Source organism: Centruroides vittatus, unplaced genomic scaffold (genome assembly GCF_030686945.1).
Source record: "Centruroides vittatus isolate TY-2023 unplaced genomic scaffold, ASM3068694v2 contig_400, whole genome shotgun sequence".
NCBI classification, from domain to species: domain Eukaryota; kingdom Metazoa; phylum Arthropoda; class Arachnida; order Scorpiones; family Buthidae; genus Centruroides; species Centruroides vittatus.
In genome coordinates, this window is record NW_027122215.1 from 2,106,402 (window position 1) to 2,675,528 (window position 569,127).

The following is a 569,127-nucleotide window of genomic DNA, read 5'->3' on the forward strand; positions in this document are numbered from 1 at the left end:
TCACACTGACCACTCTTCAAGTTTGATGTTAAAACGGCAATACTGCACTATCCAGACATTATCCAAAATACAACATTGATTGTCACAGCATTGACACCAACCAAGTTTCGGTAGAGCGTTTATTTTCCGCTCTTAAAATTATTAAATATGATTTAAGAGCTTCAGTGAATGCTGACTTAATAGAAGTGATTATTTTTTGTAAGGAGTAATTCAGTTTATAACAGAGATGAAAAATAATAAATTAATCAACATGGCAAAATAAGCAACCTCTTTTTTACCAGTCTAAATGTTACATTAACTCATTCTAGAATAGATAATGTATCTGTATACTTATATATTACCCAATATACTCGTATATTATGTACTGTACAACACTTTTATTAAACTAATTTGTTTGTATAAGAATGTATTTACTATTTTTATTCATACACGCTTACCAAATACCAATTCCATCATCAAACGAGTCAATAAATGTGAACTTATATATTCGGTAGATGTGTAAATTTTAATGTTTAATTAATTTTTTAAAATCGTTTTATTTTGTACATTTTTAAAAATAATCAGAATCGTCGTCATTATTACTTTCCCGGCTGTTATACAGTATAGGCCTATAACAAAAGAAAAGAATGACGATCAGTCAAAGAATGACTTTCTCAGATTTTTACTCTTTTGGACTCGGGAAGCCTCGAAACGTAGAGAAATGCAAACGGATGTTAGAATGTGTACCAACCGATTTAGTTCAACCATTTTCAAGCTTAATAACTCCTGTGTTAAACCACTCGACTCCGATTCAAAATCGTGCCTCCCATACAGTCTAACATTCGTACATACAGGGGAAAAAAACCGAATCTTTTGCATATCCCGACATTTTGAGTTGCCCTGAGTCCAAAAATGCAAAAATTTGGGGTGGGATTATTTTTTGAATGATCGCTACACTTTTCCTCTGTTATATATAACAGAAAAGTAAAAATTATCGTATTGACTTATTACTTAGAGGAATATTTAGAACGTGGAAACTTTTTTATTCCAAAGCTATCTTTATTAGAATTATATTTATTGATGCTAATATTCTGAGGTCACGTGATGACGTCAGAATTTTCGGGCCTACTTTGTTAACAAGTCCGACCCTGGTCGGAGTCGTGTAAAAATCTAGACTCCACAGCCCTGGTTAAAATAAACACGTACTGATAAAACAGGGATGTCCAACCCGCGGCCACTTACTTGTTAATATTTTTATGCGGCTCACTGCACCCTAAAATTTTTAGGTACATTTTCATTTATTTTGGTAGTTTGTCGTAGAAATTATTCTCGTTTCACTAGATACACTTTTATGTCACAATGACTTAATTGCTACTAGAAAATTGTTTTATCTAGAAAACTGTTGAGACTAGTTCCATAAAAGCAGATGTTGACAATATAAAAAGAAGGCAATATCAAAAATCTCATTGAATTTATTTTTATTTTGTGCGAGTATAATTTTTTTACTGTCAATAAATAATACAGTATTTTTTGTAATTATATATATTTGTTATTAAACTTTGATAATCACATTTTGAACTTTATATATATATATAAGTACCTTTTGTGGCCCGGAATATGCGTAAATTTCTAATTTGGCCCATTAGGAAATTGAAAAACAATTGAAATGACAATCTATGGCAGTTATAACACACCGATATAAATAAAAGTAAGGAAATTGAAAAACAATTGAAATGACAATCTATGGCAGTTATAACACACCGATATAAATAAAAGTAAGGCAATTTATTAGGCATGTAGATATCAAAACTTTCGCAAATGTTGAGATTAAAAGAAATTTATTATACTTCCCCTCTTTTGCTAAACGTAATCTAGTCGAAAATTCTTTTCAAAGCTGATTTTCATTCGTTGCCTTTTGTTCAATGTTTGTAAACCATTGATTTTATCTACTTAACGTGCTTAATGATGCATTCCATCCATGTTATATTTACTTCTTTTTTTTTAAAATTACTTTTGCAAGATATAATGTATCAAAAGATATAATTAACAATTAATTTGGAATTAACTTCCTCTATTCTCTATTTTGTCAGACTTGCGGATTTAGCGGCGAAAAATTTGTGTAAAGTGAAAGTAAAGCTTTCATTTTTTCTTTCTCACAAAGAGTAGTGTTAAACAGATGCCCCCGAGAGAACAAGTCCTTCGCGGAGCAAAATGGAGCACAGGTCTCCGGTAACTATCAACTTTAGGTGGAAAAGTTGACACTTAGCTGTCAGAATTCGGCACAAGTCATCGTCAACAACCGACGCTTTCCACACTAACTCTATAAAAGCTCGCGCAACCGGAACTTTGCGCGCTCGCATAGGAAGTTATTATTGTACTTGTGTCTGTCTCCATGCCCAGGAACGAAGTTCACGTCGGAGGGACCTATCGAAGAAACTCTTCACATCGGCAGCGACCGCCATACATCGGAATTATATCGTCAATCTCACACCAGAGATTTATGTTAGAGACGTCTGTAACTCTCTCTCCTGGCAACGGGATTAGGCTTACGCATAGCGTTCTTAGTGGAATCTGTAACTTGCATATTAGTTGCATTTCAGGCGTATGTTAACCGCATTTTTACTCTCATAGTATATAGTAGAATAGGCCTTGTAACAAATATTTAATAGGTAATCTAGTTAATCAATTAAACTGTTTTATTGTTATAATCTGTTTCCTGTCAATCACAAGACTGCCTGTCGACTACGCGACGCACCTCCCACTCACTTTTCAGCCTCTATCCAGTTCCGAATACGACAACGATCGATCGGGTTTGCAACGAGTGCAGGTGTAAGTGTCAGCGAGGTAAACCCGCGGGGACTAAAGGCGACCGACCCTCGGCACTATCTCACCAATTTCTAGTTTTATTCTCTCAATGATTTCTCTGTCTTTATAGTATGAATTCATCATTGGGTCTTCAAATTGCAAATTTCTTGTCAGTATAATTGTAAAAACCTAGAACTTTTATACCTGATTCTTCGTCATCAGTATAAATTCTTCAGGGCCCAATGATATTAAGATTTTGACCTTTTTGTCAGCTTTCAAAATGATATTGTGTGTGATAAATTTTTATAAGTATTTTTGTTTGTATTAAAAAAGTCTGAGCAAATAACTTATGTATAATTTTAAAAATAATAATTTTTATTGTTGCATTTTTTGACAGGAAAACACTGTTGGGATGAATAAAGAAACTAGCACAGTAACTTTAAAAAATTAGAAAATTCAATCTTCTCTTATCAACAGGAAGTATGAAGAAACAGCTGTCAACCATAAATGAACAGCAGGAACAAAGTGTATTCTGGTAACACAAGTATAAAGAGTATTCTCACGTAGAATCTGTTTTACTTTAAACATGGTTTTATTTTCTTAGTTCCTTAAAAGAAAATCTTCACATGTGTTTGCCCAAAGATTGGTCATCATGGAAAAAAAATATAGAAAATACACTTAACATTAACAGATAAAAGAGGCACCACATTAAAAAACGTTCAAGAAAACTATTAAAAAGGTAAAAACACTTGTTAAGAGAATAATTAACCAATTGTTTATAAACAAATTGTTGCTAAAATTTAAATTCACAATTATATGTGATATGCCCTTTATATCAATATAAACTATTCAGTTTTATGTTGAATCATTATTTAAAAATTATGATAATCCTTTCTTTTGCACTTTAAGTCCTGAATTCTCCATGTTCTGCAAAAATAACAATAATCCCAATTACAAAAAATGTCTTTACTCGTGGTTTTATTTACATAACTTGTAAAAATATTCCACCGGTCATCTTTTTTTTATTGTTGTTACATAGCTTTTTCTAAGCAGTAAATAAAAATAAAAAGCAGGATATCAAGTCATCTAAAAAACTAAACATTTAATTGGAAACATAATCACCATTCATTAATATGAGAAAATTAACATTACATTAAAAAGTTGTCTTAATCATGGAAAAAATGAGAGAAAATTAACTCTTGCACTAGCGAAATGAAACCTTACTGAAGGTTATCCTTGTAGGACATCTAGTTTTGAGATTCTGCTAGATGTTTTCACATCTAGAAACTAGTTGTGAAAACTATCAGATACAAATATAGCTGCTTTCACTTCAATGTTCTCATAAAGATGGGCATTCATTCTGTAACTTAACAGATTTCGGTGAATAATTTTGTTTTCAAATGGAAAAGGCACAATAAACTAAGCTTCTGTGGCTAACAAGATAAAGATAGACAATCAATTGCACTTATCCAGTAATATGTAAATTAATTCAAATACAAAATGTTTCTATATGAAAAAAAACTGTCTTTCAATAAATCTGATCATTGCTGCTGAGATACTAACTTACTAGATTCATTATTCATAAATCAGTGACGTATTTCTTCACATATATTTTGAAAGAACTATTTTTTGTTTTCTTACTACATGTAGATGAATATTTCAAAATGCTAAAACAATATAAATTACTTTTATCTAACACCATTAGATTTAAATTGACAAAAAAAAATCTCCTTTTAAATCTGAAAAATATAACAAATGTGTGTTGTTATTAAAGTGAAGTCCAATTCTTTTTATACATTTTTAAAAATTTAATTTCACATAGACCTATTTTTTAAACATGATCAAAAATTGCATGTACAGATGTATTAAATTCATTATTTGTTTTTTTTTAGGAATGTAAAAACAACTCTTATGAAACGAAGAACCAGAATCCTTTACCAAAGACAAAAACTAGAAAATCAAAAAGATTTTCGAAAAGAATTCAACAGAAAAATAAGAAAAAATCAACAGTTAATTTAGAGCAAAACAATGTTTACGGTAAAACTCCACAATGTAAAGCTGGAGAAACAAAATCAATTATAAGATGCATAAAAAGAAATGGGTTTCAAAATTCACAAAACATTGGAAGATATTGCCAACAGTCAACAATTTTAGATTGTAAACATTCAAACAAATCATCTTACTTACAAACACCTAACTGTTTTAACTCTAGCTCCAAGAAGTTATTCAAAAACAATATAACAGACGTGTCGGTTGATCGTTTGACACAAAGAAATAATCTGTAGTAATGAAAGCACATCAGCAAAAAGAAGTTTCCAACAAGAAAACAATTTCGAATCTTTGGAAATAAGCAATCAGAACAGTCCTGCTTTGCCATTCTCTTCTCTTGTCAAACTATTGGAAGGTAACATCCCTCAAAAACAGAATTAGGAAGAAACTGTTCTTTCTGTAAAAGTAAGTTTTATTACAAATAAAATTTATAATTTTTATTTTATATAATATAATTGTTTTTACTATATAGATAATATTTTACATTATTCAAATGTAAGAAACCGAGAAAATATATCCGTAAGTATATTATTATAAAAACTGTTGATTTTACATAAATGCTATTTATTGTAATTCTTATAACAAATGAAAATATTTACTTCCTAGGAAGAAATATGGATATAAATTGAAATAGATTTATCGCACTGCTACTTTATATATATATTTGAGCGTTTGTTAATTTTCCAACTTATTTTTGTTTCAAAATATTAAAATAATTCACAAGACTGTTAATAAAGAATATTTAAATATTTATTGGAACTTTTTTGTTAAATTCACAAATTAAACAATGAATAAAAAGTAAACTACAATGACAAATACAAATGTGATGAACTTTGGAAATCTAAAAAAATGTGAATACATAATATTGACTGGAACAATGATATGGAAAATGAACTACACTTTTAACATGTACTGATGTTTGAAGACAACTCATCTGTATGAAAATACTGCAGACGAACTAGATTCCCGATTTATGTAGCAAAATTATGATGTCAATAGTCCAAATGTGGATTTTTTAAAAATATCTGTTATTTACATAATGTAATTATTTTCGATTGCTGAAAGGGAGAACCACTCGGCAAACAAAATTTTCCTAACAACTTTACATTTTTTCCCCAGCAATTTGGATGGGATGCAGTCGAATCCCCGTAATGCATTTATATGTTAAAATATGTTTTTGTAACATTTAAACATTTCCAATTACAACTCTTACTAAAACTTGTTCTTCTTTCAATTATTACATATCAATAACCAAAAATTAACATGGATATTTCTTTTTTGTGTGACAATAAAATATCACTTTTTAACCATGCCACTGATTAATTTTACTCGATAACATTTTAATCTCAAAACATCCAAACATAATGGCTTTTCTTGAACCTACATTTTCATTTTAAAAATTCATTCATTCTTGATATTCAGTCAGATCCAAAGTTATCACCCTGCTGATTGTACACTCTCCTGGCTAAAATAAAATATATCAAAACTAAATATCAAAACACATTTTTTCATAAATTTACATTAAATGTAATAAGCTTTGCAAACAAATAAATATATATCACATAATGTTATTTCCCAGGAGTTTCTTCAATTTGAAGTAATAGAGACTAAAAATTATATTTTTATTAATGTGATACCTTTGAAAAAATCATATAAGAAAAATGAGACTGATGATATTTCTGAAATAACGGTTGCTTCTTCCAATGTAAACAACAAATAAGATTACATTAAAATCTTGTCTAAAAAAGCAAGCAGTTAGTCAGCAGACTGATTTTCATAATTCAGAAATATCATCAATCACTTTTCTTTCTTGATGTTTTTAATAAGGACATTAAAAGAATAATTAAACCATATTTTCATTTTATTCAAACTCGTGCCAAAAACTTAGACAGCAACACAAACAATGTTGCCTTCTACCCAGAATATTTGCATGTGATGCAATAGATACGATACTTATCAGTTGTATGAGAGCTCAATTAGAGTAGCAATGGGCTGTGTAAAGGATTTACTACCATTTGATTGTGGACAGATCGTCAAAGCAAAAAGAATGGGTCACACTATCAGCAAGGTGGCCAATCTTGGATTTTCTTGTGCAACAGTTTCAAGAATCTACTGAGAATACTTAAATCCCGGACAGATGTCAGCAGCACTTGCACAGTGTGAGCACCCAGGACTGATACAAGAACATGACTGTCGGCAGCTAACCAGGTTAGTATAACTGCACAAGGAAGGGCAATTCCATACCAAATCACATCAGACTTCAACACGGGCAATGTTGAATCCATCAGTCAACACACTGTACAATGTACACTTCATTCGTTGTGGTTCGGTAGTCATCAACCTGCTCGGGTACTACTACTAACACCCAGGCATCAGGCAATGTGCTTCACCTGGTCCAGAAAATATTGATATTGGACAATGGATGACTAGTGCTGTGTTGTGTAGTTAGATGAATCTCGTTTTCAGCTCTTTCAAGCTGATGGTTGTGTTCATGTGTGGCAACCACCACACGAAACCATGGATCCGTCTTGCCAACAAGGTGTCAAGCAAGCTGGTGGTGACTCTGTCTTGGCTTGGAGTGTATTCTGTTGATGTGAACAGGGAGCACTGAGACTGCAGTCAACTTTGACAGATGCAATGTACAGAAGACTCCTGAATGTGCACTCCTTTATGCTTGCCATGTTCCCTGATGGCAATGGTTTGTACCAACAAGAGATGATATTCCTCACAAGTGACACAATGGTTCAAGGAACATTTCAGTCACCAGGCTTAGTGTCCCATAATTGCCGTATGGGAGTCATGTAAACATCAATGCCTTTCAAAACTATCCAACAAATGCAACTGAATGTGTTTGGATTGAAATATCTGTGACTTTAAAGACAGCTACATGGCATGGCATAGACTACAATTTATTATTGTGATAGTATTTTAAAGAGAAAATTAAAATGAACATTTTGCTTTAAAAAACAGCACAAAATACATAATTGATTAAAATACAATTTACACACCTCAAAAGTAAAATTCCAACATCAAGAAGGAATGCATGTAGCCACATACACATTGCAGAGATATGCAAAATAATTATTGCATAACTTTGTTTTTTTCCTTTAGACACTTGTTTATTCAGTAACAAATATAGCTGCTATATGGCAAGGCATAGTATCAATGAGGCATCCCTTGCCAAGCTGCGTCCACTGTGGCACACGTCTATGGTATGTAGTGGTGGTCCCCAGTGTCGGTCACATTGGATGAGGTTCCATGGATGTCAGATGGGAAGAGTTCTGGCAAGACTTCCAGCCAGGGAAGGATGTGAATTCACCATGTGACATGCAGTTGAACATTGTGTTGGTTGCGGCCTGCACCATGGGCCCCACAATTTGAGTGACATACTGGTCTGATGTGTGACCAGAAATGTGCACCAGGGCTATCCACTGATAGAACATGATGCCTGGTGTCATGGAACGATGCCAGGAAATGCTAAATGCTAACCCTTTTCACCGAGCATCAGGGTTAGGATGTCCATGGACATGATTCCTCCGTAAACATTACCCAATGCCATTCAGCAGTCCAGTTGTGATGACAATGACACCATGCCTGGCATGCATCCCTGTGTTGAGGGGTCAATGGCACCCCAGTTGCTGGTTGCCGTGCATACAGCTCAACTTTATGCAACCTGATACAAATGGTTTGGATGGACACAGATGCACCCTGTTGATGACAACAGGTGGCTTTGGATATCTCGTGCCATGGCAAATAAGTCCCGATGGGCCATTCAGCAAATCTGCTGGTATGTACACTCTGTCATGCACTGGTCCTGCATCCAATGTGTCAGACATTGCTGGACAGTGCCCAACACATATGGCAACTGTGCACATTGACAAACTGAGGTCATTTTAACACAGTAAATAGAGAAAGGGATAATATGTGACCAAAAATCAACAGATTTTACTTTACATTTCTGTTATTTAACATTAATTTGAAAACATAAAAATAATTTTTGTGATGAAGGTTCTGGCTCTTCTGAAATTCTTGGTTTTTTGCAATGAAGTCATTTAGTGTCATTTGTCGCAATTTTTTTCTTTTGTTAAGCAAATGTCGGTAGCAGGAGATTGCATCCAAAATGCCTCGTCTTGCTTTTCCACTCTTTTCAAAATCTGAATCATTTGCTACAGTTTGGTAATGATAGTAAAAGTTTGATCAATGGTTTTGGTTAAGGAAATCTGTAGTAAGTTCTTTGGGTTCTTTGTTTTCAGAATGACTATTTTCCAGTTCTGCCAGTTCTTGGAGGTCATCATACAGTAACTCGTCAGTATCATGCTCATCTACATGTCTGCTGTATCAATTAGGTTGACAATTTAGTTAACAATAGACTTTTCTGGTTGAGAATCCTTGGATATCTCAACCATGCGTTTATCAGTTAATTCTTACCAAGCAAAGTCAATATTGCCTATGGCATCTGTGATGTTATATTTTTTCAAAAATTGCACCCACACAAACAGATTTAAGAAAAGTACAGCACTACAACGAATTGCCACCTTTTGCTGATTGATTCATGTTTGGGAATAATCGTATTTTATACGAATTGACCAAATGCCGTGATAATTTGAATCAGCATAAATTTTGAGCAGACCATGTTATACTGAATCAGCATTAATCGAGGTCTTACTGTATTCAGTTCGCTGTCATCTCAGAGGCAGTTTCTACCCTTCTTTGGAAGTTCGGCTGCTGTCAAACGTTGGTGATAATCTTTATAGTCCAAAACTGGATATCATATGACCCAAAGCATACACAAACTTAATCATTTTGTATATCTCTGTCACATCTACTGGTCCTGCAATCTGCACCTGGCTACATACGTTCCTTCATGGTGTTGCAATTTCACTTTTATTTATTTCTAAATACTCCTCAATTTTGTTTTTAATCTAAATATTTGATTAAATACATACCATATACAGTCCGTAAAAAAATTATAAACTCAAGTGAAAATTTTCTGTGTTTTAATTTCTTTTCATCTACAGTCAATTGTTACTATATGAGATGATTTTAATTAGTCTTAAGAATATATAATGAAATAAACAAGTCTTTGTATTGTATCATTTTAATAAACAGTCAAAAATTTGAATTGTTATAATTTTTTGTTGTAAACAATTTATAAACTCAAGGGTGAAAACTGATTATTACCGTTGAATGGAACAATCCACTATGCATGTATTTATGTAAATTAGTATGTGTAACATTTTTGCATGAGTCTAAGAATTCAAACTAAAAAAGTGACAAAAATGCCAAGGGGAGTAACCTTAACTGAAAGTGAAATATGAAAAATCTATTTCTTTAAGGGAAAAGGGTGGCCAACTCATAAAAGTGCTTCAAAACTTGGAAGATCTCAAACAGCAGTACAAAATGTACTAAAAAAGGGCGATAATTATAGCAAAATTAAACGTACAGGACGAAAACCAAGTCTGCAGCCTCGTGATCATCGCCGCATTTCTAGTCTTGCAACAAATGAATCATTGTCTACTCGTGAGATAGGTGCAATTTTACCAACTCCAGTGTCCCACCAAACTGTGTGGAAAAGCTTGAGAAAGAATAAAACAATAAACTTTATGAAAGTGAAGTCCAAACCAAAGCTAACAGAGTTACATCAGTCAACAAGGCTGCAATGGGCAAAAGATCATGATACCTGGACAACTGAATGGAGAAAAATAGTTTTCTCAGATGAGAAAAAGTTTAACCTGGATGGCCCGGATGGCCGAGCATATTATTGGCACAATATAAGAAAGAATCCCAGGGTCAAATCCAGTAGACAACAAGGTGGAGGTTCAGTAATGATCTGGGCAGCAATCGGATATGAAAGGAAAACAGATTTGGCATTTATTAATGGGCAAATGAATTCTGAGACCAAGCTATGTTATATGAACATCTAATCCCATTTGGTCCTCTCATTGGTGGTCAAGACTGGATCTATCAACAGGACAATGCATCTGTTCACAAGTCAGCCAGTACGACAAAGTGGTTTTCATGCGAAAAAATTGAAGTGATTGTTTGGCCAGCACATAGTCTAGACCTTAATCCCATTGAAAACCTTTGGAGTCAACTTGTGGCATTAGTTTATAGCCATGGAAAACAATACAACACATCCGATGAGCTTACAGTTGCATTGTATAATGCCTGGGACAAAATTAAACTAAGTGACATTCAAAACCTGCTTGATTCAATGCCTAAACGAGCTGTGGAGGTAATTGAAAACAAGGGAGGGTCCACAGAGTATTAAACACTTACTAAATCACCTTGAGTTTATAAATTGTCTACAACAAAAAATTATAACAATTCAAATTTTTGATTGCTTATTAAAATGATACAATACAAAGACTTGTTTATTTCATTATATATTCTTAAGACTGACTAAAATCATCTCATATAGCAACAATTGACTGTGGATGAAAAGAAATTAAAACACAGAAAATTTTCACTTGAGTTTATAATTTCTTTACGGACTGTAGTTGTTTGGACTATTATAAAAGGATAGTTTAAAAATCAAATGCAAGACAATGAAAAATTAATTGTAAGATAAAACTTGTTCCAAAAGTTCAACACACAAACTCTTATTTATTGTAACATTGTCACAATGTCAAGTTGCAATTTTTAATTTATTTCGTTTAAGATATATTCTCTCCACCTCAAATTAGTAGTGGTTTGCCCCTGTACATCATACTTTTCCTTTACTAATAAAGTCATGCCAATCATCTAGTAACTGCTTTCAGGGGAACATTTGAAACTATTCAAAAAATTTTAAAAAAACCAATGGGATCGGTAAAATTTCAATTCTAAAAAACTTTAAATTAAAATCCAAGTAAAAAAAACTACTCTTTAGATCCGACTTCGAGTGAGTTAAGAAGACAAAAAAAAAACAACGAAAAGATGCTATACTTTTATAAATTTATTAGTTCTATTTCCCAAATGCATTTCGCAACGCCTCATCAGTGGGTAGTTGATTCTTGGTAACCTCCGTTTCTTTTATGCTGGATGATATTTTCCCAGCATGCATCTATCTGCATACCGTCATTCAGGTTAATTAGATTTGCATATTCTTTTATACAAAAGTGTTCTATGATTCATCGTTTTAAACAATTTTCTTCTTTATAAAGTATTTTTACATTATTTCTATCTATTTTACAAAAATTATTTTTATAATGTAGGTACCATGGCGATTCTTCTCTTTTTAATCTTATTGCTGCCTCGTGCTCTTTTAAACGTATTCCCAACTTCCTTCCGGTTTCTCCAATGTAAGACTTCGTTTGTGGACAAGTACAAGATAATTTATAAATTACACCTGCAACATCAAGTTTGTTTAACATATTTGTATCATCTTTGTTTATGGCATTAACTATATTCAACAATTTGTTCTTTTGTTTTGCCACGATACATATAGAATACTGTTTGAAAATTAATTTATATCTCTCATAAAGTTTATGTACATACGGAAATTTAACATATAAAGTATTATCGATATGATTCTTTATATTATATCTGTAATTTACAAAATGATTGTACCACTTACATAATAAATTCTTTGGATAATCATTCAATAAATATTTTTTAAAGAATTGTTTTATAGTTTGTTTAGTTGTTTTATAGTTTAAAGAGTTTTTTTAAGAGTTGTTAAAAAATATTTATTGAATGATTATCCAAAGAATTTATTATGTAAGTGGTACAATCATTTTGTAAATTACAGATATAATGTAAAGAATCATATCGATAATACTTTATATGTTAAATTTCCGTATGTACATAAACTTTATGAGAGATATAAATTAATTTTCAAACAGTATTCTATATGTATCGTGGCAAAACAAAAGAACAAATTGTTGAATATAGTTAATGCCATAAACAAAGATGATACAAATATGTTAAACAAACTTGATGTTGCAGGTGTAATTTATAAATTATCTTGTACTTGTCCACAAACGAAGTCTTACATTGGAGAAACCGGAAGGAAGTTGGGAATACGTTTAAAAGAGCACGAGGCAGCAATAAGATTAAAAAGAGAAGAATCGCCGTGGTACCTACATTATAAAAATAATTTTTGTAAAATAGATAGAAATAATGTAAAAATACTTTATAAAGAAGAAAATTGTTTAAAACGATGAATCATAGAACACTTTTGTATAAAAGAATATGCAAATCTAATTAACCTGAATGACGGTATGCAGATAGATGCATGCTGGGAAAATATCATCCAGCATAAAAGAAACGGAGGTTACCAAGAATCAACTACCCACTGATGAGGCGTTGCGAAATGCATTTGGGAAATAGAACTAATAAATTTATAAAAGTATAGCATCTTTTCGTTGTTTTTTTTTTGTCTTCTTAACTCACTCGAAGTCGGATCTAAAGAGTAGTTTTTTTTTACTTGGATTTTAATTTAAAGTTTTTTTTAGAATTGGGAACATTTGAATTGAAATATACAAACTGGAAGTCAGGTTATAGTTAATCAAGCCTCCTGCCCCTAAGGTCATGGATTTCTGCTATCTAATTCTATTCTCAAGATTAAGGAAAGACAGACAGACAGACAGACAATAATAGGAATTTATAGGTCTACAGTATTTTTCAAATTGCAGCCCAATAACTGCTTAATCTAAGAATTTTTAAAAAATTTTATCTATACTCATGCTAAGATATAAAATTCTGGGATTTTTTTTGGTGTCCTACATAATTTTACAAAGATTTTAACAGTAAAAAATACATTATCCAGAAATATAAAGTAAAGTAAAAAATTAACTAATGTTTGGGCACAGATTTTAGTACACAGCATATAGAAACTTTTCCACTACATTACCTTCAAAGTTAGCTTGTTTTGCAGTTACACACACTCCTGCCAGCATCTATACCATTTATCAAGGAAGTTTGTCTTTCATTTTAGGAACAGAAATTCTTTAAGGCAGATTAACGAAGTAAGATAGAAAAAAGAAGTTATAACCTTCTTGGACAGATATCTGCAGCAACCAAAACCCTTCAAGACATCACAAATGGCATGTGTGCTAAGAGAAGGTGCTACAGTATAAGAGTTTGTGTTGTAACATAAAAGTTGTGCCAAAAATTCAATTAGCTTTTGATTATCATGCATATGATTTTTAAACTATCCTTTTATAATGGTCTAAACAACTATATGGTTTGTTTTGATGTTCAAAAAAAATAATGTAAAAATGTGCCATTAATTCAAGTTCTACTGTGTGAGTATAGCATGCAACAAACCAAAACAAATTTTTATACGTATCTTAATCTTATGCTCTTGCTTATCAATTCTGATATTTATTTTCCTCTGAAAATCTAATCATAGCTAAATGATGCAGCTGAAGTTCAATCATCATAATATTACTTAAAGTATAAAATTAGACAATTGATATTGTCAGAAACAAAGGGCATTGCATTTAAGTGTTTTTAATATGCAAATTACATAACTGCAATTTGAAAAAATTCATAATTGTTTTAATGAATATTTTTAAAATTTCAAACTACATTTCCACATGCTATGTTGAAAGAATAATTAACTTAGGCAGGCAATAGGAAGGTAAATCACAATTGTTTAACAATAAATTTTATTACTAAATAATTAATTTTTAAGTTATCATAATTGTGTACTGAAACTTACATCAGGAACAATACCAACTAGAGCATCAGCATGACCATAAAATTCCTCTTTTAAGGATATAACTATGCACTGAAAAGATATCTCTGTCTGTTCTCGAATGAAACGAGCAACCTAAAAAAAATATAAATAAATTCAATTCAAATAACCAAAACTTCATTTTGCTGCAGTCCATTTTAATATCCCTAAATATACTCTACAAAACAGTCGAGCATTAGACTCTTCAAATTATATACACTCGATTCCGTTTAGTTGGAGCAGCCACTTTTTTGGGCTAAATCTCAAAGAAAAGAAACCAAACTAATACATGATTTAAATGCTTAATTGGAACAGTAGCAAAAAAGAAATTTAGCAATTTTTGATATATTTTAGTATCTTCCAAAAATATGTATACACTACGTACACTAATGTTGTGTAGGCCTAACAGTTAAGAGACAAAGCAATTTTGTCTTTTATTCGGGCAGTTTGGTTTTTCCGGAGGGGGTCAGCATAGCAGGATGTATCACACTGGGATCCTGTCTGAGGTGGACTGGATGTGAGCTACTGACCCTGCTCTGTATTGGACCAGACAACAAGTTTGAAGACTATTAGGGAACTGTAACTGAGTGCCTGCTTGGTTTAATAAAGCATTAAAATATGTAATAAGTAGGTAAAAAAAAATTATTTTAGAATTTATTATTATTTTGTTTAATTAGGCTAAAATGGATTAGTCCCAATTAAGTGGAATCGACTGTATATCGATAGCAATTAAGACTCAGAGTATTTTACGTGTTTTATATTTTATTTTTATCTAAATAACATTAAATTAAACTTACTTTTCCAATGTTAGTATTATCCAGAGCTGCATCTATTTCATCTAAAACGAAGAATGGAGCAGGTTGATAACTAAAAAAAGGAAAAAACACTGTAAATTTATGTTATTGCACAAAACAAAGTTAAATCAATCCTCTGTACCTGTGTATGGCAAACAGAAGAGCTAACGCCGCTACTGTTTTCTCTCCACCTGACAGGTTACTCATCGGCTGAAATCGTTTACCCGGTGCCACGCAATTATAGTTGATTCCTTCCAAGTAAGGTTCTTCGGGATTTTCCGGACCCAGAAATGCCTGAGCACTCTGATTATTAGTTAAAGCCTGATGATAATTTAATTAAAAAATTAGTAATGTATTTATTTCTCAAAGAGAGGAAAGAGGTCACGTATCAAAAACATCTGTTCTTGCCTTGTATATTTCATCTATCCTATTGCTGACATGATCGAAACACCTCATAAATTTATCATATCTGTCTCTCTTCACCTTTTCAAATGCTTGTTTAGCTTTTTTGGCTCTTTTTCTAGCATTTTCAAACTCTGTATCAGTTTCTTTCAACCTTTCTTTTACTCCATCCAATCTACAGATGAAAATTTAATAACTTAACAATTACTAATATTAGTTTAGTTTTAAATAATTACAAAAAGTAATAAATATATATAAAAAATGTAAATAATAAGTTGAGGCCAAGTGAATATTCTATATATATATATATATATATATATATATACACATACTCAACATGGCAGTAAATGACTTTTAGATAGATATAATTTGAATAATACGATCTAGTATGCAGTAAGTCTCTCACTCCATTTTAATTATAAAATTTATCCAAATTATTAAAATTTAATACCGTATATCTCAGCAGATAAGACGATAGTTGAACCATAAAAAAAGACCCCCAAAATCCAGGGTCTTATAGGACAGATACAAAAAATTAGATTGAAATTTATATAAATTAAAACCATTAAAATAATTACAGTTTAAAAAAATGAACAAACTAATAGCGAGTAGGGTATGTGCACAGAATAGAATAACCCATACGACATTTTTGTGAATAATCAAGGTCCTTACCTGAATGCCGAATCAGTGCGAATGCTTGCAACAATCGCAAGGCAGTGCTGCCAGATGCAAGAAAATAAATTTGTTCATTCGAAAAATTACAAATAGGACATAATTCCGTATACGCTATACAGTTATCATCATTCAAATGATGATCGCTGATCTAAACTAAATTCATAGGTTGTTGATCGTTTGGGGGTCGTCTTATAGGACAGATATAAGCTAAAACTATAAAACTTCGATGAAAATTTATACCTCGTCTTATCTGCCGAGATATACAGTACATTGCCAAATTATTCAAATTAGTAAAAACTGCGTGCGCACGCGAAAGGAGTCCTGCCCGTGACATTCTGCACTATTTCATCATCTCACATATTTTCATTACTTTCAACAATTTTTTTGTATTATTTACACTTATTTAATCTATATATCAATAAATTTTAACAAAAATAATTAATATAGTCTGTGCGGCAAAAGAGTAGAATTGAGTCAGTCTGACCCAGAAGGGTATGTTGGCTGAAAGACAATGCATGATTAACATTAGAATTAAAAGTAAGTAATAAAATTTGTAAGAAAAAAGAAACAGTGAAGACAATAAAAATGTTTTAGAAATGCAAAACAACCGAGATCGGATCCATGTCTCGATTCCCAATGGGTAGCCACATGTCTCCTTCATCTTATACTCTCATGCTGACTTGTGTCTATTCTTTTGCTGCACAGACTATAGCAGGCATGTCAAACTCATATGATATTACGGGCCACATGATCTATTTTGTATAAGTCGGAAGCCGCATGTTTTCAATGTTCAAAAAATTAATAAAATACGATTTTTAGAATGATTATATTATGTATTTATTAGACTCAATATATTGTATATTATTTTTTATAAAAAACAAAAGTTATAATAAGAAATAAACAAAATTGCAGTTTAATATTACTTTTTAGAAAATATTTGACAATGTTTTTCACAAAGCAAGTCATCAAAATTTGGTTGAATATATTCAGTTGATGCAATTTTTAAAATTGATGATAAATGTTGATAGGGTAACCTTGACCTTTCTGAATTTTTGTTATTTTTTTATTAAAGAAAATAGTTGCTCACATAAATAAGTGCTTCCAAACATAGCCAGTATACGGGTAACCAACGATAACATTTTAGGAAACCGATCTACAGATAAATATGTATAAAAATCTGTAATTCCAACTTCCATATATTTTTGCTTAACAAATTATCACATTGGATTTTAATTAATTCCATTTGTAAGTTTTCGTCAACAGTTTCAATATCGATAGATAGAGGTGAAGTAAAAAGACGAAATTGCAATTCACAGCTTTTAAAATTAGAAAATTGTCAATCAAATTCTGTTTCTAATAATTTAATTTGGTCAGCATATTCTGTAAATTTTAATTTAGGTGATTTAAGCAATAGATATTGGCAGCTTTCAAAGCTTTCTTTTCCTATTTGTTTTCGCCAAAGTAATCATTTTTGTTTGAAAGCATTAATATTATCAAATAGTGTTGTCACAACACGATTTTTGCCTCTAAGCTTAAGATTAAGTTGATTAAGATGACTTGTAATATCAACTGAGAAAGCCAGGACCTTTATCCTTTGTCCATCTTTTAATTCAGCGCATTCGTAATTTTTTGTTTCCAAGAAAATTATGATTTCGTCCAGCAATTTGAAGAATCGGTTTAGCACTTTATGACTTGAAAGCCAACAAACTTCTGTGTAATATGGTAGATCAGTGTATTCACATTCTATCTTCCAAAAATGAAGCGAATTGAGATTATTAAATCCACCTGCCCGAATATAATTTACAAATCACAAAAATTATGACGTTTACAAAGTAGATTCACACAAACAGTCAAAGTTCCAAAAGTCACTATTCCTGAACAGATCCGTCGAAAAGACACCTTGCAACACATACTTTGGATACAGCCGCTCATCATGGCAATAGTAGATGAAACACCTTACGGCAGAGCGCACAAACATCCGCCTTGACGTTCCAGCAAACACTTGACTTTCGCGCCAAAACCTTTCCTTTTATATGGATTGTAGCAATCGCTGATGGACAAATCAGCACATAGCGGTCTTCCACGACGTCCGCCGGCCAATCATCGTTCGTAGATTCAAAGCCGTGGCCGTTATCCAACCGTCTTTCCTAGCGTCGACCAATTTGAATTGGTTGGACGAAATACGGAACAGACAAACACAAAAAGGGCGGGAATCGTACAGTTCAAAAAAGTTCAAACTTTCCAACTTCAAGCGTCAAAGCTTGATATTTAAAAGTCTCGGCGGGCCGCAACCCAGGTGTTGGTGGGCCGCAAGCGGCCCGCGTGTTTGATATGCCTGGACTATAGTAACACAGAAAACATTGTTTTAAATAATAATAATCTTCAAAAATAAGGCTGAAGATATTTAAAATGGACAGTTGTGTTCCATTTTGTTTTATGGACATCCAGCATTAAACTAGAATATGAGATTTTGGCTTTTTCATATATTGTACTGGAAGTCCCATTTTCACTGACCATTGATTATAAGCATAACTAAAAAAAGTCATTTTTTTGTGTTAGCAAATGAGACCAATGAAACTTCACACATATACATAAAATGATATTACTATACAGAGGAGTAAAAATTCAAACTTTGGTTGAGACCATTTGTTAATTTTTATTGCTTTTATGATAAAAATAATAATCTGATAAAACTAAAATTTCTGACTACAAGATCATAAAATGTTAATTTTTTTCTACTTACTTTTCTGTTGCTTTCATATTAGGAGCTTGAATTCTGTGTAAATGAGATTGCATGTCAGAGATTTCTTTATATAGACGATCTCCTTCACGTTTGACCTCATCGTGAGAATCCAACTAAAAAAATATTTTTAATTCATTAGAATTTAATTATTAGTTTTATTATTATGCATCAATACTTGAACAACTACTTACATCTTTATATTCTTCTGAAAGACCGTTATAATCAATTCTAATTTTAGCTTCTCGTTCATATATTTTTTGAGTGCTCTGACTACCAGAAATATCGGTTGATTCGGTATCGTCAGTCTGCATCGGAGTTTCGTGATCGATATCTTCCATTGTACCCTGTTGCATAGGAATAACAATATCTTCGAGCTAATAAAAATTATCAGTTAATTTTTAAAAACTTATTGTAAAAATAATACTAATTAAATAATAAAGAATATAGAATTAAATATTTACTTTACAAGCTTGTAGTAAACTGTGCCTGTCTGCCCTCTTTTGTTCCAGTCTCGTTTCTAAACCAGTGACTAATTTTTGGGCCGCAGATATTTCTTTCTGAACGGTTGCTAAACGCTTTCTTACTTCTGTTATTTCGTCTTCCATTGCATCTACATCTGTCTTTTTACTGATTTTTGAATTTTTTAACCTTTCTAGATTCTGCATTTCTTCGTCTATCAACTAAAAATGATCAATGATCAATTATGTCAAAAATTTCATAAAAACAAACTACAAATTTTTAAAAATTTGTAACAAAACAATTATCCATACCTGCATCTGAGTTGTTTCAGCTTTTTTCAATTTAACAAGTTCTTCTTCATCTTCTTCCACTGTTTTTGTCCACTTGCGCATATTTTCTACATTAAAAATTTTCAATTTTATGAATAAAAGTCCACCTTTATTTTGTAAATTTTGCTAATAATTTTAATTTGAAATACCTAAAGTATCTTTAGAACGTTCATATTCTAAACGATTAATAATTCTATTTTTTTGATTATCAAACTCTAATCTCCTTTTGTCCCTTTCTTGTGTGGCCCTCAATTCCCTCTCTTCATATTGTCTAGGAAGAAAATATACATTCCCATTAAATGTTTAATGACGATAATACCGAGATTTAATATTATTTGTTCTGAAATAATCCAATCACCTGATATTTTCAACTCCAATGGAAGTACAAAAATCAGCAAAAACTCTGTCTTCTACAGTATTCATGGATTCTTTTACTTCCTGAATTTTTACTTCTCGTTCTTTCATCCTCTCTTGAATTTCTTGAATACGAGGCTATTTATAATTTTTTAATGTGAATAGCACATTTATTATAACATAAAATAAAATACAAAATATAGTTCATATTTACATCGAATGTTTCAATTTCTTTTTCCAAAGCTGCTATGTCTCTTTCTAAATTAGCAATTACTCTTCTTTCCTGAACAAAATTTTAAAATACTTTGTTGTATCTAATTAATTCAAACAAACACATATGAAAATTAATTAAATTACTGTATTTTCTTTATCGGTGATAGAATATTTTAAGCGAGTTTCCAATCCCCTGATCTGAGATTGTATTGTGGTTAAGTCAGATTCTTTTCTAGTTTTCTTCATCATTTCCTTTAGTTCTTCTGTCAGTTTCTCTTTTCTGTATTTCAGATTATGAAGAGCTTTTTCATCCCATCTCCTTGCTCTTTTTGCTAAATCACTGAAAGGTTTAAAAATTTTATTTTACTTGAAAATAACTTTTAAAGCAAGAAATATGTAAATGCCAATTTATCTTACGTGCTACCGCCAGATATAAATCCATTCTTTTGATAATAAGTACCATCGAGTGCAACTGCCTATGTGAAAATAATTAAACAAAATAAAGACATTTGAAATAGAAAAATAAAATTGTAAATTAATTATAAATTTCTTTTACATCATAACGTTTTCCATCGCCTAATTCATAAGCTACTTTACACGCATCTTCTGCAGTTTCACAAACTAATGCATTGTTAGTTGCATAAAGAATGGCCCTCTTTATTGCGGGTGGATCGTACTGAAGAACATCATACAGTAACTTCACGTTTTTTGGTTGTTGAATATTTCTGAAAATATTTGAGCATGTATATTTAGAAATAAAATAAGAATTGTTTCCCACATTTATCACTACTTGTATTTACCTGAGTCTTTCTTTAAGTGGTTTGGCATCGATATAATCCAATGGAAGAAATGTTTCTGCTTCTAACATTTGCTCTTTCAAATATTGGATACAAGACCTTCCCGTACGTTCAGTATCCACGACAATTGCTTCCATATTCCTCCCGAGTACTTTAGTGATGGCAACATTGTAGCGTTTATGAATGGGTTGACACATATTTACAAGTCGATCATACTGGAAAATACACAGTAACAAAGGATAAATATCTTACAAATAATTTTGTAAAATGTCAAAAATTAAAGAGATGAGACAAAATGAATTCATGAATTGACAATTAATATATTTAGACCAATAATCTGTAAGGATATATAGTTGTTACTTTACAAAATTTAGACATTACATCTATCCCATCAATATAAATTATTTTCAAGATAATACAAATTTCAATGATATAAATTTGACATTACAAATCTTCAATTTGTATATTGAGATGGACTCAAACTTACTATAGGTTTCCCTGCTACCTGAAAATAGAGTATGCTATTTTGACTTATGAAAGGTTTCATGGGAATAAAGTGAAGAAGCAATTATGATTAATTTATATGAGAAAATTTTTTGAGTGTTTTCAGAGATAAAATTAACTTATAAATCATACTAAATAACGAACAAAACCTAAAATAATTTCAACACATGGTAAAAACAGGAATAATATGATAAATACACAGTCTATATAAAGTAGAAATGAAGTACAGTGTAATCAGAAGTACTCTGGTGCAGATTCACTAATTACACAAACTTTTGTGAAGTAGAGGATACCCAGTGAACGATTTAAAGTATTTTGAACATTTATTTTTACTTTGAAATAATCATTATATATGAATAATTTCATACTTATATCTAGTTGAGAGTTCTTTGTTAATATTAACAACAAACTAATGCATTCTGTCAATATTTGTATTTCTTTTTAATTTTTTGCATATTTTATAAAATGAATGTGTAGTAAATATATAAATATTAAATGTAATCAAAAACTAATGATGAATACACATATTAAAAAAGTTTTATTGAATATAATACAAATTTAAGTTAATTACTTTCAAAATAGTTCTCTCTGCTAGCTACACATCTATATTCCAACACAATTCTATCACTCTGCCACTTTCAGAAGCAACTATAATAAAAAAATTGCCAGAGGCAGTTTACTCCAGGTGACCATGAACAAAATCTGTTGAATTAACTCCCCAGAAATTTTTTTACAAGACCCACCCTGAATGTTGGGCCCCATCCCCTGCTATTTGGCCACTCCAAACCCAGACTGGATATGAATAGAAAGGCCCTTTTAGTGTCCACAGAAAGAAGAAAACACTCAAGAATAGACAATTAATTGATACCATTAATGTTCTCAAAGGATCAGATTTAGCACTTGGACAGCTGAAACATTATTCAAACTGGATTTCCCTTTCATTATTACTTGAACTAAGCCAAATAAAAATCTCCAAATCATTGGATATTTCTCAGCAAGTTAGCCTTCTCAGATTATTTAATTTTTTAAGCATTTCTGTTTGTGGTCAAAGTCAATAGACAACTTTATTATTCTTATTCTTTAATCGATATAGATCTTTTAAAGAATCATTCAAACCATTCATAAAACAGCTTTTTTAAAGTCAGTAATATTTCCATAAAATTTCACATTTTGTGTATTTGTATGATGTCTATCCAAGTTTAAAGAAAAATTACAAACTAACTCAGACAATTCTTAGAAACATAACAAGCATAAACACCACCCAATGGTTTCCTCCTCCACAAGTTGCACATTTTTTTACATTTTTTTTTTTATCACACTTTATATTACATTAATCAATAATACTTAGAAATTTACATTTACTTACCACTCCAGGAAATAGCCTTTTAAAATGATCGACAATTTCTGCTTTTTTTCTCCTCCTCGAATCTTCATGTTTATCAACCTAATAAAATATATTTTTAATAATTTAAAATGAGACATTCTGATAAATTTTTATATAAAAAAAATTATAAATTTCATAATTTAAACAATCGATCTAATTACTATTATATACTTATAAGTCATATACAATATGTCATTGTTATTAAATATTTTTATTCATTGCTATATTTTCTAAGATATAAATTTTAAAATTTACTTAAATTATTAATAAAATTTACTTAATTCATAATTTTATGATCAGGCATTTCTTGTTAATAGTACCATGGCATATTTTAATATTCATAATTGTGCCAACAAATCACAAGATTAGTACATATGTTAACAACAGATTAAAATTTTTATTATTACAAATTTAGTCTCTGTAATCCAAAAAACTTTTGGTAGACTAATCTCACAGCAATATGGTTGGCAAATATTAATAAAAGTAGTAATAATAAGTTAGATTGTTTAAAAAAAAGCTGGTGTTTTACATAAACTTGAATGTGATTGTCAAAATCCATGTGTGTATATTGGTGAAACCGGGCATGTGTTAGAAGTAAGAGTTAAGGAACATGAAGCTGCCATCAGACTCAAGTACAGTAATTCCCCGTGGTTCAACCATACAAATAATAATAATTGTAACATTAACCAAAATAATATCTTTTTCAACATACAAAATTTTTATATGTATAAAAGAAAATTCAAAGAACATCTAGAAATAAAAAACCAAAAAAATAATAATTTAATTAATAACTCGAAAGGTATGGAAATTGATTACCGCTGGTACAATTTAATAGATGGCGCTAAAATAAGTTAATAAGTAATAGGATGTCACCACGTGATTATTATTGTAATAAAATTCAACCTGGTATACATGAACTAATAGTGTCGTTATTTTTTAACAATTTTTGTGAAGTTTGTCAAAGTATTTTATACATTGTGAATGCATTATATCTATACATTTGTTTGTCAGCTTATTTATAACCATTTACTGCTTTTGGAGTGTTTATTATACATCTGTGGAGAAAATATTTTTTAGTTTGTGAGTATATGTGGTGTTTGCACTGTTTATTTAAATTAGCCATACATTAATATGATGTATACAAAAATTGTATTTTTAGGATACCAATCAAGGTGAGGAAGGTTTGCCCTCCCACCCATCTATTTAAATATAAATATAATGTTGTAATTTACACCAACGTATATTGTAAATCCCCCTTTTTTAAACTAGTTATTGTCATACATTGATGTCGTGTTCTAAAAACTTTTATTTGCACTGAAGAAGGTTTGGAACAAATTAGACCAACTCTAAATGCATATGATGTAGTTCTAAATAAAATCAATTTGCCAACCATATTGCTATGAGATTAGTCTACCAAAAGTTTTTTGGATTACAGAGACTAAATTCGTAATAATATCTACTGTACAGCAAAACATTTATATTAAAGATTAAAATTTAATATTTCATAATAAATTGCACACAAACATTATTATTCATTTATATTCTTCTAATAAAATTTGAAAGAATATATTTTATATATAGCAACAATTACATACTTTGGCATCTCCTAATTCATTCATGATAGATTCTAACTCTTCATTTATCTCCTGAAGACGTTTCTTTGCTTCTTGTACTTCTTCTCTAATATCTCTTTCTTGAGTTCGAAGATCAGAGAGTCCCGTTTCACTTGTTCTGATTTAATAATAATAAAGATATTTTAATACTGTGTTTTGTTAAATGGTATTTTAGTAGGAAACGTTGGTAAACATTACAATGGCTTTGATCAACTGATAGTTTATATACTATATATAAATTACTGCAGGATATTATTACTAGTTACATTTGAATTATATTATTCCTAATGTATATAGTAATTAATCAATTGCAAGACAAAAATAAATAAATAAAATGCTGTAATTTGAGATAAATTAATAATAATTAAGGTTAGAAATTTTCAGTGCTACACCAATTTTGTATTTAAACTGACTTGTGAGCATTAAAAAAAAAAAAAAAAAAAAAGACAAATGTCATTAGTTAAGTGTAGGGCCCCTAGTTTCCAAAGTTTCATCAAAATGCACCAAATTCATACTCCAGCATCATTTTATACACATCTGTTTCAGTATTACTTTGTTTCAACTGATAAAACAATCACAGTATTCAAATCTTGGATGGAGATTCAAAAGGAAGCCACAAATCACAATCACACATTGCTAGATTGAGAAAAAAGTAGCAGACTGAGTTGAGCTAATAAATAAGAAACGACTTTTGCTACTAAACATTTTCTATTAGACTATTTGCAAATTTTATTATATATTTTGCAAAATTTGCCATTCAAATTTAACATGCAAATAGTCTATAAATTTAATAATTAAAACAATGGGATCGGTATACTTAATAAAATACTAAAAACAAAAATTATTCTCAGTTTTTACTTGTTTTAAAACTGAGAATAATCTTTATTTACATAAAATACTAAAAACAGTCATTAAAAGTTATAAAATAATTCATTTTTGAGTGTAAATTATGAAAGCACAAGTGATAAAGAAGAGTATTTTCGTAACAGTGTAAATTTGTTATTTTGGAATAATTTTTAGTAAATAAAAAACATACCATGTAATGAATTGCACACTTTATAATATAAAAGATTTGAAAAAAATTTAATTATGATAGTTTCATATACAACTATCAGTTGTTACAACTGGATTAATAATGAGTGACTTATGAGGTGAGCATCCTCATATTTTTTAAAGCCTAACGTTTTTGGCTTTTTTCAGCAACTTATCACACAAAGTAGTAACAGAAACAATCAATCTTCATATTTGTATCAATTTGACCTCTTTTTAAAATTTACTGCACCATTTTGTCTCTTTTTTGTCTCAAAATGTCTAACACCAACAATAATAATCATCTTTAAAAATATGTAGACTAGGCTTAAATTAATTGACTGCTCAGTTGTCAAGATATTCTATGAGGCACTGATAATCAAACCTTGACATTTCATAATGCATAAAATATTTTTCAGACTTCAGGATTTTCTGGTAATGTAATCAACTAAATAATTTCATTTTCTTGAAAGTCTACTTCTACTCAAACATGTCAATGTCAGAATAAGTGAAGACAATATAGCTTTTATATATATATATATAATCAACAAACAAACAAAACCAAAAATGTTATATATTTAGTAAGTTTTCAAATCTACAATAGAATTTGAGAAGGGGATCTAATACATCCTACAATATATAAATACATCATTTTTGACTGTAATTCAAAAGAAGTTAAATACAATAACATCATCATCACACATAACGATCAGGATAATAGAATAGTTTTTCCCAGGATATTTAACCCTTTGCCCTCAAAAGTACTGATTGGTCAGTGCCCCCATTGTTAAGCAAAACTTCGAGGGTACCAATTCATAGGCACCCTATTAAAAAATCAATTTTTATAAAATTTATTGACAACAGATATCAGCACTTGACGGCAGCATCTTGTCTATCATCTGTTTCACATATTTTTGTCCAGGTGGTATTTTGTTGACTTAAAAAATTTTAATTAATGCTTTTTTTTTCTTACTTTTTCATTTCCTGATATTTTTTAATTTCATTTTTAACATATTCATGCAATAATATTGCTATAATAAGTTCATTCAGCTATAATAAGTCAACCTGTTATAAATATTCAAGTTGTGACCTTCAGTTCTGATATTTTATTTTTTTTTTAATTTTTAATTTTTATTTTAATTGAAAATATCAGCAAATGTTACATATATTGCTACTGGTAATCATATGTTTATTACAAAAATATATAATCTTGTTCGATATGAAGTGAATAAAATATATTCGTTGATATATATTGATATATGCTGCTCGTTCATTATATTAGTTGATAGCAGAATAAAGTTTTGATTTCAAACAAATGTTTGATATAATGTGTGATAATTTCACAACGAATAAACTTACAGGCATAAGTGTTATATCAAATCTTACAAAACAATATTCTATGTCTTTCTAGCTCAGTGCCAGCAAACAACTAGTTAACTAGACAATGTTAATTTTGACAAAAAGTTACAAATTATCAAGTTTATATGTCAGTTCTGATATATATTATTTTTTTTCTTATAAAATGTATTGAAAAATATCATATTTAAAACTAAAGATATCAATAAATGATAATTTGATTTTTGGTGAATTTTTAAAATAATATCGCCTGACTGACCTATATTGCCTTAGGAGGGATCACAAAATAAACATAAATAAGATGTCGGGGGAAAAGGATTAACATAAAAATATACGACAATGCTTAAAAAAAGTCTTTTACATTTTTGATTCACTCATTCTATAAATTGCTTGTAAATCATGCACTATTACTTTCAAATCATATAAATTATCATTATTTTTATTATTTATAAAAGCAAACAATTTTTTATGTATAAATTTTTAAAAATACATTTTAAATTATTTTAAGTATTTGTTTACATTTCATGTTCAAAGATTTTGCTCTAAAAAACATAAAATTCAAGAAAAAATTAATAAGTACCTGATATATTCATTTAACTTTTCCAATCTCCTAACATTTTCATCAAGTTCAGAACGTTTTTGTTTAATTTTGGCTTCCACTTCAGTTTTCTTACGGACTTCGTTATCATATCTATCTTGATCGGATTTTTGGTCTCTGTTCACAGAATCCAATTCTTGTAAGTATCGAGAAGACAATTTGCCAGCTTCTTCTTTCAAATGATTATATTCTTGTACCTAATTATATAAATGTTTCTACTTAAGATTAAAATCAATAAGTATAATTAAAATCAAACAATGATTTGAGATTAAGCAGGCTTCAAACAAAATAATTACAATGAATAGGCATTAACAGATTATAAACAATATTGTTAGGAGTTAACAACCCAATTTAAGATGCATTATCATCAAGTTAATCATATGACATTCATTCTACAGTAACATCAACAATATATATCTTTAAGATCACTGTCTTCTATGATTCTGAGTTTAACTTCATATATATTATATATGTCACAGGGATATGATAAAAGTGGGGATTTGGTCAAATCCCTAAGGGAGATGATCAATTTACTGTAGATGTTAAAATAAAGGTTCAATATTGACATTTCCCTAATTAAATGAAGTGATTTGATCAAATCTCTAAACTGTTTTCTTGAAATGACAAAAAACGAATCAACAAAGTAAGAAGTACTTATATAAAAAGATAGAGATAACGTCAAGTTTATTTATTTTTATTGAAACACAGTGTAATTTGTGGCACCTGGAGTTACAGAAAACGTTATTTTTTTTACACATCTATTTCTTTTGCATTGTACCTTGGATTTTTCACAGGAACATTTCTTAAACCCTTGACCTCCAAATAAAGATAATTTTCTAGCAATTTCTCGCAAACTTAGCTTTATCACAGTTGCACAAAACCATTAAGTCACGATAGTCACGCGCATTTATATTTTTCTTTATCATGCTGCTCGCTCAAACACGTCCTGATAGTAAGTAAGTAAGTAAGTAAAGTTTATTGTAATAGGGTATACCTGTTACAAGGGGGAGAATCAGTTGATACCAACATAGTTGATTTTTATTTAATAATTATAAAATATTGACGTCTTATAATAATATCTAATTTGTTCAACATTGATATATATTTGCAATACTGCAAAACATATGTATTTGATATATTATATCACATTACATAACTACAAAAAATTTTTTAAATTATACAAATTATCATCAAATTATAATTTTTTCCACGTACAAAATGCTTAGTTAGTATTTCATTGTTGATCTTGTTCGTCGCACGGAGGTTATATCTATTTCGTAACACTAGTGCCTTGCTATAAAATGACACTTATAATTTTTGGGGGATAAAAACCCCTACATCTAGAATAGCACCAACTGCAAGATAATAATTATTATTATTGAATTATCTTCTTATTATTAAATCTTAGCCAGGTGGAGAAATTTAATGGTAAAAAATTCTGAAACATATCAGTTGCTATATAAGGTTCTGAAATTATATTATACCACACAAGATTTTGACAGATTAGAACAATCTTAAGATAGGCAGAATTCAGGAGAAATATATCAATTATGTACTTGATATAATGACTTCGGTGGAATAGTTGATATTTTTTCGATCCCCTAACTTAGAAAAAACTTTAATAATGATTATCATAAGGAATAAGTGTAGGCCAAATCTGTTTCAATTTTTCTATTACCACAGTTTTAGCATTTAAACATTCAAACTAACTATTATTTCTTCTATCTAGCCATAATCAGAACTATGATGACGATCAATTCCTTCTCGAAAAATCATTCAATTGGACTACTTTATCTAGATTAATATCATATGTATATTTTATGTTGTCTTTAATATAATAATCATCTTTTATAATAATTCTATTCCCATTGTGTTTTTCTTCTTTAATTATTGCCAATAATTTTTTTCTTCTCATTCTGGATCTCATGCATAAATCCGAAGTAACTATTATCTTTTCCTTCACTTTATTATTGAAGTCGCCTTTCTTTTTCCAGAATTCTTTAATAATCAGATTCCTATCATATACGGACCCCAATAATATTTTCACTATGGGTTTGATTTCACTGTTGGTTAATCTAACCACTCCTTTTATGTGACTATTAATTATTCCCAAGTCCTTTTTTATAAACTGATTAATTTCTTTTACATGATCAGTCGAGTTGAACGGAAAGTTTATAACTATAATGTTGTTATTATTTCTCACGTTAGCTAGCTGGTCTATTTCAAATTCTAACATACCTTTCAATTGGCAATTCTTATTAGATATTTCCTCTAATTCTTCTACTTTTTGGGATAATTTTGTCAAATTCTCCATTCAAATATTTATTTTCTTTTTTCAAAGCAATGACTTCTGCTCTAATTCCTTGTAGTTCAGTATGAAGAGAGAACCTATCTTGAATTAGCTCGTATATTGCTTTCAATGTAAATTGTGACTCTTCCTGAACTTGTGGCCCTAAATCTCTTGAAGTTTCGAAGTAGTCGTAAATTTTCGTAGCTCTCGAGGTCCCAGGACTATTTTTATTAAAAACATCCTCTAACTGATAATAATCTTCACTAGTTGTATCGCTCAATTGCCTTTCTTTTTCTTTAAGCTTATTCTTGCAAGGTCTGCCTCGTCCCCTTCTTTGCATATCTTCTTGACGTATTTGTTGTGGAGATCGAGGGAAAGGGCCTGGATTGGACTCAATCCCAGCAATTATTAATAAACACACAATTAAAATCAAGGAAAGTCTATTCACAAATAACCACTTCTTTAAAATTGTCATATTTCAGCTTCTTATGGGTTTTAAATTCACTCAAAACAGAATTATCAAGCTTCACTAAAATTTCACCTGTACCTCCAGCGGCTAGTACACGCCCCCACATCCTGATAGTTTCATTAAACTGTTCTTCACACACAAATTCAGTTTGAGTCCGATTTTGTCCTGTATTCAAAGCCATTATTTTGATAATCATACAAATTACAAGGAAAATAAGATATAAATGTGCGCAACTATTGTGATGTAATGATTTGTGCAACTGCGTGTGCCAGAGGTCACCGGCAACTAGCCTGTTCAAGGGACGAGGGTGTGGGTAACTAGTGCAAGCAGTGCTATGAAAGTCCTGACTTGTTTATTTTATCTTTTCACTAAAATAGTACAGGGATTTGATCAAATCACTTATTTTTTTAGGGAAACGACTCTATAGAATTGTCATTTTAACATCTTCAGTAAATTGATCATCTCCCTTAAGGATTTGACCAAATCCCCACTTTTATCATATCCCTGTGACATATATAAATATAAAAACAACAGAAAAAAAAAATATATATATATAAATATATTTTTGTTTCAAAATTCAATATTCTTATAATATTTTTTCTGTGATTTTTGTAGTGAAACTTCTTTTCCAGCACAAGAAAAAGTCATTTACAGAAATTAAATGAGTAATGAAAGTGATGTCATCAAAATTTTAAAGTCAAATTTCTTGTGAAGAGTCACATTTCAGAAGTCACATTCATGGTCTTTTTTGGTTGTTTAGGGGATCAACAATTCTGGAGACTTCAACTTATTATTTAACTAAAACATTTTTGCTAAGATCATAACTTATGTAAACTGACATTGTAACAAATTCGTAAATTGTTTAAAGCTGTCATATTGTATATATTATTTAGACCTAATGACATACAGATACATAAACTACAGTTAATACAAGTGTCAAACATCAAAATGGAAATATACTAGAAACTAATCATTTTGAATAATCAATCTCAAATATGTATATCAAATCTTATCTGCCATTTTTTGAATCAAGAGAAGACCTTGTAACTAGAGTGATCATCATTTCTATTGGTTACAATTTGAGAAAATTTTTGAGTTGAGTGAGTACAAAACAAACTTGTTTGATTTTTTTTCGGTCTCAGCAGAAATTTCGGAAAATATTTTTCCATTTTTGTCCACATTTATGCACATATGTACAGTATCTGTACTAAGCCTAATCAAATCTATTAAAATGGCAGGATAAATTATAAAACAGCCTTTTAAAACATGTTATAATCATAATCATTATTAATGGTGAAACCATTAATTATGATTATGATAAATGCAGAGAACACTAAAGTATTCAGCTGAAATTCAATTCAGTAAACTATCCAAAATAGGTGCTTAAAAGTCTAATTTTGAGCAAAAAACACAATTTTGCTCAGAATGCATGTGCTTGATAATTATATAAAAAAAAGTGTATCATGTGACAGAAAGATCTACGAATGCAGTTTTTACACCAATGAAAATTATCTTCGGACAAACTGAGCAGACTGTAATTACACAAAAATTAGCCAAAAAATTTATACCTGAGAATCTTCTAATGTTAAATCTCGACCTTCAGACTGTGATTCTTGGGTTAACTGTTCTTCAAATTCCTCCTGCCTTTTTTCAATTTCTCTTAGCTCTTCCTCTAATTCTTGAACTTCACCTTCATGAGATTCATGAACTTTTTTTGCAGCTTTAAGAGACTTCCTATTGGATTTTGTAAGAAGTATTACTCTTTCAAATTCTTTATTGAAAAACTTTAATAATGGAAAAAATTGCTTAGATTCAGTACTTCAGTTTTAAATAAATTTTTTATATGTAAATTTAAAGATATTTTAGTCAAAATTATAAATATGTAATTATTTGTATCTTTGAATAATATTTAATCAAAAATACAAAATTATCTGCAATCATGAATTTTGAATATAAATAAATTATTACTATACACTAATCATAATACTGTTAAAAGTAATCTAAGTTAAAATATAAACTTCAGATTAAAAATAACAATTTCCTCTTCATTTTAAGCCATTCAGATTATTAATCTGTATTACTGAATGTGGCTCTGGTTTATATTATATTTATGATAATAAATATACTAATAAAAATTCCTCAGAAGCTGATTTACAGGAATGTTTCCTTAAATCTAATTTGCATATAAGGAAAACCAATTTCAATTTGTCATTAATAATATTTATTAAATATTTTAATAAGCACGGTTTCCTAATATTTAATTCACAAATATTAGAGTTTGAGTATAAAAGTATTCAGAATTTTTGAATTTTATACTTTTATTTGATAAAAAAAAAGTTCAGAAAATACATTATGGATTAAGTTTTATGTTTATTACAGAAGACAACAAAAGTGAAGTAATCCCTAAAATATATTTAATTTTTTAAAAGCATATTTTTAAAAAAGTGCATTAAAAACAATACAGTTTGCTATAGCATTGCATTACCATCAACTGTAACTAACAAATAATGGTGGATTATTTGTCTCTTGCTTCAAAGATTTAGTCGACAATATCAGTACTTACAACATATTTTGATTTAAAAGTTTTTTGTAACTGCATATATTTTGATATAAGTTATGTATTTACTAAATACTTTCCTAATTAATTTCACATTTATAGTTGTTTGAAACAAAAAATGATTGTTATAATGGGCAATGATAACAGCAGTGAACTCAGTTTTGTTACAAGTCTAACATTTAAACTTATCAAATTTTGTGTTCTCCAGCCTTTTAATTTTGTATAAACTTTAATAGCTTTAAACCTAATTTATTTATTTGTTAATCTTGTAGCAGGCAATTATTAATATCAACTTTTCTTCCCAAATTGAAATTTCTCTACCTGGTTTTTCACCAGGTGAAAAAAATAAAGATTGGTTTTTCTTAATAAGACTTCCTCTTTTTGCAGAAATGGAAACACCAGTACAATAAGTCCTAATAATATACCAAATCTAAAGTAGACAATAATATAACAAAAATCGTATACAATAAGGAAATAGAGGCAAATGAATTAAAATTTCTCTAGTTTACATTAAGTTCTTAAAATTATTTTGGTGCCACCAATAAGCAAACATAACTTGCCTTCCTTTCTTCCTTAAAATACATTCTTTATTTTTGTAATTTTATCATCATTTACATTAAAATTTTACAATATTTTTAGGGATATAAACTATAATAATACTCAGATAATACTCTACAAATTTTACTTTATAACTCTCACTGAATCTCAATTTAATGATTGAAATGTGTTGAAATTTAGTAAAATTGAATCATCAAACAACAATGATACACTAGTATTTGGCTTTAGCTGATCTTCTCAGAAAATAATCCAAAAGTCTATTAACATTAAAACATTTTCAAAATTAAAAGGAAAAAAATTATTTAAAACAGATATAATTTGAATTCTGCTTTTTTTATATTGTAAAATTTCTGTAAAGAATCTTGAACTGACAGTTAATTAAAAAAAAACCATTTATAAACTAATTGTTTATAAAGATGTAAAGAACAACTTAAAAACACATTAAAAAGATCTAATAATACATATGCATGATTAATTGAAATATTATATAATAATATGCCAAACTTTTTTAGGACAAAGTTAATAATATATTTGTCAAAATCACAGTGATTTCTCTCTATCAAAAGCTGTAAAACAATCATTTTAATATTTCATTTTTCAAAGAAAGTGACTGAAACACAAATTTCTTTTAATGAATGGCATAAAATAAGTTTTTTGCAGTTGTAAATTTTTCAAAATAAATTTAATTCTTTTACAGATTATTGCAAAATCTGAAATACATAAACAAAGCAGAATTTTATAATTCTCAGAATTTAGTCAGAATTATTTAATAATCTAGCAGTTTTTAAAAAAGAAAATATAATCCAGAATCAAGAACTTAATTTATCAAAAACTTATCTCTGTAAATATTAGAATTCTGTTAAAAAACAGAAAAACAGTTTTCTGAATTACAAATTATATAGAAAGAGATCATGCTATATCTTGAATCTTATAAAAACAGAAGCAGCAATTTCTATTTCATTCCAAATACCATAGTCATGGCTGAGCATCAACAATACATAAGGAAAGCACTTTACCTGAGCTGCAAGCGGAATGACCTTCAGACCCCCGCATTTTCTTCGAGGCAGTCATTCCACCTGGCTGTAATAATTGAAAATTCGGCATTTATCTAGGAATATTTATTTCTACTGAATTTTTAGTATTAAAAATTTAATGCATGTCAATATTTACCAGATTTAAATTGAATCTAAGCAATTTTGTTTACAATCTGCATATTTTACTCACTTTGCTGTTTCTAATTTCTTCTGCATGTGTGTTGTCCTTTCTTTAGCTTTAATATAAGCTGGACGTTTTTTATTTAATTCTATTTCCTATTTAAATAAAATGTATTTTATAATTTATTAAGACTATAATTAATTTGAGAAAGTTATAGGTTGTTTTTTTCTTTTTATTTACTTACAGCCTCTCTGATCTGCTGTTCAATTTTGGCCAATTCTCTTTGAAGTTTCCCATGTTCCTTTTTTTTATCTTTTACTTCTTCTTCAATTTTCTCTCTCCTCCTACAAACTTTTTCTAATTCTCTGTTTTTGTGCGAAAGTTCTTCTGTAAGACGCTCCATGTCTTGTTCATTATGATATAATTTATATAAATGAAACTGCACTTGTTTGGCTGCCTATTAAAATAATGGTAAAACTTTTTGTTTATTGGAAATTAAAAAAATACACATCTATAAATTTATATTGTTAAATCTCTAATTATCTCTATATGTGATTTGGACTACAAAAAGGTGGTTGATTTGCAAAAAGAAGTTTGAGTTTATATGCAGTGGTATCAATCAAATTCGACCAATCCATAACACTCTTCCCATTCTACTGGATTTATTTCTATAAAAATATCACCAATTTTTTTTTGTTGGAAAAACAGACATTTCTCACTATCATGATGTTTTTTATGATTTTTTTCAATCATTCTTGTTAATGTTCATTTCTTCATTTTTTATCCCCCATCATTAGGTAAAAATTGTGATGTAGCAATTAGAGGTATTCAATGAAACAAATTCAAGTTTCTATCTTAAACAGTTTTTTCAAAGTTCACCAAAAACCTTAATATTGGTATCTTGACACATTAACCATCTTTTTGTAGTCTAGATTGCTCACAAGAATTTTAATTATCAAAAATTAATGCTATGAAGTCAAATTCATAATTAACAAATACTTAATATATTACATGATGATAATCAGTAAATTTTATAATCCAATACGTTCAGTACAGTAAATTTTCTTAAAACAAAGGATAAATAAAACCGAATTATTTAGCAAAGAAAATGGGAATACAGTTTAATATAAAATTTCACAAAGATTTTCTTTATAAAAACTTTGAATTTTAATTCTAACTTTATGCTAAAAAATCTTGAATTCTCAAAGAACAGTTCCAGCTCTTTTTCATCCAATTCTAGAATTTAATTTACACCTAACCACATGATTCTGATCACCAGGCAGTGTGTCAAAAGCATTCAAATCACATGATAAAATCAGTTATGCAGATACAATTACATAAATGCTCTTTTAAGCTGGGTTTGTTATTAATTTAAATGTTTAAATAGCAGAATGTCAATAAAAATTAATGAGATGAAGTTGATTATGAGTCTTTGTTTAATTTTGTTTTCTATTGTACACATAATATGAATTAATTTTCAATGATGAGTTTATATATATATGTTAAAAGTAATCTGTAAAGGTTAATATAATCTGATAAAATAAAGCTACATTAGTCTTACTGATTGACTGAAATAAAATGTTTTGAGCAGAAAACACTTCTTACAGAAAAACAAACATGATGCAATTCAAAAGGGGGACATTGAGATTATTACCAGAAAGAAATCTGACATTGCAAAATACAAAACATTTTAAGCCAATTCTTGTGCTCAAAATGGCAAGGAGTCCAAGCAATTGTTAATTTAAGTGCCATCTGCCTATTTTTGACAAGTTTATATTTGTTAATTTACAACAGATTTTAAATTATAGCATTTATTTTCTTTTCATAGGTTATTCTTTGTTTAATTTTTTATTATTTACAGTTGTTTAATATATATAAATGTAATACCCCGTTCGCACCAAGCATTTCAATCTAGATTGTGACCAAGGTCGGCGACTGTGCCTTGGTGCAACCTCTCTCGACTGTTTCAATCTCGACTGAAACGAGGTTCAATTGCGATCGACTCAAGAGAGTTCTTGAAACTAGATCCAGTCATAAGAGAGATCCCACAATCCCATGCGCGCGAGAAAATACAAGATGGCTGTGGAACACGTGTAGGGCTATCAACAGAGAAATAAAAAAGATATTTGGAGAGACAATGACATCTGTCTATTAGATATATGGCAAGAAAAAGTATTTATTTCTAATCAAAACTTCATTTTGTGTGTTGGTGTTCATGACTTACCAAGTAGTTATGACAGTTTTATCATCGCATATAATAGCCTGGTTGTTCTCAAGCTGACTGCCTGTGTGAACAGCACAACATTCGACTGGTGACAGTCACAATCCAGATTGTAGATAAATCGAGATCGAAGTGAGTCGTGGGTTGTGTGCGAACGTAGTATAAGGATTTGTGTTCACATGGCACAAGCAGTTGATTACAAAAGTTCATCAGATTGTATGCAGAACCATGAGGATTGTTTGGATAAGAGGACAGAAATAGCAGATCCTATAATAAAAGGGGAGAGAGAGAGAGAGAGAGCACATACAATAATTTAGTTTTCTGGTCAGTAAATTTCTGTATACCATGGGCAGAGAAAGAAAGAAAGCTAGTCAAAATGATAGATGGAAAAAAACCTATGGGCAGCTGACAAGACTCAGAATGAATAATCTGATGAAGGACACAGTCCAGGCATCCATCCTTCAGTTTCACTACTTTTAGTCAATTGAATTTGGAGCAGTGATCTAGGGTATGTTCGTTAAGTCAAACGAGTTAAACGAGAATGACGTCATCGTTATTCTTGTTTTGTTAGACTTTTCGAACGATTCGTTATAACTAAATGGCTGTTTCTAAAATCGAAGATATGAATGTTGTTAGTGCAGCCTTATCCAAAATATTTTTCTTAGGTTGCTTCGGATGGACAGTTATTTCAATCATTTCACCTTTTAATTCACAATTTAAATACTCAAGTAGATCTAGAAACATCGATATCGTCGGGTGCCATTTTTCTTAACGAAGTAAACTAACTCTTTCCTTCGTGAGCTTCATTAGAGTTTCGTTCGATACGTCATCACCGTGGAGCATGCGCACTAAGCGAGACTACTACTTTTCGAACGATTCGTTACTAACGCGTTTAACTCGTTCAACTTAATGAATGTACCTCTAAACTGCTCATTTGCTAATCAGCATAATAAAATTTATGCTGATTGGTTAAAGCATGTGGAAAAGGTCTATTAAAAATTGAGTAAAGATTTAGATATTAAAGTTTTTAACAGCAATATAAATTTTTTAGTTTTGCATCCATTCTGTTAAAATTATTTTAAAATAATAAAGTTTAATCTATAAATTTAAAGAGGATTACAATTTCTATATTCTGTAGGAACTGTTGTATTTTATAGCTTATTGTTTACTCATATATAAATTTTAAGACAGTCTCACTGAAAAATTAAAAATTTGTTGTATAAAAGCACAAATTCACTCTGGGATCTCCCAAAGAATTATTGTAAGTTGCAACCAACAAATTACAATATCTTTGATTACATGTAATATGGATCATTATAAAACAATGTGAAAAGTTGAACCCCAATAAAACTAATGAAATAGTCATAATATTTTTGTAGTAGTAACTAAATATTATAGTTACATTAGAAATAAAATCTAAATGTAATATAAAATTCTAAATTTTATTGATAAATTACCAGGTCTTCTTTTAAACGTTGATATTTTTCTGCTTCCTCTTTTTCTAAACGTGCTTCTTTCTTTTCAGCAGCAATTCCTTTTTTCTTTTGATATGTAAATTGAGTATCTTCTTCTGCCTTTATCATTTCAGTACGTAATTTCTCATATTCATCCTTGTGATCAGAAGAACTGAAATATTTATAATAAAGAACACTTTAATTTCATAAAATTAAAGCGTGTTGAATTTAATTCTGAAAAATTTCTTCTAACATTATGAACAATATTTTAATGTTAACAACCAAAACACATACAATAGAACCTTGTTTTAACAGATTGCAGAACAACAGATTTTTCCCCAGGTTCCACCAAATCAATGTAATTTTGCCTCCTTTTAGCAGATTCATAACTCAGAACAACATATATTTTTCTAGCCCCATCAATGATTAACTTGGAACATCTGGAATAGGTACCAAGCGAATCATTTATTGAAGAATTGTACAAAAAGAGTCAGCAGGCTGTTACCACCTAAGGAGGAGCCATCTAGTGAACATTCTGACACGGTCTAAGTGTAATGCCAAAATTTAGTGAGACCATCAAGTCTTTCCAAGTTGTAAAGACCTTCCTGGTAAATTTCAGATAAACAAGTTGCACATGACATTGCTAATAACAAGTGGTTGTTGTTTTCAATAGGCATGAAAATGGCATCAAAACCAACCAAAATGGACAATTTTTTAACAAATTGCGAAGTCGAGTGAAATGCTAATGAACATACATAATTTGCTTCTTTTTGTGCTTATAGTATGTACAGTTTCTGTCAGCTTTTTGCACACATATACAGCATAATATACAATCTTGCAATAAACATGTTTCTATAGAATAAAGAATAAAGATCTCAAAAAACTAAATAATTTCTAGTAGTTTCTTGAGATTCTTGACTAACTTCTTATATGTAGGAAGTTAAAAAACAAATTTTTTTGAATAATGAATATTTTCTTGGATTTCACAAATTCTTTGTTTGCAACATAATGGATTCTTGGAACAACGGGTGATTTTTAGCAGCCCAAGCAATCCATTAAAACAAGATTATTGTATTTACAAACCAGATATTTTGAGAACTGAACTGATAAGATCAGGCACTGAGCCAGAAAGACAGAGAATATTGTTTTGTACAACTTGATATAACAATTAACAATTATGCATGTACCTTTATTCGTTGTGAAATTATCACACATTATATCAAACATTTGTTTGAAATCAAAACTTTATTCTGCTGCCAACTAATATAATGAATTAATATACTTTATTCACTTCGTATCGAATGAGATTATATATTTTTGTAATAAACATATGATTACCAGTAGCAATACATGTAACATTTGCTGATATTTTCGATTAAAATAAAAAATATATAAAATATCAGAACTGAAGGTCACAACTTGAATATTTATAACACGTTGACATATTATAGCTGAATAAACTTATTATAGCATCAATGAACTTATTATAGTAATATTATTGCATGAATATGCTAAAAATGAAATAAAAAATTATCAGAAAATGAAAAATTAAGAAAGAAAAAAAAAAAAAGCATTAATTAAAATTTTTTAAGTCAACAAAACACCACCTGAACAAAAATATGTGAAACAGACAATAAACAAGACGCTGCCGTCAAGGGCTGACATCTGTTGTCGATAAATTTTATAAAAATCGATTTAACAACATAAAAATATTTTTATTACAAAAATTTATATTCTTGTTTGATATGAAGTGAATAAAGTATATTAGTTCATTATATTAGTTGGCAGCAGAATAAAGTTTTGATTTATATAAAGTGATATTTATATAAAGTGTTTGATATAAAGTGTGATAATTTCACAACGAATAAACAAATAAACGTACATGCATAATTGTTAATTGTTATATCAAGTTGTACAAAACAATATTCTATGTCTTTCTGGCTCAGTGCCAGCAAATAACTAGGTAACTAGACAATGTTAATTTTGACAAAAAGTTACAAATTATCAAGTTTAAATGTCAGTTCTGATATATATATATTTTTTTCTTATAAATTTTTCTAATAAAATGTATTGAAAAATATTGTATTTAAAACTAAAGGTATTACTAAATGCACATGATTTTTTTCGTATGAATATAATAATTTGATTTTTGTTGAATTTTTAAAATAATATCGCCTGACTGACCTATATTGTCCTTGGCCGTTTTACAAAATAAACCTAAACAAGGGGGCGTGGCAAACAGTCAAGAAAGAGTTAAGCAAGAAGTTCTTATAAAAAATCATGGCTTTTAATAATTTAATAATATTCTCTCATTTAAAAGCAATGAAAATGCCTATAAATAGAAATCAATGATGTTTTTCTTGGGTTTTTTTTTAGAAGTTTTCCTCCTACTTTAGAGTTGGGGTATTTATTGATTTGGGTTTGTGTTTTAATTTTTTATAATAGTCTTAACAGAAGAAGCAAAAAATAGATATATGTTTAATGGAATATTTATATTGAGACATACAACAAACATTCTCCAAATAAACTTCATTTCAATGAACAGATATTATTTTTTTTTTAATGTAGTATTATTATTGCATTTTTCACTTATAATTGATCTGATTGAATTATTCAAATAATATTCAACTTTATATAATTTTAAAAAGCTGACCACTGCTTATTGTGATTACATTGGTTCAGATTGTTTTGATGATGATAAGGGCTGATAACCAATATCTAGCAGTTGCCGTCTTGCAAGGCAACCAATAAACAGGGCATGTGTTTACAGCAAGGTTGTCAACAGTTGATCCTGACAAATTTTTGATTGATTACTATTCACAATTTCATAATACTTATACAGTAAGACTCTGCTTAACGTGGGAGATGCGTTCCTAGACGACAAAGCGCAAAACAAAACAGTGTTAAACGAGGTAATTTTAACATAGAGTAAATAGGGATAGGGGAACATGCAACCAAAAATAAACAAATTTTACTTTAATTCTAAGTTATTTTTATATCAATTTGCAAAATAATATATGTTAAATAACACATAAACATAATATATGTTAAATAACACATACATTTACACACAGAAATGTAAAGTTCATTTTTTGTGATGAACGCCCTGATTTTTCTGTTTTTTTTTGCAATAGTCGTGAAGTTTCTTTTGTCGCTTTTCTTTCCTTAAGCAAACGTCAGTAGCAGAAGATTGCATCCAAAACACCTCATTTTGCTTTTGCACTCCTTTCAAAATCTGGATCATTTGCTACAATTTAATCAACAATTTTGGTTATCATTACCAAACTTTTACTAAGGAAATCTGTAGCAAATTCTTTAGATTCTTCATTTTCAGAATCACTATTTTCCAGTTTTATATGAATTCCTTGTTCTGCTAGTTCTTGAAGGTCATCGTTGGTAAGACTCTCACCAGAAACCTGCAGTAACTCCTCAATATCCTGCTGTATCGATTAGGTTGACTTTGGTCAACTTAATGATACAGCGATAGGCTCTTCTCGTTGAGAATTCTTGGACACCTTCAGCCATAACTTCTTTCACACTTCGTCTGTGCATTTATCAGTTAATTCCTGCCAAGTGAAACTGATATTGCCTATGGCATCCACGAGGTTATATTTTTTTCCAAAATTGCACCAAACAAACATAGATTTAAAGAAAGTACACCTTTTTGACACGTTTTTGATTGGTTTGTGTTTGTAAATAATCATGAATCAATGAAATGGCGCAATAATTTAAATTGGCATAAATTTAGAGCTTTTTTAAGGCTTTGAGCAGACTGTGTTATATCAAATCAGCGTTAAGTGGGGTCTTACTGTATTTTTATTAAGATAAAAAATCCTATTAAATTACTTTCAATATTAAATCATAAATGAGAGAAAGTATGAATACATGCTTATACTATACATATAGTAGGAAGTCACAGTTGATAGTAACACCTGTATCAAACAGATGTTACTATAAACTTATGTTACGTACTATGTAACATGGTAGAGTGACACCATTTTTGCTGTTACATAGTAACTAGTTGTGATCTACTGGTAAATCACTACTAGTTTTAATATAACAGAAGTCAATCTCAGCAAAAAAAAAGTTGGCCATCCTTGTTCTACAATATTAATAGAATAGCATATTAAGTGATAACTATAAAAACTGAAGGAGATCAATTATTTCATAAATAAAAATAGATACAGAATTACAATGGCAACTCCAATGTTTATTTATTTACAGATTTTGAAATAAAAATATCTTGTTCAGAAGTAACAATCATAGAACAGTAGTTCTCAACTGGAGATACACTAACTGTCACAGAACACTTTAATAAATCTGTAATCAGTGCTACATTTAGAAAACAACAAAAAGATAATTGAAGCGTGCAATGCCATAATGTTGTAAATGCCAAAAGACAAACTTTTCAGGAGAGAGAAAAAACACTTTTTCTAATGAACAAACTTTAATCAAATGCTATAAAAATTATTTCAACAATTTACACTTTGGAATAAAACATTTGGTATAATTTCAAACACCTAAGTATGATAGTAAGGAAACAAAAAAAGTTTAAAAACAGGGTTAGAGCCATAACGTTGTAAATGCCAAAATTGTGCAAGTGCATAAAGTTGTAAATGCCAAAAACAATTGCAATCATAAAATTAATGTTTCTACAGCTGAAAAACAGTTTTGAATACCGAAAACTTACATTTAAATTATTAAACACAATTTACAAATTCAATATCAATTTTAACATTAAAAACTGGCAATAATCTATTAGTGACTACTTCCAGGCTTCAACAATGTTAGGCCCACAGTTTTTGTACTTGAACTGGGCTGTAATCTTTATTAATTGTAATATAATTATGATAAATAAAGGAAAATATAAACAATAAGGTATTAATTTAGTGTAATAAAAGTTAAAATGTATTTAAAAACTTCAAATTTGAAAGATTAATGGAAGTCCGAATATCATTTTGAAATATCAAATAATAAGGTGATACAGGTTAACTATTAATAAACTGGGATTCAGTTATCCGGTTCTGCGTAAAAAACTCACTGCGTTACAAATTGGAATAACAAAATGATGTAAATGTAAACCGTAACATTTTACGCGCCAAAAGTCACGTGGCTTGCACTTTGGCACTTAAAACGTTATGGCTTGCACATAAATTCATCTTCAAAATATAGTCACTTAGAGCGCCACTATTGCCACAGTATTTTTTGTAGGAAAAAACATTGCATTTAAAATTCATTTCTTCAATAAAATGTATTTTGAGAAAAATGGCATTTACAACCTTATGGCATTGCACGCTTCAATTATTAAATAATACTTAAAGAAAAGTAATGACCAATGCTTTCAAAATGTTCTTAAACTAATTATAATTTATCAGTTACAATTATCATAAATGCCCTAGTTTAATCTGATAACAATAAGCAGCTGGCTCATTAGCAAGATTTTACACAGGAAATATAGAACTGGTTGGTAAAATGGAATTTGATTACATTAACTGGCTGATAACATTAACCAGTGATTACAATTTTCATACTACGGACACGCTGTCAAAAATCAAACAAACAAAGCTCCTATTGAATTATAGATTCAAATTAATAACCTTTAGGAAATACTTACTGAGATATTTCTTCAAACAAAGCAGTTCTTTCTTTTGGATTTTTCATGGCAATCGACTCAACGGCTCCTTGGAAGACAAGAAAATTTTTTGCCTTTACATTAATGCCTAAATTTTCAAGCTTGGAAGAATAATCCTGTTGACTAACACTCTGAAAATAAATAAATATCAATGATTTCAAACATTCCATCTACACTTAATTAAGAAAATTATTACTTGTTTATTCTAATTCTAGGATGTTATAGATATTACAAAAATTACATTCTATTAGGTAAATAAATTAAAAATTTAACTGAAATTATAGTATAAAAATTCTTTATAGAAAATTATGAAAATTATTTAACAACATATTAATGATATAGTCCAATGTTCTTACAAAAAATAAACAGCAATCTATTTTGATATCATATTTAAAAATTGATAACGTAAACAATCATCATAAAGAAGAGAATATCAAACAACTGCATCAAAATTATCCTTACAAAAAAAATAAATTATATCACAAAGTATTTACTGTATTTCATAAATACAAACAAACAATCTTGTATTTCTAAAGTTATGCTATCAGATATGGAAAAATTTATTTATATATAATTTAAATTAGAATATTGATTGAAATATTGAAAAACTTTGCATGTAATAAATCAAAGTTTATTTAAGAACAGTAAAACATCAATAATTTGAATTTTTTTAGATACTTATTAAATTTTAACATTTTGTACACAAAAACTCAATTTCTCATTATCTACTCCTACATTTATGGAAAACAAACAGTTTCTTCTATAACTCTGTTATCACAATATTTTAATAATAATAAAAATATAAATCTAAAAAATATGTCATTGCTATGCTTTTTATTTACACTTCCGGACATAATATTGGACTTCATTTTGAAGCGAGAGCTAAGCTAGCTAAATGACCAAAGCAAGAATAAGTCAGATTCAGCAAATAAAAAGATTGATCAAGATGTTCAGAAAGTTTCTTGAAATTTCCAGATCTTTCTGCAAGATTTCTTTAAAATGCACAGTCAGAAGTTCCTTCACCAGTAGGAAGTGACTTCTTGGTGGTGCAATATCAAGTTCTGCCTGATGTATTGAACTTGTGGTAGTAGACTATTAGGTGGATTCTGTGCAATGTATTCTGAAGATTTTCATAAGACCTTGTTGAGAATTACCAAATTGTTGAGAAATTGAAAAAGATGAAGGAAATGATAGGAATTTCCAGAAAAACTATTATTGTTATCACCCATAACTGCAATAGCAGAACAGGAAACATTGTTGCAGAAAGCAAAGGCAATGATCAGACAAAAATCAACTTATGATGAATCATCACTTCCAAAAATCCCTGGATCTAAATGTACCTTGCTGTCTACAGGCATCCCTCAATTAATGAGGGATTTGATTAACACACAAAATTAATATCACTTTATTTATGAGGGAGAAGTTTTAATTAATGTGGCTTTAACAGCTGTCTTTACTTAACATAGACATGTTTTTATCTGTAAATAGGGTGTTGGTTAATTTGTTATTTTCATGCTGAAGGTGATTTCCAATATAGATACATAGTGTTTAATTGTGATAGTTGTGAAATTTAACACACTGCTGCTAATGTAATATTGTATTCTTTGTTTAAAAGTGCTTATTTTAAAACTTTACTTCACATTTTGTTTGCATAAAATCAAATCAAAATGTCTGCAGATAAATAGCATATCAGGCATATGTATGCTTTTTAAGTTTCATAAAAGATATAACACTATTTAAACAGTAAAAAATACTCATGTGTATGGGGAAGATGATCCTACACATCTGACATGTCAAATGTGATTGTTTGAAAGTTTTATTCTGGAAATTTTGAACTAAAGGATACAAAATGTATAGGGAGCCCAAAACTTGTTGACAAACAGAAATTTTGGAAAGAAGTTGTTAAAAATTGATGAACAACAACTTATTTACTTACAACAAATGTTACTATGTCACTCAGGTATGCAATCCTCTAAGGCAGTGGTTCTCAATCCATGGTCTGCGGAACATGGGTGCTCTGTGAAGCCACTTCAAGTGTTTCACGAAAACAAATATACAATTAAAAATTGTTGCAAAAGAAAAATCAATACAATGTAAAATAATTTTTGTATGGGAATGTATTTAGCAAACACCAATGTAATTATCTACTAGACTGTGCTTGATTTCAAAAAGGTTTGCCACCCCTGCTTTAAAGCTGATGTATAGTAAGTGTTCTGCAAAAAACAAATGTCAAAGTTCAGTGTTCTGCAGAAAACAATGTGAAAGTTTAGTGTTCCTCAACTTCAAAAGTATTGAGAACCACTGCTCTAAGGCTTCATTTTATTTTTAAATTAGTTACTCATTTTTATCATAGAAAACTTTTTCACAGATGACAAAATTAAAATAAAAATATTCGTTATTAACTGAAAACATGGTCTAGCAGGTGGTGACTGTTCGGTGAAGTACAGAATATCACTGTACTTGATTAATGCAATTTTGATATATGTAGTAGCATTGAGGGATTAATTAATTGTATTAGTCAAGGCATACCTGTACTGGGTTCTAACACAGGAGGATTTTAGCTACTGTAAAATATTAAAGAAGCTGTCTTCAATCAAGGTACAAGTGGAAGCACTGAGTTTGCTTCGCTCCATTTCTCCAAGCATACAAATTTTAATATGTTAGTTTTTCAGATGAAAAGTATTCTCTGGATAGTCTGAACAACTTTTATTTGCTCAGAATCAGAAGTATAACAACAGTGCTTATCTGAGGATCTTCAGCATGTCTCTCCCCTAAGGATCAAGTGCCAGTTTGATAGCAAAGTAAAGTCAAATAAATCATTGTTGGCCAGTAATTCTAAGTCAACAATGTAGATGGTCTGCACTGGCTTACAAGAAGTCCAAGGTAAATATCATAGAAGAAAATATATAGTATCTTTTAGAAGTGTAGATATACTTGTGAGGAACTTGTTAATGCAATTACTCTGGCTGTTACCAGTTTCAGCAAAGCTGTGATAAGGGACCTATTATGAATCTGTACCAAAATGATAATGTAAAAGCAGAAAGGTCAGATATAGCAAAATACTAGACCCACATTCCTTTCTTTGATGTGTGCTTGATTCTTTGGTGGTAACAAATATTATATTCATATTAAAATCATAACTTCAATAAAAACTGTGTAACAGTGTCTTACATTTGCACTATCTCTGCCACTCATACCACTATACTGCCAAACTATTATAAGTGAAATGCATTATGTGCCAGATCAGAGTGCTAAACAGTGGTAAGTATTTTGATCAAGAGTATACTATAAGTATATGCATACATATATATCATGAACTATCTTGAAGATAGTCAGTTTGCTTTTACATTATCCCTAAAAATTTTTTTAAGATCACTCAAAAACATAGCAAGTTTAACTGATTGTAATATTATTGATAAAAATAAACAGGATTTATGCTAAAAAAGAGTTAATTTGTTTGGAAAACAACACTGTTTTCTAAAAAATAATGGTTTGCAAGTTTCAAGTTACAGTATATGACAAATTCAAAATTTTATGAAAACATACATTTAAATTATCCAGCAATAATGTTAATAAATTGCATTGTCCACTTACAGTAGATAGAGAGATATAGGTGTATTTAGATATATAATGTTCAGTTTTGGTAACACTCAAGTATATGTGTGATATTTTAATAAAAATAAAACAAAAATATCAATTACCAGCAAAAATATTACAATATTAAATTATACAAAATGAGTTTATTCTTTCAATATTATTTATGGCATAATTCTAAAAAATCTTGACAATGAATCAATCTTCAACAAAAGTAAAACCTTTGAATAAAAAAAAGAAAAAAAAAACATATCATCAGGAGTCAATCTGGGAAAAAACATCAACCATTTTGCCAATTTTGAGTTTTCGCCACCAGTTTTACTAATTAATGCAGGTGCTGGTAGCCTTATCATTTTGAAGTCTGGAAACCTAATGTAACATGTTAATATGTCACTTACAAATAGGAATCATTTTTGAATAACTTTAATGAATAATTCCAAACAACACATTTGATCACAATGCTTAAACAGTATTTCACATGTTCTGTCATGTTAAAATTTTTTATGCTTTTACACTACTGAAAAAGATCAAAGTGAAAATGTCACCCCAAAAAATTCCCCAAATTTTCTGTCAGTCAATAAAAATTCCCTAATCTGGAAACAATGGGTGCAAGAAAACTGCCTCTGATTCTCAATGTCACAATCTTGCCTGTATGAAGTCACAACATTATTAGGTGTGTGGTGTAAGAGAGCTCATCATTCTGTTGTTTTTTCTGAAGCATGCTCTGTAATTCAATTTCACACTAAATATCAAAATAATGTTACAAATACCTTGTTGTTAATTTAGTCACTGCAATTCTAGACAATTGAAATTGAGCATAGAATATTGCACCAAATTTTTTGTTGTTTATGAATCAAGAAAGAAGTAAGAATTGCTTATACTCCAAATTCCATGAAAATAATTAACATAAATATTAAGTTTTTACAATGTTTTAAATAAAATAATTTTTTCTTTATTATAATATAAATAGCACCAAGTCAGCCACAGCAAAATTTATAAAAACATGAAAGCTCAAATTAAACACAAAATATAATATAGTAGACTCTTGATAATTCAAAATGGAAGAGACAAGGAAGAAAAAATTATTTTTTAAGTTAACAAAATTCTGGGTTACAAAAACTATCATTCTTTTAATGAGACCATAAATATTATAATATATTTAACTATATTATATGTATTGTATTTTATTATTATTTTTTAGATACATAATAAGCACAAAATAACAAAGCATTGATATCATAGTAAAAAAATCTGATAAACAAGTTATTAACAATTGATTGATGCTTATTCAACAATGTTCTTGATGTAATCAGAAGCATCTAGTTTTATAGTTTCTGGAAAGCACCTTAAAAGCTTGAGAGTTTTTCTGGCTTTCTCACAAACAGGGGGAGCAGGATATTTATTCCTCATCTAAAACACTTGTTTATTGCACTTAGTTCTTTGCTTCAGCAATGATGTCACTTTCAGGTAAGTGTCTGTAGACAGCTACATCATTGTCAATGTTGACAAAATCTTCAAATGATACTTTTTCATCAGTCATTGCTGTATTGAGATTGAACCCAATCTTCTTTGATATAGTCAACAAATTCTGATAAAAATTCATATTTATTTAAAGCATCCACAAGCTGTTCACTGAAACTGGCTTTTGTAAAGCAATTTGCACTGGTGCTTTGAGAAACCTCATTTCAAGCTTTGTTAATCATTCACATTGCATCTAGCAAGTTCACTCCAAACTCACATGATCCATCTTTAACCCTTTCTTGACCGGGGTACCGATCTATCGTACCCCTAATTGTTAAGCGAATAGTCCAGGGTACCGATTCATCGGTACCCTATTAAAAATCAATTTTATAAAATTTATCGACAACAGATGTCAGCCCTTGACGGCAGCGTCTTGTTTATTGTCTGTTTCACATATTTTTGTTCAGGTGGTGTTTTGTTGACTTAAAAAATTTTAATTAATGCTTTTTTTTTCTTAATTTTTCATTTCCTGATAATTTTTTATTTCATTTTTAGCATATTCATGCAATAATATTACTATAATAAGTTTATTCAGCTATAATACGTCAACGTGTTATAAATATTCAAGTTGTGACCTTCAGTTTTGATATTTTATATATTTTTTATTTTAATCGAAAATATCAGCAAATGTTACATGTATTGCTACTGGTAATCATATGTTTATTACAAAAATATACAATCTCATTCGATACGAAGTGAATAAAATATATCAGTTCATTATATTAGTTGATAGCAGAATAAAGTTTTGATTTCAAACAAATGTTTGATATAATGCGAGATAATTTCACAACGAATAAATGTACATGCATAAGTGTTATATCAAATTGTACAAGACAATATTCTATGTCTTTCTGGCTCAGTGCCAGCAAAAAACTGGGTAACTAGACAATGTTAATTTTGACAAAAAGTTACAAATTATCAAGTTTAAATGTCAGTTCTGATATATATAATTTTTTTCTTATAAATTTTTCTAATAAAATGTATTGAAAAATATTGTATTTAAAACTAAAGATATTACTAAATGTACGTGATTTTTTTCATATGAATATAATGTTAATTTGATTTTTGGTGAATTTTTAAAATAATATTGCCCGAGTGACATTGACTGACCTATATTGCCCTCAGCCATTTTACAAAATAAATGTAAACAAGGGGGCGTAGCAAACGAACAAGAAAGAGTTAATATAATAAGCTTTCTGTATCATAATTTAAATGAATTTGAATGATTCCCCGATCTAAAGGTTGCAATGTAGAAGTTGTATTTAGTGGTACAAATTGAACTGCTATAGCTTTCAGACTGAGAATCAGTGTCATCAGTGCATGCACATCAAATGTGCATGCAATTGTTGATAAGCAAAATAATTTTTCTATTTTTGGCAATCATGTGAGAGAGTAACTTTTTCAACCAGTTAGGAAAAAGCTCAGATATCATCTACAGTATACTTTCTTATTTGCTTCATATTGTGTAACTAACATTACAAAAACATCAGAGCTTAAACGATTTTCCAATTAATAGTCATGGAAGTTTTTGTTATCTTTCATTACCATTGTTTTGTCCAGCATATCTTTATTTTCTCTTGTTTGACATTTCTTATCTGCTTTGAATTAAAAATAGTCACTATCAACATGCAATTCAGAAACTTTTACAGTTCAAAAGTTTAGTTCCAAGTAAGATGATACATAACAGACAAACTCAAATTTGATTGGCAAATAACTCAGTAAGTTGCCAAATTACAGATGTGTTTGTTGTTACGAAATTTTCTAAAAACAATTTTTTTTATTTTTAGAGATTAAGTGCTAAGATTTGATTGATCAATTTGCATTTAAAAATAAAATCATTACTTTAGGTGTAAAATGTCATTATAATTTTGAATTTTATGTCAAGCAGAGGCACAATTCTATAAAATACCAATCTTCAAATTCATGATTTGTCCTTCCTCTTGAAAATGCAAAAAAAGCACACAAAATTAGACACAAGTTAAAGTCTTCAGATCATAAATTTCAAGTTACTGAAACTTGGTGTCAAAACCACTTCAACAAAATCAAAATGCATTGAGTCTATGGGAGTTAAGTCAGAATAAAAATAAAGTAAGTTAAGGAAGTTTGACTTACAAAGCATCTTCTGTATTTGCGTTTTTCATGAACTATAGAGGGCGCTGAATTTTTACAAAATGGCTACTTTATCTGGGTCGCTTGTAACTAGTAATGTAAAATTAATCATATATTACTGCCCGATATAATGATATATGCTGCTTGTAGCTGTTTATCGAGAAATTTTATAGTAGCAGAACAATTATTGCTAGCGGGATACGTCATTATGTGGTATCGAAGCAAGTGAGCGAGATCGTTCTATGCATATTTGTGCCCTTTGTGTTAAAAACATCAGCTTTGACATTGTCCTATCAGGGTTAGATTTACAAGTAAAAAGCTATGTAAATTGTTGCTTAGGCTTCGACTTTCAAGGAGCCTCAAACATTTGTACAAACAAAAAAAAATTAAAGTCGAATTTTGTAATAAACAATTTTTTACAAACCAACAAAACATACTTTACTTTTTATTTTGTGTAGTATTTCGTTAATTTTTTTCTAAGAATTAACATAAGGTTTTTTTTTTAAAAAAAATGATAAAACCAATTTTAAAAAAGATTTTTAAAGAAATGGATATAAAAATTTAATTAAATTCAGTTATAAAACAGAAGATTAGTGAAACCTCACATCTTTTTCTTCCAATAACCGTATTGAATCAGAGAGATAGTCTGATTTAATTTTTTTTCTTTTTATGATTGACTTCTAAAATTGTGAAGGGTTGGTAAGGGGACTTACATTCAGCTTAAGGCTTCGAAATGCTTAAATCCGACCCTGTGTCCCATACAAAATAACTGGCATTTTAACTTTAAAAAAATATCTTTTAAAATTGACAGCATAACTTGTTCGTGTAAAGTTGGACAATCGGGAAACTGCCAATTCTTAAGTTTAATTCACTCTTTTACAATTCGGAGAAGCTCATAAATATAACCGACCGATTTCCGAATAATCATCTGTTTTTCGCGTGAGAATAGACGAAAACTTATATTAGGCTCCCGTAAATCTGTGAAATTGCAATTTGGAACGCAACAGAAAGCTTTGCTTTTTCTATTGTTATTCATATTTACTGCTGATAATACGCAAGAATTAATCAAACGATCCAGATAGAATAGTTTTGTTTTTAAACACCAGAGGGCGAGCATCCGGTGAAAAATGCGAATAATACAGTGAGAGATATCTATTTTCAAGCAGACAACATGGTTAACTAAGACAAATAGAGGTTAGTTTCAGTAACTCTTGCTTTCACATGCATTTTGGATTGAGTAAGTAAAAGAGTAGTGTGATGGCATATTTAGCATCACATGTTTGCAGTTGAATGTTTTAATAAAACTGAATCTGTAGTGCATGTTTAACAATCATTTCAATAATATTTAAGAGAGAACTAAGATAGAGAACCAGTTCCAATTCAAAAAATAATTCTTTTGTGGAAGAAAATGGCTTATAAAAACAGTGTATGGTGTGAAGAGAACAGTGTCATTAAGAACAGTGTGAACTAAAAAACATTTTGTGTGTTAGAACAAAGTCCATGCCATTCAGCAAAATACACAATAAACCTAAATTCATCAAATCATAGCCTATGCTGCATCCTTCATTTCAGTTCTTTCTTTTCATCTGTATAAACCTCAAATTTTACAACTTTATGATGAATACCAAAGAAACTTGTCATAGAGTTAAAACAATATATAATTATTCCCAAAAACATATGCACACATGATTAGTCTTTGTTATTCTATGTCAATGATGAAAAATACTAATATTAATTCTATATAACCAGTAGAAATGATAATTTGGTGATGTAGTATAGTGAAAACACTATTTCATAAATACCTAATTCTACTTGAACCATGAATTGCTATTGCATCAAATATCATATAACTTCAACAAAACTCAATAAATGGCACTACTAATACTATTTCTGTCCTGAAAAGTTTGCTGCAATTTAAGATTTCATTTAAATTCATTTTAAATTTTATTGTTATCATAAATTCTTTAAATTGTCTTAAAAACTATCATGCTATGCTTTATCAACAAAATATTATTGTAATGCAAACCATTTATTTATATCATTTTCACATGCAAACACAAATTATGTATATAAATAAATTTTCCAAAAATGGGAACATTTTGCATACATCTTAAAATATTTAAGTAACTTCAAAAGTAAACAAACATTTACCTTTCCATCAATTTTATACTCAGAAGAAGAACCAATAACAACTCTTGTAAAATGAATTTCTGTTCCATCTTCATCACCATAAACAGCAGTCACACTTGCACGTGATGAAACAGGTGCACCAATTGGTGCTCCATGAATGAGTTCCTATAATGGCAAGAATTTTAGTTTTAATGAAGAATAAATTGTAAATTATGAAATTATAAAAAACATCTATAACAAAATAAACAAATCAATTACAAATATAAAAAAAAGTAACAACTTGCAGAAGAAATACATACACTCAATTTTTTAACTCTCAAACTTGATGTCTTCTCTCCCAAAACAAAACTGATAGCATCCATAAAGTTTGATTTTCCTAAATAAAAGTAAGTATAATTTCAAATAATTTTTCATAAAAAGCATTCTTTTTTTAAATATTTCAAACTCAACAACATAATTTTAATTTGTTTCATAGTTTGGATTACTTGATATTTAATAAATCACATATGATAATATAGTCATAACTTTATTATTATTATTTCTCAGCTTCTTAAAAAATCCAGTGATAATACAAATATTTGATCCCATATTAGGATCAATAATAAAAAGATTACATACATAAGATATTGATTTGTAAAATTAAAAACTGTTCTACTGTGATTTATTGATGAGACATGCCATCTATAAAAAGCTGCACTAGATCAGATTAAATTGAATGCATTAAAATCTTTAAGAATACATAACACAGTATATTTTGTTTGAATCACTGTAGAAATTAAAAATATTCCATATTAATGAAGAACAGTACATAAAAACAATCTGCAGTCAATATTTTTAAAACCAAATTAATTCTCTTGGGATAAGTTCTGTGTATATTTATAAATATATATTCTTAATGAAATAATTAAAAGAAAATTAAAATATTTAAGAAAATTTCCTTTAAGTTTTTTTTAAAGATTTTGGATAAGTAATCACAACTGAATAGGTCAAAACTGAACACCATTTTATGTAAGTCTTATTTTTTGAGACGGAAGTATTTGAGAATACCGATACTAATTTTTTTGGAAGAAAATATAATATTGTCATTCATATAACAAGATACATTTATTTGAACAGAAAATTCATATTTTAAATAATATTTTTATTAAATTCAAATATCAAACTTTTATTGGAATAAAAAGGTGATTACCGAAATTAATTGATCATTCTAATAATTGTCATCTTATATTTTGTTAAATTCATCAAATTACCTTAAGTACCTTAAGATCAAAATTACTCATACAAAAATTCTAAATAAGTTATAATCGTATCAAACATAAACAATTATTAAAATTGCAATTGTTCTTAGCATTAATTAAAATTTAATAGTAATGATATATGCCATGTAGTGGTAGTAGTAAAGTGATTTATGACTTACTACCACCACCACTCTAGGTTTATGCCACTGATGGTGATGTCCTGGCTTCTCTACCAGGCCTGTATTCTGTACCACACCAACAACATGGCCCACCTAAAGTATTTGGAAACATTAGAAATAAAGAAACCTATTAGAAAGGCTACTGCCATTAAGTCTGGTAAGATGGAGTGTATGCTTCTTTAGAGTGGAAATCATTTTTGACATCATTTAATGTACAAACACCTTTTTATTGTTCTATTCTGAATTTTTGTTTAACTTTCACACTATGTAATCTGCAACTTAAATGCCAACAATATTATCAAATCATTTGCTTATTGGAACATTTTTAAATTATATCAACAGAAAATACATCCATACTTGGCACCATATTAAATAAATAAATAAATGCTATTTTCAATTTATTCAATTCTTCCTTCTACAAGAATTTAATAAATTGTATGTTTTAACCTTTGGATATTTTACTTGCTGAACGAAATACTGTATCTATAAATATAGGATTATTTAGTTAAAGCATTTAAGAATATCAAAAACCTATAATTAAAAAGAAAAAAAAAGTAAATTATATTTTTAATACCACCAAAAACGTTTTTAAAAATGTATATATGAGTAACACATGTACTACTTTTTTTAATCACAAGATTTTATAGTTACTAGAGAGGTTACAGCTGACATTTGTAACACAAAAATGTGTACATCGGACGTTCCTCGCAGCCTTCCTGTAAGCCTAGAAGTTTGACAATGGTGTTTGTAACGTCAGGGGAATCATGCTCAACATTCCAAATGCCGTTGTGAAACTTCTAGGCTTACGGGAAGGCAGTGCTGAACATCCGACATTCATGTTTTCATGATGAAAACTTCAGCCACAACCTCTCTATTATCTTTTCTTTAACCACAGCAATCTATGGATATTAGAATAAACACATTCATGTGCCAGTGGCTGAATGGATAAAATCACTGGACACTTGTAGTCAGTCCAGATTTCTGCCTGACTAATAAGCTTGCTGCACACCTGTATATTACTAAATCAGATATTTGATTGATTGCGATATTTACAATTAATACACTTTTCAAACCTATTATTCTTACTTTTTGATTGTTGAGACAAAATATATCAAATAATAGTAAAAATGTTGACAATGTCATCCAATATGTTTTGGTTCAGTATGACATTATATTCATAAATGTCAAAATAACAAAACAACAGAAACAAAATAACAAACCAACAGAAATGAAAACAATTTAACAATATTCCTATAATAGAGTAAAAGTGAATAATCACACTGTATTTGATGATTCCCCAATCATCAAATACAGTGTGTGATTGGTTAAAGAACATAATCCATTCAAAGACAACATTCACTACCTGAAGATTTACCACAGATTTTTATGGGAGTTTGATTATTTTTTGGAATCTCCAGAATGAATTAAATTAGAAATTATATAATTTCTTACTACATTTATTTATATGTAATAACAAACTGAAAGCAATCTCTCCATTTTTTCATGGATGGCACATCTTTGTTTCTCAGATGTGATTTTCATTACTCCTTTATCTGCTTGAGTCTAAGATTGTAGATTAGCTAAAAATTGTATCTACAGTAGATCTGTTAAAGCCATACTGCATGGGAACTCAGACATCTGCCCACTCTCTTGGCTACTATCTCTTGCTTAGTTTCTATAGTGAACACAGTTCTTAACACTCCACTCTTTTTAGGCTCCATAATAGTATCAGTTTTTTAAATAAAAAGTTCAGAACAGCATTTACAAAAATTCAGAGGACAAAAATTAACTAGTGCAAAAATAAGTTATGCATACAACTGTGAAAGTTTTGTTCCATAAACGATGTATAGATGCCATTAAAATATAGTTTTACAAATCTTAAACGCAGCTTTGCTTCTTCTTGTGTTTGTTCTGTGAGGTGTTTATGATCTGAACATAAAAATCTTTTGTGAAAGTTTTCCCTGTCCAATTTGTTCGCAGTCCAACCAATCACCCACTGCCTGGAGCAATTCTTTAGCAATTTGACTAATTAGTTATGAGAAATGTTAGTCAAATTCAAAAAACTTTAGCATAATCCCATTTTCTCAAGATATTGAGATTCTCTCTGTATTCAGCACACTGTATTGGAATATTAAAAGCTTCCTATTCTGTTTGTAGTTCTGTTGTTTTCTGTTGCAGTGTAGTAAACTACAGAACTATAAAATTTTCAATTTTTAAATAATTATTTTTTATTACAGATTAAGTGCAAATTTTTGCTGTTTGTTATAATTATAAAATTATTAAAAATATTGTTTATAGTTTTGTTCTAAGATGGACTTATTTATTGATAAAATTTATTGATATTAATTTATTACATTTCAAATTACATCAGGATATTTTAAATTTGGTACATCAGATTGGGCTTAATTTTGTGAGGTCTTGGACAGAAATCAAAATTTTATGTTAATGACAACAAATATCCGGCAAGACAGTTAAACTCTCACCTTTTGAAATTAAAATCAAAGCTAGACTTAGTCTCACTTAAACAATAAAAGTTCTTTTCATCAAAAAGGAAAACAAAATGCTAGAATTACAAGGGAGAATTTCAAAGTTTGGAGGAATTTTAGCTGATCAGGATCAGGTTAAGTATCGATAATGACCTCTCCCATACCCTGAAAGGTTTTGAATCGTCATGGGGAGACAAGGAAAGACCAATCAGAATGTGGAGTAAAGGAGAAAAACCCTTTAAAAACACGTGTTTCAAGGACACAATGTTTGTTGCTCTAATATCTGTTCTTTTTTCTCTGAGAGCTGACTGCCCTCTAAAATTTGTTCTTCTTCCAAGATCTGCTGTTTGTTCTCCAAGTTCCATTATTCTGTATCCCAGAGTTGTTCTTTCTCCAAGATCAACTCTGGGAGACAGAAGCTGAGCTTAACAATGAGCCCCAGAGCCATTGATCTTGCAGAAAATCATCAATGAGGGAATGAGTGTAGACATTCAACATGACATTTGGACTTTTACTGGACTCTCTTCTTAAAAAAGAAATATCAAAGGAGAATTGTAATGACAAGAATATAGAAAATTTTGTAAGAATATTTTTATACTTTATTAAACAAGAAAAAGTAAATGGTAAGCCTATCTCTGTGTATTTCATGCCCACACAATTGTCTCAACCCCTCAACAATTGCAGTCAGCAAATCTGACAATTTCATAATTTTGCCAAATCTATATATATATATATATATAAATGGATGTGTGTGCACCTATATCTCACTCTGCAGCCAAAACTACACATTGCATATGAATGGTGTTTGTGTGGTAGTAGCCCCAAGTCTCCCAATGTGCACTATGGTGGTTGCGTCTCAATAGCTATAAGGGTGTGGGAGATATGAGGGTTGAAAGTAGTTGACTTCAAAAATGTGTGACGCTTCAATGAGAATGTTCCAGTTTTTTCTAGAAAGTTCCAGAATTTTTTGGAACATTGTAGAATTCTCACACATATTCTCTGTCCTCACTCTCATTCTTCACCCCTACAACCTACCCCCTCTCATTTCTTTTTAATTTAATATTACATCATAGTACATTTTTTTAATAATCAAATAATTAAAAAAAATTAAATGATAAAAACAAACAACAAATATTCTGGTAAGTTTTGGATTACTTTAATAATTTTTAGATCTTTCAAAAATGTTCCATAATATTCTATATTATTTCAGAAAGACTTTTGGACGTTTCCGATAACAAATTAACTGGCACAACCACCTAAAGAGGTGAAATTTGGTACACAGTTAGGGTACGCCATGAAAACGCACACTAAGAAAGGATTTTTCGAAATTCCCCCGCGGGAGGAGAGGGAAAGCATTAAGTCTTAACCGGAAGAACGGTTTCTACTGTACTATTTTAGATGCGATTTTTCGTATTTAACTACATTTAGTCTTCATTGAGTACTTAGGGGTATTAAATTGATAACATTTCAGACATTGTTATAAATATTTTTATATATTTCGATTTTTTAACCAAATGTTTGAACCGTTTTAAATTCGAATTTGTTTTTTCATGTTGGTTCAATTATAGAATGATTGTAAACGTTCCAGAAAATTAATCAAATTGAAAACAATTCGTTTGATTCTCAGCAATTCTCATCATTCTCAGCAGTAATGTTATATAACAATTTACTATGGTTGTTGAAATATTGAATGTAAATAGGATTTGCTTGCCAAATTCGTGTGAACGAAGTCGCAGATAACAGCTGGGAGATGTGGGTTGAAAGTGTTAAGAATGGAAGTGTTAACAATAAAAGTGTTAAGAATGGGAGTGTTAACAATAGAAGTGTTAAGGGAAAGTGACGTACAAGGTTTACAGGCGCAGATGCGGTTTTATGTGTTTTTGCAGGAAATCGAACATATTTTTAGACCCATCTAAAAATTCTCTAATTAGTCTCTGGAAACAGAGAGACCTAATTCTTGCATTCTGTGAAAACGGGTAAGGTTGGCTATAACGTAATAATCTTAATCTTCGCTATTGTTACTTTTTGCCCGAGCAATGCTGGACTTATCTGCTAGGAAAAGAAAAGTCTTTTAACACATGTCTTTTATATTAAAAAAAAAAAAACTATATTACATATAAATGTATGAACAAAAAATACCCAGTGAAGCGGGTACTTGCAGCCAGTTTATTAAATAAAATGTTCATTTTACATGTGATAGAACAATGAGATTAAAGGAAATTATAGATGCACAGTGAAATAGTGTGTGTATGGCATGTGTTCCACAGCCATGCTGACTGTTTTGATGAAACAGCAAACTTCTTTATTAATATTTAATTTTACAAAGCATATTAAAATATATTATATTATTTAAAGTAGAAGAAGAGATTTCAAAAATAAGGGAAAAATCTTTATTTATAGTTTATTATTGAAAAAATAAACAATTTACAGACATTATAATCTACAAAACACACTTTGAATAATATTGAATACTTAGATCAAACCTACTGTGTTGTTAATAACTGATCAAAATAACTTTTTATAGTTTGTTAAATTTTGAATGGATCAGTATCCCTTAATTAAAGGGGTGGAAATAAATCAAGAGGTCAAAAATATTTTTCAAAACAATGACAAATTCAAAACATTTCAGTTTTCATATCATAAAATTGTAGTTTAATAAATGATTATTCTCTCATCAATGCAGATAAACTTGACAAAATTTTAAGAATAATGTTTGAATAGGCAAAATTTTAAGTAACTCTTAAAGTTATAATTGTACAGGAAGCATTAATATCAGAAATTTTCTGCATTACACTTTAATTGTGATTTCTTTACAATATAGGCTCTGGTGTGTTAAGTGAGATTTAAGTTCTTGCATGTGTCAAAATGTCATTTTGATGTATCTTCACCCCCTGATACTTTGCTCCTTGAGAATAGAAATTACTAAACATATTAGCCTTTACAATACAATATTAAGTTCATTGTCACATTATTTTGAGTTACATTGGTAGATTTAACAAGCACTAGACTCACTTTTGCTCAAACAATTATTAATTGAAGGGATATTATTCACCACGAAAGTCATATGTTGAAAATCATACGTTGGCAGGTAAACAATGTTTTACACATTAGCAGTCCGTGATTGTTATTTGTGTTAGAATGCTCATAATGTTAAAAATACTAAATTTTTACAACACATACAGTTGTTCTAACCATTCAAACCAGAATATAAAAATATTTCATTTAATCAATTTCCTCTTAATACAAAACAAAGTAGCATATCAAAAGAAAAATTCTATTATAAGTTACATCATAAGATTTTTTTCCTTACATTTTAGACCTGTTTTATAGTGGAAAATATTACAAATAAGAATAAAAATAAAAAATAATTCAATTTCAACAAAATTTATACTTTAAATGAATGCTACAGAGTAAAATTTTAAATGGAAGTTATATCATAGCTTGTAAAAACATTTCAAAAAGAAAAATTTCTAAAGATGAAATTAAACAAAGCAGTTAACTTTTAAATTCTGATGTAATATTTTTGAAGTATTTAAAATTATAGCAATTTATTTGTAGCTTTTTACTTGGAATATCATGTAATTTTAAGTTGTAATCTCCTAAAAAAAAAACAAAATGTTACAAATGTGTGTTTGCTTATTATAGGCAATGAATCAACAGGACATTCAAATATTGCTGAAATGATCTAAATATTAGAATTATAAATTAATATTAGCATTACTAAAAATAAAACATATTACACAAAAAATAAAGTTTTCAAATACATGTATACAGTGAAATTCTGTTAACCTGGCATCATCTGGACCAATGCAGTGACAGATTATCAAATGTTTCCTTATCACAGTGGAAATTTTTTAGTTTTTTCAATCCTGTGGCCACAATTTTACATAAACGTTGCAAAAAGTTCACTGAGTTCAGCATTATATATGGATATAACGCTGAACTCTGTGAACTTTTTGCAACATTTATACAGTATTTGGCGTGAAAATTATCGTAGCAATATACAATTTTACATATCTCCACATGCAAAACTGTACAAATCTACCTTTTATGATTGTTTAATATGCCATTTAAATTTTTCCAAGCCATTCCTATCCTTGGTTGGCTTGAAACAAGAATGTTATTCTTACTTTGTGCTTTGTATACTTATTGCATATACAAGGGGAGTCCAATATTAAAGGTACAGGCCAAAATTACACTAACATTATAATTAAAGAAATTATTTAATTTTCTTTAATTATAAATGTTAGCGTAATTTTGGCCTGTACCTTTAATACTGGACTCCCCTCGTAAATACACACACACTCCAATTATCAAAGTATATGAACAGTAATGTACTGTAGCTGTTTCTGTGATAATTATTGATTCCAAATGTGCTAAATATTTCTGCTTCTCATATTAAACCAGTGGTTCCTAACCGGTGTTCCGCGGAACACTGGTGTTCCGTAAGCATCTCCCAAGTGTTCCACAGATTTAGTCGCAAATCGGAAAGTGTACAATCGTATTCGAGCCGCCGAATATCAAAAAATTAAAATCATAAAATTTTCATAAACTTAAATATATATGTACTGTACGACTCGTACTTATGGAGTGTACTACTGTTTCGAATAAGATAAAGGCAATGATAAAAACTGAATGAAATATGTAAAAAACATCAGGCACAAGTTTCCCATTAAAGTTATTTAGGTATATTTTTTCCTGTCTTAGAATTGGCATTAATAATATGAGTAGAAATTTTGACACTTCACTCTGACACCGGGGATCAATTACTAAAAAATGGCACCTGTTACCGGTGTGATTTGCGTGAAAAATCTTCTTTCCACAAACGTTTTCGAGCTTTCAAAATAGCTCTTCTTCAGGTAGAGAAAATTCCGACGAAACACTTCGAAAAAAGGAACGTAAACATTTAAATAAAAAACCGAATCTAAAAATAGAACGCAGATGTTTAAACAAAAATATGGAACTCGCGTAACGAACATTAAGGTGGTCATGCGCATTCGTGCGCTGATGTTGGTATTTATAGATCGTTGTTTATGAGGGCCTGCCATGCTATAGAAAGATTAATCTCATCCTTCCGATTTATACATGTGGTCCGATGGTTAGCCTTACAGATGGATATAGCCTCCCGCCATTTTAGTTGCTCCAGGTGGGGCGTAGCGTCGATGATGTCGGCTTTGTCGAACTCCGGTTCTATGTCGGGATCAGATGCAAAGGTGGTTGGGGCCGTGGTGTACCGCCCGTGCCGAAGGTCCGCTTGATGTTCTTGCACCCTGGTATTTAAAGATCGCTTGGTTGAGCCGATATATACAAGGCTCTCGTTACATCTGTTATCTTTCAGCGGGATAGAGTACACGCCAGGAAGCCTGCCACAAACGGGACTGCCTTTTCCATTTCTGAGGATGTCGTAGATTGTCGGGCATCTTCTATAGGCTATTTGTAATTGTTGTTTTCCAGCGATCTCAGCGTATATCGTTTTAACATATGGGTTAAAGGTGACTGGGAGGCGTGTACGTTCATCTTGGCCAGTGTTGGTCTTCGTGTGCGTAGTGGGTGCGTATTGTGAGCGTTGAAGTCGCTCAATTAGACGGTGTGTTAGACCATGGTAACCATGCTTGGCTGCTATCCTCTTGATATAATTCAATTCGATGTTGAGGGCTTGCATGGTGGACGAGTGGGAAAAGGCCCTTTTAATCAAAGTATTAAATGCTGCAGCCTTGTAGGTGAATGGGTCAGATGAACCCACCGGTATGTATAGCGGACCTTCGGCACGGGCGGTACACCACGGCCCTAACCACCTTTGCATCTGATCCCGACATAGAACCGGAGTTCGACAAAGCCGACATCATCGACGCTACGCCCCACCTGGAGCAACTAAAATGGCGGGAGGCTATATCCATCTGTAAGGCTAACCATCGGACCACATGTATAAATCGGAAGGATGAGATTAATCTTTCTATAGCATGGCAGGCCCTCATAAACAACGATCTATAAATACCAACATCAGCGCACGAATGCGCATGACCACCTTAATGTTCGTTACGCGAGTTCCATATTTTTGTTTAAACATCTGCGTTCTATTTTTAGATTCGGTTTTTTATTTAAATGTTTACGTTCCTTTTTTCGAAGTGTTTCGTCGGAATTTTCTCTACCTGAAGAAGAGCTATTTTGAAAGCTCGAAAACGTTTGTGGAAAGAAGATTTTTCACGCAAATCACACCGGTAACAGGTGCCATTTTTTAGTATTTCATCCCCGGTGTCAGAGTGAAGTGTAATTTTACTTAACTGCTCAATTCTAATAAAATAACTGATGACAAGCTTATGTATTTCATATTAACTTAAGTAAGTGTTCCGCTAAAGAAAATTGCTCACAAAAGTGTTCCGCATCCTAGAAAAGGTTGGGAACCACTGTATTAAACCCATGCACCGTCTTTAGAAAAATCAAGCACAAGTTAACTGGTTTTAACCAGTTAACTTGTGCTTGATTTTTCCTATATAACCTAGCACATCATCATGTCATCTTGGTCTTTCTCTGTTTCCATGATGTTCATATTGGAAGTTATCCATGATGATGGTAAACAACAACACACCAATAACCCCCAATGACAACCTTAATATGTCAGCATACCAAATGCCAGATTAATAGAATTTCACTGTACACATTTAACATTATGAAATCAGTTACTTTAATGACAACCAGATATTCAAAAATTTTTACTAAAAAATACATACATTTTAACAGTAAAAGAAACTTCTCAGATTTTTTTTAATAATCATAAATTTAAACAAACTATTTGAATGCTGGATAAATAAAAATTTAGCAAACAAATTTCAATGTTACTTACTTTACTATCCATAGAAATAATAGATATTCCATTATATATTTTATTTTTTATTTCTGCTAATATTTTAATAATAAATGCTTACTGGAACAAACAAATCAGAAATTAAATCTATTACACGCCTTTAAAGTATCCAGCATACTGTTAAATTATCATAAAAACGTTTTCGATCACTTTTAGAGATCTTCTTCAGTTACCTATTAAAAAGAACGAACGAAACTTGCGATCTTTTAAATTCGAATTTTCGTTCGTTCTTTTTAATAGGTAACTGAAGAAGATCTCTAAAAGTGATCGAAAACGTTTTTATGATAATTTAACAGTATGCTGGATACTTTAAAGGCGTGTAATAGATTTAATTGCTAATATTTTGCTAAAGACTTTAGTTTGTTTCTTTGTACTCTATATTATATTCTTCAAATCTAAGATGATGATGAATTTTCCTTTATAATTCAATGATCCTTTTAATTTAATGTTGTGTGTGAAGAATTACACACTTTTCCATTTTTATTATTTTCACTCAGAGTGTACGTGTTACTCTAAAATGTTCATTTGAGTAAAATCTATTAACATTAACAGCAACTTGAATAGCAACACAGTTATTACGTTGGTTGTATTTATCTGCCAACATGTAACATTGACATCACTTGGATAATGTCCACTGCCTCAACATTGTGAACAACATAATTCACACCTTACCAATGAGATGTCAGAAATACCATAGAAAAACAAGAGGTGGTCTTTGATGCACTACCTATTGGTAGATAGGCATTTGAATTGTTGCAAGAAAATGTAATTTTAAGCTCAACTGTGGGAGGTCCTTTCACAATCTGACAAATGCATGTTTGATTTTTTATACAAATTAAATTATTTTTATGAATAAAATTATATTGATTAGTGGCAAGTGGGAGCCTTGAAATAGAGGATATGCACAATTCATATTTTGCATAGTTAAATATATTATTTTGATTTTGTAATATATTAAATAAACTGTCTTTTGTATAAAAGAATATCAAATCTATTCAATATTCTTTTATACAAAAACTTCTTGCCTGACAAAGACAATAATATATTGCTGAAAGTACTTGAGTGTATATTTTATGTTTATAAAAATACTGTTTATTTAATGTGTTATTTTTGTAATTTGGCATGATGTATGTAAAAATTGTTCATATTAATTTGTTTTGATACATTTGTCTATCTCAAAACTAGAAAGCTAATAAATTTATTACTTAAAATTAGTTTTTCCATACAATTATTACAAAAAAGCAGATTGAATTTAAATAATATTTCATTATAGTTCAAAATTAAAACAAATTTTGGCAATACAATAATTTTGTACGGTAAGAGTTTTATATTATAACACTCATACACAATGAAAGTGATAGTAATATAATTTTAACATAAATTGTCATACCATGTACAACCAAAAAATATAATTGCTCTAGCAAGACTAAGTTTTTAGAATTTGATGCTATTTGGCATGTCCAATATTGATATTGAACAAAATATATTACAGTAAAACCTGTAATTTCAAATCTCTTCTTAAATCAAAATGGATTGTCAGTCCCAACAAACACCCTGCATAATATAATGTATTTTTCTACTTCTTAAGTCAAAGAAAATTTCAAGAATCTCAATGGTGTTCCTTCTAAAGTGGAACCAGTCAAGCTTTAAGTTCTGATAATCTTTTTGTGTATTGTCTGGTAAAATAGGTTTAATACAACTGGATAAATAAGCCAATGATATCAGAGCTAACAATTTAGCAGAAAATTTGCTAATAGTAGAAAATGCATGAAGCATTCTCTAATGCCTTGAATGTTATGTTCTCAGCCTGGCAGAAATGTTGACGATATTTTTGTCACAGCAAATGAAGAATGATCACTCCAGTAGCTAATATTTATTTTAGTGTTTTGATTTTTAATTTCTATTGGAGAATATTGATTTTCTCATAATTCATATTTCTATTTGGAGTGGAGTTCTTTATAGCAACCATCTCGAATTTTATTTTTGATGCTTTTACAAACTTGCAAAGTCTTTTATATTATTTAAGATCTATTTGCTAACCACCTAAATTTCCTATAGATAATTTATGTGATTTATTATATAAAAGTTGAGTTTTTAATAAATTTAGCATAGCATAGAGATTGTGATATACCTAAATTCTTAATATTTATTTAAATCACTATTATAGCCTCATACATTGTTCTAATAATGATTCAAATAAATTTCATGAATCTAAAACATATTGAAGAATTGCATCGCTTATTCTACTCCTCTGTATTTTGTTTTGCTAATACCAAATAGCTTATCAAAACATGGCTAAATGAAAAGGGCTTATCACATTGGGATAAGACAGAAAATGGACTCACAAGTTCCATCTTGTCCTGATGTGATAAGCCCTTCTCATTTAACCACGTCTTGATATGCTATTTGATTTTAATTTGTATTTGGGACTAAAGGAATATTTGATTTTTTCATTTGTATTTTGTGTCTGAATTAAAAATTTTTCTATTTTTCATATACTTCCACATGCAGAACTTTCCCTAACTTCAACTGGCCATTTATTTTATTGCTTCAAATTTGAAATTTACCATATAAAGTTTTAATTTTAAAATTAATTTTATTAAAATAGATCTTAATCTATGAATACAAATAAAATTATTTATAAAATTGAAAAAAAATAAATATGTTTTTAAAATGTATTTTGGTTTAAGTAATGTTTAGTTCATATTACAAATATGAGCAATTTCATCTATCATTAATCAGCTTGTAAATAACAGATATCATCATGCATCAACTTTGAAATGATATTTTATTTTCCAATTCAACTCTTTTACTATTTTAGAACAAAAAACACTAATAAATTCAAATATGACGTCCCACAGAGGAGGGTGACAGGGAGTAGTGTGTTAGTAAAATGATAATATGCTAAAGATCTCAAAAATTTTCCTATTTGAATATTTTTTTACCAAGATCATTATGCAAAAGTATTTTGATCAATGATCACACAGCAAGTTCATGCTTATTTTAAATACATGCACTTTAGTAGAACTTTTAATATGAAAGGATAATGGCAACAATTTAACCTTTACAATCACAGATTACAGATAAAAATACCACCAAAAGATATACCAGTATATAACATATGGTCAATTGGAGATCGAAACCTTGTCACCAATAATTAGTCAAAAATCACATTTTTGCATTAATGTGTTGTAGAGTCAATTTCTATATATATATTTCCATAAGTGGTGTGCACCTTTTAAGCTCTCTCTCCGGTATTGTGAAAAACTCACCACCTCGTACTCAAAATCTTACTCCCTCAAAATCACATTTTCTTTCTCTCATAAAATTTTAGGAAATGCAGATACGAGGTGTCAATTGTCAACTGACGATATTAACTTTACGAGTCAGCACAATATCATCACACTTCTTCCATAAATCAGCAAATTTCATTTTTAAAATTAGCTTTGCCTCAAGACAAATAAATTAATGTACTACAGATCCATTTTACAGAAATGCTCGATTTTAACAACAGATATCATCATGTAGCAGAGTAGCAGATCAAGCGTGACATCAGCTTGGGGACATCTAAAAATTGGTAAGAAAACGTGACAGGAAAGGACTACATAACAAAAAAGAACTTAAAATTGATGTCGTCCTATCTGAATGACCCCTATACTCCTAATGTAAATATTAAAAGACAGCTTAGTATGAGAAATAATTTAACGTAATAAGTCAAAATGTTATAACTGATGTCAAGCATAACTTAATCTTTTCCAGGATAAGCCAAAAGCTTAATGATAAAATGCAATTAAATTTAATACAAATTCATTAAGTTATTAATAATTTGGTATATTTTTTTTTAAATAAAACATCTCAATAGATATACCTAATTATAAACTATATTTTCCATGAGTTACTTACATTTACATAAACAAATTACCTAAAAGTAACTTCTAGCAATCATTTTATTTATTTGTTTATAACCGATCTAAAATAAGGAAATAAAACGTCCAACGTTCTAACGACAGACTATTTCGCGCTGATAATTAATAAATAAGAACGTAAAGTGTAATAAGAGTTAAAGATTTGATAAAATGTAGAGAAAAATTTGACATCAATTCCATAACATAGCTAAGCCTAATGTTTTTACCTGATCCATTTGGGCCGATGATTGCCATAAAAGGCTTCAGCGAACCGATTCGCTGTTTGCCTTTATACGATTTGAAGTTTTCAACTTCTATGAATTTCAGGTAACCCATTTCACGCTTTTGTTTTCGCTTTCATTCTTTTTCTTGAAAAATTCATATCAACTTGTTATTATTGACAAATGGCGGGATTCTACAATATCCATCTACAGCCTCTCTTTCGGGGCTTACGTCATTCGAATAACATATTTTATTTTAATTTTTTTCAAATGTAACTATTTTTTATCGTCCTCGTTTATTTAATAATTTTTATGGTTTATAATAAATTTTAAAAATATACTCGAAGTTTATTATGCATTATATTAACTTTAACTCGCTTTTTAACGATATTTAAAATTTTTAATTTTAATTTAAAATATTTTTTAAATGCTTGATGACAGTAGCTTAAAATCAATTTAAAATTTCCAATATCCATATCTGGCCTGACTTAAATTTTAAAAATTTTTTATGATTATTTATAATTCGTAAATTCGAATAAATTTACAAGCTTCCTGTATCGATACTTATGCCATCTGGTGGATAAAATATTAAAGTAAAATACAGTAGATATAAATTCAGAAAATTATTAATAATCCGTTCCTTAAGCGGCTCTAGTGGATAGAAATGCTTTTGCCGTTTAGGGTATTCGGGATTATTCTGCATACAAATTATTTTGTTAATTGAATATTGGCTTTTATGATTTAATGCTGTCGGAAAATAATCTCAGATTAATACGATATTTAGTACAGTTTTGAAAATCCATTGTCTGAGATAGACATAATATTGCCCTCCTCTTTTTAAACTCTTTCCGCCTTGTGAGCATGTGATAGGTTCGGCCGGGTCTAGGATTTAGTAGCTGAGTAGTGAGGACACATATTCGGCAGAACGTGAAAAATTTCAGTTTCCCGATCCAAACTCAAACCCGGATCCTCAGAACAACAGGCTGCTGACTTTGACAGATGATGCCTTTATCGCTTCAATAGAAGCGATAAAGGCATCATCTGTCAAAGTCAGCAGCCTGTCGTTCAACCGAAGCGATGAAAGGTTGCCAGGTCATCCCTTGATGACTATTTTAAATGAGCCGTTTTTATGTTTCATTACGGATTTACAGTCACTCTATGTAGTATATTTTAACTCGTTGATAATAACCCTATTATAAATAAATAACAAAGCCATTCGACACAACTCTCAAGCATGTGCGAGAAAAACGAGTTTAAAGTTTCCCATATTCGATATAACTAAATCCAAAGTACTAAAGTGGTGATTTTGGGATTATTTGTATACGTGTTTGGATCTGCTTTTTTCAATTTTTTTTCATTTTTTAAAAAATTTATCTTTAATTAAATGGAACATACCAGAAAATTATGTATTTAAATAAGTTTTGCTTATACAAAGATTTTTACTTCTACATCGTATTTCTTGAAAATGTGTGCGTAGAAAATAGGAATAACGATTTGATTACGCATGTTTCCAGCCACCTTTATTAATTAAGCTACATGTTTTTTTTATACATAATTTAACCGACAAACTAGAAAAAACAATTGTAACTTGACCTGTAATGGATACACAAAGAATAACAAAGCACTGCATCGTCTGCGGTAAAAATCACACATAATAGCAATATTACAAACAAACGCAAACTGTGCAAGGCATCTTTGAACTTGAAAGTTTAAGACACGCCAAGGTGTTGGCTTACTTTTTCAGAGAACCCGGGATCGAATCCGGCGAGCAACTCCCCACAAATTTTTCACAGGCAATCTGTTCTTAATAGAGAGTTTGCGGCCGAAGTTTTCAACGCGAAAACGTGTACGTCGGACGTTCAGCGCCGCTTTCTTGTAAGCCTAGAAGTTTGACAATGGTGTTTGGAAAACCAGTGGAATCATGCTCGACTGGCCACGGCTCACAAGAGGGGTTCCAATTGTAAAGTTCAACCGCCAAATGAATTGTCCTGCTGAAAGAGCATTCAATGTAGCCACAAAAACATTAGAATGGTGACTACTATTGGAAAAATCATACTTACATACATTACCGTATTTTACGGACTGTAAGACGCACTTTTTTCTTCGAAAAATGGTTTCCAAAATTCAGGTGCGTCTTATAGTCGGTAGCGTCTTATAGTCCGTAAAATACGGTACATAATAATTAATATGCGCTTTCATAACTTGTAAATTTTCATTCCTCCAACGGTATAATGGACAGTATGCAGTGAGGCATGGAAAACGCAATGTTGTTTTAAACCGTAAACATCCCGTTTTTACCGTGTGACGGTGCGCACTCCAGCCGAAATATAGTAACACGTCCCGCAGGAATTTTTAAACAGATTCTGCGCGCGCCCAGCAACAATTAATTAACATTTCGCAGGCGGTTTGGAGAATAGGAAATTCTGACAGAATTTTAGTTACGCTAAATGTTCGCTCGTGCACAGGACGGTATCTACAATATTCGGACGGGTTTTGTTTGGAATGTGGAACGCTAATAAAGCACGGACCGATAGGATCATGCTGTGACGCGATCTCGGCCATCTCTTCCGCATCCGCTTGACATGCTCGGATCCAAACTTCCACCTGTTCTTTCTTCTTAGTTGATCTCGTACGTGCATACCTGAACACAGGTGTGTCAATAATACGCTATTTCGTTTCAAATATTTAATCTTCTCTTCAATCATTTTTAGGCGACGCAGCTCGAAACACTGTCAGTTCTTTCACGCCTCCAAATCTTCGAATTTGTGTCGGCCGAGTTAAACGAATGCTTTGGTGAGAACAATCACAGCGCGCAAAAGTACAACTGCTCGTTACAGCTTTTTTCAAAATTGCGCGCGAAATCGCGAACTGTCGCCATAACAGTGGTCTTGGATCGCGATGTCTACAATGAAAAAGTGAAATAAAATAACAACTGAACTCTCGCAGGGAGAGTTTTTTGGCATACGAGTGTTCTCTAAACGACAGGTATCGCGAAATTGCGAATTGGCTCTAAGTTTCGACGCCGGACGTGAGAAAAAAAACAGTCACATCCGTCGAGGCGGATTCGAACCACCGACCTATGGATAACTATGCCACTACAGTCCACCGCTCTACCTGCTGAGCTATCGACGGAACGAACATGACGTCTGCGAATTTACGTGAAGTGCTTTGCTTCGCCCAACTCGTTTCTTTCACCTTTTCTAGTTGTACGTAGGGGCTTGCATTACACCGATTTGTCTGCTTGCGCGCGCTTGCAGAACTAACCGGCGCAATTTCAGCTGATTCGTAGCGGTACGCTGGCATTCATCCAGTACGGTAGAAAGCCATATCACTACAGACAAGAAGACGCCACATCGCCAGAGTCGAAATCAAGTTTTCGGTGCTCGCGGGACAAAATGCTTACGCTGTGAGACAGTGTCTTGTGTTATCGACAACGCCATCACCCGATCACTCGTAGCCAATATTCCGAGTGCTACTGTTGTTGCCAAGCGTTGTGGAGTGGTTGGTGAAATGTATGTATCGAAAGAGAGGTGTGAATATTAGGACGAGGTGGCCGAGCGGTTAAGGCGATGGACTGCTAATCCATTGGGTTGTGGGGAACGTCACTCTCCACATCTTAACAGTCGTAACGAACCCCAGGTGGTAAGAGTTATTACTTCCTGGAACGGGACCGGACTCACCCTGTGGGACCTTTTGGTCAGCCAGTTGCCTTTTGTTAGCCACATCGTCGAGTCATGTAACTGTTACGCGAGCAGAAAATAAACGTAGTTTTGTTACTGTTCGTCTCATTCGTTTTTAATCGCGCGGAGTGACGAGAAGCAAAATTAATAGCAGTAAAAACACTACATTGGTGACCCGAACCCGGACTAATAACGTAATTCAACTAAGAAAACTACCGAATCCACCCATTGGAACCTTCATCAGGTACGTCGTTCTTCCTTGTTCACGACTTCAATCGTCAGATCATGGCCGAGATTGGAGCAGTAAAAATCCCTCCGTACAACTTTTCCGACCCAGCCTTATGGTTCCACATGTGCGAAAGCACATTTGCTCTAGGATCTCCAAAGCCGATCACGGAAAGTGCCACAAAGTTCAACTACGTAGTGGCTCATTTACCACCGGAAGTCGCATCAACGGTTAGAGACATTATTATTTCTCCGGACCGTACAGACCCGTACGGTCACATAAAGGTGGAACTTATTAAACGATCCGGCGAATCGTCTCAACAAGAGTTACGAAAACTATTGGCCGGAGAACAGCTAGGAGACCGCAAACCTTCCGAACTACTACGTGTTCTAAAGCGTCGGGCGGAAAATTTTCAAATCCCGGACGCAGTTATACTAGAGTTATTCATACAACATCTTCCGACTTCCGTCCAATCTATCCTAGCCGCCATTACCCCACTCGACGTAGACAAAGCAGCGGAAGTAGCGGACCGCGTGGTGGAAGTAACCCCTGCAACGATAGCTTCAGTGTCGCAACCTGAGAAGCCCGATACCTTAACCAACAAAATACTAGTCGAAATAGATAAACTTAACAAGCGAATCGATAAACTAACGCAGGCACGTCGGGATCGCAGCGACCATTTTTCTCGACGCTCCCGCAGTAGTTCAGGACATCGCAACAATTCCACTCACCGCAGTATCAACAACTACTGCTGGTACCACAACCGTTTTGGCGCAAAGGCACAAAAATGTACTCCGCCGTGTAGTTTTCCAACAAACGAGAGCGGCGAAGCGTAGAGGCGACATGCACTTTGCCGGAGCAATCTCGTCGCCTGTTCATCCTAGACAAGAGAACGAACGTAAACTTTCTCGTCGACACAGGTTCCGACGTATCAATATTTCCAGCCTCCTCGTCACAAAAGAAGCGCGCATCTCAAATGACCTTGATGGCAGCAAACACAACTGCAATTCATGTCTACGACCAACGAACACTCACTCTCGATTTTGGGTTAAAGAAAATTTTTCGTTGGAAATTCCTTATTGGCAACGTGTCAACAGCAATAATAGGCGCAGATTTCTTGTATCACTTCCATTTGGTACCGAATCTTAGACGAAAATGTCTCACAGACGTTCAGACAAAGGTAAACTCTCCAGGCAAATTATTAGAAACCTCCATCCACTCTATCAAGATAACGACCAACGACTCCATATATCATAAGATATTGGAAGAATTTCCTGAGATCACCAGACCTCCACGTCCTAACCAACCCGTAAAACACAACGTTGTACATCACATAGAAACTGTTGGTCAGCCCGTAACTGCGAAACCACGTCGCCTAGCACCCGATAGGCTTAAAATCGCTAAGGCCGAATTCGATAAGATGATAGCTCTCGGCCATATGCGAACATCAAAAAGCAATTACGCATCACCACTCCACATGGTCACCAAGAAAAACAGTTCAGATTGGCGACCCGTGGGAGATTATCGTGCTCTAAACGCACAAACCATAAAGGACAGATACAGCGTTCCAAACATCGCAGATTTCACATCGGAACTGCACGGAACACAAATCTTCTCTCACATAGACTTAATCAAGGCCTATCATCAAATACCCATCTACCCACCGCACGTGCACAAAACAGCTATAACGACACCGTTTGGTCTCTTCGAGAGTACCAGGATGCAATTCGGATTGTGCAACGCATCCGCAACATTTCAACGGTTCATCGACGAAGTAACCAGAGGACTCCCCTTTGCATATGCTTTCGTCGATGACATATTAATAGCGTCACGCTCCCAGGAAGAACACATCTCGCATCTTCGCGACTTATTCCAACGCCTCCAAGAATATGGGTTAACCATAAATCCGTCGAAATGCACCTTCGGCGTACCATTAATCGAATTTCTCGGATTCAAGGTCTCGGGAAAGGGTCTGGAACCACTCCCTGATAGAGTCAGAGCCATCCGAGAATTTCCCAAACCTTCGTCTCTCACTCAACTTAGACGATTCTTAGGCGTAATAAATTTCTACAGGAGATGCATCCCTCGAGCGGCGCACACCCTCGCCCCGCTAGTGCAGCTACTAGAAGGAAAAAAGAACGGGAAACGTACGTCACTCACTCGGAAAGCAGAATCACGATCTCTGCAATGGTCAGAAGCGGCAGAACAATCCTTCGTATCAGCTAAGGAAGCACTGTCCAAAGCCACACTTCTCCACCATCCACTACCCGGAGCTAAACTATGCATATGGGTAGATGCGTCAGACGTAGCGGTTGGAGGAGCACTGATGCAATACAACAGGAAATGGGAACCCATCGCCTTTATCTCAGCGAAACTGGCACCAAATCAACGCAACTGGTCAGCTTACGACAGAGAACTATTGGCAATATACACATCAATAAAACGATTTCGCCACATGCTAGAAGGCCGTGAATTCACGATCTACACGGATCAAAAACCGCTCATATATGCCTTCAAACAAAAACCAGATAAATGTTCACCACGACAAATGCGGCATCTCGATTTTATATCCCAATTCTCTACGGATATACGTCATATTCCGGGCACAGCTAACACGATAGCAGACGCGCTCTCCCGCATCGAGATAGATTCGATCACCTCTGCTTCTCCTGTAGACTTCCGAGAGCTAGCCACAACGCAAGCTACAGATTCGGAACTTCATCAATTGTTAAAGGATCCTATGTCGCTCAAATTAGAGCCGAAATCCTTTCCACCTAACGAAATCGACCTATACTGTGACACATCATCCGGAACACCTCGCCCCTTCGTGCCGCATAATCTCCGACGAACCATTTTCGACCATCTACATGGACTTTCTCATCCAGGAGCAACAGCAACCACTAAGCTAATTTCGAGCCGTTATGTTTGGCCGGGCATGCGGAAGGACATCCGTCAGTGGGCACGACATTGCATCCCCTGCCAGAAATCGAAAATTCACCGCCACGCCTGGACACCGATAGGAAAGTTTACACTTCCGGAAGCAAGATTTTCCCATCTTCACATGGATCTGATAGGACCACTTCCGCCAGCTGACGGGAAACACTACTGCCTTACAGTGATCGACCGTTTTACCAGATGGCCAGAGGTCATCCCAATTGCCGACATATCTGCTGAGACGGTATGCCGAGCCTTTTTCTCAGGTTGGATCGCAAGATTCGGATGCCCTACTACGATCACCACCGATCAAGGACGTCAGTTCGAATCGAACCTCTTCCGAGAACTGACCAGACTTCTCGGCACCAATCGCATCCATTCGGCAGCATACCATCCCCGATCAAACGGTTTAATAGAACGATTACATAGACACCTGAAGGCATCGCTAATGGCACACGAATCCTCCAAATGGACCGACGCCCTTCCGGTAGTCCTCCTGGGAATTCGTTCAGCACTTAAAGCCGATATAGGCGCAACAGTAGCTGAACTGTTATATGGTACCCCGTTAAAATTACCAGCTGACATCATTAGCCCCGACACCCCACGAATTTCTTGCGAATCTTTTGTCAGCCAACTAAAAACCCACATGGCCAATCTGAAACCGTTAGCAACTTCCGCTCATTCCACAGAGAAAATTTTCATTCATCCAGAACTAAAAGAGTGTACACATATTTTCTTAAGATTCGACGCAAACCGACCTCCTCTTCGTCAACCTTACTCAGGCCCATACAAAGTGCTAGAAAAACACGACAAAACACTAGTAATTGACATCCAAGGTCGCAAATCCACCGTCTCAATTGACAGAGTAAAACCAGCGTATATCTTACAGGACGAACCACTTCAGAAATCTAGTATAAAACCCGTCCAATCAAGACCATCACAGACACCATCTTCATCTGCAACAGCGAATAACAAAAAACTGGAAACGACCTCCAAAAAAGATCAAACTGTTACCACGAGATCAGGCCGTCATGTTCATTTTCCTAAAAGACTAGTCACCATAATGTAACGTTAAGCGATTCGTTCGACATCAGTTCTATCGCTCGTCCCTCACTGGGGGATACTCTGTGGGGAACGTCACTCTCCACATCTTAACAGTCGTAACGAACCCCAGGTGGTAAGAGTTATTACTTCCTGGAACGGGACCGGACTCACCCTGTGGGACCTTTTGGTCAGCCAGTTGCCTTTTGTTAGCCACATCGTCGAGTCATGTAACTGTTACGCGAGCAGAAAATAAACGTAGTTTTGTTACTGTTCGTCTCATTCGTTTTTAATCGCGCGGAGTGACGAGAAGCAAAATTAATAGCAGTAAAAACACTACAGGGTTTTCACCCGCGTGGGTTCGAATCCCACCCTCGTCGGAACTGTCTCTTTTAGCCACGTCTTTCTTTAAGCCTGCGTTTAGCTCGGAGTGGTCTTATGGTGTCAAACGAACGTGAAAAAAATCTCGTTGTAATATTTTTTTTTAGCCTTGTAATTTTCCTATTCTTACTTTTTACAACTTTCCAGGCCCACCAGTGGCCAAGCGGTCTTCGAACCCTAAACACTGGGGGTCGTGGGTTCGCGCCTCGCTCGGACGGGCTGGCCACGTGGAGTTTTCCGCCTAAATAGGGGCCAGTTTCCCTTAAAAAGACCTCCCGGAAGGCATCCCTTAGGCAGATCGCCCATGTGTTGCGTTGCCATAACTTAACAAACAACAACAGCAACTACAACTTTTTCCAAAGTGCATCGCGAATATTTTCGCATCCGTTAACGACCAGCCGTATTCTTCTTCTTCTTCTTCTTCCCCCGGTTCATATGGAGGCTATGGCCGTTGGACGGCTTCTCCTCCGATGGGCGCCGCCTAGCGCTAGACGAATCGGCCGGATCTTTGGATAAAGCACTCCAGGGAGAGGATGTGGTTGAGAGGTTTGGTTGCACTTGGCCAGTATAGTTGGTCGAGGTCCCGCACCAAGGCTAGGTCAAGGGACAGGGCGTGGCCCAGTTTCCTTCGGGCCTCATCATACGCTGGGCATTCCAGCCAGTAGTGGACGGGAGTCTCCTCCTCACCGCAGTGCGTACAGTCGGGAGAGGAACGGAGATTCCGAGAGTAGAGAAAGGAGTGCAGCGGGGCTGTGTTAGTCCGTAGTCTGGCCAGAAGCGATTCCGCGCTTCGCGACGATGCCAAGTGATACGGCCAGGGAGCGAACGGACGGAGGTGATTCTTCCTCTTGAGTCTAAGGACATTCGACCAGGAGTCCATGAGGGATTGAAGCAAGGAGTCCCGATAGAGGCGTCGAATCTCTGTCGGCGTGAGCGAGCGGCTCAAAGAGCCTGTGAGACTGGAGTGGCTCGTTGCCTTGTCTGCTTCCTCATTGATCGGTATGCCGGTAAACGTGCTAACCGTTTCCGTAATGTCCGAGATAATTGCCGCTGATGCAAGGGATACGTTTGCGATGGCCAAAATAACGGCTCGGCTATCCGAAAAGATCACGGTTGGCCGACCTGTCGGAGCGGCGAGCTTTAGCGTCATGAAGTTTCCACGTCTCCCGGATACGATCCTTCGGTATAACTACGCCGACTTGCGTTCTGATGTGATTCTTCGACGCGTCAGTGCCTATGCACGTCCAGGCCTGCCAGTGAGATTCCGCAAGTTCGTGAAAGCGGCTAATTTGCCCCTTTACCGGGCTACCAGCCGTATTTCACGAGTTTTAACATCTTGAATTTACCGGAATCCCACTTCATCCTTTGTGTAGGGGCTCTAGTTTGCTGCGTGAGTTGTCGTCGAACGACATTTGGTGACGTCACTGTCGACTCGACTCACTATCGTAAGTTGAAGTCAAACATCAGTTTGCAAATCCGCTCGGTGACAAGTTACGAGCAGGAGCAGATCTACATAAGGACTAATAAGGCTTAAGCTCTGGGCCCAAAAAATTGAATTATTTTTGTTAATAATATTTCTTTATTTCTTATATCTTATATATATATATATATACAGGGTGGGCCAGCGAAAACGAAACGGCAGAGTGTTCGTGTTCGTCCAAGCAAATCGCTCGGACAGGTCGATTTTACTCTCGAGGGGACATCTTTTGCAATAAAGTTTTTGGGATTCTGAATATTAACTAAACAAACATTTATTTCGAAAAAAAAATGTTTGTTTAGTTAATATTCAGAATCCCAAAAACTTTATTGCAAAAGATGTCCCCTCGAGAGTAAAATCGACCTGTCCGAGCGATTTGCTTGGACGAACACGAACACTCTGCCGTTTCGTTTTCGCTGGCCCACCCTGTATATATATATATAAAGTTTGTAATTCAACACCAATTCATCAATAAATATATTTCAACTGTGATTTTGATGTTATTAAAAATAAATTTTAAACTCCTGTTTAATGCAACGTTTATGGATTAAATTGAAATTTTTAAACAATTTAATTAAATACGATGTTCCTCTGAGAAAAGAAAAGTAAACTGTAATAACAATAGAAAATTAAGAAAGGTTTGTATCTAATTTCTTTTAATTCTGTTTTTACGTAACACTTAATTTGCATATATTGATAGTAAAAATATGTTTATAACAGAAAATTCTTTTGACAAAGTTTTTTTTTTGTACGTATGAGTAAATAATATCGTTTTCGATATACGAGTATTAAAAATTAGATCAATACAATTTTTTGTTTAAAAAAAAAAGTGGTTTTACGATAGATATTAGCGAGGTTGAGGTAGAAGTTTTAAACGCAAAAACGTGTACGTCGAACGTTCAGCGCCGCTTTCCTGTAAGCCTAAAAGTTTGACAATAGCGTTTGAAATATCGAGCATGATTGTACTGACTTTCCAAACGCCATTGTGAAATGTCTAGGCTTACAGGAAAGCGGCGCTGAACGTCCGACGTACACGTTTTCGCGTTTAAAACTTCGGCCTCAACGGCTCAACCTCTCTATTAAATTAATTTACTTACGTAAAATTTACCAAAATTAATCTTTTAAGAAATTATTATTAATATATCAAAATAGATAAAATCAATTTCACTTACAAATTAGAAAAACGCATTTTAATTTCAACTTTACACGTAGAAATTACGATGATTTGCTCAATATTCCAGATTTTTCTTAATTAAATATAAATAAAAATGGATTATAAAATAAGTATAAATCGTAATTAATGAAATAGCGTGTAATTAAAGCTACAAGCCTCTGATCGGTAATGTTTTTACCACAAGGACGTAGTAAAATGTTTCGTTTTCGAATACGAGTGACGTCAAATAAGCAACCAATGGGTGCGTTCTTTTTTTATTCCTCCGCGTAACTCCGCGCGAGCGACATCCATTTAAAAATTCCTGCGGAACGCGTTCCTAAATTCAGGTGAGAGTGCGCGCCGTCGAACGGCAAAAACGGCCACTTGTAGCAGTAGTTTATTGTGGAAAGCAACATGGCGTCCTCCATAGCTCAGACAGTTTCGTTTCCGGGTCCATTATGTGGTTTTATGAATGAAAATTTAGAAGTTGTGAAAGCGCAAGTTAGTGCACGCGGTGATGTGTTTTTTCGAATAGTAGCCGGCATTCTAATTTTTTTTTGTGGATATTTTGAATGCTCTTTCAACAAATAATCCATTTTATGGTTAAATTTTACAATTGGGACCCTTCTTTTGCTTTTAAAAGCTCATATTTTAGAATTATAGATTCCTCCATCACGATACTATCGATAGTGCGGGCGCCGCCATCTTTCTTTCTTTCACCGTCGTTCGTAAATGCCTACAAACAGCAGCGCACTCCCGTAGTAGCGGCGACGCGGAACGACCGCTATTAAAGAACGCACCCAATGAGAAGCGTTTCTAGGACCTTGGGTCCGGGTCAGTAATTTTGAAAAGATGGCAACACTACCCATACCTTTATATTTCCGGGTTCGGAGACATTTTAGTTTTCATTTTATAAGGGGTTCAAAGTAAAACTTAAATTGTGATCACCCTGTATTTGGCTATGTTAAAAATTTACATATAAAAAAATATTTAACTCAATATACATTTTACATGCCCACATCCAAACAAAATTTAGAAACTTTTCCCTTAAATATGAAATTCATGTTGATGTAATTATGTAAAAATCAATATTTTGTAACAATATTTTTATATTTTAATAATAGTTCTGAGTTTTAAAACAAATATTACATTTCAAATATTTAAAAATATACATACTGTATGTGTATATATATATATATATATATATATATACACATATATTTTTAATGGTGAAAATAATTCAAAACAACGATATATATAGAATAATAATCTTCAAAGAGATATTTTTCCATTTTCCCTCCTTATTTTTTACAAATAACTAAAGTTTTGATTTTGTAGATGTATATTATGAATGTGTTTAATCTACAAATGAAATAAAGTAACCAATACAGTTTGAAAAGTGGATAAGGTTGAAGAAATGCTAATTTTTTTTGGCGAAGTTAACAGGCCGTCTTTAAATATGAAGAGATTTGAAAGAAATCCCCCATTCTTCTATTCCTCTGTTCAGAGGCAAGAGGAATAGAAGAATGCATCTATTCAAATAAAAGTGTAAATTCTTGCATTTAAAAAATTTTATCATCATTTTGTTTATTTTTAAAAAATGTCATTTTATATTTTGTTTCTAAATTAAAAACAAAATATAAATTATTTACTAAGTAACGAAATGTGTAAAGAAAAGATTATTGAAATCACAACAAAAAACAAAGTAAACTTTATTAATTTTATTTATAAGATGGAAGAATTATTGAGAAGTATACATATTTTTATTTTATAAATGAGTTAAAATAACAAAATTTTATAATTCAGAATACATATATTTATGCTAAAATCCCAATTATCTACTGTTGAACTAGCTTAATAATTTCCTTATTGTAACTATACTCATTATACATTGATTATTACAAACTTTAAAATAACTATATATATAACTATAATATATAATAGTTACATATATATATAAAAAAAACTTGAATAAACTAAATTTATTTACATATGAGCAGACACTTATCCAGCAGATGTTTTCAGCTTGATTGATAAGCCTTCATCAGGTTAACAGAAAGTTAGAGATTCTCTATTAAAAGTGTGTAAGGTGTATCTAGTGTCTTCTTATACTGAAGAAGTTCCAGCTTACATTATTATTATTATATAAGAGCAATTAATTATTAAATCTACAATGCAAATAAATTAAAATTTAAGTTCTAATGTTAAGTAAGATAATTGGGATTCTATAGTTTTTAAAATATTGAAAAATCTTACAATAATTTTACATGTAATTCTGATAGAGAAACATTATTCTGAACAGAAAATATTTATTAAATTTAACAATTGCCATTATGGCATACCATTTCATGAGCTCACTTTGAGCATTATTTATGACAAAATTCTAATATATAACAAGTTACTATATAACAATATTTAATATAGTGTATTAATACATACATATATATGTATGGGAAATATATTTATATGATAGAAGAATATATATAGTTACAATATTTTTAACTAATTTATAAAAAATAATTTTTGCTGAATTTAAAACTGCAGTATTTGATAAATTATTTTGGGCTTGAGTATATGATTATCTATTTTGATTTGATTTTAAAGTTTTGGAACCAGAGTAATTGTAAGAGAATTCTTATTCAATTGTATTACAGTTTTAAATTCAAGACATTCTTTTCTAATAAAATTTTGACTATTTATATAATAAAATAAACTCTATTGTCTCAGATTAAATTTAATTGAGGCAAATTAATTAATTATAACTTTCTGAAACAATAATAAAATTTAACTGCATATTAAACTTAAATTACTTTAGTTTTAGTTTTAATATATAACAAATGTGCATTCTAGCAATAGTATTTTCTTATTGATGTTGTTCACCTCTATCATACAACTTTTACTATTGCACAAATTTAACAAGCTAAAATAGTTGAAATATATTTGGCCAAACATTCATTTTTATACATATCACATACTGCTTTTATATTTCTATTGCATAACCTCTTTTAGTTACATCAATTATGTTTGATAAATTTCAATAAACATATATCTCGATAAGTGGTTCTCAACCTGAGGCTGTGGAATACCATTTATATACTTTTTATTATGCAGAACATTGGCATCAATATATTCAAAATTAATAAGCAATCCCATGTTTACTATTCTCATGAAACAATGAAGCAATAGACTAATAAACTAGTATGGGTATTTTATACAATTCAATAAATTCGATGTTTACTAAAACATGAAATTGTCTACAATTAATGTGTTATAGTACATTGAAAGAAATCAGCAATAAAAGCTTAAAAAAAATTTTTTTTATAGAACAATCAGGGCAAGTTTGCAGAACACCTGTGTATCAGGGCACAGAGGTTGAGAACCACTTATCTTGATTATATTACTCTTTCGTAACCTTTAAAGTTTATTTCATAAACCTACAGAGAGAATGCACCTACAAAATATTTAAATAATCGATAAACATGAGTTTATATAAAAACATTGTTAGAAATTTTTAAGTGCTTAATTATTATTTATATTTTTAAAACAATTTTAGGATATGAAAAAATTAAATCACTGAAAGGTTAACAATAAAAATTTAGTTATAATATTGAGAATTTTAATTACATATATTAATATTTTATAAACATTTAAAAAAAGAAATAATTTATGTTGTAGATACTTCAAATCTATTATATATATATATTTAAGATTTAGTAAAGTTAAATATGTGAAACAATAAATAAAATAATTTTATTATAATAATTTTTAATTAATAATTATAAAAACTTGTATTATTTCAAGTTTAAGATATAAAAAATAAAGCTGTGCTTCTTACAATATTTAGATGTCTGCTGCTCAACATTACGTATTTGAAAAATCTAACAAAGTTTGCAAAATTTTAAGATACAGGCAAAAATAATGTTTCTAATATTTAAAAATATATTTTCATCTGTACCTTAAATGTTTTAAGATAAAACATTTTATGGCATGTTTTTAAAAATATAGATTTTGAAAATTGTGTAAATATATAATTGTAATGACAAGTTTAGTTTATTTTATTCATGATTTGTTTATTTGGAATTTAATAATTTGAGTGATGTGGAAAACAGAAAAAGAAGTTTATTATTTGAAATAGATTTATATTAAAATAAAATATTTTATAAAAATGTAATATCAATCAACATATTTCAGCAGTCTAATTATTCCATTTTAATCTTTGGCACCTTATTTTGCCTTTTGCAAAACTTATGAAAAATAAAGGACGATTTACTAGCTTACAATATTGTTTATACAGTACAAACTATGATTAATGCAGAATCAATTTTTAAATATAAGAATATAGAGTATAAATAGAAATTTTGACTTCTAGATTGGCAGGATGTTTATTACATCACAATTATTCAAGAAGTCAGTTTTCATAAATAAGAGATGAATTAATATTTATATATTTTCAAAATGTTTTAAGCACCATGAACAATACACTAAATTCTGTAGATATGAACTCCACATTTTAAACATTAGTACACACATTATATTGAATTTATTTATTCTTATAAAAATAGATGATTAAAGTGTAAATTATAAATATATTTAATTAACAACATTTATATATAAACAAACTTTATATAATATTAAATTTTAATTTGATATATGTTAGAAAATTTTATATGTAGCCTTTCTTGTATTAACAAGCTCTTCTAAATTGAAACTTAAATTCATATAGCTATAACAGAAATAAATTAATAATAATAATAATAATAAAACTGTTAATTTCAGTAAAAATATTTTTGAAAATGTAACAATTTTAAAAATTAGCATAAATAATATAAGAACTATTTTTGATTAATATATAAATTAACGTTTTATAATCATTCTTATAGAGGCACTTATGTCATATGGACACGAAATTGAAATACTTAAATGTATTTAAATAAACCTTGTAAGATTTCTAATTTCAATCCTAAAAATCATAAAAAATAACAAATGCATCTTTTATGATATTTTCAACTAATTTAAAATATATAACATGCAAATTAGAAAGATTATTTACATTTCACAACAAAATTTTAAACTATAAAACTATACATTTTATGTAACATATATTTATAATTAAAAAAAAAAACATCCAAATGACTTATTCTTTATCATATTATTAGATTTCATTATCTCACTATATATCTAATTCTTTCATTCATATCTTTCAAATGCATCTTTTTAATTTTTAAACCCTTCATTTATATTATACTAAATAAGAAAAACTGCTCATTTATAAATTCCAAATAACTACTGATGCATTCATATACAAAAATTTCAGAAATTTCAATAGGACATTTAAAAAATGTAAATTACTTTGAATAATTGATTATCTTAGTTTCAAATTTTAAAATTTTTTTTATTAAAAATAATAGTAAATAATGGAAGTTTCTTTTGTACTGATTAGGATTACTAATAACTACTGTTAGTTATTTCATATTTACATTAATTTTAATTGTCCTTTAAATATCCTTTTTGGAATAAATTCAAAATTGAATTAGCAATGATTCGAGCTGTTACACGCTGATATCCTCCACTAGTTAACATCACTATTGGAATTTTTCTCTCTCTAGCTTTCTGGAAGACAATTTCATCCCTTGCTATGATGCCCTGAAAATAAATTAATGCAATATGATTACACACGTATAATTTTATTTTTAAATTTGAAATATTTTTTACAAATGAATATTGTATCTGAACTCCATTACTAGTTTATTTTCAAATGCATTTATATTTTTTGACATGCCTTCAAAGAAAAAATATTTTAAAAAGATATCATCCCATCATCTCTTACATACATGACGTAGATAAACAGAGAAGCAATAATAAAAAATAGTAGATAAAATAAATTAAGTAAATATAAATAAATTTAATGAAAAATAATTATAAAATATTTTAAAAATTAATATATAAAAAATATTAGTAATTAAGTTAAATCTGTGCTATTTACAGTTCGATTTATAAGATCAATCCATAATTATCTGCCTCTGCTAGGGAAATTATGTCATTTTGGGATATATCATTAAATTTTACAATATTTTACATAATAATTTTTTAAAAAACTTTCTATATATAATGTTTATAGTTGTTAATGCAACTGTAAATTGAATAACAAAAATATTTATGAGCAGATATATTAAATAGTAATGCCTCCACAGACATAACTTCTTTGTTACTTCACATACCTACAAAATTTAGGTGTCAACTGAAAGTTTGAAATGCCTTCTACCAAATGATGTCTTCACATTTCCACACACATTCCACCTGAAGCCTGACACATACACCAACATTAGAAAAGTTGTGCAAAACTGTCCATATAAAAGTTTGAAGTTTTCTCACAGCACTACTGACACGTCTGTTATGACATCTACATCTAATGAGAAATGATTGCCCTTGAGATGTTCCTTAAGTTGGAGAACAGGAAAAATGTGCAAGGTCTGGGCTGCAGAGTGGGTGAGTGTAAACATTCTTGAACAGGAGCTCTCCAATGTCATGTATGTCCTTACTTGTGTGTAGAGCAAGCACTGTCTTGGTGGATGATATATCATTGCAATTTCTTGAGGGTGTTAACATTGACATGTTGACACCCTCAAATGAGTTGACAGTACTGCCACATTCTAAGCATTCAAGATGAATGACACCATCACAGTCCCAAAAGACAGCCATCAAGATTTTTCTTGCTAAGGGAACAACTTTAAATTTTTTGAGTTGTGGCAAGCCATTATGTTTGTACTCAATGGACTGACAATTCAATTCAGGGTCATAGTGGCATGCCTACAATTTGGGAAGAAAGACATCACCTTCTGCCTTGTCAACAAAGCAGAAGATGATATATTTCACATTGTCATTGAGATTATGGAGAACCCACCATACACACATTTTCTTGTCCTATTTTTTAGCTTTAATAGTACAGCAGCAAAGATAAATAAAACTACTATTATAATCTAACGGCATTATAAAAATGCCAATAATTTTAAATAGTTTACAATATAGACAAAATACCCTATTTATTATATTTCTGTTGTTATTCTTCTGATATTAAAAACATAAAGAATTATTCTAAAAGATGGATCAGAGTTTAATTTTTATTTTAAACAAACTGTAAGGAATGGAAACATCCTGCACATCATTGGATGAAGGAAAATTCATTGTTGTATACATTCAACATGAGTACCAAGTGTTGTGCAACAAACATCAAAATGGTAGTCATCCATTTCTTGCCATAAACGAATCAACTGGTCACTAGTTATTTAGTTCACAACTTCAACAATTCAATGTCTCAGATCTTGAAGAGTAGCAAGTAGAGATGGGACAAACACCTTTTCTCTTATGTATCCCCACAGATAAAAATTGCAGGGAATAAGGTCTGGTGACCTGGGAGGCCATAGACAATGAACAAGATCTTGTTTCCACCTCTCCCAATCCATTGACCTGGAATGATGATGTTCAGATAATGATGGGCTTCCAAGTAGAAGTGAGGCAGGGCACTATATTGGCAGAAAATGATGTCATTTGAATCTTTTTGAAGTTAGGGAAACAACCAGTTTTGTAGCATGTCCAGATATAAAAATGCATAGTTTGCATGGCAAAAAAGAATGGTCCATAAAGTTTGCTTACAGAAATGACATTCAGCTTCAGCAAGTTTCTTTCATGTTTGACAACTACACAAGGATTTTCACTCCCCCAAATTCTAGCAACTTGTAGCAATTAACCTACCAGAGAAATGAAACATTGATTCATCCAAAAAAATTAGTTGTTTGGAAAATTTCTCCTCTTCCATATCCTGCAGAATTGCAATGCAAAATTTTAACCTTCTGTTATGGTTGTCAGAATATAACGCATGCAGTAAATGCAACTTGTATGGCTTCATATGGAGAACAGTTTTTAAGAACATGCCATATCATTGAGGAATTCCAAGTTCAATGCTTGCCCATGTTAGGTATTTCCTATGGTTCTATTTGAATGCACCTCTAATATATTCAGCATTTTCATGACATGAGGATGACCAATGCTTATCTGTTCGCATATGCAACTATCTTTGAAAAATTTCTTATGCCACCTGTAAATTTGCTTATGATGAGATGGCTGTTTGTTGAACCAATGGCAAAATTCATGTTGCCCTTCAACACTTTCCAAACTGCAGCACACAAAATGACTTCACCTGTGATGTTGCCATTTTCCTATAAAAAAGAAACAGCAGTGCTGTTTGGCATTGAATAGAACTCTAGACAGGCTTTTTAAACTTTAAACCTTCCTCTGTCCAACAACATGCAGAATGTGTTTCCACCCCTTACAGGTTGAAATAAAAATCCAAAATCTACTCCATTTTTTGAATAACTCTGTATAACTAATTTTCTATATTGAAAGCATTTTAAGACAAAATCTGACAAATCTGTTACCAAACTTATCATCTATTGGCAATCTATAGAACTCATACAGCACTTTCATTTACAAAAAATATAACTTTTTATGTACTATATATAAATGTATCAGTCTCTAACTTGTAAACCTCAGAAATCAATTATTGTTTCAATGCTTTAAAAAAAATATGATTGCTGGAAGACTTTGATTTGTGATATAATTCCTATTAAACATTCGTATTTGCTATACACTGTATTTACTCGCTTATAAGATGATCTTGCATATAGGACGGGGTGTGACTTTAAAGATCAAAATAAAGAAAATTAGATTTATTAATACAATTCTAATTTTATTTCGTTTAATCACAAATAAAATGTCAAATGCACATAAAGGCACACATTGACCTGCAGAAATTACTGGTATTTTAAACTTTAAGGAAAAATCTTGTAAAATCGACAACATAATTTCTTCATGTAAAAGTGGACAATCAGAAACCTTTTTTGCCAATTATTAACAGTCAAATCCACTCTCCATCAATTACACTTATGAGTTTCTCTGAATTCTGATTTCCAAATAATCAGCTGTTTTCACATGGGAATGGATTAAAACTTACATCAGGCTTCCGTATGATTTTGGAATTCAATTCAAAAGCTTTGCTTTTCCTGTCATCTTTACTCCTGACAATACACAAGAAGGATTCAAACGAATGACCCAGATAAAATACTTTTGTTTTTAAACACCAGAGGGTGAGCATCCAGTAAAAAATGCATATACATGATTCACAAAAAATTATTGCAAAAATGCAAAGAATCCTTCGCATGTGTGTATAGGATGACCTATGTTTTAGAAGCAGTGAAAAATGAATAAAAACCTCATCTTATATGTGAGTAAATACAGTATAAACAATTTTATAAAATTTTTTGATAACTGATATATATAAAAAAAAAAAAAATAACTATAGATACCAGCATTGTACATATCAGGTGCGGCATAATATACAGTATATTATGTAATATTTGTCTAATGCTGAGTTTTGGGCTGAGTACAGATGATATTGTTTTTCATAGATTAGAAAAAACTCAATTTTTTACTTGTGTAGACATAGTAAGCTATCTTTATCTATGTAAAGTTATAATAGTAAAGTTTCTTTTAACTTGATTATTCTTTACTTCATTGCTTCAGTTTTTAAGAAATAATCCAAAAATTAAATTGCTTATTAATAATAAAAGTTTTTATCATGTTTTACAGTAAATTACTGAAAAAACAAATATATAATGATATGGAATGCTTAAAAACTTTTTAAGTTTTAATATATATTTATTTATAAAAATAAAGTAATTTACATACCTTAGCTGAAACAGATAATCCACCTAAAGGATCACCTTCTAAAATATCTGTACCAGCATTGTAAATAATAATATCTGGAGTAAATTCATTCAGAGCACCTTCTAAATGTCTACAAAAAAAATATTTAAAAAAATTTTTTAAATTTAAATTTATTTTTCTTCTAAGATGAGAACAAAATTTGTGTATTTCAAATTTATCATAACCATTTATCATCATCATTTTTGTATGATTATAAAATTAAGAGAAAGTTTAATAATTGAATGACGAAAAACTAGAAACTAGAAATTTGTGGAACAAGCATTTAAATACATTTTATAACTAATTAATTGTGAGCAAATTAAAATTATAATGAATAATCAAATTTACATAATTAATCTTATATGAATATTTGCAATTTGATCAATCTTTAATAATTCAGTTTTTTGCAAAAAGTTAGAATCTAACTTAAAATCAAAATTATTTTATATTTAAGAAAATATTAAAAATATAATTAGAAATCTGAACTATTATTAATATCCATTATATAAAATTCCAAATAATTGAAATTAAATTTATTGGTTTAAAAGAAAAAAAAAATCACATTTCAGATGAATAAATAATAAAAGTATTATTAATAAGAATGTAGAAGCTTAATACAGATATTAAATTACAAATTAGATTTAAAAATAATATAAATTATATTTACATTGAAATTTTTTCTAAATATTCTGTATCTTCTGTCATTGGTCTTAGTTCTACTTTTCTTGTAATTGCTTCTGAAAGTTTATATATATTATTGATCTTTTAAAATAATGACTAATAATTTAATAATACATTTTAAAAAAACATCGTTGTGAAAATGTTTCTCTAACATATATCTCATCACTTTTTATTCAAATTGTTATTTATACAAAGTTTAAAAAATCCATAACAAATTCTTTTCAAAAGTTACACCCAGGACTCCTATCCCAACAAATACTTCCATTTCCTCACAGTTATCTCCCTTACTCAGGCTTTCTACAGCTCCTGATAACCCTGCTGATAACTCTCATCATGACACTAATAACCTGGAACCATTACCACACTTTAAAGGATTTGATATCTAAAATATTAATATAAATGACTTTTTATATGAACAAACTTTAAATCTTTTGGTACTTTTATAATTCTTACTGAATGGTATTTTTATGTTATGTAACTTATGGAAATTAGAGAAAAGTTATCAAGTTGAAGTTTTCTTTACATTATTTCTTTCTCAAGAATAAATAAGAGCCTCATTTATCAACCAATTGACTTAATAACATAGTCATAGGAATGGAACTCAGTCGTTAGTGAGTGCTGTATCCGAGTGTCTGAGTACCTCAGTGAGGAGTGCTGTATCTGAAAGTATTCTAAGCTAAATATTTCAGATAATTGACACACTACTGTGTGTATGTATATGCAATGGAACCTTGCTTAACGAGCATAATTCATTCCAGAATCTTACTCACTCATAATGCAAAACACTTGTTAAGCAAAACAATTTTTCTCGTATAAATTAATGTAAAATACAATAATGTGTTCCATGCCGAAAAAAATACTCAAATATTATATGTATAATGTTTATTCAAAGAAAATTATGCAATATACATTGTTAAGGAGCGTGAATCATCATCATCTTTTCTTCTAGCACAGAATGAACCAACCTGAAATGCAAATTCAAATTGCAGAAAGAAAGAAAGAAAAAAAAAAAAACAAAAAAACAGATATGTCTGATAAACAAGCCAAATGATATGCCAAATTCATGGGCTATGTAAAGGCTACAATTAAATATTAGAAATTAATTAATTTGACTAGAGGTAGGCATTATGCTTCCATCTTGTATTAAATTTAATAATTATAAATAATTAATTTTTAATTTAGACATTTCTAAACTTTAATTTGAAAATGGTCATTAAATTTAATACAAGATGGCAGCATAATGCCTATCTCTAGTCAAATTAATTAATTTCTAATATTTAATTATAGCCTTTACATAGCCCATGAATTTGGCATATCGTTTGGCCTGTTTATCATAATTTTTTTTCTCAATAAATATAATTGAAATTGTCTATTGAGTATAAATGCGAACAATTTTACCATTATTAGAATTAAAATCATTCTCTCTCACGAGATTAAAACAGCGATCGCTACTTTCCGAGACTGGATTCGGATAATCGCCGATTATTTTATTTTTCTGTAACAGTATTACTAAATAGTAACATAAATATTAAGATTCGTTAATGTAGATAGAAATTACTCGGAATAGTTAATTATTTAAAATTTAAAACATTTTCCATTCGGATGTTTTATATATGTATAAAGATTCTAAATCGTCTCATTCGAATCGTATGATTGGATGCTGCCTTACCGGATTTCATGGAATATTTTAAATAAATTAAATAAAATAAGAATTATTTTAGTAATACTGATATTCATATCATCGTCATCAGTGCCATTAATATGAGATATATACTTCAAAATCTTTTCGGTGATGTGTTTTAAGCGGACACTGCCACTTACTGAGGCTTCATTCCTGAGTTATTAAATTTTTATTTTAATAGTTAATGATTAAAATTCGTTACCGGTGGTGATAAGAAACTTGGCGTACTGTATCAGCTAAAATACAAAACAGTTTCCGCTTGATTTTGACATGATAATTGTAATTAAAATGACTGTAAAGCGTTGGCCCGCCGTTTTCCAAATGGAATGATCTTACGCCGACTTCCAGGATTTCTCAAAATATTATTATTTTAAATGCATAATAATAATAATTTTATCGCTATTAATATTATTGTTATCAATGAATTTGGCATATCGTTTGGTGTGTTTATTATATAATGGGCTGTGGTTGTTGATGTTTATATGTAATATGTGCGAACACAAGTTTGGGAAAAATACGTGATCACAAGCTACATTAAGATGCTAGCGGAATGAGTGCTAAACACAGACTGATGGACCATGCGCACAATCCAGGACTTCCCCTCTCCTTGTCACTCATTATGCAAAACGTCACTTGTTAAGCAAGTCAAATTTTTACAATTTGTTTTGCTCATTATGCAAGGTGCTTGTTAAGGAAGGTTCCACTGTATACACATTAAAAAATAAAATCAATTACATGAAGTAGCTATTATATAATTTAGATAATATCTAAATAGTAACATTAAAATTAAATAAAACAAAAAGATATATGCAGGGCCGGCCTTTGGAGGTACAGGAGCTCAATTGGGAACAATTTTTGTGGGCCCCAGATATGAAAGTAATCAAAGCATGCACTTAAAAAATGCATGTGAGTTAATAGACCAAACAGATGTAAGCTACATTTTAATATAAAATTGAATACATGTAAGCTTATAAGTAACAAGTAAAATTTGTATATTAATTCATAAGCCTTTGTGTCCTTATTATATACAATTTATTATATAAATGTCTACTAAGACATATCGTATTTAATAATATAAAAAATATAATACGACATCACAAAGTTAAAACTTTGTTTCTTGTCCTTTCTTTTCGCCGTTTTTACACCATCAGCAGTCCTCAAGTCCTCACAGTCCCTTGGAGACGACCTTTCTTTTGAGGCTACTGCCTCCGTGAGAAAATGCAGAGTAGGTAAAAGTGTCCTCTGGTGTTGTCGCCACAATAAAAATATTACATTTTAAGTAAAAATTAATTACAAAAAACATGGCCGGCGTTATTACATTTAATAATATAAAAAATATAATACGACATCACAAAGTTAAAACTTTAGTTTAAAACAAAGTTAAACGGCGAAAAGAAAGGACAAGAAACAAAGTTTTAACTTTGTGATGTCGTATTATATTTTTTATATTATTAAATGTAATAATGCCGGCCATGTTTTTTGTAATTAATTTTTACTTAAAATGTAATATTTTTATTGTGGCAACAACACCAGAGGACACTTTTACCTACTCTGCATTTTCTCACGGAGGCAGTAGCCTCAAAAGAAAGGTCGTCTCCGAGGGACTGTGAGGACTTGAGGACTGCTGATGGTGTAAAACGGCGAAAAGAAAGGACAAGAAACAAAGTTTTAACTTTGTGATGTCGTATTATATTTTTTATATTATTAAATGTAATAACGCCGACCATGAGTTTTGTAATTAATTTTTACTTAACATATCGTATTATTAGGACTTATTGTACTGGTGTTCGGTTTCTGCAAATTGAGGAAAACTTATTCAGAAAAACAATCTTTATTGTTCACCTAGTATTTCACCTGTACACACTGTTTGTGTTTTGGACCTTAAGGTCTCTCCTCAGCAGATTTACATCAATGAGGTGCTAAAACAAGGTTTATAAAATTACAACAATAATATTCTAAAAAATTTTTTCAACAATAATATCTACAATTAAAATGACTTAGTTTTTTTGTGGTTAATTACATCAATATTTATATAAATTTTTAGAATATTGTTGTTGTAATTTATAAATCTTGTTTTAGCACTTTGTTATTGTAACCATCCTTACGAGGAACCTCAAGGTATGAAACACAAACATAGTGTGAACAGGTGAAACACTAGGTGAACAATAAAGATTGTTTTTCTGAATAAGTTTTCCTCAATTTGCAGAAACCGAACACCAGTACAATAAGTCCTAATAATACGATATGTCCTGGTAGACATTTATATAATAAATTGAAAATTTGTATATCACCTCTGAAAAATACATAGTCACAATACTAGTGACCATGAAATGATTTTATTAAAAATATTAATTTTGTACTGCTCTTTACAGTAATCTTTCAAAAATCAGTGACTTTATATTTTAGATATATGGTTTATATCCTGGTCACTGAAACTTGCCTCATTTATGGATCCTTGACATAAAATTAATCAGCTTGTAGTAAGATCACCAAGCTCTATAAGATCCAATCAACTGTGTTTACACTCAATGGTAGGAAACTTGGACACTGTGATGGAAACAAATGTATATCTGACGACCTCTATAAAATTTGGTTAGTCACCATGTCAAAGAAAACATTTTTTAACAATGTGGAGTAAACTTGAGGAAACTGAGGCCCTATTCCTGACCTCTTTTCTAAAATTTAAATACATGATACTAAATATAGGCCTAATGAGTAGTTGAGAAAGTTCACCAAATCTAAGTCATCGCAATGGGTTAACAAGTTTTCCTTTATACCAGTGCAGCCTGTGGCCTTTGTGATAGAAGGCCACATGTGGCCAATCTATTAGTCAAGTCAGGCCTAAGTAGGTCTAAAAATCTATAAACAGCCAAAAAAATATGTGATTGGGCAGTTTTATTTTCTTTCACTCGTGTTTTAATCCCTGTTTTACTATAATCAAATGTCGGGTACAATCGCCACTCCATTGGGCAGCTTCATCACCGCTTTTGGGGATATTTGCCAACATATTATATCCAAAGCCCTTTTTTACTTTGTGTTGTTGTGTGTACTTGACAAGCTGAGAGTAGATTACACTCTAGTACAGAGCCCAACTGGGAGCAATCAGTCCAATTGGCTTAAGGCCAGCCCTGTACATATAAGTATAAAAATTTTCATTATTTTTTTTACTAATTCTGTTGTAAATCGATTGCTGAAATAAATATGAGTAATTGTTGTAAAACGTTTAAAAGATTAGTTAGTATTAAAAAATATTTTTGTTTTAATAAGAATATTCATTATTTGAAAATTCAGTTTTTCTAGCATAGCGAAATTTTAATGCATGCACACTACTGTTTTTCACAATTTAAAATTACAGTAGACCCCCCCTATAACACGGGTTCATATAACACGGTTTCCTATAACACGGCGAAAAAATTGCGATTGGTTTCATATAACATGCTAAAAGAGACTCATATAACACAGTAAAACGTCATCGCCAACTTGTGTTGCAATAAGATTGGTCAAATCTGGACCAATAATGGACTAACAGCCAAACTACTTGCCACCGTCCAGTACCATGCATATATACAGAGAGTTTAGGCAGGAAAGTATTGATAAATTTTTATACAGTTCTTGTGAAAACAACATTTACAGTATTATTCAACGGCCATAAAAATTATATTTCTATTAATGATGTCTCCAAAGTTCAGCAAATTCTTCGCAGAAAGAATAACTTATCAGGAAACGCATCCGCTGTTCGATGAGTCGCTCTGCGACAAAAACAATCTTAGGCAATGGAGTCTTCGAACGGTGCACACTTGGTAAGTAATCCAACAATTTTTTGTTTATAGCATAATTTATATAGATTATTCCCAAAAAATTATACGTGATTTGAAAATGTTGAGTCAAATTATTCTAGAACTGATTAATTTTATGGAAGAAAACCTTTCAAACAGCCGTAGCCCCTAAACTTCACACGTGCCGGGCTGTGATTGGCTCATATATTTAAGGGACTCGTACAACACGGATTCATATAACAAGGAATGTATCTACCATATTATAGGGGGGTCTACTGTACTTGAATATCATTACAAGGATTTTTCTTAATATAATGTAATTAACTAACCTTTAGCATATTTGTCACCTGGATATATATTTCTATTATAAACATCCAAAATGTAAACTTGACGGTCATTCATAAAATCTCGTTCATGGCCATTTCCCTACAATTAATTTTATTTTTAGCACATCTTAAAATTCAAATTTTAATTTAATTATGTGAAATATCATCTTAATATGGTTACCTGATGAGCATCTAAATCCACAATCATTGCTGATTTAACATTTAAATTATGAAATAAAAATTTAATTGTAAGAGTAATATCAGCATAAGCACAGAATCCACCTCCATTAGTAGCATAGCAATGATGGAATCCTCCTCCAATATTTATTGCCCATCCACGTTCAACAGCTAGTTTTCCAGCCTAGTTAAGGTTTTTAAATTGTGAAAATAATTAAAGAAAATGTTTTAATATATATTAACACTTTCTAGTCTCAATTTAATAAACTTGTTATAAGATTTATTTGAAAAACATTCCCATTTCACATATAATATTCAAATATTTAAATAAAATAAATACTAAAATACAAATTTTAAATATTCATTTGTAAATAAAGTAAGTTTTCTTAATATCAAAGTGGCCTTATTTACAAATAAAATTATATATAATTTTATTTGTAAAATGTCAAATTTTAATTAATGTTTCAGAGAAAATTATATAATTGCTTAGCAATGTAGAATGTCTAATCAGACAAAACCAAACACCTTAAGTTGCTGAGAAAAAATTTAATAAATAACGTAGCAAATGTTTTCAGCCAAACCTGTTGGCCATCATCAGGCTAAACATATTCGAATGCAAACAAAATGGAACAAAAATTTAAATACAAATAAAATAACGGATGAAATATACATATAATAACGTAAAAAAATAATAATAAATAACAAAGAAATATAAAAAATATGTATAGGTTAAATAAATAAATATTAAGCCATTACATAATAATAAATTACATGAAATTCTAATAAATGCAAGATATGCATTTATTAATAAATTGTATGAAATTCTAATAAATGCAAGATATGCAATGATAACAAAATCAAGGCATTAAATTAAGAGCTCTCAAATCTTTTAATTAAATACTTCCAGGCTGCAGGCAACCCTTCAGCATCCCTGGCATTAATGCAGGTATTATGCAATCTGCTCTTAAATATTTCAATTTTCTCGGTGCTAAACGCTAAAGTCGGTGAATGTACAGGTTTAATAATGCCTGCTTCGCCCCATTTGACTACTGAGCCTTCAACCTGCGCCATCTGAGATAGAATTGTGGTGTTAGATCTTTTGCTGATGTTGTTGTACTTGTGTTCCCTTAATCTAATCCCTATGTTTAGCCTGATGATGGCCAACAGGTTTGGCTGAAAACATTTGCTACGTTATTTATTAAATTTTTTCTCAGCAACTTAAGGTGTTTGGTTTTTTTCTGATTTACATATTGCTGAGTGAGTTCACTTCAGTAGAATGTCTAAGCAATCTTATCAATTGTCATTAATTAATCATCATCTTGAGGCTGTGAATTAGTTTTCTTCAACAAAAGTCATAAAATTTTTCCAAGATGCATTTTTTTCAACTACTGTACTTTTGAGCAGATATTATTAATTAGTTTTTAAGCATAGTTGTAAGTAAACAATTACCTTCCTGTATCTAATTTTTATTTTAAATTTAGATTGCAGTAAATAAAGTTTGTAAAATTATTGTATTGTGCACATACACTGAACAATCACTTCATTAGGAACACTTGCCTAATAATGGTTAGTCTGCCTTTCTGGCTTGCAAATGCTGAGGCATGGACTTTCCAGATACCAAACATCCTCTATTCTTAATTAGATCCATGCCTGCTCAAGCAGTTTGTCAGTTAGTGCACATTTTTCAGAAGAGTGGATGACAATCTTACCACATGTTCCAGTATATCCCAAACATGTTCAATAGGTTGCAGTCTGGTGCATTTAGGGGTGAAGCAGTGTTTGGAATTTATTGTCATGTTCTTCCAGCCATTTGCCAACCAAAGGATTGTAGGATGATGTCCAATACCTTAGGTCTTGGTCATCATCCCATAATCCACAGTTCCACAGGCCATCATCCCAATATTCCACAATTGGGAATGCAGCTCATGTTGTTTATGTCAGATTCAAACCTGGCCATCAGCACGGTTCAGCATGAAACAGGACTCGTCACTCCAGATGACCTTCTTCCACATGTCCAAGATCCAATGACACCTTTTACTCACACATTCAAGGTGTTTTTTGCAATGACACATAGTCAAAAGAGACACTCCTGCAGGTCGACAGCTATTGAACACCAATTGATACAAGGGTCACTGGGTCATTGTCAAAACATGTCTGCCTTGTCTACTGTTGTATTGGCATGTGAGCTGTTCCACTGTGACATGTCTTTGTTCAGATACCCATGATGCTCACCTCTAGGATCAATCACACATGGCAGGCTGCTGTGTGATTTGGTAGATGTTTGTATGTACTGTACATGATCCATCCAGTCATGGTACACCTTGGACACCATGGTATGAGAACAAGTGCAGCTGTTTTGGAAATACTGGTACCCACCCTCCAGGCCCCAATGATCTGTCTGCATCAAATTATGCTCAAGTCACCCTGTTTGCCCATGACTTGCAAGTATCGCCTTCTATGCAACTGACAGGTCAACACATCATGACTGCAGAGAATTGTGATATGGCAATTACAGAACATCCTTTACCACTTCCAAGATGGTGCTTGTATGGTGTTCCTAATGAAGTAATTGTTCAATGTGTATTTTAATACTGTTGTATGCATATTATGTATCAATATTATATTGTAATGCATTGCAACACATTATTCTAAAGTTTAATAACTCAGAAATATATTAGTATTAACTGAATTACTAGTTTAAGAGAAATGAATAACCTAATCTACTAGTAACCCAATATATTTTTGGTTATTAATACAGGGTATTCCAAAAAGAGTGCTAGCATTTTAGATTTCTATAGTTGTGTTAATTATTACATGATACATATGTGACATACACCAATCAATAGAGTAACTATCTGAGTTTCATCTCCAATTTGCATTCAAACATATTGGTGTTTACTGCCTCTAGGAAGTGCCATAAACAAAAATGGCAACTATGATATCAATACAGAGCACAAACCAATACCAGCACTATGAAAAGAAAAAATTTACTAACGTTTTCTTCTATATAAAAATAGACATCAGGTAAAGACGATATAGAACAAAATGGCTAAAACAAAAATTGAATGCTTTTTTTACATGTTCCAATTGACTATGTAAATAGAATACATTGTGTTTAAAACATGTTTTGTGCTCTGTGTTTATATATTCCCAGTTTTGGAGAGATACTATGATATCAATGGTACACAAAATGAAACATTGGCTTTCAATTTTATTCTCATTTTCCTCTGAAATTTTGAGTTGTCCTGGACATTTCCCCTTGCAAATGCATCTTTTCTCCTGTAACTGTTGATATCATCAGAGAATGTTTGTCTTACATGGTGGATAACTTTGAAACTGTCTGCAAAATTCATGTTGTACAATGATAACTGATTCCAACTTTTCAAACTGCACAACACAAAATGCCTTCTCTGCTGCAAAGTTGCTGTTTTTCTTTATAGCATTTCCTAGAGGCAATAGACAACAACACATTTGAATGAAGATGGTAGATGAAATTCAAACAGTTATTCTATCGATTGGGTATATCTCATACTTCTCAGATAATAATTAACACAATTACAGTAATTTAAAATAGTAGCATTCTTTTAGAAGAACCTGTATATATTTATGTGAAACATGTTTTATAACAATTCTATTTTATTTGCATCATAATTTTTATCTTTAAAACAATGCAAACAATCTGACAAAAACCCACTGTTAAACTAGCAATGTTAAAGTAAACAAATGGATTTCACATGGAATTTGTGTATTTGTTTTGCTTTCTTAATATCTGGCTGCAAATTAGATGTCGAAGCATCAAAATATATTTTGATGCATAACATTTTTACAAACCTTCAATTAATCAGTGAACTAGTTATATAGGTGCTTCCCTACTTACAAACAGGTTAGGTTCCCAAGGTTTCATTGTACGTTGAAAACTAACCAAGAAGGTACATTTGTATACAAGAATAACCACTTATTGTTAGTATTTGATCCTTAAATGTACTTAACAGAATACATTATGTTCATTTACCCAATTGCTACCTCTTAGAAACAGGCTTTCAAATGAGTGTTTTCCACCTAACACACTTAGTTTTATAACATCAGTTTAGTTTCTAATAGAACAACACTTCTTGTATCTATCTCCACTGCTAGATTTACTATAACATTTTGGATGCCTTTTTGGAAGAACTAACCATAAAAGTTTATAAAAATTGCAAACAATTGCAAAAGATGCTGTTATTCCAATGTTACAAACTTCAATGCCATCTCATGAGCAGCAATGCCATTTCAGAATTTGCAGGAAAATGAAAAATGATGATACAAATAGAAATAAACACACATTATTTATTTATTAAAAATTTATTATTTATTACTGGCTTAAGACTGACTTAACAATATCCAATGAGCAACAAGAGAACTTTGGAATCCACGTGAAATTTAAATTTTAGACTTACAGCCAAATTGTTCATAAGTCTGAAAGTTTGTAAGTAGGGAGCACCTGTATAATTTGTTTTTTGATTAAATTCATTAACATATAAGTATGAACTAAGTTTTTTGTCAATCTGAAACAGCACATATTTTAAATAAATTTTCTTAAAGTAAGAAATTGCAAATCTGGTAAAGGTACTTGGTAAGAAATTTTTTTAATGAATTTAATCAAGACCAGGAGTTTGTGATAGTTGGAAACTAATTGTTTTCAAATAAAGTGCATCCATTTATAAAATCAGAATTAATTAAATGAAACTCTTCATTCGAAAAGCAAAAAAATTTTTAAGTAATTTAACATTAATTTTTTCTTCATTTAAGTTGAAAAATAAATTTGAAAAATGATTTATAAAATAACTAATATTTTAGTAATTAGCAAATTAAATTGCTGTGCCACATAAAAAGGCTAATGTGTCACAAATACCACACTTCAGCTGCCATTGTTTTAGATGCAATAATAATTGCAGATAAACTACATAAAAACAAATATTCCAAATTTAAAAAATATAATACAGTAAAAACAAGTTATTAAAATATTAAATAAGGGAAAGTAATAATGATAATTATATTCTAAAAAGATAAATAAAAATGAAACTTTCCAAAACAAAAATGAATTGGAATTATTAGTGGATACTATAAATTATTTATTTTTATTTGAGAGAAAAGAAAATATGAGTTATTAAACAGTAAAACATTCATTATCTTTAAATATACATATAATGAATGTCTTACTGTCCTATTTTATTAATTAATGATGAATTATATCAAGAATAAATAAGCTATGTAAATTAAAATGCTTAGACCAACTTTTTTAAAAATTTTAAATAAATAATAACAGAATCTCAGAAGTATTTTACAACTAAAAATGCTGAAAACTTGAAAAAAGCAAAACTATGTATTTCATGATTCACTGTTATACAACCTTGAGATTAGTACAGTACATTAATTAAAATTACTCAAGTTATTCTCAGTTAATTGAAATATTAGAGTATAGAAATAGAAAACATTTCAGTTTGCTTACTTTCATTGTATTAAATATGTATCTTTCATATCATAGAAAATGATAGAAAGTAAGATAAGATAATTAAAACAGAAAATTTAGCTGATTAATTTAAGTGCTTTCATAAGAAAACTATTTTAATATTACTCATTTTTTAACGCAAAATAACAGCAATAATATGCAAACAATTATTGATTCTAAGTAATTGATATTTAGATATACATGAAAGAATAAGTATTGGTAAAGGATTCATGTGTTTTTACTTGAAATATAAATTAACCAAATATCATCTACATATTTATTAATCATACTTAAATTTATATATTTCTCTTAATGTATATTTGTTTTATCATATATAAGAAAGTGAACCAAAAATTAAATTCCATAGGTTTAATCATGAATTGTAATAAGTTCATCTTATTTCATATTTTGAAAATTTTAACCTTAAGATATATATATATATACAGTACATATATAAAGGCATGTGAGAATACAAATTTACAAAGAAAAATATTTTTCATGTTCTAAAAGTTAATTTGTAAATATATAAAGCCAGACATATTAAGATTGAAAGAGCAAGATTAAAATTAGTTAACAATTTAGTGAACAGTAAGATTTAAAAAATACAAACATACATTCAAAGTAAATTAAAGATATTTTATCTTTGATTTACTTTGATTGTTCAAAGATGGAAAAATCACACATAAACAGATGTCAAAAGAATTTATAATCTTATGAGGATCAATATCAAAATATTTTATCTAATATATAAAATTTAATTCTCTGATAAAATATTGAATTTTGTTATCTGTACAGGATTAAAAATTAATATTATATGTATATAAATTATATATCTTACCTTTAGATCAAATAGATGATAATGAAATCAAAATCAGTACTTAATATATATTTTTGATTCTGAATCTTCAAGTAAATTTTTTAAACTGTCTTTTATCATTCGTAATCTTCATAAGCAAATGAAATTTGAAGTTTATCTGACTTTACCTTTTCTAAAAACAGAAAATGTTCTATCTGCAAAGTCATGGTTACAATCTACCAATGGATTCATAAAACTAAAAGTTATGATCTAATTTTAATTGGAGACTAACAAAACCATCTTACAACTTTATAAGCAATTAAAATAATTAAAAATTAATTAGGTTCAATATAAAACTTCAACATTCTATAAATAAACCAGACCATGCTGAGTTGCAGACCAGAAAGTGTTAATTAAAAATAATTTTAAAATTATTCTTAAACGTTAATTTTATTTAAACAATAATGACAAAATTATACAATTAAAATTAATTTTATGAAATCTTACCAATATTGACCCACCAGTTTGGGTTCTAAATGGTTTCAGCACACGTCTTTGGACAATAGAATTAGGAAGGAGAGCTACACATGGTACTTCTGTGATCCTTGCAACATAAGCACTCCACTAACACAATGAAAATTTCTTTCAGATTTTTTGATTTTTTAAAACATATTTTTAATTTCAAAACATATGTTTTAATTCTTACTTTCAATTTATTTAGATAACTTTGTGAATGAACTACCATGAGTTCTTCATCAGTTGCTTCCTCAGGTTCTACTGTTTGTCCTTCAATAATCATTTTACCATCTAAATTCAAGAATATATATATATATATAATTTCATTTGTTTACTTAAAAATTAAATAATTTCTTAAGAAAACTTTAAAACTAACCTTTAAGAAATTGATAAATTCGTCCCCATTTACCAGAATCAAATGGATGAAGCTTTTCTAAGCCAAAAAATCCAATATTATATGTTGGAGAATAGATCACAGGTAATTGTGAAGGTTGAATATCAAAATATACTCCTTTAGACCTGTAAAAATAAAATATTAATTTTATAAAAATTAATCTTTTTCTGCTGTAGAAAAAAGAATCACTCTTAAAAATTTAAGTGATATACTATGATATATTTAAAATAAATTAACTATTTAGACTAAAAACTAATAAGTATAAAATAATTTTTAATATATTTTCTTGTTTAACAATATTAAAAATTTTGTTGACACAATTTTTTAATTAAATTTACATTATACATACTAATGAAGAGAATAATTTCATTAAAAAAATGTCTGAATTTTCAGTCTCTCAATTTCTCTTAATTTTATTTTACTAATTAAACAGGTAGGTCTACACAAAAATCTTTTAGATAAAATATTGAATAAATAAGTATATGTACTGAAAATTTATATATCTTAATACAAGAGACTTAATAAGAAAATATTTATATTTTAAGATTTTTTTCTGTGCATAAATCATTGCTTTGGATTGTTTAAGTGTTTTTGTATTACACTAAATAAGTAAATATATAATTTAATATTTAAAATTAGAAGTTCTTATATCTCATGATAAGTATTTTATTCTTTCAAAATACTTTTGGATTAAAATAATTTCTAGTATAAATAAGGTGACCAATCGTCCTCCTTTAGGGAGGACAGTCCTTCTTTTGTAAGTTCTGTCCTTCCTCGAAAAGCATCCTTCTACATGTCCTCCTTTTTAATATTTGAAGATTAATCTGTAAATCTCCATATTTGATTGATGCTGATCCAATTCATTGCATGTAAGTGATGTGATGTGTTTGTATTTGACATGATGGTTCATCAAGGCTTGGTACAGTTGCAGCAAGATGCGATTATGAAATGCATGTGCTCTGCACAGGAAACCTTGAGAGAGTGTGCTGCAGACAAGTATCTTTGTTTACTTCTTACTGAAACACAACATGGCACATACACATGCAGTAGAGATTATTATAGTGTATTATTGTTGCAATGAATAAAATGTTTCTTTTATTTACAATATTTTTTCCTTTAATTTATTTGTGTCCTTTTTATTGTAAAAAAGTTGATCACCTTAGTATAAAACAATTGAAAATTCTGTTATACATATTTGTAATATGCATAAACTATGTAAACATTATTAAATAAAGTAGCACAAATATCCTATTTAATCATACTTAAACAATATTGACAGCATATTAATTATCATTTCATATCAACTTCACATTCTTTCATTATTTAAAAATAGAGAATTACAGTATATTTTATCTGTTAATTCAAACAACTTATTTAAGTTGTTTGAATTAAATAGCTTTCTTATATTGTTCTCTTGGTTAAAAATTTACCCATTTTTAGAATTTCTGAATAAATCAAAATATATTATAAATAAATAAAAACTAAATTTATGTTCACACTATAACAAAATACAGAAACTGGGAATGTCATAAAATAAATTCACACCTTAGAAATCAACTCCAGCAAACTTTTTTTTGTTCACAAATAATTTGACTAAAAACTAATTTAAAAAAAAATTATAAAATATTTCATCCATTCTATAAAAAAATAATTGTATTCTTTACTATAACAACAAACATCATCTGCTTTATTTGAACTACTTCCTATAACAAGATATTATTTTGTTATAGGAATTAAATAATAATGCCAAATTATTTGTGAATATAAATTTACTTGATATTAATATGCAGATTTTTTTAATACATGATATATTTTTGGTTACTTAAACATTAAATATATTAACATTAATATATCAGAATGTTAATTAACATCAAAGACTGAGCTTATTTTAATTAAGTTCTTCAAAGAGAAATTAAATACATTCAGCCAACACAAGAAATACATAAAATCAATTATGAAACATAATATGCATTACCTGTCTTCGCTATTTTTATATAATTTTATAAATTTCCTACAGATATCTCTTCCCATTTTTAAATTAATATAGAGCAAATAAACAATCGTAATCTTAATTTTGTTCCATTAAATTATGGCATTTCATTACAGAGATTCTAAAGTTAAAAGCTCGACTGTTTAAAAGAATCACCTCGACCAACCTGTGTTGAGCGGAACTGCTCATGTCCATTTCAAGATTCTATTATTATATAAACAAAAGAAAAACAATCGGATGAAATCGAACACTTTGTAAAAACCAATGATTTGGTGCGTAACAAATTATATATTTCATTGCATTCGTTTGAATTTTTCTGATAATTTTAGAAAATGAACGTGACGAAAAATTCTAAAGACAACATCGGATTTTAAATATGGCAACAGCGATGGCAGTGGAGTCGAAAAAGTAATCGAGGCTAAGAGGGGGGCAAAAAGTGTTAAAGGTTAACATTGCTGGTTGAATGGCGTAGCTTAGATACTTCCATTTACGGAAGAGTTTAAGTTTTTGATATTCTTATTTAAATTTAAAGAAAGAAAAAAGAATGTCGAGGTGGTCGATGATCAGGGGCGTATCCGGGATGGGTATTTATGGTATTGCGGAATTTCTAGATTCTAAAGCAATCACTTTTATTACTTTAAAATAAAAATAATGATACGTCTTCAAGGTAAGATTAAGTAATTCTGCTGTAATTCTGCTGTAATTGAGAAACATTCTCCGAAAAATGATACGGGGCACGTGTCTTGAACCCCCAAACAGCGGCCGGATGGCCGAGCGGTCAAGGTTAGCAGTCTGCTGCCCTGGGGGAAACGGGGTCGAATCCGGACGGGTCGAAAAATCCCCAGGAATATTTCCGGGGGGTGGTCTGTCCGGATATGTCGGTCCCCGTCCCTCACCACCCGGCCGCCCCATTGTGGGCCTGGCCGAACCCATAATGGGCTTGCTATAAGAAGCCCTCTTAGTGCCCACTGGGTGAAAAGAGTTACGAAAAAAAAAGAACCCCCGAAGCACCCATATTTTCAAAATCTTGAATACACTACACAGAGCCGGTTCTGATAGGGTGTAGTGCGTGTTTGCACGCAGGCGGCCAAAATCCTAGAGCGGCCGATAGTGCACATTAAAAAATTAAACTTAAATATAATTTATTATTATTATTATACCAGAAATGCCCTACCAAGCATGACGGGCTGCCTTCTATGAGAAAGTAGAAATTGAAGAACTGAGAACAATGCAGATTTCAAGACGTTCAAGAAGAGTAGCTAATCCTACATGTTTCTACAAATTAAATATCCCATACTGCCCAGGCATAGTTATAAGAAGGCATAGTTAATGCGCGATAACACTATAAAAAGTTGATTTTTTTTAATTGTTATATAAGCGACACAATGTGGCTATCTTTTTTTAAAATTTAAATTTAAAGAAGTTTAAATACGCCATTTGACAAAATATTTAAAAACGCAACAAGCATGAACATCACGTGTTCACTGATGTCAGTGCAACGTCAGTGCGATCACAACTTTTAATATCAAAAGGTAGGGCCATGCCGTGCTATGATACAGAGAGGCGGCAGCATCAGGCGGCACCGCAAGGGATCCGCATAAGCGGTATTTCGAAGACTTGGATCATACTGAGAAAATCTACCGCACGGCCCTGTAGGAAACGTAAATGATAATTGATCAGTCTACCCGTTTTGCTTATTTACCTCTTGACGAATTATTTTGTCACCTGCAGTGGTAGTTTGAAGGACAATAGTAAGAATAAAATTCCGTATTCGATGCAAAAAAATTCAATGGTAATTGATATTTTAAAATTTATTGACAGAAATGCTTTTGAAATTTGAGGGAGTAAAAAAAAAAATAAATAAATAAACGCGATATAACGTTATCGCGCGTCATTCGTTATATATATATATTATATATATATATATATATATATATATATTGTAATTTTATTCAAATCAATTGATAACAAGTGCCTTTCTTCAAATTTATATTTTAGCACCGCCATAAAATACGAGTAGAATTTCCAAGTTAAAATGAAATTCTATTTTACGGCGGCACCAAAATATAAATTTGAAGAAAGGCGCTTGTTATCAATTGATTTGAATAAAATTACAATAAATATATATCAAATACTTTTATGGATTCTTCAAAACCCCTATCAACTATATGAAACTGTCATAAAACACCAGTAGACTCTTGTGGGTTGGGGTAAATTATGAATTTACTGGCGATCAGTATTGATAGGGGCGGCAAAATAATGGTAGCACGCTAGCGGCTAACAGCCCGAAACCGGCCCTGACGCCACAAGCCCACCAGCTGCCAATACTATAATACTACCTTCTTTTGCGAAAATATTCTTGCTGATAAGTATCTGTTATAAGCTGCAGCATGCTGCTGCATATTTTGTTCGGGTCTTTTATTGTCATTGTGTTTTATTTTATTTATTTATTATTATTTTGTATTTTTATTTTTAATTTTTATTTTTTATTTTTTTCCCCTTTGCTTTGTCATTAGTGCATACTGTAACTCGGTGGAACTATGTAACGGATATGCTCCTGTAATGCTCACTGCAGGGCAGGACTTTGTACCTTGTTTTAAATGTACAATAAAACTAATGACTAATGGGAGTGGCCAAGCGGTTCCGTTCCCTGAACACTAGAAGTTCGGTCGTGGGTTCGCGCCTCGCCTAGGACGGGCTGGCCACGTTGAGTTTTTCAGGTTTTCTCTACACTTGAATAGGGGCCAGTTACCCTGAAAAAGACATCCTCCTAGGCAGATCGCCTAAGTGTCGCGTTGCCGTAACTTAACAAAACAAACTGAATACGCCACTGTCGCTGATCCCGGGTTTCCCCAGAGCGATAGTGCCACATTGACTGCTTGGCCATCCGGCCGTTTATGTGATGTAATGTGGATAGTAAATAACTGCTCTGTGATCATTAAAATTGTATTTCATTTGTAGGAATTTTGTTTGTTTGTTAATAATAATTTATATAAATAAAAAAAATTAAACGTATGTATGTGGTTTTTTTTGGGTCATCGTCTCCAGGTGGCAACACTATCTACACTATCATAAGGTCAGGACACGCTCCCAGCGCCGGATCCAATAGGTGCGAGGCCCGATTGAATTTTTTTTTTGTGGGTCCCCTCAAACTTTAAATAACAAAATTAATTAACCGTTAATTTACATATTTTTTTTTTGTTTTTTTGTAACTCTTTCCGCCCAGTGGGCACTAAGAGGGCCTCTTATCGCAAGCCCATTATGGGTTCGGCCAGGCCCACAATGAGGCGGCCGGGTGGTGAGGGACGGGGACCGACATATCCTGACGGACCACCCCCCGAAAAATTCCTGGGGATTTTTCGACCCGTCCGGATTCGATCCCGGGTCCCCCAGGGCGGCAGGCTGCTAACCTTGACCGCTCGGCCATCCGGCTGCTTACTTTACATATTGAAATAAGTTGTTTTATTTTTAATAATAATATACCTAGATATTTATTTTTGTAACATGTACTATTTTTAAATATATAAATTTTGACGTGATGCGGGGCCCCTTTAAGCGCGGGCCCGATTGGCACCAATCGCTCCAATCGCTTAAAATCCGGCCCTGCGTGACGCTCCCGTGATTCTATGCGGCAGCGGCCATGTTGGGGCATATCGATAGAGATCACCATACGTGGTCCCTGCGTGAGACGACTATTATTACGTATATACGTACTCAGAACGTTAAACAATGGGTTATTCTGTGGCACCTAATTGTAAAAGTAAGTCTACCGACCTTCGATTGTTTAGATTTCCTGCAGATAAGCAGAGGAAAGCGAAATGGGTTCAGAACTGCAGACGGGATAAGTGGCAGACAACTGAACATTCTAAACTATGTGAGAGTAGTGTATATTATGTATTTTTCTATAGGTACTGTCTTTGAGATGTACACTCAAACCTGTTTTTGTGCGGTGGATAGGGACCGCATAAAAGAAAACGCATATAAAAAAATCGCACAAAACTTCACGAGTAGCTATAAAAAATAGTTTTCGCAACACAAAAAGTGTGTTTTTATGCGGTGGATAGGGACCGCATAAAAAAAGTCTCACGTAGAAAATAACTCAAAACCGTACGAAATAACTAGAAATTGCTTTTTTAATAGCATTATAATTTTATATTTAAATTATTGTTTCCTAAATGCCAATTAAAATATTCAAAAAATTTTATAATAAAAATTTTATAGAATATACTTTATAATTTACAAAATACTGCATTTAAAAAAAAATTAAATATTTTAATCATGTTTTTATCCGATAGAGGGATTTAAGAACGTAAACAAGCCCGACTAGAAAGACGTGTTCCACAATTTTATTAACGAAAACATGACTTCTCTGGTAATAATCAAAGAGGGTTTTTCTGAATTTGATCAAAAGAGTAATATCATGCGTGCCAACTGTTCTTGCACTATTGTTATGTCTTCTAACGTTTGTATCATTGTGGATCCATTGACAGCATGGGATAAAGATTATATACTCCAACGTAAGTGAATTTATCGGCACAATTGGGTAAGATTGCAGATATTAATGACACTGCTGCTTTTTTTTAAACTCTCCGTTCTGTGGGCACTAAGAGAGCCTCTTTTAGCAAGTCCATTATGGGGGCGGCCGGGTACCCGACGTATCCGGACGGACCACCCCCGAAAAATTCCTGGGGATTTTTCGACCCGTCCAGATTCGATCCCGGGTCCCCAGAGTGGTAGGCTGCCACCTTGATCACTCGGCCATCCGGCCACACTGTAATAGAGCTGTAGAGCATGCACATAGGAGCAAAAAAGTCAAAGGAACCATACCTCTACATGTGACCCTGTGAGAGATATAGCTTCCCAAATCGGCCTACTTCCAGGGTGTGATTGGGAGTCATCACGATAACTGTTGACTATTGTAAAATGCTAGCTCTGACTGACACCCCAGCAGTCAGCACTCCTAGTGGACCAATGTTCTCTAACAAAGTCCAACGGACTGGGAGGTTGCTGTGGTATCATTCAAGACTAGAATCTTATCCATTTTCTACTTCTCCCAATCTTTGAAATTAAAACCCTACAAGTTAATTTTAAACTCAAATTTCCCCGTTCAATTTTTAAAAGTAAAATAAACTATTTTTTATTTCGTATTTTGTTATCATCATTATCCATTAAGTTTTTAAACTAGGAGCAAAACAAAGTGAAAAATAAATTGCTTTATAGTTCAATACTTATTTACAATACAACAACATTGTATTATTTTTTAAAATGTGTATTCTGTATCAAAGGTTGAACCTCTGTTTTTTTCACACCAAGAACTTATCTAAAAGGACAAATTAAATTGCTGTTTGGATGAATTTTTTTCAATGCATAGCAGTGAAATATAAACTGATACTTCATATGTAGATATATTCATTTCCAAATAGTTTGTAAAGTGCTTTGCAAAACAAACTGCATTTAATGAATTTTCATTAATTCTACTATATTGTTTCAGATTAAAAAATGAAAATGCACATTCTTTCAGCTTCTCTGTGTGTGGTAAAATAAAAGTTTATCTATTTTAATAAATTTGATATTATTGTGCCATCAAATCATTTCCTTGATGCTAAATCAATCCGCATTCTTTCACATGAAATTACTAAACATATTGGGTAAATGACCATTTCAGTTTTACAGAAATAAACAAAATAGATAAACCTTAAAATTTACATTTATTTCATCCAAATTTTTATTCAATGCAATTTCAAAATTGAGAAAAGTCATATTTAAATATACTATCAGGCCACTCCTGTGTCCATATTTGTTGTTGAATGCACCATTGCAGGTGTGCCTGTCTCTGCTGCAGCTATGGTCACTGTGCTGTTAATTCATGGTGCTGCAGACATTGCACTGTTCATGTAGACACTTTTTGTTCTGAAAACAACCCAAGTTCCTGAATCAGGGTACTTAACATGACTGTACTATTCCACAAGGCCATACAAACATTATGTCTGTTCTCTAGGGCATTACTGACCAGGGAAGCTGAGATTTCACATACATTCTGTATGGCCCTCCAGAACCCATCAATTCCATATTCTCATGACTCATGGGATCACAACCAATATTTAATTATATTGGGTTGTTCAGAAAGTAATTTTGTTTTTTTCGTGGGGGAAAAACAATATTCTTATATAAATATTTTATTGAATTATATATTGACCATTTTGGCCAAATACCTGTTGCCATCTTTCTGATAATAGCATGATTCCGCATTCATAAATGTTCTGATTTTTTGTTTTTTTCCCCATGACTAGGTGTATTAATGGACACAAGGCATTCTTACATCATCTTTATTTTCGAATCTTCTCCGATAATGGAGAAGATTCGGAAAGATTGTGTATAAGTACTAACACAAAGAAATTCCCAGATGTCATGCCGATGGATGAGGGGCCTTTGCCCGAAATGTGTATCGGAGAAGATTCGGAAATAAAGATGATGTAAGAATGCCTGGTGTCCATTAATACACCTAGTCGTGGGGAAAAAAACAAATAAAAGAAGGCATGGTCTCAGAATACATAACCAAATTGGATAAATTGAGACGGTTCTGATCTTTGCTTAGAAAAAACTGATCCAAGTGATTTTTGACATCCTGATTTGAAGTAAATGTTTTACCATTTAAAACATTTTGTAAAAAGTCCAGAACAAGTAATAATCTGAGGGTGCCAGATCTGGCAAATATGGTGGGTGTGGTAGCACATCCCATCCAAGCTGTAATAGTTTCTGATGAGTTACCAAACTTGTGTGAGGTCTGGCATTATCATAGCAAAACACTACACCTTTTCTGTTGATCAATTCTGGTTTTTTCTGTTTGATGGTATCACTCAATTTGTCCATTTGATAACAGTACTCTTAGTAAGAAACGAGAAAATTAACATCCAGGCGTTAAGTGTTTACGAATATCGCTATAATCACTAGCGCTTTGGACGAAATTATTTTCGTCTTCCTCAGGTGGATAAAAACAGTTAAATTCTTTTTCAAATCAAAAAATTTTCGAAATGCAAAAACCGCTCTAGAACTTTGAAACAAAACAACGATGGAACGGTGCAAGAAGAAATTTAAATGTGCGCGCGTGATGACGTAGCGCATGCGCTACAAATTACTAAGATGCTGAGCTAGAGGTGTTGTTTTAAACTGTTATATAAGTTGACCCACATAGCAGGCAAATCAAGTGTGGGAGTGTTGCACGGATTTAGTGCAGCGGTAAGAAAGGCCTCCCAAATAAACTCGATGCTCCTGTTATTACAATGCCTGAGCATCGTCACCTGGTCCCATAGCGGGGTGTATAGTGCTGTACCACCATTCTTGCTAGTTCGGTGTCTTCTTTGCCTGCCTCTGATGGAAAGTTGGTGTTTGAAAATACGACAAGCCAACATTCTGGTTGTCGCACCAACGTAGTGGGTGCGAATACCGGATGCAGTATTTTCCAATGGGATGGAGTAAACTCCAGACCTCTCTAGTACGGAGGTAGCATCCCTGTCATTGCACAGTAGCCTCCTAAGATTTGGCCGTGGGGAGACTGGTAGAAAGAGCGCGTGTTGCCTAAAAACACGGCAAATATGTATGGTGACTCGGCCACAGAATGGTAATGCGGGAAGGACTACCGTGCATTCGTTTGGAACATGTAACGCCGTGGGAGGAAAGAGCGATCTTTTGACCTTGTTTAGGAGGTACTTGTACTTGGCATTAGAGTACCCTGCCGCGTTTACTGCTGAGCAAATGGCATTAAGCTCAATGTCGATAGCTGTTTGACTGGAAGATAGCAAAAAAGCCCTTCTAATTAATGGGGTGATAGCTGCATTAACATAATGCTGCGGCTGGAATGCTGTAGCAGGGATTAAAGGTGGTAAGCAGTTGAATTTATGGAACACGGAGTACGATAATGTTCCCTGGGATTTTGAGATGTTTAGATCTAAAAACGCAATATCCCCCTCATTTTCTTTTTCCCAGGTAAAGCTGATGGTAGAATAAATTTTTGGGAGTGAAGTTTTGAAGGTGAGGAAATAATCCTCCGTGTCCTGCCAAGCTACAAGGATATCGTCTACATATCTGAGGTATAACAATGGGTATGCTATGGTGAGGGGGAAATTGAAGACCCTTTGCTCAACATGTCTCATGAGTAACTCCGCCAATACCACAGAAAGCGGTGAGCCCATGGGAACCCCTTGTTTCTGTAGGTATATCCTTCCATTAAACTGAAAATAATTGTTTTCGGTAATAAAAAGCAAGGCGTCACGTATCTCCAAGACCTGCTGCGCTGTAAAGCACTCCTTGATGAGACGACTATTTGCAAGCATGACAGCCTCGAACTGAGGAACCGAGGGGTAGAGCACAACAACATCCAACTTGTAAAAACTAAACTCATTACAGGATGAGTTACCCAAGACCGAAGAAATTGATGTTTTTGCTTCAATGGAGGAAGATGTAACCCAGGGGGAAGGAGGCAGGAGCCCACTTAGTAGTTTGGCGAGCACTTTTTCCAGGTAATAGGTTGGGTGAGTCCTTTTATTAACTAGCGGCCTCAATGGCCAACCCTCCTTATGAGTTTTAACCTCGAAAAAGAGTCTGGGACACGCTACGTTTGATGGAGGATCCACACGCCCAGGCAGAGCAGAAATACTAGGAAGAGATATTATTTTCTTAGTCTTCCTAAGGACGGTAGGAGTTGGGTCAGACTGTAAGACTACCGTGTGGGAGTGGTTGAGGAAGTCCGCGGCTCTGGCTAGAAAGTCGTTTTCTTTACATAGGATGTTAATTTTCTCGTTTCTTACTAATTCAGAGAGCGGCGTGAAGTCCACCATCGTTACGATTAACAGTACTCTTTCGAATCAATTTTAGAATTGTTTGGTAGAAGCTAAAAAAAAAATGTACACTGCTGGCCATTACAAATGCTACACCAGGAAGGAAAGCAAATAGCAGAATCATATTTTAAAAAACACCCTTAAAATCCCACCAAAGAAAGCATCTCTTTCTCTAAGAACATGTGGAACCCATATATGGAGCTTTGAAACGAAAAAAAGTCATTTCAAATGATTGTAAATGGTTCAATTTGTCAAATTTAATCTCTTAGCAATTTCTAGTGGTGTTATTTGGCAGTTTGCTTCGATCAATACCTTTATTTTGTCTTCATTAGCTTCAACTGGCTTTCCAGAACATTGTGCATCTTCAGTATTGAAATCGGCAGAACGAAATTTTGTGAACTAACTTTGGCACTGTTGTTCTGTCAACACATCATCTTCATACACATCACACAATTTTTTTTTGCTTGAACAGCATTTTTATTTTTTGGTAATAAAAAAGCAAAATATGCCAAAAAGACTGCTTTCCATGTTTGATGGGAAATAAAAAAAAAACAAACACTTGCACAGAATCAAACAAAATTTTTTACAAATAAGCCTTGAAATGTCAGCTGTCAAAATATATAAGGACAATATGGCTTAAAATGAAATAGGAATTAGTTGTATTTTTACCTGCCACTGGTTGTAAAAAAACCCAATTACTTTCCAAACAACTCAATAACAAATGCCAAAACACAGTAAATTTAGGAACTTTTTAAAAGGTTTAAATGACAAAACAGATGAATTTCCCAGTGATCTCTCTTTATGGTCTGTTGTAAGATGGCTGTCAATTTACAATGTTTTGTGGAACTCCTGAATCCTATTGTAAAATTTTTAAAAAGAAAAAAAAAATACCCAGAATTAGAAAATGAAACTTGGCTTTATGACTTAATGTTCCTTACAGACATCATGGAACATTTGTCAACACTTAATTAATTTGGCTTTACAAGGAAAGGAAAGGAAAAATGATTAGTGATTTGTCACAAACTGTATTTAGTTTTGAAGCTACACTTTGGCTTTTTGTACATGATCTTAAATAACATTAAATAATCATTTTCCACATGTAAAAGCAAATATAATTAATATTAAAGAAGAAAAATTGGAAGGATTGCAAGCAGATTTCAAAATGTAGGTTTGAAGATTTGAAAAGTTTGAAAAGTATTTGCATATTTTGTGAACTCATTTATTTGTGATATTGGAGATGTATTTCCAATTTCTGAAATAATACTTGTTGAAAAAGCAGCTAGGGAATTGGAGTTATTAGAGATGAAAGATCAGGCATTGCAAATACAAATCTAGTTCTCTGAATTTTGGAAACTCATGCCAGAATCAAAATACCCACACTTAAAGAAAGATGCTTGCCATCTAATTTCAATTTTTGATACAACATATTGCTGTGAATCATACTCCACAATGAGGTTCGTGAAGTTGAAATATCATTCACAGTTGACCAATCAGCATCTCAGAATTGCTGCAAACAGCTTTAATAAATTATGTCAAATTTCAAAGATTTGACCAAAGAACTTTGTTAAATGTTATACTTTTTTTTAATGAATATGTATTAATATATATATACTTTATACAGCACTTAATATGATGACATTCTAACAAGTTTTAAGTTAAATAAAATTTGACTATATGTATTTATTTTTGTGTACTTAAATAATATGGTGTGGCTCTTCACAATATATGGAAAACTGGCACACAGCTCTCATTGACCTTGTGCTTGTCCACCCCTGGCATATACTGTGCAGAAAACTGCTAAAACAAAAATAAAACCTTCGCATAACCTGCCTTACTGTATACTCCCACGCTTATGGGATCATAGGTCAGTTTATGATTGCAATTTAAAAATCAGCATATAACCCTCATTCTCTTTCAAATTCTCTCATCACAGATCATGGGTTATATGTATGAAAATATGATAAAACAAGAAATCTCAAATTATCTTTATCTAAAATATATTTATTAATTTAGAATTAAAGGAACAGAACTTAAATCCAGATGATATAACTCATGTTGTTTGTACACATGGTCATTCTGACCATATTGGAAACTTAAATCTATTTCTTAAAGCCATTCATATTGTTGGGCAAAGCATATCACATGGCACAGATTATTTCATCCATTCCTTTGACGAGGTAAGATTTTGATCCACAAGAGAAAATATTTCAACAAAAGCAGAATAATTTTATTTATGTTTTATCTACAGACACCATATAAAATTAACAGCAGCATTCAGGTGATTACAACTCCTGGTCACACTCATTCTGATGTCAGTGTTGTTGTTTTAACAGAAACATATGGTACAGTGGTAATAGCAGGTGAATACAATTTACTTTTTGAAAATTTTGTGCATATTTTTTTCTAATATTTTCAATATTTTGATAGGTGATTTGTTTGAAAGAAAGGAAGATATTCAAGAGCCATCTTTATGGAGGGAGATAGCAGGAAGTGAAAATCCCAAGCTCCAATTAATAAATAGACAACGTATTTTAGACATGGCAGATTATATTATTCCCGGCCACGGACCAATGTTTAGAGTAACCGCTGACTTGAAACGTATCCATTCCTCTTTGCTTCCTAAAGAATCTTAATAAAATGAAATTTCTCAGGTATTAATTTATATATTTTAAAGAAATTACACACACAGATGCAAACATTGAAAATTCTTTTAATACAACAGCAACTGTTATCTGGTACAGTGAACAGTGACGAAATATATGAAAGACAATGTGACTAAGTATATGTAACTTACTATATATCTTTTTATATACAAAGTGCAGCATAATGCATCATACAAATTTTCGTTTCGTTTAACTATATTTTGCTAAATGACAATATTTGACATATTTGATAATCTGTAATAAACTATACAGCACAGAAAGAGTAATTTCTTAGTTTTAAACAAACTGTATAAATCATACTAACTTATTGTTTGGATTTTCAAATTATTAAATTTTGCCAGATAACTCAGTCTTCTGATGACTAATACTTTCTTTCTATGCAATACATATAAAATATTGATTTGACACATCACAAGAAAAACCTCTAATATATTTATTGTTCTGCTAAAACATACATGTTTTTAATAATACTGATCTTTAAATTAGTCTAAATGCTAAATTAATCTCTAAAACAGAAATAAATTAAATCCAGTAGCATATTTGCCATGTGTAAATTATGAAAAAGTTATCTTAACTTCTAGCAACTGGAATGTTTTAAAAAAATATATTCATGTTTAAATGAGAAATTTTACATTAAACAAAGACACTGGATTGAAATAACCTGTAGTAAAATGTTTCTCTATAATATACAACTAGTAATATCTAGATACGAAGTTATAAAATTCTTAAAATCCACGTTTAAACTTAATGCATATATTCAGGCTACTTTAAATAAATTTTCCAGACATGAAGATTACATTAGAAGAGTATTAGGACAAAAATAAAAACATTTACTAAATAAATTTTAAACTTATGGGGAGATTATTATTTGACTAGATTTCCCACATTTTTTCTTATATTTCAAAATATACAAGTTTTAATTTACATTAATGAAAAAAAATTTAATTCTTTTAAACCTTTGAAACAAATGAACAATCGTATACTGTACAAGTACTTTAAATTCTCAAAATTTTATATATTAAAGATTTAAATTTTATCACTCATTTCTGTACAAGTGCCAATATACAAGACGGATGCATTGACTCCTTACTTTTGCAATTCAAAACTTGCACCTCTTCACAAACGTAGCAAAAAAAATATAGCTAAATGAGTTTAATAATTTTTTTAACAAAAGTATCAATATGATACCATTATTAGAAAAATTGAACAGACAATGCCTATAATTTAACCTATAAGTATTGTCTATTCACAATGAAAATGAAAGTCCCATGCCTTTTAAGTGAAAATAAAAAATGGAAATTTTATCTAAAAGGCACGAAAAATCATAAAAACTAGTTCTCTGATACAAATAAGAGATGAAAATCAGCTAGAAAGTGTTTATTATTCATAAATATCAAAATTATACTTGTAATATTTTTTTATAGTGCATGAAATCTATTCTAAAGTCAAGATTTATAAAACAAATGCACTTCTATACATTATCAATCCTTATCTACAGCTTTTGACAATTAAATTTTGACATTCATCTCAATGAATACATTAGGAATATTACAAATTGTTATTTGGTCTGTGAAAATGCTGTTAAATTTCAGTTAACGTAATTTTAGTCTACCTGCACTGACTTTCTAATTTTCATATTTTGATTTCTTGTTTAGTGAAAAAGTTAAATTTTGGCAATAAAATTTGTTGTATTCAAATTTGCATTTACAAAAGGATTAATAGAAAAATTGAGATTTGCTCAGTTTTAAATAAAGTTTAAAAGTATAATTCTGAAAGCATTTGGTACCGATGGAATGTTATTTTAAGATCACAAAAATAAATGCCATAAAATAACATATTTCAATAAAATTCAAACTTAATTAACATAAAATTATTATTATTTTCCAGCCTATATTTTCATCTCTTGACTAGTTATTACTTTATCCACTCAAATAAAAAAGAATCTTTTAACAAAAACTAAAATTTTAAATAAAAGTTTTAACATTATATACAAATATTAATAAAAGATATCCTGAATTTCACTTGCAGAAATTCTGCATATTCATTCTTTAATTTTGAATATCAAATACACTTTTGACCAAGTTATGAAAAGTGATTCTATACAGCATCGCCACGAGGTCCGGGTATATATATTCTGGTGGTGGAAACTGTGGATATGTTTTCCGTGAGACCGAGATCGCCTTCGATTGCAGAATTATTCTGTAAACCAAATAAAAACGATTTACTATTTTATGCAAAAATCATTTCACAAAAATTTCATAAATGTAAAATTTATCATCCATTCCATTTAAGCAAGAAAAATTCAAATTCAAATACAAATTCTATATTGATTGAAAGTTCCTATACAAAGACTTACAGGATTATTGTTGAAATTTCTGAAAAAACAAATAATTGCAGTTTGACACTGTAATGCATATTATGCAGACCTAGAGTTTCCTGCAATGAGAAAAATCATTGCAACTCCTGACAAAATTTTTAAATTATATTATCAAAGCATCAGAATAAGATTATGTAGAATAGTTAAGAATGCAAAACTATAAAGTCTTGGAATAAATAATTGTAAAGAACATAAGAGTCTATTAATAATCATTATGCATTTCTAACATCAAATTTTTCCTTATTATGAAGTAAAAATCCTTCCAAAATATATGAAAATTCATTTTAGTCTATTCTGTAGCCAACTGAACAGCAGACTAAATTCATAATTTAGCATTAGATCATCACACAATTCCAATCAATCAAAATTACTCTTAATGTAGCCATCTAGAATTTTTTTACTGCAATAGGCATTATATCATTTAGCTTCAATAATGAAATCAATATGTTTTCATATATTATTAAATTTTAGAGTAAAACATTTTCAACATTACAAATTTTTCCAGTTTTCAGATCAAAATATTAAATAAAGTATTTTAAATGATTTCTATAAGAATCAATATTTAATACCAACTGAATGGAAAGAAATTAAATTCCAGGAAAGAGTAATTTACATATGAGGCAACACATATTTGGAAGATTTATATGATGGATTTTTCTTTAGAAATTCATGCTGTTAAAATGCTTACAAGCAAGATTGATGGCATCCTGCACACTATTCATAGAATTTAAGAAAATGCCATTAGTCAACATTTCCAGAAATAATGTAATAATAATAAGTTATATCAGAATGCCAAAATGAATCTGATTCTTTCATCTAAACTTAACTAAACCAAAAACAAAATAGGGCCCATAGTAGATTTTAGAGGTATAATATGAAGTTTATATAAAGAAATATGTGTATTAATGAGGCAGAAGAATGGAAGTGTATCTTCTAAAGGCTTGAAAGATTCAATGTTGTTCAGCACCTACACTACTGCCATGGCCAAAAATGAATACAGGTATACTTCAGGTTATGTTGTTTCGAGTTAAGTGGTTCTTGATTATACGTCATTTGTCAAAAAAAAAAAAAAAAAAAAAAAAAAAATGGAAAAATAAAAATCAAGACATTTTATTCAACTTTACGTCTGTCCGCCACAAATACTGAAGTCGTAATATCACTAGAAAAGCGTTAGCACATAAAATCATGTTACTATACAATAAATAAGAATAAAAGTATATAAAATCATATTAAAATACATACAATTACAGTAAATGTTAATACTGTACATCATAAATCCTAGAGAATGAAATGTGAAAACATCTGTGACTCTGTGTTGTCATCTTATTTAGCGGTCTTTATTGGTAAATTTAATGTAAATTAGTTTATTTTCTACTGTCGCAAAATATTTTAATAACTGTATTTGTTATTTAACCTTACGAAATTATTTTATTTTATGATGTCTTTGAGCAAACCACATTAACAAGAGTCCACAATGTACTGTAAACATCGCCAAATTGTAAACAAGTACATTTACAAGTATTTATGTACTGTACATGTATTTGTAAATTTAGATACATTTTAGTTTTTAATATAGTACAGAAAAAAAAGTAATATGTCTGTAAGCTTAAAATAGATTCTTATTAACCATAACTATGTGCTCCTTGGTGCTCGCTATTGCTCGCACCTTGGTGGGGTGAGCCACTACACCCCCTACAACTATATAACATCAAGTACTCCACAAAAAGTCAAGTGGGCTACTCAAAGCTAGCACAATCATGTGGGCTAAATTTTTAAATGCAACAGTCTTTCACAATAGTCTTCTGACATCCTGTTAATTAATAAAATATGGTACTTTTCAGTTAAAAGCTTTTGGCTGACTAAGCAGCCATCTTCAGGATCAAACTATTAAAAGAGTGGAACAAAAAAAATTAGAGCTATTATGATTAAAGTTGTATCATACACCTCAAAAAAACCTCTGGTGTCCAGTGGTGTGTGATACTGTTTTAGTAAGTCCAGTATGAAGGTGGCTGAACTATTATGATTAAATTTTATGAATTAATATTTATCAAATGATTTATGCTATAATGGATAATGACTAGTAATAATGAGTAATGCCACAAATATTGAATTTCTCAAAAATTATAACATATATATGATATTAGTGTATCAGATGTAAATATTGTATAGATATATGATACAGTGGAACCTCGCTTAACGAGCATAATTCGTCCCAGAGTCTTACTCGTTACAGCAAAACAATTTTTTCCCCGTAGAAATTAATTTAAAAGAAGATAATGTGTTCCACGCTGAAAAAATGCTCAAATGTTTTATGTATGACGTTTATTTTAAAAAAAATTGTACAACATACACTGTTAAGGAGCATGAATCATCATCATCTTTTGTTCTAGCGTGGAATGAACCATTCTGGAATGAGAATTCAAGTTGCAGAAACAAAAAAAAAAAAAAAAAAAAAAAAAAAATCACAGCTAATATGTTTGATAAACACTACAAACAATATGCCAAATTCTTGGGTTATTGTAAAGGCTATAATTAAATATTAGAAATTAATTAATTTGACTAGAGGTAGGCAGTTATGTTTCCATCTCGTATTAAATTTAATAATTATAAATAGTTAATTTTTAATTCAGACATTTCTAAAATTTAATTTGGAATCGGTCATTAAATTTAATGACCCAAGAATTTGGCACATCGTTTGGCATGTTTATTATATAACGGGCTATGGTTGTTGATGTTTATAAGTAATATGTGTGAACACAAGTTTGGAAAAATATGTGATCACAAGCGACACTAAGATGCTAGCGGAATGAGTGCTAAACACAGACTGATGGAGCATGTGCACAATTCGGGACTTTCCCTCTCCTCATCACTCGTTATGCGAAACATCGCTTGTTAAGCGAGGTAAATTTTACAATTTGTTTTGCTCCTTATGCAAAATACTTGTGCGAGGTGTTCATTAAGCGAGGTTCCATTGTATTTCGAGTATAGTAAATTCAAAATGTTTTCCTATTCTGAATATGTTAAAATTAATGCCAATTTTTTATTTGATTTTATATATATACTACAATATTCTTTAACATCATCATTAATCATATGTAAGTGTATATATATTTCATTTCAAGTAATACTAGAACATCATGCATATATTTCATTTCAAGTAATACTAGAAACACAACAGAATTGAGGCAGCAGTATCACAACAGAATTGAGGCAGAGTCAGAAAGAAACAGGCAATCCTTACACTTGCTTAGCAAGGACTGGTGATCCTTACTTGAAGATTGCACAGGCCGCTACAAGTGGTGATCCATGAACAAAGCAATCAACACCAATTGCTTTGTTCTTGTGCTTTAATCATTTTTCATGCCCTTTATCCATTAGGCACATGCAATGCTGTATTTTTTTTTTTTTGGTCCCTGAATTCCATTAGGCATGCTGAATCACATCAGGGAGCATGGATATTATCACTTTTACCTTACTGTATTTCAAAACTCTTTTTTATTACATTTTTGGATTCCTCATTCTAATTAATGGAAAATGGCAAAGTTTTATCAAAATTAGCATATCAAATTTTGAGAACTAACACAATTCCATAAGCCACATAGAAGAGACTTTGCTAATGCTTCGCCTCAATAAGTTGTTACTCTTATATGAGTAAAAAAAATACACAGTAGACCCCCCTGTAACAAGGTAGATATGTTCTGTGTTATATGAATCCGTGTTGTACGAGTCACTTAAACACGAGTCAATCACAGAAAGGCACACGAGCTGTGATTGACTTATGTGTTTAAGTGACTGATTCATATAACACAGAACATATCTACCTTGTTATAGGGGGGTCTACCGTATTAACACATTACAATAAAATAATTTTTCATTCTTAAAGATGTTTTCAAGAAATAAATACAACTAAACATTTTTTTCCTTCATTCAAGAAAAAAAAAAAAAGATAAACTTTAATTTTAAACCATGAATCGTTAATTGGATTGTTTATTTAGTATCAAAATAAATTTCTATTTAACTATCTAATACATGTATTTTTCTTAGTGTTCTAAAAACAAAAAAATTCATTTACATATACACACACATATATATATGTTTGTAAACTTAAATTTGTTCAGTAATCTATTCTTTAATAAGAAAACTGTTTTAAAATTGATTTTATATTATAAATTTTTAACTTATGAAATAAAATAGTTTATATTGTGTATAATATACATAATTAAACAATAAAATATGTAAATAAAAAAATAATTTATAAAAAGCAATTTAATCTTTTTTAAGATTTTAAAATTTTATGTAACATAAAAATTGAAGCCAGAAAAATATATTAAGCACTCAATCATTGTTACATACACTCATATGAGACTTACATGCTTCTTTAAATATACACATGAAAATCAAGCATAAAAAGGAGAGCCAAAATTGTTGGTAAAAATATTTAAAAAACCATTTCAAATAGAAATGTGCAGATATTTAGTATTTAAGATACGTACATATAAGGGAGAAGTGACGAAGATTCTACGATTGAGATATTCTTCATATGAAATTTTGGCTGTCCACGCTATCATCATTCACCTTAAAACAAGAGAAAACACATGCAATGGGAACTGCAGCTACATACAAATGGACAAAAAAAATTTCCTCTTCTATGCATCAAAACTTACATGCGTAAAAATAATTTCTTTTTAATCAAAATTATATTTATTAATTATTAATATATTAATTTCAATTATTGCATTTTTAAAGCTAAATATCATGTGTGCAATTTTTAATTTAAAAAAAAATCTCTTACTCTGGGTGGGTGATGTGTTCTGGTTCCATTGTGATCAGTGTATGTTAGTTCACTTTCATCTATACATATATCAGTATCGGAATCATCATCTTGCCTCCTATTAACTTCCTGTAAAAATTTTATAATTTTAGAAAGTATGTATTTTTCAAATAATTTATACATATGTAAAATATACCTGCGACATTTGTTTTGTACTAGTCAGAAGACGAGCCAATGGTAGGCAGCATGATGGCAATGTATCCATTAATGTTGGTCTACTGTGAGTTAATAAGGGCTTCATGTATCTGAAGTCAGTTAAGGTTATTTAACTGATTCTAAGTAATGCTAGGACTAGAATAAATTTTTACATAATGACTATAAACAGATTAATAATTAATCATTTTTAAAGCCAAATTAATAAACAAAAATTTTATTTTATTTTTTTTTTACACTGAATTTTATAAAAATTTAAAGGATGGCATTTCTATAAAACTATCACAAATACAATGCATTTGTTTTATTTTTACTAAATAAATATCTAGTAATAATTAAGTTCTACTTAAATTATAACAATCAAATAATTTAATTTTTATATTACAGATATTCATCAAAAAACTAATACTATAAATAATATACTTTCAAAGGATACCGCACATCAAAGTTATACCACTTTCTAACTAGCCAGGCTTTTTCATAAGGCGTTTTATTTTCCATTGGTGGAGGAGGGCTGCGTAATTCTGTAGGTGTAGTAACTTGAGGAACCTAAAGATATGCATATCAATGAATACTCAAAATGTCTTAATTCAATTTAAAAATAGAACATTTTCAGTAGTTTCAATCAGTTTAAAGTAAGAAACTTCAAATGCAAACATACCATTCTCATTCCTCCAAACTGTAGTAGTTCATGCTCTTCTTCAACTCCAACTCTAAAATTACAAAAAATTTATATTAAGTTCAAAATTAAATGAATATTTATTTAATAATATATACTCAAAATAAATTTACGGAATGCCAAGCCATGTCAAAAGTTGTGTTGTACATCCACCACAAACTATAACAGTAACAATGGCAATAAGAGATGTTGTGGTTAGCATCAAGTGTCGCTGTTCTGATAAGGTGTTTCGAATAGCTAAAGCAAATGCCATAGCACCACGAAGCCCTAAATTTAAAAATTTTAAACATCTCTTTTAAAAACTGAAATATAATCAATTTATAAACTAAAAAATTTATATATGTATAAAATCATATTTACCAGAAAAGAAAAGTACATGTTGAAAAGCATATGGAATTTTATTGTGTCTGCCCAAATTTAATAAAAATGATAGTGGATATACATGCAGAGCTCTACCAATGGCAATGGCCAACTTAATATTTAATTAAAGAATGACTTCATAAAAATTATAAAATAAATACATTAAAAATCAAAATAGATTACATGAAGATTTAAATTATCTAGAAATATCTATTAAAGGATACAAATGCTACAACTATAAAGGCTGCATCCCAATGATGTTTCTGATATGTAAATATAGATACACCAATATATGTGAAGATGAAATTCTCAGCTAAGAAATCCAGTAATTCAAATACCTGTAAGAAACATATATACTTGAGTTGTTAAAAATATATGTATGAGAATATTTATATAAACAGATTAATCATTTTATTAAAACCATCACTTTTTTCATTATGTTTTAACTTTAAAATAAAGGAAAAAAACTCCAAAAAGTTGTAAAAATTCTTCAATATAAATCAAAATTTTGATGTAAAATTTTGAATGTAGTTTGTTTCCTTTGAGAAATACCACACTGCACAAATTAAGCAGTTATTTAATTACAATCTAAACAAGTTTTTTTACAGGATGAATTGTGTGTCAATTTGTAATTTGTTCCCATAAAATGTAAATGAAGTATTTTTAGCATACTTATTTGAAGTAAACATATCCTTCAGTACTAAAAGTTGGACAAACAATGATGGAACTCCATGACATGAAACTTAACATAAATTATGTAAAATAATCATTATACATAAACTATTAGCATTATATTATATGATAATTAGTAATTAATTAATATATGATCATTAATCAAAATCAAACTCTTTTAATTATCATAAAACTTTTAAATACAAAGTCTTACTTGTTTTGTTCTTGATCGAGATTCAACTGATAAATTGTTGTATGTATAATGTGCTTGGCAAATTCCACAGAATAAAACTGCAACAATGCCTAAAATAAAATAACTTTAGTTATAAATTATAATAAAAATGTAGCTAAACATTTATGTTTTTACCTGTGAGATCTGCAGCTTCAGCTACGAGAAATGTACAATAAGACATCAAAACAAACAAACATGATTCCAATAATGGAAATTCAAAGAGACGAGTGAATTTTGTCAAGTATCAAATAGTTAAGGATACAATATTCTAATTTAACAATATTTTTAATTTCAAATTTAAAAAAGAAAAAAAAAGAAAGGATATAATAGCAGTGGAACAACCAGTTACTGAACCTATTAACAAAGAACATACAAATATATACAAAAAGTTTCCTAAAGACTGGAATGCTGCTCCAATTTGAAATCTTCCATCTTTTGATTGAAATTTTTCTTCATATCTATCTATAGATCTTCAAAATAATTTGAAAAGTTTTATTCATAATTTTTTTCTTTTTAAAATGTTAAAAATATTTATAAATATTAATTAATAAATAAAAAATTTATAGTAAATTACCCAGCTAAAACAATTGCTACTGCATCATTTAATATACTTTCTCCAAACACAAGAGCATAGAGTGTCACATCAACATGCAAATCATGGAAAATGGCTAACACAGTCACTGAAACAAAGGTATACAATTTTATAATTAAAAAAACTTAATCTATTAGATTATTCAGAAATATATAAGAAGAAAAAAAATTTAATATACAATAATTATTTATTCTTGGTATTGAAGGTTATTAAATAGAGATGATACGATACTGAATTTGACCAATACGACACTAATAATTTTTCAACCAATCTGATACAATCCAATACCGATACTTGCTTCTGTCCATATCTATGGGTATTGGTAATAATGAAAGCCTAACAGCTCAATGGTTAGAGAATATTCACCTTATATTTGAATTTAAATGGGTAGTGAACAAATAAAAAAAACACCAAAACAAAATAATTTTAAAACATATTGTAAAAAAAAAACTAACAATAAAATACTTATACAAAAATATTCTTGTAGTCTTCCTTGTTATCCTTTTGACAATGTAAGAAAACATGATCCATATTGGCAGAGTTGACCTTTCCTTATAGGCTACTTCCTCTTATAGGTTTTTTAGAATTTTTTTTTTACAATATGAAAATTTTATGGAAAATATCAGATGTCACATAACTTTTACTCAATTTGCATAGCTATAGGCAGGGAAGTAGCCTATAAGGAAAGGTCAACTCCACCAATGGTAGATAATGTTTCCTGTGATTGTGAAAAGGAGGACAAGGAAGACTACAAAATATTTTTATTTGTGTAAGTTGTTATTGTTTATACTTTTTATATGTTTTTACAAAAATAAAAGTTTACAAATTGATTTACAAGTTCCTTTTAGATCTGGATTCTAGAAAATTGTAATTGTCTAGTTTTCCTAACTCCAACCCTGATTTTAGAAAAACATTTGAATAAGCGTCAATTTATATTATCATAGAAAAATTGCCAGATTGAAAAAAAATTGTTACAAAATTGCCAAGTGGCTGGTTTGTTCTTCCCACTGGTTTCCTGGAAAGCAGGTGACTCACTGGGCAGACCAAGTTTGCACTTTCCAAAATCAATAAAGACTATACATTAGGTGGCCATTGGTGGTGAATCATATGTGGAAAGGACACTGCCTACCTTGAGTTAGTTTTATAGTACAGTAGGTTCATTACCACATTAGAAAGCATGCCATGGTAAAACAATATGTAGGATGTGTATTAAAAATATCAGAATATTGCTTTGTTTTACAAACCAATACATCAGGAACATTCCAATATGCCAATGTATCAGATTGGTATCAGTTACATCTCTACTTACAGTGAAAATTATATAAAATTTTATACCAGTAGTTAATTTTCTCCATCAAAGTTTTGTTTTTATATTTGCTATAGTTTTTATTTTTATCAAACTATATTTTTGTCACAATTAATTTACTGTAAAAATATTTTTATTTCAATTTGTTTCATAGAGTTTTAAAATAATTTTATAATATTTTGCTAATGTTTTTGATTTACTATTACAGTGTGATTCCATTTATAAGGCATATCTCATTCGTGAACAATCTTTCACAGAAAAGCTTGTCCATATCTATTTCTTAAGACTAAATTTTGTACCTATGTTCTGACACAACCCAGTCGTCCTATTTATATTCCCTAAACCACATTAAAATGTTTTTATACACTTTTCAGTCAATGATTCTAAATAAAATGAACAATTATTTATTGTAATATTGTCACCACACCAGGCTAGAATTTTCAATTTAAAAAATCAGATGACTTCCAATCCAGACCAAAAGTTTCTATATGGATAATCAGGATCTCTAGCCCCTAAGCTTTCTATATCTGGTCTTGGTTTTCATCTATCTAATTCTGTCTCAAGATTTAAAAAAGACAGATAGACAACAGGGGGAATCTATAGGTCTGCAATTTGAAAATTGCAGTCCAATAAATGAAATTATATTGTTGGTAAGGTTCACTAGTATAAAAGGAATTAATATGAAACAAGATAAGTGATCAAATGATACAGCCAGATTAACTATTGGGCTAGAACTTGGCTGATGAACTATATAAATATTATATAACGTGGACTAAAGGTAGACAGTCTGCCATATGCGTAATAAGCAGAAGTTACAGGTTCAAGTCTCAGTCTAGGTCAATGCTTCTTCCAGATCAGTCTAAGTTCATTTATTTCCAATTATTAAATTTAAACAAAATGACATCCTAACTGACTGCCTTTAATCCAAATTATATAATATGAGTGAATACTGTGAAAGCTGAGGGAAAAGAAAAATTTATTTTTACTTTTTAGTGCATTTATGTAAATAAAGTGTTTCTTTAAAATCTTTATATACTTTTTTTCTACTACTTAGTTTTATACACTGAATTATCAAAATTCTTCTCAGTTTAGCATTTCATTGTGAAGTGGGTGAAAAACTGAGTTACAGATTTTATCTGGACAGACAGACAAAGTTAATGAAAAGTATGTGTGTGTATATATATTTAAAATAGCTTGCTATATTGAATTCTCATAAATAGGGTCTACACTGTATATTAATAGTTATAATATTAGTTACTGCTGCAGAAAGTGAAATATTTAGAATGAATTATTATTAAGTTTAAAATTAATCATAATGAAAGAAAAGACAATTTTTGAATATTCTTACATCTTTTATTTTATACTAAATATCTGAATTATACTTTTAATAATTAAGTTAAAGATAATTCAATGTAAAAACTCCCTAACTTGATATTCACCCAGCTAATTTTTCAGAAAAAAACAAATGTTTTCAGTTACTAGGACCTGCTTCAGGTCACAAATTTCAAATAGATGGAATGCTTAATGTTTCCAATTGTAGTATAACCATTTCACATAGGTCCCCAGACAATGGGCTACCCATGGGGACCCCTCTCTTTTGTAGGTAGACAGTGGTATCCAATTGGAAACAGAAGGTGTAACAAAGCAAGTGAGATAACTAAAATTTGTTGATGGCATTCTTGCGTAGTAACTTTCTGTATCAGGTTACAGAAACATGGTTCCAATCTATAGGGATATAAAGATTTGAAATCCAAGGCTTACTCATTAGTGTGCATCAGCATAACAGATCTAACACTGAATTCATGATATTAAGTTGGTATCCCTGTAAGTGGATGTTGAGTAGGACATGTACTGCTCACTCCAATTGCAGGTAGGAGACCTGGCCTTGTTTAATATGGGTTATAGTTGTTGCCCTTGCTTGTGTGTTTTTGCAAAAGCAAACAGTCTAGGGGCATCAGACTTGATCTATAAATTAGCACACAGGCAGGAAACTAATAGAACACAACTAGACAATGCACCCAGAGATGCTCCAGTGGATAATCCTTCATGGTGAGAATTAATTTCTTGTAGTAAGGTCGTGGCTTACAATTGTTGCATGCATAATACAGTAAGACCCCGTTTAACGTGGGGGATGTGTTCCTAGATGACAAAGCGCTAAGCAAAACAGCATTAAACGAGACCATTTTAACAGAGTAAATACGCTCTTTTCCTAAAATTCTAACCTGGCCCTTTTCAGAAAAGGTTGTGCATTCCTGTATATAGGCTGAAACTAATTTAGCTTGAGCAACACCTTAAATACTTTTTCCAGCAACACTTTAATTTCTATAAAAAAAACATTTTTGACCCTTTTCAAAGGTCTGAGTCAGGTTTAACAAAAAGATTTGAACTGTCTTCTTAAACTAACAGTCTTTCTTAAATATCAGAAACTTGTTAAACATCTCCATAAATGGCCCCCAAGATGGAAATTTGATTTTCATTCAGCATTTGTTTTCTGATGTGAATCAAAACCAAGAAGAATTGTATTGTGCAATAATGTATGATATTTGGGGGTTGTAACAATAGATTTATGGTTATAAGGTAGTGCAGTACACTGTAATAATGTACACTATCTGTAAGAATAAACAAATGTTTAATCAATAATGTATTGTGTATTTTTCTGGGCCGCCTCACAGATGAGAAATGTTAGCTACAGTTTCTAAAATTTTGCTACAACTTTTTTAGTAAAATTAGCTAAAATGCTACAGAAAATTTTTTCCAGCTTAAACCATGCCACTGCCCTCTTGATATAGGAGAGGAAGTTAAACCCAATTCACAACAGGCTATGTTAATTAGAACAATAGTAAACATGGACCAACTCAAGGTACTAAATACATTTGAAATTTTTAAAACAGAGAAGGACAATGTATAAATTTTAAGGAGGAAAGGTGCATTTAACAAGTGTGGCAGGTCCTGTTCAATACATAGTCATGAAAACTGTTTTACAACTTTTAAACTTGGATGCATCTTATTGGTCAATTTTAGAGGATTTTAAATGGAATTTTATGTATGAGCTGTTTTACATTTGACATATTCAAACATCGAAACATTGGGCATTCCATCTATTTGAAATTTACGACCTGAAGCAAGTCTCAGAAGTAGACCGAAAACATTTGTATTTTCTGGTACATAATATCAAGGTGGGGAGTTTTTACATTGTAGTATAGCTTTGTTTTTGGAGTTCAGAACATTTTTAAAGATAATTCAGAAAATGACTTTATGAATGTTGTGAACTGCTTTAATGCAAAATAATATAGTTAGTTTTTTTTAATAAAAAATAGAATCACTACAGCAAATTCTACCTATTCTATAAAAAAATTTTACTGACAAATGATTTCATATTGTTATTGAGAATTTAGTAAAAATCCAAACCTGGGTCTGTAGCAGATATAATGGCACCAAAATATAAACAATCATTAAATGAAAATTCCAGATGAGGCATTAATTGCAAGAAGGCATACATTACAGAACTGAAATGAGTTGTTAAATAATATTAAATTTTAATAAAAGTACAACTGTCATATTTATATAAACATTTATTATTTAAATAGTCTAATTAATCAAACTTTTTAATAGTTAATTTTATATATACTGTGTATACATACACAGGGTCACCAGAATCACTCAAACATCGTTATAATTTTAAAATTTTACACTTTCCACATAACATGATTGTTGGTAGTTCGTTACTATAGGACAGTGTTTCTCAAATTTTTGGTCCGCAACCCCCCTTTTGCACTTAAAAATTTCAAAGGACCCCCGAATAATGAGTATGTGTAGAAAAACATCCCAGAGGGAGGATGTTAATTTAAATTCAGGAGAAGTTAATATCTTTTGTTTAATTAATTTAGCCCATGTTGAAATTTCTCTCTGTTGCATGTTGCTTTGCATTGAATTTTTGTCTATGTTAAGACTAATGAATTTTTAAAAAAAATTATTTCTTTATTATTCACAAACAAAATAAATATATCAAAAAATATAAAAAGAAAAAAATTATATTTTGGAAGTTAATCTAGTCTCAAAATGTTCCGATTCAGCACAACACAGTCCTCAGAAAAACAAGCAAAACTTACCACTCACGACGGAAAAAAAAAGTTTCGTTCAAATACTGGCACATCCTTAAGTACCCTCTCATGATCGCGCCAGTGCTGCCAGCTAAAAACTCATATCAACTAAAATAATATCGGAGTAGCCCAAGACATAGCCACAGCACTAGTGAAAATTCGAATGTGCGGACTGAAATGCTTTCGGTTGATCGACGCTCTACTATATTTCTAACTTTTCTACAGACGCAGTGCTGCTAGTGAACACCCATTCCAAATGACAATGTTGTCCTATCATAGTTTAGGCAGAGAGTGGAACTCTGGGGATTCCCCAATAGCGCACAAATTCATGAATGTTATATTTAGGGTCGTATTAAAATATTTATATTGTTTTTATTATGTATATGTGAAATTTATTTAAGTATAAATTATTTATATATCTTTTATTTTATTACTTCTAAACATGAATCCATAGTAAATTTATAAAATATTTTAAAAAAATTGATCTGGCATCAATTTTTCAGTGACCCCCCAAATATCCTTCGCGACCCCCACTTTGAGAATCACTGCTATAGGAAAAGTTTGCTGCCTGCAGAGTAGCTACCATTTGTTTTACAGCATAGCTTATAAAATTTTGAATGAAGAATAGTTTGTTTAGAAATTTTCACCATTCAGTCTTCTAAAATTGCTGTGCAAGACCATCAGAAAACAATATTCAAATGTCTTTCTAAATAAGGATTTTCAACTGTATGCATAATACAGCTTAAAAAAAATAATCTGGAATCAACAGTTCTTAAAGTACTGTTATTTAAATAATCAAATGCAAAGGCAAGAAATGTAAAGCTCAAACAGTAAAAATGTTCACTTCTAGACCAAGCCTTTGAACCATCACAAAGGTGAAGAAACAGGTAGTGGGACCTAACCCTATTGTCCAAAGTGAAGTTGCTAAGCATAGAAGGATTTCTCAAACCACATTAACACCACCATTCACAAACTTGCACCTTCAAATAAGAAAAAAGATGAAAAGTACATAAGCTTACTCCAGAACACTGAAAAGACAGGGCCACCAATGCTAGAATATTGTACAAATGTCATCTAGCAAGAGATAAGACTGAATGTTCTCATACTGACAAGTCTTGTGAATATGTATGTTACTGCAATGACCAAAGAAAAATTGTTACATTAAACATGGGGAGCAGTTTCAACAAGAATGGCTGACTTACTACAATGAAAGTTAGTCTGATGATTTTATGAGTGTAAGCAGAATGATCAGACAAGCATGGCTATCTTAACAGAGAGGAATGCCAGACAGTTGCCTGAGGCCTTACAAGCATAAGGGCCATATGCTTGTTGATGAAAATTGGGAGACTCTTCCTGCATTCTACAGAAAAATAATTTCAGGCAACATAAAATCTGTGTTTAGTGTAATTTCAAAATTGAGTGTGTTCATATGCATGATGGTGACCAAATGTGCAGGACAACATTCATTTTCAAGACAAACTTAAAAAATAATCAGCTTTAAGCACAATGGAGTATTAGCATTTGCACTGACAGTCACTCATGTATGTCTACTTGAAGATGGAAGTTATAAAGCAGTTCTCTGCAAAGAAATTTCATAAATGTTTGTGTTCAACACTTAATTACTATTATTTATTATTATTATTGTGTTGGGTTATGTGAGATATACTCAGTTAACACCAGTGGCTGTGTACTATGCCGGACCAAAGTCAAGGCATAGTAACCAAAATTAAAGAAGTGTATCAGTGTGTGTCTGTATTCAGGAAATTCACAATATGACATGTATTCAATATAGTGGCCTTCTGTAGTGTGATGTATGTATTTCTATTCAATTGTAATGTGCCCAGGGCTTTTGTGTAGTGTATGTGGTATCACATCTGTAGAGGAGAATAACAGGTACAATAAGCACCCTATCCATCCTCCACAGATGCCTTATTTCCTGGGCAAGTTCTGTGTACTTGCTGACTTTTTCAGTGCATGTGTTTTGTACATTGCGAGTGTTTGGAATGGATATGTCTATAATGTATGTGATTTTATTGTGTTTGTCAATGAGTGTGATGTCTGGTCTGTTGTGGTAAATTGTTTTATCTGTGATTATGGCTCTGTCATAGTACATTTTGTGCATGTTGTTTTCCAATACTGTCTGTGGAATGTATTTGTAGTATGGTTCGTGAATGTCTACTAATTTGTGTTTCTTTGCAAGCTCTTGGTGTATTATATTTGCTACTTGATTATGTCTGTGTAAATAATCTGTCTGTGCCAAGAGCTTGCAACTGGAAGTGATGTGTTGTATAGTTTCTGGCATGATGTGACATTTTCTGCATGTGTCATTATTATTATTATTATTGATCTCACACTGTGCTATTTCTGAATGTATGGTTTACCAACCAAGTTTAATTTTTGTGCCCAAGAACAAAGTTAATGCAGAATACTACATTAACAGTTTTAAAATCATATTTAGAAACTGATTTGCCAAAATTGCATCATCAGAAATTAATAAAAAAACATTTTCCACCATGATAATGCATTGCATCACATTGGTTCTTCCAAATAGTGGGAAATCAAGTAGGCAAAGAAGAAATCTGATCAATTATATACCCAACGAGGAGATCTCTGTTAAATCACCCAACACAATCAGACAAATTCCTTTGGCTTTTTAAAAATGTCACAAGGCAGTTCTTGTGTTGAACTTGAAAAGTGCTGGACGAGGAGTGGACCAAAGTAACTCCTGAAAGTGACAAAGTTTTCAAAGCATGGAAATAAAGAGCCATGAGACTTATAGAGTTCACAGACAATGTACTAAGCAAAGTAAGTATATTCACAAGCACATATTAAAGGATAAAAATTAAAAACAAAAAGGAGACAAAAAGATTCTGATGATCCTCTGTATATATATATATATATATTATACACACACACACCATAGTTTTGCAGAATGACTGGCATGTCAGTCTATCTGGGGAGACAATAAAATCAGATATTTCCATATGGTAACCAGCATGCCTGTTTAAGTGAGGTTATACATCCCTCTCTAGAGGGAGCAATAAAAATAAAATGAACAAGTTATTCATTTTAAAACTGTGAAACTGTCAGCATTACATCAAAAACTACAATTATATGTTTAATTTCTTCATTTTGTCTTCTTTCTAATGACATAAAATACTCCTGAAATTCTGAAAGTGCTTTTTTTAATGTTTATTTTAAGGTAATTTGATCCAAAAATACACATATTAAATTTAAGAAACTTGCCATAAATTGTCTCAACTTAAATTTCACACAAAGTTAATCAATATGAGAGGAAGGTTTTATTCTTAAGGTCAAGGTAGATGGTCAGTGTAGCCCACACTGACCAACTGCTACTATTACTATTAATGTCAATAAGTCATTGTTTTATTATCTTGTGAACAAAAACACTCTTCCTAATTTTAAGTCAGTTAAATTACAATGTTGTTATTTTATTGTACTGGGAAGAATGTTTTCTTTAACATTTAAATAGTTTTGTTAGATCTGATTAATTTTTATATTTTAGTCGCAGTTTAACTGGCATGCCAGTAACCAGAGGGTTTTCGGCATGCTGGTCTCCTCTGGTTTTATGCATCATTCTGGTCATTCTGCAAAAATACAGTATATATCAAAACACATGCAATTTCTAAAGTTTATGAAATTTCATGAATTAATAATTGTTCAACTAATATAAATATAGTTGCCAACCATCAGTGTTTTGTATGTTCCATCAGTGGACAGGCCACTTTTCCCTCTTGTCAGTGTTTTTAAAGAATTTGATATTAATCACAAACACTTCATTTAACACTAATATATATGCTGAAGACATTGTGTGTATTTTATTATGAACAACTGAAGTGAATCAGAATGACATTTTCAGATTCCTTCAATTGGGAAAGCACTAAGATTAATAATTTTATATGTATGAGAATTATGAGAATTTTAGCTCAAATGTGATAATTTTAAATGGCAGATAAGATAAATTGCATTGTCAATTCTGGTAACTTTAGTGCCATAATGTTGGCAGTTAAATCAATTATGGCCAACTCATCAGTGGAAGGAAATGAGTTACTTTTACAGTTATACCAAATAATTGAGCAGTGCTATAGTTTCTTTGCCCAAAAAGAAGAAACATCTGATTCATCACTTAAGAATATACAGGCAGTATAGTATGAACTTTCTCAAGAAAAGAACCATTATTATCAGTCTTACTATTTTAGAAAGATTTATAATCTTTGCAAAATAGTAAGGCTGATGATAATTTTATGCACACAGCAATGCAGGGCAGTCCTTCAATACTGTGTAGCAAAAGGAAAAGATATTCAGTATGGTAAGAAAAGACAGATAGGAAATAAATAACCAGAAAAATTATTGTGTTTAATAATTGCAGTGAAAGTCAATAAACTGGCTGACAGCAACTGTCACGAGTATGTTTTACCATAACAAAAGAAATTATTAACAAAACAAAAACATTGCACAAAGGCATATAACAGAAGGCACTCATCATGCAATATGAAGATTCATGACACATCAAGAAGGAACACATCATAAATCTAGGTGTAGATTTATGACATGTACTGTAAAATATTTGACCTTTATTAAATTGTGATGTTAAAGAGTATAAATCTATTACCATACTCTTGACAGTGATTACGGCAATAGCTTTATAAGATATCATATATAAGCATTGTGCAATATCAATGTTAAAGAATTTCTTCGCTTTTTATGCTGTCAGCATTTTTATTTTTATTTGACCAACATCCCAGCTATTCCCCATTCTAAAGGTTGGCAAGTATGTATACAGAATGTTCTAATTGTGACTTACCTAGTGACAAAACATGATATAGTTGTTCCCACAAAAGCATAAGTCATAATTGTTCCAAGATTTCTGAAGAAATGTTTCTATTTAGAAAAAACAAGTTTAAGTACAAACTAATTCTAATTGTAAATATGATAATTACCATAATATCTACCTACTCTTTTAAGACTGTAACCAGCATTAAATATAATTGGAGGCAGAATAATGTTAAAAAATATTTCTGGATCAAAAGTTGCCTGAAAATAGTGTAATATTCATATACAGGTAATCTATTATAATAATATAATTGTTAGCACTTATTATTATTAATTGAAATTAATACAAATGCTTATCATCATTGTAAAAACATTAATTTCAATCTTTTTATAGTATCAATATTTTTAAGAAATTAAAAAAAAATTTTAATATGATGTTTTGCAAAAATTATTGAGAAAATAATGATCAAATTCACTTTTCAGCGAAACTATTAACTTATTACTTTTGATTTCTTGTCAAGTAAACATTTTAAATTAAAAATTATTTACTATAAACTGAAAACACTGTTTTCGATATCAAATATTTTCTTTACAATTAGATAAAATAAGCCTTTAAACATAAAAGATTACAAAAAAAATTACCTTCACTATTTATAGAGAAAAAATAAAATATAGTTTGAGATTGTTTCTTAATTTACATATGTGAAAAGTTTTATTTAACATTTTCTTATTTGCTTCATGCAGTTGTTTATTTAACATATTTAATTTTAAATATTCTTGAAACCGTGTTTTATTATATGTTGAGCACTAAACACAAGACTGTGTTATTTATCAAACACTTGGCTTTATTCCACCTCTATTAGGTAGACGAGGTTTTATTTCACTCGTTTCGGGCATTTCTCCCCTCTTCAGTCAACTAATAAAATAATATATACTACATAAATAATATAACATATATCGATAGATAACACAGAAATTGATTTTGAACGTACCATTAATTCCTTGAACACAAGGGTGCGCTTGTACAGCACAATTTGGACTTCAAAGTTACGACGACAAGTGTACAGGTTCTACGTACAGCTAATTAAAATGTAAAATTTCTTTAAAATTATATAAACGTACAGGCTTACTTTATAAATTTCAGTATATTAAGCATACTCGATATCTTACTTTTTGAATTGAACGCAATAAATCTTTTATCTTCTTGTTGACAAACTTCATTATTATTATATCTTGACATAACACCAAATCCAAACACTTATTACTTTAGCTAAAAAAAACTCATTTTTCATGTAGCACTAGTTCATTATTGGCATCTGTTTGTTGATCATTTGCATATACTGTTGGTCGTGACGATCTGAATTTACATAATTCACTTCATAGCCAAAAGCAGCCAAATTAAACCAAATCCTCCCATAGTCAAAACCAGCTGAACCTCTTTCTCTAAATTCCTTAAATATGTTTTTTATTTTTTATATTTTATAACTATAATATTCGCAACCAGTTCTTATTTATATTTATACATAAAAATTTTTATTTATAGAATTACTGGAATTTATGATAGCCACACTCTCTTTAAATTTTCTATTATAAGCGTACTTTTCTTTATATAAAATTTTTGCACCATCTTGATCTATATTACAATTATTAAGTAGACAATGATCATGAAATACAGAATTTAACAGATTATATTTTAAGTCAGCAACGTGTTCTTTTAATCTGATATTTAACTTACGTTTTGTTTCTCCAATATAAATACTAGCATTCTTACAAGTACATGGAATTTCATAAATGACATTCTTTGTTTCTTTAACTTCTGTTCTATCTTGCTGTATACTGTTTTTATTTTTTAAACGGGATTTAAGTTTTTCATATTTAGGTGCAAGTTTTATGTCTACCTTCCTTAATTCTTTATTAACCTCTTTATATAATCCTTTTACATATGGAAAACTAATATATTTTACTCCTGAGCCTTGTTTTTCTCTTCTTTGTTTGTCATTGCTGTTTGTTTTATCATTTATTTCTTTTTCCCATTTTTTAATTAGCTAATTTGGGTATCCATTTAATACGAATTTATTTTTTAGTTCTTGTATATGTTTAGACATAATATTTGACTTACTGGTTCTATTTTTAATTTTTCCGTATTCCATTGCAAAGACGATATCTTGCCGATATCTAATACTGATGAGCACTTTTAAAAGTGCTCATCAGTATTAGATATCGGCACGGTTTCAAGATATGTTGATGATATTCTGATTATGTACAACATTTCTGAAATCACAATTAACCAGATAGAAGTCCTTATAAATAATTTAAATAAGCGAATTCAGTTTAAAATAGAAGAAGATAGTATTAATAACAGCATTAACTATTTGGACGTTAAAATTACAAGGAATGAAAATAGTGTTGAATTCGAACCTTTTAAAAAGCCTTGTACCATCAATACAACTATTAAATATAACTCTAATATACCTTCACATATCAAATAAGTCGTCTTTGCAATGGAATACGGAAAAATTAAAAATAGAACCAGTAAGTCAAATATTATGTCTAAACATATACAAGAACTAAAAAATAAATTCGTATTAAATGGATACCCAAATTAGATAATTAAAAAATGGGAAAAAGAAATAAATGATAAAACAAACAGCAATGACAAACAAAGAAGAGAAAAACAAGGCTCAGGAGTAAAATATATTAGTTTTCCATATGTAAAAGGATTATATAAAGAGGTTAATAAAGAATTAAGGAAGGTAGACATAAAACTTGCACCTAAATATGAAAAACTTAAATCCCGTTTAAAAAATAAAAACAGTATACAGCAAGATAGAACAGAAGTTAAAGAAACAAAGAATGTCATTTATGAAATTCCATGTACTTGTAAGAATGCTAGTATTTATATTGGAGAAACAAAACGTAAGTTAAATATCAGATTAAAAGAACACGTTGCTGACTTAAAATATAATCTGTTAAATTCTGTATTTCATGATCATTGTCTACTTAATAATTGTAATATAGATCAAGATGGTGCAAAAATTTTATATAAAGAAAAGTACGCTTATAATAGAAAATTTAAAGAGAGTGTGGCTATCATAAATTCCAGTAATTCTATAAATAAAAATTTTTATGTATAAATATAAATAAGAACTGGTTGCGAATATTATAGTTATAAAATATAAAAAATAAAAAACATATTTAAGGAATTTAGAGAAAGAGGTTCAGCTGGTTTTGACTATGGGAGGATTTGGTTTAATTTGGCTGCTTTTGGCTATGAAGTGAATTATGTAAATTCAGATTGTCACGACCAACAGTATATGCAAATGATCAACAAACAGATGCCAATAATGAACTAGTGCTACATGAAAAATGAGTTTTTTTTAGCTAAAGTAATAAGTGTTTGGATTTGGTGTTATGTCAAGATATAATAATAATGAAGTTTGTCAACAAGAAGATAAAAGATTTATTGCGTTCAATTCAAAAAGTAAGATATCGAGTATGCTTAATATACTGAAATTTATAAAGTAAGCCTGTACGTTTATATAATTTTAAAGAAATTTTACATTTTAATTAGCTGTACGTAGAACCTGTACACTTGTCGTCGTAACTTTGAAGGTCCAAATTGTGCTGTACAAGCGCACCCTTGTGTTCAAGGAATTAATGGTACGTTCAAAATCAATTTCTGTGTTACCTATCGATATATGTTATATTATTTATGTAGTATATATTATTTTATTAGTTGACTGAAGAGGGGAGAAATGCCCGAAACGAGTGAAATAAAACCTCGTCTAACTAATAGAGGTGGAATAAAGCCAAGTGTTTGATAAATAACACAGTCTTGTATTTAGTGCTCAATATTTAATTTTTTGAAGATGTCTGAAATAACTCAGAAATGCTTGACCATTAATTGATTTTAAGAAAGTCGTTTTGGATTTGTCATTCAAAAACTCACCACTAATATCAAATAGCTCCATGAATCTCTTCATGCAATTTTCTCGTGACAACCATTTTATTTCAGTATGAAGCAATAGTCTGTTGTGTTCAGCATTATCCTCACAAAATTGTTTGAACAGACATTCACATTTGGCATTTGCTTTGATAAAGTTGACCCATTTTATAACAATGTATTATCTCATTTAGAGCAGGTGAAAGCTTTTTAGAAACCAATTTCTCTCTGTGAATAACACAACGTACAAACATGTCTGGGTTGTCATCTTTCATTAATTTTAAACAACTGTGTTTCTTGCCCACCATAGCAGAAGCCCCATCTGCAGCACGGGTTATATTTTTCATTGGTATTTGAGTTTTATCTAAATACTAGCAGATAAGCCCGGCGTTGCCCAGGCAAAAAATAACAACAAAGGTTAAGATTATTAGATTATTTCGTACTTCTAATTTTTCTATTACATTATATTATAGCCAGTTGAAAGGCCTTGATGCAGGCATCGGGGCATGCGCATGGACTCTGGAAATTCCTAGCTTTGCCATTATGCTTTTCTGGTGCTCGATACACCGACACAGACTGCCCATTTTTTCAGTAGCAGCAGTGGTGTCATTCCGTGGTATAAATAATAAATTCATATCAATAATAAATTCCTATTACAAATAAAAATAATAATATACTGAATTATATTGTAAAAATATAAAATAAATATAAAATAATTTATATTATTAATTTAAATAATAGCTAGGGACGCCCTAGTGGCATTTTCTGGCATACTGTGACAAAAACCATCTGGTTTTTTGATTTTATATAGTAGAGATTTTTAGCTTATTGTATATATCAATAGTAGAAGTTGTGGTTTTTAATGTTTCACAGATCATCATCTCTATTAAATTCGCCATTGTCAATATATCTTAAATAAACCATCAATACGGCTCATCGTCTCTTAAAGTTGATTCATCCATCTGTACTGAGAATTCTCTTGCTCTCAACTTTTCAATTAGTTACATTTCTACATCCTTAGCCATCGCATCTATTTATTCTCTTATTAACAGTGCTATTGCTTCATAGCATGTCTTTCACATCATTGTCATCTTTTGCCAGAACTTTGAGAAAAACTAATATAGCTGGCTTAATTAAATTCTCCACAACAGTAGGACTTTTCCAGATTTAGCTATGAGCAGAGAAATTTCGTAACTAGCTTCAAGAGTGCGACTTTTGTTAGCATTTTGTCCAGAGAACAATGAACTTGTTACAAATCTTTTTTTTCAAATTTCTACTTTAAATTCTTAAATTGGTTCAAATCATAGTTCACACAAGTGCTATGTTTTGTCTTCTAATGCACTTCAAGACAACCTTTTTTCATAGATTTATTAGTTGAACATGACACATGTTGAGTTATAGTTGATTTGTATTAGTGTTGCAATCCTTTTCTCAGAAAATTAGAGTTGCCATATCAAAAAAAAATATTTTTGACAAATGCAATGTTTTAACATAAAAATGTAACAAATATTAATTATTTGCCCATTGCCCTCCAAAACATTCAAATTGTCACCTCTAGTAGGACATACACCCCACGTTGAGAAACACCAGATTAGAGAATCGATTATTGGAATTCCTTTTTATAGGGAAAGATTCATATATCTAATTATTTTATATTATTTTGAGTTTATCTTTTATTGTAATTGTATATAAGGATTTTATTTTACTTTTACTTAATAAATATATAGTTAAACAACTTATTTGACTGATTGTCATTTGCCTAACTCCACCATCTTACCCATGATAAAAATAGTCCCTCCTTAAATTCCGGAAGTTCTGGAACAGGCTGTCAATTATGACAAGCAAATGTTTCACTGCACAACACACAAGGGGTGCATCACTACAAAACATAAATGCAATAAAAGTGTGGCTATAGTTTCACTTGTGTCTTAGTTTGCATAATTGACTAAGTGGTGTCAAGAATCCTGATTTCCAGAGATCTAACCGATCTTTTGGAATATAAACAGTTATCACAAATGTGTGACAGGGTTGACCGGAACCAAAGAAATTCACATGTGAAATAAAAAGACAAATTTCTTAGTTGTGCCATTATTTATAATTATAAACAAATAATGCCACTTAATTTACACTTTATTGTTTTTATCAAAAAGAGAGAAACTGGAATGTTAATTTCCCTGTAATAAATAAATAAAATTATGTTGCAGAACATAGTTATATTAAGATGGATTATTAAGTTTTTTTAGAACAGAAAAATGTGGACATTATTTAATTGATAATTTTTTTAATAATAAATTAGATAAAACTTTATTAGAGGCTGAGATTATAACAGCCCTCTCCAATAAAAGTCTCTGTCTAGGCAATTGTTTCAAAAGTAACAGGGAAGACCTTTTCCCAATATATATTATGTTGGTCTTGCACTAAATGATAGTGCCAATATCTGTTCCTTGTAGTCCTTTTATTGGAGAGAGCTGTTATACTCTCAGCTTCTAATAAAACTAGGGCAACACTGTCAATTACAGAATTGTAGCACTGAAAAAATATATATACTATTCTCTTTCAAGGCATTCTGAAATATCAAGTGAGATCCTGGAACAGGCTGTCAATTATGACAGGCAAATGTTTCACTGCACAACACACAAGGGGTGCATCACTGCAAAACATAAATGCAATAAAAGTGTGGCTAAATGTGCAGTTAAGTTTAGGTTAGCAATGATATAAACATAATTTGATTTGCTAGACAATGTCAAACACCACAAACCTAATCATTATATCACTGCCAAATCAAATACATTGAAATGTGAGAATTCAATAGGAATAAAACTTTTAATCACTTCATGAGTCAAAAAAATGTAGCTTTAGTAAAAATTTATACCAATTATAGTACTTGTAACTAGTGGTGATATTCGAAATATTTAACAAGGGGTTCGCTAGCAGAAAATTTTTCCCTGACAATCACCGACAAATGAAATGGAAGTTTTGAATAAAAATAAATACAATACCTTTTCTTGCAACCGTATATCTAACAATCAGTGGCGTACTTGGAACGTAACGAGCCATGGGTGAAGGGCAGGTAACGATAATACTTTAGGGCTGTTGACCTTTTTTTTTTTTTGTTAGGCAGGGGTAATCTTTACCGTGAAATGGCACTTCTGGAAATACACACGTGTCATCATCTCTCAAGATACATTATACTTTTTCTTTTGCTGTCCATCTGTCCATAGCCCGACACGTGTTCGACAGCCATCTTGTATTATCTCGCGCGCGTGGCATTCTGGGATCTCTCTTATGACTGGATCAAGAACTCTCTTGAATCGATCGCGATTAAACCTCGATTGAAATGGTCGAGAGAGATCGCACCTAGACATACTCCCTGACCTTGCTCACAATCTAGATTGAAATGCTCGGTACGAACGGGGTATAAGGCTCTAGTTTAGTAGTATTACAGAGTATAATACGCATATTTTAATATATTTTTTTAAAAAAAACAAACCCACTGAGAAATGTTCCGTGTGTTTAACAAGGTTCGGGAAACTGAAAATTTTAACAATGGGTTCGGCCGAACCTGTGCGAACCCGCCGAATATCACCACTGCTTGTAACTACACTGACTAAACTAATTTGTTTTTGCAACTTTCATGTATATTTGGTAATAAAATGCTTGTAATACAAAAAATTTTTTCATATATATACAAGTGTGACTTGTAACAACAGATTTTATGCAATGATTTTTTTTCTTAAAGTTGTAGCTTGTAAAAGTACATTTAGCTTACTACTGATTTTAAGTAACTTTATACAACCAACACTGCTTATGATTGGTAGTATAGTGTAAAAAAAAAAAAAAAAAAAAAAAAAAAAAAAAAAAAAAAACATAGCTTGTAACTTGCTAGTCCAAGATGTTTCTGAATAAATCTGGTTTATTTATAAATATTTTAGTCATATTTATGTACAATATGTTAGCAATTTTTATACACAGTAAAACCTGGTTAAGATGTTCCTGCCTAAGTTGTTCAAATTCTGCAGATCTGTCATTTTGCCCATAAGACAAATGTTAAAATTCCTGCATAAGATGCACATGAGATATTAAAAATTTCAGTCCTGTGAAGCAATTTTTACCCCTTAAAATGATCATATAGTGTTCTCAGAAGCTGCATGAACAGGGATCCTGTAGTTTCAAAACAAGGAAGGCATAATGTTCAATATTACTGAAACAGGGAATTAATACCAAAATTTATGAAGTTAATTAGTTTAACAACCCAAAACATTAAAATTGAAGTTTTGAAAATTTTGATTACAAATAAAATTCATTAAGTTTGATTCCATTAGTTTATCATTAGTTAAACAATTTCTAACTGATTTTCCTGCCCATTTAATGTTTGGAAATTGAAATTATGCTTTTGATTGGCTAACAAATTTCAACTGTAAACAGTTTTGAATTTGAATTCAAAAATGATTCCTTCTCAAATATTAAATTTATTGCTATGATTGGTTAGAAGAAAATAGTCAGTTGACTAAATGGTGGTTTTAAAAATAGTATAAATAGGCAGTCTCTGTCTGGTATCTCTGCTTTTCAATGAAGTTGAAACAGTCTTATCATATTGTAAGTATATATAAACACACACACACAGTATTAGCCAAAAAAATTACACAATGTTTTCCTAGAATCTTACATGTTAGAAGCTTGCACTAAAAACAAGGAGCAGACCACTCTAGATCAATACTTACTTTAAAAATGAAACACCAACGAGCACCTTAAAAATCAGGCTATAAATTAGCTAATTAAATGATTGATATAAAGTAATTTGTTATTAGAGGTAGACGTTAGGCACCATCTCTTACCTAAGTTAATAATTATAATTTAAGTAAATATTAAATAAATTTAGAACCTTCTGGAATAAAAAAACTGACCTGGGGCGGGGCTTGAACCCGCAACCTCCGCTTGCCGTGTGGTGTGCTTGCCAGTTACACCACCTGGACCCCAAGCGAGTCTGTGCTTCCAGAAGTATATTAATTTAGATATAACCTTACTTGGTTTATAGCCCAATTTTTAAGGCGATTGTTGGTATTTCATTATATACTCATCGGGCTTAGTGATGTTTATTTATATTACTTTAAAAAGTTGTAGCTATTACCTATTACATTTCATTGTACTTCAGTAATCAAATACAGTGAAACCTTGCTTAACAAGCACCTCTCATAACAAATAATTCACATAATGAGCAAAGAAAATTGTAAAAAAATGACTTGCTTAATGAGCGATGTTTCACATAATGAGTGACAAGGAGAGAGGAAGTGTTCGGATTGTGCGCATGCTACACCAGTCTGTGTTTAGCACTCATTCCACTGGCATCTTAGTGTCACTGATGATTACACATTTTTCCAAACTTGTGTTCAGACATATTACATATAAACATCAACAATCATTGAATGTTATATAATAAACATGCCAAACAATATGCCAAATTCCTGGGCTATGTAAAGGCTATAATTAAATATTAGAAATTACTGTATTTCAATTTTCTTTTGTTTTCTATAAATTGAATTCTCATTTCAGGTTAGTTCATTCCATGCTAGAAAAAAAGATGACGATGATTCATGCTCCTTAACAATGTATATTGTATAATTTTATTTGAATAAACATTATACATAAAATATTTGAGTATTTTTTTTTTTTTGGAATAGAATGCATCATCATATTTTACATTAATAATGGAAAAATTGGAAAAATGGAAAAATTGTTTCGCTTAATGAGTGTTTCACTTTATGAGTAACATTCTGGAACAAATTATGCTCATTACGCAAGGTTCCATTGTACATTATCTGAATTAAAACAAGTTTTTTGCCATTCCTATCTAAAATGTTTTCCTGCTTAAGACATTTTTCCCAAGCTAGTTCCTTCAAAAATCATTTTAACAGGGTTTTACTGTATAGAAATATCAAATTTAATGTTCTTTAAATTATTAAATTCTTCCAAATCATAAATCAATATTTAACTATAAAATAAATCAAGTAGATTATTGTAACAATGTCTCATTTAAATTTGAATTATATTTTGTATTTATATTTTAAATCTTTACTTATCTTGAGATAATTACATATACAATAAATGAAAAAATACATGAACTATTATACAGGCATGTACAATATGTATTTAATTTGCTCACTGATAACCTTTCAAACTTTCATTGACCCCTAAGAGGTTGATACAGATCCCATTCAGAAGCCCTGGTACACAGGATAATCAGTAACAATGAATGAAAAAATTATTAAATTTAAATTATTAAAACACATTTATTAAGTTACCTTTTGATCTAACTTCTTACTTTCAACATCTGTCACTTCTCCTCTAAAGACATATGCATAAGTTTTATTTTCTTTTTGTGTTTTTGATCTTTGTTTATTGACTTCCATTGGAAAAAAGAGACTATCTGGTGGCATCCCAGTATTATTGTATGATGGCAATGCCATGACTCTTGTGTGTGTTACTTCAGAATCTTCACCAGCATAACGAATAATAGCTCCAACAATTAGACCTAATTAAACAAGAAAAAATATTTTTATTTATTTAATTAAACCAAACAGATATAAAAAAATTGGATTAAATTAATCTTATGTTTTACTTATAAATTTTAATTTCAATCATTTTTACAAAATGTGACATAAAATGTCAAGATAAAAAATCACTTAAAGCTTGCCATGAAGGCACATCTGAGAGAATGTATGCTCAGAAAAGAGTAGAGTGGATAGTCCCATGTTAACACTGACTGTACCCCACTGAATTTTTCCCAGTTGAATCATAGGCCCTCCGCATTTGCAACACCAAACACAAATAAGAACACCTAACTGGAAATCTGTATGAGTCCAAAAAATGATTAAAATCTAATAATGTGGCAGTAGTCAAAGTGGATAAATCTAAAAACATTGTCCTAATGAAAAAAGACATGTTATAGGAAAGCTCACATATATCAAGGACACTAAATGCAAGACAGCTACCATGGGCCTCACAGATAAGTTACAAAATAGGGTTTGACATTTCACAAACACACCACTTGGAGTTTTAAAATTAAGCAATGCTACTGTTCAAAACACCCACACTCCCTGCATCTTTGCTTTTGCAAAAATATACAAACTAGAGATGCAACTATGTCCAGTAATAGACAAGGCAATGTCTCTGATGATTCTAAAGAAAAACTGGAGAAAAATCTCAACAAATTTATTAAAAACAACCTACAAGATTATGAATAAACAATACTAAGTTTGGAAGCCTCAGTAGAACATCACAATTTATTCATCCACAATAAACCAAACTTCACTGTGATTTTGAATCAATGTTCTCCTCAATGAAAACAAAAAACCACATTTTTCTGAGCTATGCAACTTTCCATAATGTATAAAAACTTGCTCTCTAATAATGCCAAACTTAGATTAAGAATAAATCAAATGCTCAACCTGAAGATGACATTTTCAAATGTCAAAAGTACTTGCTTGTAATTAAAAACTTTTCAAACTTAACAAATTTAATGCCAAAAGACAGTTTGGTTTATTCTTAATGCAACTTTCTATTTAATAACTTCAAGACCCAGATAAACACCAGTGAAGATTTCTTGAGTTGGCAGACATCACATACCATTCTTCATTCTTTAAATCTGAAAATGTAACTTATCTACTAGAAAGGTGTATCCCTATAGATAGTTCAATTTTGGACATCTTATGTAAACTTGTGGTTCATCAACTAGAAAAACAAGCTCTACTGCCATTCCAAAAACATATGACACATCATACCTTCAATACATGGATGATGTTCTTATTTGGAGATGCAAATCAAAACATACAGGAATTCTTAACACAATTTAATAAAAACCTTTTGGACTCTGCCTGGGTGTAGAACAAGAAAGCTACAAAATATCCATTTCCTGGACATACTCCTTATCTGGCAAAGCAGCTGTATCCATACCAAGGTGTTCTATAAACCTACATACAGGCCCCTGGTTCATGCTAACAGAATCAAATGATCTGTTCTTCAAAATAGCAGCACTCTGGGAACTAATCAAAAACACTTTCGTCCATTCTTCCTCCATGCAGGACAAGAGGAAGGAACTAAACTATATAAGACAAATTGCAGTGCAACACATATATCCTACAAAAATCATCAGAGGTTTAATCCATCAATATCAATCACTAAGAAAAAGAACCAGAAGAAGCTTTTTAAGATGGTTAACCCTTTCCATGCGGTTATACGCCTTTAGGCGTATGTCACGTGACTTGCCGTTAATTCGTGATGCGGCATACGCCTTTAGGCGTAATTAATCAAAAAATTCGATTATTTTGCGTTATATTCGATTTTCCAGCGATCTTAGCTTTGATTCGCTCTTCTGTAGGTCGATTGACTTTGTTTAAGCCAAAAAGTGTTTTCAGATCACCCCTGGGCCATAAATATTTCGGTAAAATGGACCCCCTATTATTCTACAGCAAATCTTCCCAGTTAACTACACAGTTGACTGAAAACAATCAAAGGGAAACTCCTTCTACAGTTTTATTGGGTATCTTCTGTCTTTGTTGACATTACTTTAACTAATCACAGACTTGTGAAAGAAAAATTTGCCGCGAAAAGTCCCGTCTTCAACCTTCCAAGTAAAATGTAAACAATCGCAATAAATCCGCTTTTTAAATCGTTTTTTAGCATCAATTAACTAATTTAATGTACTTAGACATTAAATTAGCTAATTCTACAGTATTTCGGCTAGTAAATATGTTTTCAAAACTATCTAGCAATAAATATTCCCAGGAAACTCCACCTCCCAATAGTAAATCTATGGAAGATCTTGCTGTTAATTGGCTTTAAAAATTTTGTTTCTACGCCTATTATGCTCTAATTGGTAATTTTGTATTATGACTGAATCAACTTCAACGAATGAGGTTTTTTTTTAAACCATTTGGTCGGGATTTTCCCGCGAAGAACCAATCCACGTGATTAAAGTCAGAATGTAAACAAACGTTAAAAGATAGCTATGTTCGTCGTTTTAGAGCCGTATTTCTACTAGTTTTCATGTTATTTGACTTTACTTAGACAAGAAGATTTCTTATCAAAAGCTTCTATCTGAAAAATTTACCGAAAAACTCATTACTTCCGGATATTGCGTAATTGCAGGAAAACTTAACTAATCGCTTATTTTAGTGTATTATTGTATAAAGCCTTGAAAAAATATAAAAAAGTGTCGAATATTCACTATTTTAAGCAGAAATATATGATTATAAACTTTAACGTGTTGCTTTACGATAACAATCGACCCCTCTCCCTGCCAAGTAATTAGAGACAAGTGTAAATAACGGCAATAACTTCTCCCCCGCTCTAGCTAGAGAGCTGCGGTTTCTTTTATTTAAAAGAAGACAGATGTATCTAACTAACAAATGTACAAAATTTAGCGATTTTCTGTAAATTAATTATTTTTTTCTTTTGTTCGTAAGCTTCAAATTTTAATATTATTTTAAATTTCTATTGAACTAAAAATTAAACAATCGTAAACTGTGATATGTTCTTAATCAAACACAAAAAACAGATTGAACATAGCGCGATTTTGAAGCGAAATATCGCGATTTAAAAATTATCCAAAAACTGCAAAAAATGCGCCGCATGACAAATTCCACTCAATTATTTGCTGTAGATCGCCAGCATGGAAAAGGTTAAATATGTCAAACAACTGACTTTCATCCATAACAAAATAGCTAAAGTCAATAAATGCAAGATAGATATACTGTAAGAGAATTCCTTCTATGTATTTTTACATAAAAATGCTAAAGAACTTAAAAACTGAAGCAACCTACAGGTAGTCTACTCCATCCCATTAACAGATAATAGAGCAGGGAAAGTATTTCAACTTTTTTGGGTATTTTAACTATACATCGGGACCACAATGTATTCCTTAAGCATACAAATAAAAGAACATGAAGAGTAAATCAGGAAGAGTCTTTCAATAATGGTGTTGGTAACATTTGCAACTTACAATCAGCTTCAGGTCTGTCTAGATAATGGGCAACTAGTACATCATGAAAAAATCCCATTTAAAGTATCTGGAATGGAAATATATGAAGCCAGTAAACATGCAAGGGCTATAAATTTTAGAGATGCTGACTGTATCACTGGCATGAAAATCTTTATTTGAATTAATGTAAGAACTTCATGTATATGTGAATGAACAATATCATAAGCAAGTGAAACAATAACCAATCAATAAAAAAAATCCATCTACTTCAAATTTGTAAATTCTGTTCTAAAGTTTGTTCTTAGTCATTAATAAGTATAAATCCAAAAATGGGGTCACTAAAAGCAATTTGAAAATGTTTGTTTTTGATTAAAATGTTTATTGTTTTGCTAGATTTTTGTTTATTATGTATATTTTGAAAATTTTAATACAAAACAAACATTTTCAGTAATTTTAAACCATCATCGCACAAGACTATTACACCAACATCTACAGGAGCACTTTACATCAATTAGAAGACAAACTATGACAATGTTAGCAGTCTTTGCATTAGATGTAGATATGTACAAGCTCACCCAGTCCAAGCATGTCTAACATTTTTCAACAGACCTATCCCACATCAGGCACTTGAAATTTATAAAGCACCCAGGAATAATTCTGTGATTAATTATAAAGATAATTCATTAGTACAGGTTTGGAAGGTCTTATATGAAATCTAAAAATAGAACAGGCAATTATGTCACCTTCACCTCTATCCAATCAGCAGATATTCTTTAAATTAAACTTTTTTTCCATTACACATGATGTTCTATGTTCAAATGTCAAGTTATAATCTGGCAACAGCAATTTAAAACTACCAAAAACCATTTGATTTGTTTCATAGTAAAATTTTCAGTTTTATGCTGAAATTCTAGATTTTTCAGTTTTTGTTATCTGTTTATTGTTATTATCCAGTACTTGAGATAGTAAAAATGCAGATATTGCTATCAAATACAAGCATGGTTATTTTTTGAAACAGCAAACATCTTCTAATACTGTATAGCAGGGATGGGCAACCCTTTTCTATGTAAGGGTTGCATTTCAAAACTTTTGAACTGATGTGAGCCTTTATACACAAGAATAGGGGGAAATGTCAATAAATCACAATTATTTATTCATCCAAATATTTAATTATAAATTAGCATAGGTATACTTAATTTAGCTTCTGGCAGACGTAAACATAATATACTGGAAATATTTGGTTAAATATTAGTCGCTGTTAGTTTTAAATTACATTTGATGTGTCTGTTAGCCAGTTTCTTGTTCTAATTTTTACTAAATTTAATGTATGTGAATAGTTTTTCCACAAAAGTTGTAGCAAATAACATTTGAATTTTTGCTGCATGCTTTTCCTTAAGCTGGAAAATTGATATATTCATTCATAGTTTATGCGATGCGGGCCACAAAAAATATTACTGCACACCACATGCAGCCCGAGGCCACAGGTTGCCCATCCCTGCTGTATAAGATTTAAATTTTTTAAATTATAATTTTAGCTATTTAAACATTATTGAAGACAATCATGATTTGATAACTGATTTCTATTGTGTAAATAATACAGAATAACAAGTTTAAAGAACTAGAATTAGCAAAAGTTTTAACATTTATACATGCAGAAAGAAAAAAAAAAATACAAAATTAAAAACTGACAAACTGTAAACTTCATTTATATAACTGCTGAAAAAGTAAAGGTTTTACTTGAATAAAAATTACCATCAATGTTTACTTTTCATCCAAAATATACTTAAGATAAAAGATGTGACAGGCATTAAAATTATTTTTCAATATAATAGATTATTTCAGAATAATTATTTAAAATTCTAATATTTATTCATTGTACAGTTTAAAAAAAGTCAGAGATAAATTATTTAAATAAAGAAAATTGTTTCAATAAACAGCAAGAATCACAATATAACTGTTTCAAATGAATGAAAACTCAAGGATATATGAATAGACAAAACATGAACTGTTCAAAAATAAACAATTTCTATTGCAAAACCATGACTCATACTATCAGATGTAGTAATAACATTTTCTATAGTAACAGTATCTTGCATTCAACACAGCAAACTTGGGTTTTTTGTTAATTAAAAAATTTTTTATTCAACATACTTTATAATTGATTTTCTTAAATAAATTTCTGTATTCTCAATACATAGATTTTCTTGCTATTTTTTTTAATTAAACCAATCATTGAAAAAAATAAAATTAAAACTAGATTTTTAGATGAAATAACCAAAATATAAAAATTATTATATATATTTTTTTATTTTACCCTTATATTCATTTCTGTTATAGTGGATTTTTTATTATTTATAAATTCAATGAATATTATAATTTTATGAATTATATTATGAAAAGCTGATTTTAAAATTTTGAAAATTTATCATTCATAATATTCATTATACAATTACAGTAGAGCATCGATTATCTAAATACCAATCAACCAAAACATTGGTTAGCCAAAAGCATTCCAGTCGACAAATTCAAATTTCCGCTAGTGCTGTAGCACTGCAGCACTCCCCCCATCAACCTAAACTGTAGGTTTATTTCAATGTACTACTTTATGTAAGATATGTATTTGCAAGACTTGTGACACAAAATATATACAGTATAGTTTTGTGTTTAATGTATTTTTTCATACATCAGTTATCCAAACAACCCCAGTCCTGAATTGTTTTGGATAATTGATGCTCCACTGTACTAGACTAATAATTTTTAATAAGAAAATTATTTTTATTTTTTGATATATACAAAAGAAATCTCTCAATGACAATTTTTATAAAACTAAAATCATAATATATTCATTCTATATTATTATTATTATTAACCAGCAAATTGTTCATTATAGAACAAAAAAAACTAGATAATCTTTTTCAAAAGGGAAACAATACTTCAAACAATAAAAATTGTTGGAAGTTACTCATTCAAATCATGGTAATATATTTGATTTGTTTGAAAATAATCTAATAGGATAATAAATTATAAATAGAAAATGTTTCACAACGTAATCATTTATTCTTAATATTATTCCATATGTAATTTAAATTTCCAATAATATTCCAATATTTTGTTTGTTTACGTTGAAAATAGAGATTTGGTTGCTGGAGTAACAATTTTTTTCATAGTTTAATAGAACTATGAAAAAAATGTTACTTTCAATCAAACTTTACTTTTTCAAAAATTTTATGGATGTTCTAAAAAAAAAAAAAAAAAAAAAAAAAAAAAAAATTGTATATAATTTAAAATCATTTATCATTTTATTAATTTTACTATAAGACAATAGACACACCTTGTACATTTCCAGAAACTAAATTTAAATCAAAACAAATGTTTTTGGCCTGATTGATGAAGATTTATCAGTCAGGCCAAAAACATTTGTTCTGATTTAAATTTAGTTGCTGAAAAAGTGTGTAGGTGCACCTAGTGTCTTCTTATACTGGAATAGTTTAGATCAGCTTAGATAATTATTGATTAATTTTAGTGTTTAAAGAATTGTCAAATGAAAATTCCAGAAACGAGTTGCATAACTCCCCTGGCAACAACACTTAAAAACTGTATGTGGTGCCATTTGTAATATAAAAAGTTTAATAAAATATCAATTATAAAATTGCAAAAGAGCTTGATTTTGGAGGTGGAGGCAAGTTTCATAAAAAAAACTAAATATTAATAACATATAAAATCTTCATTAAGTCCAACCCTACTCAAGATATGACATACAACCCCTCACTATCTCCCCACCCTGACCTTTAACCCTCCTCTAAATTTAATATCATCAATCCACTAATACACAAACCTCCCTGCAAAATTTCACAAATTTTCAGCAGAAGACACAGGAGTTATTGAACTCCAAAGAGGGTGACAAAATTATGTTCCCCCCCCACACAATAATTTAGAGGTTTTTTTGTTTTTATATTTCTCAATGTTTCAAGGTCCCAAGTCAAAAAGACATAATCTTAGGGATCATTTTTTTGACCAATTGTCATAGTTTCCTTCTGTTATATATAACAACCAGAAAAGTAAAAAAATAATTACATCAAAAAATTAGTAACATAACACTTCAAATCAAAGTAAATTTTTTTAATCCTAATTGCACTTAATTATTTTACATATTTTATATTTAATATAATTAAAATTACTGATTCATAATTTTCTGATAGATCTGCTCAATTCAAAATTTGTCAGTTTTTTAATACATATTATTTACTGGTAATTCATCAGAAAATTATGTACTTTTTTAAAGAAACCAAGACTATAATAAATAAAATTTTATTGAACAAAACAATAACAAAATGTATAATATGAATAGTATAATGTTTTTGTTTTTGATTAACGTTATGTTTTCAATGTTAATCAAAAACAAAAACGTTATATTATTCATATTATACATAAGCAGCAATAGTTGAATTTCTACACCTTCAGTACTTTCATTGATTACTGTATGAAAACTGACAAATACAAATTAAAATATTTATATTTGTTTTATTCTTTAAAATTAAATTTTCATGTAAAAAAATAACTTTGCTATAAAATGCCAATGATAATTGTATCTGTTAAGAATATGACTACAGTAATAAATATATACTGTCCCGACTATTCTCCAAGAAAATCAATTTTGTTATTTTAAACAGTAAATAGTTGTATCAGTTGAGATACTACCAAGACTGTTATAAAAAAAACCAAACTTTAATACATATTACAAGAGCACTATATCAAAAATAATATTTTAATATCATTAATTATAGTATTTAGTACAGAATTAAATGCTTTATAAGCAAATTATTAACCCAGGAGAGGTGGCAAGCCTTTGACAAAATATTGGGGTGTAAATGAATCACTATGACCTACAAATTATTAATTTTTTTTTTATAAAAAAAACTTTTTTCTGCTTTTGTCTATTAGATATTATTTTTTATTCTGTTAAGTAATTTTATAAATATGTATTTTACTTTTGCAACTTTAACATATAATTTAAAATGGTATTCAGAAGTAAAATAAATTTCAGTACAATTTCAACAAGAATGCCAAAAAATGTGCAGGTCTTTAAAAAATATGGAAAGAACAGTGTTCATAAAGACATGATTTTAAAACAAAAAAATATTGCATTTTGTGATTAAAAAGAAAAGAAAATTTTATTTTCTATGCAGGCACACATTAAAATTTATGGAAATGATAGAGGTGGTGGTAAATCATGGTGACTACAAAGGGGGATTTCTCTTAGTGTGATCAAGCGAACAGAATAAGGACTATATTCCTACAGAGGAAAGGGAGTTGGAAAGCTAATGGGAATCACACTGGCCGAATGTAAAATAAAATTGGTGACTTGTTCCACCCCACCAGGTGAAAGAGAAAAGTTTTTTAAGTATGAATAATCAAAGTGTAGAAAGATTACAGCAGAAAAAGTTTTAATGTTCATACAAATTTAAAAATTATTATTTTATCTAAAAATCATACAATGATAAAGCAAAAAATCTGATAATTTGAATAAAATATATGAAACTTAAACATTCAGAAAATGTATTATAAGCATTGATATAATTTAGTACATTTTATTCTTTTCCAAATTCTGTTTAAACATAACATTTATTATAATTTCATAAATTCAATACATATTGCATAGTTTTTCTTTATTCCATAAATCTTTTTGATACTTAAATAAACAATATGCATTACAAATTTTGTATTGTATGTTATTTTCTAGTACATACTAAGAAGTTTCAGCTATATAAGTTTATTCTATCCATCTTTATCTAAATAAATCAAGTTATAATACATTTGTCCTATAAGTCATGTTCTATACAACATATTGACAGGAAAATTAATCATTGTATTTACTTAACCACAAAAATGCCTGTTTACATTTTAGTATTTCTGAAAAAAGAGTGAATCTTAGTTTCAATGTAATACACTGTAATTAGTGACCTCTTGCCATGCATCTTGTTTCTCTGTCAGTAGAGGCCACTAATTCCATTACATCATTTTAATGATTTTATTAGACCAATATTCATAATAGCAAATATTTAAGAGCTCAATTTAGCTCAATATTACTACTTGATTACAATAATGACTTACGTATCTGGATAAAAATTTCAAAATACATTATGCACCACACTTTCAAGAAATGTTGAATTTTCAATTCTATAAAATGGCACTGAGGATGATTGCATGTGGGAAAATGTAAGCATGAATCTAGTGTTGAATCAGAGACCCTAATGTGGGAAGTGAAGAGGGTTCCAACTCTGCTATCAAGAAATAGATTGATATATAAGTTATTTTACTATGCAACAAACACTGATTATGTTGACATAAATTTGTCTTGATATCTATTTTAAAAAATCCATTAGTGATGTGGTAATTATGGTGCATCTTACATTCTATGGCATCTTATATTTGAGTAAATACAGCATATATATAAACTTTTAGTTTTTGTTAGAGATTTTTAAAATGTTAAATTCAATATTGAAATATTCAATTAAATATACTTTAAATTGAATTGAAATTAATTTTTTATTTCTTTTATTCCACATAATTATTCTCAAAAGATTTTATGATTTTAAACTGAAAATGCAAACATGATTAACATGCACTAGAAATCCACTTCAATCAAATATTAAATCTATCTACAAGAGAAAACAGGAACAAAGTTAAATGTATTATCAGACAACAATGAAAATACCTTCTGGTAAAAGAATCAAGAGATTTTCAAAAAACATGGATCGAGGAGGAGGAGGAGGAGAAGATTAAAAGCCAATAGATTGTTGAATGTTAAATTGCTGCTATGTACTACACAGTTGTCTACAATAGTTGCATCTCTCTCGAGCTTTTATATCATTTTTACCCAAAATTCCAAGGTTTTGGTTGGTCCAAAAGATGGTCCCCAGTAATTCTATTGGTCCCTGGTCTGTTGCCAGGGATGCAATTCAGGCCGCAGGGTCACCAAACATTCCCAAACTCCCCCGTCCGGGCCATTCCCCTCCAGAGTCAGGTCAAGTCCTTCCCCAGATGGTGGTCTCTTAAATTTTACTCTAATTTTTCTGTCCTGGAGAAGATGCAGCTGTCCAGGTCGCAGCCCCCTCCACAGGAGTGTCAGCAGGTCCCGCTTTGAACTCTCTGTAAGGTGACCGTCCAAAGTTACCCCAGCAGACAATCGCTCATTCGTTCTCACAATGTACGATCGGGGATCTGTCAATTAGGTTGGGAATGCGACAATTAAATCGTCTTGCACCCCATTCCTTGGCCACACCAGTCCTGTTTACGAAATAAGTCACCCGATTAATGGCTCTAACTCGACAGCCAGTTTCCCGATGGGGGGTGTGAAGTCCCAGCCTCACAAAACAAAATTTTTTTAATATTAAGCAGCAGCAGCAGCAGCATTTAACAAATTTTTCACAACTTTATCCAAAAGTTTAGTTTTTTAACTTCTATAGAAAAATTAACATGAATTAAAAGTAAATAATAATTCAGATTTGAAATGGTTATATACTGAATTATGTTGTACATTCACTTTAAACTTATTAATATTCAACTTTAATTTTATTCAAAAACATTACGCTACAATTTGGCAACTGTACAAGTTTTACTTCATATTGAATAAAATAATAAGTAACTACTGTATTATTATCTATGCAGCACTATTTTATAATTAATAACTATTTAAATGTTCATAAAATTGTATTAAAACTACAAATCGAAGAAAAAATTTTTATCATCATCAGTACATATATATAAATTATTATTATTATTAATCATCATCATCAATTATAGTTTAAAGTTAAATTCATTCAAATATTATTATACATGTTAAAATTTTATTTATAAATAAATGATTAAACAGCACAGGATATTGCACAATAAATTTAGAATAATGCATGATTCATGAAAATGTTATTGAAGTAATTTATTAATACTACAAAAAAATTACTTTATAAAAATATGGTAAAGGTTTTCCTGACAATTACATTGATCAGATATAAGCAAAATTAAAAATTCTATAAATCTAGTTGAAATTTTATATTTTTTCTAATATATGCATTAATTAGTACACCATTAAAAGGATATTTTAAATATATAATTATAAATATATTGGGAATGTTTAAGAAAAATTTCTCTGTGCAATTTAATATAAAAAAATAATAATTAAATTGATTATAATATTTAGAGAAATGCTTAAACATTCTACAATAAAAATAATAAATGACAAATTCATAACAAAAATTTAACAGGATTCTATTCAACATATATATATTACATAAATATTGTATATTGTTTTGAAAAGCACACATACAACACATACAGGATATCTATTGACTTTTTCATTGATAAATTATTAATAATTTAGAATATTACTATTCACTCATGCATGCAATGCTAGCTAAAACAACATTTTTTACAGAGAAGGTACTATTCTCTGTAAAATTTAATATATTTTTTGTATATATTGCCAATTTATCTGTAGAAGTAATATTAAATGTGTTTTGTAACAGGAGAAAAAATAAAATAAGTGAACTATAAAAACAAAAATGATTAGTTTCAACAAAATTATGTTGATAATTTTTATGGATTAAAATTGTTCCATCTATAAAAATATTAATGTACTACTACTTACTTCTAAATTTCATTCACACATTTTAAATGTATTTAATAATATCAAATACTATTGTCTCATATTATGTAATAAAAATATTAAAAATCATTTGCAAATGATTATTATAAAAAAAAACAAGTATTGATATATTGAATTTACAGGAAATTATATTAATGTCAGCAAATAATAATCATCAAAAACCATATACTTTTGTATCCAAGATGTGCTAAATTGTAAAATTGTTATGATTTATTTTAAGTGATCTTATATATATATATATATATATATATATATATGATATATAACATAATAATATAGTTTGAAATGCTGAATACATATTTGTTAAATGTCAATTGACATCAATTGACATTAACAAATATCATATTGAATAATCATCTTATACTCAATATTTATAACTTGTCACTGATATCACTTGACTATATGAATTGGCATTGTAAAATAATTGATGAAATAACAAAAATCAATAGCATCATCTTAAAATTTTATATATACAGTCAAACCTGTTTTTATGCGCTCTTTTTATGTGCGATTTTTATTTGTGCGATTTTTTTAATGCGAATTTTTAATTTGTGCGGTATAGTTGGCGACTAGTCTCGTGCGATTCGTCATGTCTCACGTTGACTTATTATAGCTAAATAAACTTATTATAGCATAAATGCATTTATTATAGTAATATTATTGCATGAATATGCGAAAAATGAAATAATTTACTTTTTAAGTCAACAAAACACCACCTGGACAAAAATATGTAAAACAGACGATAGACCAGACGATGCAGTCAAGTGCTGACATCTGTTGTCAATAAATTCTATTTCGTACGGTTTTGAGTTATTTTCTATGTGAGACTTTTTTTATGCGGTCCCTGTTGACCGCATAAAAAAATTATTTTTTTAATTGTGTTGCGAAAACTATTATTTACAGCCATTCGTGAAGTTTCGTGAGATTTTTTTTAATGCGTTTTTTTTAATGCGGTCCCTATCCCCCGCATAAAAACAGGTTTGACTGTATATATATAATTTGCAGCTGATATTAAATATTTATTAAACAATTCTGTAAGGATTATTTTTGCCTTGAAATTTCCATTATCAATATATATGGTACTTTTCAATTAAAGAATTAAGTCTTTTTTCTTTATTCCAAGAACATTTTAAGTTTAAAATATAATTATAATACTGTGGGGAAGTACTCGATCTTTAGAGTATTCCCCGTGCAGGAACAAAATAAAAAGAAGCTTCAATGAAATAAATCACTCACTCTATGACTCTAATGCAAGGAACTTAAAGTTTATTTTAGTCCTTCCAATTACTACTCTGTCCCTTCGCTATAACAGACACTAAAACAAAAGAAACAACACACACAAAAAAAACAATCTCGCAACTCTATCGTCTACACGTCTACCCTCTATTCTTTCTTCCGAAAAAGTCCCTCTTCTTCCGTTGAGCATGCGCGATCCCCTTCCCCCTCTCTGTTTTTCTTTCGAAAACGCCGCCCATCCTTTCTTTACCCTGCAGCCCACCCAAGGATCACGCAATAGAACACGTGATCTTTGGACCACATATCTCCCCTTCTCCCATTAACTTTTACGACAGGAAGCTTTTACGCTATGAGTGCCTCTCCCTTCTTTACACTGTGAACCACCCAAGGGGTTGGTTACGAGTCGGTTAAGTAACAGAACACATGGTCTTCAGACCACAATACTTTGCATCATAACTATCAAACAGTACATCTCATCAAGATACTTTGTATCACACAAGAAAAACAAAACAAATTCTAGAAAAAGTTTAAATTTGTATTCTTAGATCATATGATCATTCTTAGTTATAATTAAAAAACAATCTAAACATTAATGAAAAAAAATCAAAAAGACCAATAAGTAGAATGATTAATAGATACTGATTTTCATAACCAAAAGTGTTAGCATCATTAATTAAAACTGCTAGCGCCTTTGGTTATGAAAATCGGTATCTACTAATCCAAAAGATCTTTGACAAAGCAGCACTATATCAAAAGACACAAAAAATAAAAAACTTTTATATTTATACATTCTTTGTAAGTTAAACTACCTGAGACAAAATGGATGAAAAGTCACTTTATCAACAGGATAAACTATAACTGATTACCACAACTTACTGGGAAGGAAAAAAAAAAAACATTTCTATATAAATAAATGCATATTAATAATAAATGTGTGCATACATAAAAAATCTCATACTAAATTAAAGGAAAACACCCAGTTTGCTGCTACATAAAAAAATATAAAATTTTACATTCTTGGCACAACAAATGGCTGCTACATTAAAGGACTTCTGGATCACCCAGCATTTTATATAGATATTAAAACTAATTCATTACAACACAGAATAATCCAAAACTTTATACTTTACTATTTTGCATGAAAAGCATGTAGTGTGGCTGTACGCCATATATTTTTGTACATATGTATTATAGATTTAATTAGTTTTAATAATTTTCTCTCTTTCTTAATCCTTCTTTCTAACTTCCTTTGTTCATTGTTCTGGCTTCTGGGAACAGGGGCTTTCCACTCCCCACCCACCAGGGGGCTGTGTGGGACAAAGACTTCAAGTGAGGAGGAGTTAAATCTGGGTCATGAAGGGTCACTCTTTCTCTGGCCGGACATGAAGAAGCAACGACAAAAACAGCGAGCTCGTGAGACGGAATTCAACAAGGGCCGAATAGAGAGCCGTGAGGTGAGGATCCGGACTGTAGAATAAGAGACACCGAAAAAAGATTATACTAGAAGATATATAAAACATTGACGAACCCAGAGACATGCAGAACAAAGCACTAGCCGGCATCAAAGTTCAGCGAGAACAAGAGTACCCCACTATCCTATCAATTCTTCTCATTTCCCTATCTCTATACTTTTCTATCTTTAGGTTTAATTTAGTTAAGGATCGCATGGGTTTGATTAGGATTGTCGGGCAAGTAGTTGCCAAGAAGGTAAACTACTTGGGTTATTGTTACCATCGGACAGTAAGAGTAATTGGACCGAGGGAATCCAAAAGAACTCATCTGTATACTATAGATTTGTTTATTGCGAAATTAAATTTGTTTTAATTGAATTCACGTGTCTGTATTCCTATCGCGCTTCACACTTCACATTGGCGTACGCGACAGGATTCCCTCCTCGTTGATCCAATTCTCTGTATAGCTGTACTGATTATCAGCCATCGTTGAAAGTTATATGGAGGACAAAGGTACTCCCAGTATGAGTTTAGTGGCAGAAAGCCACAGTGAGAACCCCCCCCACTCGTGGTTACTGGGTTCTTAGGGATGATCCCCACCTTCTCGAATTCGCCTAACGATACGGTAAATATAAATCAACTATTTAGAACCATTGATAATGTGGCTAAGTTAGCCCAATGGGGGACGAAGTTAAGGTGGCTGCATTGTAAGCTAAACTAAAGGGTGAACCATTAAACACCTTCTTTTGTTTATTAGAGCAAACGCCTGCACCAACGTTTAAGGAAATTGAGCAAGATCTAATTAAATGTTTCCAGAAGCACAAAGGAAGAGGAAGGGGCTTACTCGATCAATTATTAAATTTGAGGCAAGGAGGAAGGGAGTTAGTCAGTGAGTATATCATTAGGACTAAAACCATAATGTCTAGGGCTATCTGGAGTAACCTAAATATCGTGACATTCAAAGACGAGATTATCAAGGAGAGGTTCATCAGGGGATTAGACATAAGTATCCGAAGTCACGTGTGTCGCAGGAAACCGGCTACCTTAGAGAAAGCCTTCGAATGCGCTGAAAGGAAGGAAGAGCTAGAAAAAGAAATGTAGTAATCCTAGAGACCTCAAAACGGTCTGTTATAACTACCAGAGCAAAGTGGGTGCTGAATGTACAAGTCCTGAAGTAAGCCCTAATAATACTCTAAAGGATGAGGATCGATTAGCTAATTTAGAAAAAGGGTTGAAGACCCTGTTTGAAATAGTTTCCAAGTTGGCCGAAAACCCAACCCAGACTAAGTCGCCTAATATTAACGGCAGACTTTGTTTCATTTGCAACAGCCCAAATCACTTGGCTCGGAAATGCCCCAAAAGAAATAGTCGGGGTTTAAACTAGCCCGGGAACCCGATCAGGGTCAGTGTCGCGTTCCCATCCTCACATTTAAACGGACCAAATTTTCACCTTCAGAGAGAGGACTCCCGTTAATAAGTGGCAGGGTAGTGGGGATAGAGATTAAGTTCTTAATTGACTCTGGTGCAGAAAGGTCTTTAGTTGACATAGCGCTGACTCGAAACATGAAAATGGCTAAGTCTTTCCAGGTTGCAAGAAGGGGTGAGATCACTCATATCAGAGGTATCAACGGCACTATCTCCACATGTAAGGAAGTCCTAAAGGGATCCATAAGCTACAAGGATAGGATAATACCAGCTTCCCTTTGTTGTATGGAATTCCTGGATAGGCTAGAATACCAAGGGATCTTGGGGATGGATGTCATCAACTCAATCCCATCATTGATAATTGATGGATGTACAGTACATTCATCAATTGTGAAGCTAGAGTGTTGAACCATAGTCCTCGCCCATTGATCATGTATTTCGATTGCTTAAGTAGTACTCCGGTTGACACCGCCATAACCCCAGGAACTACAAAAGCTAATGATGAAAATCAGGTGACTCGCGTCCTCAATAAGTATCCCGGTTTGTTTTCGGAGGGGGTCGAAGGATTTGAAAGGCACCGATCTTTTTATGCATAGCCCTGAAATAGACACTAACCGGGTAATCAATACCCGTCAATACCGTATTCCGAATTGCTACCTTGCCGAGTTAAAAAAATTGACTGATGCATATCTTAAGGCAGGCATTATAGAGGAAAGCTATTCGGAATGGAATTCCCCCATCCATATTGTGAAGAAAACCTTGAGTGAAATCAGGATGACTTTGGACTTGCGTAGGATTAATGACATAACGAAACCACAGGTGTTCCCGCTAAGTAGGGTGGACGAGATACTCACGACCTTCCATGGTAGCAAATACTTTTCCGTAATAGACCTCAAATCTGGTTACTTCCAGATCCCACTTGACCCAAAGGTTAGGCATATATTTGCATTCACTACCCCTTGGACCAAATATCAATTAATGCGTATCCCACAAGGGGGGAAGAACAGCGATCGGTTTTTTCAATATTGTATGTCACGTCTCCTCGCCCCCTTCATCGGAAACAAGTGTTATGCATTTCAGGATGATATCATCCTTTTCTCCCCTTCTCTGGAAGAGCATTTAAAACTTCTTGATCAAGTGATAGGGATCTTACATAAGGCAAATCTGAAGCTCCACCCTACCAAAACCAAATTGTGTGTTAGAGAAATCAAATATTTAGGTCACATCATTAGTAGTGATGGTATATACCCTGACCCAGGCAACGTCGAAGCAATTAAGGAATGTAAAACCCCGCGTAATGTCAAAGAAGTTCGCAGTTTCCTTGAAATGGTCGGGTTTTTCCGCAATTTTTCCGAGATAGCGCTGCCTATAACTGAACTAACAAAAAAGGGGAAACATTTTGTTTTGGACAGTAATTGTCAGTCCAAGTTTATAAAGTTCAAGGAAGTTTTATCAAACCCCCCCCTTTTGGCACACCCAGATTTCTCTTCTCCGTTTGTGCTATATACCGATGCCTCTGATAGTTGGCTAGGTGCCGTTTTGGGACAGCAACGGGATGAGGGCGTGGTCCCACTCGGATATTATAGCAGGAAGTTTAGGGGGCCGGAATTGAGATATTCAACGATCGAGAAGGAGTGCCTTGCGATTACTCTCTCTCTCCGGCACTTCAAATCGATAGTTCTAGGTCACGAAGTCTCTGTGTATTCGGATCATAAGCCCTTATCTTACTTGAGGAGTATGAATAATCACAATGACAGATTAATGAGATGGGCCTTAGAATTGACAAATTACAAATGTTACGATAGCTCATGTTAGGGGTAAACACAATCCAGTGGCCGACCTTCTGTCACGCCAGACATGTTGCAGAGAGAGACCTGACTTGGTCAACCAGTGTTTAGATGTGCATAGTCCCAGTTTCCACCATAGAGTTGTGGAATCACAAATGAAAGATGATTTTTTTAAAAAAAATGAAACTAGGTCTTGTGAAGGCTCAAAGGAACATGTATCAGGGTCTTGCCGGAAAGGGTGTCCAGCCAGAATTTCAGTTGGAAGGAGATGTGTTAGTCCACGTTAAACCAGGAAGATATGGATTATATAACTGGAAGCGGATATGTGTAGGTCAGAAAATGAGTGATGAGGTTGTTAGAGCGTTCCATGAGTCTGGCCTTGGGGGGCACTTGGGCATAGAGAAGACTTGTAATACCGTTGACAGGCATTACTACATACGGGGTCTACAATTGATAGTCCAATCGGTAGTAAGGGTGTGTAGGACGTGTCAGAGGTTTAATTTACACAAGGGAAAGGAGCCATTCCAAGAAACAGAGTTAGCTGGCTTTCCATTTCAGAAGGTAGCTATAGATATAGTCGGCCCACTCATGGTTACTCCTAGCGGAAATCAGTACATTCTATCTATCATTGACATTTTCACCAGATATTCTGAAGCAGTTCCTATTAAGGACCAGACTGCAAGGAACGTAGCAGATGCCATATTCCAGCATGTGATATGCCGTTACGGTTGCCCCGAAATTATTATCTCAGATCGGGGGGCTAATTTCACATCTTCCACGTTTCAGGAATTATGTGGCGTACTCCATATGAAACATAAAATCACTACTGCTTACCGTCCGTGTGCGAACTCTGTTTGTGAGCGGTTTAATAAGTCTATATGTAGTATTATAGCTCGAATCTCCAGAGGAAGTAATAAAAAGTGGGATGAGCATCTTGCTCAGGCAGTGTTTGCTTATAATAACGCCACTCGTGCATCCACCGGCGAATCCCCTGCCTTCCTTCTTTTCGGTTTCGACCCCAGGTTACCTCAGGTCTTTCCGACAGGCATGCCAGCCCACCATAATTTGCATGATTATCAGAGGAAGCTGTTAGAAAAATTGAACACTGTTCGTAACTTAGCTTATTCACAAAACAGGCAAAACAACTTAAAAAATAGGGAGCGATGCAATACAAAAAGGAAAGGGCGTGGCTTTAGTGTTGGTGAGAGAGTGTGGCTGTTACGCAAACACCAGGGTAGGAAGTTCGGAAAATTTTTCCCTAAATATTCAAGTCCTTTCCATATTACGAGAATTTTAGGTCCAGTAACCGCAGAGTTGGGTGGTAGTGATGGGAGAAAAAATTGTACTGTGCATTTCGATCGTTTGAAACCATATTACTCATATGCTGTATATAAGGGTCGAAGCCCTTACTGACCCAACAACAATGATTCCCCAGATATGACTGATGATGGAGGTGATGAGATTGCATTACAGTACAGGAGACAGCCCGATGACATCTATCAGACGACAAGAAGACGATGCATCACCAGAGAATCCCCTTGAATCAGATGACAGGCATCAAGCTGTTCCCGCAAGCGATGGTCGGTACCACCTTCGAAAAAGGAGAGTAGATTACAACAAACTCCATCATGGACTTTGAGCCTTTCCGATGGGGTGTATGTGGCTGTACGCCATATATTTTTGTACATATGTATTATAGATTTAATTAGTTTTAATAATTTTCTCTTTCTTAATCCTTCTTTCTAACTTCCTTTGTTCATTGTTCTGGCTTCTGGGAACAGGGGCTTTCCACTCCCCACCCACCAGGGGGCTGTGTGGGACAAAGACTTCAAGTGAGGAGGAGTTAAATCTGGGTCATGAAGGGTCACTCTTTCTCTGGCCGGACATGAAGAAGCAACGACAAAAACAGCGAGCTCGTGAGACGGAATTCAACAAGGGCCGAATAGAGAGCCGTGAGGTGAGGATCCGGACTGTAGAATAAGAGACACCGAAAAAAGATTATACTAGAAGATATATAAAACATTGACGAACCCAGAGACACGCAGAACAAAGCACTAGCCGGCATCAAAGTTCAGCGAGAACAAGGGTACCCCCACTATCCTATCAATTCTTCTCATTTCCCTATCTCTATACTTTTCTATCTTTAGGTTTAATTTAGTTAAGGATCGCACGGGTTTGATTAGGATTGTCGGGCAAGTAGTTGCCAAGAAGGTAAGCTACTTGGGTTATTGTTACCATCGGACAGTAAGAGTAATTGGACCGAGGGAATCCAAAAGAACTCATCTGTATACTATAGATTTGTTTATCGCAAAATTAAATTTGTTTTAATTGAATTCACGTGTCTGTGTATTCCTATTGCACTTCACACTTCACAGTAGAACTGTATTTCAACATAAAAAAAATTAGAAGAAAAAAAAAATAATTGATTATAAAATAATTAGATCAATATTGAAAATGAAAATCATTTTTATAGTGGGTTCAAACATTTTAAATTTTTATTGTTATTTGTTAAAGAAAATTCAAGTTTAAAGCAATTTCATTATTTTATAACTTTTCTTAACATAATAAAATTCAAATTTATTAATGCAGAAGTTTTTAAATTTATAAACAGAAGTATTTCAGATTATACCTCAAGTTCAGATCTTTCATTTAGTTTTCTTAAAAAATTTTTAAATTGAAACATTCCATTTTAGAATATCCAAAGCATCTTATTTTTAGAAAAATAAAAGATATTAAAATATTCTATCAATAAATTTTAAATTTTAGATTATTTATTTACTGATTACAACGTAAAAAATACTTCCCCAATAAACAATATAACAGCCCTTTTGACTTGTTAATTATGAGTCAAAATAAGCAATGTTTAAAATAATTCAAACATTTTTAATTTAATATAAAAATTTTAATTAAGTGTTTTATGTTAATTACTGCATAAAAGCCTCCTCCTCCTGAAGCTGGAATTTATTAATTTTAAAATCATTTTCAGGCTAAATGATAATCTTTTATTTCTAAAATATCATAAGTTTTCAAAATCAAAGAAAATAAATTTTCAATTAACTTTGACTAATACTATCAAATTTAATCAGATCTGATCAACAAAAAAAATCAACTTGACATAAATTACATTTTTAAAATTTATTTAATCATCTGTATACAAATTTTGCATTTTTTAAATTTTATATCTATCATTAAATACTATTCTTTTACAATTTCATCGTCATATAACTGAAGATAGCAAAAAACAATTATTAGTGACAGATTAAAATTGCTAATTTTTAAATACAAAATTTTAGTCACTTTAATAAACTCACTCCTATAATAATAAAAATAGGATTTTCTTGGTTAGTACTGTCATTTGTATTACATGTGGAATAAATGACCATATTATCAAGGATTATCTGAAGTGTAGTAGAAATCATGTTCTCGTAGATGTTACAGATTATTCACTTATTCTGTATACACAGCTACATGTCTTACTTGCAATGTACTTCATCACATTTGCATATAGCACTCTAGTAGAAAAACTGCAAAACTTTAGTGAACAATACTCTTTCAGGCATTCTGCAGAAGTCCAGCTAGTGCCTCTCTCCTCTGCAACACTAAAGACCATCCCAACAAGAACCACCTGCCAGGCATCTATAGTATCCCCATCATTGACCATCATTACAACTGCCATTTACAATATACATAGGTGCTACGTCTCACCCATTACATATCCATCTCAAAGAACATCAAACATCTATCAAAAAAGGTTTAACCAATACAGCTTTGGCTATCTATGCATCCGACCCAAGCATCTAGGCAGATTTTCATGAGATGCACCTCTTACATAACAAAACTAAACCATATGTCCTTAAGCAGCTGGACATGTGGAAATTTACAAGGCCACTTGCCATAACACAGCCATAAACTATTGCAACATTGACTCCTTCCCCACTGCCTGGAAGTCTTTCTACAAAATAAAAAAACTCTCTTTCCCCTCCCCTCTTCTTATGTCATACATCCCTTCTCCCTAAACACATGTTCAGCAATTCCCAGTGTTTTTTTTCAGAAGTTTGTTGCCCAACAATGCTTGTTTAACATGGGCAAAAATGTTCACACTTTGTTTATAATTTTGTTGCTGGTTTGTTTGGTTATTGCAGTGTTTATTATTTTCTAGTTTTAACCAGTTGTAAAGTAGCAGTTATTAACTATAGTTTTCATGTTGGATTATCTTCTAATAATTTTTTTCTCTGTGCAACATAGTTTCTTCATATATGGAATGATTCATTGTTCTAAGGATACACCAATAGAAAATGTAAACAGAAATTTGCATTTTTTTATAGTGCGTCTTTAGATTTTTATGTTTGTGTTTAACTTATTCTTCTGAGAGTGAATGTAATGTGCATTAGTCAGTCAGTCATTGTTCTTTGAACATTTGACTTTCAGATAACTTGCACTTTGATACTTTATATATTTTCTTACATTGCAGTACATTATATTCAGATGTCATACATTTTCTATTGAGCAAAATACTATTGTGTAGTGACACTGCTTCCTGTTTTGTTTTCTGAAACATCAAAATTAATTTTTATTGCCCATTTTCTGTTTGATCTATGGTTTTTGTATTTTATCTAAAGGTTCATGCATCATAATATATTATTCATGTAAAATCTTTCCATCATAAAAATGAAATGTATAAAAATCTCCTGTTAACTCTCTATACATTAATAATTCTTCATTAGAAGAATTATTAATGTATAAAAAGTATAATATACTGGATGAATTTAAAAACCAATCATGTTTCTAATGTTTTTAACGTGTTTATATTTTTGACCTACTCCAAAGGAGTAGGTCAAAAATATAAATTTGGACAACTGCTGGATTCCCAGGTTCATGGAAATTTTATTTACTATTAGAACTCTTTATAACAAGCAAGTCAACTATTTGATTTTTGTGTACATTTTTAGGAATGCTTTTCAATTTTTTTTTTTGTGATATTTTAATTTTTGTACATCATATTCCATATAACACACTATTTAATTTCTTTCATTAAGCAGCAAAAATGAAGACATCCAAGTTTCAAACATAGCTATGATTCCAAAGACAAACAATTAGTTATTAACTTGCTTTTTTGAAATGTTTGAAATACTTGAAATATAACCCATATTATTTCAATGTTTATTAAACAAATGAAACTAATTGCTTGTAAAAATATTTAAAAAATGCATAACTTCTAAAATCACAAAATAATCAAATTAGTTCTAATTACCAATTTTGAATTACAAAGATTAAGAAAATGCTCTAAGCCACAGAAGGGTAACACTATACTTAAATACACAAATTGAAGAAAATTTGGATAAGAGTCATAAATATACTTTATTAAATTTGTTTTAAAATATTATTTACTATCTAAATAGATGAAAAATGAATCTACATTTTCAAAAAATACTGAAAACTCCTAAGATAAACAAATATGTTGCTTTTTAATAAGAAACAAAACTTTAAAAATGTACGTATACTTTAACTGGTATTACAAGGTTCTTTGAGGGGAATTTTAACAAGGAAAAATGATTTCCTGGAAGCAGTTTTCCTTCTTAAATCATTGTTTTAACTTCAAAATAAAACTTCTAAGTTACTTTCATAAACAAACAATCTCTTTAAAAAACATTAACTTTTTTATTTTGTTTTAATATTAGAATGTAACAGTGCTATATTAATGTAATTTAACTCAATTGCATGATCATTATTTATAAATGTAATCCACAAAATATAGAAACACTTCATTACCCAGGAAAATTTTCATAAATTCAAATTCTACAATTTAGTTTACCCACTCAAATTATTTTACTAATAGATTCTCTTTTTTAATTAAAAATATAAAAAACAAAACTGAAAACAACCCAATTCAGTTTTACCTCGTCCGAAAGTAATTCACAACCTTCTATAAATCGTGGATGAAATATTAAAATTAAGAATTATTGCAATACTTTCACACAAACAAACAGGAATCAAATTTCAATCATCAAAGGAATACAAATTATGTAAAATGTTATGGAAATCAATTTTTGCTAAGTACCATTTTTAGACACATTAAATATGTAATATAAGCAAAGATTTAGGTAGTTATTACTCATGAATATCTAGAAAATAATGATTACGGCAATCAACAAAAAACTAACAAAAAGGTGCATTTTAAGGATTTTGAAATAGGATATTATCAGTCATCGCTACGATCACTCTATTCAATTTTACTCAATCGTAACCGATTACGCCAAAACATAACAGACGAACATTAATTCAATTAATAAAATTAACTTAACACAAACTTTAAAATAATCATTTTGAAATATACTGTAGAATTTTTTCTTGCGTGATAGTGAAAAAAATGAAGCTGAAATACTTTTTTTAAATGTAAAGTCTTGGATGTTGTGTGAGATATGAATAAAAATTCCTAAAAACATGATAAATTCCTAAAAAAAAAAGTTCTAAATGTATTAGATAATCTCACACATTGGATCTATTTAATAATTTCAAAATCTTGTGAGAAAATTTTGAAAGAAATTAAAAAATGCCCATTAAAATTTAAATAATAATAATAATAATAATAATTACATGTGATTAAAATCTCACCATAAATAATTGCAAGTCCAGTTTCATGTAGAAATCGTGCTCTTCTTCGTTTGAATAGCCAAATAGTACAGACTGTAAGGATAATAAGAAAAACATACACAAGGATATTTAATGAATCAATGCGATGTAAACTCTTAGCTTTTTCATCTAGACGTATGTCATTAGTGGCGTAAGCGTTGACGATAGAAATTAAAATAAACAGGAAAACTACAGATAAAAACGACTTAAACATATTTCTTTTCTGGTATTCTAAACACAACGATCAATCGATGCTTGCCGGTGCCTCGGTAGCCCTCATTTAACTGGTGAGCGTTATGGGAATTAAAAGGAGGAAAACGTATCGCATCAAATATTTCCAATCATTCTCTGACGTAATTCTTTCACCGTAATACGAAACTATTATTCACGCAATCAACGTTTTGAATTTTTCATAAATACAAGCGATCTTAAAAATTACGTAGAAATGATTAAATACGACAAATCTTGCATAAATTTCTTCGCTTGACAAATTGTCCCGGGAAATCGTTTCAAAACGATCGGAGATTTAAACTTACTTCGGATCACGTGACTGTGTATTTGGAGGGGGAAAAATTTGTAAAAATTCGTTTAAAAATGTTTTTTTTTTTTTTTTTGAAGTAGTAATATTATTATTAAATTATTTTAAACGCGTATAATTAAGATTTTTATTATTATTATTATTATTATTATTATTATTATTAGATTCGTTTCGTTGTTAGAATTGAAAACGAAAATAAAATGGAGGAGAGAGGGTGGAAAATAAATATTGCTCATATGTAAATATTTTCGAATCAAATTGGTTAAATAAAACATAATAACATTTCCAAAAAAAAAAAATATATATATATATATATATATATATATATTGTAAAATGTTCGTTAACAATTTTAACAAATCAGACGAATCAAACAACGAGGAATGAGAATAGTTCTGCATCCCTCTGAAAAAAAAATCAGAAAATCGAATGTGGTCAATCAAAAATTTAATCCGTAATAACGTTTATAATAGGCTGCGTTTCTTTATGCAGCGCTCGAGAAGCGCTTTACAGCGGACTCACTGAAACCCGTTTCTAAATGCAGCGCTGCAATGTAGCGAACCGTTTCTAAACGTTTGCTGCAAGAGGTCGCTGCAGCGAAGATAAAGCAGCTTTTACGTCCGCTACACGTGTAAAGCAAAATGGACGCTTGTGTGTATAATACGATATTATGCTGCGAAAATAAAAAAGTCGAAGTGACTGTTGATAAAAATATTACGGAAACATTAAGGATTAAATTTTATAAAATGACTCTGAAAGTTATCTAAAGAATAAGAAATACTATATTTTAAATATAATTATACATCTCCTATGTCTTTACTTTGTTCACATTTTCGGAAAGAGAAATGCTCAATTCTTTATATCTCTTTATTTAAATATTGAAGTTCTTTAACTAAATCACTACTTTCGGCTGTAACTGTGGAATTAAAGGATAGATTACGGCATCCATGTTTCGCTCGAGCGGAAAGCGTTTCTAAACTATGATGCGGCGACGTGTAGCGATAGCTGCTCGTGACGTCATTTTCGCTACACTCTCGCTGCATAAAGAAACGCGGCCATATTAATTCCTAATACGAGATTGAAATTTCTATTACTTTAAAATCCGAATTATTATACGTCGGGATTTGACGCTAACGTTACTTTTCGACTTCTGAAAGGATAATCGCACATTAGACAGCGGAGTTTAGTTTTTAAAATCAAACGTTTTTATGTCTGAATTTCATTCTTAAAATTGATTGTATTCAAATACTGAAAAATTTATTTATTTTTTAACTTAAAATGAGACGAAATCTAAATTATAAAATAAATCCAAGAAAACCTTTTACATTTTAAAATCACACTTGAAATATAAACGAAAAAAATGTACTGTATTATCAAATTGTATGAAGCACTTTTACAATATAGAGAATAAATGCTCTCCAAAAGAGAATTAAACCCAGTCCCTAGGCCCACCAGTGGCCGAGTGAAACGGCCGGATAGCCGAGCGGACAAGGTGGCAGCCTACCGTTCTGGGGGACCCGAGATCGAATCCGGACGGGTCGAGAAATCCCCAGGAATTTTTCGGGTGGTGGTCTGTCCGGATATGTCGGGCCCCGTCTTTCACCACCCGGACGCCTTATTGTGGGTCTGGCCGAACCCATAATGGGCTTGCTGTAAGAGGCTCTCTTAGTGGAAAGAGCAAAAAATAGAAAAAAGTGGCCGAGTGGATAATACCACTGAACACTGGTAAGTGGTCGTCGGTTCGCGTATCGTCAACGGGCTGCCAAATGGTGTTTTCCGGGTTTTCTTCACGTAACACCTAAATAGCGGGTCAGTTTCCCTTAGAAAGTTCTCCTGGAAAACTTTCCTCTTCGGCAGATTGCCCACTTGTCGCGTTGCCATATACCAATAAAACCAAATCAAACTAAAGTACTATACGTATTACGATTTTTCTTGTTTTATTTATAGTTTATCTTAGCTTTAATACTGTATCTACGGTCTCCGTTGCCGCTCATAATAGTGGTGACCAGACCCTAAACACTGGGAAGTTCGGTCGTGGGTTCGCGCCGCGACTCGGACAGGCTGGCTGCTAGGAGTTTTCCGGGTTTTCTCCTAGCCAATAACGACTGAATAGGAGGCCAGTTCCCCATAAAAGTCCTCCCGGAAGGCACGGTTTCCCGCGCGTACGTTTAGGCCGTGAGATAAACGGCCGGCTCTTCGGTCGCATAGCGATCATGACACCACTCTTCGGAGGAAAAGCGAATATAAGGCTATAACCTCCATATGAACCAGAGAGGAGGAGGAGAATACTGTATCTAATATACTTGGAACGAGTATATGGTCGTAATCCATCCAAACTAAAATACTTTCCCAAACCAATTCTTCATATTTTATATTCAATTCTTCTTTCTTTAAAAATTCCAAATATTCTTGCTGTTTGATTATATTCGTAAAATTAATCATCAAATACTGAAGTGATTTTGCTTCCATATCTTCGCAATTATACTGTGTGGCTTTATTGAGCCTTGTTATTTATTTTTCTTTTCTTTATTTCCTTATATCATCTTCCTGCGGTAAAACTGTACTTCCGGCTTCTGTTTACTTAACCACACTGTAGTTGGTTGACCCATGTGGTCTGAACCGTAATAAAACAAAAGGGGGGACACCCGATCGGTCGAGGGGTTACTGGCAGAGGAGAGAGGGAGATTGGAAGGAAAAAAAGGAAGATTTTTTCGGGGAGAGAGTGTGAAGCTTCGGAAGTGGGCCTACTATTTGTGCAAATAAGAAAATTTTTTCTAATTTTTGTATAGAAGAAAATAATAATAATAATTATTATTATAAATTAATGTTGTAAAAAGAAACCGTCAAACAAGAAAAAAATAGTGAAAACCAAAAATGAATATTACATGTCCATAAAAGGACATGTCTGTAGAAATTTCCGAGAAAGTTGGACTTCTCAGGTTGAAACAATAGATGAATTTGAGTACTTAGATCGAACATCTTCGATAGGAATCGAATTGTCCGTCGATGTTGACTCATCCAACGACCTGGGTTCCGATCTCGTTACAATTCGTAACGAAGGGGGGGACCAATTGGAGAGCGGGAGTCAGTCGGCATCGACCTATCGGAATGTTCGATCTGGGACTCAAGAAAAACTTATAAAAACCGACAAAAAAAAAAGATGTGACGTTTTCTCAGTTCTCTCGGTTCTTGGTTCTTGGAGCTTTGGCTCGCGATCTCACGACTGTGTGTTTTCTTGATCTTCGGCAGTTGGATTACATCTCTTTTGGAATGTTACCCGCTCCCCTGGATTTGTCACCTGTTATCTGAATCGTCCCTGCTTCCGGAATTCTCCCTCAAGAAACGGAACAGTGCTCCCCGGGGTCACCGTATTCCTGCGAAAACATCGGAAAACTTTTCTTGTGGACATTCGATTTCAAAGAGGGGCCCAGAAGACTCGAACGCCGCCGCTGATAAGAGTGTATCGTAGTTGTAAGCACCTTTTGTTATATAAACGGGTTTAGAATGGAAGTCTGTCTCTGAGAGTTTCTTTCACTCTCACACGTAGATCGTGACCGCGCGACGTTCTGACTAACGCAGTCGTTCGGCAAGCCTCACAAGAGGAAAGCAGGATGAGCACGTAACAAAGACAATTATTAAGGAACGGATCCGAAGTTTTTATTATTATTATTGCCAGTCACCCCTTTGAACTTTTTCATTCTGACAATTCCTGTATAATTCTTATCAACCTTATCTTGCTCTAGGGCCCTTTATTTTGTAAATTTAGTTAAACTATAGTTAAGCTAGACATAAGTTAGAATAAGTCCTTTGTTTTGTCGGTACGTGGGGATCAATTAGGAATATTGTTACGGGTGGTCCCAAGTGTCTTTGTATTTTCTTAGTTAGTAAGTGTGTCAGTGGCGTGCCGTCATTGGAAGCGGTGGAAGCGCCGCATCCACCTTTCAATGACCTTCCCTTGTATTTTCTAAAATATAAATTTTCATATTTTAACGTACTTTGAATTAATTAAAATTAATATTTTATTATAACTGCATTATGTAGCTTATTAAAAAATTTTATGCTATATGTGAAAAAAAACGATAAGATTGCTATTGTATATTCGAATGTCAGTGGCGGAATGGAAGCGCTTCCGAGACAGCTTTCAAGGCGAGAATAACTGAATGGTGTAAAGCAGCCAGAGGGCATTGGCGCATGCGCTTTACAGAGCACCAACCTCAGCCGGTTTAGCTGGTGGAAGCTACACACGTGTAACGCTTCCAACGATTCTATCCCTTAGCCACTGAGTAGGAAGCTTTCTAAGTGAATTGTTTAAGATTTAAAAAGTAAAGAGTATTCAATGTTATTTTTATGTACGTTTTATTGCAAAGTTATATTTAATTACAGTATAATTAAAATAAAATTATAATTATATTGACAGATTTTGAGACATAAAATCTTTAGAATTTTTATCACTTGTAGATGTTTTTCATAATATTAAAATTATTAACAATTTTTCCGAGCGTGTTTTAATTCTTTAAATTAAGTAAATTTTATGGGAAATTTTTTGATTGATCTAAATTACGTAGCGAATCGCAATATTTATATTCGTGTCCGGACTATATTGATAAGTAACTCTTAAACATAAAACATATTATAATTGATGTCAATCCGAACAAAGACATACTAAAAGAATTACAGTCAAACCTGTTTTTATGCGCTCTTTTTATGTGCGATTTTTATTTGTGCGATTTTTTTAATGCGAATTTTTAATTTGTGCGGTATAGTTGGCGACTAGTCACGTGCGATTCGTCATGTCTTACGTTGACTTATTATAGCTAAATAAACTTATTATAGCATAAATGCACTTATTATAGTAATATTATTGCATGAATATGCGAAAAATGAAATAATTTACTTTTTAAGTCAACAAAACACCACCTGGACAAAAATATGTAAAACAGACGATAGACCAGACGATGCAGTCAAGTGCTGACATCTGTTGTCAATAAATTCTATTTCGTACGGTTTTGAGTTATTTTCTATGTGAGACTTTTTTTATGCGGTCCCTGTTGACCGCATAAAAAAATATTTTTTAATTGTGTGGCGAAAACTATTATTTACAGCCATTCGTGAAGTTTCGTGAGATTTTTTTTAATGCGTTTTTTTTAATGCGGTCCCTATCCCCGCATAAAAACAGTTTGACTGTATATGATTTAATATTATTAATTTTTATGGTATCATCTACCAGTGCGTCTGTTGAGCGCAGTTTTTCGACCACGGAGCGAATTCATACATTGGCCAGGAACACTCGGTCGGAGGAAAAATTGTCGTCGCTAGCGTTGCTTTTGATATAAAAAGTGCTTTTAAATACGTTGATGGAGTCGACGACCAGCGACTTTTATGATAAAGTAATTAACGACTTTGCGGAAAAAATCGCCGAATAGAGTTAGTTTATAAAAAAACTTAAAAAGTTTTTCTATCGTTGTTTGTATCGTATCAATTTGTATTATGTATGTATTATTTGTATTTTAGAACTAAAATACATAAATTATTTATTTTTGTCGTTTCCAGTATTTGTTTAAAACTTTTATGGAAATGTGATGTACCGGACAGGTCTGATCCGTCACGAAAGACGCGAAAAACGGTTAATTTAGAGAAAAATTTATTAGTTTAAAAAAACATAGGTAAAAGTCGCTTGTAGTCGGATACCCATTGTTTATATCAAACTGCCGGGCAGAAACCATAAATCGCGGAAGGAATTCGTCCTATGATCGGTGGAAGATCGAATTCATCTTCGATTTTGACTTTTCTCACTCTCTAGGTAAGAGTCTCGTTACGTTTAGTAACCAGGGACCAACCACTCGGGAAGCGTGATTGAGGGAGAACGACCAATCAAAATGGACGAAAAAAAGAACGGAGATTGATATAATCTCCTACAATCGAGGACACCTGGCACTCGGTTAACGTTCCGAATAACCAAAACACCGTGTGTCAACGCGCAAAAAAAAAAAACAATTTCTCGTCTATTGTGCCAACCTGTAACCCGTAGGCCAGATGGCCGAGCGGTGAAGGTGGCAGCCTACCGCTCTGGAGGACCCGGGTTCGAATCCCGACGGGTCGAAAAATCCCCAGGAATTTTTCGGGGGTGGTCCGTTCAGTTACGTCTGGTCCCCGTCCCTCACCACCCGGTCGCCCCATTGTGGGCTTGGCCGAACCCATAATGGCTTGCAAAAAGAGGCCCTCTTAGTGCCCACAGGGCGGAAAGAGTTTTAAAAAAAACCTGTAACCCGTGCCACTTCGGACTTAGACCGGGTCCCCGACTCCAACAGACGAAGTCTCCCCGTGCCTTACAGACTCGTTAACGCCACTGTCCCGGGGCCACTTTCGATCGACCATCAAAGAACCACATCGACGCTCAGGACGTCGGAACGGCCGATTGTCCTAAAGCAAACTATTTTGTACATAGCGTATGTTTATTTTATGTTAAAATAAACGGGTTTTGTCAGATACTTGTCGTCTTTGTCTCTATAGCCACCACCCATGTACGAATGAATCCTAGATTATTACTGAAGCGCAATTAACTGATTGCCCCTGGAAGTCGGCTTCTTACAGAAACACAGCTTCCCTATCATCAAATGTCACGGCACGCCACTGGAATAATTATCTCTGTTCTACATTGGACGTCGATAGGATTGTTATACAAAGCTTCAAAGTAAGGATTGCGAGTCACCATGATTAAACAATGTATCGGCAATCCTCTTCCGTCTTCAGTTTTCAAAATGGCGTCGCAGACCGATTCGTAGTTTTCAATATAGTTTAAGATTTCTATATGTGTGTAATAATCATAACAGCGATGTAAGGCTAGCGGATTCTTTTTCAGTGCTGGCTGTAATTGTCACAAATCTGTTGAATTTAAATCCAGTAATTTGGAGTTCTGTCTATAAAAAGAATAACAATTCAATAAGAAACAAATTAATAATAGAAAATCAATTGTTACTCAATTGATGTTATTCGATTATTACATCGTACTCCATTCAATGTTTCGAGCAATAATAATTGAATTAATCAATAAACTAATAAATTTAAATATATTTCAAATCATTGCGCTAAATACACATCGTATTTATACGTATTGTATCGTAATCATACGTTAAATATACATCATATTTAAATATTTAAATACAGTTTATGTGGTAAGAGAAAGTTGCAACTTGCTCCAACTACAGTAAGGACAGCAACCTGCCGCTTTAATTATCTACAAGTTATTTAAACAGCAAACTTAGTAAATAATCGAAAATTAACAATTAGAATAAAGCGACAATCGTGAACTGTAATCCACAAAATTAATTTCATAAAGGAATTCATACAATTAAGAAATTTATAATTTTTCGAATTAAAAAATTTATATATTATTTATTTGTCGGAATTATTTGTCATGCAATTGAAGTAAATCAAGACTTTTGGGATAGGATTGATAGAAATTATATATTACAATAGATGTTTAATATACAGTATATATATTCAAAACATATTTAATATCATAACGTAATGTAACGGAAATTTGAACTAATTACTAACGACAGCGTTATTCTTTCCTATCCTAAGCAAAACCAAAACAAGTATTTAGTTTCGATAAAGAAAAATTAGCTGTGGGATTAAAACCTGCAGAAAATATTTGTTATTTAATAAAGACAAATCCATAATTGAAACTGTAATTAATACAACAATCGCTTATTTATCTCGATACAGAGAGTTTATAGTTAAAAAAAAAAACTAGGTTAACTCTTTCCGCCCTGTGGGCACTAAGAGGGCCTTTTTTAGTAGGCCCATTATGGGTTCGGCCGGGCCCACAATGGGGCGACCGAGTGGTGGGGGACGGGGCCCGACATATCCGAACAGACCACCCCCCGAAAAATTCCTGGGGATTATTCGACTCTACAAATAAAGAAAAATGATATTTCTCTTTTAGACAAAACATTACGAAATGTGTCTTTTTATCCCTCAACTGCGTGAGAAAGGACTTCTGGATAAAAAGACACATTTCGTAATGTATTGTCTAAAAGAGAAATATAATTTTTCTTTATTTGTAACCAATCGTCCTGGCTTATTTTTAAAAGATTATTCGACCCGTTCGGGTTCGATCCCGGGTCGCATAGCGATAGGCTGCCACCTTTACCGCTCGGCCATCCGGCCGTCCGAAGTTAACCTAGTTTGAATCATATCAAAGTATTTTCAATGTAGGCCTATATCTATTAATGTAAAAGTCCGAATTTTGGTAAAAGTTAAAATTTACCAAATTGCTTTCGTAAAATGCCAAAAAAATTTGAAAAACTGTTATTTCGAATTTTAATCAGCTGATGTCGGTAAATGTTAGGATTGGCTAAGGCCGTGTGATAAAAATCGAGATAAGTTTATTGACTGTACGTAGGTCGCATAAAATTGATAATTACGAGAATTTATATTTTTGCCGTTAATTGTATGATTGTGCTAACACTAGTTATTTAAAATAATTGATAAACAGTAAATAATTAAAGTATTAATTCGATAGACAAATACCCATCTTGGAATGGTTATTGTCATGACCGTGTTAGTAGCTATTGTCGATGAAATTACAAATTATTCAGGAGAAAGATAAGTAATTTATTTCGATTATATTGAACGAATTGTTCTATGTACTTTGCATTGTAATATATTTTGTCAGCATTTCCAGGAAAAAATGGCTTCCTGGCAATCAGAAATTGCATCAATTTCTAACTCTATGAAACATATTTTGGAGTTTCGCGATTTCTCAGATGTGACGTTTAGTTTTGGAGAAGCTTCTAATGAGAAAAAAGTCAAAGCCCATAAATTAATTCTTGCTATGAGAAGTGACGTCTTTCAAGCCATGTTTTATGGAACTATGCGAGAAACAAGAAGTGTTATATTTGTGACAGATATAGACGAACACATCTTTCAGATTATGCTAAAGTAATGATCGTAAATATTCATTAGTATTTTTTAATTGTAAAATTGTTTTATTATTTAAGAAACGATTGATATAATATTTAACTATATTTATTTCAGTTTTATTAATAAGTCACAATCTCAATTATCAGACGGCCAGATGGCCAAGTGGTCAATGTGGCCACCTATCGCAACCGGACGATCCGGGATCGAATCAGAACGGGTTTGAAAAATCCCCAGGAATTTTTCGGGGGTGATATGTTCGGTTCTCCCATAATGGGCCTGCTAAAAAGAAGCCCATTATGGGAGGACGGAAAAGAGGCTCTTCCCACAGGGTGGAAAGAGTTTTAAAAATATCCACATTATCAACACATTCCAAAATTTATATAGGTTTGGGATGATTTATTTTGATGCCAATTTGAATTTTTTTTTTTTTTCTTCATTTTTGGACCTTTCCACCCTGTGAACCCTAAAAAGGTCTATTTTCGTATCCATTGTGGATTCGGTCAGGTCCCACATACCGCCTATTCCTGGGGTTTTCCGACCTTGCGGTCCTAATCGAACCTCACGGCCGGAGTTCTACTACGTTCGCACACAATCCACGACTCACTACGATCTCGATTTACCTACAATCTGGATTGTGACTGTCGCCAGTCTAACGTCGTACTGTTCGCACAGGCAATTTGCTTGAGAATAACCCAGATATTACACGCAATGATAAAACTGACATAACTACGCGGTAAGTCACGAACACTGACAAACAAATGGAAGTTTTGGTAAGAAATAAATACAGTGCTTTTTCTTGCCATATATTTAATAATAGACAGATGTCATCATCTCTCCAAATACAGTATCTTTTTTATTTCTCTGTCGATAGCCCGACACATGTTCCGCAGCCATCTTGTATTTTCTCGCGCGCGTGGGATTGTGGGATCTCTCTTATGACTGGATCCAGTTTCAAGAACTCTCTTGAGTCGATCGCGATTGAACCTCGTTTCAGTCGAGATTGAAACGGTCGAGGGAGGTCCCACCAAGCAGGGCCGGATTAACGAATAGGCAAAGTAGACAAATGTCTAGAGCCCGTAATCCGGAGGGGCCCGGCTTCAGTGCAGAAGATTTCTCTGTTTCGATTTCGAAACTCGAATCGAAATTCGATAGGATAGAAAAAGCTGTATTTAACAATTCTTCAATCCTTACTAAGCTCCGCTCGGCTAGCCATTACCTTAAAAAAAAAGATCAATAGCCACCTATGCATCAGAAGTAATGTACGCCACGGGATCTCTCGCGCCATCTAGAAATATTCCTAGGGCCGCGCGTCTCGTGGTAGTACTGATGTATGGATGGTTATGATTTAGGATTTATTTTCTAAATCTACACTTATACATCACGACATCGCATATTCGATATAGCGTTCAAGTTGCTCGAGTGCGAAGATATTACAATTCAATGGTGTTTTATAAAAGAGTTAAAAATTTATGGGTGACACCACGATATCCGCACCGGGTGTCACCCATGCTAGCTACGCTAATGTCACATTATATAAGATTTGTTTAGATGCAACTTATTTAAAATGGGGCCCCAATTTAAATTTTGTCTAGGGCCCGCTAGAGGCTTAATCCGGCGCTGCCACCAAGGCATAGTCGCCGACCTTGGTCACAATCTAGATTGAAATGCTCGGTGCGAACGGGGTATTAGGCATTTAAAGACCCAATGTTGAACTCCCCTTACCAACCCAATCCAATTTTAGAAGTCAATCATAAAAAGAAGAAAATTAGCATAAACGTATTAATTTTAACAATAAATGTTTTATTGTTAAGAAGTATTTGCAACATATTATAAAATAAGGTACTTACAATTTAAAAAGGGAAACAAATTTTTATTTTTTTGATTTTTTGATCGCAAAATCAGAACAATATTGATTATTAATATAATTAAATACTACACAAAATAAAAAGTAAAGTATCGTATATTTTGTTAGTTTGAAAAACAAAAATTATTACAAAATTTTACTTCAATTATCCTTTTGTAGAAATTTTTGAGGCCCCAAACTACAGCTTGCAAAGATTACTTGTAAATCCGTCCCTGCCAAACCTAAATTACGAGTGTAAGCTGATTTGTTAACTTCCTTGACCATCTATCCCCACGATACTCAACCTGTGGCCTGCGGGCCGCATGCGGCCCGCTGAGCTTTTGTGAGTGGCCCGGACGAGACCCGTAAATAATGCAGTCAAAATATAAATTTTGAAATTTTTGCGGCAAAAAATAGATTCGGTCACTTCTCCCATACTGCTAAGTCCCTTTTATCCTTTCTGTAAAAAAACGTGCTCAAATTTTACGTTGTTCGCATCAACGTATCTGCGTGAAACGTCATACTCAAAAATGAAATATGCAAAGAACATATATATAGAAATCGGCTTACTGATTCACACCTGAATGCCATTTTACGAGTAGCATGCAGCAGTTACAAGCCTAATTTAAATGAAATTGTGAAAAAATGTTCGCAATATCAACAGTCACACTAAATTTCTAGGGTGAGTGAGAAATTATATAGGTTTTTAATTATAATCGTTATGTTGCGGCCCGCGTGTAATAGCTATCATGTGTATGTGGCCCGAGAAAAAAAGAAAGGCTTAGTAACACTGCTCTAGCCGGTGAAATTTTGAATATTTCCATTGATCGCTTTTTCATTTTAATTTGTTCAATCCTGTAGACTTCATCAGGGATTTTTCAGTTTCAGAAGACCCGCGATACGGCCAAATTACTAAGCCGGCTCTAAATTCAAGCCGTCTTCCAGAGGGGAAAGTTGTAACATCTCTGTTGGTACTTCTTCAGACGTTTCGTAGCCCGAACTTTGTATGCAACGTTTACTTTTAAATAACGAAATCAAGTCCCGTCGTAAATATCTTATTTATTGTTCTTCCTCTTGTGGTTTTGGTTTCTTTTCTCGCCTTGTTGCACTTATATCAGAACCACCTGACACGTTTTTAAATATACAGTACAAATTACAGATACCTTTATTCTCTTGATTACCTGGACTTGTCATTAATTAATTAATAATATCTATAATAGTTATTGTCAAAATAAATACAAAAATGCAAATTGTCAACTGTGTTGTCATGAAATACAGTTTTAAAGATAGAATAAACAATTTTGTCTTCTTTTTTCATGTATAATTTAGACTAAATATGTAAATTTTTTCAGGTATATATATACAGACCAATTTGAAGCAAAATTGCCAGAAGATATTATTTCTACATTGTATGCTGCTCGTAAATATCACATTCCTTCTTTAATAGATTTGTGTATAGAAAAAATTCGACCAAAACTTACAGGAAATAATATTAGCAATATTTTTTAAATGGCTCGGTTACTCGAAAATGAGATTTTAATTACTAAATGTAAAAACATAATCCCGCAAAATTCAATTGTTATGGAATCCGAATCATTCGCTAACCTTTCGGGGGATGTAGTAGAATATTTACTTCGGCAAAAGAGATTAAATAGTGCAAGGATATATTTAGAGCAGTATCGGTATTGGCTAAGCGTAGAATAGAAGAAAACAAGAAATATATCGAGGAAAAATCCGAAACAGATGAAGAGGAGAGCGAGAATATCAAAGAAAACATACTCGTAAAGAAATCAGATCTGTAATGAATTTCCTTCTTCCTTACGTCAATTTTCTCACAATGAATTTGAAAGAATTTATTAAATTACCCGATTTGACAGTAGTATTTAAAAAAAAAATAGTTTAAATGGTATTGAATATTTTGCTAAAGTTAGAAATGTTCCACTACCTGATTGGTTTAAAACAGGACCTCCCTATTAGAAGTAAAATGAATCTGCTAAATTCTTTTGAAAAAATTATAACTTTGCATTGAGAGTACTGTAATTGTTTTAACAAACCATATCAAAACAATTATAAAATGTGTAACTTGAAGATTTATCGTTTATAATTATTATTGTTGCTGCTTTATTTAATAATAATTATAATTACAACACATTAATATGTTTCGGAACATGCTAGTTCTGATAAATTCGTGTACAGACACGATTCAGGAGTCAAATTCCAGGGTAGACATTATTCGGGACAGTCCAAATTCGAGTACAGACACGATTCAGGAGTCAAATTCCAAGGTAGACATAATTCGGGACAGTCCAAATTCCAGGGTAGACATTATTCGGGACAGTCCAAATTCGAGTACAGACACGATTCAGGAGTCAAATTCCAGGGTAGACATAATTCGGGACAGTCCAAATTCCAGAGTAGACATTATTCGGGAGAGTCCAAATTCGTGTACAGACACGATTCAGGAGTCAAATTCTAGGGTAGACATTATTCGGGACAGTCCAAATTCGAGTACAGACACGATTCAGGAGTCAAATTCCAGGGTAAACATTATTCAGGAGAGTCCAAATTCGTGTACAGACATGATTCAGGAGTCAAATTCGAAAGTAGACATAATTCGATAGTCCAATTTGGAAAAATGATAATTAATTAGAAGATAATAACAAGACACAGCCGGGACGAAGTCAAAATCGGGAAGTCATAATCGAAATTAATATTGACGCAATCGAGATGTCAAATCAGGAGAGGAATTCAAGTCATCGATGATTTTCACAAAGGACCATATCCAAATGTGAATGAAGAACCACTACTTTAATTTTTACTTATAAATTTAAGAATATAGAGATGAAAATCTCTAAATATCTTCCGAATTCTGTGAAAATAAAAAGAAAATAATCAAGATTTTCTAATAAAATATTCAACTATTCAATTAATTTTTACATTAATAACTTTATTTCTTTCTAACTTATATCAAATTTGTCATTGTTAATTCGATTATTTAAGCATGTTCTCGTCCTCGTAATCACGTAAGATTACTCTATAATTTAATTTCTACAATCATTAATACTATTGCTTTCTCTGTGTCTCGCAACATAGAGAAAGCAATAGTATAAATGATTGTATAAATGAAATAGTATAAATGATAAATGATACTGTTGTCCGCCATTAATTGCGTGTTAGTATGAAATCGTGTTAATTTATAAACTGAGACCGTAAAATCTCCTATGTGTTTGGTGTAAAATACAATAAAGTTGCCATAGACACTTACCCAAAGCCAACTCGGCCCAAATCCAGCAAATAATTTATAGCGAATTATAGAGCAGATCTTATTCTCGATGGAAAGATGGAAACCAAGAGATCCTCACTCGAACTGAACGTACTCGCATTCTCCACCTTTCGCCATTTTACACACTCTCTGCACGGATCTAAATGTAGAAAATCAAGTATAATTACTTATGGAAAACTTCTAACTTGATTTGAATTTCATTAAAAGATATTGCGGCGCTATATCGAGATTCCGCCGTATATCTATCGATTAGCCTACAATGAGTGAAACTAAGATAATGAAATCTTCTACTAATTCCTTTGTTCGGTGATGTTTAGAATTCAATTTTTCATTCAAAATACAGTAGAACTTCAATTATCCGGACCTCTATTATCCGGATTTTCGATTATCCAGATTGTACAAAAAACAAAAATTGTACGAATTTGCTGATTTGCACTTGGAGAATTGCGACACTGTTTATGCTTATGGAAGGCATGGAACAAAATTTTGAAAAGACCATTAGTAAATTCCAGTAACACAGTAGAAAGTGGTTAGGAGACATTGCGGAAGCAATAGCACAAATTTCAATATGTGCTGAATGTGACGAAGATTATGTAAGCGAGTGGTTAAATTGCGATGCGAACGATCCTGGATTCCAAATTTTGAATGATGAGGAAATAATTAAAGATGTATCTGCCTCAGACGAACAAGATCGAGAAGACGAAGAAAAGATTTGCGAAGCAAGAGATAATGGTCCTAAACATTCTGAAGCTTTTCAGTGCTTAGATGTCGCCTTGAAGTGGTTTGAGAGCTAAGAAGAGTGTAACTCAGGACAACTTATATGTCTTAAAAGTATTCGCGATTTAGCAGCTTCAAAAAGAACAGCTAGCTTTAAACAAAAATCGTTAATTAAATTTCTTAATAAAAAATAATTTAATATTGAAGCTATATGTAAGTCTAGACACAAAAAAATTATTCATACTGTATGTACAGTACATGTCTTTCACTGTCAATTATTATTTTTTCGATTATCCGGATTTTTCCTTATCCGGACTACCTTCATCCCCAATTAGTCCGGATAATAGAGGTTCTACTGTAGCTTAATTTTTCAATTTTATCTTAACTTTTCATTGCATTAGTAATGACACGGGCGTGGCAGACGAATACGCCGCCAATTCTCGATACAGCGCCGTACAACACGGTAAAGTTATGCGATTCTCAAACATTTCTAACTCGAATTTGTGTTCAGATTTTAATACTATAAAAATTTTTGGTGTAATCGATACTTCGGCTGAGCACCGCACTCGATTTACTGCCAATTTCAGAACTGAGGCTAAATCGCGTACAAAATCTTACCTCTTAACGAGTTTCCACATGCTCTTAAAGAACGACCCGACCTTCTTCAATGTATTTCTATCCCGATATTCACGGCCAGGATTATCTTGCACGCAATCTTTGTGTTCTGCCGGGTCTTCGTTTCGTGGAGCAACCGCGCTCTCTCTATTGTCCACTTCTTCATCCTCCACATCCTCGACCAATCTCTCACTAAATAAGAAAAGAAAGAATTTGTAATACAATAAATATATAAGCTTGAAATTGAATTACGAAACTTTACCCATGAATATTTAAAAAATGTTAAAGAGAAATTATAACACTTGGAAAACATTTTTTTAATGTCATTCACACAAAGTAACACTACATCGAAGTTTGCTTATATATACGAGTATGCGCCGCTTACATACGCATCCAATAAGATCATGATGGAGGAATACAAAGGAACCAAAAAATTGGCAGCATTTCTACGTTTATGTGTGAGTAGATACACAACTACTTATTATCACTGCGTTATGTATGGCTAACGTATACGTAAAGCCCTACACAAATGAACTATATAAAATTTGCATAACTACACTCTATGACGCCGTGTATCTCAGAACGTTGAGCGGCTCGTACCCGTTTTGATATAATATACATAAGCTTATTATGTACAAACAGTAATGTAATTTACCTGTTAAGACGTTGGCAGGCCGTTTGACAGATTGGTCGAACCTTCATCAAAACTTGTCTATAAGCAGGCTTGATGTTATTTTCAAAAACGTCCAAACCTTCGAAAGCACCGGTCGACGGTTCGAACTGCTTCAAGAGGCCTTTCTTCATCTTGCTGCCTCGAAATTTAAAATGATCCAAATTGTGTGGACTGACGAATCTTCGCACGTCCACATGTTTATCCAATCCCTCCCTAAATATGCAAAGACAATAACTATTTAATTCTACTCTCAAACTATAGTTTAGATCATGGTGCTTTTAAATTTATTCGCGACAGGGAATAAGCCTTTTATGAATTGTAGCTTAACACTCGACTAGTCTAAATCTTTTTCTGTTATTTTAAAACAATGCATATTAAAATTTAAAAAGTTATAGTTTATATTTATTAAACGAAATTCGGATTAAAATTTTAGTAAATTTCGTCATATTGACGACTCTTCCGTACCAGAGTTAAACACGAATCTATAATATAAAAAAGGCCCGATTACTCGTTTAAATAACTGTATATTGAAAAGCCTAAACTGTGCCTTATAAAGCCCTCTATTACAGGAAGACACAAAAATCGTAAAGTCTACTTCAGATATAAACCAGAGTCGGAATCTTTACATTTCATTTAATTAGGCCTAATTATATATTGTAGATGGAAGTTTTTCTATAAAACTTTTAATCTCTAAAACGAATTTCTTATCCAAATAAATAATAACAAAATGTAAAAAGTCTCATACCCAGGAGGATGGGGCAGGGGTCGATACTCTCCACCATCAAAAAACATCTTCGAATCGCTTTCCAAATCGCACTCTTCGTAACAAGAGCAAAACGCAACAACAACAAGTTCTATTGTTGAATTCGTTTGTTACGCGTTAAACCGAGAAGAAGGGAATTTTTATCAACAATTTTTTGATTTTTTTTTTTTTTAATTATAATTTCAGAATCTGACGTGTGTATAATGATGACTAAAAAGACACACCGGTGTGGGGCCAGGAGTTAGAATAGGGCCGGTTCGATAAATGCACGTGGTGGTGCTCACGTAAAATACGAACATGTAAATATAAACATTTCGCGTTAACGAAGACCGTACACAGAAATATAAAACGAAATTCAAGCAAATACATGGCGAAAATACAAGAACAACTCGATATTTTACCATAATATCGGGAGAGATTTAATGGCACTTAAATTACCATTTCTAGAAATGATTGTATATAATTATAAAACAATGGTGAACTGCGTGTGCATTGTAACGTGGAGCCGATGAATCACACCAGCCGAATAACTATTTAGTCGGCAACTTCAATATTAATTAAACTGATGCTTAATGTCACCAGGACAGTCGTGCTAAAATTCCGTTAGTTTTTATGTGCTTAATTTAATACAAAATCAGCTGAACATTTGTGAAGTTGTGGCGAATCTTTAGTTCAGCCAATGAAAATACACAAGCGTCTAGACCAGGGGTCGGCAACCTGCGGCTCGCGAGCCACATGCGGCTCTTTGGATGTGAAGCTGCGGCTCTTTAGTTCCATACGCAAATATTATTTATTTTATCAAAAAAAAAAAACATTTAAAAATCGTTCTGAATCGATTAACAAGGATTAGGCACCGATTCTATCTCTCAGCCACTTGTACTCGCTTTTCACCGCACCCCTCCCCCGTGACACGCGTCGTCACTGTCGTCAGTCCGTCGGAAGCTCTCGAATGACGCCGTCGTCGGATGTTTCTATGTAGGTTTTAATTCGTTTTCGACGCAAGACAATTTGGCGTCTTCACCAGTGCTTTGGCTGTGACGTATAGTTTGTTGTTTCAAGTAAAAGAGTTAGAAGCGAATTATCTTCTCAAAGTTATGTATGTGACATATATATTTATATTAATAATAAAAAAACCGAAGTAAAGGTAGGTAACATAATAAGTATTATATTTTTAAAATACATATTATACATATTTTTTTCCAAATAAGATACCTAACTACTTTTTTGAAGTCAATAAGAATTGTCAAAAAAGAAACAAAGTACTACTGTTGGATATTACCGCAAAAGTGTTTTTATTAAAATATATATTTAATAAATTACCTATTTTATTATTTATCTATTTTATAGCTTTTATTATTTAAAAATTCGCGTTAAAATAATAATTATAAGTGTAAGTACCTATAAATTGTTATTTAATAAACCTATTTTCGAACTCTGAGGATCAAAGTAGGTAGGTATTTGCAGTTTTAGATTGTTTATATGTTTGGCAATTTTCATTGATTTCGGCATAGCTGGTTATAACACCTTTACTTGTAAACTAAGCATCTAATATTTGCCAAAATTTAAAAAAAAAAAAAACTAAAATGTGCAGACTGCGCCGTGATAAACACGTTCTGACAAGTCCGTTCGTGCCAGTCGGCGATCACCGCACACGGGAGGCGACCACAGATGCGACGAAACTGTGTACTTATAGTCAATCAGTACGTGAGAAAGTGAGACAAACAGTGTTTCGTGTCTAAATTATTTATTTTAATAATTAAATTATTAGAGAATTATTTATTTTATTTAGGTAAGTATTTTTAATTGGGAAATATCATTGTAAAATGTTTTTTGATAAATTATATTTCATTATGCCCAGCTTCTCGTATGTATTTACTTAGGTATACGTTGACATAGTAAATAATTGCAAAACTTGTCATCTGCTATTTTGGATCCCTAAATAATAATTTTAAAAGTTCTTTATTACAGCTTCACTGCAAGCATGGCATCTACAAAAAAAAAAAAAAAAAAAAAAAAAAAAAGAGAAGAACTGAAAAAGAGCATCGAGAATTCAATCGGAATTGGACAGAGTCGTTCGCTTTCATATGCAACTCAGATGGCCTTCCGACATGTCTCATTTGCCACGAAAAACTCGCACACAATAAGAAATCAAATTTAGAGAGACACTTCACTAAAAAACATACTCAGTTTGCTAGTAAATATCCAGCCGGCGAAGAACGAAAAAAAGCTGTCGACGAGCTCCAAAAACAAAAACAGCAATCAAGTTCCATGTTAAGTAACTGGACGCAATCTACAAGTAATGTTAATCTGGCAAGCTTCGCGGGATCACCAGAAATTGCAAAAAAAGGCAAACCATTCACAGATGGTGAGTATGTCAAAGATTGCTTCATACGTGCATCTGAAGAACTGTTTCGTGATTTCAAAAACAAACCAGAAATCTTGAAAAAAATCAAAGAATTGCCACTATCCGCTAAAACAGTACAAGATAGAATAGCTAAAATGTCTTCAAATGTAACATATTTGCAGGTGGAAGATATTCAACTTTCTTCTGCCTTATCACTTGCTATAGATGAGTCTTGCGACATAAAAGACATGGCACAAGTTACCCTTTTTGTCAGGTATATGTCTTCCCAAGGTCCAAAAGAAGAACTTCTAGGATTGCTACCGCTCTCGGGACAAACTAGAGGGGAAAATATAGCGAATTCCGTGCAAAAATGCCTTGAAGACAATAAGATCGATTTAAATAAAATCGTTTCAATAGCAACTGATGGAGCCAGAAGTATGACAGGAAAAAATAAAGGGGCAACAACGATTCTTCAGCAAAGTAAAGCAAAGCAAAGTAAACCACGAAATTCTTACGTTTCACTGTATAATACACCAAGAAATGCTTTGTGCCCAAACATTTCCGGCCGAAATAGTTGAGGTCATGAATTTGGTAATCAAGATTGTTAATAGCATCTTGTCAAAAGCACTCTACCATCGTCAGTTTAAAGAATTCTTAAACGAAATGGAGACTCAGTATTCCGACCTCCTTCTTCACAATAAAGTGCGATGGCTTTCGAAAGGTAAGGTGTTGAAACGTTTCGCTTTGTGCTTGAATGAAATAAATACATTCCTAAATGAAAAAGGCATTAATCACCCTGAATTAGAGGACAACAAATGGTTGCAAAAATTTTACTTTATGGTGGATATCACAGCGAAATTAAATGAGCTGAATCTAAAACTGCAAGGAAAGGGAAACCCAGCCTATGTTTTGGTAGAAGAATTGGTTTGTTTTGAAGAAAAATTAATTCTTTTTGCAGAAGATATTCAGAGCGGTAAATTACTTCATTTTCAATTTCTAAAGCAATATCGCGATAAAACCAGTGCAACTGTTGACACGAATTACTTCAGCACAGTTATAAAAAAAATTAAAGATGAATTTGCTGACAGATTTGAGCAATTCAAAACCAACAAAACCACTCTAGCATTCATAGTAAATCCTCTTAACACAAATAGTAACGAAATCCACATTGAGCCATTTGGAATTGATACTGGATCTCTAGAAATGCAATTGATCGATTTAAAAAGTAAAGCTTTGTGGAGTGGAAAATTTACAGAGTTGAAAAGCAAGTTGGAAGAGTTGGAGGTCCAGAAATGTATGTACGTAACGCAACAAAAGTGGACAGCTTTAAAAGAAATGCCGCGACTTGAGGCACTTACATTCGACGCATGGAATAGTCTTCCAGATTGCTACAGTGAGGTGAAGAAGTTAGCATTTGGAGTGCTGACTATCTTCGGATCGACATATTCGTGCGAGCAAGCGTTCTCTTGCATGAATATACTTAAAAGTAAAGTAAGAAGCCAACTAACAAATGAAAATTTAGAATCGTGTCTGAAACTTAAAACAACAAGTTATGAGCCAAATTTATCGAAACTTTCTAAAACCATGCAAAGCCAACTGCTCCCATTGAATTTGTTTGCTCAATTGTTTGTTATTCAAGTACAAGTTAGTGTTGTAAGTAAATGTTTAATTAATAATAAAGACCTTTAATGACAAATTAAAAAAAGCAGAAGAAAAAAAACACAGAACACCAGGTTTTGGGTTACACCCCAGCATACTTAAGTAAATGTTTAATTGTTTTAATTTTTATAAATTTTTAAATAATAAGTAATTATCTAATAATGCCATATATATATTATCTAATTTGTTGTGAAAAACACTACTTATATATGAATAAATAGATTAGTTTTTTTTATCAAAAAACTTTATTTATGCGAGTACTATTTATTGTTGGCAAGAAAAAATTTTGTGGCTCTTTAAAAACTTTGAAATTTTGTAAATTGTAATTTTTGACTCTTCCGACTCAAAAGGTTGCCGACCCCTGGTCTAGACCATTGGTTCTCAAACTTTTTCGATCCACCGCCCCCTTTGTTTTATAAAGTTATACCCAACGCCCCCTAACCCATCAGATACCCCAACTTTTACCTTTTTTTTTTCTTTTATTTTTTTTTATTTTTTACTCTTTCCGCCCTGTGGGCACTAAGAGGGGCCTCTTTTAGTAGGCCCATTATGGGTTCGGCCATGCCCACAATGGGGCGACCGGGTGGTGAGGACGGGGCCCGACATATCCGAACGGACCACCCCCTGAAAAATTCCTGGGGATTATTCGACCCGTTCGGATTCGATCCCGGGTCCCCCAGAGCGGTAGGCTGCCACCTTTACCGCTCGGCCATCCGGCCGTCTAAAACTTTTACCTTTGGTCACCGTTCAGTACCCTGCCACCAGCACCCCCACCCTAGATTTACTCACCGCCCACAGGGGGGCGGTATCGCCCACTTTGAGAACCCCTGGTTTAGACCCCGAGCGAGTATTAGTTCTAAATTACGCCGCTGCGTAAAATAGCGCTAATAGCCGGACTCGTTTTGTGGTATTTTCTGGTCGTAATTACAAATTACGAATGCTTTATTCGTAATTACTGTTAGTTAAAAATGAAAACAAGTTAAATCTTTAGATAGACTGAATGATTTCTCTGTAAAAAATTATACAGTAATGTTTAGAACGGAATGCTCGTAAGGTATAACTCGTAAGATAACAGGAAGATATTCGGTATTCCGAAATTTATGACGTCATTTGTGATCTTTACAGCTTTGTGGTGGCTTAAATGTAATTGTTTATAAATTATTTATAGAAAAAAGCAAGTGTTCGAAAAATTACACCTATTAACTATTACAAAAAAGACAAATTGTACATAATCTGTTGTACATAATTGTACATAATTGTACATGATCTGTTTTCAATTTGTATTGTACTGTACAGTACATAACCATTTACAATTGTCACATAAGATCCTAAAATAAAATATCAATGAAAATAAAAAGTAAAACGAATTACTATAGCTCGAAAATAGTTAATTTATTTTGAACAGTTCTCATTTTTGTTTTTACATCCCTACATCGATTTTTATTAGTGTTCTAGATCGTAAATATTCGAACGCAAGAATATCGAATAGATTCCCCCCCCCTCTAAGTGGCTAGCAAATGTCTTTCGTAACTCGACATTCGAACTTTCGCCGCCTAAACCAGTGCTTCTCAAACTGTTTTTTGAATTACCGCCCTCTTGGTTGTGTCTGTTAGTAGTAACACCCCCTGTTCTGTGTACACAGGGGTCCTCCTATCATGTCTAACGCCCCATCGCCCACTTTAATATTGTTATACCAAGTGGCGACTCTAACGCCAAGCAGAATCATCCATATAAAAACAATAATTGCATTGTCTAAGATTAGTCCTATTTGAAATACATGCTCATTTAGGCTCATCAGTAACTAAGCAGTCTTCGTTCCCTGAACACTAGAGTTCGAGCGTGGGTTCGCGCCTCACTCGGACGGGCTGGTCACGTGGAATTTTCCGGGTTTGCTCCACGTCTGTAACGCCTAAATAGGGGCCATTCTTAAAAAGACTTCCTGGAAGACACCCCCTAGGCAGATCGCCTAAGTGTTGCGTTGACCATAACTAAACAAACAAACGTGCTCATTTATTCCCATTTCTGGTTAGCAAAGCGAAACTTTCCATTGACTCGAATGTAAAAGTAAATGATTCGCTTGCATTGGCAAATGCCGTGCCACACAATTCAGGGGTTTCTCTTAAAAACCAATGGTTAATTCAACGAGTTAAATTTAGACGATTAAACCCAGTTGGGCACAATTTAAAAGGTGACAATTTCTAGTGATTTTGAAATAACTCGATGCCAATTCAAACGAGGGACTTTATTACAGAAATAAAATAGTTTACAGTAACAATTCAATTGTTACGACGTTTCCTGGTAATTACATTTATATTATTCACCAATTAATCTTCATACGGAAACGATAAATTTAGAAATTCTCGAATTGATCCAACACCGAGCTTTGCCACAGAATATCTTGTAGAAATCCTAAATTGATTTGAATTCTTCTGCGACTGTGTCGCTTATGGGTTTAATATTAATAATAATTAAGGAAGGTGAGAGTTTGTAAAGTGCATCGATCGTGTATATAAATTAGCCAATAGATTAATAAAAAATTGTTTAATTGTTTACAGATAAATTGTTTTTAAATATATTTATATATTTAATTTATCATTATTAATATGTTAAGTAATGAAATATATAATAACGATTTTTGAATTAAAATTATGAATTGCGGAATTTTGGCGATATATTTATGTTGGAAATAAGTTAGCAGTTAAAGTTGGCAACGTGCTATACACGTGGTTTAACAAGACAAGGTAGATGAATCGAGATGTAATTTCTCAAATAGTGTCTAAGTGATTTTATTGTATTCCGTGTTTTATATATAACGAAAAATATGGCCGAAATTCTTGAAGTTGAATTTGATGTCATTGGAGGTAGTTTTCGTAATCATGTACTGAAAGATTTAACTGACGCGAAAGACTCTGATGTTGATTTTTTAATGCATATTTTGGAAAAATTAAAATTGGGTGATTATCTGGCGGTTTTAACGGATGCACGATTACAAAATATTATTTGTAAATTATCTCATGATAATTGGAAAACACAAGTTCAAAGTAATCTTGCTGAATACTCAAATGGAAGTGCAGTTAATCAGTTGATAGTATTGTTAACTGGTGTTGCATCTTTACAGTTATTCGTTAGTAAAAATTGGACAGGACCAATTAAACAAAGTGTGAATATATTTCCATCATTATCGTCGTACTTTTCTTCTAATGAAGAAATGGAAAAATGGGTTAAATTTAATTTATCAGCAAATGATGAATCAGTATATAATCTGATAAGATGTCCAGAAACCTTGCTGTTTGCTGAAATTATTCTTCAAGACTTGCAGGAACAATTGAAAGATTGTATAACTTCCAAGTGGTGGTTGCTGAGATGCTTAAGAGTCCACCAACTTACTATGATGGAAAGAAATCCCATAATACATTCCAAAATATTCAAACTTGTTGATGAAATTCAAAATTCAGATAGTCTAAAGCAACACTGGCAACTTCATGTCCAGTTTTGTGTTGAGGTTTCATTAATATATATTTATTATCATGAAGTGACAAAAGCAAAACAGTTGTTGTTATTGGCTCAAGACATAATTGGATTAGATGTTCAGTTATCTAGTGCTCTTGGAAAGAGGACATATTATCAGCAAAATGCATTACCACAGTTACTGTTAAAGGTTAAAAGATCAGATAAAATTGCAGATATATTTTTACCAAATGAATCATTAATAAGTGATTCATTTCTAAAAAATATAACGCTTAAAGATGATACTATCCTGAATGAGATAAAATTTTTAAATGAAGAAGATAATGAAGTAGACACATTGTATCCAGAAGAGCAAGTAATAATTCTTGCATTAAGTAGCTTAGCAAAGAAATACTTTTCAATTGACCCCTTAATGCATGAGGAATTAATGACATATTTTGATTTTCTCTTGAAACAAACTAAGGTATGGTGTATTCAGATTCAATCTCTAATGCACAGATGTCAATTAGAAAAGACCAATTCTAGGAGAGTAGAAAGAGCAATGATGCAGATGCAAGAATTGGTTGATTGTACTTTAAAAGAGGATGCTCCCGTTATTGCACGATTATATCTTTTTTATTGTACCCAGATTCCTCCATACTGGATGATGGAAAAAGAATTAGCTGATATATTTTTATCTTTAGGAGTTAATCAAAGTGCTCTTGAAATATTTTTACGTTTAGAATTGTGGGAAGATGTAGTTTATTGTTACAAACGACTGCAACGACGACAGAGAGCCGAAGCACTAATACGTCATCTTTTAGAAACAGAAGAAACTCCCCTTCTCTGGTGTTTGCTTGGTGATGCTACTGATGATGAATCTTGTTATTTAAAAGCATGGGAATTATCTTCCCATAGAAATTCAAGAGCTCAAAAGTCTTTGGGAAATTTATATTTTCAAAGAAAACAGTACAAAGAATGTATTCCATATTTTCAGAAGTCATTAGAACTTAATCATCTTCAATTGGAAGTATGGTTTTCTCTAGCATATGCAGCTACCAAAACTGAAGAATATGAATTAGCAGCAAAATCATATCGCACAGTTGTGGGATTAGATAATGACAATTTTGAAGCTTGGAATAATTTGTCAAATGCTTATATTAAAATGAAACAGAAAGAAAGAGCATGGAAGACACTTCAAGAAGCTTTAAAATGTAATTATGAAGATTGGAGAATATGGGAAAATTATTTGTTGGTGTGCATTGACATTGGTGCTTTTGAAGATGTGATTAAAGCTTGGCATCGATTGATTGATATTAAAGGAAAGCATATGGATGAAGAGGTTCTTTCTATTTTAATTAAAGCTATTCTTGAAGATATGCCTGATATATATGGACATCCAGCATCAAAGTTAAGAAAGAATGCATTAACACTTCTTGGAAGAATAACATCTAAAGTAACAAATAATTCAAAAGCATGGCAATTGTATGCAAAATTATGCCTAAATCCAGAAGGAGATAACAATCAAGAAACAATGGAACGTGCCCTACAATATTTACAAAAGGCTTATCGTTCTGCTATTCAAAAACAAAACTGGCAAAAAAATCCATCTTCTTGCAAAGAAGTACTCTATCATGCCAAAGAATTAACAGAAGCCTATTTACACTGTCAAAAATCTTGCTCTAATGAAAATTTAACTAAACAATTATTGTCTTCAGCTTCTCTGATGATAAAAAGTGTTCAAGCAGCTGCATCAAAAGAAGTGGAATATTTTCCACATGAGGAATGTAACGAAATAACAACATTGTTGTCTTCTTTGAATGAATATTCTTCAGAAATTAATTCAAAACTCTTATAAATATTGTATAAAATTATTTTATAATAAAAATTTAAATAAAATTTAGCTTTATAAATTAATAAAAACAATTTCTGATTCTTAAAATCTATGCTGTGAATTTTAAGTGGTAAAATGTGCAAGTGGTTAAATGGTAGTGAATTATTTTAATAATAATTGATAAATTTTTCTATTAAGTCAACACTTAATTAAAATTTTAAGGGTTGATTTATTAATGTTTAATTATAACTGAAATAAGATATCTTAATATGTTGAGTTTAAATCTAATATTAATAGAAGTACAAAAACAGGATTAGAATTGTGTTCTGTAGATTATGCTTTCATAAATAAAATATTGCAAAAATTATTCAATTTTACTTAAATGAAGGATATGAAAGCAGACTGAAGGTGAGGAAAATGTCAAATGTAACACATCAAAATAAATTTCATTATACAGTATTTGCATTGTTAAAATGAGCAATTTATTATGAGATTGTCACAATGCTGGGCTACAGTTTTTAATCATATATATATATATATTTTAATTTATTTAATTTAAAATTCTTGTACAACACAACTGGTTTCGCTCTAGCACAGTTTTGGGAATCCATACAAAACTACAAATTTTAAGTGTGAACGTCGTTAATCAATATTATTTTTTACTTGAGTAAGCACACAGCTCGTCTCAAATTTTCTCACGGATTTTAGAATATTGAAATTCAATTTGTTTTGTGCCTTTTGTCAGGTTTACTTTAATGAAAACTGATCATACAATTTTTTCTTGTCCTAAGTTCCCTATCAACCAGGGTCATTGCCGTTGCTTTCAGACTTTAGCCTTTAAGACACTAATTGTTTTTTATAGATTAATCTTCATATTTAGTAAAGTTTGTTTAAACATTTGTAGGTGTTATTAAACTTTTTTTAACCATAGGTAAGTAATCAGTAAAAATGATGAACGAAATACCATGGTATCACTGTACTCTAACTGTTCCCAACTGGAAAAATTTGGTATTTGAACACAAATCCTGACAAATACTCAACTGAACAAAAATGACCCTCTAGAACAAATTTTCAATGAACATATTTTTGCCATCCATAGAAAATTATGATAAAAATTTTAAAAAAATGATCGTTTCTAATATTTCTGATCAAGATCATCAAAAAAGCTCAGATGACAATACCTTAAAAAAGAAAATGGCCTCATTTAACTAAAATTAATATTAACAGTACTTTTAATTGTGCTTGTTAGTTAATTATTAATTTCTTTAATATACATATTTCTTGTAGTAATGAAAAAGAATAGTATACTTCTGGAATGTAACCCCATGTTTTGTATTAGTCCTTTGTTTCGTATAGCACCGATTTGCATAACACGGCAGAACGTATATACCGTGTTATTGAGGGACTCTGCTCAAATTAGTAGTGTTGTGCCCCTGTACATCATACTTTTCTGTTAGCAATGGAGTTGTGCCAGTCATCTATCTAACTCCTTTTCAGGAGAAAATTTTTGAATAGAAATAATGTTCTTTAGGTTTGTAATAAAAAGTTCCTATATAGTTGTTAATATCAGGGCCTTCTGCTCCTAATCTTTCCATGTTTGGTCTTTGCTTTCATCTATATAACTCTGTTCTCGAGATTAAGTCCAAAAATAAATTTATATAAATACTAAGTTAATTATCATCATGTTTATAAGTATATGCTATACTTATAAACATGATGATAATTTCATTTCTGATTTTTATACTTTTAAAAGCTGATTGAAGCAAAATACATGTTACAACACTGTTAACCATAGATTGGACAAGGGGTCCACCTGAAGGATCCACAGACACTTCTGGTAGACCTTCAAAATAATGCTTCTAAATTGACTGGGGCATACCAGCTAAGTCTGTGGTCATGATTGCTCCTTACATCTTTCTAATAGAGTAAAATTAGAAAAAATGAAAGGGTCATGCTGCATACATTTTCAAAATAGTGGATTGTTGTGGGTGTGTATTTGTTTTTGTCACCATTTTTGATGGAAATGCAAATCAACATTAGTCAAAAGCAATTTTTGAGAAACATTGGGAGTCTGCTAGGAATTTGTCAACTACAAAATATTATTGATGTTCAAGTACTACGCTGCACTTTCACCTTGTTTTTGGATGTAGAAAATGTTCTTTTCAGATGATACACTTTTTGATTAATCCAGACAACATAAAAGTATAATTAATGTGTTCACTGTGTTCTACATTAATAATGCATCATGTTTAATAATGGTTTTTTTTTTATGAATTACTTACTGCTATATGAGGTTAGAGTACAGCATTCAAAATGAGCAGAACAAGTCTGTATTACACTACCAGGCCTTGGTGCCTACTGGCAGGACCCTAATTCATCCAACTTATCATTAACATTAGCAGTATTGTAACATGCATTTTGCTTCGATCAGCTTTTAATATACAGTCTTTAATTTTTAGTTTTTGTTACAAATTACTGATAGGAATTCCAAGATAGGAATAACTGATTTACTCTGAGCAAGCTATGAAAAGAATATGGATTTATATTTTATTCCATTATAAATTTATATCTTTATGACGAGGTCATAAAATTTTTTTAAACATTCTAAACCTATTAGAATATTAAAACACATTCAGATATATTAATTAAATATTGAAGCTTTGGTTAGTCAAAAAAATACTACTTGATAAATTCATGAAATCTGACAGTGTTTATGATACACACATGTCGCAATGATGTAAACACTGAAAAAAATGTAAAAGTATTGTTAACTTTATTAATACTATAGCTTCATCAATTAAAATAGAACAAAAACTACAGAACAATATAAGCAGCTTTTCATTTAATTGAGATAATTTCTGTTTGTTTTTTTCTGTTCTCTCATCTTGACAGAAACAACTCATAGAGTTATTTAGCATCTTGGTCAAAGAAACTAATAGGTTATTGATACTGTTTACCAAAAGACAAACAAAGCATTTATTCAGAAACAATATAAATTATGACATAATATATAGTTAAACAACCAGTATTTACCAGTACAAATCAAATGCTATAAAAAAGATGATTTATGAATTTAAAATAACAATTTTGAAAGAATATGAAAAATTTCATCTTTAGAACATAAATTGAAAATAATAAAACCACATACAAAGAACAAAATTTACATACAATTATAAGTAATAAAAACATTACTTAAGATGTTAATTTGAAGAGTAACTATAAGACATAGTCCCAAACTATATTTAAATCCAAAGTTGGTGTATTACAGATATTTTTTAATATCAAAATGATGGTCAGACAACTGAGACAGTAAAAGCATGTCTACACTCTGCAGATCAGGATTTGAGTCTGGTTCAGCAACTTCAAAAAGTTTTCATGGGATGTCTATTCTAGATGTTGGACCCCACCCAACTGTCCCCATTGTTTTCTTTCCACCCTAAAGAAAGAAAACAACAAAATGGTTTCAGCATTTTTTCTCTGAGAGAGAATAGAATTTTTGTTTTTATTCTAGTTCAAAATTCTCCTCTAGTACAAGCTTAGCCAATTTCATGTCTTTCAAATCCTCTTAATATTTTCTTTTGCTCTGCAAACTTCTCTTACAATGCTTGAATTATAGCATTTACATAAAATAAAGTTCTATTATAAGGCTTTGTTAACAGCACAAAATAATGCCATATTTTTCCTTTATTTGCTAAGCTTCCATACTGTTTACACAATCTTCTCAATGAAAGTTGAACTGCAATTGGTAGAGTAAGCCCTAAAGTTCAACAAACTGTACGTAAAATTAACCAAGTAGGAAATGGGAATTAGTAAGAATTTGGGGATAAATGTACAGGTCAGAAGTTTTGACCAAAAATATAACTCTTCTTTGTAACAGGAGTATTTGAATATCCAGAATTTATAAGTATAAAAAAAAAACAAGCTAATTTCACATTCAAAATATCCTCAGAATGATAATAGATAAGCTCAACAAATGTGAAACATGAAAGTATTGTTAATAAAAGGCCAATATTGAAATGAATAATCAGATAAATTTGGTATGATTGATAGTTACCCAATCTTCCAGTCTGAATACCAGTTTATTTAATAAGTACTCACTCATCATCAGGGCTGAAGACATCAGGGCCCTCGAAGCCCTTGAAATATACAGGGTCGGCCATGCAGGGAAATGTATAAACTCTAAAGACGGCAACACACTTTCATACGCCTGGCATTACGTATGCGAAGAACAAGATGACGACAACGCTATGTAGCGCACACATATATTAGAAAATTATGTTCGAATATATTTTAAAGCTAAATGTTCCTCGAAGAATAATTCAAATAATTGGGAAGCCAGTTTTCTTTTATTCTTTTAACCTGAAGCAGACTTCGAGTGAGGCCAAAAACGTTTGTTTTGTGGAGTAAAAAAGAACCGGATACAAAGGTTCAAAAAGTGAATACTTATGATTGATAGACAATAAACTTCAAACTTTTGATAAAGAAATGAAATTAATATGACTTTATTGTAAACTTGATGTAAATAAAAACTATAATCACAAAAACCAAAGTCTCAAGATCCTTGGGAATATATTAACATCCTGTCTATAGTTAACTCCATGCTAATTTTGTTGGATTGTTTTTATTTTCAATTTAAGATGTAAAGTTTAAAACCAGTTTTTCAAAACCATTCTAATTTTAATTCGTATATCACATTTTTTTTGTTGTTGTTGTTGTTTAACTGATGAAACCATAGTACCAATGACAAAATATTTTTATCTATACATTTTGTTTTTAAGTTCTAATCATTGTCAAGTATGAATTTATCAAAAGTTTATTCAAATATATGTTAAATGATAAAAATAAATCACAATGTTTTATATTTATGAAATTTGCAAATAATCATTTTAAATCATCAAACAAAGTATGGATTATTTTATGAGTAAAAATAATAAATCAGATGCTTGATAAAATTTGAAATGGCCATTTATAAATATTTGTTCATAAAACTTTTATTCAGAAATGTTCAAAGTCAAATATTTAATGTACAGTTATAGAATTTTGACTTTTTTTGTTTATATTATTTTTTTTTACTAATTCTGCCCTATGAGCATTAAGAGGGTCTCTTTTAATCAAGCCCAGGGGTAGTGTTGCCACCTTTACAAAATCGCTGACCCAGATGGCAGGTCAGGTTTGTTCGAACAGAAGTTCCTGACGCATGCACAATGTCATTTTACAATGCGAAGAATTAACGTGTATGCTGGTTCTAAATCAGTTACAGCTAGGGACTAGGGACTTGCGTAGGAGTAACACAAGCAAAAAAAGAAAAAGGTCGAGAGGCAGGTTGCATGTCACACATCAGCATAAACAGATTAACATGGCAGAATGGCAGATGAGTTTCAGTGAGTGTGAGGTCTTTCGTTGTTCAAATGGTGTAAATTTATAAAATATTTGCAAGAACTTTGTTTCATTGTAATTTCACAATTTCTACGAAATTCCCAGACAGAATTAATAGTTCACCTGGACAGTGAGTCAATTCCCAGACTGTCTGGGTGAAAACCGGACGGGTGGTAACACTATCCAGGGGTCATGTTGCCTGTCACAAAATTTGCAATTTATGAAAATTATATTCATCTGACAATTGGAGTGGTGAATAGCCATAACATCCAGAATAAATAAAAAAAGTCACTCAGTAAAAAAGAGTATCACAGAAAATGAATCCATCTTGGTCTGATACAATTTTACTGTTAATAAACAAAAAGAGTTGTTTAAGAAACACAATTGCAAAAACTATTGTCAGCCCTTTCATTTCAGGTTGATACAAAAAGGCACAGTAAGCAAAAAAGCAACCTGGCAAATGGGTTGGTGATTGCTATAAAATAGCCAGGGTGACACCTGCAAGATCATTGTAGATTTTGATTAGGTCCATAATGGGGTGTTGAAGAATGGGGCCAGACCACTACCTGAAAAATTTCCAGAGGATTTTTTAATCCACCTGGATTCATTCTTGGTCTAGAGCTGTAGGCTGAAACCTTAACCACTTGGCCATACAGACATCATATATTTAAAATTAAACAAGATGACAACTAGGGTTTCTCATTTCCCAATCTTTTGCTTGTCCCGGGATTCCGGGATAAAAGTGAACTGTTTCCCGGGATCCCAGGATAGAATTATTTTTAAGATATACAAAATATCTTGAAATCAGATTAAAAAATGAAAAATAATTATATCAAGTAATTTAATATGTTCTGCAATGTCCAAAATCATATTTATAATGCTGTGTAAGATATATATTAAAAATTACCTTTGAATTACATAGAAATTTTTGCAAATAGAAAAAAATTTATTAAAGTTTGCTAGAAACCATACAACACATGCATGACAATGATTGCATTGTAGATGGTTCAATAAACTATACACACTTGTCATCATAAATGTTTTTAAAAAACATTTTGAAGTTTGAACAAATAAAATTAATGTCAGTAGAGAGCTTTTGCCACTAGCCTCTTTTCCCTTGTATCAACCACTGATGACAACAAAATATTGTGATAGTTATTTAACTGAATATTTTGTCATCAGTGTAAAAATGAAAGTTTAGCTATTACAAATCTTTAAAGTTTTACATAGTAAAGCAGAGAAACAATTCAAATACACTTTTTATACACTTTATTTATATTATTTGCTTAATAATAATAATAATTATTGCTTATAAAATTTTTAATATAAAAAACAAATACATTCTATTTACAAACAGTATTCAAATTATTATAATAGAACATACATAATAAATCAAACGGAGGTTATTTAAATTTGCATTTACTGATTTATATTACATTGTTCAAATACAAACTGTTAAAAGGAATCAAAGATCTTATCAAAACATAATTACAAATGCAAAACAAACTGTTTCTATTGTTATACATTTACTGGCTCTAAAGGAACATATTTCCTTTTGACTACATGGATTTTTTTGTTAGACACAGCAACTACGTAAAAGTGGTCATCATATATCACTGAAAAATAAAAGTTTTAATTCTATATACAGTAACTCAGATTTTATATTTTATGAATTCTTTTTAGTAGTAAAAATTTAAAAATTCTTATGCAAATAATTATACAACAACTCACCTGAAAGTGTCTGAAAAAATTCATTACTATCAACAGTTAAATGAGACTTATCTGCAACTTGTACCATAGATGAAATAATATTTGCCGTATGTTCATCATTTTCTAAATCTCCTCCAGACTGAAATATTCAATAAAATAAGAATAAATAAAACATTGTAAAGTTTCTTCACAAATTTCAGAAAGTTACTAATAAAAATATTTCTAAGAATAATTGAATTATTAACGAGGTTAAGGCCAAAGTTTTAAACACGAAAACGTGTACGTCAGACGTTCAGCGCCGCTTTTCTGTAAGCCTAGAAGTTTGACAATGATGTTTGGAAAGTCAGTGGAATCATGCTTGACATTCCAAAGGCCATTGCCAAACTTCTAGGCTTACAGGAAAGCGGTGCCAAACGTCCGACGTACACGTTTTCACATTTAAAACTTCGGCCTCAACCTTACTATTAAAATTAAAAGAATTTTAAATTTTTATCAAAAAATCTAGAAAGTGAAAGAAATAATTACAAGTAGAAATTACAATTAAAAATGTTTTTTTTATTTCATTCAAATATAGAGAAATTATATATATTTCATCAAAATAATTTTCAAACATTCTGATGATAAAATTCAAAAAATTTTCTAGGAAAGTATTCTGTACTTCTCTTAATTTTAAAAGAATCTAAAATTCACTTCAATGATAAGGTAAATAATGAACTGATAATGAATAATTAATATATGTGGTACATGGTTTCATCTTATCATTATCTAGAATTGGTAATTCTGTATGGACCTGTTTTACCTACAAACATCAGAGCTGTGCATTTTTAAAGTGTGTCTAGAGACAGTAAGTCTGACAACCCATCATTAAAATGGCAGAAGAGATAAAAATGATCATACATTGTAACCATAATCTTATCATTAAAATAAATATTTTAACAACCCTTGAAGAACCTTTATGTCCAGTAACAAAAACGTTTAATAAATCATCCAACAAATGCTTTTGATCTTACTCAAGGTCTGCATCAGGTTAGAGTATGATCAAATTCCAAAATCAGAATGTTTGGAACAGAATGATTTTAAAAAGGTTAAATTTGAAAACCTTTGGAACATAAAATACCAACCAAAACTTAAAGGTTGCAAAAGTGTGATATCTAAAATTACACATAAGGCAAGCCATGTATGCCTATTATTTGTAGATCCAGTACATAAGTAAATACTATACAATCAAATATTCTAAAATTTGTAAACAGTTAACAGTTGAATGTTCTAAAGATTCATTATTAAAGAACTCCTGGCAATGCCTATAAACTAAGCTGAAAATGTTATATTGCCTTTAAGATGGTAGTTTATTTTTATTTATGAAATGTGTCTTTTTATAGTGATTGTGTCTCAGGCCAAATCTGGCCCATGAATATATTTGACACATTATTTATAAATAATAGAAATATCCTACTTTTGTATATATGGACTATATAAAATGTGTGTGGCCCACCTACTTATAATTTATGTACAATTTAATCCACCAATCAATAACTTTGGGCATCATTTCTCTAGAGTTCAAATAATTTAACAGTATTGAATAAAATTTTAGGAAATTTTTGATATTTTAATGGATATATCTAATTGTAGAGACAAATTTTAGACATTTTGGAAATAAATTTATTGACAATTAACTCAAAAACAATTACAGTTCAGTCTTGTAAGTAATCACCATCAATATCAATAACCGTTGCTGCAAACTTTTGATCCCATAAACAAAGAATGATGATTTTTTTTTTTAAGAAAGTCTCAAGCATTGTTCTCAGAAAGGCATTAAACTGTATATTGACAACATAGCACTGCAGGGTGTGAAAAAGATGGTAGTCAGTTGGCACCAAGTTTGGGCTGAAGGTTTATGAGCCAGAACCTCCCAGTCCAGACTGGTCAGCTTCTGTAAGATCATCTTTGCTGTATGAACGGCCACATTTTAGTAGTAGTATTGGACTTTGTCAATTTTTGGAGTGTAATGCTATGTTCGCACACAATCCACAACTCACTTTGATCTCGATTTATCTACAATCTGGATTGTGACTGTTCTGTTCACATAGGCAGTCCACTTGAGAATAACCCGGATATTACATGCAATGATAAAACTGACATAACTACGCAGTAAGTCACGAACACTGACAAACAAATGAAAGTTTTGGTTAGAAATAAATACAGTGCTTTTTCTTGCCATATATCTAATAATAGACAGATGTCATCGTCTCTCCAAATACAGTAACTTTTTTATTTCTCTGTCGATAGCCCAACATGTGTTCCGCAGCCATCTTGTATTTTCTTGTGCACATGGGACTGTGGGATCTCTCTTATAACTAGATCTAGTTTCAAGAACTCTCGAGTCGATCGCGATTGAACCTCGTTTCAGTCAAGATTGAAACGGTCGAGGAAGGTCACACCAAGGCATAGTCACAGACCTTGGCCACAATCTAGATTGAAATGCTTGGTGCGTACGGGGTATTAGGGAACACTCAAGTTGTTGTGCTAATTCTCTGATTATTATCTGTGGATTATCATCTATCAGTTGCAGGAGATTGTCATCAATGGTGGAATTGCTATCCGGATGGAGTTCATCAAATGAAAAATCTCCATCCTTGAATTTCTCAAACTAATTGTGGTAGGTCTGCCTGTTGACTGTGTGCTTGCCAAATGCCTTGCAGATGAGACTATGAGCCTTCATTGCATCATGGCCACTTTTGAAGTGATAGAGCAACAGCAAACAAATGTGTTTTGAAAATTTCATACTATTTATTTTAACAATAAACAACAGCCATACACAAAGTGTTTAGCCAGCAGAAGAAACAAGAAAGGAAAGGAGGAGGGTGAGGAGATAGAAAGAAAAGAAAGGAAGAAAGGAAAGACTCCTCTGAGCAGTGTACATAAGGTTACAACTCCCTTTATGATTAATGTTGGCATGCAGTTTTTAGGATGCAAAGCCATGAGTCTAAAAGAAAACCTGAATTGCAACATACATCATATCAATAAGTAGCGCAGCTACATAAAAGCCAGAGTAAATTTTAAAGCTTAAAACTAATACTAAAATAATACAGAAACTAAGCTAGCAAGGCAAGAAAATTTCATATTGTCAAAGACATTGCTGATGCATCTATTTCCAACAAAATATGTAATGAAATGTCTCCTGGTTACTCTACTTGTATACCCACATTGAACATTCTGAAACATTTTCTTCCAGTCATTGAAATATCTAAATTTCATCTTTACAACCCGATATAAATACAAATATTTTATTATTAAATAAAAATGAAGTAATAAAGATTGTTGATAAACAATGTTCAATATAAGAAACTTATTCTTAAACAATTTATAAAAGTAACAAGTTTTCTATATTAAGTAAGTCCTTTTTACAGTAGCAAAGTGATAAAGGATGGAGGAAATCCAAAATGCATATTAAAACAAAAAACAAGTACTGTAAATTAAAGAGTTAAATAAAAATGATTTTGTAAGTTTGGCATCAATGAACTGGAATGCAACACTAGGGCCTAGCACTTCCACAACACAGCTATTAAAAAGAAATGGCATGGTTCCAAAACAGAAAAGAAAAACTAAGTAAATAATTTAAGAATGTTTAATTTTGTTACTTTTACTTTAAAATAAATTTGAAATTATAAAATCATTTTAATCCCCATTTTTTAAAGCTATAAAACTGAAAAATAAATAAATTATTACAACAACATACAGAAATTACTGCACCATCTTCATTAATAACTAGATAACCAGTTTGCTGTGGAATACTTTCAAGACCTGAAACCATTGTCTGAAATAAAATAAAAAAAATCAATCAATCACAGAAATATTTTGTTTCAACTGTGATATTGAAATATCTTTATGCAATGACTTAGAATATTTATGAATTAATATAATTAAATTTATAAGATTTTTAATTATAATGTAAGTTCAAGTAAAAAAAAATTAAAAATTATAACATGAAAACTTGTGCTATTAAAAAATTTAAACAAGAAATGTTTTCTTTTTGTGAATAACCCAGTTTATTAACAAATCATCTTCAATTTAATTTTTACAAAAAAATTTGAATTATCAACAGAATGAAATATCATTACATTAACAATTCACATTTAGCTTTAATTTTAAGTTAAAGAAATTTTATAGAAATTAACAATAAACAACTAAAAGATATCAAAAATTTTATAACAGTGGAACTTGATTAACTTGAACTGGGATAACTCAGTGTCGTGTTTATTTGAAGTCATTTTCTTTCCTTCAACCGACCAACATAGGGAATTACATGTTAAATCAAACAGTTTAACTCAAATGAGGTTTCGATACAGTATTTTCATAAACTTTCTGAAAGTTTAATGTTCCATTAAATAAAATAATTAATGTTCATCTATCAAATAAACTAATCGCAAACTTTCTATAAAGTGCAGGAACTACATACGACTAAAAATAAGCATTCTGTTAGTGCTCTCAACTGCGCCAGAAAATTGATTGGTGCCCGCAAAAATTCAAAAATGCAAAAATGAAGTATATTACCAGGTAACCCAGTGAGAACTGCTTGCCTATCATTTTAGCTCAAAATACAAGAAGTTTTATTCCAAGCAAGCATCGCAAGCCCACTAGGTTAATTTAATTTGTGCTGCTTGCTTGGAATAAAACATCTTGTATTTTATATTGAAATGATAGGCAAGCAATTCTGTTAAGAGCACTTGCACTAAATGTTTTGCTTCATGCAGTCACATGCAGTCAACATTTTTTAAAATGATGTCAATCCTGAAAATCTCGAGATCAGGAAAACTTAATCCCGAAAATTTTGGGACTGAAAAGTGGTTGGGATTCCAGGATCAAATCCTCCAGTCTCAATTAAACTTTCCTAATACAGGTACTCCTCACTTTACAACCTATCTGCTTAATGACCACTCGCACTTACGGCCAATCGAGTTTCAACCTGCAATTCGGGGAATCCCCTTTCTCAGCTTGAGTGTTGGTCAGTGGCAGATGATGACATGCGCACTAAGTGTACTATAATAATCTTATAGTACTATAATAGGCTAATAGCATTACTATAATAGGCTAATAGCATACTATAATAGTCTTTTTATGAATAAATTTGAAGTTTGTTGCATAATTGCTAATTTTACAACGATCCTATATTCCCGGCACAAGCTCCTCACTTATTGACCAATTCGCTTAACGACGTAGTCATCGGAACAGAACTCGGTTGTAAAGTGAGGAGTACCTGTATAGCTAAAATAAATAAATGTTCAAGTTTTAGATATTTCTCATGACATCTGACTCACGTCATGATGATATTCCTCATTCTACTTCTTTCAAATAAACCTTTCATTTGGTCACCTTGAATAATACATATATATGATTTTTATCATTAGCTCAAGGCAAATAATCTGATATCCAGAAAACTTTCTGAAAAATTAAATAGAAAAATAAGAAAAATTCACTACATACAAATATTAACATCTAAAAATCCAATATTTAGATTAAAACTAAATGATTGCCAGCTTGCATTGGGCTACATTAATGCTACTAACTACTAATTAAATTTCAAGTAATTTGCATACCTCTAGGCCAAATTGCTTGAAATTTAATTAGTAGTGAATTGAATTAACATAGCCCAATATAATCTGGCAATAATTTGCTTTAATTGAAGAATTCACTGTCTGCTATTATATTACAGTAGACAAAAAATTAATAAATTAATATCCTATTTTGATAATTTTCATAATTCTAAGAATTTTTTTTCCTTAAATATATTTGAATACCTCTCCTTTTTATCTCTACATGTCATATCATATATCATGTTCCAATGTGATCTGTCAGGTTGCAAGCTGTTTCATTGCTTATGAAATGATAAAGGCTAACTGTATTATGATTTCAAATGAGGAATTTAGTGTGCAAAAATTAAAATCCAAATAAGAATTGTATTTCTAAAATTTTAAGAAATATATTGTATATTTCTATTTAATATTAGCATTGATTATTTTTAAAAGATTTATTTTGCAAATAATCCAGTTACTTAGTATGAAAATTAGTCCATCAATTCAGCATTTCTGGTTAAATATACTGTTGAGGAAAATGATGCACAGTGGTACCTCGTATAATGTATTTTGCGAACAACAGACTTTCTGTTTGGCCGTTACGTGACTCGAGCAAACGGACTGGCTGCGAACAACGGACTTTCCGGCATAATTGGCGACTGCTCCGTGGGTGCGTTCTTTAATAGCGGTCGCTCTGCGTCTCCGCCACTACGGGAGTGCACTGCTGTTTGTAGGCAGTTAGGAACAACGGTGAAAGAAAGAAAGATGGCGGCACCCACACTATCAATAGTATCATGATGGAGGAATCTATAATTCTAAACTACGAGCTTTAAAAGGCAAAAGAAGGGTCCCAATTTAACCATAAAATGGATTATTTGTTAAAAGAGCATTCAAAATAGCCTCAAAAAAAAAAAAAAAATTCGTAAAGACACTTACATCACCGCATGCGCTAACTCGCGCTTTCACAATTTCTAAATTCTCATTCATAAAACCACATAATGGACCCAGAAACGAAACTATCTTAGCCATGGAGGACGCCATGTTGCTTTCCACCGTAAACTACTGCTACAAGCGGCCATTTTTGCCGTTCGATGGCGTGCACTCCCACCGGAATTTGGGAACGCGTTCCTGTGGGAATTTTTTAATGGATGTCGCTCATGCAGAGTTACGCGGAGGAATAAATGAACGCACCCCATGTTCATTTTTTTATGATACAGTATGGTCATTTTATGCTGCAGAACGAATTAGATGTTTTAACATGTATTTCTATGGGAAAATGTGTTTCCTATAACGGATGCTTCACTTAATGGACAGGCACCTGGAACAGATTATGTACGTTATACGAGGGGTACCACTGTACTTTGAACTAACTATGAATGCCAAATTTGACAAAAAAATTTGTTTCAGAATTTAAACAAAGCTTCAAAGTTTGAATGGTGTGCGCAGTAAAAAAATGCACTCGAAATAAACAAACACAATCTGTTGTGTCCAAGTTATCTTTTGCTCTTGCATCACATTTGTATGTTTTCAGTTTTTTTTTCACTTTATTTTTGGTGTTTGATTATATGTATTATGTGTTATTCATTGATTTTTCACAATGCAATTTTTTCTTCATACACATCTTTTGGTTACCCTATACATTTTGTATCATTCTGTCCAAAATTTCCAAAAAAAACTTTTTAAACCATATTTGATATGTTCAAAGTTTAGGAGATCTTCCCACATACATAATTTTTTTTTACTGTTTGTATAGCATTATATCCTTCTCAAAATTCCAAGTATAATATGCCTGATATGTTTTTTACCTGAAAATATCTCAACTTGATTTTATTCAAACAAAATGTGAAATAAAAAGTTTAAAATAAGCTTCTAAACAAAGAATACAATCTCACATTAGCATTAATGTGTTAAATTTCATATTATTATTAAAATCACACATATGTTAAGTAACAATAGCTGTTAAAAAATAACCAAAAACTTTGTTCAACCCAATATAACTTGAGTGCCTGATGCATCTGGAATAGATTTCCCATGAAAAATTCCTGGGGTTGCTTATCCAGATTTGATCCCAGCTCCCCAAAGAAATAGACTGATGTCTTAATTCCCTTGGCCATGCAAATGATATCATCATCAAGGAACAGGAAAAAAAATATGTTCAATTGTAGATTTTCTTTTGCTCATCACTTTTTTGAAGATAGTGTTTTTTTTTCCGCACTATGTTCAGACTTTGTTACTCTGAAAGTTGGCAACACTAATAGCCAGTCAAATGGACATTGCAGTTAAGGTATCAGCCTCCCACTCTGGGTATCCCAGGATCAAATCTGAGTGAACAACTCTATACTCTTTCTCAAGCTGATAATGACAGACAACCAGGGATCACTCTGGAAAATTTAAAAAATAAAAATCCCTAAAAATCCCAATCATTTTGCCAATTTTAATTTTTTTTTTTTTACCATCAGTTTCACTTACTAATTAGCCTTATCACCTTGTCTAAAAAGCAAAAGTAACATGTTAAGCTATCGTTTAAAAATAAGAATCATTTTTGAATAACTTTTTAATGAATAATTCCAACCAACACATTTGATCACAATGTTTAAACAGTATTTCACATGTTATGTCACATCAAAATTTTTATACTTTCGTATACCGACAGAAGATAAAGTCAATCAAAAGTTCCCCAAATTTTCTGTCAGTCAATAAAAAATCCCAAATCTGCATTGCATAAAAACTGCCTTTGGTTTTCAATATCACTTTCTGCTTTCCTATTTGAACTTATTGTGTGATGTCATGACATTGATAAGGTATGTGATGCACAAGACTCCCATCACACAGGAGCTTATCATTCTGCTGCTTTTCCTGAAGCATGCTTTGCGATTCAATTTCTGAATGTTGAAATAAGTGGATTAGGGTTTTTTCACCATTATTATATTTTTATCGCCACTTCAATAAAAATATCACCAGTGGTGATTTTGACAAAATGACATAAAATTCATTGTGATAGGTGAACTACTGAAGAATGCTAATATATTTACACACAATACAGTTGCATCAAAAAATTAATTTACAGGAGTCCTTACATTATGAAATTATTCACAATAAACCCCACAAAAAGTATTATAAACATTCAAAACAATCTTTTACCACTTGTCTTTTCTGTGTCAGTAAACAATACTTCACACTCGACAATCTCGAACAGAACTAAATTTTCTACTCTGTCACAATTTGAATTTTTATTAGCGTGTACTTGTTTTTAGTTTTCGTATGTTTGTTTTAAAATAAACAAAGGGGTGTACTATAGATTACTACCTATGGAATTTCAGAACTTTGATTATATATTTAAACTCAGGGGACCGAGACGAGTTCAACGGTACCCATTTTTGGACCGGAGACGAAAAATAATAAAGTTATCATACTTTTTTAATGCTGTCATGAAGACGGCACCATAGTTGCTAGTACTGCCATCTTGCGGTAAAGTCTGCAAACCATGACGTCGGACTACGGTCATCTCCAGTAGGGTTAAACACGCGATACGAGAGCGGAGAGAGCGACGCGACTTCCGATCATCGCGCGATCGCCATTTCTTTTAATGTTACTTATGGCAGCGAACATGGCAGCCGTTCCCACTGTTCGTGCTCCCGACTGACCTCCCGGAGGGGAGCCGCCGGCAGGCCGCCATGTGCTAAACGTCACTAGTTATTGATTCACGGTAGTTTTGAACAAAGTAAAAAAAGGGGGGGGAAACGCCTACTAAAGGCAATTTTAACAGCAAGCAACGCGACTCCGATCGCGATAGCGAGGCCGACTTAGTGGAGAGAGCGACGCACTCCCTATCATCACGCGATCGCTGGAAAAACGTATGATAACTTTATTATTTTTCGTCTCTGGTACAAAAGTAGGGTATCGTTGAACTCGTCTCGGTCTCCTGAGTTCAGATATATACTCAAAGATCCGAAATTCCATAGGTGGTAATCTATAGTATCCCCAAACAAAGTATTATTGTATTGCTTATTACGAATAACTTCATAATGTAAGGACTCCCTTAAATGAATTTTTTGACGAAACTATATTGCATGTAGTATTCTTCGGTGGTTCACCTATCACGATTTTTGTGATGTAATGTCATCTGCTTCACCATCAACTTAGTCAAGAGAGTACAGAAACTTGTCACAGATCTATTACCAATATGTCAGACCACATCTTTCACCCAGCCTCTCCACTGTGAGCCTGGAAGAAATCTCTCGTTTTCATATCTAAGAAATTAGTTTAACAATGTAACTTGAAAAACAGATAAAGTCAAAACTAAATAAAATTTTTATCATTTTCAAGATTATTTCGCAATTATCTATAGTTAGACAGTTTGGTCTAAATATAGATAAGTTCGATGAATCTTTGTGTCATGTATGTACTGTACTGTACGTACTTTGATCTATCTTTCAACTAAATTCTTTGATTATTTAAAAATGTATTAAATGCAAATTAAAGGTATCCCAAATCTTGTAAACTAGCACTATGAATATTTTTAAAGTAAACTGAAGAGGTAACAAATAAGTAACATTAAAAATACATGCATCACAACCTTTCTGTAATTCACATTATAAATATATAAGTCAAGTTATTAAACTGTACTTGTAATTCTAATACGTAGAAATAATTACGAATTAGGATAAATCACGAAAAAATTTAAAAAGTTACCTTAGGAAGTGTAACGATAAATTCACGAGAAGAAAATCACATGATAAGAAGAGCGCCCTCTACACAATTGTGATTCAAACTATTAAAAAACTGAAAACTGATATTTTATAAAAATTTGATATTTTTTAAATTAAGATATTAATTGTTAATTTTAAATCAAAATGTGAGTTATAAGTCATAACTATAATTTACTATATTACGCTCATTGAATTATTAAGATTATAGTTCTTCCATAAGTGTCCCTTCGCTATAACAGACACTAAAACAAAAGAAACAACACACGCACAAAAAAAAACAATCTCGCGACTCTATCGCCTACACGTCCTTTCTCCATTCTTTCTTCCGAAAAAAGTCCCTTCTTCTTCCGTTGAGCATGCGCGATCTCCTCTCTCTCTCTCTCTCTTTTTTTCCGAAACGTAGCCACCTCTTTACCTGGCCCATCGCATAGTGTCTTTGACCAATCTCCTCCCACTTTTAACAGAGCTTTACCTGGTGCCCACACCGACCACCCAAAGAGTTGGTTACGAGCCGGTTAGGCAACAGAACACGTGGTCTTCAGACCACAATAATTATACAGTATTTAAAATATAGTATTTTCTTATTCTTTAGATAACTTTCAGAGTCATTTTATAAAATTTAATCCTTAATGTTTCCATAATATTTTTATCAACAGTCACTTCGACTTTTTTATTTTCCTAGCATAATATCGTATTATACACACAAGCGTCCATTTTGCTTTACACGTGTAGCGGACGTAAAAGCTGCTTTATCTTTGCTGCAGCGACTTCTTGCAGCAAACGTTTAGAAACGGTTCGCTACATTTCAGCGCTGCATTTAGAAACGGGTCTCAGAGTGTTCGCTGTAAAGCGCTTCTCGAGCGTTGCATAAAGAAACGCGGCCTTTATGCAGCGAGAGTGTAGCGAAATGACGTCACGAGCAGTGTTGGCCAATTAAAAACCAGTATCAGTGTATTCACTGTAAAGCGCTTCTCGAGCGCTGCATAAAGAAACGTGGAGTATCTAAACAAACCACTTTTAAACTATTCATAGGGGAAAGAAGTATCCAATGTCCCAGGGCAGCAATAAATAATTGACTATTTACAACTAATAAAGCTGTCTCTTCCTACAACTGGTTGAAAAGTGGTTTAGTCTGATTTGACAACTGCCAACTTATGTTGAAATGGCAAAAAATAGTCAAAGACGGGATGGCCGAGACGGTAATATGTCAATCTACCGGTCTGAGGACTCGGAATCAAATCCAGGAAAGCAATCACTTAGAAATTTTAATAGACGGTTTGGTATAAAATGGGTATACCAGAATAATAGGCTCCAAGGATCGTATCCAGGTGAGTCCAAAAACTCCAGAATTTTTCGGGGTAGTCCGTTTGGATATGTCAGGCCCGTCCCTCACCCGATCATTCTATTGTGGCCTAGCCGAACCCTATAATAGGCCTACTAAACATATCCTCTTAAATGCCCACAGGGCGGAAAAGTTTTTAAAAAAGTTGCATTCTGATGTCTAAATATCTATTCGCGGTATTTATCTGTTAAAAAAATTTTTCATGAAAAATATATCATTTTCATAACGATAATTTAGATTATATATAAAAAATAAAAGATTTCTTAACCGAGACGTCTTTTGTCGGTAAGTTGATTTGTTTGATAAATCGCGCCCAAAAGTTAAGCAACAGAGTAAATAAAAAGAAAAACATTTATTCCAAATCAGTGAAACTTTCACATAGGATGTAACAAAAGACACTAGCGTGGAAAAATGTAAAAGAAAATGATCAGTAAATAAATGATAGAGGTAAACAAAAATATAGATTTTTGGAAGGCAAGATGTTCATTGGTGGTCTGTCAATACGAAATGTTTGCTGTATGTTAAACGCAGTGGTGATATTCGGCGGGTTTGCACAGGTTCGGCCGAACCCGTTGTTAAAATTTTCAGTTTTCCGAACCTTGTTAAACACACGGAACATTTCTCAGTGGGTTTGTTTTTTTTTTAAAAAAATATATTAAAATATGCGTATTATACTCTGTAATACTACTAAACTAGAGCTTTATACCCCGTTCGTACCGAGCATTTCAATCTAGATTGTGAGCAAGGTCAGGGAGTATGTCTTGGGGTACGTTCGTTAAGTCAAACGAGTTAAACGAGAATGAACGTCATTGTTATTCTTGTTTCGTTAGACTTTTCGAACGATTCGTTATAACTAAATGGCTGTTTCTAAAATTGAAAATATGAATGTTGCTACTGCAGCCTTATCCAAAATATTTTTCTTAGTTTGCTTCGGACGGACAGTTATTTCTATCATTTCACCTTTTAATTCACAATTTAAACACTCGAGTAGATCTAGAAACATCGATATCGTCGGGCGCCATTTTCTTAACGAAGTAAACTAACTCTTTCCTTCGTGAGCTTCGTTAGAGTTTCGTTCGATACGTCATCACCGCGGAGCATGCGCACTGAGCGAGACTACTACTTTTCGAACGATTCGTTACTAACGCGTTTAACTCGTTCGACTTAACGAACGAGTTTAAACGCGATCTCTCTCGACCGTTGGTCACTTGGTGCGATCTCTCTCGACCGTTTCAATCGAGGTTTAATCGCGATCGATTCAAGAGAGTTCTTGATCCAGTCATAAGAGAGATCCCAGAATGCCACGCGCGCGAGATAATACAAGATGGCTGTCGAACACGTGTCGGGCTATGGACAGCGAAAGAAAAAGTATAATGTATCTCGAGTGATGATGACACGTGTGTATTTCTAGAAGCGCCATTTCGCGGTAAAGATTACCCCTGGCTAAAAAAAAAAATAAAAATAAAAAGGTCGACAGCCCTAAAATATTATCGTTACCTGCCCTTCACCCATGGCTCGTTACGTTCCAAGTACGCCACTGATTGTTAGATATACGGTTGCAAGAAAAGGTATTGTATTTATTTCTATTCAAAACTTCCATTTCATTTGTCGGTGATTCAGGAAAAATTTTCTGCTAGCGAACCCCTTGTTAAATATTTCGAATATCACCACTGGTTAAACGTAATACAAACATTTAACATACAGCAAAGGGCGCGTTTTTTTCATGCAGCGAAAGTGTAGCGAAATGACGTCACGAGCAGCGTTGGCCATTTAGAAACGGGTTTCAGAGGATTAGCTGTAAAGCGTTTCTCGAGCGCTGCATAAAAAAACGCGCCCAAACATTTCGTATTGACAGACCTGATCTTATTCTTGCATCAATCGATGCTGGAACAGCATCGATTGATGCAAGAATAAGATTATCCATGGCGGTTTAGAATATCTGCAGAGCCGGATTTGCATTTTTGGAGGCTCTAGGACGAACAAGGCTTTGGGATCCTAAAAATAATTATTATTTCTGAAATTAATTTTATTTGACTTATTTACATAAAGGATTTTTTTATAAATTTCTCTCTGTACCTTTGTTCTAAAGTAATTTCTTTGTTAATAACTGAAAATATCAGCAACCTCGTGAAAGCTTCAAAATTTGGAGCTTTTCGAAAATTAATACTTTTATTTGGAGTCCAAATAGAAGTATTAATTTTTCTCCCGAATGTAAACAAACAAAAAACAAGTTCGAAAAACATTCAAAAATTTCAAATTAATGTTCGAAATTGGACATCTTAACGGATTTTCAAATTTTCTGCGTCTTCTTTTAGATCTTTTTAGAAATGGCTTTTATTTTTTCTTATTAAAAGTTTATAAAAGTTGAAAACAGATTGATAGTTTTGGGGCCCCTAGACTAGCGGGACCCTAGGACGCAGCCCAGTCAGCCTATAAATAAATCTGGCACTGGGTATCTGCCCATCATGGAATGAAACAGACATATTCTTAGCTCGTAAAAGTTTCGAGGAGGGTCATGGAGAAAAGCTAAATGTCTCTAAGCATGTCCCACACATATTCGATGGGATTCAAGTCGGGTGATCTCGCTGGACTTTTCCATACGAAGCAGTATTTCCTATGCTAAGTACTGGCCGATAATGTGAGCCGTATGAATTAGCGCGTTATCGTCCATAAAAATGGCATAAGGGCCCGTGGCTACAAGATATGGGTAAACATTATGCAAGAATGTCATCTCTATATCACACTACAGTAGCACTGCCGTGAGGGAAGATACAGAGATTAGTGCGGCTGCTGACAGCAATCCCTGCCCTAAACATCAAACTATCGCCTCTGTATGCGTGCATTTCGCGAATGTTACTGGCGTGATAGCCAGTTCTAGGATTGACGGGCGGATGGCCGAGCGGTCAAGGTGGCAGCCTACCGCTCTGAGAGACCCGTAATCAAATACGACGGGTCGAGAAATCCCCAGGAATTTTTCGGGGGTGGTCCGTCCGGATATGTCGGGCCCCGTCCCTCACCACTTGGCCACCCTATTGTGGGCCTGCCGAACCCGAGCATAATGCCGATTATGCCCATAATCGGCAAACCCATAACTGCCGAGCATTATGGGTTTGCTTAAAGAGGCCCTCTTAGTGTCCACAGGGCGAAAAGAATTTTTAAAAAAATACCAGTTCTAGGAGTTCTCCAAACCAATAACAGTTCTGTAGACCAAACCGTGACTCATCCGTGAAGAGCATAGCACCTCATTGTTGTGGAGACCCAGTTGAGGTGATCTCGAGCACAATTTAACTGGGCCAGTCTGTGTGAGGGTATCAGTGGGTCATCTTGAATACAGCTGGTCTGCATGTTTCTGTCTGTAAACAGTTTGCCGAGATACTGTTTTTTCTTGTTGACGCTGAAAGGTCCGAAGCAAGCTGATGTGCAGTAATTGACCTATAGCATCGTGCTTGCAGACAAAAAACGGTCATCCTGAGAGGTTGTGACTCTTGGACGTCCACTTAGTGGTCTTCACGACACTGTTCCTTCGCTTTGATATCGGTTTCACAGGCGGCAAATGACGGAACGACTGACATTTAGGACTCGAACTATTTCCGACAGTGTCCCTTCGAGACGCCCTATTATCTCTCATTGCCTACCGGCACCCAGATGATGTCGTCTACTCATTTTTCAAAATATGACTATCTGGAGTCCGTAGGAGATAGAGGATCTGCACAAAACAAACTGTTTTATACTTGCCACATTTCCCTGTTAAAAATGATGTGCAAAATTTTTTCTGTGGTCTAGTTTCTGCCTGCGTATCTTTTTTTTTTTTTTTTTAACTCTTTTCGCCCTGTGGGCACTAAGAGGGCCTCTTTTTAGTAGGCCCATTATGGGTTCGGCCAGGCCCACAATGGGGCGACCGGGTGGTGAGGGACGGGGCCCGACATATTCGAACGGACCACCCCCCGAAAAATTCCTGGGGATTATTCGACCCGTTCGGATTCGATCCCGGGTCCCCCAGAGCGGTAGGCTGCCACCTTTACCGCTCGGCCATCCGGCCGTCGCCTGCGTATCCCTGTCACGTATGCAAAATTTTCAACTATATATCGTTTTTTCATCAAATATGCTAATTTTTCACTTTGTTGCTTAACTTTCGGATACGAATCCAAAAGTTAAGCAACAAATATCAAATTTAGAAATAAAGAATTAATTCTGATGATCGAATAGGAAGTATAATTTTAAATTATATAAGAAAAAATTTATTATAATTTTGGAAATGGCTGAAAATTTTAAAGATGTAATTTTAAAATCAGCGTTGATATTGAGAGATTTTAACGTTTATAAATTACCATACGTTTTACTATAATAATCAAAATGAATAATATGAGAATGTTATAATTCATTCATTGAATTATCAAAATCACTCCAGGAAAAATAAACTCCTTCCGTTGAGTAAAACGATATATATATATATCAAAAAGAGAGACGGAAATAAATTTAAAAGATAACAAATAGAAAATATTTTAACGATTTATTGATTGTTTTATTATTTTGCATAATAATTCGCGATTACAATTATATTTTCGAAAATTAATTTTTCGAGAAAACATTAGTGGAATGATTTTCTCCAGGTGGTGTCTTTTCATTCAATCATTGGTTACCCATGACGTCATTAGTTTTAAAGTCGGAATCAAAATAGTTAAGTTGGAGGAGAATTTACTTTCTTTTAATAGATACGGTTTTATTTTTTTTGTTTTTTTAATGATGTGTTTACCTCTTCACATGCTGGAACACCTACATCGAGAAATGACGGTTAGAAAACTCTTTCCTTTATTATTATTTTATTATCTTAATACCAACTCTTTTTTGTTAACACTAATTACATGTTTTAAATAATAACGAAATGTTTTACTTAAATTCATTTAAATCGTATGTTTGCAGATTTGAAATGCTTTGAAAACCCTTCAAAATCACTTAAATAGTCATTTGTGGAAAAAAAAAAGTAAACTAAGCCTTAGGGATGATTGTTAGAGTTTAGTCACTTAAGTTGGAATTTCTATGATAAATAGCACGTCAAAATACGTTTTGAATTCCCATTTTCTTCATTCCTTTTACTTGTGTCAATACACTGAATGTTTAAAAACTGATAACAAACTCTCTTTAATCTGTGAATGACTTAAGATTTACATAATCGGATTCCATTTTAATCTGATAAAAAGTCATTAGGGGGTCCAACCGCATATGACGTTTACGATGTTTAATTTCTTGTAAAATAAATATACTATTTTTTATTTAAATAATTCTATATTTAAATGTTTAAGATTTTGGACTACAATTAAGTATTTTGAAATTGTATTTTTTTAAAATTTCATTTTAAAAAAATACAATTATAAAATGTATACTTAATACTTCATACTTTCACATAAAGCACAGATTTCAGAATTAAATAAAAGAATTTGTTTTTAATTTCAAATATAAAAAAATGTTTTAAGCATTACTGAATTTTTTTTTCCTCTGCTGTCTGTAATAGGCATCCAAAAAAGAAATATAACTTATTCTGAAAGTATAAATATTTAAAAAAACCTACATTTTTTTATTTTGCAGAGATTGATCTATTTAAGATGTAGCCTAAAATTAATTAAAGTTTAAAATTTGAAACAAGTTAGAACTGTTTGGTTAACACTCAACAGTTTCAAGAACGATGATGATTTTGACTAAAATGCTAGCTTCTAGATCTAGTTGGGCAAACTATAGTCTGGGAGGTTTGAAGAAAAATTTTTATATAAGCATTTTTCATTCGGTGGCAAATATTATATAGAACAACTGCTACTTTACAACTGGTTAACTTAGAATTAACAAATTGCAAAAACCTAAAGTTTTTTTAAGTTGCATTTTTAAAAGATTTTGCTGGTTTTTAGGTTTTTGTAGTAGTTCAATATTATATAGGGGTGTAATTCAAACGTTTTTGCATTTTGATGCAAATTTTTTTTATTTTTTGTTTGGGGAAATTAATTTTGCTTAAGTACTGTACATCTTATTGATGATGTCTATTAGCAAGTTGTTCTTTCTAAATTTTATTATTCAACATTATAAAATTTGAATTGCATAGCTACCAAAGAATATCTTGTAGGAATACTATTAATTTAATCTTTGAATAAATATATATTGTTTATTAGTTTAAATATTTTTTATTGGTTTTAGCAGTTAATGTGACATGCAAGAATTTAAAAATCCTTGATGTGGCTCACTGGACAAAAAATTTGTTTATTCTTCTAGACAATGGCAGATTTAAAGCATTTTTTGAGGTTTTTTTAACTTTCAAGTATGGTGTCCCTTTGTAAATAGTAGTGGACAACAAACTTTAAGCTAAAAAAATTTTTTTTATTAAAATTAACTTACTCCCTTAACTTATTTATATTACATTAAAATAATGGAAATAAATGTCTTTTATTTTAAATTTTATAAATATCAAATCAACGTTTTTCTTGAATCTATAAAGTTTTCAGGAATTTGCTGGAATAGAATGAACCTTTTTACTTGTGAAGTGGACAGACAAATAAATCCATCACTGCTTCTAGATCATCTACAACAATTCTCAATTTGTTTTAATACATGGATCCCAAAAAATATGGAATCTATTGCAGAACTTTGTTTAGGCCCTATGCCCTATCTCCACCAAAGTTGAGCTAAAAGTTTTTAGTTTTACTTTAAAAATATTTATTTTATTAGTAGATAAAGTAAATCAAAAATAGAATGAAATACTAGTAATTACTTATTTTTTAAAAAGCATTGGAGTAAAGCAGCTGCAAACTGTTCAGGCATTGTTAGTAGCTGTAAGATTTTAATGTTGTGAATGACATACAAATGTACAGTACATCGTGTAATAAGTTTTTCATTATCTCCATGGGCTTTCATTATGCATTTTTATTTTGAAAAATCCCTAACATTTCTTTAGTTTGAACCCAAACTGAGAAAAATTGATCTACAGTTATTTCTATTTTAATAAACACCATTGATCTGTTCAAGAAAAGCATAAATTTTTTCATTGATACAATTTTTTGCTAGTCAAACATTACATGTATGTTGTGAATCTCAAAATTATTATTTAAAAAATTCTAAAAATTCTTAAACAATAAATGTAACAGTATAATGTTTTTTTAATAACAATAACAGTTACTCATAGATTCAGTCATTCTACGGCAAGCACACAAACAACACAGAAACATACACATGGCATATATAGACTACAGAAAAGCATTCGACAGTGTTCCACACAGTTGGTTGCTACATATTACACACGTGTACAAAATACATCCATCACTCATTACATTCCTCCAAAACACTATGCAGCACTGGAGAACAACACTACATCTCAAGGTTAGTAACACTTCCATACAAACAAACCAAATATTCATTAAGCGAGGAATTTTTCAAGGAGATTCCTTGAGTCCTCTCTGGTTCTGCCTAGCCCTGAACCCATTATCCAACATGTTAAACAACACGCAATATGGCTACAATATCAGACATGAAAAAACAACACAGTTTACACTGTCACATCTCATGTACATGGATGACATAAAACTTTATGCATCCACACAAAAACAACTTCATCAACTCCTACAAATCACACATTCATACATCAAGGACATACAAATGGAGTTTGGCCTAGACAAATGCAAAACACTTCACATAGAAAAAGGAATCCTGAAGAAAGATTTCGCACTTTGAAATGGAGACGTTATTGAATCCATGGAAGAGGGTGAGTTCTACAAGTATTTAGGATTCCAACAGGCCAAACTAACAGAACATACACAAATAAAGCAAAGATTAATTAAAGAATACCAAAGTAGGTTAAATGCTATACTCAGAACAGAGTTAAATGCAAAACACAGTTAAAGCAAATAAGCACATATGTCATCCCAGTACTTGCATATTCTTTTGGAGTTATACATTGGACTCACACAGATCTTGAGCAACTCCAAAGGAAAACAAGAGCAACACTCACTAAGCATAAACGTCATCCTAAATCTGCCATAGAAAGACTAACCCTTCCACGTAAAGATGGTGGACATGCCTGATATAGTTAACCTCACTACAAACAGTCACTGCGAGAGTTTTTCCACAAAAAGCAAGAAACATCAGTTACATAAAGCAGTAACTCTAGCAGACTCGAATAACACACCATTAAATTTATACTCACAACATATGGACATGACACAACATATAAAAAGCATAGACACTGTTAAGCAATTGTGGGCTCGAAAGACACTGCATGGCAATCATCCTGGATTTTGTTGGCAAAACTGCGTCAAACAGCTGGTTAGCTTGGGGATGCCTCTTTGGGGAGACGGAAGGATTCATGATTGCCATACAGGATCAGGTCGTAAATACTAAAAACTACAGAAAACACATACTCAAAGATACAACACTCACAAATGACACATGCAGAAAATGTCACATCATGCCAGAAACTATACAACACATCACTTCCAGTTGCAAGCTCTTGGCACAGACAGATTATTTACACAGACATAATCAAGTAGCAAATATAATACACCAAGAGCTTGCAAAGAAACACAAATTAGTAGACATCCACAAACCATACTACAAATACATTCCACAGACAGTATTGGAAAACAACATGCACAAAATGTACTATGACAGAGCCATAATCACAGATAAAACAATTTACCACAACAGACCAGACATCACACTCATTGACAAACACAATAAAATCACATACATTATAGACATATCCATTCCAAACACTCACAATGTATAAAATACATGCACTGAAAAAATTAGCAAGTACACAGAACTTGCCCAGGAAATAAGGCATCTGTGGAGGATGGATAGGGTGCTTATTGTACTTGTTGTTCTCTCCTCCATGGGTATCATACCACTACACAAAAGCCTGGGCACATTACAATTGAATAGAAATACATAAATCACACTACAGAAGGCCACTATATTGAATACATGCTACATCGTTAGGAAATTTCTGAATACTGACACTGTGACACACTTATTTTATTTTAGTTTTGTTTTGTTTGCTATGCCTTGACTCTGGTCTGGCAAAATACACAGCCACCAGTGTCAACCAAGTATAACCCACTAAACCCAACTAATAATAATAATAATAATTAACAATGCAGTAAAAAATATTTATATGATGGTAAAATGAAATTTGATGATTGTTTCTTTATTTATATTTACTTAAAGTATTATTTTTCTTTATTGCAATACATTGCATTTTTATTATTAAATTTTATTTAAAATACTTATTTTTATGACTTTTTGAATACCGGTATAATTTATTTAATAGTATTAGATGTAGATACTGGAGTATCTTAACTATCAAAGTTTGTAGTATTTGGGATTTATCAGGCTTTTTATTTTTAAGTAATTTTGTTATTTTTCTACATAAATTTCTTTTTATAAGATGTTGTAAATTACTCTCTTGGCTTTAATTCTTTGATAAATGTCTTTTGGAATCATGTCATCAATGAAGTATCAAAAACTTCCAAAATTCTTATTTCAGATTTTTAAAAAAATAGTCCTCAATGAGAATTATTCTTAAAATTATTTGTACCATCTAAACTGATCATCTAGCTAGCAGACTGTGATTATTGTTTATCTGTGACTAAATGGTTTTTAAAATTAAGATTTTATGACAACTATTGTTAAAATGAACAATTATTCTTGGAATAGTTGTTAAACAGGAAATGAGTATTATATTTAATGTGTGGGTGTGATATTTATTGTTTGCAGTTATAGTAATATCTATTTTTCAGTTTTTATTGAAAGTTTAGATAGTGATTTTATTTTTAATGGAAGTAATGCAATAAATCATTATATTTATAGAAAATATAATTTTCATCTAAAAATAGTTGTCATAGGAACAAAATTATTGCAATTCTAATATATAATACAAGTTGAAAGGCTCAATACAGGCAGCGGTGTATACTAAATTACAAATAAAAATAATAATATACTGAGTATTATACTGTAAAAATAAAATATAAAATAATTTATATTGTTAATTTAAATTAATTTAAATAATAGCTAGGGGCACCCCTAGTGGCCATTTTCGGCATACTGTCAGACTGCCCATTTTTTCAGTTATATGTAGTAGATATGAAATTGTAGTGATAATATAAAAAGTGCCCCAAAAGTCTAGATACATTTGATGTCTCCACAAATGATGGCAGACCAAAGTAAAGAATGAGATTGTGTTATGATATTTAGCAAAGCCAATGGTGACTGTATCAAAGGGCATTTTCAAAGTCATTCAAAAAAATCTTTAAAACTATGCATCGAAGACCAAAAATGTCAATTACAAAGTTGTAAGTCATATAAAAATTAGTAAGAATATGCTTTTGTTTGGTATGTAAACATGAAGATAAAATGAAGAAAAAAATCCAAAAATGTGAGTAAAATTTTGATGTTATGCAGTGAAGTAATTTTCAGACTCAAAGTAACCAAAGATGCTTCACTGCATGATATCAGCAAACTTTTGCTTGTGTTTTCATTTTTATCTTTACATTTATGTACTGAAACCTACAACTTTCTAATTGATATTTTGGTCTTGAATGCATGGTTTTAAAGATATTTTTTTGAATGGCCTTTAAAGTCAACTTTATGGTCACTATTGGATTTGGCATGAATAATGGTGTGTGCAGTGAAACCCTGATTTAATAAAGTAATTTAAGTAAGGTGTCTTTTAAAGCTGAAAGTTCATTATATAATAAAGTAGGTTTTCCAAATGCATTTGTTAAAAAATTGACAAATTAGTTAATCTGTTTTTAATGTTTGTGCAATTAAAATTATAGGCTGTATGTATGAAGTTCAATTTCAGAAAAGTTTTTTTTATCTGTATTATTGCTTATATACTCACCATAGTTCTGAGACTGTAATAAACGAGTGTATGATCTAGATCAAATTATTTTTTTGGAAAATACACATTTATTGTATTTAAATAATGTTCTTAAAAATAAAAATTTAAAATTGACACAAAAAAAAAATTTCCTATTTATTCATCTTTGGATGATACGTTGAGACACTTCCATTGTGGTGTAAAGTTAAGAGCAGTGACTCTTGAATTTGAAAAATAACCTTTAATTTAATTTTAAAATATTTTTATATGTATTTAACAGGGCATTGGTTTTCACATGATGTAAGGACTGGAAATTTTATCCTTTAAATCCAAAGTCTATTAAATCTAGTTTGTTAAATGAAGGCTTTACTGTATTCCCACTGTTTGTTTATTTTGGCCTGCCATCATCGTAAAGACATTAAATTACTGTACATGTATCCAGACTTTTGGGACCAGGGCTGTGGATTCGGTAAAAAAACACTCAACTCAGACTCCTGATGATTTTAGTAGGCCGACTCCCAACTCCAGCAAAATTAAATACAAAGTCATTTTATGGGAGCAGAGGCTCTCATAGGAGGTACCCTACTCTGAACTCTAAAAGGAGCCCTGAGCATTTACCCAAATACTTTTATAGTTAGTAATTTTAATATTTAACTTACATTAATATTTATTTGTATAAAAAAATTAATTTTTAACAAATATTTTAAGAGGAAAAAGGGAGAGTGATAAAATTCTACATCTACATATCTTTATTCTACAGCTTTTGCACTTTCAATTTCACCTTTCCAGAAAAGTTAGTCCAACTAAAAAGTGTGCAATCTAGCTACTTCAGCCCCTTGTTCAGAAAAGAAAAATATATACTCTGATCAATTAGTTTGGATCATTTAGAAAAATAGAGTACTCATTTAGAGTGGGATAATAAAGGAATGAATCAATAATATTCAAATTCAACTGGGTCAAAATAATTTAACTATTAAACACAAATACAACAAAGAAAACTATTGATACATATTTAATAAATTGTTGCAGTTTGTATTTAAAATAAATGAATTATAATAAAATACAAAAACATTTTTAAAAATTATTAAATATAAAATAAATTTTCTTTCATTTAAATAAAAAAAACTAAAATTTAAAATGCCGGAGTCAACACATTTTTTCTGACTCTGACGCCTCTGGCCAGAAATTCCTCCTGACTTCGACTCCATGTATATTATAGAATCAAATATGCTATAATATATTCTTATTGGTATAAGTTATTTTTTATGTGATTCTTTGGTTAATGTTTCTCTCTTAGTGATTCTTTTAGCTCAGAAATAGTCTTTCATTCTAATTAATGTATATTAAATGTTTGAATAGCTTTATAAGTTCAAAATACAATAATAAAAAAATAATTACAATTATAGAAATATCTTAATGATGCTGAGATTGTTAATTTAACTTTAGAAATTACTTGTGTGTAAAATACTAAATTATTTAGAGAGACTTTCTAAAATGAATTAAATGATGATTGCAGCATTCCATGATTTAAAAATATTCCCAAAGTTAACATACTAGTAATAAAGATAAATACTAACAAAATCACAAATTTTAAAACAAACATTAAAGCATAAACAGTATACCAGTATTAGCAAACCTGTGACCCACATGGTAATTTCAAGATACCCATATTGAATGTTTAGAAAGTATTTGATTTTTGGGCTGCAATTGTTTGAAAAAATCGTAGACCTATAAATTCTTAATGTCATCTGTGTCTGTCTTTCTTTAATCTCAAGAATAGAGTTAGATAAATGAAAGAAAAGACCAGATAAGGAAACCTTAGGAGCAGGAAGCTTTGAATTAACTATATATGGACTTCCAATGCAAACCAGAAGTTGTGTTATTTCAATTCAAGGTGTTGTTTTCCCCTGAAAGGTGTTAGATAGATGACCAGCATGACTCCATTGTTAAAGGAAAAGTAAGATTTAGAGGGGCAAGCTGCCACTAATTTGAGATGGCGAGCATATAATTTAAATTAAATAAATTAAAAATGATTGTCACAATGCCAAGCAGCAATATTTAATGTCACAATAAATGATTGTTATAAATTATAAAAATTTGATAATTTCAAAATTTTGCACATATAGTGTGAAAGCAGAGTCCTAAAGCTGTCATGAAGTCTTAAAGGCCACTAATTATGAACCTCAAATGAAAATATTTCTTTGTTATAATCACATTTTCTTTTCACTTAAATACAGTTTATTGTTAATTTTCTGATATATTATTAAAAAGTTTAAATTTGTAAGCACTTGTTTTTATTATTGAAATTAAATATTTAACCTGTAATTTGGAGTTGAATTTAATTTTGTCTCCATTGCAGTGGAAGAGTTTGGTTAAGAAGTTTTTCAAGGGTCTAATTTAAAAAACTAAGGCAGAAATGAAAATATAGCTTTTCTTTCAATAATCCATATTTATTTAACAATGTTCCACTATATTAAAGTGAACCAAGTCTATACAGTATTTATATTTGCTTAATGTATCCTATTCCATCAATTTTGTTATGTGATTAAAAAGAAAAAATATGGTTTGATTACCACAAACATGAGCACAATCTATAAATACCTCCACTAAAACTCACTGAAAACTTAACAATATCATTCACATATTGATAGTCCTTGTTAGAATTTGCCACTTGCTACAAGTATTGTTGCCAGATAATCGTGTTAAAAAAAGTTGTAAAATCTATATTTTACCTTGACAATGCACTCAAGTGTCATAAACTGTGTACAATTTTATAATCATTCTGTGAACAGCTAGTTGAGAAATGGCTTGATAATAGGAAATTTATGATCACAAAGATTTGAGAAATTTGGTTTGAAACTCATTAACTTGATGTCAGGATTTTCTTTTACCTCAGACTTCATGTAAACGAGGTTTTAACTGTAGTATCATTAATTACAAATAGAACCTTTCCTTCAAAGATTTTTAATAAAATACTGAACACATTTGATTACCTTACTCTTAACTATAATATTTCACCAGCTAACCAATATATAAAAATTGAATTAAAAAATAAAAGCCTTAGTGGCTTCCCCATTGGAATAATTCTTTTGCAATATGTTTTTAATTTAATTATCGAAAGGTTGGTTTGCACAGCGACATTTATTGTCAAAATTTGTCTCCTGTTCACACACAAGTACTTCATTTTATTTTTGTAAGTTTAGACTAGTGTACATTAAGGTGGTTTAGTGTTATGTGATGTCTAGACTATACATGTGGTTTCACAGAAGACACACAATCTGGATTTTTTACTATACAGTCTGTATAAGTCAAAATGTATTAATGTATGCTAGCACCTATGATAGTTGCTTGTGCAATTTTTTTTTTACTCTCTTTACCCTCTTTTTTTTTTCTTTACTCCATGAGTACTAGGAGGGCTTTTTATCAAGCCCATTGTGTGCTTGGCCAGGCTCACAACAGGGCAGCCAGGTAGTGAGGGCAGGATCTCAAAATATCTGAGACAGACAACCCATGAAAAATTCTTGGGCTTTCTCAACTGCCTGGATTTAATTATGGGCAGTGAGATATACAAGGGGGAGACCACAGGGGTTTGACATAAAACTAATTTTTTTAATTGTAATTGTAAAGTTTAAAATTAATTAACTTTTTTTAGTTCTGTTCTGTTCGTTGATTAGACTGAACAGAATAGAACATGCTAGACTGAAAAGGGATCGGCAAAAACATTCAATCTGAAATGCATATAAATAAAACATCTGGAATTTAAAATTGTTTGAGTAATCCTTGAACTCCAGTGAAAGTCAGATTTAAAGGACACAACAATTTATTAGTCCTAAAACCTTTTTAGGTGGTTAAATAAGTAACTGATTACATCTGAGATCTGCCTAATTCAAGGTAAGAAAAACAAATTATGCAATGTTAGGAGAGGAAAGGTGAAAGAAAACAGGAACTGAGGTAGACAAAAACAGTTGTGGTATGAAAGTGGATATTATCTTGTTCTTGCTTTTTGTCCTTTTGAATTCCATATACAGGTATGTCAAAACAACTACTTCAAATTTTCAAAGTTTTTGCTATTTTAAATGATGCAGCCTTAACAGAAGAAATGTCAAATTTTGTAATGATTCTCTATCAAACCATTAGAGATGTCAAAGAAATCCATGAAGATTTTAAGCCATTCTTAACTTCTAAATCTATTAAAACAAAACAGTTGAGATTGTTGTTGTTAATTTGTTCCTGTTTAATTTATTATTAAACTGTAAAAACATACAAGGTTGTTATCAAATGTTATCATTTACTAATACAATTTTATTAATACAGGTACTTAAACTGCTGTCCATCACAATTTACATGGCTTTGAAGTCTCATTTCACCATTTCATGCTTCGATGAACATTTTTGCACAAGTATTTTTTGTGTATTAATTTTTTGAGATGCATCTCTGATGTAATTTTTCAACCATAATCCACAGGGGTTTGACATAAAACTAATTTTTTTAATTGTAATTGTAAAGTTTAAAATTAATTAACTTTTTTTAGTTCTGTTCTGTTCGTTGATTAGACTGAACAGAATAGAACATGCTAGACTGAAAAGGGATCGGCAAAAACATTCAATCTGAAATGCATATAAATAAAACATCTGGAATTTAAAATTGTTTGAGTAATCCTTGAACTCCAGTGAAAGTCAGATTTAAAGGACACAACAATATACACAATTGCAATTGTTATAGTATAACCCTAACAAACCCTATTCCACCTACTTCTGGTTCACCCCTGTATAAACAAAACATTATATTTTGATATTTATTTTAATATTTATTCATTTAGAAATTTTTATTACTGTTTAATTATCATGGTCATGATATAGTAAATTGTAGAAAATTGCTGTTTTAATTATTTTTTTAATGAAAGTTGTTTTTTGGTATTTATATGAAGGTAATTTCTGAAATTGCATTAGGTTTGTCATTAGATGAGTTAGGAGAAATTGGCTATATATAGATTTATTTATTGCAAACAGTGGTGTAAGTAGGCATGTCAAAAGTGCTAGTAACACCAGTGCAAGTCAAGAGAAGAGTGCATATGAACAAAATTTTATGATGATTTTATACATTATCAATATTTAATGTAATTGAAAAAGAAATAATGACCAAATTGATTACATCAACTGATGGCTATGGCTACATTGTTTTCTCTTTAGATATAAATACACACTTAAGTATTGGATAGATGTATTGATAGAATAAGGTAATGCAATATATGGGTGATATGCCAAGGTGGAGCTGCTCTCCATCTGCAATAAACTGGCCCTACTTTGGTAAGGTTGAAATCTATGACCAGTATTCCAGTGCTTTTATCCAATCGGCTACTGTTTTATTAATGTTCATCAGATAACTTTTAAGTTAGCAAGGAAGTGACAAATTGATCTATATCTTGAAGAAAATAGAGCAAGAAAAATTAAGATGCATTTTCACAAACTTTCTGAAGATGAAATGACGAGACCATGAATGTTGTTTTAAAGTAAATATTTATGTATTGTTTGAAATAATTGTGAATTTCATTTATAATTATATCTAAGGATAAAACAAAAATTAATGGTTAATGTTTTCTTCTACATTTCTGAAAATTAATTAATTGAACAAATGAAAACTTTTTTTCAAAATTATAGTATTGATTTTGCAGATCAGCTTAGTTTAGTTATATACAGAGCAACCATAACTAAAGTGTAAGTGTTTAGAGGTTTCTGTATAAAGAACTATTAAGCAAATTTCAACTGAATTTTGTATACTGTCCTGAGTATGGTGTTGAGTTTTGAAGTAAAATTTTTTTTTCAATCTTCAGCTGGGGTAGTAAGGGAATTGAAATAAGTGGGGGGGGTTTAATCATTGCAAAATTTTTCATGATGTGTATATTGAGAACAAGTGGACAAAGCTATTGGGTGTGGGTGAACAAAGCAAATTGCATCACCACAGAAATGGAAACTTTTTCCATGGAATGTTTAAAAAAATTGTAATGTTTGACCAATTGGAGGAAAAACTATTTTAATAAAATCTCTTTTCTTTTTTCAATTAAATTGAATTTGAGATGCATTTTAAAATGATCTGAACTTAGTTTGTTATAGAATCCTTATTTGGAATTAGACATGAAGGTATAGTTATCAAAATTTTTGTTATAAATAGTCTATATTTGGAATAAATGGGCAAAGTTAGCTGGGAGTGGGCAATTGTAGGCAGCCAGAGGGTAAAGCCCTTTAGTATAAATATAAAAATATTTAAAATTAAAAAAAAACTTAAAACTAAGGAATAAGATAATTGAAAATAGTTTTTTGCATTCAAGATTTTAAGTGTGATAAATACTTTGTGGTGGTAATCTTTAAAGTGATAATTGTTAACCAGTAGACAATGGCAGATTTCTGCACAGGCACACAAGGTACATGCCTGGGTCCTCAAGGGGCCTCAAAATTCAGCTGTCAAAATAAAAAAAATTATTTTTTATTTTTTTCATAATAAAAATAATAATTTAAAATAAGAAGTAAAACAACTACAGTGCCTGTGACCGGTGTGCTTCTTCTCCAAGGAAATCAGAGGACTTTGCAAATGTTTTTGGATCGTCTGGATCTTGGAGAAGCAGCACACCGGTCACAGGCACTTGTAGTTGTTTTACTTCTTATTTTAACTCTCTCCAGTGTTTATCCTTTCTATTTAAATAATAATTTAGCAGTATTCCCTAAATTAAATTGATAAATCAGTAGTAAATTTTAAAATAAATTATTTTTTATATCTATGGATTACTAGATTTTTTTTTTGTTTTTAACACTTACCTATTGAAAGTTAATAATTATTGTACCAATAAGGTTCAATTTTTGTAATTAATACAGTCTGAACATCAGTAACCTTTTTAAATACAGCCAGGCAGTTGTAATTTTATATTGGTTAATTTTCAATGTTATTTCTGTATGTCTCTTTTTTTTGGACCACCAGTATAGTGCCTACCAGAGTAAAAAATGTGTGTAAAATAGATTTTTTACATCTTGCTTTCTATGTATCATAAATTTTAACCTCCTTACATCATCCCTTCTACAGCTTTTCAGCCCTCAAGGTACAAAAAATGGCTGATATAACACCAATATGCAGGGAATTCTTATATCTATCCTCCCAATTTCTTGTAGATGAGATTTCCCTTCTTAAATCAGCTGTTTGCATTGCTGGGTATTCTTTAGCTAAGTTCAAACATTTAGTTAACTGGGTGAAATGCATGTTATTTTCACCATCCACTTTGTATTCTAAGAAGGAATTAGTTTTTGTAACCCCAGCCATTCTTTACCTCAGTCCTGCTTTGTTAGGTATTTGTTGAATCTTCAAAAAATTTGGCTATATTTTGCCACTAGTGCCCCAGTCTACCCTTCGTAAGATACTTTGTAATGACAGAGACAAGGTTACATACTATGAAAAGTTTGGAGTATAAACCTCACTCTTGCAAAATCTCCTAACTGGGTTGAAACTATCATTTATTGGAGCACTACTAGAGAATGCTCTGCCTCTGTCTTTCAGAACATCATGATGACATATTACATAGCAAGTGTACAACAGTTAGCTAAAAAAGCAATAGAAAGTAACTTTGAACCAATTTGGTTGCAAGTTTCTCTTCTAAAATGCTGTGGTGATTGAAAAACATTATATATATGGGAATCACTTTACATCTCGTTGTTGTCATCATGCAACTCTCCCTTGCTGGATATACTGGAGTTGTGGACAATGCCTGCTAAAGTTCTAAATCACATGGTTCCTGATAAAACATCTTGTAACCGATAGTAATACCCCTATGTTTTTTGTTCTTAAATAATAAAGTACTGTACTTTATTTTAAACCATTTATTCTTAATGTTTTATTTTACATTTCATTGTATTTTGTATTAATGTATAATTTTTGTAAACTAAATGTATAATTTAAATTTCCATGCATGTGTGGGACAGTTTTGAAAAAACATTGGTTGTTGATTGGATTCTTTTTTGAGTTCAAATTTTTTGATCTCTGGAGTCTCTCTAACAATGATTCTGCCTGAAGAAGACCGTTTTAGACTGTCAAAAGTGCTTGCAAAATAAATCATTTTTGCATAATGCCAACAGACATGATGTATGTGATTGTTTTTATTAATACTTGGCAATGTGTAGCTATTTAAAACTTTAAAAAAGTATTTTCTAATTTCAGATAATAATATATAATATAATGAATGGGAGCTTTTCAACATAAGAGGTATTATATTGGAATATACTTTTAACACCTGTTGTAATGAAATACTTTGGATTTGAAATCTAAAACTCATTGTGTTAAGCATGGATTTGCTAAATTATTGTGTGTTAATAGAGATGAAATGTTATTTCACTCTCCTGCTTAAAGAAAAATGACAAAATTCCTAACACTGCATTAGAAGTAATTATTTGATGTACAGTACATAATCATTGACTGCTACATGTACTATACAAACATTTAACAAAATCTCGTGTAGTTTTTGAACCTGTTTGACATTTTCTCAAATTAAACTGGGAATCACCGGGTACCTTAGCTAGAATAATAATAATTAACTCATGTTAGAAGACAATAGAAAAATTTTTGTGTAACATTTTTCTAAACAGTAATTGATGAACAAAGTATAATTTCAGCATTCCATTAAGTTGCCTGACCATTAAAATTTATCTGGTTTTTACCTTATAAAGAAGCACATTTTTTGAGCAAGTTGATTGGCAGAGGACAAAAATTTGTTGTTACATTGCTTATTTCTGTTTCATTAATACACTACTGGACAGAAAAAGTGAAACCCCCATAAAGCAATGATGCCTTCTGGATGTTTCACTTTTTCTGTCCAGTAGTGTAGTAGTAATTATTTATATAACAATAAACTTGAAAAAACTTGGTGTTAAAATTATTTTTATTTAAATTTTTACCTTAGTTCATAGAGATTAAATTGCTGGCAGAAATCAGAGTGAATATTATCAGTGATATCCTTTCCAGCAAATTTTTGTTTTTTGACTTATCTCATTTCTAACATGAACTTTCCACTATGTGGTCCCATTAGTGATGAATGTTTTTCAAATTTTTTGTGATGACAAGAAGAGATTTAAAAGTAGCAACTATAAATAATGTAATAATATTCTAATCAATAATTTTATTATTATAATTAATTTTGAAATTTTCTTTTTGATAAATAAACAGACAAAATAAGCATAGCAGATAACAGATGTTTGTTTTTATCTTTTTATTTTGATGTTGTTTGCTGCTGTTTGAGTGCTCATTTTACTAATACAATCGAGTTCGCATAAGTCGACACCACAAGGGGAAGTGGAAATGTGTCAAGTTATCTGATATGATGACTAGAGTGAACTTGAAAAAACAACCACAAACTACAATTAGGAAAATACAGTAGTGCAATGTACCTCTCTGACCATCCATCACTTGTACTAAAGTTGGTTTCTACTCCAAGTATCCCAGCAATTTCCATTGCCTTTTGTTTCGGTATTGGTCCCGAAACAGGAAGATTCGATGAACGAATTTGCTTTAGCCAATGTACCAGAGCATCTTCAACATCTTTGTACGGCGACTTTCTCTGGCATTTTTGAGATACATTTTCGACGAAGATCCAAGAAAAAATTTTTTGATTTCCTCTTTTCTCTCCAGGATTCCCATCAATGTTGTTGTTGGAAGGTTGTTTGTTTTGCAAATTCGGCTTGCGAAGTTTTCTTGCATTCAAATTCAGACACACAAGTTTGTATTTTTCCTTCAGCATAAGTGTTGTTGGCTTTTAGACACTCATTTCTATCGGAAATGTGAAACACTTGCTGCAAATAACGCATGACGTGAGAAAATGCAAAATTGGATTCTGCTGGGACATTGGTATAGATTGTGTATTTTCTTTTTGTTTATCTGTTGTTTGGCCTTTGTAGGCCTTTTTATTAATATATACATATTAAGTTGACTCCCCTCCTGAAATAAATGAGTTCACACTACACAGTTTACTGTGCAGTGTGAACTCATTTTTTCAGAAGGGGAATCGACTTATCAGACGTCTAAACGAGTGCGGGACAGCAAAAGTATGTCTATTTTATCCAGTTGTGATGAGTTAAATGGTGTTGAGTAAACCAGAGTTTTTTAACATTAATGCCTATGTAAGTCGGTCAGGACCTAAGTCGATTTATATCTATGACGACTTATGAGGACTCGACTGTATAAACATTGCTTAACCCAATCTTTTAATATTAAGACCACAAGATCGCTGGATTTTGCCTGATATAATCAGGTATTTGTTTGGCTCATTCACTATTCTCATTTTGTGAAACTCCATGAGAATCAAATTTACTATTCAAAAATACATTTTTTTGTATTCTGTTTTAGCTTCTGGTAGTGAATGTGTTGGAACTAAGTGTAAATTCTCTACAATGAATCAATAGTTTTCCTTCAGTATTATTTTTTCTTCACATGTATTATAATTTCAGCAATAATGAAGTAAAATAGAAAAACATTTTAATGTTTGAAATGATCTCTCTTAAACCACACAAAAGTATCATGCTTTCAAAAATGTTCTAAAGGCACAGCATATGGTGGGGAATATCATGCAAAGATTTTGTTTCAATTTTCTGCGGGATATCTACTGCCTCAGATTATCTGTGTAAAATTAATAGTTTATTGCTTTTTGGACTAGTTACCCATTTTCAGGAATTCAGAATATAAATCAAAAAGCATTCTTAAAATTAATTTTTTTAATGTGAAATAAACAAATTTTCAAAGGTAGGTAAAATCCAAAAGTATTGAGTTATGAAATAAAGGCAAAATAAACCAATATCAGCAGAAAAAAGTAAGACAGTTCTTACTTTTTTTGTGTTTTTTGCATTTATTAAGTATATTCAGTTTTGTGTGGTTGGTTGTATTGAGTTATTGTTCTATGCACAGTAAACTATAACTTATTATACGAAGTTTCACAATACCTTTCTTTTGTTTTTCTAGCACTTTAACTAATGTTTTCGGCCAGGCCGAAAACATTAGTTAAAGAAAGTGCTAGAAAAAAGAGAGAGGGGTATTGTGAAACTTTAGGTTATTGTAAAATGTTTTGCTTCAATAAACACATTCTAGATGTAATAAAATCATTATATAGTATGAAGTTTTCTAAATGCTTTGAAAATTTCTCAAATACTTTTAATTGCTAAAAAATAAACTTCTGAACTAGTCCTTCACTTTAAATTTATTATTTCTTTTACAGAGCTAGCATTTTAATTTTAAAAAAATTCAGAATGAATATGGGTGATAGTTTAGATGACAAACCACCTGCTCCTCCTGTAAGACTGACAAGCACAAGGTAATAATTTTGATATTTATTTTCTATTTTACTCTTTTTAATGTGTGATAATTTAATATATATTTAAATATTTTAGGGAATCAACTGTGCCAGTTGATATGAGGCCATTGCCTAAAGAACCAGAGAATGAAGAGAAAAAGAAAGTGAAACTCAAACCATCTAAGAGTAAGTAAAAGTAGAACATGTTTTATTTTTTGAATAGTAATAAACAAAATAATTAAAATTTATGCAATAAAATTTTAAAAAATAATAGGCTTACATTTAATATTAGATTTGGTTTTATAAAGCAAATGATTTAAAGTTTCATATAATTAGTTTTTGAATTGAAAATTTAAGAAAATTAGTTTAACAATGTATAGTATTTAGATAATAAAAAGTATTATTTTTCTTTAATATTAAACTTTGATATTTTGTCAAAAGATTTAATTATATTAATAATAATCTCTGTTAATAATCTACAATTTCACACTGTTCAAAAACAATTTTTAAATGAAGTTTTTTCATTTTTTGACTTGCTGCCAAACATATTTTTAAACTTTTAAATATGGTATATATTTTTTTAATATAAACAATGTAAATGTAATGTTTTATTACTATAGGTAAGAAAATAATAAACATTAAAAATGTTTAGCATTTCTTTTGTAGTGAATTTTTTTCAAACTTTAACCTTTTCAATAATGTTGTTTGTGTATATATTAAATACATTGTAAATTGTGTTGAAAAAAAAGTATTTATAATGATCTACAATAGTTTATTAAATATTTTCATATTATAGGATCTTAGATTTTAAAAAAATTGTCAATATTGTGTACACTTTTATTGATACAAAGTATTGATAAATCTGAATGCATGATATTGAACTTTCCTATGAGTCAGAGTATTTTCTTTATTTTTAATTTGAAAATTAACTAATGAAGACATCTTATGTTTTAAATTTATTGTTGAAATAATTTTTATATAATAATAATTAAGAAAATTAGTTTAACAATGTATAGTATTTAGATAACGTATAGTATTTAAATAAAAAAGATGTTGAATGAGTTTTTAATGACTTATTAATTCATTTTAAAAAATTTTAAATTTTGGTATTTGACTTCTTGCCAAATACAATTCATTAAATTTAATATACTAAATTTGTACCAAATTGAAAACATTTCAAGAAATTGTTAAAGATTTAACTTTAAAAATTTCTTGTCAAATACCAAAATTTAAAATTTTTTAAAATGAATAAATAAGTCATTAAAAACTCATTCAACATCTTTTTTATTTTAGTAACCATCATCTTATTTATAATCATATATACTGTATAACAGTAGTAATAGTTATAGTATATAATTACTTTATATATTAAAATTGTTTATATTTTAGTATATAACTATACAGTAAAGAATTAACTGAAATAATAAAGGGATTTGAAAGAATTATTTTATTAAGTGTTAACATAATTATTCACTACTGGTCTCTTTTATATAAGTTTTATCTATAAAAGCTTGGCAATTGTTATATTCAAAGAAAATATGAAATGACAAATTTTGTTTTAAACATTGTATATTATTTATAAGCTAATAAATCATTAAAAATATTTTTTACATATTAGAAAATAAAAATAGTTTTATTTATACATTTTGACAGTTATTTTCAATTTATAACTTGCAATAATTAATTTATTGCATAAATATGTACTGTACATGCACACTTAAATTTACTGATATACACACACATGATATATTATATGGATAAGTTCATGCCAAAAGATAGCATGACAATTTTTTTGTTTAGTATATAAAATCTCATATGCACTATTATTTGATAATAATTAATTAAATAATTAATAATTTGATATACTTTTGCATAATAACCTTCTGAAACATTCATGCTTATCAAATGTAAATTATGCTGGCATTAAATGTGAGTCACTGTATAACTAATAAATAATTTATGTTTAAATATTTATTTTCATTTGATTTATATAGACACACAAAAGAAGTATATTTATCAATGTTAAAACAGGATCTGATGAAATGGTTTTGCTTTATTTATTTTTATCATATCATTTACAAATAAATTTGGTTAAGGTTCCTTGTCTGATTAAATTATATACAGGAAATCCTTGTTCATTTGAAACTAAAGGGATAAAATAATCACAGCTTTAAATTATCAAATTTTAAACTGAGATTTACATATTTCTGTACAATATGCAAAATGCCATGTAACTGATATAATTTATTAAGTAAACAGAATATGGCTACATGTACAGAACACTACTTTTTTAGTTAATAATAATAATTATTATAAATAAACTGCAAGTAAACAGCACATGCTTGAGAACCTTGTAGGTTTCCAGAAAAGTTTTTTAAAAAGTAAAGCAGAATTCATGAAATGTAGCCCAAATTATTTTACAGTAGTAAATTGCCCAAATTTAGTAGTGTAGAATCCTACAAATATCTCAATCTGTTACTTGTAGCTCAATCTTGCAACCCTGAATCCCAGCTGTATTTTGAGATAAGAGAAAAAGGGTAGTTGATGGGTAAGGTGACATCCAAAAATGTTACTATAAAAGCAAAGCCATGTTGACCATATTAGGTCTAGTATTCTGTTATAGTATGGAGATATGTGAACTTGATCTAAACATTGCATTTATATATATATTATATATATATATATATATAATATATGTATGTTACTGTCAAAACCAGATTTTATGCCAAACTAGTTTGGCGTAAGCGTGTCAGGCCAAACTAGTTTCGAATTAATATTCAAGTATATTAATGGTTAAATATATTAATAATTAAAATAAAATTAAAAGGAAATCAATTAGATGAACAATATTTATTCAAACATAGTCAAATTACCATAATTATTAAGTAGACTATGTTTGAATAAATATTGTTCATCTAATTGATTGCCTTTTAATTTTATTTTAATTACTAGCTGACCCGGCCACGCGTTGTTGTGGCTCAAAATGTATCTATTATAAATGTGTAACACTTCCCCCATGGGGGGAATTTCAAAAAATCCCTTTTTAGTGTATATTCTGTTGACGTCACCTATTAAACGCAAAAACCGCATGTAAAATAGTATAAATAGAAGCAGAGTTCTTCACGGTAAGCCTTAATCCTGTCCTTCCCCGCTGGGGAATATCGAAAATCCCTTTTTAGTGTATATTCTGTTGACGTCACCTATTAAAACGCAATTAAAAACGCAAAAAACCGCATGTAAAATAGTATAAATAGAAGCGGAGTTCTTCACGGTAAGCTTTAATCCCGTCCATCTCCCCCCCGTAGGGGAATTTCGACATGTATATTATATAAAAACACGTGCATATTCGAATGCAACGTTGTGTCAAAATTTCAAAGGAATCGGTAGGAACAAACAAACGTTGTATTTTATTTATATAGATAGGTAGAAAATGATCTGCTTAGGTTCATTCTCACTGAAAAGCATAATGCCTTACAGAAAAGCAAACTTAGGTCGTCGGAAGTTAGCGCCATCTGTTGGACATAAAAGCCTTAATCCATATATAAATATATTTTTGAAAGGGGGGAAATGGTGATCTTCACATATGCCACAAACCTTCGCGGGAATGTATTAAACAACTTCCCAAAGTTTCATGGCAATCGGATAAATGGTGTGGTAATGCATGAAGGACAAACACACACACACACACACACACACACACACACACACACACACACACACACACACACACACACATTCGTTTTTATATATATAGATTAATATATTTAACCATTAATATATTCGAATAATAATTCTAAAGTAGTTTGGCCTGACACGCTTACGCCAAACTAGTTTGGCGTAAAATCGGGTTTGCCGGTACATGTCAATATATACATGTCACAGTTTGGACAGAATTTTCACTTCAAATTTCAAAGTAGGTGTATTTCAATTTAGTTGCCTTACAGTTCTTAATTGTACTTTATTATAAATTGTCTGTGTGGACTTAATGTATTAACCAATACACCAGTATAAAGTCCTATTATCAACACAAGGAGTTCATAATCAGAAAAATCAAAAAATCTTTTATCACCTGTGGTAATTTTTCCCTGGAAAAACCAGAAAAACTACAGGTGATAAAATAATTTTTTTTTCTGATTTTTTTTTCTGATTATGAACTCTGCCTTCCTTGTGTTGATAACCAATACACCAGTATAAAGTCCTATTAATACATTAAGTCCACATAGACAATTTATAATAAAATAGCTGTATTTCAAATTAATCAATTCCATAACATATAAATCTCTCTCCCCTTAGTCAAGACAAATAGTACTTATGAACTAACTGGATTTTGAACCATCAAAGTTTGACTTAACAAGGATTTCCTTTATAAGTTCATTGCTGTATGTCCAGAATTGTTTACCAAGTTGAGTCATGTGTTGTACACTTGAAATTACACATTTGTAGCTTTTAAACTAAACTACTAAGAAAAATTTGGAGAAAGTCAAACGTTTTCTTAGATGCGTTGTTCTTAGCTATATATACTTTGTCTTTTCTCAACTATATGGACATTCTACAGAATTTAGTGTTTTATATTGATTTATAATAATCAGCTATATTATTAAGATAGTTTATTATTTAAATTTCAAACAATAAAATCATATCTCAAAATTTCTTACAAATTTCAAACTGAAAGATTATGCACACAACCACATACTATGTAATTTATTTTCCATCGTAACAAAATTGTGAAGCACATGGTTAAGCATGAGACCAAAAAAAAGGATCACCATAGACATTGATTTTGAATTAGGCAATATGAAAATGTTTCAATATCATAGGACACAGAAGTTTTTTTAATACTTATGCAGAGAATGGGTATATTTTCTGGTCATTAATAAAGTAAAAAGAAATGGTCCTAAAATAGAATCTTAATGAATAATCTTTAAATATAATTGTTTGGATGTTCAAGATAAAATTATATCATTGAAATATTAATACAGTAAGACTGTGCAGTAATGCTGTGATTTGATATAACACGGTCTGCTCGAAGCCTAAAAATGGCTCAAATTTACATTGATTCAAATTATCATGGCATTTCATTGATTATTCCCAAACACGAACCAATCAGCAAAAATGTGGCAATTTGTCATAGTGCTGTACTTTCCTTAAATGTATATTTGTTTGGTGCAATTTTGGAAAAAATATAACATCATGGGTGCCATAGGCAATATTGATTTCACTTGGCAAGAATTAAATAATAAATGCATGAACAAAGTGTGGAAAAAGTTATGGCTGAAGATACCCTAGAATTCTCAACGAGAAGAGCCTGTTGCTGTATCGTTAGGTTAACAATTTGGTCACCCTAATTGATACAGCAGGACTAGGATATGTAGACAAGCAGGATATTGAGAAGTTACTGCAGGTTCTGGTGAGAGCTTTACCAATGACAACTTTCAAGAACTGGCACAACATGAAATTCATGTAGAACTGGAAAGTAGAGATTCTGAAAACAAAGGACCAAAAAAATTTTCTACAGATTTCCTTAGTAAAAATTTTGGTAATGATAACCAAAATCATTGATCAAATTGTAGCAAATGATTCAGATTTTGAAATGAGTGCAAAAGCAAAACGAGGCATTTTGGATTCGATCTTTTGCTACCGACATTCACTTAAGAAAAGAAAATGACAAATGAAATTACATGACTTTATTGCAAAAACAAGAATTTCAGAAGAGCCAGGACCTTCTTCACAAATAATGAACTTCACATTTCTGTGTGCATATGTTTGTGTGTTATTTAACACACATTATTATGCAAATTAATATAAAGATAACTTAAAATTAAAGTAAAATTTGTTTATTTTTGGTTGCATGTTCCCCTTTCCCTATTTACTCTGTTAAAATGACCTCGTTTAACTTTTAACGCTGTTTTGTTTAGCGCTTTATCGTCTAGGAGTACATCCCCTGCGTTAAGCGGGGTCCTACTGTATATTGATATTTAATTATATATTAATATATAATAAATTTTTAGTAAAAACTATTTCTGTATTTTTAAAATCAGTATAACAAAAATTAGTAGTATAATATCTATTTTAGAATATACATAATAAAAATTATTGGAAGAAAATTTAACAATAAAGAAATACAACATAAAAAAGAGGCTAAATTTTGAAACCTTTTTTTTTTCCTATATATTTTTTTTTTACTTGAAAGTTTATAAATAATATAATAATGTGATTATTATGTGTGTTCTGATTTCACAATGATGTGTGGTGATATCAGCTTTATTCTGATTTCTAAAAATAATTTTATTTCTAAATTTTAGCAAATTTATTAACAATGCAAACATGAAATTACTCTTCTGTTTATTGAGTCTTCCTGCTCTATTTTGATGTAAATCTGCATATTAAGTTGTGATTAAATGTTTACTATATTTAGATATATTATTATTTGTTCTAATTACTTTTTCCTACAATTTTACTTGCTTTTATGAATTTCAATTGTTATTTAAAAGTAAATAAACAATTGTATTTCTATCAATTTTTATAATTTTGCATGGAAATCATGGATTTAGTTTTAAGATATAGTAATTTGAAGGCAAGTGTAGATTGTGATGGACATTGTCTACTGATTTCAACTTGTAGTTATGAACTTATCAAATATATTTTACAGGAAAAATTAATTATATATATATGTGGCTCTAAACATCAAAATTACATAAAGTAATAAAGCAAAATCATGTCTAAAAATATTACCACATTTTAATCACTAAAAAACTGCTTTTTAGTGGTAATGTTTAAGTATGAGGTTTAAGAGATTAGAAGACAGTTTATGGAATGTATTTGAATATTCAAAGTAATTATTTTAAATTTAGATGTTAAAACTCAAGTGTTTGAAATTCAAATTTTGAAGTTTGGTTTTTGAAAAGAACTTAGTATGTTTATTTGCTGAAGACTAGAGAATGTCTCAAACATTTTATTAAACTGTAAGACACACACACCTTTATGCTGAGAACTATAAATTTAAATTTAATCATAAAAAACAAACGTTTTCGGCCACTCCACTGGCCATCATCAGGTTAACTATATTCGAATACTATTTCGAACAACCCGTTCAAAATCGAAATAGATTACAATAGAACTCACGCGCTCAACTACGTAAACCAAATGTAATATAAATAACTTAGAAAAATAAATAAAACAAAATAAATAAAATAAAACATGCCAATGGTACATGTAAACATAGCAATATCTATATATCTATAGGCAATCATTTGCGCCTAGTTAATGTGTTCTTGTGACTTTTTTAATTAGAAACTTCCAAGCTGATGGTAAAATGGTCGCATCTTTGTAATTTAAGCATTTTTTGGTTAAGCTGGACTTATAAATTTCACATTTTTCAGTTGTCGCTGCAAGTGTCGGCGAATGGACAGGTGTTATGATTTTGGCTTCTTCCCATTTAACAACGGATCCCTCCGTCTGCGCCATTTTTGCTAACGTTGTTGTGCATTTACTTTTCGTCACATCATAACAACGTTAGCAAAAATGGCGCAGACGGAGGGATCCGTTGTTAAATGGGAAGAAGCCAAAATCATAACACCTGTCCATTCGCCGACACTTGCAGCGACAACTGAAAAATGTGAAATTTATAAGTCCAGCTTAACCAAAAAATGCTTAAATTACAAAGATGCGACCATTTTACCATCAGCTTGGAAGTTTCTAATTAAAAAAGTCACAAGAACACATTAACTAGGCGCAAATGATTGCCTATAGATATATAGATATTGCTATGTTTACATGTACCATTGGCATGTTTTATTTTATTTTGTTTTATTTATTTTTCTAAGTTATTTATATTACATTTGGTTTACGTAGTTGAGCGCGTGAGTTCTATTGTAATCTATTTCGATTTTGAACGGGTTGTTCGAAATAGTATTCGAATATAGTTAACCTGATGATGGCCAGTGGAGTGGCCGAAAACGTTTGTTTTTTATGATTAAATTTAAATTTATAGTTCTCAGCATAAAGGTGTGTGTGTCTTACAGTTAAATAGAGTCTGAGTGAGAGTAGGAAAAGAACATTTTATTAAATAAAAAAAAATCAGATTCCTTGAGTAAGGTTTGTGATAATGTTTCATGTTTAGATACTGATCTTGGAGTCATATTTATTGATGTTCCAAGATTACAGATATTGTAAGAAAGAAATTGAAAGAAGGAAAAAAATGAATTTTCCTTATACTTATTATAATATAAATTAAATTTAACAGATTTTTCCTAGAAATTCTTATGACATTTATTATCAGAAAAGCATTAAGCTTCTGTCAAAACATGTTAAAAAAATTATATACAGTAAAACCTGTAAATAGAATTTGCATGGTATAGTACCAAATATTTTTCCAGTTTGACAGATTTCTGTATTGAACAGGGTTTTTCTAACATAGAAAATTACTCCATTCAGGAAAAAATTTTCCTGTTTAAGCAGGTTTGTTTTATTCAGGTTCTGTTTTGGACAGGCTTTACTATAATATATAAGCTAAATAAAATATTTTATAATTTAACTTGAATTTAATGAATAGTTAAGATAATAGATATTAAAATTACAGTACCTTGCCAAATTATTAGACCCATTGACTAAAATCATACTTTTTGTACTACAGTAGAGTCGTTTATCCGAACACTGGTTATCCGAAACGTCTGTTATCCAAATGCTTTCCAGTCAGACTGTGTCGTGTTGAATCAAACTTTTTTGATACTAGATTTACTTCTAAAGTATAATTTTTATGTTTTTATATTTTTCAATATATTTATTTTGTTTGTACAAAATAAAGAAATAAATAATTTTTAATGATACAATAGCTCTCAATTATTATTATAAAAATTTTCATTAGGCTTAAAATCGACGAAAATTCAACAAGAAGTGACACGCAATGGAGAAAAATTTCAACATCGGACAGGTTAATATATTTTTCGTACATAATCGGTTATCCGAACAACCCCAGTCCCCAATTGATTCAGATAAACGACTCTCTACTGTATGTTATTTTTTTCACAATGTTTAAGAAATGAGTATTTATGTTGTTGTTCTCTATTACATCACAAACACTTCTAATGTTTATATGGCAACACTGTAAACGAAAGAAAAATCAACTTTCGACTACAAATAGAGCTGATAGTTCTTTATTGTGGTATGGCACCATAGCCCACTGATGAGAACAAAAATTAAAAAAAGGTAGAGTATTTTTGGTCATATAGAAGCACTACTGGCTGTTGAGGGTAGTCATGCAAAATACTAATTTTCATTTTTAATATTTTAAATTTTTTTACATTAAAACTTTTATATGCAAAAACTTCCTTTTTATTTCAAATATTTTAAATAATTCTATTATCAACAATTTCATTATTATTGATTTATTACATCAAAAACTAAAATTATCAATTTTTTTGCATGGGTCTAATTATTTGGCAAGGTACTGTATATTTTTAAAATTAATGTTTAGTATTAAAACATAATTTTCTAATAATTAAAAATTAATGGCATATAAAACAATAAATTACTTTTGATGGCTAACTAGTTAAAATTTACTTGCTATGGTATGATGAATGTTCATAAGGTTTTATTTAAAATTATGAACTTAAATTATTACATAATTAATTATATTAATACATTTTTTAGGTACAAAGAAAGATCGCAAGGAAATTGAAAAACCAGTGATTTCACCTCCAACAAATTTTGAGCACACAGTTCATGTAGGCTTTGATGCTGTAACTGGAGAATTCACTGTAAGTTAAATTGGTAATTTATGCATGAATAAAGAGAAGTTGAATATTTATTAGGTAAATTTGATAAAAAATATATTTAGTTATTTTAAATATTACAATAATAAATAACTAATATAACTGCACTTAGTTATTTACAATTACATTTTATATTATAGAACTAAATACAATAAAACATTAAAACAAACTCATCTTAACTATATTGCTGAATATTCATGTCATTAAAAGGAGATACATATATATTATATTATTTTAACTTCCTCTGAAAATTTCTTCTTTCTATATACCTGGAGACAAAATCGTTTATACCCCTTAAGCTACAAGGAGAATTTGTATAGCAAAACCAGTCAAATTTCCCTTTGGGTGATTTTTTTCCCCCCCTCAAACAGATTAAGCTGATTTTGGCCGATTTTTGTGTTTAAAGAATTAAAGATTGTATTAGTAATGATTTGATTTGAAAGATTTTCAAATGTTTTACATAAAAGGATTATATAGAATTCTAATTGCTTAATTTAAATATATTTAACCTTTAACATAAAATAAAAATACAATATGATAATTTGAATTACTTTCGTTAGTTTTTCTTATTTTTTTTAATGTCTTTGATTCTTTATATTGTCTAGATATCTTTCATAGTTTTAAAAGCAGGGCTGTGGAGTTGGAGTTGGAGTTGTGGAGTTTTGGTGTTTTAGTTAGCCAGAGTTGGCAGATTTTCAATGGCTCAGACTTTGTTTTACTTTTCCAACTTGTTATGTATATCAAACAGATAAGTATTGAAAATTGTGTCAAATTTGACCCTCAGTTTTTTGCAAATTACATGTTTGGAGACCTCCCAAGCCCAAAAAATGTCCAATAAAGGGAAAAAATTTGTGTTGGCATCTAATTTGTTTAATGTCTTCATTTTCTGTTCTGAGATATTAAACAATATCTCAGTGGGTAAAGTTTAAATGAAATTTGGCATGGTAGCTTGTGTATAAAGGGACATTAATGCTATTAAATTTTGGTTCTTAATTAAAGCTTGACAGGGTATAGAAATAGAAGGGGTCATGTGTCATATCTCCAGTGTGATCAGACTTAATGTTTTACTTGTTATTAGTATTCACAATTTTTTTTATAAAACTCTTCTCTGCCCTAAAAATTAAGCTTTGTCATTTTATAATAGTACAGTAAAACCTGCTTAAGATGTTCTTGCCTGAGACTTTTTTCCCTCCTATGTCATTCAAATTCTGCAGTATCATCATTTTGCTCATAAACAATGACCTCAAAAGCTGTCACTGGTCCAGGGGAAAAAATTTACATGGGCCTTGGGAATGATTGAAAAAGTTTTGGAATGAAGTCTGTGTTCCTGTGAATCCTGGGTCTGGAAAATTTTACCCCATCGTCCCACTCTCATTGGTCCTGTCCATAAGATGCTTGTTAAAAATTCCTGGTAAGTTGGTTCCCTCATGAGATGTTACAAAGTATCAATTCCATGAAGCAATTTTTACCTCCCTTAAAACAATCATGTTGGTGACCAATAATGTTTTCCTCAGAAAATGCATGCACATAAATGTTGCACTGCTCTTCTAGCGAGACTACAACATTTAATATTATTGATATTGGGAGTTAATACCGAAATTTATGATGTTAATTAATTTAACAATCCAATGCTAATAGTTTAAAATTTCAAAATTTAGATTACGAATGAAATCTGTTGCAGTTGATGATTCCAGTATTGACAATTAAAAAATTTTTAACCAACTAATCGTTTTATTTTGTATTTTTAAAAAAAGTAATCAGAATAGTCATCATTATTACTTTTCCAGCTATTGTATAGTATAGGTCTATAAAATTTTTTACAATAGCCTTGAAATGTCAGCTGTCAAAATATATAATGATAATACAATTTAGAATAAAATTGGCAGGTAAAAATACAACTAATTCCTCTGGTGGTAAAAAAAACAATTACTTTCCGAACAACCCAGTAGTTTAATTATTAGATTGTTGATGTTTGTGCAGCAATGATATGCTGGTACCTTTTTAATAACTCACTGAGAAAAAGACCAAAAAATGTGTGTGGATGTACTGTAAATATTATAAGTTTTACTGATTTACATTTTGGGATACAAAATTCAAACGATAATAAAACATTCATTTTGATAGTCAATTTGCAATAAAACATTATACTTTCAAGCCAGTGAAAGCCAGCTCCAGCACATCACTGGAGTGAGAGGCTTCTTTAGATATTTAATAACATAATGTAATGACAATATTACATTTTAATATTTTATACATTAACATGAACAACAAAATAATTAATATTTTGTTAATTGTGTAAAAAGTCTAGATTTAAAAATAGCATCAAAACAAATATTTTTAGTAATGCTATTCAATTTTATCAATAATTTATTTTTCCAACAAAAAATTTCAAAAATAATTATTCAGAAAATGGAGGTTATGCTTAAAACTTTAAAATTATATTTGAGGAATAGCCTTAAAATTCTTAGATTTGTTTAGCTCACTTTGGTGTGTTTATAATATGAAAAATCCATTTTACAATTGTATTTTTTTTTTCTATTGTAATCTGTCTTTAGTTTGTGAGGTAACAACTAGCGGGTTCTATCTACATTTTTTTTTTCCACATTGGTTTTTTTTACTTTCATCTGTTGTTTATATAATCATCTTTGTTTTGTCATTTTATGAGCTGTAGAGGCCTAGAGAGAAGTTTCTGGTATGAAAATTTGGTTCTATGTACAAAAAATGAGAGAACTTTGAACTTAAAATTTTTTTTCTTTAAAATTATCTAGGTCAGAAGAATCTTTTGGTTCTCACCTCATGAGTATATCATTAAACAGATAGAAAATTAAGTTGCTCTTTTTATCATATTCCAGAGATCTTGATCAAATAAAAATATTTATATATGAAATGCAAGTTTGAATTTGTTTTCCAATATCTGTTTCAAACAAAATAGTTGTATTAGGATGCTTTAATAAAATGAATCATTCTAACTACTTTTTGAAAAAGGGAATTTTTAGCAATGACAACATTTATGGAAATTAAAGTTAAGTAGATCATAGAAATAAAAAATGAGCAACAGTAGTAGTTTGAGAGTTGTGTATTATAACCTTGTTTAATCCTACATATTTGTAACTATCATTCTTTGTTTGTAGTTTTGTAAGGTGTGATGATCTGTAACGAGATTGAAAATATTTCTTCTAATAAAAAAAAAAAAAAATGACTTTCTGAGTCTAAGCAGTTTGATGTATATTCTCTATGTAATGGTCCCAGTGTTGTCTGAGTTATTCAACTACTTTATTGAATTAATTTAAAAAAATTTATATACTAACATTTTAAGCACAATGAATATATTTATTTATTCATGAAGTTATTAACTGTCTTAAAACAAAAACAATAAACAAATAATTCTGTAATGTATTAATGTTGTTACAATAATGTGCTGACATTAACATCAATATAGTACCAATAATAACTGATATTCATAAATTACTGTATTTTAACATGTTAGCAAATAAAATAATTTCTTATATTGTTATATTGCTAACAATGCAACTTTATTTCATTGTTGTTAAGATTCAATAGTGCTAGATTAAAAGAATTAAACTAAAAATATAATTCAGTAATTACAAAACACATACAGAATTAAATCAGAATATAAGATATAAAATCAAATATAATTATAAAAAATAAAAGTGTCCCTTGTCATATGTGATCTCACTTTAAGCAGTTTTTCTATGATGTAATTTTTTAAAAAATCAACCAATGAATTAAATTACTTTGTGTTGATGCTTCAGGCTAGCTTGATCAAATGCCAATATGTATTGTTAAAAATTTGTTTTTTGAAACTATTCTAGAATAGAATACAAAAATTCAGACAGCTGACTTTAACATACAAGTAATGTACAATTTATGTTAGTCTGCTGTCTGAATTTTTGTATTCCATTCTAGAACTGTTTCAAAAAAATAAATTTGTAATGACACATGTTTGGCATTTGATCAAAGTAGCCTACCTGAAGACAGCATCAACATGATGAAAATACTAGTAAGTAATTTTAATTCTTAGAAAGAACTGTCCTTGCATCTACAATTCAACTACATGTGTTAAAAATGTAGTTCTTTGCATTGGTAGTATCTGAAGCATTAAAAATGTCTTAAATTTTCTTAATCACAGCAGACCCATATTAGGGGTATTCACAATCAATAGCTTTTCTCATCATATTGGCTTTTATAACTTTCTGAAGTTACAAAAGCCACGATTTTGAATTGTGGTTTTTGTTAGCGTACATTCTATTTATTAATTTTCACTGATTACTTCCTCTGTCAGTGAATTTTGATAGTCATTTTGTGGTTTAAAAAATGATGGAAAGAATTTTTTAGAAAAGACTATGCCAACCGATAAAATGACTGACAAATATGAAATAAGCATTGCAGATTGTTCTCTTGGAATGTGTCTCACAGTTCATAGCTTTTGTAGAAGGCAGTTCTAAAAGTGAGAAGAACTTTCCTTGTGAATTCACTATTTTACTTCCATTTATTTCTTCAAGAGTTGAAAATCATCAGTCCATTGACCAGAATTGTCAAAGAAGCAAGAAAAGGATGATTCAGATTGTTTCCATATTAATTGATAACACTGTTATTACTAATTACAGATATAACTAGTTAATTGTTTTTCTTAAATTTTAGATAATTTTTTTCCTCCAGTTGCTGTAACTATCATTTTAGTAAAATATCTGTTTTACCCATGCAGAAGTCAACTTGTTTTATGTGATACTTTCTAGGACCAATTAATCATGTAATACAAGGGATACTTATATGTATATATATTGTTAGTTTAGATATTGATATAAATTTCAAATCAAATATAGTTTCGTGATATGATTATAAAATTAATGAACACTGATTTTTAATATGCCTAGTATTAGATATCAGAAATATGAAAACTGTCTTGAATATGGTGGTGAATGATCTTTTAATATTTTAATGAAAAACCTTTTAATTGCATTCTTATATTAATAAAAACAGTTAAACAAATATATAGTTAATATCACAAAACTTTCAATACTTTCTTGCATTAGAGAACACTTAAATGAAAAACATTAAAAATTAAACCAAAAAAATTAAAATATTTATATATAGTTATCCTAATAGTTTACATTTCATAAACAATAATATCAAATTGCTAATTAGGATCTGTTTTAATATAGAAAACACTTAAATTCAAAACAATGCATATTTATAATATTTTGTGACTAGATTTAAAAGAATATTTTAAGTTTATATAAAAAGATATGTAAATGCGTTGTTCTGATTGTAAAATATTTAAGAATTGCAAATAGCAAAGCTTTTATTGATCAGAACATCACTGTTTACAATTCATATATTTACATGGATTTATTTATTAGTAAAATTCCTAACCTGTTTATAGCTAGCTAATACTTAAAATTTTAATATCAAAGTTTGTTGTATAAAATGCTTCTTGTTTGGATAACTATGTTAAATTTTTAATTGGCTATTAATATACCTCAAACCAAACTTATCATAATGACCACAAATGACTTTGTAACTTTGATTCTATTGAAACCGTGTTGTAATTTGTGTTATGGTATACTGGCACGATGAAGTGACTTTCATTCAACACTTGGCTAGTTTTCCATCTTTTATTCAGTTAGAATTCTTTTCTTCAGTTCTTTTATTCAGTTAGAATCTAACTGAATAAAAGATGGAAAACTAGCCAAGTGTTGAATGAAAGTCACTTCATTGTGCCAGTATACCATGAATTTGTAACTGTTTTATCATTTCAATTTTATTGACTCCAGTATCCATTTCAGACATACATTCATCCCTCTTTAGTTGGGTACAATATTATATAATAATTTTAGTCAACAGCTAAAATTCCAAATCTTTTTTTTTTTTTTTTTTAAATAAAAACAGGTAAAATATAGATAAAATCAGAACTTCTATTTTCCATATTGTGGCTGTTTGGTTATACAATGGTCAGTGAACTGGATATTGGTGAAAAACATTTTTATGGATTGAAAATTGTAGAACTGTTCAGGCATTATGGAAAATAATAGTAGTTCTGATTTTATCTATATTTTACCTGTTTTTGTTAAAAAAAAAAAAAGATATGGGATTTTAGCTGTTGACTAAATATTATATAATATTCTACCCAACTAAACGGGTGAATGTATACATTCGAAATGCATATTGGAGTCGATAAGATGGAAATGATAAAATGGTTACAAAGTCATTTGTGGTCATTATAATAAGTTTGGTTTTGAGGCATATTAATAGCCAAGTAAAAATGTAATATAAAGTTTTTGGTATTTTCATGTATGAAAGTAAAATCTGATGTTTAAACATGAAATTTTTTAGCTTTAATTTTTAAATATATGTACTTTTTGTATATTTTTCTAAAATTATATATTTAATTTAAATATTTTATTAAAATTCAGACTTATTAAATTTAAATATTCTTATATATAAGTAAGAGCTGAATGTATTTTAGTATTTTGTTTAAAGGTTCTGTAAAATGAAAAAAATTTTTTTTTTCCTATAAATAATAAAGTATAATTATGAAGTGCATTTCAGGTATATAGTATTTTGTTTTTTGAGCAATAATTTATTTTTAAAAATATAGAAAGTAAAAAATACTTTTTCTATTGCATCTTCATTGAGAAAGAGGAAGTGACAATTGATAGTTTGAAAAATTATATTTAATTACAAGTCATTGCTGTTTTTAGTTTAATAAAATTTGAATTCAATTTTCGTTTTATATATTTTGAATATTTATTTACATTTAATGTTACAGAATTCTTCTATAGCAGTTTTTGAATGTATAACTATTATATATGAAAAAAAATTGAATTTCTAGTAAAATTTGCCATTTAACTTTAAAACTATTTACTAATATTTGGTTGCTGTGTAATAATAAAACTATAACAATATTTATGAACATTATATTAAATGGAAATATTTTGTTGTTTAAAATATTTTTATATAGACTGCTGTCCATTAAGATTTCAGCACCAAGAAGGACACATCCAATTGTCTCAAAATTTGCATGATATATAGATCATGGGAAGACACATAAATGATTAACAGTGCAGCACAAATGCAAATCATTTGCACCAGTAACACCTTTTGGAAGTGGTGTAAGATGAGATAACAGAGTTGGTTTTAAGTATTGGAATTGTATTTTTTTGCTGCTCTTTCATGCAAATACTTCATCAAAGAATATGGTGATAATACCCAGTAAGTTTCTGATTTTTTGATAGTGGGAGAACTGTGGCATAACAAAACTGCAGATTATCTATCTGTGAAATTGGTGCTTGTGTTGGAAGGACTGTAGCCACAGTGATGCAAATATGTAATTGGTAGGCTGAAGAGAAACATTCAGCAATGTAGCACATTACTGAATGAGAGGACAGATGCCTTATCCACTCAGTTATGGCAGATGGTACCACCACATCACAAACTCTAGCTCAAGAATTAGTGTGTTGCACAACAACCATGGATGGTTTACGCCATCTGCAGTACTGTTGCTAGCATACTGCTACCATTTTTCAAGGCATTCATTATTTCGGCTTACTTTGACTGCACATCAGAGGAATCTGTGGTTTTAATGGTGCATAAAACATCATGCATGGAGGGATGAATGGCATGAGTCTTTCAAACAAGTTCTGCTTCTGTCTCATTGCCATGAAGGGTTCCTCCATATCTGGCAATACTACAGTGAAAGACTGAGGCCAGCATTAAACATTGCCACACCAGTTCAGCACCTGACATTATGGTATGGGGGGTGCCATTGCATTCTAATTATGCTTGTTCCTAGGAGACATTTGCAGTACATCAAACATCCGTCATTACATCTGAGGGGCTGGAGTCTATTATCCTTTATCTTTAGGGCCTTCCTAGAGCCACTTACTAACAGAAAAATGTGTGACTACATGTGGTGTGGATTGTCCAACTTGTCCAAGAATTCCTTGATTGTTGCCATGTTCTACTTTATCCCTGGCCTGTGCAGTCACTGGTTCATTTGCCTGTTGAACACTTGTAGTCCACAATCTTGCAATGATTGGCAAGTCAGATGGTTTGTGGCCACAGCAGATGAACTTTGACAATGTGTCGAAACAGCATGGAATGACACACACCCAACATCTATTTCTCTGTATGCTGGACCATGTAGCAACAGTTATTGCACCATGGGTGGCAATAACTGTTGCTACATGGTGCACCAAGATACTGATTTTCTGTACGTTCTGCAGCTCGAACAGAGCTGAAATTGTAATCATTTCATCCTTGATTCATAAGTTATCTGTATAAGATATGGCTTTGAAAGATCTTGTCCTTGGTGTTGCAATTTTAATGGCCAGCAGTGTAATTATATATAATGTAGACTCTATACAGAATAAAGTAAAAATTTTTTGAATAATTACATAAATGTTTTAATTGATAAGTATTTAAGTTTATCATTTTATTACTATTTTTAAATGGTACACTTCTTCATAATAAAAGTAAAAAATGCAATTATGATAATTTCTCTCTTAAGTTGTGAAAATTTATAAGTATCTACTTACTTATCCCTTCAAATTTCCTACAAAAGGAAAATTTGAATAAAACAGACTACCACAATGAGTTTTCTAACTAACTTTTTTTCATTTATAAATATAACTTACCACTTGCCATTTATTGAAGAAATATTTGGAAAAATACTATTCTACTTTTATTTTTTCACAATTAGAATAACCCTGGGATGAACTTCTGTATAGTAAAATAAATATCAGATAGCCTTTTGTAAAGATGTGAAGTTCGTTGTGTGATACTTGAATATAAGTGTTTTTTGCATCACAAATAGGTAAAATTTCAGGAGAATAACTTTAACCAAGTATTCTTTGAAAAAGTTAATACTTATACACTGTGAAGTAGTTTTGAATACTAATTGCATGTCAGATTGTAATCAACATTTACTAAGTCTTTGATTTTAATGTGTGAATCTATATATCTGGAATATTTATAGTATGTTTTATGGGCTACTTCATTGAAATATTTGTATTGAGAGTAATAATTATAATGAGTTTATTTTATGTATTTTATCAGTCAGTCTGGCTTGCAATGAACTGCCTTATCAATGAGAATACTGTTCTGATATAACTATATACAGTACAAAAAATCCTATTAACTCTGACAAATTTTTTCAAAACAGTAATTTAAAATTTCTTGACCGTAGAAAAATTAGTGTTTTCAATATCTGGAAATCTTTGCATTACATTGCATTATATTACTGTAGTTGGCAAGTTACAAAAGACTGTACTTTGCCAGATACTGTACTGTCATGAAATGTTTTGAGCTCATTTCCTCTAATAATAATTTCATCTCTAATCTCAGCTCAGTAAAACTTCTGTCTAGAGCTGATTATAATAAATTGCTGAACTGATATGTTCTCATTTTCTGCATTGTCAGAAAAAACACCTAGTTAACTTGGACTTTTGTAAACTGACAACTTTCATCTTCTATTAGTCCAAGTTAGACTATTAACTAACTCCTTAAGTACATCTGTCAAAGAATATCTAGATGTCATAATTTATATTATATTAAATATAATTTATTTAGATATATAAGAAAATGATGAAATACGATGAAAAATAATTCTAAATAACAAATCTCAATTTCTTTAAACTATATACTAAAGTTTTTTATCATGCAGTTTAAAATGAAGAGTCATATGCAAAAATAAATAGTTACCATTGAATATTGTAGCCAAAAGCATTCTTATTAGTCTGGTTAGTATAAATTATTTTTGAAACCACTTAATTATATATGTTAGGTAATTTCATGTGTGAATTTTAAGTTGTATTGCATTTTAATATGAATCAGACACAACAATTTGTCATGTCTGATGCATTGTGTGGTTCTGAAAAGAAAAATTTTTATAAAATGAAGTAATTTCTCAGTTTCTGTTTTTTTGCATATCTACGATTGCACATATCCTACATAAAATAGTTAGAATGAAAATAAATGTTTACATAATTCACACCACCATCTATTTCTATTTCATGCCTATTAGCAGCAGCAGTTTCATAGGTATGAGTTTATAATTGCACTTTAAAATCATCAACCTGCACCCCTCATTTCAAATTATCTTTTTAAACACACACACACACACACACACACTATACTGGAAGAAATCATAATACATGATGTTTAATTTATGAAATGCTTTCTTATTTTATCTTTTGAAATCACTTTGATTAAAATTACTGTTTACATTATTATTAATAAATAAGTAACATTTTACTTTCACTTTTATAAACATTTATTTTTTTTTTGTTGTTGCATTATTCTATATAGCTTTGTAAATCCAATTGTACTTTTAGTGTTGATAAGTTGATCAAATTCTATAATGCTATACTTGTTCACAAAAACTGATTGAAATAACTCTATAGTGTGTGATAGTATCTGTGTGTGTGCATTTTATGAATATATGTATAAAAGTTTTTAATTATTATAATTTGGATTGTGATTATATATTTATATACATGATGTATTACTTTTAATTATTCTAGCTTCGGCATTAGCTTATTTAGCAATGCTTTAAGATTTCCATATTAGGTAATTTTTGAAATCTAATGAATTTATTAAGTACTAAATACTTTTATATCATAATAAAAATTTGTTTCCTTATAACAATTGTGTGTTCTTGATAGTGTGTGTAAATATATTCTGAATAATCTCAATAAAGCAAGTTTTATGGTTGGTTCTTAAGATAAAATTTCACAACTCTTCCTTTTTGTTCATTAATTATTATATTTTTGAATTCTACTAAGTCTACATGTATCAAAAGATTTGTTTTATATTTTTGTTTATTTACATTTATGCATTTAATTTTCTTTAAATAAATGAATATAAGTGATTTATAATAGAAATGCAAGTGAATTTTGCTCCATTCAAGATATCTGCAGAAGGAAATTTGCAGTTTTCTGATCATAGCTTGCTTCTAAACACCGTTATAAAATAAGTGATAATTTGATCTTAATTTGAACTATTAGTCTTGAAATGTTAGTTTGTATTCATTAGGAGTGTTACCAATATATTTAGATTAACTAATAAATGTTATAGTATTTATTTTGGAAGTCTTTGGTAACAATCATTACTTAAAAAATATTTGAATATTTTAGTGTTAAATAATCTCTTATCAGTTATAAATTCAGTTGTTTTTGTTGCTAGATTTTATATAAAATTGTTTTGAATGCATTTCTCTGCATTATAAACAACAGGCAGTGGTAAATTTTTTCAAATTGGTCACTTCCACTTTCAGCTAAACTCTGCAAATATGAAAACTGATATGTTCTTAAGACAGGCTAGTGCTAAATTTTTTTATATAGATAATTTATATTACATTTGGATGTAAGCACTTATATATACTTGATTTAAAGCATTCAAATTTTTCATTTAATAGGACCTTTAAAATTTTACATTTATTTCCTTATAATTTTTTAATAAATAAGATTTTTCTTATATTTATGGCTTTATTTTATTGAAGCTTTATAATTAATAACTTCTATTGTGAATAACATATAAATTAATAGTACACATGCCTGCATGTCTTTTTTTATAATAATTTTTAAATGAGGCTTATGAGTTTTGATGATTTTAAACTCTTGAATTTTTTCAAGAGTATTTTAACAAAATTTTTATTTTATGCTTGCAAAACAAAATAGCTGTTTTAAATTTTGCATGCTTCTTATTTTATTGTCTGGCAGATTAATATTTTTGTGAATTTATTATTATTTAATAATTTGTTTTTAATTAAAAAAAATTTTCTGTACAGTTTGTTTTAAAATTAATAGTTATAAAATTAAATAATGTCTATATTGCTTTTTTAAATAATGGCTTAAATAAGCTTTGTAAATTGTTGTTTTGTTCATTAACCTTATAATTTGTATAATTTGATTTTATTCAGTTTTATTTGCAGTCAAAATGTGTACAACTCATTTATTAATATGCAATATTTTTGCTGTTTTATGTTTGATTTGTTGCTATCCCATTACTAACATATAACTTTTAACTAACCCATATCCCTTCTCCTGCCTGCAGACTTTGGAGGGAGATGCATTCAGGGTTTGTACACATTTTATCTAGTTGACATGTACCTCATCAGATAGTAAAGTAGTTGAGTTGAAAATTCAATATATCTTGTGATATCCAAGATGTGAAAATTTTTTCCTATTCAGGGCATGCCTGAGTCATGGGCAAGACTATTACAAAATTCAAATATCACAAAATCAGAACAGAAGGAAAATCCTCAAGCAGTCTTAGATGTTTTAAATTGGTATGATGCATCAACCAAAGAAGAATCAAAGTACATGACTGTCAACAGAACAATAGGTAAATATTAAATTTGTGACTCAAATTTTATCTATTTTTAAAATACAAATAATGTTAAATAAAATTTTACTGTTTTATTTCTTTACATTTGATACCTGTTATCAGTTCATATTTGTTATAATTTTTATTATTATTGTTAGTTTAAAAGCATTTGTGGAATATTTAATTTTTAAAATATTAAAAATGTTGACTTTTGTGTGATTGCAATTTATCAAAACAGATCAAGTGAAATTTTTTTTTTGGTAAATTTGTACTCAATCATAATTATTAAATTGTCATTTAATTTTGGTAATTGACAGAAAAATGTTTTAAGAGAAGTTTATATTCTCTTACAAAAAGAGCAATAAGTTTATTACTCAGTGCCTAAGAACTAATAATTTAACTGCAGTGAGTTTGGTATAAGTAAGGAAAACACATCTAGCTCTGAACTATACTTAGTCTTTGCTAAGCATTTACAAAAAAAAAAAGAGAGAGAACTAATTTAAAACTAAATTTTAATATTAATAATGAATTAAACATAATGAAAGAACAGCTTAAATAATTTTATGTAAGGAATATAAACTAAAGTATTAGAAACTGATTTTAGTGTAATTTTATTTTTAAATTTCAAATTTGATACATATTCTTTATACAAAAATTGTAATTTGTTTTTGTTTAAATTTGGAAGTTATATTTTAATATATAATAATAATAAACACTTTTTTATAAACTAAGTATGAAACATTAAAATTATCCAGTTTTTTTTCCTAACTACATTTGTGTGAATTTTCTGTATATACAAAATGAAAAAGAAGACTAAGTGTATTAATGAAGTATACATTACAAGCAGATTTAATAGCAATTGAATACAAACTTTATAGAAATAATAAAGCTAGAAAAAAATGATATAAGGCCTAATATTTTTAAAAACGATTGAAAACTTAATTAACCTTCCTGAATTTTAACTTTTCCAAACATTGTATTGTAACTTTGGCTTGTATGTATCAAAGAATTTTTACAATGAATTTTTTAACTCATTGTAAAAATTCTTTGATACATACAAGCCAAAGTTAAGTGGGAAAATAGAAATTAAAAGTAGTTAAAGGATTAAAAAGCTTCAAAATTAATATGACATTATCTTATTTAATACAATGCGAAGAAATAACACTTTAGTTTTCACTAATCTGTTTTTAATCTATTTTTCAAACTTCAGTGAATTATTAAAATACAGAACTGAAGAATATTAATGAAATGTGACATGGAAATTTAAACTGCTAAGACAAATGGAAACACTTTTAGAGAAAAAAAAGATATAAAGTATGGGAAATCAATAATTGCATTTATTTAATATGCAATATTAACTATCTACAAAAGAATAGTGCTTTTTTTTTTTTTTTTTTTTTTTTAATATCCAAATATATTTAAAAGTTGGATTATTTTTGGTCCTGCATTAAGATACATAATTTCATTAAATAATTATTTTATCTAAATATCAATAGTTAAACTGTCATTTTGTCATACTAGCCCTTTCAAAACCTTATTTCCAGTAAAATATAATACTATTTACTTGCACGAACGAATGTTTTCGTATCTCTATAGAGATCTGCTTCAGGTTCAATATTACAGTAAGCATCGATTATCCGACTCATTTGGGGACTGGGGTTGATTGGATAACCGAAAAGTATGAAAAAAATACATTATTAGTATGGTATATTAGTATATTGCTATTAACATACTTAGTGTTGAATTTTCATCAATGTTAAGCCTAACAAATAGTGTTTTTTAATAATAATCATCGCTATTGTATCGTTAAAAATTATTTCTTTATTTTGTACAAAATAAATTCAAAACTAAAGAAAAATAGAAGATTAAGCCTCGTTTAAATACTGGCTTCTCTTTCATGGTCGAGCCAGCTAAAACACGCAAAAATTTAACAAAAGTAATATTAAAGTAGCCAAGACAGCCAAATATTGTAGTGCCACATCACTAGTGGACATTTGAATTTGCCGACTAGAACGCGGTTGGTTAACCGATGTGACGGCAGTTGATCGGGGGGGGTCGGATAATCGATGCTCTACTGTATTCTACCGATGGAATGCCCAAAGTTCAAAAATTAACTCAATTAACTTGGTAGAATATTATCAAACCTGAAGCAGATCTTGATAGAGATACAAAAACGTTTGTTTGTGCAAGTAAACATTATACAGTAGAGCGTCGTTTATCTGAAAGCCGGTCAACCGAAAGCTTTCCAGTCGGACTGTGTTATGCTGAATTGAATGTTTTTGATACTAGATTAACTTCTAAAGTATAATTTTTTTGTTTTTATATTTTTCAATATATTCATCTTGTTTGTACAAAATAAAGAAATAATTTTTAACGATACAATAGCCACGATTATTATAAAAATTTTTGTTAGGCTTAAAATCGACGAAAATTCAAAGCAAAATGCAACGGAGAAAAATTTCAACATGGAATAGGTTAATATATTTTTTTGTACATAATCTGTTATCCGAACAACCCCAGTTCCCAATTGATTCAGATAAATGATGCTCTACTGTATTTTACTGGAAATAAAAAAGTTTTGAAAGGGCTAATTATAAATTCCAGTAGTTAATTGTGACATTTTGTCATAACTGCATGAAACTATACTTTTAGTATACAATATGAAATTGCTACTTTCAGGAAAGTGACATTTTATTTAGAAATGTTTTCAGCTATTCTATTGCCACTTTCATCTTACAACAAATACAAAAAAAAAAAAATCCTGATTTGAAATACAAATGTAAATTGTTTTCTTGTGTTCAGAAAATTCTAAAGAAGGTAATTCAAACCTGCAATTTCTGCTTATATGCAGATGTGTTATAAGTTACACCATATGAATTGCCATCTGATTTAAATTACTTTTGAATCAAATAATTCTCTAAATTATGTCTAATTATTAATATTAGGCAGTTAAGTCATCATTTTGTGCTATCTTTAGACAAAATTATACAATTTTTTTAAAATTAATGATTAGCTTAATTTTAACCAGGAAACAATCCAACTTTTAAAAATCAGGCTGGAATTTGTTTTGTTCTTAAATAAATTTTTGTCTCAAATAATTGACAATATTCAAGATTTCAATTTTTATTCAATAGAAAAGTAATTCAGAATGCTACACACATGCTTTTATTGGTATTCCAGGCTTAATATCTATTGCATTAATTTATATTTTCATCTTAACTCTGCTTTTTATGATATATGTATTTTTCTTATTCTGAATAAAATTACTAATTTACATCTTTTTATTTTTTTTTAAACTTTGCAGTAGTGCTTAGTTATTTTCAATATGCATGAAGAATCAAAATAGTTCTTTTCTTTTTATCATATTTTTGATAATTCCATAATTTCTATTTCTGCATAATTATTCTCTTTCAACATAGCTGACATTCTCAACCTTTGGCCTCCAAGTATGTAATTTATGTTAATTGATGCACTTTCTTAATTTTATTTTTAATTTGCACAAACTTTTTTCCTTTTTCAAATTCAAACTTTTCTATTAAAATTTTAATATTAAAGTTTTTCATAAAAATAGATCAACTTGACATGCATGCAATTTATTAATTCAAATTTGATTTATGCTAATATCTAAATATATTACCAATTAAATGTCTAAGATTTTATTTATAGTTAGAAAAATATTTTGATAAATTTTCAACTAATAATAATTTTTTATTATAGCTTCATCAAATCTATATGCAGATAATACGTGTAATTAATTTTTTTGAAATTCACAAATATACAAATAATTAGAAATTATACATTTCGTGTAAATAATAATGTTGATTTTTGTCTTTTCTGTCAAATTAATCCTCAAGTAGATGTAATATAATTACATAATTAGTCATACTCAATTTTTTTCAATTGAAACAAAACCACATCTGATCTGGATTTACAAAAATCAGGATAAACCAAAATTAGTGGGGTATTGAAATAAGTCTAAAGTTATGTATTAAAATAATACTTAATGATTGAAAATAAATTTACATGCTTTACTGATTTGAAAACAATAGGAACATTATGGCATTCCTATTTATGTAATTTTAAAGTTGTATGTCACTTTTTCTCTGACAAGTGAGTGAAGTTACAGAAACAATAAAGTTTTCAATGAAAACCTTCTATGAAGTGAAGTTACTTTTGAAAAAATTAACTCGTCATTAAAAAAATTCAATTTATGTTATACTGTCTCAAACTTTTTTCCTGGCTTTTCTGTAAAATTGTTTAAAATTGACATACAACCTTCTGGCAAGCACCCAATGATATTAAGGTCATAAATATTATTTCAATGATCTCATAAACATTGCAAAAAATAAATCTCTCTAAAAATGTATAAAAATTTTAAAGATTATTATTCAAATTAATTTGGATATTCTGGAGATTGGTTTGAATAGTTTTTCTTTTGTAGATCGATTTCTGGAATATTCAGAAATCGAAAAGAAGAGGATTCAGATAAATGAAGTTTGATTTATATTACTAATTCTAATTATCAATGTTTATAACATTACATTAATAAAACAAAAGGATATTTAAGTTTGAATTTATTTAATTATTCTGGTTTTAAATATGAAATTTTCAAAGGTATTAATACTTTTTTTTCCTATTATTATTATTTACTGAATAAAGAATTATTATTGAACAGTCCTTAAAAAAATTGAAATATTTATCAATTATAGTAATATATTTTACATCTACTGGAGGGTTAATGTGTATTTGTAAAATTTTACTAGCAATTCAGTTTAAAATTTGAAGTATTTATAGTAATATCAAACTTAATACAAGATTTTTAAAATTCAGAAAGTCTTGAAAAAAGTTGTCTAGGAAAAAAAGTAATATGAAGAACAATAACACGTGAAATTAAGACATTAATCTCTGCTAATGAAATATTAACTGTAAAAAAAATTATCAAGATTATTTGAGGTGTTTGTTTATTAGAACTGAATAGAAAACAGTTATCAGTTACAACAATAGTATTTTCCCTGTTTTTGTACAATTAATTCTTATTTATATAAAAACTTACCAACAAAATGATCAAAATGTTTTATCTAACTTCATAATTAATTAAATGAATTAATGCAGATATAAATGGTATTGCAAAATAAATCCTATTAAAAAATAGATAGATGAAAAGATTTTTAATAAATTAAGAATTATTTGAATGACTGATCCAAAATTATTTCTTTTTGATATAGATGTATAATACATATGCATGTAATCTATGTATCTACATTCATATAATATGGATATTATATGAAACAATATATTTTGACTGAGCTGTCATCATCATTGTGCTTTATCATCATCATACCATGAATCAGATTTATAAGACATACTCAAATTTACAAAAATGTTATTCGGACTTAAATAAAATTTTAAAAACATTATATTGTATGCTTGATTAGATCAGTGTTACAGTATATTACAATAGTTATCAAGAGGTTCTAATTTCAGAAACAGACATTTTAAACTGATGTAATTAAGTATGATTTTGTTACAAAAATAGATATCAAATTATTGTATACAGATTATTTAGGTCCAAACAAAATATATTATCCAATTAAAGTAGGTCATACTTACGATCACATTTCATAGGGTATAAAATTATCTTTTGACTTAGTTAGTTATTTTGTTTTTCTAAATAAATCCTTTTCGATAAAAAGTAATGATTTTTTTAATTACATTTATTGTATTGAAATATATTCATCTTTCTGTATTTTTGTTATATTGCCACAGTCAACATGAAAATATTAATAATTTAATTAATGTTTTAAATATTGGTATTTGAGATACCAATTTACAATTGGTATCTCAAATACCAATGAAATAACAGTATATTATATGAAAATGATAAAACTGAATTTTAATTGAATTGAGATATAATATTGGAGGTTTTCTTCTTTTTTATAATCAAATGCACAAAATATGTTAACGTGGAGAAAAATAATACTATTGATAAAATATTAAAATAAAAAAAAACTAAATCATAAATGGTTAACTAGAATTATATTAATTTCTTCTTATGCTATATTGAGATTCAGAATTAGAGTAAGAGTTTTTCTTAGTTGACAATAAGAATTTACATTGACTATTACATTATGTTGACTAGAATAGTCAATGTAAGGTGAATGAAGTGATGATGATGATATACATTCAAATTTTTATTATTATTTTATTCTAATCTAAATAAGGTGGTTAAAATAGCTATCAAGACTTTCAGTATACGAGGGGGTTTCAATAAGCAATGCCTTTTTATTGTTTTAAGCAAAAGTTTTTTAGTGCATATAGAAAATACAGAATATACAAAATGAAATATATGAATTAGGCTACTTCTTGACATAAGAACCGTAAGATTTTAAGAAATCATCTAAAAGATGGAACTAAGAGAATTCCTATGTTAGATGCTTTATTTTTTCTTCTAAGGTGATATGCTAATCATATCCTCTATTATACACAGAAGCAAAAAGTAACAAGTTTTGACTATGGTGAAATCTTACTGATTTAGAATGAATGTAAAGAGAAATCAATGCTTTCTGAATTTTATTCAAATCACAAAGTATTAATAATAATAAAATTGCAATAAATTCATATTAAATAAAATTTTTGCTTTAGATCCTTCACCAAGACCAAGTTACCTTGCTGATAAATATGCAACAAGTACTGTCATTCCTCCTCTGGTAGTTGTAAGTATGAATATATTGGATAAGAAAAACCAGTTAAAAGACAGCTTTAAATGCAAAATATTTTAAGAAAGCAATATTTGTTTAAGGCCAAAAATGAACCTTCCCCTTCTCCTCCTTCGACTCCTGAGGAAGAAGATCTTGGTCCTCCGCCTCCTATTGCAGCTAGACCAGAGAAAACAAAATCTATTGTAAGTTTCATTTATCTTATTTATAAACAATTATCTTCATATATTAAAATTTTAACAAAAGAGAGTGATTTCTAGTACACTAAACCAATTGAGGAAGAAGTTAAGAATGGAGCTATTGGTTTTGATAAAAAAGACATTGCAAACAACAATAATTCCACTGCTAGACCAAAGAAGAAGAAAATGTCAGATGAGGAGATTATGGAGAAGTTAAGGAATATTGTATCTGTTGGTGATCCTAATCGTAAATATACTAAAATGGAAAAAATTGGTCAAGGGTAAGAAGTCTCCTTTTATTTATTGAAAATTTGTGTGTATAATAAATAACAACTTAAGAAATAATTTTCAGGGCATCTGGCACTGTATACACTGCCATAGAGATAGCAACTGGAGTTGAAGTTGCCATCAAACAAATGAATTTATCACAACAACCAAAGAAAGAACTTATCATCAATGAAATTCTTGTCATGCGTGAAAATAAACATCCAAATGTAGTGAACTATTTGGATAGTTACTTAGTAGGAGAGGAACTATGGGTAAGAAACTTTTTAATATTCACTGCTGAAAAATATATAACAACTTTTATTAAAAATATTTTTACTATTCTATATTATTTTAATATTTTAAGATGTCTGCCTATGTGGATATACAGTTTGAAATTAATCATTTTTTTGAATTTCATAGTATAGTTTTTTAATGGCATTTACTAATTTGCATGTATGTATAGGCAAAGAAGTAAATGCAAGTTAATTTAAATTAATCTCTAAGCATTTATCCTTTTCATTATAACACTTAAATTTAAAAAATTTTTATAACTGGTATCAGCATCCTCTGGATTATTGATTCATTTTAAGTTGTTTTTATCTTTGAATACAGTACATTCAATTAGGTGACTTTAAACAGTTTAGATAGATTGGCAAAAATAAATCATATATTTTGAAGTCAGCTTGTCTAGGAACTAGTGTCTCCATATTTCAGAAAGACATGTTTGAAAAAATGTTTCCTTTATGACAGTTGTGGAGAACATCATTATATAGATTATTGAAGTTTTTCTATTGAAAATAATGATTTTATGATAAATTCATTCCTTGATTTTAGAAAAGTACCATTTCAATAATGAGCTAATCATAACAGTTACTGTCAGGGTTGCCCTTTTCCTAATCCCCAAGGGGCTCCAAATTCTATTATCAACAAACAGAAAATGCATGACTTCTAGCCTGTTCTGCAAATATAAAAAGAAACTAATGAATGATATTTTTCTATTCCCCAATGAATGGGTGTCTGCAGAAAATTTTTCAGGAAGGCACAAAGTTTGGAGACAATTACAGGTACTCCTCTTTTTACGACCTATCTGCTTAAAGACCACTCGCACTTACAACCAATAGAGTTTTGACCTGCAATTCGGGGATTTCGGTCAGTGGCGAATGGTGACATGCGCACTAAGTGTACTGTAATAGGCCTGTGTGTACTATAATAGTCTTTTTATGAATAAATTTGAAGTTTGTTGCATAATTTGTATAATTTTACAGCGATCCTATATTCCCAGCACAAGCTCCTCGCTTATCGACCAATTTGCTTAATGACGTAGTCGTCGGAACGGAACTTGGTAGTAAAGTGAGGAGTACCTGTACATCAATAAATTTTATTTAATTATTAAATTTTTGGGTTTTTTTCCACAAGTAGATTATAGAATACAGTATTGCATCTATACAAAAAGATAGTGTCTTGTGATGATAGCATAAGTTTATTTATCTGAATCAATTTTACAATTATAATTTGTGGAATTTTTCTACTCAATTCAATGACGGGCAAGTGCCCCATTTGCCCCCTCTAAGGATGCTTATCAATTTTTATATAGTTATTCTGTTGTATGTTGTTCAAAATTCCATATTCCTTGTTTTCAAAGCCAAGTTACACTCAAGCATAATAGTGCTACCTTTTGGAAGCCCCAATCTGACATTGTGCAAGCTTCAAACTGATTCAATGTTTTTTTTTTATAGCTTGTGCCCCACTTTTTTATAGCTTGAAGGTGCTGTTGGTTAATGTTCATGTTTTTGATTTTTGAAAAATAAAACCCCATTAAAAAGGCAATGCTGATTGCTCAATGCTACATTGATGTTGTACCATTATTAGTTTATTGTTGATACTACCATTGATATACAAGTTAATAGAGATTATCATATCTGTTGTCATTACTTTACATTCTTTCTAATAAACAATGCATATTTTCATATTTAAAGGGCTAAAAGTTTATATTATTAATTATTTTTTGACTTAAAAATTGAATATTTTTACAGGTTGTAATGGAATATCTAGCCGGTGGTTCTTTAACAGATGTTGTCACAGAAACATGTATGGATGAAGGACAGATTGCAGCTGTTTGTCGTGAAGTATGTGGATTATTTATTAATATAAACGAAAATCAATTTTAAAATTTTAATTATTCTAAAATTGTGGAATTAGAATATATATTTAACTTTAGAATGAGCATTGGTTTAGGTATGTTGTTCAACATAACTTTTTCATGAGTAGTCTTTTCATGATAGAGAATCTTCAATTGTAATTTTTTCAGTAGTTGTTCATGTTATAGTATTTTTGTGTGTACTATTTTTAACTCATTTGTTAGTTACAGCATAAAAAAAAATTTCAATAAAAACTAATTTGTGCCTTTTTAGTTTAATGGATCAAAAATTAGGTGACTAATATTATAATGTTAGGAAATGATGCAGTAAATGCAAAGAAAAGCAAGTTATGCAGTTTCATTTGAGCAAGGAAGGAGTGGGATTATATTGAGTTTTTTTCATTGCTAGATGATATTAAAAATATTACTTTCATAGTGAAAGTTGATTTTAAAATATTCTTCAGTTTTATTTAGTAAGAAGTTAATTTTCTTAATATAGTAGAATCTGCTTATAGTAATCATTTGGGATTCACCTATGTGGATGTTAACCAGATAACATTAAGCAGAGTAAGTAAATAAGACTACAATTAATGGAAATTTTGGTTTCTGTAACATTAAACATAACTTGTAAGTTAGTAATAAATATAAATAATAAATCTTTGTTTTAATGCATACAATTCTAACAATAAACAACTTAGCTTAGTTTGTCATGTTTAAGTTAATTGGAGTGGACTGTATATAAATCGAAACTAAATTATATTTATAATACTAATAAACATACAAATGAAAACTGATTACTTGTTAAAATATTTACTTTCAACAATTAGCAATTGATAAGTTTGTCATTGTTTCAAAGAATTAGAAATTCAAAAAATCAAGTTTTAGTTTTAATAATAATAAAGTATTACATATTTTTTTTATAGAGAGAGAGGAATCATTTATAAATTCTGAATATTATTTTAACTTTATATGAAGTATTATAATGAAATATACCGTATATCTCGGCGGATAAGATGATAGTTGAATCGTAAAAAAATGCCCCGAAAATCCGGGGTCATATATGACAGATAAAAAATTAGATTGAAATTTATATAAATTCAAACCATTATAAAAAAAAAGGATAAACAGTAATTATTTACTAATAGAGAGTAGGGTATGTGCACAAAATAGAATAGCCCATACGATGTTTTTGTGAATAGTCAGTCGTTACCCAAATGCCGAATCAGTGCGAATGCTTGCAACAATTGCAAGACAGGTGCTGCCAGATGCAAGAAAATAAATTTGTTCATTTGAAAAATTACAAATAGGACATAATTCCATATACGCTACACAGTATTATTATTTAGATGATGATCGCTGATCTAAACTAAATTCATAGGCTGTTGATAGTTTGGGGTCGTCTTATAGGGCAGATATAAGCTAAAAGTATAAAACTTCGACGAAAACTTATACCTTGTCTTATCTGAAGGTTGTCTTATCTGCCGAGATATACGGTATATTATTAGGAATGAAAGTACAAAATCTTTTTATAGTAAAAAATATTCTTAATTGAAAAACAAAATTATAGAAAATTACAGTAATTTTGATGTATTATCATATGTCTATCTTAATTAATTTACAATAGTGACCTAACTTTTAATTTATAAATTAAAGCAGTGTTAAACAGTCTTCACATTAATTTAATTTACAAATAATAGAGAGATTATGGTTGAGATTTGATTTCTTCATTTAAAGAGAGATTGTAAGACTGTGCTTGCATTTAAAATGTTAGTTATTTTTAAATGCAATTATGTTTTTAAAATACTTTCTATGCTACTAAATATGCCAAAATTATAAAATATTGGAAAATTTTTATATACCTTAATCTGATAGAAAATAAAAGAAATAGAAAAGTGAAAAAATTGTTTCTATAGTGTACAGGTTAATGATATTTATCAGTAATATTTTTGTAAGAAAATGTGATTACTGCAATTTTAATTCATAAGAGTGAATTCATTTTGTTAAAGTTATATTCATTTTTATTAGAATACATTTCACTTCCAGACAAGTTATATTCATAGTCTTTCACTTTCATTTATACAGTATATGGAATATTTGGTTTAAAAAATAATTTGAATTAAAAAAATTGTTAATGTAAAATTATATTTAAATAAATATCAGTCTAAAAATAATTAATTTTTTTTAAGTTAAAATTGTTGCAAGTTTTTCTTATTTAACAATTTTTCCAAAGGAAACATAAAACTCAACAACTGCAGTTTTTTTTATTTATTTTAATGACAGTAATCAACCAGTCAGAAAAGAGCTAACATAGAAATCAGTTTAATATATAATGCTCAATAATAATAATAAAAATAATAATAAAACAACACAGTTTACACTGTCACATCTCATGTACATGGATGACATAAAACTTTATGCATCCACACAAAAACAACTTCATCAACTCCTACAAATCACACATTCATACATCAAGGACATAAAAATGGAGTTTGGCCTAGACAAATGCAAAACACTTCACATAGAAAAAGGAATCCTGAAGAAAGATTTCGCACTTTGAAATGGAGACGTTATTGAATCCATGGAAGAGGGTGAGTTCTACAAGTATTTAGGATTCCAACAGGCCAAACTAACAGAACAAACACAAATAAAGCAAAGATTAATTAAAGAATACTAAAGTAGGTTAAATGCTATTCTCAGAACAGAGTTAAATGCAAAACACAGTTAAAGCAATAAACATGTATGTCATCCCGGTACTTGCATATTCTTTTGGAGTTATACATTGGACTCACACAGATCTCGAGCAACTCCAAAGGAAAACAAGAGCAACACTCACTAAGCATAAACATCATCCTAAATCTGCTATAGAAAGACTAACCCTTCCACATAAAGATGGTGGACATGCCTGATATAGTTAACCCTCACTACAAACAGTCACTGCGAGAGTTTTTCTACAAAAAGCAAGAAACATCACAATTACATAAAGCAGTAACTCTAGCAGACTCGAATAACACGCCATTAATTAAACTAGCACTCATGTCATACAGACACAACACAACATATAAAAAGTATAGACACCATTAAGCAATCATGGGCTCAAAAGGTACTCCATGGCAGGCATCCTTACAACCTGGCCCAGGATTTTGTTGACAAAACTGCATCAAACAGCTGGTTAGCTTGGGGATGCCTCTTTGGGCAGACGGAAGGATTCATGATCGCCATACAGGATCAGGTCATAAATACTAAAAACTACAGAAAACACATACTCAGAGATACAACACTCACAAATGACACATGCAGAAAATGTCAATATCGTGCCAGAAACTATACAACACATCACTTCCGGTTGCAAGCTCTTTTATTATCAAGATTATTTACACAGACATAGTAGTAAATATTGATATAATACACCAAGAGCTTGCAAAGAAACAAATTAGTAGACATCCACAAACCATACTACAAATACATTCCACAGACAGTATTGGAAAACAACATGCACAAAATGTACTACGACAGAGCCATAATCACAGATAAAACAATTTACCACAACAGACCAGACATCACACTCATTGACAAACACAATAAAATCACATACATTATAGACATATCCATTCAAACACTCACAATGTATAAAATACATGCACCGAAAAAATTAGCAAGTACACAGAACTTGCCCGGGAAATAAGGCATCTGTGGAGGATGGATAGGGTGCTTATTGTACTTGTTGTTCTCTCCTCCATGGGTATCATACCACTACACAAAAGCCTGGGCATGTTACAATTGAACAGAAATACTTAAATCACACTACAGAAGGCCACTATATTGAATGCATGTCATATTGTGAGGAAATTCGTGAATACAGACAGACACACTGATACTACTATAATTTTTGTTTTTGTTACTATGCCTTGACTTTGGTCTGGCATTGTACACAGCCACCGGTGTTAACTGAGTATATCTCACATAACCCAACACAATAATAATAATAAAATTTACATTACTAGTATTCTTATTCAGTTTTAAAATTTAAAATTTTATGTACTTTAAAAAGACTGAGTTTTCATTAGAGATTTAAAATTTATAAAAATAACTTTTATAACTATATATTTAGAATTTATCTGTTGAATTTTCAACAGGTTCTTCAAGCTCTAGAGTTCCTACATTATAATCAAGTTATTCATAGGGACATTAAAAGTGATAATATATTGCTGGGAATGGATGGGAGTGTTAAATTGAGTAAGTAAAGCAATGTCTATACCTAAGATAAATTATTTTTTTTAAATATAATTTAAAAAATATGTTGTCTTTGTGTACAGCTGATTTTGGTTTCTGTGCTCAAATATCGCCTGAGCAAAATAAGAGAACAACAATGGTTGGTACACCCTACTGGATGGCACCAGAAGTTGTTACAAGGAAGCAGTATGGACCAAAAGTTGATATTTGGTCATTAGGTATAATGGCCATTGAAATGATTGAAGGAGAACCACCATATTTAAATGAAAATCCATTGAGGGTATGTATTTAATGTTTGAAAGATTTTAAAAAATATTGAATTATTCAAACTGTAATGACTTTTTATATAATTTAGATTTTAAAGAAAATAGTTACATTGGCTTAAGTAAAACTATTATATAAAGTTCTTAAAAGATAAATACAACTAGCTAGATTGCTGAGGCTGTTGAGGCATTATCCTACTGTCTGAGATTGAATCCAGATAGTCAAACTCCAGGAATTTTTCAGGGATCTGTCTTGGATATATTGAGCCTTATTCTTCACTGTCCAGTTGCCCATTGTAGGCCTAGACAAATCCACAATGAGCTTGTGCAGTAGTGCTCTACAGGACAAAGAATAAAGAAGAGAGATAGAAATACAATTATATCAATAAAGGCACTGATAGACCTCAAAACTTAAATGTTTAAAGTCCAAAAATCTATTTTGTTTAATTATTATAATGAATTGGTCATGTACCATAAAACCATATTTTTAAATTTTTACTGTATTGTAGTATTATAAAAACATATACAGAATGGGCCTGCATTCATAGCATATTATAACACACACACTTAGTGAACAAATGCTATTTATTACATTCAGTGTCGAATAGTAGTCAAGTGAGTACCATTTACCTATCTGGTTTCACACATGACCTCTAGTCACACATTAGCAATGACTAAAATTTTTTGGATTCTAAAGATGATCATGCATGGTAGTGAAATGAAGATCCTGATGCAAGATTTTCCTGAATGAACAATCTGAAATTTGAAAAGCCACAGCATGTCACTGAGCAGATCTTGGGCCTCATGTGATTACAGCACAGACAGTTCTAATCATTGCTGATTCTGCACTGTCCTTTCACTGTAGCCTGGTTTATGATTACAGGTAAATGCAACAGATATAAAGGAACAAACCCACTTTGTAATGGTGCAAGCATCTAGCACATCTCCCATGACAACCCAAGCTAGTGCTGTCTGAATATATACTGTAAAGCAACTACATAATCATTATTTTTGAAATAAGCTTCTAATCCAAAGGTGCATTATTGTTCCATTGTCATTGGGCTGCCATCTGACACCTGATGTTGCTAATGTCATTGTAATTTGGATATTAATATATGCTGTGAATGCAGTCACATCTGTATATGTTTGATAGCTTTTTGTGCTTTAGTTTTTCATTGAATAATAATGGGAATAAATTTATTATTGAACTTGGCCATTTCCTATCCTTTCATGTGTATGTGCATAAAAATATTTTGCATCAATGGTTCTATATGAAATTAAATATTATAAGAAAAATCAATTGGCAGTAAAATTTACTTAATTTCAAATATTCTTCTACCAGTTATGGTAAAATCTATACTTTATGGAAATGAGTTAATTACACTTTAATTACAGCATATTTTCAACTATGTATAATAATCAAAAATAAACCAAACTTTTAATATAACTTTTTATTACCTTAATAATGCTTTCAAAGTAAGCTCCTTTGGCAACTACACGTGCTAGCATCCGTGCCATTTGTCAAAGCTATATTGGAATCCTTATTTAAGGGTTCTAGTTGTAGCTTCTGCTTTGTCTTCCATCAGTTATTTCTGGTCATGATGAACAAGTAATAAGGACTGTTTTGACAAGTGACATAGATGCTGGTAGAAGAGTGTAAGTACAGGAGGAGCTTACTTTTAAAGTGAGTAATGTAACACAGGCTTTATTTATACAACATACAAATAAGAATTTGTAGTTCTGTGATTAAATATTATCTTCTCCAAAGATCTATCACACAAAAGAAAAACTACTTTTCGAAGGAGAGTTGAGGTTGCTATATAATCTTTAATAAATGACTAAAATTTTATTTTGTTTACAAATTTTTAACCATCAAATCAACTTTGTTTTCAGTTTCATAATTATTCCATTCTAGTTGTTTCAATGAAAATAGTTAATGACATGTTATTCAAAAGTAACTCAATTTGATTTAGTACATTTCATTATAAATATTTTTGAATTTGCTCTAAAATATGTTACTAACTGTTCTTATGTTGCCCTTAGTCTGTTTAAATATATAACATTAGTTTTAAAACATTAAGTATTTTAATACTTAATGTTTTAAAACTATGCTCATATGTTATTAAAAAGCAAATGCAAAATGCTGCTACTTTATAGATGCTAAATCATGAAAGATGATTAGCCTACAAAGCAGTTCTTTAATTTATTGTATACAAATGTCATTTATAAGAAGTTTGTCAATAAGCTTTTTTCTTTTAAAAATGAGATAAATGAAATAGTCATTTCTTTTATTCAGAACTGACATAAAATTTAAAATATGAGCATTAGAACTATATTTTTGTCAATTTTTATTACATAAAGTTAATTTCCTCTGGTACAATCAGCTGTTTCCAAGAATTAGAAAGGAACTGATTATTTAATTATAGTTTTATAGTATGTGGACCAATTATTTTCATGTTTAGTAATATATTAAAGCACAATGTTAAAGAATTTCTTTATACATTACACAGTAAATTAAATCTTATACAATGAATTCCTCTTCAATGAGGATTGATTTAATTATCAATTTATCTCTAGAATTGCAGAAAATTTTAATAGTTATTAAAATTATTAGCAAATAAATTTTGAATAAATTTGTGTTCACAAAAGCATTGTTTTGTTCATAGGCACTCTATTTGATTGCAACAAATGGCAAACCAGAAATTAAGGACAAAGAAAAATTGTCTCCTGTCTTCCAGGATTTTCTTGATAAGTGCCTTGAGGTAGATGTTGACAGTCGCTTTTCTGCCTCAGAGTTACTTAAGGTTTGTTTATAGATATGTATTTTTATTTATTTATTTTTTCAAATATATATTTTAAATATCTAATAAATTTATTACATTATTTTAGCATCCTTTTCTGAAATTGTCAAGGCCATTGGCAAGTCTACAACCTTTAATAATTGCAGCAAAAGAAGCAGCTAAAAGTCATTAACTTCTTGGTTAACATTTTAGAACAAATTGTGAATTAATCCAGTATAAATTAATTTTGATAAAAATGAGACAGAAAAAAAGACATCTAAATTTATAAATGCACAGTTTTTTTTTTGGTTTGGTGCCAAAAGTGTACTTTTTGGACAAACACCAAGATTCAGAATTAAGAAAAAAGGAAAAATATAAATTTCAAATGAAGTTAAATTCATCACATTCCCTCAAAAATGGAAAAAAGTGAAAGTGTAAACTGTATGAAAATCGAAAAGTGTTGTCATCAATCATCATCATTGCATCTATTCCATTTTCCAATTGTTTTTTGCACATAATGTCATCAAATCGTTTATAATTTAAATATATAAATAGCTTGCCTTGCAGCAAAAATGCATTTTCCTGAAGCAATTCTCAAACTCCATTATGAAAAGACCAAGTAAAGGGGTTTGTGTAAGTAATAAAGTCACTATAGCAAAACAAATCATTAAACTAATCACTTCTTGTTTTAAAAATACATTTTATAATTTTAATTATGTTCTAAATTCTAAAATTATTTTTGACAAATTGAAAATATTTGTTGAAAATATTAAGTTTAAATATACATAATTAAAATATACTAACCGAATATTCTCATAGACGTTTTAAAGGTATAAAATATAGTAAAAGTTGTAAAATTGAAGTTCCTTCTAATAGATATTGAACACTAAGGAATTTCTTGAATTCACATGAAATTGAACAGTCAAATCAATATATATCTACTTTGATTTACAACGATTTTCCCTAAGAATCAAATTTATTGTTCAATTGAGTAATATCGTCTTCAGGAGATTTATGCAAAATCTCTACCTTCTTAAGTATTAATTTTTATATAAAATATCGATTTTAAATGAAAATTTTGGATATAACTAAATTTATTCACTTTGTTCGTCGTCATTTTAAATATTAATAATAATTTGTATAATGTTTTACGTCATTTTATAGAATTTAATATGATGCTTCCAAAAATTTCTGTTTATAAGAACTGCCAATTAATTCTCATTTTTCAAAAATGTCTCTGATTTCTCATTTACAAGATTAATCTAGCAAAATGTTTCTGAAATTCTGCATTAGGTTTATGGTAAAATGCTGCTTTCTTTGATTAAAAATTATATTTGAGTGTTTAGTTTCAAAATATAATAAGCATTAGTAAATATTAAAGACTAATAATGGCCATTATAGGTAATTTTTATTTTTTTAAGCTTCTTGCACAAACCCCTTTCTCAAATTGTCAAATTTTCTATATTGAAAAATTATTTCAAAAATGAAAGGGGACGAATTGCACATTTTTTTTTTTCTTTCATAATGAAAGTTTTTAATTTTTCTGATAGAAATATTGGAAAAATTTATCGAATCTCCTTTCTCTCTCATCTTACAAAAAAAAAAAAAAATCTATAGAAGCATTTTACGATTAGAAAATTCTCATACTAAACGATAAAAGTTTGAAAGAAGAATGAAAACAGGACAGATCATAGCAATAATTTACGTATTAGTTGTAATAATTTCGACCCTTTTTTTAATTATTAAATTTTCAATTTCCAAGAACTATTTATTATTATTCTTTAAAGACAATTTTTCCGGTGTTGCTGAATTATAAAGTTGTCATTTGTTGTAATTCAAAGAATCGTGACTGTGAATGTATGAAAGTGATCAATAAGAAAGAATGAAAGATATTTACTACTTTGAAATTTTGTGTTGTCGTTAATTGAAATTCGTTCGATTCACACTAAAATAAAAAAATAATTACTTGCGATCATAAATATAATAGGAAATTCGTCTTATACAAAAATAATTCTCGAATAATAATTTTTTTTGTCTTGCCAGGTAGCACGGTAATCATTCGGGGTGTTGCCTGGTAAAGCCACTTTAATACAGCTGAATAAGCAAGCAATGTATTAAAACGAACTGTCATTGGCTTGCTTATTCGGGTGTTTTAAAGCCTCTGCCACTCAACGCGCTCATTGTCTAAGTAATTTAAATACAAAATTCATAAGAATATAGTTACTATCTATGAATAGAAATATGAAAATATAATAAGGCGTACAGTTATATCTTACTAATTAAGAGCGAATATTTAAGGGACTTACTATTTTTACAGATAAAATTGCTGTGTAATAAAAATTAATGGAGGAGAGGGGGGTATCGCTTGAACTATTATCAAACGTTTTATTTTAATGTAGTTAACCAAAGTTCCACTCGTTTTAGTTAAATAATTGAGTTACCCGAGTTCCAGCTATTGTGGCAGAATTCAATGTTCAATGTAAGAGTATAAATGTATTTGATAGGTCCGTGAACGTGTTTCGCGCATATTTGCATCAGATTCCGTGGCACTTTGACTTTCACTGTTTTTAATCGTGGACAGTGTCGAAAAAGACACTCCGCAGACTATCTGCCCTTTGGTTTTCGTCCCTTCTCTACTTTTCAAGTTTCGTTTAATTTGGCCGATTTAAACCAGGCCCATTTTGCCCATGATGACGAGATTCGTCACTTTAGAGCAGAATATTTCCGAGGCCGGTTGATGCGTCAATCATTGACCAGTCCACTTGAGATCAAGTGACACCGAGGATAGCAGATACAGTACACATCTCATCAGTGTCTTGTCACAACGTAGAATTTACACGTGCAGTACTAGTAAATTACACGAAAAAAATTAAGATTGCAATATTCGGGTTCGAGTTAAAATTCTCCAATTTCTCATTAACCGATCAAATTAATATGTAATAAATTTAAGTAAAATTAAAAACTTGGCCGACGGTATTAACATTTACATTGAAATGTAAAAATTTCACGAAAATACAAAATTATGTTCGTTTTCTTTCCCGTTGTTCAAACACCAGTGACAGTTCAAGTGGGATGTAAAATGGACTTTGTCGGGATTCTGTTAGAAAATTATTGTCGGGAAGTGATGTATCTGTTCTATTGTCAAACATGTCCTCTTATTCCTATTTGATAACCCTATTTTGCCCTTCACAAGGCGCCAGTTGTATCGCACTGCATATACCTTTTTCTGTAAAATTATTTTGATTGTAATTAATTATATCTCCAGGTGCGCGCCACGAGACTACCCCTTTTCATCTCCTTTTCTATCTCATTTCTCCTTCACCTTCGACCTTCTACTATGCTCTTAATCTATCTCTCCGTTCACACTCAGGCAATACCAGTTGAGTAGACCTGAGCCTTCACCCCCTGTTAATGAGTATGAGTGACAGTTCAAGACAATTCTAACCTTAATTTAATTTTGCAATAATTTAACTTTCTTTTCATCAGCGGCATAACTAAGGTGGGCACTAAATGAGCCCGTATAATTTTTATTGTAAATACTTGGCAACTCTGATTCAACGTTGAGGTTTTCCTCGAGCGCCAACTCTGTTTGGCATGGCCCTGGCCGCCCTGTTGATACATCTCTGGTGGAGAAACTTTTACGCAAACCGCATTCAAATATACCAATTCTTCCAACTTTTATAAATTTTTTTTAACTATTTACAGATTTATGGGACACCCTGTATATAAAATTCGTATCTACCCTCAAAAGTAAGCTTTTTGTCGTTTTATAAAACAATAATATAAAACGTTTTTAAAATAAAATGAGCCGCTTACTTGCCAAATCGATTAACTCCAAAAAACAAAAAGTATAAAAATTGATATAAATTATTTTTTTAAATTCCTACTATTACACTCTCCCTGTATATATTTATATATCTTGTTCAAATTTTCAATCGTTAATAAAATACTTTTTATTCATCCACTCAAGTTCAAATACATTTTTTAAACTTGTAGTGGATGACACTTGATGTTAATACAGTTTTTTCAAATATTAATTAATTAATTAAATTTAATTAATTAATTTTAGTTATATAAGAGAAATTTTTTTTTCTCCCATATAAAAGATATTTAGAGAGAGTGAACTAAAAATTTTTCTTTGTTGGTCTAAGTAGGAATTGACTTTTAAAATTTTTTTTTTATATTACTTGTTTAAAATTCCTTTTAAACTTTAAATTTAGTTAAATAAACATTATAGAATATATTCTTATATATCGTTACATTAAAGCTATACCGTTACATTAAAGCATAGCTTTATTGTAACGGTATATAAAATTAGTTACGCGAAAAATGTAGTAGTAATAACGATTATATCAAGGATTTACAAATGGAGTTAATCGATTTGGCCTGTGAACGGCTCAAATCCCGTAGCAGATAGCAGATAGCACCCTACACAATTTTAACTTTTTTGGGGGAAAAGTTACGCAACTCGTTGCTAGATTTTTTTTATTACTGAAATAATTTAAGTGATGAAATAAAAAATATTGATGGTATTGAAATTGTACAGTTTAAATAAATCATTTATTTAAGTATAATACTTTTATACATTTAATAAAAACTTGAAAGTTAGTTTTTTTTTGTTAGAAACAGGCTGAATATAATTATATCTTCTCTTGGATGAAGGTTTTCCCTAAAATCTACCATTCTTCTCGTTGTGATGCATTATTTTTCCATTCGTTTTCTGAAAATTCTCTGATTTAGTTTTCCAATCTCCTCTTTGCTCTCCTGTTTTCTATTTTTCAGTACAGCATAATCTTTGGCCAATATATTATCATGTCTTATAATATGTCCAACCTATTTCCACTTAAGAAATTCGGTCTGGGCTACCACATCTTTTACGTTGTTTGATCTTTTATCCACGCATTCCTCTTTGTCTTCAAAGACACACACAGAGAGGGAATGCAATAGTTGAATACTTTTTTAGATTTACAGATATGCCATTTTTAAGGATATAATTGAATTTCTTGAATGAGATCCATGCAAGTTTCTTGCAAATTTTGACTTATAATATTTTAAAGTACACTATAGCAAATTGTAGGCTGTGAATAGTGTTCATTTATTTCATACTTATATTATGAAATGATTCTGGAAATGTACTTGGATTAGTGGTAGGAATACAAGATCGTTTTTCACCCCATAAGATATCTCGAATTTGCAGCAGCATATTGCATACGGTGTAGAGTGCATTGTACACCTAACAGAACAAATATAAGAAAAATAGATTTATTCACAATTTTCTGAAACCGTGTTTTCTAATTTCCTATGATTCTCAAACACAAATCGCGCTACTATTTAAACACTTGGCGTTTTTCCATCTTTATTTAGTTGATTTAGATTTAGCTTATTGGTTGTAATAAAACAAAGTTTAATAAAATAAAGTTCTCTTTGTTTTATTACAACAAATCTACGTCTTGTGTATAAACAAAGTTGTGATGGAAACTGTACATTGCGATGATCATGAACTAATCATAAGTTGTGAAATGTTAAACAAGAACAGAAACATTTTAGTTCTCGTTTAAGGTTATATTAGGCGCCCGTTTATATTAGGCGCAAATATTCTTAAAAAGTAGCCTATATAGTATTTGTTTGTATTACTCTTGACAAGAATAAATCAAACTTATGGTTAGTTCAAAAACTCAATCTTTGATCAAGTGTGTTGAAGCTTACCTTTATCGGAGATTCTTTTGACATCAAAAAATATCCTCCACAATTGAATCCAATTTCGTTTTCACGAAATTTCTTCATAAAATCTAAAATCTTATTATTTTAAACGTTAAAAAATTAATTTTTAATCACAAATTACTATTATTGACTTTAAAAAATTTCACAAATTTAACCTTAACCTTAAGTTTTTCTTCCAGTTCCAAAGGAGCAACACTTAATTTTCTGATTTCTTGAAAAGAATCGTAAGCCTGCAACATTATGATAAAAAAAATATCATTATATATAATTTTCTGAATAATTAGTTTTAATAAAATAAAAAAATTACTAAAGATAATTAGATAATCTAGACTTACCGAATATGAGATACGAGCAAGTGCAAAAGAATAAAACATTGCCAACGCAATAGACAATACGGTAAGAAAGATTAAAAGGATGTGAATGCGGATATACGAACTTATTTCGTTAAATATAGTAGCATTGATAAGAAATGCTACTAAATAAATAAAGACTCCAAATAATATGAAGAAATATTCTCCCCATTTATCATTGATTTGCTCAATGAAATGACAGAGCTCTTCGTGTTTAGAAATTAATTCGTCTATGTCGTGCTTCGAACAATTAATCCTTGCTTCTTGCAGTTGTTTCGACAATACATTAAATCTTTCGAGTATTACTATACCCACCATTATTGAAATTGGTATGATCCACATTAACAAAATCGTTTCGAAAGCTCCACTAACTTGAAAATAAACGGAACAGATTAATGCTCTGAAGGAAGAAGAATATTTTTCAACGAATTTGAAAACAATTGTTGAATAGACTATCGCGTTAACTATTAATATTACGAAACACAAAAACCCAAAAAGTACATTCAATAACAATTGATATTTGAGCAATTTTTCTTTTTCACCTTGATACCCTGATATTTTCATATTGAAATTTAATTTTTTCTTCCTGCCCAATTGCATAAAAAGAATACAGCTTAAATGTAGAAATGCAAAAATAATGCTTGTAAACAGCAAACTGATCCTGTTTGTAGGAAGTTTTGACGTTAAGTTAGCGCTACAAGCGATTATACTATCATTAGGCTCGAATGCTGTAAATATCATTAAAAATAGGCTAATGAATATCATATGCACAAACTTTGCATAAAATGACAAGATTTTTGTTTGTTTAACGCTTAATTCATGATGCTCGCAACGTTGATAAACGATATCTCCAAAAAGCATCCCGATTGATATAGTAGGATGAAGCATACAATATATGCAACCATCAGCCATTTTGTATTATATCTCGGCTATAATTTCACCCAATATTTAAATAAAACTAGTGAATATCTTGCATAAAGTAGTTTTTACATATAGTATCTTAGAATTCAAAGGTTAATTCGAGAAATGAAGAGGAGCAATAAAGCGTACCCAGATGAAACCTTTTACAAACAAGAATGTTGATTTCATAAAACTTAAGCTTCTATTAACATTCTTGAAAAATATCTTAATGAGATTGACTTTACTTTATGCATAATATTACATAGTCCAAAAATTTTATTTACATTCACTTTAGTGAGATTGAGTTTACTTTCATGCATTTCATTACTAAATTGGACACGAAAATGTTTACATTTAATAACTTAACGAGCATTCTTTATTGAAAAAAATGTATTCTGAAACATTAATGAGATTCATGTTTGTTGTGAGAAAAATTAATAGGCTACATTTTCAAAATTCTTTTATAAATTTAGACGATAAGTGAATATTTTTAAAGATTAACTTGTTATAAAAGTGAATTCTTCTTCAATTAATAAAGGCTATTGCATAATTTAAATATAAATTATATCGATAAATTCAATCGATTAAAAATTCATTTCTAATTGAATTGATTGGTAAAATTAATGGAATACGAATACTTTTTTAAAACTATCCGCACTGTAGACACTAAAAGGGCCTTATAAGGCCCATCGTGAGTTCACCCAGGTCCAGGATGGTGAGGGACAGAATTCGATTTATCCAGGACAAATCGCCCATGAAAATTCATGGGTTTTTTTTCCGGATTCAACCCCGAGGCGCTACAGCAGTAGACTGAATACTGCTGTAGGGCCTCTACTTAATCGTCCAAAAGCGATTTATGGTCATCGAAGTATTACGCTCTATAAGAACGAGTCGTCCAACGGTTGAGAACCGCCTTCGTGTGGTAAAATACACAAAAGTTGTGCTTGAATGAGCTTTTTAAAAAAAAAAAAATATCAATTCTGCTAATTGATTTATTTATACTGTATTTATTTATACTACTGGACAGAAAAAGTACCCAAAACAGTCGTTGCTTTATGGGTATTTAACGTTTTCTGTCCTACAGAGTATTCCAATACTATTTAAAATGCTGATATTAAAACGCAGAATTCAGAATTTGAAATATTAACTTCTTTTTTAATTTTGGCATAGTACTTTGTTTAGGCATTTTCTGAGTGTCGATGATTTGTTTTTGATGTTTACTACCTCATACAGAAATTTGATTAAAGTGATCAAGATTCATGCAAGTTACATATGTTGTAACTCGCTTATTATAACCTGCCAGTGTCAACATTAGAGATGAGAGATCCAGCAGTTTTTTATTTTTTATTTTAAGCTAATCAATTGTACTTAGTTCTATCCGCTTGTCAACATCAAACTAAATTCAACATTGACCGTCTAAACGATTTATCGGTTTGCAATTTGAAAAGTTGCAGACCTATAAATTCCCATTGTTGTCCGTTGTCTGTTTGTCCTTCCATAATCTCGAGAAAGGAATTAGATGGAAATCGAGAGCAAATATGGAAAACTTAGGGCAGGAGGTCCAGATTAACTATATATTAACTTCTGAATAAACCACACTCGTACCCAGCAGAATTCAATATACAAAAAACTTAAACAAACACCTTAATGTTCGCTGAGAAATTTATTAATTTAACTAACGTTTTCGGCTTATTCAATAAGCCATCTTCAGGTTTTAACTTTCGAACAAGAAACAATATCGTTCTATTAAAAGAATACAATAGTTTGAAAAAATTCAAATCATTAGTAACGGACAAAAAATAAAACAAAGAGGATGAACATGGTAATAAAAATAAATAAATAAACATAAATAAATAAAAATGGTAATATAAATAAATAAATATACAAAAATATATAAAAACAAAAAAAGAAAAAAAGGAAGAACGTGGTAATATAAATAAATATACAATAAAATCGTAAAAGATACAACAAATGTAAGGTAAAAACGTTTTACTCGTGCCCATATATACTACTATCTATCCTAACCAGAAATACTTCCCCATAGAGCTCACGTGTCTCTTATAAATTTTTAACTGCATATTTCCAAGCAGAAGGAAGACCTTCTGCGTCCCTTGCGTTAATACATTTATCTCTTAGTTTGCTTCTGTAAATTTCTATCTTTTCAGCCGCTCTTGCCAAAGTTGGGGAGTGTACCTGCTTTATGATTTTCGCCTCATTCCAATGTACTAAGGATCCCTCCGCCTGCCCCATCTGGGCTAATACCGTTGTGTTGGAACCTTTTCTAATATCATATTTATGTTCCTTGATCCTTATTCCTAGGTTTCTAGTAGTAACCCCTACATAATCTTTATTAATACCTAATAGCTGGTTCTCGTAGGGAATCTTATACACACCCGCCTTATCTTCTTTTTTAACTAACCCTTTATCGTTTCTAAGTATTTTATACAAATTCGGAGCTCTTTTCAAGATCACCCTTGTATCCTTAGTTCTTGCTATTTCTTTCATAATCCCTCCCAGATACTTATTGTATGTAAATTTCGTGTATCTGTAAGGCCCGTGCCTGGTGTCCTTATCATTACTGGCCTCAAATTTTCTAATAATTCCCTCAATGACTTTCCTCCTATAACCTAATGTTCCTGCTATCTGTATAATTCTTTCTATCTCTGTATCCCGGTCTATCACATTTTCACAGTATATAAAGGCCCTTCTAACCAATGCTCTAAATGCTGCTAACTTATATTTATAAGGGTCATTAGAGCTTGCAGGGATATATAGTGGGCTATGTGTAGGTTTAATGAAAACGCCGGTGGATATATGCCCTTTGTTAAATATAACATTAATGTCTAAGAAATGTACTATCCTGGAGCTTTTCTGCTCTAGCTTCAGGTTAAGGCCCTCTTCGTTCTCGTTAATTCTATCTACAAAGTTAGCAATTACTCGATTGTTCCTCCATTTACAGAAGCAAACTAAGAGATAAATGTATTAACGCAAGGGACGCAGAAGGTCTTCCTTCTGCTTGGAAATATGCAGTTAAAAATTTATAAGAGACACGGGAGCTCTATGGGGAAGTATTTCTGGTTAGGATAGATAGTAGTATATATGGGCACGAGTAAAACGTTTTTACCTTACATTTGTTGTATCTTTTACGATTTATTGTATATTTATTTATGTTACCACGTTCTTCCTTTTTTTCTTTTTTTGTTTTTTTTTGTTTTTATATATTTTTGTATATTTATTTATTTATATTACCATTTTTTTATTATTTTATTTATTTATTTATTACCATGTTCATCCTCTTTGTTTTATTTTTTGTCCGTTACTAATGATTTGAATTTTTTCAAACTATTGTATTCTTTTAATAGAACGATATTGTTTCTTGTTCGAAAGTTAAAACCTGAAGATGGCTTATTGAATAAGCCGAAAACGTTAGTTAAATTAATAAATTTCTCAGCGAACATTAAGGTGTTTGTTTAAGTTTTTTGTATATTAACTTCTGATTTGCACGGCAAGTCACGTTATTTCAATTACAAAATTTTCCCCCGAAGGGAGTTAAATACATGATTTTTAGAAGTGTCATGACCCTGTACATCATACTTTAGAGTCGGCACGACTCTATTGCCAACAGAAATGTATGATGTACAGGGGCAAGACACTACTCAAAAATTGAGAACATTGTTAATGTATTTAAAAACACGTCGATACAAAAACAAATACATGTCTAATAAATAATTGATGATCAATAGTTTAATATAAAAACGAACAATTATTTATTGTGATATCGTCACAATGATGGGCTGCAATTTTTAATCATTGTTTTCTATTGATCTACTACCCGGTAAATTTAAATAATATTTTTTTTGAGAAACGAGTTAAAAGAACGATTTTGTAATTACTGATAACAAACATATTTGTACATATTAATTACTTTATTTATTTATTTTTACAAGTAACAAATATACGTAAAAACACTGACAACACTTGCATAAAATTAAAAATACATTAGAGGAGTGTTACGTACCGACCATCTTAATATTTTTGGCTGTAACTAATGTAAGTCTCTGGAAGAACTGATTTTACCACAGTAATATAATACAAAAGGAAACATAAATGATAATTGTTCTGTCCACCTGCTTATTCAGATCTTGACGAATTTATTATTTTATCCGCAGTGGTAGTTTCGAGAACAATGGTAGGAATAAAATACTATGTTTCGCTGCAAAGAGAAATTCAATGGCAATTGATATTTTAAAATTTATTGACTCGAGTGCCTTTAAAATTTGGGGATAAAAATACAGCGCGATATATCCGAATCCGCAATATGCTACTGTACCTCAAATCGTACTTCATAAAGTACTGTACAGGATAAGATTTCCGTAAAATTTTACCTAAAGAACTAATTATCTCTAAAATAAATAAACCAGCAACGAGTTGCTCAACTTTCCCGGCAACATTTAAAATTTTGGTGGCGCCATTTATTATCATATTTTATTTTTAGAACTTTTTATATTTTTAACTGTTATAAAATGGCAAAGGCTTAATTTTGAGGGTAAGGATGAGTTTTATTTTTAAAAAAGTTGTAAATACTAATAACAAGTAAAATCATCATTAACTCCGACCCTACTGGAGATACACACGACCCACATTATCTCCCCACCCCCGCAACCTTTAACCACCAAAATTTAACAAAATCAACTCCTTTAATAAACAAACCTTCCTGCAAAATTTCAGAAATTTTCGACAAAAAGCACAGGTTATTAAGCGTGAAAGAGGGTGAACAAAATTGTGCCCCCCTAAACGCACTCACACTAACATCCATATATAAATTACCCAAGAATTTTTTTTTTTTTTTTTTTTTTGCATTTCTCGACATTTCAAAGTTCCCTAAATCCAAAAGTGTAAAAATCTTAGGAGGTCATTTTTGACCGATTGCCATACTTTCCCTATGTTATATACAGCAGCCGGGAAAGTAAAAAAGTCATGAATTCGGGCAGTGCAAATATTGTCGTCCAGTACCGACCAGTTACCGTTCTAAGGGTATTAAGATCTTAACGAGCAATTATTCATTATGACATCGTCACAATGTCGGGCTGTAATTTTTAATTACATACTTTTAATTTATTTAATTAATGTTCTCCACCTCAAATTAATAGTGTCTTGCTCCTGTATATCATACTTTTCCTGTTAGCAATAAAGTCGTGTCGTCATCTATCTAACACCTTTCAGAAGAACATTTTTGAATTGAAAAACTGTGACTTGCGATGCAAACCAAAAGTTTGTACATAGTTAATCGGAGCCTCCTGCCCCTAATCTTTCCTGGTCTCAGCTTTCATCTATCTAACTCCGTTCTCGAGACAGTTAGATAGATGAAAACTGAGAGTTAAGGACAGACAACAGTGGAAATTTATAGGTCTACAATTTTTTCAAATTGCAGTCCAATGATAATATAAATTTGTTATAGCAATTTTTTTCAAGCAAATAATAGTACAAAATTCTTTGACAATAGTAGAATAGTGTACTATTGTACTATAATTAATAATAATATTCGGAAAAACATAGGAGAACATCTTCGAAAGTTTACACTGAACTTCACTGCTTACAATTGTCACAAATAAAATGCAAAATATTTTCTTGATCGGCACATTTGATATATGCTCAACCCTTACATGCAATACATTGTACTCAGTCTTCTTGAATTAAATTTTTACATGTGAACTAGTTGTTTTCCCATTTCTTCATCGAAAATTTATTGACTACTCATCTGAGGGAGCATACTCATATTTTTGTTGACTTGGATTGCTCTCGTTTGATCTACTGTACTAATGTTTTTGGAACTGAAAATGTAGAAGCTGTCTGTCGTCGAGCCATATTGTTTGCAAGAATTTCATCTATTGCCCTTTTTCATACTAGCTGGAGTCCATTTTACTTTTTTCTTTTTCTCATTTTCTACCTTTTCTCTCTAAATTGAGAAGAAAGAAAACTGAAACCTTTTCCTTAAAAATTATTTTTGGTCGGTACCGGACGACTGCCACGGGGTAACACTTTGGATATTGTTCGTTTTATGCAGTTTTATATTGTGAAAGTAATACGATTTATCTAAATGTAATATTACTGTAGACAAACTACACTGTAAAATGAAATTAACTGCTCATTCCCAAAGTAGAATTAAAGCCGCGAAAATAACTTTTGAAGCATTAAATACCAACAAGCACTTGATTCTCACAATCCTAACCGAACAAAATAGTCACCAAAGTATATAACTTATGATGACAATATTCTTCTGCGTATGTTTGTAGAATGCTAATATCTAGCTCCAGTAGCGAATAACTAGTAATGGTCGGTACTGTACGACTTTTTCCTATATTATACATTAAATACAATATACTGTACATTAAAACAAAAAAGTATAAACGTTCTTCGAAAGAATATTTTCGGGGAACCTCTTTTCTTTTGTGTGCTTTGTTAACTGCTTCTGACATACAATAATTAACGATGCTACATTACGTTGTTCCAGAACATTTTCTTTTCCTAAATTTGGAAATAACTCGCAACTCGCAAGTGTTGAAGCACAGTGAAAGGAATTGTGTGACCTGTAGAAAACGCACCTCCAAGTGTGCGCTTGAAAACCGTAATATTTTTTATTTAAAATGACATAGGGCACGCATACCAACCTGTATATAATGACAATTCTTGACACCACGATTACATCTTTCAACGTCAGAATGATTACTTGAGGTCCTCGATAACATGCATGTAATACGTAGACATTGAATGAAGGCATCATACTTGAAGCGTATGTCTAAAGCTTGTATTTATATCATTTTGATATTCCAGAGAATTTGTAATCTATTGATTTTTTTACCATTTTATTGTAAAATTGAAATGAACTCATTTACTAGAAAAAGTGTTTTTTATCTCTCTTGGAAACTTTAATTTTTTTTTTTTTTTTTTTTTTTTTTGGAATTTACAACACTGGCATTGCACGCTTCACTTAATTGTACTGTGACGTGTTTCGTGTACATCTAAGGAAAAACGGTAATAATTTGAAAACGAGTGATGCTTGACGGCAGTTTCTGCACCTGTAAGGTTTACAGGTATGATTTTGAGGGTATCGCTGGTTTTTTAAGCAGTTATCTACACTAGTTCACTCATCTAAAATGTATTGATGAGTTCGAGCGTTATATTAAGAAAGAAGAGATGAATGGCATTTATGAAAATGTTTAGAGATTTAATACGGTACTAGCAGATAAGCCCGGCGTTGCTCGGGCAAAAAGTAACGATATAGAAGATTAAGATTATTACATTATAGCCAATCTTACCCGTTTTTACAGAATGAAAGAATTAGGTCCCCCTGTTCCCAGACTAATTAGAAAATTTTTAGATGGATCTAAAAATATGTTCGATTTCCCGCAAAAACATAAAAAACCGCATCTGCACCTGTAAATCTTGCACGTTGCTTTCTCTTAACACTTCCATTGTTAACACTTCCTTTCTCAACACTTAAGGAATACGCTTCTTTCATCCTCACGTGGTACCCTACTAAAACGCAGTTAAAAATAAAAAAATGCATCGAAAATAGTACAATAGAAGCTGAGTTCTTTAGGATAAGCCTTAATCCTGTCCTCTCTCCCCGGGGTAGGAATTTCGTGTGACATCTATATAACAGTAGCGCGTATTCGAATGCAACGTTGTGTCAAAATTTCAAAGCAATCGGCGAAGAATTTCGGAGATTTAAGATTTTGAACAAATGAACATTTACATTTTTATTTATATAGATGAATACCATTCAATATTCTACAGAACGTAATTGGCAAGTCATCCTGATCAAACTGAATACTTAACGGGTTCCGGCTGATATTGTTAGTTTAATCATATTTTCAGCTTTAATATCTTTTTTCGCAATTAATAAGTAAAAACTTATTTATTACTGATCTTGATGACGGCAATAGTGAAACAATACATAAAACAAACAATAACTTTGGTGAAACAACAAAGGACATTAATAATAGTTGAATAGAAGAAAAACGCAGAGAATACGAAGAAAACTCGAATAGCATCATCATCTTAATCTAAATTTTAAAGAAAAGATAATGGAGAGAAAAGACAACACACTTTCGGCAAGTTGCTATTTATTTAAAAAAATATAATTTCTCTAGTAAAGTTTTAAGACTTACGAGTTAGCTATCAATTTATCTATTTTATTAGTCTAATGGTTAAAATTATTACTTAAAAATACTTTATAATTTATAAAACATGCAATTTAAGTTTATTATTATTTGGATTCTTATTTTATAAAATGCATTTCTGGATAATAATGCAGAATAAATAAATAATTCAAGCGATTATTTTATAAAATGCATTGCTTGAATCTATTATATATAATCGAGACGAGTTGATAATAATAATAATCAATAACTAAATAATTAATAATACTAAAGATAGGTTAAATGCTATTCTCAGAACACAATTAAATGCAAAACACACAGTTAAAGCAATAAACAACATATTGTCATCCCGGTACTCACATATTCTTTTGGAGTTATACATTGGACTCACACAGATCTTGAGCATCTCCAAAGGAAAACAAGAACACACTTACTAAGCATAAAACAACATCATCCTAAATCCGCCACAGAAAGATTAACCCTTCCACGTAAAGATGGCGGACGTGGCCTGAATTGACATAGTTAACCTTCACTACAAACAAATACAGGTCACTGCGAGAGTTTTTTCTACAAAAAACAAGAAACATCACAATTACATAAAGCAGTAAACTCTAGCAGACTTGAATAACACACCATTTAAAACTTAACACTCACATCATATGGACACAACACAACATATAAAAAGCATAGACACCATTAAGCAATCGTGGGCTCGAAAGGCACTCCATGGCAGGCATCCTTACGATCTGGCCCAGGAATTTTGTTGACACAAAACTGCGTCAAACAGCTGGTTATCTCGGGATGCCTCTTTGGGGAGACGGAAGGATTCATGATTGCCATACAGGATCAGGTCATAAATACTAAAAACTACAGAAAACACATACTCAAAGATGCAACACTCACGAATGACACGTGCAGAAAATGTCACATCATGCCAGAAACTATACAACACATCACTTCTGGTTGCAAGCTCTTGGCACAGACAGATTATTTACACAGACATAATCAAGTAGCAAATATAATACACCAAGAGCTTGCAAAGAAACACAAATTAGTAGACATCCACGAACCATACTACAAATACATTCCGCAGACAGTATTGGAAAACGACACGCACAAAATGTACTACGACAGAGCCATAATCACAGATAAAAACAATTTACCACAACAGACCAGACATCACACTCATTGACAAACACAATAAAATCACATACATTATAGACATATCCATTCCAAACACTCACAATATACAAAACGCATGCACTGAAAAAATTAGCAAGTACACAGAACTCGCCCAGGAAATAAGGCATCTGTGGAGGATGGATAGGGTGCTTATTGTACCTGTTGTTCTCTCCTCTACAGGTGTCATTACCACACACACTACACAAAAGCACTGGGCACATTACAATTGAATAGAAAACACATACATCACACTACAGAAGGCCACTATATTGAATACATGTCATATTGTGAGAAAATTCTTGAATACAGACACACACACTGATACACTTTAATTTTCTGTTTTGGTTACTATGCCTTGACTTTTGGTCCGGCATAGTACACAGCCACCGGTGTTAACCGAGTATATTTCACTTAAACCCAACATAATAATAATAATAAGTGCAGAGCCCAAACGGTTAGGAGTTGAAAGTTGAAATTTGGTACACAGTTAGGGTACGCCATGAAAACGCACACTAAGAAAGGATTTTTCGAAATTCCCCCGCGGGAGGAGAGGGAAAGCATTAAGTCTTAACCAGAAGAACGGCTTTACTGTACTATTTTAGATGCGATTTTTCGTATTTAACTACGTTTAGTCTTCATTGAGTACTTAGGTGTATTAAATTGATAACATTTCAGACATTGTTATAAATATTTTTATATATTTCGATTTTTAACCAAATGTTCGAACCCTTTTAAATTCGAATTTGTTTTTTTTTTTATGTTGGTTCGATTATAGAATGATTGTAAACGTTCCAGAAAATTAATCAAATTGAAAACAATTCGTTTGATTCTCAGCAATTCTCATCATTCTCAGCGGTAGGTGTTATATAACAATTTACTATGGTTGTTGAAATATTGAATGTAAATAGGGTTTGCTTGCAAAATCCGCGCGAACGAAGTCGCAGATAACAGCTGGGAGATATGTGGGTTGAAAGTGTTAAGAATGGAAGTGTTAACAATAAAAGTGCTAAGAATGGGAGTGTTAACAATGGAAGTGTTAAGAGAAAGCGACGTACAAGATTTACAGGCGCAGATGCGGTTTTAATGCGTTTTTGCAGGAAATCGAACATATTTTTAGACCCATCTAAAAATTCTCTAATTAGTCTCTGGAAACAGGGGACCTAATTCTTGCATTCTGTGAAAACGGGTAAGGTTGGCTATAACGTAATAATCTTAATCTTCGCTATTCTTACTTTTTGCCCGAGCAATGCTGGACTTATCTGCTAGGAAAAGAAAAGTCTTTTAACGCATGTCTTTTATATTAAAAAAAACTATATTACATATAAATGTACGAACAAAAAAAACCCAGCGAAGCGGGTACTTACAGCTAGTTAATATATACAGTAATGAATTAGGACTTTTTTAAACGCTGTTTTGAGGTTTTTATTGGGATTTGTGATCAAGTAGGCTTACAGTATTTAGTACTTTAATTCTAAATATTTATAAATATTCAAAACGTTTGTCGCAAGAAAAGCATTTTAGATTATATATTTCAAAATTATCGCACTTTTATGTCCTACAAATGAAAGCAAGATCGGGGGCTGTCCCTACATTACGTTACTGCTTTGTTTATGTTATATATGCACGACTGGTTAATATTCTCGTACTATGTGTTATTCCCCAGTACAATTAAGAGAGTTGATCGAGGATACATAATTTTGCGGGTGGATATATACAACATTACGGACCGTTACGGGGGGGGATGGTAATTGGAAAATATAAAAATAGCGTTACATAATTTATGGACGCTCCTTCATCTTGAAATATGTCAAGTTGTTAGTCCGAACCAGATAATTTGAAATGTTTTGTTTCCAGTGTATTTCTATGGGTAATTCATGATGATTCTTCTGATAAATGAATTTTTCGTTGGTCAGGATACGTTTATAATTTATAATGATTGATCTAATATAGATGAGAAATGAAATCTCGCTTATATATATTATCATTCCGACCACATAGTCCAATTTTGCTGACGTTTACGGTTCAGGAATAAAAACTAATCCAAACCCGGAAGGGCGGATCCACGGAGGGCGTTAGGGACTTAAGCTTTCCCACTGACAAGAAAAAATTATAATTGATTTTTTCAGCTTCAAAACGTTTTCTTAGAAACATTTAAGATAGCAAATATGGTTTCTCGTGCAATCCGCAATGCAATCGTCTTGCACGTATTAATGCAATGAATACAATTATTCAAGTGTGTTAAATTTTGGTTAGCTCCCAAAGAACAACCAAAAGGGGTGTAGATGGGTGGTAGATCCAAATCATTAAAAATTTCACTTTAATTTAATTAATACAATATTATTTTTTCTAATATTTTTGACATATTTTAATTTTTAATAAAAAAATTCATTAAAATAAATTTTCTGAATCACTAAATTTATAGATCGAGATGAAAGACCAACACGAACAAAATAGAATGTTGAAACGAACTGTTTCGGAAGAATGCTATTCCTGGGTGCCACCCGACTTATCTGCAGATAAAGTAGGCAATTGTCTTACATAGGCTTAATTTTCACATACTGTATTAAAGGCATTACCATCTGATTCAACTCGTATTTTCAGATCCAATTGTATTTCACTCAAATCCCTTGTGAAAAGGTACCTCGAATTGGAACATGCGGTGAAAAATATCGTGAACAACAGATTCTAATACAGCTTCCTAAACAAGATTTCTCTGCAAGTTCCTGTAAATTTTTAGAGAAAGAATATCAGAAGCATTACGATGACTTTCTTTGTGAACGCAATAAAACAGCAATGGATATTGCTTACGTCATAAGTGGTTTAGAGCATACCTCGGTAAGAATGAAACAAAGAAGGGCCCAGCAGTGGCCGAGTGGACTCAGTCTCCGCTCATTGCGGGGACCAGACCCTAAACACTGGCAGCCGATTGCAGAGACAGAGTTTACGTTAAACGACGTTTAACAGCCGAACGGCATCTAGACGTTGGCTGGATGAATCGCGGTTTAAAATGCGTTGCAAAGACGACGGTCGTTTATTTCTGAACGCCATCTAAACGAATCTCGGCAAAACGTTGGCTCTTACTTTCTTCGCTGTTACTTCCCTCTCTCAGGTGTCGTTTAACCAATCAGGTCATTCGTTTATGACGTCAGAAAAATGGCGACGAACAACGTGTTCAAATCATGCCGGAATTTTTCCGAAGCAGAAAAAAATGTCCTCGCGGAAGTTATAAAAAATTATCCTGCAGTTGAGGAAAAAGGTTATTCTGGGGATGAAAAATATCGCATGGGAGATAATACAGAACGAATTTTCTTCGTCGTTTCCTTGTCGGTATGCTCGCAGCAAGATCTTATTCTTATTCGTTAAACAAGACCTCATTCTTATTGTAAACGTCTATATCACTACACAAAAAACTTTTAAAATGTATTTAATGGTAGTTTGATAGATATCTGCAGACAGTAGAGACGTAAACTCCGATAAGATCACCGGCTACCCTCTGGAAGATTCCGGTGGCATAAAATCGTAATTTCGTCAAAAACTGTTGTTCAATAGTTAACGGCAATCTTCTTCGATCTAGATGCTTAATTTCGTCGTCAATACGATTTAAAATACGAACAAATCCAGATTTAGAAAATCTATACCGAATTCAAAATTCGTCTTCAGAATAGATTTCTGAAGGATTATTCAGACCTCATATTGCCTTTTCTCTCTTCGTAATTGTCAAGATGGATAATTTTCTTGATTCGTCTTGTTTACAAGATTTATTAAATGAACAACATCCATTATAACAAACTTTGCGACCAACAAATGAATATGGCGACTTCTACTCAAATAAAATGGTGTCTAAACCTACTATCAAGGGAGTCTAGAAAGTAGGTCAAACAACTTTCTTCTAATCGCTGTTTAAACTGGGGCAAGAGAGAAACTCCGTCTCTGCAATGAAATTTTTTCTGAACCGCGATCTACACGATCTCTAAACTGCCGTTGGCATTTAAACGTTGTCTCTGCAATCAGCTGTGGGAGTTCGGTCGTGGGTTCGCGCCTCACTCAGACAGGCTGGCCACGCGGAGTTTTTCCGGGTTTTATTCGCGTCCGTAACGCCTAAATAGGGGCAAACTTCCCACCAAAAAGACCTCCCGGAAAGGCACTTCTTTCCGCGCGTGTTACGCGGTTCCTAACAATTACACATTCGCGGGATGACAAAGCTATACACCCAACATCCTTCTAACCAAGTACCTTTTTCTATGGTAAAGTTTCTTAGCTAAAATTTTAACACAATTACAGTACTGCTACGGTTGTGAAGGAACCATGATACTTGGAGATTTAGCAGTAATAAATTCAAGATTAGGAGAAAACAATCCGTTTCACCCGAGCTGCTTCGTGTGTTCAGTATGCAAAGAATTATTAGTGGATTTAGTTTCTTGTACTGTAGACGGAAAAATTTACTGCGAACGTCATTACGCAGAAGAAATAAAACCTCGATGCGCGGCCTGTGACGAGGTAAACAATTTTAGATTATTTTAAATATATAATGGATAAAAAATAACTTATTTTGATTTTTTTTAGCTTATTTTTGATGGGCAGTATATCAGAGCAATGTCAAAAAATTGGCACACAGTTCATTTCTGCTGTTGGAAGTGCGACGAATCTCTTACAGGCCAGCGATATCTTATAAGAGATGATCAACCATTTTGCGTTTGTTGTTATGAAAAATTGTATTCCCATATTTGCGATGAATGTGGAAAATCAATAGGAGTAGATTCAGAAGTAATAAAAACTTGTTTTATTTTTATTTCTAAATATATTTATAATTTCACAAATTTCTTAAATTTATTTTTATTAATTTCATAAATTTTCCTCAGCATCTCTCCTACAAAGATAAACATTGGCATGAATCGTGCTTTTCATGCAATAATTGCCATACTTCTTTGATAAATAAAGTTTTCGGCTCGAAAGCAGACCAAGTTTACTGTACGACCTGTTACGAGTCGGATTTTGCCACCAAGTGCGAGTGTTGCGGTGAAGTACTTAAAGCTGGTACGAAAAAACTTGACCATTTTCTTAATCAAAAAATACTTTTATTGCATTAATTATCGATTTCAAAATGTAACTTTCATTTTAGGTACCAGAAAGATGGAGTATGAAGATAAACAATGGCACGAAAATTGTTTCCTTTGTGTTGTTTGTGCTAATTTCATAGGCAACAAGAGCTTTATTCAAAAAGATAACAACATATATTGCCCTAGCTGTTACGAAGAAAAGTTTTCCGTACGTTGCATCAAATGCTGTGAAGTAATTGCTACTCATGGTGTGACTCATCGCAACAAGCATTGGCATAGAGAGTGTTTTTCTTGCACTAGCTGTTACAGGGATTTTGCGGGACAGCGGTTCACATTCAGAGACGAGAAACCCTATTGCGCCCAATGCTTCGGAGAATTGTTTGCAAAAAGATGCGACACCTGCAACAGACCAATTACTGGTAAATTTTTATTTATTTTTTATATATATATATGAAACACTTGTAATGAAATCATATTCAGCAAAATTCATTTTGTTACAGACATTGGTGAAACACGTTTTGTATCTTTTGGAGATCGGAATTGGCACTATAATTGCTTTTTGTGCGCCGTGTGCGAACGATCGCTTGTCGAAGAAGGATTTATTGCAGACGGAAAAGAGATCTTCTGTCTTGAATGTGACAAGCAAATAGTTAATTCAACAGAATGATTCACCATTCATGAAATTTATCTACCAAAATTTAAAACAATCATTTCAGCGACACAAAAATACAAAATTATAGAATTTTCCTCACAAACTTTATTCTGTTTCAATAAAATTTAATTCCATTACGAGTGATTATTTATTGTAAGATCTTCACAATGCCGGGCTACAATTTTTAATCATATTTTTTAAATTTATTTCATTTAAAATATATGCTCTCCATCTTGAGATGAAGAGCATATATATACAGTCGAGTCCGCATAAGTCGACACCCCAAGGGGAAGTGGAAATGTGTCCAGTTATCCGATGTGACGACTAAAGCGAAGTTGAAAAAAACCACAAAACTACAATTAGGAAAATACATTAGTACGTTATACAGTAGTATAGGCTTACAATACATTGTGCCCTCTATTTACAATTACTCTGTAGATGATAAACTGAATTCGTTTAGTGTTGTTTGTTTTGAGCGCTTAACTGTCTCGACTTTCTTTTTCAACGATCACGAACGCCTTGAAAACATCATCTTCGCAATTGTCGGCAAGTAACGTCTAAGGATTCTTAATGCCTCTAGCGTGAGAAAATGCAAAATTGGATTCTGGTGTGACGTTGATGTAGATTGTATATTTTCTTTTTGTTTATCTGTTATTATTTTATACATAAAAAGTTATATACATATTAATAAAAATGCCTTATGTTATGGACAAAGTGATTAATACGGGCATTATGAATAATGATCAACAAAATCGGGCATTGTAATAAATTTCAATAATTTGTCAAATTGACCGGTCATTATGAATACTGCTATCACCTAGTCGGGCAAAGTGATGATAATAAGTTGAGGAGTGATCATATGACATACGCTAGCCAATCGGCACTCAGTTGCGCGAGCGTATTGCGTTTAGTACCGAATTTGGCGGCAGTCGCGACTGTTTGTGCTCTCGACGGATTCCTCCCGAAGGGGAGCCGCCGATTGTTTAACGTCACTAGTTATTTGTTCACGGTAGTTCTTGAACACACGTATCAATAACTAGTATGTATCAATATCTAGTAGCGTTAAACAATCGGCGGCCTGCCGGCGGCTCTCCACCGGGAGAAATCCGTCGAAAGCACAAACAGTCGCGACCACAGCCAAGATGGTGCACATAATTAAATGGCAAAATTTTACCTAATATAGTACTTAGTTTTAAAAGATTACATGTTCTTTTTTAAATACTTTGAAATAATTCACAAAAAATAAATATTTCTAAATGAAATAAGCGGAGGTTTTTTAATCAAATTTTAAATTCGGTAATAAACACGATACGCACATGCAAATGAGTGCCGATTAGTTAGCGTATGTCGGATGATCATTCCTCAACTTATTATCACTTTGCCCGACTAGGTGATAGCAGTATTCATAATGACCGGTCAATTTGATAAATTAATCAATATTTATTACACTGCCCGCCCTTTTTGGTCATTATTCATAATGCCCGATTAATCACTTTGTCCATAACATATATATATTTATAATATTAATTATACTGTATATTAATAAATAAATCGAGTCCCCCTCCTGAAAAAAATGAGTTCGCACCACACGTGCGGAGTGAATTCATTTTTTCAGGAAGGGGTGACGACTTATCGGAGTGTGGGACAGCAAAAGTATGTCGACTTATCAAGTAGTGACGAGTTAAATGGTGTCGAGTAAACCGGAGTTTTTTAACATTAATGCCTATGTAAGTCGGCCGGGACCACAGAAACTGACTACTTAACCGATGGTGACGACTTATGCGGAGTCGACTGTATTTTAAATGAAATAAATGAAATTAGTAGTATCTTGCCCCTGTACTATACTGTACAGTACATCATACTTTTCCTTTACGGTAGAGTCGGTCCGATCATCTATTAACTGCTTTCAGTTTTGAACTGAAATAACGCGACTTTTCGCGGAAGTTTATATATAGTCAATCGGGCCTCCTGCCCCTAAGGTTTTCATATCTGGTCTCTGATTTCATTTGTCTAATTCCGTTCTCGACATTAAGGAAAGGCAGACGGACAGCTGGTTGGCCGACAGTGGGAATTTATAAATCTACAATTTTTTTCAAATTTCAGCCCAATTATTAATACGACATTAAAAGTTTTATCTATACTGGTAAAGGAGAATGCTTGTTCGCTATACACTACTTTTTTTTTTTAACTCTTTCCGCCCTGTGGGCACTAAGAGGGCCTCTTTTAGAAGGCCCATTATGGGTTCGGCCAGGCCCACAATGGGGCGACCGGATGGTGAGGGACGGGGCCCGACATATCCGAACGGACCACCCCCGCAGGCCGTTCGACCAATTGGTACGAAACTCGGCAGTTACGTTCAAATTCTTTTAACGTATACCATGTACAGTACTGTACAGTACATCCCACCTCAAATTATCGATTGGATTTCTATATATTGATTAATTTCTGTCTACATTTGATTGCTGGCGTTACATCTACTGCCAACTATTGGAAAAAATTTAACAAAATAATTAACTAAATAGGTGAATTCTTACAAAAAGAATATAGAAAACAATCCTCATACCGGTACATCCAAAATCCGATATAACCTTTTAAGCCTTTTAAGTTTCCGGTACCCAACACGAAAATTAACAACCATTAAGAACCTGACGAAGATCTCGGAGGAGAATCGAAAACGTTAGTTGGTTGTTAATTTTCGTGTTGGGTACCAGAAACTTAAAAGGCTTAAAAGGATAATTATATTGGATAAAAAGAATACACAGTAGAGAGTCGAAAATCGGAATCAATTGGGGACTGGGGTTGTTCAGATTAGGGATTTGTTCCGATTACGGTTTATGTACGAAAAAATACATTAACCTGTCCGATGTTCAAATTTTTCTCCGTTGCGTGTCGCTTCGTGTTGAATTTTCGTCGATTTTAAGCCTAACGAAAATTTTTATAATAATAATCGAGGCTATCGTATCGTTAAAAATTTTTCTGCATTTTGTACAAACAAAATAAATATATTGAAGAATATAAAAACATGAAAATTATACTTTAGAAGTAAATTTAGTATCAAAAACGTTCGATTCAGCACGACACAGTCCGACTGAAAATCGTGCCGATTACCGGCGATTCCGATTACCAGTGTTCCGATTAACGACTTTCTACTGTAATTTAAAAAATATCTGTTATATTCACTGAATTACTGCGACAATGATATAGAGCGAAATACATGCCGTATCACACCTTACCGCAACATGTAGCACAGTACTTGCCTGCTGCGGCCGGATGGCCGAGCGGTCAAGGTGGCAGCCTGCCGCCTTGGGGGACCCGGGATCGAATCCGGACGGGCCGAAAAATCCCCAGGAATTTTTCGGGGGTGGTATCCGGATATGTCGGTCCCCGTCCCTCACCACCCGGCCGCCCCATTGTGGGCCTGGCCGAACCCATAATGGGCTTGCTATAAGAGGTCCTCTTAGTGCCCACAGAGCGGAAAGAATTAAAAAAAAAAAAGTACTTGCCTGCTTGGTGTAGTAGTGTTTTGCCCCTGTACATCATACTTTTCCTGTTAGAAATTGAGTCGTGCCGGTTACGTATCTAACTCCATTCGGGGAATATTTTTGAATTGAAATAACGTGACTTGAGGTAAAAACCGGAAGTTTGTGTATAATTAATCGGGGCCTCCGGCACATAAGGTTTTCATATCCGTTCTCGACTTTCATCTATCTAACCCTTCTCGAGATTAAGGAAGGACAGAAACAGACGAATGACAGTGGGAATTTATAAGTATACAATTTCTTCAAATTGCAGCCCAATAATAAGATTTAATAGGTGGAGAATATTATTTACTTATCTTGACAATAAAAATTAATTTTATTATTATAATACGTCTACAAGTGCCGATCGTTGTACGTTATATTGTATGAAATAAAGGCTTTCATGTAATCGTTTATAGTGATAATATACCTAGGCTTACCGTAATATTTTTTTTCTCAAACCGGGACAATTATGAGAAAATACTCACAACAGAAAATAAAACCCCTATGATAAGTACAGTACCTACGATAGGTTAGGTTAAATAAGAATAGGTTAACTAGAAGTTATTAACAAAAAACAACGAGTTAAAAACAATTTTTAATAATTCCACTGAACTTATATTATTATTAAGAAGTTATTATTTATTTTAAAACTTTATGTTATTTTTAATGGCATCGAAATTTAATGCAATTTAAATCGGTACCTTTAAAATATGACAATACCTGTATATTTGAGGAAGTTCCTTCCGCTGTTACAAGACTTGCCTTATGTTTCGCACATTTCAAGTGATTTTACCTGCAATGACCTGTCCGAACGCCCACCATGAGTTACTGACAATTCTGCAAAGCACAGTTCACATTTCACTTTGTCAATACGATCGCACACTTTTTTCAAAAATGGATAATCCTTTCTTAATTCATCGGTAAACACGCAGTTTCTTTTTTTTGGCATTTTGGAAATTAAATTAATTTAATGCACAGTACAAAATAATCGCAAATGCCGACTAGCAATTCGAACTCGACTAAGATAGGACACGCGGAACAATGACGTGCCAGTGTAAGTTTCAGTGTTGCCAACTCTAATTGAAACGAAATATCAAAAAAAATGAAATAAAAAATATCTGGATCTCAGGCTACGTGCTATTATAAATTGTGAAAAAATATCTAGATGAAAAAATAAAACATGTAAATTTATTAGGCTACATGCTATAGATTTTGGTGGAAAACATCTAAACAACATTAAAAGTATTTAGATCTAGATACAAAATATTTAGATTGGCAACTGGGCGTATAACAGAAGGGATATTTTAGTAGTCAAATCGCCATTTTACTCGAGGTTGCACTATTTTTACTTCTTGTATATTCGGCGTTTTTAAAATTTTACCAAATAAACGGGACAAAATGACAAACTTGCCGGGACGCAGGGACCACATCAATCCGGGACAGTCCCGGTCAAAGCGGAACGACTGGTAAGCTTAAATATACTGTCTTCACTATCCATTCTGATTATACAGTACATATACTATACGTGTATTTGTATCTTATACAGTATTCTTTTTAAGTTTGTTAAGATGTTTCGATTCTACGTATTCCGCAATTTAACAATATTATTTTATTATTATTATTATTATTTTAGGTTTAACATTAAAAGTTAAACCTAACATTTTTCAAGGAATTAATATTATTATTATTATTATTATTATGGGTTTAGTGGGTTATACTCGGTGGCTGTGTACTATGCCGGACCAGAGTCAAGGCACAGCAACTAAAACTATTATTATTATTATTATTTCCTTGAAAAATGTTAAACCTAACATTTACTGTATATAGAGTAGACAAATTGTTCATGAAACGAATATATATAACGAATATTCCATATTAACAAAGCTAGGAGTATTATATCGATTTGAGTAAAATTTATTTCACGTATGTATTTTATCCTGATATAAATTAAACATTTAATTATATTTTAAAAATTTATGACAAACAAAATTCAAACTGAAATTAAAATATATTGATAATTGTTTTAAAGACTAAACAAATACGCTAGATAATTTATCAGAATTAGCATATCCCAGAACGTATTCATTTTCTTGCAGTTATAATTATTATTAATTAAAAACCGCAGTAATAGTAGTTATAATTGTTTTAACATGTTCTGTTAAAATAATTAATTTTAGAGCAAAGTTACCATCCTTTCGAAGGAATTTAGCAGAGTCATTTGACTCGGACTTCACTTCTGAGAGGGAGGTCCTGTTCCAAACCAATCAGGTAGTGGAGCATTTCTAATTTTAGCAATATTTAATGCAATTTGTACTATTTCTTTTTTCGAAAATACTACTGTCAAATCGGGTAATTTAATAAATTCTTCCAAATTCATTGAGAGAAAATTGATGTGAGGAAGAAGGAAATTCATTACAGCTCTGATTTCCTTACGCATATTTTTTTCTTTGATATCCTCGCTTATATCTTTCTCCTCTTCATCTGTTTCGGATTTTTCCTCGAAATATTTCTTGTTTTCTTCTATTCTACGCTTGGCCCATACCAATACTCCTCTAAATATATCCGATTCACTTGCATTATTTAACTTCTTTTGCTTAATTAAATATTCTACATCATCACCCAAAAGGTTAGCGAATGATTCGGATTCCAAAACAATCTTCGAATTTTGAGGGATTATGTTTTCACATTTAGTAATTAAAATCTCATCTTCGAGTAACCGAGCCACTTGAAAAATTTTGCTAACATTATTTCCTGTAAGCTTTGGTACAATTTCAGTTCTACACAAATTCATTAAAGGAGGAATGTGATATTTGTGAGCAGCATAAAATGTAGAAATAATGTCTTCGGGCAATTTTGCTTCAAACTGATCTGTATATATATACCTGAAAAAATATACGTATTGAGTCTAAATTATACGTGAAAACAGAACTGTACAACACTTATTTTCATAATAATTAGATATTATTAGTTAATAAACATGGCCAGGATAAAGGATGAAAGGATAAAGGCATCAGCCTCCACCTCCGGAACACTCAGGTTCAATTTTATTAATTAGTAATTTAGTAATTTGACCCCATCGTGGGTCTGCCGAAAATGGAAATGGCATTGTTAGAACCCACGGGATGAAACAAATTAAAATAAAAAAGGAGCTGTTGATGACAACAAAGGATAGTGGGGCTATCCCATGTGTTCTAGTGGTTAGGATATCTCGCTTTCACCCAAAAGGCCCGGGTTCGATTACCGGCATGGGAACACTTTAGGCCGGATGGCCGAGCGGTCAAGGTGGCAGCCTACCGCTCTGGGGGAGAGCCGAGATCGAATCCGGACGGGTCGAGAAATCCCCAGGAATTTTTCGGGGGTGGTCCGTTTATTTTTCGTGTACATTATGGTGGACTAAACATTTAGAAATGTTCTCGGTGTAGATGAGTATGTTTTTGAAAAACCGATAATGTGGGCAAATATTCGCAGGCCACTGTGGGGCAAAAATGCGTATGCGAACTTGTTTACAGATGAAAATTTTGCACTTTGTGCATTAACAGATATGCACGTTGATAAGGAAATACAAATATCTGCAGTAGCAAATAGAGAGATCAATAAAGAAACCCCCATCATCTGGAGGGATAGATGCAGTTCCATCTACTTCTGGACCCAGCGATTTCATCCAGCCAGGAAGGAAGAAAGGGGAAAAATCCGAAATAATAACAAGCTGGCCTTTTAATAATAATTTCGAGTCAAAGGCAGAAGATATGAAGAGACAGATATCAAAGAAGATGGAAACAATAAAACTATGAAAAATTACTTATACATCACTTCACACGGAATCACTTTACACGGATATTGGCATTCCTGATCCGAAAGAGAAGAGTTTAGACCAAAGACAGTTCTCTGCCAAGGATGTGAGAATCAACATACGCAGAATACGTAAAAATTGTTTAATTGAATAAATTAAAAAGTTTAATTTAATAAAAAAAATTGTTATTTTTTAAAATAAATTCTGTTTATCAATACACACTTTATATAGCTTTTCATAAAAACTTTGTCCTGTAAACCTTTACCTACCATATACGCACTTTTACTCCACTGGTGGGGCAAAAGTGTTCTTTTTGTAACCTTGAAAAAGTTTATTAAATGACATATATTCAAAATATCAATAAAAATCCCACGGAATCTTAAAGACAGTTTGAGAATTACTGCGCGTATGTTTCAAGATTCTCACTCTTCTAACAAAGAATTTATATTGTATGAAAACTAAGTTCCTACTCTTGTCCCACTCTCCTCTATTCAAAATGGCGCCGGATAGATGGTTAAGGGAGTTAAGCAATCATCCTACCGCTCTGGGGAATCCGGAATCGAATCCGGGCGGTCGAAAAACTGCAGAAATTTTTCACAGGCGGACCCATGCCTCCTGGTCGCCCCCATTATGGGCCTGGCCGAACCCACGACTGATATAAAAAAATGCCCTCTTAGTATAGTTCACAGAGAGCCAAAAATGAAAAAATATATATATCTTAAATGGCGTCAAAATAAATAATTCAATTAATATTCTAAAATCTTTATATATTTTGGAATATAATTCTGATTGAGACTTTATTGATTTCAGTTTCATTAATCAGTTCGATATTAAATCAATCATTATTTAAATAATAAAACAATTTTACAATTAAAAAATAGTAATAAATATTTAAGATCATTACTTTAGCATGATCTGAAAGATGCGTTCGTCTATATCTGTCACAAGTACATCACTTCTTGTTTCTCGCATAGTTCCATAAAACATGGCTTGAAAGACGTCACTTCTCATAGCGAGAATTAATTTATGGGCTTTGACTTTTTTCTCATTAGGAGCTTCTCCAAAACTAAATGTCACATCTGAGAAATCGCGAAACTCCAAAATATGTTTCATAGAGTTAGAAATTGATGCAATTTCTGATTGCCAGGAAGCCATTTTTTCCTAGAAATGCTAACAAAATAAATTACAATGCATTATATCGTAAAGTACACAGACCAATAATCGAAGTTATAAACAATAAAAATATTTTAAAAATCACAAAACTATAGGCTATAATTCTGCAATAATTAAAACAGGTTTTTAAATATTCCACTATTATGCGAAAAGTTATTAAAGTTTAAAAAATATTCCTACTTACATTTAAAAAAAAATGCCAAAATTAATAATTAACGATAAATATAACCAAAGTAGAAAATTTATTTTTTCAGGATAAATTGCTTATCTCTCTTGAATAATTTGTACCAGCATTGGACAATAGTTGCTAACACGGCCATGACAATAACCATTGCAAAACGAATATTTGTCTATCGAATTAATACTTTAATTATTTACTATTTAATCAATCTTTTTAAATAGTTTTAGTTACAATTATGGATTATAACTAGTTTAGTTATAATCATGTGATTAACGGCGAAAAGATAAATCCTTGCAATTATCAGTTTTATGTGACTTATGTACTGTACAGTACTTCGCTGAATTCTGAGAAAATGGGTTTTATCTAATCTGTCTTTTAAATCGAAAAAATAAGGCTTTATTATAATAATAGTTTGGTTCCATAGCGTTTTGTAAAACCTGTAAAACCGGTTTGAATTCAGTAGAATTAACGTTTTTATTATTGCATCTTATTAATATTCGCGCAGTATTATTGTAAATATTAATTAAATCTGACAAATATGCTTGTGTCACGTATTATTTTCGCAAAAAAGTGGTCTATGTTTCTATATATATTAAATATAAATTTATATATATACAGTCGGTGCGCATAAGTCGACACCCGGATAACTCGACACAATCGGTTAAGAAGTCAGCTTTCTATGGTCCGGCCGACTTACATAGGCATCAATGTGAAAAAAAAACTCCAGTTTACATAACACCGTTTAACTCGTCACCACTGGATAAGTCAACATACTTTTGCTGTCCCACACTCCCATAAGTCGTCACTTCCTCCTGAAAAAATGAATTCACTCCGCACGTGTGGTGCGAACTCATTTTTCAGGAGGGGGGAGTCGATTTATTTATTAATATATAATTAATATATATATATACATATTAATAAAAATGCCTTAACATTTTATGTATTTTTATGTATAAAATAACAGATAAACAAAAAGAAAATATACAATCTACATCAACGTCACACCAGAATCCAATTTTGCATTTTCTCACGCTAGAGGCATTAAGAATCCTTACACGTTACTTGCCAACAATTGACAATTGCGAAGATGTTTTCAAGGCGTTCGTGAACTTTTTTTTTTTAACTCTTTTCGCCCTGTGAGCACTAAGAGGCCCTCTTTTGCAAGCCATTATGGGTTCGGCCAGGCCCACAATGGGGCGACCGGGTGGTGAGGGACGGGGCCCGACATATCCGGACGAACCACCCCCTGAAAAATTCCTGGGGATTTTTCGACCCGTCGGGATTGAACCCGGGTCCCCCAGAGCGGTAGGCTGCCATCTTGACCGCTCAGCCATCCGGCCTTCCCTTGGGGTGTCGACTTATGCGGAGTCGACTGTATATCGGTGGCGTAGCGTGGGTGACAGCCGGCCGGGGTGGAGGAAAATTTCGCCACCCCATTATTTAGATATCTCAATTTAAAAAACTAAAATATGCAGTATTTCTAAAGAATAAGTAATAAAAATTCCGTGCTCATTTCAATCGGTCCGAATCGTAGGTGCGACAAAAATATGAAATGAAATAATAACTTGTAAAAATTTGAATCATTATTTATTGTGAAATTTTGCCACCCCTGCTGCCCCCACATATATATATATCTGCATAAATTATATCTGCTTATTATCAGCGAAAGTTTTTAACTGTTTTTTCAAATTCCTGCAAAGACATATCCTTCAATAAAAGATAGAAAAGCAGTATTTTTCGCAGAGACTTTCTAGTGGTTGAACTTTTCAGAAACAAACACGACTTGGTTTAATTAATCTTTAATTATATTTAAAAACCACTGTCAGACTTTTTAAATAAAATAAAAATAAAAAATACTTACTGCAACAAAAGATTTAACAATTTGTATGGAACAATCTGCATACAACAATCGAAGACGAAAGATAAAGAATGGAGACAAACGAAACCGAACGTCACATCTGCGAAAATCATATTGCCCATGCGCAAACTGTGCACCTCTCTCATAACTCGTTGGTCTTGGAGGGGGTGTATCTCAAAAATATCCTACTCTGTTAACAAAATTCCTGACAATTCACTTTATTCTCTATTTAAAACAGTAGCAAAGGGTTGAGTGACTTTCCCGGTTGTTAAGAAATTTTATTTTAAAAATAATAGTATGATTAATAATATAAAAGTTAACAATTTTGTGAGACGCCATCTGTTGAAAGATTTTTATCATAATTAATTAGGCCTATATAAAAAAAATTATTATAAAATGGCAGAACGCTTTATTTTGAGGGTAAAAATGTGCTTTATAAAAAACTGTTAACGTTAGTAACAAGTAAAATCATCAAGTCTTACACTACTCGAGATATACGACACGACCTCCTCGACCTTTAACAGCCATAATTTAACATCAATCCCCTAATACAGCGGTTCCCAACCTTTTTTCGTTAGCGTACCCCCTGACATTTCCAACTTCCCAACCAGCAACGCATGCGCAAATCTCGCACTGCCTGTTTGTAGTGTGTGTCATCATTTTGAAATTTTATTTTGACTTGGTTCTCAGTCCCGAGTACCTACAAGTCTGTTTTTTTTTTATGCGCGCATGATTTGGGCACCTAATACTCTGTGCCAAATTGCAACTTCTGACATGTACTCCTTCATACTTCTAAGCTGGTAACACAGCAGGCAGTACGATTTTATAAACAAGGCATAGTCTTGTCAATAATTAATAAAAATACTGAATAAATAATGAAAAAATTACAGCTTGTGAGAAAATCTGGAGAAACTAGCTGTTCCTTTTCCTTGCTAACAATAAAAAAACACTTTTTTCAAACAACACGTGGAGATATTATTGAGAGATGATGATAATAACGATAACATATCCTACCATTGACCATGCGCAACATTTATTGATCTGTTGCATTGTACAATTGACAGCATAAGTTATTTCTATTTTTGCATTTTGAAATGCATAATAAAGTTTGTGATTGTTGCAAGGAACATTTTTTACCTAATAATTTTTTAATACTATTAATTCGTGATACATAGTTAATATATTATTTTTTTCTGTCATAACTATTTTCTGTACCCCTAAACAACCTATCGCGTACCCCGGGGTTGGGAATCGCTGCCCTAATACATAAACTTCCTTGCAAAATTTCAGAAAATTGATAATACACATAGGAGTTACTAAGCTTCAAAGCGGGTGAACAAAATTGTGCCCCCCCCCACAATCACCCATAGATACAGGACGAAAAACCCCCAATTTTTTTGCATTTATTGACGTTTCAAGGTCCTTATTCGACATTGCAATGACACAGTATGTACAAATAATTACACCACAGGGATACAAAGCAGAAAAGAGCATTCAGCCTCGCATAAAACCATTATGCTGGTAGTGTAAGAGAATTATTCCTTCAATGGTGTGATTGGCCAAAGTTAGGAGCAGTGCGCTGAAAAGAAGGCGGAGAACTGAGCAGCTCAAGGAACTTTAAGAGAAAAGAACGTGCATTTTTACCGGTTGCTGTATTAAAAAGACAATTTCGTACAGCGCCACTTCAGACTGTAGCAGCATCCCCATGATCAAAGTAACAAGGAGAGGCAGCAAATATGAACATGGAGGTCTTACATGATTGCTGCAAGAGATAATCATGACCTGGATGTTTGTCAATGATGACAGATGTAACGACACATTGGTCTGAAACTCGCTACGACCTTGAATGCTTCTAAGATAGCCTGGGCACTACGACCTTCAATATTTAATGTTTTTGTGGTTTTACTTCATGCATGAAAAAACAGATTATTTTCTGATCCTTTTCAGAAACACCTCAGCCCTCCTATGATTTATTGTCAACTGAACTAGTTTCACATTAGCCCATGCTATTAAAGTTTGAAGGGATTTCTATGGAAGTCTGGTCAAGTTTGTTCTATAAACAAAATATCTCAAACACCATATAACATTGAAATTTGGCACGTGCAGAGAAGACAGTAAAGAATTTTTCAGAATCCCCCAATTCAAGTAATGGTAATTATGTACAGAGTAATTATGATTTAAAAAAAAAAAATAAAATAATCAATAATCATGCTAATGCCTGCCATCCTGAAAAATTAAAAACTGCACATGATCGAGGTTAAGTAACTAGTTCAAACTTTATCTTACCTTAGTTTCATTAACGGCCAACAACATCCGTTGTAATACCAGACTTATACACAGGATAGGAGTTAATAGGAGTTATCGCTTGATTAGGAAATCAACATTTATTGGTTCATATTATATGGAGAATGCATTGCCCTCATCAGCCCACTTTTTCGATGACTACCTTATCTGTTTTTGATAAAAGTCCACTAGAATTACATTTTCCACTTTTAATCATCTCCAGTTCCAAAGCACTTGATTATTTTTAATCAAATTTCCGTGTGAAGTAGTAAACATCTCAAATTATTACCACTCAAAATTCTTACCTCCATTCAGAAACTTAAAATATGCTAAATTCACAATTTTCTTTGAATTTTAAACTCTAATTTTATGTTCCATCTAAAGATTACTCTCCACTGACTATCAACTACTTGGTAAAGCAATTTGTAACTTAACAAGTACAATTTACATTAAAGAAACAAAAACTATACAAATGGAAAAGAACAATGCTTTTCATCAAGTCTTATCCTCAAATGCTATAATAATTAAGCAGTTAAGTAAAGGTGCTCAAGTTCTGAACTCTGCATTATAAAGAGTATTAAAATCTTAAATCTAAAGCTTTGTAATTGATACACATCCTTTTACTTTATTAACAAATGATTTAAATACGTCTCACTAACCTTATATAGTTTTGCAGATGAAAACTTAGAAAACATCGGATACTGGAAATTTTAAAAATTAGAATAAAACCAGGAAATATTTATAGAACACCCGAGGAAGACCCTAAAAAGTGGGTCGAAAACGTTCGTGATACATTCTAAGTTTTCATCTGCAAAACTATATAAGGTTAGTGAGACGTATTTATATTAGAGCTTTGTTCTTTGGATGAAGTTGAAACAAATATTTTTTTTCAATCAAGACAATATTGTCATTCAGTTTCTTTGAATAGGAAAATTGAACAATCCAAAAGAGATTTCAGTCTACAAGAGTGAGAATGGAGCAGTGGGTGCTGTCCATGAAAGCTGTGGAAGCACGCTTCAGTTATATTTTCTAAAATATAAATACATACTGGGCGATTATTTTCATATTTTAAAATGTGCTTTGAATTAATTAAAATTAATATTTTATTATAACCGCATTATGTATCTTATTACAAATTTCTATACTACATGTGAAAAACAATGCTATTGTATATTCGAATATAAATTCATATACGCATACTCCCACAGAAGCGCTGTATGGTCTGAATACGGGATAGCCAGACCTGCCGTAAGCGGGCGTGCAAGGCGTGCACCGCACGCGGGCGGGAAATTGGTATTGCTGGCAAGCTCAGCATAGGTAGTCATAGTTAAACAGGGGCGGCATAATCGGTATTGCACACGGGCGCTCAAACAGCTAGCGGCGCTGCTGGGGACAGCTTTATGGCAAAAATATTTCATCGTGTAAAGCAGCCAAATTATAGGCATTCGCGAATGTGCTTTACAGAGTACCAACCTCACGCGGTTTAGCTCGTGGATGTTACACACCAAAATATGGTATAACTCTTCCAATGATTCTATCCAGGGCCAACACAGCTTCCCTATCATCAAATGTCACCACACACACCACTGTTTCACAACTTAACAAGGATTGTTAAGTTGAAGTTTAACGAGTAAATGAATCTAAATTGAGTTAAGTTTAATATCCAATTTTCTCAAATTTTTCTGTGGCCGTAAATTTTCTATTTTAAAAAAAACCACTAGAATCTGTTCACAGAATTACAAAATTGTACACAATTTATAATACTTTTTTGTGCATTGTCAAGGCTTGTAACATACTACAATAAAAATATGTTGACACGAGATTTTAATGACAGTTGTGTTCCGAATGAAGCCATAGTTTGTTTATTTTAATTATTTATATTCACTTGGAATACAAGAGAAAATAACAGCAATTTCAACAAGTCCATATTATAAGGAAGACCTTAAGCTGTCTGGGGCTTGGTGACATCTTAGAGCTAATGCAGTTCCAGTGTGTAAAATGAATTACAGTAAAATTTCAATTACATATATCCATTATGTCATACTATTGTCACACAGTATTTACTTAAAATTTTATTTCATTTTGTTATGCGGCTTTTTTTTTATAAGAATAATCATAATAGAAATAAAATGGATAAAAATGAATTTAAAAAAAACATGAAGTTTAAAAGTTATGGTCTCAAACCAGTCAAGTATCATTTTCAACCACAACTTCAGAGGACGTGGTGACCCTGCTGGTTACACACAGGAATTATCATACTTAATTTTTCACGTAATGTCAAATACAGTATTAGAAAATGATTTTCAAAAACTACAAATACATAGCAAAATATATTTTTGAAAAATAAGTTTAAGCAGTTTATTTAACCAACAAAATGTAATTAAAACATAAAATTACAAAAAATCTAGTGAAACTAAATCAAATGAGAATGAATTTGTTTGAAGTTCAAATGTAATTTATACAATTTTAATTTTAAAAATTTGTTATTGACCCTTCAGTAAATATTAAATATTTTATAGTTATTATTTTTAAAACTCAGAAATTTGTTATAACAAGATCACGTACACAATTATTGGACCCTTTATTTATGCAATTTGGGTCAAATGCACATACTAGGCTTACAAGCTGAAATGACTGTACATGCTGCAGTAAATACAACAATCTTATCAAAAACTGTGCTTGCTAAAAACTAATCTCCATTTTACACATTTCCTCTTGATTTAATGAGAACATTCCAAATGTAACAAATGCATCATTTTTCTATATAATTTGTGCATTGTGAAAATATATGTCTGTACATATGTTTTGCAGGAACATTTCAAGAATTTTTACATAAAATCTAAGCACTTTTTTACAGATTTGACTGCTTCTTTATATGAATTTTTTTTTACAATGATGCATTAAAGTAACTCTCCAAATTCACAATTTTAACAGATGATGAACATAAACTGAAGAGAAGGCACTTATTAATACAAAACACGCTGTAAAATCTTTTGTAAATTACAAAAGCACAGGTGCAAATATACAAAAACAGTAAGCACAATACATAAGTACTTTCAGCAAAAGCATATAAAGTACAATTAACTTGTGCAAATATTACATTTTAAAAAATTATGCCATTCTTTGATGTGTCTTTGGATAATGTGCAAGATAGACTACTATCAAGCATAAATCTCTCTCTTAAAGAAGAGAGAAACTATGTCTAAGGCATGCAATTGAATACTTTTGCTAAATGTCTAAATTGCAATATTTTATAAGACTAGACTAGAATTGTGCTATGGAGAAGTACAACTAATTAAAAAACAATGAAAAATTTCAACAGTTAACTTAAAAATATCTTACATATTGATTAAATCTGTAATATTTGAACTTGATTAAATTAGGTGTTCAATTTTTTTCTTATAAATGTTATATAAAAGGCAATTTATGTAAGTAAATGACAACACAAAGATCATTAATAAAATTCTTGCTAGAATAATAAAATAAATGAGAGAGAGATAATGGATCAATAACGATTAATTATATGTTGAGCTATTATGGTTCCCTCTTCAGAGTAAATTTCAAGTTCTGTTTAAAATATTTTATCCATTTTACAATATTGGCAAAAAAAGCAATCATTTTATCATTATCAATCTGCAAAATTCTCTCTCATTTTAAAACAATTATTAAATACATTTTAGTAAAGTCAACATCAAAAGTTTTGTTCAAGATAACATAATATCACAATTAGTTACTTCACATATTTAATACTATCAGTTATGGAACCTGCTTTTGATGCATATAATATATATACTCGTATATATTTAATGAATCAACTATTAACTAACAAGAATTATTAACAGTTAACAAAGAGGAAATTGATATCAAAAGTAGATGTGACTGTATAGCAGCACATTTTTTAAAATTTGTATATCTCTATTAACAATAATATATATCCTGATGTGCATAGCTGATGTGTTCTAGATTTTGAGCTAATGGATTGAGCTTAAGACTAGATAAAGAGAAGATGGTCCATTAAATTTGATATTGCATTATCTCAATGGATTAAATTGATTTGATTTTTAATAAATTCATATATAAATAAATTTAATTTGGCATTGTGGTATGTAAATGTAATTGGCATTGTGACTTTACATAATTTGTATTGGATTTACTTTGGTTTTTTTCAAGTTGATTTCGACTGACCATTGATTTCGCTTCCGTACATTTCATCGATGTATCTCTGATAAAACTGTTGAATAATGTTTCGACGCAACTTGAATGCGGCAGTAACTAAGCCGGTGTCGGGATGCCATTCTTCTTTACAAAGTTTGATTTTGGTGGGAATTTCAACTTTTTGTAAGCGACCTAGAAGAACAGAACCATTTATTTTTAATTTCAAAACCATAAATTAAAACATTTGAATGTAAAGCTACATACATTTTATTCCGTAATCTTTGACGGCTTTTTCCACAGCAGAAGTAATTGCATAATCCTGACATAATTCATTGAAGTTAAGTTGTTCTTTTCCAAGTTCTTTTGCAAGAGTTCTTAGCTGACGTTTATTTGGCACAACCAGAGCTACCAAATAAGTTTGGAAACTATTTCCATAAACACATATGTTGTCTACTAAAGGACAAGTTTTCAATTCTGTTTCCACTTTCCCAAGAGAGATATATTCTCCAAACTGAAGTTTTAACAAATCTTTCTTCCTATCTAAATTAAAATATTCAAAATTTTTAATAAGTCATTCATTATCATTTTAAATTAATAAAAATAAATTAAAAACAAAGTATCTCCAACAATAAGTAGCATATGAGTAATGAGATCCACACACAAGTTTGTGTTGAGTGTTTGAAATATGATATGATTTTATTACAATGGTGTAGTTTGCAGTGCAAAAATCAAATATTCAGCAGTCTGTAGCAGGGTTCTTCCTCATAAAATATTAATTGTAAATCTGTTCACAAGTACTCACTTATACATTACAAGGGTGACATTAAAAAAGAATTAATACATAGTCAAGCCTCGGTCAAAGTTTTAATTCACTTAAAACTATTACTAAAGTTTGAATTCTTAACATAAATTTAAACATTTTAGATGGAATTTACTAATTAAATAGAACGTTGTAATTTCTTATTAAAATTTTAAGGAATCAAAAAATAAAAAATATAATTCAACTTCAATAGTTCATTTAAATTATTAATTCATTATAGTTTATAAAACAGAAATTTGATTATAATATGATATTTATGAAATCAATTTTCACTTTAATTTCATTATTAGCATTTAAAAGTATATGAGAATAAGATTTCACTATGTCCAAATAACCATCCAATCCAACTATGGCACTAGTTCATTAATGCTTTGTGCGTTACTTGTATGAATTTTGTTTAGAAATTCTGTAATAAATAAAATTTTACAAGATATTTAATAATTGCTTCATTAAATATTGCTTAATTATCAAATTTAATAATTGTTTTATTCCAATTTACATAAAAATGTGACAAGTATCATCACTTTGTAAATACAAACTGATAATTTTGTCACTTTCACATACTTTTAAATAATTTGAAAATTAAGTCATGAAATTCTTGATAAATACTAAGCATTCAATGATTAAAGTTTCAAAAATTAGAAGGTTATGAATTGATTGCATTCTTGTTAAATGTTATTTCAGATTAAATACATTCACAAGCATTTAGAACATGATTCAAATATAATAGACATGTGTGAATGGATTTTTGAATCTTGTGATTATGAAGAATGTAATTAGAAAATAAATCTATTCATCAAGAATGACAATCAGTAGTATTACAATACAGCAATTTATCTATTATAATCATTTTGAGACTCATCTATATTGATAATGCAAACTGATAACATTATGCAAAAGTAAATAAATAAAAGTTAGCAAAAATTCTGATTTTATTGATTGACATTAAAATGATATATTAAAACAAACTTTGATTTAAAGACTTATTAATTATAATTATTATTATTAACTTACATATATTGGAACAAGTTATACTAAAAATTCTTAGGTTTTTTCGAAGCATAAATTTTAAAAATTAATAAAGAAAAAATATTTGAAGATGCACTATCAAATCTTAACAAATATGACTAAACAAAACTAAGATTTTTTACTATTTTAATTAAACATATTGAGAATGTAGCTACTAATTATTTTTTTACATACTTGTTGTCCTCAAGTTTACTCTCATTTGTTTTATAGATTTGTTCCTTTGTATTTCTATTAGATCCATAATTATAAAACTTACCATAGATGATATTTGATGTGCAGTATTATTAATTCAGGTTTAAATTTAATTTAAGGTATCTTTTCTATAATCAACTTTTGGTGTTTTACATCACTGAATATACTACTATCACTCTTCTACCTATCACAGTACACATTGAAAACAAATGTTCACATAACAAGACTAAATAGGATGCTTTTAATTTGAACAATTATAAAAAATATAAATTAACTACTGAGCTATAACTTCCTAGTTAATCTAGCTATATCATTTGATCTTTATTATTCAAGCTTAGTTTACTATATAATTATATGAATATAATACGTTTTTTGAGAAATAATTTTAAGTCCAAAGATGTATGTATAAGTTGTTTTATAAGCAATGTATTATTTTAAGAAAATTTATACCAATAATTTTTATAGCTCCATCAGGAAATACTTCTCCTATGTCTCCAGTATAAAACCATCTTATTCCATCTTCTTCTCTATAATATTCTTTAGTCATTGCTTCATTTTTGTAATAGCCTGCAGAAACACAGTCACCTCCAACAACTATTTCACCTCTAGGATTTGGCTTATCCGTAACATGATAATTTCCTAATTAATATAAATGTTAGTTTCTCTTATTAAAATATTAACACATTGAAAAATAATAAAATTTATGCATTAAAAAGTCACCTTCTTCCCAGTTAACTAATTTGATATAACAACTACTTAATGGTGCTCCTACTCTTCCTGGAACATCATCCTCAACTGCAACAGTAAAAAAGAATGAGAACAGGAACTAATTTAATATCTTACCCTACAATTCTTTTATACCTTTTATTGTAATTATTAGTTGTTATTATTTTCTTATGTTTGTATTGTTATACATTGTTTTTATTTGTAATTTTTAGAAGGAATCTTTGTTAGAAAGCAGTTATTTTGAGTTCAATGTTATTTAAATTATTTGTAAATAAAAAAAAACAACAGTACCAGAAAACAATACATACCATCCATAACTGTGGCTCCAGCTGTAGTTTCTGTTAATCCATAACCTTGTAATACTTTTGAACCAAAGCAAGTGGTTATAAATTCATGGGTTTCTGGAGATAACGGCGCACCTCCACATGCTAATGCTCGTAATCTTCCACCAATTATCTTTCTTATTTTCTTAAACAACAATCTGAAATTTCACAAGTTTTATTAAACTTGTTTTGATCAAATATAAGAATGCTCATTAATACTTACCTATCCAAAATTGGAGTTTTAAATCCTCTTTTCTCCCAGAATCTCTTGTATTTCAGAGCAAAATTGAAAAATGCTTTAGAAAATTTACCCTGTGATTCTACTACTTCTGCCACTGATTTTCGTATTCTGTCCAAAATTAACTGAAACAATGAATTGGGAGTTAATATAAATTCCAATTGTTGAAATAAAATTAATTTAATCCTTATGAACCCCAATAAGAATTCATCTATCCATCCATTAGTTGGGATTTACAATATTTTAACAAAATAAAGATAAAATAATATAAATCATTAGTTCATTTAGCAGTAATGTTTTCAAATCTAACTCATCAGCAACTATATGTAAGCTGAAAACTATTTTAGTTTAAAATTAAAAATTTAAGTTTTAAATATTCTTAAATTTAATAACTGACAAATTAATTTTAGTCATCAATATTCCAAATTTCCTATTCTAAATCGAATGGTTAAAAAACAGTCTTTCCAGATTTAAGAGCTATTTTTCCTAGGTCTTATGATCAAACAAATTATTAATACTTTAAGAATTAAGATAGTTTCTTTGAAACAATTTTGAAAATTATTTGACCATTACAAATGCAAAGTAAAGTCAAAAATAAACCAAACTTTTGATGTTTGAACATTTTCTAAAACATGTCTATTGTTTGACACAGGTTAGATGATGTATTCGGGTGGATTAGAACAAAATGTCAAAGTATTGAAATATGTAGAAGTGTGCTGTTGGAGTTCTAAAATGATATCACAAGCAACAAACCAACATTAAATTGTATCTCAAACTTGGTAGAAATTTTAAGATTAACTGTTTTGGTAAACACATGATAAATGATATCATGCTTTAAAGAGGTCACAAATCAACAGAGGATCACAATCACAATTGTTTCTTGCTGAAGGTAGCCTAAGAAACAATTTCCTGAGTTAATGAACTGATCAAGAGACTATAGATAATTGACAATCTGGCTGTTCCTACTGTCTCATCATCTCCAAAATTAGAATGATAATGATCATAGATTCAAAACAATAGATGAGATGGAATGTGTAAATGATGCAGTCAGAGGTAATGCAGAGTGGGCTGCAAGACTGTTGTAATAAGTGGTTTGAACATTGTCAGAAGTGTGTTACTGCAGAAGATGCCTATTTCAACGGCAACAAACTATAATTACTCTTACTATTTATATAACAAAAGTTAAATTAAAAGTACAGTTTATTTTTAACTATCTCATATTATTAATGACAATAAAAACTCAAATTTATAATAATTATTCTATATCAGCCAAAACGATTTTTGTGAAAATCAAATTATAAGTTGAATTATGGAAACATCATTTGTAATTTATCATGTTTTTAGTTTTAATTAATCTTTTAAGATTAATTCAGAAGTCCAGAAACACTTAATCTAAGAATTTGGTATTTTCTATCAATTTTTTCTTCTCAAAAATACTGAAATACTATCAATTGTAGCTAAACTATTATTTACAGGACAAATAGAAGTAAAAAACTTTCAAAATAGATATAACGTGAAAAATTAATTCTAAGTTATACACAATTTGAAGTCTATAGATATTTATTAAATATATGATCTTGAAAAAAAATCTTCAGAATTTTTTAGTTTAAAATCTGAGTCAGGTTTATAAAATAAACCAGAAACATTTGTTCCACAAACTCCTTTTCCTGGAAAAGTGTGTGGAGTGTTCATTTTATTACATGTAATGAATATCTATCAATTAATGGCATAAAGCAAATTATATTTTATAAAAAACAGTTTAAAATTTTATATCGCCTACATTTATCCAATACTGAGAATGTAGAAAGATGAAAAAACATTGTGAATTCATTGAGATTTAATTCCATGCCAGTAGTATCTTACTTTAAATCCAGTATCAACTACCCCATCTCAATCAACGAGCAGTCAATCAACATCTCATCAATCGATATCCTTTGACCACTTACACTTACTTCAACTATAGAGCTGATAAAAATCAATTTTTAAATTTCCAGAATCTATAATACTTAACACTAAATCAATTTTAATAATAATCAGATATAACCAAAGACTTTGTGAATATAAAGCTTTGGTGTACTCCTTCAGGAAAATGTAGTGAAACTTTTCTACTGCAAACACTAAGCAATCTGTGCATATATTAAATATTCTTTTTTTTAATATTTGTGTGTGTGTGTGTGTGTGTGTTTGTTGTGTGTGTTGTGTGTGTGTGTGTATATATATAAAAGCTATGTCATACACACTTACTCTTGTTTCTTCTGGTGTGAAGATAATTACACCTAAATATATTCTTAAATTGATTGTCAGATTCAAAAACCAACTAATTAATAATTTCAGATTTTTAAGATAATAAAAACACTTAAATTATGAATTCTAATAATAGTAATTCTCAAAGGTTATGATAATTTCTTACAAAATAAAACAGTGGTGCCTCATACTTTGAACTTAATTCATTCCAGGAGGTCGTCCGAACTCCGAAGCAATTTTTCCCATTAGAAATAATGGAAAGTGAATTAATTCATTTCCAAACCCCACACAATACCCATTTTGATAAACTTAAAACTGCAAATAGTAAGAACTCATTTAGCATTGGGATGTGTTCCTAGACAACAAATTGCTAAATGAAACAGCGTTAAACAAGGTCATTTTAACACACACTAAATAGGGAAAAGGTGACACATGACCAAAAATAAATTTTACTTTAATTTTAAGTTATTTTTATATTAATTTGCATAATATATGTCAAATAACACAAACATATGCACACAGAAATATAAAGTTCATTTTTGTGATGAAGGTCCTGATTCTTCTGAAATTGTTTATTTTTTGCAATGAAGTCTTCTAGTGTCATTTGCTGCTTTCTTTTTTTCTTGTTAAGCAAATGTTTGTAGCAGGAGATTGCATCCAAAATGCCTCCTCGTGCTTTTGCACTCCTTTCAAAATCTGCATCATTCACTACAATTTGATGAACAATTTCAGTTATTGTTACCAAACATTTATTAAGGAAATATGTAGAAAGTTCCTTGGGTTCTTTGTTTTCAGAATCACTATTTTCCAGTTCTACACGAATTCCTTATTCTGCTGGTTTTTAAAGGTTGTCATTGGTAAGGCTGCAGTAATTCCTCAATAGCCTGCTTGTCTACATCATCTAGTCCTGCTGTATAAATTAGGTTGACAATTTGGCCAACGATACTCTTCTCATTGATAATCCTTGGATACCTCTGGCCATACTTTCTTCCACATTCGGTTCACTAATTTATCAGTTAATTCTAGCATAAATTTTTAGCTTTAAGGCTTTGAGCAGACTGCATGTTATATCCAATTAGCATTAATCGAGGAAACACTAAATGAGATTTTACTGTACACACTATTTAATGTAAAAATAAGACAATTTATTATTAGAGCACATAAAACTTGAAATTAACAAAATATGTATATAATGTATAATAAAATGAAAATTTCATTTACTGGTTGCACACCAACTTCTGCATCTTAAACATCAGATTCATCATACACATATTGCTTTCATGTTTTGCAATAAGTTCCTTTGTTATTTCAATTGTCAATACTATAACCTTCCTTTCCTGCTAAGGAGAGATTTTATTCTTTGTTTATTTTAAAAACTTTTTACTTCGTGTTTTGTTCAAATTCAAAATATCTTCTGATAAAAGACATTTGGCATGCTATGAATTCTGGAAAAGATATAACATCATACAACAGTAAAAAATATTACACTAAAATATGAATAAAGGGCACTGAAATTCTATCTTTTCTCTGTAAACTTTCAGGTAATGTTTAGGTAATGTTGAGAATTTCAAAACAGCACTTCTAACATCTAAAAGGTTTAATTTATTTTTACATATGCAAAATGAAAGCAAATAGTCATTGTTAAGTGAAACCATTGGATGTTAGAAGTCCTGTTTCAAAATTCTCAATCTCACCAAAAAGTTTACAGAGAAAAAGTAAAAATACATAATATGTATAAGGATGATGCTCCCAAGCTTCAAATATGCAAATGTGGTTTAAAAAGTTCCATTTGGGAAATTTTCAACTAAAACAATTTATAAGACATTCAAAAGATGTCAACAAAGAACAGTCACAGGAAGAAATTGTTAAAAATTGAAGAAAATTACAAATATGTATATAACCAAAACATACCAAAAACAAGCACTGAAACATACAAGCATAATGTGAGAGTGAGAAATTACTTTCATTTATGGTTCGAGCACATTTTTCAGTCTGAACTAATTTCAAACTCTCAAAATCATTGAATGATGCTTTAATGATGCTTTAGAGTTTGTCAAATGCTAAATTCAAATTGTTGAATTTAGCATTTGAACTGAAGCATTCGAAGTACAAGGTACCACTGTACACTTGAATATTAGCCTCAATCTCAAATAATATACCTTAGTTTAAAAACAATCTTTTTATCAATTATTTTAATTCTTTAGAAAACAAAAATTTTTGTTTTGATATTTTACAATTCTTATTTTATCAAAAATAATTGACTAATAAAATAGTAAAAATCAACACTTACTGGAACAGCAGCAATTATTGTTGGCCTCAATATTGATGCATCTCCTTTGCATCCCTTTTTAATAGCAGTTGACTATATTCATAAAATAATTTAAAAAATGAATAGATGAATTATACAAATATATAATTCCAAACATTTTTTTTAATATTAAAAAAAATACTGCTATCTTAAAATTAAACAAAATTCTTAGCATTTAACATTAATCTTGAATAAAATATTTTTTATATCCAATCATCAGAGAAATTTGCTGATTTTATAACAATTATAATTGTAATCAGAAGGTTGGTTTAGACATCTTATAATTTTTATAAGTGCTAATAGAAAACATTTTGAATTAATATAGTATTTAGTTTATGAATAAAAACTTTTTTCTTATATCTATTATTGTCATTTTCATTTATTAACTTAATATTTCATAAAAACATCTTAAAATTCAGTTAAAGTATGTAAAGTATTTTCACAATATTTTATTGTCTTCTAACCAAATGATGACTCAAAACTGAATTTTTTTTACTAGATCAAACTAAATTTATAAATGAATTTGACATAACATGACCAGATGTCCTGGATTAACTGGGACAATCCTGGTTTTTGACTCTGTCCCGGCTTATCCCATTTTTATTTATAAGTAAATAGTTCATAATAAAAAATTTAACTTAAAAAAATAAAGAAAGTGCTTCAAAAAGTTCTCCTTAAACATTTACTATATACATGTTTACATAATAACTCTTGGATGTCTTCTGTTTTGAAGTTTAATGACAATACAAAAATATTACATTTTTGAGTCCACCCTTTCATCCAATTTCACACCAACCACAGAAGTAACAGTCATAGTATCTCAAAGAAAAACTTTGTTAAAAAAACAATTAATAGCAGGAAAAAAAAATCTTTACAAAGTTAAAACGATATGAGATGTCAGCCTTTCCTTGTAGGATCTGACGCCTTTACACTAAAAACAAAAGTATAATTTTCTCACCATACTATCAAATCTTTGGCTTTTATATGGACTCAAAAATTAATATTTTTGTATTGTCATTAAACTTCAAAAAAAAATTTACTATATACAGATTATTCCTTCCTAGTAAATTACACTAAGCACTAACTGTCCTGATTACAGACCATTAAGGGTAGTATATTTGTTAACCTAAAATTAGGAGTTACTAGACTAATAGATATAAACACTTTTGACATGTTTTCATATATCATACAATAAAAATTAATATATGTATTAAATAATGCTATAAAATTATTCCCATAAGTACAATCACATCCTTCAAACTCATTCACAGGTGAGTTTGAAGGATATGATTGTGTGTGTGACATCTCGCCCAAATTTTTAAAATATAACTCACCCATAGTTTGTTTATTAATATTTTTTTACATTCATTAGCTTATATTATTTTAAAGCCAAAGAAATAATCTAATTTTAATTCATTTTTTTATATTAAATTTTCATTAAAAAAAAAAAACCACGACGTGAGGTGACTTTGCCAGAAAGGAAATGTACCACAATATTAGTCATTGATATAGACCAGCGTTTCTCAAACTATGGATCATGTTAAAATTTTAACGGATTGCAAAATGATACCACCTTCTGCAGAAATACTTGTAATAGTTTTATTACTGAAATAGTCTAAAAACTAGGAACATTAAACATCTGTCAAGTACTGAAAATTTTTAACAACTTTTTTCTTATATTATTATTGTCATGTAGTAATAAAATTAACATTACAGAATGTGTGTATATGAAATCGATTTCTCTTTGAATAACATCAAAATAGATATTTTATGTAAGGTCATAATCACAAAGCCATTTAAGTTAAACTAGTTTTGAAAATATTTCCTTGTTTATTCAAACTTCTAGGTTTATTGTTGTGCATAATAAATTATAAAATCAAAATAATGTATGAATTTTGGCACAATAAATAATTTTTAAAGAATTTTTTGTGTACATACAAAATGAAATTGACAAAATCATCTTATAATCTGAAGGGTACATTTTAAAAAAGGGTTCATTAAGTTGAAAAAAAAAACTTGGCAATATTTTTTAATAAAGTAAAATAAACTCCTGAATTTTGAACCAGTGTTTTATTTACAATCATCAGTCTTCCATTTTTCAATAGTTAAATTTCAATACATAACTAAAATTGAAGTAAGTTATTTGTTACAAATCGAAACTTGCTGAACAAGCCTTAATAGAAATGTACTCTATGTTACATTACACATAGAAGTTATTACCAATAATGCATAATTTTATTTCATTGTATAATATACAGTAACTCAAGTTTACCAGATTTTTTAAAATTTTATATTATAAACATTTGAGTTGCAGAACCATTACAAAAATATTGGGTCACATGAACAAAAAGTTTGGCAAATGCTGATATAGACTAACATTATTAAGCAACAAAATCATTCAAACAACCTCACACCCTGTATTATGAATAGGGATTGCAATCCAACAGTGTTTTCAATCCAGCTGGATTTTTGCTGGACCAACATCATTCCAGCTGGATCCAGTGCATATGTATTTTTGGTGCAATAAAGTGTTATATATTTATCTATCTATCCAGCAATTTATGGTTTTTTTTTAATAGCTTTTATATAGCTTTTAAGAAACTTTTATTATTTAGACTGGTCACTATAAATCAGTAAAACGTCTTACACGTTTAGGTAGTAAACTTAACTTTGGTTCGGTTTAACACGAGATAGAGGTAATTAACTTTAAATGTTTAGTTAGATCATAATTATAATGTAATCTTTAAGTTAAATAATAGCAAAGGTAATACTACTAATTAATTTATATTAATATATTATAATAATGTAAGGACAGATAATCAGTGGCTATCAGTCTTAACAGTTTTCTTATATAGGCTCTACATAACAGTCTGTAGTTATTTATAAGTAATTTAATTATTTGAGTTAGTAAAATAATAAATTAAATATAAAGTAATTAATGGTAATCTAGTAGTTAGTTGTTGTTATCACAATCATGAATCACATACATATCATATATATCTAAGATACTGATACTCATTAATTTAATTAACTATTTAACTAACTAGGTAGTCTCAGTTTCTCACTAATTTTCACAATAAAATTGCCTAGCCTAGCCCACTAACCACTTATAGAATAAAAGTTAAAAACTCTTACTTTATAGAATTAGAGTAGAAGTTATAAAATATTAGTCTTGTCTTGAATAAAATATTTTAAAGGATTAAATAAAATTATATCAATCACTTCTGTTATTTTTTTGACTTTTCTGGAAGTAGGATCTCTAGAAACAAATGGTATTGATGGTGTTGTCTCCCAATCTACTTCTTAATGAACTGCATATATATCCCGCTGCAAAAAAGGCCCTTTCTGCCTCTACGCTAGTTGATTTCAGCGTCATCAAACAATCATAAATCGTTCCGTCACGTGATTCATTGACGTCACAACCAACCGGAAATTAGAATTATGCACCAGGACTAGTAGAGGAGTTACTTATTTTATTTAGCATGAAGACACTTTATTTAGTGAGAGTGGAAAGTCAACTGGCAATTAGATCAGCAGAGGTAAAAGGACAGGCGATGCGGTGTAGAGAGGGTAGTCGTTCAGTGTAGCACATGCTGCACTGAACGGCAACGTAACTCTCGCCACCAGACGATAGCACACGCAGTAAAGCAGCAACGCCGACAATGTAGACTTTTGTGCCATTATTTAGAAAGTTAATTGAGTATTTGCAGATCCGCAGCACTGAATCCAGCAGGCCAAAGAATGCGCTGGATCCAGCTGGATTGCTGGATGAGGGATCCAAAATTGCAATTCCTAATTATGAAGTTCAGAAAATCTGGTCACTTTAATTTGATATTAATTTTTAAAAAATCCAGAATGAGTTGCTTAACTTTTCTGGCAACAATTAAAACTGCATGTGTGGCACCATCTGTTATATTTTGTTATTAAAAACTTAAAAATCAGAAAAATAAAAACAAAACACTGAATTTGCATTGAATTAGCTTAGTAAATTAATTTAATGATTTTAATTACTATTTAGTTATAAAAATTAAAATTTGCTAATTGCATAAATTTGCATAAACCATTTGATACATAAATACACAGTTGCTTCATTTTTCATAAGAAAAAAAAGTTCTATTAATTTATTTAAAATAGTTTATTAAAACAGACTAAATCAGTACAATAATCTAAAAAGATTGTACTGATTTAGTCTGTTTTAATAAACTATTTTAAATAAATTAATAGAACTTTTTCTTCTTTTAATTAATTTTTTTAATTTACAATAAACCATGACCAATCACTTCACAACTTCCATTTTTACAACTGATAAATTTTCTATTATAGTTCTGTAAAATGTATCTTTTTTTTGTTTAGTAATTTCATTGTAGTATTACATATTTCTATTGAAAGTCAACATATTTAAACAGGGGCTACTTCATGACAGGAGAGATTGACATCACATCAGAATGACTTAAATATGGATGCTTTATATCCATTTCAAAATTTATGGGTAAGATATCAATAGCCTGTGCCATGACATTTTCTACTATTAGCATTCCTTCTAATAAGAAATTGAGTAATATATGAAGTGTGTGATATTTTCTTTGGCTGATGAGAAAATGAAAACTGTTTATGCATTAAAAGTATGTTTAAAGGTAAAGTATTATTCTTGCTTATAATTATCTGTAAATACAATTAATTTTCATTAATTGGTTCAGCTGGTGTAAGTTATGAATATCAGAGTTGAAAAATTACTCTGACAGTATATAAAGAATCTGATGAAAACAAGACCAAAATTACAGAATTATGGGATGCAAACAATGAAATAAAACATCCCATATAACAGATTTAACCTAAAAGGCAAAAAATTGGTAATTGGTAAAATTGAACGGATATACTACTCTGGAATTATAACAGTAAAAAGGTGGTGCATGTGTAAGTGCAATAGAGTCTTTGGTAATGGCCTGAAAAGATGAGAAATGGCTGAATGCTGTCTTGACCATTTAATTTTATTGCTCTCTTATTCTTAAACAATTTTCTACATTCAATATCATGTTGTCAACAAGTTTATTTTTTAGTTAGTTTGACATTACAGTGGAACCTCGCTTAACGAGCAAAACAAATTGTAAAAAAAATGACTTGCTTAATGAGCAACATTTTGCATAATGAGTGACAAGGAGAGGGAAAGTCCTGGATTGTGCACATGCTCCATCAGTCTGTGTTTACCACTCATTTCTCTAGCATTTAGTATGCTTGTGATCATGCATTTTTCCAAAAACTTGTGTTCACACATATTACATATAAACATCAACAACCATAGCCCGTTATATAATAACAGCCAAATGATATGCCAAATTCTTATGCTATGTAAAGGCTATAATTAAATATTAGAAATTAATTAATTTGACTAGAGGTAGGCAGTTATGCTGCCTACCTCTAGTCGAAATTTTAGAAATATAAATAAATACTTTTTAATTTAGACATGTCTAAAATTTCATTTGGAATTGGTCATTAAATTTAATATGAGATGGCAGCATAACTGCCTACCTCTAGTCAAATTAATTAATTTCTAATATTTAATTATAGCCTTTACATAGCATAAGAATTTGGCATATCATTTGGCGTGCTTATCAGACACATCTTAATTTTTTTTTGTTTTCTGCAAATTGAATTCACATTCCAGGTTTGTTCATTCCATGCTAGAAGAAATGATGATGGTTCATGCTCCTTACCAATCTATATTGTATAATTTTCTTTGAATAAACATTATACATAAAATATTTGAGTACTTTTTCCAGTGTGGAATGCATTATTGTATTTTACATTAATTTATATTGGAAAAATTGTTTTACTCATAATGCAAAACATTCATTAAGCAAAATTCTGGAATGAATTATGCTCGTTAAGTGAGGTTCCACTGTATTAATATAAAAAAATAAGATTCAGTGTTTATTAAAGGATTAAAAATTGTTTTGTAATAATTAATAAAAGTTAGTATTTGAAATGAATGATTTTTGTTTCCCCTTGTCCTTTCCTTCTAGCAATTGCCACAGGGTAACATTGTGACATGGACTTCATTATAGATTTACAAGGCTATATAAACAGATGTGCCCAATGCTCAAAACTGTTGAAAAAATAATGCAGCACAGGAAATATGAAAATATTTCAGAGCTCAAGAAGTCATTAAAATAAAGTATATAACCACGGTGGCCAAACTGTGGCTCTTGAGCCACATGCGGCTCTTTTCTAGTATACTTGTGGCAATTGGTGGCGCATGATCACCTAAGTGGTTTGCCGTTGGTATGTGTGCTCTGTGAATCAATCGCGATTTCTCAAAATATTCGTTGGACACCATGGCGAATTATATATCGTTGGACAGCGGAAATTACGAGGATCACGTAAGTGTTCCTACATTTTTAATACGACCAATGGATCAAAAGTTATAAAGGTTTTTATGTTTGCTCTTTGTTCGGGTAACATCGCCCCCCCCCGTTTTATTATCGGGGATTTTGTAAACGGATTTTTAATTATCCTACTATAGACTACATCTGGTGTAAATTTTGTTATATTCCGATAATTAATCGCTTAGTTATAACGGTTTCTTTTTTTTTAAACAAAGAACTGTATATACACGTGTTTCGGCCGAGTGTAGCCATTCGGCGTGTAGTAAGCCGATCAGCGTTTTCTGTTTTTCTCATTATTGTAAGCTATTTTTTCTTGCGTTTCTGGACAATGACTCTCCCTGAGAAGAAATTATTTGAGCAAATCACTTCCAGCTTAAAGGTGATTATGGAAAACATACCAAACAACTCACAAGGTTCGGTGAACACAAAGAGTCGTAAAAGTGTGAGGGAAGCTGCCGCTAATAGTTTGTATGGCATGCTCCTTGCTCTTAAGACTGAACCACAAACAAGTAACGAAAGCTATGCAAATGTAGTAAGGAAAGGTTTACCAAACTGTAGCCAAACTACAAGCATGATATCTGAGGTCGTAGGCAAAAGTCCCAAACACAACACAAATAATGACTTGATTATACATCCGGTGGAGTCTGAAGAAGGTGAAAAACTATGTCCAGAGGAGGTAATGGACACACTGCGGGAAAACATTGATCCCAAAAGCCTAAACATGGGAATTAAAACAATCCAATCATTGTCAGGAGGAAGCCTAAAGGTCCGAGTTAAATCAGCCAGAGATTTAGGAAACTTAAAGGAAGCAATAGAAAAACTTCCAGAAATGAATAATAAAGTAAAGATGTAAACTCCAAAACTGAGAAAACCAAAAATTATCAATGTTCCTAAAGAGGAGGAAAAAGCAACATTCCTGTCAAACATCTACGAACAAAATGAGGACATTTGGGAGAGGGTATCTCTAGACGGCTTCTTGAAGGAGACAAATATAAGCCACACTATTCCCTCTAAGAAAAGAGGATTGCAGGCACGTGGTACTGAGTGTATCCCCTGGTATTCGCAACCTGTTAATTAAATTAAAATTCATAAGCTATGGATGGAGCTCATTTATAGTTGATGATTATGTTTAAGTCTTGAGATGTTATAAATGCACAGGCTACGGGCATATTGCAAAAGTCTGACTCGTCTGAAAGGTGTAGCCACTGTGAGAAGAAACAAATACAAAGATTGCCCGAATAAGAAAGACGAGCCTAAATGTACAAACTGCAGTAAAGCAAACAAAAAAAAACAGGATGGATGCAAACAACAGACGAACCATAACGCCTTTTCAACAACCTGTCCCATACTTAAAAGTTATAAAAGACTCCTAGTGAAGCAAACACACTATGAATAATGTCTCTCTCGTCCCGATAACATATCTTTCTGCTATTTCATTTCCAATGGCTAACAACACCCTCAAACTATTACACAATTAACACCCAGAAAAGTCAAGCGGCTTGTTCCTTACTAATCCATGGACATCGACGTCATCCTGATTCAAGAGCCTTACACAGTCAAAAAGGAAATAGTGCGCTTTGGCTCCTGGAAGATATTAAGCTCGAATAATGGAACAGACAGAACTAAATGTGGAGTCATCATCCGGAATCCGAACATAAACGCCGTGTTAATACCTGACCTGTCAAGTAACCGTATTACAACGATAGCCATCCACCAAGGCCCAGTCGACTACTTGTTAAGTATTTATTTCTCCCCATTTGATGATGACAATGAATGTATCAATGAGCTCAGCGAAGTAACCCGTAAGCTAGTGGGAAAGAGGTTTATAATAGCAGGGGACGGAAACACAAAATCCTCCTTATGGTATCATGAGGAGGAAGATGCGCAGGGCAGAATGATACAAGACCTTTTAAATGAAATGGACGGCATATCCCTAAATACATCAGATCTACCGACTTTTCAAACAAACAGAGCAAAAGGATGGACAGATGTCTGTCTGGCCCCCACTAACATGGGCAACAACATTATTAGCTGCAGTACATTGCTGAAAGACTCCGCTAGTGATCACCGGTACATACTCACTGAAATTCAGGACTCTCAACAAAGCCAAGGGGAAGAAGATATTTACTTTAGAAAGCGCACAAACTGGACTCTTTTTTAACAACCTTTTTACTCAATACTGGGAAAACTACACTTTTAAGGACCTAAACAATATTGCTGAAATTAACACCTACCTCAGCTATATCACTTCTGCCCTCCAGTTAGCCCTCAAAGGAGCCTCAACCCAAAAACCTCACGCAAACTCCACCCACTGGTGGACTGACAACTTAGAGACAGAAAAGAAGAAAATCTGAATGCTTAGAAGACAATGGTTGAGAGAAACAGATCCCAATCATCGTTTAGATAAAGGAGAGAGGTATGCTCAGACGCTCAAATCTTACAAAAAACTTATCAATAAAACTCGCACAGAAGCCTGGAGAAAGTATTGTGGAAGGCCAAGCACAGACCCCTGGGGCGAACCTTATAGAATAGCCTTCAGGAAAAATAAGAGGGCTACTCTGCCAAATATTACTTCAAATCAGGCCATGTCTAACAACTATAACATCAGGGACAACATAGAAAACCTCCTCAAGTACCACTTTCCACCGGACGATGAGACTGAAGACACGAGTGTACATAAAAACATCAGAGATAACATTAAAGAAGACTACATCAAACAAGATGATAACTGGTTTACATTTCCTGAAATCAGGAAAGCAATAAGGACGCTGGCTAATCGTAAAGCCCCGGGGTATGACGGTATCACTGCCGAGATGATTAAATCAGCCTATAATGAAATCCCCATAGCCTTCGTAATCCTCTTCAATGGCTGCTTGAGGACGGGCTACTTCCCGAACCAGTGGAAGTTAGCAAGTATTAAATTCATAAACAAGACCGAAAATCCTAGAAAGGAACAAGACTACCGGCCAATTAGTCTCCTTCCAGTCCTGGGTAAAGTCCTAGATGGGCTTTTAATTGGGAGGATAAATTGGCACCTGGCCAAAAATTATCTAATGAACAATCGACAATACGGCTTCAAGCCCGGAAGTTCGACAATTACAGCCATTAAAAAAGTAACCGAATTTATAAACGACGCTTGGAATCAGGACAAACACGCCCTATTACTAAGCTTTGACTTTAGAAAGGCCTTCGACTACTTATGGTGGCCCTCGGTCAAACAAAAATTGAGAAACAGTAAGTGCCCAGGTAATATCTACAAATTATTCGACAGCTATCTAAAAGATAGGGAAGCAGGATACTACAACCAAAATATACAAGTCTGTCACAAAGTGAGTAGGGGTTGCCTCCAAGGCAGCCGTAGCGACCCAGGTATTTGGAACCTTGCTTATGACGACCTCCTGGACACCATCCCCCATCAGCGAACACCCTAGTCCAGGGGTTCGCTGACGACACTATGCTAATGCTCCAACATCAGAACTGTGATAGGCTACAAGCCATGGGGAACGAGATCCTGAAGGAAGTAAGCAACTGGAGTTTGCTTAATAAACTACCAATCAATTACTCAAAATGTATGGCGCTGATTTGTACCCGCAAGAACAAAAGGAAACAACTTCAGAGGCCCATGTGCCTGTACATCGACAACAAAAAAATAAAGGTAACTTCACAACTTAATTACCTGGGTGTAACTCTAGACCCCACCGTGAGCTTTAAAGTACACATAGACAACATATGCAGCAAAATAAGGCAGAAGGCTAACCAGCTATACCATATAGCAAGAAATACCTGGGGCTTAGGCCCCAAACACTGCCGTCTGATTTACAAGGGGGCAATTGAACCCGCCCTTCTATACGCTGCTCAGATCTGGGGCGAAAAAGCCTATCTTGTACATACAAAGAGGAAGCTCCTCTCAGTGCAGAGAGAATTCGCTATCCGTATTTGTCGAGCCTACAAGACAGCGCCCACGGACGCCCTACTGGTTCTCGCAAACATTCTTCCACTCCACCTAAAGATCAAATCCCTTAACTGGACTTGGAGTATTCTCCACGACCAACCGAATGACAACTTAATGAACGTGAACCAAAACACGGCCCAGCAAGATTTCCACACTAATTGCAAAAACATTAAGGATGAAGCATAACAATATGGGATAGACACTTGCTCCTCCAAGATGGTGTACAACCAACATCCGGCCCATACTGCTTCAATCCCGGTAAATTTTAGTGCTAACATCACCAATCATCATTCTCAGTGGCAAGTATACACAGACGGAGCCAAAAATAATGAGGGCACAGGTGCTGCCTACATCATCATGAACACAACTGATAACAATATTATAAGGGAAGAATATCACAAACTAGCTGCCCACTGCTCAAATAATCAAGCGGAGCTGTGGGCAATTTTACAAGCCCTGATTCACATTACCAAAAATCCTAAGAAGTATCCAGGAAACATAGACTTTTACACTGACAGCCACTACGTTCTTCATACATTAAATGGTACTACCAACCAGACAGAAGCAGGCAGGAAAGCATACCTTCTCGCTAATAATCTACTTAAAAGAAAGAACATTACTGTCAACTGGGTCCAGGGCCACAGTGGGACTACTGGTAATGAACGTGCGGACGCTCTTGCTAGAAAGGTGACCACTCTAAAAGTCACCCCCTTCCTTTCATAAGCTACCCATTAGCTATATCAAAAACTATATTAATGAAAAGATCATGACAGAATGGCAAAATGAATGGACCAACTCAACTACCGGTCGGACAACTTACAAATTTCTACCATCTATTAGAAAACGGCAACAGCTGCATCATTTGGCTCCCTCATACGGGCTCACTCAATGTGTCACCGGGCACGGGAATTTCCCGGCCTATCTCTTAAGGTTTGGAAAAACTGACAAAGATACTTGTGACTGTGATGATACTACTGTAGGGGATACCCTCCATTATCTACTGGACTGCCCCCATTACGACTCGGAACGACAAGAAATGATAGGCTACTGCCTTAACAATGGCCAAAATTGGCCCCCTCAACTAGACTTTTTGTGTACCAACAACAAGGCATTTAGACTCCTGAATGACTACATCAAAAGCTGTACAATCTATCAAACCAGCAGCTAACTACTTTTCATCTCAACCCACCACAGTAGCTTATATGTTACTTGCCAGTCTGGGCTGGCAATCAAGTTTGTCTACAAAGAATTCTTCATGTAAATATTGTATATAACCTATATTATCTGTATATTTTTTGTTTCCCTTTGGTGTTATTAACCATAGGGATTCTTCTGCCTGAATGGCATTCTATGTATATATTTTGTTATGTTTTCTTATTATATGCGAGGCAAGAGGCGAAGAGGTCCCACACTTCTACTTTCCTAACTTTTCCACTCTAACCCCTCCCTTCCCCTCCCTTTTCTTCTACAGGCTAAGTTGTTAAAACAGCCTCTATCTTTATCCTAAAGTCTAAAGTATACTTGTGGCTCACTGCAAGATACTTAAATTTATACCAAATTTGTTTTTATTTTATTTTAATTTTGCTTTTATTATTTCTTATGTATGATTCCTGGATAATATAAAGTAAATAATATATTGTTTGAAATAAAAAAGTCAAAATATGGCAACGTTATACATTTATTGAAAAATAAATGTAATATTTATTAAATATCATAATACGTAAAAACATTAATAGAAAAAAATAATTATAATGCTTATTCATCCAAATCAACATTAAAAATGAATATATAATGAATAACAATTTCTATAACGTTAATAGTTTTGAAATTTATATTTCCTTATTGACAATTGAAACTAGGAAACGTTTTAGCATTTTTTGATTTTTAAATTTAGATTATGCTACTTAAATAAATTATAATTGCCGTATTATTATTATTAAAAAAAATTATATTGTATTATAAAACATAAAATGAAATAATAGCTAAAGTGTTGTTTTTTTTTTTTTATAAATGTTTAAATGAATTGCTGTGGAAAAATATGTATATATGTATATGCGGCTCTTCAACGAATTCTGTTTTCAATATATGGCTCAAGTTCTAAAGAGTCTGGCCACCCCTGATATATAACATATTTTTACCTTTTTTTAAAGTTAAGGTAAAAATGTAGATGTCTGCTATACATTCCTATTTTTATACTAAAAATTAGGACTAAAATACAGTTTGACAAACAATTATGTGATTCTTTAAATTTATATTCTGTGTTTGTTGATTAAAACTTAACTGTTTCAAGTTTATAATCCAATCATTGTAAGGTTATGCTTTGATTTTTTATAAAGCTTTGCCATCACAACAAAAACAAAAATTGTAAATCAACTTATAAGCAATAAAACTGACCACACTTAAAGGAATAATCTCAATTACAAATTTAAAAAAATTACTGAATTTAAATCTTCCAAAACAATTTACCTGATCTGTCATTGTATGAGGAGATGAATATCCCACTGGAACACCACAAGCAATAAAAAAGCATTCTAAAATTATATAAAAATATGAAATTAATAAAAATTCACTTTTAAACCATTAAATAAAAGAGCAAAATATTATTTTAACTGATAAAGCAAGATATTAGATAAAATTTTTATTTGAACATAATTCTACAATCTGTGAACATTTGTTCCCATACTGTTCAAACTTCCACAATCTAATTGAAAAAATACACATTGATTTCTTAAATGGAAAAAACGTTATTTTTATTTAAAAATTGAATATTTTACTTTAGTTAGGAACCACATCCTATGTATTTTCTTTGTAAATGTGTTAACGATGATATAAAATATATCTATACATTGTTAGTGAATTTAAAAAGATAATATAAAGATTTATCAGATAATACAATGATAGTTCCATTACTTTCATTGAGAATCACTATTTTCCTACATTAAATGGACAATCTGAAGATTATTCATTCTGCAGAGTCATTTATGAAAATTGAAATTTACACCTGAAGAATTATATTCAAATACAAACTATCTAGTATCTGTAAATTTTACTTTCCCAGCTGTTATATATACATAACAAGGGAAAGTATTGGAATCACATTGGAATCATGTCAAATTTGACTGTTTACTGCAAATCTACAAGTTTTGAGACCTAAATCCAAAAAATACAAAATATTAATATAATTTGGATTTCAAGCTTTGTATATTTCTTTTTAATAAATTTTTCATTGTTGTAAAGCATTGAGTCTAGACAATACATTCTAATTAGTTTTTGATTGTAATCTGTATTAAATTTTTCTAATCATTAAACTTTGTCTACATTTTGATTTTACTTTATAGCATTTCTTATACTATTATGTACAAAATTTATTGTCAGATATGTATTCAATGTCTTTAATCTCTCAAAATTATGAATTAAGAAAATATTTACCACTGGATAATTCTAATACATGAGCCAATGGTAGAAATGCCATGAAAACATCATCCTCTCTAAAATTGTTAAAAATTAGTTATTAAATAATATTCAAAATATACATATTAGCATTATTATTGTTCAATAACTAACCTGACTGATGGACATGCACTTACAAAACCTTTTGTGGTAGTCAATATATTTTTATGAGTTATCATCACACCTAAATATTAAAATCAAATTTTATATATATTTAACATAAAAATTATATAAATTTTCATTAAAAAATTATGTAATATCTAATTCTTCTCAAAAAGAAAAAAATATGGAAATTGTTTTAGATTGAATATTAACATGAAAATAGAAACAGATGAATCTTTTCTCAAATGTTTTTTTTAAATTAAATGAATCATTTATTAGCTGACAAAAACCTTTACTAGCTATTTAAAGTATAATAGTTATTTTAAAATCTATTAGTGATTTTAAGATTGTCTCAATCTTAAAACAAATCTTAAATGTTTCACAGTCCTTATACAGTAAAAGCTTGATGTTATGGACAGATATAATGGACCTTGTGTTATTATGGACAGCTGATGATGATCCAGCCAAAAGTATAGAAAAATTATAAGAAAACTCATTTGCTGTAACAGATTCCTGCTACTATGCACTATTTTTCAGATCCCACAGACCACTGTCCATTGCTAGGTACTTTTTAGTTGCTGTTTTATTTTGTCACAGTAATTGTTTTATTTATTTGAAGATAGTCATTTTATTTATTTTACTTGGAAAAATAAATACAAAAATAATATAAAATTCATTTTTTAATTACAGATTTTCACATTACATTTAGTTTTTGTTTTATTTTTTATAAGAGTGAAGAAACTTGGATTTGTTGTATGAAGCAAAGTCATGGATCATAGAAGAAAATTTAAAGCTTTAGATTTATATTTTATATTTACTAATAGATATTGTTTTTACAATTTTTAATAAAAACCTAGCTTATACACTTTACAACTGAAATTTTGTCCATTAGATAATTGACTTTTGTCCATAATATTGACACACAGTAATGCACAAGTTGGTATTACTATATACAGTAGAATCCTCTTATATTTGCAGTAACAGATCCACTGAAATGAAGTAAAAAATACATTAATTTGATATCTGGATTCCAGAGAAAACATCTGAAAACTGCAGATATTTTCTCCAAGTCTGTTATCAAGACCCATTCTAACATGATTATACTGTATAATGGACTTTGATATAACAGATAAGTTCACAATAATGAGTAATTATAATAAACTTACTTCATAATGGACCAATTTTTAATTATACAGTAATCTCAATCTTACGGAATAGGTTGTTATTCAAGATTCTTATTAATTAAATTAACTATAATTTTGCTTTTCTCTTGTTCACATTAATTCAACACTGTTTATTATTTACTATTTTATAAATATAAAAAGAATTATCTTTGCCAGAAACAAATTTTTATGCTGTGTGTGTGAATTATTTGTCAGGTAAAACATAAATCAACATATGTACAGTAAAAACAATGTTTTTTTTATTTAATAAATTTTAGCACTAACATTTAAAATATATAGGTGTTCCCCTACTTATGAATGTTCACCCTACAAACTTCCCAGACTTATGAACAATTTTACTGTAAATCTAAAATTTAAATTTCACACAGATTCTGAAGATCTCTTGCTGCTCTGAGAGTGGTGTTAAAAAGTCAGTCTTTGGCCAGTAATAATAAATTTTTAAAAAATAATTAACAGAGGTTTATTTCTATTATGTATTGTCAATTTGTTTTTGTGCAAATTCTGCAGTTCCATTGTCATTTGTGAGGAAGGCTTTGAAGCTGGTAACATTAGAGTAGCAGCATTTTTCACTACTGTTTGCAATTTTTATAAACTTTTATGATTAGTGCTTCAAAAATGCATCCAAAATGTAATAGTAAATCTAGCAATGGAGATAAGTGTAAGAAGTGTCACTCTACCATGGAAACTAAACTGGACATCATAAAACTAAGCGCATTAGGTAAAAAGAAACCCCCCCCACATTTGAATCACTTACTAATAAGCAGTAGCAAGCAGGTAATGAGCATAAATGTGTAAGCATAAAAAATTAAGTACATTGAAGGATCAAATACTAACAATAAGTGATTATTTTGTGTATAAATGTACTTTCTAGGTTAGTTACTAATTTACGAACAGATTAGGCTTCCAAGGTTTTCTTGTAAGTAGAGGAGCATCTGTGCTGTGACCATTAACCTGGCAAAGTTTTCTCAGTCGCATGTGATGCCATGTTGAACGAAAATTACATATTTTTGAAAAGAATAATCGTAGCTATTGTATTGTCCGAAATTATTTTTTTATTTTGCACAAACAAAAGAGATATATGAATAAATGTAGTAATAAAAAAAATTTTGAAAGTTTTAATATAAAAATTATAATGACTAGCGACATCTAGTTTCAAAAACATTCCAACACTGAAACAAGGTATCTCGGGTCAACCAGTCAAGGTCAGATATCTCAGGAATAACACAGGACAGGTTAATCATCTTTAGATTACATGGATTGAACAAATAAAATGTCAAATTTTACAAAAAAATTACAATTATTAATTTTAATACAAATTCAAATTTAATGATTTCTTAAAGACTATGTATCATTAGAGATCAGTTTAATAGAAATTATCTATGTCACAATAATTTAGAAAAAAATTTAAAATCATTCTGAACTCATTAATGGCTAGACTAATTAATCTGGTGATCTTATTTGTGTATCTAGACAAGTACAATTCCAATTAACAGCTACTGTAGTGATGCAATGCTGATATTAAATTATTGCATCATTACACTTAAATGAACAGTATCACTTTCTTCTGATGTTTATTGGAGTTAATATAACCTTTTCCTCCCTCAGCATTTTTTTAGAATTAAGAAGGCGGCTATCATTTACATGTAGTACAGAGTTACTGACTTAAACTTATTTTTCATTTAGATAAGTAGGTTGTTTTTAAATTAACTACATTGGACCAAGATGAAGTCCAAAACTCAAAATATTTTGTTTGGAAAGCTAAAACTATATAAACAATGTTTTCAGATTTACAATTATCATCTGAGTACATTCCATTTAAAAAAAAATTCAGGAGTGAGTGATCCCTGTAATTCTTAAATTACAATGATTAAAATCAAATATCCAAAGTTGAAATTTTCTGAATTTTTGCAAAATTACAAAAAATTTTCTACTATAGTCAAGAAATCAATTTTCTTAATGAATTTTAACTAAGTTCATAGGTTAAATATACACGTTATTATTATGAGCTATATCTTAAAGCTTAAAACAAATATATTAAAAAAAATTTCAGATATGAGAAAGTATACCATTTAATTTACTTTAAAATTTAATCCAGAAATCCATAACACAGCATATAAATAGACAAGTTTAAAATTAAGTATATGGTTTTTTAAATCAATGAAACTATAGGTTTTAACAAATTTCTTTTCTTCTATTTTCTATACAATGATTATTATATTTTTAAATGTCAAACCCAATTAAAATGACTCAATCTTTTATTCTTCCTCAGTTTTTTCTAATATAAAATTTACAGCTCTATTTTGGTTTTTGTAAAGTAAGTTATAAGCCAAAATTTGATGAACAAATTAATCCTAAATTACACATTTAACCATTAATTTACTTTCATGTGTATGATAAAATGTCAAGTAATTTATGAAATTCTGATTACTTCTTCAAAGCTATTTTCTTCATAAAATTAACAAACAAAATTTAAATTAAAATGATTATTGTTTAGCAATAATAAATTATGCAATAATGTAAACTTTTATGAAACTTGAATTTATCATTACATTTATGCCTAACTTATTTTTTACATATTTTTTTTGTCATTTTATAAATAATACATGTTACATAGTTAACAGAGTATCTGAAAACAAAGGCATATTACAAATACAACATTGTTTGAAAAAAATTAAAAATTTTCAAAATATAATCCTATAAATACTGAATAATCAATGCATGGTTGAAATCTCTTCTAAATCTCAATATACATAATCTACATCAAGCTGTCATTATTAATATTAAAAACTTATTGTTCAGTTCAAATATACAAATAATACCTTTGGGTTTCCCAGTTGACCCACTAGTATACATAATAATTGCCAGATCACTTGCTACAGGTTTTTCTCCACGCAATTCTGAAAATATATTTTGAAATATAAAAGTTCATTTGAACAACATTAGAACAATTTATATATAATAAAACTACAATATATCATCTTCAAATTTCTTAACTTGCTTTTATATAACAAAAATTATCTAATAAATTATAGTGACTTCAATAACTTACATAGGTCATACTGAAAGTCACAAGCCACTATTTTTTATAAATCACAATCTGTTAATTATGAAAAACTAAGAACATTGTTATAATCTATAGACTAGACAGCACCATGAGGGAGTTGTGATGTCATTAGTTTCCATCACATGACCACAGACAGCCAATAAAAATTAGCTGCAACTGATGTTTCATTTTGCCAGCATGCTGCAATTGAATTTCTCATTAAAGAGGGAATCTCTGCTGCAGAAATTTACCAGAGACTTCAGCATGCCTATGGAGATGTGTATATGGGTTCCAGCAGTGTTAGAAGATGGGTAAAACATTTTAAAGATGGAAACCCAAGAATCAAAGATCAGTCTCATAGTGGCCATCTTCGGAGCTCCATTTTCTGGGTTGTAGATGAGTGATTCGAGTGGAATTTCTTGAAACTGAGAAAACCATTTATGCTACTCAATACATCATTACACTCCATAAGTTCTGTTGTGTATTGCGTGATAAATGTCCTGGAAAGATCATTATGTAGTACAACAGTACAACATGTGACCACACACTGCTCTTTACACCATGAAGGAAATTTAGTAAATGGAATGAGAAATTCCTCCACATCCTGCTTACAGTTCTGAATTAGCACCTTCTATCATCTTTTCGGTGTTGCATATTTTTCATACACAATGTCCACGCTATGAAACAGTGGAGGACATCAAGAAAGCAGTGTGTTAGTTTCTTTTTTTGTAGTGCTGGAACACAGTTCTATCATAAGGGAATTTTTAAGCTCCCACAATGGTGGGAAAAATGTATCCAAAAAAATGGAGACTATGCAGAAAAATAAAGTCTGAAAAATAATGTGATATATTTGTTTTTCCAAAAAATAAATTAATATGATCTATAAAAACTTGTTGCTCATGACTTTCAGTATGACCTTCATAATATATTATCTTAATAATTTAACAATTGAAGAATTAGAGAATAAAATTCAAACGTTTTTTATTATAAACAATGTGTTCAAAATTCAAAATACAATGAATTTAGTCTTCTGATTTAAAGACAACATATTTTTCCTATGATTTTATAAAGACAAAATATTCCAAAGAATTAAAATTGATCTATGATTATTATGCATTTTCTCAAAAATTAGCATTAATAGAGTCTTCTGGGGAATGTTAAGCTTTTTAGAACTATTCAGTACTTTTTGGTCCTTAAAATCAAGAACAAATGTTTTAGCTCCTGTTAAAATAAGATAAAAATCTAAAAGGCTAATTAGAAGTGTTTAGTATTTGAAAAAAACTATGGTTACTAAAATAAAATTTAAAAAAACTTTTTAAAAGTAATGAGAAAATTTCAAAACAGTAAATACACTAGACTTTTGCTAATCTGGTTATTCCTTGCACAAAAGGGTGCCAGATTACTTGCATAAAAGGGTGCCCTTTTCATAAAAAATTGAAATTATTCAAGAATTAGAGCACAAATTAAAAAAATGTGGCATATAGAAAATTTCATGTCTTCAAATGATAAACACTGTGATAAACACTCTTCTATAAAGGCACTAAATAATATCCTATACACTAAAAAATTAGAAAATGTATTCTTATAGATGTTGACAATACTTAATACAATGGTTTAGGGTTCAGAGAAGTGCTGGATTTCCAACTGATGAGCAAGTATTAAACGCACAAACAGAAAAGATTGTGGAAGAATTCAAATAAAGGTTTTATTTGTATAATGGATGATTCAGTTGTTTTAATATACAATATTTTATATAGCAAAATATTGTGATAAGTAATCTGATGTCATTAAGAAAAAATGGAAAATGTTTAACTTGAAATATTTTGAAAGGCAATGCCATGTTTTATTTTAAAATTTTATTGTATTGAGGTGAACAAAAACAATTTGACAAAAATATTGCAAGTTACATATGGTCGTCAACTGTTACTATATCCAATGGCAGTGATGTAAGGTTAAAAAAATATATGGAACAAGTAACATAAGCAAATGCACTTTGTCCCTTTATGCTTGTTATAACTGAGTTCGATTATATTAGTCATTAAGTAAAATAAATTTGGTAACTCACGCCAAGTTTTAACTGGGTTCTGGTAGAGAAACTTCACTGACTTCGGCGTTAAACTATTTCTTTTTTATCACAAGCACTTTCGACGAGTTTATTATCGTCGTCTTCAGGTGAAACGAATTATTTTAAAAAACGAACGTGCAGAATGTTCTAAGGAGAACAGAAATTTTTGAAGTCCTGCCAGACAGCCTCCACGCACCCACAAATGGAGTTAGAAATCGTCACAAAACTTGCGGCGGTGAAGCAAATATCTGGTGCGCCTAAGCGTCACACGAACCAAAAAGTGTTAACGCAATTCCTAGCTAGGAACGACTTGAGGCTACTAGTTTCTGACAAAGACAAACGATTCGTTCTGTGCAGGGAGGAGGATTTTATTACTAGAGCAAATGAATTCCTATTGCAATCACACTCGCAGGTAATAAATGACGACCCGACGCCAACAGTACTGAGAAGAGCAAGAAAAATAATAGCATCACCAGGAGTAGCCTCGACCCTAACTGGGTGCCTCGATCCTCCCACAAACGTAGCATGTCCTAGACTATTTTTCCAACCAAAAACGCACAAAACAAACTGGCCGCTACGTCCGCTGGTAAATAAGAGATCGCATCCTACATATTACCTAGAAAAGGCGCTCGCAAAGTTCTTGCATGAACTCCTTCCAGATTCACCGTACGTTACCCCATCATCTGTGGCTGCCAAGTCCGCCATTGTTTCCAGCACAAGTGGAACGCCCCAAAGCTCCTATGCTTTCTACAAATTGGATGTGGTGTCATTATACCCATCTGTGCCTGTTTTCGAGGCCGTAATGCTTGCCAACGCATTGATCATCAGAAAAGGTTTTAACATACAACAGGTGCTAGACATACGTGACGCCCTAACTTTCATCACCGAGCACAACTATTTCCTTTTCAACAAGAACATCTACTTGCAAAGGCAAGGAGTTCCTATGGGCTCCCCGCTATCTGCAGTCTTAGCTGAGCTCATTATGAGAGAAATCGAGCGTAGAATCTTCCACTCCCCTCTTGCCATCAGTTATCCGTCACTGTATCTGCGCTATGTCGACGATATCTTAATAATATGGGAGAATACAGAGGAGGAATTTTTCAAATTTGTGCAGCAACTAGCAAGCATATATCCCACGATCAGTTTCACCTGGGAGAAAGAGCAGGATGAATCAATAACATTCTTGGATTTGTGCATAAAAAAGTCGGTTGAGGGGCCGCAGTTTGCAGTTCATCACAAATCTAACGAGTTACCGTCTATTATCCCAGCAGATGCTTTCCAACCGTCGAGATATATCAATGCCGCCATTGCTGCACTTGTTAGAAGGGCGCTATTACTTCCGTCGACGCAGATAGCAATAAAAAGTGAATTAGACATCGTCAGACTAGCGGTATCTCGTGCAGGATTCACGCGTGGCAAATACGAGCATGTACTCCGCAAGGTAAAGGAGTCCCTATTCCCACGTACCACGCTGCACAAAAAAGAAAAAACATCCACGATCCAGATTCCGTTGCCGTATCTCGGACCACCCTCTATACGCATCAGTAGCATCTTTCGGCGGTACAACTACAATCTACCTATAACCCCTCTACCAAACCTACGTAGGTGCATCTGCAATGATCGTGACAAGCTAACTACTTTAGAAAAATCAGGAGTCTACGCAATACACCTAGAAAATCCGGAAACGGGAGCTAGCACAAGATACATAGGAGCAACAACAAGAATGCTCGCTTCCCGTCTAGCAGAGCATCAGGATGATGTAGCAAAGGGAAAATATACCACAGAGCTCGCTAAAAAAGTTCTCGAGCAAGGCTACAACCCCCTGTGGTCCAGAACGGAAATAATAAAGTGTTGCAGCAATCGAAAGCTTGTACTCATCTGGGAAGCGCTTCTCACAGCCACTACGGAAGCATGTAATATCCCCACTCTAGATCTACCCGGAGTGTGGGTAGCATTATATCGGCGCTTAAACAACGAAACGCGCCTAACATCGTATCGCCATCGCGGTGTCAGTTCCACGCATGCGCCGCCCGCACCGTAGATTTATGATTTTCGAACATGCCAACATCTTTTTTGCGCGTTCGTAACGGAATTACCGGATGCCTGTTTTTGAATTCAAAAATTTCTGTTCTCCTTAGAACATTCTGCACGTTCGTTTTTTAAAATAATTCGTTTCACCTGAAGACGACGATAATAAACTCGTCGAAAGTGCTTGTGATAATAAAAAAGAAATAGTTTATATTAGTCATATGCAAAGATTTACTCACTCACATAAATATCATTTTAAGCTATAATATCAAACTAGCATAAATTTTTAAATATAGAAAATATTTAAATTCTCACCAGGATCAGCTGCCATTCCTAATTTTTCTAGTTTTGAGAAAGGTATCAGATTGATAGATCCGGGAAAATCCTGCATTTCTACAGATGATGGATTTTCCATATAAATAATATGAGTTAGAGATGGTACATTTGGAAGTATTTTCTAAAAATTAAATTTTGAATTAATTTTATTGATCATTGCAAATAAGAAATAATACTTTTTTTACAAATAAACTTTATTTATATTAGATAGCAATTACAATATTAGTAACAAATTAAATCTAATAATAATGTTATCTTTCATCTTTGAATAGTCCTATTTTAAGATTAATCCATTATCTTGCATTTTAAAATCACAGAAAAATCGTTTAAAAAGTACTTTGAGAAAGTACTAACTGTAAACTAGAATATTATTAAATAAAAATTTTAGGTTTTCAAAACAAATATGTAAGGGAAAATGATAATCTTTTAGTTTATTATATTGATAGTAATAAGCAAATATTGTTAAAATTTCATTTAATGAAAGTTTGCCATATTATTTTTAAATATTTTGGTTTGTTTTTTCCTCATGACTAGGTGTATTAATGGACACAAGGCATTCTTATATCATCTTTATTCCAAATTTAAATATTTTAACAAAATATATAATGTTCATGCAATTATTTATAAAAGTATTTAATTTTATTACAAGTGAAAACTTGATTTTAAACATTTTTAAATTTACACTTTAAATAATTTTATTGTAGAGATAAATTACTCTAAAAGATAAATTTTAATCAATCTTGGTAATTTCCACCCATTTGTAGATAAGTATGAACAGATTAAAAATTTTCCTAACTACCACTGTATAACTTAAACTTTGTTATTGCTAAAATGTGCATTTTAAAATATTTATCTTTTACCTTTACATGATGGAAATAAACTGACAGAGTTACACAGCATTAAACTGGAAAATTATGTATGTATTTAGACTTACATAAAAGTTTTTCAAACTACTAAATTCTGTTTAATAAAATAAATTAAACTTTGATTTTGTAAGCTTTTCAAAATAAAGGAACAATGAAATCTTGAAATATTTTTTCTATGAACTAATAATAAAGCTCAATTTTCAAATCTGTTTATGAAACTGTTTTAGTATTTACAATCTAGTTAATCAAGAAATTTATAACTACAAACAGTTTTACTTAAGAAATTTTTTCAAAAACAAATTATAATTGATGTAAATTATTAATTAAAATAATTACAAAATTGAAATTTAAGCTAATAATAATTTTTTACCTTTAATTTTGGAACTAAATCTTGACTTGTAACAATATGAGTGACTTCGGTTTCATTTATACCATGAATTATTCCTTCTTCTCCAAGTGTTGCATATAGTGTTACCACTATTAAAATGATAATGTTTAAATTATGTTAAAACTATGAAAACTCATGACTGAAAAATTTAAAATATAAGGTCAAAAATACCTGTTACATTCATTCTAAAACAAGCTTGAGCAGTTAGCATCCATTCCAAACGAGTGTCTGCTAATATTGCTATATTTTGACGAGGCCTAATGCCTAAAGATAGAAGACCTTTTCCTATTTTGTCAACTTTTTGATCAAGGTCACTGTAACTAAGCCATTTATAATCTCCTAATATCAGCTATTAAATAATTGATTATACTTTTTAATTAAATGCATTCTTCTTAAGAGTTTATAATTACTCATTCTTGGAGGGAAAAAAAATCACTTACTTTTTTGAAAATTTTTCCATCTTTTTGGATTTCTTCATCTGTTCCCAAGACTTCTCTGGAACCAAAACACCTCTTATTGCCATGACGTGCAATTGAAGAACGAAACAATTCATCTACTGTTGTTATGTTTTCAAGTCCTAAGTTGTTTTCTTTAGAAACCCTCACTAAAGGACTTGATGGATCACCAACTTTTAGTGGTTTTGCCTAATATAATTTTTATTTTAAAAATTTATAACTATACAGATTTATACATTATATCAATTCAGGCCGCGACTCCACTAGCCGTAAAAGGGCCGTAAAACCCCTCACCGTAAAAGCTTTTAATCACGTGACCATGATATTTTACGCCTGAGCAGGTCGTAAAACCAACATAAAAGCGAGTTGAACACTGCTCAACTCGCTTTTAATCACGTGACCTCATGGTCACGTGATTAAAAGCTTTTATGGTGAGGGGTTTTACGGCCCTTTTACAGCTAGTGGAGTCGCGGTCTCATTATTATATTACTGCATAAATTCATGCAATACAGCAAGAATATTTTAAAATCTTTCCTATAAATCTTATATACGAATTTTAAAAAATGAAAATTCTGTTCTTATTTTGATCAATGAAACAAATAATTTCATCTTCATCTCTTATCAAATGTTTGATCAGTTTAAGGTTTTTCAAAAAAATTAAATTAGCATCTAGAAATAAGTCAGCATCACCTTCAGAGAAAATACAAAGATAACATACTGTACAAAATAAGCCATCAGTTTGTTTCTCAACAAGAAATCTTTCATTGTAATAAATAAAAAATGTAATTAGTTCTTAAACATTTAAAATCAGTTTATACCTTGAAACCTATGTCCACCATGAAACCTATTTTGTTACTTTTTAAAAGGAGGTGATTTTCATTAATTATTACATAAATGCAAGTAGTAATTTTTACTTTAATAAGTAACAATTGAAAGAGAGTTTAAAATAATAGATGAAGTAATTACATCTCTAATTTTAAAATTACTTCATTAGCATGACGTTTAAATTCTTTCAAATTCAGTTTTGTGCAGGATTTAAATCCTTATTTTATTTTAATCTTGTCTAATTGACCACATTTGAAACAGAAAAATATAAATGGAATATTAATCCAAACTGACAATGATCAAGAAATGTTTTCATTAGATTTCAAACAACAATTACATTTTATTATAAATTAAAATAAGTAACAAAATACAAAAATGTCTTATATGTTTATCTTTCAAAGTTTAGGTATGTAGATGTATTAACTATCTGAATGAAATAAAATTTTAAAAACTAAATAAGTAATTTTCTTTATATTATTAATGTGTTAAAAATTTCAACAGATGTAAATAATAAACAAATATCAATTAAGAGATTTAATGGATAACTAAAATTCAATAACAAAAACACCAGCTGATAAAACAGGTATAATTTGCTTAAATATGGTAAATCATTTATTTCTATCAAACTAGCTCTCTTCTATAAGGATATTCAATTTAGTGGTAAGATAATTAATAGAGATGGGCAAATACTAGCCACATATTCTATTATTAGAAATTATTAGAGATTTTGATTATTATATTGATTAAAAGTAAATTCTAATATTACAAAAACATCCGATTTGCCATATTTACAGTCACAGTGGCGAAATCCTTAAGAAGCCAAAGAGTGACAGAGCTAACTTAAAACTTTTAAATATTTGAATAATTAATAGGTACCTTTTATTAACAATTGTATTGGGGATGGTTTAATTTAAACCATATTTGCAATCATGTTTTTAAGAATGTTTTGTAGTTCAAACAAACAAATTTTAATTTTTTTTGTGTTAATGGTATCCTCTTGTATCCATCACTTAAACCAGACCTGCTGAAGAGGTGCTGAATTTGTGATAAGAAACAGACTGGATCCAAAGCATTTTCAAATTCTTTTTCTTAAATAAAATAAAAATCTAGCAACGAGTTGCTTAACTTCCTCAGCTGTTAAGAGATTTTATTTTAAAAAATAGAGTTGCAGCTGAAGTTTTCAACACAAAAATGTGAATGTTGGACATTCGGCACCACCTTCCTATAAGCCTAGATGTTTGGAATGTCGAGCATGATTCCACTGACTTTCCAAACGCCATTGTCAAACTTCTAGACTTACAGGAAGGCAGCACTGAATGTCAGACATTCATATTGAAAACTTCGGCTGCAACCTCGCTAATAACTTTTATATTATTAATTATAATAAATGTGTGTGGTGCCATTTGTTAAAAAGTTTATAAAAAAAATCTCATGTTATTAATTATAATAAAATGGTAAAAAACTTAATTTTGAGGGTAGTGATAAGTTTTATAAAAAAACTAATGCTAATAATAAGTAAAACCTTCATTAAATCAACCTCTTCAAGATACAACAAAACCCCTTCCCTCTATCTCCCCATCCGACCTTTAACCACCAAAATTTAATAGTATCAATGTATCTTATATGCAAGCCACCATGCCAAATTTTGTTTCTTAATCATTACTCCATCTTGAGATATTAAATGAAATAGATGCCAACACAAAATTTTTTACTTTAAGTTCAGAGGGTTCTCAAAACATGGAGATTTGAAAACAAACTGGAAGGTTGAATTGAACACGATTCCAATACTTTCCCTTGTTACATATATGTAACAGATAGGAAACTAAAATCTGCAGTAGGTGAAAATAATTACTTGTTAATACACTGTAGTTGAGATAGTTTTTTAAAGTAGCTTTTTTTAGATACTCTACTCAGTCAAAATTAAAAATTTGAAGTTTAATTTCTTAAAATTTAGTAAATTCTTTTACTTTATTTTGCTATATTAATAAATTAAATATTAAATAAATTAAATAAAGCATTAACTAAATAAGTTAGCGAACTTAATTACCTTATATAGTCCTAAGCATTTGGAATATTCACCATCTCTAAGGCCGCGACTCCACTAGCCGTAAAAGGGCCGTAAAACCCCTCACCGTAAAAGCTTTTAATCACGTGACCATGATATTTTACGCCTGAGCAGGTCGTAAAACCAACGTAAAAGCGAGTTGAACACTGCTCAACTCGCTTTTACGTTGGTTTTACGACCTGCTCAGGCGTAAAATATCATGGTCACGTGATTAAAAGCTTTTACGGTGAGGGGTTTTACGGCCCTTTTACGGCTAGTGGAGTCGCGGCCTAATAGTTATTTTATTATATTTTTTTAACAAAATTTTAAACAAAATAGCCCGATTGCCATAATTAAATTGGGCTATTTTTTGCTATTATTATTAATTAAAATTAGATTAATTACAGCGATCATTTGATAAATGATTAATTAAAATACTACTACAAATACATTCTGAAAATTTTGAAGTTATTGTATTAGCCTAACAGTTTATATATTTAAAAGCTAGTTTTTTTATAATTCAAAAATCTAATTACATGAAATTTTAACTTATTTCCAAATTTAGAAATATAATAATTTTATTAATTATATTCTATAGCATATTAAAATGATTTTATGAACAAACAAAAATTATTTTAACATAATAATCTATATTTTAATTATTTAAAATTTTAACAATGTTTAAGATTTCAAAGACTAAAATTAAACTTACCCATACACCAGGAGGCTTATTCCAAGTTTTCCACGGCTGTTGAGCAACAAAATATACAGGAAGAGTAATGGCATCATATACAAAAAGAGCAGTTTTTACAAGTCCCAAGCCTACTTGAACACCAATATTTTCCATTACAAAACAAAGATAATTTTAATTATCTATTAAAAAAAAAGAAAAAGCAAAATTATTTATGCAGATTCTTCATTTTTCCAAATTACAAATATAACTTTAAAACTTTAAAATGTTAAAAATACAAACAAAATTGAAAATAATTGTGAAAATGTCTGTTGTCTTATTATTTACTTCTATCATTATATAAAAACAATATATTTATTATTAATAAGTAAAAATCAAAAATTCTAAAAAGTTTTATTAGAACAAATTTCAAAAATACTGTAATTTTGTGCAGATAGCCTGCAGGCTATCTGTTTAAAAGCCTATTGGAAAACAGATGTAAATTATACAATAGGGCAAGTTATATGTTGATTGTACTGCAATTTTCAGATTGCAAACTTATACAATTCCACTGTCAGGTGTATGTCCATCCTTCATTAATCTGAAGAATAGAGTTAGATAAATGAAAAAATTGAGATCAGATATAGAAAGCTTAGGGCCTGAGGCTCTGATTAACTAAACACAAATTTTTAGATTAAAATATTAAAAATTACAGTCTGGCATTGTGATAATGTCAACAATATTCATTCAATTTTTTAAAAAATTGCACATGAATTCAAACATCTTTTCCTTCTCTGAAGTCACAAAGAGCATCTTATGAAACATGAAAAAAAAATCCTTTGTGCGCCATAAACATTCACTCTGCCATTGCAATTTTTTCCAAAACCATCGCAGACACATACATACACACCCACTTCAGCTTTACATCTCTCGTTCATTTTCTATGGATTAATCCAGACTATTAGTTAAAATAGGAGAACGTAACTTTTATCTGGAAAGCTAATTAATTTCTGATTAATATTTCCCCCTATGTTTATTATGTCATCATTTCAGAGAACTGTTTAGAAACTCAATTTTATCATTATAGCAATAATAAAAAAAACAATGAGTTAATTATTTTAATTGTCAGAATTCACTTTGAACAATCATTTTAAATGTACATGTCAAACTAAAACTAGTCTTACATACATACATTATTATATATATATATAATAATGTAAGGTTAAAAAAAAAAATCAAAGTATTTTATTTACAAAAATTACTCTTTTCAGCTCCTTTTCTTCATTTTGATTTAAACATTTATCATACTGTGACACCAGCTTTTTTATACCCTCATCAAAAGGAGGTTGCTGCAAGATTGTTTAACCAACCCTTTATGCTTCAACTATTAGTTTGGAATCCTTGCCCTACTAACCATCACTTCAAGTAAATGAGCAGGTGGAATTCACTCAATGCTAAGTCTCTTGTATGGCAATGTTTGTCCTCACTGCAGTACAGACACAGGAACTTCTTGAGAAGTTTAAATGGGAAGTGTTTGATCATCTGCTATACAGTCAACACTTACAAGTTGTTAGCACAGTGATTTCCATCTGTTCAGTCACTTGAAGCAGTGGGTAAGAAAGCAGGGGTTCCAAACTAATGAAGAGTTGAAGGCCAGCATAAAAAGGTTGGCTAAGTAACCCAGCAGCAATCTTCTTTGACAAAAGGTATAGAAGAGCTGGTGCCACTATAATAAATACCTAAATCAAAATAGCAATTACGTGGAAAAGTAAGTGAAAAGTGTATCTGACTTAAATAAAACAGTTTTGACTTTCACTGTTTATTTTTTCTCCCAACACATCAAACATTAAATATATATATATATATATATAAAAGGGTATGTATATTATGTGTGCATGTATATATACTACTTTCCACTATATTGTTAACTATAAATCAAAACTAACTTACAAAATTACTATTTAGTTTTTTTTAATGAAGCAAATAAAGCAATGGTGCAAATCTATATTATACTAATTACACAAAAATTATTACTATTTTAAACAAATTTAACAATTTCAATAGTAAAAACTATTAAAAGTATAACTGAATTCATCTAATTCTTGCAGATATTAGAGAGATGAAATGCATTAACAGTGAAAAATTATATAACAGATGCAGTAAGAATGTCTTTACAATAAAATTTTTAAAGAAAACAGAGGAAAAAAAATTCTTTTTATGATAAAATTTACATTCAAAATTTCTACTCAAAAATAGATTGTATATAGATAAATAGGGACTGTAATACACAACTTAAATTTTAAGAATCCATTGGAGGTTAAAGTTTGACAATTATTTTCAGTTAAAATACATTAATATTGATTTTGCTTTGTGTCAATTAAGAATTCCCAAACTTTTCCAAGTCATAATCACCTCAAATTTGATTTTTGTTCATGACACCTAGTTTGTCTTTTTTCCATATTAATATCCCCTTCTTTCTGCATTTGCAACCTGATCTCTCTCAAAAAAGCTTCTCATCAATGATTGCCATCAAAACAAAAGCAAGAAATTGCCTTGAACTTTGAAAACGATTTAACTGTGTGCATTTCAAATAGAGCTCAGGTTTGAGAAGGTAGTTTCTGAAAAACAAGCCCAAGTTTCCCACTAATTTTTTGTTGTAAATATAAAATAAATGTCTTAATAAGGCTTTTTTGTTCTATTGCATAAAAGCTCTCGTGACCTTAAATATGTGGATCAAACCTCAGTGAACTATGAGTTTAAATTACAGTGGAACCTCGGTATACGACCTTAATCCGTTCCTGATGTTTGGAGTTATACCGAATAGGACGTATACCAAACCAACCTTTCCAATAAGAAGTAATGTAAAAATGATTTCTTTTTACATGAGAACAAATTAAACTCCTTTTGATATGGTATATTAATGGGGTTGTAAAATAATTGAAACACTGTTTGAGCACATTAATTAAAAATCTATAATAAAATTTATTCTTTTAAAGTTATTACAGTAATAATCGCAAATAATTGCTTCCGATACGCTGTCGCCAGCACATTGTTTTTCAGTTATCCAAAGTAAAAGCAATTTCTCAACATGATCTAATGTCTCCGATCTCTGTTTAGGAATTGATTTAACCCCTTTCGCAACGTTAGCAGATTTAATAATGTCTTTATTTTTCACGATTGTCGATATTGTCGTTCTCGGAATACGGTATGCAACAGCTAAATCTCGAACACGCATGCCACCTTCATATTTCTCAACAATCTCTTTTTTCAGTTCCATTGTGATTCTAGTCATTTTTTTTAGTTTTCTGTTGCTTTTCATTTGCCTTTTTGCAAGTCATAATTAATAAAGAATTTTACTTACAAATTAAAATCAGAAGAAATTTAACAAAGTTATAGACCATGGCACCGCGAACGTCTAATCTGGTCTAGTACACCGATAGTGCTACTTGTTCATAGATGGTGCGTATAATTGAATTAAGGCGTATACCGAGCAAAATTTGTTTCGTCCAAACAGGACGTATTCCGAATTGGACGTATTCTAAAGCAGACGTATACCGAGGTACCACTGTATTGTGAAAGCTTTATGATAATTTAGAAAGAAGTGATTAGACTATATGAATTCAACAAAAACAATGTAAAATTTTATAATTTATAGAAGTTTTTATCAAAAGTTTCAAAAAACCATTGTTACAGTTTTTGCAAGCAGGAAAAAAATATCTTCCTTCATTATGGATTAATAAAATTTAAATCCTTTTATTTTAAAAATTTACATTTTAACATTAAATTTTTAAAACTATCTCAAACACTTTATTAGGAGTTTCATGAAGTTCTTCAAAAAACAGACTTTCCACAATTCAATTTCAATTAAATCTCAAATGATAAAACTGAATAGAAGCAATTCAATTAGAATAAAAATTTTTAACTTATTAGGTCAGAAATGTCAAAGTATTATAAAAAAAAAAACAAATTCTAGTTTAAATTAGAAAACAGATTACAAAATATAGTACAGCAGAAACTGATACTAGTTTAATTGCTTTCATAAAAAAATTTAACACTCATTCTCATTGAAGAAATATATATATAATTAAAGAAATTTTAAGTTCTTTATTGTAAGAATAAAATACTTTTGATACCATTTTCTCTCCTAAGATTTAATTAACATTCATTAATTAAATCTTATGATTAAATTATCAATACTTGTATCAAAAATGTTGCTTCACAAGATATGTAATTGGCCAAATATACAAAGAACTAAAAGCTATTTCTAGAAATATTATCATTTAGAAAAACCATGAACTTTGAACTGAGCTTTCCTTATTGAAATACAGCAATTCAAATAATCAAAAGTAAGGTCAAAATAATCTGATTACTATAGATAACACCAAGTACCTGTCTAATGGATAAAACATGGACTTCAATTCTTTAATCAAAAATTTTTCTTAAATTGTATAATCAAACACACATCTTTATGGTTTACTTATGTTACAGCATTATTATAAAACTAAGTAATGTTTAAAAGATAAAAAAGATTCTTTATAAAAAAAATTGCAATAGGGAAGTACAAAAACATTAAGATTACAAGAAAATATGCAAAATGTTATCACTACATTAAATGATAGGAATGCTTGTGTACACAAGTTTTACAGAAATACTTTAGAGAGTAAGATAACATTTAAATGAGATTGTATCTAAGAAAAGTTAAATAGGAATCAAATTTACAATCTGGAAAGTAATAATACTAAAATCTTTAAGGTTTAAATTATTCTATTCTGTTTAACAATAATAATGATTTATTTGTTGATCTATGATTTTAAATTTGAACTATACTTAACATATTTTATGTATTTTAAGCACAAATATTTCCATATTAGTTGAATACTTTTTATACTATATACACAGAATATTTAAAATGATACATAATATTACTTTATAATAGCAATATAGCTGAGAAAAATACTAACAAACCTTAATATTTTATTCTAGGTTAAGTAATAGTATATTTTCACCAGACATTTTCCTCAAGTTTCCTTTCAGAAAATATAATTTAAATTTTAAAAAACTCTAAAATGAAATCAAAGTTCTGAAAAACTAAGTTATATTATTATTATTATTAAAACTCATTTGTAAATGAAAACAAATTTTAAAGAAATAATAAATTAAGTTAAAATTATTTAAATTTTTAATTTAATAACATTATTTTACTAAAAAAATTAAATTTACAGAATTAAAAATAATTACAATAAGAATAAGTTTTTTATAATCAACTATTTTATGTGTAACTAAATTATCAGTAATGATACAAAGCATACATATTGAACAAATGATTTATCAATATACAGTATTATACTCAATTCATTTAAAAAATTAATTATAAGTGAAGTACAAGAGTTAAGCTTTTATACATCAGATTATGGATTTTTTAAAGAAATGATATACAATTTATGTTAAAATCTGTTGTAAATACATAGATTTTTTGTAAAGTTAGATTTGGTGATAAAAATTAATTTCTTGTAACATTACACTTTTATTACTATTAATTTATTTTTAGCAAATGTTATTTTAAACTAGTACTTATAAGATTAAAAAAAAACCAATTTCTTTTTAACATTTCCAAATGATAAATTTATTTTAGAATTTATACATTATAACAAGCTTTTTTTAATATATAGGTGTTATCAGGATATCCATATATTGATATAATAAAGGAAGAATAATAATGCACATGAACTCATAATTACCCTTAACCAACTCTACTGATAATGATCTCATTCACGCCCCACTTTATTTTTAAAACAAAGATTAAATTTTATTAAAACTGAATAAAGCCAAAAGGGAAAATGAAACTTTATTTTTTAATTGATATAAAATTAAAAAGCAATTAATTTATATTTAATATTAATACAATTTAAACATTCGTATCATCATAAATTTAATTTATACTTATTTAAATAAATAATAAAAAACTAGAATCTTAAATTTTCAAAATTTAAATCATGTTAAAATTTCTTTACGCAAAAATTTTATAAGATGAACATACCTTGTAATCTAGTTCACTAAGACTAAAAAGAATTGTTTAATCAAGATAAAATATATATATAGTGATTTTTGTGACGTCTGAATTATAGGTATTGATAAATAAGTAAACATCAATTTAAATTATCAAACTGATAAATACAACCAATTATTAGAAAGTTATTTAAATTGATCAATCCTTGCTTTTATAAGCCAGTTCTCCACACTATCATAAAAAATAATTATTAACATGATTAAAACAAATTCTCAATTTAATTTGGATATAGAGTAATGCAATAATTGTTACAAGTATCAAAAATGTTTTATTTTTTAATAAAAGGCAGGTCTACTTTATTTCAATCTGTAATTTAGAAGCAATTAATTATAATGAATGTAGAGATTCTCATAATAGTTTTTTGAATATTACTGTTATTAAATCAAATGGTCATTATTTTCAATGAAAATGTATACGTATAAAGTATAAAATATTAAATAGTGCGCTTCTGTGTACAAATTTTATTGGCATCAAGTTCCTGTTTCTATTAATTTTTTTTAAATAACTTTTCCTAACCCCAAAAATTCTTGGCAATTTAGTAATAATGAGATAATTTGATGTCATTGAAGCTAGGAATTGAGTATAATAATTTCACACCATCAATCTGATATAAGTGGAGAAATATATAAATGTAAACTTTCAATTGGCATGAATTTAATATATATATCAAAATAACAGAAAACATTCTAGTTGATAAAAGAAATTAAATATTTTATAAGCATAGATATAAAAATAAAATGTTAAATTATCTTTTAAATTTTTAATTGTACTGGTTGCTAGTTATAACAACATATTTATATTATTATTAAATGTTATATCAATAATTTTTACATATTTTTTTAAATAATAATTTAAATGAATAAATTGTAATTGAATCAAAGTTTGAATTACTTTTGAATTTAAATTTAAGGAATATTAAAAATTATAAAGCAACTTTTGTTTTCAACTTTTCCGTCTTGCAACAAAATTTTTATTTATAAACAGTCACTTGTTTTTTTATAAACTCATCATTTTATACAACAGTTATTTATGGGTAATTCAACAAATAATTACTAAATTTCATTCGTATTAATCATTTAACAATTATTATTATGCAACAAAATTTTATCCAGTTTAAATCACAATAGCACATGTTTATTTCTCACAACAGCCATGTAACAAACAAGATAAACTCCAAAATATGGAGAGGTGGGGGAAACTATGTAGTCCATAATCAGTTTTTATATACAATTTCATGTGTGACTGAATTGCAGAAATGCTGTCCTAGTTTGCAGTCTAAAACCACAATTCTATTCATTTCTGGCAAAGTACCAATTCAACTATAGCAAGATCTTAAAGATGTAATGACATATCAGTAGAGTTGATTGCTAGTAAAGCTTAAAGAAAAAAAATCCTATATATGAATGACAAATTATCCATATAATTAGAAGATTTAGTGTAAATCTTAAAATATATTTTATTAGAAACAGATTCACTCATGTAGCTATTTAATATATTTATTTTAAAATTAAATTGCAAACAACCGTATTCCACATTTTATCTTTAGTAAATACTACTATGACCTTAAATTCACATAATTTAATTTGTTTTTTTGTTGAAATTTGGATGTATTCTTTTTTTACACATCAAAATTCTAGTATTGATTATTATTATTATTTCAAGTTTACAGAAATTTATAAAGAATTAAACACTACAATTCACTTAGTGTAGTTAACATTTCAAACTATTTTTAGATTCTACATTGAGATTTGCTAATCTGTTTTATAACAATCTGAAGTGTGCTATTTAAAAAAAAACTAAAACAGTATAGTATATGTTTTATATTCATATCCAAAATCTGATTCTCTGCAGATGTCCATATACTAGTTTAAAATACTAATTTAGTATTCTAAATAATATATATATACAGTATTACTATTTATAAATTAGACTATACATATATTTCCTAATTTTCCTAATTTATAAGCTATGAAGAGGTTAGAATTTTAAGAAATGAAATAATTTGTATATGTTTCAATTAATTTTACAACATACATTTTAAATGAATAAAAATACTAAAAAATTCATTTAATCTAAATAAAATTTTATTATATATGTTTAATATGAAATAAATCAAGGTTATTTGCATTTTAAGATTAATATGCAAAATCAGTTTATAAAAATTTAAATATTTTCAAAATATAGTTGTTTTGTTAATATCAAATACATTGTAGATTACTTCATAAAATATATTGCATATCTAACAATCTCCACTTTGTAACAAGTAGTTAGATATTGGAGATTGGATAATTGGGAAAATATCAAATGGATTTCTAAATAGTGACATTTTTCTCATTCTTATTTAACATGTAATGCATAACATAAAAAATTATTAAAATATCTAAAGCATTACATTAAAAAAAAATATCAGATTTTTCAAAAATATTTAAAAGATGATAAAAATTTAATTGTAGCAATCTCTAATAATAATAATTATTATTATTATCATCATCATCATCATATAAGATTTTTTGTATGTAATTAAATCTTGCATTTCTTTCATTCTTTTTGTTTATCATTATCATTTCCAGAAAACGAACAAATGATGAAAAATAATGATTGTAATATAATAAAAATCAAAGAAATTTTATTACATTATAATCATGTAAAATTTCTGTAATTGTTATTTCTAATAAATTATAGTTCTAAATATATTTAAAATATTACATCTAGTTAAATCATATTTAGAATAGTTTTTTCCATAGTAAAAATTCAATTTTTATTTCATAAAATTTCAAAATTGCTTTAACTAAAAAGTCATTCTCAATTAACTAACCAATTTTCAATAACAAAATCATTGAAGTCATCGTAAATTTTGACTGTTGAACTACTTCAATAAACTACTGCTTAAATGATCAGATATGATGGAATCAATGAAGTTACAGTAAGCAGAATTGACTTAAATCAACCATTTTCTTCAATTTCAAATAATTTTTTTCTATTATCCATTTGTCTGAATTATATTTCCAGGAATTTATATATAAAGGAAAAACTAAATTGTTCAAGATTTTGTTTTGAATTATCCAAGTGTCATCTGTTCTTGGTTTAATTAGTATTCATCTAACGCCATAACTAATTTTATTATTTTTATTTTTAAATACTTTGAATTTTTAAAATATTGAATAATTAAATGCAAGATAAACTGAATAAATAAGCTCATAGGCAAAATAAAACAAATCATCTAGATGTTATTAAAGCTACCTGTAGTGGATTCTATCATTGGATCTCTCTTAAGCAAGTACTGGTAAGGCAGATAAAACATCAAAAAGAACTTTACCTATTCCTATAGACAAAGTACATTTTTTAAGAAACAAAACCAACCAAATATACTACCATTAAAACAAAATTTAGAATATATGAACAGGACCTTGCAGTTAATCAACAACTAGAAGTTTGCCTAAGCACTAGCAATACTAATAGTGAATAATAATAATAATGAAAAATTTGATAACAAAAAATAAATTATATATATTTTAAACAATAACCTACTTAGTGCAACATTTTGTTTTGTTTACATACAACAGCATTACTTTTTCCTTTTTGCTAACAAAACAAAAACTAAAAATGACCCTAAAATCAAAAAATTATAGTACTTAAAAAAACTAATATAGACATTCGATTTATATTAATTAAAGTGACATTTATATAAAATTTGCAATGCTCATTAGATAAAATGTCAATGAGTGGTGAATAATCTAGAAAGAAAGATTAACCCAGTCTTCGACATAGTTGATGGATTCTGATGGAAACTGATTTATTCAAAACATCAATTAATTAGTGAATAAAAACTACTTTAGTAAAGCAAGTTGCAATAGTGCTTTGTGGAACTTCATTCCAAGCTTTGTTAATCATTTGCATTGCATTTACTCCAACCTCAAATAAGCTATCTTCAACAACATGCATTTTTTACAGTAAGCTTTTTGTATTGTAATTTAAAATTTTAAACAATTCCCTGATCTAAACGTTTTCAATTTAGAAGTTGTATATGACAGTAAAAATTGAACTGTCAGTTTTCAGATTGGAAAAAAAATCAAATTTGCACAGTTGTCAATAAAAATTCCATTTTCAGTAATCACGTGGGTCACTTTTCAGTCAGTCAGAAAGCAGCTCTGACATCTAGGTTCTTATTCACTATGTATTGTACAAGTAATGCCTTGGCATTGCAGACATACCAAAACTTTAAAGATTTTCCAGTAAGTAACAATGGCAGTTTTTCATTATCTGTCATGTTTACTTCCAAATCAAGGGCTAAACATTCTTTGCTTTGTGACAGAACTCATCTTTGAACAACATTGTTTTGTCTGAAAGACATTTAAAAAAGTAAGCCCATTTTGTCCACATTGAGTCATCATCCAACAACCACTTCGCACAATCCTCCTCTTGCATTTCTGCACTTTTACCATGTTTTATTAAAAAAACTATTCCATGTCTCATCTTAAATTTATGTAGCTATCTGCTGCTTGCTTTGAATCCAGTATGTCATCTAACATGTTCAGCTTTTTCTCTAAGAAGTTTCCAAATACAGAAATATTGGTCTCTATATTCTACAAACTATTACTAAACTTGAGATCTCTATTCTTTATTCTATAGAAACACACGTTATAAGATCATATATTATGCCATACGTGTGTATGAAAAAGTTGATGGAAACTGTATACTGTAAGCTCAAAAAAAGGCAAATTACATATGCTCATTATAACTTCACAATTTGTTAAAAAAACTTATCTACCTTGGTTTGTTTACACCACATTTTTGCCTATTGAATACAACCTCTCGATATTAACAATGTCATGTACTATACAGTCTGTTTATGCTGAAACTGATCAGGAAGGTCTTCACAACTTGGAAAGACTCAATGGCCTCACTAAACTTTGGCACTACACTTGAACCTAGTGAAAACTGTTCACTAGGTGGCAGCTTCTCAATCATATTAGCCTACTGACATTCTTCATACAATTCTTCAATTGTAATATCCCAGATATAACAAGTCCATTATCTAACTGTACAAATTCCCAGAAACACCCAAATATTAACTAAACATTGAAAAAAATGCAAAGTTAATAGATGGGACTAGAAAAACAATGTTATTCTGAATTACAGATCCACTAAAACAAAGTAGAATTACATCGAGTTGGAGAGACATGGAAAAATCCATTCTTCCAAGAAATATGCTGTTCAATGATCCTTAAAATGAGATTCTACTGTATTAATTTACTACCTAATGTATTAGACATTATCAAATATGTTGGTGCTCAGCAGACTTAAAAGTATACAACTCCATAAGGAAAAAAGTGCATGTAGCCTGCCAGAAGTCTATGAAGTTCATTTGCAGCCTGCATCCAGAAAAGGTTGCAGGCTGCAAATGAACTTTACAGACTCATTACTGGTCAAGAATATATGAACAATGGAAGTATAATGACGGTTGGTTGGTTGGTTGGTTTTGGGGTTTTTGGCACAAGAGCCTGGGTAGGCCACAGTGCCAATTCTAGCCAGTTATATATCTGTATGCTCTTTTGGATCTTTTAATAAGCCGTAATATTTCTGTTATATGCCATCTTAGACTTCTGTATATAAGTTTATTACTTTCAGATAGGCCATAATAGATTACTAGATGACAATGGACAAATTCAGTCTCTGTAGAGCTTTGTTGTCTGAGAATATTTGTTGAAGATAGTCTTCTCAGAATGTTTTGTATTGAGGGCAAGTTAATATGTATTGAATGGTAAGCAGGGTACAGCAAATTGGGCATGTTGGTTGAGTATCCCTTGTTATTAGATAGTTATGTGTTAGTCTAGTGTCCAGTTCTCAGTTGGGCAAGTTCTTTGCCCTGGTTTTTCTGTTGGAGTTTGTAGTGTTTAGTTTATTATTGAGTTGTTTGTCCCATTCCTCTTGCCATTTCTTGTACATGTACAGTACTTATTGATACAGCTATACAGGTTTTTATAGTAGGTATTCTTGATTTGTCTACCTTGGCTGCTTTAATAGTGGCATCAAGCTTACAGCCTGATAATTCAGCAGTTCGTTTGGTTTTAATAATCAGGTTTGTGAAGAAAAACTTCATACTTGCATACTCGTCTGTATCCTTGCCCAATTTGCACAACCTGACATAATGCAGTTATTGAAGCCACTGGGCATGGTTAAAAATTAAGACAGCATAAGCACAATTATTCCAGATATTACAGGTTCTAACAAGTAGAGAATTTTCAGAGTCCTGTCACAAATAGGCTACACATTGATTGTTGATAATCTGTGACATGCCATAATAAGCAAAAATTTAAAAAACTAATAAGCAAGCTTATTAATAAATACAAATGTATCCTGATGGTTTATGAGTTAACTATACTTTCTATTTAAAAATTTCCTCAACATTAACACAAAATAAGAAAAGTGAATTTTTAAGAAATTTGTGGGATTTTCTGGGATGAAAAGAATTTCCCGGGTTAAAAAAACAGCTGGGCCCGGGATCCTGTTGGAGAAACCCTAGTACTAGAACAATTCAGTATTCAAACAAATTCTGGAAAAAAGTTGCTTGGTACTTGACTGAACTAACAACCTGCTAGAACAAATTTTTGATAAATAACATTTTTATTGGGTCATCCAAAAATTTTTTTTTATGATTAAAAAAAATATGAAAATGTTTTTTAAAAGTTCGGATTGATTACATTCAGATCTCTGCATTTATAAAGAAAGCTTAATTTAGCTGATATTCTGCAAAGTTTTAGAACAGACTTACAATAGAACTTGGCCGGTGATGCCATCTTCAATATATCTCAAAAACTGGGTAATTGTAAATATACCACTTACCAAACCATCACCAGTTCATGTTGAAAATGTATGAAAATGTTGCTGATACTTCTGATCATGAACAACAAAAAAGGTGTGATGACAATGACACTTCATATGGTAAAAATAAAACACTTTTAACTAAAATTAATATTAATGTGTAATACAGTACTTTTAATTGTGATTGTTAATTATCGATTGGAAATAAATTATCGATTGCTTTAATAAACATCTCTCTTAGCAAAAGTATACTATTCTTTTTTGTCACTAACTTCTGGAACATAATACCATGTGACCATGCATTAGTCCTTTGTTTCATATAGAACAGATTTGCATAACAACACTTTTTCAAAACATAACTACAGTGTTATACAAGGGATACCTGTATATAGAAACTTGTATGAGGGGCTCTGACACTTCTGGAATTGATAGGATTTAGTTGGTGTAAGAGGGATACTGTATGGTTTGAAGTATAATGAAGGAAAAAAATATTTTTGAACAAAACACTTTGTTCCTTTTACTTTAAAAATTTACTTTAAAAACACATTTTTTCTACTCAAACTCTAATTTAAGAACACATTTTCGCATTTTCAAAAACTCTTGTTCTTCCATTTGTTCCTTTGCATGACGACGACAAATTCACATTTTCATCAAAAATACTTGCAAATAAAATTATAGTGCACATTTAAAATAATTTTTTTGTTTTTAAAATTTAGGAATATTAGAAGTTTGTTTTATTCTGAAGTGACTGCATCCCAAAAATGCTAATCAAGCTATTTCAGGCTTCTAGAAACTCAATATTTATCTGTTTGAATGTAAACTTAAGGAATAGAATCAATACATTTATAAAAGATAAAAGTTGCCTTAAAACTAAAATTTTGATGTTAAAAAATCAAAATAACTTATTTATCACAAACAGATATGATATTTTAATAACTGAATACATACATTCAGGTAAGAATATCCATAAGATTAAAATTATAAAGTATTTTTGAATGTAAAGAATTATTTCTGTAATGAAAACTATATATACAATAGAAATAATAAAAATTTATGTAATAAATATGTTTAGATTCTATATAGATCTTACCTATAGAAAAAGCATTATTAATTTTTTCCGATTTTGAAGCAATAATATGTAAAATTAAGTATTTTTATTTACATTAAATACGTAAATTAACATGAAGTTCATTTTTAAATGTCAAAGTTTCAATCCCTAATCTGAAATAAATTTTCAAACAGAACTGACAAATTTTAGTATAAATCAGATGGTAAAAATGTACATTATAAGGAATATAAACTATAAAATTTATTTTGGTGGCAAATAGCTATACGTATGTTTAGAGATAGGAACAAACTGTCACAAAATAAATTGCAGGAAAATCAGCAGTTCAGGAGTTTAGAAGTCATATGCTGGTCTGTATTAATATTTTTATCACTCCAAATGGATCTTTTTATCCAATTCATTTTTGTTAATTTGTTCCCGAATAGCCTCCAACGGACTCGTGTAATATATTTAATCAGAACAATAAAATCAACAATGCTAGTAGCTAAATAAAAATCACACATTTTTATTTAGCTACTAGCACAAATTTTTTAAAGTAATATTTTACAATTCTTTATACACATTACACTATATAAATTTTTTTATAAATACAGTTTCTTTCATAAATTTTAAAATGTGTAAAACAAAATTTTCAATCTGCCATCCATCATTTGAAATTCAATTTTAAAAAATTCAATACTTATGTTCATTGCAAAACAAAAAAAATATATTTACTAAATGATAATCTTACAAAATTTGATATTCAGCAGAAATAAAATTGAACAACCTTCACTAATTATAATTTCATTTTTTTACTTTTTTGACAACTATATTGCAAGGTCAAGAAAACTTATTTCGATCAGAAATATTTATTCCATACTATTTCACATTAAAAAAAAAAAAAAATCTATATTATTTATAAAATGTAAGAAATATTACTTATGAAATTTCATAAATACATTCAAATAACTGCAACATAACTCTAAATTCTTGTAATTTTTCTTCTAAATCCAGATATATTTTACATTTAATAAATGTAAATAAATTAAGATATATTAAAAAATAATATTCTGTTAAAATATGTTACTTTGTACAAAATCAGTTGCTAATTTATCATTATTTACTAACATTAGCAATACATTAGAAAATTGTTTTAATACTAATGGTAACATGTAATTATAATTAATAACCGATTATCTTTCCTGTTGAATTACCGGTTTCCTTCGGCTGTACGCAGCTTATCTGAAAACACTTCATTTAAATCAAATTAACTACTAAAATACGCGAATAATCCCACGTATCTGATCCTCAACAATTGTTTTTTTTTTATTTTTAAAAATTATTTCAGAAAATAACCGAGATGGGCTGATGTCTTCAAGTCTAGCCAAAGCTATATTCAGCTCATCTATTACTGTACATGTAAAAAAAAAAAAAACACGTGTACTATTAAAGTTTATCTACGGTAGAGAATTGACCTATGAGACTTACTAATACACTCGTTATAATTTGAAATGAGATAGAAAATAAATGAAATGGATAACATCACGTGCTAGACACCACTCCCCTTCATACAAACTAATCTTTAAAAATTATCGCCGTATTTAACTTCTGGATTACTATAGTTATTCGAATAAAAAATAATCTTTATTTGTATACGAGTATCTTACGTTTATCTCCTGCAAAATACACTGCCAATACACATTTACAACCAAATGTAATTCTTCCCTCGTTTCTCTTCAAGTAAACCTTATCCTGTTGGTCTGTGACGTAAAAGATTATTATCATATGATTGGTTGACGCCACAAGTTGTACTTCCTGCTATTTTACGATGGCCAATCGTTTAGTTTCGCAAATGAAGAGACTAAATGATTTTTTTATTCTATAAAAAAACATATTCTTTTTTTAAATAATGTATTATTATTATTACTGTAATTATAGAGGAATAGTGTTTAAAAATTTCGTTATTTGTTCGATTTAAAATTTATTAATTACAATTTAGGATAATAGAATTCATTATTCGAAATATGTTTTATTAAATTTTAAACAGCTATTTAAATTGTATATTAATAAAATAAATCAATAAGTTACTAATATGCATTTTATTTTCAAATGTCGTATCATGCGCGACTGTTTTTTAAAAATTTATTATAATTTATTTTTTACTTTTATCGTTATATATTAATTAATTTGAAGAATTTATTATCTCTTATAATTATTTCCTTAGATAACATTTATTTTTTTATTGATAAAAGTATAAAAACATCTATGCAACTTTAAAAAATAAGTATTCTTCTTGACCAATCATTTCATGGCTAATCGCGACGTTAGAAAACATTTTTGTTTTTTAAACAGAATTAAGTAACTATTACTAATTAATAAATTAATTTTTAAAATTATAAATAAAATATATAAAATACTTATTAAAGTATAAATAAATTAATTTACGATTTTTTTAATATATATATATTTTTCAAATAAAAATTTTAACTCGTGGAAATTAAAATAATGAAAGTTATTACTTATTTAGTGTAATAAAACATTAATAAAAGTATAAAATAATTTGTTTTTAATTTTTATTATACGTAATTTTCTATAATGACGATGAGTTTAATCTCGATCCGGTAGCTTCCACCTGGTGAAGCGCTGACTGAGATTATTTCGAATGGTGTCTACTATTTTAATTTAAATTAAAATCGTAATTTATATTTAAAAACGGATGGCATATTCTTAGGTTCGTATTTATTTGAAGAAATTTTATGAATTATATGAATGAATAATTTTCTTAAAGCAAAATAATGAATTATAATTTTAAAACAGGTTTCTCTTATGAAGATACACTTTTGCATTTCTTATTATTGTGAAATAATGTGATTTATTCTTTATGACCCTAAGATAATTTCCTTGTAATAGATGAGAATTTTCTTCAGTGCCATCATCATAAGTCTTAAATGGAAATGTGTGTGCGGCTGGACTGGCAATTGTATATATGTTGACTGGATCCCACATTGACTTTGTATTGAAACGAACAGTGCTGCATTTCTCTTGAGATAGCCAAGTGATATTTATGACAAATGATTGCCAGGTACTACTGTCTTTGTTACTGGGAGCCCATAAAGGTAAACCACACAAGCGTTATCTGGTTGCATTAGTCCTAGATCTCGAGTATGTGTGGTGGAGGCTCAGTGTTGACAATGCCACTTCTCACTTTTTTGGGCTGCAATGTTGGCTAGGTCCTTGTGCCGTAGCCTGGACAATGCCAAAAGGCAGCCCAGGCTCTGCTGCTAACACTACAAGGTCACTGTGGGATCCAGCCAACCAGTCTGTCCGAATGTGTATCTTGCATCAGTTTTATGAACAAAGTATTACATTATATAACCTTAAATCTTTCATACAAAATTAAAATTTCATAGTTAATTCTAATGTCAACAGTTAGCAATTTATTCTATTTGCAAGCTGATGGATCACAATATAAAATTAATATGATTATTATATTATAAATAATCTTATAATTATTGTTTTACATCAATCATCATTTAATAGAATATATATATCAAATCAATCAGAATATATATATTTTAATACTTGATAATATTGTCAATGCATGAATATTTAGAAATTAGTTTTCAATGAAGTGTTTTGCACATTGTGTAAACACTATCAAAAATTTGGATGTTTTTGGCATAATGAACTTCTACTCAAATTTACACACATTCTATCAAGATTATAGATTTTATTCAAAAGTGAGTTCCAAACCTCTTGAGTGCAAGAGCAATTTTAATTGGATACATTATAGATCAGGGATTGCCATGATAGGAACCATATACTGCATATCAGAAAATATGTGAGAGATGTTTCCTATATTTGCATGGCATATATATATATATATATGTAGTAAAGTTGGACTCCTAAGTAGTAATGTGTAGGAGATCTATATACATGAGCTGCAATAAGGGTCTAGTAGCTCATGAGCCAGTTTGGACACCATGCATTTAGATCCAAAAAATTTACCATTGACTTCTGTATCATAATTAGGAGATATTCATCGTTGATTTTATGCTTTAACATGTACTGCTAATAGTAGCAGTTATATTACAGTATTATTATTTTTTTTTTATATAAGTTGGCCTTCTGTGCATGGATGTTTGTTTGTCAGATTTTTTAAACTATTCCGTATGCAAAATTATTATGCAATATTATACTGTATAATACAATTACTTATACTTTTGTTTTTTTGCACTTAATAAAAGTTACGTAAAAAATATGTTATGATAAAATACTGTATATAACTGCTAACATTAAACTGGACACACAATCCAAATTAAGATTAAATCTTTAATGTTCAACAAAAGATTTGAAGAACAAATAATTGTTTTCAGCCACTTTTAGTGGCCATCTAATTACAGAACTTAAGTATTTTCAGCTATTTTTAGTAGCCATTATTTGTTGAACATTAAAGATTTGATTGTAATTTGTTAGGTTATCATTAATATTCTCTTGATTTATCAACAATGTTTTGTCTACAAACTTCAAAACAGCTGTAAATTAATGCTTGCTTTTGAAAATTAAATGGTAGTATTATTTTTATTTTTTTTATTACATGGAAATTATTAGATATATAATATTACCTTATTTTAATTTAAGAGGTGTTATTATTATTTGATAGATTTTTTTAATTTTACTGATATCTAAAATTTTTCAAATTGATTATCATCAAAACAAATAATGATGATCTATTATGGTTTTCTGTAACATTAAACATATGTACTAAGTATCATGTTTGTGAATTCAAACCTCTACTGTACCCTACTTGTAAAATTCACATAAATTCAGTTTAAAATTTTTAAGAAATAGGCTATGTTAGAAATTGATAAATATTATACAAAGATTACAAAATAATCAAAAATGTCTAAATAGCAAATACTTTAACTTGCATTTGCTTTATGATTACAGTATTTTTCTCGATAATGTTTATAAGAAGTGACATATACTTTGAACTTATTTTTAATACCATCAGCAACATTATTCATATTTATTAAGTTTTGTAATTTTTTTTTCTTTATACATTTTACTTACAAAGTCCTGGATTGCAACACACATCTTAGGTGAATGATATATGTCATAAATATTTTAATTAGGTATTTTATAGCTGATATAACTTTGTCTTCAGTTTTTAGATTATATAAAGTTTCTTTTCAATAGTTGTCATTTACTACTACTATATAGGATGCAACTATAACAGCATTATTTTAATATAGTCTTCAAATAAAAATAGAAAAAAATTTTATAAAACAATGAAAACTGAAATCTTGCATATATTAGAATTTGGTTCATAGATAAAAAATAGCATATATATGTAGGCTGTTTTTTTTTCAAGCTTTTGATGGTCCAAAAAAAAAAAAAAAAAAAAAAAATTTTAAATAACAAAATGAATTTATCATCAAAAGTTAGGTACAAACATAGTTACTTTTCGACATAATCACTGTGAAGATTGAGGCATTTGTCATATCTGTGTACGAGCTTTTCCATCCCCTTGTCATAGAATGTTGCCACCAATGACTTGAGATGGACCCTAACATTGTTTTGAAGATTGTCATTAGTCTCAAACCTCTGTTCTCCTAGCCACTTTTTCTGTTCAGGAAAGAGGTGGAAGTTGCTCGGCGCTAAATCAGGGCTATATGCTGGGTGTTTAAAGGTGGTGAAGACTTCTACCCTGCTTGGAATTTTTTAATGTGTGAAGACTTCCACTTCTTTCCTGAACTGAAAATGTGGCTAGCAGGGCGGAGGTTTGAGACTAATGACGATCTTCAAAACAACATTGTTAAGGCCATCTCAATTCACTGGCGGCAACATTCTATGACAAGGGGATGGAAAAGCTCATGCACAGATATGACAAATGCCTCAGTCTTCACAGTGATTATGTTGAAAAGTAACTATGTTTGTATCTAATTTTTTGGTAATAAGTTCATTTTGTTATTTACACTTGTCTTATTTTTATGGACCCATTGGAGCTTGAAAAAAAAATTGCTTTCATAAAAAATATACCATATTTTTGCCTTATAAGATGCACCTTTTTTGTACCTAAAATTTATCTGAAAATCAGGATGCATGCTATAAGTTGAATGCAGCTTAGAACTGTGAAGAATTTTTTCCAGTACCAACAGTGTGTTTTATAAGGCAAAACATACAGTATAAACAAATTTTCTCAAGATGAATGTATTAAATGAATGATTAAACTAATATAACAGAAACATATGTAAATATAGAAAAAGTAAGTCTTATAATTTTAAAAATATATGTATTATTAAATATATTTTTAAAATTATAAGATTTTTTTTTTTTCTATTTTACCAAAATAAACAAAAATATTTGTTTATTGAAATAAATGCATTAGCTATTACAGCATTTCTCAGTCTTAAGTCTGACGACCAGTAAAATGCCTGAAAAAATTCTACAGACTGCTAAGTTATGTAGGTTAATTTTTTTTAAACCTAGGGAGGTATTACCAACATTTGGGATATACAGTGCCATTTATAACATAATTAAATTGGAAGTAAACTATTAAAAGTGAATCATTATTTAGTGAATCATGTTTTTTGAATCATAAAAAATGATTTATTAAATTTAAGCTATATTAGTGTATTATTTCAATAGTTTCACTGAAATATTTTTGAATGTTTTCAATGTTCATCTTCGAAGAACAAAATTTATTTTAATCTTTCAACCATGGGATAGTCAGGTATGGTGCTACCCCAAGGTAGTAGAGAATAAATGTGGGAAATTTTTAAAGTATTTTTTGACACGTTTTTTTTCTCATTACTGTTTTGGAAAAAGATTTTGTAAACAGTTATGTCTAGTAAAGAAAAGTCTTTTTTTATTGTTACATAATTCATTTTTATGTGAATTTTTTTCGCGGTAGTTTTTGGCAATACCCCCAAAAGAATTTAACGTGTATATACGTCCCTCACCACTGCCACACGATCTCCCTCAACGTATATATACGTCCCTCACTGCTGAGTGGTTAATAAATAAATTCTTTAAATGTAAAGAATGATCAATATTTGAAAATGATATTCTGGATTTATAATCTTTGTTCATTTGGAATTGTTTAGATTGATGAAACACTGAATATTCAAGTTGGAAATATTATTATTATTACAAAATATCTAAGATTTTCAAAATTAAATTTATAGTATTTTATTGTAATTAAGTTTATAACATTAATTATTAAAATAAAATAATTATTAGTGTTCTATGAATTAATTTATAATTTTTTTAATATAGTAAAAATCAAGATATCTTCTGATTGTTTTAAACTATTGTGATATATGCTTTTAATAGGTAAGAAAAAATTTTTTTATTTGTAACAGTTTTATGAAATATAATAGTCAAATCCCTCTATAGTGATATTTAGCAGAACAAGAAAAAATATTGTTATAGAGAGATTTATTGTTATAATAATATTTTAAAAAAGTATCCTCCTTCCTTATTTAACATTGTCAGACTGTAAATAGGGTTATTTCTACAAAGTTAGACAATGTTAGAACACAAAATAATTAGCATTATTAGCTCCTCTAATACAAGATTTAAGTGATTTTATTACTAATTATTTTTATAGAATATGTAAACATTAAAATACAGAATCAATCAGAACATAAATCTTCTTAGTCAACTAAATGAACTAAGTAAAACTAAACTAATTCAAAAATATAATTTCTTAAGTAAAATGATTTAATTATTTTAATAAATGTAACTAGCAACATTAAGGGTATGTCCTACTTGGCAGTGAGCGGAAAGAATTCTTTGTATGCACTTCCAACTTGCGAGTGACTTCTGTTCAGAATGGACGTGGTGTTTACAAAATGGCAGTGAGACAACTTTGTTGAATGCTTGCTATGGAAAATATGACAAGCATTAAAACATTAAATTTGAAACAAATGTTATCGCTAACTAGATGCACAATAAATATAAAGAATCTTCATAGAATAAGTTTTAAAAAAATTTTATTTTTAAAATGTTGTATTTACAAAGTCAGAAATTATTAAATTACATAAATATATACAACATGTATACACAATTTATTTGTCATTCTGTTTTCGTTCATCTACAAAATTAGCCATTTTCTTCTTTGGAAGCAGTGGAAGTGGCGATCAAACTTGCTTGGTAGCTGCTTCCTGCACATGCATGTAGAAGCATCATCTGGTGATTGCTGCATGCTAATCACAGTTACTCCGGACACGCACATTTGCTTGAATCAGTTTACAGAAGACATCCCTGTACACTTCCTAAGAGAACTTTATTATGTTAAATGAGTTTAATGTGAGAAATTGGTGACGGTGATTGGTTAACTCAAGATTTAACCCTAATTCTAACTCTAACTCGTGTTGGTGAATACAGGGGTTAGTGTTACAGATTACACTAATTCTAAAAGAAAAGAGGTTTTTGTGCACTAAAATACCAAAAACACACCAAATCTGGCAGCCTTGCTCTTGTCTATACCAGAATTTGGAATTTGGCAATCTGTTTTTCCTCCAACTCTGACTCCAGAGTCAATATTTTTAGCCTGCAAATTTCAAACTGAATCCCTGTATTTATATGTACACTATCGTCATAGCCAACTACAACAACAGGCTCACCAACAGAATTTTAATGGAGTCACTCAGACTGGTTAGCTAAAGTGCTTTCATGTGACAGTTTACAAAACACATGTCTACTACACGGTAGTATGCTTTTGCTTGTGCCTTTGTTTTTGATCACATAGTTAATTTTTCAATTATTTTGTTGATATTTTATGTAAATGTAAGTTTAACTGTTTTTTTACCATTGTTGTTATTCCAAGCTTTACTTTTTTTAAATATTGATTTTATTTGTTGAACTTAATACATTTTGAATTTATATGTTGAAAGATTAACCACATGGATTTAGGCCTAACAGTATTTCATTTAATTTAAAATGACTAAAAACTGTTGCGTACCTAAATGCAAAGGAAATTGTGTACATCAACACATCAACTGGTTATATTTCCTAAAGATCCATATTTCATCAGCATTGGATATGATATATTCCAAGAGATAAATGGACTCCAACTGATCATAGCATGATTTTTGAACAGCATATTTTACCTTCTGACATCCGAGGAAAGATGTGTATAAGAACTCTAATGAAAGTATAGTGGAACTTGAAAGGAAGATTCCAAAGTTAAGGTAAAATATAATTCCAACTATATTTCCCAAACTGTCTGATTATTTTAACAAAATTCTAGCAAAGCAGAGAAAATCTGCAGATCAGCACAGAGACGAGAGGTGATTAAGATCTGAGTGGCAGTATGGAGAACAAATATGTCATCTACAGTTTCTCTGAGCTTTATTCAAAGATGAATGAGCTGCTAAAGGATGAGATTTGTAACTAGCATGTTGCAGAAGGGAACTAGATGTTCATTTTCTACCAAATCAGACTTATAGAAGAGAGACCACCCATTTCTGTAACTATATCCATTGATACTGATATTCTTATTACTATATTTGTTGCTGAACACTGTATAGAAAGAAAAGAATTAACATGAATTTGGATAGTGGATGATCTGTGAAAACATTGTCACAACTTGAGAACTTATTTAATTGTTATAAAAACTTGACTGCTCCTGTTTTGCAGCTCCAGTTTTATGTAAACATACTTGCAAAAGGCTTGACAAGGTAACATCTCAGTGTGATGATGTACAGTTGGGAATTATAAAATTTACCAAACAGCTTAATTTTAATGTTCCAGCTAAGCTTCTAAGTATGAGGAAATACGTGGTACGATCCAAAATTTCGGGGACTGCAGTAATCTATGACAACAAAAGCATGTATTTGAAGTTACAGCGTATGAAATGGATTCTACCAAACCATCTCTACGTGTTCAGGTTAATTTCACCCATGTCATGTGATTAAACCGCGAGCACTGTTGTTTTTTCCGGAGATAGTTACCTTTGTTTTGCGATGTAATAAAAGTGGAGTTTCAAGAACAATCTCCAACATTAAATTTTGTCAGTGTTTAGGTAAAACACCTACGGAGACTTTAAAATTACTAAGAAAAGTGTACGGTGATTCTACCATGGCGAAGTCAAAATGTTGGAGGTTGTTCTTGAAACTACACTTTTATTACATCGCAGAACAAAGGTAACTATCTCCGGAAAAAAACAACAGCGCTCGCGGTTTAATCACATGACATGGGTGAAATTAACCTGAACACGTAGAGGTGGTTTAGTAGAATCCATTTCATATGCTGTAACTTCAAATACATGCTTTTGTTGTCATAGATTGCTGCAGTCCTCGAACTTTTGGATCGTACCACGTATTTTAAAAAGTGGCAACCAGAAGTTGTTATTAAATGCAATACTATGAAAACGCGTTACAAATGATGGTGTGTGGCTATGTGGTGTAAGGAGTGATGATATATTTTGTAAAGCTATTCCTATTCTATGCAATATTTTCATTAATAACTATGAAAATTTGCAATGAGACTAAAAACCAAGAGTTTTAATAAGTGGAAATTGGATACATTGCATTCAAATAATTCATTTGGATTTTATGTTGAGAATTCATATTTTATGAAGTTACGATGAGAAATTTTTTCCCATATTTTATTTTATATGTATGTAAGTAATATATAATATATGTAATTGTAATAATTAAAATTTATGGTGTAACTAATCCCCTATTTTGGGCCTAGTACTTTAAATGGAAATAAAGATTTAGAATAATACAATAATACTAAATATTTTTTGTTTTAGCTCTTAATGTATTATTCTATTATTATTACAAATCATTGCTTATAGCTACTTTGTTTTTATAAAACAAATAAGTGAATGTTCGAATTCCAGTTCTTATTTGTATTATTCTTGTTCAAGATTGTTATAAGTTATTTATGGCTTATTAATGATAATAGGAATGATTAATGTTTAATGATTAAGAATCAGTTCATTTTAATCATATTTTTGTTAAAATTAAATGAAATAAACTAAATTATGCATTAAAAAAATAGCTGGAAAATTTAATGATATTTGTAAATACTCTTTACTTAAGTAGGAATCATAGGCCACCACTGGCAGCATTTGTGATTAGGCTTGTTGTTGTTGTTGGCTGTGGTATCATCCACCATGTCAGTGATAAAATGGTGGATAATAGACATACTTGAATTCATTCAGCTAATTTACTAATTAGCAATGCATTGGTTGTTTAAGGATGATTACAGGATTGAAGCTATGGTTTTTTTACTCCATTCAAAAAACAAAAAATGCAATTTGATAAAAAGATGAAAAGCTTTCTTGGAAAATCAAGATACTAAATGAAAACTACCTTTTTATTAGTGATGGGACAATTAATCAGAATTGGAAACGTCGGACATTTTTTGGGAATCTGAATCAAGCAAATCTCACCATAATTTCCGATTCTGAAAACAATTTTTTCACATTTAACAAGAAAATTAATTATTTGTTTCAATTGAAGATTGAAAATTTTTAAAATTACAATATTAACAATTAAGTATTAGTTTATTGGAAGTTTTCGCATCAACAAAGCAAAGATCACATGACACCCCCATATGTGAGGTGACATCTGTCACAGCAGACTTACTTTTGTGTAGTCAAGGCAATGAGAGATTGCACTCAGTCAGTACTAATTGTTCCCATTTTAGGGGAGATATGGTGACATTGGGGTTGCCACCCAGCCAGTATTTGTCAGCTTAACTCTAAGTCCAAATTTTCCCCTCCAACTGATTTAAGTTAACCAGTTTCCATTGTATTATTACTATTAAATGTATATTTTTAAAATGTTTTTCAATTTGTTTTTATTCCTTAAAATTACATTTTATGAATTGTAATCTCAGGTACTGAAAAATTAAGAAATAATAAACTAACTTTAGAATGTATAATAATTATCATTAAATTTTTAATGTCATTACTTTAAATAAATTATAATAGTAATGTTTTAATATCTAAAAGTGTTCAAAATTCTAAATTTCATTCAGAAGTGATATTCTACAGTATTATAGTTTCATTTAATATATATACACATGTGTTTATAATAAGATATTTTACATGCATAATTGTATTTTAACAATTTTAGTAATTTTGTTTCATAATTTATACTTTTTGTATATTTTCAGGCCATTATGTTGCGAAAGATTTGGTTAGTTTATTTGTGCTATATAATTATAAATATTGGAGCAAGTGTATTTTGTCAAAAATCTGTTTCTGTAGTGTTAGATTCTAAATGGAAATATACTCCTCTTCATTTAGAAACTAGGTAAGCTCCTAAAATTTAAATTTTTTCAATTGAAATGAATAAAATTAATAATATTTATACAGTTAATTTGATAAATATTTAATTGCCTTTGATTATTTCAAAAGAATGATTTAAAATGAGATATAATAGTGGTTCATTCTGTGCATATTTTAAATTCAATGTCACAAATACATTTGGTATCTATGATTGTTCTTTGAACATGTTATAGATATCAAAGTTTAATAAATGGGAACCAATATGCACTATTTAAAAATGGATTCAAACTGAAAAATCTAGACTCAACTTGGACTTGTTCAGTCTCAAAATAGTCTTGCCAAGCTCTAGGTTGTAAGTCATATGACTATTTCTCATCATCTACTTCAAGTAGGAAGGGTGGGAAAAAACAGGTAAATGAGTTTCCTCATGAACTCAACAATACTCAGATGCTTACACATTATGACTGTTACATTTCCTTGCTGAATTGCAACAACATTGACCCATTTCTTTATTGTATTATAACGTGTGGTGTGAGAAATGGATTGTGTGATAATTATTAATCTGCACATGGTTAGACAAGGGTGAGAAGTCTAAACACATGCCTAAACCAAATCTTCATCCATTAAAGATATTGGTCAGCTACGGATTTCATACACTGACATTCTGCTATCCAGTGAATTATCACATAAAAATACTATTAACAAATGTTGATAGTGAGGTGGAAATTCAAAAAAAAGTACTATATTAAAAACAATTTTTTGTTAATTGAACAAAAACTTTATAAAATTAAAGTGATATTGAAACTAGCTATGCAGAATCTATTTTGTATTATCTGATTTCATGTTAATTTAATATTTTAAATTATAATGAGATTTTACTTGAAACATAAAAGTTATAATTATATTATTAAATTTCCAACCATGTCTTCCTATGTTATCATGCTGAGGAAACAAAGTTATAATTGCCTGGGAGAAGCCCAGGCTACTTGGGTAATGTTTGCACTTTTTTGTTTGAATTTTTAAACAAAATTTCCACATTAGATTTTGATGATTTCGGTGTCAAAATGCTCAGGATAACCTTGTCCTGTGCATAAATTACTTTTTGGAAAATATAATTAACTCTGAGAAAAGATATATTCAAAAAATGAAAGTGTTGACTTTCACCTCTTTGACGCTTAATAACAAAAAAGTATTTTGACATTTTTGGGTGTTGTTTTCTGAAATGTAAAGCCAGACAGTTGCTTGATATTTTTCCAGAGTTTGGTGAATTTTGGTTGAACTATGGAAAAGTTATCAGTTCTAAAAAAGGAACCAGATTTACGTCCCTCATCCCCACTAGATGGCATCATGTTACCTAGCTTTTCAATTGCCTAGCTCTAATAATGGGAAGCTTCTGGAAGAATGCAGATTTTGTCATTTTTTTTCAATGTGTGGACTTTTCAATTTTATTTTTATACTAAAATACAATTGACTCTGTATAATTGGGCCACCAGTTAATTGGGGAAGTCGCTTTTTTGAGCCAAATCTCAAAGAACGGAAACCAAACTAATAAATTAATACATAATTTAAACGCTTAATTGGGACAGTAGCAGAAAAGGAATTTAGCAATTTTTGATATATTTTAGGGATATTCCAATAATGTCAGCTCGTACACTAATGACATGTACACTAATGTCATGTAGGCCTAACGGTTGGTGGAGACAAAGCAATTTTGTCTTTCACTCAGGCAGTTCAGTTTTTCCAGAGGGGTCAGCATAGCAGGATGTATCACATCGGGATCCTACTCTTTAAGCACTATTAATGAAAATAGATTTTAAGCTCTCCATTTCTTATCAAGACAAAAACATCTGTACAAACATATTTGGTGTTTACTGTTTTATAATTATTTTCTTTAAAAATAAATATTAAATTTACATAAAAATAAACTTATATTAGTCTGAGGTGAACCCAAATGTGAGCTGCTGACCCAGCTTCAGATTGGATTGACTCAACCCCTTCCTCTCATCCCATCTGAAATTTTTAACTTTTATGTAACTATTTCGAATATATGTTTTTTAGTTGTGTCAAGCGCCTCACTGACATTATGTTTCAGACAGTTTCCTCAGTTGAGACTGGACAAAATTAAAAATGCAGCTGCTTTTAACAAATAATTCCAATTTATCCAAGAATTTTTTCACTTAAATGCCAACTGATTTTATTTTATTCTTTTATTTTTTATTTTGGTTTACTTTATCTATTTACTTTAGTTTAATTTAACTTCGTTACTACACTTTTCTTTTTATCTGTACTTTTTGTCATATTTTTTTCTTTTTTCAACAATAAATCACTTATAATCTTTCATTTGTGACATATTACTGCTCAAACTGCTCCTCCAGGCTAATTACATCGATAAACGTCGTCTCGAGTTTCTCGATGTCGCCTATCTAGTTATAATTTTTGTTTAAAGTAAAAACAATTCTTTCAATATTTTGTCATTATGTATAATTAAGAATTTCATTCTTATATTATCAAATATATGTAAATTCTGACAAGACTACTGAATTAAATTTTACTCTTTTTTTTTTTTTTATCTTTAATTATTCATAACCAATGTTTGGAAAAATTTTGTGTATAAAATTAATTCAAATATTTGTTGTACTTATTATTATTTTTTTAATATGAGAGACTGCTCTCTATCTCATATATAATTTAATTATAAAACAATTAAATCTAAATTCAAAAAAGATCATTGGCAATTCATTGATAAACATAAGAAAATCATTTTATGATGAACTTTGAGTATTTAGTTAAAAGATATAATTATTATATATGGTACATTCTTACTAATCCAGCCTCTCAATTATTTAACATACTTCTCAATGTGATCACCTATGCACTTCAGTTTCCATGAAAATGTTAGTCATGTCACACATCCTGTTTTCTTGTGGTTTGTGGTTACTTTGGTTTCATTTGTGTGTACTGTATTGCATATATTAGCACACTTATTATTTGCTTGTCTGCCTCCAAAAAGAATCAGTACTGAATGGCAATGGATTGTGTTATTCATTGCCTTTAGGCACTCTTCTGCAAGGAATGACCATCTAATATTTGTGATTCTAGAGGTTTATCTAGCAGTTTATGAAGCTTGTAGATTAATAAATGGAATATTATCCAAATATTACAAATTCATTTTCAATTATCATTACAGATTTAATGTTACAATGGTCTTTATTATATACGGTAGAGAGTCGAAAATTGGAATCAATTGGGGACTGGGGTTGTTCCGATTAGTCATTTGTTCCGATTACCCATTATGTACGAAAAAATACATTAACCTGTCCGATGTTCAAATTTTTTCTCCATTGCGTGTCGCTTCGCGTTGAATTTTCGTTGATTTTAAGCCTAACGAAATTTTTATAATAATAATCGAGGCTATTGTATCATTAAAAATTATTTCTTTATTTTGTACAAACAAAATAAATATATTGAAGAATATAAAAACATGAAAATTATACTTTAGAAGTAAATCTAGTATCAAAAACGTTCGATTCAGCATGACACAGTCCGACTGAAAATCGTTCCGATTACCGGCCATTCCGATTACCGGCGTTCCGATTAACGACTCTCTACTGTATATATAAATTATCATTTTTTTTAATATATATAATATTTATTAAATGTAATTTATTCAAAATAGAAATCAATTGCGAGTACTTTTATAATAATATGGTGATATTACAAAGATGAAAAAATAGAACATTCTTACTAGAATAAATTTTTATATTTTGTGTATTATATATCTGAAAAATTCAATTCATATATGTGACATTAGGTAAAAACTTCAAAAACTTGATTAGGTTAAATAAACATTATATATATAATTTAAAACTTTATTTTTCAGTGAATTTTTAGCAGAAGAAAATAATGAATTATTTTGGAGATTTATTTCAGAAGTATGTAAATTAGGACCTGGCTATTTACAAAATTGTAAGTAATTAATCTTTTTCTATTCTGTAGTCTCTTATGTGGAATGTGTTATATTAAATTTTAACTCTTTTGTTTATTGATATCATATAGAATATCAAAAATATGAAATAAAATTTAGGATTTTAATATTAAAAAGTTTGAAAATAAAATTGTAGAATGATATAAATTAAAATTAACTTTAGCTTTATTGTTATTAAATGAACTATATATTTGAAGTAAAAAGTACTAAAATTACATTTAACTTAAATCAGACATGACATACTTTTTAAGTCTAATAGAAAAATATCTTCAAAAACTATAGAATAACTTTAAGAGAAAGTTATAAGTAAAGCTACAAATATGAACTGATAGTGCCCAGTTATATTATTTATATCAGACATGGGCAAATGCGGCTCTCGGAGCTGCATGCCCATGTCTGATATAAATTTCTCTCCATTGCATGACACTCCAGGCATCATGCAATGGAGAGAAATTTCAACATTTGCTAGGTTAATTTCAATGAAAATGCATTGTGGAAGACCTCGTGGTCGTGGCTGTGGCCAGCGAAGTTTGAATGATTGCGCTCAAAACCAGCGATACCAAAGATGATTGGAGAATGAGAACGAGACCCACCATGAGCGTCGAAGTGATCCTGCTTAGTAATGAGTCTGCGAGACATAGTCTTGTCCCAAATACAGCCTTGCCGTTTTACTTGTTTACTCTTAAAATACTGGGGCATAACAGAGTTTTTATTTGTTTTAACTTTCTCATTTTACTGTTCTTTTTATCTGTTGTTGTCATAAAGATTATTATCATCATCATTATCATTATGACTTTTAAAATGTAATTCATGAGAAAGTAATCTTTCATTTTTTATATTAGTATTAATTGCAGAAATTGATTATTCTTCCTTACTGTATTCATAATAGATCTATTGTTTATTATACTTATGATGATATAACAACAATTAATTTATAATATTTATTTCTGTTATGTTTATAAAATAATTTTACACTTTCAATTTTATTTTATTTATTTTTTGTAGTAAGCCAGCAAGAACAATATGAAGTTATATTAAATATTACTAGTAAAATCCTTTCTCCAGCCAGATTAGCTTTATTGAAGTTTTCCCTTTCATTGAGGATTCATTCTCCAGCAGTGGAGATGTTTCATCAAGTAAGTGATGTTTGTTTCTCATTGAGAAAATTTTCACAAAACAAAACACTAACTCAAGACATCAAGAGATATTGTTTAATGAAATGATATTTAACAATTATATATATATATATATATATATATTTCAACTGTAAATATTACGTTACACTGATTATTTTCAGTTGAAATTTTTCTTTTGCATTTTAAGTAAATTTTTATTATAAATTTTATTTGATTTTATCTCATTTATGTTAAACATTAAAAAGAAGTTTCTGTAATTTTTTAATTCACTTACATAAAATAAATGAAAAGAAATTGTATAAATTGGTGACTATTGTGTTCTAGGAACATTCCTTGAATTTTAATATAACTCTGTAGTATAATTAGTTTTAATTCATGTAACTTTTCATTTATATACTTGCTTTAAGAGCACAGTTCCCACAGAAACCATGATCATATTATATACAGTTATGAATATAACCATACAATAATAGGAAATCAATTGTCAAATGACATGCTGGAATGGGAAGTAATGAAATAGACAAGAAAGTTAATTTTCAAGAGGTTAAAGCAAGGAAAATGTAAATATTTAACTACTAAGAATCAATTTTTTAATGGAGTTTTTGTATATTGTCACATAATTAACGCAATAATCTATATCAGATAAAAAACAAAAATAGGTCTAAGATTATAATATGATATAGCTTTTTGAAAAATTGGTGTTAAATTACATAATATTTACTTATTTTATATATTGGAATAATTCAAGTATAGGTAACTGGATGATCTTGAATACTCAAGTAATGAAAAGTTGAATACTCAGAAAAATTTCTTCATTGTTTAACACAAATGTTATGTTTATATGAAGTATTTAAAAGCAAATAGTAATGAGATGGCTAGATGGCTGAAATAGTTGAGATGTATGTTCTTTCAAGATTCCTGAGGAATATAAATTTGAATTTGGATTACACTCACAGCAATTTTTAATGGTGATCTGATTATGATGGTTGGGCCTTATCCTTCATTACTCAGATTTTTCATTGCAGATCTGATTTTACTGTACTGGTAATAAGCATGTTAAAAGGCTTTTTAATTGCCTGTAGAGCAAAAAGCAATATTTTAAAAAAGATTAAAAAATTAATATTTTGTCAGTTTCGCATTGATTAAACTTAAATCAATTTTTTAAATTTATAAATAAAAGGAAAGTACCAACATTTTTTTAAATGTGTTTCTTAAAATGAATAATAAAGTTTTTTTTTGGTTTACTTGGGAAGTAAAGTTTTGGTTTACTATAAAGTTATTTGGTTTATTTGGGAGAATAATTGTATGATGATGATTGCCAGTTTATGTATTGTGATGATGAAAGAATAAATTTTAAGCATAAACAAGCTACTTTCATTATATATGTTTGAATATCATGTTTTCTTGATTCTAATGTGCACCCAATTATCAAGATGTCAAAAATCAAAAAAAAAGTTATCTTGTCAATGTAATGTGTGCCCTATATTGAAAATGTGGCTGAAAAAAGTTAATGCATGTAAACAATAATAAATGCATTTTTTTAAAAGCATTTTATTTTCATGTTTACAGTGCTTTATTTATGACATTATCATCAGATATAGATCTGTGTACCAATACAATCAACATCTTAACAATGAGATTTCATGTCATTTTGCACAAGTATGAAATTTACCAAATAAATAGTATCACATTAAAATATCTGTGTAGATACTCTTCAGCATAGTGGATAACTCTCTCTTAAACACAGCTTTATAGGCAATTTGTCTGCAGGACAATATTAACTTGGCTTGCTATAGTTCAGAAGACCACCACATCATCCAAAACCAAAATTAAAACTAAAGTAATGGGAGGGTGTACTATGTTTATACCGATATCATAATACATGTGAATTGCTAAGCAGAGTGAAGAGTAAATGATGTGAACACTGCTTCATTAAGTCAACTTTATGCCTAATTCTAATAAGCATTCCAGTTTTTGAGATCAGAAAGGTCCAAAACAAAGTATGCAATAGAATCAAAAGACAGTATTTTTATCAGTATAATGAAAGATTAGATAAGATATATTGTACAAAGATTAAAAAATGATTTTAAAAATAATGTATCTATTTACTGATTGATATTATAATTGTGAATATTTTTTGTACATTTGTATCAAAGAACATACTAAAATAAAAAAAACATTAGGAGTATCAAGTATTAAGTGATTACTTATAATAATAATAGTTTTGATATTGCAGAAAATTTATGATTTACATCATGCTTTTTATCCATTTTAAAAACAGAACTAGCTGTGTGTGCCTGGTGTTACTTGGTCTTTTAAGAGGCTGGAGATTGGTGATGTTGGATTGGAAGAGGGTGATAAAAACAATGGTCTTAGTAACTAAAATGTACATTTATTGACCTTAGTATTTACAATAATGAAACTGCTAAACAAAAAAATTGCTCAGGCTAAAACTAATAGGAAGTGCTCTCTGGGTTTTTGGGACCCACAGTATTTTTATATTTCTAGGGTCTGAGCAATTTTTGTGTGTTTAGTAGTTTCATTATTGTAAATACTAATGTAAATACTAATATTGTAGTTACTAAGACAATTATTTTTATCATCCTCTTCTGGTACTATCTCACTAATCTCCACCTCAAAAACCTGAGCAACACTAGGTACATGCAGCTAGTTGCCTTCTTTGCATTTCCTAAACTGGAAGTTCATTTCCATTAACTTGTTCATAACTGTCAACAACATTTAACAATGTCAACATTGTTATAAACACTTGCTGGTTTATTTTTTATAGAGTTAACATTAACAAGTTGCTTGACTTTCCCAGCAACGCTTAAAATTTCGGTGACACCATCTGTTATCATATTTTATTTAGAAAACTTTTTATATTTTTAACCATTATAAAATGGCAAATGCTTCATTTTGAGGGTAGGGATGAGTTTTATAAAAAATTGTAAACTCTAATAACAAGTAAAATTATCATTAAGTCTGACCCTACATGACCCCATTATCTCCCCACCCCTCGATCTTTCACCACCAAAATTTAATAGAATCAATCCCCCTAATAAAGAAGCCTCCCTGCAGAAATTCAGAAATTTTTGACAAAAAGCACAGAAGTTAAGCTTCATACAGGATGAACAAAATCGTGCTCCCCACACACACTAACATTCATACATGCAAAAAATTTGAGGGTAATTTATGTATTTCTCAACATTTCAAGGTGTCCTAAGTCCAAAAATGTAAAAATCTTCGGGAAGTCATTTTTGACCAATTGCTATACTTTTCCTCTTTTATATATAACAGCAGGGAAAGTAATAAATAAAAGTGATTATTTTATTTAAATTTATTAATGATAAAAAAATAAAGCAAAAAGTCAAAAATTAGCAAAAAAAGCAAAAATAGAAATGGTTAAAAAAATTTAAATTGCTAGATGGCACACAAGTGTTCAACATGTTTGTCTTGCAGACTTAACATTGTACCTTTGCCACTCTGCCATGTCTGAGCTGTCACATCTTTCTCCATTCTCTCTTCAGTTGCATCATTAGGGAGTAAGAGCTTTAATTTTTTTACTTGAACAGTATTTTTAGCCCTAGCCGCTCACTCAAACTAAATTAGATAAATTGAAACACTCTTTCAAGTAATATATAAATGTATGTAGGATGCACCATAAGTTCCCAACCTAGTGAGAAAGGACAAGGAAGAAAAGACAAATCAGTTATTTTTCAGTATAATTGCCATTGATTTCAACACACAACAACATTTAAAAAGAAATTCAATCCCTGTCTAAAAATATTGTGGATGATTGAACTGCTCAAAGATAGTCCCGAATAACAGCTTGAACAAGTACTGCAGTATGGATGGGTGCATTGTCATGCGACAAGCACTCCTCTTGTTAATTTTCCTCGACATTTCCTGTGTATCTTTGCATGCAGCTGATGTGATAACATTGAATAATATTTTACATTTACAATAGTATTTTTTCTTTAAAGTCCACCATTAATAGGCCCTCAATTCCAAAAAAGTAGCCATGATCTTCTTGGTTGATGGCAACACTTCAGCTTTTTTTGGGGTTCTCTCACATTGTTTTTGCCACTCCATGGATTCCAGTTTGGAAAAGGGGTTATAATAAAGGACCATGTTTTGTCCTCTGTAACAACAGATTTCAAAAAATCAACTCCACCTGCTTTGTAAAGGTCCAAAGTCAACCATGCACCTTCTATACACTATTGTCATTGGACAGAAGAAAGAAGTTTGGGAATCTATCTTGCACTGACTTTTCTCATGCCTAGATGCTCGTGAAGTATATAACAAACATTCATATCTGATATACTAGTCTATTTCTTTTGCTTTCACCCAGCAATTCAAAAGAACCAGCTCCTGTACCACACCAATTTTTTCCAAAATTACCACATGTACTAGATGACCAGATATCTTTATTAATCTTTTATATACTTGTCTTGGCATATCTTTCAATCATATGTAGTGGGTTAGGTCAGGAACTTATGATACTTCCTTCATGTATGCATTGTAAGAAAATTTTATATAATACTATTTCTTTTTACCCGTTTCATTATTTTCGTTTAATAATTTAACAGAAAATAAAGTTAAGCAGTATTATAGTAAAATTATTCTATATTTATTTTAAAAAATGATGTTATATATATTCATTGTTTTAAAGAAGAACATATATGGAAATAATTAAGTTTAGTAAGTTCATTAAAAAAAAAAGTCTTTTTATTTCAGATTGCATATGATAAAAATCTTCCAACTTCATGTGAATCTGTAGTTGAAATTAATAATCAGTTTGCATGCAATGTTGAAGATCTTGAGAAACTACTAATTTCTGCTGAAAGGTATGAATTATTTTTTTAATTATTTAATTTCCTCATGTTAACTTAAGGTTTGCATAAGATAGATTTCTGAAATAAGTAAGATGATATAATTTTTCCTAGTATTAACATTTTTTTTTACTGAAATTTGGGGTTATCAGAAATATGGTGACCATTTAATTGAAAAAGGTTTCACATTTTGAAATTTTTTACTGGTCAAGTATCATATATCTTTTCAAATTTGTAACTTATGGTATTTTCATTTTTAATCATATAAAATAAATTCCATATGGCCTTACTTTTATTCAAGATATCTAGAAATAGTGTCTTCTACATTATTTATGCATTTATATTATTCCTCTCTTTTTGCAGATTTGCAATTTCATCTTTACATAATTTCTTATGACTCATTACTATTTTTCATATTTCATGTATTCCTTTAAGAGTACTTAGTCTGTTAATATAGTTTAATTAGTTATGTTTTAGTTGTTTTATGAAAATTTTAGTTTTAACAATATTTTAAATATCCTAAAACATTAGCTATAGTCACTACGTAGACAGGTTATATTTGTAAAATTTATTGTGTGGCCTATGCACAAGGGCAACTAATACATGTATAACCTGTGTTGTAATGAACTGACTACATGTGTGAAGGATAGAGTTGCTAGATACTTTCAATCAGCAGTACTTCAAAAGTAGGTAGAAATTGCCAAATACTTGTTCAAAATAACCAAACAAAGTTGCCACATTTTTGTTTTAAAAAGTCTAGCTGATATGAGATAAAATTAAGTATGCATATTCTGATCACATTTGTTTCTCTATGATGCACTAGTAATGATAATTTTAAACTCATTCATGAAAATTGGAAAAAATGACTGACAAAATAGTGTACAATTAACTCCAGTACATGTACAGTACATAGTATAGTTAGATTTTCGTAAATGTTATTCCTGATACTATCTATTCCTCTCCTATTGGTTTTTGTTCTGAGTTGTATCCTAAAATCATGGCTGTGGCTATATACAAGAACTATCCATGAAAAAGTCAACATTCCTTTACAACTTTTCACTTTTGCATCATATACATAAGTGGCCTATAGCCAAGATTTTAGAGTAATTGTCTTAAAATTAATAATAATTTATATTGGATAGTTTAAATAGATTTTCTATCAGTTTCAAAAATGGAATAAGAAATGTATTATATTTCTTAAATCAAAAATTAGTATTAATGAAATATTAAAGCTTTATCATTAATTCTGAATATTTTCTCTTTTTTCCATAACAGAGATGATGTTGATATTTATAAAGTTGATCATCATTTTAAGACATTAACATCAAATTCATTAATTGTTATTCTATATGGAGAAATTGGAACATTATCATTCAACAAATTTCATCAGTACTTAAGAAATAAAGCTGAGAATCAAGAGATAGATTATGTGATGAGGCATTTTGTTTTGGTGAGAATATTATACATCCCAAAATTATAACATAAATTTCACATTTTTAATAATAATAATAATAATAATAATAATAATAATTTTTTTTATAATGCAGAATCGTTCAAGTGAAAAAGTTCGTCTTTCAGGTTATGGTGTAGAATTAGCTATCAAAAGTACTGAATATAAAGCACAAGATGACACAAAAGTGAAAGGTAATAGTGTATTATTGTTTTAAAATAATTTGTAATTTTCACATAAAGAAGTTAAATACTAAATGAATATTCTCAGTTTAAATGACTTCATATAGAAGTAAATAAATATAATATTTATAGTAGCTTATTGTACATATAGTTTTTGCTATAATAAAATAACATAAAGATTAAGAATAAATATCAGTTTTAAAATGAATATTTAGTCAGTTTATTTAATATTTTATATGTTGATTTATGTATTTATCACTATTCATGTTTATAGAGAATTTAGATTGTATGATATCAAAATTAAAAATTTTTACTTACTGTTGCAAATGTTTAAAATAAGAGTTATCTTTATTTTGAATAGTTTACAAATTATCTATTATATATCAGAAAATAACAGATTATTTTTTTAGCATGGTTAAAAAGCCATTTTTAAGTATACAATCTCCAATGACTGTTTATTTTTAATAATGAAAAAAATACATCATGTAGACTTACTAAATGAAATTTATTCATTATTGTAAAGAATATGGTAAAAATTTTCAAACGAAGTTATATTCTATGATATGCTTCTTGTCTAGTCTTCTTAATAGCTTGTGAGCACTAAGATTGGCTTTACTATACCACTAGACTTATTATACCATCACAGGATATCAAATTAGACTTAGAAAAACATTATTTTATTTTCAGAATGCATTTCGAACGTGGAGTCCCTCATCAGCTTTTTGCTACAAAATTAATTAATAGGGGGTTAACAATTTTTTTAAAAAGGGGTAATTGACAGGAATGAAAAGGGTGTAGACTTACATTTAACAGGTTAAATGTAACCAACATTTGGAGCTGACACATTTTACGGACGCTCCCACCGAAGTGGCCCATCTCCAAGTAAAGGAAACTGTGCTCAAAGGAAGACCGTAAAATGACTTTTGGATGAACCCTTTCCTTTCTCCCTTTTTAGTTAGAACATGTTCTAACTAAAAAGGGAGAAAGGAAAAATCATTTGATCAGGAACGAATCGAACGGTCAACCCTTGTGTACGTCACTACTAATACTGTATTTGGCAACACTAGCATGATGCGAATCGGTTATCTGTCGTCGTGAGTCAGACAAATTTATAGTGCAAATATTTTCTGTATGTTGGTTTAATAAAGCATTAAAATAGGTACCTAATTATAATTTTTTACCTACTTATTTATTACATGTATTTCATATTTTATTTTAGAATTTATTATTAGTTTGCTTAATTGGGCCAAAATGGGTTAGTCCCAACATGTCCCAGTTAAGTGGAATTGACTGTATAGTAAAACCAACAGGAGAAAATTATAGATATAATTTCAATAAAGTGAATCAAATTTGCTTTTAATAATTTAATCTATAAAATAAATTTCTGTTTAAATAATAATGTGTTTCCATGGTTATATTTTACAATATATTGAATGATATTTGAACTGCAAATGTAAATGCATGGATAAAATTTTTATTCGGCTAATAAATAAAATGAAAAATTTATTTTTTATGAAGGAACTTTTCTTAGAAACATTGTACATTTTACACACACAGAAAAAAATTCAAAATTAAATATTAGTGTTTCTTACAAAATAAGTGACATTGATCTAATTTAAAAGAAACTATTCATTTTGCAAAAATGTATGTAGTATCAACTCTAATATTTTAAATTAAAATTCAAATTACTGTGTTATTGATTCATTGGAACATTATTTACAAAATAAAAATTTGCAGGTTAAATAGATAATAATTATTCCCATTAAAGTTTAGAATAAAATATTTTATAAGAGAGACTATTTTAAAATACTGATATATAATTATTGTTAATTCAATAATACAAATTATTTTCCATTTCTTTAAAATCTAAAATATTAAATTTTGATTTAATTTGTAATATTTAGAAGATGAAACAACACAAACTGAAGAAGGAAATAAACAAGATGAGATAGAAGGATTTGTTTTTTCAAAACTAAAGCAAGTATTAAGTATAAAATCCTAAATAAGTTTTAGTTTAAATTTTTTTTTCTAAAGTTTCTTTATTTAAGCTAGCCACTTTATATATCATAGTTAAACTTGTAATGGACTGTATTCTTTACTAAATTGTAATGCTAGTGAAGTCTTTTTGGAATTTTGATAATTAGATATTGTCAAAAATTATGTAAAACTTTTTATAGTTATGTTGAGTAATAATCATATTTATAGTTTTTATATATATACATACAGGATTTAAGCTGGGAAAAAATTTTCTGTAGTATTTTAGCTAATTTTACTAAAAAGTTGTAGCAAATTTTAGAAACTGTAGCTAACATTTCTCGTCTGTGAGGCTGCCCAGAACAATACACAATACATTATTGTTTAAACATTTATTTATTCTCACAAATATTGTACATTATTACAGTGTACTGCACTACCATATAACTATAAATCTATTGTTACATCCCAACAATCCTTCTTGGTTTTGATTCACACCAGGCAACAAATGCTGAATGACAATTAAATTTCCATCTTGGGAGCCATTTATAAAGATGTTTAACAAGTTGCTGACATTTTTTACATCCAGACAGTTTCCAATTGGAGTTTTTGTTAATGTCGTCTCCCTGAAACCTTTCACACTTAACAGTGTGCACTGGGTTTGAAAGAACAAATTCAATAACTGTTGATATATGAGGGTAATCTGAGAGGTCATTTACAGCTATCATTTTATAAACCTTAGCTGATGACATATCCTTACATCTGATGGCAACAAATCCCATTCCATTAGAAATTGTTTTTTTTTTTAAATTACAATATTAACAATTAAGTATTCATTTATTGAAAACTTTCATGTGTACAAAGCAGAGAATACATGATGCCCATACACAATGTGACATCTGTCAAGGTGGACTTTTCTTTCGCATAGAGTGACAAGAGATTGCATTCAGTACTAACTGTCCCATTCTATGAGAGATAGGGTAGCATTAGGGTTGCCACTCACTCAGCTGGTATTTGGTCAGTTTGGCTGGCAATTTTAAATCGAAGCCAGCAGTCAACAAAAATAATTAATGTTTGGAGACAAAGTTCGCCCATACAGGGACCATCATTTATTAGTTGTGTTCCAGACAATACAATCTTGGCGACCAACCTTCCTGTTTAGGCTACTAGCCACCAAAACAGTAAAAAGTCGTTTTAAAAAACACAAAATTTCCAATTAAAAAAATATAAAATTTTTCTAAATTAGGAACTGGTGATATATGAATGCTTCTCAATGACCATCTAACCTTCTTGGGGTGTTTCGGCTTTTTATCCACGATGAAGAAGCGCTGGAAAATGCAGCGCTTTTTCTGTATGGGCAAACTTTGTCTTCAAATATTAATTAAATTAAAAGAACCATTGGATGAAAAAAATTAATTATAATTGGAAAATATCGTCACCAGGGGAAAGCTTTTCTAAATCTGCATTTTCCAGCGCTTCTTCGTCATGGATAAAAAGCCGAAACACCCCAAGAAGGCTAGATGGTCATTGAGAAGACGTTCGTTTACCACCAGTTCCTATTTTAGAAAAATTTCATATTTTTTAATTGGAAATTTTGTGTTATTTAAAAGGACTTTTTAGTATTTTGGTGGCTAGTAGCCTAAAAATGAAGGTCAGTTGCCGAGATTGTATTGTCTAGAACACAGAACTAATAAATGGTGGTCCCTGTATGGGAAAACTTTGTCTGCAAATATTAATTAAATTAAAAACCATCAAACGAAAAAAATTTAAAAATATTTAAGTTTTGGCAAAATAGTTTAAAATATAAGCAAATTATATTTTAATTGAAAAAATATTATATAAAATTGTTTCTAATATTTTATTGTGTTTACTTATAATGATAAAATGCTTGAAAAACACCTTAAAAACTTTTTCAGCAACACTTTAATTTGTTTAAATGAATGTTTTTGACTCCCCACAGATCTGCATCAGGTTTAACAAGAAGATTTGCACTGCTTCAGATAATAGTTCAAATCTTTTTGTTAAACCTGATGCAGACCTGTGAAAAGGGTTGAAAACATCCTTTCAGAGAAATTAAAGTGTTGCTGAAAAAGGCATTTAAGATGTTCAAGCTAAATTAGTTTCAGCCTACATAGAAGTGTATTTTTAATGATAAAATGTCTTTCCCATTATAATTATTAAGTTTTTGTTATGATTCACAAATGATGCTGTAATGTACTAAATTTTCGAATGCATTTTGCACAATTTTAAGTAAAAATAATTGTTTGTGCTAAATTTCCTGCCATTTTGAGTTTAAAAATTGATTTTTCAAGATGAATCAATCTAGGTATTTAATTCTTCTTTTCCTCAAATAAGTACATGCATTGGTGCATTTAGGAAAACCTGGCTTAAGTGAATGAATTCAAAACTTGGTTAACTCATGGTGATAATGATATTCATTCAGCTTGTTGCATCATTTGCTAAACATTGTTTAGTGTTAAATACAATGGAATTATGAGGCATGCCGATTGTGAGAAGCATTAAAAAAGAAATGCATCTTCTCATTACCTTCCCCAGTCATCACATCAAGCTAACAAAACAGTTTTCAAAGATGGCAATGTTAGATGACACGATGGGATAGATTTTTTTCAGTAAAAGAGAATTAACTGTAATTTGATTGGGGGTAGTGCTGCAATATTAACTTTATCTGCAATAAGGTTACAAATTTATTTTGTAGTACACAATAAAAGCATGTGTATCCACATACAAATGGAGAATTTTTGGGTTTCTTTTGAAAGATTGATTCTGGATTTCCCAATTGTTTTTTATTCTTCAGTTTGATGGTTAACACACTGCTGATGTTGAGTGTAGTTCATTCACATGTGATGTGGATTTTTCTGTGCTCAGTAGCACATGTTAGTGGCATTTACCCTCACCACATATAAAAAGGACACTTTTTCCATGAAGCAAATTTGCCTGGGAATGGTAGGGTTTGTGTTGTTATGATCCATAAACATTTCTGCAAAGTTTATCCTTGCCTTGTAGTCTTTGGGAAGCAGCTCTTGATGACATTGGGACTTGTATGAATGATAACAGAATCTATTGCGAATTACATGTACAAAGGTTCACCCAATTCCTGCTTTCAGATCTACACAGCAAATAGAAGTAGTTGGTTTTACTGTGAATGTGGCTATGATGTCATAGCTTCATTGTTTGTCATACAACTCCTGGGCCTCCCAAGTCTTGGCACATCATTCAAGTCATTCATGTGTCAAAATTTAGCCACCATTCTTAAGATTGTAGTTTGCTGGAGATAGGGTCAATTGAAATGCAATGCAGGGAATTGTGCCGTGACATCCGTTGTGCTGCATTCCTGAAAGTAAAGTTGTAACATTTTGCTTGTTTTTGCCTTCATATATCTCATTCTGTCACGCACTGTTTGCACACTGCTAAACGACTTTAAGTACCTGTTCGGAGTACCAAAATACTACTGCTGCAGACACGATAATTTGCATTATTGCCATAACAACGGATGCTTGTGATGTACAGTACATCTTTATTAATTATTGAAAATCAACATCAGGAATTACATCAATTTTTGAAAGCACGTTGCAACAATACAATCTGCAAACCTATCACAGATGGGTGATATTGTATAAGATATGATCCATCAGTTTCTCCTATGTTATGTTATTTTTCAAACACACTGTATATATATATTCTTTAATTATGATCATTATTATTGATTTGTGAATTGTGAAATCAAATTTTAAATTATCTATATTTTGAGTTAATTTCAAACTTGATATTTGGATTTTGAGCTTTGTAAAATTAACATTTCTCTAATATAATGACATTAACATTGCCAGTATTTTTATTATTTCAGGGAATTGTATGGTGATCAAAAAGATAAATTAGAAGAATTAAGATCGCATTTAGTTGAAAGTACTAAAGAAATAGCTACTTTGAAAGTATGGGAGTTACAAGGTATGAAGATTCAGTAAATAATATATTACTAATTTAAAACAAATGTTTTTTAAAAATATCATAGAAAAAATTTAGATTAAAAGTGTTGTTAATATTTTATACTTTTTTTATTTATACATGCATCTATAGTGCATTTATTCTAACTTTGAGCACCTCTTCTGTGAGAAATAGCTTTCTCTAAAACTTTAAATTCATAAGAAACAATATGTTTCAAAATTATGTAATTAAAGGAATGAAATTTACAAAAAGAGAAATAATATATAATAATATATATAATACAGTACAATGATACCTCGGTTTTCATCGATAATTCATCCAAAAACGATCGAGGAAATTCGAAACCAACAAAAACCAAGGCAATTATTTCCGTACAAATCAATGTAAATCCAATTAATTCGTTCTAGACAGTTCAAAATACATACCAAAAACATTTTATAGAGTAATGTATTTAATATAATGTTAAATACTAAAAGCAATAAGAAATTAATATAAAAAAAACTAATCTAAAGGAAAGCAATGGAATTGTTTAGCTAGATGTGCAGGATAATGTCTTGTCTTGTAGAAGTTAGTTGGACACGAGCTTCTAGCCTATATTGCCTCGTGGTAAAGTGTGATGTAATTGTCATATAATAGTAGTTGTATGAGTTTATAATGGTCATATCGTGGGGAATAATGCCTTCTGGGAGGTCCATTTAAGGGCAAAACCCTTAAATGCAAATCTATTCAGGCTCCTATTCAGGTGTTACAGATGTGGAAAAAACCCAGAAAACTCCACGTGACAGCTCGTCCTGGCAAAGTGCAAACTCACAACTGAACTCTCAGTGTTCAGGGAACGGAACCATTGGCCAATGGTGAGCCATTGTGGGGTAATGCTCACAGAATGAGAAATAACACCACACTGCGCCAGAAAACGCATGGGTCACCCTTTGTTTTTGCAAAATTAGCAGCGAGGTCACTTGGGCACACCAATGAAATCCGAGGCAATTGACAAAAACCAAGACAAATTTTTTGCAAAAAAATTGTCGAAAACCGAAACTGATGAAAACCGAGGTATTACTGTATTTATTTATTTATATTTAATGTTTTTGTATTTTAATTAACTATGTTTTCAATGATTGGTTGAATAGCAATATGCTCCACTTGTTCATTTTTTACAGTTAATATGACCAACGTTAGTGATATGAGGGAAGGATTTAGTTGGAAATTGGTTACATGAATTTAAAAATATTTATTCACCTAAACAATTAATTAATCCTTTAATGTAAAACTTTTTTGATGTTTACTTTTTACTGTTTTTGGCCAGTCATGTTACAAGAATGAGAAACCGTGGAAGGATATATTTTGTCCAGCAGAGCGAAAAGGCAATCAAATCTCTTCTCTTAGCCATGCACTAGGTTAGGGTAAATGGACTATATGTCTGCATCTTACTGAATTTCAAATTATGAAATATTTGTTTTTTTTTTTAATTCAGTATTTTATTTTTGTTCATATAACAATTAGAATCTTCAATTTTTAATTAAATTCATCAAATTTCATAATTTAAAAAGAGTTTTGTTTACTATATTTTTGTAATGTTTAAATTTACATAAAATGTGTCTTCTTTTTCTTTTGAAAGTTATTTTATTTTTGATAAATAGTAATACAAAAATTGAGTTTTTCAGCTTTATAAATGTTGTTTGAATTATTAATTTTCCATTCTCATTTATAGTGCAGTCAATTTTTATTTAGTATATCTTATGGTACAGTTTCAGTTACAGGTTTGTCAGTTATATCTTACAATTATTCATTAAATCTACAGTACTCAATTTCTAGTTGTCATTGGTGACTAGAAAATTTTGTTTGGAGATTAATAGAACCTAAGAACTTTTTCATTGCCAGTTTAATTTTTTTCTTTTTTATGGGGATTGAGACTGTTGTGAGAATGAACTGTGTACATAATTCTGATTTACTCAGGAATTTTGCTTATGATCATTCTTACAATTAGAAACTTTTTTTTTGTTAAAAAAAAAACTAAAAAAATGCATTTAACTTACTCTGATTGCTGGCTGGAATATCATAACAGCTGGAATATCAATTCAAATATGAACTGCCATTGCATTTCAGGCAAGTTTCAGTGGAAAATTATTTTTTTAAATGGTTTTTTTGTTTACATTTAAAATAGTGTTTTCAAATAACTATTCAGCAATTTTATTTAGGTATGACTGAGTATACAACATTGTCGAATCTTTGTATTACATATAACTGATCATTTAAGTTTTTTTAGATGTGATCTTTTTCCTTTGTATTTTAATTTTAAGCATAGTGTTAGATGTGACTATGCATCAATGTTGTTGATATCATGTGCATCTATGCTTATAGAAATTTTTCTATAAGCATGGTTGTTGATATCACATGAATGGATGCATGTGATATCAACAACATGGAATTATCAAAAAAGTTTTATTTTCAATTAAAAATTGCTAAGATTTTAAACTAGATTTTCAAGTTGTTTCAATCAAGAAAATAACTTGACTGCCCACAAATAAAAATGGTGGTGGTCAATTTTTTCCAATTAATGGTTATCAGATAACTGACCATCTATTAGTACATGTATAAATAAAGTTGTAAGAAGGAATATTAATTTGAAAATTGTGATTTAGTTTCAAGCAAAAATTTATTTTTTACTAGGAGATGCCAAATTGCTTTGAGTGAATGATGTGCTTTGAGTACATTTTTAGTGTATTTACTTCATTATCATTATAAACAAAAGAAATAAAATTTTGAAATATATTATTTTAATACTGTGTAATTTATCATTTTACATATAAAATTACTCTATAAGAAGTATAGGAAGAACATGAAACACTTACAAAGTAAATTTGATAATTTTTTTAATTACATTTGAAATAGAAACATGTAATATTATATACTTAAGATATTTGAATTTCATGCAGTTGTTTATCATCATAGTTAGGATGTTAAATGTAATATTTGTATACCTACTGTATTTGAAACAAACTATGCTTTGAAGTTTAGCATTAAAAAAATATATATATAATATAATAGTTGACGACAAAAAATTCTTGTTAATCAAGAAATTTTGGGAAAATTTTAAGCTCTGTTTATAAATCATTCTTTTTTATTGAACAACCTTTCTTTATTTACACACAGTTATATTCCAAACTCATGGATAATTTTACTTAATCCACAATTTTAAATCTGTTTTATAGTTTTTAACATTTAATTTAACAAATTAAAACTAAATTAGAACTGTTCTTTTTAAAAGAAGTATCTGAACATCCTCTGTTGAGCATTATAGCTTTTCTTAACTAGATAATCAATGGGACAATCTTAACTGTGGCTGTCAGATCTCACCAGTGTTTTAATTTTTAAATATTTTTCCAATTATTTAAATTAAGGTAGTTAAGTTAAAAAAAAAAAAAAAAAAAAGTGTTCAAATATTCAAAACAATTTTTTTTTCACAAAACTTTATTCTTTGTTTTTACACTCTGATTGGTTTTCAACATAGTAGTTTATGAAAAATTTACAACTAAAATAATGATTTATATTAATTAATAATTCTAATTTACTTTTTATTTTGTGAAATGCACATTGAATAAGAATTTTTTTTCTTGTACTTGTTTAATTTTGATGTTAATTTCATTTTTTTGCTTCTAAAAATTCAGTAAAATATGTGAAGTAAATAATTTTAGCATTAAGATATTGATTTTGATGCTAAAATTGAATATTGACTAATAAATACTTGCAAATGGTCTTTACTATCCAACTGTAAATTTCTTGATAGATTACATTTCTTTAGATATGCTAAAGTAAAAAATTAATAATGTGTAAATTGAAATTATGTCATGATATACAGAAAATAAACTTCAGAAGAAAAATTTAAAAAATACTGTCTAGTTGTATATTGAAATACAGTATGCTTAATATAATCATCTATAAGATAATTTCAACTGGTTTGTGGTATATATTATTATGAAATTTTTATGATGATTAATGCATTATAGATATATAAATTAGTTTATTAAATGACTACAAGTTAATAATAATTATTTGCTGCACATAAAAACAATTATTATATTGAAAAGACATTTTTAATGGAAATGTTTTACAGTTTGTTGAAATTAATTAAAACAAGTTGAAAAAAAATCATATATTATTTTTCCTTAAAAATATATATATTCTTGTAATTCAGAACTAAGCCTGCAAACAGCTCAACGTATTTTGAGCTCATCAATTGAGGAATCATTAAGGATAATGGGAGATGTTGCTCAAAATTTTCCAATTCAAGCTCGATCCTTAATTCATATAGGAGTAAGCAGCGATTTAAAGAAAGAAGTAGAAAAAAATCAACAGGTTATAAAATGTTTTTTGAAAAAATTTATTTAATAAATTGTGTAATTTAATGTGAGAATTTTTATTGTTTACATTTTAGATGTTCATCCAATATCATAATATTGCACCCAGTGATACTGCATTATTTATTAATGGAATGTATTTTGATATGGAAGTAACAGATATTTTTACACTACTACAAGTTTTAAAACAGGAAACTAGAGTGATAGAAGGACTCCATAGTGTTTCAGTTCCTGTAAGTAAAAACTTTTAAAGCTTCTATTTAAAGAAATTGTTAATTTGAAAAAAATAATTATTTAAAAAAGGAATCCAAGATATCCAAATTACTGAAAATGGATTTTATAGAAGATAAACAGGAATATGCAATTGATATAAGAGATTCTGCTGTACAGGTTAGTAAAAATATACTTTAAATTTTGTTGTTTTTTTTAAATGAATGAATTGATGAAAAAATTTTGTTTTAGTACATCAATGATATTGAAACTGACAGACATTATAAAAATTGGCCTGGTAGTGTACAAGATTTATTAAGACCAACATATCCAGGAATGTTACGAAATGTTAGGAAAAATATTTATCATCTTGTAAGTATATTTTATAAATTATTTTTGTTTATACTAATTTCATGTATTATTATTACTTTTGCATTACTTAAATATTTTGTTAATTTATGCACTGACAGAAAAATTTGTTTACATATATAATATAATATATAATTTTTCTAGTGAAGAAACAGTTTGCCATTTTGCTTTTGGGATAAATTGACATATTGTCAAGTACTTTCATATTTCTATTTAATGATATAATTCAAACATTTATATTTTTATATAGGTGTTTATAGCTTTCTATAATAGATTTTTAAGTTATATTTCAAGTCATAATTTTGGAATAATTTATATTTTTTACAAAGAAGTAAATTAACATGTGTCAAAAAAGGGAGTTAAAACAGTTCTACAATATAATTGTATTGATAGTAGCTACAAACTGAAACTAAACTTCTGCAAAATACAAAACTTAATAATTGAAAATTAATATAAAACTTCTTGTTTGCTATTTCATTCATGGATATTTATTAATAAAGATGTAATAATAATAATTTATTAATGAACAAAAATATGGAATATATGAGGTGCAATCAAAAAGAAACCAGATTTGGTCTACAAAGATTTTAATACTGAACTAATTTAAATTTGGCTGCCATCTCTTTTAAAATAGTTCGCCTGAATTTATACAGTGATCCAAACACTCTTTGAAAGCCATTGTTTTAAAAATTCTGAAGCATTGCTGCAATTTGGACTGGATCTCTTTCATTGTATCAAAATGCTACTCTTGAGCTTCAATTTCATTCTGGAGAATGAAAAGAAACCACAAGGGTCTAAATCCAGTAAGGAAAGTGGATGAAGATGTGAGTTATTTTTTACCAAAATCACTTGCATTTTGAAGACTGTGTGGGAGTACTGTCATGATGATGTCACAGTTCTGGTCTTTTATGACAAACATCCTCACACAATCACCTCAAGACGTCAAAATAAAGGTTTGGCCAAATTTCAGCTACAAAATTCTTCTTATCAGAGATGTAACTACATGGAGTGACAAGGGGCAGTGTTACCCACGCTAATGCTTTTCTGCTCCTCACTCTCTGCCAGCCCCTCACACATTTAAAAGTAAACAGCATTAAAAAAAATAGTGCAAACGTAACTGCTTTTATCATTGGATGATCATCAGACTCATATCTAGACTATGTGAACAGCTACAAGGTAAAGCATAAAATTTTAATACTTGTTTTTGTTCATCCTTTTTTATTGAGTATTATTATGTGGTTTTCATATGACATGCCATACCATAAGGGCTTGCCATACCAATATGGCAGCTCCTTGCTCAATAATGTGTTGCTAGTGATTTTGGGCTGTTGCATTTTTGTGGTAGCTTACCTACCTATGCTAAGTCTATACAAGCCGTCAGCAATGCAGATGACCCAAACTCAGATTTTTCCAGTTACATTTTAGCCTTATAGTTGAAAAAATTACCAATATACTCTTTGTCATGCTTGTGACTTCTGGGTTGCAAAGATTGTGGCCTCAACCACAATTAGTTGCCATAGACCTCTTGAAGCATTTCAAGGATATCTGTGACATATTTCCCAAATTTAATGCAAAATTTAAGGTTTGCTCTTGGCTCAATTTAAGTTCATTCTTGAATTTCAACACAATGCAATATTACAAAATTGCATGTAGCTAGCATTCTAGTTTGAAAAACTCAATACCATTTGGCAGACTGGCACTCAAATGTCTAAGGCAGTGATCCTTGGCAACAAAACTACTTTTGCACTATTGCTGAACAGCCAGAGGTCTGATTTCTTTCTGATCACACTAGACATTTAGTTACAGTAAGAAAGACAACAGTCTGATATGTACAAATTAGTAATATTGTAGAATGATAACAGAAAATAACAAAATTTGTGTTTAATCCAAATAAATTTATTAATTAGTGTGTGCAAAATTAGAAAATAATACAGTAAAATATTTAATTATTGATATAAATGCAGAATGAAAAGTAATAAGAATTATCAGAAAAAAATTCAAAATACATATATATATATATATATGTTGTGGGCCAAGTGATTAATAGGGCATTATTCATAATGCCCAGTCATTATGAATAATGACTAAAATGGGTGTGCAGTCTGATAAATATTGATTAATTTATCAAATGACCAGTCATTATCAATACTGCTGTCACGTAGTTGGGCAAAGTGATAACAATATGTTGGGGAGTGATCATCCAACATATGCTAGCCAATCAGCGCACTCCATCTGAGTTGTGCATGTATATTACGTTTAGTACCGAATTTTAAATTTATGCGACCAGTAGTTAATCTTGTGCGACATTTTAATTTTACTGGAGGCCAAGGCTATAGTCGTTGCTGCTGCAAAATTGGTTGCAAATCTAATACCTGTGTTCAAGAACTATTGTGAATCAATAACTAGTGACATTAAACAATCGGCAGCCTGCTGGTGACTCCCCTCCGGGAGGAGTGTCAGGCGCACGAATGGTTGTGGCCACCACCATAATGGTGCACATAGGTAAATTCTACCAATTAAACTAATATTAATGAAAAATCAACCTTCGGGAAACTTCTGGAATTTCATTTTTGTTACAAATTATATAAAGATATTAAATGTTTTTTAGTTTATTTATTTGAGCAATTAAGATTTTGATGACATTTGGAATTACATAATTTTTTTTTTCTTTGTAGCATTTGCATCTATTAGATTTGCAACCAATTTTGCAGCAACATCGACTATAGCCTTGGCCTCCAGTAAAATTAAAATGTCGCACAAGATTAACTACTGGTTGCATAAATTTAAAATTCGGTACTAAACGTAATATACATGCGCAACTCAGATGCGAGTGCTGATTGGCTAGCGTATGTTGGATGATCACTCCCAAAATATTGTTATCACTTTGCCCAACTAGGTGATAGCAGTATTCATAATGACCGGTCAATTTGATAAATTATGTTAAAACACCTGAAATTTATTACAATGCCCGATTTTGTATGTGATTATTTATAATGACCAGGCATTATGAATAATGCTTGTATTAATCACTTGGTCCATAACATTATATATAAGTTTTTTTTTTTTTTAACTAATTTTCAATGTATATGCAATTGAATCAGGTCCATGCATAAAATGGCAGATTTTTTATGAAATAAGACAAAACAGAAAAAAAATTTTAAATGAATAAAAAGGGGTACAGTTAGAATGAATATTATAAGATTACAAGAAATGTGTGTAAAGAATTGTATATCTATAAAATTTAAAAGATAAACTTCTTTACTTTTATCTTTTGTTTTTTACACATAAGATTGACTGAGGGAAAAATTGGTCTGTATTTGACTGAGAGATTATATTAATGTACATAAACAAGAATTTGTCAGTGATATGTGAATAATTACAGAAGTTTTGTTTAGAGACAAGTTTGTAGCAAAATTCCAATCCATTATGATTTAGGCTGCAAAATATGAAAAAATGAACATTTTTAAATAACACTAATACAGATATTTATTTACATATTTTAAAAATATTTATACTGACTTTTATATTTTTACAACTAAAGATAGTATATTTTCAGATGATATTTTTCAGAGAAGAAAATTTATTAAAAAGTTATTTTTGTAAAATTTAAGTTAGAATGTTATATGAATAGCCCAGATTAAAATATAACTGAAAATCTTTTTAACTCAAAACATTTATCAAAATAGAAACCAATAGTTATTTTAAAATTTCACTTACTGTGTTCATTAGAAATTAATTCAACACATCATTCACAGATGAAGTCTCACTTAATAATGAAGAGTAATCTTCTGATAACTATTCATTATTTTTCATATTTGTTTACAGCCCCAAACTATTGGATACAACAGAAATGTGAATATTGTTCCATATTAAATTTGTATGTAATTAAATGATTAAAATACATACATATGTTTTTTCTTCAAAATTATGTATTTTCTTTCAGGAAAGTTTATTCACATTAATAATTTCATAAAATAAAATTTCTGTAGTTTTAAAAATGGTAAAGTTAGATTATTCTATATTGAATATAGCACTTTTACATGTTTTTTGTAAAATAAAAATCACTATGAACCATTACATTATTTTATTTTGGCACAGCAATCATAAAAGATTGCCAACTTTTAGTATATATTATTGCAGGGTTGCTATAATTATTGACTGATATCAGTAAAGTAAAAACAAAAAATATCTATAAAATATATATAAATAAAATTTATCAAAGCTACAAAATTGTCTTCATGCTCCTTCATTACAAACACCAGTGACTTTCAAAGAATGTCAAAATGGGATCATTTAAATAAAAAATAATTACAGTGATACTTGCTTAAATGCATGTATTATTTTCTCTCCCCATTCTTTTCAAAAATATTGATTGGCTACTGATTTAATGACACAAAAAAAATCAAAAAATCTATCATAAAAATCATTATAGTGATTCAGATCAGTAATATTAATAATAGTATTAGAAATAATAATTTATTATTTGTAATTTAACTATTTTTTTCTTTCTCTTAAAGATTATTATTGCTGATCCAAGTCAGAGTGAAGCAAAAGATATTTTCAAATTAGCAGAATCATTTTATGTCCATAAAGCTCCTGTCAGGTAAAACTTACAATTGCAATTTTTACAACAATTATTTGTGTTTATATAGAATAATAATTACTATATATACTATGAATTACTTTATGAAATATTTGTAAATATATTTCTGAATAAATTTAATTATAACTGATTATTAAAATTTTATATAAGTATTCTTGAGAAGAAACTTTATTTATGATTTAACAGTTTGTTTATTTTCTATTTCTGAATGTAACAAAATTTTTATTAGCAAAGGCAATAACTTAAAACACATTAAAACAATGATCATATTACATACATATTTATAAACTAACTTGATTAGTTTTACATAAGAATATTGAGATATGTTCATTCAGTTTTAATGCATAAAAAATTATTTTTTAATTATATATTAACTCAATAATTAAAATTATTGAATATGATTAATGAATTTCGCAGATTACTTATTTTTTATCCAGACTAAATAATATCAAATATATGAATTAGGATGGTCCTTATTTTTAAGTTTTAGAAAATTTGGAGGGGGACACATTTTGAATCTGTTTCATTATGAAATAGTAATTTTGGGTAAAGTTTTGTTACTTAAGAAGAATTACTATTGTATTGTGATTCAAAATCCATTTAATCTTATATTAGCCTGAAAATAAAATTTGTTAATACAAGCATTGAATATGAGTTTACTGCAGTTCTAGACAAGTGACATTTTGGAATAGAAGATTAGTACCAAAATTATTATTAATTTGGTTTACAAACTAAAAAAAATGGTTTGACATAGCACATTTATAATCCAGACCCCAAAAATATAATTAAGGTTTGTTCATTTTGAATAATAATTAGTTCACTACCATAAACTGAAAAATCATAGTATGTTGTGATGCTAAGTACAGGACGCCACTCACTGTCAAAATAGAAATTCAATGTAAGAACAGCAGTAAGAGCACAATGTCATCTTGTGGCATTGTAGCATGGAAATGACCAACTGTAAATTTCAAATTTACAGTTGTGAGGTTTTGTTGTTCTTTCCAAATTTCACACAAAGGAGATGTTAATAGCTGTATATCGGTGTTCCCCAATCTTCTTGGATTAGTGACACACTTTGAATTTAATAAGATTTCTGCAACACACCATAAATTAAAATAAAAATGTTTAAGATTTAAAATTATAGTTTTTTAAAAAAAAGTTTGATAATATGGAAGTTAAACTTATCAAGACAAAAAAACTCAATTTTACAAATATACTACAAAAATTAAAAGTCTGTTTGAATCAATGTGTAAAGAGTTAGTATCAGTCTTTAAACTCTAAAACTGCAATGTTTACAGAAGCTCCAAAATGTTGGGTATGCCTGCATATGCAAAGATGCAAGCGATTTTTGTAAGGGAGCTGCAAATTTTGCAATAATAGGCATTTTAATGAATACCTTCTTTTCCCTTTGGTTGGCTGGCAGTAAAAAAGATAAATGAAATTTTTAAAAAAGTTTATTCAAAATTCTAAAAAATATTTAATATTTCCATGACACACCTGAGGCACTCTTGCAACACAGGTTGGGAAAAACATTGCAGTATATTATGTATTGTTTCTATAAGAATTATTTAAAATCTTTAGAGAACCAACTAGAATATATTGATTCCATTTTTGGAAGTGATGGAAATACTTCATGGGTCATATCAACCCATGATAGCAGGATGGAGAGTCTGAATTACTAAAGTTAACTATCACACATATTTTACACACACAAACAGTTAATTTTTTAAGAAATTATTTAAACTTTTGAAAATTAATCATTAAATTTAAAGAAAATATTTTAACATGCTTTTGCTACTATGATGGATATTATTCATTATATCAATCAATTGTAAATGATTAATTGTAAAATTATAAATAACCTTTTTTAAAAGTACAACCAGCTAGTATAGATTTCTTTTTCTCTGTTATATTTTTAAAATAAAAAGCACATTAAAAATCAAAATGACTAATGAATACCATTTATCTCAATTTAGTTAATAAAATTGCTAATTTAAACAAAAACAAAATTCAAAATTTGTCAAATTCAAAGTTAAGGAGATATCATCATCTGAAGTTGAATATTTTAATTTATTTAATTAAAAAATATACTTTTGTGTAACTTTCATTAATGCTTCATTGATTTGTCAAACTTATAATTGATGGGCACTGTTTAAAATGTCAGATAATTAAAAATTAATAACATATAATAAATAATTAATAACATATAATTATTTATTAATAACATTAATAAATAATTAAAACTCAAATGATTTTTGAAATAAATAATAAAATTTTTTAGTGAACAAATGTAATGTATCTGATTAAATGAATCTAGATTTTAAAAAATAAGTTACTATCAGTAAAATAATAGAAAACATACAATGACTTATTTTTCTGGATTATATTTTAATAAGCTGCATGTGTGTTATGTTTTTTTAAAATTACACATTACTAAAAATTATAAAAATAAAAAAAGAGAGAAATTCCTAAATATAAGATTATAGATACTTAATTATTTGACAAAAATGATCTCTCAGTTTAATGTTTTGAATAAATTTTTGAAATTTTCTTGCTATTTTTATCTGTAAAAATAGAATTTTACATTATAAAGTGTGTATGACTGTATGTATATACATATATAATCAGTTTTAGATCAATGTTTTAAACATTCAAGTTATTCAGTATTTTATACAATGACTAATAGATTATATACAGTGCATTTTTACTAATTGAATACGACTTAATTTGAACCTGTTTAGTTCATTTTTCTGCTAAATTTTTTAGCCAAAAACAAAAAGAAATTATAGATTATTTTTTAAATTAATATGTACTGTATATATTAATGTAAACTTGCAATATTTACGAAATACAGTTTGAAAAATTTTATTTATAATTATTTGTCTGTAATTCTTTTTGGTTTCTTTTTCTTTATGTATTTAACTCGCTAATCTGAACAGCCCTGGTAATAATTAGTTTGGATTACCAACAGTGAACTGTTACACTATTCTACACTTACTAGAAAAATGATTGTTTTATCTAGTAAAGTCAAATAATAGGAAATCATAAACTCTGTTCAGATTTATCACCCTAATTAATATCTGATATGAAAAGAAAATTTTTCTAAACTAATTTGAATAAATTTTCATTTATTCAAATTAAAGACCAATAAAGTTTTTATTTATTTTTTTCATTTTGTTCCAAATGAATAGAGGATGATTTTGCACACAGAACAGATGATGATAAACTATTTGCATGAACTGAACTTAATTCAATATTAAGCTTTAAATTATAACCACTTTGTTGCCTGTTTGAAGTTTTATACTTCAATTTTTTAATAAATATATGATTTGTTACTAACAAATATAGTTTTATGAAATGTATAAAATTTACTCTCTCTTCATATTAATACATTAGATTATCTATTGCTAGTAGAATTCTTTCATTTAGTTAAATTATAATAACTTTTCTGAAATTTTAATTATGAAACTATATGCATTCTCATGTTTCATAAAGTATTTTACTACTAAAATGTAAATTTAGTTCTAGAACATAGTGAATGATGTTACTTTTATAAATTTTTATTGTAATAATTAGAATTTCATTTGTTTTTAGAACTAATTCTTTTCACCATTTAACAAGTCTAGTAGATATTTTTTAATAATTTGTTAAAAAAATATATTCATATCATAGGATTGGAATCATATTTGCTGCTAATCCTGATACTTCTTTGAATGGCTTTAAGAATGCTGGAGTAGCTCTTTTAAATGCCTTCAACTTTATTGCTCAAGATAAAACACCTTATGATGGCCTTTCTTTCATTACAGAAGTAATTTTTTTTTTTATTGCAGGATTGAATTAAAAATTCTATTATTAAAATGATTTATCTTACAGATATTTGATAAAATAAATTGTATTAAACATTTAGGTTTATGCAACAAGTGAAGGAAAAGAGTTTACACCTGAAATTGTTAAAAATCATTTTCATTCTAAGTATCCAAATGAAGATTTAGAACTGATTTTTGGGGATGATTCGGATTACGATACAGGTCGAAGGGTAAGTTTTACTGGTAAAAGTATATTTATCAGTTGTTTAATTTTTTAAAAATATTTTATAAGTAATAATTTTATTTTATAGTTGGCATGGGATTTCATAAATAGAACTGGAATTGGTAATCCTCCTCAAGTGCTTATAAATGGAGTTGCATTAAAACAGTCTCAGGTTATTAACTACTATATCTAATAAGTTTAATGATTTTTTAAGAATATTTTAAATGAGATTATATTTTTAGTTGAATGTAGATATGTTTGAAGATGCAATATTAACTGAAGTTATGAGACAAACTCCTTTTATTCAAAAAAGTGTGTATAAAGTAAGTAATGAAATAGTTAACTATTGCTGAATTTTCTTGAATTTATTTTTAATGACGATTTTAAATAATTTTAGGGGGATCTATCTGATTTTCACAATGTTTTAGATTATCTAATGTCTCAGAAAAATGTTATGCCAAGATTAAATCAAAAGATTCTTACCCCTGGAAAGAATTTTATTGATTTAACAGGAGTAGTAGGTAAATATGATTAGTACATTTAATGTAATTTTCCATTTTTTATTTATGAAAAATTTAAATTACTGTTATATAAATTAAAGTTGAAGGAATCAATCAAGCTGATTTACCACATATGTCACAAAAAGACTTTGCAACAACATTTGCTGCACATATGAATTATTTGACAAAAAGAGGTAAGTATCAACTTTGTTTTTCATAATAAAATGTATTTAAAAACAATTTCCAGCATATTAAGTTAATATTATATAATATTATACCCAACTTGAAGAGGGGCAAATTTACATGTCCGAAAAGCATATTGAAATCAATAAAAATGAAATGATAAAACAGTCACATTAAAGTCATTTGTGATCATTATAAGTTTGGGTTTGAGGCATATTAATGACCAATAGAAAATTAAATATGTCTTTGTCTCATCTTTTAAATACTTATTTCCTGGCCTTGGAGTCACTCACTTTTCTCACTTTTCAGGTCATTTTCTCACTTTTTTGTCATTTTCACTTGCCTAATTAAGATGTGGGACAAATCAAAAATAATTTTAAAGCCAAACAATCTGCCAAATTATCGGACTATCAGAATAGAATTTTCTGGAAGATACTCGACCCTGAGCAGGACTCAAAATTGCAACTGCCGTTCAGTGTTGTTAGGTTATAGAAAACAAAAATTTATTTCACGTATGTAAAAAAAAATCTTTTATGCACTTAAAAAATCCCTCTCATTACGAATTCAGAAGCCAGTGTTGAGTAAAGTTATGTATACTTGTGCCATATTTTCATTATTAGCCAAAATCTAGTTTTTAAGAGTTGCATTTCCTTCAATGGAGTTTAAAAATGAGTATTCTAAGCATCCCTGGATTTTTGACTGTTTTCCAAGAAAATCACTAAATTCCTTTTGCAGGGGAAAACACACTATGCAGAGGGATTAATCTCTCAAGCTGACAACACTGCTGTCACTTTTAAAATTAAAATATATAATTATTAAAATTAACATGAGATAGTAGCGTAACCTCCTACCACTAGAAAATTATTTCGTTTCTGACCATTTAGTTATTCTTGTTATAGTCCAATAATTTGGCAGATTATTTGGTTTTAATTAACAATCAGGTTATGGAGTTGTCGTTTACAAAAATATTTTTTTACTTGATTTATCTTTAAATAATTTCATAAACTTGAGTTTAAAAAATTATTTTAATGATTTCATAGCACATTGTTAACATTAAATCACATCTATATCTTCCTAAATTGGCTACAGACATAATTATTCCATATAGTAAATATTATTTTCATAAAATGTGTGATTACTTTACTTGTGAAATATCCATTTTTTAATCTTTTCTCTTATGCTGATTATAATTGTGCATTTATTTAGAGACTAAAAAAGTAAACGAAAATTTAAATTCATATTTACATATAAAATTTACTGAATAAATTAAAATATTCAAAGTGTTGTAAAAAGTACAACACGTGATTGCTTGTGAGAAAAATTTTCACATGCTTCCCAAAAGGTTAACAATGTTGGTTTTTATTCATCTGCAGGAAAAAGTTCCTTGTTATTTATGAAATCATTAATAAAATATTATTTTACTTAAATCTGAAGTAAATATATTTCAAATAATATATTATTTTATTTTGAAATCAATATTTACACATCTTGAAGCATTAAAAAATAAACAGGTTCTGATGATGGTAAATATCCCAGTATAGCCAAATTAGTGAAATCAGCATTGAAACCCTGTTCCTATGAGAGAGAGGGTCAATTTTACACCGGGCACTTTCTCCTGATAGAGCATCAGTGTTGGAAAGAATGCTTAATTCACTTTTGATTGTTAAAGAGGGACTAAACATGTATGACCAAAGCTCACACCTTGTACCCATTACAAAGGACTAGTGAAATTAGCTCTCTCAGTGCATAGAAATTATCAAGAACAATTGGAAAATGAAAAGAAGTTAAAAGAATAAGAGAAACAGAAAAAAGCTCACAGAAACATTTTGAATAACAACAAAAGAAAGCTGTTTATGACATGAAGATTATGGAACTGCAGCTGAGTTTAAACCAGAAAAATGTAGAAGAAAATGAAATACACGTGACAGGCCAAGTTTTCTTAGAAGCAGCAAACAAAAAAACTGGAGAAGGCAATTTACAGCAAAACCATGAATGAAGTACGAGCAGCATGTGTGATGCTTATTAGTGTTAAGTGTTCAAAAGCAAGAAGAAGTGAAAAAGAAGGAAGCTGAAAACATCTGGAATAATCTTAATAAAAGAACATCATCTTTCATGACTGATTATTTACAGAATCCAAAGACTTTTTAAGTATTCATGGTTTACTGGAAATACAGTAGCCACTCGTTATCGGGAGACAGAAAAAACACAATATAATCGAGTAATAAAAATTCTGAGCTTTTACTAAACAGATTATACATGCTATGGAATCTCTATTCTTTCATCAGCAAGTGTTTCTGATATAAAATAAGCTGTTTTTCAATCCTAAATTTTATTTGTGGTTATATTGTATTAATTGACGTTTACGTAAACATCGATACCATGAACACCCTTTTAGCATTATTGTTTCTTTAACAATGACATTGAAAGACAAATACTGTTGATATAAAAACAAAATATCAATTGCGATTTTATTATACAGTACTATATAAATTGCTTATTAGAAATTCGTGTAGTTAATATTTTTCAATAAAAATTATAAATGCTGTAATTGAAAATTTTTAAAAATAAATATTGAGTATATAATAGAATATCAAAACTTATAAAATTACAGAGTAAAAATCCTCTGAAAAGCAAAATAAAGTTACTAATGTATAAAAATTTTAGAACTTTCTGTTCAGAATTAAAGAAATCTTTTCCTTACACATTATGCAGTGAATTTGAAATTTCACACCTTTATGTGAATTGAGGCAATACTGTTAATTCACATAAAGATGTGAAATTTCAAATTCACAGAAACTTGTAAGTGAGGAGACAGTACTTAAAACTAATAAACAAACAACTTTTATATCAAAAGGAAACAAGAGCTAATCTATCTACCCACCTGTTCTGCATATTTAGATCTTGACAAATTTATTGTTTCACCTTCAGTGGTAGTTTCAAGGACAAAAGTAGAAATAAAATACCATATTTCATTGCAAATAGAAATTCAGTGGCAATTGGTAATTTAAAATTTATTGACTCAAATGCTTTTAAAATTTGGGGGACCAAAAAAGCATGATATATCTGAATCTGTGATATAACGAGTGACTACTGTATTATAGTATATACAGAAATTTTAAAAATGTGTTTAACCATAACAGAATAAAAAGAAAGTAACAACTTTTACTGCTATTTTGCTGAGTTTTCCTTCTGTTTTTTCACTTTGTTTTGTCCCTATTGCACTCACTTTTTATTCACTTTTGCTGTATTTCAACTCACTTTTTCAGAGGGGAAATGGCACTCCCAGGCCTGTATTTCTCAAACTTTTTATATATTTTTATCTTAATGTTATTTTGATTATTGATAATTTGGGACATACTTTAAAATATATAAACAAAAATTAAACTAAAATAGAAAACAACTATGGCAATATCATTTTCAAACTAAAAATGATAACTGAGATAAAATAATTTATTTGTGAGGTGAATTATATGTTGTTTTTTGTATAGCTGATAGTTATTTTAAAAAATCTCTTTTTCTGTTTTCTATTTAAATTTACTGTAAGTCAACTTTACAATAAAAAGTTGTTCTTGATACTTTTTGTATATTTTCATTATATTTCAATTTTTATTCATGAATTTTAAGAAGTTTGTATATTTGAAATTTAATTTGATGTAAATGTGTTCCTTTTACAGAAGAAGTAGTGTTTAGACCATTAACTTGGTGGATAGTTGGAGATTTAGAAACACCTGAAGGCAGAGAACTGCTGAATGCTGCACTTGTTCATCTAGTATGTAGTAATTTCTGAATAATTATTATTATTTGAAAAAAGAAATGTTATTTTATTAAAATAGTTTTCTTAATAAAATAATATTTAAAAAAAACTATTTTAGTGAATTAAATAATTTTTTATATTTTTAATATTATATGGATAATTATTTATATTTTGTCAAAATTATGTAATTATAACTTATGTAAACACATTTGAGCAATTACAATTCTTTCCTAGTCAATTAATTCAGATATCTTTATGTTAATATTTAATTGTTAATACATACATTACAAAGATATTTTTTGAAAAAATAGCTCAAGTAATCAAATATGACTTGATAAACAGGGTCTTTATAATTAAAGTTCCACTTTGAAATGGTCGTAAAAGGAAAACTGCTGGACAAAATGTTATGAAACTTTGTAATAGTTTACTGGAAGTCGTGGGATTTTATTTTCTGCAAAAAACATGGTTCAAACCACCACCAGCTGGAAATAGTGCTGTATGCAATATTGTTAAACGAAATAAGACACGAATACATCAGTTGAAAATGTTTTTAATTGTTTCTAAAACATGTTATAAAGCATGTTCAATGTGGCGTACATCATTTTCGGAAAGCAAGTTAAATTGCATTACTGTGTTCTTAACAGTAGCTCTTAGCAGTAGCTCTTAGCATATCAAGAGGAATGTTACGGACATGTTGGTGTATTGCATTTTTCAATTCCGCCAAATTGTTCATTTTCATTTTACACATTATCATCATAATTATATTAATTGTTTAGCTGATACAATTATGATGATAATGTGTGGAACTTTATATTGTATGTCTCAATGAATTTTGAATAATATGTGAAGATGTTTTTACAAAAATTATCTAGACATAAATCATTGTATAAAAACGTTTGTTAATATGAAGAAGACAAAAGTTACTATTATGTATTTGTTATTCTATATATATATTGTATATGTAAATATTGTGAAGATTGACAATACTGTCATTCTACTCATTGTTTAATCTAGAAGTTGGTGATATATCATTGGACTATACAATGTTTTAAATATGCAATCACTAGCTTGGAAAGACAGAGAACAAATCAGTATGATGATGCTCTTTAATTACAGAAAATGACACATTTTTCCTATTTGTATTAATAAATTTTAATGCAATTTGAAAATCCATTACCTAATACAACATAAATATCAATTTTAATTTAACAAAAAAAAAATTATTATAAATATTGTTCTGTGTAAATGCATCTTTAATAATTAAAATTTGTTTGCACTTATAATATTATTGCATTTAGTAAATCATTTTCAATGATATAATTACTTAACAGAAGATAGTTAAAGAAATATTATGACTTACTTACTTTGTTTTTTACCCATCATTTTTCAATTAAAAATATACGGTAAGTCCTCATTTAATGTTGTCAACAGGTTTTTTGAAACTGTGACATTAAACAAAGTGATGTACAACAAAACCAATTTTACTATAAGCTAATTGAAATAAACAAAAAGCTAAGTTTTTGTGGCATAGTTCTAGTACAAAAGCACCATCTAATTTTTCTAAACACCAAATCACTTCTAATATTAAACATTGAAATAAATGTAAGCTATACATATTATATTTAAGAAAGATTAATAAAAACCAGAAAGTAATTATTTATCTAGTAAATTTGGTAAATCAGTAAGTGGTGGGTAGTAGGAGGGGGGACTTAACCTTCATCACTGGTAGATGATGATGTAGAGATGAGTAATTAAAGAGTAAGTATTTGCAAAGCAAAAATTGTAAGAACAAGTTACCATTACACAGTTCAAAAACAAATACTTTGTGATTTCAATGAACTATAGAAGGTGCATTATAAATTTGAAATGGAAACTGCAACCAGGCAAATTTGTTTTCAGTTTATATTGACATTAAATGATGTCTTATGTGTTGTTAATGTGGATATAGCTTAGGTTTTAATTTTTTGAAAAAGGTGAGCGTATAGTGAATGCAAATCACATTAATCAAATTTTAAGAAAACAGTTTGGTTAATAATAATCTTCTTGGATCACGTTTACAATTTCTAGCATTTACTTCCCATCTCATAGAATTTATTTTAGTGTTTGTTAAGAAAATTCACCAACAGTAATTGTAAATGATTACAAATGTTTTTGTATTTTTTTCCCCCACATAAACATTTTAATGAAATAAGTGAGGACTTGAGTGTGAGTGTAAATATTCTTAGTCTATATTAGCATATATAATATTATATATTAGATACTTGGTACACAACAATCAATGTTTGAAAATCAGAATTTCTTCTCTCTAACCAAAAAGTGTGTAGATACTTCAATTCAGCTAGCTTTTCAAATTAAAAATATATTTTTCATTTATTGTATTTGATGTTTCTTTTTTATTATTTGAATATAACATTTACTGTATTTTCCTTCCGTAAATTAATTTATACTATTAATGTTTCAGAAAACAAGTAATGAAATTCGTATTGGAATTGTTCACAACCCCTTAAATCCAGACTCTTCTAAAGAAAGAATAATTACTAAAGCTGTGTATGTCAGCACAAAAGTTCTAAATCGCAATCATGCAAAGTTATTCATTACAAAATTAATTAAAACAACAAATGCAATTCAGCTGCTAGAAGGAACAAGAAAACCAATTGATTTTGCTCTTTCTGTAAGTGTATAATTCATTAAAATGAAATTAAAATGTTTGCATTCTTTTTAACATAAATTTTAATATTTTGAAGGATATGAATTTAGATGAGTATCAAGCTTCATTGGAAAAGGAAGATGATCAGTTTTTAGCATTTCACAGTGTTTTTGCTCGGATGGTATTAGGTTTGGCTCCAGGAGCCCGAGCTGTTGTAGCTAATGGAAAGGTACTGTACTTTCTAATCTAAATGGAGATATTTTGGAAATTATTTTTTTAAAAGATGCTAAATGTAATTAATTTTAAAATATAGATTATAGGTCCCTTTGAATCTGGGGAGGAATTTTTAGATGATGATTTCAATTTATTGGAAAAATTTTCCATGAATGTTTATGGTGAAAAATTAAGTAAAGAGCTAAAGGGAGAAAGTGAAACAGCTGAAGCAGACAGGTAGAATACTATTTTTACAGAAGTCATTTAAAGTTGTACTTATTTATTTAGTTGTTTTTCTGTTTGTTCCACTCTTCTATGGTCGTCATCCATTTTTCATGGTTTTTGAAGATTTATAAATTTAATATTTTTTATATTAAAAATTTTAAAGATATATTTAAGATTATAAATTTCGATCATACTTTCAGAAAAATGTAAATGAATAATTTTCTTGTTTAGTAATATAATGATGAAAGCAACATCTGTTCTGTTAGCCCAAACTAACTCAAGAACAAGGCATGATATCAAATTTTATGCAGATAAGCATAGGTAAGGATTAAATTTGAAACAATTTTAATTGAAAGCTTCTGAAGTATAAACTAATGTAATGTTAAATTTTTAGTGTGTTAAAAATTCCAGCATCTGATTCGGATGAACCAGCACATGAATTAATAGCCATTGTTGATCCAGTATCTAGAGGAGCTCAGAAACTCTCTGCAATTCTCTTGGTTCTTCAAAGAGTGATTAATTCTCATTTAAAAATATTTTTCAATTGCATTGATAAACATTCTAGTATGCCATTGAAAAGGTAAATTCATTTTAAGATCACTTTTTCAGTTGGTATTGATATTAATTACATTTAAAATTGCATTCTAGTTTTTTTCGTTTTGTGTTGGAACCAGAATTACACTTTACCTCAAGTAAACAAACTGTACTAGGACCAATGGCACGATTTAATAAATTACCTACAACTTCTTTGCTTACTCTTGGAATGATAACACCAGAAAATTGGATGGTGGAATCTGTCAGATCTCCATATGATTTGGATAATATTCATTTAGAACAGGTAATTATTTTAGGAGCAGAATATAAAAAAATGAGTAAATTTAATGAAATATGTTACTTTTGTAATTAACACATTGACTGCCAACTATGAAATAACTCGTAGTTTTTACATTATTAACTTGTTGTTGGCATCCTAGGCATCTTGTAGTTTGTTTACTTGCCATATTTGTGCAGCTACGATGAAATTCGTAGTATATCAGTGTAAATATGAATAGATAGCCTCAGGCGAGAACAAAAAATCAAAGTTGCTTGCATGAACAGAACATTTATTAATAAATGAACAGAAAATATAATCATAAAAAGTTTATTCAAAAGCAAAAGAATATTTTTATTGTTTGTGATAATTTTTAAAACAATCTTCCATGCAAGGGGCTGGCTTCTCTGGACAGATTGGACAAAAATAACATGTTTCTTGGTGTTTTTTAGCTTTGGTACAAATTCGACATGGCTTTATCGGATACTGTTTGTTTTTTTTTTTTTCAGTACGTGGAGATACTCTGTAAATAATGAAGCTCTTGCAATCTAATTTTTTTTTAAACTGGTTGAATCTCTTCTTCAATCAATGCCTCAACAAATGCTTCTCTAAACTTTATAAGTTTTATTTCAGAAGTTATATATATATATATGTAATGCAACCTTTTTGGGCCATCTAATAGTTTTTCTTAGAGCTGTGTAGTACGATAGCATTTGATCTTATCAGTCAGTGCCAGACATTCCTTGATTGTAATCTTGAATTATATTCAGTTTCATCGAAAGTTTTTCATTGCGATTGAACACCTCTATCATTTCAACAACGTGCATGTTTGAAATGGTAAGGACTTCTCATTTGTCTTCCATTTACATATAGTAACAGAATCATTTCGCTGCCAAATAAACTCTCCCTTTTTCAGTTTTCGATTTACCACATCTCTGGGGTTCCCCTTTCTGTTATTTCATAGAGTTCCACAGACACAAGTATTTTGTGTAGTCAGTAATTTCGTAAGAGCAACAAAATTATAAAAATTATCCATGTATACTGTATATCTCTTAGGGTCCATTTACACACAACAGTGACATGCCAGCACAGTGACCATTTGGTGACAGTGATGTTGAGCACGGCACAGTGATGAGTATTTACACACAATAGTGATGGTCATGGACTTTTCTGAGGATGAATTGGCTATGATAGCTATATGTTTGGATGAAGAAGAAAAAGAAATGCAATCAAGAAAGCACCGCTAGTGGGTACATCAAGCATGGACAAAAAATATCAACAGAATGGGAGTTTCATACTCTTTATAAAAAATTGAGATGACAAATCTATATTTTTTGAATATTTTTGAATGTCCCAACATGCATTTCATATTTTATTAAACAAAACAGAGAAATATTCATTTTGTACCCAATGTCCATGTATTTCGAATGAGATAAATCAAATAGAACAGGGTGTTGATGCACAATTTCAATTAAATGTTTGTCATCCATTGGAAAACAAAATTTACCATCAATGAAAATATCATTCCCGTTAAATATGGTCATGCCACCGCCACTGCACAGCACTGTGACTGACGAGTCTGGACAGGGTGGTTTAAAACTAGGTCACCGATTTCCCACCGGCAAAAAATCACTGCACTGCACGGTCATGTTACTGTTGTGTGTAAATAGACCCTTATCGAGATAGTCCTCAAATAAGTATAAGACAACATCAGTAGTGTGACCTAAATTACTGTCAATTCCCTCAGATTTTCTGCTGTAAATTGTTATTTTCATAACAACACCATTGGATTGACATAGTTCATACAGTTTGACACTGTATTTATGTTTTTTATTTTTTATGTACTGGCGAAAATGCAATCTTTCATGCCACAACATCATTGATTTGTCGATACAAATATTTTTTTCTGGCACATAGTTTTGGCGCATAATATTATTGAAATGATTTAGTATAGGTCGTACCTTATATAATCTGTCGGACGATGGTATTGAGTTATCAACTAAGTGAAAATAACACAATAACAGTTGGAAGTTATTTTGACTCATACGTGATCACCCAAACATTACATTATACAATTTGTTTGTACTCCGGTAATGTTCTATTGAAGGAAAAGAACAAGAGCCGATTTGAAATAAAAGTCCAATAAAAACTTTCATTTCTGCAGCGCTGACGTTTTTTCACTGTGATACCCTTTGAGATTTTTTTATTTATGTTTTGCAATATCTTGCATAGCATATAAATTTGTTTGCTCATCCAGTAATGCAAGAAATTCTTTTGAAAAAAATAAGTCCACCAGCATTTGCACTGTAAGATTTGTCATATCCAATTTCAAACTAATATTTTCTTAGAAAATAAATACTTCAGGATTTTGTTGATTTTTCTGTCCACAAATTATTGTTTGGATTTGATGTGGTTGCTTGAGAAGCATTGTGATTGCCTTCAAGTTCGAGAATAGTCTCATCTTCAGCTTCAGCTTCAGAAACAACTTCATCATCACTGTCCTCACTTGAATTCTCAGAAGGTACATAATTGCTACTGTCATTACCATTCTTGCCAAAAATCTCATTGGATTCTGAATCACTTAGATTACTGTAGTACTCAAGTTGTTTTTCAGTCAATGGTCTTTTCTTATCCATATTGGGGTATTTATAATTTGATTATAAAAATAATTATAAAACAACACACTCAAGAAAGACATAAATGTGATGTGCTTAACTCTATATCTGATTTATTACTAACAAATTTAGACTCATATCTCTGACTCTGCTGTAGCGAAGCAACAGGTCAAATCATGTCTGTGCACAAATTAACTCGTAGTTGGCTTTAGCAAAGAGCTTTCTGTTACATAAGCCAACTACGAGATAATTTGCAAGATCTCTTTTTTTAAAGAAAACACATTCTATATGCTTTTTAATGATTACTATGTACTATAATTACAGTTTATAATATGATTAAATTTGGCTTTTTACACCAGAATCCTGAAAAGTACTGTGGCAGTCAACGTGTTAAAAATAAAAATGTAGAATTAAAAAAAAGATTAATTTTAAAAATAAATTCCTCTTTTATTACAAAATTTTTAAAAATTATTTACAAAAGTTTAAAAATTATGATATTTGATCAAATAATAATTTTACTTAGTATTTTACTTATTAGCCATCATTTCTAAGTTATTTGCTATGTCTTACATATTATCTTCATGCACATTTCAAAATATAGTTAAATTTCTTTTTTATAAAATAAATTTTACTTGAAATTAAAGTACATTGTAAGTTGATTGATTAAGTTTTTTAAAAAAATTATTAATAATAATAAATAAAAATAAATCAAATATACATTAAGTAAGAAATTTTTTAAGGAGATTCATTGAGTCCTGTTTGGTTCTGTCTTGCACTTAACCCTCAATCTAACATTGAACAAAACACAATATGGCAATATCAGACATAACAAAACAACGCTGTTCACATTATCACATCTCATGTACTGTACATGGACAATATCAAACTTTATGCATCCACACAGAATTGGCTCTATCATTTCTTACAAATTACACATCACATAATCAAATGATATGCAAATGGAGTTTGGTCTAGACAAATGCAAAACACTCCACATTGAAAAAGGAGTTCTGAAGAAAGGAGACAAAGTCTTCTTTGTACTCAGAAATGGAGATGATATTGAATCTATGGAAGAGGTCAAGTTTTACAAATATTTAGGATTCCAACAGGCCAAACTTTAAAAACATGCACATATCAAATGAAGGTTAACACTCGAATATCAGAACAGATTACATGCTTACCTAAATGCAAAACATACTATTAAAGCAATTAATAAGGTTGGTCTGTACTCACTTATTCTTTTGAGTTATACACTTGACATGTATAGATCTCGAGTAACTCCAAAGGAAAACAAGAACAACACTTACTAAACATAAGCAATATCGTCTGAAATCATCCATAGAAAGACTAACACTTCCTTGAAAAGGTGGCGGCTGTGGCCTGACTAATATAGTTAACCTACATTACAAACAAACTCTGACACTGCAGGAGTTGTTCCACAAAAAACAAGAAACATCAAGATTACATAAATCTATAACTCTGGCAGACAGTAATCACGCACCTTTAAACTTACACTCTGAACACTTGGACATAGCTCAACATATAAATAACATAGACACCACTAAGCAGTCGTGGGCCCAAAAAGCATTTCATGGCAGATATGCCTATGACTTAGCTGAAGACTATGTTGACTAAACTGCATCAAACTACTGGCTGAATAGGGGCTGCTTGTTTGGAGAGAGGGGGGAGTTTCTGGTTGCCGTTTGAGATCAGGTCATAAACACTAAAAACTACAGAAAACACATCCTAAAGGATACATCACTCACAAATGACTCTTGCAGAAAATGCTACATTTTGCCAGAAACAATGTAACACATAGTCTGTGCTAAAAGCTTGCAACCAGAAGTTATTTACATAGGCATAATTAAATAGCAACTATAATACACCAAGAGCTTGCACAGAAATACAGATTATTAAATATCCAGATGCCATACAAATATACTCCATGGGCAGTTTTAGAAAATGACACACAAAATACACTATGACAGAGCCATAATCACAGATAAAACAATTTATTACAATAGATCTGACATCACTCTCATTGACAAATGCAGTAAGATCACTTATAGAATAGAAATCTCTGTTCCAAGCACTCATAACATAAAAATTGCTCACACTGAGAAAATCAAGTACACACCACTCACTCAAGAAATAAGACAGATGTGGAGGATGGATAAGGTATTTATTGTACCTGTTATCCTCTCTTCTGCTGGTGTTATACCACATACACTACACAAAAGTCTAGAAACATTAAACCTTAATAAAAACATATACATGGCACTACAGAAAGCTGCAATATTGAACACGTCACATTCTTAGGAAGTTTCAACATACACCTACACCAATAACAGCATAATGTTACACTTGTTTGGGTAGCTATGCTTTGATTTTAGTCCAGCATAGCACTTGGATCAGTATCAGCTGAGCATGACATTCATAATAATAACTACTATAAATTTGTAAACTTGGTAAGGATTCTTCTTTATTTTCTATAAAATGACTAATTCTAGTTTTCAGTTAAATATTTGAAATTTTAATATTTAATTATACTTAATTTGAAATAAATAAATTAATACAAAATAAGATTTTCATGTTTAAATCACAAAAGTTAACTAACAACAATGAATTGAAAACAATTTTATCTTAAAATATTAATCAGTATCATATCTTCCTTATGTCTTCCAGCAATATGGTTGATATTGATACTTTCCAGGTGTGATATTGATTAATGTTAAGCTAATTTCCAGCTTTGAATGACTCATTGCTTATTTTTTGTATTTAAATAAAATCAGATTAGTAGTAATATTCTAAATTTTTATATATTTCTTTTTTTTCACAAATTAAAAAAGATATAATACTATTCATAAAAACATTAGGTGTGAGAAGACATTATAAAAAGCTTAATTTTGTTTAACATATTTTTGTAACCAGTACTATACTTTGATATTGTTAATATGTTTGAATAACAAAGGATACTCTAGTCTGTTTAATAATAAAGATAAAATATAATATTGATATCATTGAATCTAATATGGATATTGAAAATTGGGAAAAGAGCATATTGCCACTTAATATTTTTAAAATTTATCAAACAGAATAATTGTAAAAAATAAAATATATTAATATTAAATGGGTTATTTTCTTTCTGATGCAAAATATACAGCATAAAAGATAAACAGTTTGTTTTATTTTATGTTGTTATGATGATGATAACCTGTCTTTCAAGTAAAAAATATATAATGAATCATTTCATCCCAAGTTTTTTATATAAATGACAAATTATATTTAAAAAAAATTATTATTAACATTATTTGCTTTGATTTTACTCTTATTGTCAAGATATCAATTTATCTTAGATAATTCCTTGAATATTGAATTTTCATACTTTATTTAAAATAATAATGTTTTAAAAACTGTTTGTTAGATTCTTAAATTATTTGTCTATAATTAGTTAAACTTGATTTTGAACACAGTGTTTGTTTTCTTGATTATGAATCAAAATACCAACTCCACACTAATAAATTTAATTTAGTAGAATAATTATATATTAGTGATTGAATTAATGTTAAAATTGTGTTGTTTATTTTTTGCTATAAAAATTATATATATAAAACAAAAATTTTTGTTTGAATTTGCTGCAAAAAGTGGGAATAATATAAATCTATAATTCTGTGGTTTAATACCAAAATTTTACAGCAAATATATTTTATTATTTACATTACATATGATAAATATATTTTTTTATTGTTTACAATTGTTGAACAAACTACATGTCTGTAATTTCACTAAAGAAAACCCTTAATGAAATTAAATTACTAACTAATGTAGTTAATGATGATTATGTATTTATGATAATTTTCTGAAAAAAATATCTTTTCATGTAGCATATATTGGTCTCCAAAATTATTGATTTTTACAAGACTTTAATTTAATGAGATTAATTTAAAATGTTTGCAAGAAATTATTTGAGAACTTCTTGTATTTGAATCTAAATTATAATTTTTTGCTTCTACAAAAGCAGTTGTAATTTTTTAGAACATGAAAGCGAGATTTTCAAGAAAACAAAAAAATTCATTTAAAATAATATATATATAGGGTTCCTACACACCTGGAAAGTCAGGGATTTTCATTAGTGTTTAGGAAAAGTCAGGGAATTTGTTTCCTTGGTTGCCTTGTTGATTTTGTTTGCTGACAGTATGGCTGAGCAAGTGTAGCTATCTGCAGGCTGCAAGAAGTATTGTGGTACAATGCAACTTATGAAAAAGGGATGCAGAATATTTTCAGAATCCAAAATTTCACCCAAACATACACGAAATTTCCCCAAAATTATAGCGCACAAAATATACAAGCATACAACTTTAAAGTACTTTTAGATCTTAAAACTGCTGTATTAATTATGCAGTATTATAAGTTTGAGAGAAAAATCTAATACTCTTAATAATCTAATGTTGGTAGAAAGTTAAAATATTTAAAAAATTTTTTATCCCTTGCAATTTACACTTTCAATTTAGGGGCAGATGTTAATGAACTGATGGAAAAAAATGAGAATAAGAACCAAAAATAATAAATAACTTAATATTAATTCAAATGGTATTATTTATCATTTTACATTTTAATAATTTTGATTACATAACAAAACAAATTCTGATTTCTGAAACTTTTATCCCAGTTTATTAATATTTTATAAAGTTTGGAAAATTTATTAAGAGACAGATTTAATAAATTTATACTTTTTTATGTGGATTATACAGAATTTTTTTAAATAATAATTAATGGCTTTTTTTCAGAGCCATGAAGTTTTACAGTTGAGTTAATAACAGGATAAATTATTTAATAAAACATTTTAGTTTTATGTAGAAAAGACATGCCATAATTCTGTCTTTCTTGTTTTATTTTTAATTTTACTAATTCATCAATTATAAAATATATAACTGTTAATTAGAAAGAATAACCAGTTAAAAAGTTGGAGAAGCAATAGCGTATGTGGATAGTAAGTTAAGTGATGTTTTATTTTGTTAATGTGCCATACTATAAGGGACATGAGGGTCTGGGAATTTATACAAAGTTGGTCAGGAAAGTCATGGAATTTAAAACAAAAATTTGAGTAGAAACCCTGTATATACAAAATTTTATAAATGTATCAATGTAATTAATATACTAGATGTATTAATACATAGGTTATTATATTTTGCTTTATAAAATTATATAGTTTTATTGCATTTGATATGTTGAAGAAAGTTTACATTTACTTTATAGAATTTTTTAAAATTTTATGAATTTAAGTTTTAAATTATTCGATTTTAATTATTTTTTTTAAATTCTGTTTCAGGTTGAGAGTGGAATATATGCAGAATTTGAACTTGAACATTTATTGATAGAAGGTAGAACATTTTTTATATCTTAAATATCCAAAATTAGTATAATTAATCAATTGTTTTACTATTATATTAAAAATCAAAATGAACAATTGCATTAAAAATTTACAAAATGTTTAGAATCCCCTATTACAGTTTATACATTTTTATTTATAGACTGTTCAAACTTATGTTCTAAGGAACATAAAAAAATTTTTTTTTTAGTATATTAATAGAATAATGTTTATATTGGATTAGTCTAAGGGTGATAAATGGATAAATGGTTGACTTATTTTAAAATTAAAAAACATTAATTCTTCAAATTTTATATCTGTTATTTAAAGTATATTTTGAAATTATTAAACTTAAATGACAATCCTTTATATGCCATAAGATAATCCAGCAGTACAAGGGTGGACAAAAATTGCAGCACCTGGCAATGTTTCAAAAACTTTTGTTATATATTTATAAAATAGAAAAATGTAATTATATTCATTAACATTTATTAATTTCTATAAGACGGGAAATCATATGTATTGTATACATGTGTTTACAAACAAATGATCAAAAATTGACAATGATGTATATTTTAACACTATACTTTAGTATGTCTTAAATCAGGGGTGTCCAAACTTTTTTGCCTCAAGGGCCAGATTGAATTTAAATACAATGACTAATAAAGATGCAAGACTGTGTATATATGTATTTTTATTATTACATATAAATAAACGTAGTAAGAAAGTATATATTTTTTTATTTTTGGGGGTCTCCAGAATGAATGAATCAAACTCCCATAAAAACCTATGGTAAATCGATGATAAATCGATAATGGTTAATGAACAGTTTGGATAATGAACAAAGTCTTGGAACAGATTATGTTCATTAACCGATCACCCATTGTAATTATTATATATTCTTTCAGAGTAACTAATAATGAATGTAACTCAATGAATATATTGTAATGTTTGTCTTCAAATTACTATTCCCATTTCAAGATTTTTGACAAATGTGAAAAATGAAACTTTTAATTTTGTACAGAAACAACTTGACAGGAAAATATTATATTTTCTTGTTTTTATATAAATTTTCTACAGTGTTTAATTAATTTTTTTAAGGTCACTGTTTTGAACAAACCTCAGGAAACCCACCACGAGGTCTTCAATTTACCTTAGGTACGAAAACATCTCCAGTAATGGTTGATACTATAGTTATGGCTAATTTGGTAAGTATGAAGTTCTTTTTATGTAAACCTTAATATATTAATGAAAAATCATATATTTATCTATTTTATTAGAAAATCTAGTTTTTAAAATTACTTTTATTCTAATTTTGTATTCAGTTATTTCTTATTAATAAATTAAACTTAATGGTTGAAACTATAAACTTTTCTAGAATAAAAATGGAGCCAAAGTTTATTAGTCTACATACATGAAGTAGAACATAATATACAGAACATGTATTAGAAAATTGCTTAAACTGCTATAACTTAGTTGAAATTTCTAGTTTTTTTTTTTAATTCAAACATGTTTTGAAGAATTTTTGTTGTTTGTTAGCTACAAGGCTAAGAATTTTGTTAGAATTTTGTTAGCTATGAAAGCAGAGCAATACACATTCAGTTACGAGGTGTTGATATTTTATCAACACCTCGTAACTGAATGTCTAAATGTAAAAAAAGGTTAGTTCACTATAATGTTAATAATAATATAATTTGTAACAACTTCTTGTAACCTGTGAAAAAATTGTAATAACTTTGTGTAACTTGTAATAATTCCACTACAATAATTGCTGTAATAAATGTGTTTTCTACCACTTGTAGAAATGTAACACCTGATGAGGGGTGCAAGTTAGACCAAAAAATTACACCCAAAATGCATAGTAAAATAAAGAACAATGAAGATAAAACCCAGTAGTCTTTGTCTCTGATGAAATGCGGTCCAGATAAAATAACAACGGTTGAACTTATCATTCTTAACTGTGAAGTTTCATCAATTATTTTTTAAAAAGAAAGATCTTTTTTAAAGAAATTGATTTTTAAACAATAAAGAGTGTGTGTATAAACAAATTGAAAGTATGTTGCTACATGCTTTCAATTTGTTTATAAAGTCTTCAATTAAATATTTTAATTGTATATGTATTTTATGTGATAAAAACTTTGATTTAGGGATACTTTCAATTGAAAGCAAATCCTGGTTCTTGGCTCTTAAGACTTCGCCAAGGTCGGTCTTCAGACATTTACAATGTGGTCAGGTAATTTTGATTGTTTTAAAATATATTTTTATGAATCTTTATATATATATATATATTTATTTATTTATTTATTTATTTATTTCTTTCTCAAAATCTATTTTAGTCATGAAGGAACAGATTCTCCTAGTGGGTCTACTGAGGTTGTAGTGATCATAAGTAATTTCAGAAGTCATATTATTAAAATCAGAGTTAGTACTAAATAAAAATTTATTTATATTTTATGATCTTTACCATTTATTTGATATATATTTGTTATTATTATTATTATTATTTTTTTTATTATTATTATTATTTTTGTATATTTTAAATAGGTTAATAAAAAACCTGGTAAACAATATGAAGAACTTTTATATGATGATGAAGAAGATAGCAGAAGTGGTATATGGAATACAATCACAAGGTAAATCATATATGATGTAATTATCATATACTTATAATAATTTTTATATAATTAACTACTATGAAGAGAAACTATAAACCTTAATATTATGTGTTGAAAAATTATAAATTTGAAATCATCATTGTCAGTAAGATACATGTGAATTTGAGTATACAGGGAATAGACAAAACATTGCTCCAGGTTATATCTTGCTTCTGCTAAACATCAGCTAAATACAAGTTTACAAGAGAGTAGATAATCTTTTGATCCTTTCTCATGGAGACCAAAGCTTATCTTGGCTCCGAAGAACCATAGTGGCACAGTTTAAATTACAGAGTTATAGAACAAAATTAGTACAAAACTTTTGTCCAGTTAAAATACTCAAAAAGGAAGTGGCTGAATGTCATTAAAAAAATAAGTGGAAACTGTGTCAAACTTCTCTGCATGGCCTTGAGTGCACAAGGAGGTTGTGCATGAGGAATTTTTTGTTTTCGTCTACTCCTTGTATATTGTTATATCATAACATACACTTTCACTCATACTCACAGGTTGCTTTTTTCATTGTCAGATGCTTGTGCTTTTTTTTACAATGAAAGTTTTCTTAGCATATTCATTTTTGAACATTTTATTTAAATGGATTTTATTAATAAAAATCTTTGCATTCTATTAATGCTTTTTAATTTATTTTTTTACCTCTGAAAAAAATTCTTGTAATATTAAATGTTAGAAAAGTAATTAGTACTGTCATTTGTGGCTTGATGTATCATTCATTTGTAATTTAAGATAGATAAGTGTAGATTTGTAATTTTAGATACACACACAATTTGTAGTATGTAATATTATATAGTTTGGTTATATTATATTCAAAATGTGTATACTTCCCAAAATATAACAAATTAAGCCATTAATTATAAAATTTTAAATGTTAGTTTGTTGCATATTTATTTACTTAATTTTCAATAAAATTAATTCTTTTTTCCCTTTCTTATTCTAATATTTAATCTTTTAAAATCATTTTATTTTCTTTACTTATCTCAAAATAATAATATCAAAATTCAAAATTGCATATATGTGCAGAAAATTGTTTAATTTATAGATGTTTTGCCAAATGGAGGAATGGAAATTAGAATATGTTGTATATAGAATTAGCTTAATGTTAGGCAAAACTTAGAATTAAGCATTTGATTGAATTTTTGTTTCAATAATAATTGGTATTATTTTATATGTAGTAAATTTAAGCATTAATCTTTAAAAACTTAAATTATGTAAAAGTTCTTTTCCAATATTTTGCACAAATATATAACACAGTTATTAGTAAATTCCACAAAATTCTAACATCATAAAGGGCAGAATTTTTCTTATTTGTTGTTCTTTTTCTTGCTATCTCCTGTTTGCAAGCAGCATACCAATTATTGGTGGAATTATAACCGAATGGGAGGAAATTTGGAAAGCATTATCAAGGTATATTTGTCTATATTATTTAAATAAAATTAAACTTAAAAGTCTACACATCATTTACAATTATAAAATGAGCTATCATGATGTCAATTTGGATTAGTTTAAATTTTCTTTATGCATATCTAAAATAACATTCCTCCATTGTCAGCCTTATCTTAAAATGTAAATCATGATTATTTTTCTAACAATTGCTATAAGCAAATTGCTTTATAAATTAATTTCTAACAAATATAAAAGATAACATTTCCAATAAAAGATAATTTCAGATAACTTTCTACTGAAGTTTGTAATTCTCTTATTTTCTGAAGCATTCCTGCACTTTTGAATCTTTAGCATTCTTAGTAGTTTCTTATACAATTTCAAGATCATGCTAATATTTGTCATCAGATCATTTTCTTTATTGTTGTGATATGACATACACTTCAGTAATTTTGAAATTTTGATTGCAAAATAAATCCTCTATCTTTCTTAGTTCTTTCAGTGGTGATTCAAAAAATAAAGATGAAGAAGAAGATAATAAAATTAATATATTTTCCCTAGCATCAGGACATTTATATGAAAGACTTTTGAGGTATAGTTAGATAGCTTTGTGTTTTAATATCATATTTGGAATTTATAAATATTTAAACACATTTTTGTTCATATTTTTTCTGTTAGAATAATGATGCTGAGTGTACTCAAAAATACACAAACACCTGTTAAATTCTGGTTTCTTAAAAATTATCTCTCACCCACCTTTAAAGTAAGTATTTATAATAGTATTAAAGTATCAAAAAATACGGCTGCCCTCATTTTACACCAGTGATGCATTCCTGGAGGTGGTGGCATAAACAAAACTGATGTGTTCCAGGAATCCACAAATGAATATATGAATATATATATATATATTTAATAAAAACATGTTTGGTATTGAAGTTCTTATTAATACAAAATGTAATAATATGAAAATCATAATTTACTTATTTATAGCTGAAATTGACCATGCAATTTTTATACTACCCTCTGTTGTTATCATACAGCAGTGCCACTGAATGCAATTTCAGTTCTGCAGTGATGACCTTGGTGGAAGATCTCCATCAATGGGGATCTTGCACCTAGGTAAAATATGAATCCAAAGTTGTGCCTTTCTCTTCCTTTCCTTGAGAATTTCATAATAAAGTGCTAAAGCTTCATTTAAACTTCTCTTTACAAAGTCACTGTACTTCCAGTTACGGTCCATTTCACAACACTCTCCAATCAATGAATTAGGTTAAATGATTTCTTGCTAACTCTATCAGATGGTCAAAATTGTCTTTGTTGCGTGTGACGCCATGTTAAATTTTTGTCGATGTTAAGCCTAACAACGAAAATTACACGTTTTTGAAAAGAATAATTGTGGCTATTGTATTGTCCAAAATTATTTTTTTATTTTGCACAAACAAAATAGATATATTAGTAAATGTAATAACCAAAACAATTATATTTCGAAAGTTAGTTTTAACATAAAAATTATAATGACTAGCGACATCTAATTGCAAAGACGTTCCGATGCTGAAACGAGATATCTTGGGTCAACCGGTTGAGGTCAGAGGTTACAACTCCAAGATATGTTGGGAATAATACAGGACAGGTTAAGGACATCTGTAGTTATCTTATAAAATTATAGATTGATGTGATTTCTTGGTAACTTGGACATTTAGATTAACCAATTTCCTTTTATTTGACATGGCTGTTCTTTGCTAGAATGCCCAGATTGATCCTACTCCCAACAATGCCTGCTAGAAGTCAATTGATCCCTATCATTTTTTTCATAGTTTTGGTTGTTTTTTTATAATAAAATATTGCTATCATATGTTTCTCATCTCATTTTGTTTTAATCATGCTTTTGTGTATTTTTTTTAAAGATGAAGATGTCTATACAGTAAAAAAATTTTCAAGAAAAATATTCTTATTCTTATACTCTGAGGGATTGTCCTCACATATTTTACAAATTTTTTTTTTGTTTGTTTTTTGTACTTAGGCATGTGTCTAAATACAAAAAGGATTGGGAAGAAAAACCACTTTTATTGCTATACTTATGCAGGTACAGCAATGAAGGCTTCTATGAAACTCTTCTAAGTCCAAGTACCGCAACTTATCATTGCGCACAATGCAGGTTTCCATTTCAGTGTATCATTTTATCACATGCAACATAGGATCACTTATGAATATACAAAGTGCTCTGGCTGGGGGACTCTTCTTTCATGCAATGTTCTGCATGTCCTGTAAGACTAGCATTCTCTCAAAGAACGTTTGGCTGACTTCTGATCTGTCTGTTTAGAGATGCAGTCCATACCCATAGTGTTCCATCAATGCTAAATGCCTGAACATTGATATCTGGTCTTTCTTGAAAATATTTTTTTACAGCACCTGTAATGTTAGAGGAAGATAAAATACACAGAGAACTAAATAAACTAGTATAAAGAGTAAATGTATTTCTCAGAATTATGTTATGTACAATATTTTCATTAACCCTTTTCTCTCCCTCTTCTTTGAGTGGTGCATGTGCAACTTTCCTAAGTGGACTACCTCTGCTCTTGTGAGCAAGCACACCATCTTTATATATGAGACAAGAAATGCATTCATCATGAAGACCCAAGCAGAAATAAACATCTTCCAATTGTGAATTTTATTTGAAGCTTTAGAAGACTTCCATAAAAATATAAAATTTTTCAGTATTTCTTTTTATCCTTTTCACAGACTCTCATCTTTATGCAAATAATGTATGACTTTATGTAAATTTTATATTTATTTATGTGCTTGTTGAGTTTTTACTTACATGGCTGAACATCATTGTGATCTGGTAATACCTCTGGGAAATCATCAAGATATCTCTGAAATATCACTATTATTTACCATTGCATGAAGTAGAAATTCATTGTTAGAGTTCTCAGACTCATACTGCACTCTGGATCTGACTCTTCACCTTCATATTGAGTTGGAGATATATCTTAAACCTGTTAGAATTTCATCTACAGTAAGATCATGCTTGAGCAAAGGATGCATAAAATTTCCTTGCAATGATCTATAAAATAGCAAATGCAATACAACTCAAACAGATGCAATATTGAAAGGCCAGGAAGCTGTGCCCCAGAACTAGTGATGCAACAAATGTCTTTTTCAGTTATCGTACATACTGTACTCTTTTATGTTATAAATAGTAAATTAGTGAACATTTTTCGTTAACAGTATAAGAAAATATCTTGTAAAACAGAGGGCAGTCAATTGACTGCCACTGAGTACAATGGTAAAATTGCTATCAACTTCAAAACAATGATTTCTAGTCAAAAATAACTTTTTCCTATATGATTAAAAATCACTAAATTTCAGAATAATAATACCAAAAACAAAAAATATCCACATCTGAAAATCAAAAGCATTCAATTAACCACTGCCAGGCATTCTAGTATTAAAATAATAAACAAACCAACACAGAATCGCTATTAAAGAGAAATTACTACTAGTGTTACCAGTGCTATACTGCCGCCAAATAAAAATATGGAAAAATATAATACACACTGTGGAAAAACTTTTTGAGAATTTTTTTGTGGGGAAATTTGAAACCAGCATACTGGCATAAATCAAACCAGGGTAAAAATGAGGGCAGTCTGTAATTTAATGTAAGAAAAAAAAAGCTATTAATTTTTAATATGAAACATCATAAGTTTTCAATATGTATATAGAATATCGTACACTATATTGTCATATTGTAAGTGCATAAAAATTTGGCATTTTTTATTGCATTGTCTTAATTGATCTCTGTGACAACTTACATTAATGACTCATTGATGCATGCTGACAATACTGCCAAGAACATAATGACTGAGTGCAACCATCACAGGTGGTAGCATAGCATAGTAGGCACACAAACTTTAAATTACAATATCTGAAACTATTCACTTTTTCAAAATACCAAAAAACAAAAATATATCATCTTTCTATAAGCATTTTCCCTGGAGTTAAAGTGCATTACACACTGCCAAATCACCCATAGATGATGATTACATTTTTTAAAAATCCATAAAATTAGTATAAATCAAGTGATAAAATAGTCAAATAATTGAGTTTTTACAATATAAAGTTAAAAGCAGTTTTTGTAATCAGATTCGATTCAATTTAATTAAAAGAAATATGCCAATGAATGAGAATACCATTACTTTATATGTAGTACCTTAATATAATATTAAGAATAATTCATTATTTAAGTAAGTATTATTATTTATTTAAAAAATATACTATATTTATTACTTTTAATAATAATTAAATTTTTTTCAATAGGATTTCCTTCCATTAATGGCTCAGAAATACAATTTTCAATACGAACTTGTTCAGTATAAATGGCCTCGTTGGTTGAATCAACAGACAGAGAAACAACGTCTCATCTGGGGGTAAAATGAATTTTTATAACCATAAGAAATTTGATAATTTAAGTAATTTTCAAATTAAGTTTCTCTTTTCAGCTATAAAATATTATTTTTGGATGTTCTGTTTCCTCTTGACATAAAGAAAATAATATTCGTTGATGCTGATCAGGTATGTTTAATATCAAACTATATAAAATATTTTATTTTTGTATTATAAATAAAAATTAAAATGATTTCAAAGGTTGTCAGAGGTGACATGAAAGAATTAAGGGATTTGGATTTGGGTGGAGCTCCTTATGGTTATACTCCATTTTGTGATAGTCGAACTGATATGGATGGCTACAGGTATTTATTTAATATAAAATAATAATAGGAATAAATTTATAATGATTTAAATTATTTGTCCTAGATTTTGGAAATCAGGCTATTGGGCATCTCATCTAGCTGGCAGAAAATACCACATCAGGTCAGTTAGTTTTTTTCATATCCTAAATATTCATAAATGAATAACATAAAAGTAATAAGAATTAAAAATATTCTATTCCACTAGTGAAAATATTGTTCAGTTAAAACAGGTGTAAATAAATTATGAAATTAATAAACTTTACAAAAATTTAATTGTTACGTCAATAATTTTGTTGTTGATTTTATAGTTCAAAGAAAATTCTACCAATACTTAAAAATCAATATTCTGTCAAAATATAATTATTTATTATTTAATAATACACACATTTTTAAGTCTGATAATGATGGTTACAATGTTTTTTTTTTTTTTTTCTCCAGTGCACTGTACGTGGTAGATCTGAAAAAATTCAGACGCATAGCAGCTGGAGATAGACTGAGAGGACAATATCAAGGTCTCAGTCAAGATCCTAATAGTTTAGCCAATTTAGATCAGGTAATTAAATTTGAAATTTATAAGTAATATAATATATAATTGTGTTAATTTATTAAACTTTATCATGTTAGGATCTTCCCAATAATATGATTCATCAAGTAAATATTAAATCCTTACCTCAAGAATGGTTATGGTGTGAAACATGGTGTGATGATAAATCAAAACAGTATGCTAAAACAATAGATCTGGTAAATTAATTTAAATTTTTTTTAATATTTTTATTTTGTATATGATTTTCATATTATACATATCTTTCTTCTTTCAGTGTAATAATCCAAAAACAAAAGAACCTAAGTTAGTTAGTGCAATGAGAATCATTCCAGAATGGAAAGATTATGACACAGAAATCAAACAACTTTTTGAACAGTACAAAGAAGGAAAGGTTTCAACAAAATTACAGTCAGGTTAGAGATTTATAATAATTACTTAATAACTTCTTACAAACATCAGTTTCAGTTCTTTTAATATACATTTTTTATGCTTGTAATTAATCTGTATAAGTTTTTATTTTCAGATCATGACAAACATGAAGAGTTATGACCATAAAATTTTTTCCACAAACATCTTTTGGATATTCCACAAAATAAATTTTTTAATTATTAAATTAAGTATGTGTGTTATTATGTTCATTAAATATAACATTTTCAAACCATAAAGTTACATAGTACATGAAATGAAATTCTAAAATATGAAATTTGACATTAAATTTTTTAGTTCACTCATTTAATATTTGATTTTGAAATTTTAAATACAGAATTTTACAGAAATTTCATTTTATAAGTTTTGATTCACTTTAGCCTCAAAATATCAAGTGATTATGTTGTTTTCACGAGTTAATTATAAGAATTTAGTAAGTTTCTATAACTAGATTGAATTAATATATTATCATTTGTTAACTTGTATATTGAAAACTGATGATATAGAAATTCCAATTTCTCTTCAAAAGAATAAAATAATATATAAATTCAAACTACAAATCAATAGATTTTCCTTCAGGATAGTTAATATTTATATTTATGTATGAAATTATATGTATATATTATCTGTATTACATTCTTAATTTTACTACAGAATAATTTTCAAATTAAAAAATGATACAAGATGATAGACGACAATAATGTAACAATTATCATTTGTTTTGGGTGGTTCATTACACATTGTCATTCTTTAATCATTATCATTTTCATCATCAATTAACAGATGTCAGACATATTTCTTAAAATCAAGTCATCTATTTGAATTCGGCTATTTACAAAGTGTATGTATGTATATGGACAACTTTCTATTGGTCTAATAATTGTTTCTATGAACAGTCTATTTTAATGTTTAATTAATAGAGAACTTTATCTTAAAATGTTTTCATCTAAATCTTTTTAATTTTTATTCTCAGAATTTGTTTTTCACTCTGAAATCAGTGAACAAAACCATCAGTAATTAGGAGAGATTGAAAAAATATCAGCAACTATGAAAATCCATAGTAAAATTCATAATTTTTACATTATATGTAATCTTTTATTAAGCATTAAATAAATGACAAATGTTTGATAAATAACAAATTAGATACACTAGCTAGTTCCATTAATCATATTGGTCATGCTTTTATAGCCATCATATTAATTTCAAAGAGAGAGAATTTTATATTGTAATTTATAGATTTGTCTACTGATATAGAAAGATCTAAAATATAGCAATAAATTTAGCATATCAAAATATTCTTAAAAATTGTCTTAAATGGCAGTGTGGTAGATGTGGATATTTTCTTTTAATTTGTGATAAAATTATGTGTGTTTTTAATAGAAAATAATAATAATTACACTAGTGCAGAATAATAATCATCTTATTATAAGTATGTCCATAATAATAATCTTTTTTTTTTCTTTTTACACTATGTAAATTCTGACTATGCAGAAATTAAAAAAATAAAACATACAGCATCAGAGTTGAAGATATATTAAACTCAGATAATTGAACAATCAATGTCTATTGATATATCTGAAAGCATCTGTTTGGATATAAAATTAAATTTGAAGATGCTTTTAAGAATTTGAAATGCTCATAATAAATACTATAATAATCTAGTCCACTGTGATTCATTTAATTAGGATATGTAATAGAAATATTTTTTTCTATTAGAATTAAGTTTGTAATGTTTAAGTGTAATTGTTTTTATTTGCATGTACATATTTGTAACAAGTTACAAATTTGCTCATTTTCTTGCACTTGTTCACTTGCTTTCATTGTAAATATATAGTAAAATTTCAATTTATTAGTTAAATATTTTACTTCTTATCTAAAATTTTATCAATAATAATAATTCTTTCATTTGATTTAAAGTTAAAATCTCCTAATATTTCCTGAAAATCAAAATGAATCTTGATTCTTAGTTGATATCTTAATTCTAGTTATTCTACTAACAGTTTCTTTTACAGCTAATTGTATGGCTTGAATAATAAAAAGCCATTTGATTTTAATTAATTTCTACAGTTGAAGTAATTTTAAAAATTAGCTTTAATTTTATCTATCTTTTATCAGTTTTATGTAATACAGGAAGATTCAATAATAATTGCAGGATTTGAATTTGATGTAATTTTTTGTTGAGTGCACTGTAGTGCCACTTTGTACACAGCTGTGTTCTATTGGCTTGAGAAATTCAAGGTGGAGCATTACACAGTTCAACGAAGTGTTAATGCTAAGTTTCTTGACAAAATCTTCAGTGACAAAGCTCATTTTCACTTGAATGGTTTTACTAATAAGCTAAATTGTCAAATATGGGGACTGAAAATCTGTTACTAAGGAAAGACAAATGCATTTGTTGAAAGTGACAGTTTAGTCAGGGTTGTAGGTCAGAGGTGTTATTAGGTCATACTTATTTGAAAATGAGGATGGAAATGCAGTCACAATGAATGGAAACCATGACAAGATGATCAACTTTTTATAGCCAGAATGCTGATATTGATGTGAATGACATGTAGTTCCAGCAGATGATGTGACATGTCAGCTTGTGAAACTTCGTAATTTCTGCATGGGAAATTTTTGAGTTACATTATCTCCTGAAAAGGTGACAACAGCTAGCCCACCAGATCTTGTGATTTAACAACTAATTTCCCATCCCTCAGGACTACATTGGTTTAATAAAAATTGAATTTCAAGGTAAAATGAAGTTTTAATTAACAAATTAAATCCTGTAACTCTTACTGAATCACCTTGTAATTATAAACAGTAAAGATTACACATATAGAAGAAACACTAAATTTAAAAATAAGTGTCATCATCATTCATCCATAACTTCAGGATCCAACAATAGTCTTCTTATGAGGACTTTGGCAAAGTTGACATTTTTATTGAAACTCCTTTCTGCCTCAATCTGAAAAAATATTAGTCTCTCTGGTGATGGTATGATTAAAAATATAACAAATATAAATAAATTTTCAGACAATACTACATGTATGATAAACTGTCATCTTGGTAATTTATTTAGATTTGTATCGTCATCAGAGAGAATATTTTTTTGTATTGAAGCTCTCATTAGATTATTGTTGGATCCTAAAGATATAGAGGAGGATAAAAGCTGAAGACACTTTCATTTTTGTGTTTCTAATATATGTGATGATTAACTATCATCCTAGTAGTTTTATAACTTTGTAAAGCTTAATTTCTACAAGGGTCATTCAAGGTTAAATAAGACTTTTGTTTCTACAGACCAAAAGGAATGTCCAAAATGTATAAACTACGTCAATTTTTTGAAATTCTCTCCATCTCTATGTATACACTGTTTCCAGCGGCAGGGTAGGTCCCTGATACCTTTCTCGTAGAAAGAATGGGCTGACATCATAGCCAGCACAGGACAACTTGCTGCAGTTCATCTGTCTGTAATTTCATTCCTCCCAGGTGCTCTTTAAGGGGCCCAAACAAATGATAATTGCTGAGAGCTAATCACCTTCGATACAAAACTGATTCAGAAGCTGCTCACATGTCTCCTTGCGTATCCATTTCTGATCACATGTCAGCTGTCAGGGAGCCCATCTGGCACACATCTTGTGCAACAGTAAATGCTTGTGGATGGATGGTTTTCTCAACACTACCGACACTGACGGACACTTCTTCTGCAATGTATCTCATGGTAACTCACCGATTCTCCAGGATAACTTGCTCAACTTGAGCGATATTCACTGGCATTACTGCAGTTGGACAAACATGTCCATGTGCTTCATTTGTCATCAGCTCTCATCCTTTACCAAATTGTTGATACCATTCATACACTCTTGCCCGTGATAGCATTTGTTCCCCATACTGTGCACTCAATTTTTGCAAAATTTCAGCACCTTTAACCCTTTCCTTCACAAGAAATTTTATTGCACACCACTTTCCTCTGTTGCGGACACATTACCTTCTGCCATGATCGCTAAAACTGCTATGCATGCGCAAAATATGTCATGCTTGCTACCAAAATCTTGGAATGAATAACGTTACTCCCTCTTCAGATTTTACCATGCTATGGTAACTTTTCGAAATTATAGACCCAAAAGTCTCATTTATCCTTGAACGACCCTTGTAGATTAAAAATACAAAATAACACATTTATTCAAATCTTTTGTTAATTTTTTTTTGTGCCTTATAGTTTCTGACTTTATACATTTATTCTTGAATTTTTATGGAATAAGTACAAAATTATTACATAAAATGAATATAATAATTTAAAATTATCATTCAAATCTATATTTTCTTCAAAGTATTCTTTTCAAAAAAGTCTTTATCTTTTGAATTTGTTTTTAACCATTTTATTTTTCTAATACCCTCATACATCTAATTTTGTTTTTACATGGTAGATATGTTTCTGAAGAAGCTGTGTGTAAGAAAAGATATTGTCCACATGGAAAATTGGTTGACCTTAAAAACCAGTAAAAATAATACAATAAACTAATTAATGTAATAGGACCTGCTTAAACAAAATATTTCAATTTTAAGTAGTAAATTAGAGGAAGGACAATTGTAACTTATCAGTAAAATTTAATCTTATAATATAATTGAGATGGGTGCAGGAGGATAAGTGCAGGCCCAAACAGGAGTTGAAAGTTGAAATTTGTTACACAGGATATGTCATGAGAATGTAGTACACAAGAAGGGATTTTTCAAAATCCCCCCTGCAGAGGAGAGGAAGAAGATTAAGACTTACCCTGAAAAATTTTGCTTCTACTGTACTATTTTAGATGCTGTTTTTTGTATTTTTGCAGGAAATTGAACAAATTTTTAGACCCATTTAAAAATTCTCTAATTAGCCTCGGAAGAGCAGTAACCTAATTTAACCTGGTGAAAACGGGTAAGATTGGCTATGTAAGATAAGATAACCTTTGTAGTTATATAAACCAAATTCTATAATATAATAGAAAGGTTAGAAGTATGAAATTAACTAATCTTAACATTTGTTCTTTATTTTTGCCCATGCAATGCTGGGCTCACCTGCTAGTAAATATATATTATTTGCACAAATTTTAATTTAATTTTATTTTTTATTCAAGTTTTTTTTAATTAAAAATTAAAATGTCTTTGGCTTTTAACACCAAATAGCATACAAAAACTATCAGAAGAAACACAGTCATACAAACAAATTGTCAAATGTCAAATTAATTTTCTCTGACTGCTTCAATTGCAAGGTAAAGTCAGAATGAAACTCTGATTGTCGCTTAACATATTCAAATACCGTATATTTCTGCAGATAAGATGAGGTATAAATTTTTGTCGAAGTTTTATAGTTTTAGCTTATATCTGTCCTATAAGACGACCCCCAAACTATCAATGGCATATGAATTTAGATCAACGATCATCATCTGGATAATAATACTGTATAGCGTATACGGTATGTCCTATTCTTAATTTTTCGAATGAACAAATTTTATTTTCTGCCTTGCTATTGTTGCAAATGTTTACACTGATTCGGGCATTCAGGTAATGACCTTGACTATTCACAAAAACATCATATGGGCTATTCTATTTTGTGGACATGCCCTACTCTCTCTACTAGTAAATAATTACGGTTTATCCCGTTTTTTATAATGGTTTTAATTTATATAAATTTCAATCTAATTTTTTTGTATCTGTCCTATAAGACAACCCCAGATTTTGGGGGCCTTTTTTTATGATTCAACTATCGTCTTATCTGTGGAAATATATGGTAAGTTATCAAAATTTAATTGTTTTTTATATTTACTTGAGTGTGTGTAGTAGCGTTAAACGCACATTCTAAGAGTTGTAATTTTGAAAAGGTAAATTTTCTAGGGAAAAAGTGTGAATATTTTTTATTAGAATTAAAATCAATTGAGATTCTAAAAAGAAAAAGTTATTGGAATATGTTATATCTAAAATAATTCATGTAAAAACAAACTTTGGTGTATTTAAAACTTGATAGCAGTTAAAACATATGTTTATATTTAATAATTTTCTTTTCAGAATTAAGTAAAAAAATCATTAATACTATAAATTAAAATATAAATTATAAAAATGCTTGTGAGCTTATAAAATTTTCAATAGCAATGAACATTAATTAAAATAGTAACTGACTAAAGTATTTCTAAGAAACAAGTTTCCAGTTTTAAAATGTTTAGTGTAATTATTTTAAAAATTTATTCTAGTTTTAAATCATAATCATTAAAATCATTCTGACAACCTTGAAGATAAATGATGAATTTTAAACGTGAAAGTTTGGTTTAAATATTTCCGTTTTAAAAAAATAAAAATATTTTTATAAGGAACTTGAAACAAGTTGATGTTGAGGAAATAGAAGTAACATTTTTTGAAATCAAAAATCATTCACATTTTAATTAAGAATTAATAGTATTTGCAGAGTTTGGAATTTATTCAGTTTGTTTCATGCACAAAGTGTTGTTTGTAATTTTATAATAGAAATTTTCTTATAATAAATAAATTCAACAAATAATCCATTAGAATTTTTTAAAATCTGTTTAGTTAAACAATAAGCATTATTTCTAATGTAATTAATCTTTTATATATATCTAGTTATATCGATGGGAAAGCAATCAATTTATTATCTGAAAAATATATAAAAACCAAAATCCTAAAGAAGGATAATTTAAGAAATAATCATCCAAGCCTCTCAACGGTTCTTTATATATTCATTTAATTACCTCTTCTGTTAATAGTAATCATTTTGAACTGTTCTAATTTACAGTTCCTCTTCTGGAATAGCACAGGAAAAAGGCACAATATAAATTTATAAATCACAAGAGAACAAATACACATTTTGATTTTTATATATTTTTTAAGTTTTAAATAACTTTTCTGCAATAATTTAATCATTTACTGTTATTATTTCTATCAATAAAAAAATGTCTTTGTAATGTTTGTTACACAAGATTTAATAATTCATTGGGCTGCAATTTGAAAAAATTGTAACCTATAAATTCCCACTGTCATCCTTCTGTCTGTCTTTCCTTAATCTCAAGAATGGAGTTAAGTAGGTGAAAGCTGAGACCTGAAATTGAAAGATTAGGGGCAGGAGGCTCTGATTAACTATATATGAATGTCTGGTGCAAACCAGAAGTCATGTGTTATTTCAATTCAAAACTTCCCCTGAAAGCAGTTAATAGATGATCAGCATGACTCTATTGTTAAAGGAAAAGTGTGATGTACAGGGGCAAGACACTACAGTACTAATTTTAGGTGGAGAGCATATATTTTGAATTAAAAATATGATTAAAAATTGCAGCCTGGTATTGTGACAATGTCACAATAAATACTTGCTCGTTATGTAATAAATCAATTTAAAAGACGTCACTGTTTGCTGAAGTAATTCAGATTGATATTAAGTAAAGTTTCAAAAAATAAAAGTACTTAGATTTGATTTTTCATTAACATTTAGATTTTTGTTTCACTATATTATCCATGAAATCTGTATTTTGAGTTTGAATTTTATGTTACTCTATTGCACAGAGTGTTTCAAAAGTGTGAGACAAAACTTTAGGAATAGATTCCTTATATAGAGAAAAAAACTTAAGTTATAACAATATGGGTTGGGAAATACTTTGTTTTTGAATTAATTAATGAAACATTTTCTTCTCATCTTAGATATTATAATCAAAATCTTCACCTCCTGCCTGACTACAGACCTTAGCTTGTCATCTCATTGAGACCTAAATATGCTCTCAAGTTCCTGGCATAGTACATATTTTCTGACAAGCTACCATAATTCTATTGGAGTTTTGACATCATCCTTTACAGTCAAATACAGACTTCAAATGTCCCCACAAAAAGAAATCCAGTTAATGGTTTAACATCATTCTGCCTAGATATGGATACACTTTAACCAAATATGTTTGCAGTAGCTTTGGATTTCTATTGCAGCAAATGAATGCATTTTTGAGTACACTAAAATCTTACTGGATATCCATTAAAACAAAGCATTTCCAGGCCCATGTTATAACATATTAGGAAGTTTTGTCTTGTATTTTTGAAACACCCAGTTAAATTTTATTGTAGTTATTTTTTTTTTTTTTTGTTAATATACAGTATATTAAACTGATTAAATATTTTATCTATTTTTAAACAAAATTAAAGAGAATCTCAGATAATTACCTTGAATTTTAAGACAAAGTTTCCCTAATATTATAGAAAGAATAGTGGTTAAAGTTACTTTGATTTTCTGATGTGGAAATTTTGTTAACCAGTTTCTAATGAATTACTTGAAATTAATTTTCTTAGAATAAAACTATTACTAAGACAAATGTAAAATCTTCTCATATTTATTAATTTATGTTAAATTCGTTCATTTCTATTTTTTTTCTGTTACTATTCTAAGATGAAGTAAAATAATGACCAAGCAGGACTTGATACAAAATAAAAATTATCAGTATACAAATTTTATAGTTTTTAACACTTGGTTGTTGTTAAAAACTATGTTGAAGTATGATTAATAATATTTCAGATAAATCTAAACCTATGATGATGATGATGATGATGATCAATTTTTTGATATCTTTCTTATAGATATAATTAGGTTTATGTTATATTTGTTAGTTAAAGCCAAACGAATGTCAGATTATATTGGGATATATTAATAATAGCATTAATGTAGCCTGACATAATCTGGCAATCATTTGGCTTACATGTAGATATTTCTATACTTTGGAATAAGATGATGTCATTAGTTAAATCCTATGAAATAATCCTTTAATGATATTTTCATCATTATTCCATTTTAATAAAACTTGGGCAACCCTTATTCAAAAATAATTTATTTACTTAGTTCTGTTAACAGCTATTATTATCTGCCTGTAATACTAGACTTATTATAACAGTAATGGAATTATTGCCTGTTTAGGAAATCATCATCTTTTATTGACTTGTTTTTATATGGGGAATGCATTTCAAACCATCTTGTCCCCTCATCAGTCCACTTTCTGACAATAGTGAGGTTGAGGCCAAAGTTTTCAATGCAAAAACGTGTACGTCGGACGTTCGGTGCCGCTTTCCTGTAAGCCTAGAAGTTTGGTAATGGCCTTTGGAATGTCAAGCATGATTCCAGTGACTTTCCAAACGCCATTGTCAAACTTCTAGGCTTACAGGAAGGCTGTGCTGACCATTCGACGTACACGTTTTCGCATTGAAAACTTTGGCCTCAACCTCGCTATTGTCAGAAAGTGGACTGATGAGGGGACAAGATGGTTTGAAATGCAGTCCCCATATAAAAACAAGTCAATAGAAGATGATGATTTCCTAAACAGGCAATAATTCCATTACTGTTATTACAGGTGGATGATAATAGCTCTTAACAAAACTAAGTAACAAATAGGCATGAAGCAAATACAAGAAATAATTTTTTACTACAGTGAAACCTGCTAATGTGATCACCTGTGTAAGATGACCACTTTGAGCTGGTCCCTTCTAGTGGTTGCATTAGCAAGTTTTACTGTTTTTCATCAAGTATTGGCTTTTTTTTTATAATAATAATGCTTTTAATTTTTACATTTTAAATCCTTAATTATAATATATTAATGTGCAATTTTCAAAAGACCTAAGCCAGAATATATATTTAATTGTGTTTTTAATTAATGAAATTTATTAATGTATATTTTTTAATGCAAAATATTCTTATTTATAGAAGCATTAATTAATTTAATTGGTAACATTTACTATCCAATGCATAATTTCCACAACTTAGAAAGTTAAATAAATTATTATTTTGAAATATCAGAAAATTGCCTTTATCATTATTTTCATTACTTATATTTCATGCGATGAGAATAATTTTTAGAAGTGTCACAAATTTAGAAATATAGAATTAAAAATATTCAATTTGTTGTTGTTTAACATAGTAATTTAATATATATATTTTTTCCTCTTTCTTTCTAAATAATCAATTGAAATTTATTCTTCACCACAGTTCAAATTTGCAATAAGTTACTTTACAAAAAAGGTTCAAGTCCTTGATCCTTTCATTTGTTTCTCTAGAATTGACTCTGTGATACAGAAAACTACTAGTAACTAATATGAAGAATAATTAAGAATTTTTTGTTAATTACTTATACACTAGTAAAACAAATGCTTATTTTTATAATTGAATTTTCCACTGAAGAATTAAAAATATTTAATCTTAAAATATATATTCTAATGGTTTTTAACGATATACAACTTTTTAAATTTTTAACTATTAAAAAAAAAGTTTTTCTATTGTAAAATATATACCTCATTTTAAAAATATATTCTGAAAATCATGTCCTGTAAGAATTTGTGTAAATTAACTCTGCATGATTCCAAGTGCTTATTAAAATAATTAGAGCTATAATGCTATTAAAATATTTTTTTATTATTGAATTCCATTTAAATTTACCAGAAGAATTTCAAAAATGAAAATATTTATCTTAATTTTGCTCTCTAAAAATTTATAATTGAATTTTCTACACATGAATTCTTTCTCCCTTAAGTACAGTAATTATGAAACATGCATTGCATTGAACTTTCTAATTTAAGTCATTAGAATAGAAACTTTCTAAGTTTTAGTAATTTCCAAACTAAAATGTAATAAGATTTAAAAGTATGAGACATAAGAAAAAAATTTGTTAATAAATAAAAATAAGCTTTAATTTATTTTAGAATTTGTGTTTTATGTTTTTATTATTATTATTTTAATAAATTTAAAAAGATTATATGAGGTTTTAAATATTATTTTATGTTTGTTTATTATTTGTTAATAAATTTAAAATGAACATTTTTGCATTTCTATTTAATATATATTAGTTTTGTATGAATAAAATAATAGTAAAATAGTAAAATTTAAAATAAGAAATGTAAAAGCATCTGAAATAACAAAATTTTTCTGATATTAAAGATTTTTTAAAATGTGTTCTACCCTGTGGGTACTAAGAGTATCTTTTTTCCAAACTCTGTGTGGAAAGCCAGACCCACAGTGCTAGAGGCGATGGACAGGGCCCAACATATCTTGAAACTGATTGAACATTAAAAATTTCCAGGGATTTGTTCTCGATCCCTAGAGCTGTAGGCTGACGCAGGGTTGTACCAAACAGTTTTGGTGCCCAGGGCAATCCTCATCCCTTCCCTTAGTTACACCTCTGGGCTAATGCCTTAACCTCCTTGAATATCTGACCTTCAATGTTTAAAGTTTATAAATTTGTATGTTCAGTTTTTAAATCACAGAATTTTCTTCAGAGTCGACATTACAGTAAAAATAATTTTCAGTTTAAAATCTATAGAATTCTAATTAAAATTTTAGATAACAAAATAAATAAAATCAAATATTTATTTTTAATTTATTTACATTTATGAAGATTTTTAAAAAATTACTAGAAATGTTGTATATGTAATTTAATTTCCTTAATATAAATCATTTCATTATTGAACAGTTGGAATGGCATTATCTTATATCTAAGAACAGAAATGGTTAAAATAAATACAACTAACTCACTCACTCACTCAAGAGTTAGTAAATTCCATCAAAAGTATAATTCAGAGAGCTATTGTCAGTTACTCTTATTTCATTATTGATTAAAACAAAGCAAAATAGAATGAATTAAATGGCTTTATATTGTTTAGTTTCTTTGTGATATTTGATTTAAATTATCTCTACTTATTAACAGTTTGTTCTGTATTGAAAGAATAATAATACCCGATAAATCTAATCTAGAAAAATTTACTAAATTTAATTAATATATCCTATTTCACTTCATTTGAAAAACAAATTTTCAATTATAAAAATTCATTTAAAAATATATAACTAAAAGGAATATTATCATCATGAAAATTAATACCAACAATCCTCATTTTCTGAATATTAGATTTAGGTTAATTTTAATTTTTGCAAAGGAAGCAGAAACAAGAAATACCAGGTCAAGTATAAAAATTGGGGAAAAATTTATTTTTATAAAATATAGAAAACGTTAGTCATTTTGAAGTATTTGAATAATTTTCAAATTAAATATAAAATTTATTATTGCTGATTAAGTTCTTTGAAAATTTTGTTTTAAATTTTGGATTTTATGGTGTTTTGAGAGAGATTTTATATAATCTCCAATTACTTGTTTACGCAGCTATTTATGAATTTTCGAACCACAGTTTATAAATAGATTCTAGCAGAAAACTGAAATTGATATCAAAAACATGAACAAAATATATTTAGACAATTAGGAATAGCTTTAAAATGTACCTAATGAATAAATAAAATGACATTTTATCAAGTCAATATTTATAACTATATTATTAATTAGTATACAAAATTTCTGCCTTTCTTAATTCTTCTAATTTTTCACTAAACAAAAAAAATTTTTTGTTCTGGCTATGACACACATTTATAACTGGATAACTTCATCTGATTTTTCATTATAAATATCATATATTGCAATTTTAATTTGTACTTTTTGACATAAATGCAGGGATTTTTCCCATTATAGAATTACATTGTTAGCCTAAGTAAATTATTAATTTTGCAATTAAGTGCAATGGTTTCTAGGTCAATTACATTGTTTGTTTATGAATTTAGTAATATAATTTTAAAGGCAAAAATAACAACAACTAAATTCTTTTGATACCTTTTACCATAATGATGGACTATAGTTATATAATTATAGTGTACAGTATGAAAAATTACTTTCTGATTTAGAAACGTGTATTTCTTTATCCACCATTGCTAGAATTTTTGATTAAAAAAAACATTATTTGACTAGTTCAGAATTTTTTCAATTTAAAATTAAATTGTTTTTTTTTTCTTTTATTTTTTTCTAAATTTTGATTTAATTGTCAGTTGCTGATGTAGAAAGAATAACCATTTTAAAGAAAATTAAAAAAATATATAAGACTAAAGTTTTAAATTGACAATTATATTAAAACTTTGATATAAGCATTTATTTATAATTATCATTTCAGTTAATTTACAATAATTTTATATATTCCATTCAAAGTTAAATATTTTTAAAATAATATAGTGAGAATACTGACATTAAAAGTAGTATTCAAGAACATTGTTTTGTTAACAGAGATGTTAAGAGCTTGTATGAGGCTGAGGTAGAATGGGCCCCTTTGCCCTTTTTTTTAGCAAATAAAATACTGTATGTGGAATGTTCCTTCATTAATAAAAAAGTTGTCTTTAAAGTTTTTATGTTTTTGTTAGTTAAAAATAACATTAATTTAAAGGGACAGGTAACACTACAGCCTCTAAGTTTTCTCTGCATCTAGTTCCTTCTCAATGGTCCTGTTTGTTAGATATATTATACTTAAAGTAATGAAAAAATATAATAATTTTTCAAGATAATCTTTAGAAGAACAGGGGAAAAAAATCAAATTTCACAAAGTAAAAAAATTAATTTTTTAATGAATCATAGGTTTTTAATTAAAAAGTCTGCAAATTTCTACAAATATAATGTATATTTAAATTATTGTAATTACACATCAACTAATTACAACATATTTTTGACTATTTTACGCATACGTTTAAGCATATGTAGATTGTTTTTATTCAAAATATGTCTGATTTCCTATTGTAACTGAATCATAAAACAGATCTAGTGACAAATTTGTATAATCAAATCTTCAATAATAAAAAGTTTTAATGATATTTATATTTAAATTGCTTGTAGCTCTGTAGTAAAGAATGGTAAGAGTTTTAAAATGTTAAAATAAGAATTGGATAGTTGTAAATAAGAGTAACGTGATTTTTTAAATGAATGTATAAATAGTGATGCTTTTATATACTACGTTGTTTTATTTGAGTTTATTATTTATATACATTCGTAATAAACAAACAGAGGTGTGTTATCATATGAGCAAAAAGGGCAATTGCCTGGGGCCCTCACCAACAGGAGGCCTCAAACCAATCTTTTATAAGAAAATATTTCCCCAAAAAAATTCCCCTGAAGAAAAAAGTCTGAAGCGAACACTAAATGAGGTCCTATTTCAAATTTGCCTGGGCTTATGAAGCTATAATATGCCACTGTAAATAAAGAAATTGCAAAATATATATAAGTATATCTACTTATATAAAATAGTTCTTATGTTTTTTGTCCTTTTTTTCTATACATTAGATTGTCTTGTCATTTAAGTTTTATTTTACAGTTGTATTTTTTTTTATGTCTTCTTTTTTTTTAACTTGGATAGCATAGCTTGTATAGCTTTGATTATCATAAGTTAAAATTTATTTGTTCAATTAAAATGTTTAATACACAAATCATTGTTATCTATTTAAATTAATAATTACTAAATTTATAATCATTCTGTTATTGTTCTGTTTATACATTTAACTACTCTAAAGAATTATCTTCATCAAATCAAGAGGGAGATTATTGTAAAAATAATGTCTTTGCTTTTTTATTTTATTAATGCTAAAAATAGCTGTCATTAAATAAATTGTCTGAAATAAAAAGATAATTATAAGTAATGTAATTTAATTTTGATATTAGAATTTTAATAATAATAAAATATTCCGATAAAAGTAATTTTAAGAATTAATTTTATTTTATAACTGTAAATAATGGATTAGTTTTTGCAATTATATTTCACATTTAAGGTTGAAAGAAAATCCTAGGCAAATATTAGTTATTGGTATGTGTAATTATTGTAGGAAAAAAAATACTCCATTGTTCTATAATAAATAGTAATAGTACTTTATAAGACTTACATTCTTACATTTTTATTGTTATTCACAATAATTTGGATTCTAGAAAGGAGGGAATGTATTTTTATTATTTGCTAAATTTTTTGGATGACACAATAAACCGATTTTGAGAGAATAATTCCAGATTCACAATGGAGTAAAAAAAAAAAAAATTACAATTGAACTAAAAAAATCTTTTGAATTAATCTCTCAAAATTGGCATTTCACTACAAAAACTACATATTTTGAAACTGAGAATTTAATGATGCAATTTGCTGGTTAAGTTGTGAAATTTTTTTGAAATAATTTAATCCTTGAGAGATTTTTCTGTTTTTTTGCTTCTTAATATTAAATATGAGAAAATTCATATTTATTTAAATTTTGAGAAATTATGATGATTATGCAACATTTTTGCATAACAATATTTTTTGTTTTTTTAAGTATCGAAACCTTCACCGTTCTAAATTTAATTTCACGGAGGGAAGGCAAACAACATAGAATGAATAAATCCCTCTCAAAGGCAACAAAAAACTTTAAAAACTACATTACAGATTTTGACATTCACAATTTATAAATAGCTTAACATACAGCAAAATACATCACATTTAAAAATTACTACTAATTACTTGGATAATTAAACTCTACTTGTCTGAAATAAACTATGTACATGTTTAATGGCACAAAATATTTTTGAGTATTTAATTATATACAGTTATATTATGAAGACTATTATTTTCCAGTATATAATTTTCTTACCGAATTGTCGATAACAAACGCAAAACATTCATCACAGTTGGAAAAGGAAAAACATTATTGACTAGTTCTTAAATATTTTACATGCCAATAGGAACTGTTGATATGGAACGTAACTATCAGATTTGTATTATATACATATACACTGATATCAACTTTCAAGTCTTATTTTTAAATTTTTGAAACAAAGAAATGCAAAAGTTCTATTAATTCATAAATTGTCACTTACTTGATCATATCTACTTTGAAAGATGTATAAAATATAAATATATACAAGATTTCAGATGTAGCATCTGAATTGTCTCGGACATCTTTTAAATAAATTAGTGCACAAAATTTACAAAGAACACTTGATGAAATCAGAACAGAATTCATGCAGTCTAATCACATTACTGCAATGTAAATTGTCAAAATTGATAGATTTCCATAGCTGGGTGTTAGGTTTTTATAGGAAATATTTTCATATACATACTTGGTTTTCTACCCATGTCCAACACGTTTTGCACTTGACATAACAGCAATAATAATACTTGCACTGACAATGTTCTGATTTTTGTAATCTATAACTCATGTAACCCCTGCCACAGCACATAGAATCACAGTTGTCTGTTCCTTCAGATGTAGCATTGCACAGTCTATAAAATATACATTTTATTTGAATTAATTCTGAATATATATAAATATACATTCATAAATGTTCCACCACTTACAACTTACTTTTATTCCAAATACTTAGTCATAAATCAATTAATAACAATAATGAGTGTTCTGTTTTTATAATATTTTATGTACTGTAATCATACAAATTTTGAGCTTTAGTTCCATTGCCTTACTGCCTATATTATTTGAAAAATGTCTAAATTTTCTCTAACAATATAATTTTAAGAAATTTATGAATGATTAATCGTTTCATATATCAAATAGTTGTAAGTAGAGAATCATCTATATATAAACTTTAATTATTTCAGGAAATTTACTTATACAAAAATATATAATATAGAATAATTTAAAGGTATACATTAATTTTTAAACTCTTAAATAAAGATAAATTGAGGAACTATATTTTAAAATTAGAAAATAATGAAAACCATTTCAGCAATTTAAAAACAGTCTTAGTTGATTTATAATATTCAATTTAACTTCATAATATCAAAAACTCAAATTTACCTTTCTGCTTAAACTAGAGTTAATAATAATAAACCAAAAACAAAGGGTTAGGTGTTTTTGGACTTCCTTATCTATTTTCAGAGGCTATATTCTACTGTTTAAACTCCTATTCAAATATTTGTGCTTCAAAAAAGTATTCAAAAAGTCCAAAAGTGCATGGTGGTTTGTTGTTGACTGCAGTTTAAGCAGAATGGTAAAGTTTATTTTTTTATTATTATTGTTTCATTACTCTGTTTATTTACAAGATTATATGTAAATAAATAAATTGATTATATATAACTTTTTTAATTTTTTAGTTATAAAATGTTAAAAAAGTTATCACTAGTTAAATTATTTGATGGATTCTCTTCTACTTCAAAGTTAGTTTAAAAAAAAAAAATAATAATTAATTTCATATATTCTAGATCCTGTGTTATTTTTTTTACCATCATATAAAAATATAAAGGAAGAAATATATTTCTTTATATAAAAGCATGTGTGCAGCTACTCTCTCTTTCAGTTATATTCAAACTTCTGTGCAAGCACCCTAAATTGAGGATGCCACACAAATAAATTTTTATTTCGTTTCACTAAAAGTTTCTAAATTACATTTTATCTAACTATAAGAAGAATTATTATTAGAAAATAAAAATAGCAATAAAGTTTTCCTCACTAATCCTTTACTTTTTTACACTTTATTGCTTGTGGTTCTGCATAACCACTGCCTTAATCCAATAAAGAAAAAGTATAATTTGAACATCAGATATAATAGTTTTAAAACATGCAATAAAAAAGAATCATATTTATTGAGAAAACAAAATTTTGACCAGTGAAACGTTAAAAGAACACCTTAAAATATGTTTTAAATTGTCAGATATTGTTTTTTCTTAGTTGTTTAATCATGTATACTTGATTTGTGCTTTACATCTTTTAATAAATTTGTTTATTTTAGGAATATTATTTAACTTTTTCACAATAACTTATAATTTTCTTTCTTTTTTTTTTTTTTTTTTTTTTGAAACATACAAATTTAAAATTACCTATAAGTTTATTGGTGTATTCATGACACATCAGCATGAATGAATTTAGATATTCTAATGAATGACCTCGTTATTTATTAATTATGTAAGTAGTTCATTCACTAACAAATTCAAATTTATGCTGTTTACTTTTATAGTATATTACATATTCTTTTCTTAGTAATATAAGGAATGCATTCCTAATTTCCATCTTAAAAAAAATAGTAGTAAGTTATATGTTAATTGTAATTGTTCTTTCAGCATTTATTCTTGAATGTTAAAACTCAATGTAATAACACAATTTAAAATTACTTCTACATGTATTTACAAAAGGAAATTAATGTCAATTTTAAAGCCGGAAAATGTCAATTGTTTTAACAGGTATAAAATCAAAAATAAAAAGATAAGAGCGTAAATACAATACTTATAAATAAGTGCATTACTTTCCCTTGAGATTTAGAGTCCAGGAACAGGTGAATTGCAATTTGAGAAAACCTATTATAGTAACTTATTTCTATTTTTAATCCCTAATAAATCTTCACCTAGTCTCAGTTTACTTTTATTAATTTAGATAAAAGTAATCTCAGTAGAAATTTAATATTTTCAAATTGAATTTCCTTAATTTTATATTTTAAAAATGAAGTTTGCCCTTGACAATACCAATTTCCAGTAGATCTTGAATTGAAAAAAAAAGAAAAAAAATCTTAAGATGGTTTCTAAACAGCTTTGGAATTTGTACCTGGTGTCATTGAACAATTTCTTTCTTAGAAAAGTTACTCATTGTAAAAAATTTGTTACACAAGCTTTAGATTTATCCATATGCATAAAGGAAATTTTAAAAATAATAATTACATGCACGCTTTAATGTACTTATGTAATGTAGAGCTATAAATATATATAATTAAATAAATAAATTCTATTATAAAAATCGGATGACGAAATTTTATATAAATTTATTCTTGCAAATTCATATATTATAAATGATATATTATTGTTGCATCACAGTACTGTTATTTTGGGAAGAGGGGTGAAAAAAGTAGCTCCTCGCGTTAAACGTACAAGTTTGATTCCCCCTCAATAGCGAGGGGGTGACAGAATTTAATGATACGAAGGACATTTAGAAGGAAACTATTGTTTAGATAACGTAACGTACTCCGCTCTTGCGTCATAATCGATATATATAGTCAAACTAATAATTCTGTGCTAAAAAAAAAGGCAGAAAAACTTTTAACGTACCTTCCTCTAGTTCCATAAGAACCTAGTTTATGATCTGGAAGGCAATAATCTGGAGATTTTGTAATGTAGATCAGATCATCGGCACGAAACATTCCCAGTTGCTTATTAGTGGGTACGAGCTTCCGTCTAGTGCCAACCAGACTCGACGTAACTTCATAGGCAACGTGATATTTTCTCTTTAATCTTTCGGCAACATCTATAAAACTCGGCAACGCTTTCCAACAGGTTTTGATGCTGCAGGAACCAGAAACTCCGTGACACTTGCATTGATCCCGTAAATTATCTCCTACCGCCTGAAAAAGTACATATGTGTTACTTATAAAAGCTCGATTTTTGTAAAAAATGTGCAAAAAACAATTATCTAAACGCCCCGCGGGCGTGACACTGGGTGGTCTGCAGGTGGTTCATTTATTTCTCTTAATTGTGGAGGTAATTCTATTATCCTGCGCGGTGAAATAATTAAAGTGTCACGATAACAATTATTTAATATGTCTCACGCTTCTCGGAACTTTTGGATTAATTTGTAAAGCTATAATTTACCAAAATGACCGTAATGTTAGAGAGGCTCCTTCAAATATTTGTTTGTGGTAGTAGTGGCATAATTTATCCCAAGAAACAACGGATTATTTGTATAAGAAATCTCTTACCCTTCTTCCAGCTTTATGGTTATGCTTATTAACTTCGCTAAGTATAGTTTTCTTAGATGATCTCATGTTCCAAGGGGCGTCGACGAAATCTTTCGCAAATCTTAGTCCATATTTTGTATTATCTGAACATCCACCCCATTTAAAATCCCCGAGAGGTGGTTCGTGAGGCACTTGACCACAACCGCAAGATAGTAAAGTCCCATCACTGCAACCTCTTGCAGTTACGTGAACGACGGAAGCGGAGGATAATGCGTGTAGAAACGCTTGCTCGCGAGTACCTAGAACGAAAACAAAAAATTGAATTTCATGAAGGAATTTAACAGGTTTAATGTTGTTTTTTTTTTGTCTTTTTTTTAAGTTTTACCTCTCGTTAGATCGGGAGGAAATTCCGGAGCCTTCGTAACAGACGAACAGTTCCATCTCCGGTCCGAAAAAGTCGACTGACACACAGTCATAGTAGATCTGGCAGCGTTCACTAAATGTTCCATTGTTTCTAGTTGACGCTGGCAGATTTTTATTTGTCGACCTCTTAATCCGAACAATTTCCTTCCTTGAACGCAATGGATTGTTTTGTTCCAGGTTAAATTTGATTTTGCTAAAGCTCTGCAAAATAATTTTACAAGTCTTTTTATTTTTATTCATATTTTTTGCAAACTTTAGTTTTGTCGCGTCGTTTCGCGTGCCGAAGCAACGCGGCGCGGCGCGGCGCGACAATAGTCAATGACGCGTGAACGTCAAACTAGATTACGCCATCCGATTCAGCTCATCAATCTCTTGTCGTACCGGAATGCAAATTTTATTAAACCACTATGTAAAAATATCTACAGCTGTGTATTTAAATCGATTCTTTTGCGGAAATTTCTGTACTATTTTAGACCTCAGTACCTTTAAAATATTCATAGCTTAATTTTGTTCTGTATAAAATATTAAATTAGGTAATTTTTCTTAACATTATCCTAATCATACCGTACTCCAAAAACTTGTATTTTCGTTTATATTACGTCGTCTATTATTCGGATATATCGATTAATCATATAAATCTCCCCTTTTTTTGCTCACTTTTCCCAGAATTACTCGTTCTTCGCTCCGAAACTAATAGAAATGCCAACTAATGGAAAATTATTACAAGGATAATAGCTTCGTGTTGATTTTAATGGCTCAAAATAGAATAATGCACAAGTAGGTAAGATACAAAATTGCATTATGTACTGTACACTATCCAATCGATAAAAAGATGAACGAAGCGATATATATATTTTTTTTTTTACAATAAAATCCAATCTTTAAAGAGTACTAAATAGGTTATAAAACTGCGGAGACTTCAATTTTTTATTGATTTTTAATAGCGGAAGAACCGGATAGCAATACATAAATTGCATTAATTTAAATAAAGGTAATTTGCCTTCTAAATTTTATTACAGAATGTGCAGACTGTACGATGTGTTTAACGGAGTTTTATGAAATTATCTTCAAGTTCATTCGTCTGAAACCAGCACTTGCACTATATATAAAAGAAGAGATTGCCGATTATCAATAATAACGATCAATCATCGCTAGTAACATGTCAGAAAGACTAATCTCTCTTGTTGTAATATTTAGCGAGGCCACTAAACCTGTAATTTCTTGCATTGTAGTGCATATTAACGTTCTAGTTTAGATTAAAAGAGCATAAAAACAATCGCATATAATACTTAGTGGCTTTTTTTCCTGTAGAGAAAAAAAATAAGGTGAGTAGTGTTTTCACCTTTAGGAATTTAAAATCTTAGACAACATCCAATCTTATTCTTAGCTTTTCCAAACTGGAAGACTTTTTCATAGTAGCAATATCTTTTTTTTTGGCCACTCGTAGTTATGCCTTAAGACATATAACTTTTTTTACTACATTCTTGCATACAGACGTAATCTTTTTCACTAATAAAAATTCCAACTGAAGTCCTTTTATTGTAATAAAGCAGACCAACCGGCCCAACTAAAACCGGCCTATCAAGAAAACGACAAGATCCATCTTTATTCGAGATTTGAGGAACGTGGCCTATCAAATAGCTACCAGATCCATCTCAGTTAGGAATTTCGGCTACTGATAACGTAAATAGATGGAAGGAACTTCGAAATCATTTTTAAAATGTCATTTTTTTAGACCCTACTTGTTTAGCTTTTTTAAGGTGTTGACGTAATTCGATTTTCCGGTTAAAACCGCTTAATAGTAGGGAAAATTCCTCAAAGTTCTTTACGCAACACTGCAACGAGTACGATCTGCATATTTTGAAATGCCAATATCCTTTATCTGTGACGATATAACATTATTTTTATTGTGATAAACCCTTGAAAGTCATATCCGGCACGTAGCCCTTAAGAATGGAATCAACTGGTTGAAGGACAGGTTGGCCGAAGGCGACGTGCAGTCTCGAGCGTGCGATCTCTCCCGTATCAACAGGATTATTAAATCCGACACGCTGTCCTTCACACTATAATCATTTCATTAATAATTATAATATTGTTAGATCGTTTAACTAAAACACCTATTAGTTATTCTTCAGAATGAGTTGTGAAGAGCTTGTAATCAGTAACACAATATGGATTTGATGCTATGGTTAAGCTCGAAAGTCCGTTTCTCATGGAAACTTTCTGAAACAATCCTTATTTCCGATGACAAGGGATGTCTTCGATCCAGATAACCTTAATGACTTCTCGATCAACAAGCGATCACATGTAACTTAAACCCAATACAAATATCGCCTCCTATCCTTTACTCTCCTCAAAACTGTCGAGTTTGATGACTGAAGGAACTGGATCTGTTACTGTCATACATGTTAAAATTGCCGGGATTTGTGAGTAAAGGTCTATCAAATTGAATCTTTCCTTTCGTATGACTAAAAAAATGTTTTGTTAGATTTATATCTTTTAACAAAGTATTATCGCGGGACTGCTTCGTTGTATGAAAAATAAATGACATGAAAATTTCATTAGTTTGATTATTATTGATTCAGACACGTAGGAACGTTCCAATTTTCGAAGGGGTAGTCTATGAATGAAAAATGAATCAAGCGTTGGAATTTTTGGATGAATCTTTATCAAAATTTCAACATTTTTTTTTTTTTTTAATTAGAGTTTAGCGATCTCTGCCGTTGTTGTAGTTCAAATAACCCTAATGCACATGGCTCTTACTTCCATTTTATTCTATTATTTATACGACAGAATATGTTAAATTTTTTATATGTCCTACAAGAGGATATAGGTGATATTTTAAAGAATTAACTCTAGAAAAAAAAGGCTTTAAATATAAAAATAAATGATATATCATCACCTAAGAGAAGAACATGGCCCAATATCAAGACAACAAATACCGACACCAACCGAATAAAAAGGATGAAAAATTCGCCCAGTGTTTAAGTTTACGTCACTACATTGTGTCTTCGAAAGAAAAGAAACGATAAAAATAAATGATTAAAATCAGTTTGTATGCAATCCTAATAAAATAGACTTAAGTCCGAAAAGATATAAATTTCGTCCTCTGTTCTTTACGTCATAAAAAATAGAATCTTAATAAATTATAATTTTCTTAAAAGCTAGGGAAAGTAACGGGGGAAGCGACTCAAATAACGTGACCCACAATCCGATGAATGACTGGTAGACCTTCTACCACGAGTTACACAAAAAGTGGCAAGCTGAGGTTAGATATTCTCTTTTTTTTTCCCGTTGTTAACAGGTTTAAACGCATTTTTACAGCGACAATTATTTAACCGCTAATAGAGGAAGCGTGTAATATAAAGCATATTAAGCGTTACGAATTAATTTTGACAAATTAGTGAATGCCAGTCAACTCATCTACTCATTGACCCTAAATTACCATATACAATAATTAAAGGCGACCAGCTGTCTGTAATTCAAACATAGGGCATGTTTATCTTCCGATGACAGAAAGAACGATAAAAGACATTCTAAGGAACGAGATGATGAAGATGTAGATTTAATGAAGTGACGACGTCTGTTACAAGTTGACGAGAGGTTGACCAAAGATCAGTTAATGGCTTGTGAAGCAGGTGTTTGTCCACCTGATGTCGTGGGAACGGAAAAGAAAAATTAAAGCACGACAATCCCAGCCGTTTACTTTAAATCCTTAACGGGACGGTGTTTATTTCATCGAAGTGCTGGGAAGAAGAATTAGATGAGGAAATACCCGTACATAATAGGATAAGATTGTTGGTTAACTTGCTCCCTTCAATCTCGTCTTTTAAACTGATACGAAAGGATGTGCGATCCGCTCTTGGTTAATAGCTAAAGGAAATTGTTCTTCGCCGATTTCCTGAGTTCTGATCGAGAGTAATGGACACAAATTTGATTAATGGCACCGCTCGTTGCATTTTTTAAAGCCGATAACACGTTTTTAAAAAATGCAAATCGATTACGTTAAGTAAACGAAGAAGAAAGAAGAGAAAAAAAAATTATTAAGGTTAAAATCCAGTTGCAGCACCAGTCGAGTGTGTGACATTAATAACGAAGGACGCACGTTGTAACTTTTCCTTTAACTCGGCTACAGCGGTATACGATTGGAAGTAAAGGGCTTAAACGAAGAAAAAAAAAGAAGAAAAAAAATTTAACTTCGATTAAGTCGCTTATTAAACAGGTAAATTTTTCCTCCATTCTAATTTTAAAATTACAATACGCTATAAAAATTACGACTTTAAGCTAAAGTAACATCGCGTGCCAATTGCAAAAATATGTGGTTACTTACAGCCATTGTAGAGCCGTGATGTGTCCTATAAATAATAGAGGGAATAGATAAACGTTGCCGAATCTCATCGTGGACACGTGCTTCTTGCAAACTACACACTTCCGGTCACTACTTGTCTATAGCGCGGTCGTCACGTGACTCGGCGCCTCCAATTAGGGCGCGGATAGTTACGCCCCTTAGCCATTTGCAGCTTTCGTTCGTATAATCTAATATCTACTCGAAGCGTGATTGGAGAATGGTGATTAAAAAAGATTTTTCAACGTATTTTAATCGCTTTATTCATTACTACCCTTTACGACTTTATTCGCTAGTAAATTTGAAAATTCTTCTTTACGTAAGCTCACGTACAGTACAAACGTTTTACTGCATATGTCACATAGACTGTTACGCTTATGCGCAAACGCATAACGAGCGCGTGCGAAAAATGACGCTCGACAGCTTTTACGTATAATTTAATAACCGAATTTTTACCAAATTTTAAAAAGATTTTTTTAATACAAAATTATATCAAAATAACTCGAATTGATAACACTAGATGGCGATATCATCTAAATGGAAAGCCGGTAGGCGAATTTGAACTTAAAAGTAACTTTTTTTAAGAGGAAAATTAAAAAGGAAATTAAAGCTTATATTTAAGTTATTTCGAGAATTTTTTATAGAAAAAAAATCGAATAAAACTACGTAATTATCGAATTATTTCGTAACTCGGCATATTTTTTAATGCGAAATTTAGCTATTGTTCCGTCGCGATCTATATTAAAATACATTGAATCGGTCACGAATGGCGGTAGAAGAACGAGAGCATCTGATCGACTAACTAGAGGGAAAAAGCAAATTAAAGCATGTCATTAACATGTTGCGTTTTAGATATATAATAAGTATGTTTGCTATTATTTTCTCGTTAAAATAATCGTGCAGCTTTACTATCGTGACCGCGACAGATGCTGCTACAATTTTATAAGGATGAAGCAACATCGACAGAATTTTCATCAACCCCTCTAGCTGTAATTTGTGTATCCTGAAAAATACGTGTCGGGGATTTCAAAATGGAGATCTAAAAGATTTCTATCCAAAGATAGTTAAAATCACAAAATTTAATCTGTATTAATTAAACGAGTGTATTTTAATTCAAGATTTGTTTAATTAATAGAAAATACGCGAGATACATATTAAAACCGTACGGTTATAATGATTTTCTGTGTTGTAAGCTGCTTTTTTTTTGTAATTTGTGATTAATCCCCGTTCTTTCAAGTGTCTTTCTATTGAATTAACAGACGTACAGTCTAAGCTGAGCTAGTAAACGAAGCAATTTGGAGATACCAGATGGGTACAGGCTAGTACCTTGTTAATTTTTCATTATCGTAATCATTTTTCTATGTCAAGAAAGTACAAAGTGTGTAACTGACTAACTCTTTTACATCAGAAACTAGCTTTTCTTGTTCTGTACAACTATCCTTTAGTTACTCGCATATGTTATAAATTTCACTAATTTCCGACGACAGTTATTGTACTTTAGAGCATTTTATATGCTTTACAACACTAATAAATTTTATTGCTCTGCACATCGGATGATACAAGTTTAAAAGTACATTATTTCCTAAACTTCGTAATGTTATTATTGTGTGGGACGTATTCAAACCTACATAGTCCTACGCTAAATTCTGTATATTTTATTCGCCATTTAATTTACAAAGAACTGAGAAGACTTAAAAAAAATTAAAATAAATAAAATACAGGAAATGTTATCTATATAAAACAGGAAATTAAATTAAACAAATTTGAAATAAAACATGCTTATTTAATTATTAACTTACGTTTCGCTTATTCGGCATAAATCATTGAGTTTATTCTATTTAAAGCGATTAAATGTTTTATTTATGTGCATTTATTTATTTAATAATAGGATATTTATTATATGAATATATTTAAATATAAACTCTCGATAGGTGCCAATTTAAGAACTAAAGAAATTGTAATTTATATTAAATTAATTTACTTAAAACTTGATTTTTTTTAATTGTTTGTTTTATTAAGAATTCAAAATTATAATTTAAATATTTAAAAACTTTTTTGTTTAATGAAGTAAAGTCTGAGACATACCCTAGAATAAAAATGGAACAATGTTCTAATTACTCACACTTGAAAAACAATAAACAGTATCTACTAATATGTATCTGATGTAGAACACATTACGCAAATGTTCAGCACAGTAGTAAGTTTCTTATTTACGCCTTCCCTTAATTATTTTAAGCTATTAATCCCTAAATTATTAAACAAAATGATCATCTGTCAGTACTTAAATACCATTATGGTACGCATATTTACTTAATTATCATCATTCCATTCGTTTAAATTATAGCTTGGAAAAGTTGTTAAATATACATTTACAGTATAAAATATCCGTCCAGGTATTTTCTATCCTCCTTTTCTTCATTAACCCTAATTTTTTCTCCCAGAATTTTCCTCTTCAACCGAAATTAACAATGACATCTTTATTATCTAGACATCTCTCTTTCCTCAATATCTAATTATAATTAAACGAGATTTTCGAGTGTCCCGAGGAGGAAAAGGGGTAATATTCCAAATTTCACATCTAAACTTCAATCTGAAGGTTAAATCGACTGTAAAGATTTTAATTAAATCCTCGTAGGTCCTTGTCGAATGTTTCTGCGGTTGTGCGGTGAATTACTTGCCTAAAGAAATTTTGCTATAGGCTACACGAGTTAATGTTCTCTGACGTGAATTTGTAGTTAATTTCTTCGATAAATCATCTCGTAAACGAATAAATTTACATCAGATACATCTCCCTCGGTTTGGTTCTATTTACATTGTATATATATACTTGTAGCGATACGATATTCTTAAAATAAATAACATAAAATATAAATCATATCGAAATTATAAATCATGTGTAGAGATTACTGTGTCACTTAATAAAATTTCAATAGAGATGGGAACTAACATTGAAACCATCTGGACAAATGCAAAAAAAAATTATTTAAAGTTTTTTTTTTCCTTCAATAAAATAGTTTGATTTAACTATAGATATATATTAGATTTACAAAGCTATATTTTATTGTAAATATTCATCGTAATATTTAAAAAATTTATGAAAATTTTAGGAAAAGTACAGTAAATATTCCATTAAAGCAAGTTGTATATCACTTCCTTGTTTATGCTGTAAAAATATTGCGTTTCCCAAGTGACGGACAGTTTATCTGTTGTGTTCGTCAACACAATTCTATTTAAAGTGGGAACTTATTCAGATTTGAAGCTAACCAGTCGTATAAGTCATGTGTATATACACGAAAATCCTGTATCTATCCCATATTTTAATGTTTTTTGGTTCATTGACCCGTTTTATTAATCGTAATAAGACATAACCCACGTAACAGAAGAGTATTTAGTTTTTAATCCGGGAATTAAACGGGACGATCACTTGTTGTAGAAAATGATTTTAAATATTTAGCAAATGTGTAATTTAATTCGGAAATTATAAATTTATTCAGCTAAGAAATTCGCGTATTTCTAGAAATTTTATGAAATTGGCAATTCGTCGAATGTTTTTAAGTTTTATTTATTTATTTAATGTTTTTCCTTAAAAATAAATAAATAAATGAACAAACAAACTGACTTCAGTGGAATAAATCTGTATATGTTAAGTCTTTCTCAAAGTGATGACTCAACTTCTTATATGGAATATTAATACGTGTTTAAATCAAAGTATATAAATTATATTTATTCTTGACTCTTTTCTACTTTTTCTATTCTAAATTATCCTAATTTTAAAGCATAATATATCATATTTACACATAAAATACTTAAATTTCTGCTCGTCTCTTTGCATTCAGCTAGACGTTAATAATAATTTTTTTTTTTTTTTTGGATAATTCCGCTTTAAAGACGATTAAAATTCCTGAATAAATGTAATTTTTTAATGTTCTATGTATTAAAAAATTTTAAATAATTTAAATGATAAAAAAACGAATAAATTATACGCAAGATTTGCGTGATGTGTACCTACGTGATGTAAATCACGTAGGCATACTTCAGAATGCGTAAAGTTTATATCGGGACGAAGCTGTCATCTGTAACGGAGAAAATAATTTAGGGAAAATTTTTCTACCCAAATTAAAGTGATTTAAATTAAGCGTATTGTTACATAACAATAGCATAATCATATACCATCTTACACTTTCCAAGAGGAAGTAACTTGGAGCTTGATAAGTTTTGCCAGTTTAAGACGTGTTTTTGAATATATTTTTCTAGTCTTTTATCTAAAAATATTTAAAAGTACTGTATATATTATGCCAGTTAGAAAGGGGAAGCTTATCAAAGCTGCTACTTTATTGGAGCATTTAAGTAATCTACTGGCCATGTAACGCGGAATGAGGAACACTAAAGTACTATTTAATATAATGAGTGACATAAATAAGGCAAAATGTTAGTTTAACTAGTTTTTTAATTCTTATTTTTACTATTGTTATAGAATGTCTCTTCAATTTCTTTAATTTACTTTTGTTATTTTGCCACTGTTAGTTTTTATGTCACCGTCCCAAGTGACATCCGTTCCCAGTTCGATTTTCACTTGGAACGGATGTAATTCTTCTCATGTGATCCTTCTCAGAATGAAAAATGTTTTATATATATATAAAAAAAATTGATTTAAATATATTTTTTAATCGTTTTTATATTCAGCAATTATTAAGAGAAGGAGAAGGAATGTTGGTGCTTCGTAAACAAAAATCGAACCCGATTCTTCCGATAGATTTTATAGCAGTTTTTAAAACACTTTTAAACATTAAAATGCTTTTATTATTAATTTATATATTAAAAAATATATTTAAAAACGAAAGAATGTCCTATTTTATATAATAATTTTTATAAATTAAATATTTAAAGTGTGTTCTTATTTTATATCAAGATATAAAATACAAAATGAAGCACGTGTTGTCTTCCTACAGACGAGGCGGTAATTATTAAATTATTTATAAAAAAAAAAAAAATGGAATTAAAATTTATTTTCGAAGCTTTTTCTTATGGTCTTAAGATAAGAGAAGGGATTAGGGGGAAACGTCACAAGTAAAATAAAGTCGAATATGATAATCAAACAACGCAATATATGAAAAAAAGCAATTGAAAATATTAATATTTATTAGCTACGAAATAGAAAATTATCACTTGTCACTTATTCGAGAGATCCTGGTAACCTATACGATAGGTAACGTAGCATAATATGAATGTTTTATGACTTTTCGTGTTCCATTGGCCTTCAACCATGAAGAAACGATTAAGTATGGAACTTTACTACATAAAGGTTAAAAAAATAAATAAATATATTCACATCATCGTATATTCTTCCATTAAAATCGGAAAATATCATTTCAAACATTCTGTTCGTGAAAGAAATGGAATTTTTTAAACTGTTCCTCTGCTAAGGCTGATACTCTCAGAATCATTACAGTATCAATTTGATTTAAATTTATTATATTAATATTTAATATCTATATTATAGTAAAAGTTTTATACGTTAAAAAATATTTTTCGTGTAGTTTGAGTTTAAAGAAAGATTATTCTTATTGCATTTTAACGATATATAACGTAGCACGGTATCATCTATTTAGGTTCTTGTAGTAATTATTTATTCAGAAAATTTGAAAAATAATGCAGATTTTTATGAATTTATTTTTAAATAATATATATATACTTACAATATATTGGTTATTCATAATCAAATCTGATAAACATCTGATTTATATAGCTATAAAAATTCTACCGGAAAAAATTTATGTTCAGAAAGAGGATATGTCTGCGAAAAAGAGGACACTTATAGCCCTATATTTATGTATATACATTAATATTAGACACATAATTTTGAACTATACTAAAATGTGCACACTATTTATGAAATTATCTATCAAATGCTCCTCCTTTAGTCAAAACTAGCACTACTTATTTTATAAATAATAACCCAAAATCTATCTGTGTATATTTTATTAACAATAACCACGAGATCCCATTTTGCAATGTTATTCATTATTTATATAATCATTTAAATTTCTATTAATTTTTAAAAAAGTTGATGGGGTTAATATCTCCATTCTTTCTTAATAAGGACAGATGTACTCAAAAGCACCTGCAGAGAGGGGTTCTTACATTTCAAATATAATTCATTCAACCAGCGATCCTTTGAAGCAAAATGCATTGTTTACGCATTTGACAATATACGTTGAATTTTTCTGGGAAATTTTCCTGCTGGCGCTCTACAATTTACTGCATTACCGTCGGAATATTTAGTATATTCTATTCAATCAATGTCCGAATCTAAATTTATGCCATTGTTAGCGATATCAATGATATCTATTATCTAATATATTCGGCGCAAGTAACACGCCAGAATGGATTTACATAGATAAAATGCAGATATTAATTTTTTAAAAAACCGATATTATTATCGTTTCGTAATTACATAAAATTTAAAATAAATATATATTTTATCGAGATTAAATGTATTTTTGTTAAACGTTACCGTAATTAACGCGGAAGTGGCCATTGTTTTTATCGTTATTTCCGATATATAAAGTTAAATTTTAATTAAAATATAAATTTTAAAAAAATATTTGTTTTTGTAATAAAGTAAATAATTCTCGTTAAAATAATCATATTTAATTATTATATTAAAAGGGTATCTATTAAAATTTTCTTCAATTTAGTGATGTCGTTGCTATCGCTTTCAGTTATGTTATGACGTCATCGGATAAACACCTGTAGATACTGCGGGTCAATTTCCGTCTTATAGATAACATATGTGACTAACACATGTTAATATCAATATATATTATAAGGGGTATGGAAATTGAATTGATTTGCTAATAATATAATCAATCGATGCTTATGAATCAATTGCATAAAATTCAGGTAAGCTTATTCTTCTTTAATATAAAACAATTTTTATTATTTAATCTTTGAATAAATAAATAATTTAAAAATTTTTACCTTCATAAAGAACGAAATAGCAATGAAATGGAAGGGAGTATTTGCTGTTATCGGCGGATTTTTAATTCACTTGACGTTAGGAACTCTCTATACATTCGGGAATATGAATACTTACATCACTTCTTACATGAAGAAGAGAGTGGATCATAACATAGATTACAGCCAGACAATATGGGTGAATGCTGCAGCAATGTTTGGTCAAGGTTCTCTCATGATTGTTGGAGGAGTCTTGGAAAGATTTATTGGCGCTCGATGGACTTGCCTTATAGGATCTGTTATATTCAGGTAATGACAATTGGAAGAGGAAAAAAAGCAATATAATAAATAAAAATAAATGTAAACAATTTACAACTTTATATCAAAGTTTTAAATAGTTTCTGATCTTTATTAAAGTTATGTGCAACAAAATGTTGCACATTCCCAAACAAGAGTTGCAATATCAATTTTTTTTTTAATGTTTTAAAGTTAATTCAATTAATTTCAATTTATTTTCTCATTTCGAGAGTAGAGAAATATATAATTTGTATTTTACAATGAAGATGTAATTTTCATTGTATATAGATGCAATCTTTCATTTTATTCATTAAAATATATATATATATATATATATTATATATATATATATATACATTGTAAGAAAGAAAATCTTTAAAATAAATACTGGGATATAAATTGAAAAATATATATATTTATTTAAATTTATTTGCCAATTTATACATTTTGTTTTGCATCAATATGATGTCATGAACAGATGGCTGAGGTAATAAAGGCATTTGCCATAGCAGTCAAGAAGGGGGAGCTGGGGAATTTTCTCAGGCTTGATAAAAATTTAGGGATTTGTAATGGTTCTTACCCTATTAATTAATGTTATTTTTATTAACAAAAGATAAAATCTCTAAGACTGCTTTCTATTAATAAAGAAGCATTCTACATATTTCATTTATTCAAAAAAATGACAAGTGGGACTCACTTTACCACCAGGCCCCATACAAGCTCTTCATGGCCCTGGTGTTAGCCTACCACTGTTTCCAACCTGGATTTGAGTCCGGGTCAGAAAGTCAGAAATTCTTATTGGTTGTTTGATCCAAATGTATTTCAGATCATGTTCCTCATTGCCCAGTTATGTGAATTATGGGTCTAGTTAAACCCAAGATAGGCATGCAAAGATGTTCTCTTAGTACTTATAGGGTAATAAAAGTTTAAAAACAAGTATGATGATATTTACTATGAAATTTAAATTGATGATCAAACTTAGAAGAAATTTTTTATATAATAATAATTAAGAATTATTTTTTACATGAAATATTTTTAGTAATAAAATTTTTAATGAATTCTTTTCAAATTAAATATTCATTTTTTAAAACTAATAATGTTAAAGATTGTTATTTATTTAGTATTCAAGTGTAGAGTCTATTGCAGAATTGAAATACAATTTAAAAAGTTTATTTATTTATGTTTAACTTATTACTCTAAAATTTTTTTTAAAATAACAATTTATAATCATATAGACAAAAAGTTCATATTATCATTATTGAGAAACTAAAGATATTTTATTTAATACGTTTTAACTTATTTGATATTTTAATTTTTCAGTGGTTCCGTAGCTCTAACAGTATTTTCAATTGATAAAAGTTTTATTGCTGTAGTATTCACTTATGGTCTTTCATCTTCTTTCGGTCTTGGAATAGCTTATATTGCCCCATTGGCATTAGGTATGAAGGTGAGAGAGTTATTAATATAAATTTAATTGAAATTTAAGATTTTTAAGTATTTATTAAAATAGTATTTGATTCATAACATATTAAGATTAAATAGTGGTTAAATGTATTAATATTTATTTCAAATAAATATTGAAAAATTCAGATTTATCATATAAATATAATAAATTTTGTTTTTATAGTGGTTTCCAAATAGAAAAGGTTTAGTAAATGGAATTGTAGTTAGTGGTTTTGGTTTGGGTGCTTTAATTTTTAATCAAGTCCAGACCACCTATTTAAATCCAAAAAATTTAGTTCCAGATAAAAATGGGTAGGTTTAAATTTCATATTGTTTTCATATAAATTATCAAATTAATATGCACATTAGTTTAAGCATTGTTCTTTTTAAGTCATAAAATGCATTTATATTCATTTATTCAAAAATTTTTGGTTTTATTTTTAATAAATTTATTTACTATAAACTCATTAGTAGTAAAACACATTAAAAAATATCCTTCTGACTTTTTACAGCTTATTGGGTTACCTGATTCAAACAAAAATCTACAAAATCTATAATTTTATTGTAAACATATTAAACTATTTTCTAAAAAAATACTAAAACTGTCTACTACTAAAATAATAAATACTTGAAATCAATAACAACAATATTTCCCATTTCTTCCAATGAATAGTAATTTAATACTTTTTTTTTAATGAAAGACATGATTCTTAAAGAAGAGTTTTCAAATCTTCAATAATTTTAAAAATTTAGAAAAGGCATGAAATATGTTTATAAAACTGTTTTTTTATATATTTATAGTATTTCTTAATGTTATAACATAACATGATAAACATTATTTTATATTATTCACAGAAATTAAAATTTCTTTTATCTGCTTTGTGAACAGACAATAAGTATATTTTCTGATTAATATTATTATTATTATCATCAGAAAATTGTAGATACATTTTTAAAAATAGTAAAACAGAAAAACAATCAAAGTTTTTGATTATTATTTGGCACAAAACTATGTACTCATACTTTTATACATATAAATTGCTTTTTTAGAGCAGTGTTTTCCAAACTTTTTTGAACCACTCCATTTTAGTGAATATATTTCATTGGTGCTCCCATAAAACCAGTCAAAAATGATACACCAAAAATTTAATTCAATAAAAATTTTATAAACAAAAAACAATTGTTCAAAAGTATATCTTAAAGTACTTAATTAATTAATATAAAAATAATCTGTGATGAACCTGATTTGATGAGACTGACTTTTCCACATGCTGCTCAATATTAGTAAGCAGCATCTTTAAATTGCCCACTTTGACTATTTGCAATTGGGACGAGACAATGCACTTTTATTAAACACTGCATGAAGAAGCAATTGGCAACATTCTCATAGCGAAACTTTTGAATAAATTTCTGATGAAAGTTTTGTCGATATTCCAAGCGATATTATTGGGTGCTTTAATTTTTGGGTAGGCTTTAACTAGAATAAAGTGGAAAGTAGCATCTTTCTATTCAATAATAAAAATTATATAAGTTTATATTAAAATATATATATATATATATATTATATATATATATATTATTGGTTGAAAAGTAAAAATTAAGTGTTGTCATTGATGTCCGATGTTTTTTTGATAGCCTGACAAACATATCAAATTGAAAGAATAATGTTCATCCTTTCAGTATTTCAGATATATTTAAATAAAAAAAAACTTAACTTTATCATTGTAAATCATCTTCTATATATTTTTTTATATATTATTAACAAGACCACTCTATCACTGAGCTTAAAGCCAATGACATGAACAATTACAAATTTTTCTAATGATTTCATAATGAATTGACCAATTTCTTCAATAGTTAGTTTATTTCTCTCAATTCATATCATTGCAACTTATGTATTATTCATTCCATTTATGAAGAGAAACAGTCTTTGTAATCTATGCATAAAGTCTTATGCCTCAAAAATTAACTTTATACTTTGACACAGTCTTTGAACCAAAAATTTTTATCCCTTTTGTCTTCCAGCATCTCTTAATGCCATCTTGCTTCCCAACATCCACTTGAATCTTCTTTTGCTCTCAAGGGGACTGTAGAATCCCACTTTGGGAATCACTGGCTTAGAATAAAGTGGAAAGTAGCATTTTCTATTCAATAATAAAAATTATATAAGTTTATATTAAAATATATATATATATATATTATTGGTTGAAAAATAAAATTAAGTGTTGTCATTGATGTCCAATGTTTTTTTGGTAGCCTGACAAAGTAGTGTATTTAGTGAATGTACAGTATATTCACCAAAGGTATTATAACAAACAAAATCACTCACTCACTATGAATGCAGAAGCATTACTGTTCCTTCATTACAATTTATCACTCTTGAATTGTGATTATTAGTAAATAGTATTCATTCAAGGTTATTTATTAAAGTCATTTTTACTTTAGAAAGGAAGAAATAACAATATTTTTAAATATCTAAATTTTTAAATGTTCTTTTCATTTTATTTTGTTTTATTTTCCTCTCTTTCTCACTAAAATGATATTGTTCAGCCAAATAGTTTGGCTTTCAGGAAGTATTCAATCTGAATACTGAATATGTACTTTGTGTCAAATACTAGTCCACACTAATTTTTATTTCAGATACATACATTATACAGTAGAGCGTCGTTAATTGCAACGTCAGTAATGGCCGGAAATTGGAACGATTTTCAGTCGGACTGTGTCGTGCTGAATCGAACGTTTTTGATACTAGATTTACTTCTAAAGTATAATTTTCATGTTTTTTATATTCTTCGATATATTTATTTTGTTTGTACAAAATAAAGAAATAATTTTTAACGATACGATAGCCTCGATTATTATTATAAAAATTTTCGTTAGGCTTAAAATCGACGAAAATTCAACACGAAGCGACACGCAACGGAGAAAAATTCAACAGGAAGCGATACGCAACGGAGAAAAATTTGAACATTGGACAGGTTAATATATTTTTCTCATACAAAGTCGGAAATTGGAACAAATGACTAATTGGAACAACCCCAGTCCCCAATTGACGCCAATTTTCGACGCTCTATTGTAATTTAATTTACAAAATTTATTAGAAATAAATGTTATATATTTTAATGAATATATAGCATTATGAGTGCATTATTTAAAATTTTTTGTTTGTTTATAATTTATTTGCAGTGTTTTTTCAATTTTCATAATTTTATACTGTGTTTTAAAACAATGCTCTTTGGCAAAAAAAAAAAAAAATGTAATATTTATAATGTGAAATTAGTTTTTATTTTTTTTTAAATCTTTGTCAAAAAGTTTTAAAACATCTATTTCATCCATGTATTTATTGCCCTTTTCACTTTAAGTGACTCAAGCTGAATTGGGAAATACTGCAACACCCACCTTATTCACTTGATTTGACCTTAGGTGATTACCACTTATTCAAAGAAATGAAAAACCACTATGTGGGAAATGTTTTGTGTCATTTAATGAGATGAACTAAATGCTTGGATAAAATAGATTTTCAAAGTTTTTTGAAGAAAGTTTTAAAAAAAATTTAGTTTTTGCATTGACAAAAATGCTGAAAAAAAAAAGACAATATAACGTTGATAAAAAAAATTATAAGTTCGTAGAACTTTGTAAATATTTTATATACAATATGTTTTATAACATTTAATTAAAAGTTTATAGACTTTTAATTAATTGAACAAGATGTAGATAATTGGAAAAAGTAAAATAGAAATATTTTATTTTCTCCAATTGTGCTCAACACTGTGAATTAAAAACTGATCATCACAATATTCGTCAGGTAATTTTACAGAACTGAAAATAAACAATATAAAACAGAACTGACTGAAAATAAACAATGTAAGAAAAATTTTCTTGCATTATTTATTTTAAATTGCATTATATTTTTGATTCAGTAGTTCTTCAAATCCTGATTTCAGAGTTATTGAGCTCTTTTGATATTTTCCTATTTTTGATTCTTTAATTTACTAGATTTACTATTTCTATCAATCAGATCAATTCTCTACTCTAAACATTTTAAAAAATACTATTTGATTTTCAACAGGGATGATGCAGTTTTGATAAAAGTAGAAGTTACTAATTGATAAGATTAGTAACTTCTACTTTTATCAAAACTGCATCATCCCTGTTGAAAATCAAATAGTTCTTGTTAAAATGTGTAATTAATGTATGTAGATAATAGAGAGTTAAATTTTCTTCTGGTTAAATTTTTCATCATGTCTTATTCATCTTTCTTTGGTAATTTATTTGCTAATGTATCTGTTGAAATTATTTGTTTCTTTTACAATCTTCTCTGATTGTATTGTTTATTTCAATATATTAATAGTTAATCACTATTTTAATTTTTATTACTCCTTGAAAATGTTGAAACTCATGTTTCATCTTTCCATTCTAGCTCTGTTAATGGTGTATTTTATCATTTTTAATATTTATCCATAACTTAGGGCAATGATTCCTAAAGTGGATGCTAGTGAATGGTGGTAGAAGACTCAATGGGGCACTATAAGAAATGTACGCACTAATAGGGGACAATAGTCTGAAAAAGCTTGGAAAACACTGACTCAGAGCACTCACTTTATGAGATTGAAAACATAAAATCTTCTATCTCACAAATTCCTTATTATTATTAAAAATTATATGAAGAATCATTATGCATAATTCAGTTTTCTTATTATTATTTCTATTTTATTTTTAATTTCTTGTTTTTATACTTTTTTTTTTTGGTTTTATTTCATTTTCTTGTATGTCAAAAAAAGGTGGTTTTTTTGTGTTCTATTGCATTGCTAATTATATCTTTATGAGGTAAATAAGTAGATTATTTTTCATGTAGTTGTTTTTATACTGTTAGTATAGTAAATTTTATACTGTTGTATTTGTTTTAAATAAATATAAAAAATGAATAATACAATTATAATTTAATTATATTGATATTATAAACTTCCATTAACATAAGTTTTGATAGTATAAAAATTATAAAAAAAATCAATACACAAAATCATTATTATATTAAGATGTATGTACAGAATTTTTAATTAATGAAATTATGAAATATTAATTCACAAGCAACATTAAATAAAGTAGCACAAAACAAGTATTTTTTTTTTCTTGCATTAATTTATTAAAAAATCTATCATGCATTATTGATAAAGTTTTAATGTATTTCAATAAGTGCTATTACTATAAAATTTATTTTTCTTTTCAGGTTTAATAAATCTGAATTTTAAATAATGATAATTAAATACATTAAGCAATAAAAATAGCTTTGTTGATGAATATTCACAAATACAAATAATAGATCTACTTACAACACAAAAGACACACCCACTGCTCTTAGTTTTTTTTATTGAAATTATCATTTTAAATATAAAGATTTTATAATTAATTTACTCGAATTGATGAATATTTACAAAAAATAGTATTCTTAATAATAATAATTATGTAATGAAACAAATACCAAGAGTAAGATTGTTTCTAGTCACAGTAAGAATACAACCCTTCAAAGTTATTACTGAACTTTATCTGTTTGAAGCTGCTCACATTCTACAACATTTTTTATAGGGCTATCTTATTTATTATCTATAAATATTTATCAGTCTGACTATTATTATCACCAATATGTTCATTTTAAAATGATAATCCTAACAATAAAATATTATGTTAACAGTGAATATGTCTTTAATTTTGTAAATAGCATACAAATGAATATCACTGGTTCATCAATTTAAAATGATCATTTGTTACAGTAAATGTTTAGTTTAAATACTGTAAAACCTGTGTAAACTGGAATCACACAGTACTGAATTATTTTTTCTGTTTTGGCAGGTTTTTATTTTAAACAGGTTTTAGTATTTTTTTTCTTTTTTTGATCTTTAAAACTAGATACATACCAGATAAATGCCACAAATTATGTTTATTTTTATGGTACTTTTCACTTTAACATACATTAAAAAATTATTACTAGGTTTAATTCAACATAATTTTAACTAAAGATAGCAGTATTCAAATGCAAGAAGTGAGAACTATTCAATTGCAAAAATCCTTGTTGTTTCCAAAAAATTTTTTCTGGGTATTTTAATATTTCTCAGTTACAATCCTCATAAGCTCACACAATAGCAAACAAGCCAATTTGAGTACCAAGAATTGGTGTCTTGCTCTACATTCAAAAATTTTAATCACATTAGAGTAATAAGAGATCAAGTTATTCTGTGATCTGACTTTTCAAATAAATTTAATACTCTAATTAATTGTTAACTTTCAGTCTTTGTAATTACTAACATGCTAAACAACTTGTTTTCAAATACTTGGTACTAGTTAGTTGCAAATCTACAGTATAGGACAGTGGCTAGATGGCCAAGTAGTACAACAGCTTACCAGTTGGAGGACCTGGGAATGAATCTGGAGAAGTCAAAAAACTTAGGAATTTTCTGAGGGATGGTTGATCCAGATATGTCAGGCTCTGTCTCTCACCACCCAGTCACCCCTTTACAACCTGGCTAAACCCAGAATGGGCTTGATTAACAGGCCCTCTTAATGCTCAATTAGTAAAAAAAACTATACAAGAGAAAGTGGCATCATGTGTTACTTTATTCTCATTATTTTCACAAATTACATTTGTCGTTTGTTTTCAGAAACACATTCCAATTCTTGAAAGTTCTTGATTCTTAAAAATGTTTGATTCTGCCTCTGGTTAATTCTAACAAAGACATTGTGTCCTCAGCATGTAACAGTTTAGTATGCTCTGAAGTGACTGTTACACCTGGAGGCCATTTTATTTGTTTGTCTACAAGTCAAATCTTAATTTTTCTGCTTTATTCTGGTTAAGTTACATTCTTCATACCCAAAAACATTTTCCGTTTCTGCATTGGATAGGTTTCTGGTTTATTTTAAAATTTAACATAGAAAATCACTCTATTCTTTTGCATTTTTTCCATTTAGACAGGTTTTCAGTTTATTCATATTACATTTTAGACAGGTTTTACTGCATTAATTTTGTTTGAAGCAATCAAATAGCACATTCTTTTAATATGATTGATACTGTTTAATTTTTAGGTATTACTATCATAAAATTGAACACAAGATTTTAAGGAAAATTATTACATAAATTTGAAAACTATAAAGAACTTGAACTATATTTTCAATAATAAAAATCTTATACAAATATTTTTTAATAAAGTTAGAGTAAATGGCAAATACATTAATGTAAAATTGTTTTAACTGCTAAACATTATCCTTCCTGTTTTCATAATCAACTGTAACTATTTATTTAACATTGGCAATTACATGATATAAAGTTTAAATAAGATAGATAATACCATTAATCCTTTTTTTTAATTCAGTAGTTAAGTGTAAAGTATTTTTTGTTTTATATAAAATAGTTAGGAATGTTTAACATACATAAAAATTTTGCACTGATACAGTTCTGATAAATTGTAAATAATAATTAATTTTTTTTTGTGAAAAATGTAATATGTTCTCTGATTCTCTGATGTTATTAAAATAGCATGCAACTTCTTTATGATTGATCTTTTTCATGTTTAACAAATGAAAAATGAAGATTAAAAAGTAAAATGACCTTTATATATGCCTAAAGATTTAATTCAGATTCATATTTTGGAAAATTCATTGTCTATAAATGAAGTCAGAATTCATTCATTAAATCTATATTAATCCATTTGTAAAGGATTTAAAAAAAAAAAGAAAAACATACTGTTAACTTATGAAATAAATTATTCATAAATTGATTTTTAAATTATTTTTAATTTAATTATATTTTAAAGTAATTTTTCAAATATTAATTGTCTTTAACAAGTAACAAATCGTATATCTTTTATTTTAATCTTTATTGATGGTTTATCATTATAATCATATTTAATATTTTATTTTGTAAGTAGTAATTTAGTGACATAAATCAGAGATTTCAGAATATTTATCTACTTTTTAAATTATTTATAATTGTAAATTTCTTATATATATAAGTTAACAGTGAAGAATGTAAGTAAATTCAAAATTTTTTCAGAGATGATTAATGTTTTAATGGAAAATTTTATTGATTTTATTTTTACTTTTTCAGAAATTAAAATATAGAAATGTTATTTATTTCTTGACAGCTATTTTGAAGATGATGAAATATTAGATAGAGTACCAACAGTTTTCCTGTTACTAGGAGGAATATATTTTATACTTCAAATAATTGGAGTTATTTTATTATTTAGCCCTCAATTAGAATGGAATGAGGTAATGACAGAATTGAAATTGTTGTTACTTCTTAAATATAATATATAAATACATAAAATTAAACTTAATTTTTAAAAATTTTAGTATCAGATATATTAAGTGCTGTTACAAATATATTTATATTATTTTTATAAAGTGTGTGTGAAGTTTAATAATTTCTGATAATATTGATTCTAATTTTAAAGTCTCAATTTATTATTTTAAAAAATCTCAGTTTTTAAATATCCAGTATCAGATTTTCTATAAAAATTCATGTAACTTTGAAAATATAAATGACAAAACATAAAATAATTGGAAATAAGTCATTAAAATTTACAGAATTTATACAGAAACATAATTAATGTAATTTTGTTAATAAAATTTCAAAAAATTTTAAAAGAAACTTAATGATTAAGGATAAATGTAGTGTTAGTATTTTATTTTTAATATTAGAATTATAAAATTTTTAGAATTTTATAGTTTGAATAATATTTTTAAAAGATAATCTTATAATTACCATCATTATTTTTAGATTATTTATTTGTGAAAGATTTTATTCTGAAAGGATAATGATTTTAGTTGTAAAATTTTGATTTATATTTCCTATTAGTGAATTCTTTGTAGAACATAGAATAAATAATTAAATAAGAAAACATTTCATAATTTTTATAGAATAGAAATCAAATGTTATAATAAACAATAAAACATTAATAAAGACAATTTTAAAGTTTTTTTTTTCTTTGCTTGTTTCAAAACTGAAGGAACCTGTTATAAAATAATAAGATATTTTTTCATTATATAAACAAAATTGTCTTTATAATGAATGGCTTTGATAGTGAAATATTCTATTTAATGTTTTATTTATTTAAATCTGTAAAGTTCAGTTATAAAGCAATAATAACTACAAATTCACCAAGTTTTATTAATAAAAATAATTTAATCTAATAATTATTGAAACATAATGCAAAATTGTAGGTGTAGTAATCGCATGTATGACTTGACTGAAGAGTGATCTGGAACCAAAAAATTCTTTGATGGATATTTCACCTGAAGCCATACAGGTCTTTTGTTCCACCCAGAAAATTCTGCAAGTTGGTGACTTAATGCTTATTTTTAGGATGATATTAAAAAAGTATAGGCATTGAAAGTTTTTAAGGGGATTGACACTCAGAACCTGATACTGGGAACACCCATTACTAGTACTCAGGCCACACCTATGACAGTAACATCAGCAAATCTTTATTAATAGCAAGTTATAGAGCTTATACTTATTTAGAGCCAATTATTCTAAGAATCTTGATTGTAGTATATTATCTCAAAAATAAATACTTTAAATATATATGTTTAAATTTTTGATGTTTTAATTTAAATTTTTAATATTTTTCTATCTATCTACTTAAAACCAGATTTTATTTATTATAAAGTTGTTAAAAGAAAATAAACAGACATTTTTTCTGTCTTATTTAAACTTTATAACAAAACTGAATTTTTAAAAAAATGTTTAGTTACTATAATTAATTTATATTTTTCTATTTCATTTTCTTCATTGTTTACTTATAGAATATATTTTTAAATCTATTTTTCAATGGTGAGAAAATGAAAGAAGCTTGTGTATTTCATAATAAAAATTTCATAAATTTATTTCAAAATATATAAAATGTGAATATTGAAATTTTTAAATTTTTAAAATAAAAGTTAGCTCAAAATAGATTCACAGATCAAGAAACTAAGACCTATTCATCTGTTGATCAATATAACCTATTGATAATCTATTGATGAATATATAACCTATTCATCTATTGATGAATAGGTTATAATTTTATGATCCATTGATAATTGATTTATTTCTACGAACTTTATTGTTTAAGTATTATTTAACATTGGATGTTAAATGAACAAATGATTATTATTATTAAATAAACTATTTGATAATTATAAATAAGAAATTTTATTAATATATTTTGGTATTTTTTCTATTTTTGAATATTATTTTCCTACAGATACTCAAAAAGAAATTTAGTAACATAGAAATTGAATAGTTTATCTTTAATAGTCTCATATGTTTTATTATTATAGCAGAAATTATAATAAAAATAATTCATAAAATGCAATTTATTGCAATATCCAAATACTTTATCATTGTCATTAACCAAATCATAAAGATGATGAACTAATTCGGATTTAACCAAACTGGATAAAAATAACTTATTTTAAATTTCATTTTAATTTTTATGTAATCTCAGTTTCACTTTTTCATTTCTAAGAAAAATTTTCTGGTTTGCTCCCTTTTATGAATATTATAAATCAATTTATTGGCTATTCTGCTTAATTTGTTTGTACTGCAATTGAACAAAAAGAAATTTTACCTTTCCTGGCTAGTTGCCAGTTGGTTTTCAAGTAAAATGATTTATGTATAGAGAAATAATTTTATTCAAAAAATTTCCACTTTGATTGATGATCATCTTTCTCTCTTTTTGTTTTTAATAATTGCAAAAAGTCCAAAATTAGCTGCTTTATTATTTAATCTAATTTAAATACGTTTGGCATTGATAATGATAAAATATATGTTTGATGATACAACTATGAAAAACAGAAATAAATTTTTAAATTAATTTTACTATTTTGCTAGTTGAAGTGATTCATTATATCTTATTATTTATTGTATAATTTTTATATGAAAAACTAATTTTACATTGAGAAATTCTCTTAAATTTATAGTTATTTGATATTTGAAGCAGGCAAGAGTATATATATATATATATATATACATATGTCAAAAATATTTTTTGATGTTTTATCATTTAGAACAATTGCTTTATTAGTTGCAGCATATTTTCATATAGGAGAAAAATGTTACAATAAAATTTATATTTTAATTTAAAAAAAATTCAACCAAATCATTAATTTGAAGAAATAATTTTATCATAAAACATAAATATATTTTTCTGATGGATTATTATTTTTTTAGATACAAGTTTTTTAATACATTAAACAGTTATTATTTGTTGTTTGTCTCAATGATAAATCATAGTAAAAAATAGAGCTGTTTTCAAATTAATAGACACACCATAATAAAAAAAATTTTGAACAATGTATTTTGTTTATTTTGTTTGAAAATTATTTTAAATTATATATATATACCTTTGTAATAACATTATTGAAAATAATTCATGTGAAACAACTTCAAGTTCTTTAAAAAGTATAACAATAATCTGCTTTATTGGAGTTCATTTTAAGCCAAACCCATTGTCAGGAAGCACATTTGTGTGTCTCTTGACAATGGTCTTAGTTACTTGAAAGTATCCGAGAAAAACTGTTATTAAAGTGAACTCCAATAAAAGTGATAATATATATGTTATGGACCAAGTGATTAATAGGGCATTATGAATAATGACTAAAATGGGCACATAGTCTGATAAATATTGATTAATTTATCAAATTGACTGGTCATTATGAATACTGCTATCATCTAGTCGGGCAAAGTGATGATAATACATTGGGGAGTGATCATCCAACATACGTTAGCCAATCAGCACTCGCATCCAAGTTGCATGTGCCTATTGTATTTAGTACCGAATTTTAAATTTATGTGACCAATAGTTAATCTTGTGCATCATTTTAATTTGATTAAAAAAACTCTACTTATTTCACTTAGAAATATTTATTTTTTGTGAATTATTTCGAAGTATTTTAAAAAGAACATGTAATCTTCTAAAACTAAGTACTATTAACTATATTAATTAAATGGTAAAATTTTACCTATGTGTATCATTATGGCGGCAGTCGCGACTGTTCGTGCTTCTGACTCCTCCTGGAGGGGAGCCGCTGATTATTTAATGTCACTAGTTATTGATACATGTGTTCAAGAACTACCATAAATTAATAACTAGTGATGTTAAACAATTGGCGGCCATTCGGCAGCTCCCCTGCGGGAGGAGTCCGTGGGGAGCACGAACAGTCGCAACTGCCACCATAATGGTGCACATAGTTTAGTTGGTAGAATTTTGCCTAATATTAACAAAAAATCAACTTACAGGAAACTTCTGGAATTTCATTTTTGGTATAAATTATATAAAAAGTTAAATGTTTTTTAGTTTATTTATTTGAGCAATTAAGATTTTGATGACATTTGGAATTACATAATTTTTTCTTTGTAGCATTTGCATCTGTTAGATTTGCAACCAATTTTGCAGCAGCATCGACTATATCCTTGGCCTCCAGTAAAATTAAAATGTCACACAAGATTAACTACTGGTCGCATAAATTTAACATTCGGTACTAAACGCAATATGCACGCTCAACTCAGATGCAAGTGCTGATTGGTTAGCGTATGTTGGATGATCACTCCTCAACATATCGTTATCAATTTGCCCAACTAGGTGATAGCAGTATTCATAATGACTGGTCAATTTGATAAATTATGTTAAAACACCTGAAATTTATTACAATGCCCGATTTTGTTTGTCATTATTCATAATGTCCGGGCATTATGAATAATGCTTGTATTAATCACTTGGTCCATAACATATATATAACCATTTTTATTTGTTACTAGAATTTATTTTTAATTGATTTTAAACTTGCATAAATTGTTTATGGAGGCTTAATATTAATCCAAATGAAAATATAATTTGAATACATAGCTTATCTATAAAGTAGATTGATCATTTTTATTTTATCTTCCAGCAATGTGTTAAATAATAAACTAACATTTTCAATTGCCTTTAGCAGTCATGATCAGGATTATGCATTCTTCTACTCATCTAACTTTAAACAAATCAAACATCATGAAACTTGATAAATTTGTAAAGTCAAACAACCACCAGACTTCATTGGGCTACTTTTCTGCAATTATATTTAATTAATTACTAAATAATTTGTCACTAGAGGGAGGCATTAGGTGCCACATTTATTTATTGATTCTTTTCTTCCAGAATATACTAAATTGTTTAATTAATATTAATTTAATTGTAATTATTAAATTTGACAAGAGATGGTACCTAACGCCTCCCTCTAGTGACAAATTATTTAGTAATTAATTAAATATAATTGCAGAAAAGTAATCCGGTGGTTGTTTGGCTTTAAATCAAACAATTTTAAAAATTTGAATCGTTCAAATTTTTTTTCCTTTTAAATATTCTAAATTATTTGAAATTATATAATGAAACAAATATAATAAAATATATATTCTAAACAAAGTTAATGCAATATATAACATGAAACCATCTGTTTAATCATAGATCTTCCAGACATTTGATATTTTATTTATTACTAATTTCTGTATATTCATCCTTAACATGTCTAATCCATATTATTTTATGTAAAGCTTAACAATATTTAATATAAAGTTTTTAATTATATAATATATTCTACATATTTAAAAACTGAAGAAGAGTTATATTAATATATTTCAGTCATATTCAAATCTGTTGAAATCTGGGAATCAAGAAACAGATAATGATGATTCGTCTAAAGAAGATCTGCAGCTTCCTGCAATTGATCGTAGTTTAAAACCAAGTGAAATAATATTAAAAAAAGAGTTTTACATGTTAGCTTTGACATTTGCATTAATCATACAGTGTGTTCAGTTTATTAATACTATGTATAAGGTAAGAATTTATTAATTATATTTTAATAATTAAATGATTTAACATTTATTTTAAAAATTTGAATTGTTTTTCAGGCTTATGGCCAGACATTTATAGATGATGATCACTTTTTATCCTGGGTGGGGTCTTTAGCATCCATTTTTAATTCTTTAGGCAGGATAGTTTGGGGTCAGATTCAAGATAAGACTTCTTACAGAGTATGTTTTTTTATTATTTATTATTATATTTTTAATTTATAAATATAATTTAAAAAATGTTAATAAATGATTTTAATTCTAGTCATGTATGTTGTGTTTGAGTGGAGCTTTAAGTAGCTTGATGCTAAGCTTGATTGCTACATCATATGATGGAAAAGCAATGTTTACAATATGGATTCTTGGCATCTTCTTTACTTTCTCTGGACTCTTTGTGTTGCTACCAACAGTCACGGCACAACTATTTGGACCAAAATATGCAGGCACTAATTATGGGCTTTTGTTCATTGCACAAGTAAGTTAATATAAAATATTGAAACCTTTTTTCCCTCCCTCTTAAAAAATTGAAAATAAATTTTATTAAAATAATAAGAAATTTTTTAGTTTAATTTTGTTGTATATAAGACAAAAATAATCCATAAGAAAATTCTTCCATGTTATATTTTTTTACAATTAAAATGGCCTAAAATTATAACAGGATTTTATATAATTATTATAATTATTATTATTAGAGCTAATGATGATATAACATTTATTTAAAATGATAATACTTGTCAATCAATGTCATATTTGAAATACTGGTACATTATTTGCAAATAAATAGCCCTTTTTATAAAACTTTTATTCTCGAACTTAAATAAATTTGTACACATTTTTGTAAAATGGACAATTTATCAAGATTGTGCTAAAAATGTCATGTAAGAATACTTGAAATAAATGGAATGTGTGCTAAATCTGGTCACTAGCTAGCAAAATGTATAACAAATAATATAAATAGTTTGTATCATTGTTTAAAATGTAAAAAAAGAATTGACCTGATTTTTGTGTGATTAGGTCATGCAGAGTTCACTATTTAAAAATACTACTTAATATTTGCATTAAAATGTTTTTATTAATAATTTCAAATTAATTCATAAACTTTTGATAAATATTTAATTTGTAGTTTTATTAAAACTAAAAATTCATATTAATTTATTTGCATTACTTTCTTGGATATTGAAAAAAGCCATATATTTTGTTTAATTTTATATCCAAATAAAATGGTTTGAAATATAGAATAATTATTCTGTGTTTTCATGATATCAAATTGGAATAAGGATTTATGTTAATATTTATTAAACATTCGTTTAATATATTTTAGAATAATGTCATTGAAATTTTGTTCATTCTGCATTTAATAATTTAAGCAATAAAACTTTAAACAATGACATGCAGAAATCTTATGTAGTACTTAACATATATCAGTAATTTTGTCTTCAACTAATAATTTTAAACATAAAATTTTTGTTTTGTGAACTACACAATATATTCTTTGATGTTTCAGGCCATATCTTCAATTTTGGGAGCATTTGTCATTCAAATATTATTATCATCTTTACACTGGTTTGGGACTTTTATGCTTCTTGCAACATTTGCATTTTCAGGTTAGTGTATTTCTTATTTTTTTATATTAAGTTGTTGTTATAATTTAATAATTATTTTTTAAATTTTCAGTTGGAATTATCACTTATTTCTTTCCAAGCAAAACAGATTCTTACTATTCATAGATAATTAGTAAGTTTTTGAATTAATGATCTCTGTCTGATTGTCACTTGTTATTGATATAAAGTTATCAACAACCTAGTCATCAATTATAGAGAGATAAAGATCTTCATTAATTAGGGATCAAGACTCAATTGAACAGTATTCCAAGATAAGAATTTTTAAATTTAATCGAAAATAGGTTTTTGTTATATATATAAAATTGAATTTTAACTCTAATAGGAAAACAGATATTACATATAAACAAATAAAAAAAATGTATATTTAACAGATTAATTTATAATGAGAAGAAATTTCATAAACATAATAAAAACTTTTGATATGTATTACTATGTAATATACATTATTAAATATTTTAATCATTGTAAAAATATATTATGGAAAATTTGTATGTATAAATTTTAATCCGCAATATGTAAATATTGTCAATTTTAGATGTTTGATATTCCTGCTTATTCCTCTATTTCTTAAATACTAAAAGAATATCTAGTAATGAAATCTTATCTTTCTCTTTTGTCTGCAGAAAAAACTCATTAATTTATGATCAAACGAATAATAGACCTGTAAATATATATGTACAAACAAATATTGAAAAGGTACGTTACTATATTATTTGTTTTCATCTTGAAAAAATTTCATTTTCTGTTTGTTTGCCATTGGAATTAGTGTGTTTGGAATTAATAAATAAAATATTAAATTACTAAAAATACAATCCAGCTCAATGAAATATGTTAAAACAAGAAGAAGTTTGAAGTTTCTAAAATTGAAGATGATTTTGTTTCCATATTTCAAATCAAACAAATTATCTTCTGTTTCTGGACTAGCCTATAAACTGGATGCAAGTTGAATCTCAGTTATTTAACTTTAAGGTGATTCAACAATTTTAATAGTTTACTTTTAATGTTGATCCAACCTTTTCAAATACTTTTGTTTTATAAATTGTTATATTATGCGATATGAAGAATTTAGTTCAGTTTGATCTCTGAAAATACATATTATAGACATAAAACAATGTTTTTTTTTTGTAAAAATGTAATTTTAAACTTAACTTTCTCATTGTTGATTTGTTATTTTGTAAAAATGTATTATTTTCATAGATCATAAAAATATAATTTCTAAATATAAAATTTAACCTAAATTTTGAGTTTTTTACTTGACCAATTGTATCTCTTAAAACAGTATTTTTTTGTGTCAAAAATTTAAGGATTATTAAGAACAAGAATGAATTTCTCAGAAAAAAGTTTCTTTTATATAAAATAAATATGTTTTAGATTTATGAGAACATTAGAAACTATTGGTTTTTAGTTATTAATCTTGTTTTTGCTATATGAATGATAAGATCATCATTTCAGAAGGATAGATTTACCTCAAAAGAAAACTCGATCTGGATCCTTTATAAAATTTCTATATCATATCCAGGACAATAGATCTTTGACTCGTAATGAAAATAATTAAAATTCATCCATTATTTTTATCATAATTTTGTGTTGCTTATGGAATTAAAAAAATTTATATCCATAATTTATTTATATTCTTTATCTTGTTGATAGCTATACCTGTTCCTTTCTTAAGCTCTGATAAAACTTACTTTCCTTTGCTAAAATTTTGAATAGCTTTTTCCATTTAAAATACAGAGTTTAACTTAAGATTATCTCTGTAATGATGAGAATACATTTTTCCCTCTGTTTTCAAAATTAATCATAATTTTTAAACAGTATTATATAGAATGACACAGTTAAAACTATGAAAGCTTATTTAAATTGATAGGTGAATCAGATTACTAATGTGAGTGGGTAGCTTAACAGAAACTTGTATATTTTTGTCAGTTCTAGTCAGTGTAGTCAATGCTATTGAACACATTAATAAAAGAAATTGAAACTTTGGAAACATTATTTATAATAGAATTGAACATATTATTTAATTTAATTACGATATAACTCAAGCATTAAATACAGTGGAATCTCACTTAACGAGCATAATTTGTCCCAGAATCTTATTCATAATGCGAAACACTCGTTAAGCAAAACAATTTTTCCCATATAAATTAATGTAAAATATGATAATGCATTCCATGCTGAAAAAAATACTCAAATATTTTGTGTATAACGTTTATTCAAAGAAAATTATACAATATACATTATTAAGGAGCATGAATCAACATTGTCTTTTCTTCTAGCACGGAATGAACCAAACTGGAATGCAAATTCGATTTGCAGAAAAGAAAAAAGTCACAGATAATATGACTGATAAACACACCAAATGATATGCCAAATTCTTGAGCTATGTAAAGGCTATAATTAAATATTAGAAATTAATTAATTTGACTAGAGGTAGGCAGTTATGCTTCCATCTCATATTAAATTTAATAATAATAAATTTTTTAATTTAGACATTTCTAAAATTTAATTTGGAATTGGTCATTAAATTTAATACGAGATGGCAGCATAACTGCCTACCTCTAGTCAAATTAATTAATTTCTAATATTTAATTATAGCCTTTACATAGCCCAAGAATTTGGCATATCGTTTTGCCTGTTTATTATATAATGAGCTATGGTTGTTGATGTTTATATGTAATATGTGTGAACACAAATTTGGAAAAATGTGTGATCACAAGCGACACTAAGATGCTAGCAGAACAAGTGCTAAACACAGACTGATGGAACATGCGCACAATTTGAGACTTCCTCTTTCCTGGTCACTTGTTATGTGAAACATTGCTCATTAAGCAAAGCATTTTTTAACAATTTGTTTTGCTCGTTATGCAAAACACTCGTTAAGTGAGGTTCCACTGTAAAGGAATTTTTTTTTTTCAAATTAGAAAAATTTCAAAAATTAATAGTACTTGCTAAAGATCCAATAAAAATCTGTAAATAATTTTAAGGAGTTAATTCTAAACAAACTCATTCCAAAATATATTTTATACTCAAAGCAATTAAATTTATTTGACCTTTGCTCAATTGTAAACAGTTTATTAAATATACAGCTTCTAGCAATTTGATTTTCAAAGAAGTAAAATAGTGTTAATAGCCACAATATGCCTCAATTAATATCTAGTAAAATATTTAATTTAAATTTCTCAATTTTAGATATGATTCATAAAAAGATTTTAATATGTTAAAAATTTAGTTCTAATGTATAGAAATTATAATTATAATATTGTTAATCTACTTTAAGTTCTACAGGTGAGCATTAAAAGAAAAATTTTAATAGAATTTTTATGATAAAAACAGAATAAACTTGGCCAAATCTGTAGTTTTTATCAGATATTTTTGATTTTATCTATCTTATTATTTTGTATAATAATTGAATAATATACAAGGTGGCCCAAAAATTAGCAAATTAAGATATATTCTTAAGATTACTTTAAGAGTGGTTAAAACTGGCTTGGAACAGCTGCAGGTTATTATTTGTAATTCAGTCACTTTGTTGGAGGCAACTGAATTATAAACAATATGCAGGTGTTCCAAGTTAGTTTTAACCATTCTTAAAATCTATTAACTGACTTTTGAGCCTTCTTGTGTATTATAGTTATATATATTAATGAATTTGAAATTCTTTAAGAACAATTTCAATAATTAATAATGTATGTGCAGTAATTCAAATTTTGAAGAGTTAAGCTTTAAAATCAACTTCATTCTTTGTTAATTATAATTATTAGTACTTATATACATATTATTTTTACCTTGTGATAGTTTTATAATCACAAAATTCTTATTATTAAAATATTTATGAAAAATGACTTATTTAAAAACACTTGATAAAACGATAAAAGAGAATTTGTGTGAATTGTTGTATATTACTCATTGTAATTAATTGTTGATATATTTATATTTATAGAATGTATGAATAATGTATAAATAAAATTGTTTAAGATATTCTCTTTTGTTTGATTTGATTTAAAAACAAATTGTCAATTTAACAATAAAGAATACCATATGTTTACAGTGCTTCATGATGTCAACATTTTCTAATGTATTCATTTATGACTCCATTAGGGGCTGTCCATAAATTACATCTGCATTTTTCTTGAAATTATTACTCTCCCTCCCCTATTTGGATGTCCGACAAAATTCCACTGAGAAGTCATTTATATATTGTAACATATTAGAGAAGATATGAATATATTTCAATCAAAATTATATATTTCAATTAAATCAAATTAGCATGAATTAATTTCTTTGAAAATGAGATTTTAATATCTGAATTACAATAGTAATACTTTAATTACCATGCACTCTTGCTAATCTGAACGAATTTTGATCATTTTTGCCATCAAATGTTTCAGCCAAAAATAAAAAGCAATCAGATTATTTTTTTAAAACATGATGAATTTGTAAAATTAATATGTAGTGCACGTTCTAACATAAATATATGTACTAAATATAATCTAAAATTTTAAAATATTTATTGTCTAATGCAGATCCACTGGGTGATGATGGGATGATTCCCTCTCCTAATAATTTTTACTACCAACACAAGCTTTCGTTGTCAGTATGTTATAACTTTTTGAATTAATTTTATAATAAAATAAGCACGACTTTTAAGAACCATAGTTTTTGGGTTTATCTTAAAGAATGAAATGGTAAAGTTTTCTATAACAATTATATAATATTGTTTAACTACACAAATCATCTCCACTATTCACTCTGAGCTGCTGCAGAACTTGTCTGAAGTTCTTTTTGACTTCTATTTTTTTTTTATAAGCATGCTAATGCAAACAACTCTGTAATAAGTTTGGATTAGTGAAAATATATTGTAAAGTATTACTTATTACTTTCATATTCCTTTAGTGAACACTAGCCAAATACAGGTAAAGAACATTGAAGAAATATTTAGTAAAACAATATAAATATATAATTTTCATTTAGTATTTTAAAAATTGTGGTTCCTACAATTTAAAAGTGGAATTAAATAGAGGTATAGAATGAAGTTAAATAGAGGTATAGAAAAATTGCCATTATAAATATTTGAAATTAAGAGGTGGACGGAAAGTAGATAAACAAATGCAATTTCAGGCCTGTTGCATTATTTTTAAGTGCATGTGCAAGTGAAGACAGTTGATTCATGCTGACATGTCTTGTCATGCATGGAATAAAAGTTTTGTAATGCCAATGAAACATGGGGGAAAAAGACAGAACAAGCTCCTTGCCAAAAGTGTAATTCAGTACTATGAATATATATCAGGACACAGTAAGAAAAAACTGTTGTCCATTTTATGGAACAAGATGTGAGAAAAAGCACTTTGTATGCCATTTTGCAAACATATGAAGAAATGGAACAAGACAATTACAGTCCACTTTTTGGTTTTCCCCTTTTCTCAATCCACTCTGAAAGTTATGAATTAAGTCAGAAAATTGTATTAATATATTCCATCAACTTCAATCAGAAATGTATTGCCAAAATTGTTATTGCCAAAGACAACTTTACATGATATCAAAGTCAAGAAGTTGGGGATCAAGGAACATAAGAAGCAAACTGCACCAAAATATATAAAGGACTAAGCAGAATGCAAAATGACACTGCAGAAAACTTCATGAAAAAAGTCTGAGGAAGTATCTCATTATTGATGATGAGACTTATTGCCCATTTGACCCTGGAAACATCTAAGGAAAGCAATATTATCATATTATGAATTCTCAGGATATTGCATATAAGGTAAAATTCTACAAGGAATACATCATTTGGCATGTCATGGAAGCTTCTGAGAAAATTTCAGATGCTTTTGTTTATGAAAGTACCATCACTGCTCAGGTTTATCTGGAGGAATGTCTGAAAAAAATGACTGTTTCCCTTCACTAATAAGCACTATTCCAGGGATGATTCTATCTTCTGGCCAGATTTAACTACATTGCATTAAGCAAAAATTGTAACTGCCTTAGACAGCAAAGGCATTGAATACATATCCAAGAAGAACAACCTCCAAATGTCTCACAAGCATGTGGCATTGAGCACTTTTTTTAATACAAAGCGGAGTATTGCAAATGAAAAGTTCTTGCCAAAAATGTCCAGTCCTTCTGCCAGATTTGAGATTTATCAGCCAAAAAGTTGCATCCACCTCTGGAAAATCTCTCATGGACCATGCTTACAAAAACATTCATTCAATTGCATATCATGTCATCAGTGCAAATAACTATTAATATTTCTTCACAATAGTTATTATTAGATGAAAAACAGTTGTAAAAATCATTTTGTTACATAAGCATTAAAGTAGGAGTTGCAGAACTTAGTCCATTTACTTTCCATCCACCTCTTATTTTTGAATACTTAAACAAATATTACCCAAAAATTAACCTGCAATATGTACAATACAACTGGATAATTATCTATAATATAAAATTTTTCCATTTTAAATCAATAAATTAAAAATAACATTCATTCAGATCTCTTAATGAAATAATTTTATTTATATTATATATTGAAGAACAATTGTTTATTTGAATAAAAAAGGATCATAAGGTAACATTCCTTTACACAAATGACTTTCACATAAGCACTTTTTTGTCTTTTGATTAGGTTTTAATGACTTTATTAACTCTTCGTACTTCTGACCATCTTCACTAGAAAATATACCACCCGAATAATCATAACAAAGTTCTTCCAGTGGAAGTATATCTCTTGAAGCAAACAAGCACAGTTTTGGTATTACAGAATTTGTTCTGACTGGTATCATAAATAAATTAGGATTGCAAGAATGGTTGAGAAATCTTCCAACATTTCCATAATATCTAGGATCCACTATGGTTTCTATCTTCTTCTCACTACCTACATGCTCATTGACCACTATTATATAATTATTGTCATCACTGTTTAATGAAAAACGACCGATTGCCTCATTTCTAGTAAGAATTTCTCCTGCATACTCACAAACAAATTTATGCTTCTTGATTAAATCTAATGTCTTTACACCAAATCCTTTATTTGAAGTATCAAATATACAGAAACGAAATTGTATTCCCCATTGAACAACCCTATTTGGACACTGATCTGTACAGCTACACGACGAGTTGCATTCTACAATAAATCTGTCATATTCTTCGTGTCTTTTCTATTAATAATCCATTATTGTAACTAGGTCCAAACCAGCGCAAACAAGAGCATCCCATTAAGCATTTTTCAGGACATTTACATCCACAATAAGCTGAATAAAAATTGTCTAAATCAATCTCAGGACCAGGAATGCTAGTGGAAATATACTGAAAAGTTAAAAATTTATGTATTAATAACAAAAGTAATTTTTCATTTTAAATTTTAAAAACAAGTATTAATAATATAAAATTTATTCAATTTATTAACTTATTAAAATTTGACTTTCAATGTTATTTTTTTCAAAAATTACTTTGCTTAAAAGCAACCAAAAGTAAATATGTAATTTTAATGCTGCTTTTAAAAAATAACTCACCTTAATTTAATTTAAAGAAATGCTAACATCCTCTTATAATTAGAAATTAAGTGTTTAAAGTACAAATCAATCAAAAGAAATGATTTAATGATTAACATCTTCAGTTGCTAATAACCTTTCATAATAATTTCTTGAGATTCTTTCTTAAGAAAGAAATATAAAACAAAAGTATCAGAGAATTATATTAAATTTGATTCTTTTGAATATGGTATAAAGTTCCAAAAAATAAACTAAGGAAACCAAAGTATTTATTAGAAAAGATATAAACAACTATTAATTCAAATAAAGAAGTTTTTCAAAACTATTCTAATTGTGCTATTTGAATATTTGAAGTATAGTACAACACATATCTGTATATGTGATGTATTAAACTTATAGTATGTTACTTTTATTTTAACAGATTATTTCATGAATGTTTTATTTTATGACGTAAAATGTATGTTTCAGTGACTTACTTCTTATGTTCAAATAGCACCATTAAATATTTTTGAAAAGCTGTTTATTCAAATTTGTCATCAGTGATCTGATTGAGGCTAAATGCTTTTTGAGACATTTTATCTCAAGAAAAGATATGTTTGGAATAATTTAGCCCAGCATCAGCCTGTTTATTTTCTAATAAATGCTTTGACTTGGTTAATTAAGCATTTAAATAAAAATTTAAAAATTTTATTAAAATTGTATTAGTGTCCTAATTGCTACAGTGTTTAGTTTATTTCTTATCAAGATTATCCCCAAAAATCTTAAACCAGTTTCTTTTTTGTATTATTTGTAAACATTTTTTGCACTTATTTTGAATAAATATATAGAATATTCAAAAAAAGAATTATTAATGCATAGTTCTTGATCCTACACAGTAAAATATTTTATCATCAATAAGATAAAGATTTTCAGCATTGCAATTATTTTTTATATTTTCCAAAAAATTAAATTTTTTTTGTGGAATTCGGAATATTTTTGATAATCAGGATATGAAATCTAAATAGAATAACAGATAATTATAATTTTGCACATTTTAGCTATTAAAAAAATTATAAATCCTGTTTTTTCATATTAGATTTATTATTCCACATCATAAACAACAAGTACTGTAAATTAAAGCAATTGATTTAATCAGTCTTGAATGATTCAATATGTATTTTGTTTGATATCATTACAAAAAAATACCTCAAAGTAAAAATATCAATTTTTTATATAAATTCAAGTAACATAATATACATTGGATACAGATTCATAAGTCTCATGAAAGATAGAGGTCATAAAATTTTTAAAATATGGCAACAACTATAGTACATGGAGGAATTTTTGTAGATTTAAGACTTTAAAAAGTAAGGCCATTAACTGCAGAGATGATGATAAACTATTCACTTCTTGGAAGTGGCTAACAAGAATTATGAAGGTCATTCAATTATTAGTAGTAATTTACCTCTGCTATAATTTTATACTGTCTGCTTATGTTCCTCTATGAATCCTTATTTTTAATATATTTCTTACTTCAATGTAAACTTAATAAAACTTTTATTCAATGTAACAATTCCTGATGAGCAAAGTAAGTGAAAAGAACTTGATTATTTTTGTCATTTTGCTTATTAAAGCATTTTATTATTGAATTTGATAAACTGAATTGTAAACTTTATCGTCAATCAAATGATATTCATATAGTTTCCTATATAAAAAATTAGAAAGCTAAACATATCATTCTGACTTACATCAATCCTGTCTTAAAATTCTAGCATTATGAAACAAAATTGCAATTAGAAGTTATTGGTTCCAAAGTTTCCATGAATCAAATTTTTTGTCTTAGAGAATTACATAAAAATAATTCAAATTTTGTTAAAATGAGTCTACTTTTTGAATATTCAGTTTAACTAAGATATGTTAATATGTTGATTAAAAAAGCATATTATCTATCCATATGTGACAAAGATTAGACAGCTCAGGGTCATTTAGTTCATTATTTAGGATTCATATTATTACTGTTTATTATGTTTAGTGATGTCATATAGATTTTGCAGAGTAAACAAATGGAACAGTATGCAATACAATGATAACAGATGCACTTCTATGAACTGGCAATAATTCTTCAAATTCATCACATTAAGTTTTACTATAAATAAATAACGACTAACCCGTTACAAAGCTATACATCCACAAGAGCCGAATTATCGGGCTAGAGTTGGTTATAATAAATAAATAATTAATAAGACAATTTGGCACTAGAGCTTGGCGTTAGGCGCCATCTCTTAGTAAACTTAATAATTATAATTAAATTAAATAAAAGCTCTAGCCCGATAATTCGGCTCTTGTGGATGTATTCAGTTTTACTGTAGCAGATTCTGTATCTGTGAGAATTAATCCGTATGTTTGGCCTTTAGTGGCCAAACATGCGGATTAATTAAAGATATATGATTGATAAAAACATGTACACATTTGAAAGTTTATATATATAGAGAGAAAAATAAAGAGATATCTCTCATTTTATTACTTTTGAAACTAACTGTTAGAAACAGAAAAATATACATAAATATAAGATTATGTCTAGTTTAGATCTGGGAATAGAAAATGTGAATATCAAATTTCCATGATATATTTAATAATTATCAAGTTGGTATTTAAGAAAATGTTTAAAAAATAAAGTATTTTAATTGTACTGAATAGGAAAATATTTAATAATAAAGTTGTTCAATCATGCTAAGTGTATTCATATGCCATAGATCAGAAGAATACACAAAATAATTATTTATAATTATTTCAATTTTTGTAAAATCAAATTAGAAACAGAATTATTATAGTTATTTTAACTTTGTAGAACTGTTGAGAGATATAGTCCATTGAAAATGATTACAACGGGCTTCAGGATTTGATGGATGCCCATTTGGTCTTGCACAGGTGAAAAACTGTTTTCCAAAATTTGGGCCTGGTTTTTTAACTGTTCGTAAAATGCATGGTTCTTTATGTCCATTACATAAAGGTGATTCTGGAGGACCACTTAATATATTCTTCCAAATTTCTCTTTGTTTATTATTTAATACCTTATGGTCTGCATTGGCTTTAATATTTTCATTATCATTTTTTACTTTATTAATGTTGCAATTTGGTTCTTGTTCTGACAGTTTGCTTTGTTGACGACACGTACTACTATCAGAATTACTGTAGTGATTAATTATGTCTTTTTTATCATTGACACATTTTTCTTTTTTAGAGTTTTGTAAAAGAAACTGGGTGATAGATTTTTGTTTAGTTTGCTTATCAATTTTCTGCCTCTTACTATTCTGAAAAGTTTCATTGTTTTGAAATTTTTCAGTATTTTGTAAAAACATTGATAGCTTTTGTTGTTTGCCTGCAAATTCAGGCCAGTACCTTGTACATAAATCAGGACATTGTTTATTACTTAATAATGAAAATTTAAATGTGGCTGCTATGGGACAATGATCTGAACCTTTAATATCAGAAAGAATTATACTTTCTTTTAAGTATGGTAATAGTCCTTTATCTGTTAAGACATAATCAATACGAGTTCCATAATTGGTTAACCTTGCACTGGTCTTTGAATTCCAACAGGTATAAGCATTCTTTGCTGTTGGATTAAGATAACGAAAGGTATCTATCATATCTTTCTTGCTTTTTAAGTCATTCTCAGAAGATAAGATAAACGAATCTAACCACTGACGAGACGGTTCATTTAGAAATTCTTTTTCGCTTCCAGGATCACAGTGGTCAATAGGTTTGTGTGTTATATTCAAATCACCAACAATCAACACATGATAGCAATTTTGCAAAAGCAATTCTGTTTTATATTGTAATAATTGATTAAATTTAAGCTTAAAATCCTTACGATCCAACTTATTTGGATCAGCACGAGGACAATACACGTTTATCACGGCTAATTTTTCTTCTTGTTCACTGCATTTTATTAAATGTTCGGTCACTATAGCACGTCCTTCTCCATCAAGAGAAATCATTTCAGAAGGTGTAAAAAATTCTGTCTGCAGGCAGGATTTAGTGTTCGGACTGAACGTCCCACAAAGTCCTTCCGCAGCATTAACTGGCTTACAAGAATCTTTACAGTAAGTAGCTACACCAGAATATCCAGACAGATGACGAGGGAATGCAAAATATGAATTATAACCTTCAATAAATGCTAACGATTCTTCTAATTGATTTCGGGATAACTTCGTTTCTTGTAAACACAAAATATCTGCATCTAAATCTTTTAATATATCTTTTATACTTGATTTTAATGATCTCAGGCCATTTACGTTCCAACTTACTATCTTCATTTTTAATTTGAAAAACTTAAAAACAAACTTACACGTGTTAAAAACATAACATTTAACCTGTGAAAATTCAAATAATAAAAACGCCCTCTAACGGTGCTAACGTAGTAACTTTTCATTCAAATCTATTTTATAAAATTTAAATTAAAACGTTACTTAATATTACCCACCTGAAAATTAGGTAATTTATTAAAATCGATATTTAAAACAGAAATCGGGACGTTTTCTAAACCTTTCGCTATATCGTCCATCTTTATTCGTTTCGAACGCGATACAGGAAAATTCCTTTAGAAATGGCTTCATAATAAATAATCATATAAAAAATATATTATTTATTTAAAATATCAAAAAATAAATAATATATTAAAATCAATTATTATAATTTTTAATTAAATATAAATTACCAAAAAATATTAATAACTAAATCGGCAAAGAGGTTAAGGTTAAGGAAATATTAGGAACAAAACGAATGGTCGAATTTTTAGCACGTGATTAACATTAACCAATAAGAAATTTATTTACCTCTTTTTTTCGGCCATGATGAGGAAAATGAGTCGTTCGTTGTCGAAGTGATTATTTTTGATAGAAAAAAAAGCTTTTATTTTTTCCCCCCATTTCTTTTCTCTTCGTTTCAGTGTAAATATTGAATGTAAATTATCGGCCGTGAATTAATATATGTAAGTATTATTGATTTAATAAATAATTTAAAGTGAATTATAATGTGTAGGAATGTTGTTATCGTCTGGATTTAAACCAAATCCATTTTAATCTTTAAAATAGGTTAAGATAACTTTTAAAAGTAGGTTACTTGTAGGACTTTGACAACTTAAATTTTACTTCCTGAAACTATTTTTAGAAGATTTTCAAAAATTTCTGCAGATTTTAATATAAAACTTTTAAAGATGGAGAGTATCAAATGACTAAACAGCTGTGTTTGAATTTATCAAATCTGTTTTAATTTCTGTAATGTGTATGAAGTTAAACTATAAATTAATATAAAATCTAATTTTACACAATCATATGATACAATGACTTAAAATTATCACATAGATTACATAATTAATCAGTGTATTCGTATCTAAAATCTGTACTTGGTTGTTTCATCACAATAAGATGTGCTAATAATCATTATGCGACTTACAATGGGGTTACGTTACAAAAAATGTATCTCATGTCAGAAATGAAGATTAAATAAATAAAACTAATAGGCTACCTGCACGGTTATGCAGAATGTAACATTGCATATTATAGCACGAGTTTGACTATCATTGATTGCGATAGTCCAAACTTACCAGCGATAGCCTAATATCTAAGCGCAGCAACTTAAGCAGCTATGGCATCTTAAGTTTCTCGTCGAGATACAATGGGGTGTTTTGCAGACATAATGGATGTACCGTAAAATGCAAGAAGATATAAAGTGGTATATAGAAAAAGTCTTGAGAAAGATTGTTAGTGTATCAGTAGAGAAGCTTGAATTTAAATTCTGTTTGTTTTTCTGTGCTTCTGTTTCACTCCCATTGGCTGTTGTGTGTGCAAAATATCATTTGTCAAAATGTTAATTGAGAAGTATCTGTATACATTTTATTTCCCCCCCCCCTATAATAAAACTGCAGTTGTTAAAATGGGCATCCTACTTAATTAATTTAGGATTGTAGCCATATGGCTGTAAATCAAAAAGTAATTTGGTGAGATTTGCAATATTTTGGAGATAGGAACCTCAAATTTCCAAAAGTGATTAATAAATTTTTGATGAGAGAAATATAAAGGTTATAATTATATATAAAACCAAACCTGAATATATTAATAAACAAGTAGTGTCATTCAATTTTAATCAAATTATAATATGACTAATTAATTATAAAATTGTAATTTGGGACAAAATGTTGAGTAATGCCAAAGTTACTGATTCAAATCCTGCTCTGGATTAATCTTTTTCTTGTAATATCTTTATAATTAATTAGCGATGTTCTGACTGATTAAAGTCTGATGGTATTATATATTTATAAATAGTTATATATTGTAGTTTCTTTGTTCCTATAAAATTAATATGGCTTGTTTCACTAAATCCATTTGATATGATATAATAACGAAGTATGTAGTTTTAACCAAATATTTTTATTTTTATAGAAATATTAATTTTAATTCTAGACAGTACGATAGTAAAATAGGTCAAGGCATAGAAAAACATTTGTAATTATTAAAAACAATCATTGCTCCCTCATTGCAATCTACAGTGTACTGATGAAACTTTGAATTAAAAAAAAATACATAATAGTAAAGTGAATATTAAATAAAGTTCAATATTCATATAAATATTTATTACAGTTTGTTTTTTGAAAGAAGTTGCTATTTTGCTTTTTGTATACTAATGTTGTTAATGGAATAACTTAATAGCAGGCCTATGAAAGATCATTAACTATCATTATTACATAAAAACTTTTAAATTTCTGGAATTAATACTCTCTGAAGTTGGTTTTGGTTAATCAGTTTTTCAGATAATCAATATTCTTCTGCATAGTGACCAAAAAATTGCATACATGCTAACTTTAGCTTTAATGTTAATTTGAAATGAATTTATATTTAAGATGAAAGAAATTGCTGAAAATATCAGGTAATAGTATTTACATTGTACTAAAGTTCATTAAATTGGCTGATATAAAAGAACATGAATTTATCCAAGGAATACTTGTCTTTAATATCTGTGTGTGTATATTAAACTTAAAAAATATGATCTGAAATGATTATTGCAGATTAAGGATAAAGTAATGTAAATTTAATTTTAAATAAAGAAAATTGAGTCTTTTGACATTAAAGAAGATATGGCAGGCCAAACATATACTTTTTTACAATAATATATTTGACCAAGAAGTATTTCTGTCTAGATTTTCTATAGGAATTCTCTTTTCTTATTATTTTGGAATATGAAATTTGGAATATTTTGGATTATGAAAAAGGACAACAACATTTATGTGATAGAACATTTCCAGATGAATGTAGCTTGATGAAGAATGATTTTTATAAACTATCTTGTAGCCTATATCTTTACCATTGAATACTAACTTTTATAGATTTTTATTATACTAGAATAATCAGATTGCTATCTTATTTTAAAAGTATGGTCCCTGAAACTTTGAACAACTTTATGCATGAGAAGGATTTGTTAAATTCTCTCTAGAAGTTGAATGATAAATAGAACAAATTTGTCTTCTTCAGTTAAATAAACTTTTTTTTTTTTTTTTTTTTTTTGAAGTAACTAGCTATGATTGGTGCCATTTGTGAAAAGAAAAATATGTGAATAAGGTCAGAATTTCATAAAATATTAAGATTAAACTTGAACTGGTCTCATATTTTAAGCTCTAATTTATATAAAAGTTTAATTTTAAAATTTAATATTTGGGAATAATTAAAAAATTTATTTATTTTTTCTAAATCAATTTTAACATTTTCTATTTTCAGTTTTAATATGTATTCTTCAAGTAGTGAAAGATCATCTGGTGATGGAATGGAAGATCTAAATTTATCATTAAATGAATTAAAATCAAAAAGTCAGCAGGGTTCCTTAATGAAAAATGAGCATTCTATTAAAAATACTGTCCCATATGTGGACATACCAATTCCAATAAAACAAAAGGAACCAAAATTTATACCTTATGAACCTTATAAAGCTGCTGTCACACCTATTATACCAGAACAAAAAAATATAAGAGGTGAAAAACATACAAATAAAAAAAACCATAGTGAAGCAAAACTTACTTTAACAGAAACTCATATCCCCTTTCCTCTTACTTATCCAAATATACCTATACATGAAAAGTTACAGAATAATGGAGAAACAGTTCCTCTCCTGAAAGTTTTGAAAGAAGTTAAAATTTGTAAAGATGACATAGAAGATAGAGAGGAATTATTATGGAAAACTGAAAAAAATGCAATGAAAGAAGAAATTAATAAATTGAAAGAAGAAAAAAGTCAATTACAAGATCAGTTCAAAATTCAATTGCAGGTAATTTTGGCTAAATTATTTGTATAAAAATTGAAAATGATGATAAAACTATTTTTATTGTTTTAGGTCAATGCAGAATTGAAAAAATTGCTTGTAGCATCTTTAGGAGAAGATATGCAAACTCGTGTACAGTTTTTAAGTGAAGACAAGGCAAAACTTGCTCAAGATATAGCACATTATTCACAACTTTTATTGGAAGATCATGAAGAATTAGAACGTCTATCGATTCAATGTGATATTTGGAGGAGTAAATTCTTGGCAATCAGGTTAGATATTAAAAATTGATTTTAAAGATTTAAACTTTCATACAAAGAATTAATCATTATGATATTCATTTACTATAATAAACAGTTGATCATATTTATTAAATTCATTTTCATTTGATTTAAGCTTTTGGATAATATGGGAGAAGTGCAGAATTAAGACAATACATTGATCGTAATACAAGTTATAAACTGCTTATATACAGAGTGAGTCAAAAGTTCATTACATCCTTTTCATTCCAAAAGTACTGAAGATATATTAATTTTGTTAATGTAGTTACATAGGAAGTCATATATAGATAATTTATGAGGGGTAAAAGTGATTTCATTTTATATGACCTTGAAAAGTTACGTAAAAGGAAATCACTCAAATTTAAAGTTGCAAATTATGTAATGTTAAATGTATTTGTTTGAATCCAGAAAATGGTTTTAGACTAATAAAATGATGCTCTTTAACTTTGTGATTGGACTTTTATATTATCTCTGCTTATTAAAAAGTTACAACATAAGTGACCTTTAAAATTATTTTCAAGGTCAATAAAAGGTCATCCAATTCTCCACACGAGTTCCTATGTAACTACATTAACAAAATTAATATATCTTTAGTACTTTTGAAATGAAAAGGGTGCAAGGGACTTTTGACTTACTCTGTATAGTATATTGAATAAAAATATTTCATTGTATATTTATGGTTAATTGAAAACTCTGAACTTAATTTGGCTTCATTTAATATAAACTTTGATAAGATTCAAAAAATGTTTCAACTGATGCTCATATGTTGCATTTTGCATCACATGATCAGGATTTAAGTTATTCATTTTGAATAACAAAACAGTTTATTGTAATGAAAAAGATAACAGTTGTGGATTTTGAATTTCACCTTCATTTGAACAGCAGAGTATTGCAACAGGATTGAGTAGTAATATTGATGATTATTGTTACTGTGTTATGATTATTGTTATTCTTATCCCCATAATTGGGGATAAGAATATAATAAATAGAATAAACCTGACTAGGTCTGCAATTTTTTCAAATTGCAGACCTATAAATTCCCACTGTTGTCCATTTGTTTTTCCTTAATCTTTAGAATGAAGTTAGATAGATGAAATCCAAGACCAGACATGGAAACCTTAGGGGCAGGAGGCCCCAATTAACTATATATGAATTTCCCTTCTGATGCAAACTGAAGTCACGTTATTTCAATTCAAAACTTTTCCCCTGAAAGCAGTTAATTGATGACTGGCACAACTCTATTGTTAAAGGAAAAGTGTGATGTACAGGGGCAAGACACTACTGAGGTGGAGAGCATATATTTTAAATTAAAAATATGATTAAAAATTGCAGCCAGGCATTGTGACGATGTCACAATAAATAATTGCTCATTGTTACCGTTAGATAAGTTCCTGTTCAAATGATCTTTTGATTCTGTCACTTATTATTAATCAGTTGGAGATATGATTCCAATAGTACAGTACATAATAAATTTTGAATGAAAATAGCTTTTTATTTAAAACTTTATTAAGTACTGTTGGATTATAAATTTTATATACTGTATATACAGGGTGAATCAGAAGTATATGGTACTGATATGGTATGGATGAAAAAAGGTTAGAAGATATCTGTGTTGTTATCAGCTCTAATTTTAAAAATTGTTTGTTTTTAATTAGATATTTTTTCATTGTTTTTAAAGGAAGTTTTTAAATTAGGCAACAAAGTTGTCTACAAAAAGTCAGTCATCAAAAGTTATATTATGAAACAGTAAAAGTGAATAAATGGTAACTGCTGTTTTGACAGACTTTGTCATCAATTTTAATTTTAAACTCAGTTACATCATTGATAAAAATTGAAAAGAATGACCATAGTTGATGATTATCTTTGACTCATTGCTGAAGACGAAATTGCTCCATTCTTCTACAGTCCAGTTTTTTTCATTTTTTGGCCCCTTTCCCTTGCTGAATTTTGGTTAACCTTGATTTTGTCTTAATTTTCCTTTGATGATAACCTGTGAAATGGATATGTTTTCTAATTGTTCTGTCAGAGACTTGTGTTCTGCTAATCTTGGATCAAACATCATTTTTAGTTGCTTTGAGGTTGCTTGCAAGGTACTGCTGCAAATTCAGCTTAACATCCTGTCTTGGTGTCCAGAGGTTAGCCATGGACTTCTAGATTGAGTTTTTGATTATTTTTTTTCTTTTTGTTATATACTACCATCATAATTTATATACAGTAGACTGTGAACATTCCATCATCTGAGCAACACAACATTGAGAATATCCATTCTTCAGCAATGCAATGATACAATTTTGCATTGCTGAAGAATGGAATGTCATCAGGCAGTTCAGCTGCTGAAGCCATTTTAAGTGCCAATATCAGGAACCATTGATAGCAGTTAAGGCATACAAAACAACATGGGTTATTTAAGTATTTTGCATTAGATACACAATATATAATTTTCACAACCTTGTATGATTCCATATATTTGTTCCAAGATGAATTTGTTATATTTTACCTAAGTAAATTTTTCTTTTGCATTTAATTGGTTTATTTGTTTAGAATCTGTATATTGGAATATTGTTTTGTTATCAGTTGATTCTGTAATAAAGCATACATGAAAATGCAGTAATGCCACAAGAGAATTGTTAATGTCAGAAAATATGAGTGGTGATTCCAAACTTTTTCCAGCAATAGTATTCCCTTTTTTTTTATAATTTTAACTTGATTGATATTCAAGGTTTCAAAAAAGCACAATAGAAACAAATAGAAAAAAAACAAAATAATGTTGGACTTAATATTTTAACTTTTTTAGCATCAGATAAATATAATGCACTTTTACCATATAGTACAGTCAAACCTGTTTTTGTGAGGTCTTTTTCTGTGCGATTTTATTTGTGCGATTTTTTTTGTGCGGTATATGAAAATTTCAATCAAATTGGAACATAATTGACTCTTGTAAAATTTTTAAAAACTCTATTGGTTGTTTTCTATGACATCAGCAGGTTTTTTCATTTTTTATTCAGTAAAATTTTTTTCTCATACGTTTATTTTGGTCCACTCTTATTTTAATAGCATAAAAACCATAAATATTATGTTATATTTGAACAGATGCAGTAAGTTAGCTCCCCTCCAGCTTTAGACTGCAGGTGTGAAATTTCATGCCTTGTTAAATGAAATAACACTTCCTGCAGCTATATTTATCAAATAAAATCATTATTTAACGATTATTTTTAACTTTTTAATGTTAGATTCGTATTTAAGTGGAAATAATTAATTAATATAAAAATTAAAATTCTTAGAGGATTTTTTCCCCCATTAGGTGTTGCAGAAAAAGGCCCAAGGAGTTAAAAAAGCAATTCCTAGTTATTTCATAGGGTTTAGAGTTATTTTCTACGTGAGACTTTTTTTATGCGGTCCCTATCCCCCCAGCATAAAAACAGGTTTGACTGTATAAAATTTTTAATTGTAATTAACATTCTTCATGAGATTTTATACATATTCAGGATAGTCCTGGGATGGGTATAAGCTACTTTTGAATTCATGTCTATCTTTCTGAGTATCAGAATCCTTCTCAGGTTATAGAATGTGTTTAGAGTAAATTTCAATACAAAATTGTTTTTGGTTGGATCTATTATAAGTTTGTCTTAAGTATATATTCTTTTTCTGTATATACATTTTAATTTATGCATATTTTTATGTGATATGTGTTACCTTTACTTAATATGTCAGTTTTCTGAGTAAAGCCAGGTACCTTGGTTAGTTGAAAAATAAAGGCAATAATGTATCCAGGATTAATTAATGAGTGATAGTCTTTTTCATAGCAAATTTTCACATTAAAAAATAAGTAAAATTGAATATACTAAATTACTCTCTCTTTCCTTTTCTTGTTAATGAGAGTGTATATTTTATCAGATAAATATACTGTAGACTAGGGTCTCTCATTTCCTGGTCTTTTGCTTGTCCCAGAATCCCGGGACAAAATTAATTATTTTTAAGATATAATTATTTTTCGTTTTAATTTCATGACATTTTGTATGTCATTTGAAGTAATTTAATACGTTCTGCATCCTCCAAAATCATATTAATAATGCTGTATAAGATATGTATTAAAAATTACCTTTGAATTACGTAGAAATTTTCACAAATAGAAAAAATTTATTAAAGTTTGTTGGAAACTGCATACAGCAACGACAAAAATGCCTTTGAATTGAGTCGAAAATTAAAAAAAAATGAACTTAGATCAAACTTCGAACTTAGAAGGTAATTTTTGATTTTTTAAATAAAATATAAAAATTTACAATATTTTGTATTATAAGATTTTAAAAAACAAAGATGTTTGATACTCCAATCACTCAATCTGATTCTTATTTTAGTAATGAAAAGTCTTGCTACCGAGAATGCCTTTACCGATTCAATTAATGTGATTGGAATCATGTTTAATGCATTTAAGAGAAGACAAATATTATGTGTTTTCACCCGTACCTGGATGATTTCTAGTTCGTTTGAGATTGTAGTACTTCTTTTGTTCTCTAGTATTCTTGATTTGTCTACCTCGGCTGCTTTAATAGAAAGATCATAGCCCAATAATTCGGCAGTTCGTTTGTCTTTAATAATCGGGTTATGAAGAAAAACTTCATACTTGCAGACTTTGTACTCGTTTGTATCCTTGCCCAATTTGCACAACTTGGCATTACGCAGTTATTGAAGCTACTAAGCATGGTTAAAAATTAAGACAGCATAATCACACTTATTCCAGATATTACTGGTAAAGAATTTTGAGAGTTCTGCCACAAATAAGCTATGTATTGATTATTGACCATTTGTGACCTGCCATAACAAACAAAAGTTAAAAAAAAACTAATAAGTAGGTTTAAAATTAATAAATACAAATGTATTATGACAGTTTGAGTTAATTATACTTTCTATTTGCAAAATTTCCTCAACTTTAACACAAAATAAGAAAAAAGTGAATTTTTAAGAAATTTTGCGGGATTTCCCAGGTTAAAAAACAGACCAGGATCCTGGAATCTCATTTGAGAAACCCTACTGTAGACTGCCTTTGTCATGATATTTTATCAATTCTCCTCTAAGTGATAAATTTTGCTATTTATCCTAATTTTCCCCCAAAAGTCTTAATTTTCCTACTATTTAAACCTTGAAACACAAAGGACTGTTTCATGCTCCTACTAAGTTTTCTTCAAATTTATAGTTTACATATAAGAACAAATGTTTATTTACATTTTCTTATTCTTTTATTTTACATGGAGGTTATTTACAGTGTATACTGTCTTGTCTTAAGAACTACTCACAAAACATTGACTTTGAAAAAGTTTCAGGAAATGATTGATTTACTGTTCAGAATACAATTTTATGAAATAATCATATATTGAAGACATCATTTATTTGCTTATCTGACAGATATAGCTAAATTATGGCTTCATATTTCAGCTACAATATCCTAAGCCAAAATTGAATGACTAATGAATTTTACAGAGTTCAGAGTAATTCTTCCAACTTCTTCAAAGTTAATGAGTTGCTTTGAATGCCATTAAAACTAGTTCTTCATAACTAGATCATCCTATGAATCAATTTTAATTCTAGGGTTTAGATCAATTCAAATTAGTGGAATTAAAGGACATAAAGATAAATTCTCCACTATTCATACACAAGCCTAGGATTTCACAACATTCTAAAACAAACTCTCTAATTCATTCTCCTAATGTAACTTGTTATTGTGGCTGTCTTTCAAAGTTCAAATCATGCATCTCACAATTTTTTCTAAATCATTCTGTATCTTTAAAAAAATTATTTGTTAATGCAGATTTGGAAATCTGCAGAATTAACAAATCTGCAACTTTTAACTAAATGTAATTTATTGGTAATAATAGTAATACATTTAAATTCCACAAATTGTTAATATTTTTTTATTTCCAGTTTAATGGTTGATGAACTCGCAAGCTGGAAAGCTACATTATCACATAAATATGAAGAATCTCTAAGTGCAATTCAATGGATGTTAACTGAACAAGAAGAATTGCATCATCAAGTATCAACTGTGTATAAGTAAGTAGAAAAATATCATAAAAAATGAGATTGAAGGAGTTAATTAATAATACAACTATAATCCAACAGTCAACTCCAACAACTTCAGCAAACATTTGATCCATCAACACAGAAAAAATCACAAAAGGTCTTGAATATTCTACAGATTGCCCAGGCAGCACGGCAAATTTCTGAATTATTATACATTCGACTGCTTGGAAGTCCAAAGGCTAAATCAAGCGTGGTAGGAGAAACTGGAAAGAATTTATCTCCTGCAGAAGCTTTTGCACAAAAAGTATGTAGTCTTTTTATTTTTTCCTGTTTATAAAGTTAATGTAAATAATTTAAAACTGCACAGTACAATATTGTAATTGACATTGTTGCTGAATTTTTATTGTCAATTTTATTTTAACAAAAAAATTTTTTGCATTTCGATTTTTGATTAGTAAAAAAAAACGACAAAAAAGTGTGAAAAATACATGTAGAAATGCAGTATCCTCTTAGGTGGGTAAATAGTATTAACATTTATTTGGTGGTTAAACACATACTAAGTATTACACGATTTGCATGTAGCAACACTCTCCTTGCAAGTTTATTTTGTACTTCTAATTGCCTAATTATTTGATTTCACTAATAAATTTTTAATCAAAATATTAATGGAAATTAAAAAATATTTGTAGTGTTATTAGACTTTCATTAATTTTTTTATTTTGGAGTGAAATTAGTTTTATATCAAATGCAATGAAACATTACATTTTGTTGCTAATTCTTTCATCTGTTGTCATATTGATAATAAATTTAATAATTTGATGATAATTTGAAAATAAGCTTATTACTACTATACACATTTCTTATAATGCAGTTATTGTTGAACACACTCATTACACATGAAAACAAAAAAATGGGATCTTTTTTCTGTTGGATTCACATATCTGTAATGTTATAATAATTTCAGCCAATGTTTACAGGAGTCACACACCACATCTTGCTCCAAATTGAAAAATGTTAAAACTGACATTTATTTCTTTCCAATACTAACACTATCTTATTATTTAAGCCTTTATTTACTGGAAAATATTTGCCAACATTGCAGTCATAAATGCAATTTTGTATGATTTCAGAATAAATTAGACCCAAAATTTTTTGTGATTCTATTTTCACTAACTTACAATTGACAATGTTTTGGCTTATTTACAAATTTCTAGCTCATAACAAAGTTTTAATGTGTGCTGTTTTAAATATAATAAATTTTTGAAGTTAATTAATTTAAGTTAAAAAATCTTCTAGAGGGAATTCATGTAAATGGTGTAGTAGAACTGTCAACTTTTTACTGTGCCTAAACTCTAAAGAAGGGCAAAATCAAAATTTTAGATAATAAAGTAATATTAGCTTAATTATTTTTAAATTTCTGCAAAATTTAGTAGTTAATAGTACACAATCTCTAAAACAAATTTCGGCAGCTGTAAATCGATCTACACATGCTGTGAGAAATGTGTTAACTCAGTGAAAATTATGGCAGAAATAAGCAATGTAGAAGGCCTAAACTCCTTACACCTAGAAATGAAAGAAAGGTTTTTCAGCTACTGACAGTCAACAAGTTGTCTGTCAGAGAAGCAGCATCAACATTGCCAGTTGCAATTTCACCAGCAACTGTATGGAGATGTATGCATAATCATAAAAATGCCAATTTACAGAAATGACTGCCAAATCAAAATTAACACAATGGGCCAAAAACAAGATGACATGGAAAGAGGAGTGGAAAAACAAATAGTCTTTTCAGATAAAAACAAGTGGAATTTGGATGGACTGTTCTAGTCACTACTGGCATGATTTGAGGAAGAATGAGAAGACAGCAAGGTGCAGGATTTGGATGGGGAGGTAAAACAGATTGTATTTTTAGAAGGTACTCGTAGAATGAATTCAGAAAAGTATCAAGAACTGTTATCCAAAAGTTATTAAATTTTTATACCACTTATTGGGGGAGAAAACTGGTAATTCATACATCAAAGTCAACTAAAAATTGGTTTGCTGAAAAAAAAATTAATGTAATTGATTGATTGGCCACCACGGAGTCCTGATTCGAACCTGATAGAGAATGTTTGGGGCATTGTGAAGCATCTTGTTTACGACCAAAACAGACAATACAATACTGTAAATGAACTGAAATTAGCTATCATGGATTGTTGGAAAAATATTAAACAACAACAACTTCAAAATTAGTAAAATGTATGCCTGATAGAGTATTTGAACTAATTAAATCAAATGGTGGACTTACAAAATATTGAAACATCACAAATCGTTTTTCTGTGCATGTGTGTTTATACTTTTGGAACAATCAAAAAATTGAAAATCTGTGATAACATTTTCTGAAATTTTTAGAGCAATCTGACAATTACAAAAAAATTACATTGTTTACAACAATTGTAATGTATTTATTGAAATGGACTGTAAAAGACAAATTTATAATACCTTTTTAAATCATACAATTGTTTACTTATTATTTTCTTTTTCAAGGTTTTAACCGGCAAAGATCTTAACAACAGAATTCACGGAGGGTCAGAAAACGAACTATCGAAGGACGGGCAGACTCCGTTATATTTTTCGAACAAACTCTACCACCATTATCCCTGTGGCCAGAATAAATTTTCAAATTCTGCCTGGTGCCGCCACTGTTCCGGAGAAATTAAAATTTTGTAAGATTTATTAAATCAATTAATACAATCTGCCAACACGTCGTGTAAATATTATATAGGTAAATTATGTTTCTATGAAATGGTGTAAATTCAACTTACGTTATTTGAATTAATACAATACTAAAATTTAAATTCAAGTAATTCCTCAAAAATTGTATGATATTTTTTTATAATCAATAAAAATATAAAAACCAAATGTTGCTTATTAAAGGTTTATTATATTCTGGGTTTATGTACAACCATATTTTCCACATTGTTGTATGTTTAAATTGAATATAACTAATTTTTTAAGATGTGAACACACATTCCACAATATAAAATTTATCATCGTTCTAGAACTTAAATTTTATAACTTACCTGAATTTTTAAAATGCCATTTCTGTCTTACTTAGAAAATGGGTTTTAAGAAACTTTTTGAAATAATAATAATAATAATTTTTTATACGGATGATAAATTTTATATCATTGTCGATAAGAGACAATCGAAAATCTCGACACGATTAAAAATAATCCAACGTCAAATTATAAGTGATGGTTTCGTCACGAACGATATAAACGAACAGCACGGAAGAGGAATTGTTTTAACAATATATACACTCCTCCTTGTGTCCGGAAAGCTACGGATATATTTTTAAAGTCCGAAGATGTCTCGTGCTCGCTTCGAAGCCTTTCGAGATATGTACAACGGATATTGGTAATTTGGATCGTTGATTTTTTCAGAAATCATGTCACCTGCTTCAGAGCAAACGATAACTTAGGTCTGACTTTTCCTTTATTTAGAATTATTTGCTGTTCTTGTTTAACTTTCTTTTCTCGCTCTTTCTGCAATCTTTGCCTCTCTTCGTCTATTTTACGCTGTTCCTCTATCATTGCAAGTCTCTCTTCGGCCTGTAAAAAATTAGGAATTTCTCAGATATTTGAATTTATCTAAGTAATAAATATTAAAAAAGAATAGCCACTTAAAATTAATAATAATAAAATTTGGTGATGCAGATGAATTAAGAATCCATAATTAATTTAAACTGTAAGTTTTGGTAATTATTCATCAATTCTTTTTAGCAGTTAAATTTTAATCTTTGGAATTCTCAGAAATAATTGTAACATTTGATATTCTAGAACACAATAAATAAAGGATTCTGCATATCCTTAGTGAAAATAATATAGTTAAGAACTGTGGCCAAAATTTTAATAACCAATCAAAAGTGTAAAATGGCTATTACCACTCGAAATGGTGGCTAATTATCTGAATAAAAAATACTCAAGTCTTTTTTGGTTTTGATACTGAGGGATTTTAGATAAAAATATGCGATTCACTTGTACATACCAGAATTTTGATTTTTTGCATGAGTAGGGATGGAGGCAAATTTACCATTATGGAGCTCTTAAAGTATGTGCTTAAACTGTTGGAATAACAATTAATAGGGTAGATGTACCAGTTTTGGCCAGTGTACCAGTTCTGGCCAGAAAACAAATTTAACTTAAAAATATAATCACCACATATTCAAATCTGTCCAATGGAACAAACTTTTATTGTGAACTGTTCACACAGTTAACAATAAAAGTTTGTTTCATTTGTGATCATATTTTTAAGTTAAATTTGTTTTCTGGCCAGAACTGGTACTACACTGGCCAAAACTGGTACATCTACCCTACATCTTAATTGCATGTCCCTCACACATACAGATAAGTATGTATTAATTGTTGGTACTCCAATATTTTTAAGTAAATACTTTGTGTGTGTATGAGGGCAAGTGTACTATTATACACTTAATCAAAAAATTCTCTTATGATGAATCATACATTCTTTTTATCTAAAATTTCTCAATGTGAAAACAAAAAAAAAAAAGACTGATTTGGAAAATTACCCAAATAATAATAATACTCATTTCAAGGAGCTCTACCAAAACAATAGCCATTTTCAAACTTTGTGTCCATTGAGACTTGTTCTAGACTTAGATTGACATAATAAAATTTCGGCCAACTTCATCAAGAGCTAAAAATCCAGTGTCCTTTAAGGAAATTTATCATTCTATTAAAAAATGTAGTGATTTATTGAAAAGATTTTTAGTAATCTAAGCAAACAATTGATAAAATAATAATTTTGTTACAACACAAAAACGGTTTAGATAAATTACAGTAGTCTCCTTATCTTCAGGGAGGAATACATTCCAATACCTCTAGTGGATGTCTAAAATTGTGGATAGTATCAAACCCCATACACAGAGTATAATGTTATGCAAATCCAGGAAAGTTTCTTATTTGGTGAAATAGGCAAAATTTTGCACATTACGTGAACTTGACAGATGGTATGCCAATTTCATGAATTTGACAACGTTACTGCTAAATTCACAAAATTGGCAATTTACCAACTGGCACTAGTGCTGCATTTTGATAAATTTATGAACTTTTTATTCTTTGTTCTGGGCATAAAGAGGACCTTTATTTCATACTCATTGTGGGTTCAACCAGGTCCATGATAGGATGGCAGGACAAGACCTGATGTATCTGAGACAGAAACTGTCCGTGAAAATTCCTGGTGAATTACTTACGCAGATTAAATCCCAAGTCTCCAGAGTGATAGTCTGACACCTTGTAATAATGATCAATCACTTTGATCAACTATCACAAGGTATCAGAACTTTCATTTTTTTGTTTTGTTTTCATTTGCCATTGTTTTGGACTTCATAATTTTGACAGTTAAAACATTAAATAACAATTATTATTGCATCTTATGTTATAAACTTTATTTTTAAAAATTAATTTAAATTAAAAAGCAATAAAATGATTCATTGATTAAAAACCACTTATAACTATTTGACCATTATTTAACCAGTTTTTCCACTATCCTGCTGATGAAACCAGAAGTAAGTACAGTGTCATTACCATTTGTATGTATTCAAGTAATTTTTTTAATCCTAGAATGTATAAATTCATTTTATATAAATAAATATAATTACTTAATCAGATTTTATACTTTCTAATCTTCAAGTAAGAAGACAATACTAAAATAAATCTTTGCCTAACATTTTTAAGCTATTATTCAATGAGTGAAACAAATGTTGGTATCTTATTGGAAAATATAGAATGCCAACTTCATGAAACAGGCTAATTTTGAATTGCCTATTTCACAAATTACATAAATTTTCACCTGTTCCACAAAATGAGCAACATTTCAGGATTCAGCATAATATATGCATATCTATGATAATTTAATTTACTGTATTTTCATGGATTGTCCGGCATGTTGGTCTATCCGGGGGAGACCATGAAAAGCCAGCATGTCATTTTAAGTGAAGATACACGTCCCTCTCTAGAGGGTGCATTAAAAAACTAATGAGTTTTTATTCTAAAAGAGTGAAACTGTCGGCATTACATCAAAAACTACAATTATATATTTAATTTCTTCATTTTGTCTTCTTTATAATGGTGTAAAATACTGGTGGAATGCCAAAAGTGTATTTAGACATGATTTCTTTCTATACTGTGCTTGTAAAAGTAATGTCAAAAATTTGTGACGGAGAAGGGCAGTAATTGGAAACTTAGTAAAACAGCTACAGAAACTTACAATGCCACAAAAATTATGTATAAAGAATAACATTTATCTCATTCAAAGGTGTTTGAGTAGATTTCAAGAAAGGAGGCAATAGAAGATGATGCAAGGGCAGAATGTCCTGCTAAAAGTTTATTGGATGTGAACATTGAGAAGATTCATCGCCTCCTGCTCCCAGCCGGCACCACTGTAACTTCCCACTTCTATCTGGGTATGCTGAAACATCTTTGCAACAGGATTTGGTGCATTCACCCACAAAAGATTTTTTTTCCTGCTTCATGACAATGTGCCTGCCCATTTGGCTGGAATTGGGCAGTAGTTTTTAGCTTGAAAACAAGTCTCCCTGCTCATTTGCCTACTGTATTTGCCCAGTCTTGTGCCATGTGACTTTTTCTTCTTTTCACAGCTCAAGATGAATAAGAAGAGTAAACAGTATGATGATTTAGGAGACATTCAAGCCAGTATACACTCAAACCTGTTTTGGTGCAGTCTTTTTTGTGTGATTTTTTATTTGTGCGATTTGTTTTTTACAATTTTTTTTGTGCGTTATATGAATTTCAATCAAATTGGTATACTGCAAAAAAAAATGCACAAATAAAAAAATCACACAAAAAAAGACCGCACGAAAACAGGTTTGAATGTAATGCAAGAATAGAATAGGATTACAAAAGAATTTTCAAGCAGCTTTCAGTGAATGTTGTCAACAGTGCACTGAGACATAGTCAACTATGTAGAACATCATAAAGATTAAAAATCTTCTTTTCTTTTGGTTTTTTTGGAACAATAGTCCTGGACAGACGGTGTAGTAAATGGTATGCAGAATATATCTATACTATAGTGTACCATATGTTTAAAATTACCCTTTAAGTTTAAGTTAAGTTACATGGCAAAATAGACCGTTCACTAGCTTTTTCAATCACAATTTAATCAAATTTGTCGCAACAGTTTAAGAAATGATTTACAAATTAAGCATTTTTACTATATTATTTTAATTGAAGTTCTACTTTTTGATTAAAGTGTTCAGCATCATGGTTAATTGTTTAAATTTCATTAGTTCGCAATGCGCTAAATCCAGTATAACTTTAGTTGGACAGCTTCAGATTTCAGTAAATAGTAATTTCCAAAAAGTGAAAAATCCTAATATATAAATCTTACCAATTTTTTCTGTGCCTCTTCAATTTTTCTGTTATTTTCCTCAAGTATTTTTTCCAGTTCAATTCTCTTCTTTCTTTCTTGTTCCTAAAAATTGAAAAGAAAAACCACTATCAATATTTAATATTCTAAGACTATAAAAAATTAATCATAAAAAAACAAATTTGCAAAACAATTAAATTGCAAAATTTGCAAATTACATTTGCAAAACAATTAAAACATTTTTAAATATTCATTAATAAATCTAGAATTTTTTTTATAATTACTTATTAAATGGTTAAAATCTTCAATAAATAAAATAATAATCATCATTCTGCAAAATAAATCATATAATAATATATATATATGTGTGTGTATAATCATCATTTTAAGGTTTTAACATTAAAAACTAATAACAGTTTGTTTTATTTTATAATTAAATATGAATCAAAACTTATCTTAAAATATTGTTTATATTTACAATTAAAATTTAATTGTCAATAATTTAAAGGATTATTTATAAACAATAATACAATATTGCAACTTAAACAGAATTTTTTTAAAATTTTATCAATTATTTAATATATTTTGCTTAACAAAGTATGTTATATGTTTATATATATTTCATAATATAACAAATAAATATCAAATTATTAAACTGTCAACAGGGGAATTTTATTAAGCAATATATACAAATAATAATTTAATTACATCAATAATATAAGCAAAAATAGTTTTGAAATTTTATAATTTATTGAAACTATGGACTATGATATAAAAACTTAACTTATAATATCTGAACTGCTACATAATTTATTGATTAAAAACTCTCAAAATATTTTTCAAATAAAGATATTTAAGTATTAATTATAAAAAGGTTTCAATTACTTTAATTAGCTAATAAGTTTTCAAGTTGATTGATGTTTAAATAAATTATACTGCCATATAAAAAAATTAATATGTATTTTTTTATAATATAAAGTTAATTTGTAGACATATATATAATGTATACATGCATGCATATACATACATATAATGAAGATTGATTATGCATATACGGTGGAAATGCAAAGTTTCATATAAATTATATTAATATACAGTATATGCATATTAAAATTTAAGGAAATACCTTCTGCAAACATTACTCATGCACATAATTATTTTTTCAGAATTTTTTTTTTTTTGCACATTAAGTTATACTTCTCTTAATTTTCATTAAAGAAACTGAGTTATTTGCATGGTCATTGGAATCTTTAATTTTTTTTTTTTTTTTAAGTTGGCAACTAATTTTGGAAGCTTTTTAATAAATAAAAGCTTACAAGATTTGTAGCAAATTCTTTTAATTTTTATGTATAAGGTTTAAAGAGATTTATTTATATAAATCACAATAATATTTTTTATGTTAAAAAAAATAAATGCATGAGAAAATTTTCATCCAAATATAAAGAAAAGGAAAAAACAATTTACTTTCAAATTTGATATATGAAATGTTTCTATTATAATATGGATGAAACACAATTCTTTAAATTATTTTGTTAATCTATAGAAGTGAAATGCATCATTATTGTTCATGTAATCAGGGATTGAATATTTATCATCTTGGAATAAACATTGTTTTTATTTGAAGTTCTTTATGAAGACATTTTTTTGTGTTTTTATTATTTCTTATAATTTTTTGGAAATGACAGGCAAGTTGCTAATATTTTAAAATGTTTTTACATAAAAAAAACTTAATTTATATATTATTTTATCTAACATTTGTAATATTTTGTTTTACTACTGTACTGCAATTTTTGATTTTGGAAATATATTTAGAATATATCTAATTATTTAATGTTTTTGTTCTAATTTATTTCTGGAAAGGGTTTTAAATCTATTCTGGAAGAATTTTTGAAAATTTATTTCATTACAGTTTTGAAGTTTATTACTATCTTGATTATTTTTTTTATGGTTATCTGCCTATATATTTAATGTATATATTGTCTAAGAATTAATTTCTTACAAGTGGATAATTATTAAATTTCTAGATAGCATTTGAGGAAAGATCTGTTTTTGTTCTTATTATTGTTTCATACTTTGTAACCTGAATTTGTAACCTTTCATACTTTGATTTTGTAACTATTTTCATATTATTTTACATTTAAAATTAGGTATTACATATCAATAAATATTAGATACAGAATAACAAAAACATATCAGATTAATATTGTGTAAGTACAGCAAAGAGAACAAAATCTCATTCCATTCTTTGAGATACATCATTAAAAAATTCAAGACTGTACAGTTATATCAAAAAACTTAAAAATACACACTTAAAAACAAGTTTTAAGTCTTATCTTCCTCATCAATAATCATTAAGAAATATCTTATAATGTTAATATAAAAATAAAATGCAATTCAAATATGTAATGACGATTTTGTTACTTTTCATATTTGAAATTTTGGTTTAATTTTTCTAGTAATTTTAAAAACTATTATTATTAAAACTATTAAAGTGAAATAAATTGCTTTAAAAAATATTTTGATAAATATAACTTTATAAATTTAAAAATAAGACAAGATTCTTTTGGTTAAGTTTAATAGGAAAGTGCTTTTCTATGCTGATTCAAAATCATGGTATTTTTTAAGTATAATACATGTTTCAGTTCAAAATTGCATTAAAAGGAATTACTTCATCATCATCCTTCATTATATTATTTATTAATATGAAAACAGTATTTGAAACAATCAGATAGTCAGTTATTTATATTGCTTATGCCTATATATTTTTCTATTTGTTAAATTTATAATGATTTAAAATGAAGTAATAAATCTACAATTTTTATTGTCAATATACACAATGTAATGTTTTAACTGTTAATAATTATCTGATTTAAAAATTACAACATCTACCTAATTTTAATCAAAATCATCTGAACTTTTTAAGTATTTACATATGAATTTAAATACTTAATACCACATTTGTAAACTAATTAGAAATTTATTGTAATAAAGTGATCAATTATAGTAATATAAATAATCAACAAATTTTTATTAAACAGTTTTTAACTGATAAAATGTCTATTTATTTCAAGAAATCAAAAAAGTTTGTAATAAAACCATTATATTTCTTATCATAATATTAGCCAAATCATTGCTAAATTAACTAGAAATTTTTTAAAATAAAAATTAATAAGAGTAACAAAAAGTAGCATTTCAATGATATCCAGGATAACACACAGAAATTATCATCAATTTAACATAAATTAATGATTTATACACACCAAATTATTAATAATTTTACTTTGTATTTTTTTTATTTGTAATATTTTCAAAGCTTTAAATTTCGAATTTTATTATAATTGTTAAAAACTATTTAAAACATATAATAATATATTCTCTTAATATAATTTTAATATTTAAAATTATATTAATAGGGGGGGATAATAATCTTTTCAAAAATATTTACAAATTATCTTGATTCATAATCCTGACAGCAACAGTTTATCACTAGATTTTAATTCCAAATGAACAGATAAAAATATTAAAAATTTATTCCAAATATTAATAACACATTATAGCATAAATAACATATCAAATTATTTTGAATATTTTAGAAGTAGAATATATTCAAGACTTTTAGAAGATTCTTATTTTACAGTTCATAATTATATATTTCTTTTTAATAGGTAACAAAAATAAATTATAAAAGAATTATCATATAATACTTTAACAAATCATATTCATCACCATTGAGTGAACTTATGTCTTAAATTGCAGACAGAAAATTTAATGTATAATTCATTCTTAAAAGCTTTCCTCCAAAATCAATATTATGAATTATTATATTTCATTTGCCCACAAATTATAACTTAAACATGAACTGTCTTCAGGAATTACATAATTTTATTATGCCTGAAGATGGTTCAAGTTTACATTTTAATATTAAGAACTTGCACTCAACAATAAAGAATAAAAATGTAATCGCAATTTTGTATTTTCCTTTGGTATTTAAATAAAAACTTGATAACAAAAGTTTCAGTAAATTGTAAAAATTCTAAGCATACAACAAACTAATTTTTCAAAATTTTGTCTACTTCATCAACAACAGAATTTTAAGTTTTAATTACATTAATTTTTGTCAATAATTTCATATATGAATATTTGTCTAAATCAGGGGTGGGCAAGCAAGAGTTTAGTGGAAGCCGATATATAGGTTTTGCAAAATGCATGGGAGCCACAGTTCTGTACTGTCGTGGCGGATAGTATAATAAGGCGCGCGGTTTTATTATATAATATAAATATAATATGAAACAAATATTGAATTTTTTAATAAACATATTTTCACAAAATTATAAAAATAAAATTGTAAAAATAATAATAAAAAACAGAAATTAACACTTTCAGCAGGAGCCACATGTAACTCAAAAAGAGCCACATACGGCTCTTGGAGCCGCATTTGCCCATGCCTGGTCTAAATAATTGATTTTCCATTGTTAGAAAAGAAGATTAATTGAAAAATACATTAATATCCTCAAAATATTAGATCCAAAAGCAAGTCTGATGGATTAATAATTAACTCTTTTTCTAATTAATCTTTTTTCTTCATTTCAAAAACTAATCACTTAGTTATTATAATTTAAATAACTGCTCAATTTTATTAATTTTTAGAATGAATAATACATTAACATCAATGTTTTGTATATTAAATCTACCTTGATATATAAAATTATTAAATTATGAATATATATAAATTACTTTTTAACATGCTTAATGTTACATATTGTTGCATTACTGACCAAATAAAATTTAGTTTTCTTAAATTTTTACCTCTAAATTTTGTTAATTTCATAAATAAATAAATTTATAGTGATTTCAGCAACTAATTACTATTATTTATATACCTCAAATTACACTTACTCTTTTTATCTGCATGAAATAACGAAGGAATGAAATTATCAAGAATCAGAAATTAAATTAATACCTTGAAGATTTTCCCTTGCATAACTGCTGTCTCCGTACCTGGTTGCCACATCCAAACAGCTAACAAAATCAGCTTCCTCATGATGGATTCTATTTCTTTAAGGTTTTAGGAAGAGGGTGAATGTTACACAGCCTATAATTCTTTTACTCACCTCTTCTAAGTAAGGAAAGATATTTGGGTATATTTTACCCTACAGTGTACAATAAATGAAGCAATATGGTTCTGCTTCATGTTATATGAGATACTTATATAATTATATTTTCTTTCTTTCTTTAAAAATAATTAAACCAAAAAGAGTTTTTGCTTAAGTTACCACTCACATGAGGAAGATCATTCTGTATCCAGCTCCTGTATCTAAAACTTGAAAAAAACTGGCAACATTTCATGATGCAAATTAGATAATTCAAACTAATAAACAAATAGGATAATTTAAATTATCAAATAGGAATTAGGTCAGAAAAACAAAAAAAAATTTTATGCAAAACACACTAAATGATATGTTCAACTACTTACTATTTTAAAATTATAACAAGGAAATTTGTAATTTCTATTTAGTTCATGCATTCTATTATAATTTAATTATAACTCCTTACTCAAACTATAATCATCCTATTTCAAAGTTTTTAAATCACAAAGCTAATCTTAAATTTATCTGCATTGAAAAAATTGGATAAGCAATAATCAACATTTTGCTAACGTATTATAGAATACTGAATATTTTATTACCTCTTTTTGTTTTTGTTCTTCTAATTCTACTTGTCGTCTTCTCTCCATTTCTTCCAGCATTTGTTTCTCCATTATTTTCTTTGCTTCTTCAACTCTACGTAAAACTTCTGCTTCAATATCATCTTTACGTTTTTGTAATTCTTCTTGAACTCTTTTTGCAACTATCTCCTCTATACGTTTTGAGGTTTCATCTTCAATAAATTTAGACTGCAATTCCTTTTGTCTCCTGTAAGATAATGAAACATTTTAATACAAAATAAAAATTCTGTTTAAATACACATAACAACAACAAGATATAAGTATCTAAGCCTTATATTTTAAAAAATTTCAAACTTGGTAATTTATTCTATTGATGAAGTAATGGAAAAAACTTCAAACCTACAAGTAACATTTTCATGTATTACAATAAATATAATGCAAAAGTTTCAAAAATAGATAACTCACTTCTGAAATGGAGGCCTTTACTTCTCCAAGGTTGTACAGCATGTTTATTCTTTGACTATATCATCTAGTTTTCAGTTAACCTGTAACAATTCATCTCTAATGTCTTACATATTGAAAGCGCATTAGATATGTGTTGATTTATCAATCACTCAATGTTTTGTTGTGAAGATAATACAGCAGAAAAGAAAAAGTATTTCATGTATTGAAAGTTTGTATTTCAAGATGAAAAAATCTAACATAATAAATAATTTATGCTTTGTTTGAAGCACAATTTATTCTTTCTTTTTAAAATGCCAGCATTTGTTTATTTCATTTCTTAATAATTAGAACGATATTTTATGTTCTAAAATTGTGCAAAGTTATCTTCTTTTTTCAATAAAATGATAATTCAGTTTATTATTGAAAACTAAAATTATCATTTATTTAAAATTTAATTTAATTTAAACAAATTATTGAACAAAATTGCAGTTGATTGTAATCATCTATTGAATAATATTTTACATAACATTATTCAATAGTTGAACCAATATCTACTTTATTACAAATAATCTGAATCAAATATACAGAATATTGTATACTATAGAAAAAACTTTGAATGTTTGATTAGAGAAGTTTTAAATTATATGCTGTTATTTACAAAACCAGAAAGTTTTTCAGAATGCAGCAATATTGTTAATTATTTTAACTGATCTTCCATTTATCATTAGCATTTGCATAATATTACTTACAGAGTGTTCATGTCATTCGTTCACAGTTTAACACCTTCACTCTCAGTGACACCTTGGAGCAGTCTACACTGCAACATCACATGGGTTGACCTCTCTCAAGAGCATTGTAAAAGTTAGCTATATTTCTGATATGTAAAATTTTATTTTATGTTTTTAAGAAAAAGTGTTTTTATTGTTTACTATACACTTTTAAGAATATATTATATTTTATGTAATCTCTGACATTTTCAACAAGAATATAACAAACAAAACAAACACAGTTAGGGATACTGCTCTCTATGGGGGCAGTGAATGTTTTAATTCATATCTATTTATGTCTTCTTTTTTTTGCTTTTATCTTTCATTTTATACACAAGAATTATAAAGAAAAATAAGCTTTTTTCTATTAGTTGTATTTTTTTTTTGTTTCATCACTTGACTGTTAGACAGGTTTTAAATTATCATATACATATTTTTTTATCAGTCTTTTATCCTTATAAAATATCAGTACTGTTGTTTATCATGATTACTAATTAAATTGTTGAAATTTTTATATTTATTTTGTCAAATGTTAAATAAAAAACTAGTTATTTCCAATTAAAGGTAAGAGTACTTTCTTATCATTTATATTGTGATAAATTATGAGTCACGTAGACTTATGCTTAAAAAGTAAATAAATAGAATCAAACTGATAATGTCTTTTCTATCTGAAAAGAATAAACATTTTAATTCAAACATGTGCAAATGTTTTTAATTTCAGTTTTAAAACACAAAATTTAATCAGAAAATTTTCAAATAAAGATAGCATAAAACCCATATCCTTTATTCTATAAATGCTCTCTACCATTTGATTTTGGATTATAAAACAGCTTAATCCAATAATTATAAAAAATCTGTTATACTATTAAAGATAAGGAAAGATTGGTAAAATTTAACTTCAAGCCATACGATACTCAAAAGTTTTTAAAATAATAAGTAAATCATTACTAATATTAATATTTCAGCAATCAAAATAACTATTTACAGAAAACAAAAACAAACTTGACTTAATCAAATAAATCAACCTTAAAAAGTGCTTTAGAGCAGCTAGTAATCCAAGTTTGCATCCAAAAACTTGCACTCTCAAGCTTATGCTCAAGCTGATTTTAACAACAAATCCTTAGCAACCATTACTATAATTATTATTTTTCATTTGAATTATAATTACAAAAATTAAATTTTTAATTTGAACATATCCATAAATCTTCTTACAATATCGAGTAAATACAAAAAATAGAAGCTTGGAAAAATTACACACTATCATTTCCTTAAAATAACAGAAATTAAACAACATACAGATAAATTCAAATTTTAGCAATTTGCAATAATAATTTTTTTTTTTTTAAATAAATGGCTGAGTTTGACATGCAACATATTTTAAAATAATTATTTGATATATGCAATATACTCAAATAATTCAAAAATTTGCCATCATACAAAATTCGGTTAAATCTTTAGTTCAAACAAAAGATTTCACTAAATTTTTTTAATGCTAACAAATGTAATACTTTTATGTAATAAATGATATATTTTAATATATTACTTTAACAAATCCAATTTTCCATTTTTGAAATTTATAATTCTATTTGATACCATATTTTGTCTTCATGAAAGGTTCTTTTCTATTTCTCATTCCTCTTATGTCTAAAATATCTGATGAAATTTTGAACAATCAAAAGTTTCTTCTATTAATAGATATTCCAAACTGACTAAGTTATAATTTACTAATATTAATGATCAGTCAGTTTGGAAAAAAATAAACATAAATATTTACTCGAAAATATTTTTAGTACTTGAACTTACTCAGTTTTATTTTTAAAAATAAAGATTTCAATTGGCTTTAGAAGTTAAAGATAATTATTGAAATAACCCTGATATTTCACTATTAGCTTTTGTTAATTCTAAACATTAAAAATAAATAAATAAATAAAAGAACAAAAAAAATATAAAATTTTAAATATTTACAACAATTTTAATATTTTTCCAACAGTCATTACATTAAAAAAGCTAAATACAAATTTTTAGAGATCAATTAAAAATATTGCTGCATTATGAATAATAGATTCTAAATTTTTTATTTTTGAAAATTATTACCCCAATATAAATTTTGATCATTTTTATAATTTATGACCAATCAGAATAAAATTTAACCTGCCTCTATTTATCTGTATATAAATTTATTTCATATCCAATGGTTAGTTTTTTTTCTTCACTGGATAATATTTTTGTTTACATAAAGATTAATATAGAAAGACTTGAGTCAGTATGAGAAATAGAAATTTCATCTAAAACTAATTTACATTATTCAATTTATTCAAAAATTGTACTAAAATGTCTGAGAATCATTTAAATATTTTGAATGGAATTTTCATAATTTATAAAAATTCTAATTCTTGGAATAATTTCTTTACTAAAGCTTAGTTTTTATACTTTTCTAATTTAAAAACACAATTTTCCATCATATAACAAAGCTATTATAAATTACAACAATCTTAAATTATATTATTAATAATAATATCTTTAAATAATTATAAGATGATACTGTAAAAACTCAAATAAAATAATCAGATAGAATAAGTATTATATTAATCTTTCATTTTTTAAATTTCCCACTACAAGAGATTATGCATGTAATTAATATTTTATGTTGATTTTAACATTATTTAAAAAAAAAAAAACATAATCATCAGTGGCGTGCCGTGACATTTGATGATAGGGAAGCTGTGTTTCTGTAAGAAGCCGACTTCCAGGGGCAATCAGTTAATTGCACGTCAGTGATGGCCTAGGGTCCATTCGTACGTGCGTGGTGGCGGAAGAGGCGTACCTGACAAAAACCGACAAAAAAATAAACATATACTATGTACAAAATAGCTTGCTTTAGGACAATCAGTCGTTCGGACATCCTGGGTGTCGATGTGGTTCTTCAATCGTCGATCGAAGGTGGCCCCGGGACAGTGGCATTGACAAGTCTGTAGGGCACGGGGAGACTTCCTCTGTTGGCATCGGGGACACGATATAAATCTGAAGTGGCACGGGTTACAGGTTGGCACAATAGACAAGAAACTGTTTTTCTTTTCTTTTTATTTTTGCACGTTGACACACGGCGTTTCGGTTATTCGGAACGTTAACCGAGTGCCAGGTGTCCTCGATTGTCGGATATTATATCAATCTCCGTTCTTTCTTTCGTCCATTTTGATTGGTCATTCTCCCTCAAACATGCTTCCCGAGTGGTTGGTCCCTGGTTACTAAGCGTAACGAAACTTCCACCTGGAGCGCCAGAAAAATCAAAACTGAAGATGAATTCGATCTTCCACCGATCATAGGACAACTTCCTTCTGCGATTTATGGTTTCTGCCTCGCAGTTTGATATAAACAATGGGTGTCCGACTACAAACGGCTTTTACCTGTTTTTTTAAACTAATAAATTTTTCTCTAAATTAACCGTTTTTTCGCGTCTTTCGTGACAAGTTAGGCCTGTCCGGTACATGACATTTCCATAAAAGTTTTAAACAAATACTGGGAATGACAAAAATAAACAATTTATGTATTTTAGTTCTAAAATACAAATAATACATACATAATACAAATTGATATGATACAAACAATAATAGAAAAACTTGTTTTTTTAATTTTTTATAAACTAACTCTATTCGGCGATTTTTTCTGCAAAGTCGTTAATTACTTTATCGTAAAAGTCGTTGGTCGTCGATTCCATCAACGTATTTAAAAGCTTTTTCTATCGAAAGCAACGCTAGCGACAACAGTTTTTCCTCCAACCGAGTGTTCCTGGCCAATGTATGAATTTTCTTCGTGGTCAAAAAACTGCGCTCAGCAGACCCACTGGTAGATGGTAAAGTAAATATTAATGATATTAAATCATATAATTCTTTTAGTATGTCTTTGTTCAGATTGATATTAATTATAATATGTTTTATGTTTAAGAGTTACTTGTCAATATAGTCCGGACACGAATATAAATATTGCGATTCACTACGTAATTTAGATAAATCAAAATATTTCCCATAAAATTTACTTAATTTAAAGAATTAAAAGACGCTTGGAAAAACTGTTTTTCATAATATTAAAATTATTAACATCTGATAAAAATTCTAACTGGGTGAGGTTGGTGCTCTGTAAAGCGTGTGCGCCAATGCCTATAATCTGACTGCTTTACACCATTCAGTTATTTTCGCCGTGGAAGCTGACCCGGTTTCGACAATACAGCGCTTCCATTCCGCCACTGATATTCGAATATATAATAGCAATCTCATCGTTTTTTTTCACATGTAGTATAGAAATTTGTAATAAGATACATAATGCATTTATAATAAAATATTAATTTTATTTAATTCAAAGTACGTTAAAATATGAAAATTTATATTTTAGAAACTACGAGGGAAGGTTATTGGAAGGTGGAAGCGGCGCTTCCACCATTTCCAATGACGGCACGCCACTGATAATCATGTGTTTAGATGGCCAAGACAGTTGAGGCATCAGCCTACCACTCTGGGAGACCCAGCATCGAATCTGGGCAGAAAAACTGAAATTTTTCTGGAAGGTGGTTGGTCTCTGTTCCAGATATCTTCACTATCTGACTTCTCCACTGTGGGCCTGGTCAAACCCATAATGGGTAGGATTAAAAGACCTTCTTAGTGCCCACAGGGTGGAGGGGAAAACTTGTTTAATAATTACTAAGAATACTCAGTATAGCTGGATAAAATATCATTAACAGGTTTTGATAGATATTAATGTAGTTACAATTATATTTTTAAATTCAATTATGTTTATTATTAAATAATAAATAGTATTTCACATTGTCGTAATTTAAAGAAAAAAAAATTAGAAAAATTCTATTTAAAAGCAAAAATTATAATTGATTTTTAATAGCATTTGATTAAAAACAAAAATAAAGAATAGATTTTTACAATATAAATTTTTAAATGTAAAATGTTAAACTTTGAAATAATTTGACACTTGAAGAGATCCATTGTGAAATAAAATTAACTTAATCAGCAAATTTTTTAAAATTTTATTTAGTTTCATAAATATTTCATAGTAAATAAAGCACATGATAATAGAAATATTTAAAAGATAAAAAGATATAAAATTAATACTCAAATTTGTTTAGATAATCAGATTAGTATTATTATTATTGTCATCAAGCAATTCAAAGAAATTTCACCATCTTAAAATTATTTTATGCATTAAGGATACTATTATTAGGGTTTATAATTTGCAATTTATTAGAATAAATGAAATGTATATCACTAAAAGCTATCATTGCTAAATCAAATAACATCTGTTCTGAATTTCATGTTTCTAGTTCTGAAGAAGCTAGGAACGATCTACTGAATTCAGAATACTTGTTAAATTTATTTCTAAACAATACGTTAACTGATCATCCACAGAAAGGATATACATCTATTTGCTAAAATTGTTTTATTATTTTTTTTATTGTTAGAACCAAATTGTATTATTGGTAATTATGAAAAAATTTCACTGAAGTATCATATAATAGGTTTTGACAGCAAATCATTTACTCAACTTCATCATTTTATTAGTGTAATTATTATTATGAAAACTATTTTATTTTTACATCAAAGTTTATAGTTAACCTGGAAAAATGAACTAAAATACTTTGTTCTATGTAGGCTAACACTATTTTTTCATATTTAAAAAAATATTTTCTTTAAGTTTATGATACTACAATAAGGTCTATACTAGTGATGTAATGAATATTCGGTTACTACCCAGTATTCGGCCTATTCAGCCTATTTTTTGCTATTCGGCCGAATACCGAATACCTAAAAACAGGAGTAAGAAATAACAAAAACACAGTAAATTAATCATTTTGGAAACTTTTATTAATGTTAAACATTAAATTATAATTATTAAAGTTATTAAGAAATAACGTCTAACTCTAGTAAATTATTTCGTAATTAAATAATAATATAGCCTTTATCTAGCCCGATATCTTGTGGCATTGATGGCATGTAGGTTAGAATGTATCGGGCATCAGTGTTATTGTTTAGTTAATTATGTTATATTCGTATTCTTGTATATTTTAATATTTTTTACGATATTTTAAAATGATTTACGAAACGTTTTATTGAAACTTATCGTATTTAATGAAATAATTATTTATTTCTAGAAGATGAGTAACTAATATATAATTTATTTTATATATAAAGCAAAGAAGGAGCATTTTTCATTATATGCAAAAGATAACATTTGAAATCATGTTAATTTTAAAAATATTGACAAAAACAATAGCAACAAAATATCACAAAACTTCACAAATAGAAAACCCCCAATAATATATTTGAACTGTTCCACAACTGGGCAGAAACTAGACCATATGTCCCCACTAAAGTATATCCTTATACTACGTTCGCACACAATCCTCGACTAACTTCGATCTCGATTTACCTACAATCTGGATTGTGACTGTCGCTATTCAAACGTCGTGCCGTTCGCACAGGTAACTCGCTTGAGAATAACCCTGCTATTGTAAGCGATGATAAAACTGGCATAACTACTCGGTAAGTCACAAACACCAACACACAAAATGGAAGTTTTGATTAGAAATAAATACTTTTTCTTGCCATATATCTAATAATAGACAGATGTTATCGTCTCTCTAAACATCTTTTTTATTTCTTTGCCGCTAGCCCGACACGTGTTCTGTAGCCATCTTGTATTTTCTTGCGCGCGTGGGATTGTGGGATCTCTCTTATGACTAGATCTAGTTTCAAGAACTCTCTCCAGTCAATTGCGATTGAACGTCGTTTCAGTCGAAATTGAAACGGTCGAGGGTGTTCGCACCAAGGCATAGTCGCTGACCTTGGTCACAATCTAGATTGAAATGCTCGGTGCAAACGGGGTATTAGGGCACTATTCAGTCTACAAATACGTAGTAAAAACAAAATTTTAGAGTTAAAAAGATCGATTGCAAATAAAATAACTTATAAGTTATAACTTACATCTAAATACCAACAACTGCCTAATCATATCGGGCTATTTACGGCTATTACATAAATTATAAACCAATTTGGCACTAGAGGTAGACATTAGGTTCCATCTCATATTAACTTTAATAATTATAATTTAATTAATACATTTAAATAATTTAGACCTACTGGAAGAAAAAATCGTAGTGACAGCGGACCAATAGAGAGCAGGGTACGCGATCCTTGCATAATGAGGTTTGCGCGCTAATTTTTATATGTGCATTAATCAAGCCGAATAGTTTGGCCGAATATTCGGCTATTCGGCCACGCTCCTTGCCGAATATTTGGTATTCGGTCACGCTCCTGGCCGAATATACTATTCGTTACATCACTAGTCTATACATAAATTGAATGTCTTTCTATTTACAGAGTATTTATTTTTTACATTATTTTCCCGAATTTCTATTGGTTTATGTTTTCGTGTAATGTTTTTAAAAGGAAGACAAATTTTTTCATTATATTTTTTAACTGCCTTTCAAAATTCAACTATAAATAATTTTAAATATATTTATTTTACAATACATACTGATAAACAGTTGTAGTTATTAGTATAGTCAGATTTCAAAGCAAAACATTAGTTAGAATTTTATTTCTTATCACAGTAAAATATACCATATCTAACTGTCAAAAGTATAGTCATATACAATTCTTTTAACATCAGTTATCATGCTTCTACTAATATTTGCTAAATTTATACATAGTGTATATGCAGTAAGTTGTGAAAGTTCAAGTAAGTAGTAGTACATAATAATGATAAAAACAAACAAGATAAATTTGAATACGATTAATATCATAATATATATGTTACACTGAAAGCAAATTATATGGTGAATGTGATCTATTACTAGTAAATTAAAACCTTCACTAAAGTAATCAGTGAATGTGGAACAAATCATTCATTTTAAAAAAATAAATCCACAATCACTAGTGATTGTATAGTCTCTCTAATGTATTTGTTTATTTGTTAAACTTTACTACTGAGATTGAGAAAAGTAAATTTAAAATAAAATGAAAAAATAACCTTTTAATTAACATTTTTATTTACTGTAGCCAGTCAGAAAGTTATGACATTTAGAAGTGCATAAAGTGCTATTTTTCTTGAATTTACACTTTATCATCTGGAATTTCAAAATGTAAGAATGTTTGAAAAAGCTTTGTCCTGTACCACAAGGCTGAACAGATGTAATTGTCCTTAAAATAATAGTTTCGTCTGAGGAACTTCACATTTGGTAATCAATTTTTTGGGGCAAGCCAAAAACTGAGATTTTGTGAACACTGTAGCACAGATTCACTGATTACTTTAGTAAAGGTGTACATTCACTGACATTATGTTTTCACTAACATATATATGAAATGAATTATCGATACTATCTTGCATTCCACAACAAAAATATTTTATTTAATAATATTAAGAACCAGAATAATAAATTATTTTTGAATTAAAACTGGAAAAACACTAAAAAATTCTTCTCATACCACACAAATAATGTCACAGAGGAGTCAACCTTTTTAAACACTCTGCTTTGGATGCAAAAATTGCCTTTGAACATCCCACTGGTAATGGTATAATAATAAAATTATAATTATTATTATTAAAAACCAGAACAATAGATTTGTTTTTTATATGTGCATATCCAGCTTAGAAATAACACTTTAATATAATTCTCTGAAAATATTCAATTCTATATAAAAATTTTATATTGATTGCTAATAGCTGTCATTCTGAATTTTAGAATCTAAACAATTTGAAAGTAGAATTTTTATTTAAGAAAAAATTTCTATAATAGAAAGGTTTTGAGAAAAATTAAGAATTATTTTCTCAAACCTTTTTGTGATGTAAAATAATTTTAGTACAGTAGATGCCCAATTACCCAAGGTAATGTAGACTGATGTTACCTCAATCAACTGAAAACTTGGATAAAATGGATGACCACGGCCATTTCAGATAAAAATTACAAATATAAAGGATTTATATGCTGTATCATTTTTGAGCTTTTTATGCATTAGTGAATTTAATCATGTATAACAATGACATTTTTACAATCATTCATTCAGTTAATATGCACAATAGTTTTAAGAATAAAAATGTACTGTAATAACATTTTAATATAAATAATTTTTCTCATATTAAAATTAAATGATAAAAGGTAACAGAAACAAATTTTCTAACACTTGTTATCATTTTAAACTTTATTTTATGAATTATACTATAAGAAAATGAGTGTCTTCATTTACAGGTTTACCTTGGATAATGTGAAACCACAAGTTAATTGGAGCTCAGATAATTATGGTTTTACTGTATGTAAAATGTTAAGAAATGATTTGTGTAACTAGTAATGATTTTTTACAGGACTCTCATATGAAAAAAAGTGTATATATAGTTTATTTTAAACTTTAAATTAATAGAGAAAATTAATTTGAAAATTTTTTATTTTACAATTAGATATGCGTTTTGACTATTTAACCTACTCTCTTCACATTGTATTTTACAGAATGAAAAATTTCATACAACATTTTCTTTGTTTGTATAACTTTTTGCATTTATAAAATAAATTACATAATTTCAATTTTGTGCTTATTTCACAACCATCAGCATAATTTTATATCTTTAATCACTTCATACTTTCTATATCATAATGTCATTACTGAAATATAATACAATATTTGAAAACAACACAAATTGTTGACACGATGAAAAGTTTTAGTGGTTTTTATAATTCAGTTGATCTCAATGTTGATCCAATACATTCTATCAACATTGAAGTTGACAATTCAGAAAATACTATTTAAAAAATAAACCAACCAATGGATATCAAATATTCAGAATATTTGTAAAATTGAGATTTACTACATTGGAAGTAGATTAACACACAGGAATCAGGTTGAAAAACTTTTACTATTGTCTCATTGCTTTTAAGTAAATAATAGAAATTTGAGTTATTTAAGGAAATTGATTTCATTATAAAGTTTTATATCATTTTTAAGAATACTTTGCAATGGGATTAAAATTAAGTGAATTCGCTTTTTAATATATACAGTTTACTTTTAAATATTAAAAAAAATATGAAGCATTACAAAATTCTTAAACAAGAAAATACCTGATATCGGTGTGTTAAAGTCTGGAATTTCAGTATGTGATAATGCAAAAGCTTTTAAAAACTAGTTTTATCACTTTAAGTACAAATATTAAAGTAAAAATACTAGGAATTCAAAAATTTTAAATAAGCAAAAGAAACGATAATCAAAATGACGAAATTCATAGGAAAAATAAAAATAGTAAGATATGAACAAATGCTAAATGATTAATTTTTAAAAATTTCAGTATTTAATAAATTTAACAATTTGGTAGCTAAACTTCAACTTTTATTTATTTAAAAATACAGAAAATGACTATCAATAAACTAAGTTGTTATAATCTATTCATGGCTGGGTAAAAATGATGGTTAATATAAATGTGATCAATGATTAAATCAGTTGTTTCATATTATCAGAGTATAACTTATAATTTAATAAAGTAATACCTTAAAAATATTTTAAAAATTTTATAAACATGCAATATTATTCTTCTCATTATTTATACATTTTCTTTATAAAAAAATAACAAACAATAAATACAATTAATGAAGAAATGAATAAGTCAAATATGTATATAAATGAAATAGTTTATGTTAAACTGTTAAAATTTTCACTGACAACTACTGATAAAAAATTAGTAAAAGTTTTTATAAGTTAAAAATTAACTTATAAAAAACTGAAAAATAATAAGTACATTTGCATTTATCCAAACTTTCTTCAGATTAATATACAAACTAGTAATTCAAATGTAGAACATTCAGATTTAAAATAAATTACAATATTGCATGTTTTTATACAGTATATTTAATATATAAAAACAATTTCTCACTGTTCCATCAGAAAACCTTGCTAACAACCTGAAGATGCTTCAATAATAAAAATGAAAGTACAGTAGAGCGTCGTTTATCCAAAAGCCGATCAACCGAAACCATTCCAGCCGGCAAATTTAAATTTCCGCTAGTGCTGTGATGCTGCAATCTTTGGCTATGTCTTGGGCTACTCCAATATTTTTTTGTTGGTGTGTGTGTTTTAGTTGGCAGCACTGGCACTTTTGTGTAGCATTTTTCTGAGGATTGTATGTTGGGACGTGTGTCGTGCTGAATCGAAATCCATTTCCATCAGGGACATTCATTTTGGATCTGTGAATTTTATACTTGTAACAGATCATGCTGTAGTTGTTGTACCATTCACAATGGCAACTAAACATAAACATACTGTTCTCAGTGTTTCCAATAAACTTAAAATAATAGATCAGTTGAAATGTGGTCCAAGCTTAGCTCGAAACTATGGAGTTGGAATTGCCACAATATTGAACATGGTTAATGTTACCCTAGGTAGCCAAGATGGCGGACCTTCTGGTAATCTCGATCCAGGTTACTTAGTGACGTCAAGATGGCGGCCATCTTGACTGTGATTTACGATGGAGCAGATGTGATCACGTGATATGCTCCGTGATTTATTAAATACTAAATCCCGATTTTAGAATTTAAGAATTTCGTTAAAATAATTACTATTTCGAAATATTAAAAAAATAAATAAATAAATAAACGATAATTATATAATGTTATTACTTACATCATTGTGCATGCTGCTGTTCTTTTTTTTTTTTCCAATGCTTGGTTTGGACAGGAATTGATACCGTTTGACTACTTGTCTTTCTGTTCTTCTGTTTTCCGCCCTCCTTCCTACTTTTATCGTTATTATCATCAGTAATATTGCATTCCTCTCTTTTCTTCACCTTTTCTTCAACCACCTTTTTTACTTTTTTCTTAATATTAGAAACTAGGGCTGCAGAGACTGTCTTGGGTTCTTTCCACAAAGGAATTTGTCCTGAACTGGGATAGATCTTACTTAAATGGTTCACAAATGTGTAGAACTTTTCCCCGGGTTTTTTTGAAGGCCAACCACAAAACTTTTTATACATAAAAGAATACATGTACGAGTCTGACAGATCCTCGGTGTAATGCTTTGATAGACTTTTTTGTTTTTTAAATACCGCCATAGCCTTTCTATATTTTGTGTATGGTCTCCTGTTCTGGGGTTAACAAAATTCTCAGAGTGATTGACTGTCCTGTGCTCTATTTTGATGCCTTCTAAATCATCTATGTTGTTGTAACCTTTCCATTCGTCAGTTAAGACCAAGCTTCCTGAATTGACAAATTTCGATATAATCCAATTTAGCGTGATTTCAGAACAATCGTTTACTTGACAGATAAAACAGCTCTTGTCTTCTCAACATATTCCCCCTACAACCCATTTCGTACTTTTTAGTTTGCGGCCTTTTTCATATTTTCATTTACATATGACAGTCTCATCGATTTCGACGATTTTCTTCGGACCTCCAATTTTAAATGACGTCATATTGTGCAGAGCAACTAGCATAATAAAACATATATGATTGGACCAGTCGACAGCAGCCTTATTCGAAATGCCTACAGCAATACCCGAGGTGGTCGAAGAGCATTCCAATGCAATGTAATGCCATATAAAAGAAAAGATTCTACTCCATGATATTTTTCCACATTTACCTTTAAAGGTTCCTTCGAATGCAGAACTATTTCTTCAACATTTATTGCATCTCATCACACACGAATCTCGGTCATGTTGATAAAAAATTTTGCACGAATTCGAACAATTCTTACACACTTCCTCAATATGCTGTAATCCTAGACTCACCGCAAATTTAAAACTTTTATCGATTCTGGGGTCCATACCTAATTCGGAAAATTCCGATTCGAGCACTTGATAGAAATTATGGGTGGTGCACACTGCCCAAAACTCTTGGGAAGAAATATCGAAAGAAATCATAACTAACCAATTAATATAAAACGAAAAACTTTGAAAAGAAAAAAAAAAAAAATATGTCTAAAGTCAAAAATCACTCAAATCAACACAATCATCACACCTGTTACTACTTTCCGCTGATAACTCTACACGAAATGCGTCGTTACTATTAATTTGCATAAAACAACGCGATAGTTTGCAGCTCCCTCCATCTTGACGTCACTAAGTAACTTGGATCAAGATTACTGGAAGGTCCGCCATCTTGGCTACCTAGGGTAACATTAACCGATTCGGGTAAACGACGCTCTACTGTACTTATTACTTTTCACTTTTATGAGTAACTTTTCTTAAAGAAATTATTGTCAATAAATGTGTCAGTTAAAACATTAAATAAAATGACAGTTTTATTAAATATCTAAGAATTTCAAAAATGTATAAATAAGTTTTAAGAAACAATAGGAAAAAATGGAAAGGCTGCAAAAGCCAGAACAAAGGATCAACAAATAATAATAAAACAAAATATAAATTACATTAAATTTTTACTATAAAAATTAAATATAATTTATATGCTTGTAATTATTTGTCTATCCTTTATTTTGACCATATATTAGAAAATACAGATATAATATATCACACAAACAAATCAAGAGAAATAATTTTATATGTAAAATGATTGATAGTATAAATAATAAAAATCACCACCTTTCACTATCTTTGACTAAGTGTCGAAAAATTTATCATTTGAAATCATAGTCCTTGAATGCCAAATTTTTAAATTAAATTTGTCAATAACTAATAATTAATAAATCCAAAAAATAAAAGCATAATTTTATTTATATTTGTAAACATATATACCTATTATTCTTGAGATAAACACGACTGAAATTGTTATAATTTCACAAAAAATTTTAATAAAAACCTGTACTGTATTACATAAGCAAAACTCTATAGTGGAAAAACAATCTAGATCAAAATCATCTATATTGCTTAAAACAGCAACAATGTAATAATCAACAATTTCAAATAAAAAAAATATTACGTATGTAGTTAAATCTGTTAAAGACAATAATAAACTAATTTAATTGCATATAATTAAAAAACATTATACTTATATTGAAAATTTTAAAATTTGATAGGTCTATCAAAACTGAAATGAATCCTTAACAATGTGTAGCTCGAGATACTTTCATGATGAATAAAACTAACATTAATATTTTTTTTAGCTTAAATAACTTATTTTCACTCTCACATTCTTAAAATCATTTCACACTTTCAAAATATATGTTCCACAAAGTAAAATTTCCAGAAAAATTACTAAATTATTACAGTGCTTTAGCCAATAATGGACAGTTTATTGGTTATATTGCACCATCTAATATATCACTTATTTGGTTTGTCTCCCTATACGCACAATATAATGAGATGATACTATAATATATTTTTTCTGAAATTTAAATTAATCATCTAGCATTTTTTGAATTTAAATAAATCTTGTACTAAAAGTGATAACTAGTTTAAATGAACACCATATAATATTTTACTACTATTATATACAGTATTTATAATGATTTAATATTTAAACCATATAGTATAAAAAGTTTTTCATTTTAATATAATCATTGTAAATGATAATTTCTTTTTATATTTTAATTCATTTCAATATTAATAAAATGTTTTAAATAAACAATTCAAAATTTAATAAACCAACCTCTGTCTTTCCAATTCTGCCAATCGTTCAACTTCATCCATTTTTTTCATCTTTCTTCTACTTGAACTATGTAGTCCATCTAATGCATCACTACTGCTACTTGATGAAGATGAACGGGAATGTTTCCTAAAAAAAAATTACTTATTAAATTAATATTTTATCCTAAAAATTTTGAAAATTTCAGGGTCATGAGCTTATTTTAATTTTTTAAAACTTAAAACATAGTAACTGTTGTCAAATTAGAATCTAGGCATTTATTATAATAAAATCTTGTATTTTCAAAATCAGTAAGCCAGTTCTTAGTTATTAACACCATCAGTTATATATACATTAACCCCTCATTATATCATCATTTGGATATATCATATTATTTTTTTGTCTTCCAAATGTAAATGTGCTTAGCCAATAATGAATAGTTCATTGGTTATATCGCATCGTCTAATATATTACTTATTTAGTTTGTTCCCCTATATGTACAATATAATAAGGGGCTACTGTACTATGGAATATTTCTTTTTCTCCATTTCAATAAAGCTGAGAAAAATTGCATGTTATTGCTATACACCTTATTATGGGAAACTTGCTCATTTTAGACAGTTCTTTGAGTTAAATTTTCAAGCAATTCTCAAAAATTTTAAGACCTTATTTTATCAAATTAAGACATCATCTCCAATGTAATAGAATAATTTTCCCCAACATATTACAAATAAGAACAATGAATTAGGAAAATGTATATCTATTTTATACACTCATGTGCAAAACTTAAGGATAATGTGCATTTACATAAAAAACATGTTAGGAAACAGTGGTAAGTGCGTGTAGTGTTTCCTAGTTTGAGTCCCTGACTGTGTGTCACACTTGATCCACAAACCTACCACTTGGTGGCACTTTAAACACTCGTTGTAGTCAGATACATGCCATGCGCAGTTTCAACACACCAATAGTTGTGTTCATTGCATCACAGATTGAATACACACAGCAGTGTTGGTGGCCATACTGGTAGTGCATGTGTAAGAGAATGGCGCAGAGACACCATTTGGATGATTTTATGCGTGGACGAATCGTCAGACAACTGGAGAGCAGTCAGACCCAAATGGAAGTGTCGTGTGCATTGAGTGTCCCCCAAAGTGTCATCTCAAGGGTTTGGAGACAATTCCAGCAGGGTGAAAACGTAACTCAGAGGTATGGCGGAGGCTGTCCAAGGTGAACCACCGGCCAAGAGGACCATTACTTATGCCTAACAACCAGATGCAATAGACACAGCACTGCCTTGGATCTCAGTAGAGATCTTGCAGCTGCTACAGAGACCAACATTTCAAGGTTTGCAGTGTACAGACGGTTAGCTGAGGAACACCTGTATGCCAGAAGACCAGCAAGATGTGTTCCATTAAACTAACTGCAAAGAAAAGCTCGTTCGAATTGGTCCACGGAACATCACACATGGACCCAGGAGCAATGGAGTCATGTCTTGTTTACAAATGAATCCAGGTTTAGTCTCAGCAGTGATTCACGATGTGTCTTCATCTGGAGAGAACCTGGGACCCGGTTCCATCCAGAGAACATTACTGAACTGGACCAGTACAGAGGTGGAGGAGTCATGGTGTGGGGTGGCATCATCCTGGGGTTGCGCAGTCTCCTGCATGTCTTCCCACGGGGTTCAATCACAGGTGCGGTGTATCGGAATGCCATCCTGAACCAATATGTTCGTCTCTTTCAAGGTGCAGTGGGCAGTGACTTCATTCTGATGGATGATAATGCTTGTCCCCATCGGGCAGGAATAGTGGATGAATACCTCATCTAATCAACTCTGAGTAATAGCCTCTGCTCTGCCGAATGGCACTACAGAGTACTAAGAGACTATGTTCTAATCATAAGCTGAGTCCATCACCCGGTGGGCACTGAGCTCCTAGACGAATGAAAACCAGACCCGAGATAAGTGCTCTGGCTTGGGTTCTGGTGGGTCTGAGGACCACCAACCCTTATGCCTTCCTTGCCTTCATCACTCTCAGATACGGCCCTCTTACTTTGACATCCATTTTGGTGCGATCTAAGCCGCACACCAGAGTACTCTACCATAAAAGAAAGTTATTCTCTGAACGGGCAGTGAGGCCCCCCTGCAAGGGGGACTCTGCCTGGTGTAGACACCGGGCTTAGAGGTTGAAAAGACCCAAGACTGTTTCCATCACTTCCTTTAAAGTTTCATAGTTTCCTTTACTTGCTGCAAGCGTTCTAAGTACTTGGTCTGCAGGCTTTGTCCAGTCACTATGACTAGCCCTCTTACAGACGTCCTCCGTATGGGAGCACTCAAGTACATAGTGCCTCGCGTCGCCGTGCGGGCACCCACAAGAAGTGGATGAATACCTTGAAACAGAAGATATCAGGCGATTTGATTAGCTCAGTCACTTGCTGGACTTGAACCCAATAGAGCATACATGGGACATGCTTGGCAGGCAGATTGCATATCATCAAATGGCTCCAAGGTCCATTCCAGAACTCAGGGAAGCACTGGTCCCAAGAATGGAAAGCCATAACCTAGCTACTTATTGATAACCTCATTCTCAGCATGCATTCACATTGTGGTGCATGTCTTGCAGTGCAGGGTGATCACGCACACTATTAATGTTCCTGTGCCACACCTTGTTTCCTGGACTAACACATGGGTATGTTTTCTGATTTTCACACCATTCTCAATTGTTGTCCATGTTGCCCCCTCTGTACCTTTTCTCACACTGTTTGCAGTTTGATACCATTTGCAATGCAACCTCAATCCATATATGGAAATTCTCCTTGTTTTTCCTGTCATAAATACCTTACACCACATTATCCTTAAGTTTTGCACATGAGTGTATTTTCTAACCAGTTAATACTAAAAATATTGTATCTATTTCAAAATGTTCACTATCGATAAATCTTCTTGACATCCAAAAAATGAAAAATTTCTTTACAATGACAATGGTCATACAATTTTTTCCTAAAAAAAATTACACTGTTCTGTATTAAAATCCTGTGAAAGAAAATAGGATTTTTTAAATGTATTTTAGTGTGCTGAATATGAATCTGAAGTCCAAAATCTATTACCCACAGTTTTTTTTAAATGTCTCTTTTAGACAAACTTTATGTTACTGTTGAATAAAATAAATAATATAAAAATATTATATAATATGTGATCTGAGTCATGATTTGGATCTTTCAAAAAGAAAGGTTTGACTACTTGCATCATGTCTCCAGCAGTGAAAACTTTTAGAGAAAAAAGTTAGTTTCCTGTTACAGAAAAAGGAAATCAAGAAATATGAAATTTTTTCAATGGAGGACAATCTCATTTTTTTGCAACAATATACTGCATTTGTTGGAAGTGCTCAGCTGCCACAGGATCCTGCAGAGTGACTTTATTGAGTCATCAAGGTTCTGCCTTAACCAATCATCGACTGTATTAGAAATTAAGCAATTTGGTATTAGAGGTTCATATTGGGTAGTGCACTGCACGGTAAGTGGCAGCTGCAGGTTTGACTCCTGCTCCAGGCCAATTTTTTTCTTCAGACTGTTCTAAGTCATTAAATAAATATTAAATTATTATAATTATTAATTTTGATAAGAGATGGTGCCTTATATCTATTTCTAGTACCAAATTACTTTGTTTCTACTTATTAATTGTAGCATAAAATTGCCTGATTAATTACAGCAATCATTTGGTTTAGTAGACTGAGTGACCATTATGTGTCTTAGAAATGGTTTTATGCTTTGCTTATGCTTATACTTTAAAAAAAGCTTTATGTTTCAGGAAACCATAAAAGTTTATTTTAATTGGAAAAACTTAAGAAACTTTGTTCCTTTAAAAGGTATTGAAACTAAATACTTCCCTGTAATTTACTACAGTCAGAAAGGGGCATGGATGACAAGCAACATTTTTGCTAAGTTTTTGCCTCCAAATGTCACTTCACTAGTCCAACATATGAATCAAGGAGTATCTATGAAACAATATTACAGGTCCAAACTCCTGAAAAATCTTATTGTTGAAACTATTACACTACCCAAATTCTGGAAACAGTTTTCATTCATAGTGCATGGTATGTCTAAAGTAAAACATGTAACATTACATTAGTCTTAGTGGAAAATTCTTCCCCAAATACCTGCAGTAAATAATCAAATTGATGTTGAAGAAGGAAACACCAGTAATTTTTTTCTTTGATTTCTTTAACCAGTGCAAAAATTTCATCAGAGTTGGGCTTTGAAAAAGATGATGAGAATTTGAAGGAATGGTTTCAAAGTGATGCTTGTAATTCAGATTTCCATCAGCTGATCAATAAGGATATTGTACTACCACCACAACTACCACCATAAAGGACTATGAAGACAACAGAGTGAAAATGAGGTAAGGGATGAACAAAATAATGAACAATATTTTGTCCCTTCACCTCATGTTTCTCTTGCTATAGCTTTGGAATGTGTCAACACATTAGATTATATAGGACAACAAGGTTTTGAATAGTATAACATTACTACAACATGGAAAATACAGGCTACAATATGGCCTAGCATGAACGGTAAGTATAGTTGATCATTGAACAGTATTGCTTTACTTATATGTATGAGGTACAGCTTTTAAATAATAAGACTGGTTGCAAAATTGTAGATTTTTATTACAAATGTACTGTACAACTTAATTGTTATCCTCTTTAACATACTTCCCTTCTCTATCTATAAACCATTGAATACAAATTTTCCATTGATGGAAGCAATGCTGCAAGTCATCAGTTATCTGCTTTAATAGCATTGCCATTTCCTCCTTTACCTCATCAACTATCAGAAAATGTGTGCCCTTCAATATGGATTTCAACTTTGGGAAAAGGTAAGTCACATGGAGCTAAGTCCAGTGAGCAAGGTGGATAGTCAAACACTGGGATCTTATCAGCCAGATAATGCTTTATAGACAGTGCTCTGTAGGCTGGTGTGTTGTCCTGATAGAGAATCCAAGCATTGCTCTTCCACAAATCAGATCTAATCTTCCTTACTTGTTCTGTCAGCTTGGCCAGAACCTCAAGGTAATAATGTTGGTTAACTGTCTGACCCTCTGGCACCCATTCAATCATTATCATGCCATTGATATTGAAATAAATCAGCTTTTCTGTCACTTTTGAAGCATTCATTCTTGCTTTTTTTCATTCTCAGCAATGTGGGAATTTTAGAGTGCAACAATCATCTCTTTGTTTCTAGACTGTACTGGAAAATCCATGTCTCATCACAAGATGTTGTTCTCCTGCAATTCTGACTCCACTGTCAGCCATTTCATTTCAGCAAAGTAATTGCACATATGCATCTTTTACTACTACTTACAGACAAACTATAAGAGAAAGCAAACAATGCTTATCTCAACTGCTTCTAGAACCTTCAAATCAGATCATTCACTGCACAAGTGATCTCACTGCTACAAGTACATGACTCACAGTCTCATTACTTAGTAGCTTCACCTCATATACTGTATTTTTTTTTCCATTAAATAAGTTGCAAAACTACTTGACAAAAAATGTTTTGAATCATTTCCTTATCAGTAAATCATTAATATCGCAAAATCCACATTTTACAACAATAACTAGCCGGCAACCTGTCATTCTCGATTAATAATACAAGAAATCGATCGTAAACCGCGGGACACTAGTTAAATAAATTTTTCCAAATTTTCTGTTTACATTAAAAGTTTTATTCAACTCCAATCACATCTGAAGCTTATTAATTAATTATCATTCTCAAAACATATTTTATTCATGGTATATAAACTATTATGTTAAATTTTAAGGCACAATTCTAGGTCCGAATGACGCGGTTGGGACTTTAACAGAACGGTAGAACATACTGATAGGAACAAAAAAAGTCTAATGAACCACGGGTGTACGAGCGCACCTTTGCGAGATATAGGCCCCCCAAAATGACTATATGGCAGCGAACATGGCGGCCCGACTGACCTCTCGTACGAGCGCCACCACATGCCGCCATGTGCTAAACTAGTGATCGATTCACGGTAGTTCTTAAACAAAGTAAAAAAATGGGGGAAACGTCTACTAAAGGCAATTTTAACGGCAAGCGATGGGACTCCCGTAAAATGTAAAAAAAATATTGGGTCATGTGACCCGGCTTTTTTGCTCGCGAATCCACATAACATAGGCGCAACTTTCGAGGGCTATATCTCGCAAACACGCACATATACAGGTATGGTTCCTTTGACTTTTTTGTTCCCCCGGGGGGTCGACAATTTGCCTCCCCCACCGCGTCATTCGGTCCTAGAATCTTGCCAAATTGAATGCAAAATTAAAAGATAAAAATTTTGATTTGCTTTCAATAGACTTGCAGATTATCCATGCCTCCACTACTGGCGACTAGCCTGAATAACCGGGAGTACACGTTACCCGAAATTATATATTATATTTGGCTACGGCAATTTATTTCAGAATCCGTTTACCAAGTACCAAATCTCGTTAACAACAACTGCCGAAAAGAAACACTCATTTATTTCCTATACAATATGGTATAAATAGAGGAAATGTTTACAGAAATATTTCTAATATTTTACAAGTGATTTTGTAAGTTATCAATGTTACACAACTCAGAAAAATATATAAATATTACATATGTTTACCATGTATAATTTTAATATAAAAACATATTGCATTTTATTGTTACTTACAAATTAAAGTTTTACCTTATAAAAATACATAAACGATTATGAATTGCCACACATTTGCATATTAGTTTTTAATCAAATTACAAAATATACTTTATGAATAAATGATAAATGTTTAAAAACTGCAACGAGCATTTTTATTTTAACTTAATTTTTTTAAATTCGTAAATATAATGTAATAATTTGTATATTGATTAAAATTATCTTGGTAATAAATCAACAGTGAAATAACGTGTTATTTTTAGTGAGTTTTTAAGTAACAATTAAATCATTTGTATTACTTCACATCAAATCGTTTCTATTTCTGTAATGGAAATTTTTACCTTGAGCGGAATCTTCTTTCTGGTGTCCGACTCGTCAGTCTTAACTTGCTAATCCGTTCTTTACTTTTTTCTCTCGATCTAGACCGCTTATGAGAATGTTTACTGCGATGCCGATGCTTGCTAGGCGATCTGCTTCTGCTTCTAGATCTTCCCATATTTGTTTTCGACTTCTAATTAAGATTAATTTCCAATCTTCCGAACGACTAATAATGGACGCCAAACTCGATCATTAACTGTTTAATTTCTCGCTAGGAGCGCTTCGTTCGGCACTAGCAACGATTTTTTTATTATTATTATTATAAATATTTTATTACTATACTTCATGTGCTGATTTAAGAATATTAAGTATGAGTTTTTCTTTCGGAAGTAATTAAAATAATTATTTTTATATATAAACGTTCAATTAATCAATAAGTGTCTAAATAGTATAAATGAAGGCGGTTAAGACTTCTACCCGCTGCTCCGGGAGATCCGGAATCGAATCCCGACGAACAAACATCTCAGAAATTTTTTCATATATGTCAGGCCCTTGGACGATCGCATGGCCGAGTGGATTAAAAAACAAAAAAAAAGAGATAAAATTGGAATTTTTTGGATTAAATTGTACAATTTACAAATTATAATTTATTACAAATGTTTTATACTGTTCTTTTTTTTAATCTCCTTTTTATATAAATAATATCAAAATTCAGACGAGAGACAAATTAATTACAAAAATAATAAGTAATCCAAACAAAAACATCTGAGATGTAAAAAATTGCTCCAAGTAAAATCTTATCATAGTTTAGACGACAGTCGAAATTTTTCTTAAGCGTTTTTCTTTGGTAAAGATAAGCTTGGTGCTTAGAAGTGATTTGCAGACAACAGTTTTTTATATTTGTTTTTGTTTGGATTTATCTATACGACTGACGTTCATCAATTTACTTGCATCCTTTTACCGCAACTAAAGTTAAAGGTTCAATATAGTTCGATTGGATATTTATTAATTAATATAAAAATGCAAATTATTTCAAGGCATTGTAAGCGAAAACCAGTGGTATAATTTATGAACAACAATTACTTGTATCAAAGTTAATCTACGAACAATTAGCGTCTGTTTTTTTTTTCTAACTCTTTCCGCCCTGTGGGCACTAAGAGGGCCTCTTTTAGTAGGCCCATTATGGGTTCGGCCAGGCCCACAATGGGGCAACCGGGTGGTGAGGGACGGGGCCCGACATATCCGAATGGACCCCCCCCGAAAAATTCCTGGGGATTTTTCGACCCGTTCGGTTTCGATCCCGGGTCCCCCAGAGCGGTAGGCTGCCACCTTAACCGCTCGGCCATCCGGCCTCAATTAGAATCTGTTTGCTTTCCGTTACCGTATTGTTTTGTTTCATATTAATCGAACGAGAGACCGTAACGCTAATTTGGCTCCTCGACGAAAAAGTCAGAAGAATGCTAATGCCGAGAAAAATCCTACATTGAAAGTTTCGCAATTACCTAAGAAATTAGGAAGAAAACGGAATGGTATGAAGAAAGAAGGAAAGAAAAAAATACCTAGAGATGGCGACAAAGACAGAAAACGACACTATCAACAGAAGAACACATTGATTCATCTAGATCCAAAAATGGCTTCGTCCAGCCTTGAAATAAGTGATTTCGATTCGTTTAAATTATTCTTTAAAGACAAAGACGTTCAAAACGAACAGACGAAGTATAAAAATCTAAATGAGATATTTGAGTATAAATATTTGTTATCTCTGTTGTTTCTGAGGATCGCATTCGATACTGAATACAATTAATTTATTTGAAACCGTGCAATAATTGGAAAAAAGTTAAATAAAATTCTTTTCGAATTAATAAAATAAAGTAATTCTAGTTATTTTCTTTTTCTGTCGTGTACTTTGATATTAGAAATAATAATGTAACAAAACGATGACGTCATTTATGTTTATGTCTAATTATATTTTAAATTTCCATTATGTCGCGACCTTTTTTTTTTTTTTGTAACTCTTTCCGCCCAGTGGGCACTAAGAGGACCTCTTTTTTAGCAGGCCCATTATGGGTTCGGCCAGGTCCGCAATGGGGTGGCCAAGTAAGAAGGGATAAAGCCCAATATATACGAATGGACCACGCCGAAAAATTCTCGGGAACTTTTCGACTTGTTCGGATTCCATCCCTTATGCCCCAGAGCTACTGCTCTCGGGGATAAGGGACCGCTCGGTCAATCCAGCTGTCGAAGATTGGTTTGGTTTTATTCTACTAAAGCAACACGACACATGGGAGATCTGCGGAGTGGTCAATGGCCTCCCGGAGATCTCTTAGGGGAACTGGCTCCTATTTAGCCGTCACTGGCGTGAAGAAAACCCGGAGAATTCCGCATGGCCAGTCCGTTGGCGAGGCGTGAACCCACGACCAACTACCAGTGTTTAGTGGTTTTATTCACTCGACTATTGCTGGGCAAGATTAGAAGAAGAAAATACAGCTTTTTGTAAATTTTGCACTTTTCAATTGCTTATATTTCGGCAACCTCTTTATTACAAATCTTGAAATTTTGCACACTTTCTAAGAAAGCAATATCTTTCGAACGAGATATTCAGAATTAATTTATACATTGGGGGAGGGGGAGAAATCAACCTCGGAAAATCAGCAATATTGATTCCCGTATATATAGTCAGTCAGTGACTTTTTTACTTGGCGGGGAGTCACTGCCGTGACTCGATCATTTGAAAAGAAATACTGTGTTCTCTCAACAAAAGATTTACATAAAATGAATATATATTTATAAAAATGTATCAACAAATTTCTACCGAAAAATGTTTAAATCACGCTCTTAGGTCGTGTTAAAGGCTGGATGACCAAGGCGGTTAAAGCATCAGCCTATCGCTCCGGGGATCCGGGATCAAAACTGGGCGAGCAACATCCAACAAATTTTTCACGAACTATCAGGCCCGGATATATCGGTCCTCCTCGTTGTGGGTCTGGCCGAACCCACGATGGGTATGAAAAAAATCCCTTTTAGTAACCACAGAGTGGAAGTAATTTTAAAAAATATGAGAATAAAATTGGTTCCATGAAATTAATAACAGTAGAATTTTCGCATCTTAAAATATTGCAATAAAATGTAAGAAAAAACAATTCAAATTGTTTTATTTAATTTAAGGATAAAACAATTCAAATATTTGTTTACACTTTTTGAAATTTAATAACTTTTAGAATATGGCGATAAATAACGTCGTAGCATTAAAAATATTAAATAATCAAAAATGTTTTAGATATGTATATTTTTTTTTTTTTTTTTTTGCAACTCTTTCCGCCCAGTGGGCACTAAGAGGGCCTCTTTTAGCAAGCCCATTATGGGTTTGGCCAGGCCCACAATGGGGCGACCGGGTGGTAAGGGACGGGGACCGACATATCCGGAAGAACCACCCCCCGAAAAATTCCTGGGGATTTTTCGACGCGTCCGGATTCGATACCGGGTCCCCCAGGGCGGCAGGCTGCTAACCTTGACCGCTCGGCCATCCGGCCGCTGATATGTATATCTGGGTATGTATATGTACATATTCAATATCTGAAACGATATATTCATTCCTTTGTCACGAAAATAAATATAATAAACTTTTGTATTATTAAAAAAAAAAAAACTTCGAGTACCTAACGTTTTTTACGAAACTGATGATACCATCGATTTACCAAATTGCAGAACTAAACATTATCACGTGACTTGAAAACGATACATTTTGCTCACGTTGGAAGAGGCGTTCAAATTGGTTGATAATAATTAAAGTTTTAAATATTGTGCAACGTTCCTTCACATATTAAACACCGAACCACGTAAAATGTTAATTGGAATCATTTTATGAAAAATTAACCATGATAATTTCTTCACATTGAAGAAAAGTACGATTAACAATTGAAAATAAGGTAAATTACATATAAAATGCTAATTCTGGTTATTTAAATGTGATAAAAATTCTAATTTATGTAATATTTTTTTAATATTGTTTAGATTGACATTCGATGAATCACGTGGTTTTCGGTGCTAATTGATAATGACAAGAATTAAGTTTCGGACATTATTTCAGTGTCATGCTTTAAAATATGCTCATTATAAATATCGAGGAAGAATTGCAACGAGAAGTGTTACAACTTGGTCGCACTTGGCATCAGCTTTCAACTCATTACCCAATAAAAAATTTAGTATATTAGAAGAAAAAATGGTTTGTAAATTTTGATATTTCTATTGTTTTATTAATTTATTCTTCGCTTAAAAAAAAAAGAACAATAATCCAATTTATGTGTAATTCTTGATAAAGTAACGTTTTACAGATTGATAAATCCGGCAATATCTGAAAATGTTATGTTATCGCTAATGTATTGTTTTCAGAAATTTCTTTTTATTCGCAAGATATGCTGCTTGGAGATTACATAAAACTGATGACTCAGTAAAACTTAGAAATTTATTTATTCATTTTTGATAAAATAAAACATAAACACAGATAAACACAAACACACCACTTATATATTTGTGTATAAATAAAATATAATAATATGTTATATTATAGTGTTAAAATTATAAAAAAAATAAATAAATAAATGATTTTATATATACAAGGGTGAATTGATAAATATGTTCGGGTGTACTATAGATTACTCCCTATGGAATTTCAGGACTTTGATTATATATTTGAACTTGGAACCTGAGTTCAACGGTACCCTATTTTTGGACTGGAGACGAAAAATAAAAAGTTATTACACTTTTTAAGTTACCATACTTTTTTAATGCTCTCATGCAGATGGCACCGTAGTTGTTAGTATTGCCATCTTGCGGTAAAGTCTGCAAACCATGACGTCGGACTACGGTCATCTCCCGGAGCGTTAAACACGCGATACGAGAGCGGAGAGAGTGACGCGACTTCCGATCATTGCGTGATCGCCATTTCGGTTAATGTTACTTATGGCAGCGAACATGGCGGCCCGACTGATCTCTCGTATGGGAGCCACCACACGCCACCATGTGCTAAACTAATGATCGATTCACGGTAGTTCTTGAACAAAGTAAAAAAAGGGGGGAAACATCTACTAAAGGCAATTTTAACAGCAAGCACGCGACTCCCGATTGCGATAGCGAGGCCAACTTAGCGTAGAGTGACGCGACTCCCTATCATTGCGCGATCACCGGAAAAAAGTATGATAACTTTTTTATTTTTCGTCTCCGGTCCAAAAATAGGGTACTGTTGAACTCGTCTCGGTCCCCTGAGTTCAAATATATAATCAAAGTCCTGAAATTCCATAGGTGGTAATCTATAGTACACCCATATGTTCATCTACTGCAGCATTTTGTAGAGAGTAGTGATAGACACTTGTGTCAACATCCCAATAACCTGATATATAAAGTAAACAACCAACCAATAGCTGAAATAATTGGGCAGAAATCCTACAAATATAATTAGAAATTAACTGATAAGAACAACTAGAGGTAGATGTATCTGGAACTACTATAGGATAGTCTGGAGGGGAAGAGTTGCCCAGAGGTCCGGGTGACGTAACTGGTCGGCACGCTACATGGTAAGCGGAAGTTGCGGGTTTGACTCCTGCTCTGGGCCGATTCTTTTCTTCCAGACTATTCTAAATTTCTAAATTTAAAATTAAATTATAGTTTCTACTTTAGTCAAGAGATTCCACCTCTAGTTGTTCTTATCAGTTAATTTCTAATTATAATATTTGTAGGATTTTTGCCTGATTATTTCAGCTATTTGTTGGTTGTTTAAACACTTGTGATCAGTGATGTGGAATTGTAGTTTGACTTTTTGGAGTAGGATGTTTTAGGGTGGAGTCAGAGTCTATAAAATTCTTCCAACTCCTGCAACTCTGACCTTGAATTTTACTATTGGTAAAATGTGAAGTATGAAAAATACTTTTCAATTAATATCTAAGGAAATTTCTTAGAAAATGGACACTCTGATAAATTTACATATCAAAAAAGATACTTATCTGTAAAGGCTATTTTACACCAAAATTTAATGTATATCCCATGCAATGTGCTCTATACTTTCAGAAAATAGCTTTTATCAATTTAAACAATTATATTCACATCAGTCATTGGTAGGAAATTAACTATTCCCGTAGAAGCCAAATTGGGATAAATTATTTTACCAGCCACTTTATTCGGTCATTCATCAAATTGTTATTTTTTACATTTTATTGTATTTAATTTAAAAAAAAATGATTAAGTTTAAATCAATTTTTGATAATTAATTAATAAAAGTAGTATTTTTTTGGCTGATTAAGATGTAATCTTAATCAGGTTATCCTGATAATCTTTATATATCGGGTTATTGGGATGTTGACACAAGTGTCTATCACTACTCTCTACAAAATGCTGCAATAGATGAACATATTTATCAAGATATTTATCATCTTAATTAAAAAAAGGATAGGCATATGCTTGTCTGAAATCTACTATTGCCAAAAAGTCTTGGAAAAACTTTTGAATATGTAAAATTTCTTTACATGTTCAAAAGTTTTTCCAAGGTAAATTTGTTATATGCATTTTTTGATTCACATCATAAATTTCAAGCAATCACTGTGTATTCTATCCCCAAAATATCTAATTATTTTACTCAAAAATGTCAAAGAAACTTGACGATAAAGTAAAGTTTATACCTTTCTAAACTAGATTTGTCAGCCTTTTGCATTTTAAAACAACTGAATAATGACAGTATTGCAATTTCTTAAAAGTCTATATGCAACATTATTAATTTTAATGGGTAAAGATGCAAAGAAAAGAAAAATGGGTTTTTGTCATTCAGAGGGATATATCATACAATCAAGACTGCATTTAAGAAGATTAATGAGATGATGTCAAAGAAAAACCCTTCAGGCCCACCAGTGACCAAGCAGTTCTGTTCCCTGAACACTGGGAGTTCAGTTGTGGGTTCGCACCTCTTCAGGACGGGCTGGCCACAAGGAGTGTTTTGGGTTTTCTTCACATCTGTAACTCCTGAATAGGGCCAGTTACTCTTAAAATGACCTCCCGGAAGGCATCCCCCTAGGCAGATTACCCAAGTGTTGCGTTGCAGTAAATTAATAAACAAACAAACAAATAAAAACCCTCCAACTCAGAGAATGATATCTAAGCAACTGAAAGTATCACAGCAAACAATACAAAGGGTTATTAGAAAAGATTTAGGTAAAGAATGTAGTCAGAAAAATGCTTCTGCATACTGAGGCTCACAAGGTCAATTGAAAAACAACCATCATAAACTTTACAAGATGCATTTAATGGGATCAAAATCTGAATTTGCTATCACAATGAATGAGGCTTTGTTCAATATGCAAGACTACAATGGTACTAGGAAAATCTGTTTCATAAAGGCTAATACAAAGTTTAAAAACTGTCAAAAAACTGAAAAGTTTGGGAAGAAAATGATGATCATTAGTGTATTGTTAAGGCTTAAGCCATTACATATCATTACAGTTCTACAAAAGGTGAAGGTGAATGCCAAGTACTATGTCAATGTCGTTTTGGTACCATTACTGTAGAGAGTATAGACTAAACTTGAAAAACTATCCAGGAGAATGCCCCACAATTTTTGTTTACCATGACATAACATTATTACACATAGCCAAATTTAAGTCTTGCACAGGCTCCAATAAAGTCAGAAGAGAATCCAGAACATTTCCATAAAATCACCAGATGTGAAACCCATGGATATTTTTTGGTTTGGCTTTCTGAAGATCTTTCTGCAGGAGGACAGCAACACTAAGTAAGGCTTTAAATGAAGAGAGGGCAGAAGTAACCTGTGAAAAAGTGATTGAAGTCTATCCTGCATACAGATGAGAAGAGCTGTTAGTACAAGGAAAGGAGGACATATTAAATACAAAAAAGCTAGCTGAAAGAACCAGAGCTTAAAATTTAAAGATTTAAAGTAAAATTAAAACTGGATAAAATAGCATGCTTCACCCTCTGTAGTTAATGGTACCCATTCTAAATTTTACTTCATTCTCTCAGTAATGTTCAAAATAACCACTCAGTCGGTTTGACGAAACACAAAGTTTATATTTACAGTATAAATATACAAAATAATACAGATTAGAGTCACAATTAAATATGCACAAACACTAATCCAACGACAACCGACTATTCCCGTACAAGTTCGTCGAAAGAAACTCCTTACGACCTCCACAAGCAGACTTATAATTAACAACACATCCGAGTCAGGAACAAGTTGTACTAAACCAATGGAGTATACTTTTCCCAGATTTCCGTAGCGTCCAACGAGAGAGACAGTTAGAACTTCGGTAACAACGATCCTAATCCGATCCGATCCCGATACGAACTCACGATATGAGCTCCCGTTCCTGTCGAAACTACTGCTTAAATAGTCCCAACGTTCGAATCGTCCGCCAATCAAATTTGAATTCTTCCACAACGGCCGCCAACGGTCATTTCCCGCCGGCCAATCGTTCGTCTGTCGTCGATTTGAAACACAACGGATCTTCTAATGGTCGTTTCTAACGGCTGATCCCAACGGCTTTTCCATTATGAAAGTTCGTTATAATAAACCAGGGCGGAAATCGCTCGCCTAGCGATTCCAAACCCTACACTCTCCCACCCCAAAAGTAAAATTAAATGATTTTTTATTTAATAACTAAACATTCTGTGTATATTGTTTTAGATTTTGATTTAAAAATTATACAGTCGACACCCGGATAACTCGACACTCGTTGGTTATGTAGTCAATTTTTTGTGGTTCTGGCCAACTTACATAGGCATTAATGTTATTAACCTTAAAAAACTCGGTTTACTCGACATCGTTTAACTCATCACCACTGGATAAATCAAGATACTTTTTCTGTTTCACACTTTTTAGACGTCTGATAAGTCGACTCCCCTTCTGAAAAAATGAGTTCACACTGTACAATAAGCTGTGGTGTGAACTCATTTTTCAGGGGGGAGTCGACTTATCATAATTCTAAAAAGTGTGAAACAGAAAAAGTATGTTGATTTATCCAGTGGTGACGAGTTAAATGATGTCGAGTAAACCGAGTTTTTTAAGGTTAATAACATTAATGCCTATGTAAGTCGGCCGGAACCACAAAAAACTGACTACATAACCAACGAGTGTTGAGTTATCCGGGTGTCGACTTATGCGGAGTCGACTGTAGTTTTTATATTGACTAAAAATACTTGTAAATTTTAGTTTAATTTAGAATTTATATTTGATTGTAAACTATAGTTTTCTATGGAGGAAGGATATGGTTTGATATGCAAGGATAGGCATGCCTGTCTGAAAATCTACTATTGCCATTATGAATCATCACTGAAAATTGAAAATAAAGGACAAATTGTCCCTTTTCTTGTTTCAATAAAGGACACAATAATATGGTATAAAAGAAAATACATTGGAAGAGCGGACAGTTTGTCAGTACAGAAATATTGGGGGCACCTTCCTCTGTCTCTTATGTATCAATGCATTTGCTCTTAGTGCCCACAGGGCAGAAAGAGTTTAAAAAAAAAAGCACAAGCAGCTAGTACATGTTCATCAATGTTGACTTACAAATACTCTACAGTTTAAATAACTTGGATTAAGTTACTTCTGTGAATCATGTGTAGACAGCCTAGACACTGTCTAGCAACACTCAGTCAAAATAACTTAGTGTACGACACTAGCTTAAACTTAAAAAAATGAAGTACATGTGAACAGCAGAGATACTATTCTAAGACGTGTGTTGATACTTAATGTTACCATGTAGACAGGACTTACATGCTACTCTCTAAATCAACATTTATTTATTTTTTAATACTCAATTTAAAATAGTGTTTTTAATAAAAATTAATCATAAAATAGTTTTTATGTAAATGGTGTTTTTAATTTGAATTTTTGTTTTTTAATTTGTATATGATTAATTAAATATATTGCTGTATATGATATAATTTTTATATTAAACCTATATTAACTGTTTAATAACATCTTTTGTTTTTAGGGATTATTTGGTTATAGAGAACTTAATGATCCTCTTGGGTTTGAATTAATGAAAGAAAATGCTATTCTAGAAGCTAGAAGTTTGGTAAATGAAGCGCTTTCTCCTGATAGGAAACAGAAAATTGTTGAAATATTTGATATGCTGTCTGATACATTATGCAAGGTTGCTGATTTGGTAAGTGAACTATTTCAAATATCTTTCTAATTCAAAGTCACGATAAGCATGAGATAACTCAACAGTTAATTCTGCACAGGTTGCATGGCATATCTTTGATGCCAATGGTAAGGTTAAAAAAAAAAAAAGAATGTAGTTTATTTTTCGAGTCCTTTCTACACACTTGAAAGTTACTTGGAGAATGAAGATCAAACTCCAATTTTTTTATTGTGAGAAGAAGTAAATAGAGATGAACTGATACTCAATATCAGCTGATAGCAAAAGAATTAAAATTAGTTAAGCCAATACGTGCTGCTACAGAATAAATATTTCAATGTTTTTATTAGTGTAAATTTTTTGAATATTAGACAAAACTTAATATTCAGATTTAAGCTGTGGCTTATTGTTATCAATTTTATTCTAAATTTTACTTCTAGCATCTAATTATATAATTTATAATTCAATCATAAAGATAGAATTGATATTTGTCAATAGAATATAATTAAAAATAGCACAATCTTTTATTGTGTTGTTTTTGATTATAGAAGTTTTAAAAAAGCTCATAAATGTGCTATCTTGTTAATAATTAATTGAATATGTCATTAAAAGCATCATTATAAACTTTTTTATAATTACTTTCCCAGCTGTTATATAACATAAGAGAGGAGAAAGTATGACAATCAAAAATTACCCCCAAAATTTTTACAATTTTGGACTCTGGATCTTGAAATGTTGAGAAATGTAAAGAAGTTGAGGGTTTTTTCAATATGTGTGGATGTGTGTGTGGGTGGGCACAATTTTTTCATCTCCTTTAAAGTTTAACTCTTGTTTTGTTGAAAATTTCTGAAATTTTGCAGGCAAGATTGGATATTAGGGGAAAATTTTTCTAGAAATTTTCTGGAAAACCAGATTATTAGTTCAGGAGATATGGCTTCCTTAACATCTTCTGAACAAATTAGAAGTCTTTAAAGATAATGGCAGCAATTATTAGGGATGAAAACAAATAAAGAATGCTGAGAAAGTCCAGAAACAACATTGCCAACTTTTTTTTTTTATAGTCATATGCATATAAAAAACTATTTTGGACATACTTCCTTGATAATTATTGTTAAATTTTGTAATGGTTAGATCAGCATTTCCCTACACCTTAGATAAAGGAAAATGTTGGGAAATTTTCAAACGGAAAAGTAAGGGAAACTCCTGTATGTTTAAATAATGTTATGTAATTCATTCATTTTTCTGGAACTGTACAGAGATTAAATTGATAGTTTTTGGGGAAAGGAATTTTTAAAACTAAAAATATTTTAAAATCATTTTGTATATTCCAGTGTTGTATACATACTAGCTGATGTACTTGGCTTTGCTTGGAAAAATGACATATCCCCAAAATTGCAATACACACAGATTTGGCTCATTTGAACATTTGTGATGTATTAATGACTGTATAGTAGAGAACCTGTTGGCTTTTTTTGTCAGGGTTGTTTTACCAAACCAATTCAATTTTATCAGTCATGTTATGGTTCTCAAAAAATAATCATAACTCCAGTTTTAACACCTATTAGCTATGATTAATGGTATTTCTTCATAGTTCTAAATCAAATTTCCTCGGTCATTGAAATTTGAAACAAAAATTTCAAAATTGTACTTTCTTTTCTAACTTTGGTATTTGTCAAGATTTTTTGTAAGGTTGCCGACTTCCAGGGGAAAACAGTTAATCACGTGTCAGGAAAACCTAGAGTCGAATTGTATGTGGGTGGTGGCGGCAGGAGACAAAGGTGACAAGTGTCTTACACAGAACCATTTATTCTAACAACTAAGTTAACTTACATAATAATGGTACAAAATGCGATCTAGATCAACTCTGTTGATGATCGGATGTCATCCTTGCTCTGTCGTTATGGGCCCCGGGGCTTGGATGAAGGAGCGTCCGATGCACGGGAGATGGATCTTGGGCTGTTGAGATCAGCAGTGATGAAGGTCTAGGAGCTGGGAAGCTGCACTTGGCCAGAGGATAACTGCCTTTTGACCTTGAGATCGGGGGTTTTATAAGATTTTCCCTCAAATCTCACCCTTTTGATTGGTCCTGTTCATCCTCTCCCTTACCCCAATTGGTCATTTCTTTGTTTCTCTGCGAAACCCGAGACCAATCTGGGTCGGGAGAGGTCCAAGAGGTGTTGACGGATCCTTTGGAGTTTGTGCTCGTATTTTACACTGTTATGGCCCCAAACAATCTGCCATATGTTCTGGCGGCTAATTTTTCCCCTTTTTTTCTCACTCCCAACACTTGTTTGCGAGCACCTGGACAAAGCTCCTTCTCTCTTGGTTGACATTCCCCTCCGTCATTCGTCATCGAGTCACGTTTGTTTTAAGATAAGTTTTAAGAAAGTTTCTTTCGTGTCTGGTCTACATCACCAACACGTGTTCCTGACCCGATTTGACCACTGATACTTCCTGACTTTGGAACTTTATAATTATTCACAATTTCTACGCGTTTTTGTGACCCTCACATTTTCAATAAAATTTAATAGCAAATGTATCAATTCATTATTCTTTTTTAGAAATTTATTGTATGATGTCTTTGACTTGTATTGAGACAAAATTCAATTATACTAAGTTTCACTGTCCTATTAATTATGAATTTTCCAAACAATATAAAGAATATTTTCAAACAATACAAACAATATTTTCATACTTGTAAAATTAACTTAAATTCAGGGTTCCTACGCACCTGGAAAGTCAGGGAAAATCAGGGAAAGTCAGGGATTTTCATTAGTTTCGGAAAAAGTCATGGAAAGTCAGGGAATTTGTCGAAAATTGTCAAAAAGTCAGGAAATTTGTCGAAAACTGTCAAAAAGTCAGGGAATTTGTCTCCTTAACTGCCTTGTTGATTTCGTTTGCTGAATATGGCTGACTAAGCGTAGCCATCTGCAGGCGGCAAGAAGTAATGCTGCAATCTTTAATAAGAAAATATACCAGAATCCGTTTTGAATCTGAAATGGCTCTTTTCATCGTTCTGAAGCCATATAATTTTACAGTTGTGGATTAATAACAGGATAAACTACTATTATGTAATAGTGTTTAATTTTTAATTTTAATAATTCAGCGATTATAAAAAGATGAATTTGTTAGTTAGAATAAAAAATAACTAATTAAAAATTAGTTTACAAACTTTTAAAACTTGAAATCGTAATTTATTAGATTGTTCACTTCAAAATAGCTAAATAGATCAGTAAAAATCCGTGATTTAATTGTTTTTCACGTTTAAAACATTACTACACAACATAAAAAATTATAAATAGCTACCCGACATTTACAGTAAAATGCTGGCGCCGACTAATAGTTTTTTACATTTGTTGTTACAACTTTCCTTGAAAAGAACTGTACTGCAAGCGTATTTTTCCTCCTCTTCCGTTAATTTCCGCAACTTCGATACATAGTTTAATAATTAGTTTAACAGAAATGATGTTGGGTAAAAAATATCCACTGATTTTGGCAAATTTAGGCATCATACTTGTAATAGATATACTGTAGTTATCGTTTTGAAAATCAACTAGGTAATCTGATAGTTTAACCAATGTTAACTCGCTTATAATTAATTATAAATTTAAAAAGCTGGTAAATTTGTAAAAAATTAATTAAATTACTAAAAAATTAAAATAAATTTGATTATCTTTTGTGCGAAACAACAACAAAACAATTTTTATGGTTATGTTGCAAAAGAAAAAGAATTGTAGTTACGATTCTATGCGCTGAACTTCTATATTTTATTAACATATAATTGTAATTTCGTTTGATGTTTATTTCTGTAGTATTTATTTTATTTTATTTAAATTCTATACATTTTAAGAATCCTAATTTTCATAATACTATGACGTCATAGGAATACAAGTCTCACTAAAATACAAAAACGTAAAAAAATTAAATTATTAGATGAAAAAAAAGGAATGAGTAAAAAATTTTTTATAGAAACTTGAGAAATAGTCAAGAAAGTGCAGCTCTCAAGATTGATCATTTGGATTGGAGTTGAATTTTCCATTGTTTGAAAAGACAACGAATACTTCTGTGAACTCGGATTCTCTGATTGACGTAAGTAAATCGGAGAATCCATTAGATCCCCATCATAAAGCTGGGTGATGGTCCGAAACCAATCCAGGGAATGATCGAGGGCTACCTTTTCCTTCCACAAATTAACAGTTGCCTTTCAAAAGGAGGACTTTTCTAACTCAGGAAAAACACGAGTGATATATGTTAGTGCTAGACATCGAACAGAAATCAAATGAACTTTTTTTTCCGGATCGTTCACTGAAAATTGCTCTGGATTCCACTACTGCCACTATGAACTTAAGACGAGAAACGAAGACAACTTTAGCTATATTGTAAGCATATTTTTACAATAAACAAGTTAAATGGTAAAGAGGTGTCTTCGTCTGTCTGTACCATGTTTCCCACATACTTATTAGTCCCTCGACTTTCCTGACGTTGGGAGAATTAATTTTATCCCCTTTATTTTCCCAAAGGGAAAGAGTCATCATATCTCACAAACAAAATGCAAAGCTTCAAATCTTATGTTCTAATTGATGTTTGGAATTATGTTAAACCTGAGGAAGGTTATTTAAGATTGCTGAAAACATTAGTTTATTTATTAAAATTTGCTATAAAAGTGAGAAAGATGGTTTGTGATATGATTTGCAATAATTATAAGATTTGTAATTAAGGGTTAAAATAGATAAATTTTGTCTGCATTCTTAAGAAAATTTTATGCAAAGACAAAATTTAATGCGAAATTAAATAATAAATAAAAATTATTAAAAATAATTATTAAAATTCTGGCCTTTACATCGAAACCAAAATCAAAATGGCGGTAACGAAACATTTTTTTTCTTTTAATGAGTTGCCAATTCAGCTAATTTTTTGCTAGATTTAGTGGATTTGTTAGAGAAGCTATAGTAAAAACTTACATTTATCCCTCTTTATATACAATCTATTTTTACGCCATTTTGAAATAATGTGGTTGACAAAAGAAAACTATTTCTTTTTTTACATGATCGATTTTTTTGAGGGAAAAATGCTTTATTTGAAAATTTTTAAATTTAAATTTTTGTTAAAATTATGTTGCTGTTTAGAAAAAGTTACTCTTTTTGTTGAAAGATTTTAAAATTATGTGTTTCTAAGTCAAGAGCTCATTTTAAGTACAGTACAGTACTATTTGTATATCAAAGAATACTGTTTGTTGATTTTATGCTATCTTGTATTTACTAGATTTACATACAAATAATATTGATAAATGATGATAAAATAAAATGCTCATGTTTCATTTTTAAATTGCTTATTTTTTCATTACATTGAAGTTGTGGATTCTATCATACATTTTTCTACAGGATGTATGCATACTGTATTCTTTTAATGTGGCAGTCTTTGAAACATACAACTAGGCAAAAAGAGGGATAGATATACTCGGTGTTCTCAGTAAATAAAATGCTGTTTTATTATGTCGATATTCCACACCGTAAGAAATGTGAGGGTCAGGGAATTTGGACAAAGTTGGTCAGGGAAAATCAGGAAAAGTCAGGGAATGCAAAACAAAAATTTGAGTAGGAACCCTGTAAATTAGTTACACATATTAGATTTTTAATTTGTTATATAGTGTGAAAGTAAAAGTCCCTCCATAGTGGGCCATACCCATCAGGCTCAGCCAAGAGGCAACATCATAACTATTTCAACATTCAGTCTGCTGTAGTGTCATTACTTTGGGAAAATGGGAGAAACTTCCAGGAACACTCTATAGAGGGACTTTATGATCTCAATGTATTTTTGTTTTCTGAACTGAATTTTGAAGATTTATTTCTTAGTTATCCATAAAAATCTCTGTGTATATAAATATATATACAGAGAGACAAGAGTCAGAATGTGCTGGAATCAAATATAACATGATTCACAGCTCTTGAAGCATGTCTTAGAGAATGGTTGTGTTTTCCTTGTCTTCAGTCTAGCTAAATGATTGAGCATTATCTTGATAAATTCAGCTTTTCAAATAACTCCATAATCAAAAATTACATGGGTTTAGGTTAGGAAAACATGATGGCCAGGCATTAAAAAACATTCAAGAAATTAACCTGTCCTCACCAAATGTACACAACAATTGTGTTGTTTTATATGTAATATGGGATGGTGTCTCATCTTGCATGAAAGTTATGCAGGTAGGCAATTTCTTTTCTGCAAGTCAAGATAATTTTGTGGCAGAGATATATATAACAAGCTGCATTCACTGATTGACACACTGGGCCTTGAGGCATTATTGCTTCAATGTGTCTCGTGTGACTCTCACACATGACCGATTGCAATATTGTGAGGAATTATCATGTAACATGTTTTGACACAGCAACACGTTTTGACACAGCAACACCATCTGGTACAATAAAAGTTAACTAATTGTTTTTACTTTCAAATTCCTTTTTCCCTGTTGTTAAGGTAACTACCAATTTATTTATTTATTATGGTCTGTCAAGTAGATTCTTTTCTACATCACTGTGAATACTGTCACAGTGATGTAGAAAACTATAACCTTCCCTTGCATTTTTATAAATATATTGTGTTTTACTGTTACAAATCATCTCAGTTTTGATGCCATATTTTTCTGATTTGGATGGAATATGCTGAAAAAGATTGTCCACAAAGTGCCAAGTTGTTCAACTAGTCATGTTTTTTCCTGGGGTAAATGCTTCACACAGATTTTTTTTCAACATATTTATGTTGGAACATCATGTCTGTGGGATTTTCTGCATTGCATTGTAATTTATAGTAATTCTATTTAAACAATATTAACTTTATATTATTTACAATTATTTAATCTTATATACAAAAAATTTCATTAATAAATACATGATGGTAAGATAAGAAAATGTAATTTAAAGTAATGCAGAGTAAATTAATAATAAGCATCATTAAAATAGACAGATGCCAAATGAGTTTGTTGAGTTATTGTTTACATAGACAGATGTTCAATATGAACTGTAGGATGCCATGATATTCTTATAAAGTGTTAAGAGCTAAACTTTTATGCCTTATAAAAATAAATATATATATATTTTTTGAGATTGATTTTTCTGGTAAAATATTTGATGCCTGTTTTTGACTACTACATTTTGTTTTCTGTAAATAAGTTTATTTCCATTCCATTTAATATGATTGATTACATGAAGTCAATTTAGAAGATAATTTTTAATTTGAATCGTTTCAAAATATTTTAATACATTAAAATCAATATTATGTGATATATTTAATTATGCAAAATATCAATAATTAACTAATTACCAGTTAGTTTTACCAGCAAAATCATCATCTATGCATCTATATTTATAAGTCACGATTAATTTTCGATAGTTTACAGAATTGTTTTCATTGTATTTTATATGATTCTAGGCAGAATTTGTTAGAATTGGACATCCAAAAAAACGTTTTGTATATGCTGCAGAAAATGCTGCCATATCAATAGGAAGTTTAGTGGAAGAGTGAGTTTTTTAATGAAATAAAATTTAATTTAAAACTACCTCCAGTTTTCTACTTTTCTACATTCCTTTCTCTTTTCAGGCTAAACACAAATAGAAAATTATACGAAGTTGTTCGTGATGTTTCTGAAAATGGTGATATATTTCCTACGGATCCAATAGATGACCATGTTGCTAAACTTTTCTTGTTTGATTTTGAACAGAGTGGAATTCATTTAGATTCTAATAAAGTAATAAATATTTTATTATAAAATTTTAAAATATTTTCTTTAACTTAAAATAACTTTTTCTTAACAGAGGAAACTTGTTGTAGATTTAAATTCTTACATTCTACACATTGGTTCGCATTTTATGAATGGAAGTTTAAAACCTCGTTCTGTATTAAAATCCGAACTTCCGGAAAATATACGTCATTGGTATGTAGTTTTGACTTTTCGCAGAGATCATTTAAGTACAATCTTTTTAATATATTTTTAAAAAATATATTTTATTTAGTTTTTCAGCTGATGGTGACAGTATACTTGTCAATGGATTGTTTGCAGATTCTCCAAATGAAATTGTAAGTATTCAAAACAGGATTTTATACTTTTCATCCTTTCAACCTGAATTGAACAGTTTGACATTTTGACACCTTGTAGTATTTAGATTGTGATCTACATCAAGTTGCTGTCATTTTTTGCTGATGAGGCAATTAAAGGATAAGAGATATGTAAATTGTATTATTGTAAAGTAACAAAAAATTGTAGAAAATGTCAGTTTATTAAGAAATACATATTTAATGTCTCTATAGAAATGTTCTTATTTTATTATAGGTCAGAGAAGCTGCTTATAAAATCTTTCTCTTTCCTGATGATCATCAGGAAAAGCTTTTAGAAGAATTACTAAATGCTCGATATCAGCTTGCTCAGTTATGTGGATTTGATACTTATGCTCATCGTGCAATAAATGGAAGTTTGGCAGGAAATCCTTCTGTAGTTAACAGGTTTTTGCAAACAATTTCTGATGAATTAAAATCTAGGTAATTAATTAATTTGTGCAATAGATTAAAAATTTTTTTAGATTTATATTTCTTATAAATTCTAAAGTTTAAAATTAATAATACGATAAACTCCCACTAACTTGGACTTTGCATAATTCAGACAAATTTTTCAAAAACTATATAGTAATTTAAAATTTCTTGATAATTGAAAAGTTATAATTAATGAGCAGTTATTTATTGTGACATTGTCACAATGCTGGGCTGCAATTTTTAATCATATTTTTAATTAATTTAATTTAAAATATATGCTCTCCACTTTAAAATAGTAGTGTCTTGCTCTGGTACATCATACTTTTCCTGTTACAATAGAATCATGGCGATCATTTATCTAACTCCTTTCAGGGAAAAATTTTTGAATTGAAATAACATGACTTCTGCTGCAAACCAGAAGTCATGTTATTTCAATTCAAAAATTTTATATATAGTTAATTGGGTCTCCTGCCCCTAAGCTTTCCATATCTGGTCCCATTTTTTCTCTAATTCCATTCTCGAGATTAAGGAAGGACAGACAAACAATGGTGGAAATTTATAGATCTATAGTTTTTTCAAATTGCAGCCCAACAATTGTTTTTGATATTTGGAAGTCTTTGATACCATACATTATATTACTGAAGTTGGTGGGTTACTAAAGACTGTATATTGCTATATATTGTACCATTATGAAATTTTTTGAACTCATCCTGTAATAATAAATTCAGCAGTATAATGTACCAAAGTCCAGTAAAACTTCTGTATAGAGCTGATTGTAATAAACTACTGTAATGTATATATGTACTTTCTTGTTTTTCCACATTGTCACAGAAAACAACTCCACTAACTCAGACTTTTGTAAACTGAAAAACCTTTCATCCCCTATTAGTCAAGAGTTAGCAGGGGTTTACTGTATTTGTATAATTCTTCATGAGATTTAATGCAGAAGTCATATTCTTAACTATACTGTTATTGCAATTTGATGTTTTTGAAGTATAATAAAAATAAATAAGAATAATTAATAGCATATAGTTTGACTATTTTATTTTTAGAGCAAATATTGATTATAATGAAATGTTGAAAATGAAGAAAACCATTAACAAATATGCAGAAGTAAGTTTGTTTTTATAATATGCTCAGTTAGGCTCTTAATTAAATACAGTAGTGTGTCAATTATCTGAAAATCAATTATCGAAAAATTCCAGACCAAAGAGTATTAATTCCAGAAATTATGAAGTTTTTATGTAATGTTGGCAATCTTCTGTAGGTCCACTATTGAGCTGTCTCGTTATCATCACTACAGTCTGTTCAATGAAAGAAAAAAGTGCTTTATATGGTAAGGAGCTGATGGATTGCAAAGTTCAAGTCGTCCAATAGAATATTGAAATTTTCTATCAATTGTCCAATAACTGTTTTGAAAACATATCCCAAAGATCTATTTTATTATTCTCCACATACTTGAAAGTTGCTTAGTATTTTGAATGTTATATAAATGTTATTAAAATTACTATGAAGATTTTAACAGTATAAATTAAAATAAAGCAAATAAGAATAGTAGTGACATCATGCTTTAGTTTGGAAAATGGTGACTGGTAATGTTGTTGTAGCTAAGTAAAGTGAAATGTTGCACAGTCAAGCTAGGACTATCATGTTTAATGTATTTAGTTATTTTAGTTGTCAAATTTATCATGTTCTGATGTTCTTAATGAAAATGTTCCTAAATTGTGCATAATTTAAAATCTTTTTAAGAACTATTATAACAGTTCTTTTCAGAACTAAAACATTTTGATAAAAGGTGGTCAATTTAATAAAACAATTGCATATTATGAATAAAAATTAAAAAAAAAACTGAAGTTTAATTCCTATTTATTACATTTGAAATGAATCAAAACAGCTAATTAGATGAAAATAAAAGTATAAGAAAGACAAAAATATTAACCATAACTCCTTAATGACAGTAACCTTAAGATTTTTTAATGCTATTTTCATACTACTAGTTTTCTGAAATCTATAATTCGAATTTTATTATATTTATTTTAAAAAGGAATGAATTTGTAAACTACTAACAAGACAGAAACATACAACAATTATCATGTCCTGTTCACTCTAAAGTGACGAACTGATAATAGAAAATAACCTTAAATTTTTATTATCCCATTGAATTTATTATAGTATTAGGTTTTACTTATTAAGTACAAATAGAAAAGTTTGATTAATAAGTCATAGATTTCTAATATGTTAAATGCATTAGAAACAATGTTCACATAATTAGAATTGCAATGTGAAGCAGATTTTTCAAATCCCTCTTGTTATGATCAAGCAAGCCAGGGATTTAGATGAATTAAAAAGAAAGAAACTATATAAAACAAAGAAAAATATGTGACTTATTTCAAAAAGAGAACTGTAATAAATAATTTTTATGTGAGTGTTGTAGTTTATTTAATATTAATTTTACTATTATGGATTGTTTACTTTGAATCCAAAACTTTCATTAGTTCATTGTAGATTGTTGTAATGAGAGAGTAGTGCTTACTTTTTAATAAATTAGACAATTTTGTGTGATTACTTATCATTCATATGAATTAAATTTCTATTCCTTAATCTATTTTGTACTAAAATAAAGAAAACTATTAATTTTAATTCATCTTTATCTTTCTTATTCTTTTCCTACCAAGTTTGATCTATTATTTGAAATTGTCCTTCCCAAATTATTTCAGATAATTGATGCTCTACTGTTTTCCAATTAAAAAGTTACTTTTACAAATGCATTTCCAATGTAAAAAGAAAACGTGATCACATAGTTATTGTTTATGTAAATCTGTGGGAAAACTTGAAAAATGAAAGTAAAAATTTGTTTGGTTAGTGTTAATCAAGCACAAATATTTATGAAGTTTTGTATATAATTGATTCATAGAGAGAAGTTTTAACTATTATTTATGTTTAAATTATTCGTTGTAGTTTTATTTCAAATTTATTTGACTGAATGCATCATAAAATCTGATATGATTTTCATTCTTATGCTCTATGTGGCCATATGATCTGGATTTAAATCTGTAAATCTCCAATTTCTAATGGTCATTTAAATTTGAATATTAATTTACATGCTGGCAATCTGTTGTTGGTTAAAACCATCTTCAATTTTGCACATAAATCCAGGAGTGTAAAAATAAATTTATTATTCAAGGCATCAATTGACAATCAGTCTCAGATTCATCATGTTTTAAAAATTGAAGACATTTACAATAAAAATTGCTGAAAGAATATTGAAGTTTGAATTTCTATAATAATATGTTGTGTATAATTAGTTTACTCAATTATTTGAATGAAAAAAATTATTTCTTAATTTAAAATATCAAATTATCAATTTTTTTTATATTCTGAAAATTAAATCTCGATTAAGAATATTAAAATTTAATAATAGTATTTGATTAAATCAGAATATCAAAGCCAAAATATCTATAATACTGATTTTATAACTCTAGCTAATGCATTTAATTTGATTCTTTTAGAAATTGTCATACAGGAAGTTTACAGTGGAACCTCACTTAATGGCATATTCTTTCCAGAATCTTACTCGTAATGCAAAACACTCGTTAAGCGAAACAATTTTTCCCATATAAATTAATGTAAAATACAATAATGCATTCCATGCCAAAAAAAAAAAAAATACTCAAATATTTTATGTATAATGTTTATTGAAAGAAAATTATATATTGTTAAGAGCATGAATCAATCATCTTTTCTGATAGCACAGAATGAACCAACATGGAATGTGAATTCGATTTGCAGAAAACAAAAAAAAATTGAAATTTAATTTGGAATTGGTCATTAAATTTAATATGAGATGCCAGCATAACTGCCTACGTCTAGTCAAATTATTTAATTTCTAATACTTAATAATTTTTCTTGGGCCTTGGGCCTTTACATAGCCCAAGAATTTGGTGTATCATTTGGTGTGTTTATTATATAATGGACTATGATTGTTGATGTTTATATGTAATATGTCTGAACACAAGTTTGGAAAAATGTGTGACACTAAGATGCTAGCAGAACGAGTGCTAAACACAGACTGATGGGCATGTGTCCAATCCGGGACTTCCCCCTCTTCTTATGGCTTGTTAATCAAGTCAATTTTTTTACAATTTTTTTTTTGCTCGTTATGATAAGTGCTGATTAAGCGAGATTTCACTGTATTTGTATTTAAATTATAAATATTTGTAGGCAAGTGTCTATTATGCAATTAAATAAATGTTTTTTTTTTGTAAATTAATTATACAAATATTTTTATTATAATTTTTGTTTAAAATAATTTATAGGAAATAAAACCATGGATATTCCATATTATACTTCTTTAGCCAAACAACAAAGGTAAATTTAATTTAGAGTAAATAATAATTTTTTGTAAAATTTAAATAATTACAATGAACATTAATGTAGATTCCAGATTAAGGGGTCTGATTTTAGCCCTTATTTTTCACTTGGTGTTTGCATGGATGGAATTAATTATCTTTTACAATCCTTATATGATATATCTTTAAAAGTAGAGAATGTGAAGAATGGTGAAGTTTGGCATACTGATGTTATTAAACTTGTAAGTCACTTTTTATTATTATTATGTTGGGTTAAGTTAGATATACTCGGTTAACACCGGTGGCTAAGTACTATGCCGGACCAAAGTCAAGGCATAGTAACCAAAACAGAAATTAAAGAAGTGTATCAGTGTGTGTGTCTGTATTCAGGAATTTTCTCACAATATGACATGTATTCAATATAGTGGCCTTCTGTAGAGTGATGTATGTGTCCGGTTATTATTATTATTATTATTAAAAATTATAGAAAAATTAAATTTTATTGTAGTCTGTCTGGGAAGGAGATGGTACTCTCTTAGGATATATTTATTGTGACTTTTTTGAACGTAAAGACAAACCTAACCAAGACTGTCATTTTACCATTCAAGGTGGGCGTCTACTAAAAGATGGATCATATCAAGTAAATATTATAATTTTGCCCTTTAAATAAATACGCATAAATCGACTACTGTAAAATTTTATTGTTTAATTCAAGATTCCGGTTGTAGTTTTAATGTTGAATTTTTCATCACCAACTTGGTCTAAACCCTCCTTGTTGACACCAAATATGATTGATAATTTGTTTCATGAAATGGGTCATGCTATGCATTCAATGTTGGCAAGAACAAAATATCAGCATGTAACAGGAACTCGTTGCTCTGCCGATATTGCAGAAGTACCGTCTATACTCATGGAATATTTTGCAAGTGATCCTAGGGTAAGTTTCATTGTTTACATACAATTTCCTCATATATTAAGAAAATAAATACAAAGTTGGAAACCTTTAGGTAGTTTCAAAATTTGCACGCCATTACGAGACTGGTAAACCAATTCCTGAATCTCTACTTAAAAATTTAAGCTTATCCAAAAATTTATTTTCTGCGTCCGAAGCTCAACTTCAAGTGTTTTATGCCGCTTTGGATCAGAAGTATCACAACAAACCAGAAAGCGGTAAATCAACTACTGAAATTTTAAAAGAAGTACAACAAAATTATTATGGTCTTCCTCATGTAGCTCATACAGTGAGTAGTAATGAAATAATTATTTTACATAAAATAAAACTTTTATGAGTAAGTATAATGAAATCTTTAAGGCATGGCAACTTCGATTTGGTCATCTTGTTGGCTACGGAGCAAAATATTATGCCTATACAATGTCAAGAGCAATTGCAGCTCAGATTTGGCATTCCATCTTTAAAGATGATCCTTTGAATCGTGCTGCAGGAGAGCGTTATAGGAGGGAAGTGTTAGCTCATGGTGGATCTAAACCTCCAATGCAACTAATTGGTGGTAAGAATATTTTTATATAAGTTTAGAATTAAAGATTGTAAAAATTCTTTAACAACACATTTTGTTCTTCCTATAGATTTTCTCCAAACAGTTGTAACACCAGAAATGTTAGCTAAAGCATTTATTAAGGATATTGATGCAAAAACTTGAAATTTTGTAATATATTGTATTTTACAATATTTAATAGTCTATTTTTAATTCTGTTTAACTTGTAAAGTTTATAAAGTTAATAAATATTAATGTAAGCGTTATATTTAATATCATCTACATATAAAGCAATTTGATTATTTTCTATTGTTTTATCTGGTGTAGCTTATGCAAATTTTATCAAGTAACTAAATGAAAAGTTATAATGTTCAATATCCCTAATATGTCACACCATTAAGTTCTACAGCCACTTTTTAACCAAGAGTATCAAAAGAATGAGATGGAGGCACTATCATCAGAGTGAGACATTTATTTTAAAAAATTTCATGTTTAGTCATTCACAATATTCTGGATGGATATTAGGTCCTAGCCCTTTCCAGCTGTTATTATATAAGTTGTATACCTAATAATAACTGAAGAGAAGTTAATAGTGTGATGAACATAATAACTTTTCATTTAGTTACATACGTGATAAAATATCTACATAATCAACATCTTTTATATTGGCTCATCTCAATCCTAAACTATCTAAACAAGTGAATTTGCTTGTCTGAAAGTGCTTAAAATCTTTTCTGCATCTGGGCATTAAAAGGGCCTTTTTTTTTACCAAGTCCATTATGGGCTACACCAAAAAATTTCAGGTCCCAAGTCAGTAGTCAATAAATCTGTTATTGGAGTTCATTCCAATAAAGCAGTTTTTTTTTGTTATTATTCTATATATGTAAAATAAAACTGAAATATATTTGAATATTAATAGAAAATAACAATTGATTTTCAAATAGTATTTTATTAATAATTCAAAATTGCAATCATTTTATAAAGAAATGAATATATTTAAACTAAATTTTTATAAAATTATATAATTCATTAAATGATCTAAGTACAAAAACATTCATTTATCAATATAAAAATTGAGTACATTAAAAATAATTTTTTTCACTTAAATTTGCAAATTCAATAGATTTGATAACTGTAAAGACTGATTGATTAATTGTATTAAGTAATATTCATATTGCTAAAAGAATTTGGACAGTTCTTCAAATTATTTTATTAGGCTGGCAGTGGTCATTAGATAGACTGATTGATTGATTTAGACAGAAATGCCTTAGATATTGTATCCATGCTATCAATTGCAATAAATACATATTAGTGCAAACCCAAGATAAATCATAATAATTACATATGACTTTCAATTTGTTTACTGAGAAATCAACAATAAATATTACAAATTTAAACTTGTCATTGTGCACTTTATACAATGTATATAATCAGTATTTCTGATCATGCATTATTACACTTTTACACACAAGTGCAAAGATATAGTGATATATGATCAGAAATTATATTGGACCATTTTATGACAGTAATGAGTTGTGTTTAGACTGACTTTAAAATGTTTTTTATTTGTATCAATTAGAAGAAATAATAAGAATGTCCTAATTGTTGAACAAACTGTGTTTAGAAAGATTTTGTAGATCATGGAAAAGAAAACTTCATATGAGTATGGAGATTAAAATACCTGCTCATACTTTAATGATTTTTACTGTTAAATTGAAATCATTGGTTTATTGATTATGGAATTAATTGTAAACATTTACATTCAATATATTTTATAACCAAATATAAATCATTTACTAGTAGTTTGATAATATTTTGAATTATAATTTATTGGTATATTAAATCCAGGCACTCATACTTACGAACATTCAACTTCCAAACTTTCAGACTTGTGAATTCTGATGGTGTTGAAGTCAGTCTTTAGGCAAAAATAAATAAATAATGTGGATTTATTTCTATTGTGTATCATCATTTTTTGTTTTTGTGTGAATTCTGATGTTCCATCACTGCTCATGAGGTGGCACCAAAGTTGGTCACATGGAGTAACAGCATTTTTTGCTATTGTTTACAGTTTTTTAAACTTTTACGATTAGTTCTTCAAAAATACATCCAAAATGTAATAGTAAGTCTAGCAGTGGAGACAAATGCAAGAAGTGTGGCTCTATTATTGTGGAAACTAAATGCATTAGGTGAAAAAAACTGTGTTTGAAACATCAACTACTAAGCAGTAGTAGGTGTTTCAAATAAGCATAATGTATTCCATTAAGTACACTGAAGGATCAAACACTAACAATACATGGTTATTCTGTGTACTTTCTAGGTTAGTTTTGACTTAGACTCCAGAGGTTTTGTCATGTTTGTATGTAGTGGAGCATCTGTATACAAATGCCAACATGACAATTTTAATTCAAAAATTTTTTCCTATTATAACACAGCCATTTTTGATTTTATTAAAACCTCTTAAACAAATGAACTAATTTTATATACATTACTGTTGTTTATTAAATATTTTTGTTAATATATACTAAAAATAAATTCAGTTAGGAATTGAAAATTTGTCTTGAAGCACATCTAATTATTTCAAATGTATTCAATA

At 29.7% G+C, this 569,127-nt stretch overlaps 22 protein-coding genes, 2 long non-coding RNA genes and 1 other non-coding gene across 36 annotated transcripts; 12 read left to right on the forward strand and 13 right to left on the reverse strand.

Moving 5' to 3' along the window:
- Positions 1-4,662: 4,662 nt before the first annotated feature.
- LOC136976450 (uncharacterized) lies at positions 4,663-6,145 on the forward strand. The gene is made up of 3 exons (XR_010880932.1): positions 4,663-5,238; positions 5,306-5,352; positions 5,440-6,145. It is a non-coding gene; the product is annotated as an uncharacterized lncRNA (long non-coding RNA).
- SMC1 (structural maintenance of chromosomes 1) lies at positions 6,104-68,565 on the reverse strand. Its single transcript, XM_067271699.1, has 27 exons — positions 68,335-68,565; positions 53,737-53,813; positions 53,459-53,602; positions 44,066-44,214; positions 38,455-38,623; positions 35,021-35,233; positions 34,846-34,931; positions 32,075-32,240; positions 27,730-27,944; positions 24,747-24,882; positions 23,134-23,211; positions 21,267-21,478; positions 21,023-21,191; positions 20,884-20,942; positions 20,611-20,806; positions 20,468-20,536; positions 20,258-20,391; positions 20,049-20,170; positions 19,882-19,967; positions 19,573-19,791; positions 19,303-19,485; positions 19,112-19,224; positions 15,700-15,868; positions 15,434-15,612; positions 15,295-15,364; positions 14,483-14,593; positions 6,104-6,298 (listed from the first exon to the last, which is right to left on the reverse strand). Exons 1-27 carry the CDS (start codon positions 68,441-68,443, stop codon positions 6,239-6,241), a joined length of 3,693 nt encoding a protein of 1,230 aa, XP_067127800.1. The 5' UTR covers positions 68,444-68,565; the 3' UTR covers positions 6,104-6,238.
- Positions 68,566-71,377: 2,812 nt separating this feature from the next.
- Positions 71,378-71,460, reverse strand: TRNAY-GUA (transfer RNA tyrosine (anticodon GUA)). Its single transcript is given in 2 exon segments — positions 71,378-71,413; positions 71,424-71,460. It is a non-coding gene; the product is annotated as a tRNA-Tyr (tRNA).
- Positions 71,461-72,241: 781 nt separating this feature from the next.
- LOC136976427 (uncharacterized) lies at positions 72,242-73,419 on the forward strand. The gene has a single exon (XM_067271692.1). It carries the CDS (start codon positions 72,294-72,296, stop codon positions 73,068-73,070), a length of 777 nt encoding a protein of 258 aa, XP_067127793.1. The 5' UTR covers positions 72,242-72,293; the 3' UTR covers positions 73,071-73,419.
- A 7,818-nt stretch (positions 73,420-81,237) lies between these two features.
- HDAC11 (Histone deacetylase 11) lies at positions 81,238-105,410 on the reverse strand. 3 transcript variants are annotated; one of them, XM_067271720.1, is made up of 10 exons: positions 104,790-105,410; positions 102,797-102,939; positions 102,611-102,711; positions 102,412-102,528; positions 95,625-95,804; positions 95,447-95,543; positions 89,647-89,716; positions 88,962-89,070; positions 84,698-84,863; positions 81,238-84,180 (listed from the first exon to the last, which is right to left on the reverse strand). In XM_067271720.1, exons 1-9 carry the CDS (start codon positions 104,843-104,845, stop codon positions 84,705-84,707), a joined length of 1,032 nt encoding a protein of 343 aa, XP_067127821.1. In that variant the 5' UTR covers positions 104,846-105,410; the 3' UTR covers positions 81,238-84,180; positions 84,698-84,704. The 3 variants fall into 3 exon arrangements, with proteins under 3 accessions (XP_067127821.1, XP_067127822.1, XP_067127820.1); XM_067271721.1 differs by having other exon boundaries at positions 81,238-84,863; positions 104,971-105,410; XM_067271719.1 differs by having other exon boundaries at positions 81,238-84,863.
- A 3,703-nt stretch (positions 105,411-109,113) lies between these two features.
- On the forward strand, positions 109,114-116,292 carry LOC136976446 (metallo-beta-lactamase domain-containing protein 1). Its single transcript, XM_067271724.1, has 4 exons — positions 109,114-109,321; positions 115,652-115,815; positions 115,887-115,998; positions 116,066-116,292. Exons 1-4 carry the CDS (start codon positions 109,165-109,167, stop codon positions 116,269-116,271), a joined length of 639 nt encoding a protein of 212 aa, XP_067127825.1. The 5' UTR covers positions 109,114-109,164; the 3' UTR covers positions 116,272-116,292.
- A 40-nt stretch (positions 116,293-116,332) lies between these two features.
- On the reverse strand, positions 116,333-172,031 carry LOC136976436 (sodium/hydrogen exchanger 7-like). Of its 3 annotated transcripts, XM_067271705.1 has the most exons (18): positions 171,490-172,030; positions 146,640-146,869; positions 136,581-136,658; positions 136,429-136,505; positions 130,912-131,009; positions 126,180-126,285; positions 125,926-126,075; positions 125,741-125,841; positions 125,588-125,676; positions 124,926-125,039; positions 124,702-124,813; positions 124,455-124,608; positions 124,324-124,375; positions 124,099-124,211; positions 123,646-123,754; positions 123,471-123,578; positions 123,172-123,253; positions 116,333-118,500 (listed from the first exon to the last, which is right to left on the reverse strand). In XM_067271705.1, exons 1-17 carry the CDS (start codon positions 171,719-171,721, stop codon positions 123,215-123,217), a joined length of 1,962 nt encoding a protein of 653 aa, XP_067127806.1. In that variant the 5' UTR covers positions 171,722-172,030; the 3' UTR covers positions 116,333-118,500; positions 123,172-123,214. The 3 variants fall into 3 exon arrangements, with proteins under 3 accessions (XP_067127806.1, XP_067127805.1, XP_067127804.1); XM_067271704.1 differs by lacking the exon at positions 123,172-123,253 and having other exon boundaries at positions 125,741-125,846; positions 125,931-126,075; positions 171,490-172,031; XM_067271703.1 differs by lacking the exon at positions 123,172-123,253.
- A 14,141-nt stretch (positions 172,032-186,172) lies between these two features.
- Positions 186,173-188,934, reverse strand: LOC136976522 (uncharacterized). Its single transcript, XM_067271826.1, has 4 exons — positions 188,848-188,934; positions 188,085-188,315; positions 187,433-187,621; positions 186,173-186,236 (listed from the first exon to the last, which is right to left on the reverse strand). The coding sequence occupies exons 1-4, from the start codon at positions 188,892-188,894 to the stop codon at positions 186,173-186,175; spliced, it is 531 nt and encodes a 176-aa protein (XP_067127927.1). The 5' UTR covers positions 188,895-188,934.
- Positions 188,935-191,133: 2,199 nt separating this feature from the next.
- LOC136976523 (zinc finger BED domain-containing protein 5-like) lies at positions 191,134-191,787 on the forward strand. The gene has a single exon (XM_067271827.1). It carries the CDS (start codon positions 191,134-191,136, stop codon positions 191,785-191,787), a length of 654 nt encoding a protein of 217 aa, XP_067127928.1.
- Positions 191,788-191,791: 4 nt separating this feature from the next.
- LOC136976524 (general transcription factor II-I repeat domain-containing protein 2B-like) lies at positions 191,792-192,898 on the forward strand. The gene has a single exon (XM_067271828.1). The coding sequence runs from the start codon at positions 191,792-191,794 to the stop codon at positions 192,896-192,898; it is 1,107 nt and encodes a 368-aa protein (XP_067127929.1).
- Positions 192,899-195,618: 2,720 nt separating this feature from the next.
- LOC136976429 (tetratricopeptide repeat protein 27) lies at positions 195,619-198,200 on the forward strand. Its single transcript, XM_067271693.1, has one exon. It carries the CDS (start codon positions 195,690-195,692, stop codon positions 198,171-198,173), a length of 2,484 nt encoding a protein of 827 aa, XP_067127794.1. The 5' UTR covers positions 195,619-195,689; the 3' UTR covers positions 198,174-198,200.
- Positions 198,201-204,777: 6,577 nt separating this feature from the next.
- On the reverse strand, positions 204,778-215,555 carry Lamtor4 (Late endosomal/lysosomal adaptor, MAPK and MTOR activator 4). 2 transcript variants are annotated; one of them, XM_067271725.1, is made up of 4 exons: positions 215,498-215,555; positions 208,972-209,049; positions 205,257-205,374; positions 204,778-205,141 (listed from the first exon to the last, which is right to left on the reverse strand). In XM_067271725.1, exons 2-4 carry the CDS (start codon positions 209,044-209,046, stop codon positions 205,044-205,046), a joined length of 291 nt encoding a protein of 96 aa, XP_067127826.1. In that variant the 5' UTR covers positions 209,047-209,049; positions 215,498-215,555; the 3' UTR covers positions 204,778-205,043. The 2 variants fall into 2 exon arrangements, with proteins under 2 accessions (XP_067127826.1, XP_067127827.1); XM_067271726.1 differs by lacking the exon at positions 215,498-215,555 and adding an exon at positions 215,414-215,486 and having other exon boundaries at positions 208,972-209,050.
- Positions 215,556-221,476: 5,921 nt separating this feature from the next.
- On the forward strand, positions 221,477-279,619 carry Pak (serine/threonine-protein kinase PAK 3-like protein). 4 transcript variants are annotated; one of them, XM_067271706.1, is made up of 17 exons: positions 221,477-221,647; positions 238,948-239,043; positions 239,120-239,208; positions 248,671-248,777; positions 260,868-260,891; positions 261,005-261,158; positions 264,560-264,586; positions 264,858-264,887; positions 267,783-267,853; positions 267,940-268,041; positions 268,117-268,316; positions 268,388-268,574; positions 270,336-270,428; positions 274,573-274,672; positions 274,753-274,949; positions 277,599-277,736; positions 277,822-279,619. In XM_067271706.1, exons 2-17 carry the CDS (start codon positions 238,979-238,981, stop codon positions 277,903-277,905), a joined length of 1,668 nt encoding a protein of 555 aa, XP_067127807.1. In that variant the 5' UTR covers positions 221,477-221,647; positions 238,948-238,978; the 3' UTR covers positions 277,906-279,619. The 4 variants fall into 4 exon arrangements, with proteins under 4 accessions (XP_067127807.1, XP_067127809.1, XP_067127808.1 ...); XM_067271708.1 differs by lacking the exon at positions 264,560-264,586; XM_067271707.1 differs by lacking the exon at positions 260,868-260,891.
- Positions 279,620-282,577: 2,958 nt separating this feature from the next.
- LOC136976499 (uncharacterized) lies at positions 282,578-284,153 on the reverse strand. Its single transcript, XM_067271801.1, has 4 exons — positions 283,769-284,153; positions 283,595-283,663; positions 283,419-283,508; positions 282,578-282,945 (listed from the first exon to the last, which is right to left on the reverse strand). Exons 1-4 carry the CDS (start codon positions 284,123-284,125, stop codon positions 282,808-282,810), a joined length of 654 nt encoding a protein of 217 aa, XP_067127902.1. The 5' UTR covers positions 284,126-284,153; the 3' UTR covers positions 282,578-282,807.
- Positions 284,154-292,629: 8,476 nt separating this feature from the next.
- On the forward strand, positions 292,630-299,754 carry LOC136976440 (four and a half LIM domains protein 2-like). The gene is made up of 8 exons (XM_067271715.1): positions 292,630-292,797; positions 296,450-296,548; positions 296,629-296,862; positions 298,309-298,524; positions 298,591-298,791; positions 298,887-299,061; positions 299,147-299,503; positions 299,585-299,754. The coding sequence occupies exons 1-8, from the start codon at positions 292,771-292,773 to the stop codon at positions 299,749-299,751; spliced, it is 1,476 nt and encodes a 491-aa protein (XP_067127816.1). The 5' UTR covers positions 292,630-292,770; the 3' UTR covers positions 299,752-299,754.
- A 5,693-nt stretch (positions 299,755-305,447) lies between these two features.
- LOC136976500 (BTB/POZ domain-containing protein 6-like) lies at positions 305,448-308,199 on the reverse strand. Its single transcript, XM_067271802.1, has 2 exons — positions 307,952-308,199; positions 305,448-306,139 (listed from the first exon to the last, which is right to left on the reverse strand). Exons 1-2 carry the CDS (start codon positions 308,158-308,160, stop codon positions 305,488-305,490), a joined length of 861 nt encoding a protein of 286 aa, XP_067127903.1. The 5' UTR covers positions 308,161-308,199; the 3' UTR covers positions 305,448-305,487.
- A 6,905-nt stretch (positions 308,200-315,104) lies between these two features.
- On the reverse strand, positions 315,105-368,120 carry Acsl (Acyl-CoA synthetase long-chain). Of its 2 annotated transcripts, none has more exons than XM_067271701.1 (17): positions 367,970-368,120; positions 352,411-352,571; positions 348,815-349,018; positions 348,546-348,723; positions 348,357-348,463; positions 347,100-347,241; positions 342,468-342,545; positions 338,477-338,546; positions 338,342-338,400; positions 337,379-337,443; positions 324,560-324,631; positions 320,011-320,150; positions 319,773-319,945; positions 319,459-319,533; positions 319,189-319,377; positions 316,962-317,237; positions 315,105-316,889 (listed from the first exon to the last, which is right to left on the reverse strand). In XM_067271701.1, exons 2-17 carry the CDS (start codon positions 352,543-352,545, stop codon positions 316,708-316,710), a joined length of 2,145 nt encoding a protein of 714 aa, XP_067127802.1. In that variant the 5' UTR covers positions 352,546-352,571; positions 367,970-368,120; the 3' UTR covers positions 315,105-316,707. The 2 variants fall into 2 exon arrangements, with proteins under 2 accessions (XP_067127802.1, XP_067127803.1); XM_067271702.1 differs by lacking the exon at positions 367,970-368,120 and adding an exon at positions 358,406-358,457.
- Positions 368,121-368,913: 793 nt separating this feature from the next.
- Uggt (UDP-glucose-glycoprotein glucosyltransferase) lies at positions 368,914-435,923 on the forward strand. 2 transcript variants are annotated; one of them, XM_067271694.1, is made up of 44 exons: positions 368,914-369,033; positions 373,584-373,640; positions 378,444-378,583; positions 382,439-382,524; positions 383,549-383,679; positions 388,417-388,526; positions 389,787-389,961; positions 390,059-390,155; positions 392,048-392,120; positions 395,983-396,083; positions 400,276-400,436; positions 400,516-400,671; positions 400,742-400,828; positions 400,901-401,020; positions 405,535-405,620; positions 409,293-409,428; positions 409,528-409,656; positions 409,738-409,821; positions 409,892-409,972; positions 410,047-410,170; positions 410,251-410,343; positions 414,007-414,101; positions 416,548-416,757; positions 416,831-416,962; positions 417,047-417,183; positions 417,403-417,492; positions 417,566-417,751; positions 417,820-418,009; positions 425,927-425,978; positions 427,067-427,173; positions 428,113-428,198; positions 428,302-428,386; positions 428,510-428,598; positions 429,979-430,038; positions 430,508-430,606; positions 430,693-430,777; positions 434,332-434,441; positions 434,514-434,586; positions 434,659-434,762; positions 434,827-434,883; positions 435,201-435,315; positions 435,387-435,503; positions 435,581-435,719; positions 435,830-435,923. In XM_067271694.1, the coding sequence occupies exons 3-44, from the start codon at positions 378,450-378,452 to the stop codon at positions 435,853-435,855; spliced, it is 4,608 nt and encodes a 1,535-aa protein (XP_067127795.1). In that variant the 5' UTR covers positions 368,914-369,033; positions 373,584-373,640; positions 378,444-378,449; the 3' UTR covers positions 435,856-435,923. The 2 variants fall into 2 exon arrangements, with proteins under 2 accessions (XP_067127795.1, XP_067127796.1); XM_067271695.1 differs by lacking the exon at positions 429,979-430,038.
- Positions 435,924-450,416: 14,493 nt separating this feature from the next.
- On the reverse strand, positions 450,417-460,119 carry LOC136976432 (protein Wnt-11b-1-like). Its single transcript, XM_067271698.1, has 5 exons — positions 459,958-460,119; positions 455,590-455,828; positions 455,226-455,503; positions 454,579-454,871; positions 450,417-451,812 (listed from the first exon to the last, which is right to left on the reverse strand). The coding sequence occupies exons 1-5, from the start codon at positions 460,023-460,025 to the stop codon at positions 451,638-451,640; spliced, it is 1,053 nt and encodes a 350-aa protein (XP_067127799.1). The 5' UTR covers positions 460,026-460,119; the 3' UTR covers positions 450,417-451,637.
- LOC136976431 (uncharacterized MFS-type transporter YhjX-like) lies at positions 459,718-486,548 on the forward strand. The gene is made up of 11 exons (XM_067271696.1): positions 459,718-459,849; positions 466,671-466,875; positions 466,964-467,238; positions 468,547-468,673; positions 468,854-468,981; positions 476,802-476,928; positions 482,322-482,516; positions 482,591-482,713; positions 482,796-483,005; positions 484,035-484,134; positions 484,205-486,548. The coding sequence occupies exons 2-11, from the start codon at positions 466,846-466,848 to the stop codon at positions 484,255-484,257; spliced, it is 1,368 nt and encodes a 455-aa protein (XP_067127797.1). The 5' UTR covers positions 459,718-459,849; positions 466,671-466,845; the 3' UTR covers positions 484,258-486,548.
- Positions 486,549-491,154: 4,606 nt separating this feature from the next.
- Positions 491,155-496,371, reverse strand: LOC136976451 (uncharacterized). The gene is made up of 2 exons (XR_010880933.1): positions 496,099-496,371; positions 491,155-491,448 (listed from the first exon to the last, which is right to left on the reverse strand). It is a non-coding gene; the product is annotated as an uncharacterized lncRNA (long non-coding RNA).
- Positions 494,317-495,972, reverse strand: LOC136976501 (DNA-(apurinic or apyrimidinic site) endonuclease 2-like). Its single transcript, XM_067271803.1, has one exon. It carries the CDS (start codon positions 495,929-495,931, stop codon positions 494,444-494,446), a length of 1,488 nt encoding a protein of 495 aa, XP_067127904.1. The 5' UTR covers positions 495,932-495,972; the 3' UTR covers positions 494,317-494,443.
- A 69-nt stretch (positions 496,372-496,440) lies between the features above and the next one.
- LOC136976442 (golgin-45) lies at positions 496,441-509,116 on the forward strand. Its single transcript, XM_067271718.1, has 6 exons — positions 496,441-496,605; positions 499,385-499,928; positions 499,995-500,194; positions 506,120-506,248; positions 506,318-506,522; positions 508,742-509,116. Exons 2-6 carry the CDS (start codon positions 499,392-499,394, stop codon positions 508,922-508,924), a joined length of 1,254 nt encoding a protein of 417 aa, XP_067127819.1. The 5' UTR covers positions 496,441-496,605; positions 499,385-499,391; the 3' UTR covers positions 508,925-509,116.
- LOC136976445 (arginine and glutamate-rich protein 1-like) lies at positions 509,117-542,309 on the reverse strand. Of its 2 annotated transcripts, XR_010880931.1 has the most exons (6): positions 542,054-542,309; positions 535,058-535,183; positions 519,291-519,516; positions 518,565-518,935; positions 513,626-513,709; positions 509,675-509,808 (listed from the first exon to the last, which is right to left on the reverse strand). XR_010880931.1 is itself a non-coding variant. In XM_067271722.1 (5 exons), the coding sequence occupies exons 1-5, from the start codon at positions 542,206-542,208 to the stop codon at positions 509,644-509,646; spliced, it is 756 nt and encodes a 251-aa protein (XP_067127823.1). In that variant the 5' UTR covers positions 542,209-542,305; the 3' UTR covers positions 509,117-509,643. The 2 variants fall into 2 exon arrangements, 1 of the variants encoding a protein (XP_067127823.1); XM_067271722.1 differs by lacking the exon at positions 518,565-518,935 and having other exon boundaries at positions 509,117-509,808; positions 542,054-542,305.
- Positions 542,310-545,724: 3,415 nt separating this feature from the next.
- Positions 545,725-566,797, forward strand: LOC136976453 (mitochondrial intermediate peptidase). Its single transcript, XM_067271730.1, has 16 exons — positions 545,725-545,956; positions 546,042-546,252; positions 552,023-552,196; positions 559,595-559,683; positions 559,763-559,910; positions 559,978-560,096; positions 560,176-560,239; positions 560,493-560,698; positions 561,742-561,806; positions 565,006-565,057; positions 565,127-565,280; positions 565,547-565,678; positions 565,754-565,975; positions 566,046-566,279; positions 566,351-566,546; positions 566,623-566,797. Exons 2-16 carry the CDS (start codon positions 546,085-546,087, stop codon positions 566,694-566,696), a joined length of 2,097 nt encoding a protein of 698 aa, XP_067127831.1. The 5' UTR covers positions 545,725-545,956; positions 546,042-546,084; the 3' UTR covers positions 566,697-566,797.
- Positions 566,798-569,127: the final 2,330 nt, after the last annotated feature.

What these genes read in the sequence shown, in the direction of transcription:
- SMC1 (XM_067271699.1), bottom strand. Translation starts at nt 68,443, where the DNA reads ATGGGTTACCTGAAATTCATAGAAGTTGAAAACTTCAAATCGTATAAA. An exon ending in TTGTTTGAAGAAATATCTCA is followed by an intron (nt 38,624 to 44,065) that starts GTAAGTATTTCC and finishes TAAATATTTCAG; the next exon opens with TTCTTCTGATCACAAGGATG. An exon ending in ATGAATTAGGAGATGCCAAA is followed by an intron (nt 23,212 to 24,746) that starts GTATGTAATTGT and finishes ATATTTTATTAG; the next exon opens with GTTGATAAACATGAAGATTC.
- LOC136976427 (XM_067271692.1), top strand. Translation starts at nt 72,294, where the DNA reads ATGGCCGAGATTGGAGCAGTAAAAATCCCTCCGTACAACTTTTCCGAC.
- HDAC11 (XM_067271720.1), bottom strand. Translation starts at nt 104,845, where the DNA reads ATGGGAAGAGATATCTGTAGGAAATTTATAAAATTATATAAAAATAGC. An exon ending in TATAAAAATAGCGAAGACAG is followed by an intron (nt 102,940 to 104,789) that starts GTAATGCATATT and finishes TTATTTTTACAG; the next exon opens with GTCTAAAGGAGTATATTTTG. An exon ending in GTTATCTAAATAAATTGAAA is followed by an intron (nt 102,529 to 102,610) that starts GTAAGAATTAAA and finishes TCATTGTGTTAG; the next exon opens with TGGAGTGCTTATGTTGCAAG.
- LOC136976446 (XM_067271724.1), top strand. Translation starts at nt 109,165, where the DNA reads ATGACTTCTCTGGTAATAATCAAAGAGGGTTTTTCTGAATTTGATCAA. An exon ending in TAAAGATTATATACTCCAAC is followed by an intron (nt 109,322 to 115,651) that starts GTAAGTGAATTT and finishes TTATTAATTTAG; the next exon opens with AATTAAAGGAACAGAACTTA. An exon ending in TGGTACAGTGGTAATAGCAG is followed by an intron (nt 115,999 to 116,065) that starts GTGAATACAATT and finishes ATATTTTGATAG; the next exon opens with GTGATTTGTTTGAAAGAAAG.
- LOC136976436 (XM_067271704.1), bottom strand. Translation starts at nt 171,721, where the DNA reads ATGTTTAAGTCGTTTTTATCTGTAGTTTTCCTGTTTATTTTAATTTCT. An exon ending in ATATCATGTTTTGTCACTAG is followed by an intron (nt 131,010 to 136,428) that starts GTAAGTCACAAT and finishes AACTCATTTCAG; the next exon opens with TTCTGTAATGTATGCCTTCT. An exon ending in TGGTATAACTTTGATGTGCG is followed by an intron (nt 123,755 to 124,098) that starts GTATCCTTTGAA and finishes AACTGACTTCAG; the next exon opens with ATACATGAAGCCCTTATTAA.
- LOC136976522 (XM_067271826.1), bottom strand. Translation starts at nt 188,894, where the DNA reads ATGTTTTTTGATGGTGGAGAGTATCGACCCCTGCCCCATCCTCCTGG. An exon ending in GCCTGCCAACGTCTTAACAG is followed by an intron (nt 187,622 to 188,084) that starts GTAAATTACATT and finishes TTTCTTATTTAG; the next exon opens with TGAGAGATTGGTCGAGGATG. An exon ending in ATGTGGAAACTCGTTAAGAG is followed by an intron (nt 186,237 to 187,432) that starts GTAAGATTTTGT and finishes TTCTACATTTAG; the next exon opens with ATCCGTGCAGAGAGTGTGTA.
- LOC136976523 (XM_067271827.1), top strand. Translation starts at nt 191,134, where the DNA reads ATGTTAAGTAACTGGACGCAATCTACAAGTAATGTTAATCTGGCAAGC.
- LOC136976524 (XM_067271828.1), top strand. Translation starts at nt 191,792, where the DNA reads ATGAATTTGGTAATCAAGATTGTTAATAGCATCTTGTCAAAAGCACTC.
- LOC136976429 (XM_067271693.1), top strand. Translation starts at nt 195,690, where the DNA reads ATGGCCGAAATTCTTGAAGTTGAATTTGATGTCATTGGAGGTAGTTTT.
- Lamtor4 (XM_067271725.1), bottom strand. Translation starts at nt 209,046, where the DNA reads ATGGTTTCAGGTCTTGAAAGTATTCCACAGCAAACTGGTTATCTAGTT. An exon ending in AAGATGGTGCAGTAATTTCT is followed by an intron (nt 205,375 to 208,971) that starts GTATGTTGTTGT and finishes TGAATATTTCAG; the next exon opens with TCTGGAGGAGATTTAGAAAA. An exon ending in ATTTTTTCAGACACTTTCAG is followed by an intron (nt 205,142 to 205,256) that starts GTGAGTTGTTGT and finishes TTTATTTTTCAG; the next exon opens with TGATATATGATGACCACTTT.
- Pak (XM_067271706.1), top strand. Translation starts at nt 238,979, where the DNA reads ATGAATATGGGTGATAGTTTAGATGACAAACCACCTGCTCCTCCTGTA. An exon ending in TCTCAACCTTTGGCCTCCAA is followed by an intron (nt 264,587 to 264,857) that starts GTATGTAATTTA and finishes TTTTTATTATAG; the next exon opens with CTTCATCAAATCTATATGCA. An exon ending in ATGGAAAAAATTGGTCAAGG is followed by an intron (nt 268,317 to 268,387) that starts GTAAGAAGTCTC and finishes AATAATTTTCAG; the next exon opens with GGCATCTGGCACTGTATACA.
- LOC136976499 (XM_067271801.1), bottom strand. Translation starts at nt 284,125, where the DNA reads ATGTGGATCATACCAATTTCAATAATGGTGGGTATAGTAATACTCGAA. An exon ending in AACTGGAAGAAAAACTTAAG is followed by an intron (nt 283,509 to 283,594) that starts GTTAAGGTTAAA and finishes TAAAATAATAAG; the next exon opens with ATTTTAGATTTTATGAAGAA. An exon ending in CAAAAGAATCTCCGATAAAG is followed by an intron (nt 282,946 to 283,418) that starts GTAAGCTTCAAC and finishes TTGTTCTGTTAG; the next exon opens with GTGTACAATGCACTCTACAC.
- LOC136976440 (XM_067271715.1), top strand. Translation starts at nt 292,771, where the DNA reads ATGGAGAGAAAAGACAACACACTTTCG. An exon ending in GATGCGCGGCCTGTGACGAG is followed by an intron (nt 298,525 to 298,590) that starts GTAAACAATTTT and finishes GATTTTTTTTAG; the next exon opens with CTTATTTTTGATGGGCAGTA. An exon ending in CAATAGGAGTAGATTCAGAA is followed by an intron (nt 298,792 to 298,886) that starts GTAATAAAAACT and finishes AATTTTCCTCAG; the next exon opens with CATCTCTCCTACAAAGATAA.
- LOC136976500 (XM_067271802.1), bottom strand. Translation starts at nt 308,160, where the DNA reads ATGAAACATATTTTGGAGTTTCGCGATTTCTCAGATGTGACATTTAGT. An exon ending in ATCTTTCAGATCATGCTAAA is followed by an intron (nt 306,140 to 307,951) that starts GTAATGATCTTA and finishes ATATTTTTTCAG; the next exon opens with GTATATATATACAGATCAGT.
- Acsl (XM_067271701.1), bottom strand. Translation starts at nt 352,545, where the DNA reads ATGGAAAATATTGGTGTTCAAGTAGGCTTGGGACTTGTAAAAACTGCT. An exon ending in GTCAACTGGGAAACCCAAAG is followed by an intron (nt 338,547 to 342,467) that starts GTATTATTTGTA and finishes TTTAATATTTAG; the next exon opens with GTGTGATGATAACTCATAAA. An exon ending in CAATAATTGCTGCTGTTCCA is followed by an intron (nt 320,151 to 324,559) that starts GTAAGTGTTGAT and finishes TCATTGTTTCAG; the next exon opens with TTAATTTTGGACAGAATACG.
- Uggt (XM_067271694.1), top strand. Translation starts at nt 378,450, where the DNA reads ATGTTGCGAAAGATTTGGTTAGTTTATTTGTGCTATATAATTATAAAT. An exon ending in TTATATGAAAGACTTTTGAG is followed by an intron (nt 430,607 to 430,692) that starts GTATAGTTAGAT and finishes TTTTTCTGTTAG; the next exon opens with AATAATGATGCTGAGTGTAC. An exon ending in GGCAGAAAATACCACATCAG is followed by an intron (nt 434,884 to 435,200) that starts GTCAGTTAGTTT and finishes TTTTTTCTCCAG; the next exon opens with TGCACTGTACGTGGTAGATC.
- LOC136976432 (XM_067271698.1), bottom strand. Translation starts at nt 460,025, where the DNA reads ATGAGATTCGGCAACGTTTATCTATTCCCTCTATTATTTATAGGACAC. An exon ending in TCCTCCCGATCTAACGAGAG is followed by an intron (nt 455,504 to 455,589) that starts GTAAAACTTAAA and finishes TTTTCGTTCTAG; the next exon opens with GTACTCGCGAGCAAGCGTTT. An exon ending in TCTTATGGAACTAGAGGAAG is followed by an intron (nt 451,813 to 454,578) that starts GTACGTTAAAAG and finishes TATATTTTATAG; the next exon opens with ACTGTGCAATGCTACATCTG.
- LOC136976431 (XM_067271696.1), top strand. Translation starts at nt 466,846, where the DNA reads ATGCTTATGAATCAATTGCATAAAATTCAG. An exon ending in TTAGTTCCAGATAAAAATGG is followed by an intron (nt 468,982 to 476,801) that starts GTAGGTTTAAAT and finishes ATTTCTTGACAG; the next exon opens with CTATTTTGAAGATGATGAAA. An exon ending in TTATTAATACTATGTATAAG is followed by an intron (nt 482,517 to 482,590) that starts GTAAGAATTTAT and finishes ATTGTTTTTCAG; the next exon opens with GCTTATGGCCAGACATTTAT.
- LOC136976501 (XM_067271803.1), bottom strand. Translation starts at nt 495,931, where the DNA reads ATGAAGATAGTAAGTTGGAACGTAAATGGCCTGAGATCATTAAAATCA.
- LOC136976442 (XM_067271718.1), top strand. Translation starts at nt 499,392, where the DNA reads ATGTATTCTTCAAGTAGTGAAAGATCATCTGGTGATGGAATGGAAGAT. An exon ending in AGTTCAAAATTCAATTGCAG is followed by an intron (nt 499,929 to 499,994) that starts GTAATTTTGGCT and finishes TTATTGTTTTAG; the next exon opens with GTCAATGCAGAATTGAAAAA. An exon ending in AGTAAATTCTTGGCAATCAG is followed by an intron (nt 500,195 to 506,119) that starts GTTAGATATTAA and finishes TTTTATTTCCAG; the next exon opens with TTTAATGGTTGATGAACTCG.
- LOC136976445 (XM_067271722.1), bottom strand. Translation starts at nt 542,208, where the DNA reads ATGGGAAGATCTAGAAGCAGAAGCAGATCGCCTAGCAAGCATCGGCAT. An exon ending in GCAGAATTGGAAAGACAGAG is followed by an intron (nt 519,517 to 535,057) that starts GTTGGTTTATTA and finishes ATTATCTTACAG; the next exon opens with GAGACAAAAGGAATTGCAGT. An exon ending in AAGAACAAAAACAAAAAGAG is followed by an intron (nt 513,710 to 519,290) that starts GTAATAAAATAT and finishes TTCAATTTTTAG; the next exon opens with GAACAAGAAAGAAAGAAGAG.
- LOC136976453 (XM_067271730.1), top strand. Translation starts at nt 546,085, where the DNA reads ATGACAAGAATTAAGTTTCGGACATTATTTCAGTGTCATGCTTTAAAA. An exon ending in CCGGAAAATATACGTCATTG is followed by an intron (nt 560,097 to 560,175) that starts GTATGTAGTTTT and finishes TATTTTATTTAG; the next exon opens with TTTTTCAGCTGATGGTGACA. An exon ending in ATACTGATGTTATTAAACTT is followed by an intron (nt 565,281 to 565,546) that starts GTAAGTCACTTT and finishes ATTTTATTGTAG; the next exon opens with TCTGTCTGGGAAGGAGATGG.